The following is a 576,716-nucleotide window of genomic DNA, read 5'->3' on the forward strand; positions in this document are numbered from 1 at the left end:
ACAGGAAGGTAGAATCTATTGAGTTGTAAGTGATCTGAATGTTTCATGATGATAGCACTTTCCTAAGGGGGTCAAACCATGTCCCAAAGGTCACCGGATCTGGTGTCAATTTAAAGAAGTAGTCCAGTTACACCTTTGTGGGCTTATAACTTGGCTTCTGAATGTCCTAGAGAGATCAGGTTTGTTTTAATGTACTCCAATCAACAGCCCCCACAACCACAAAAAGGAATGGAGTCATTAGCACTTATGGTTTTTAAATGGCACCCAGAATTATGTTGCACGAAGCACAATTTCACATCATTCTGGGTTCATTTGTGTGAAAACAAGGTCCAATCAGGCTGAAACGTTACAGGAAGGCAGAATCTATTGAGTTGTAAGTGATCTGAACGTTTCATGATGATAGCTCTTTCCTAAGGGGGTCAAACCATGTCCCAAAGGTCACCGGGCCTGGTGTCAATTTAAAGAAGTAGTCCAGTTACACCTTTGTGGGCTTATAACTTGGCTTCTGAATGTCCTAGAGAGATCAGGTTTGTTTTAATGTACTCCAATCAACAGCCCCCACAACCACAAAAAGGAATGGAGTCATTAGCACTTATGGTTTGTAAATGGCACCCAGAATTATGTTGCACGAAGTACAATTTCACATCATTCTGGGTCCATTTGTGTGAAAACAAGGTCCAATCAGGCTGAAACGTTACAGGAAGGTAGAATCTATTGAGTTTTAAGTGATCTGAACGTTTCATGATGATATCACTTTCCTAAGGGGGTCACACCATGTCCCAAAGGTCACCGGATCTGGTGTCAATTTAAAGAAGTAGTCCAGTTACACATTTGTGGGCTTATAACTTGGCTTCTGAATGTCCTAGAGAAATCAGGTTTGTTTTAGTGTACTCCAATCAACAGCCCCTACAACCACAAAAAAGGAATGGAGTCATGAGCACTTAAGCTTTGTAAATGGGACCCAGGATTATGTTGCACGAAGCACAAATTCACATCATTCTGGGTTCATTTGTGTGAAAACAAGGTCCAATCAGGCTGAAACGTTACAGCAAGGTAGAATCTATTGAGTTGTAAATGATCTGAACATTTCATGATGATAGCATTTCTTAAGGGGGTCAAACCATGTCCCAAAGGTCACCGGGCCTGGTGTCACTTTAAAGTAGTCCAGTTACACCTTTGAGGGCTTATAACTTGGCTTCTGAATGTCCTAGAGAGATCAGGTTTGTTTTAGTGTACTCCAATCAACAGCCCCTACAATCTCAAAAAGGAATGGAGTCATTAGCACTTATGGTTTTTAAATGGCACCCAGAATTATGTTGCACGAAGCACAATTTCACATCATTCTGGGTTCATTTGTGTGAAAACAAGGTCCAATCAGGCTGAAACGTTACAGGAAGGTTGAATATATTGAGTTGTAAGTGATCTGAATGTTTCAAGATGATCGCACATTCCTATAGGGGGCAAAACCATGTCCCAAAGGTCACCGGGCCTGGTGTCACTTAAAAGAAGTAGTCCAGTTACACCTTTGTGGGCTTATAACTTGGCTTCTGAATGCCCTAGAGAGGTTAGGTTTGTTTTAGTGTACTCCAATCAACAGCCCCTACAACCACAAAAAGGAATGGAGTCATTAGCACTTATGGTTTGTAAATGGCACCCAGAATTATGTTGCACGAAGCACAATTTCACATCATTCTGGGTTCATTTGTGTGAAAACAAGGTCCAATCAGGCTGAAACGTTACAGGAAGGTAGAATCTATTGATTTGTAAGTGATCTGAACGTTTCATGATGATAGCACTTTCCTAAGGGGGTCAAACCATGTCCCAAAGGTCACCGGATCTGGTGTCAATTTAAAGAAGTAGTCCAGTTACACATTTGTGGGCTTATAACTTGGCTTCTGAATGTCCTAGAGAGATCTGGTTTGTTTTAATGAATTCCAACCAACAGCCCCTACAACCACAAAAAGGAATGGAGTCATTAGCACTTATGGTTTGTAAATGGCACCCAGAATTATGTTGCACGAAGCACAATTTCACATCATTCTGGGTCCATTTGTGTGAAAACAAGGTCCAATCAGGCTGAAACGTTACAGGAAGGTAGAATCTATTGAGTTTTAAGTGATCTGAACGTTTCATGATGATATCACTTTCCTAAGGGGGTCACACCATGTCCCAAAGGTCACCGGATCTGGTGTCAATTTAAAGAAGTAGTCCAGTTACACATTTGTGGGCTTATAACTTGGCTTCTGAATGTCCTAGAGAGATCAGGTTTGTTTTAGTGTACTCCAATCAACAGCCCCTACAACCACAAAAAAGGAATGGAGTCATGAGCACTTAAGGTTTGTAAATGGCACCCAGAATTATGTTGCACGAAGCACAATTTCACGTCATTCTGGGTTCATCTGTGTGAAAACAAGGTCCAATCAGGCTGAAACGTTACAGGAAGGTAGAATCTATTGAGTTGTAAGTGATCTGAATGTTTCATGATGATAGCACTTTCCTAAGGGGGTCAAACCATGTCCCAAAGGTCACCGGATCTGGTGTCAATTTAAAGAAGAAGTCCAGTTACACCTTTGTGGGCTTATAACTTGGCTTCTGAATGTCCTAGAGAGATCAGGTTTGTTTTAATGTACTCCAATCAACAGCCCCCACAACCACAAAAAGGAATGGAGTCATTAGCACTTATGGTTTTTAAATGGCACCCAGAATTATGTTGCACGAAGCACAATTTCACATCATTCTGGGTTCATTTGTGTGAAAACAAGGTCCAATCAGGCTGAAACGTTACAGGAAGGCAGAATCTATTGAGTTGTAAGTGATCTGAACGTTTCATGATGATAGCTCTTTCCTAAGGGGGTCAAACCATGTCCCAAAGGTCACCGGGCCTGGTGTCAATTTAAAGAAGTAGTCCAGTTACACCTTTGTGGTCTTATAACTTGGCTTCTGAATGTCCTAGAGAGATCAGGTTTGTTTTAATGTACTCCAATCAACAGCCCCCACAACCACAAAAAGGAATGGAGTCATTAGCACTTATGGTTTGTAAATGGCACCCAGAATTATGTTGCACGAAGTACAATTTCACATCATTCTGGGTCCATTTGTGTGAAAACAAGGTCCAATCAGACTGAAACGTTACAGGAAGGCAGAATCTATTGAGTTTTAAGTGATCTGAACGTTTCATGATGATATCACTTTCCTAAGGGGGTCACACCATGTCCCAAAGGTCACCGGATCTGGTGTCAATTTAAAGAAGTAGTCCAGTTACACATTTGTGGGCTTATAACTTGGCTTCTGAATGTCCTAGAGAGATCAGGTTTGTTTTAGTGTACTCCAATCAACAGCCCCTACAACCACAAAAAAGGAATGGAGTCATGAGCACTTAAGCTTTGTAAATGGGACCCAGGATTATGTTGCACGAAGCACAAATTCACATCATTCTGGGTTCATTTGTGTGAAAACAAGGTCCAATCAGGCTGAAACGTTACAGCAAGGTAGAATCTATTGAGTTGTAAATGATCTGAACATTTCATGATGATAGCATTTCTTAAGGGGGTCAAACCATGTCCCAAAGGTCACCGGGCCTGGTGTCACTTTAAAGTAGTCCAGTTACACCTTTGAGGGCTTATAACTTGGCTTCTGAATGTCCTAGAGAGATCAGGTTTGTTTTAGTGTACTCCAATCAACAGCCCCTACAACCTCAAAAAGGAATGGAGTCATTAGCACTTATGGTTTTTAAATGGCACCCAGAATTATGTTGCACGAAGCACAATTTCACATCATTCTGGGTTCATTTGTGTGAAAACAAGGTCCAATCAGGCTGAAACGTTACAGGAAGGTTGAATATATTGAGTTGTAAGTGATCTGAATGTTTCAAGATGATCGCACATTCCTATAGGGGGCAAAACCATGTCCCAAAGGTCACCGGGCCTGGTGTCACTTAAAAGAAGTAGTCCAGTTACACCTTTGTGGGCTTATAACTTGGCTTCTGAATGCCCTAGAGAGGTTAGGTTTGTTTTAGTGTACTCCAATCAACAGCCCCTACAACCACAAAAAGGAATGGAGTCATTAGCACTTATGGTTTGTAAATGGCACCCAGAATTATGTTGCACGAAGCAAAATTTCACATCATTCTGGGTTCATTTGTGTGAAAACAAGGTCCAATCAGGCTGAAACGTTACAGGAAGGTAGAATCTATTGATTTGTAAGTGATCTGAACGTTTCATGATGATAGCACTTTCCTAAGGGGGTCAAACCATGTCCCAAAGGTCACCGGATCTGGTGTCAATTTAAAGAAGTAGTCCAGTTACACATTTGTGGGCTTATAACTTGGCTTCTGAATGTCCTAGAGAGATCTGGTTTGTTTTAATGAATTCCAACCAACAGCCCCTACAACCACAAAAAGGAATGGAGTCATTAGCACTTATGGTTTGTAAATGGCACCCAGAATTACAGGTGCTGGCCAGTAAATTACAATATCATCAAAAGGTTGAAAATATTTCAGTAATTCCATTCAAAACGTGAAACTTGTACATTATATTCATGCAATGCACACAGACCAATGTATTTCCAATGTTCATTACATTTAAATTAGATATTCATAAGTGACAACTAATGAAAACTCCAAATTTGGTATCTCAAAAAATTAGAATATTCTGAAAAGGCTGAATATAGAAGACACCTGCTGCCACTCTAATCAGCTGATTTACTCAAAACACCTGCAAAGGCCTTTAAAAGGTGCCTCAGTCTTGTTTTGAAGGCACCACAATCATGGGGAAGACTTCTGACTTAACAGCTGTCCAAAAGACAATCATTGACACCTTGCACAAGGAGGGCAAGACACAAAAGGTGATTGCTAAAGAAGCTGGCTGTTCGCAGAGCTCTGTGTCCAAGCACATTAACAGACAGGCGAAGGGACGGAAAAAATGTGGTAGAAAAAAGTGTACAAGCTCTAGGGATAACCGCACCCTGCAGAGAATTGTGACGACAAACCCATTCAAAAATGTGGGGGAGATCCACAAAGAGTGGACTGCAGCTGGAGTCAGCGCTTCAAGAACCACCACGAGGAGACTCATGAAAGACATGGGATTCAGGTGTCGCATTCCGTGTGTCAAGCCACTCTTGAACAAGAAACAGCGCAAGAAGCGTCTCGCCTGGGCCAAGGACAAAAAGGACTGGACTGATGCTGAGTGGTCCAAAGTTATGTTTTCTGATGAAAGCAAGTTCTGCATTTCCTTTGGAAATCAAGGACCCAGAGTCTGGAGGAATTGCGGAGAAGCACAGAATCCACGTTGCATGAGGTCCAGTGTAAAGTTTCCACCGTCAGTGATGGTGTGGGGTGCCATGTCATCTGCCGGTGTTGGCCCACTCTGTTTCCTGAGGTCCAGGGTCAATGCAGCCGTCTACCAGGAAGTTTTAGAGGACTTCATGCTTCCTGCTGCTGACCAACTTTATGGGGATGCAGACTTCACCTTTCAACAGGACTTGGCACCTGCACACAGTGCCAAAACCACCAGCACCTGGTTCAAGGACCATGGTATCCCTGTCCTTGATTGGCCAGCAAACTCGCCTGACCTTAACCCCATAGAAAATCTATGGGGTATTGTGAAGCGGAGGATGCAATACGCTAGACCCAACAATGCAGAGGAGCTGAAGACGACTATCAGAGCAACCTGGGCTCTCATAACACCTGAGCAGTGCCACAGACTGATCGAGTCCATGCCACGCCGCATTACTGCAGTTATTGAGGCAAAAGGAGCCCCGACTAAGTATTGAGTGCTATACATGCACATTCTTTTCATGTTCATTCTTTTCAGTTGGCCAACATTAGAGAAACAAACATTTTTTCATTGGCCTTTAGAATATTCTAATTTTCTGAGATACCAGATTTGATGTTTTCATTGGTTGTCACCTATAAATATCAAAATTAAACGTAATAAACATCGGAAATACATTGGTCTGTGTGCATTGCATGAATATAATGTACAAGTTTCACGTTTTGAATGGAATTACTGAAATATTTTCAACCTTTTGATGATATTCTAATTTACTGGCCAGCACCTGTATGTTGCACGAAGCACAATTTCACATCATTCTGGGTCCATTTGTGTGAAAACAAGGTCCAATCAGGCTGAAACGTTACAAGAAGGTAGAATCTATTGAGTTGTAAGTGATCTGAATGTTTCATGATGATCGCACATTCCTATAGGGGGTCAAACCATGTCCCAAAGGTCACCGGGCCTGGTGTCACTTTAAAGAAGTAGTCCAGTGACACCTTTGAGGGCTTATAACTTGGCTTGTGAATGTCCTAGAGAGATCAGGTTTGTTTTAGTGTACTCCAATCAACAGCCCCTACAACCTCAAAAAGGAATGGAGTCATTAGCACTTATGGTTTTTAAATGGCACCCAGAATTATGTTGCACGAAGCACAATTTCACATCATTCTGGGTTCATTTGTGTGAAAACAAGGTCCAATCAGGCTGAAATGTTACAGGAAGGTAGAATCTATTGAGTTGTAAGTGATCTGAACGTTTCATGATGATAGCACTTTTCTAAGGGGGTCAAACCATGTCCCAAAGGTCACCGGATCTGGTGTCAATTCAAAGAAGTAGTCCAGTTACACCTTTTTGGGCTTATAACTTGGCTTCTGAATATCCTAGAGAGGTCAGGTTTGTTTTAGAGTACTCCAATTAACAGCCCCCATTACCACTAAAAGGAATGGAGTCATTAGCACTTATGGTTTTTAAATGGCACCCAGAATTATGTTGCACGAAGCACAATTTCACATCATTCTGTGTTCATTTGAGTGAAACAAGGTCCAATCAGGCTGAAACGTTACAAGAAGGTAGAATCTATTGAGTTGTAAGTGATCTGAACGTTTCAAGATGATGGCACATTCCTATAGGGGGTAAAACCATGTCCCAAAGGTCACCGGATCTGGTGTCACTTTAAAGAAGTAGTCCAGTTACACATTTGTGGGCTTATAACTTGGCTTCTGAATGTCCTAGAGAGATCAGGTTTGTTTTAGTGTACTCCAATCAACAGGCCCTACAACCACAAAAAGGAATGGAGTCATTAGCACTTATGGTTTGTAAATGGCACCCAGAATTATGTTGCACGAAGCACAATTTCACATCATTCTGGGTCCATTTGTGTGAAAACAAGGTCCAATCAGGCTGAAACGTTACAAGAAGTTAGAATCTATTGAGTTGTAGGTGATCTGAACGTTTCATGATGATCGCACATTCCTATAGGGGGTCAAACCATGTCCCAAAGGTCACCGGGCCTGGTGTCACTTTAAAGAAGTAGTCCAGTTACACCTTTGTGGGCTTAGAACTTGGCTTCTGAATATCCTAGAGAGGTCAGGTTTGTTTTAGAGTACTCCAATTAGCAGCCCCCATTACCACTAAAAGGAATGGAGTCATTAGAACTTATGGTTTTTAAATGGCACACAGAATTATGTTGCACGAAGCACAATTTCACATCATTCTGGGTTCATTTGTGTGAAAACAAGGTCCAATCAGGCTGAAACGTTACAGGAAGGTAGAATCTATTGAGTTGTAAGTGATCTGAACGTTTCATGATGATAGCACTTTCCTAAAGGGGTCAAACTATGTCCCAAAGGTCACCGGATCTGGTGTCAATTTAAAGAAGTAGTCCAGTTACACATTTGTGGGCTTATAACTTGGCTTCTGAATGTCCTAGAGAGATCAGGTTTTTTTAGTGTACTCCAATCAACAGCCCCTACAACCACAAAAAGGAATGGAGTCATTAGCACTTAAGGTTTGTAAATGGCACCCAGAATTATGTTGCACGAAGCACAACTTCACATCATTCTGGGTTCATTTGTGTGAAAACAAGGTCCAATCAGGCTGAAACCTTACAGGAAGGTAGAATCTATTGAGTTGTAAGTGATCTGAATGTTTCATGATGATAGCACTTTCCTAAGGGGGTCAAACCATGTCCCAAAGGTCACCGGGCCTGGTGTCACTTTAAAGAAGTAGTCCAGTGACACCTTTGAGGGCTTATAACTTGGCTTGTGAATGTCCTAGAGAGATCAGGTTTGTTTTAGTGTACTCCAATCAACAGCCCCTACAACCTCAAAAAGGAATGGAGTCATTAGCACTTATGGTTTTTAAATGGCACCCAGAATTATGTTGCACGAAGCACAATTTCACATCATTCTGGGTTCATTTGTGTGAAAACAAGGTCCAATCAGGCTGAAATGTTACAGGAAGGTAGAATCTATTGAGTTGTAAGTGATCTGAACGTTTCATGATGATAGCACTTTTCTAAGGGGGTCAAACCATGTCCCAAAGGTCACCGGATCTGGTGTCAATTCAAAGAAGTAGTCCAGTTACACCTTTTTGGGCTTATAACTTGGCTTCTGAATATCCTAGAGAGGTCAGGTTTGTTTTAGAGTACTCCAATTAACAGCCCCCATTACCACAAAAAGGAATGGAGTCATTAGCACTTATGGTTTTTAAATGGCACCCAGAATTATGTTGCACGAAGCACAATTTCACATCATTCTGTGTTCATTTGAGTGAAACAAGGTCCAATCAGGCTGAAACGTTACAAGAAGGTAGAATCTATTGAGTTGTAAGTGATCTGAACGTTTCATGATGATAGTACTTTCCTAAGGGGATCAAACCATGTCCCAAAGGTCACCGGGCCTGGTGTCACTTTAAAGAAGTAGTCCAATTACACCTTTGAGGGCTTATAACTTGGTTTCTGAATGTCCTAGAGAGATCAGGTTTGTTTTAGTGTACTCCAATCATCAGCCCCTACAACCTCAAAAAGGAATGGAGTCATTAGCACTTATGGTTTTTAAATGGCACCCAGAATTATGTTGCACGAAGCACAATTTCCTATCATTCTGGGTCCATTTGTGTGAAAACAAGGTCCAATCAGGCTGAAACTTTACAAGAAGTTAGAATCTATTGAGTTGTAAGTGATCTGAACGTTTCATGATGATCGCACATTCCTATAGGGGGTCAAACCATGTCCCAAAGGTCACCGGGCCTGGTGTCACTTTAAAGTAGTCCAGTTACACCTTTGTGGGCTCAGAACTTGGCTTCGGAATATCCTAGAGAGGTCAGGTTTGTTTTAGAGTACCCCAATTAGCAGCCCCCATTACCACTAAAAGGAATGGAGTCATTAGAACTTATGGTTTTTAAATGGCACCCAGAATTATGTTGCACGAAGCACAATTTCACATCATTCTGGGTTCATTTGTGTGAAAACAAGGTCCAATCAGGCTGAAACGTTACAGGAAGGTAGAATCTATTGAGTTGTAAGTGATCTGAACGTTTCATGATGATAGCACTTTCCTAAGGGGGTCAAACTATGTCCCAAAGGTCACCGGATCTGGTGTCAATTTAAAGAAGTAGTCCAGTTACACCTTTGTGGGCTTATAACTTGGCTTCTGAATGTCCTAGAGAGATCAGGTTTGTTTTAGTGTACTCCAATCAACAGCCCCTACAACCACAAAAAGGAATGGAGTCATTAGCACTTAAGGTTTGTAAATGGCACCCAGAATTATGTTGCACGAAGCACAATTTCACATCATTCTGGGTTCATTTGTGTGAAAACAAGGTCCAATCAGGCTGAAACGTTACAGGAAGGTAGAATCTATTGAGTTGTAAGTGATCTGAATGTTTCATGATGATAGCACTTTCCTAAGGGGGTCAAACCATGTCCCAAAGGTCACCGGATCTGGTGTCAATTTAAAGAAGTAGTCCAGTTACACATTTGTGGGCTCATAACTTGGCTTCTGAATGTCCTAGAGAGATCAGGTTTGTTTTAGTATACTCCAATCAACAGCCCCTACAACCACAAAAAGGAATGGAGTCATTAGCACTTATGGTTTTTAAATGGCACCCAGAATTATGTTGCACGAAGCACAATTTCACATCATTCTGGGTTCATTTGTGTGAAAACAAGGTCCAATCAGGCTGAAACGTTACAGGAAGGTAGAATCTATTGAGTTGTAAGTGATCTGAACGTTTCATGATGATCGCACATTCCTATAGGGGGTCAAACCATGTCCCAAAGGTCACCGGGCCTGGTGTCACTTTAAAGAAGTAGTCCAGTTACACCTTTGTGGGCTTATAACTTGGCTTCTGAATATCCTAGAGAGGTCATGTTTGTTTTAAAGTACTCCAATTAGCAGCCCCCATAACCACTAAAAGGAATGGAGTCATTAGCACTTATGGTTTTTAAATGGCACCCAGAATTATGTTGCACGAAGCACAATTCCGCATCATTCTGGGTTCATTTGTGTGAAAACAAGGTCCAATCAAGCTGAAACGTTACAGGAAGGTAGAATCTATTGAGTTGTAAGTGATCTGAACGTTTCATGATGATAGCACTTTCCTAAGGGGGTCAAACCATGTCCCAAAGGTCACCGGGCCTGGTGTCAATTTAAAGAAGTAGTCCAGTTACACCTTTGTGGGCTTATAACTTGGCTTCTGAATATCCTAGAGAGGTCAGGTTTGTTTTAGAGTACTCCAATTAACATCCCCCATTACCACTAAAAGGAATGGAGTCATTAGCACTTATGGTTTTTAAATGGCACCCAGAATTATGTTGCACGAAGCACAATTTCACATCATTCTGGGTTCATTTGAGTGAAACAAGGTCCAATCATGCTGAAACGTTACAAGAAGGTAGAATCTATTGAGTTGTAAGTGATCTGAACGTTTCAAGATGAACGCACATTCCTATAGGGGGTAAAACCATGTCCCAAAGGTCACCGAATCTGGTGTCACTTTAAAGAAGTAGTCCAGTTACACATTTGTGGGCTTATAACTTGGCTTCTGAATGTCCTAGAGAGATCAGGTTTGTTTTAGTGTACTCCAATCAACAGGCCCTACAACCACAAAAAGGAATGGAGTCATTAGCACTTATAGTTTGTAAATGGCACCCAGAATTATGTTGCACGAAGCACAATTTCACATCATTCTGGGTCCATTTGTGTGAAAACATGGTCCAATCAGGCTGAAACGTTACAGGAAGGTAGAATCTATTGAGTTGTAAGTGATCTGAACGTTTCATGATGATAGCACTTTCCTAAGGGGGTCAAACCATGTCCCAAAGGTCACCGGATCTGGTTTCAATTTAAAGAATTAGTCCAGTTACACATTTGTGGGCTTATAACTTGGCTTCTGAATGTCCTAGAGAGATCATGTTTGTTTTAGTGTACTCCAATCAACAGCCCCTACAACCTCAAAAAGGAATGGAGTCATTAGCACTTATGGTTTTTAAATGGCACCCAGAATTATGTTGCACGAAGCACAATTTCACATCATTCTGGGTCCATTTGTGTGAAAACAAGGTCCAATCAGGCTGAAACGTTACGAGAAGGTAGAATCTATTGAGTTGTAAGTGATCTGAACGTTTCATGATGATCGCACATTCCTATAGGGGGTCAAACCATGTCCCAAAGGTCACCGGGCCTGGTGTCACTTTAAAGAAGTAGTCCAGTTACACATTTGTGGGCTTATAACTTGGCTTCTGAATGTCCTAGAGAGATCGGGTTTGTTTTAGTATACTCCAATCAACAGCCCCTACAACCACAAAAAGGAATGGAGTCATTAGAACTTATGGTTTTTAAATGGCACCCAGAATTATGTTGCACGAAGCACAATTTCACATCATTCTGGGTTCATTTGTGTGAAAACAAGGTACAATCAGGCTAAAACGTTACAGGAAGGTAGAATCTATTGAGTTGTAAGTGGTCTGAATGTTTCATGATGATAGCACTTTCCTAAGGGGGTCAAACCACGTCCCAAAGGTCACTGGATCTGGTGTCAATTTAAAGAAGTAGTCCAGTTACACATTTGTGGGCTTATAACTTGGCTTCTGAATGTCCTAGAGAAATCAGGTTTGGTTTAATGTACTCCAACCAACAGCCCCTACAACCACAAAAAGGAATGGAGTCATTAGCACTTATGGTTTGTAAATGGCACCCAGAATTAAGTTGCACAAAGCACAATTTCACATCATTCTGGGTCCATTTGTGTGAAAACAAGGTCCAATCAGGCTGAAACGTTACAAGAAGGTAGAATCTATTGAGTTGTAAGTGATCTGAACGTTTCATGATGATCGCACATTCCTATAGGGGGTCAAACCATGTCCCAAAGGTCACCGGGCCTGGTGTCACTTTAAAGAAGTAGCCCAGTTACACCTTTGTGGGCTTATAACTTGGCTTCTGAATGTCCTAGAGAGATCAGGTTTGTTTTAGTGTACTCCAATCAACAGCCCCTACAACCTCAATAAGGAATGGAGTCAATAGCACTTATGGTTTGTAAATGGCACCCAGAATTATGTTGCACGAAGCACAATTTCACATCATTCTGGGTCCATTTGTGTGAAAACAAGGTCCAATCAGGCTGAAACGTTACAAGAAGTTAGAATCTATTGAGTTGTAAGTGATCTGAACGTTTCATGATGATCGCACATTCCTATAGGAGGTCAAACCATGTCCCAAAGGTCACCGGGCCTGGTGTCACTTTAAAGAAGTAGTCCAGTTACACCTTTGTGGGCTTAGAACTTGGCTTCTGAATATCCTAGAGAGGTCAGGTTTGTTTTAGAGTACTCCAATTAGCAGCCCCCATTACCACTAAAAGGAATGGAGTCATTAGAACTTATGGTTTTTAAATGGCACCCAGAATTATGTTGCACGAAGCACAATTTCACATCATTCTGGGTTCATTTGTGTGAAAACAAGGTCCAATCAGGCTGAAACGTTACAGGAAGGTAGAATCGATTGAGTTGTAAGTGATCTGAACGTTTCATGATTATAGCACTTTCCTAAGGGGGTCAAACTATGTCCCAAAGGTCACCGGATCTGGTGTCAATTTAAAGAATTAGTCCAGTTACACATTTGTGGGCTCATAACTTGGCTTCTGAATGTCCTAGAGAGATCAGGTTTGTTTTAGTATACTCCAATCAACAGCCCCTACAACCACAAAAAGGAATGGAGTCATTAGCACTTATGGTTTTTAAATGGCACCCAGAATTATGTTGCACGAAGCACAATTTCACATCATTCTGGGTTCATTTGTGTGAAAACAAGGTCCAATCAGGCTGAAACGTTACAGGAAGGCAGAATCTATTGAGTTGTAAGTGATCTGAACGTTTCATGATGATAGCTCTTTCCTAAGGGGGTCAAACCATGTCCCAAAGGTCACCGGGCCTGGTGTCAATTTAAAGAAGTAGTCCAGTTACACTTTGTGGTCTTATAACTTGGCTTCTGAATGTCCTAGAGAGATCAGGTTTGTTTTAATGTACTCCAATCAACAGCCCCTACAACCACAAAAAGGAATGGAGTCATTAGCAATTATGGTTTGTAAATGGCACCCAGAATTATGTTGCACGAAGTACAATTTCACATCATTCTGGGTCCATTTGTGTGAAAACAAGGTCCAATCAGGCTGAAACGTTACAAGAAGTTAGAATCTATTGAGTTGTAATTGATCTGAACGTTTCATGATGATCGCACATTCCTATAGGGGGTCAAACCATGTCCCAAAGGTCACCGGGCCTGGTGTCACTTTAAAGAAGTAGTCCAGTTACACCTTTGAGGGCTTAGAACTTGGCTTCTGAATATCCTAGAGAGGTCAGGTTCGTTTTAGAGTACTCCAATTAGCAGCCCCCATTGCCACTAAAAGGAATGGAGTCATTAGAACTTATGGTTTTTAAATGGCACCCAGAATTATGTTGCACGAAGCACAATTTCACATCATTCTGGGTTCATTTGTGTGAAAACAAGGTCCAATCAGGCTGAAACGTTACAGGAAGGTAGAATCTATTGAGTTGTAAGTGATCTGAACGTTTCATGATGATAGCACTTTCCTAAGGGGGTCAAACTATGTCCCAAAGGTCACCGGATCTGGTGTCAATTTAAAGAAGTAGTCCAGTTACACATTTGTGGGCTTATAACTTGGCTTCTGAATGTCCTAGAGAGATCAGTTTTTTTTAGTGTACTCCAATCAACAGCCCCTACAACCACAAAAAGGAATGGAGTCATTAGCACTTAAGGTTTGTAAATGGCACCCAGAATTATGTTGCACGAAGCACAATTTCACGTCATTCTGGGTTCATCTGTGTGAAAACAAGGTCCAATCAGGCTGAAACGTTACAGGAAGGTAGAATCTATTGAGTTGTAAGTGATCTGAATGTTTCATGATGATAGCACTTTCCTAAGGGGGTCAAACCATGTCCCAAAGGTCACCGGATCTGGTGTCAATTTAAAGAAGTAGTCCAGTTACACCTTTGTGGGCTTATAACTTGGCTTCTGAATGTCCTAGAGAGATCAGGTTTGTTTTAATGTACTCCAATCAACAGCCCCCACAACCACAAAAAGGAATGGAGTCATTAGCACTTATGGTTTTTAAATGGCACCCAGAATTATGTTGCACGAAGCACAATTTCACATCATTCTGGGTTCATTTGTGTGAAAACAAGGTCCAATCAGGCTGAAACGTTACAGGAAGGCAGAATCTATTGAGTTGTAAGTGATCTGAACGTTTCATGATGATAGCTCTTTCCTAAGGGGGTCAAACCATGTCCCAAAGGTCACCGGGCCTGGTGTCAATTTAAAGAAGTAGTCCAGTTACACCTTTGTGGTCTTATAACTTGGCTTCTGAATGTCCTAGAGAGATCAGGTTTGTTTTAATGTACTCCAATCAACAGCCCCCACAACCACAAAAAGGAATGGAGTCATTAGCACTTATGGTTTGTAAATGGCACCCAGAATTATGTTGCACGAAGTACAATTTCACATCATTCTGGGTCCATTTGTGTGAAAACAAGGTCCAATCAGGCTGAAACGTTACAGGAAGGTAGAATCTATTGAGTTTTAAGTGATCTGAACGTTTCATGATGATATCACTTTCCTAAGGGGGTCACACCATGTCCCAAAGGTCACCGGATCTGGTGTCAATTTAAAGAAGTAGTCCAGTTACACATTTGTGGGCTTATAACTTGGCTTCTGAATGTCCTAGAGAGATCAGGTTTGTTTTAGTGTACTCCAATCAACAGCCCCTACAACCACAAAAAAGGAATGGAGTCATGAGCACTCAAGCTTTGTAAATGGGACCCAGGATTATGTTGCACGAAGCACAAATTCACATCATTCTGGGTTCATTTGTGTGAAAACAAGGTCCAATCAGGCTGAAACGTTACAGCAAGGTAGAATCTATTGAGTTGTAAATGATCTGAACATTTCATGATGATAGCATTTCTTAAGGGGGTCAAACCATGTCCCAAAGGTCACCGGGCCTGGTGTCACTTTAAAGTAGTCCAGTTACACCTTTGAGGGCTTATAACTTGGCTTCTGAATGTCCTAGAGAGATCAGGTTTGTTTTAGTGTACTCCAATCAACAGCCCCTACAATCTCAAAAAGGAATGGAGTCATTAGCACTTATGGTTTTTAAATGGCACCCAGAATTATGTTGCACGAAGCACAATTTCACATCATTCTGGGTTCATTTGTGTGAAAACAAGGTCCAATCAGGCTGAAACGTTACAGGAAGGTTGAATATATTGAGTTGTAAGTGATCTGAATGTTTCAAGATGATCGCACATTCCTATAGGGGGCAAAACCATGTCCCAAAGGTCACCGGGCCTGGTGTCACTTAAAAGAAGTAGTCCAGTTACACCTTTGTGGGCTTATAACTTGGCTTCTGAATGCCCTAGAGAGGTTAGGTTTGTTTTAGTGTACTCCAATCAACAGCCCCTACAACCACAAAAAGGAATGGAGTCATTAGCACTTATGGTTTGTAAATGGCACCCAGAATTATGTTGCCGAAGCACAATTTCACATCATTCTGGGTTCATTTGTGTGAAAACAAGGTCCAATCAGGCTGAAACGTTACAGGAAGGTAGAATCTATTGATTTGTAAGTGATCTGAGCGTTTCATGATGATAGCACTTTCCTAAGGGGGTCAAACCATGTCCCAAAGGTCACCGGATCTGGTGTCAATTTAAAGAAGTAGTCCAGTTACACATTTGTGGGCTTATAACTTGGCTTCTGAATGTCCTAGAGAGATCTGGTTTGTTTTAATGAATTCCAACCAACAGCCCCTACAACCACAAAAAGGAATGGAGTCATTAGCACTTATGGTTTGTAAATGGCACCCAGAATTATGTTGCACGAAGCACAATTTCACATCATTCTGGGTTCATTTGTGTGAAAACAAGGTCCAATCAGGCTGAAACGTTACAGGAAGGCAGAATCTATTGAGTTGTAAGTGATCTGAACGTTTCATGATGATAGCTCTTTCCTAAGGGGGTCAAACCATGTCCCAAAGGTCACCGGGCCTGGTGTCAATTTAAAGAAGTAGTCCAGTTACACTTTGTGGTCTTATAACTTGGCTTCTGAATGTCCTAGAGAGATCAGGTTTGTTTTAATGTACTCCAATCAACAGCCCCTACAACCACAAAAAGGAATGGAGTCATTAGCAATTATGGTTTGTAAATGGCACCCAGAATTATGTTGCACGAAGTACAATTTCACATCATTCTGGGTCCATTTGTGTGAAAACAAGGTCCAATCAGGCTGAAACGTTACAAGAAGTTAGAATCTATTGAGTTGTAATTGATCTGAACGTTTCATGATGATCGCACATTCCTATAGGGGGTCAAACCATGTCCCAAAGGTCACCGGGCCTGGTGTCACTTTAAAGAAGTAGTCCAGTTACACCTTTGAGGGCTTAGAACTTGGCTTCTGAATATCCTAGAGAGGTCAGGTTCGTTTTAGAGTACTCCAATTAGCAGCCCCCATTGCCACTAAAAGGAATGGAGTCATTAGAACTTATGGTTTTTAAATGGCACCCAGAATTATGTTGCACGAAGCACAATTTCACATCATTCTGGGTTCATTTGTGTGAAAACAAGGTCCAATCAGGCTGAAACGTTACAGGAAGGTAGAATCTATTGAGTTGTAAGTGATCTGAACGTTTCATGATGATAGCACTTTCCTAAGGGGGTCAAACTATGTCCCAAAGGTCACCGGATCTGGTGTCAATTTAAAGAAGTAGTCCAGTTACACATTTGTGGGCTTATAACTTGGCTTCTGAATGTCCTAGAGAGATCAGGTTTTTTTTTAGTGTACTCCAATCAACAGCCCCTACAACCACAAAAAGGAATGGAGTCATTAGCACTTAAGGTTTGTAAATGGCACCCAGAATTATGTTGCACGAAGCACAATTTCACGTCATTCTGGGTTCATCTGTGTGAAAACAAGGTCCAATCAGGCTGAAACGTTACAGGAAGGTAGAATCTATTGAGTTGTAAGTGATCTGAATGTTTCATGATGATAGCACTTTCCTAAGGGGGTCAAACCATGTCCCAAAGGTCACCGGATCTGGTGTCAATTTAAAGAAGTAGTCCAGTTACACCTTTGTGGGCTTATAACTTGGCTTCTGAATGTCCTAGAGAGATCAGGTTTGTTTTAATGTACTCCAATCAACAGCCCCCACAACCACAAAAAGGAATGGAGTCATTAGCACTTATGGTTTTTAAATGGCACCCAGAATTATGTTGCACGAAGCACAATTTCACATCATTCTGGGTTCATTTGTGTGAAAACAAGGTCCAATCAGGCTGAAACGTTACAGGAAGGCAGAATCTATTGAGTTGTAAGTGATCTGAACGTTTCATGATGATAGCTCTTTCCTAAGGGGGTCAAACCATGTCCCAAAGGTCACCGGGCCTGGTGTCAATTTAAAGAAGTAGTCCAGTTACACCTTTGTGGGCTTATAACTTGGCTTCTGAATGTCCTAGAGAGATCAGGTTTGTTTTAATGTACTCCAATCAACAGCCCCCACAACCACAAAAAGGAATGGAGTCATTAGCACTTATGGTTTGTAAATGGCACCCAGAATTATGTTGCACGAAGTACAATTTCACATCATTCTGGGTCCATTTGTGTGAAAACAAGGTCCAATCAGGCTGAAACGTTACAGGAAGGTAGAATCTATTGAGTTTTAAGTGATCTGAACGTTTCATGATGATATCACTTTCCTAAGGGGGTCACACCATGTCCCAAAGGTCACCGGATCTGGTGTCAATTTAAAGAAGTAGTCCAGTTACACATTTGTGGGCTTATAACTTGGCTTCTGAATGTCCTAGAGAGATCAGGTTTGTTTTAGTGTACTCCAATCAACAGCCCCTACAACCACAAAAAAGGAATGGAGTCATGAGCACTTAAGCTTTGTAAATGGGACCCAGGATTATGTTGCACGAAGCACAAATTCACATCATTCTGGGTTCATTTGTGTGAAAACAAGGTCCAATCAGGCTGAAACGTTACAGCAAGGTAGAATCTATTGAGTTGTAAATGATCTGAACATTTCATGATGATAGCATTTCTTAAGGGGGTCAAACCATGTCCCAAAGGTCACCGGGCCTGGTGTCACTTTAAAGTAGTCCAGTTACACCTTTGAGGGCTTATAACTTGGCTTCTGAATGTCCTAGAGAGATCAGGTTTGTTTTAGTGTACTCCAATCAACAGCCCCTACAATCTCAAAAAGGAATGGAGTCATTAGCACTTATGGTTTTTAAATGGCACCCAGAATTATGTTGCACGAAGCACAATTTCACATCATTCTGGGTTCATTTGTGTGAAAACAAGGTCCAATCAGGCTGAAACGTTACAGGAAGGTTGAATATATTGAGTTGTAAGTGATCTGAATGTTTCAAGATGATCGCACATTCCTATAGGGGGCAAAACCATGTCCCAAAGGTCACCGGGCCTGGTGTCACTTAAAAGAAGTAGTCCAGTTACACCTTTGTGGGCTTATAACTTGGCTTCTGAATGCCCTAGAGAGGTTAGGTTTGTTTTAGTGTACTCCAATCAACAGCCCCTACAACCACAAAAAGGAATGGAGTCATTAGCACTTATGGTTTGTAAATGGCACCCAGAATTATGTTGCACGAAGCACAATTTCACATCATTCTGGGTTCATTTGTGTGAAAACAAGGTCCAATCAGGCTGAAACGTTACAGGAAGGTAGAATCTATTGATTTGTAAGTGATCTGAACGTTTCATGATGATAGCACTTTCCTAAGGGGGTCAAACCATGTCCCAAAGGTCACCGGATCTGGTGTCAATTTAAAGAAGTAGTCCAGTTACACATTTGTGGGCTTATAACTTGGCTTCTGAATGTCCTAGAGAGATCTGGTTTGTTTTAATGAATTCCAACCAACAGCCCCTACAACCACAAAAAGGAATGGAGTCATTAGCACTTATGGTTTGTAAATGGCACCCAGAATTATGTTGCACGAAGCACAATTTCACATCATTCTGGGTCCATTTGTGTGAAAACAAGGTCCAATCAGGCTGAAACGTTACAGGAAGGTAGAATCTATTGAGTTTTAAGTGATCTGAACGTTTCATGATGATATCACTTTCCTAAGGGGGTCACACCATGTCCCAAAGGTCACCGGATCTGGTGTCAATTTAAAGAAGTAGTCCAGTTACACATTTGTGGGCTTATAACTTGGCTTCTGAATGTCCTAGAGAGATCAGGTTTGTTTTAGTGTACTCCAATCAACAGCCCCTACAACCACAAAAAAGGAATGGAGTCATGAGCACTTAAGGTTTGTAAATGGCACCCAGAATTATGTTGCACGAAGCACAATTTCACGTCATTCTGGGTTCATCTGTGTGAAAACAAGGTCCAATCAGGCTGAAACGTTACAGGAAGGTAGAATCTATTGAGTTGTAAGTGATCTGAATGTTTCATGATGATAGCACTTTCCTAAGGGGGTCAAACCATGTCCCAAAGGTCACCGGATCTGGTGTCAATTTAAAGAAGTAGTCCAGTTACACCTTTGTGGGCTTATAACTTGGCTTCTGAATGTCCTAGAGAGATCAGGTTTGTTTTAATGTACTCCAATCAACAGCCCCCACAACCACAAAAAGGAATGGAGTCATTAGCACTTATGGTTTTTAAATGGCACCCAGAATTATGTTGCACGAAGCACAATTTCACATCATTCTGGGTTCATTTGTGTGAAAACAAGGTCCAATCAGGCTGAAACGTTACAGGAAGGCAGAATCTATTGAGTTGTAAGTGATCTGAACGTTTCATGATGATAGCTCTTTCCTAAGGGGGTCAAACCATGTCCCAAAGGTCACCGGGCCTGGTGTCAATTTAAAGAAGTAGTCCAGTTACACCTTTGTGGTCTTATAACTTGGCTTCTGAATGTCCTAGAGAGATCAGGTTTGTTTTAATGTACTCCAATCAACAGCCCCCACAACCACAAAAAGGAATGGAGTCATTAGCACTTATGGTTTGTAAATGGCACCCAGAATTATGTTGCACGAAGTACAATTTCACATCATTCTGGGTCCATTTGTGTGAAAACAAGGTCCAATCAGGCTGAAACGTTACAGGAAGGCAGAATCTATTGAGTTTTAAGTGATCTGAACGTTTCATGATGATATCACTTTCCTAAGGGGGTCACACCATGTCCCAAAGGTCACCGGATCTGGTGTCAATTTAAAGAAGTAGTCCAGTTACACATTTGTGGGCTTATAACTTGGCTTCTGAATGTCCTAGAGAGATCAGGTTTGTTTTAGTGTACTCCAATCAACAGCCCCTACAACCACAAAAAAGGAATGGAGTCATGAGCACTTAAGCTTTGTAAATGGGACCCAGGATTATGTTGCACGAAGCACAAATTCACATCATTCTGGGTTCATTTGTGTGAAAACAAGGTCCAATCAGGCTGAAACGTTACAGCAAGGTAGAATCTATTGAGTTGTAAATGATCTGAACATTTCATGATGATAGCATTTCTTAAGGGGGTCAAACCATGTCCCAAAGGTCACCGGGCCTGGTGTCACTTTAAAGTAGTCCAGTTACACCTTTGAGGGCTTATAACTTGGCTTCTGAATGTCCTAGAGAGATCAGGTTTGTTTTAGTGTACTCCAATCAACAGCCCCTACAACCTCAAAAAGGAATGGAGTCATTAGCACTTATGGTTTTTAAATGGCACCCAGAATTATGTTGCACGAAGCACAATTTCACATCATTCTGGGTTCATTTGTGTGAAAACAAGGTCCAATCAGGCTGAAACGTTACAGGAAGGTTGAATATATTGAGTTGTAAGTGATCTGAATGTTTCAAGATGATCGCACATTCCTATAGGGGGCAAAACCATGTCCCAAAGGTCACCGGGCTTGGTGTCACTTAAAAGAAGTAGTCCAGTTACACCTTTGTGGGCTTATAACTTGGCTTCTGAATGCCCTAGAGAGGTTAGGTTTGTTTTAGTGTACTCCAATCAACAGCCCCTACAACCACAAAAAGGAATGGAGTCATTAGCACTTATGGTTTGTAAATGGCACCCAGAATTATGTTGCACGAAGCACAATTTCACATCATTCTGGGTTCATTTGTGTGAAAACAAGGTCCAATCAGGCTGAAACGTTACAGGAAGGTAGAATCTATTGATTTGTAAGTGATCTGAACGTTTCATGATGATAGCACTTTCCTAAGGGGGTCAAACCATGTCCCAAAGGTCACCGGATCTGGTGTCAATTTAAAGAAGTAGTCCAGTTACACATTTGTGGGCTTATAACTTGGCTTCTGAATGTCCTAGAGAGATCTGGTTTGTTTTAATGAATTCCAACCAACAGCCCCTACAACCACAAAAAGGAATGGAGTCATTAGCACTTATGGTTTGTAAATGGCACCCAGAATTATGTTGCACGAAGCACAATTTCACATCATTCTGGGTCCATTTGTGTGAAAACAAGGTCCAATCAGGCTGAAACGTTACAAGAAGGTAGAATCTATTGAGTTGTAAGTGATCTGAATGTTTCATGATGATCGCACATTCCTATAGGGGGTCAAACCATGTCCCAAAGGTCACCGGGCCTGGTGTCACTTTAAAGAAGTAGTCCAGTGACACCTTTGAGGGCTTATAACTTGGCTTGTGAATGTCCTAGAGAGATCAGGTTTGTTTTAGTGTACTCCAATCAACAGCCCCTACAACCTCAAAAAGGAATGGAGTCATTAGCACTTATGGTTTTTAAATGGCACCCAGAATTATGTTGCACGAAGCACAATTTCACATCATTCTGGGTTCATTTGTGTGAAAACAAGGTCCAATCAGGCTGAAATGTTACAGGAAGGTAGAATCTATTGAGTTGTAAGTGATCTGAACGTTTCATGATGATAGCACTTTTCTAAGGGGGTCAAACCATGTCCCAAAGGTCACCGGATCTGGTGTCAATTCAAAGAAGTAGTCCAGTTCCACCTTTTTGGGCTTATAACTTGGCTTCTGAATATCCTAGAGAGGTCAGGTTTGTTTTAGAGTACTCCAATTAACAGCCCCCATTACCACTAAAAGGAATGGAGTCATTAGCACTTATGGTTTTTAAATGGCACCCAGAATTATGTTGCACGAAGCACAATTTCACATCATTCTGTGTTCATTTGAGTGAAACAAGGTCCAATCAGGCTGAAACGTTACAAGAAGGTAGAATCTATTGAGTTGTAAGTGATCTGAACGTTTCAAGATGATGGCACATTCCTATAGGGGGTAAAACCATGTCCCAAAGGTCACCGGATCTGGTGTCACTTTAAAGAAGTAGTCCAGTTACACATTTGTGGGCTTATAACTTGGCTTCTGAATGTCCTAGAGAGATCAGGTTTGTTTTAGTGTACTCCAATCAACAGGCCCTACAACCACAAAAAGGAATGGAGTCATTAGCACTTATGGTTTGTAAATGGCACCCAGAATTATGTTGCACGAAGCACAATTTCACATCATTCTGGGTCCATTTGTGTGAAAACAAGGTCCAATCAGGCTGAAACGTTACAGGAAGGTAGAATCTATTGAGTTGTAAGTGATCTGAATGTTTCATGATGATAGCACTTTCCTAAGGGGGTCAAACCACGTCCCAAAGGTCACTGGATCTGGTGTCAATTTAAAGAAGTAGTCCAGTTACACATTTGTGGGCTTATAACTTGGCTTCTGAATGTCCTAGAGAGATCAGGTTTGTTTTAATGTACTCCAACCAACAGCCCCTACAACCACAAAAAGGAATGGAGTCATTAGCACTTATGGTTTGTAAATGGCACCCAGAATTATGTTGCACGAAGCACAATTTCACATCATTCTGGGTCCATTTGTGTGAAAACAAGGTCCAATCAGGCTGAAACGTTACAAGAAGTTAGAATCTATTGAGTTGTAGGTGATCTGAACGTTTCATGATGATCGCACATTCCTATAGGGGGTCAAACCATGTCCCAAAGGTCACCGGGCCTGGTGTCACTTTAAAGAAGTAGTCCAGTTACACCTTTGTGGGCTTAGAACTTGGCTTCTGAATATCCTAGAGAGGTCAGGTTTGTTTTAGAGTACTCCAATTAGCAGCCCCCATTACCACTAAAAGGAATGGAGTCATTAGAACTTATGGTTTTTAAATGGCACACAGAATTATGTTGCACGAAGCACAATTTCACATCATTCTGGGTTCATTTGTGTGAAAACAAGGTCCAATCAGGCTGAAACGTTACAGGAAGGTAGAATCTATTGAGTTGTAAGTGATCTGAACGTTTCATGATGATAGCACTTTCCTAAAGGGGTCAAACTATGTCCCAAAGGTCACCGGATCTGGTGTCAATTTAAAGAAGTAGTCCAGTTACACATTTGTGGGCTTATAACTTGGCTTCTGAATGTCCTAGAGAGATCAGGTTTTTTTAGTGTACTCCAATCAACAGCCCCTACAACCACAAAAAGGAATGGAGTCATTAGCACTTAAGGTTTGTAAATGGCACCCAGAATTATGTTGCACGAAGCACAATTTCACATCATTCTGGGTTCATTTGTGTGAAAACAAGGTCCAATCAGGCTGAAACGTTACAAGAAGGTAGAATCTATTGAGTTGTAAGTGATCTGAACGTTTCAAGATGATGGCACATTCCTATAGGGGGTAAAACCATGTCCCAAAGGTCACCGGATCTGGTGTCACTTTAAAGAAGTAGTCCAGTTACACATTTGTGGGCTTATAACTTGGCTTCTGAATGTCCTAGAGAGATCAGGTTTGTTTTAGTGTACTCCAATCAACAGGCCCTACAACCACAAAAAGGAATGGAGTCATTAGCACTTATGGTTTGTAAATGGCACCCAGAATTATGTTGCACGAAGCACAATTTCACATCATTCTGGGTCCATTTGTGTGAAAACAAGGTCCAATCAGGCTGAAACGTTACAGGAAGGTAGAATCTATTGAGTTGTAAGTGATCTGAATGTTTCATGATGATAGCACTTTCCTATAGGGGGTCAAACCATGTCCCAAAGGTCACCGGGCCTGGTGTCACTTTAAAGAAGTAGTCCAGTTACACCTTTGTGGGCTTAGAACTTGGCTTCTGAATATCCTAGAGAGGTCAGGTTTGTTTTAGAGTACTCCAATTAGCAGCCCCCATTACCACTAAAAGGAATGGAGTCATTAGAACTTATGGTTTTTAAATGGCACACAGAATTATGTTGCACGAAGCACAATTTCACATCATTCTGGGTTCATTTGTGTGAAAACAAGGTCCAATCAGGCTGAAACGTTACAGGAAGGTAGAATCTATTGAGTTGTAAGTGATCTGAACGTTTCATGATGATATCACTTTCCTAAGGGGGTCACACCATGTCCCAAAGGTCACCGGATCTGGTGTCAATTTAAATAAGTAGTCCAGTTACACATTTGTGGGCTTATAACTTGGCTTCTGAATGTCCTAGAGAGATCAGGTTTGTTTTAGTGTACTCCAGTCAACAGCCCCTACAACCACAAAAAAGGAATGGAGTCATGAGCACTTAAGCTTTGTAAATGGGACCCAGGATTATGTTGCACGAAGCACAAATTCACATCATTCTGGGTTCATTTGTGTGAAAACAAGGTCCAATCAGGCTGAAACGTTACAGCAAGGTAGAATCTATTGAGTTGTAAATGATCTGAACATTTCATGATGATAGCATTTCTTAAGGGGGTCAAACCATGTCCCAAAGGTCACCGGGCCTGGTGTCACTTTAAAGTAGTCCAGTTACACCTTTGAGGGCTTATAACTTGGCTTCTGAATGTCCTAGAGAGATCAGGTTTGTTTTAGTGTACTCCAATCAACAGCCCCTACAACCTCAAAAAGGAATGGAGTCATTAGCACTTATGGTTTTTAAATGGCACCCAGAATTATGTTGCACGAAGCACAATTTCACATCATTCTGGGTTCATTTGTGTGAAAACAAGGTCCAATCAGGCTGAAACGTTACAGGAAGGTTGAATATATTGAGTTGTAAGTGATCTGAATGTTTCAAGATGATCGCACATTCCTATAGGGGGCAAAACCATGTCCCAAAGGTCACCGGGCCTGGTGTCACTTAAAAGAAGTAGTCCAGTTACACCTTTGTGGGCTTATAAATTGGCTTCTGAATGCCCTAGAGAGGTTAGGTTTGTTTTAGTGTACTCCAATCAACAGCCCCTACAACCACAAAAAGGAATGGAGTCATTAGCACTTATGGTTTGTAAATGGCACCCAGAATTATGTTGCACGAAGCACAATTTCACATCATTCTGGGTTCATTTGTGTGAAAACAAGGTCCAATCAGGCTGAAACGTTACAGGAAGGTAGAATCTATTGATTTGTAAGTGATCTGAACGTTTCATGATGATAGCACTTTCCTAAGGGGGTCAAACCATGTCCCAAAGGTCACCGGATCTGGTGTCAATTTAAAGAAGTAGTCCAGTTACACATTTGTGGGCTTATAACTTGGCTTCTGAATGTCCTAGAGAGATCTGGTTTGTTTTAATGAATTCCAACCAACAGCCCCTACAACCACAAAAAGGAATGGAGTCATTAGCACTTATGGTTTGTAAATGGCACCCAGAATTATGTTGCACGAAGCACAATTTCACATCATTCTGGGTCCATTTGTGTGAAAACAAGGTCCAATCAGGCTGAAACGTTACAAGAAGGTAGAATCTATTGAGTTGTAAGAGATCTGAACGTTTCATGATGATCGCACATTCCTATAGGGGGTCAAACCATGTCCCAAAGGTCACCGGGCCTGGTGTCACTTTAAAGAAGTAGTCCAGTGACACCTTTGATGGCTTATAACTTGGCTTGTGAATGTCCTAGAGAGATCAGGTTTGTTTTAGTGTACTCCAATCAACAGCCCCTACAACCTCAAAAAGGAATGGAGTCATTAGCACTTATGGTTTTTAAATGGCACCCAGAATTATGTTGCACGAAGCACAATTTCACATCATTCTGGGTTCATTTGTGTGAAAACAAGGTCCAATCAGGCTGAAACGTTACAGTAAGGCAGAATCTATTGAGTTGTAAGTGATCTGAACGTTTCATGATGATAGCTCTTTCCTAAGGGGGTCAAACCATGTCCCAAAGGTCACCGGGCCTGGTGTCAATTTAAAGAAGTAGTCCAGTTACACCTTTGTGGTCTTATAACTTGGCTTCTGAATGTCCTAGAGAGATCAGGTTTGTTTTAATGTACTCCAATCAACAGCCCCTACAACCACAAAAAGGAATGGAGTCATTAGCAATTATGGTTTGTAAATGGCACCCAGAATTATGTTGCACGAAGTACAATTTCACATCATTCTGGGTCCATTTGTGTGAAAACAAGGTCCAATCAGGCTGAAACGTTACAAGAAGTTAGAATCTATTGAGTTGTAATTGATCTGAACGTTTCATGATGATCGCACATTCCTATAGGGGGTCAAACCATGTCCCAAAGGTCACCGGGCCTGGTGTCACTTTAAAGAAGTAGTCCAGTTACACCTTTGTGGGCTTAGAACTTGGCTTCTGAATATCCTAGAGAGGTCAGGTTCGTTTTAGAGTACTCCAATTAGCAGCCCCCATTGCCACTAAAAGGAATGGAGTCATTAGAACTTATGGTTTTTAAATGGCACCCAGAATTATGTTGCACGAAGCACAATTTCACATCATTCTGGGTTCATTTGTGTGAAAACAAGGTCCAATCAGGCTGAAACGTTACAGGAAGGTAGAATCTATTGAGTTGTAAGTGATCTGAACGTTTCAAGATGATCGCACATTCCTATAGGGGGTAAAACCATGTCCCAAAGGTCATGGATCTGGTGTCACTTTAAAGAAGTAGTCCAGTTACACATTTGTGGGCTTATAACTTGGCTTCTGATTGTCCTAGAGAGATCAGGTTTGTTTTAGTGTACTCCAATCAACAGGCCCTACAACCACAAAAAGGAATGGAGTCATTAGCACTTATGGTTTGTAAATGGCACCCAGAATTATGTTGCACGAAGCACAATTTCACATCATTCTGGGTCCATTTGTGTGAAAACATGGTCCAATCAGGCTGAAACGTTACAGGAAGGTAGAATCTATTGAGTTGTAAGTGATCTGAATGTTTCATGATGATAGCACTTTCCTAAGGGGGTCAAACCACGTCCCAAAGGTCACTGGATCTGGTGTCAATTTAAAGAAGTAGTCCAGTTACACATTTGTGGGCTTATAACTTGGCTTCTGAATGTCCTAGAGAGATCAGGTTTGTTTTAATGTACTCCAACCAACAGCCCCTACAACCACAAAAAGGAATGGAGTCATTAGCACTTATGCTTTGTAAATGGCACCCAGAATTATGTTGCACGAAGCACAATTTCACATCATTCTGGGTCCATTTGTGTGAAAACAAGGAACAATCAGGCTGAAACGTTACAAGAAGGAAGAATCTATTGAGTTGTAAGTGATCTGAACGTTTCATGATGATCGCACATTCCTATAGGGGGTCAAACCATGTCCCAATGGTCACCGGGCCTGGTGTCACTTTAAAGAAGTAGCCCAGTTACACCTTTGTGGGCTTATAACTTGGCTTCTGAATGTCCTAGAGAGATCAGGTTTGTTTTAGTGTACTCCAATCAACAGCCCCTACAACCTCAATAAGGAATGGAGTCAATAGCACTTATGGTTTGTAAATGGCACCCAGAATTATGTTGCACGAAGCACAATTTCACATCATTCTGGGTCCATTTGTGTGAAAACAAGGTCCAATCAGGCTGAAACGTTACAAGAAGTTAGAATCTATTGAGTTGTAAGTGATCTGAACGTTTCATGATGATCGCACATTCCTATAGGGGGTCAAACCATGTCCCAAAGGTCACCGGGCCTGGTGTCACTTTAAAGAAGTAGTCCAGTTACACCTTTGTGGGCTTAGAACTTGGCTTCTGAATATCCTAGAGAGGTCAGGTTTGTTTTAGAGTACTCCAATTAGCAGCCCCCATTACCAATAAAAGGAATGGAGTCATTAGAACTTATGGTTTTTAAATGGCACACAGAATTATGTTGCACGAAGCACAATTTCAAATCATTCTGGGTTCATTTGTGTGAAAACAAGGTCCAATCAGGCTGAAACGTTACAGGAAGGTAGAATCTATTGATTTGTAAGTGATCTGAACGTTTCATGATGATAGCACTTTCCTAAGGGGGTCAAACCATGTCCCAAAGGTCACCGGATCTGGTGTCAATTTAAAGAAGTAGTCCAGTTACACATTTGTGGGCTTATAACTTGGCTTCTGAATGTCCTAGAGAGATCTGGTTTGTTTTAATGAATTCCAACCAACAGCCCCTACAACCACAAAAAGGAATGGAGTCATTAGCACTTATGGTTTGTAAATGGCACCCAGAATTATGTTGCACGAAGCACAATTTCACATCATTCTGGGTCCATTTGTGTGAAAACAAGGTCCAATCAGGCTGAAACGTTACAAGAAGGTAGAATCTATTGAGTTGTAAGTGATCTGAACGTTTCATGATGATCGCACATTCCTATAGGGGGTCAAACCATGTCCCAAAGGTCACCGGGCCTGGTGTCACTTTAAAGAAGTAGTCCAGTGACACCTTTGAGGGCTTATAACTTGGCTTCTGAATGTCCTAGAGAGATCAGATTTGTTTTAGTGTACTCCAATCAACAGCCCCTACAACCTCAAAAAGGAATGGAGTCATTAGCACTTATGGTTTTTAAATGGCACCCAGAATTATGTTGCACGAAGCACAATTTCACATCATTCTGGGTTCATTTGTGTGAAAACAAGGTCCAATCAGGCTGAAATGTTACAGGAAGGTAGAATCTATTGAGTTGTAAGTGATCTGAACGTTTCATGATGATAGCACTTTTCTAAGGGGGTCAAACCATGTCCCAAAGGTCACCGGATCTGGTGTCAATTCAAAGAAGTAGTCCAGTTACACCTTTGTGGGCTTATAACTTGGCTTCTGAATATCCTAGAGAGGTCAGGTTTGTTTTAGAGTACTCCAATTAACAGCCCACATTACCACTAAAAGGAATGGAGTCATTAGCACTTATGGTTTTTAAATGGCACCCAGAATTATGTTGCACGAAGCACAATTTCACATCATTCTGTGTTCATTTGAGTGAAACAAGGTACAATCAGGCTGAAACGTTACAAGAAGGTAGAATCTATTGAGTTGTAAGTGATCTGACCGTTTCAAGATGATCGCACATTCCTATATGGGGTAAAACCATGTCCCAAAGGTCACCGGATCTGGTGTCACTTTAAAGAAGTAGTCCAGTTACACATTTGTGGGCTTATAACTTGGCTTCTGAATGTCCTAGAGAGATCAGGTTTGTTTTAGTGTACTCCAATCAACAGGCCCTACAACCACAAAAAGGAATGGAGTCATTAGCACTTATGGTTTGTAAATGGCACCCAGAATTATGTTGCACGAAGCACAATTTCACATCATTCTGGGTCCATTTGTGTGAAAACATGGTCCAATCAGGCTGAAACGTTACAGGAAGGTAGAATCTATTGAGTTGTAAGTGATCTGAATGTTTCATGATGATAGCACTTTCCTAAGGGGGTCAAACCACGTCCCAAAGGTCACTGGATCTGGTGTCAATTTAAAGAAGTAGTCCAGTTACACATTTGTGGGCTTATAACTTGGCTTCTGAATGTCCTAGAGAGATCAGGTTTGTTTTAATGTACTCCAACCAACAGCCCCTACAACCACAAAAAGGAATGGAGTCATTAGCACTTATGGTTTGTAAATGGCACCCAGAATAATGTTGCACGAAGCACAATTTCACATCATTCTGGGTCCATTTGTGTGAAAACAAGGACCAATCAGGCTGAAACGTTACAAGAAGGTAGAATCTATTGAGTTGTAAGTGATCTGAACGTTTCATGATGATCGCACATTCCTATAGGGGGTCAAACCATGTCCCAATGGTCACCGGGCCTGGTGTCACTTTAAAGAAGTAGCCCAGTTACACCTTTGTGGGCTTATAACTTGGCTTCTGAATGTCCTAGAGAGATCAGGTTTGTTTTAGTGTACTCCAATCAACAGCCCCTACAACCACAAAAAGGAATGGAGTCATTAGAACTTATGGTTTTTAAATGGCACACAGAATTATGTTGCACGAAGCACAATTTCACATCATTCTGGGTTCATTTGTGTGAAAACAAGGTCCAATGAGGCTGAAACGTTACAGGAAGGTAGAATCTATTGAGTTGTAAGTGATCTGAACGTTTCATGATGATAGCACTTTCCTAAGGGGGTCACACCATGTCCCAAAGGTCACCGGATCTGGTGTCAATTTAAAGAAGTAGTCCAGTTACACATTTGTGGGCTTATAACTTGGCTTCTGAATGTCCTAGAGAGATCAGGTTTGTTTTAATGTACTCCAACCAACAGCCCCTACAACCACAAAAAGGAATGGAGTCATTAGCACTTATGGTTTGTAAATGGCACCCAGAATAATGTTGCACGAAGCACAATTTCACATCATTCTGGGTCCATTTGTGTGAAAACAAGGACCAATCAGGCTGAAACGTTACAAGAAGGTAGAATCTATTGAGTTGTAAGTGATCTGAACGTTTCATGATGATCGCACATTCCTATAGGGGGTCAAACCATGTCCCAAAGGTCACCGGGCCTGGTGTCACTTTAAAGAAGTAGTCCAGTTACACCTTTGTGGGCTTAGAACTTGGCTTCTGAATATCCTAGAGAGGTCAGGTTTGTTTTAGAGTACTCCAATTAGCAGCCCCCATTACCACTAAAAGGAATGGAGTCATTAGAACTTATGGTTTTTAAATGGCACACAGAATTATGTTGCACGAAGCACAATTTCACATCATTCTGGGTTCATTTGTGTGAAAACAAGGTCCAATGAGGCTGAAACGTTACAGGAAGGTAGAATCTATTGAGTTGTAAGTGATCTGAACGTTTCATGATGATAGCACTTTCCTAAGGGGGTCACACCATGTCCCAAAGGTCACCGGATCTGGTGTCAATTTAAAGAAGTAGTCCAGTTACACATTTGTGGGCTTATAACTTGGCTTCTGAATGTCCTAGAGAGATCAGGTTTGTTTTAGTGTACTCCAATCAACAGCCCCTACAACCACAAAAAAGGAATGGAGTCATGAGCACTGAAGCTTTGTAAATGGGACCCAGGATTATGTTGCACGAAGCACAAATTCACATCATTCTGGGTTCATTTGTGTGAAAACAAGGTCCAATCAGGCTGAAACGTTACAGCAAGGTAGAATCTATTGAGTTGTAAATGATCTGAACGTTTCATGATGATAGCATTTCTTAAGGGGGTCAAACCATGTCCCAAAGGTCACCGGGCCTGGTGTCACTTTAAAGTAGTCCAGTTACACCTTTGAGGGCTTATAACTTGGCTTCTGAATGTCCTAGAGAGATCAGGTTTGTTTTAGTGTACTCCAATCAACAGCCCCTACAACCTCAAAAAGGAATGGAGTCATTAGCACTTATGGTTTTTAAATGGCACCCAGAATTATGTTGCACGAAGCACAATTTCACATCATTCTGGGTTCATTTGTGTGAAAACAAGGTCCAATCAGGCTGAAACGTTACAGGAAGGTAGAATCTATTGAGTTGTAAGTGATCTGAATGTTTCAAGATGATCGCACATTCCTATAGGGGGCAAAACCATGTCCCAAAGGTCACCGGGCCTGGTGTCACTTAAAAGAAGTAGTCCAGTTACACCTTTGTGGGCTTATAACTTGGCTTCTGAATGCCCTAGAGAGGTTAGGTTTGTTTTAGTCTACTCCAATCAACAGCCCCTACAACCACAAAAAGGAATGGAGTCATTAGCACTTATGGTTTGTAAATGGCACCCAGAATTATGTTGCACGAAGCACAATTTCACATCATTCTGGGTCCATTTGTGTGAAAACAAGGTCCAATCAGGCTGAAACGTTACAAGAAGTTAGAATCTATTGAGTTGTAAGTGATCTGAACGTTTCATGATGATCGCACATTCCTATAGGGGGTCAAACCATGTCCCAAAGGTCACCGGGCCTGGTGTCACTTTAAAGAAGTAGTCCAGTTACACCTTTGTGGGCTTAGAACTTGGCTTCTGAATATCCTAGAGAGGTCAGGTTTGTTTTAGAGTACTCCAATTAGCAGCCCCCATTACCACTAAAAGGAATGGAGTCATTAGAACTTATGGTTTTTAAATGGCACACAGAATTATGTTGCACGAAGCACAATTTCACATCATTCTGGGTTCATTTGTGTGAAAACAAGGTCCAATCAGGCTTAAACGTTACAGGAAGGTAGAATCTATTGAGTTGTAAGTGATCTGAACGTATCATGATGATAGCACTTTCCTAAGGGGGTCACACCATGTCCCAAAGGTCACCGGATCTGGTGTCAATTTAAAGAAGTAGTCCAGTTACACATTTGTGGGCTTATAACTTGGCTTCTGAATGTCCTAGAGAGATCAGGTTTGTTTTAGTGTACTCCAATCAACAGCCCCTACAACCATAAAAAAGGAATGGAGTCATGAGCACTTAAGCTTTGTAAATGGGACCCAGGATTATGTTGCACGAAGCACAAATTCACATCATTCTGGGTTCATTTGTGTGAAAACAAGGTCCAATCAGGCTGAAACGTTACAGCAAGGTAGAATCTATTGAGTTGTAAATGATCTGAACGTTTCGTGATGATAGCATTTCTTAAGGGGGTCAAACCATGTCCCAAAGGTCACCGGGCCTGGTGTCACTTTAAAGTAGTCCAGTTACACCTTTGAGGGCTTATAACTTGGCTTCTGAATGTCCTAGAGAGATCAGGTTTGTTTTAGTGTACTCCAATCAACAGCCCCTACAACCTCAAAAAGGAATGGAGTCATTAGCACTTATGGTTTTTAAATGGCACCCAGAATTATGTTGCACGAAGCACAATTTCACATCATTCTGGGTTCATTTGTGTGAAAACAAGGTCCAATCAGGCTGAAACGTTACAGGAAGGTAGAATCTATTGAGTTGTAAGTGATCTGAATGTTTCAAGATGATCGCACATTCCTATAGGGGGCAAAACCATGTCCCAAAGGTCACCGGGCCTGGTGTCACTTAAAAGAAGTAGTCCAGTTACACATTTGTGGGCTTATAACTTGGCTTCTGAATGTCCTAGAGAGATCTGGTTTGTTTTAATGAATTCCAACCAACAGCCCCTACAACCACAAAAAGGAATGGAGTCATTAGCACTTATGGTTTGTAAATGGCACCCAGAATTATGTTGCACGAAGCACAATTTCACATCATTCTGGGTCCATTTGTGTGAAAACAAGGTCCAATCAGGCTGAAACGTTACAAGAAGGTAGAATCTATTGAGTTGTAAGTGATCTGAACGTTTCATGATGATCGCACATTCCTATAGGGGGTCAAACCATGTCCCAAAGGTCACCGGGCCTGGTGTCACTTTAAAGAAGTAGTCCAGTGACACCTTTGAGGGCTTATAACTTGGCTTCTGAATGTCCTAGAGAGATCAGGTTTATTTTAGTGTACTCCAATCAACAGCCCCTACAACCTCAAAAAGGAATGGAGTCATTAGCACTTATGGTTTTTAAATGGCACCCAGAATTATGTTGCACGAAGCACAATTTCACATCATTCTGGGTTCATTTGTGTGAAAACAAGGTCCAATCAGGCTGAAATGTTACAGGAAGGTAGAATCTATTGAGTTGTAAGTGATCTGAACGTTTCATGATGATAGCACTTTTCTAAGGGGGTCAAACCATGTCCCAAAGGTCACCGGATCTGGTGTCAATTCAAAGAAGTAGTCCAGTTACACCTTTGTGGGCTTATAACTTGGCTTCTGAATATCCTAGAGAGGTCAGGTTTGTTTTAGAGTACTCCAATTAACAGCCCCCATTACCACTAAAAGGAATGGAGTCATTAGCACTTATGGTTTTTAAATGGCACCCAGAATTATGTTGCACGAAGCACAATTTCACATCATTCTGTGTTCATTTGAGTGAAACAAGGTCCAATCAGGCTGAAACGTTACAAGAAGGTAGAATCTATTGAGTTGTAAGTGATCTGAACGTTTCAAGATGATCGCACATTCCTATAGGGGGTAAAACCATGTCCCAAAGGTCACCGGATCTGGTGTCACTTTAAAGAAGTAGTCCAGTTACACATTTGTGGGCTTATAACTTGGCTTCTGAATGTCCTAGAGAGATCAGGTTTGTTTTAGTGTACTCCAATCAACAGGCCCTACAACCACAAAAAGGAATGGAGTCATTAGCACTTATGGTTTGTAAATGGCACCCAGAATTATGTTGCACGAAGCACAATTTCACATCATTCTGGGTCCATTTGTGTGAAAACATGGTCCAATCAGGCTGAAACGTTACAGGAAGGTAGAATCTATTGAGTTGTAAGTGATCTGAATGTTTCATGATGATAGCACTTTCCTAAGGGGGTCAAACCACGTCCCAAAGGTCACTGGATCTGGTGTCAATTTAAAGAAGTAGTCCAGTTACACATTTGTGGGCTTATAACTTGGCTTCTGAATGTCCTAGAGAGATCAGGTTTGTTTTAATGTACTCCAACCAACAGCCCCTACAACCACAAAAAGGAATGGAGTCATTAGCACTTATGGTTTGTAAATGGCACCCAGAATTATGTTGCACGAAGCACAATTTCACATCATTCTGGGTTCATTTGTGTGAAAACAAGGTCCAATCAGGCTGAAACGTTACAGGAAGGTAGAATCTATTGAGTTGTAAGTGATCTGAACGTTTCATGATGATATCACTTTCCTAAGGGGGTCACACCATGTCCCAAAGGTCACCGGATCTGGTGTCAATTTAAAGAAGTAGTCCAGTTACACATTTGTGGGCTTATAACTTGGCTTCTGAATGTCCTAGAGAGATCAGGTTTGTTTTAGTGTACTCCAATCAACAGCCCCTACAACCACAAAAAAGGAATGGAGTCATGAGCACTGAAGCTTTGTAAATGGGACCCAGGATTATGTTGCACGAAGCACAAATTCACATCATTCTGGGTTCATTTGTGTGAAAACAAGGTCCAATCAGGCTGAAACGTTACAGCAAGGTAGAATCTATTGAGTTGTAAATGATCTGAACGTTTCATGATGATAGCATTTCTTAAGGGGGTCAAACCATGTCCCAAAGGTCACCGGGCCTGGTGTCACTTTAAAGTAGTCCAGTTACACCTTTGAGGGTTTATAACTTGGCTTCTGAATGTCCTAGAGAGATCAGGTTTGTTTTAGTGTACTCCAATCAACAGCCCCTACAACCTCAAAAAGGAATGGAGTCATTAGCACTTATGGTTTTTAAATGGCACCCAGAATTATGTTGCACGAAGCACAATTTCACATCATTCTGTGTTCATTTGAGTGAAACAAGGTCCAATCAGGCTGAAACGTTACAAGAAGGTAGAATATATTGAGTTGTAAGTGATCTGAACGTTTCAAGATGATCACACATTCCTATAGGGGGTAAAACCATGTCCCAAAGGTCACCGGATCTGGTGTCACTTTAAAGAAGTAGTCCAGGTACACATTTGTGGGCTTATAACTTGGCTTCTGAATGTCCTAGAGAGATCAGGTTTGTTTTAGTGTACTCCAATCAACAGGCTCTACAACCACAAAAAGGAATGGAGTCATTAGCACTTATGGTTTGTAAATGGCACCCGGAATTATGTTGCACGAAGCACAATTTCACATCATTCTGGGTCCATTTGTGTGAAAACATGGTCCAATCAGGCTGAAACGTTACAGGAAGGTAGAATCTATTGAGTTTTAAGTGATCTGAACGTTTCATGATGATCGCACATTCCTATAGGGGTTCAAACCATGTCCCAAAGGTCACCGGATCTGGTGTCAATTTAAAGAAGTAGTCCAGTTACACATTTGAGGGCTTATAACTTGGCTTCTGAATGTCCTAGAGAGATCAGGTTTTTTTAGTGTACTCCAATCAACAGCCCCTACAACAACAAAAAGGAATGGAGTCATTACCACTTAAGGTTTGTAAATGGCACCCAGAATTATGTTGCACGAAGCACAATTTCACATCATTCTGGGTTCATTTGTGTGAAAACAAGGTCCAATCAGGCTGAAACGTTACAGGAAGGTAGAATCTATTGAGTTGTAAGTGATCTGAACGTTTCATGATGATATCACTTTCCTAAGGGGGTCACACCATGTCCCAAAGGTCACCGGATCTGGTGTCAATTTAAAGAAGTAGTCCAGTTACACATTTGTGGGCTTATAACTTGGCTTCTGAATGTCCTAGAGAGATCAGGTTTGTTTTAGTGTACTCCAATCAACAGCCCCTACAACCACAAAAAATGAATGGAGTCATGAGCACTGAAGCTTTGTAAATGGGACCCAGGATTATGTTGCACGAAGCACAAATTCACATCATTCTGGGTTCATTTGTGTGAAAACAAGGTCCAATCAGGCTGAAACGTTACAGCAAGGTAGAATCTATTGAGTTGTAAGTGATCTGAATGTTTCATGATGATAGCACTTTCCTAAGGGGGTCAAACCACGTCCCAAAGGTCACTGGATCTGGTGTCAATTTAAAGAAGTAGTCCAGTTACACATTTGTGGGCTTATAACTTGGCTTCTGAATGTCCTAGAGAGATCAGGTTTGTTTTAATGTACTCCAACCAACAGCCCCTACAACCACAAAAAGGAATGGACTCATTAGCACTTATGGTTTGTAAATGGCACCCAGAATTATGTTGCACGAAGCACAATTTCACATCATTCTGGGTCCATTTGTGTGAAAACAAGGACCAATCAGGCTGAAACGTTACAAGAAGGTAGAATCTATTGAGTTGTAAGTGATCTGAACGTTTCATGATGATCGCACATTCCTATAGGGGGTCAAACCATGTCCCAAAGGTCACCGGGCCTGGTGTCACTTTAAAGAAGTAGTCCAGTTACACCTTTGTGGGCTTAGAACTTGGCTTCTGAATATCCTAGAGAGGTCAGGTTTGTTTTAGAGTACTCCAATTAGCAGCCCCCATTACCACTAAAAGGAATGGAGTCATTAGAACTTATGGTTTTTAAATGGCACACAGAATTATGTTGCACGAAGCACAATTTCACATCATTCTGGGTTCATTTGTGTGAAAACAAGGTCCAATCAGGCTGAAACGTTACAGGAAGGTAGAATCTATTGAGTTGTAAGTGATCTGAACGTTTCATGATGATAGCACTTTCCTAAGGGGGTCACACCATGTCCCAAAGGTCACCGGATCTGGTGTCAATTTAAAGAAGTAATCCAGTTACACATTTGTGGGCTTATAACTTGGCTTCTGAATGTCCTACAGAGATCAGGTTTGTTTTAGTGTACTCCAATCAACAGCCCCTACAACCACAAAAAAGGAATGGAGTCATGAGCACTTAAGCTTTGTAAATGGGACCCAGGATTATGTTGCACGAAGCACAAATTCACATCATTCTGGGTTCATTTGTGTGAAAACAAGGTCCAATCAGGCTGAAACGTTACAGCAAGGTAGAATCTATTGAGTTGTAAATGATCTGAACGTTTCATGATGATAGCATTTCTTAAGGGGGTCAAACCATGTCCCAAAGGTCACCGGGCCTGGTGTCACTCTAAAGTAGTCCAGTTACACCTTTGAGGGCTTATAACTTGGCTTCTGAATGTCCTAGAGAGATCAGGTTTGTTTTAGTGTACTCCAATCAACAGCCCCTACAACCTCAAAAAGGAATGGAGTCATTAGCACTTATGGTTTGTAAATGGCACCCAGAATTATGTTGCACGAAGCACAATTTCACATCATTCTGGGTTCATTTGTGTGAAAACAAGGTCCAATCAGGCTGAAACGTTACAGGAAGGTAGAATCTATTGAGTTGTAAGTGATCTGAATGTTTCAAGATGATCGCCCATTCCTATAGGGGGCAAAACCATGTCCCAAAGGTCACCGGGCCTGGTGTCACTTAAAAGAAGTAGTCCAGTTACACCTTTGTGGGCTTATAACTTGGCTTCTGAATGCCCTAGAGAGGTTAGGTTTGTTTTAGTGTACTCCAATCAACAGCCCCTACAACCACAAAAAGGAATGGAGTCATTAGCACTTATCGTTTGTAAATGGCACCCAGAATTATGTTGCACGAAGCACAATTTCACATCATTCTGGGTTCATTTGTGTGAAAACAAGGTCCAATCAGGCTGAAACGTTACAGGAAGGTAGAATCTATTGATTTGTAAGTGATCTGAACGTTTCATGATGATAGCACTTTCCTAAGGGGGTCAAACCATGTCCCAAAGGTCACCGGATCTGGTGTCAATTTAAAGAAGTAGTCCAGTTACACATTTGTGGGCTTATAACTTGGCTTCTGAATGTCCTAGAGAGATCTGGTTTGTTTTAATGAATTCCAACCAACAGCCCCTACAACCACAAAAAGGAATGGAGTCATTAGCACTTATGGTTTGTAAATGGCACCCAGAATTATGTTGCACGAAGCACAATTTCACATCATTCTGGGTCCATTTGTGTGAAAACAAGGTCCAATCAGGCTGAAACGTTACAAGAAGGTAGAATCTATTGAGTTGTAAGTGATCTGAACGTTTCATGATGATCGCACATTCCTATAGGGGGTCAAACCATGTCCCAAAGGTCACCGGGCCTGGTGTCACTTTAAAGAAGTAGTCCAGTGACACCTTTGAGGGCTTATAACTTGGCTTCTGAATGTCCTAGAGAGATCAGGTTTGTTTTAGTGTACTCCAATCAACAGCCCCTACAACCTCAAAAAGGAATGGAGTCATTAGCACTTATGGTTTTTAAATGGCACCCAGAATTATGTTGCACGAAGCACAATTTCACATCATTCTGGGTTCATTTGTGTGAAAACAAGGTCCAATCAGGCTGAAATGTTACAGGAAGGTAGAATCTATTGAGTTGTAAGTGATCTGAACGTTTCATGATGATAGCACTTTTCTAAGGGGGTCAAACCATGTCCCAAAGGTCACCGGATCTGGTGTCAATTCAAAGAAGTAGTCCAGTTACACCTTTGTGGGCTTATAACTTGGCTTCTGAATATCCTAGAGAGGTCAGGTTTGTTTTAGAGTACTCCAATTAACAGCCCCCATTACCACTAAAAGGAATGGAGTCATTAGCACTTATGGTTTTTAAATGGCACCCAGAATTATGTTGCACGAAGCACAATTTCACATCATTCTGTGTTCATTTGAGTGAAACAAGGTCCAATCAGGCTGAAACGTTACAAGAAGGTAGAATCTATTGAGTTGTAAGTGATCTGAACGTTTCAAGATGATCGCACATTCCTATAGGGGGTAAAACCATGTCCCAAAGGTCACCGGATCTGGTGTCACTTTAAAGAAGTAGTCCAGTTACACATTTGTGGGCTTATAACTTGGCTTCTGAATGTCCTAGAGAGATCAGGTCTGGTTTAGTGTACTCCAATCAACAGGCCCTACAACCACAAAAAGGAATGGAGTCATTAGCACTTATGGTTTGTAAATGGCACCCAGAATTATGTTGCACGAAGCACAATTTCACATCATTCTGGGTCCATTTGTGTGAAAACATGGTCCAATCAGGCTGAAACGTTACAGGAAGGTAGAATCTATTGAGTTGTAAGTGATCTGAATGTTTCATGATGATAGCACTTTCCTAAGGGGGTCAAACCATGTCCCAAAGGTCACTGGATCTGGTGTCAATTTAAAGAAGTAGTCCAGTTACACATTTGTGGGCTTATAACTTGGCTTCTGAATGTCCTAGAGAGATCAGGTTTGTTTTAATGTACTCCAACCAACAGCCCCTACAACCACAAAAAGGAATGGAGTCATTAGCACTTATGGTTTGTAAATGGCACCCAGAATTATGTTGCACGAAGCACAATTTCACATCATTCTGGGTCCATTTGTGTGAAAACAAGGACCAATCAGGCTGAAACGTTACAAGAAGGTAGAATCTATTGAGTTGTAAGTGATCTGAACGTTTCATGATGATCGCACATTCCTATAGGGGGTCAAACCATGTCCCAATGGTCACCGGGCCTGGTGTCACTTTAAAGAAGTAGCCCAGTTACACCTTTGTGGGCTTATAACTTGGCTTCTGAATGTCCTAGAGAGATCAGGTTTGTTTTAGTGTACTCCAATCAACAGCCCCTACAACCTCAATAAGGAATGGAGTCAATAGCACTTATGGTTTTTAAATGGCACCCAGAATTATGTTGCACGAAGCACAATTTCACATCATTCTGGGTCCATTTGTGTGAAAACAAGGTCCAATCAGGCTGAAACGTTACAAGAAGTTAGAATCTATTGAGTTGTAAGTGATCTGAACGTTTCATGATGATCGCACATTCCTATAGGGGGTCAAACCATGTCCCAAAGGTCACAGGGCCTGGTGTCACTTTAAAGAAGTAGTCCAGTTACACCTTTGTGGGCTTAGAACTTGGCTTCTGAATATCCTAGAGAGGTCAGGTTTGTTTTAGAGTACTCCAATTAGCAGCCCCCATTACCACTAAAAGGAATGGAGTCATTAGAACTTATGGTTTTTAAATGGCACACAGAATTATGTTGCACGAAGCACAATTTCACATCATTCTGGGTTCATTTGTGTGAAAACAAGGTCCAATCAGGCTGAAACGTTACAGGAAGGTAGAATCTATTGAGTTGTAAGTGATCTGAACGTTTCATGATGATAGCACTTTCCTAAGGGGGTCAAACTATGTCCCAAAGGTCACCGGATCTGGTGTCAATTTAAAGAAGTAGTCCAGTTACACATTTGTGGGCTTATAACTTGGCTTCTGAATGTCCTAGAGAGATCAGGTTTTTTTAGTGTACTCCAATCAACAGCCCCTACAACCACAAAAAGGAATGGAGTCATTAGCACTTAAGGTTTGTAAATGGCACCCAGAATTATGTTGCACGAAGCACAATTTCACATCATTCTGGGTTCATTTGTGTGAAAACAAGGTCCAATCAGGCTGAAACGTTACAGGAAGGTAGAATCTATTGAGTTGTAAGTGATCTGAATGTTTCATGATGATAGCACTTTCCTAAGGGGGTCAAACCATGTCCCAAAGGTCACCGGATCTGGTGTCAATTTAAAGAAGTAGTCCAGTTACACCTTTGTGGGCTTAGAACTTGGCTTCTGAATATCCTAGAGAGGTCAGGTTTGTTTTAGAGTACTCCAATTAGCAGCCCCCATTACCACTAAAAGGAATGGAGTCATTAGAACTTATGGTTTTTAAATGGCACACAGAATTATGTTGCACGAAGCACAATTTCACATCATTCTGGGTTCATTTGTGTGAAAACAAGGTCCAATCAGGCTGAAACGTTACAGGAAGGTAGAATCTATTAAGTTGTAAGTGATCTGAACGTTTCATGATGATAGCACTTTCCTAAGGGGGTCAAACTATGTCCCAAAGGTCACCGGATCTGGTGTCAATTTAAAGAAGTAGTCCAGTTACACATTTGTGGGCTTATAACTTTGCTTCTGAATGTCCTAGAGAGATCAGGTTTTTTTTAGTGTACTCCAATCAACAGCCCCTACAACCACAAAAAGGAATGGAGTCATTACCACTTAAGGTTTGTAAATGGCACCCAGAATTATGTTGCACGAAGCACAATTTCACATCATTCTGGGTTCATTTGTGTGAAAACAAGGTCCAATCAGGCTGAAACGTTACAGGAAGGTAGAATCTATTGAGTTGTAAGTGATCTGAATGTTTCATGATGATAGCACTTTCCTAAGGGGGTCAAACCATGTCCCAAAGGTCACCGGATCTGGTGTCAATTTAAAGAAGTAGTCCAGTTACACATTTGTGGGCTCATAACTTGGCTTCTGAATGTCCTAGAGAGATCAGGTTTGTTTTAGTATACTCCAATCAACAGCCCCTACAACCACAAAAAGGAATGGAGTCATTAGCACTTATGGTTTTTAAATGGCACCCAGAATTATGTTGCACGAAGCACAATTTCACATCATTCTGGGTTCATTTGTGTGAAAACAAGGTTCAATCAGGCTGAAACGTTACAGGAAGGCAGAATCTATTGAGTTGTAAGTGATCTGAACGTTTCATGATGATAGCTCTTTCCTAAGGGGGTCAAACCATGTCCCAAAGGTCACCGGGCCTGGTGTCAATTTAAAGAAGTAGTCCAGTTACACCTTTGTGGGCTTATAACTTGGCTTCTGAATGTCCTAGAGAGATCAGGTTTGTTTTAATGTACTCCAATCAACAGCCCCTACAACCACAAAAAGGAATGGAGTCATTAGCACTTATGGTTTGTAAATGGCACCCAGAATTATGTTGCACGAAGTACAATTTCACATCATTCTGGGTTCATTTGTGTGAAAACAAGGTCCAATCAGGCTGAAACTTTACAAGAAGTTAGAATCTATTGAGTTGTAAGTGATCTGAACGTTTCATGATGATCGCACATTCCTATAGGGGGTCAAACCATGTCCCAAAGGTCACCGGGCCTGGTGTCACTTTAAAGAAGTAGTCCAGTTACACATTTGTGGGCTTAGAACTTGGCTTCTGAATATCCTAGAGAGGTCAGGTTCGTTTTAGAGTACTCCAATTAGCAGCCCCCATTACCACTAAAAGGAATGGAGTCATTAGAACTTATGGTTTTTAAATGGCACCCAGAATTATGTTGCACGAAGCACAATTTCACATCATTCTGGGTTCATTTGTGTGAAAACAAGGTCCAATCAGGCTGAAACGTTACAGGAAGGTAGAATCTATTGAGTTGTAAGTGATCTGAACGTTTCATGATGATAGCACTTTCCTAAGGGGGTCAAACTATGTCCCAAAGGTCACCGGATCTGGTGTCAATTTAAAGAAGTAGTCCAGTTACACATTTGTGGGCTTATAACTTGGCTTCTGAATGTCCTAGAGAGATCAGGTTTTTTTTAGTGTACTCCAATCAACAGCCCCTACAACCACAAAAAGGAATGGAGTCATTAGCACTTAAGGTTTGTAAATGGCACCCAGAATTATGTTGCACGAAGCACAATTTCACGTCATTCTGGGTTCATTTGTGTGAAAACAAGGTCCAATCAGGCTGAAACGTTACAGGAAGGTAGAATCTATTGAGTTGTAAGTGATCTGAATGTTTCATGATGATAGCACTTTCCTAAGGGGGTCAAACCATGTCCCAAAGGTCACCGGATCTGGTGTCAATTTCAAAGAAGTAGTCCAGTTACACCTTTGTGGGCTTATAACTTGGCTTCTGAATGTCCTAGAGAGATCAGGTTTGTTTTAATGTACTCCAATCAACAGCCCCTACAACCACAAAAAGGAATGGAGTCATTAGCACTTATGGTTTGTAAATGGCACCCAGAATTATGTTGCACGAAGTACAATTTCACATCATTCTGGGTCCATTTGTGTGAAAACAAGGTCCAATCAGGCTGAAATGTTACAGGAAGGTAGAATCTATTGAGTTGTAAGTGATCTGAACGTTTCATGATGATAGCACTTTCCTAAGGGGGTCAAACCATGTCCCAAAGGTCACCGGATCTGGTGTCAATTTAAAGAAGTAGTCCAGTTACACCTTTGTGGGCTTATAACTTGGCTTCTGAATGTCCTAGAGAGATCAGGTTTGTTTTAATGTACTCCATTCAACAGCCCCTACAACCACAAAAAGGAATGGAGTCATTAGCACTTATGGTTTGTAAATGGCACCCAGAATTATGTTGCACGAAGCACAATTTCACGTCATTCTGGGTTCATTTGTGTGAAAACAAGGTCCAATCAGGCTGAAACGTTACAGGAAGGTAGAATCTATTGAGTTGTAAGTGATCTGAATGTTTCATGATGATAGCACTTTCCTAAGGGGGTCAAACCATGTCCCAAAGGTCACCGGATCTGGTGTCAATGTAAAGACGTAGTCCAGTTACACCTTTGTGGGCTTATAACTTGGCTTCTGAATGTCCTAGAGAGATCAGGTTTGTTTTAATGTACTCCAATCAACAGCCCCTACAACCACAAAAAGGAATGGAGTCATTAGCACTTATGGTTTGTAAATGGCACCCAGAATTATGTTGCACGAAGTACAATTTCACATCATTCTGGGTCCATTTGTGTGAAAACAAGGTCCAATCAGGCTGAAACGTTACAGGAAGGTAGAATCTATTGAGATGTAAGTGATCTGAACGTTTCATGATGATCGCACATTCCTATAGGGGGTCAAACCATGTCCCAAAGGTCACCGGGCCTGGTGTCACTTTAAAGAAGTAGTCCAGTTACACATTTGTGGGCTTAGAACTTGGCTTCTGAATATCCTGGAGAGGTCAGGTTCGTTTTAGAGTACTCCAATTAGCAGCCCCCATTACCACTAAAAGGAATGGAGTCATTAGAACTTATGGTTTTTAAATGGCACCCAGAATTATGTTGCACGAAGCACAATTTCACATCATTCTGGGTTCATTTGTGTGAAAACAAGGTCCAATCAGGCTGAAACGTTACAGGAAGGTAGAATCTATTGAGTTGTAAGTGATCTGAACGTTTCATGATGATAGCACTTTCCTAAGGGGTTCAAACTATGTCCCAAAGGTCACCGGATCTGGTGTCAATTTAAAGAAGTAGTCCAGTTACACATTTGTGGGCTTATAACTTGGCTTCTGAATGTCCTAGAGAGACCAGGTTTTTTTTAGTGTACTCCAATCAACAGCCCCTACAACCACAAAAAGGAATGGAGTCATTAGCACTTAAGGTTTGTAAATGGCACCCAGAATTATGTTGCACGAAGCACAATTTCACGTCATTCTGGGTTCATTTGTGTGAAAACAAGGTCCAATCAGGCTGAAACGTTACAGGAAGGTAGAATCTATTGAGTTGTAAGTGATCTGAACGTTTCATGATGATAGCACTTTCCTAAGGGGGTCAAACTATGTCCCAAAGGTCACCGGATCTGGTGTCAATTTAAAGAAGTAGTCCAGTTACACATTTGTGGGCTTATAACTTGGCTTCTGAATGTCCTAGAGAGATCAGGTCTTTTTTAGTGTACTCCAATCAACAGCCCCTACAACCACAAAAAGGAATGGAGTCATTAGCACTTAAGGTTTGTAAATGGCACCCAGAATTATGTTGCACGAAGCACAATTTCACGTCATTCTGGGTTCATTTGTGTGAAAACAAGGTCCAATCAGGCTGAAACGTTACAGGAAGGTAGAATCTATTGAGTTGTAAGTGATCTGAATGTTTCATGATGATAGCACTTTCCTAAGGGGGTCAAACCATGTCCCAAAGGTCACCGGATCTGGTGTCAATTTAAAGAAGTAGTCCAGTTACACCTTTGTGGGCTTATAACTTGGCTTCTGAATGTCCTAGAGAGATCAGGTTTGTTTTAATGTACTCCAATCAACAGCCCCTACAACCACAAAAAGGAATGGAGTCATTAGCACTTATGGTTTGTAAATGGCACCCAGAATTATGTTGCACGAAGTACAATTTCACATCATTCTGGGTCCATTTGTGTGAAAACAAGGTCCAATCAGGCTGAAACGTTACAGGAAGGTAGAATCTATTGAGTTGTAAGTGATCTGAACGTTTCATGATGATAGCACTTTCCTAAGGGGGTCAAACCATGTCCCAAAGGTCACCGGATCTGGTGTCAATTTAAAGAAGTAGTCCAGTTACACCTTTGTGGGCTTATAACTTGGCTTCTGAATGTCCTAGAGAGATCAGGTTTGTTTTAATGTACTCCAATCAACAGCCCCTACAACCACAAAAAGGAATGGAGTCATTAGCACTTATGGTTTGTAAATGGCACCCAGAATTATGTTGCACGAAGCACAATTTCACGTCATTCTGGGTTCATTTGTGTGAAAACAAGGTCCAATCAGGCTGAAACGTTACAGGAAGGTAGAATCTATTGAGTTGTAAGTGATCTGAATGTTTCATGATGATAGCACTTTCCTAAGGGGGTCAAACCATGTCCCAAAGGTCACCGGGCCTGGTGTCACTTTAAAGAAGTAGTCCAATTACACATTTGTGGGCTTAGAACTTGGCTTCTGAATATCCTGGAGAGGTCAGGTTCGTTTTAGAGTACTCCAATTAGCAGCCCCCATTACCACTAAAAGGAATGGAGTCATTAGAACTTATGGTTTTTAAATGGCACCCAGAATTATGTTGCACGAAGCACAATTTCACATCATTCTGGGTTCATTTGTGTGAAAACAAGGTCCAATCAGGCTGAAACGTTACAGGAAGGTAGAATCTATTGAGTTGTAAGTGATCTGAACGTTTCATGATGATAGCACTTTCCTAAGGGGGTCAAACTATGTCCCAAAGGTCACCGGATCTGGTGTCAATTTAAAGAAGTAGTCCAGTTACACATTTGTGGGCTTATAACTTGGCTTCTGAATGTCCTAGAGAGATCAGGTTTGTTTTAATGTACTCCAATCAACAGCCCCTACAACCACAAAAAGGAATGGAGTCATTAGAACTTATGGTTTTTAAATGGCACCCAGAATTATGTTGCACGAAGCACAATTTCACATCATTCTGGGTTCATTTGTGTGAAAACAAGGTCCAATCAGGCTGAAACGTTACAGGAAGGTAGAATCTATTGAGTTGTAAGTGATCTGAACGTTTCATGATGATAGCACTTTCCTAAGGGGGTCAAACTATTTCCCAAAGGTCACCGGATCTGGTGTCAATTTAAAGAAGTAGTCCAGTTACACATTTGTGGGCTTATAACTTGGCTTCTGAATGTCCTAGAGAGATCAGGTTTTTTTTAGTGTACTCCAATCAACAGCCCCTACAACCACAAAAAGGAATGGAGTCATTAGCACTTAAGGTTTGTAAATGGCACCCAGAATTATGTTGCACGAAGCACAATTTCACGTCATTCTGGGTTCATTTGTGTGAAAACAAGGTCCAATCAGGCTGAAACGTTACAGGAAGGTAGAATCTATTGAGTTGTAAGTGATCTGAATGTTTCATGATGATAGCACTTTCCTAAGGGGGTCAAACCATGTCCCAAAGGTCACCGGATCTGGTGTCAATTTAAAGAAGTAGTCCAGTTACACCTTTGTGGGCTTATAACTTGGCTTCTGAATGTCCTAGAGAGATCAGGTTTGTTTTAATGTACTCCAATCAACAGCCCCTACAACCACAAAAATGAATGGAGTCATTAGCACTTAAGGTTTGTAAATGGCACCCAGAATTATGTTGCACGAAGCACAATTTCACATCATTCTGGGTTCATTTGTGTGAAAACAAGGTCCAATCAGGCTGAAACGTTACAGGAAGGTAGAATCTATTGAGTTGTAAGTGATCTGAATGTTTCATGATGATAGCACTTTCCTAAGGGGGTCAAACCATGTCCCAAAGGTCACCGGATCTGGTGTCAATTTAAAGAAGTAGTCCAGTTACACCTTTGTGGGCTTAGAACTTGGCTTCTGAATATCCTAGAGAGGTCAGGTTTGTTTTAGAGTACTCCAATTAGCAGCCCCCATTACCACTAAAAGGAATGGAGTCATTAGAACTTATGGTTTTTAAATGGCACACAGAATTATGTTGCACGAAGCACAATTTCACATCATTCTGGGTTCATTTGTGTGAAAACAAGGTCCAATCAGGCTGAAACGTTACAGGAAGGTAGAATCTATTAAGTTGTAAGTGAGCTGAACGTTTCATGATGATAGCACTTTCCTAAGGGGGTCAAACTATGTCCCAAAGGTCACCGGATCTGGTGTCAATTTAAAGAAGTAGTCCAGTTACACATTTGTGGGCTTATAACTTGGCTTCTGAATGTCCTAGAGAGATCAGGTTTTTTTTAGTGTACTCCAATCAACAGCCCCTACAACCACAAAAAGGAATGGAGTCATTACCACTTAAGGTTTGTAAATGGCACCCAGAATTATGTTGCACGAAGCACAATTTCACATCATTCTGGGTTCATTTGTGTGAAAACAAGGTCCAATCAGGCTGAAACGTTACAGGAAGGTAGAATCTATTGAGTTGTAAGTGATCTGAATGTTTCATGATGATAGCACTTTCCTAAGGGGGTCAAACCATGTCCCAAAGGTCACCGGATCTGGTGTCAATTTAAAGAAGTAGTCCAGTTACACATTTGTGGGCTCATAACTTGGCTTCTGAATGTCCTAGAGAGATCAGGTTTGTTTTAGTATACTCCAATCAACAGCCCCTACAACCACAAAAAGGAATGGAGTCATTAGCACTTATGGTTTTTAAATGGCACCCAGAATTATGTTGCACGAAGCACAATTTCACATCATTCTGGGTTCATTTGTGTGAAAACAAGGTCCAATCAGGCTGAAACGTTACAGGAAGGCAGAATCTATTGAGTTGTAAGTGATCTGAACGTTTCATGATGATCGCACATTCCTATAGGGGGTCAAACCATGTCCCAAAGGTCACCGGGCCTGGTGTCACTTTAAAGAAGTAGTCCAGTTACACATTTGTGGGCTTAGAACTTGGCTTCTGAATATCCTAGAGAGGTCAGGTTCGTTTTAGAGTACTCCAATTAGCAGCCCCCATTACCACTAAAAGGAATGGAGTCATTAGAACTTATGGTTTTTAAATGGCACCCAGAATTATGTTGCACGAAGCACAATTTCACATCATTCTGGGTTCATTTGTGTGAAAACAAGGTCCAATCAGGCTGAAACGTTACAGGAAGGTAGAATCTATTGAGTTGTAAGTGATCTGAATGTTTCATGATGATAGCACTTTCCTAAGGGGGTCAAACCATGTCCCAAAGGTCACCGGATCTGGTGTCAATTTCAAAGAAGTAGTCCAGTTACACCTTTGTGGGCTTATAACTTGGCTTCTGAATGTCCTAGAGAGATCAGGTTTGTTTTAATGTACTCCAATCAACAGCCCCTACAACCACAAAAAGGAATGGAGTCATTAGCACTTATGGTTTGTAAATGGCACCCAGAATTATGTTGCACGAAGTACAATTTCACATCATTCTGGGTCCATTTGTGTGAAAACAAGGTCCAATCAGGCTGAAACGTTACAGGAAGGTAGAATCTATTGAGTTGTAAGTGATCTGAACGTTTCATGATGATAGCACTTTCCTAAGGGGGTCAAACCATGTCCCAAAGGTCACCGGATCTGGTGTCAATTTAAAGAAGTAGTCCAGTTACACCTTTGTGGGCTTATAACTTGGCTTCTGAATGTCCTAGAGAGATCAGGTTTGTTTTAATGTACTCCATTCAACAGCCCCTACAACCACAAAAAGGAATGGAGTCATTAGCACTTATGGTTTGTAAATGGCACCCAGAATTATGTTGCACGAAGCACAATTTCACGTCATTCTGGGTTCATTTGTGTGAAAACAAGGTCCAATCAGGCTGAAACGTTACAGGAAGGTAGAATCTATTGAGTTGTAAGTGATCTGAATGTTTCATGATGATAGCACTTTCCTAAGGGGGTCAAACCATGTCCCAAAGGTCACCGGATCTGGTGTCAATGTAAAGACGTAGTCCAGTTACACCTTTGTGGGCTTATAACTTGGCTTCTGAATGTCCTAGAGAGATCAGGTTTGTTTTAATGTACTCCAATCAACAGCCCCTACAACCACAAAAAGGAATGGAGTCATTAGCACTTATGGTTTGTAAATGGCACCCAGAATTATGTTGCACGAAGTACAATTTCACATCATTCTGGGTCCATTTGTGGGAAAACAAGGTCCAATCAGGCTGAAACGTTACAGGAAGGTAGAATCTATTGAGTTGTAAGTGATCTGAACGTTTCATGATGATCGCACATTCCTATAGGGGGTCAAACCATGTCCCAAAGGTCACCGGGCCTGGTGTCACTTTAAAGAAGTAGTCCAGTTACACATTTGTGGGCTTAGAACTTGGCTTCTGAATATCCTGGAGAGGTCAGGTTCGTTTTAGAGTACTCCAATTAGCAGCCCCAATTACCACTAAAAGGAATGGAGTCATTAGAACTTATGGTTTTTAAATGGCACCCAGAATTATGTTGCACGAAGCACAATTTCACATCATTCTGGGTTCATTTGTGTGAAAACAAGGTCCAATCAGGCTGAAACGTTACAGGAAGGTAGAATCTATTGAGTTGTAAGTGATCTGAACGTTTCATGATGATAGCACTTTCCTAAGGGGGTCAAACTATGTCCCAAAGGTCACCGGATCTGGTGTCAATTTAAAGAAGTAGTCCAGTTACACATTTGTGGGCTTATAACTTGGCTTCTGAATGTCCTAGAGAGACCAGGTTTTTTTTAGTGTACTCCAATCAACAGCCCCTACAACCACAAAAAGGAATGGAGTCATTAGCACTTAAGGTTTGTAAATGGCACCCAGAATTATGTTGCACGAAGCACAATTTCACGTCATTCTGGGTTCATTTGTGTGAAAACAAGGTCCAATCAGGCTGAAACGTTACAGGAAGGTAGAATCTATTGAGTTGTAAGAGATCTGAACGTTTCATGATGATAGCACTTTCCTAAGGGGGTCAAACTATGTCCCAAAGGTCACCGGATCTGGTGTCAATTTAAAGAAGTAGTCCAGTTACACATTTGTGGGCTTATAACTTGGCTTCTGAATGTCCTAGAGAGATCAGGTCTTTTTCAGTGTACTCCAATCAACAGCCCCTACAACCACAAAAAGGAATGGAGTCATTAGCACTTAAGGTTTGTAAATGGCACCCAGAATTATGTTGCACGAAGCACAATTTCACGTCATTCTGGGTTCATTTGTGTGAAAACAAGGTCCAATCAGGCTGAAACGTTACAGGAAGGTAGAATCTATTGAGTTGTAAGTGATCTGAATGTTTCATGATGATAGAACTTTCCTAAGGGGGTCAAACCATGTCCCAAAGGTCACCGGATCTGGTGTCAATTTAAAGAAGTAGTCCAGTTACACCTTTGTGGGCTTATAACTTGGCTTCTGAATGTCCTAGAGAGATCAGGTTTGTTTTAATGTACTCCAATCAACAGCCGCTACAACCACAAAAAGGAATGGAGTCATTAGCACTTATGGTTTGTAAATGGCACCCAGAATTATGTTGCACGAAGTACAATTTCACATCATTCTGGGTCCATTTGTGTGAAAACAAGGTCCAATCAGGCTGAAACGTTACAGGAAGGTAGAATCTATTGAGTTGTAAGTGATCTGAACGTTTCATGATGATAGCACTTTCCTAAGGGGGTCAAACCATGTCCCAAAGGTCACCGGATCTGGTGTCAATTTAAAGAAGTAGTCCAGTTACACCTTTGTGGGCTTATAACTTGGCTTCTGAATGTCCTAGAGAGATCAGGTTTGTTTTAATGTACTCCAATCAACAGCCCCTACAACCACAAAAAGGAATGGAGTCATTAGCACTTATGGTTTGTAAATGGCACCCAGAATTATGTTGCACGAAGCACAATTTCACGTCATTCTGGGTTCATTTGTGTGAAAACAAGGTCCAATCAGGCTGAAACGTTACAGGAAGGTAGAATCTATTGAGTTGTAAGTGATCTGAATGTTTCATGATGATAGCACTTTCCTAAGGGGGTCAAACCATGTCCCAAAGGTCACCGGATCTGGTGTCAATTTAAAGAAGTAGTCCAGTTACACCTTTGTGGGCTTATAACTTGGCTTCTGAATGTCCTAGAGAGATCAGGTTTGTTTTAATGTACTCCAATCAACAGCCCCTACAACCACAAAAAGGAATGGAGTCATTAGCACTTATGGTTTGTAAATGGCACCCAGAATTATGTTGCACGAAGTACAATTTCACATCATTCTGGGTCCATTTGTGTGAAAACAAGGTTCAATCAGGCAGAAACGTTACAGGAAGGTAGAATCTATTGAGTTGTAAGTGATCTGAACGTTTCATGATGATCGCACATTCCTATAGGGGGTCAAACCATGTCCCAAAGGTCACCGGGCCTGGTGTCACTTTAAAGAAGTAGTCCAATTACACATTTGTGGGCTTAGAACTTGGCTTCTGAATATCCTGGAGAGGTCAGGTTCGTTTTAGAGTACTCCAATTAGCAGCCCCCATTACCACTAAAAGGAATGGAGTCATTAGAACTTATGGTTTTTAAATGGCACCCAGAATTATGTTGCACGAAGTACAATTTCACATCATTCTGGGTTCATTTGTGTGAAAACAAGGTCCAATCAGGCTGAAACGTTACAGGAAGGTAGAATCTATTGAGTTGTAAGTGATCTGAACGTTTCATGATGATAGCACTTTCCTAAGGGGGTCAAACTATGTCCCAAAGGTCACCGGATCTGGTGTCAATTTAAAGAAGTAGTCCAGTTACACATTTGTGGGCTTATAACTTGGCTTCTGAATATCCTAGAGAGATCAGGTTTGTTTTAATGTACTCCAATCAACAGCCCCTACAACCACAAAAAGGAATGGAGTCATTAGAACTTATGGTTTTTAAATGGCACCCAGAATTATGTTGCACGAAGCACAATTTCACATCATTCTGGGTTCATTTGTGTGAAAACAAGGTCCAATCAGGCTGAAACGTTACAGGAAGGTAGAATCTATTGAGTTGTAAGTGATCTGAACGTTTCATGATGATAGCACTTTCCTAAGGGGGTCAAACTATTTCCCAAAGGTCACCGGATCTGGTGTCAATTTAAAGAAGTAGTCCAGTTACACATTTGTGGGCTTATAACTTGGCTTCTGAATGTCCTAGAGAGATCAGGTTTTTTTTAGTGTACTCCAATCAACAGCCCCTACAACCACAAAAAGGAATGGAGTCATTAGCACTTAAGGTTTGTAAATGGCACCCAGAATTATGTTGCACGAAGCACAATTTCACGTCATTCTGGGTTCATTTGTGTGAAAACAAGGTCCAATCAGGCTGAAACGTTACAGGAAGGTAGAATCTATTGAGTTGTAAGTGATCTGAATGTTTCATGATGATAGCACTTTCCTAAGGGGGTCAAACCATGTCCCAAAGGTCACCGGATCTGGTGTCAATTTAAAGAAGTAGTCCAGTTACACCTTTGTGGGCTTATAACTTGGCTTCTGAATGTCCTAGAGAGATCAGGTTTGTTTTAATGTACTCCAATCAACAGCCCCTACAACCACAAAAAGGAATGGAGTCATTAGCACTTATGGTTTGTAAATGGCACCCAGAATTATGTTGCACGAAGTACAATTTCACATCATTCTGGGTCCATTTGTGTGAAAACAAGGTCCAATCAGGCTGAAATGTTACAGGAAGGTAGAATCTATTGAGTTTAAGTGATCTGAACGTTTCATGATGATAGCACTTTCCTAAGGGGGTCAAACCATGTCCCAAAGGTCACCGGATCTGGTGTCAATTTAAAGAAGTAGTCCAGTTACACCTTTGTGGGCTTATAACTTGGCTTCTGAATGTCCTAGAGAGATCAGGTTTGTTTTAATGTACTCCAATCAACAGCCCCTACAACCACAAAAAGGAATGGAGTCATTAGCACTTATGGTTTGTAAATGGCACCCAGAATTATGTTGCACGAAGCACAATTTCACGTCATTCTGGGTTCATTTGTGTGAAAACAAGGTCCAATCAGGCTGAAACGTTACAGGAAGGTAGAATCTATTGAGTTGTAAGTGATCTGAATGTTTCGTGATGATCGCTCATACCTATAGGGGGTCACACCATGTCCCAAAGGTCACCGGGCCTGGTGTCACTTTAAAGAAGTAGTCCAGTTACACCTTTGTGGGCTTATAACTTGGCTTCTGAATGTCCTAGAGAGATCAGGTTTGTTTTAATGTACTCCAATCAACAGCCCCTACAACCACAAAAAGGAATGGAGTCATTAGCACTTATGGTTTGTAAATGGCACCCAGAATTATGTTGCACGAAGCACAATTTCACGTCATTCTGGGTTCATTTGTGTGAAAACAAGGTCCAATCAGGCTGAAACGTTACAGGAAGGTAGAATCTATTGAGTTGTAAGTGATCTGAATGTTTCATGATGATAGCACTTTCCTAAGGGGGTCAAACCATGTCCCAAAGGTCACCGGATCTGGTGTCAATTTAAAGAAGTAGTCCAGTTACACCTTTGTGGGCTTATAACTTGGCTTCTGAATGTCCTAGAGAGATCAGGTTTGTTTTAATGTACTCCAATCAACAGCCCCTACAACCACAAAAAGGAATGGAGTCATTAGCACTTATGGTTTGTAAATGGCACCCAGAATTATGTTGCACGAAGTACAATTTCACATCATTCTGGGTCCATTTGTGTGAAAACAAGGTTCAATCAGGCTGAAACGTTACAGGAAGGTAGAATCTATTGAGTTGTAAGTGATCTGAACGTTTCATGATGATCGCACATTCCTATAGGGGGTCAAACCATGTCCCAAAGGTCACCGGGCCTGGTGTCACTTTAAAGAAGTAGTCCAATTACACATTTGTGGGCTTAGAACTTGGCTTCTGAATATCCTGGAGAGGTCAGGTTCGTTTTAGAGTACTCCAATTAGCAGCCCCCATTACCACTAAAAGGAATGGAGTCATTAGAACTTATGGTTTTTAAATGGCACCCAGAATTATGTTGCACGAAGTACAATTTCACATCATTCTGGGTTCATTTGTGTGAAAACAAGGTCCAATCAGGCTGAAACGTTACAGGAAGGTAGAATCTATTGAGTTGTAAGTGATCTGAACGTTTCATGATGATAGCACTTTCCTAAGGGGGTCAAACTATGTCCCAAAGGTCACCGGATCTGGTGTCAATTTAAAGAAGTAGTCCAGTTACACATTTGTGGGCTTATAACTTGGCTTCTGAATATCCTAGAGAGATCAGGTTTGTTTTAATGTACTCCAATCAACAGCCCCTACAACCACAAAAAGGAATGGAGTCATTAGAACTTATGGTTTTTAAATGGCACCCAGAATTATGTTGCACGAAGCACAATTTCACATCATTCTGGGTTCATTTGTGTGAAAACAAGGTCCAATCAGGCTGAAACGTTACAGGAAGGTAGAATCTATTGAGTTGTAAGTGATCTGAACGTTTCATGATGATAGCACTTTCCTAAGGGGGTCAAACTATTTCCCAAAGGTCACCGGATCTGGTGTCAATTTAAAGAAGTAGTCCAGTTACACATTTGTGGGCTTATAACTTGGCTTCTGAATGTCCTAGAGAGATCAGGTTTTTTTTAGTGTACTCCAATCAACAGCCCCTACAACCACAAAAAGGAATGGAGTCATTAGCACTTAAGGTTTGTAAATGGCACCCAGAATTATGTTGCACGAAGCACAATTTCACGTCATTCTGGGTTCATTTGTGTGAAAACAAGGTCCAATCAGGCTGAAACGTTACAGGAAGGTAGAATCTATTGAGTTGTAAGTGATATGAATGTTTCATGATGATAGCACTTTCCTAAGGGGGTCAAACCATGTCCCAAAGGTCACCGGATCTGGTGTCAATTTAAAGAAGTAGTCCAGTTACACCTTTGTGGGCTTATAACTTGGCTTCTGAATGTCCTAGAGAGATCAGGTTTGTTTTAATGTACTCCAATCAACAGCCCCTACAACCACAAAAAGGAATGGAGTCATTAGCACTTATGGTTTGTAAATGGCACCCAGAATTATGTTGCACGAAGTACAATTTCACATCATTCTGGGTCCATTTGTGTGAAAACAAGGTCCAATCAGGCTGAAATGTTACAGGAAGGTAGAATCTATTGAGTTTAAGTGATCTGAACGTTTCATGATGATAGCACTTTCCTAAGGGGGTCAAACCATGTCCCAAAGGTCACCGGATCTGGTGTCAATTTAAAGAAGTAGTCCAGTTACACCTTTGTGGGCTTATAACTTGGCTTCTGAATGTCCTAGAGAGATCAGGTTTGTTTTAATGTACTCCAATCAACAGCCCCTACAACCACAAAAAGGAATGGAGTCATTAGCACTTATGGTTTGTAAATGGCACCCAGAATTATGTTGCACGAAGCACAATTTCACGTCATTCTGGGTTCATTTGTGTGAAAACAAGGTCCAATCAGGCTGAAACGTTACAGGAAGGTAGAATCTATTGAGTTGTAAGTGATCTGAATGTTTCATGATGATAGCACTTTCCTAAGGGGGTCAAACCATGTCCCAAAGGTCACCGGATCTGGTGTCAATTTAAAGAAGTAGTCCAGTTACACCTTTGTGGGCTTATAACTTGGCTTCTGAATGTCCTAGAGAGATCAGGTTTGTTTTAATGTACTCCAATCAACAGCCCCTACAACCACAAAAAGGAATGGAGTCATTAGCACTTATGGTTTGTAAATGGCACCCAGAATTATGTTGCACGAAGTACAATTTCACATCATTCTGGGTCCATTTGTGTGAAAACAAGGTCCAATCAGGCTGAACCGTTACAGGAAGGTAGAATCTATTGAGTTGTAAGTGATCTGAACGTTTCATGATGATCGCACATTCCTATAGGGGGTCAAACCATGTCCCAAAGGTCACCGGGCCTGGTGTCACTTTAAAGAAGTAGTCCAGTTACACATTTGTGGGCTTAGAACTTGGCTTCTGAATATCCTAGAGAGGTCAGGTTCGTTTTAGAGTACTCCAATTAGCAGCCCCCATTACCACTAAAAGGAATGGAGTCATTAGAACTTATGGTTTTTAAATGGCACCCAGAATTATGTTGCACGAAGCACAATTTCACATCATTCTGGGTTCATTTGTGTGAAAACAAGGTCCAATCAGGCTGAAACGTTACAGGAAGGTAGAATCTATTGAGTTGTAAGTGATCTGAACGTTTCATGATGATAGCACTTTCCTAAGGGGGTCAAACTATGTCCCAAAGGTCACCGGATCTGGTGTCAATTTAAAGAAGTAGTCCAGTTACACATTTGTGGGCTTATAACTTGGCTTCTGAATGTCCTAGAGAGATCAGGTTTTTTTTAGTGTACTCCAATCAACAGCCCCTACAACCACAAAAAGGAATGGAGTCATTAGCACTTCAGGTTTGTAAATGGCACCCAGAATTATGTTGCACGAAGCACAATTTCACGTCATTCTGGGTTCATTTGTGTGAAAACAAGGTCCAATCAGGCTGAAACGTTACAGGAAGGTAGAATCTATTGAGTTGTAAGTGATCTGAATGTTTCATGATGATAGCACTTTCCTAAGGGGGTCAAACCATGTCCCAAAGGTCACCGGATCTGGTGTCAATTTAAAGAAGTAGTCCAGTTACACCTTTGTGGGCTTATAACTTGGCTTCTGAATGTCCTAGAGAGATCAGGTTTGTTTTAATGTACTCCAATCAACAGCCCCTACAACCACAAAAAGGAATGGAGTCATTAGCACTTATGGTTTGTAAATGGCACCCAGAATTATGTTGCACGAAGTACAATTTCACATCATTCTGGGTCCATTTGTGTGAAAACAAGGTCCAATCAGGCTGAAACGTTACAGGAAGGTAGAATCTATTGAGTTGTAAGTGATCTGAACGTTTCATGATGATAGCACTTTCCTAAGGGGGTCAAACTATTTCCCAAAGGTCACCGGATCTGGTGTCAATTTAAAGAAGTAGTCCAGTTACACATTTGTGGGCTTATAACTTGGCTTCTGAATGTCCTAGAGAGATCAGGTTTTTTTTAGTGTACTCCAATCAACAGCCCCTACAACCACAAAAAGGAATGGAGTCATTAGCACTTAAGGTTTGTAAATGGCACCCAGAATTATGTTGCACGAAGCACAATTTCACGTCATTCTGGGTTCATTTGTGTGAAAACAAGGTCCAATCAGGCTGAAACGTTACAGGAAGGTAGAATCTATTGAGTTGTAAGTGATCTGAATGTTTCATGATGATAGCACTTTCCTAAGGGGGTCAAACCATGTCCCAAAGGTCACCGGATCTGGTGTCAATTTAAAGAAGTAGTCCAGTTACACCTTTGTGGGCTTATAACTTGGCTTCTGAATGTCCTAGAGAGATCAGGTTTGTTTTAATGTACTCCAATCAACAGCCCCTACAACCACAAAAAGGAATGGAGTCATTAGCACTTATGGTTTGTAAATGGCACCCAGAATTATGTTGCACGAAGTACAATTTCACATCATTCTGGGTCCATTTGTGTGAAAACAAGGTCCAATCAGGCTGAAACGTTACAGGAAGGTAGAATCTATTGAGTTGTAAGTGATCTGAACGTTTCATGATGATAGCACTTTCCTAAGGGGGTCAAACCATGTCCCAAAGGTCACCGGATCTGGTGTCAATTTAAAGAAGTAGTCCAGTTACACCTTTGTGGGCTTATAACTTGGCTTCTGAATGTCCTAGAGAGATCAGGTTTGTTTTAATGTACTCCAATCAACAGCCCCTACAACCACAAAAAGGAATGGAATCATTAGCACTTATGGTTTGTAAATGGCACCCAGAATTATGTTGCACGAAGCACAATTTCACGTCATTCTGGGTTCATTTGTGTGAAAACAAGGTCCAATCAGGCTGAAACGTTACAGGAAGGTAGAATCTATTGAGTTGTAAGTGATCTGAATGTTTCATGATGATAGCACTTTCCTAAGGGGGTCAAACCATGTCCCAAAGGTCACCGGATCTGGTGTCAATTTAAAGAAGTAGTCCAGTTACACCTTTGTGGGCTTATAACTTGGCTTCTGAATGTCCTAGAGAGATCAGGTTTGTTTTAATGTACTCCAATCAACAGCCCCTACAACCACAAAAAGGAATGGAGTCATTAGCACTTATGGTTTGTAAATGGCACCCAGAATTATGTTGCACGAAGTACAATTTCACATCATTCTGGGTCCATTTGTGTGAAAACAAGGTCCAATCAGGCTGAAACGTTACAGGAAGGTAGAATCTATTGAGTTGTAAGTGATCTGAACGTTTCATGATGATCGCACATTCCTATAGGGGGTCAAACCATGTCCCAAAGGTCACCGGGCCTGGTGTCACTTTAAAGAAGTAGTCCAGTTACACATTTGTGGGCTTAGAACTTGGCTTCTGAATATCCTAGAGAGGTTAGGTTCGTTTTAGAGTACTCCAATTAGCAGCCCCCATTACCACTAAAAGGAATGGAGTCATTAGAACTTATGGTTTTTAAATGGCACCCAGAATTATGTTGCACGAAGCACAATTTCACATCATTCTGGGTTCATTTGTGTGAAAACAAGGTCCAATCAGGCTGAAACGTTACAGGAAGGTAGAATCTATTGAGTTGTAAGTGATCTGAACATTTCATGATGATAGCACTTTCCTAAAGGGGTCAAACTATGTCCCAAAGGTCACCGGATCTGGTGTCAATTTAAAGAAGTAGTCCAGTTACACATTTGTGGGCTTATAACTTGGCTTCTGAATGTCCTAGAGAGATCAGGTTTGTTTTAATGTACTCCAATCAACAGCCCCTACAACCACAAAAAGGAATGGAGTCATTAGAACTTATGGTTTTTAAATGGCACCCAGAATTATGTTGCACGAAGCACAATTTCACATCATTCTGGGTTCATTTGTGTGAAAACAAGGTCCAATCAGGCTGAAACGTTACAGGAAGGTAGAATCTATTGAGTTGTAAGTGATCTGAACGTTTCATGATGATAGCATTTTCCTAAGGGGGTCAAACTATTTCCCAAAGGTCACCGGATCTGGTGTCAATTTAAAGAAGTAGTCCAGTTACACATTTGTGGGCTTATAACTTGGCTTCTGAATGTCCTAGAGAGATCAGGTTTTTTTTAGTGTACTCCAATCAACAGCCCCTACAACCACAAAAAGGAATGGAGTCATTAGCACTTAAGGTTTGTAAATGGCACCCAGAATTATGTTGCACGAAGCACAATTTCACGTCATTCTGGGTTCATTTGTGTGAAAACAAGGTCCAATCAGGCTGAAACGTTACAGGAAGGTAGAATCTATTGAGTTGTAAGTGATCTGAATGTTTCATGATGATAGCACTTTCCTAAGGGGGTCAAACCATGTCCCAAAGGTCACCGGATCTGGTGTCAATTTAAAGAAGTAGTCCAGTTACACCTTTGTGGGCTTATAACTTGGCTTCTGAATGTCCTAGAGAGATCAGGTTTGTTTTAATGTACTCCAATCAACAGCCCCTACAACCACAAAAAGGAATGGAGTCATTAGCACTTATGGTTTGTAAATGGCACCCAGAATTATGTTGCACGAAGCACAATTTCACGTCATTCTGGGTTCATTTGTGTGAAAACAAGGTCCAATCAGGCTGAAACGTTACAGGAAGGTAGAATCTATTGAGTTGTAAGTGATCTGAATGTTTCATGATGATAGCACTTTCCTAAGGGGGTCAAACCATGTCCCAAAGGTCACCGGATCTGGTGTCAATTTAAAGAAGTAGTCCAGTTACACCTTTGTGGGCTTATAACTTGGCTTCTGAATGTCCTAGAGAGATCAGGTTTGTTTTAATGTACTCCAATCAACAGCCCCTACAACCACAAAAAGGAATGGAGTCATTAGCACTTATGGTTTGTAAATGGCACCCAGAATTATGTTGCACGAAGTACAATTTCACATCATTCTGGGTCCATTTGTGTGAAAACAAGGTCCAATCAGGCTGAAACGTTACAGGAAGGTAGAATCTATTGAGTTGTAAGTGATCTGAACGTTTCATGATGATCGCACATTCCTATAGGGGGTCAAACCATGTCCCAAAGGTCACCGGGCCTGGTGTCACTTTAAAGAAGTAGTCCAGTTACACATTTGTGGGCTTAGAACTTGGCTTCTGAATATCCTAGAGAGGTCAGGTTCGTTTTAGAGTACTCCAATTAGCAGCCCCCATTACCACTAAAAGGAATGGAGTCATTAGAACTTATGGTTTTTAAATGGCACCCAGAATTATGTTGCACGAAGCACAATTTCACATCATTCTGGGTTCATTTGTGTGAAAACAAGGTCCAATCAGGCTGAAACCTTACAGGAAGGTAGAATCTATTGAGTTGTAAGTGATCTGAACGTTTCATGATGATAGCACTTTCCTAAGGGGGTCAAACTATGTCCCAAAGGTCACCGGATCTGGTGTCAATTTAAAGAAGTAGTCCAGTTACACATTTGTGGGCTTATAACTTGGCTTCTGAATGTCCTAGAGAGATCAGGTTTTTTTTAGTGTACTCCAATCAACAGCCCCTACAACCACAAAAAGGAATGGAGTCATTAGCACTTAAGGTTTGTAAATGGCACCCAGAATTATGTTGCACGAAGCACAATTTCACGTCATTCTGGGTTCATTTGTGTGAAAACAAGGTCCAATCAGGCTGAAACGTTACAGGAAGGTAGAATCTATTGAGTTGTAAGTGATCTGAATGTTTCATGATGATAGCACTTTCCTAAGGGGGTCAAACCATGTCCCAAAGGTCACCGGATCTGGTGTCAATTTAAAGAAGTAGTCCAGTTACACCTTTGTGGGCTTATAACTTGGCTTCTGAATGTCCTAGAGAGATCAGGTTTGTTTTAATGTACTCCAATCAACAGCCCCTACAACCACAAAAAGGAATGGAGTCATTAGCACTTATGGTTTGTAAATGGCACCCAGAATTATGTTGCACGAAGTACAATTTCACATCATTCTGGGTCCATTTGTGTGAAAACAAGGTCCAATCAGGCTGAAACGTTACCGGAAGGTAGAATCTATTGAGTTGTAAGTGATCTGAACGTTTCATGATGATAGCACTTTCCTAAGGGGGTCAAACTATTTCCCAAAGGTCACCGGATCTGGTGTCAATTTAAAGAAGTAGTCCAGTTACACATTTGTGGGCTTATAACTTGGCTTCTGAATGTCCTAGAGAGATCAGGTTTTTTTTAGTGTACTCCAATCAACAGCCCCTACAACCACAAAAAGGAATGGAGTCATTAGCACTTAAGGTTTGTAAATGGCACCCAGAATTATGTTGCACGAAGCACAATTTCACGTCATTCTGGGTTCATTTGTGTGAAAACAAGGTCCAATCAGGCTGAAACGTTACAGGAAGGTAGAATCTATTGAGTTGTAAGTGATCTGAATGTTTCATGATGATAGCACTTTCCTAAGGGGGTCAAACCATGTCCCAAAGGTCACCGGATCTGGTGTCAATTTAAAGAAGTAGTCCAGTTACACCTTTGTGGGCTTATAACTTGGCTTCTGAATGTCCTAGAGAGATCAGGTTTGTTTTAATGTACTCCAATCAACAGCCCCTACAACCACAAAAAGGAATGGAGTCATTAGCACTTATGGTTTGTAAATGGCACCCAGAATTATGTTGCACGAAGTACAATTTCACATCATTCTGGGTCCATTTGTGTGAAAACAAGGTCCAATCAGGCTGAAACGTTACAGGAAGGTAGAATCTATTGAGTTGTAAGTGATCTGAACGTTTCATGATGATAGCACTTTCCTAAGGGGGTCAAACCATGTCCCAAAGGTCACCGGATCTGGTGTCAATTTAAAGAAGTAGTCCAGTTACACCTTTGTGGGCTTATAACTTGGCTTCTGAATGTCCTAGAGAGATCAGGTTTGTTTTAATGTACTCCAATCAACAGCCCCTACAACCACAAAAAGGAATGGAGTCATTAGCACTTATGGTTTGTAAATGGCACCCAGAATTATGTTGCACGAAGCACAATTTCACGTCATTCTGGGTTCATTTGTGTGAAAACAAGGTCCAATCAGGCTGAAACGTTACAGGAAGGTAGAATCTATTGAGTTGTAAGTGATCTGAATGTTTCATGATGATAGCACTTTCCTAAGGGGGTCAAACCATGTCCCAAAGGTCACCGGATCTGGTGTCAATTTAAAGAAGTAGTCCAGTTACACCTTTGTGGGCTTATAACTTGGCTTCTGAATGTCCTAGAGAGATCAGGTTTGTTTTAATGTACTCCAATCAACAGCCCCTACAACCACAAAAAGGAATGGAGTCATTAGCACTTATGGTTTGTAAATGGCACCCAGAATTATGTTGCACGAAGTACAATTTCACATCATTCTGGGTCCATTTGTGTGAAAACAAGGTCCAATCAGGCTGAAACGTTACAGGAAGGTAGAATCTATTGAGTTGTAAGTGATCTGAACGTTTCATGATGATCGCACATTCCTATAGGGGGTCAAACCATGTCCCAAAGGTCACCGGGCCTGGTGTCACTTTAAAGAAGTAGTCCAGTTACACATTTGTGGGCTTAGAACTTGGCTTCTGAATATCCTAGAGAGGTCAGGTTCGTTTTAGAGTACTCCAATTAGCAGCCCCCATTACCACTAAAAGGAATGGAGTCATTAGAACTTATGGTTTTTAAATGGCACCCAGAATTATGTTGCACGAAGCACAATTTCACATCATTCTGGGTTCATTTGTGTGAAAACAAGGTCCAATCAGGCTGAAACGTTACAGGAAGGTAGAATCTATTGAGTTGTAAGTGATCTGAACAATTCATGATGATAGCACTTTCCTAAAGGGGTCAAACTATGTCCCAAAGGTCACCGGATCTGGTGTCAATTTAAAGAAGTAGTCCAGTTACACATTTGTGGGCTTATAACTTGGCTTCTGAATGTCCTAGAGAGATCAGGTTTTTTTAGTGTACTCCAATCAACAGCCCCTACAACCACAAAAAGGAATGGAGTCATTAGCACTTAAGGTTTGTAAATGGCACCCAGAATTATGTTGCACGAAGCACAATTTCACGTCATTCTGGGTTCATTTGTGTGAAAACAAGGTCCAATCAGGCTGAAACGTTACAGGAAGGTAGAATCTATTGAGTTGTAAGTGATCTGAATGTTTCATGATGATAGCACTTTCCTAAGGGGGTCAAACCATGTCCCAAAGGTCACCGGATCTGGTGTCAATTTAAAGAAGTAGTCCAGTTACACATTTGTGGGCTTATAACTTGGCTTCTGAATGTCCTAGAGAGAGCAGGTTTGTTTTAGTGTACTCCAATCAACAGCCCCTACAACCACAAAAAAGGAATGGAGTCATTAGCACTCAAGGTTTGTAAATGGGACCCAGAATTATGTTGCACGAAGCACAATTTCACATCATTCTGGGTTCATTTGTGTGAAAACAAGGTCCAATCAGGCTGAAACGTTACAGGAAGGTAGAATCTATTGAGTTGTAAATGATCTGAACGTTTCATGATGATAGCATTTCTTAAGGGGGTCAAACCATGTCCCAAAGGTCACCGGGCCTGGTGTCACTTTAAAGAAGTAGTCCAGTTACACCTTTGAGGGCTTATAACTTGGCTTCTGAATGTCCTAGAGAGATCAGGTTTGTTTTAGTGTACTCCAATCAACAGCCCCTACAACCTCAAAAAGGAATGGAGTCATTAGCACTTATGGTTTTTAAATGGCACCCAGAATTATGTTGCACGAAGCACAATTTCACATCATTCTGGGTTCATTTGTGTGAAAACAAGGTCCAATCAGGCTGAAACGTTACAGGAAGGTAGAATCTATTGAGTTGTAAGTGATCTGAACGTTTCAAGATGATCGCACATTCCTATAGGGGGCAAAACCATGTCCCAAAGGTCACCGGGCCTGGTGTCACTTAAAAGAAGTAGTCCAGTTACACCTTTGTGGGCTTATAACTTGGCTTCTGAATGTCCTAGAGAGATCAGGTTTGTTTTAGTGTACTCCAATCAACAGCCCCTACAACCACAAAAAAGGAATGGAGTCATTAGCACTCAAGGTTTGTAAATGGGACCCAGAATTATGTTGCACGAAGCACAATTTCACATCATTCTGGGTTCATTTGTGTGAAAACAAGGTCCAATCAGGCTGAAACGTTACAGGAAGGTAGAATCTATTGAGTTGTAAATGATCTGAACGTTTCATGATGATAGCATTTCTTAAGGGGGTCAAACCATGTCCCAAAGGTCACCGGGCCTGGTGTCACTTTAAAGAAGTAGTCCAGTTACACCTTTGTGGGCTTATAACTTGGCTTCTGAATGTCCTAGAGAGATCAGGTTTGTTTTAATGTACTCCAATCAACAGCCCCTACAACCACAAAAAGGAATGGAGTCATTAGAACTTATGGTTTTTAAATGGCACCCAGAATTATGTTGCACGAAGCACAATTTCACATCATTCTGGGTTCATTTGTGTGAAAACAAGGTCCAATCAGGCTGAAACGTTACAGGAAGGTAGAATCTATTGAGTTGTAAGTGATCTGAACGTTTCATGATGATAGCACTTTCCTAAGGGGGTCAAACTATGTCCCAAAGGTCACCGGATCTGGTGTCAATTTAAAGAAGTAGTCCAGTTACACATTTGTGGGCTTATAACTTGGCTTCTGAATGTCCTAGAGAGATCAGGTCTTTTTTAGTGTACTCCAATCAACAGCCCCTACAACCACAAAAAGGAATGGAGTCATTAGCACTTAAGGTTTGTAAATGGCACCCAGAATTATGTTGCACGAAGCACAATTTCACGTCATTCTGGGTTCATTTGTGTGAAAACAAGGTCCAATCAGGCTGAAACGTTACAGGAAGGTAGAATCTATTGAGTTGTAAGTGATCTGAATGTTTCATGATGATAGCACTTTCCTAAGGGGGTCAAACCATGTCCCAAAGGTCACCGGATCTGGTGTCAATTTAAAGAAGTAGTCCAGTTACACCTTTGTGGGCTTATAACTTGGCTTCTGAATGTCCTAGAGAGATCAGGTTTGTTTTAATGTACTCCAATCAACAGCCCCTACAACCACAAAAAGGAATGGAGTCATTAGCACTTATGGTTTGTAAATGGCACCCAGAATTATGTTGCACGAAGTACAATTTCACATCATTCTGGGTCCATTTGTGTGAAAACAAGGTCCAATCAGGCTGAAACGTTACAGGAAGGTAGAATCTATTGAGTTGTAAGTGATCTGAACGTTTCATGATGATAGCACTTTCCTAAGGGGGTCAAACCATGTCCCAAAGGTCACCGGATCTGGTGTCAATTTAAAGAAGTAGTCCAGTTACACCTTTGTGGGCTTATAACTTGGCTTCTGAATGTCCTAGAGAGATCAGGTTTGTTTTAATGTACTCCAATCAACAGCCCCTACAACCACAAAAAGGAATGGAGTCATTAGCACTTATGGTTTGTAAATGGCACCCAGAATTATGTTGCACGAAGCACAATTTCACGTCATTCTGGGTTCATTTGTGTGAAAACAAGGTCCAATCAGGCTGAAACGTTACAGGAAGGTAGAATCTATTGAGTTGTAAGTGATCTGAATGTTTCATGATGATAGCACTTTCCTAAGGGGGTCAAACCATGTCCCAAAGGTCACCGGATCTGGTGTCAATTTAAAGAAGTAGTCCAGTTACACCTTTGTGGGCTTATAACTTGGCTTCTGAATGTCCTAGAGAGATCAGGTTTGTTTTAATGTACTCCAATCAACAGCCCCTACAACCACAAAAAGGAATGGAGTCATTAGCACTTATGGTTTGTAAATGGCACCCAGAATTATGTTGCACGAAGTACAATTTCACATCATTCTGGGTCCATTTGTGTGAAAACAAGGTCCAATCAGGCTGAAACGTTACAGGAAGGTAGAATCTATTGAGTTGTAAGTGATCTGAACGTTTCATGATGATCGCACATTCCTATAGGGGGTCAAACCATGTCCCAAAGGTCACCGGGCCTGGTGTCACTTTAAAGAAGTAGTCCAATTACACATTTGTGGGCTTAGAACTTGGCTTCTGAATATCCTGGAGAGGTCAGGTTCGTTTTAGAGTACTCCAATTAGCAGCCCCCATTACCACTAAAAGGAATGGAGTCATTAGAACTTATGGTTTTTAAATGGCACCCAGAATTATGTTGCACGAAGCACAATTTCACATCATTCTGGGTTCATTTGTGTGAAAACAAGGTCCAATCAGGCTGAAACGTTACAGGAAGGTAGAATCTATTGAGTTGTAAGTGATCTGAACGTTTCATGATGATAGCACTTTCCTAAGGGGGTCAAACTATGTCCCAAAGGTCACCGGATCTGGTGTCAATTTAAAGAAGTAGTCCAGTTACACATTTGTGGGCTTATAACTTGGCTTCTGAATGTCCTAGAGAGATCAGGTTTGTTTTAATGTACTCCAATCAACAGCCCCTACAACCACAAAAAGGAATGGAGTCATTAGAACTTATGGTTTTTAAATGGCACCCAGAATTATGTTGCACGAAGCACAATTTCACATCATTCTGGGTTCATTTGTGTGAAAACAAGGTCCAATCAGGCTGAAACGTTACAGGAAGGTAGAATCTATTGAGTTGTAAGTGATCTGAACATTTCATGATGATAGCACTTTCCTAAGGGGGTCAAACTATTTCCCAAAGGTCACCGGATCTGGTGTCAATTTAAAGAAGTAGTCCAGTTACACATTTGTGGGCTTATAACTTGGCTTCTGAATGTCCTAGAGAGATCAGGTTTTTTTTGTGTACTCCAATCAACAGCCCCTACAACCACAAAAAGGAATGGAGTCATTAGCACTTAAGGTTTGTAAATGGCACCCAGAATTATGTTGCACGAAGCACAATTTCACGTCATTCTGGGTTCATTTGTGTGAAAACAAGGTCCAATCAGGCTGAAACGTTACAGGAAGGTAGAATCTATTGAGTTGTAAGTGATCTGAATGTTTCATGATGATAGCACTTTCCTAAGGGGTTCAAACCATGTCCCAAAGGTCACCGGATCTGGTGTCAATTTAAAGAAGTAGTCCAGTTACACCTTTGTGGGCTTATAACTTGGCTTCTGAATGTCCTAGAGAGATCAGGTTTGTTTTATTATACTCCAATCAACAGCCCCTACAACCACAAAAAGGAATGGAGTCATTAGCACTTATGGTTTTTAAATGGCACCCAGAATTATGCGGCACAAAGCACAATTTCACATCATTCTGGGTTCATTTGTGTGAAAACAAGGTCCAATCAGGCTGAAACGTTACAGGAAGGTAGAATCTATTGAGTTGTAAGTGATCTGAACGTTTCATGATGATAGTACTTTCCTAAGGGGATGAAACCATGTCCCAAAGGTCACCAGGCCTGGTGTCACTTTAAAGAAGTAGTCTAATTACACCTTTGAGGGCTTATAACTTGGTTTCTGAATGTCCTAGAGAGATCAGGTTTGTTTTAGTATACTCCAATCAACAGCCCCTACAACCACAAAAAGGAATGGAGTCATTAGAACTTATGGTTTTTAAATGGCACCCAGAATTATGTTGCACGAAGCACAATTTCACATCATTCTGGGTTCATTTGTGTGAAAACAAGGTACAATCAGGCTAAAACGTTACAGGAAGGTAGAATCTATTGAGTTGTAAGTGATCTGAATGTTTCATGATGATAGCACTTTCCTAAGGGGGTCAAACCACGTCCCAAAGGTCACTGGATCTGGGGTCACTTTAAAGAAGTAGTCCAGTTACACATTTGTGGGCTTATAACTTGGCTTCTGAATGTCCTAGAGAGATCAGGTTTGTTTTAATGTACTCCAACCAACAGCCCCTACAACCACAAAAAGGAATGGAGTCATTAGCACTTATGGTTTGTAAATGGCACCCAGAATTATGTTGCACGAAGCACAGTTTCACATCATTCTGGGTCCATTTGTGTGAAAACAAGGTCCAATCAGGCTGAAACGTTACAAGAATGTAGAATCTATTGAGTTGTAAGTGATCTGAACGTTTCATGATGATTGCACATTCCTATAGGGGGTCAAACCATGTCCCAAAGGTCACCGGGCCTGGTGTCACTTTAAAGAAGTAGCCCAGTTACACCTTTGTGGGCTTATAACTTGGCTTCTGAATGTCCTAGAGAGATCAGGTTTGTTTTAGTGTACTCCAATCAACCACCCCTACAACCTCAATAAGGAATGGAGTCAATAGCACTTATGGTTTGTAAATGGCACCCAGAATTATGTTGCATGAAGCACAATTTCACATCATTCTGGGTCCATTTGTGTGAAAACAAGGTCCAATCAGGCTGAAACGTTACAAGAAGTTAGAATCTATTGAGTTGTAAGTGATCTGAACGTTTCATGATGATCGCACATTCCTATAGGGGGTCAAACCATGTCCCAAAGGTCACCGGGCCTGGTGTTACTTTAAAGAAGTAGTCCAGTTACACCTTTGTGGGCTTAGAACTTGGCTTCTGAATATCCTAGAGAAGTCAGGTTTGTTTTAGAGTACTCCAATTAGCAGCCCCCATTACCACTAAAATGAATGGAGTCATTAGAACTTATGGTTTTTAAATGGCACCCAGAATTATGTTGCACGAAGCACAATTTCACATCATTCTGGGTTCATTTGTGTGAAAACAAGGTCCAATCAGGCTGAAACGTTACAGGAAGGTAGAATCTATTGAGTTGTAAGTGATCTGAATGTTTCATGATGATAGCACTTTCCTAAGGGGGTGAAACAATGTCCCAAAGGTCACCGGATCTGGTGTCAATTTAAAGAAGTAGTCCAGTTACACATTTGTGGGCTCATAACTTGGCTTCTGAATGTCCTAGAGAGATCAGGTTTCTTTTAGTATACTTCAATCAACAGCCCCTACAACCACAAAAAGGAATGGAGTCATTAGCTCTTATGGTTTTTAAATGGCACCCAGAATTATGTTGCACGAAGCACAATTTCACATCATTCTGGGTCCATTTGTGTGAAAACAAGGTCCAATCAGGCTGAAACGTTACGAGAAGGTAGAATCTATTGAGTTGTAAGTGATCTGAACGTTTCATAATGATCGCACATTCCTATAGGGGGTCAAACCATGTCCCAAAGGTCACCGGGCCTGGTGTCACTTTAAAGAAGTAGTCCAGTTACACATTTGTGGGCTTATAACTTGGCTTCTGAATGTCCTAGAGAGATCAGGTTTGTTTTAGTATACTCCAATCAACAGCCCCTACAACCACAAAAAGGAATGGAGTCATTAGAACTTATGGTTTTTAAATGGCACCCAGAATTATGTTGCACGAAGCACAATTTCACATCATTCTGGGTCCATTTGTGTGAAAACAAGGTCCAATCAGGCTGAAACGCTACAAGAAGGTAGAATCTATTGAGTTGTAACTGATCTGAACGTTTCAAGATGATCGCACATTCCTATAGGGGGTAAAACCATGTCCCAAAGGTCACCGGGCCTGGTGTCACTTTAAAGAAGTAGTCCAGTTACACCTTTGTGGGCTTATAACTTGGCTTCTGAATGTCCTAGAGAGGTTAGGTTTGTTTTAGTATACTCCAATCAACAGCCCCTACAACCACAAAAATGAATGGAGTCATTAGCACTTATGGTTTTTAAATGGCACCCAGAATTATGATGCACGAAGCACAATTTCACATCATTCTGGGTTCATTTGTGTGAAAACAAGGTCCAATCAGGCTGAAACGTTACAGGAAGGTGGAATCTATTGAGTTGTAAGTGATCTGAACGTTTCAAGATGATCGCACATTCCTATAGGGGGTCAAACCATGTCCCAAATGTCACCGGATCTGGTGTCAATTTAAAGAAGTAGTCCAGTTACACATTTGTGGGCTTATAACTTGGCTTCTGAATGTCCTAGAGAGATCAGGTTTGTTTTAATGTACTCCAACCAACAGCCCCTACAACCACAAAAAGGAATGGAGTCATTAGCACTTATGGTTTGTAAATGGCACCCAGAATTATGGTGCACGAAGCACAATTTCACATCATTCTGGGTTCATTTGTGTGAAAACAAGGTCCAATCAGGCTGAAATGTCACAGGAAGGTAGAATCTATTGAGTTGTAAGTGATCTGAACGTTTCATGATGATAGCACTTTCCTAAGGGGGTCAAACCATGTCCCAAAGGTCACCGGATCTGGTGTCAATTTAAAGAAGTAGTCCAGTTACACCTTTGTGGGCATATAATTTGGCTTCTGAATGTCCTAGAGAGATCAGGTTTGTTTTAGTATACTCCAATCAACAGCCCCAAAAGGAATGGAGTCATTAGCACTTATGGTTTTTAAATGGCACCCAGAATTATGTTGCACGAAGCACAATTTCACATCATTCTGGGTTCATTTGTGTGAAAACAAGGTCCAATCAGGCTGAAACGTTACAGGACGGTAGAATCTATTGAGTTGTAATTGATCTGAACGTTTCAAGATGATCGCACATTCCTATAGGGGGTAAAACCATGTCCCAAAGGTCACCGGGCCTGGTGTCACTTTAAAGACGTAGTCCAGTTACACCTTTGTGGGCTTATAACTTGGCTTCTGAATGTCCTAGAGAGGTTAGGTTTGTTTTAGTATACTCCAATCAACAGCCCCTACAACCACAAAAATGAATGGAGTCATTAGCACTTATGGTTTTTAAATGGCACCCAGAATTATGTTGCACGAAGCACAATTTCACATCATTCTGGGTTCATTTGTGTGAAAACAAGGTCCAATCAGGCTGAAACGTTACAGGAAGGTGGAATCTATTGAGTTGTAAGTGATCTGAACGTTTCAAGATGATCGCACATTCCTATAGGGGGTCAAACCATGTCCCAAATGTCACCGGATCTGGTGTCAATTTAAAGAAGTAGTCCAGTTACACATTTGTGGGCTTATAACTTGGCTTCTGAATGTCCTAGAGATATCAGGTTTGTTTTAATGTACTCCAACCAACAGCCCCTACAACCACAAAAAGGAATGGAGTCATTAGCACTTATGGTTTGTAAATGGCACCCAGAATTATGGTGCACGAAGCACAATTTCACATCATTCTGGGTTCATTTGTGTGAAAACAAGGTCCAATCAGGCTGAAATGTTACAGGAAGGTAGAATCTATTGAGTTGTAAGTGATCTGAACGTTTCATGATGATAGCACTTTCCTAAGGGGGTCAAACCATGTCCCAAAGGTCACCGGATCTGGTGTCAATTTAAAGAAGTAGTCCAGTTACACCTTTGTGGGCATATAACTTGGCTTCTGAATGTCCTAGAGAGATCAGGTTTGTTTTAGTATACTCCAATCAACAGCCCCAAAAGGAATGGAGTCATTAGCACTTATGGTTTTTAAATGGCACCCAGAATTATGTTGCACGAAGCACAATTTCACATCATTCTGGGTTCATTTGTGTGAAAACAAGGTCCAATCAGGCTGAAACGTTACAAGAAGTTAGAATCTATTGAGTTGTAAGTGATCTGAACGTTTCATGATGATCGCACATTCCTGTAGGGGGTCAAACCATGTCCCAAAGGTCACCGGGCCTGGTGTCACTTTAAAGAAGTAGTCCAGTTACACCTTTGTGGGCTTAGAACTTGGCTTCTGAATATCCTAGAGAAGTCAGGTTTGTTTTAGAGTACTCCAATTAGCAGCCCCCATTACCACTAAAATGAATGGAGTCATTAGAACTTATGGTTTTTAAATGGCACCCAGAATTATGTTGCACGAAGCACAATTTCACATCATTCTGGGTTCATTTGTGTGAAAACAAGGTCCAATCAGGCTGAAACGTTACAGGAAGGTAGAATCTATTGAGTTGTAAGTGATCTGAATGTTTCATGATGATAGCACTTTCCTAAGGGGGTGAAACAATGTCCCAAAGGTCACCGGATCTGGTGTCAATTTAAAGAAGTAGTCCAGTTACACATTTGTGGGCTCATAACTTGGCTTCTGAATGTCCTAGAGAGATCAGGTTTCTTTTAGTATACTTCAATCAACAGCCCCTACAACCACAAAAAGGAATGGAGTCATTAGCTCTTATGGTTTTTAAATGGCACCCAGAATTATGTTGCACGAAGCACAATTTCACATCATTCTGGGTCCATTTGTGTGAAAACAAGGTCCAATCAGGCTGAAACGTTACGAGAAGGTAGAATCTATTGAGTTGTAAGTGATCTGAACGTTTCATAATGATCGCACATTCCTATAGGGGGTCAAACCATGTCCCAAAGGTCACCGGGCCTGGTGTCACTTTAAAGAAGTAGTCCAGTTACACATTTGTGGGCTTATAACTTGGCTTCTGAATGTCCTAGAGAGATCAGGTTTGTTTTAGTATACTCCAATCAACAGCCCCTACAACCACAAAAAGGAATGGAGTCATTAGAACTTATGGTTTTTAAATGGCACCCAGAATTATGTTGCACGAAGCACAATTTCACATCATTCTGGGTCCATTTGTGTGAAAACAAGGTCCAATCAGGCTGAAACGCTACAAGAAGGTAGAATCTATTGAGTTGTAACTGATCTGAACGTTTCAAGATGATCGCACATTCCTATAGGGGGTAAAACCATGTCCCAAAGGTCACCGGGCCTGGTGTCACTTTAAAGAAGTAGTCCAGTTACACCTTTGTGGGCTTATAACTTGGCTTCTGAATGTCCTAGAGAGGTTAGGTTTGTTTTAGTATACTCCAATCAACAGCCCCTACAACCACAAAAATGAATGGAGTCATTAGCACTTATGGTTTTTAAATGGCACCCAGAATTATGATGCACGAAGCACAATTTCACATCATTCTGGGTTCATTTGTGTGAAAACAAGGTCCAATCAGGCTGAAACGTTACAGGAAGGTGGAATCTATTGAGTTGTAAGTGATCTGAACGTTTCAAGATGATCGCACATTCCTATAGGGGGTCAAACCATGTCCCAAATGTCACCGGATCTGGTGTCAATTTAAAGAAGTAGTCCAGTTACACATTTGTGGGCTTATAACTTGGCTTCTGAATGTCCTAGAGAGATCAGGTTTGTTTTAATGTACTCCAACCAACAGCCCCTACAACCACAAAAAGGAATGGAGTCATTAGCACTTATGGTTTGTAAATGGCACCCAGAATTATGGTGCACGAAGCACAATTTCACATCATTCTGGGTTCATTTGTGTGAAAACAAGGTCCAATCAGGCTGAAATGTCACAGGAAGGTAGAATCTATTGAGTTGTAAGTGATCTGAACGTTTCATGATGATAGCACTTTCCTAAGGGGGTCAAACCATGTCCCAAAGGTCACCGGATCTGGTGTCAATTTAAAGAAGTAGTCCAGTTACACCTTTGTGGGCATATAATTTGGCTTCTGAATGTCCTAGAGAGATCAGGTTTGTTTTAGTATACTCCAATCAACAGCCCCAAAAGGAATGGAGTCATTAGCACTTATGGTTTTTAAATGGCACCCAGAATTATGTTGCACGAAGCACAATTTCACATCATTCTGGGTTCATTTGTGTGAAAACAAGGTCCAATCAGGCTGAAACGTTACAGGACGGTAGAATCTATTGAGTTGTAATTGATCTGAACGTTTCAAGATGATCGCACATTCCTATAGGGGGTAAAACCATGTCCCAAAGGTCACCGGGCCTGGTGTCACTTTAAAGACGTAGTCCAGTTACACCTTTGTGGGCTTATAACTTGGCTTCTGAATGTCCTAGAGAGGTTAGGTTTGTTTTAGTATACTCCAATCAACAGCCCCTACAACCACAAAAATGAATGGAGTCATTAGCACTTATGGTTTTTAAATGGCACCCAGAATTATGTTGCACGAAGCACAATTTCACATCATTCTGGGTTCATTTGTGTGAAAACAAGGTCCAATCAGGCTGAAACGTTACAGGAAGGTGGAATCTATTGAGTTGTAAGTGATCTGAACGTTTCAAGATGATCGCACATTCCTATAGGGGGTCAAACCATGTCCCAAATGTCACCGGATCTGGTGTCAATTTAAAGAAGTAGTCCAGTTACACATTTGTGGGCTTATAACTTGGCTTCTGAATGTCCTAGAGATATCAGGTTTGTTTTAATGTACTCCAACCAACAGCCCCTACAACCACAAAAAGGAATGGAGTCATTAGCACTTATGGTTTGTAAATGGCACCCAGAATTATGGTGCACGAAGCACAATTTCACATCATTCTGGGTTCATTTGTGTGAAAACAAGGTCCAATCAGGCTGAAATGTTACAGGAAGGTAGAATCTATTGAGTTGTAAGTGATCTGAACGTTTCATGATGATAGCACTTTCCTAAGGGGGTCAAACCATGTCCCAAAGGTCACCGGATCTGGTGTCAATTTAAAGAAGTAGTCCAGTTACACCTTTGTGGGCATATAACTTGGCTTCTGAATGTCCTAGAGAGATCAGGTTTGTTTTAGTATACTCCAATCAACAGCCCCAAAAGGAATGGAGTCATTAGCACTTATGGTTTTTAAATGGCACCCAGAATTATGTTGCACGAAGCACAATTTCACATCATTCTGGGTTCATTTGTGTGAAAACAAGGTCCAATCAGGCTGAAACGTTACAGGACGGTAGAATCTATTGAGTTGTAAGTGATCTGAACGTTTCAAGATGATCGCACATTCCTATAGGGGGTCAAACCATGTCCCAAAGGTCACCGGGCCTGGTGTCACTTTAAAGAAGTAGTCCAGTTACACCTTTGTGGGCTTATAACTTGGCTTCTGAATGTCCTAGAGAGGTTAGGTTTGTTTTAGTGTTCTCCAATCAACAGCCCCTACAACCACAAAAAGGAATGGAGTCATTAGCACTTATGGTTTGTAAATGGCACCCAGAATTATGTTGCACGAAGCACAATTTCACATCAATCTGGGTTCATTTGTGTGAAAACAAGGTCCAATTAGGCTGAAACGTTACAGGAAGGTAGAATCTATTGAGTTGTAAGTGATCTGAACGTTTCATGATGATCGCACATTCCTATAGGGGGTCAAACCATGTCCCAAAGGTCACCGGGCCTGGTGTCACTTTAAAGAAGTAGTCCAGTTACACCTTTGTGGGCTTAGAACTTGGCTTCTGAATATCCTAGAGAGGTCAGGTTTGTTTTAGAGTACTCCAATTAGCAGCCCCCATTACCACTAAAAGGAATGGAGTCATTAGAACTTATGGTTTTTAAATGGCACCCAGAATTATGTTGCACGAAGCACAATTTCACATCATTCTGGGTTCATTTGTGTGAAAAAAAGGTCCAGTCAGGCTGAAACGTTACAGGAAGGTAGAATCTATTGAGTTGTAAGTGATCTGAACGTTTCATGATGATAGCACTTTCCTAAGGGGGTCAAACTATGTCCCAAAGGTCACCGGATCTGGTGTCATTTTAAAGAAGTAGTCCAGTTACACATTTGTGGGCTTATAACTTGGCTTCTGAATGTCCTAGAGAGATCAGGTTTTTTTAGTGTACTCCAATCAACAGCCCCTACAACCACAAAAAGGAATGGAGTCATTAGCACTTAAGGTTTGTAAATGGCACCCAGAATTATGTTGCACGAAGCACAATTTCACATCATTCTGGGTTCATCTGTGTGAAAACAAGGTCCAATCAGGCTGAAACGTTACAGGAAGGTAGAATCTATTGAGTTGTAAGTGATCTGAATGTTTCATGATGATAGCACTATCCTAAGGGGGTGAAACCATGTCCCAAAGGTCACCGGATCTGGTGTCAATTTAAAGAAGTAGTCCAGTTACACATTTGTGGGCTCATAACTTGGCTTCTACATGTCCTAGAGCGATCAGGTTAGAATCTATTGAGTTGTAAATGATTCCTGTGTTTCATGATGATAGCACATTCCTAAGGGTGTCAAATCAGGTCATAAAGGTCACCGGATCACTTGTTCCTTAAAGGCGGGGTTCCAAACACACCTTTGGGGGCTTACAACTTGGCTTCTGAATGTCTCAGAGAGGTCAGGTTTGTTTTAGGGTATGCCAGTCAACAGCCCCTATTACCCCAAAAAGGAATGGAGTCATTAGCTCTTATGGTTTTTAAATGACACCCAGAATTATGTTGCACGAAGCACAATTTCACATCATTCTGGGTGCATTTGTGTGAAAACAAGGTCCAATCAGGCTGAAACGCTACAGGAAGGTAGAAACTATTAAGTTGTAAGTGATCTGAACGTTTCATGATGATAGCACATTACTAAGGGGGTCAAACCATGTCCCAAAGTCACCGGGCCTGGTGTCACTTTAAAGAAGTAGTCCAGTTACACCTTTGTGGGCTTATAACTTTTCTTCTGAATGTCCTAGAGAGGTCAGGTTTGTTTTAGAGTACTCCAATTAACAGCCCCTATAACCCCAAAAAGGAATGCAGTCATTAGCACTTATGGTTATTAAATGGCACCCAGAATTATGTTGCACGAAGCACAATTTCACATCATTCTGGGTTCATTTATGTGAAAACAAGGTCCAATCAGGCTGAAACGTTACAGGAAGGTAGAATCTATTGAGTTGTAAGTGATCTGAATGTTTCATGATGATAGCACTTTCCTAAGGGGGTCAAACCATGTCCCAAAGGTCACCGTGCCTGGTGTCACTTTAAATAAGTAGTCCAGTTACACATTTGTGGGCTTATAACTTGGCTTCTGAATATCCTAGAGAGGTCAGTTTTGTTTTAGAGTACTCCAATTAACAGCCCCTATTTCCTCAAAAAGGAATGGAGTCATTAGCACTTATGGTTTTTAAATGGCACCCAGAATTATGTTGCACGAAGCACAATTTCACATCATTCTGGGTCCATTTGTGTGAAAACAAGGTCCAATCAGGCTGAAACATTACAAGAAGGTAGAATCTATTGAGTTGTAAGTGATCTGAACGTTTCATGATGATCGCACATTCCTAAGTGGGTCAAACCATGTCCCAAAGGTCACCAGATTTGGTGTCACTTTAAAGAAGTAGTCCAGTTACACATTTGTGGGCTTATAACTTGGCTTCTGAATGTTCTAGAGAGATCAGGTTTGTTTCAGTGTACTCCAATCAACAGTCCCTACAACCACAAAAAGGAATGGAGTCATTAGCACTTATGGTTTGTAAATGGCACCCTGAATTATGTTGCACGAAGCACAATTTCACATCATTCTGGGTCCATTTGTGTGAAAACAAGGTCCAATCAGGCTGAAACGTTACAAGAAGGTAGAATCTATTGAGTTGTAAGTGATCTGAACGTTTCATGATGATAGCCCTTTCCTAAGGGGGTCAAACCATGTCCCAAAGGTCACCGGATATGGTGTCAATTTAAAGAAGTAGTCCAGTTACACATTTGTGGGCTTATAACTTGGCTTCTGAATATCCTAGAGAGGTCAGGTTTGTTTTAGAGTACTCCAGTTAACAGCCCCTATTACCTCAAAAAGGAATGGAGTCATTAGCACTTATGGTTTGTAAATGGCACCCAGAATTATGTTGCACGAAGCACAATTTCAAATCATTCTGGGTTCATTTGTGTGAAAACAAGGTCCAATCAGGCTGAAACGTTGCAGGAAGGTAGAATCTATTGAGTTGTAAGGGATCTGAACGTTTCATGATGATAGCACTTTCCTAAGGGGGTCAAACTATGTCCCAAAGGTCACCGGATCTGGTGTCAATTTAAAGTAGTAGTCCAGTTACACATTTGTGGGCTTATAACTTGGCTTCTGAATGTCCTAGAGAGATCAGGTTTGTTTTAGTGTACTCCAATCAACAGCCCCTACTACCACAAAAAGGAATGGAGTCATTAGCACTTAAGGTTTGTAAATGGCACCCAGAATTATGTTGCACGAAGCACAATTTCACATCATTCTGGGTTCATCTGTGTGAAAACAAGGTCCAATCAGGCTGAAACGTTACAGGAAGGTAGAATCTATTGAGTTGTAAGTGATCTGAATGTTTCATGATGATAGCACTATCCTAAGGGGGTGAAACCATGTCCCAAAGGTCACCGGATCTGGTGTCAATTTAAAGAAGTAGTCCAGTTACACATTTGTGGGGTCATAACTTGGCTTCTACATGTCCTAGAGCGATCAGGTTAGAATCTATTGAGTTGTAAATGATTCCTGTGTTTCATGATGATAGCACATTCCTAAGGGTGTCAAGTCAGGTCATAAAGGTCACCGGATCACTTGTTCCTTAAAGGCGGGGTTCCAAACACACCTTTGGGGGCTTACAACTTGGCTTCTGAATGTCTCAGAGAGGTCAGGTTTGTTTTAGGGTATGCCAGTCAACAGCCCCTATTACCCCAAAAAGGAATGGAGTCATTAGCTCTTATGGTTTTTAAATGACACCCAGAATTATGTTGCACGAAGCACAATTTCACATCATTCTGGGTGCATTTGTGTGAAAACAAGGTCCAATCAGGCTGAAACGCTACAGGAAGGTAGAAACTATTAAGTTGTAAGTGATCTGAACGTTTCATGATGATAGCACATTACTAAGGGGGTCAAACCATGTCCCAAAGTCACCGGGCCTGGTGTCACTTTAAAGAAGTAGTCCAGTTACACATTTGTGGGCTTATAACTTTTCTTCTGAATGTCCTAGAGAGGTCAGGTTTGTTTTAGAGTACTCCAATTAACAGCCCCTATAACCCCAAAAAGGAATGCAGTCATTAGCACTTATGGTTATTAAATGGCACCCAGAATTATGTTGCACGAAGCACAATTTCACATCATTCTGGGTTCATTTATGTGAAAACAAGGTCCAATCAGGCTGAAACGTTACAGGAAGGTAGAATCTATTGAGTTGTAAGTGATCTGAATGTTTCATGATGATAGCACTTTCCTAAGGGGGTCAAACCATGTCCCAAAGGTCACCGTGCCTGGTGTCACTTTAAATAAGTAGTCCAGTTACACATTTGTGGGCTTATAACTTGGCTTCTGAATATCCTAGAGAGGTCAGTTTTGTTTTAGAGTACTCCAATTAACAGCCCCTATTTCCTCAAAAAGGAATGGAGTCATTAGCACTTATGGTTTTTAAATGGCACCCAGAATTATGTTGCACGAAGCACAATTTCACATCATTCTGGGTCCATTTGTGTGAAAACAAGGTCCAATCAGGCTGAAACATTACAAGAAGGTAGAATCTATTGAGTTGTAAGTGATCTGAACGTTTCATGATGATCGCACATTCCTAAGTGGGTCAAACCATGTCCCAAAGGTCACCAGATTTGGTGTCACTTTAAAGAAGTAGTCCAGTTACACATTTGTGGGCTTATAACTTGGCTTCTGAATGTTCTAGAGAGATCAGGTTTGTTTCAGTGTACTCCAATCAACAGTCCCTACAACCACAAAAAGGAATGGAGTCATTAGCACTTATGGTTTGTAAATGGCACCCTGAATTATGTTGCACGAAGCACAATTTCACATCATTCTGGGTCCATTTGTGTGAAAACAAGGTCCAATCAGGCTGAAACGTTACAAGAAGGTAGAATCTATTGAGTTGTAAGTGATCTGAACGTTTCATGATGATAGCCCTTTCCTAAGGGTGTCAAACCATGTCCCAAAGGTCACCGGATATGGTGTCAATTTAAAGAAGTAGTCCAGTTACACATTTGTGGGCTTATAACTTGGCTTCTGAATATCCTAGAGAGGTCAGGTTTGTTTTAGAGTACTCCAGTTAACAGCCCCTATTACCTCAAAAAGGAATGGAGTCATTAGCACTTATGGTTTGTAAATGGCACCCAGAATTATGTTGCACGAAGCACAATTTCAAATCATTCTGGGTTCATTTGTGTGAAAACAAGGTCCAATCAGGCTGAAACGTTGCAGGAAGGTAGAATCTATTGAGTTGTAAGGGATCTGAACGTTTCATGATGATAGCACTTTCCTAAGGGGGTCAAACTATGTCCCAAAGGTCACCGGATCTGGTGTCAATTTAAAGTAGTAGTCCAGTTACACATTTGTGGGCTTATAACTTGGCTTCTGAATGTCCTAGAGAGATCAGGTTTGTTTTAGTGTACTCCAATCAACAGCCCCTACTACCACAAAAAGGAATGGAGTCATTAGCCCTTATGGTTTGTAAATGGCACCCAGAATTATGTTGCACGAAGCACAATTTCACATCATTCTGGGTCCATTTGTGTGAAAACAAGGTCCAATCAGGCTGAAACGTTACAAGAAGGTAGAATCTATTGAGTTGTAAGTGATCTGAACGTTTCATGATTATCACACATTCCTATAGGGGGTCAAACCATGTCCCAAAGGTTACCGGGCCTGGTGTCACTTTAAAGAAGTAGTCCAGTTACACCTTTGTGGGCTTATAACTTGGCTTCTGAATGTCCTAGAGAGATCAGGTTTGTTTTAGTGTACTCCAATCAACAGCCCCTACTACCACAAAAAGGAATGGAGTCATTAGCACTTAGGGTTTGTAAATGGCACCCAGAATTATGTTGCACGAAGCACAATTTCACATCATTCTGTGTTCATTTGTGTGAAAACGAGGTCCAATCAGGCTGAAACATTACAAGAAGGTAGAATCTATTGAGTTGTAAGTGATCTGAACGTTTCATGATGATCGCACATTCCTAAGGGGGTCAAACATGTCCCAAAGGTCACCAGATCTGGTGTCACTTTAAAGAAGTAGTCCAGTTACACCTTTGTGGGCTTATAACTTGGCTTCTGAATATCCTAGAGAGATCAGGTTTAATTTAGAGTACTCCAAATAACAGCCCCCATTACCCCAAAAAGGAATGGAGCCCTTAGCACTTATTGTTTTTAAATGGCACCCAGAATTATGTTGCACGAAGCACAATTTCACATCATTCTGGGTTCATTTGTGTGAAAACAAGGTCCAATCAGGCTGAAACATTGCAGGAAGGTAGAATCTATTGAGTTGTAAGTGATCTGAACGTTTCATGATGATAGCACTTTCCTAAGGGGGTCAAACCATGTCCCAAAGGTCACCGGATCTGGTGTCATTTTACAGAAGTAGTCCAGTTACACATTTGTGGGCTTATAACTTGGCTTCTGAAAGTCCTAGAGGGATCAGGTTTGTTTTAGTGTACTCCAATCAACAGCCCCTACAGCCACAAAAAAGAATGGAGTCATTAGCACTTATGGTTTGTAAATGGCACCCAAAATTATGTTGCACAAAGCACAATTTCACATCATTCTGGGTCCATTTGTGTGAAAACAAGGTCCAATCAGGCTGAAACGTTACAAGAAGTTAGAATCTATTGAGTTGTAAGTGATCTGAACGTTTCATGATGATCGCACATTCCTATAGGGGGTCAAACCATGTCCCAAAGGTCACCGGGCCTGGTGTCAATTTAAAGAAGTAGTCCAGTTACACCTTTGTGGGCTTAAAACTTGGCTTCTGAATATCCTAAAGAGGTCAGGTTTGTTTTAGAGTACTCCAATTAACAGCCCCTACAACCACAAAAAGGAATGGAGTCATTAGCACTTATGGTTTTTAAATGGCACCCAGAATTATGTTGCACAAAGCACGATTTCACATCATTCTGGGTTCATTTGTGTGAAAACAAGGTCCAATAAGGCTGAAACATTACAGGAAGGTAGAATCTATTGAGTGGTAAGTGATCTGAACGTTTCATGATGATAGCACTTTCCTAAGGGGGTCAAACCATGTCCCAAAGGTCACCGGATCTGGTGTCAATTTAAAGTAGTCCAGTTACACATTTGTGGGCTTATAACTTGGCTTCTGAATGTCCTAGAGAGATCAGGTTTGTTTTAGTGTACTCCACTCAACAGCCCCTACAACCACAAAAAGGAATGGAGTCATTAGCACTTATGGTTTTTAAATGGCACCCAGAATTATGTTGCACGAAGCACAATTTCACATCATTCTGGGTTCATTTGTGTGAAAACAAGGTCCAATCAGGCTGAAACGTTACAAGAAGGTAGAATCTATTGAGTTGTAAGTGATCTGAACGTTTCATGATGATCGCACATTCCTATAGGGGGTCAAACCATTTCCCAAAGGTTACCGGGCCTGGTGTCACTTTAAAGAAGTAGTCCAGTTACACATTTGTGGGCTTATAACTTGGCTTCTGAATGTCCTAGAGAGATCAGGTTTGTTTTAGTGTACTCCAATCAACAGCCCCTACAACCACAAAAAGCAATGGAGTCATTAGCACTTATGGTTTTTAAATGGCACCCAGAATTATGTTGCACGAAGCACAATTTCACATCATTCTGGGTTCATTTGTGTGAATACAAGGTCCAATCAGGCTGAAACATTACAGGAAGGTAGAATCTATTGAGTTGTAAGTGATCTGAACGTTTCATGATGATAGCACTTTCCTAAGGGGTCAAACGATGTCCCAAAGGTCACCGGATCCGGTGTCAATTTAAAGAAGTAGTCCAGTTACACATTTGTGGGCTTATAACTTGGCTTCTGAATGTCCTAGAGAGATCAGGTTTGTTTTAATGTACTCCAATCAACAGCCCCTACAACCACAAAAAGGAATGGAGTCATTAGCACTTATGGTTTTTAAATGGCACCCAGAATTATGTTGCACGAAGCACAATTTCACATCATTCTGGGTCCATTTGTGTGAAAACAAGGTCCAATCAGGCTGAAACGTTACAAGAAGGTAGAATCTATTGAGTTGTAAGTGATCTGAACGTTTCATGATGATCGCACATTCCTATAGGGGGTCAAACCATGTCCCAAAGGTCAGCGGGCCTGGTGTCAATTTAAAGAAGTATTCCAGTTACACATTTGTGGGCTTATAACTTGGCTTCTGAATGTCCTAGAGAGATCAGGTTTGTTTTAGTGTACTCCAATCAACAGCCCCTACAACCACAAAAAGGAATGGAGTCATTAGCGCTTATGTTTTGTAAATGGCACCCAGAATTATGTTGCATGAAGCACAATTTCACATCATTCTGGGTCCATTTGTGTGAAAACAAGGTCCAATCAGGCTGAAACGTTACAAGAAGGTAGAATCTATTGAGTTGTAAGTGATCTGAACGTTTCATGATGATCGCACATTCCTATAGGGGGTCAAACCATGTCCCAAAGGTCACCGGGCCTGGTGTCACTTTAAAGAAGTAGTCCAGTTACACCTTTGTGGGCTTATAACTTGGCTTCTGAATATCCTAGAGAGGTCAGGTTTGTTTTAGAGTACTCCAATTAACAGCCCCCATTACCACAAAAAGGAATGGAGTCATTAGCACTTATGGTTTGTAAATGGCACCCAGAATTATGTTGCACGAAGCACAATTTCACATCATTCTGGGTCCATTTGTGTGAAAACAAGGTCCAATCAGGCTGAAACGTTACAAGAATGTAGAATCTATTGAGTTGTAAGTGATCTGAACGTTTCATGATGATAGCACTTCCTAAGGGGGTCAAACCATGTCCCAAAGGTCACCGGATCTGGTGTCAATTTAAAGAAGTAGTCCAGTTACACATTTGTGGGCTTATAACTTGGCTTCTGAATGTCCTAGAGAGATCAGGTTTGTTTTAGTGTACTCCAATCAACAGCCCCTACAACCACAAAAAGGAATGGAGTCATTAGCACTTAAGGTTTGTAAATGGCACCCAGAATTATGTTGCACGAAGCACAATTTCACATCATTCTAGGTCCATTTGTGTGAAAACAAGGACCAATCAGGCTGAAACTTTACAGGAAGGTAGAATCTATTGAGTTGTAAGTGATCTGAACGTTTCATGATGATAGCACTTTCCTAAGGGGGTCAAACCATGTCCCAAAGGTCACCTGATCTGGTGTCAATTTAAAGAAGTAGTCCAGTTACACCTTTGTGGGCTTATAACTTGGCTTCTGGATGTCCTAGAGAGGTCAGGTTTGTTTTATTGTACTCCAATCAACAGCCCCTACAACCACAAAAAAGAATGGAGTCATTAGCACTTATGGGTTGTAAATGGCACCCAGAATTATGTTGCACGAAGCACAATTTCACATCATTCTGGGTCCATTTGTGTGAAATCAAGGTCCAATCAGGCTGAAACGTTACAAGAAGGTAGAATCAATTGAGTTGTAAGTGATCTGAACATTTCACGATGATCGCACATTCCCATAGGGGGTCAAACCATGTCCCAAAGGTCACCGGGCCTGGTGTCACTTTAAAGAAGTAGTCCAGTTACACCTTTGTGGGCTTATAACTTGGCTTCTGAATGTCCTAGAGAGGTCAGGCTTGTTTTAGTGTACTCCAATCAACAGCCCCTACAACCACAAAAAGGAATGGAGTCATTAGCACTTATGGATTGTAAATGGCACCCAGAATTAAGTTGCACGAAGTACAATTTCACATCATTCTGGGTCCATTTGTGTGAAAACAAGGTCCAGTCAGGCTGAAACGTTACAAGAAGGTAGAATCTATTGAGTTGTAAGTGAGCTGAACGTTTCATGATGATCGCACATTCCTATAGGGGGTCAAACCTTGTCCCAAAGGTCACCGGGCCTGGTGTCACTTTAAAGAAGTAGTCCAGTTACACCTTTGTGGGCTTATAACTTGGCTTCTGAATATCCTAGATAGGTCAGGTTTGTTTTAGAGTACTCCAATTAACAGCCCCCATTACCACAAAAAGGAATGGAGTCATTAGCACTTATGGTTTGTAAATGGCACCCAGAATTATGTTGCACGAAGCACAATTTCACATCATTCTGGGTCCATTTGTGTGAAAACAAGTTCCAATCAGGCTGAAACGTTACAAGAATGTAGAATCTATTGAGTTGTAATTGATCTGAACGTTTCATGATGATAGCACTTTCCTAAGGGGGTCAAACCATGTCCCAAAGGTCACCGGATCTGGTGTCAATTTAAAGAAGTAGTCCAGTTACACATTTGTGGGCTTATAACTTGGCTTCTGAATGTCCTAGAGAGATCAGGTTTGTTTTAGTGTACTCCAATCAACAGCCCCTACAACCACAAAAAGGAATGGAGTCATTAGCGCTTATGTTTTGTAAATGGCACCCAGAATTATGTTGCATGAAGCACAATTTCACATCATTCTGGGTCCATTTGTGTGAAAACAAGGTCCAATCAGGCTGAAACGTTACAAGAAGGTAGAATCTATTGAGTTGTAAGTGATCTGAACGTTTCATGATGATCGCACATTCCTATAGGGGGTCAAACCATGTCCCAAAGGTCACCGGGCCTGGTGTCACTTTAAAGAAGTAGTCCAGTTACACCTTTGTGGGCTTATAACTTGGCTTCTGAGTATCCTAGAGAGGTCAGGTTTGTTTTAGAGTACTCCAATTAACAGCCCCCATTAACCCAAAAAGGAATGGAGTCATTAGCACTTATGGTTTGTAAATGGCACCCAGAATTATGTTGCACGAAGCACAATTTCACATCATTCTAGGTCCATTTGTGTGAAAACAAGGTCCAATCAGGCTGAAACGTTACAAGAAGGTAGAATAAATTGAGTTGTAAGTGATCTGAACGTTTCACAATGATCACACATTCCCATAGGGGGTCAAACCATGTCCCAAAGGTCACCGAGCCTGGTGTCACTTTAAAGAAGTAGTCCAGTTACACCTTTGTGGGCTTATAACTTGGCTTCTGAATGTCCTAGAGAGGTCAGGCTTGTTTTAGTGTACTCCAATCAACAGCCCCTACAACCACAAAAAGGAATGGAGTCATTAGCACTTATGGATTGTAAATGGCACCCAGAATTAAGTTGCACGAAGTACAATTTCACATCATTCTGGGTCCATTTGTGTGAAAACAAGGTCCAGTCAGGCTGAAACGTTACAAGAAGGTAGAATCTATTGAGTTGTAAGTGAGCTGAACGTTTCATGATGATCGCACATTCCTATAGGGGGTCAAACCTTGTCCCAAAGGTCACCGGGCCTGGTGTCACTTTAAAGAAGTAGTCCAGTTACACCTTTGTGGGCTTATGACTTGGCTTCTGAATATCCTAGAGAGGTCAGGTTTGTTTTAGAGTACTCCAATTAACATCCCCCATTACCACAAAAAGGAATGGAGTCATTAGCACTTATGGTTTGTAAATGGCACCCAGAATTATGTTGCACGAAGCACAATTTCACATCATTCTGGGTCCATTTGTGTGAAAACAAGGTCCAATCAGGCTGAAACGTTACAAGAAGGTAGAATCTATTGAGTTGTAAGTGATCTGAACGTTTCATGATGATCGCACATTCCTATAGGGGGTAAAACCATGTCCCAAAGGTCACCGGGCCTGGTGTCACTTAAAAGAAGTAGTCCAGTTACACATTTGTGGGCTTATAACTTGGCTTCTGAATGTCCTAGAGAGGTCAGGTTTGTTTTAGAGTACTCCAATTAACAGCCCCTCTTACCTCAAAAAGGAATGGAGTCATTAGCCCTTATGGTTTTTAAATGGCACCCAGAATTATGTTGCACGAAGCACAATTTCACATCATTCTGGGTTCATTTGTGTGAAAACAAGGTCCAAAGGGGCTGAAACGTTACAGGAAGGTAGAATCTGTTGAGTTGTAAGTGATCTGAACGTTTCATGATGATAGCACTTTCCTAAGGGGGACAAACCATGTCCCAAAGGTCACCGGATCTGGTGTCAATTTAAAGAAGTAGTCCAGTTACACCTTTGTGCACTTATAACTTGGCTTCTGAATGTCCTAGAGAGGTCAGGTTTGTTTTAGTGTACTCCAATCATCAACAGCCCCGATAACAACAAAAAGGAATGGAGTCATTAGCACTTATGGTTTGTAAATGGCACCCAGAATTATGTTGCACAAAGCACAATTTCACATCATTCTGGGTCCATTTGTGTGAAAACAAGGTCCACTCAGGCTGAAACGTTACAAGAAGGTAGAATCTATTGAGTTGTAAGTGATCTGAATGTTTCATGATGATCGCACATTCCTATAGGGGGTCAAACCATGTGCCAAAGGTCACCGGGCCTGGTGTCACTTTAAAGAAGTAGTCCAGTTACACATTTGTGGGCTTATAACTTGGCTTCTGAATGTCCTAGAGAGGTCAGGTTTGTTTTAGAGTACTCCAATTAACAGCCCCTCTTACCTCAAAAAGGAATGGAGTCATTAGCCCTTATGGTTTTTAAATGGCACCCAGAATTATGTTGCACGAAGCACAATTTCACATCATTCTGGGTTCATTTGTGTGAAAACAAGGTCCAAAGGGGCTGAAACATTACAGGAAGGTAGAATCTATTGAGTGGTAAGTTATCTGAACGTTTCATGATGATAGCACTTTCCTAAGGGGGTCAAACCATGTCCCAAAGGTCACCGGATCTGGTGTCAATTTAAAGAAGTAGTCCAGTTACACATTTGTGGGCTTATAACTTGGCTTCTGAATGTCCTAGAGAGATCAGGTTTGTTTTAGTGTACTCCAATCAACAGCCCCTACAACCACAAAAAGGAATGGAGTCATTAGCACTCATGGTTTTTAAATGGCACCCAGAATTATGTTGCACGAAGCACAATTTCACATCATTCTGGGTTCATTTGTGTGAAAACAAGGTCCAATCAGGCTGAAACGTTACAAGAAGGTAGAATCTATTGAGTTGTAAGTGATCTGAACATTTCATGATGATCGCACATTCCTATAGGGGGACAAACCATGTCCCAAAGGTCACCGGGCCTGGTGTCACTTTAAAGAAGTAGTCCAGTTACACATTTGTGGGCTTATAACTTGGCTTCTGAATGTCCTAGAGAGATCAGGTTTGTTTTAGTGTACTCCAATCAACAGCCCCTACAACCACAAAAATGAATGGAGTCATTAGCACTTATGGTTTGGAAATGGCACCCAGAATTATGTTGCACGAAGCACAATTTCACATCATTCTGGGTCCATTTGTGTGAAAACAAGGTCCAATCAGGCTGAAACCTTACAAGAAGGTAGAATCAATTGAGTTGTAAGTGATCTGAACGTCTCATGATGATCGCACATTCTTATAGGGGGTAAAACCATGTCCCAAAGGTCACCGGGCCTGGTGTCACATTAAAGACGTAGTCCAGTTACACCTTTGTGGGCTTATAACTTGGCTTCTGAATATCCTAGAGATGTCAGGTTTGTTTTAGAGTACTCCAATTAACAGCCCCCATTACCTCAAAAAGGAATGGAGTCATTAGCACTTATGGGTTTTAAATGGCACCCAGAATTAAGTTGCATGAAGCACAATTTCACATCATTCTGGGTTCATTTGTGGAAAACAAGGTCCAATCAGGCTGAAACGTTACAGGAAGGTAGAATCTATTGAGTTGTAAGTGATCTGAACGTTTCATGATGATAGCACTTTCCTAAGGGGGTCAAACCATGTCCCAAAGGTCACCGGATCTGGTGTCAATTTAAAGAAGTAGTCCAGTTACACATTTGTGGGCTTATAACTTGGCTTCTGAATGTCCTAGAGAGATCAGGTTTGTTTTAGTGTACTCCAATCAACAGCCCCTACAACCACAAAAAGGAATGGAGTCATTAGAACATATGGTTTGTAAATGGCACCCAGAATTATGTTGCACGAAGCACAATTTCACATCATTCTGGGTCCATTTGTGTGAAAACAAGGTCCAATTAGGCTGAAACGTTACAAGAAGGTAGAATCTATTGAGTTGTAAGTGATCTGAATGTTTCATGATCATCGCACATTCCTATATGGGATCAAACCATGTCCCAAAGGTCACCGGATCTGGTGTCAATTTAAAGAAGTAGTCCAGTTACACATTTGTGGGCTTATACCTTGGCTTCTGAATGTCCTAGAGAGATCAGGTTTGTTTTAGTGTACTCCAATAGACAGCCCCTACAATCACAAAAAGGAATTGAGTCATTAGCACTTATGGTTTGTAAATTGCACCCAGAATTATGTTGCACGAAGCACAATTTCACATCATTCTGGGTCCATTTGTGTGAAAACAAGGTCCAATCAGGCTGAAACGTTACAAGAAGGTAGAATCTATTGAGTTTTAAGTGATCTGAACGTTTCATGATGATCGCACATTCCTATAGGGGTTCAAACCATGTCCCAAAGGTCACCGGGCCTGGTGTCACTTTAAAGAAGTAGTCCAGTTACACCTTTGTGGGCTTATAACTTGGCTTCTGAATATCCTAGAGAGGTCAGGTTTGTTTTAGAGTACTCCAATTAACAGCCCCCATTACCACAAAAAGGAATGGAGTCATTAGCACTTATGGTTTTTAAATGGCACCCAGAATTATGTTGCACAAAGCACAATTTCACATCATTCTGGGTTCATTTGTGTGAAAACAAGGTCCAATCAGGCTGAAACGTTACAGGAAGGTAGAATCTATTGAGTTGTAAGTGATCTGAACGTTTCATGATGATAGCACTTTCCTAAGGGGGTCAAACCATATCCCAAAGGTCACCAGATCTGGTGTCAATTTAAAGAAGTAGTCAAGTTACACATTTGTGGGCTTATAACTTGGCTTCTGAATGTCCTAGAGAGATCAGGTTTGTTTTAGTGTACTCCAATCAACAGCCCCTACAATCACAAAAAGGAATGGAGTCATTAGCACTTATGGTTTTCAAATGGCACCCAGAATTATGTTGCACAAAGCACAATTTCACATCATTCTGGGTTCATTTGTGTGAAAACAAGGTCCAATCAGGCTGAAATGTTACAAGAAGGTAGAATCTATTGAGTTGTAATTGATCTGAACATTTCATGATGATCGCACATTCCTATAGGGCGTGAAACCATGTCCCAAAGGTCACCGGGCCTGGTGTCACATTAAAGAAGTAGTCCAGTTACACATTTGTGGGCTTATAACTTGGCTTCTGAATGTCCTAGAGAGGTCAGGTTTGTTTTAGAGTACTCCAATTAACAGCCCCTCTTACCTCAAAAAGGAATGGAGTCATTAGCCCTTATGGTTTTTAAATGGCACCCAGAATTATGTTGCACGAAGCACAATTTCACATCATTCTGGGTTCATTTGTGTGAAAACAAGGTCCAAAGGGGCTGAAACATTACAGGAAGGTAGAATCTATTGAGTGGTAAGTGATCTGAACGTTTCATGATGATAGCACTTTCCTAAGGGGGTCAAACCATGTCCCAAAGGTCACCGGATCTGGTGTCAATTTAAAGAAGTAGTCCAGTTACACATTTGTGGGCTTATAACTTGGCTTCTGAATGTCCTAGAGAGATCAGGTTTGTTTTAGTGTACTCCAATCAACAGCCCCTACAACCACAAAAAGGAATGGAGTCATTAGCACTCATGGTTTTTAAATGGCACCCAGAATTATGTTGCACGAAGCACAATTTCACATCATTCTGGGTTCATTTGTGTGAAAACAAGGTCCAATCAGGCTGAAACGTTACAAGAAGGTAGAATCTATTGAGTTGTAAGTGATCTGAACGTTTCATGATGATCGCACATTCCTATAGGGGGACAAACCATGTCCCAAAGGTTACCGGGCCTGGTGTCACTTTAAAGAAGTAGTCCAGTTACACATTTGTGGGCTTTTAACTTGGCTTCTGAATGTCCTAGAGAGATCAGGTTTGTTTTAGTGTACTCCAATCAACCGCCCCTACAACCACAAAAATGAATGGAGTCATTAGCACTTATGGTTTGGAAATGGCACCCAGAATTATGTTGCACGAAGCACAATTTCACATCATTCTGGGTCCATTTGTGTGAAAACAAGGTCCAATCAGGCTGAAACCTTACAAGAAGGTAGAATCAATTGAGTTGTAAGTGATCTGAACGTTTCATGATGATCGCACATTCTTATAGGGGGTAACACCGTGTCCCAAAGGTCACCGGGCCTGGTGTCACATTAAAGAAGTAGTCCAGTTACACCTTTGTGGGCTTATAACTTGGCTTCTGAATATCCTAGAGATGTCAGGTTTGTTTTAGAGTACTCCAATTAACAGCCCCCATTACCTCAAAAAGGAATGGAGTCATTAGCAATTATGGTTTTTAAATGGCACCCAGAATTAAGTTGCATTAAGCACAATTTCACATCATTCTGGGTTCATTTGTGGAAAACAAGGTCCAATCAGGCTGAAACGTTACAGGAAGGTAGAATCTATTGAGTTGTAAGTGATCTGAACGTTTCATGATGATAGCACTTTCCTAAGGGGGTCAAACCATGTCCAAAAGGTCACCGGATCTGGTGTCAATTTAAAGAAGTAGTCCAGTTACACATTTGTGGGCTTATAACTTGGCTTCTGAATGTCCTAGAGAGATCAGGTTTGTTTTAGTGTACTCCAATCAACAGCCCCTACAACCACAAAAATGAATGGAGTCATTAGAACCTATGGTTTGTAAATGGCACCCAGAATTATGTTGCACGAAGCACAATTTCACATCATTCTGGGTCCATTTGTGTGAAAACAAGGTCCAATCAGGCTGAAACGTTACAAGAATGTAGAATCTATTGAGTTGTAATTGATCTGAACGTGTCATGATGATAGCACTTTCCTAAGGGGGTCAAACCATGTCCCAAAGGTCACCGGATCTGGTGTCAATTTAAAGAAGTAGTCCAGTTACACATTTGTGGGCTTATAACTTGGCTTCTGAATGTCCTAGAGAGATCAGGTTTGTTTTAGTGTACTCCAATCAACAGCCCCTACAACCACAAAAAGGAAAGGAGTCATTAGCACTTATGGTTTGTAAATGGCACCCAGAATTATGTTGCACGAAGCACAATTTCACATCATTCTGGGTTCATTTGTGTGAAAACAAGGTCCAATCAGGCTGAAACGTTACAAGAAGGTAGAATCTATTGAGTTGTAAGTGATCTGAACATTTCATGATGATCGCACATTCCTATAGGGGGACAAACCATGTCCCAAAGGTCACCGGGCCTGGTGTCACTTTAAAGAAGTAGTCCAGTTACACATTTGTGGGCTTATAACTTGGCTTCTGAATGTCCTAGAGAGATCAGGTTTGTTTTAGTGTACTCCAATCAACAGCCCCTACAACCACAAAAATGAATGGAGTCATTAGCACTTATGGTTTGGAAATGGCACCCAGAATTATGTTGCACGAAGCACAATTTCACATCATTCTGGGTCCATTTGTGTGAAAACAAGGTCCAATCAGGCTGAAACCTTACAAGAAGGTAGAATCAATTGAGTTGTAAGTGATCTGAACGTCTCATGATGATCGCACATTCTTATAGGGGGTAAAACCATGTCCCAAAGGTCACCGGGCCTGGTGTCACATTAAAGACGTAGTCCAGTTACACCTTTGTGGGCTTATAACTTGGCTTCTGAATATCCTAGAGATGTCAGGTTTGTTTTAGAGTACTCCAATTAACAGCCCCCATTACCTCAAAAAGGAATGGAGTCATTAGCACTTATGGGTTTTAAATGGCACCCAGAATTAAGTTGCATGAAGCACAATTTCACATCATTCTGGGTTCATTTGTGGAAAACAAGGTCCAATCAGGCTGAAACGTTACAGGAAGGTAGAATCTATTGAGTTGTAAGTGATCTGAACGTTTCATGATGATAGCACTTTCCTAAGGGGGTCAAACCATGTCCCAAAGGTCACCGGATCTGGTGTCAATTTAAAGAAGTAGTCCAGTTACACATTTGTGGGCTTATAACTTGGCTTCTGAATGTCCTAGAGAGATCAGGTTTGTTTTAGTGTACTCCAATCAACAGCCCCTACAACCACAAAAAGGAATGGAGTCATTAGAACATATGGTTTGTAAATGGCACCCAGAATTATGTTGCACGAAGCACAATTTCACATCATTCTGGGTCCATTTGTGTGAAAACAAGGTCCAATTAGGCTGAAACGTTACAAGAAGGTAGAATCTATTGAGTTGTAAGTGATCTGAATGTTTCATGATCATCGCACATTCCTATATGGGATCAAACCATGTCCCAAAGGTCACCGGATCTGGTGTCAATTTAAAGAAGTAGTCCAGTTACACATTTGTGGGCTTATACCTTGGCTTCTGAATGTCCTAGAGAGATCAGGTTTGTTTTAGTGTACTCCAATAGACAGCCCCTACAATCACAAAAAGGAATTGAGTCATTAGCACTTATGGTTTGTAAATTGCACCCAGAATTATGTTGCACGAAGCACAATTTCACATCATTCTGGGTCCATTTGTGTGAAAACAAGGTCCAATCAGGCTGAAACATTACAAGAAGGTAGAATCTATTGAGTTTTAAGTGATCTGAACGTTTCATGATGATCGCACATTCCTATAGGGGTTCAAACCATGTCCCAAAGGTCACCGGGCCTGGTGTCACTTTAAAGAAGTAGTCCAGTTACACCTTTGTGGGCTTATAACTTGGCTTCTGAATATCCTAGAGAGGTCAGGTTTGTTTTAGAGTACTCCAATTAACAGCCCCCATTACCACAAAAAGGAATGGAGTCATTAGCACTTATGGTTTTTAAATGGCACCCAGAATTATGTTGCACAAAGCACAATTTCACATCATTCTGGGTTCATTTGTGTGAAAACAAGGTCCAATCAGGCTGAAACGTTACAGGAAGGTAGAATCTATTGAGTTGTAAGTGATCTGAACGTTTCATGATGATAGCACTTTCCTAAGGGGGTCAAACCATATCCCAAAGGTCACCAGATCTGGTGTCAATTTAAAGAAGTAGTCAAGTTACACATTTGTGGGCTTATAACTTGGCTTCTGAATGTCCTAGAGAGATCAGGTTTGTTTTAGTGTACTCCAATCAACAGCCCCTACAATCACAAAAAGGAATGGAGTCATTAGCACTTATGGTTTTCAAATGGCACCCAGAATTATGTTGCACAAAGCACAATTTCACATCATTCTGGGTTCATTTGTGTGAAAACAAGGTCCAATCAGGCTGAAATGTTACAAGAAGGTAGAATCTATTGAGTTGTAATTGATCTGAACATTTCATGATGATCGCACATTCCTATAGGGCGTGAAACCATGTCCCAAAGGTCACCGGGCCTGGTGTCACATTAAAGAAGTAGTCCAGTTACACATTTGTGGGCTTATAACTTGGCTTCTGAATGTCCTAGAGAGGTCAGGTTTGTTTTAGAGTACTCCAATTAACAGCCCCTCTTACCTCAAAAAGGAATGGAGTCATTAGCCCTTATGGTTTTTAAATGGCACCCAGAATTATGTTGCACGAAGCACAATTTCACATCATTCTGGGTTCATTTGTGTGAAAACAAGGTCCAAAGGGGCTGAAACATTACAGGAAGGTAGAATCTATTGAGTGGTAAGTGATCTGAACGTTTCATGATGATAGCACTTTCCTAAGGGGGTCAAACCATGTCCCAAAGGTCACCGGATCTGGTGTCAATTTAAAGAAGTAGTCCAGTTACACATTTGTGGGCTTATAACTTGGCTTCTGAATGTCCTAGAGAGATCAGGTTTGTTTTAGTGTACTCCAATCAACAGCCCCTACAACCACAAAAAGGAATGGAGTCATTAGCACTCATGGTTTTTAAATGGCACCCAGAATTATGTTGCACGAAGCACAATTTCACATCATTCTGGGTTCATTTGTGTGAAAACAAGGTCCAATCAGGCTGAAACGTTACAAGAAGGTAGAATCTATTGAGTTGTAAGTGATCTGAACGTTTCATGATGATCGCACATTCCTATAGGGGGACAAACCATGTCCCAAAGGTTACCGGGCCTGGTGTCACTTTAAAGAAGTAGTCCAGTTACACATGTGTGGGCTTTTAACTTGGCTTCTGAATGTCCTAGAGAGATCAGGTTTGTTTTAGTGTACTCCAATCAACCGCCCCTACAACCACAAAAATGAATGGAGTCATTAGCACTTATGGTTTGGAAATGGCACCCAGAATTATGTTGCACGAAGCACAATTTCACATCATTCTGGGTCCATTTGTGTGAAAACAAGGTCCAATCAGGCTGAAACCTTACAAGAAGGTAGAATCAATTGAGTTGTAAGTGATCTGAACGTTTCATGATGATCGCACATTCTTATAGGGGGTAACACCGTGTCCCAAAGGTCACCGGGCCTGGTGTCACATTAAAGAAGTAGTCCAGTTACACCTTTGTGGGCTTATAACTTGGCTTCTGAATATCCTAGAGATGTCAGGTTTGTTTTAGAGTACTCCAATTAACAGCCCCCATTACCTCAAAAAGGAATGGAGTCATTAGCAATTATGGTTTTTAAATGGCACCCAGAATTAAGTTGCATGAAGCACAATTTCACATCATTCTGGGTTCATTTGTGGAAAACAAGGTCCAATCAGGCTGAAACGTTACAGGAAGGTAGAATCTATTGAGTTGTAAGTGATCTGAACGTTTCATGATGATAGCACTTTCCTAAGGGGGTCAAACCATGTCCAAAAGGTCACCGGATCTGGTGTCAATTTAAAGAAGTAGTCCAGTTACACATTTGTGGGCTTATAACTTGGCTTCTGAATGTCCTAGAGAGATCAGGTTTGTTTTAGTGTACTCCAATCAACAGCCCCTACAACCACAAAAATGAATGGAGTCATTAGAACCTATGGTTTGTAAATGGCACCCAGAATTATGTTGCACGAAGCACAATTTCACATCATTCTGGGTCCATTTGTGTGAAAACAAGGTCCAATCAGGCTGAAACGTTACAAGAATGTAGAATCTATTGAGTTGTAATTGATCTGAACGTGTCATGATGATAGCACTTTCCTAAGGGGGTCAAACCATGTCCCAAAGGTCACCGGATCTGGTGTCAATTTAAAGAAGTAGTCCAGTTACACATTTGTGGGCTTATAACTTGGCTTCTGAATGTCCTAGAGAGATCAGGTTTGTTTTAGTGTACTCCAATCAACAGCCCCTACAACCACAAAAAGGAAAGGAGTCATTAGCACTTATGGTTTGTAAATGGCACCCAGAATTATGTTGCATGAAGCACAATTTCACATCATTCTGGGTCCATTTGTGTGAAAACAAGGTCCAATCAGGCTGAAATGTTACAAGAAGATAGAATCTATTGAGTTGTAAGTGATCTGAACGTTTCATGATGATCGCACATTCCTATAGGGGGTCAAACCATGTCCCAAAGGTCACCGGGCCTGGTGTCACTTTAAAGAAGTATTCCAGTTACACTTTTGTGGGCTTATAACTTGGCTTCTGAATATCCTAGAGAGGTCAGGTTTGTTTTAGAGTTATCCAATTAACAGCCCCCATTAACCCAAAAAGGAATGGAGTCATTAGCACTTATGGTTTTTAAAGGCACCCAGAATTATGTTGCACGAAGCACAATTTCACATGATTCTGGGTTCATTTGTGTGAAAACAAGGTCCAAAGGGGCTGAAACGTTACAGGAAGGTAGAATCTATTGAGTTGTAAGTGATCTGAACGTTTAATGATGATAGAACTTTCCTAAGGGGGACAAACCATGTCCCAAAGGTCACCGGATCTGGTGTTGTTTTAAAGAAGTAGTCCAGTTACACATTTGTGGGCTTATAACTTGGCTTCTGAATGTCCTAGAGGGATCAGGTTTGTTTTAGTGTACTCCAATCAACAGCCCCTACAACCACAAAAATGAATGGAGTCATTAGCACCTATGGTTTGTAAATGGCACCCAGAATTATGTTGCACGAAGCACAATTTCACATCATTCCTGGTCCATTTGTGTGAAAACAAGGTCCAATCAGGCTGAAACATTACAAGAAGGTAGAATTAATTGAGTTGTAAGTGATCTGAACGTTTCATGATGATAGCACTTTCCTAAGGGGGTCAAACCATGTCCCAAAGGTCACCGGGCCTGGTGTCACTTTAAAGAAGTAGTCCAGTTACACATTTGTGGGCTTATCACTTGGCTTCTGAATATCCTAGAGAGGTCAGGTTTGTTTTAGAGTACTCCAATTAACAGCCCCCATTACCCCAAAAAGGAATGGAGTCATTAGCACTTATGGTTTTTAAATGGCACCCAGAATTATGTTGCACGAAGCACAATTTCACATCATTCTGGGTCCATTTGTGTGAAAACAAGGTCCAATCAGGCTGAAACTTTACAAGAAGGTAGAATCTATTGAGTTGTAAGTGATCTGAAGTCATTAGCACTTATGGTTTGTAAATGGCACCCAGAATTATGTTGCACGAAGCACGATTTCACATCATTCTGGGTCCATTTGTGTGAAAACAAGGTCCAATCTGGCTGAAACGTTACAAGAAGGTAGAATCTATTGAGTTGTAAGTGATCTGAATGTTTCATGATCATCGCACATTCCTATATGGGGTCAAACCATGTCCCAAAGGTCACCGGATCTGGTGTCATTTTAAAGAAGTAGCCCAGTTACACATTTGTGGGCTTATAACTTGGCTTCTGAATGTCCTAGAGAGATCAGGTTTGTTTTAGTGTACTCCAATCAACAGCCCCTACAACCACAAAAAGGAATGGAGTCATTAGCACTCATGGTTTTTAAATGGCACCCAGAATTATGTTGCACGAAGCACAATTTCACATCATTCTGGGTTCATTTGTGTGAAAACAAGGTCCAATCAGGCTGAAACGTTACAAGAAGGTAGAATCTATTGAGTTGTAAGTGATCTGAACGTTTCATGATGATCGCACATTCCTATAGGGGGACAAACCATGTCCCAAAGGTTACCGGGCCTGGTGTCACTTTAAAGAAGTAGTCCAGTTACACATGTGTGGGCTTTTAACTTGGCTTCTGAATGTCCTAGAGAGATCAGGTTTGTTTTAGTGTACTCCAATCAACCGCCCCTACAACCACAAAAATGAATGGAGTCATTAGCACTTATGGTTTGGAAATGGCACCCAGAATTATGTTGCACGAAGCACAATTTCACATCATTCTGGGTCCATTTGTGTGAAAACAAGGTCCAATCAGGCTGAAACCTTACAAGAAGGTAGAATCAATTGAGTTGTAAGTGATCTGAACGTTTCATGATGATCGCACATTCTTATAGGGGGTAACACCGTGTCCCAAAGGTCACCGGGCCTGGTGTCACATTAAAGAAGTAGTCCAGTTACACCTTTGTGGGCTTATAACTTGGCTTCTGAATATCCTAGAGATGTCAGGTTTGTTTTAGAGTACTCCAATTAACAGCCCCCATTACCTCAAAAAGGAATGGAGTCATTAGCAATTATGGTTTTTAAATGGCACCCAGAATTAAGTTGCATGAAGCACAATTTCACATCATTCTGGGTTCATTTGTGGAAAACAAGGTCCAATCAGGCTGAAACGTTACAGGAAGGTAGAATCTATTGAGTTGTAAGTGATCTGAACGTTTCATGATGATAGCACTTTCCTAAGGGGGTCAAACCATGTCCAAAAGGTCACCGGATCTGGTGTCAATTTAAAGAAGTAGTCCAGTTACACATTTGTGGGCTTATAACTTGGCTTCTGAATGTCCTAGAGAGATCAGGTTTGTTTTAGTGTACTCCAATCAACAGCCCCTACAACCACAAAAATGAATGGAGTCATTAGAACCTATGGTTTGTAAATGGCACCCAGAATTATGTTGCACGAAGCACAATTTCACATCATTCTGGGTCCATTTGTGTGAAAACAAGGTCCAATCAGGCTGAAACGTTACAAGAATGTAGAATCTATTGAGTTGTAATTGATCTGAACGTGTCATGATGATAGCACTTTCCTAAGGGGGTCAAACCATGTCCCAAAGGTCACCGGATCTGGTGTCAATTTAAAGAAGTAGTCCAGTTACACATTTGTGGGCTTATAACTTGGCTTCTGAATGTCCTAGAGAGATCAGGTTTGTTTTAGTGTACTCCAATCAACAGCCCCTACAACCACAAAAAGGAAAGGAGTCATTAGCACTTATGGTTTGTAAATGGCACCCAGAATTATGTTGCATGAAGCACAATTTCACATCATTCTGGGTCCATTTGTGTGAAAACAAGGTCCAATCAGGCTGAAATGTTACAAGAAGATAGAATCTATTGAGTTGTAAGTGATCTGAACGTTTCATGATGATCGCACATTCCTATAGGGGGTCAAACCATGTCCCAAAGGTCACCGGGCCTGGTGTCACTTTAAAGAAGTATTCCAGTTACACTTTTGTGGGCTTATAACTTGGCTTCTGAATATCCTAGAGAGGTCAGGTTTGTTTTAGAGTTATCCAATTAACAGCCCCCATTAACCCAAAAAGGAATGGAGTCATTAGCACTTATGGTTTTTAAAGGCACCCAGAATTATGTTGCACGAAGCACAATTTCACATGATTCTGGGTTCATTTGTGTGAAAACAAGGTCCAAAGGGGCTGAAACGTTACAGGAAGGTAGAATCTATTGAGTTGTAAGTGATCTGAACGTTTCATGATGATAGAACTTTCCTAAGGGGGACAAACCATGTCCCAAAGGTCACCGGATCTGGTGTTGTTTTAAAGAAGTAGTCCAGTTACACATTTGTGGGCTTATAACTTGGCTTCTGAATGTCCTAGAGGGATCAGGTTTGTTTTAGTGTACTCCAATCAACAGCCCCTACAACCACAAAAATGAATGGAGTCATTAGCACCTATGGTTTGTAAATGGCACCCAGAATTATGTTGCACGAAGCACAATTTCACATCATTCCTGGTCCATTTGTGTGAAAACAAGGTCCAATCAGGCTGAAACATTACAAGAAGGTAGAATTAATTGAGTTGTAAGTGATCTGAACGTTTCATGATGATAGCACTTTCCTAAGGGGGTCAAACCATGTCCCAAAGGTCACCGGGCCTGGTGTCACTTTAAAGAAGTAGTCCAGTTACACATTTGTGGGCTTATCACTTGGCTTCTGAATATCCTAGAGAGGTCAGGTTTGTTTTAGAGTACTCCAATTAACAGCCCCCATTACCCCAAAAAGGAATGGAGTCATTAGCACTTATGGTTTTTAAATGGCACCCAGAATTATGTTGCACGAAGCACAATTTCACATCATTCTGGGTCCATTTGTGTGAAAACAAGGTCCAATCAGGCTGAAACTTTACAAGAAGGTAGAATCTATTGAGTTGTAAGTGATCTGAAGTCATTAGCACTTATGGTTTGTAAATGGCACCCAGAATTATGTTGCACGAAGCACAATTTCACATCATTCTGGGTCCATTTGTGTGAAAACAAGGTCCAATCTGGCTGAAACGTTACAAGAAGGTAGAATCTATTGAGTTGTAAGTGATCTGAATGTTTCATGATCATCGCACATTCCTATATGGGGTCAAACCATGTCCCAAAGGTCACCGGATCTGGTGTCATTTTAAAGAAGTAGCCCAGTTACACATTTGTGGGCTTATAACTTGGCTTCTGAATGTCCTAGAGAGATCAGGTTTGTTTTAGTGTACTCCAATCAACAGCCCCTACAACCACAAAAATGAATGGAGTCATTAGCACTTATGGTTTGGAAATGGCACCCAGAATTATGTTGCACGAAGCACAATTTCACATCATTCTGGGTCCATTTGTGTGAAAACAAGGTCCAATCAGGCTGAAACCTTACAAGAAGGTAGAATCAATTGAGTTGTAAGTGATCTGAACGTTTCATGATGATCGTACATTCTTATAGGGGGTAAAACCATGTCCCAAAGGTCACCGGGCCTGGTGTCACATTAAAGAAGTAGTCCAGTTACACCTTTGTGGGCTTATAACTTGGCTTCTGAATATCCTAGAGATGTCAGGTTTGTTTTAGAGTACTCCAATTAACAGCCCCCATTACCTCAAAAAGGAATGGAGTCATTAGCAATTATGGTTTTTAAATGGCACCCAGAATTAAGTTGCATGAAGCACAATTTCACATCATTCTGGGTTCATTTGTGGAAAACAAGGTCCAATCAGGCTGAAACGTTACAGGAAGGTAGAATCTATTGAGTTGTAAGTGATCTGAACGTTTCATGATGATAGCACTTTCCTAAGGGGGTCAAACCATGTCCCAAAGGTCACCGGATCTGGTGTCAATTTAAAGAAGTAGTCCAGTTACACATTTGTGGGCTTATAACTTGGCTTCTGAATGTCCTAGAGAGATCAGGTTTGTTTTAGTGTACTCCAATCAACAGCCCCTACAACCACAAAAAGGAATGGAGTCATTAGAACCTATGGTTTGTAAATGGCACCCAGAATTATGTTGCACGAAGCACAATTTCACATCATTCTGGGTCCATTTGTGTGAAAACAAGGTCCAATCAGGCTGAAACGTTACAAGAATGTAGAATCTATTGAGTTGTAATTGATCTGAACGTGTCATGATGATAGCACTTTCCTAAGGGGGTCAAACCATGTCCCAAAGGTCACCGGATCTGGTGTCAATTTAAAGAAGTAGTCCAGTTACACATTTGTGGGCTTATAACTTGGCTTCTGAATGTCCTAGAGAGATCAGGTTTGTTTTAGTGTACTCCAATCAACAGCCCCTAGAACCACAAAAAGGAAAGGAGTCATTAGCACTTATGGTTTGTAAATGGCACCCAGAATTATGTTGCATGAAGCACAATTTCACATCATTCTGGGTCCATTTGTGTGAAAACAAGGTCCAATCAGGCTGAAATGTTACAAGAAGATAGAATCTATTGAGTTGTAAGTGATCTGAACGTTTCATGATGATCGCACATTCCTATAGGGGGTCAAACCATGTCCCAAAGGTCACCGGGCCTGGTGTCACTTTAAAGAAGTATTCCAGTTACACTTTTGTGGGCTTATAACTTGGCTTCTGAATATCCTAGAGAGGTCAGGTTTGTTTTAGAGTAATCCAATTAACAGCCCCCATTAACCCAAAAAGGAATGGAGTCATTAGCACTTATGGTTTTTAAAGGCACCCAGAATTATGTTGCACGAAGCACAATTTCACATGATTCTGGGTTCATTTGTGTGAAAACAAGGTCCAAAGGGGCTGAAACGTTACAGGAAGGTAGAATCTATTGAGTTGTAAGTGATCTGAACGTTTCATGATGATAGAACTTTCCTAAGGGGGACAAACCATGTCCCAAAGGTCACCGGATCTGGTGTTGTTTTAAAGAAGTAGTCCAGTTACACATTTGTGGGCTTATAACTTGGCTTCTGAATGTCCTAGAGGGATCAGGTTTGTTTTAGTGTACTCCAATCAACAGCCCCTACAACCACAAAAATGAATGGAGTCATTAGCACCTATGGTTTGTAAATGGCACCCAGAATTATGTTGCACGAAGCACAATTTCACATCATTCCTGGTCCATTTGTGTGAAAACAAGGTCCAATCAGGCTGAAACATTACAAGAAGGTAGAATCAATTGAGTTGTAAGTGATCTGAACGTTTCATGATGATAGCACTTTCCTAAGGGGGTCAAACCATGTCCCAAAGGTCACTGGGCCTGGTGTCACTTTAAAGAAGTAGTCCAGTTACACATTTGTGGGCTTATCACTTGGCTTCTGAATAACCTAGAGAGGTCAGGTTTGTTTTAGAGTACTCCAATTAACAGCCCCCATTACCCCAAAAAGGAATGGAGTCATTAGCACTTATGGTTTTTAAATGGCACCCAGAATTATGTTGCACGAAGCACAATTTCACATCATTCTGGGTCCATTTGTGTGAAAACAAGGTCCAATCAGGCTGAAACTTTACAAGAAGGTAGAATCTATTGAGTTGTAAGTGATCTGAAGTCATTAGCACTTATGGTTTGTAAATGGCACCCAGAATTATGTTGCACGAAGCACAATTTCACATCATTCTGGGTCCATTTGTGTGAAAACAAGGTCCAATCTGGCTGAAACGTTACAAGAAGGTAGAATCTATTGAGTTGTAAGTGATCTGAATGTTTCATGATCATCGCATATTCCTATATGGGGTCAAACCATGTCCCAAAGGTCACCGGATCTGGTGTCAATTTAAAGAAGTAGTCCAGTTACACATTTGTGGGCTTATACCTTGGCTTCTGAATGTCCTAGAGAGATCAGGTTTGTTTTAGTGTACTCCAATAGACAGCCCCTACAACCACAAAAAGGAATGGAGTCATTAGCACTTATGGTTTGTAAATGGCACCCAGAATTATGTTGCACGAAGCACAATTTCACATCATTCTGGGTCCATTTGTGTGAAAACAAGGTCCAATCAGGCTGAATCGTTACAAGAAGGTAGAATCTATTGAGTTTTAAGTGATCTGAACGTTTCATGATGATCGCACATTCCTATAGGGGTTCAAACCATGTCCCAAAGGTCACCGGGCCTGGTGTCACTTTAAATAAGTAGTCCAGTTACACCTTTGTGGGCTTATAACTTGGCTTCTGAATATCCTAAAGAGGTCAGGTTTGTTTTAGAGTACTCCAATTAACAGCCCCCATTACCACAAAAAGGAATGGAGTCATTAGCACTTATGGTTTTTAAATGGCACCCAGAATTATGTTGCACAAAGCACAATTTCACATCATTCTGGGTTCATTTGTGTGAAAACAAGGTCCAATCAGGCTGAAACGTTACAGGAAGGTAGAATCTATTGACTTGTAATTGATCTGAACGTGTCATGATGATAGCACTTTCCTAAGGGGGTCAAACCATGTCCCAAAGGTCACCGGATCTGGTGTCAATTTAAAGAAGTAGTCCAGTTACACATTTGTGGGCTTATAACTTGGCTTCTGAATGTCCTAAAGAGGTCAGGTTTGTTTTAGAGTACTCCAATTAACAGCCCCCATTACCACAAAAAGGAATGGAGTCATTAGCACTTATGGTTTTTAAATGGCACCCAGAATTATGTTGCACAAAGCACAATTTCACATCATTCTGGGTCCATTTGTGTGAAAACAAGGTCCAATTAGGCTGAAACGTTACAAGAAGGTAGAATCTATTGAGTTGTAAGTGATCTGAATGTTTCATGATCATCGCACATTCCTATATGGGGTCAAACCATGTCCCAAAGGTCACCGGATCTGGTGTCAATTTAAAGAAGTAGTCCAGTTACACATTTGTGGGCTTATAACTTGGCTTCTGAATGTCCTAGAGAGATCAGGTTTGTTTTAGTGTACTCCAATAGACAGCCCCTACAATCACAAAAAGGAATGGAGTCATTAGCACTTATGGTTTTTAAATGGCACCCAGAATTATGTTGCACGAAGCACAATTTCACATCATTCTGGGTTCATTTGTGTGAAAACAAGGTCCAATCAGGCTGAAATGTTACAAGAAGGTAGAATCTATTGAGTTGTAATTGAACTGAACATTTCATGATGATCGCACATTCCTATAGGGCGTGAAACCATGTCCCAAAGGTCACCGGGCCTGGTGTCACATTAAAGAAGTAGTCCAGTTACACCTTTGTGGGCTTATAACTTGGCTTCTGAATATCATAGAGAGGTCAGGTTTGTTTTAGAGTACTCCAATTAACAGCCCCTACAACCACAAAAAGGAATGGAGTCATTAGCACTTATGGTTTGTAAATGGCACCCAGAATTATGTTGCACGAAGCACAATTTCACATCATTCTGGGTCCATTTGTGTGAAAACAAGGTCCAATCAGGCTGAAACGTTACAAGAAGGTAGAATCAATTGAGTTGTAAGTGATCTGAACGTTTCATGATGATCGCACATTCTTATAGGGGGTAAAACCATGTCCCAAAGGTCACCGGGCCTGGTGTCACATTAAAGAAGTAGTCCAGTTACACCTTTGTGGGCTTATAACTTGGCTTCTGAATATCCTAGAGAGGTCAGGATTGTTTTAGAGTACTCCAATTAACAGCCCCTATTACCTCAAAAAGGAATGGAGTCATTAGCACTTATGGTTTTTAAATGGCACCCAGAATTATGTTGCACGAAGCACAATTTCACATCATTCTGGGTTCATTTGTGTGAAAACAAGGTCCAATCAGGCTGAAACGTTACAGGAAGGTAGAATCTATTGAGTTGTAATTGATCTAAACGTTTCATGATGATAGCACTTTCCTAAGGGGGTCAAACCATGTCCCAAAGGTCACCGGATCTATTGTCAATTTAAAGAAGTAGTCCAGTTACACATTTGTGGGCTTATAACTTGGCTTCTGAATGTCCTAGAGAGATCAGGTTTGTTTTAGTGTACTCCAATCAACAGCCCCTACAACCACAAAAATGAATGGAGTCGTTAGCACTTATGGTTTGTAAATGGCACCAAGAATTATGTTGCATGAAGCACAATTTCACATCATTCTGGGTCCATTTGTGTGAAAACAAGGTCCAATCAGGTTGAAACGTTACAAGAAGGTAGAATCTATTGAGTTGTAAGTGATCTGAACGTTTCATGATGATCGCACATACCTATAGGGGGTCAAACCATGTCCCAAAGGTCACCGGTTCTGGTGTCACTTTAAAGAAGTAGTCCAGTTACACCTTTGTGGGCTTATAACTTGGCTTCTGAATATCCTAGAGAGGTCAGGTTTGTTTTAGAGTACTCCAATTAACAGCCCCCATTACCCCAAAAAGGAATGGAGTCATTAGCACTTATGGTTTGTAAATGGCACCCAGAATTATGTTGCACGAAGCACAATTTCACATCATTCTGGGTCCATTTGTGTGAAAACAAGGTCCAATCAGGCTGAAACATTACAAGAAGGTAGAATCTATTGAGTTGTAAGTGATCTGAACGTTTCATGATGATCGTACATTCCTATAGGGGGTCAAACCTTGTCCCAAAGGTCACCGGGCCTGGTGTCACTTTAAAGAAGTAGTCCATTTACACATTTGTGGGCTTATAACTTGGCTTCTGAATATCCTAGAGAGGTCAGGTTTGTTTTAGAGTACTCAAATTAACAGCCCCTATTACCTCAAAAAGGAATGGAGTCATTAGCACTTATGGTTTTTAAATGGCACCAAGAATTATGTTGCACAAAGCACAATTTCACATCATTCTGGGTTCATTTGTGTGAAAACAAGGTCCAATCAGGCTGAAACGTTACAGGAAGGTAGAATCTATTGAGTTGTAAGTGATCTGAACGTTTCAGGATGATAGCACTTTCCTAAGGGGGTCAAACCATGTCCCAAAGGTCACCGGATCTGGTGTCAATTTAAAGAAGTAGCCCAGTTACACATTTGTGGGCTTATAACTTGGCTTCTGAATGTCCTAGAGAGATCAGGTTTGTTTTAGTGTACTCCAATAGGCAGCCCCTACAACCACAAAAAGGAATGGAGTCATTAGCACTTATGGTTTGTAAATGGACCACAGAATTATGTTGCACGAAGTACAATTTCACATCATTCTGGGTCCATTTGTGTGAAAACAAGGTCCAATCAGGCTGAAACGTTACAAGAAGGTAGAATCTATTGAGTTGTAAGTGATCTGAACGTTTCATGATGATCGCACATTCCTATAGGGTGTCAAACCATGTCCCAAAGGTCACCGAGCCTGGTGTCACTTTAAAGAAGTAGTCCAGTTACACCTTTGTGGGCTTATAACTTGGCTTCTGAATTTCCTAAAGAGGTCAGGTTTGTTTTAGAGTACTCCAATTAACAGCCCCCATTTCCCCAAAAAAGGAATGGAGTCATTAGCACTTATGGTTTTTAAATGGCACCTAGAATTATGTTGCACGAAGCACAATTTCACATCATTCTGGGTTCATTTGTGTGAATACAAGGTCCAATCAGGCTGAAATGGTACAGGACGGTAGAATCTATTGAGTTGTAAGTGATCTGAACGTTTCATAATGATAGCACTTTCCTAAGGGGGTCAAACCATGTCCCAAAGGTCACCGGATCGGGTGTCAATTTAAAGAAGTAGTCCAGTTACACATTTGTGGGCTTATAACTTGGCTTCTGAATGTCCTAGAGGGATCAGGTTTGTTTTAGTGTACTCCAATCAACAGCCCCTACAACCACAAAAAGGGAATGGAGTCATTAGCACCTATGATTTGTAAATGGCACCCAGGATTATGTTGCACGAAGCACAATTTCACATCATTCCTGGTCCATTTGTGTGAAAACAAGGTCCAATCAGGCTGAAACGTTACAAGAAGGTAGAATCAATTGAGTTGTAAGTGATCTGAACGTTTCATGATGATCGCACATTCCTATAGGGGGTCAAACCATGTCCCAAAGGTCACCGGGCCTGGTGTCACTTAAAAGAAGTAGTCCAGTTACACCTTTGTGGGCTTATAACTTGGCTTCTGAATGTCCTAGAGAGGTCAGGTTTGTTTTAGTGTACTCCAATCAACAGCCCCTACAACCACAAAAAGGAATGGAGTCATTAGCCCTTATGGTTTTTAAATGGCACCCAGAATTATGTTGCACGAAGCACAATTTCACATCATTCTGGGTTCATTTGTGTGAAAACAAGGTCCAATCAGGCTGAAACGTTACAGGAAGGTAGAATCTATTGAGTTGTAGGTGAACTGAACGTTTCATAATGATAGCACTTTCCTAAGGGGGTCAAACCATGTCCCAAAGGTCACCGGATCGGGTGTCAATTTAAAGAAGTAGTCCAGTTACACATTTGTGGGCTTATAACTTGGCTTCTGAATGTCCTAGAGAGATCAGGTTTGTTTTAGTGTACTCCAATCAACAGCCCCTACAACCACACAACAGGAATGGAGTCATTAGCACTTATGGTTTTTAAATGGCACCCAGAATTATGTTGCACAAAGCACAATTTCACATCATTCTGGGTTCATTTGTGTGAAAACAAGGTCGATTCAGGCTGAAACGTTACAGGAAGGTAGAATCTATTGAGTTGTAAGTGATCTGAACGTTTCATGATGATAGCACTTTCCTAAGGGGGTCAAACCATGTCCCAAAGGTCACCGGATCTGGTGTCAATTTAAAATAGTAGTCCTGTTACACATTTGTGGGCTTACAACTTGGCTTCTGAATGTCCTAGAGAGATCAGGTTTGTTTTAGTGTACTCCAATCAACAGCCCCTACAACCACAAAAAGGAATGAAGTCCTTAGCACTTATGGTTTGTAAATGGCACCCAGAATTATGATGCACGAAGCACAATTTCACATCATTCTGGGTCCATTTGTGTGAAAACAAGGTCCAATCAGGCTGAAACGTTACAAGAAGGTAGAATCTATTGAGTTGTAAGTGATCTGAACGTTTCATGATGATCGCACATTCCTATAGGGGGTCAAACCATCTCCCAAAGGTCACCGGGCCTGGTGTCACTTTAAAGAAGTAGTCCAGTTACACCTTTGTGGGCTTATAACTTGGCTTCTGAATATCCTAAAAAGGTCAGGTTTGTTTTAGAGTACTCCAATTAACAGCCCCCATTTCCCCAAAAAGGAATGGAGTCATAAGCACTTATGGATTTTAAATGGCACCCAGAATTATGTTGCACAAAGCACAATTTCACATCATTCTGGGTTCATTTGTGTGAAAACAAGGTCCAATCAGGCTGAAACGGTACAGGACGGTAGAATCTATTGAGTTGTAAGTGATGAACGTTTCATGATGATAGCACTTTCCTAAGGGGGTCAAATCATGTCCCAAAGGTCACCGGATCTGGTGTCAATTTAAAGATATAGTCCAGTTACACATTTGTGGGCTTATAACTTGGCTTCTGAATGTCCTAGAGAGGTCAGATTTGTTTTAGTGTACTCCAATCAACAGCCCCTACAACCACAAAAAGGAATGGAGTCATTAGCACTTATGGTTTGTAAATGGCACGCAGAATTATGTTGCACGAAGCACAATTTCACATCATTCTGGGTCCATTTGTGTGAAAACAAGGTCCAATCAGGCTGAAACGTTACAAGAAGGTAGAATCTATTGAGTTGTAAGTGATCTGAATGTTTCATGATGATCGCACATTCCTATAGGGGGTCAAACCATGTGCCAAAGGTCACCGGGCCTGGTGTCACTTTAAAGAAGTAGTCCAGTTACACCTTTGTGGGCTTATAACTTGGCTTCTGAATATCCTAGAGAGGTCAGGTTTGTTTTAGAGTACTCCAATTAACAGCCCCCATTACCCCAAAAAGGAATGGAGTCATTAGAACTTATGGTTGTTAAATGGCACCCAGAATTATGTTGCACGAAGCACAATTTCACATCATTCTGGGTTCATTTGTGTGAAAACAGGGTCCAATCAGGCTGAAACGTTACAGGAAGGTAGAATCTGTTGAGTTGTAAGTGATCTGAACGTTTCATGATGATAGCACTTTTCTAAGGGGGTCAAACCATGTCCCAAAGGTCACCGGATCTGGTGTCAATTTAAAGAAGTTGTAGCGTTATGGATTTATGCTCTTTTATGAAAGAGAAACCATGCTACGTATTAATTCGGAATATTAATTTTAATAAATCAATAACCAAATTTTATATTGTTCAGAAGACTCAAAGGTTGTTTTCATCCATGAACTGCCGATAATATCTGAGTGTCTGTGTTTCAGTTCAATGAGGAAACAAGTTTGAAGGATTAAAAGTTTTAATTCTTCAAATTAAACTAATGATTTTGAAAATTGACAAACAGGAAATAACAATCACATTGGCAACTTTGTGGGACAATCTTTTAACAGTTTATATGCTGTTCTTGCTCAAATAGACCTTCTGGTGAATTTATGAAGATTGAGAATGTTGTGACATGAATGCGTGTGTGAGTCTGATTTTGCTTCAAGAAGAAACAGGTGTCTGAGTGAAGTGATGTTTTGGATAAACTTAGGTCTTATCAGAGAACTGCATCAAACGCTAAAACCGTGCTCTGTCTCACCGAACTCTTGTGGACCCTCTTTCGGATCCGGGCCGTGGAGGATGTTGTGGTTCATCCAGATGACACCGGCGGCTGACAGGAGACATAGGTGTCGAACGGAACCGGTCCAGAGTTGCCCTCGGTACACGTGGGTGGTAGAGCGTTTTATTGATGCGCTTTCTTAAGTTAATTCACTCAGAAATCAAAAGACTCGGTAATGAGTCTTCGTTAGAAGTCGCGATTCAGCTATTCTGCCTGGCTTGGCAGAAACAGCGTGAAAGGGGGGAAGAACGAGCCAACAGGCTCTGCCCCCCCTTTGGTTTTCAGGTCTGTCCTCTCTCGTTGTCCAACACCAACTGAATCAAAAGACTGAAAACTTACCAAAAACCTTTCTCTTCTCAAAGCAAAACATGTGCGTCATCAAATGTGTCTGGAGTTTACTGTGAGCAGGTGTGTGTGGGTGTGTGTGAATGTTTGTGCTTGTGTGTGTGAAGGTCAGTAACAAACATTCTTAACATTATTTAAGAATGGATTCATTAAACCATTATAATTACCCCAAAGCATAAGAACCATTCATTTGATTAAACACATTTATAATGAACAAAATGATAATGGTTATTTTAACATTAAAATCAAGAAAAAGAAGTTTAAACTTTATGTTTTGACTTGGTCTGGGTGCAACTCATGTAAACACATCTTCTGGTAGACTGCAGGTGGCAGATGTTATGGTTTCCTCCCAGACTCGCTGGCGTTCAGGTCTTAATCTGTGGGTGAAAGTTCTCAGCGACCCAGCTATGACCCAGCTGAGTCCAACACCACCATTGTGACAGAAAACTCATATTTCCTCACGTTACATTCCCCCCTTTTGTGACGACATGGAGGTCAAGCAGAGGCCACCTGACGTCACAACCACAATAACGTGATGTACTCGTGAAGGTAGACATCCCAGATGAAGGCAGGAACGATGAAGCGTCACCACAGGTCTCGTGTAGAAGGGAGTCTATCCTGATCAGATGATTAAGGCCAAAACTGTTGCAATCATTGTAAAGTAATCCACTTAGAGAATCTTGAAAGCAGAGCTATTTCAATAGCAGTTAATTTTCATCAGCAATAATGCAAAGGTATTCAAAGGATAAGCAGCTCGTGTGTCACACGGAGCTGGGCAGGTGATGTATTCCCCAGGCGTAGTCCAGGCGAAGTCCGGCGCAGACCTCGACCCATCTCGAACCACGACCGAAGCCCCATGCGACAGGAAACCAGTTGAAGGATGGTGAAGACGACCCCTCTGATGGAATGTAGTCCATACGAGCTCGGAGAAGGAGACAAAGTGAGACAGCCCACACGATAGATAGCATTTGATGCAAAACAAAGAAATCAATCAAAACCTATCTATGGGTGCCTCTGGGAAAATGTGGGTGCCTTTTGTGAAATATCTAAAGAAGAAATGTACTGCACCCTGTTCTACGTGTCATGTAAAAACGTGATGCAGGGAAAACACAAATAAAAGAAAGTAAATCCTAACTGATATGTGAAACTCAGCAGGCTGCATCAATTAAAGGCATATATATAAAGGAAATAATCATGAAAATGAAGGGCAAATTGGCTTGTGGCCCTTTAAGGGAAATAGTAACAAAATAAAATCAAATTTGTAATCAAATATAATCATGCTACACAAAGCACTAATAAAAAGATAGAGATGTAAATCAGCTCTAAAAATATAAATCAGTAGGTTAGTAATCCCTAAAAAGGTGAGTTAGTAACAGGACCCTGGCTGGAGGCAGGTAACCTGAAAAAAAACTCAAAGGATATCACATTTGTTAAAAATTCATCCCACAAACGAGAGAATTTGTAACGGTCCACCAGTCAGTGGAAAAGAATCCGGTCAGAATAGAGTCGTTCAGTAAGCGTTTTGAATCTGGTATTGCGGACCCACAGAGACACGAGATTGGACGTATCTGTGGGAGCAGGCTCATAAGCGATTTGGTTATCAAACTGTTTGTATCTTGTGTTACGAACCCACAGGGAAACTTGTTTGAATTTACCTGAGGGTCCCGTTTGGAACTGGAGCGAAGCTGATGGTGTAGCTGTTAGATCAGAACCTGATTTTACCTGCTCAAAGTTGGGTTGCAGCTTCACGGAGGCGACTTTGTTGTGATCAGAAATAGCAGTGAACTGGAAATGCGAAACCGATGCTCGCAAAGCGGGAGGAGGCTCCCCACCCCCCTTTTTTTTCTCAAACTTATGCCGTGTCTGTGAGACAGGAGAAGCATAACAAAGAACAGTTCTTAAGCTCTTAAAAGCCCTATTACCAAAAAGATGCACATCGTCACCTGAATCGTGCTGAAAGAGTAGGTGTTCAGATGTCCGAAGACCTGGAGGTGTTGGACTTGGAGGTTCCGAAAAGGAGTGATCCAAGGATGGTTGTGTCACGGGTGTCAAAGCAAACCTAGCCATGTTTAGAATCAGATACAGACATGATGCTAGCTTTAGGAACATGGTCTGTCCTGAAAACTGAAACCAAGAATACTTTATTCCCAAGAATGATGGAGGTTCCCACACAGAATCAGAAAAACCCGGTTTAACCAGAGTATTTACAGACTGACTAGAACTCCGCCCCGTAGAAGGTGCAGCACCTAACTCCGGGTCGGAGGTCAATGTTGTCAGCCGAATTGGTGGAAGGTCAGTGTCGATTTCTGCAATGACCCGCCCGCTCGGAGGAGGCGTTCCCCCGAACCGGTTGAAGTCCGCAACGGAAAACTCAGAGCCACTCAGCACCCCCCCCTTTGTCAGGAGGGGCCCCGAGCAGAGCATCACTGCACGCACCTACACCTCCCGGGCCGGGTTGCCTTCCCGAGCCCGTGAGAGAGGTGTGCGCAGCAACCACCGAGCCACCTTTAATATCGCCACTGACCACAGGACTGCTGGAAACCGCAGGGTTTTCTGTGTCGTCGTGGTCACCTGTAAGAGAAATCACAGGAAAGAGAGCACAGAGGCCCGAGACTAAGTCACACCCCTGTGAAAGGAGAAAAGAATTGGCCACCGTATTAGCAGAGGTCACAAACTGAAAAGTGACAAGGTCATTCACATAAAGGTCAAGATGTCCGGGCACAAACCCCTTAAATGGCATGGTAGCTCCGTCCGGAGACCACAAGTGTTTCACGGCGGCTGACTTTTCCATCATGCCCCGATAAAGAAGCTGGTTTGTGCATGAGGCGGACTGACGAGTAAAACAGACCTCTGACTGAAGCGGTGGGTCACAGCCTGAAGATTTCACACCCATGCTGGAGAGATGGTCAGCCTTTAACATGGATGACAGAGGAGAAGCATTAGGAAACAAAGGGTTAAGCACAACCTGTTTGTCAGAGAGGTTAACCATAGGCTCAAGAGATTTATTCAGCTTAAAAGCAGCAGAGAAAGTGTTGTTTATTTCAAACCTTGATGTTGATGGTGGGTTTTTGACCCCCTGGAAGAAATAAAAGTAAAGAAAAAGCGTTATGACTGTAAACAGCATGTTGCATGAATTCACGTCATGAATTGCAGACCAGAACCACCTCCGACCCAGTGCAGCTGGCACCGAACCGCAGCCACTAGTCCCCACTGCTCCCGACCGGCGGCACCCGCCTAAAACGGGCCCGTTCGGGCGGGCGGAGGGACCAGCGATGCTCGGCCGGTGAACAGTCTCCTGCGTCATGGCATGTTCTGGAAGCAGAACGTCAGAGAACCTTACACCAGGTGTAACAGTGCAAGAAAGATTTTGTCGTGTCTCGTCCATCTCCCATTAAGTTCAGAGCAACTCGCGTTTTTACCTTCTGAGCCGACGTAAAACTCCGGGCAGAATCCTTAATATGTCTCACACAAACAAGGACTGTCCGTAGCCTACTTAACTTTATGACACAGGGTAAAACAAGGAATTGTTGATAGAGAAATGAATACACACAACTTCACAAGATGGAAGAAAAAGGCATGGAACCGAGCAACGGAGGCTGTGAAAGCCGACCCGATCACCGGTCCAAAATAAAAATAATAAAAAAAATAATAAACCCTACGCTGCCGAGATGCTATCAGACGGACAAACGTAGCAAAATGTAGATTCTACACACCGTAGCGATTTACAAGAACCACCGCCAATGCGGGTTTTGTGAGGACACAGACTAACTGTGTCAGAAATGGTATGACAATCTAACGGGACGCGTTCCCTTTTTGTCTAACTGTGGTGCTAGCTTAGCTCTCCGGCCAGGTCTAGCGTTCTTTGTCTGTAGCGACCAGACTTAAATTTTCCCGATTAACAAGTAGGCATCTCGCCCCGCTTGTAATAAGGACTTCAAAAAACGTACGCAATCTGAATGCAGTAACGCGTGACGGCCATAACCCGGCTTACGACGTTTACCGTGCAATCAAGCAACAGTAGGTGCCTACGGGCATTCCGTTCAGATTGTTTCTATAAGTCGCTCATGCAATGGAGATATTTTCCACAATAGCTCGCCCACAGTGTCAACACACTGAGACGAAAGGTGTCCGAGAATTTAGTCTCGGTTCTGAGGTTCGGAGAATTTAGTGAGCGGAACAATTTCCGGTTAAGTTCAAAATAAGACATCAAAGTGAAACACAGAGAAAAGCGTTGTTTGTAGCTTTTAGATGTAAGAAATCAGACATATCGCAGATATAGAAGACTGGATACGCTCGCCATTAAATGTAGCGTTATGGATTTATGCTCTTTTATGAAAGAGAAACCATGCTACGTATTAATTCGGAATATTAATTTTAATAAATCAATAACCAAATTTTATATTGTTCAGAAGACTCAAAGGTTGTTTTCATCCATGAACTGCCGATAATATCTGAGTGTCTGTGTTTCAGTTCAATGAGGAAACAAGTTTGAAGGATTAAAAGTTTTAATTCTTCAAATTAAACTAATGATTTTGAAAATTGACAAACAGGAAATAACAATCACATTGGCAACTTTGTGCGACAATCTTTTAACAGTTTATATGCTGTTCTTGCTCAAATAGACCTTCTGGTGAATTTATGAAGATTGAGAATGTTGTGACATGAATGCGTGTGTGAGTCTGATTTTGCTTCAAGAAGAAACAGGTGTCTGAGTGAAGTGATGGTTTGGATAAACTTAGGTCTTATCAGAGAACTGCATCAAACGCTAAAACCGTGCTCTGTCTCACCGAACTCTTGTGGACCCTCTTTTGGATCCGGGCCGTGGAGGATGTTGTGGTTCATCCAGATGACACCGGCGGCTGACAGGAGACATAGGTGTCGAACGGAACCGGTCCAGAGTTGCCCTCGGTACACGTGGGTGGTAGAGCGTTTTATCGATGCGCTTTCTTAAGTTAATTCACTCAGAAATCAAAAGACTCGGTAATGAGTCTTCGTTAGAAGTCGCGATTCAGCTATTCTGCCTGGCTTGGCAGAAACAGCGTGAAAGGGGGGAAGAACGAGCCAACAGGCTCTGCCCCCCCTTTGGTTTTCAGGTCTGTCCTCTCTCGTTGTCCAACACCAACTGAATCAAAAGACTGAAAACTTACCAAAAACCTTTCTCTTCTCAAAGCAAAACATGTGCGTCATCAAATGTGTCTGGAGTTTACTGTGAGCAGGTGTGTGTGGGTGTGTGTGAATGTTTGTGCTTGTGTGTGTGAAGGTCAGTAACAAACATTCTTAACATTATTTAAGAATGGATTCATTAAACCATTATAATTACCCCAAAGCATAAGAACCATTCATTTGATTAAACACATTTATAATGAACAAAATGATAATGGTTATTTTAACATTAAAATCAAGAAAAAGAAGTTTAAACTTTATGTTTTGACTTGGTCTGGGTACAACTCATGTAAACACATCTTCTGGTAGACTGCAGGTGGCAGATGTTATGGTTTCCTCCCAGACTCGCTGGCGTTCAGGTCTTAATCTGTGGGTGAAAGTTCTCAGCGACCCAGCTATGACCCAGCTGAGTCCAACACCACCATTGTGACAGAAAACTCATATTTCCTCACGTTACAAAGTAGTCCAGATACACCTTTGTGGGCTTATAACTTGGCTTCTGAATGTCATAGAGAGGTCAGGTTTGTTTTCGTGTACTCCAATCAACAGCCCCTACAACCACAAAAAGGAATGGAGTCATTAGCACTTATGGTTTGTAAATGGCACCCAGAATTATGTTGCACGAAGCACAATTTCACATCATTCTGGGTCCATTTGTGTGAAAACAAGGTCCAATCAGGCTGAAACGTTACAAGAAGGTAGAATCTATTGAGTTATATGTGATCTGAATGTTTCATGATGATCGCACATTCCTATAGGGGGTCAAACCATGTGCCAAAGGTCACCGGGCCTGGTGTCACTTTAAAGAAGTAGTCCAGTTACACCTTTGTGGGCTTATAACTTGGCTTCTGAATGTCCTAGAGAGGTCAGGTTTGTTTTAGTGTACTCCAATCAACAGCCCCTACAACCACAAAAAGGAATGGAGTCATTAGCACTTAGGGTTTGTAAATGGCACCCAGAATTATGTTGCACAAAGCACAATTTCACATCATTCTGGATCCATTTGTGTGAAAACAAGGTCCAATCAGGCTGAAACGTTACAAGAAGGTAGAATCTATTGAGTTGTAAGTGATCTGAATGTTTCATGATGATCGCACATACCTATAGGGGGTCAAACCATGTCCCAAAGGTCACCGGGCCTGGTGTCACTTTAAAGAAGTAGTCCAGTTACACATTTGTGGGCTTATAACTTGGCTTCTGAATGTCCTAGAGAGGTCAGGTTTGTTTTAATGTACGCCAATCAACAGCCCCTACAACCACAAAAAGGAATGGAGTCATTAGCACTTATGGTTTGTAAATGGCACCCAGAATTATGTTGCACGAAGCACAATTTCACATCATTCTGGGTCCATTTGTGTGAAAACAAGGTCCAATCAGGCTGAAACGTTACAAGAAGGTAGAATCTATTGAGTTGTAAGTGATCTGAACGTTTCATGATGATCGCACATTCCTATAGGGGGTCAAACCATGTCCCAAAGGTCACCGGGCCTGGTGTCACTTTAAAGAAGTAGTCCAGTTACACCTTTGTGGGCTTATAACTTGGCTTCTGAATGTCCTAGAGAGGTCAGGTTTGTTTTAGAGTACTCCAATTAACAGCCCCCATTACCCCAAAAAGGAATGGAGTCATTAGCACTTATGGTTTTTAAATGGCACCCAGAAATATGTTGCACGAAGCACAATTTCACATCATTCTGGGTTCATTTGTGTGAAAACAAGGTCCAATCAGGCTGAAACGTTTCAGGTAGGTAGAATCTATTGAGTTGTAAGTGATCTGAACGTTTCATGATGATAGCACTTTCCTAAGGGGGTCAAACCATGTCCCAAAGGTCACCGGATCTGGTGTCAATTTAAAGAAGTAGTCCAGTTACACATTTGTGGGCTTATAAATTGGCTTCTGAATGTCCTAGAGAGATCAGGTTTGTTTTAGTGTACTCCATTCGACAGCCCCTACAACCAGAAAAAGGAATGGAGTCATTAGCACCTATGGTTTGTAAATGGCACCCAGAATTATGTTGCACGAAGCACAATTTCACATCATTCTGGGTCCATTTGTGTGAAAACAAGGTCCAATCAGGCTGAAACGTTACAAGAAGGTTGAATCTATTGAGTTGTAAGTGATATGAACGTTTCATGATGATAGAACTTTCCTAAGGGGGTCAAACCATGTCCCAAAGGTCACCGGATCTGGTGTCAATTTAAAGAAGTAGTCCAGTTACACATTTGTGGGCTTATAACTTGGCTTCTGAATATCCTAGAGAGGTCAGGTTTGTTTTAGAGTACTCCAATTAACAGCCCCCATTACCACAAAAAGGAATGGAGTCATTAGCACTTATGGTTTTTAAATGGCACCCAGAATTATGTTGCACAAAGCACAATTTCACATCATTCTGGGTTCATTTGTGTGAAAACAAGGTCCAATCAGGCTGAAATGTTACAGGAAGGTGGAATCTATTGAGTTGTAAGTGATCTGAACGTTTCATGATGATAGCACTTTCCTAAGGGGGTCAAACCATGTCCCAAAGGTCACCGGATCGGGTGTCAATTTAAAATAGTTGTCCGGTTACACATTTGTGGGCTTACAACTTGGCTTCTGAATGTCCTAGAGAGATCAGGTTTGTTTTATTGTACTCCAGTCAACAGCCCCTACAACCACAAAAAGGAATGGAGTCCTTAGCACTTATGGTTTGTAAATGGCACCCAGAATTATGTTGCACGAAGCACAATTTCACATCATTCTGGGTCCATTTGTGTGAAAACAAGGTCCAATCAGGCTGAAACGTTACAAGAAGGTAGAATCTATTGAGTTGAAAGTGATCTGAACGTTTCATGATGATCGCACATTCCTATAGGGGGTCAAACCATCTCCCAAAGGTCACCGGGCCTGGTGTCACTTTAAAGAAGTAGTCCAGTTACACCTTTGTGGGCTTATAACTTGGCTTCTGAATATCCTAAAAAGGTCAGGTTTGTTTTAGAGTACTCCAATTAACAGCCCCCATTTCCCCAAAAAGGAATGGAGTCATAAGCACTTATGGATTTTAAATGGCACCCAGAATTATGTTGCACAAAGCACAATTTCACATCATTCTGGGTTCATTTGTGTGCAAACAAGGTCCAATCAGGCTGAAACGGTGCAGGACGGTAGAATCTATTGAGTTGTAAGTGATCTGAACGTTTCATGATGATAGCACATTGCTATAGGGGGTAAAACCATGTCCCAAAGGTCACCGGGCCTGGTGTCACTTTAAAAAAGTAGTCCAGTTACACCTTTGTGGGCTTATAACTTGGCTTCTGAATATCCTAGAGAGGTCAGGTTTGTTTTAGAGTACTTCAATTAACAGCCCCTATTACCTCAAAAAGGAATGGAGTCATAAGCCCTTATGGTTTTTAAATGGCACCCAGAATTATGTTGCACGAAGCACAATTTCACATCATTCTGGGTTCATTTGTGTGAAAACAGGGTCCAATCAGGCTGAAACGTTACAGAAAGGTAGAATCTGTTGAGTTGTAAGTGATCTGAACGTTTCATGATGATAGCACTTTTCTAAGGGGGTCAAACCATGTCCCAAAGGTCACCGGATCTGGTGTCAATTTAAAGAAGTAGTCCAGATACACCTTTGTGGGCTTATAACTTGGCTTCTGAATGTCATAGAGAGGTCAGGTTTGTTTTAGTGTACTCCAATCAACAGCCCCTACAACCACAAAAAGGAATGGAGTCATTAGCACTTATGGTTTGTAAATGGCACCCAGAATTATGTTGCACGAAGCACAATTTCACATCATTCTGGGTCCATTTGTGTGAAAACAAGGTCCAATCAGGCTGAAACGTTACAAGAAGGTAGAATCTATTGAGTTATATGTGATCTGAATGTTTCATGATGATCGCACATTCCTATAGGGGGTCAAACCATGTGCCAAAGGTCACCGGGCCTGGTGTCACTTTAAAGAAGTAGTCCAGTTACACCTTTGTGGGCTTATAACTTGGCTTCTGAATGTCCTAGAGAGGTCAGGTTTGTTTTAGTGTACTCCAATCAACAGCCCCTACAACCAGAAAAAGGAATGGAGTCATTAGCACTTATGGTTTGTAAATGGCACCCAGAATTATGTTGCACGAAGCACAATTTCACATCATTCTGGATCCATTTGTGTGAAAACAAGGTCCAATCAGGCTGAAACGTTACAAGAAGGTAGAATCTATTGAGTTGTAAGTGATCTGAATGTTTCATGATGATCGCACATACCTATAGGGGGTCAAACCATGTCCCAATGGTCACCTGGCCTGGTGTCACTTTAAAGAAGTAGTCCAGTTACACATTTGTGGGCTTATAACTTGGCTTCTGAATGTCCTAGAGAGGTCAGGTTTGTTTTAATGTACGCCAATCAACAGCCCCTACAACCACAAAAAGGAATGGAGTCATTAGCACTTATGGTTTGTAAATGGCACCCAGAATTATGTTGCACGAAGCACAATTTCACATCATTCTGGGTCCATTTGTGTGAAAACAAGGTCCAATCAGGCTGAAACGTTACAAGAAGGTAGAATCTATTGAGTTGTAAGTGATCTGAACGTTTCATGATGATCGCACATTCCTATATGGGGTCAAACCATGTCCCAAAGGTCACCGGGCCTGGTGTCACTTTAAAGAAGTAGTCCAGTTACACCTTTGTGGGCTTATAACTTGGCTTCTGAATGTCCTAGAGAGGTCAGGTTTGTTTTAGAGTACTCCAATTAACAGCCCCCATTACCCCAAAAAGGAATGGAGTCATTAGCACTTATGGTTTTTAAATGGCACCCAGAATTATGTTGCACGAAGCACAATTTCACATCATTCTGGGTTCATTTGTGTGAAAACAAGGTCCAATCAGGCTGAAACGTTTCAGGAAGGTAGAATCTATTGAGTTGTAAGTGATCTGAACGTTTCATGATGATAGCACTTTCCTAAGGGGGTCAAACCATGTCCCAAAGGTCACCGGATCTGGTGTCAATTTAAAGAAGTAGTCCAGTTACACATTTGTGGGCTTATAAATTGGCTTCTGAATGTCCTAGAGAGATCAGGTTTGTTTTAGTGTACTCCAATCGACAGCCCCTACAACCAGAAAAAGGAATGGAGTCATTAGCACCTATGGTTTGTAAATGGCACCCAGAATTACGTTGCACGAAGCACAATTTCACATCATTCTGGGTCCATTTGTGTGAAAACAAGGTCCAATCAGGCTGAAACGTTACAAGAAGGTAGAATCAATTGAGTTGTAAGTGATATGAACGTTTCATGATGATAGAACTTTCCTAAGGGGGTCAAAACATGTCCCAAAGGTCACCGGATCTGGTGTCAATTTAAAGAAGTAGTCCAGTTACACATTTGTGGGCTTATAACTTGGCTTCTGAATATCCTAGAGAGGTCAGGTTTGTTTTAGAGTACTCCAATTAACAGCCCCCATTACCACAAAAAGGAATGGAGTCATTAGCACTTATGGTTTTTAAATGGCACCCAGAATTATGTTGCACAAAGCACAATTTCACATCATTCTGGGTTCATTTGTGTGAAAACAAGGTCCAATCAGGCTGAAATGTTACAGGAAGGTGGAATCTATTGAGTTGTAAGTGATCTGAACGTTTCATGATGATAGCACTTTCCTAAGGGGGTCAAACCATGTCCCAAAGGTCACCGGATCGGGTGTCAATTTAAAATAGTAGTCCGGTTACACATTTGTGGGCTTACAACTTGGCTTCTGAATGTCCTAGAGAGATCAGGTTTGTTTTAGTGTACTCCAGTCAACAGCCCCTACAACCACAAAAAGGAATGGAGTCCTTAGCACTTATGGTTTGTAAATGGCACCCAGAATTATGTTGCACGAAGCACAATTTCACATCATTCTGGGTCCATTTGTGTGAAAACAAGGTCCAATCAGGCTGAAACGTTACAAGAAGGTAGAATCTATTGAGTTGTAAGTGATCTGAACGTTTCATGATGATCGCACATTCCTATAGGGGGTCAAACCATCTCCCAAAGGTCACCGGGCCTGGTGTCACTTTAAAGAAGTAGTCCAGTTACACCTTTGTGGGCTTATAACTTGGCTTCTGAATATCCTAAAAAGGTCAGGTTTGTTTTAGAGTACTCCAATTAACAGCCCCCATTTCCCCAAAAAGGAATGGAGTCATAAGCACTTATGGATTTTAAATGGCACCCAGAATTATGTTGCACAAAGCACAATTTCACATCATTCTGGGTTCATTTGTGTGCAAACAAGGTCCAATCAGGCTGAAACGGTACAGGACGGTAGAATCTATTGAGTTGTAAGTGATCTGAACGTTTCATGATGATAGCACATTGCTATAGGGGGTAAAACCATGTCCCAAAGGTCACCGGGCCTGGTGTCACTTTAAAAAAGTAGTCCAGTTACACCTTTGTGGGCTTATAACTTGGCTTCTGAATATCCTAGAGAGGTCAGGTTTGTTTTAGAGTACTTCAATTAACAGCCCCTATTACCTCAAAAAGGAATGGAGTCATAAGCCCTTATGGTTTTTAAATGGCACCCAGAATTATGTTGCACGAAGCACAATTTCACATCATTCTGGGTTCATTTGTGTGAAAACAAGGTCCAATCAGGCTGAAACGTTACAGGAAGGTAGAATCTATTGAGTTGTAAGTGATCTGAACGTTTCATGATGATAGCACTTTCCTAAGGGGGTCAAACCATGTCCCAAAGGTCACCGGATCGGGTGTCAATTTAAAATAGTAGTCCGGTTACACATTTGTGGGCTTACAACTTGGCTTCTGAATGTCCTAGAGAGATCAGGTTTGTTTTAGTGTACTCCAGTCAACAGCCCCTACAACCACAAAAAGGAATGGAGTCCTTAGCACTTATGGTTTGTAAATGGCACCCAGAATTATGTTGCACGAAGCACAATTTCACATCATTCTGGGTCCATTTGTGTGAAAACAAGGTCCAATCAGGCTGAAACGTTACAAGAAGGTAGAATCAATTGAGTTGTAAGTGATCTGAACGTTTCATGATGATCGCACATTCCTATAGGGGGTCAAACCATCTCCCAAAGGTCACCGGGCCTGGTGTCACTTTAAAGAAGTAGTCCAGTTACACCTTTGTGGGCTTATAACTTGGCTTCTGAATATCCTAAAAAGGTCAGGTTTGTTTTAGAGTACTCCAATTAACAGCCCCCATTTCCCCAAAAAGGAATGGAGTCATAAGCACTTATGGATTTTAAATGGCACCCAGAATTATGTTGCACAAAGCACAATTTCACATCATTCTGGGTTCATTTGTGTGCAAACAAGGTCCAATCAGGCTGAAACGGTACAGGACGGTAGAATCTATTGAGTTGTAAGTGATCTGAACGTTTCATGATGATAGCACATTGCTATAGGGGGTAAAACCATGTCCCAAAGGTCACCGGGCCTGGTGTCACTTTAAAAAAGTAGTCCAGTTACACCTTTGTGGGCTTATAACTTGGCTTCTGAATATCCTAGAGAGGTCAGGTTTGTTTTAGAGTACTTCAATTAACAGCCCCTATTACCTCAAAAAGGAATGGAGTCATAAGCCCTTATGGTTTTTAAATGGCACCCAGAATTATGTTGCACGAAGCACAATTTCACATCATTCTGGGTTCATTTGTGTGAAAACAAGGTCCAATCAGGCTGAAACGTTACAGGAAGGTAGAATCTATTGAGTTGTAAGTGATCTGAACGTTTCATGATGATAGCACTTTCCTAAGGGGGTCAAACCATGTCCCAAAGGTCACCGGATCTGGTGTCATTTTAAAGGAGACATAACATGAAAAACCCACTTTTTTATCCATTAACACAGTGTGTTTCACATTTTAAGTGTCTAAGTGAGCAAAAAGGCTTATATTATTCACTGGAGTTGCTATTTAGATATTTAATAATTAAGTTTTGGGCATATTTGTCCACCCGTTCAATTTTTACATAATCTATTACATCAGTAATTAATTTAGTGAGGATAACTACCAAATATGGTAATGGCCCTCGGCTAAACACAGAGCCAATCCGCCATTTTTTCTTCTCGCTAAGATGTTTTGTAGTCCTATTGGAAAAATGCAGAATGTCTGGTTATTTTAGCCACACACAGCTCAAAACTGTTCCTCGTTTTAAGGAAGGGTGGTGTGGCAGTATTTAAACCCAGGAGCTGATGACACTACTGCTAAAAAAACACAGAAGAAAAAGTAGTGTGTTTGTGTTTGTGCTTGTGTGTGTGTGTGTGTGTGTGTGCGCGCGCGCGGTTCGTTCTTTCGTGTCTTCAGGCTAGTAAGTACTGAGGGCTTCATCTATCTAAAAGGAGTCATTTTTATCTGAATGTGGCAGCACCGGGACACAGCAGCAGAGCGGTAAGCTTCATATCACTCTAAAATGTCGACAAACTTTACTTTAGATTTACGGGCATTAGCAGCACTAAAGCGTTAGCATCCGGCTTGCTATCGCTAGCACAGTATGCTAGTAAAGTTAGCACCCAGATTAATGCGGATTTGGCTGATTTTCGTGGAATAAAACGTGATTTCTGATCAACGCCTTCTTTTACACCAGATGATAACTTCCCACTGATTGTAACAGCAGAGAGCCTGTGTGTTATTCTACGTGAGTGTGATGTAATCTTAGCATCCAGTAAATAAAGTCCCATATCAGCTAAAATGCAGCGTGACAAAGTCATTAAAGTGCGTCAACACAGTGGATTTAATAGAGTAGTAAGTCTGTCTGCACTGCTCTCTAATGAGCTTCCTTTCATAAGGAATCATTTGTATAATTTTAGTGTCACTATTTTATTACATTTGTAAGAATATGAAGTCACTGCAGCAAAGTGAACTTGTGAACAAACACAAACGTGACTATAAACATGAAAGCTAAAGAAACGACTTTCCTAAAGCTGCTTGTAAACAAAATATGTCATTAAAGTTATTGTCTATCATTGCAGAATATGACGATGACATCATGGAACTGGTCTTTGGAAAAGTTTTCCCTGAACCAACTCCGTTTCTAGATGAGGTAGAGAAGATCTGCATCTCACCAACTCTCTGGTCTCAGTATTCAGACAACGGAGGTCTCCCACTGTTATCCAGGACCAGTTTGAAGCCCACATACTGCCCCTCCCTCATCATCAGGAAACATCAATCCATATCCTGAGGACAACAGAAGACGGCAGGAGGACAGGAACTCTGAGACCTAGACACCACCAGCACCGAGACACAAATTACCTGTGTGCACAACGCCTGTTTAACTACTAAAGCCTGTTTAACTACTAAAGCCTGTTTATTATATTGTTCTACTTATTTGCTGTGAGGTTAATACTTAGAAAATTTGTATATTAATGTAAACAATTTTTAAAAAATCACTGATTGTATGTTTTCTTTTAGATGTAATGGTCCAAACTCAGCCTTGTAGACATTTATTGCATCCTGTAGGTAAATACACAGAACAGGCTCAGGTCCAGGATGACCCAGCATGCTCTTCTTCCATTCTGGCTGTTAGGGATTTTATCAATAACTCAATGCCTACTGATGTTTTCACTTAACGGTATTTATTTAGAATGCAGGTAAGATTTAACTATATTTGTTAGCAAAGCAGACTGATCTTGGGAATTTCACTGCAGCACTGATGTCCACCTCTCTGTACACATTAGAGAGAATTACCACTTTACAGCTAAACACATTTAATAAAGATATAGGCTACGCATTGCAGACAATAAAAACAAAGTTGTAAGCATTAGAATTATAATGATCACATTAAAGAACATTTGGAGGAATGTTCTTTATTTTTGACTCGAATCTCAAATCTTTAAATTAAAATGTAACTGCTTTTTATCCATTTTCAGCCATTAAGACACCCAATATTAAATAAGACTACTTATAAAATTATTTATAATTATATGTATGTATATATATATATAGATAGAGATCTTAAAAAAATGTATTCTTTTAATGGTGTTTTAATGAGCTGTATCATTTTTTAAAACATTTTTTATAGAAATAAATAAGCAAGCAGCATTCCTTGTGTGTGTGTGTGTGTGTGTGCGCGCGCGCGCACGTGCCTGCTAGCTTGTCCCTCCGTCGGCCGTGACGGGTGTGTGTGAGTGACTACAGACAAATGCATGAGAGAGTTAGCAGCCTTGAAACAGCTTGATGAACTACCCTCCCCACATGTTTTAAAAATGCTAATATGCTATGCTAAATCTGCTATGCTCAATAATGATTTCTCTATAGAACTACAAAGTCCGACTGGGGGAGGAGAGTACAGGTCTGCACTATGGAGGGGGGCGGAGTTTACAGCTCCTCCTCCAGTTTAAAGAGACAGTACCCAAAAACGGCTCGTTCTCAAGACTCTCCTCAGAACAGGGGTAGATGAGGGTCTGTAGAGCAACAATAATGAGGAAATCAGACCAAAGAACTGCAGTTCCACTGTATTTAGACCCCAACTGAAGGATTTAGATGTAAAAAGGAATAACTTAAAAGCATGTTATGTCTCCTTTAAAGAAGTAGTCCAGTTACACCTTTGTGGGCTTATAACTTGGTTTCTGAATGTCCTAGAGAGATCAGGTTTGTTTTAGTGTACTCCAATCAACAGCCCCTACAACCACAAAAAGGAATGGAGTCATTAGCACTTATGGTTTGTAAATGGCACCCAGAATTGTGTTGCACGAAGCACAATTTCACATAATCTGGGTCCATTTGTGTGAAAACAACGTCCAATCAGGCTGAAACGTTACAAGACGGTAGAATCTATTGAGTTGTAAGTGATCTGAACGTTTCATGATGATCGCACATTCCTATAGGGGGTCAAACCATGTCCCAAAGGTCACCGGGCCTGGTGTCACTTTAAAGAAGTAGTCCAGTTACACCTTTGTGGGCTTATAACTTGGCTTCTGAATATCCTAGAGAGGTCAGGTTTGTTTTAGAGTACTCCAATTAACAGCCCCCATTACCCCAAAAAGGAATGGAGTCCTTAGCACTTATGGTTTTTAAATGGCACCCAGAATTATGTTGCACGAAGCACAATTTCACATCATTCTGGGTCCATTTGTGTGAAAACAAGGTCCAATCAGGCTGAAACGTTACAAGAAGGTAGAATCAATTGAGTTGTAAGTGATCTGAACGTTTCATGATGATAGCAATTTCCTAAGGGGGTCAAACCATGTCCCAAAGGTCACCGGATCTGGTGTCAATTTAAAGAAGTAGTCCAGTTACACCTTTGTGGGCTTATAACTTGGCTTCTGAATGTCCTAGAGAGGTCAGGTTTGTTTTAGTGTACTCCAATCAACAGCCCCTACAACCACAAAAAGGAATGGAGTCATTAGCACTTATGGTTTGTAAATGGCACCCAGAATTATGTTGCACGAAGCACAATTTCACATCATTCTGGGTCCATTTGTGTGAAAACAAGATCCAATCAGGCTGAAACGTTACAGGAAGGTGGAATCTGTTGAGTTGTAAGTGATCTGAACGTTTCATGATGATAGCACTTTCCTAAGGGGGTCAAACCATGTCCCAAAGGTCACCGGATCTGGTGTCAATTTAAAGAAGTAGTCCAGTTACACCTTTGTGGGCTTATAACTTGGCTTCTGAATGTCCTAGAGAGGTCAGGTTTGTTTTAGTGTACTCCAATCAACAGCCCCTACAACCACAAAAAGGAATGGAGTCATTAGCACTTATGGTTTGTAAATGGCACCCAGAATTATGTTGCACGAAGCACAATTTCACATCATTCTGGGTCCATTTGTGTGAAAACAAGGTCCAATCAGGCTGAAACGTTACAAGAAGGTAGAATCTATTGAGTTGTAAGTGATCTGAATGTTTCATGATGATCGCACATTCCTATAGGGGGTCAAACCATGTGCCAAAGGTCACCGGGCCTGGTGTCACTTTAAAGAAGTAGTCCAGTTACACCTTTGTGGGCTTATAACTTGGCTTCTGAACGTCCTAGAGAGGTCAGGTTTGTTTTAGTGTACTCCAATCAACAGCCCCTACAACCACAAAAAGGAATGGAGTCATTAGCACTTATGGTTTGTAAATGGCACCCAGAATTATGTTGCACGAAGCACAATTTCACATCATTCTGGATCCATTTGTGTGAAAACAAGGTCCAATCAGGCTGAAACGTTACAGGAAGGTAGAATCTATTGAGTTGTAAGTGATCTGAATGTTTCGTGATGATCGCTCATACCTATAGGGGGTCACACCATGTCCCAAAGGTCACCGGGCCTGGTGTCACTTTAAAGAAGTAGTCCAGTTACACATTTGTGGGCTTATAACTTGGCTTCTGAATGTACTAGAGAGGTCAGGTTTGTTTTAATGTACTCCAATCAACAGCCCCTACAATCACAAAAAGGAATGGAGTCATTAGCACTTATTGTTTGTAAATGGCACCCAGAATTATGTTGCACGAAGCACAATTTCACATCATTCTGGGTCCATTTGTGTGAAAACAAGGTCCAATCAGGCTGAAACGTTACAAGAAGGTAGAATCTATTGAGTTGTAAGTGATCTGAACGTTTCATGATGATTGCACATTCCTATAGGGGGTCAAACCATGTCCCAAAGGTCACCGGGCCTGGTGTCACTTTAAAGAAGTAGTCCAGTTACACCTTTGTGGGCTTACAACTTGGCTTCTGAATATCCTAGAGAGGTCAGGTTTGTTTTAGAGTACTCCAATTAACAGCCCCCATTACCCCAAAAAGGAATGGAGTCCTTAGCACTTATGGTTTTTAAATGGCACCCAGAATTATGTTGCACGAAGCACAATTTCACATCATTCTGGGTTCATTTGTGTGAAAACAAGGCCCAATCAGGCTGAAACGTTACAGGAAAGTAGAATCTGTTAAGTTGTAAGTGATCTGAACCTTTCATGATGATAGCACTTTCCTAAGGGGGTCAAACCATGTCCCAAAGGTCACCGGATCTGGTGTCAATTTAAAGAAGTAGTCCAGTTACACATTTGTGGGCTTATAACTTGGCTTCTGAATGTCCTAGAGAGATCAGGTTTGTTTTAGTGTACTCCAATCAACAGCCCCTACAACCACAAAAAGGAATGGAGTCATTAGCACTCATGGTTTGTAAATGGCACCCAGAATTATGTTGCACGAAGCACAATTTCACATCATTCTGGGTCCATTTGTGTGAAAACAAGGTCCAATCAGGCTGAAACGTTACAAGAAGGTAGAATCAATTGAGTTGTTAATGATCTGAACGTTTCATGATGATAGCACTTTCCTAAGGGGGTCAAACCATGTCCCAAAGGTCACCGGATCTGGTGTCAATTTAAAGAAGTAGTCCAGTTACACATTTGTGGGCTTATAACTTGGCTTCTGAATGTCCTAGAGAGGTCAGGTTTGTTTTAGTGTACTCCAATCAACAGCCCCTACAACCACAAAAAGGAATGGAGTCATTAGCACTTATGGTTTGTAAATGGCACCCAGAATTATGTTGCACGAAGCACAATTTCACATCATTCTGGGTCCATTTTTGTGAAAACAAGGTCCAATCAGGCTGAAACGTTACAAGAAGGTAGAATCTATTGAGTCGTAAGTGATCTGAATGTTTCATGATGATCGCACATTCCTATAGGGGGTCAAACCATGTCCCAAAGGTCACCGGGCCTGGTGTCACTTTAAAGAAGTAGTCCAGTTACACCTTTGTGGGCGTATAACTTGGCTTCTGAATGTCCTAGAGAGGTCAGGTTTGTTTTAGTGTACTCCAATCAACAGCCCCTACAACCACAAAAAGGAATGGAGTCATTAGCACTTATGGTTTGTAAATGGCACCCAGAATTATGTTGCACGAAGCACAATTTCACATCATTCTGGATCCATTTGTGTGAAAACAAGGTCCAATCAGGCTGAAACGTTACAAGAAGGTAGAATCTATTGAGTTGTAAGTGATCTGAATGTTTCATGATGATCGCACATACCTATAGGAGGTCAAACCATGTCCCAAAGGTCACCGGGCCTGGTGTCACTTTAAAGAAGTAGTCCAGTTACACATTTGTGGGCTTATAACTTGGCTTCTGAATGTCCTAGAGAGATCAGGTTTGTTTTAGTGTACTCCAATCAACAGCCCCTACAACCACAAAAAGGAATGGAGTCATTAGCACTGATGGTTTTTAAATGGCACCCAGAATTATGTTGCACTAAGCACAATTTCACATCATTCTGGGTTCATTTGTGTGAAAACAAGGTCCAATTAGGCTGAAACGTTACAAGAAGGTAGAATCTATTGAGTTGTAAGTGATCTGAACGTTTCATGATGATAGCACTTTCCTAAGGGGGTCAAACCATGTCCCAAAGTTCACCGGATCTGGTGTCAATTTAAAGAAGTAGTCCAGTTACACATTTGTGGGCTTATAACTTGGCTTCTGAATATCCTAGAGAGGTCAGGTTTGTTTTAGAGTACTCCAATTAACAGCCCCCATTACCCCAAAAAGGAATGGAGTCATTAGCACTTATGGTTTTTAAATGGCACCCAGAATTTTGTTGCACGAAGCACAATTTCACATCATTCTGGGTCCATTTGTGTGAAAACAAGGTCCAATCAGGCTGAAACGTTACAAGAAGGTAGAATCTATTGAGTTGTAAGTGATCTGAACATTTCATGATGATTGCACATTCCTATAGGGGGTCAAACCATGTCCCAAAGGTCACCGGGCCTGGTGTCACTTTAAAGAAGTAGTCCAGTTACACCTTTGTGGGCTTATAACTTGGCTTCTGAATATCCTAGAGAGGTCAGGTTTGTTTTAGAGTACTCCAATCAACAGCCCCCATTACCCCAAAAATGAATGGAGTCATTAGCACTTATGGTTTGTCAATGGCACCCAGAATTATGTTGCACGAAGCACAATTTCACATCATTCTGGGTTGATTTGTGTGAAAACAAGGTCCAATCAGGCTGAAACGTTACAGGAAGGTAGAATCTATTGAGTTGTAAGTGATCTGAAAGTTTCATGATGATAGCACTTTCCTAAGGTGGTCAAACCATGTCCCAGAGGTCACCGGATCTGGTGTCAATTTAAAGAAGTAGTCCAGTTACACATTTGTGGGCTTATAACTTGGCTTCTGAATGTCCTAGAGAGATCAGGTTTGTTTTAGTGTACTCCAATCAACAGCCCCTACAACCACAAAAAGGAATGGAGTCATTAGCACTTATGGTTTGTAAATGGCACCCAGACTTATGTTGCACGAAGCACAATTTCACATCATTCTGGGTCCATTTTTGTGAAAACAAGGTCCAATCAGGCTGAAACGTTACAAGAAGGTAGAATCTATTGAGTTGTAAGTGATCTGAACGTTTCAAGATGATCACACATTCTCATAGGGGGTCAAACCATGTCCCAAAGATCACCGGGCCTGGTGTTACTTTAAAGAAGTAGTCCAGTTACACATTTGTGGGCTTATAACTTGGCTTCTGAATATCCTAGAGAGGTCAGGTTTGTTTTAGAGTACTCCAATTAACAGCCCCCATTACCCCAAAAAGGAATGGAGTCATTAGCACTTATGGTTTTTAAATGGCACCCAGAATTATGTTGCACGAAGCACAATTTCACATCATTCTGGGTCCATTTGTGTGAAAACAAGGTCCAATCAGGCTGAAACGTTACAAGAAGGTAGAATCTATTGAGTTGTAAGTGATCTGAACATTTCATGATGATTGCACATTCCTATAGGGGGTCAAACCATGTCCCAAAGGTCACCGGGCCTGGTGTCACTTTAAAGAAGTAGTCCAGTTACACCTTTGTGGGCTTATAACTTGGCTTCTGAATATCCTAGAGAGGTCAGGTTTGTTTTAGTGTACTCCAATCAACAGCCCCCATTACCCCAAAAATGAATGGAGTCATTAGCACTTATGGTTTGTAAATGGCAGCCAGAATTATGTTGCACGAAGCACAATTTCACATCATTCTGGGTTGATTTGTGTGAAAACAAGGTCCAATCAGGCTGAAACGTTACAGGAAGGTAGAATCTATTGAGTTGTAAGTGATCTGAAAGTTTCATGATGATAGCACTTTCCTAAGGTGGTCAAACCATGTCCCAGAGGTCACCGGATCTGGTGTCAATTTAAAGAAGTAGTCCAGTTACACATTTGTGGGTTTATAACTTGGCTTCTGAATGTCCTAGAGAGATCAGGTTTGTTTTAGTGTACTCCAATCAACAGCCCCTACAACCACAAAAAGGAATGGAGTCATTAGCACCTATGGTTTGTAAATGGCACCCAGAATTATGTTGCACGAAGCACAATTTCACATCATTCTGGGTCCATTTGTGTGAAAACAAGGTCCAATCAGGCTGAAACGTTACAAGAAGGTAGAATCTATTGAGTTGTAAGTGATCTGAATGTTTCGTGATGATAGCACTTTCCTAAGGGGGTCAAACCATGTCCCAAAGGTCACCGGATCTGGTGTCAATTTAAAATAGTAGTCCGGTTACACATTTGTGGGCTTACAACTTGGCTTCTGAATGTCCCAGAGAGATCGGGTTTGTTTTATTGTACTCCAATCAACAGACCCTACAACCACAAAAAGGAATGGAGTCATTAGCACTTATGGTTTGTAAATGGCACCCAGAATTATGTTGCACGAAGCACAATTTCACATCATTCTGGGTCCATTTGTGTGAAAACAAGGTCCAATCAGGCTGAAACGTTACAAGAAGGTAGAATCTATTGAGTTGTAAGTGATCTGAACATTTCATGATGATCAGACATTCCTATAGGGGGTCAAACCATGTCCCAAAGGTCACCGGGCCTGGTGTCACTTTAAAGAAGTAGTCCAGTTACACCTTTGTTGGCTTATAACTTGGCTTCTGAATATCCTAAAAAGGTCAGGTTTGTTTTAGAGTACTCCATTTAACAGCCCCCATTTCCCCAAAAAGGAATGGAGTCATTAGCACTTATGGTTTTTAAATGACACCCAGAATTATGTTGCACGAAGCACAATTTCACATCATTCTGGGTCCATTTGTGTGAAAACAAGGTCCAATCAGGCTGAAACGTTACAAGAAGGTAGAATCTATTGAGTTGTAAGTGATCTGAACATTTCATGATGATTGCACATTCCTATAGGGGGTCAAACCATGTCCCAAAGGTCACCGGGCCTGGTGTCACTTTAAAGAAGTAGTCCAGTTACACCTTTGTGGGCTTATAACTTGGCTTCTGAATATCCTAGAGAGGTCAGGTTTGTTTTAGTGTACTCCAATCAACAGCCCCCATTACCCCAAAAATGAATGGAGTCATTAGCACTTATGGTTTGTAAATGGCAGCCAGAATTATGTTGCACGAAGCACAATTTCACATCATTCTGGGTTGATTTGTGTGAAAACAAGGTCCAATCAGGCTGAAACGTTACAGGAAGGTAGAATCTATTGAGTTGTAAGTGATCTGAAAGTTTCATGATGATAGCACTTTCCTAAGGTGGTCAAACCATGTCCCAGAGGTCACCGGATCTGGTGTCAATTTAAAGAAGTAGTCCAGTTACACATTTGTGGGTTTATAACTTGGCTTCTGAATGTCCTAGAGAGATCAGGTTTGTTTTAGTGTACTCCAATCAACAGCCCCTACAACCACAAAAAGGAATGGAGTCATTAGCACCTATGGTTTGTAAATGGCACCCAGAATTATGTTGCACGAAGCACAATTTCACATCATTCTGGGTCCATTTGTGTGAAAACAAGGTCCAATCAGGCTGAAACGTTACAAGAAGGTAGAATCTATTGAGTTGTAAGTGATCTGAATGTTTCGTGATGATAGCACTTTCCTAAGGGGGTCAAACCATGTCCCAAAGGTCACCGGATCTGGTGTCAATTTAAAATAGTAGTCCGGTTACACATTTGTGGGCTTACAACTTGGCTTCTGAATGTCCCAGAGAGATCGGGTTTGTTTTATTGTACTCCAATCAACAGACCCTACAACCACAAAAAGGAATGGAGTCATTAGCACTTATGGTTTGTAAATGGCACCCAGAATTATGTTGCACGAAGCACAATTTCACATCATTCTGGGTCCATTTGTGTGAAAACAAGGTCCAATCAGGCTGAAACGTTACAAGAAGGTAGAATCTATTGAGTTGTAAGTGATCTGAACATTTCATGATGATCAGACATTCCTATAGGGGGTCAAACCATGTCCCAAAGGTCACCGGGCCTGGTGTCACTTTAAAGAAGTAGTCCAGTTACACCTTTGTTGGCTTATAACTTGGCTTCTGAATATCCTAAAAAGGTCAGGTTTGTTTTAGAGTACTCCATTTAACAGCCCCCATTTCCCCAAAAAGGAATGGAGTCATTAGCACTTATGGTTTTTAAATGGCACGCAAAATTATGTTGCACTAAGCACAATTTCACATCATTCTGGGTTCATTTGTGTGAAAACAAGGTCCAATCAGGCTGAAACGGTACAGGACGGTAGAATCTATTGAGTTGTAAGTGATCTGAACGTTTCATGATGATAGCACTTTCCTAAGGGGGTCAAACCATGTCCCAAAGGTCACCGGATCTGGTGTCAATTTAAAGAAGTAGTCCAGTTACACATTTGTGGGCTTATAACTTGGCTTCTGAATGTCCTAGAGAGATCAGGTTTGTTTCAGAGTACTCCAATCAACAGCCCCTAGAACCACAAAAAGGAATGGAGTCATTAGCACTTTTGGTTTGTAAATGGCACCCAGAATTATGTTGCACGAAGCACCATTTCACATCATTATGGGTCCATTTGTGTGAAAACAATGTCCAATCAGGCTGAAACGTTACAATAAGGTAGAATCTATTGAGTTGTAAGTGATCTGAACATTTCATGATGATCGCACATTCCTATAGGGGGAAAAACCATGTCCCAAAGGTCACCGGGCCTGGTGTCACTTTAAAGAAGTGGTCCAGTTACACCTTTGTGGGCTTATAACTTGGCTTCTGAATGTCCTAGAGAGGTCAGGTTTGTTTTAGAGTACTCAAATTAACAGCCCCTATTATCTCAAAAAGTAATGGAGTCATTAGCCCTTATGGTTTTTAAATGGCACCCAGAATTATGTTGCACGAGGCACAATTTCACATCATTCTGGGTTCATTTGTGTGAAAACAAGGACCAATCAGGCTGAAACGTTACAGGAAGGTAGAATCTATTGAGTTGTAAGTGATCTGAACGTTTCATGATGATAGCACTTTCCTAAGGGGGTCAAACCATGTCCCAAAGGTCACCTGATCTGGTGTCATTTTAAAGAAGTAGTCCAGTTACACCTTTGTGGGCATATAACTTGGCTTCTGAATGTCCTAGAGAGATCAGGTTTGTTTTAGTGTACTCCAATCAACAGCCCCTACAACCACAAAACAGAATGGAGTCATTAGCACTTATGGTTTGGAAATGGCACCCAGAATTATGTTGCACGAAGCACAATTTCACATCATTCTGGGTCCATTTGTGTGAAAACAAGGTCCAATCAGGCTGAAACGTTACAAGAAGGTAGAATCTATTGAGTTGTAAGTGATCTGAACGTTTCATGATGATCGCACATTCCTATAGGGGGTCAAACCATGTCCCAAAGGTCACCGGGCCTGGTGTTACTTTAAAGAAGTAGTCCAGTTACACCTATTTTGGGCTTATAACTTGGCTTCTGAATAGCCTAGAGAGGTCAGGTTTGTTTTAGAGTACTCCAATTAACAGCCCCTATTACCTCAAAAAGGAATGGAGTCATTAGCACTTATGGTTTTTAAATGGCACCCAGAATTATGTTGCACGAAGCACAATTTCACATCATTATGGGTTCATTTGTGTGAAAACAAGGTCCAATCAGGCTGAAACGTTACAGGAAGGAAGAATCTATTGAGTTGTAAGTGATCTGAACGTTTCATGATGATTGCTCTTTCCTAAGGGGGTCAAACCATGTCCCAAAGGTCACCGGATCTGGTGTCTATTTAAAGAAGTAGTCCAGTTACACATTTGTGGGCTTATAACTTGGCTTCTGAATGTCCTAGAGAGATCAGGTTTGTTTTAGTGTACTCCAATCGACAGCCCCTACAACCACAAAAAGGAATGGAGTCATTAGCACTTATGGTTTGTAAATGGCACCCAAAATTATGTTGCACGAAGCACAATTTCACATCATTCTGGGTCCATTTGTGTGAAATCAAGGTCCAATCAGGCTGAAACGTTACAAGAAGGTAGAATCAATTGAGTTGTAAGTGATCTGAACGTTTCATGATGATCGCACATTCCTATAGTGGGTCAAACCATGTCCCAAAGGTCACCGGGCCTGGTGTCACTTTAAAGAAGTAGTCCAGTTACACCTTTGTGGGCTTATAACTTGGCTTCTGAATATCCTAGAGAGGTCAGGTTTGATTTAGAGTACTCCAATTAACAGCCCCCATTACCCCAAAAAGGAATAGAGTCATTAGCACTTATGGTTTTTAAATGGCACCCAGAATTATGTTGCACGAAGCACAATTTCACATCATTCTGGTTTCATTTGTGTGAAAACAAGGTCCAATCAGGCTGAAACGTTACAGGAAGGTAGAATCTATTGAGTTGTAAGTGATCTGAACGTTTCATGATGATAGCACTTTCCTAAGGGGGTCAAACCATGTCCCAAAGGTCACCAGATCTGGTGTCAATTTAAAGAAGTAGTCCAGTTACACCTTTGTTGGCTTATAACTTGGCTTCTGAATGTCCTAGAGAGATCAGGTTTGTTTTAGTGTACTCCAATCAACAGCCCCTACAACCACAAAAAGGAATGGAGTCATTAGCACTTATGGTTTGGACATGGCACCCAGAATTATGTTGCACGAAGCACAATTTCACATCATTCTGGGTCCATTTGTGTGAAAACAAGGTCCAATCAGGCTGAAACGTTACAAGAAGGTAGAATCTATTGAGTTGTAAGTGATCTGAACGTTTCATGATGATCGCACATTCCTATAGGGGGTCAAACCATGTCCCAAAGGTCACCGGGCCTGGTGTCACTTTAAAGAAGTAGTCCAGTTACACATTTGTGGGATTATAACTTGGCTTCTGAATGTCCTAGAGAGATCAGGTTTGTTTTAATGTCCTCCAATCAACAGCCCCTACAACCACAAAAAGGAATGGAGTCATTAGCACTTATGGTTTGTAAATGGCACCCAGAATTATGTTGCACGAAGCACAATTTCACATCATTCTGGGTCCATTTGTGTGAAAACAAGGTCCAATCAGGCTGAAACGTTACAAGAAGGTAGAATCTATTGAGTTGTAAGTGATCTGAACATTTCATGATGATTGCACATTCCTATAGGGGGTCAAACCATGTCCCAAAGGTCACCGGATCTGGTGTCACTTTAAAGAAGTAGTCCAGTTACACCTTTGTGGGCTTATAACTTGGCTTCTGAATATCCTAGAGAGGTCAGGTTTGTTTTAGAGTACTCCAATCAACAGCCCCCATTACCCCAAAAATGAATGGAGTCATTAGCACTTATGGTTTGTAAATGGCACCCATAATTATGTTGCACGAAGCACAATTTCACATCATTCTGGGTTGATTTGTGTGAAAACAAGGTCCAATCAGGCTGAAACGTTACAGGAAGGTAGAATCTATTGAGTTGTAAGTGATCTGAAAGTTTCATGATGATAGCCCTTTCCTAAGGTGGTCAAACCATGTCCCAGAGGTCACCGGATCTGGTGTCAATTTAAAGAAGTAGTCCAGTTACACATTTGTGGGTTTATAACTTGGCTTCTGAATGTCCTAGAGAGATCAGGTTTGTTTTAATGTACTCCAATAAACAACCCCTACAACCACAAAAAGGAATGGAGTCATTAGCACTTATGGTTTGTAAATGGCACCCAGACTTATGTTGCACGAAGCACAATTTCACATCATTCTGGGTCCATTTTTGTGAAAACAAGGTCCAATCAGGCTGAAACGTTACAAGAAGGTAGAATCTATTGAGTTGTAAGTGATCTGAACGTTTCAAGATGATCACACATTCTCATAGGGGGTCAAACCATGTCCCAAAGATCACCGGGCCTGGTGTCACTTTAAAGAAGTAGTCCAGTTACACATTTGTGGGCTTATAACTTGGCTTCTGAATATCCTAGAGAGGTCAGGTTTGTTTTAGAGTACTCCAATTAACAGCCCCCATTACCCCAAAAAGGAATGGAGTCATTAGCACTTATGGTTTTTAAATGGCAGCCAGAATTATGTTGCACGAAGCACAATTTCACATCATTCTGGGTTGATTTGTGTGAAAACAAGGTCCAATCAGGCTGAAACGTTACAGGAAGGTAGAATCTATTGAGTTGTAAGTGATCTGAAAGTTTCATGATGATAGCACTTTCCTAAGGTGGTCAAACCATGTCCCAGAGGTCACCGGATCTGGTGTCAATTTAAAGAAGTAGTCCAGTTACACATTTGTGGGTTTATAACTTGGCTTCTGAATGTCCTAGAGAGATCAGGTTTGTTTTAGTGTACTCCAATCAACAGCCCCTACAACCACAAAAAGGAATGGAGTCATTAGCACCTATGGTTTGTAAATGGCACCCAGAATTATGTTGCACGAAGCACAATTTCACATCATTCTGGGTCCATTTGTGGGAAAACAAGGTCCAATCAGGCTGAAACGTTACAAGAAGGTAGAATCTATTGAGTTGTAAGTGATCTGAATGTTTCGTGATGATAGCACTTTCCTAAGGGGGTCAAACCATGTCCCAAAGGTCACCGGATCTGGTGTCAATTTAAAATAGTAGTCCGGTTACACATTTGTGGGCTTACAACTTGGCTTCTGAATGTCCCAGAGAGATCGGGTTTGTTTTATTGTACTCCAATCAACAGACCCTACAACCACAAAAAGGAATGGAGTCATTAGCACTTATGGTTTGTAAATGGCACCCAGAATTATGTTGCACGAAGCACAATTTCACATCATTCTGGGTCCATTTGTGTGAAAACAAGGTCCAATCAGGCTGAAACGTTACAAGAAGGTAGAATCTATTGAGTTGTAAGTGATCTGAACATTTCATGATGATCAGACATTCCTATAGGGGGTCAAACCATGTCCCAAAGGTCACCGGGCCTGGTGTCACTTTAAAGAAGTAGTCCAGTTACACCTTTGTTGGCTTATAACTTGGCTTTTGAATATCCTAAAAAGGTCAGGTTTGTTTTAGAGTACTCCATTTAACAGCCCCCATTTCCCCAAAAAGGAATGGAGTCATTAGCGCTTATGGTTTTTAAATGGCACGCAAAATTATGTTGCACTAAGCACAATTTCACATCATTCTGGGTTCATTTGTGTGAAAACAAGGTCCAATCAGGCTGAAACGGTACAGGACGGTAGAATCTATTGAGTTGTAAGTGATCTGAACGTTTCATGATGATAGCACTTTCCTAAGGGGGTCAAACCATGTCCCAAAGGTCACCGGATCTGGTGTCAATTTAAAGAAGTAGTCCAGTTACACATTTGTGGGCTTATAACTTGGCTTCTGAATGTCCTAGAGAGATCAGGTTTGTTTCAGAGTACTCCAATCAACAGCCCCTAGAACCACAAAAAGGAATGGAGTCATTAGCACTTTTGGTTTGTAAATGGCACCCAGAATTATGTTGCACGAAGCACCATTTCACATCATTATGGGTCCATTTGTGTGAAAACAATGTCCAATCAGGCTGAAACGTTACAATAAGGTAGAATCTATTGAGTTGTAAGTGATCTGAACATTTCATGATGATCGCACATTCCTATAGGGGGAAAAACCATGTCCCAAAGGTCACCGGGCCTGGTGTCACTTTAAAGAAGTGGTCCAGTTACACCTTTGTGGGCTTATAACTTGGCTTCTGAATGTCCTAGAGAGGTCAGGTTTGTTTTAGAGTACTCAAATTAACAGCCCCTATTATCTCAAAAAGTAATGGAGTCATTAGCCCTTATGGTTTTTAAATGGCACCCAGAATTATGTTGCACGAGGCACAATTTCACATCATTCTGGGTTCATTTGTGTGAAAACAAGGACCAATCAGGCTGAAACGTTACAGGAAGGTAGAATCTATTGAGTTGTAAGTGATCTGAACGTTTCATGATGATAGCACTTTCCTAAGGGGGTCAAACCATGTCCCAAAGGTCACCTGATCTGGTGTCATTTTAAAGAAGTAGTCCAGTTACACCTTTGTGGGCATATAACTTGGCTTCTGAATGTCCTAGAGAGATCAGGTTTGTTTTAGTGTACTCCAATCAACAGCCCCTACAACCACAAAACAGAATGGAGTCATTAGCACTTATGGTTTGGAAATGGCACCCAGAATTATGTTGCACGAAGCACAATTTCACATCATTCTGGGTCCATTTGTGTGAAAACAAGGTCCAATCAGGCTGAAACGTTACAAGAAGGTAGAATCTATTGAGTTGTAAGTGATCTGAACGTTTCATGATGATCGCACATTCCTATAGGGGGTCAAACCATGTCCCAAAGGTCACCGGGCCTGGTGTTACTTTAAAGAAGTAGTCCAGTTACACCTATTTTGGGCTTATAACTTGGCTTCTGAATAGCCTAGAGAGGTCAGGTTTGTTTTAGAGTACTCCAATTAACAGCCCCCATTACCCCAAAAAGGAATGCAGTCCTTAGCACTTATGGTTTTTAAATGGCACCCAGAATTATGTTGCACGAAGCACAATTTCACATCATTCTGGGTTCATTTGTGTGAAAACAAGGTCCAATCAGGCTGAAACGTTACAGGAAGGTAGAATCTATTGAGTTGTAAGTGATCTGAACGTTTCATGATGATAGCACTTTCCTAAGGGGGTCAAACCATGTCCCAAATGTCACCGGGCCTGGTGTCACTTTAAAGAAGTAGTCCAGTTACACCTTTGTGGGCTTATAACTTGGCTTCTGAATATCCTAGAGAGGTCAGGTTTGTTTTAGAGTACTCCAATTAACAGCCCCTATTACCTCAAAAAGGAATGGAGTCATTAGCACTTATGGTTTTTAAATGGCACCCAGAATTATGTTGCACGAAGCACAATTTCACATCATTATGGGTTCATTTGTGTGAAAACAAGGTCCAATCAGGCTGAAACGTTACAGGAAGGAAGAATCTATTGAGTTGTAAGTGATCTGAACGTTTCATGATGATTGCTCTTTCCTAAGGGGGTCAAACCATGTCCCAAAGGTCACCGGATCTGGTGTCTATTTAAAGAAGTAGTCCAGTTACACATTTGTGGGCTTATAACTTGGCTTCTGAATGTCCTAGAGAGATCAGGTTTGTTTTAGTGTAATCCAATCGACAGCCCCTACAACCACAAAAAGGAATGGAGTCATTAGCACTTATGGTTTGTAAATGGCACCCAAAATTATGTTGCACGAAGCACAATTTCACATCATTCTGGGTCCATTTGTGTGAAATCAAGGTCCAATCAGGCTGAAACGTTACAAGAAGGTAGAATCAATTGAGTTGTAAGTGATCTGAACGTTTCATGATGATCGCACATTCCTATAGTGGGTCAAACCATGTCCCAAAGGTCACCGGGCCTGGTGTCACTTTAAAGAAGTAGTCCAGTTACACCTTTGTGGGCTTATAACTTGGCTTCTGAATATCCTAGAGAGGTCAGGTTTGATTTAGAGTACTCCAATTAACAGCCCCCATTACCCCAAAAAGGAATAGAGTCATTAGCACTTTTGGTTTTTAAATGGCACCCAGAATTATGTTGCACGAAGCACAATTTCACATCATTCTGGTTTCATTTGTGTGAAAACAAGGTCCAATCAGGCTGAAACGTTACAGGAAGGTAGAATCTATTGAGTTGTAAGTGATCTGAACGTTTCATGATGATAGCACTTTCCTAAGGGGGTCAAACCATGTCCCAAAGGTCACCGGATCTGGTGTCAATTTAAAGAAGTAGTCCAGTTACACCTTTGTTGGCTTATAACTTCGCTTCTGAATGTCCTAGAGAGATCAGGTTTGTTTTAGTGTACTCCAATCAACAGCCCCTACAACCACAAAAAGGAATGGAGTCATTAGCACTTATGGTTTGGACATGGCACCCAGAATTATGTTGCACGAAGCACAATTTCACATCATTCTGGGTCCATTTGTGTGAAAACAAGGTCCAATCAGGCTGAAACGTTACAAGAAGGTAGAATCTATTGAGTTGTAAGTGATCTGAACGTTTCATGATGATCGCACATTCCTATAGGGGGTCAAACCATGTCCCAAAGGTCACCGGGCCTGGTGTCACTTTAAAGAAGTAGTCCAGTTACACATTTGTGGGATTATAACTTGGCTTCTGAATATCCTAGAGAGGTCAGGTTTGTTTTAGACTACTCCAATTAACAGCCCCCATTACCCCAAATAGGAATGGAGTCATTAGCGCTTATGGTTTTTAAATGGCACCCAGAATTATGTTGCACGATGCACAATTTCACATCAATCTGGGTTCATTTGTGTGAAAACAAGGTCCAATAAGGCTGAAACGTTACAGGATGTAGAATCTATTGAGTTGTAAGTGATCTGAACGTTTCATGATGATAGCACTTTCCTAAAGTGGTCAAACCATGTCCCAGAGGTCACCGGGTCTGGTGTCAATTTAAAGAAGTAGTCCAGTTACACCTTTGTGGGCTTATAACTTGGCTTCTGAATGTCCTAGAGAGATCAGGTTTGTTTTAGTGTACTCCAATCAACAGCCCCTACAACCACAAAAAGGAATGGAGTCATTAGCACTTATGGTTTGTAAATGGCACCCAGAACTATGTTGCACGAAGCACAATTTCACATCATTCTGGGTCCATTTGTGTGAAAACAAGGTCCAATAAGGCTGAAACGTTACAGGATGTAGAATCTATTGAGTTGTAAGTGATCTGAACGTTTCATGATGATAGCACTTTCCTAAAGTGGTCAAACCATGTCCCAGAGGTCACCGGATCTGGTGTCAATTTAAAGAAGTAGTCCAGTTACACATTTGTGGGCTTATAACTTGGCTTCTGAATGTCCTAGAGAGATCAGGTTTGTTTTAATGTACTCCAATCAACAGCCCCTACAACCACAAAAAGGAATGGAGTCATTAGCACTTATGGTTTGTAAATGGCACCCAGAATTATGTTGCACGAAGCACAATTTCACATCATTCTGGGTTCATTTGTGTGAAAACAAGGTCCAATCAGGCTGAAACGTTACAGGAAGGTAGAATCTATTGAGTTGTAAGTGATCTGAACGTTTCATGATGATAGCACTTTCCTAAGGGGGTCAAACCATGTCCCAAAGGTCACCAGATCTGGTGTCAATTTAAAGAAGTAGTCCAGTTACACCTTTGTTGGCTTATAACTTGGCTTCTGAATGTCCTAGAGAGATCAGGTTTGTTTTAGTGTACTCCAATCAACAGCCCCTACAACCACAAAAAAGAATGGAGTCATTAGCACTTGTGGTTTGTAAATGGCACCCAGAATTATGTTGCACGAAGCACAATTTCACATCATTCTGGGTCCATTTGTGTGAAAACAAGGTCCAATCAGGCTGAAACGTTACAAGAAGGTAGAATCTATTGAGTTGAAAGTGATCTGAACGTTTCATGATGATCACACATTCCTATAGGGGGTCAAACCATGTCCCAAAGGTCACCGGGCCTGGTGTCACTTTAAAGAAGTAGTCCAGTTACACCTTTGTGGGCTTATAACTTGGCTTCTGAATATCCTAGAGAGGTCAGGTTTGTTTTAGAGTACTCAAATTAACAGCCCCCATTACCCCAAACAGGAATAGAGTCATTAGCACTTATGGTTTTTAAATGGCACCCAGAATTATGTTGCACGAAGCACAATTTCACATCATTCTGGGTTCATTTGTGTGAAAACAAGGTCAAATCAGGCTGAAACATTACAGGAAGGTAGAATCTATTGAGTTGTAAGTGATCTGAACGTTTCATGACGATAGCACTTTCCTAAGGGTGTCAAACCATGTCCCAAAGATCACCGGATCTGGTGTCAATTTAAAGAAGTAGTCCAGTTACACATTTGTGGGCTTATAACTTGGCTTCTGAATGTCCTAGAGAGATCAGGTTTGTTTTAATGTACTCCAATCAACAGCCCCTACAACCACAAAAAGGAATGGAGTCATTAGCACTTATGGTTTTTAAATGACACCCAGAATTATGTTGCACGAAGCACAATTTCACATCATTCTGGGTTCATTTGTGTGAAAACAAGGTCCAGTCAGGCTGAAACGTTACAGGAAGATAGAATCTATTGAGTTGTAAGTGATCTGAATGTTTCATGATGATAGCACTTTCCTAAGGGGGTCAAACCATGTCCCAAAGGTAACCCGATCTGGTGTCAATTTAAAGAATTAGTCCAGTTACACATTTGTGGGCTTATAACTTGGCTTCTGAATGTCCTAGAGAGATCAGGTTTGTTTTAGTGTACTCCAATCAACAGCCCCTACAACCACAAAAAGGAATGGAGTCATTAGCACTTATGGTTTGGAAATGGCACCCAGAATTATTTTGCACGAAGCACAATTTCACATCATTCTGGGTCCATTTGTGTGAAAACAAGGTCCAATCAGGCTGAAACGTTACAAGAAGGTAGAATCTATTGAGTTTTAAGTGATCTGAACGTTTCATGATGATCGCACATTCTTATAGGGGGTAAAACCATGTCCCAAAGGTCACCGGGCCTTGTGTCACTTTAAATAAGTAGTCCAGTTACACCTTTGTGGGTTTATAACTTGGCTTCTGAATGTCCTAGAGAGGTCACGTTTGTTTTAGTGTACTCCAATCAACAGCCCCTACAACCACAAAAAGGAATGGAGTCATTAGCACCTATGGTTTGTAAATGGCACCCAGAATTATGTTGAACGAAGCACAATTTCACATCATTCTGGGTCCATTTGTGTGAAAACAAGGTCCAATCAGGCTGAAACGTTACAAGAACGTAGAATCTATTGAGTTGTAAGTGATCTGAACATTTAATGATAATCACACATTCCTATAGGGGGTCAAACCATGTCCCAAAGGTCACCGGGCCTGGTGTCACTTTAAAGAAGTAGTCCAGTAACACATTTGTGGGCTTATAACTTGGCTTCTGAATATCCTAGAGAGGTCAGGTTTGTTTTAGAGTACTCCAATTAACAGCCCCCATTACCCCAAAAAGGAATGGAGTCATTAGCACTTATGGTTTTTAAATGGCACCCAGAATTATGTTGCACGAAGCACAATTTCACATCATTCTGGGTTCATTTGTGTGAAAACAAGGTCCAATCAGGCAGAAACGTTACAGGAAGGTAGAATCTATTGAGTTGTAAGTGATCTGAAAGTTTCATGATGATAGCACTTTCCTAAGGGGGTCAAACCATGTCCCAAAGGTCACCGGATCTGGTGTCAATTTAAAGAAGTAGTCCAGTTACACATTTGTGGGCTTATAACTTGGCTTCTGAATGTCCTAGAGAGATCAGGTTTGTTTTAGTGTACTCCAATCAACAGCCCCTACAACCACAAAAAGGAATGGAGTCATTAGCACTTATGGTTTGTAAATGGCACCCAGAATTATGTTGCACGAAGCACAATTTCACATCATTCTGGGTCCATTTGTGTGAAAACAAGGTCCAATCAGGCTGAAACGTTACAAGAAGGTAGAATCTATTGAGTTGTAAGTGATATGAACGTTTCATGATGATTACACATTCCTATAGGGGGTCAAACCATGTCCCAAAGGTCACCGGGCCTGGTGTCAATTTAAAGAAGTAGTCCAGTTACACATTTGTGGGCTTATAACTTGGCTTCTGAATATCCTAGAGAGGTCAGGTTTGTTTTAGAGTACTCCAATTAACAGCCCCCATTACCACAAAAAGGAATGGAGTCATTAGCACTTATGGTTTTTAAATGGCACCCAGAATTATGTTGCACGAAGCACAATTTCACATCATTCTGGGTTCATTTGTGTGAAAAAAAGGTCCAATCAGGCTGAAACGTTACAGGAAGGTAGAATCTATTGAGTTGTAAGTGATCTGAACGTTTCATGATGATAGCACTTTCCTATGGGGGTCGAACCATGTCCCAAACGTCACCGGATCTGGTGTCAATTTAAAGAAGTAGTCCATTTACACCTTTGTGGGCTTATAACTTGGCTTCTGAATATCCTAGAGAGGTCAGGTTTGTTTTAGGGTACTCCAATCAACAGCCCCTATTGCCCCAAAAAGGAATGGAGTCATTAGCTCTTATGGTTTTTAAATGACACCCAGAATTATGTTGCACGAACCACAATTTTACATCATTCTGGGTCCATTTGTGTGAAAACAAGGTCCAATCAGGCTGAAACGCTACAGGAAGGTAGAATCTATTGAGTTGTAAGTGATCTGAACGTTTCATGATGATCGCGCATTCCTAAAGGGGTCAAACCATGTCCCAAAGGTCACCGGATCTGGTGTCACTTTAAAGAAGTAGTCCAGTTACACCTTTGTGGGCTTATAACTTGGCTTCTGAATGTCCTAGAGAGATCAGGTTTGTTTTAGTGTACTCCAATCATCAGCCCCTACAACCTCAAAAAGAAATGGAGTCATCAGCACTTATGGTTTTTAAATGGACCCCAGAATTATGTTGCACGAAGCACAATTTCACATCATTCTGGGTCCATTTGTGTGAAAACAAGGTCCAATCAGGCTGAAACGTTACAAGAAGGTAGAATCTATTGAGTTGTAAGTGATCTGAACGTTTCATGATGATCGCACATTCTTATAGGGGGTAAAACCATGTCCCAAAGGTCACCGGGCCTTGTGTCACTTTAAATAAGTAGTCCAGTTACACCTTTGTGGGTTTATAACTTGGCTTCTGAATGTCCTAGAGAGTTCAGGTTTGTTTTAGTGTACTCCAATCAACAGCCCCTACAACCACAAAAAGGAATGGAGTCATTAGCACCTATGGTTTGTAAATGGCAACCAGAATTATGTTGAACGAAGCACAATTTCACATCATTCTGGGTCCATTTGTGTGAAAACAAGGTCCAATCAGGCTGAAACGTTACAAGAACGTAGAATCTATTGAGTTGTAAGTGATCTGAACATTTAATGATAATCACACATTCCTATAGGGGGTCAAACCATGTCCCAAAGGTCACCGGGCCTGGTGTCACTTTAAAGAAGTAGTCCAGTAACACATTTGTGGGCTTATAACTTGGCTTCTGAATATCCTAGAGAGGTCAGGTTTGTTTTAGAGTACTCCAATTAACAGCCCCCATTACCCCAAAAATGAATGGAGTCATTAGCACTTATGGTTTTTAAATGGCAGCCAGAATTATGTTGCACGAAGCACAATTTCACATCATTCTGGGTTCATTTGTGTGAAAACAAGGTCCAATCAGGCTGAAACGTAACAGGAAGTTAGAATCTATTGAGTTGTAAGTGATCTGAACGTTTCATGATGATAGCACTTTCCTATAGCGGGTAAAACCATGTCCCAAAGGTCACAGGGCCTGGTGTCACTTTAAAGAAGTAGTCCAGTTACACATTTGTGGGCTTATAACTTGGCTTCTGAATGTCCTAGAGAGATCAGGTTTGTTTTAGTGTACTCCAATCATCAGCCCCTACAACCTCAAAAAGAAATGGAGTCATCAGCACTTATGGTTTTTAAATGGCACCCAGAATTATGTTGCACGAAGCACAATTTCACATCATTCTGGGTCCATTTGTGTGAAAACAAGGTCCAATTAGGCTGAAATGTTACAGGAAGGTAGAATCTATTGAGTTGTAAGTGATCTGAACGTTTCATGATGATAGCACTATCCTAAGGGGGTCAAACCATGTCCCAAAGGTCACCGGATCTGGTGTCAATTTAAAGAAGTAGTCCTGTTACACATTTGTGGGCTTATAACTTGGCTTCTGAATATCCTAGAGAGGTCAGGTTTGTTTTAGAGTACTCCAATTAACAGCCCCCATTACCCCAAAAAGGAATGGAGTCATTAGCACTTATGGTTTTTAAATGGCACCCAGAATTATGTTGCACGAAGCACAATTTCACATCATTCTGGGTTCATTTGTGTGAAAACAAGGTCCAATCAGGCAGAAACGTTACAGGAAGGTAGAATCTATTGAGTTGTAAGTGATCTGAAAGTTTCATGATGATAGCACTTTCCTAAGGGGGTCAAACCATGTCCCAAAGGTCACCGGATCTGGTGTCAATTTAAAGAAGTAGTCCAGTTACACATTTGTGGGCTTATAACTTGGCTTCTGAATGTCCTAGAGAGATCAGGGTTGTTTTAGTGTACTCCAATCAACAGCCCCTACAACCACAAAAAGGAATGGAGTCATTAGCACTTATGGTTTGTAAATGGCACCCAGAATTATGTTGCACGAAGCACAATTTCACATCATTCTGGGTCCATTTGTGTGAAAACAAGGTCCAATCAGGCTGAAACGTTACAAGAAGGTAGAATCTATTGAGTTGTAAGTGATATGAACGTTTCATGATGATTACACATTCCTATAGGGGGTCAAACCATGTCCCAAAGGTCACCGGGCCTGGTGTCACTTTAAAGAAGTAGTCCAGTTACACCTTTGTGGGCTTATAACTTGGCTTCTGAATATCCTAGAGAGGTCAGGTTTGTTTTAGAGTACTCCAATTAACAGCCCCCATTACCACAAAAAGGAATGGAGTCATTAGCACTTATGGTTTTTAAATGGCACCCAGAATTATGTTGCACGAAGCACAATTTCACATCATTCTGGGTTCATTTGTGTGAAAACAAGGTCCAATCAGGCTGAAACTTTACAGGAAGGTAGAATCTATTGAGTTGTAAATGATCTGAACGTTTCATGATGATAGCACTTTCCTATGGGGGTCGAACCATGTCCCAAACGTCACCGGATCTGGTGTCAATTTAAAGAAGTAGTCCATTTACACCTTTGTGGGCTTATAACTTGGCTTCTGAATATCCTAGAGAGGTCAGGTTTGTTTTAGGGTACTCCAATCAACAGCCCCTATTGCCCCAAAAAGGAATGGAGTCATTAGCTCTTATGGTTTTTAAATGACACCCAGAATTATGTTGCACGAACCACAATTTTACATCATTCTGGGTCCATTTGTGTGAAAACAAGGTCCAATCAGGCTGAAACGCTACAGGAAGGTAGAATCTATTGAGTTGTAAGTGATCTGAACGTTTCATGATGATCGCGCATTCCTAAAGGGGTCAAACCATGTCCCAAAGGTCACCGGATCTGGTGTCACTTTAAAGAAGTAGTCCAGTTACACATTTGTGGGCTTATAACTTGGCTTCTGAATGTCCTAGAGAGGTCAGGTTTGTTTTAGTGTACTCCAATCAACAGCCCCTACAACCACAAAAAGGAATGGAGTCAATAGCACTTATGGTTTGTAAATGGCACCCAGAATTATGTTGCACGAAGCACAATTTCACATCATTTTGGGTCCATTTGTGTGAAAACAAAGTCCAATCAGGCTGAAACGTTACAAGAAGGGAGAATCTATTGAGTTGTAAGTGAACTGATTGTTTCATGATGATCGCACATTCCTATAGGGGGTCAAACCATGTCCCAAAGGTCAACGGGCCTGGTGTCACTTTAAAGAAGTAGTCCAGTTACACCTTTGTGGGCTTATAACTTGGCTTCTGAATGTCCTAGAGAGATCAGGTTTGTTTTAGTGTACTCCAATCATCAGCCCCTACAACCTCAAAAAGAAATGGAGTCATCAGCACTTATGGTTTTTAAATGGCACCCAGAATTATGTTGCACGAAGCACAATTTCACATCATTCTGGGTTCATTTGTGTGAAAACAAAGTCCAATCAGGCTGAAACGTTACAAGAAGGGAGAATCTATTGAGTTGTAAGTGATCTGAACGTTTCATGATGATCGCACATTCCTATAGGGGGTCAAACCATGTCCCAAAGGTCACCGGGCCTTGTGTCACTTTAAAGAAGTAGTCCAGTTACACCTTTGTGGGCTTATAACTTGGCTTCTGAATATCCTAGAGAGGTCAGGTTTGTTTTAGAGTACTCCAATTAACAGCCCCATTACCCCAAAAAGGAATGGAATCATTAGCACTTATGGTTTTTAAATGACACCCAGAATTATGTTGCACGAAGCACAATTTCACATCATTCTGGGTTCATTTGTGTGAAAACAAGGTCCAGTCAGGCTGAAACGTTACAGGAAGGTAGAATCTATTGAGTTGTAAGTGATCTGAATGTTTCATGATGATAGCACTTTCCTAAGGGGGTCAAACCATGTCCCAAAGGTAACCCGATCTGGTGTCAATTTAAAGAATTAGTCCAGTTACACATTTGTGGGCTTATAACTTGGCTTCTGAATGTCCTAGAGAGATCAGGTTTGTTTTAGTGTACTCCAATCAACAGCCCCTACAACCACAAAAAGGAATGGAGTCATTAGCACTTATGGTTTGGAAATGGCACCCAGAATTATGTTGCATGAAGCACAATTTCACATCATTCTGGGTCCATTTGTGTGAAAACAAGGTCCAATCAGGCTGAAACGTTACAAGAAGGTAGAATCTATTGAGTTGTAAGTGATCTGAACGTTTCATGATGATCGCACATTCTTATAGGGGGTAAAACCATCTCCCAAAGGTCACCGGGCCTTGTGTCACTTTAAATAAGTAGTCCAGTTACACCTTTGTGGGTTTATAACTTGGCTTCTGAATGTCCTAGAGAGGTCAGGTTTGTTTTAGTGTACTCCAATGAACAGCCCCTACAACCACAAAAAAGAATGGAGTCATTAGCACCTATGGTTTGTAAATGGCACCCAGAATTATGTTGAACGAAGCACAATTTCACATCATTCTGGGTCCATTTGTGTGAAAACAAGGTCCAATCAGGCTGAAACGTTACAAGAAGGTAGAATCTATTGAGTTGAAAGTGATCTGAACGTTTCATGATGATCACACATTCCTATAGGGGGTCAAACCATGTCCCAAAGGTCACCGGGCCTGGTGTCACTTTAAAGAAGTAGTCCAGTTACACCTTTGTGGGCTTATAACTTGGCTTCTGAATATCCTAGAGAGGTCAGGTTTGTTTTAGAGTACTCAAATTAACAGCCCCCATTACCCCAAACAGGAATAGAGTCATTAGCACTTATGGTTTTTAAATGGCACCCAGAATTATGTTGCACGAAGCACAATTTCACATCATTCTGGGTTCATTTGTGTGAAAACAAGGTCAAATCAGGCTGAAACATTACAGGAAGGTAGAATCTATTGAGTTGTAAGTGATCTGAACGTTTCATGACGATAGCACTTTCCTAAGGGTGTCAAACCATGTCCCAAAGATCACCGGATCTGGTGTCAATTTAAAGAAGTAGTCCAGTTACACATTTGTGGGCTTATAACTTGGCTTCTGAATGTCCTAGAGAGATCAGGTTTGTTTTAATGTACTCCAATCAACAGCCCCTACAACCACAAAAAGGAATGGAGTCATTAGCACTTATGGTTTGTAAATGGCACCCAGAATTATGTTGCACGAAGCACAATTTCACATCATTCTGGGTCCATTTGTGTGAAAACAAGGTCCAATCAGGCTGAAACGTTACAAGAAGGTAGAATCTATTGAGTTGTAGGTGATCTGGACGTTTCATGATGATAGCACTTTCCTAAGGGGGTCAAACCATGTCCCAAAGGTCACCGGATCTGGTGTCAATTTAAAGTAGTAGTCCAGTTACACCTTTGTGGGCTTATAACTTGGCTTCTGGATGTCCTAGAGAGGTCAGGTTTGTTTTATTGTACTCCAATCAACAGCCCCTACAACCACAAAAAAGAATGGAGTCATTAGCACTTATGGGTTGTAAATGGCACCCAGAATTATGTTGCACGAAGCACAATTTCTCATAATTCTGGGTCCATTGTGTGAAAACAAGGTCCAATCAGGCTGAAACGTTACAAGAAGGTAGAATCTATTGAGTTGTAAGTGATCTGAACGTTTCATGATGATCGCACATTCCTATAGGGGGTCAAACCATGTCCCAAAGGTCACCAGGCCTGGTGTCACTTTAAAGAAGTAGTCCAGTTACACCTTTGTGGGCTTATAACTTGGCTTCTGAATATCCTAGAGAGGTCAGGTTTGTTTTAGAGTACTCCAATTAACAGCCCCATTACCCCAAAAAGGAATGGAATCATTAGCACTTATGGTTTTTAAATGACACCCAGAATTATGTTGCACGAAGCACAATTTCACATCATTCTGGGTTCATTTGTGTGAAAACAAGGTCCAGTCAGGCTGAAACGTTACAGGAAGATAGAATCTATTGAGTTGTAAGTGATCTGAATGTTTCATGATGATAGCACTTTCCTAAGGGGGTCAAACCATGTCCCAAAGGTAACCCGATCTGGTGTCAATTTAAAGAATTAGTCCAGTTACACATTTGTGGGCTTATAACTTGGCTTCTGAATGTCCTAGAGAGATCAGGTTTGTTTTAGTGTACTCCAATCAACAGCCCCTACAACCACAAAAAGGAATGGAGTCATTAGCACTTATGGTTTGGAAATGGCACCCAGAATTATTTTGCACGAAGCACAATTTCAAATCATTCTGGGTCCATTTGTGTGAAAACAAGGTCCAATCAGGCTGAAACGTTACAAGAAGGTAGAATCTATTGAGTTTTAAGTGATCTGAACGTTTCATGATGATCGCACATTCTTATAGGGGGTAAAACCATGTCCCAAAGGTCACCGGGCCTTGTGTCACTTTAAATAAGTAGTCCAGTTACACCTTTGTGGGTTTATAACTTGGCTTCTGAATGTCCTAGAGAGGTCACGTTTGTTTTAGTGTACTCCAATCAACAGCCCCTACAACCACAAAAAGGAATGGAGTCATTAGCACCTATGGTTTGTAAATGGCACCCAGAATTATGTTGAACGAAGCACAATTTCACATCATTCTGGGTCCATTTGTGTGAAAACAAGGTCCAATCAGGCTGAAACGTTACAAGAACGTAGAATCTATTGAGTTGTAAGTGATCTGAACATTTAATGATAATCACACATTCCTATAGGGGGTCAAACCATGTCCCAAAGGTCACCGGGCCTGGTGTCACTTTAAAGAAGTAGTCCAGTAACACATTTGTGGGCTTATAACTTGGCTTCTGAATATCCTAGAGAGGTCAGGTTTGTTTTAGAGTACTCCAATTAACAGCCCCCATTACCCCAAAAATGAATGGAGTCATTAGCACTTATGGTTTTTAAATGGCAGCCAGAATTATGTTGCACGAATCACAATTTCACATCATTCTGGGTTCATTTGTGTGAAAACAAGGTCCAATCAGGCTGAAACGTTACAGGAAGTTAGAATCTATTGAGTTGTAAGTGATCTGAACGTTTCATGATGATAGCACTTTCCTATAGCGGGTAAAACCATGTCCCAAAGGTCACAGGGCCTGGTGTCACTTTAAAGAAGTAGTCCAGTTACACATTTGTGGGCTTATAACTTGGCTTCTGAATGTCCTAGAGAGATCAGGTTTGTTTTAGTGTACTCCAATCATCAGCCCCTACAACCTCAAAAAGAAATGGAGTCATCAGCACTTATGGTTTTTAAATGGCACCCAGAATTATGTTGCACGAAGCACAATTTCACATCATTCTGGGTCCATTTGTGTGAAAACAAGGTCCAATTAGGCTGAAATGTTACAGGAAGGTAGAATCTATTGAGTTGTAAGTGATCTGAACGTTTCATGATGATAGCACTATCCTAAGGGGGTCAAACCATGTCCCAAAGGTCACCGGATCTGGTGTCAATTTAAAGAAGTAGTCCTGTTACACATTTGTGGGCTTATAACTTGGCTTCTGAATATCCTAGAGAGGTCAGGTTTGTTTTAGAGTACTCCAATTAACAGCCCCCATTACCCCAAAAAGGAATGGAGTCATTAGCACTTATGGTTTTTAAATGGCACCCAGAATTATGTTGCACGAAGCACAATTTCACATCATTCTGGGTTCATTTGTGTGAAAACAAGGTCCAATCAGGCAGAAACGTTACAGGAAGGTAGAATCTATTGAGTTGTAAGTGATCTGAAAGTTTCATGATGATAGCACTTTCCTAAGGGGGTCAAACCATGTCCCAAAGGTCACCGGATCTGGTGTCAATTTAAAGAAGTAGTCCAGTTACACATTTGTGGGCTTATAACTTGGCTTCTGAATATCCTAGAGAGGTCAGGTTTGTTTTAGAGTACTCCAATTAACAGCCCCCATTACCACAAAAAGGAATGGAGTCATTAGCACTTATGGTTTTTAAATGGCACCCAGAATTATGTTGCACGAAGCACAATTTCACATCATTCTGGGTTCATTTGTGTGAAAAAAAGGTCCAATCAGGCTGAAACGTTACAGGAAGGTAGAATCTATTGAGTTGTAAGTGATCTGAACGTTTCATGATGATAGCACTTTCCTATGGGGGTCGAACCATGTCCCAAACGTCACCGGATCTGGTGTCAATTTAAAGAAGTAGTCCATTTACACCTTTGTGGGCTTATAACTTGGCTTCTGAATATCCTAGAGAGGTCAGGTTTGTTTTAGGGTACTCCAATCAACAGCCCCTATTGCCCCAAAAAGGAATGGAGTCATTAGCTCTTATGGTTTTTAAATGACACCCAGAATTATGTTGCACGAACCACAATTTTACATCATTCTGGGTCCATTTGTGTGAAAACAAGGTCCAATCAGGCTGAAACGCTACAGGAAGGTAGAATCTATTGAGTTGTAAGTGATCTGAACGTTTCATGATGATCGCGCATTCCTAAAGGGGTCAAACCATGTCCCAAAGGTCACCGGATCTGGTGTCACTTTAAAGAAGTAGTCCAGTTACACCTTTGTGGGCTTATAACTTGGCTTCTGAATGTCCTAGAGAGATCAGGTTTGTTTTAGTGTACTCCAATCATCAGCCCCTACAACCTCAAAAAGAAATGGAGTCATCAGCACTTATGGTTTTTAAATGGACCCCAGAATTATGTTGCACGAAGCACAATTTCACATCATTCTGGGTCCATTTGTGTGAAAACAAGGTCCAATCAGGCTGAAACGTTACAAGAACGTATAATCTATTGAGTTGTAAGTGATCTGAACATTTAATGATAATCACACATTCCTATAGGGGGTCAAACCATGTCCCAAAGGTCACCGGGCCTGGTGTCACTTTAAAGAAGTAGTCCAGTAACACATTTGTGGGCTTATAACTTGGCTTCTGAATATCCTAGAGAGGTCAGGTTTGTTTTAGAGTACTCCAATTAACAGCCCCCATTACCCCAAAAATGAATGGAGTCATTAGCACTTATGGTTTTTAAATGGCAGCCAGAATTATGTTGCACGAAGCACAATTTCACATCATTCTGGGTTCATTTGTGTGAAAACAAGGTCCAATCAGGCTGAAACGTAACAGGAAGTTAGAATCTATTGAGTTGTAAGTGATCTGAACGTTTCATGATGATAGCACTTTCCTATAGCGGGTAAAACCATGTCCCAAAGGTCACAGGGCCTGGTGTCACTTTAAAGAAGTAGTCCAGTTACACATTTGTGGGCTTATAACTTGGCTTCTGAATGTCCTAGAGAGATCAGGTTTGTTTTAGTGTACTCCAATCATCAGCCCCTACAACCTCAAAAAGAAATGGAGTCATCAGCACTTATGGTTTTTAAATGGCACCCAGAATTATGTTGCACGAAGCACAATTTCACATCATTCTGGGTCCATTTGTGTGAAAACAAGGTCCAATTAGGCTGAAATGTTACAGGAAGGTAGAATCTATTGAGTTGTAAGTGATCTGAACGTTTCATGATGATAGCACTATCCTAAGGGGGTCAAACCATGTCCCAAAGGTCACCGGATCTGGTGTCAATTTAAAGAAGTAGTCCTGTTACACATTTGTGGGCTTATAACTTGGCTTCTGAATATCCTAGAGAGGTCAGGTTTGTTTTAGAGTACTCCAATTAACAGCCCCCATTACCCCAAAAAGGAATGGAGTCATTAGCACTTATGGTTTTTAAATGGCACCCAGAATTATGTTGCACGAAGCACAATTTCACATCATTCTGGGTTCATTTGTGTGAAAACAAGGTCCAATCAGGCAGAAACGTTACAGGAAGGTAGAATCTATTGAGTTGTAAGTGATCTGAAAGTTTCATGATGATAGCACTTTCCTAAGGGGGTCAAACCATGTCCCAAAGGTCACCGGATCTGGTGTCAATTTAAAGAAGTAGTCCAGTTACACATTTGTGGGCTTATAACTTGGCTTCTGAATGTCCTAGAGAGATCAGGGTTGTTTTAGTGTACTCCAATCAACAGCCCCTACAACCACAAAAAGGAATGGAGTCATTAGCACTTATGGTTTGTAAATGGCACCCAGAATTATGTTGCACGAAGCACAATTTCACATCATTCTGGGTCCATTTGTGTGAAAACAAGGTCCAATCAGGCTGAAACGTTACAAGAAGGTAGAATCTATTGAGTTGTAAGTGATATGAACGTTTCATGATGATTACACATTCCTATAGGGGGTCAAACCATGTCCCAAAGGTCACCGGGCCTGGTGTCACTTTAAAGAAGTAGTCCAGTTACACCTTTGTGGGCTTATAACTTGGCTTCTGAATATCCTAGAGAGGTCAGGTTTGTTTTAGAGTACTCCAATTAACAGCCCCCATTACCACAAAAAGGAATGGAGTCATTAGCACTTATGGTTTTTAAATGGCACCCAGAATTATGTTGCACGAAGCACAATTTCACATCATTCTGGGTTCATTTGTGTGAAAACAAGGTCCAATCAGGCTGAAACTTTACAGGAAGGTAGAATCTATTGAGTTGTAAATGATCTGAACGTTTCATGATGATAGCACTTTCCTATGGGGGTCGAACCATGTCCCAAACGTCACCGGATCTGGTGTCAATTTAAAGAAGTAGTCCATTTACACCTTTGTGGGCTTATAACTTGGCTTCTGAATATCCTAGAGAGGTCAGGTTTGTTTTAGGGTACTCCAATCAACAGCCCCTATTGCCCCAAAAAGGAATGGAGTCATTAGCTCTTATGGTTTTTAAATGACACCCAGAATTATGTTGCACGAACCACAATTTTACATCATTCTGGGTCCATTTGTGTGAAAACAAGGTCCAATCAGGCTGAAACGCTACAGGAAGGTAGAATCTATTGAGTTGTAAGTGATCTGAACGTTTCATGATGATCGCGCATTCCTAAAGGGGTCAAACCATGTCCCAAAGGTCACCGGATCTGGTGTCACTTTAAAGAAGTAGTCCAGTTACACATTTGTGGGCTTATAACTTGGCTTCTGAATGTCCTAGAGAGGTCAGGTTTGTTTTAGTGTACTCCAATCAACAGCCCCTACAACCACAAAAAGGAATGGAGTCAATAGCACTTATGGTTTGTAAATGGCACCCAGAATTATGTTGCACGAAGCACAATTTCACATCATTTTGGGTCCATTTGTGTGAAAACAAAGTCCAATCAGGCTGAAACGTTACAAGAAGGGAGAATCTATTGAGTTGTAAGTGAACTGATTGTTTCATGATGATCGCACATTCCTATAGGGGGTCAAACCATGTCCCAAAGGTCAACGGGCCTGGTGTCACTTTAAAGAAGTAGTCCAGTTACACCTTTGTGGGCTTATAACTTGGCTTCTGAATGTCCTACAGAGATCAGGTTTGTTTTAGTGTACTCCAATCATCAGCCCCTACAACCTCAAAAAGAAATGGAGTCATCAGCACTTATGGTTTTTAAATGGCACCCAGAATTATGTTGCACGAAGCACAATTTCACATCATTCTGGGTTCATTTGTGTGAAAACAAAGTCCAATCAGGCTGAAACGTTACAAGAAGGGAGAATCTATTGAGTTGTAAGTGATCTGAACGTTTCATGATGATCGCACATTCCTATAGGGGGTCAAACCATGTCCCAAAGGTCACCGGGCCTTGTGTCACTTTAAAGAAGTAGTCCAGTTACACCTTTGTGGGCTTATAACTTGGCTTCTGAATATCCTAGAGAGGTCAGGTTTGTTTTAGAGTACTCCAATTAACAGCCCCATTACCCCAAAAAGGAATGGAATCATTAGCACTTATGGTTTTTAAATGACACCCAGAATTATGTTGCACGAAGCACAATTTCACATCATTCTGGGTTCATTTGTGTGAAAACAAGGTCCAGTCAGGCTGAAACGTTACAGGAAGGTAGAATCTATTGAGTTGTAAGTGATCTGAATGTTTCATGATGATAGCACTTTCCTAAGGGGGTCAAACCATGTCCCAAAGGTAACCCGATCTGGTGTCAATTTAAAGAATTAGTCCAGTTACACATTTGTGGGCTTATAACTTGGCTTCTGAATGTCCTAGAGAGATCAGGTTTGTTTTAGTGTACTCCAATCAACAGCCCCTACAACCACAAAAAGGAATGGAGTCATTAGCACTTATGGTTTGGAAATGGCACCCAGAATTATGTTGCATGAAGCACAATTTCACATCATTCTGGGTCCATTTGTGTGAAAACAAGGTCCAATCAGGCTGAAACGTTACAAGAAGGTAGAATCTATTGAGTTGTAAGTGATCTGAACGTTTCATGATGATCGCACATTCTTATAGGGGGTAAAACCATCTCCCAAAGGTCACCGGGCCTTGTGTCACTTTAAATAAGTAGTCCAGTTACACCTTTGTGGGTTTATAACTTGGCTTCTGAATGTCCTAGAGAGGTCAGGTTTGTTTTAGTGTACTCCAATGAACAGCCCCTACAACCACAAAAAAGAATGGAGTCATTAGCACCTATGGTTTGTAAATGGCACCCAGAATTATGTTGAACGAAGCACAATTTCACATCATTCTGGGTCCATTTGTGTGAAAACAAGGTCCAATCAGGCTGAAACGTTACAAGAACGTAGAATCTATTGAGTTGTAAGTGATCTGAACATTTAATGATAATCACACATTCCTATAGGGGGTCAAACCATGTCCCAAAGGTCACCGGGCCTGGTGTCACTTTAAAGAAGTAGACCAGTAACACATTTAAGGGGTTATAACTTGGCTTCTGAATATCCTAGAGAGGTCAGGTTTGTTTTAGAGTACTCCAATTAACAGCCCCCATTACCCCAAAAATGAATGGAGTCATTAGCACTTATGGTTTTTAAATGGCAGCCAGAATTATGTTGCACGAAGCACAATTTCACATCATTCTGGGTTCATTTGTGTGAAAACAAGGTCCAATCAGGCTGAAACGTTACAGGAAGTTAGAATCTATTGAGTTGTAAGTGATCTGAACGTTTCATGATGATAGCACTTTCCTATAGCGGGTAAAACCATGTCCCAAAGGTCACAGGGCCTGGTGTCACTTTAAAGAAGTAGTCCAGTTACACATTTGTGGGCTTATAACTTGGCTTCTGAATGTCCTAGAGAGATCAGGTGTGTTTTAGTGTACTCCAATCATCAGCCCCTACAACCTCAAAAAGAAATGGAGTCATCAGCACTTATGGTTTTTAAATGGAACCCAGAATTATGTTGCACGAAGCACAATTTCACATCATTCTGGGTCCATTTGTGTGAAAACAAGGTCCAATTAGGCTGAAATGTTACAGGAAGGTAGAATCTATTGAGTTGTAAGTGATCTGAACGTTTCATGATGATAGCACTATCCTAAGGGGGTCAAACCATGTCCCAAAGGTCACCGGATCTGGTGTCAATTTAAAGAAGTAGTCCTGTTACACATTTGTGGGCTTATAACTTGGCTTCTGAATATCCTAGAGAGGTCAGGTTTGTTTTAGAGTACTCCAATTAACAGCCCCCATTACCCCAAAAAGGAATGGAGTCATTAGCACTTATGGTTTTTAAATGGCACCCAGAATTATGTTGCACGAAGCACAATTTCACATCATTCTGGGTTCATTTGTGTGAAAACAAGGTCCAATCAGGCAGAAACGTTACAGGAAGGTAGAATCTATTGAGTTGTAAGTGATCTGAAAGTTTCATGATGATAGCACTTTCCTAAGGGGGTCAAACCATGTCCCAAAGGTCACCGGATCTGGTGTCAATTTAAAGAAGTAGTCCAGTTACACATTTGTGGGCTTATAACTTGGCTTCTGAATGTCCTAGAGAGATCAGGGTTGTTTTAGTGTACTCCAATCAACAGCCCCTACAACCACAAAAAGGAATGGAGTCATTAGCACTTATGGTTTGTAAATGGCACCCAGAATTATGTTGCACGAAGCACAATTTCACATCATTCTGGGTCCATTTGTGTGAAAACAAGGTCCAATCAGGCTGAAACGTTACAAGAAGGTAGAATCTATTGAGTTGTAAGTGATATGAACGTTTCATGATGATTACACATTCCTATAGGGGGTCAAACCATGTCCCAAAGGTCACCGGGCCTGGTGTCACTTTAAAGAAGTAGTCCAGTTACACCTTTGTGGGCTTATAACTTGGCTTCTGAATATCCTAGAGAGGTCAGGTTTGTTTTAGAGTACTCCAATTAACAGCCCCCATTACCACAAAAAGGAATGGAGTCATTAGCACTTATGGTTTTTAAATGGCACCCAGAATTATGTTGCACGAAGCACAATTTCACATCATTCTGGGTTCATTTGTGTGAAAACAAGGTCCAATCAGGCTGAAACTTTACAGGAAGGTAGAATCTATTGAGTTGTAAATGATCTGAACGTTTCATGATGATAGCACTTTCCTATGGGGGTCGAACCATGTCCCAAACGTCACCGGATCTGGTGTCAATTTAAAGAAGTAGTCCATTTACACCTTTGTGGGCTTATAACTTGGCTTCTGAATATCCTAGAGAGGTCAGGTTTGTTTTAGGGTACTCCAATCAACAGCCCCTATTGCCCCAAAAAGGAATGGAGTCATTAGCTCTTATGGTTTTTAAATGACACCCAGAATTATGTTGCACGAACCACAATTTTACATCATTCTGGGTCCATTTGTGTGAAAACAAGGTCCAATCAGGCTGAAACGCTACAGGAAGGTAGAATCTATTGAGTTGTAAGTGATCTGAACGTTTCATGATGATCGCGCATTCCTAAAGGGGTCAAACCATGTCCCAAAGGTCACCGGATCTGGTGTCACTTTAAAGAAGTAGTCCAGTTACACATTTGTGGGCTTATAACTTGGCTTCTGAATGTCCTAGAGAGATCAGGTTTATTTTAGTGTACTCCAATCAACAGCCCCTACAACCACAAAAAAGAATGGAGTCAATAGCACTTATGGTTTGAAAATGGCACCCAGAATTATGTTGCACGAAGCACAATTTCACATCATTCTGGGTTCATTTGTGTGAAAACAAAGTCCAATCAGGCTGAAACGTTACAAGAAGGGCGAATCTATTGAGTTGTAAGTGATCTGAACGTTTCATGATGATCGCACATTCCTATAGGGGGTCAAACCATGTCCCAAAGGTCAACGGGCCTGGTGTCACTTTAAAGAAGTAGTCCAGTTACACCTTTGTGGGCTTATAACTTGGCTTCTGAATGTCCTAGAGAGATCAGGTTTGTTTTAGTGTACTCCAATCAACAGGCCCTACAACCACAAAAGGGAATTGAGTCATTAGCACTTATGGTTTGTAAATGGCACCCAGAATTATGTTGCACTAAGCACAATTTCACATCATTCTGGGTTCATTTGTGTGAAAACAAGGTCCAATCAGGCTGAAACTTCACAGGAAGGTAGAATCTATTGAGTTGTAGGTGATCTGAACGTTTCATGATGATAGCACTTTCCTAAGGGGGTCAAACCATGTCCAAAACGTCACCGGATCTGGCGTCAATTTAAAGAAGTAGTCCAGTTACACATTTGTGGGCTTATAACTTGGCTTCTGAATGTCCTAGAGAGATCATGTTTGTTTTAGTGTACTCCAATCAACAGCCCCTACAACCTCAAAAAGGAATGGAGTCATTAGCACTTATGGTTTGTAAATGGCACCCAGAATTATGTTGCACGAAGCACAATTTCACATCATTCTGGGTCCATTTGTGTGAAAACAAGGTCCAATCAGGCTGAAACGTTACAAGAAGGTAGAATCTATTGAGTTGTAAGTGATCTGAACGTTTCATGATGATCGCACATTCCTATAGGGGGTCAAACCATGTCCCAAAGGTCACCGGGCCTGGTGTCACTTTAAAGAAGTAGTCCAGTTACACATTTGTGGGCTTATAACTTGGCTTTTGAATGTCCTAGAGAGGTCAGGTTTGTTTTAATGTACTCCAATCAACAGCCCCTACAACCACAAAAAGGAATGGAGTCATTAGCACTTATGGTTTGTAAATGGCACCCAGAATTATGTTGCACGAAGCACAATTTCACATCATTCTGGGTCCATTTGTGTGAAAACAAGGTCCAATCAGGCTGAAACGTTACAAGAAGGTAGAATCTATTGAGTTGTAAGTGATCTGAACGTTTCATGATAATAACACATTCCTATAGGGGGTCAAACCATGTCCCAAAGGTCACCGGGCCTGGTGTCACTTTAAAGAAGTAGTCCAGTTACACATTTGTGGGCTTATAACTTGGCTTCTGAATATCCTAGAGAGATCAGGTTTGTTTTAGTGTACTCCAATTAACAGCCCCCATTACCCCAAAAAGGAATGGAGTCATTAGCACTTATGGTTTTTAAATGGCACCCAGAATTATGTTGCACGAAGCACAATTTCACATCATTCTGGGTCCATTTGTGTGAAAACAAGGTCCAATCAGGCTGAAACGTTACAGGAAGGTAGAATCTATTGAGTTGTAAGTGATCTGAACGTTTCATGATGATAGCACTTTCCTATGGGGGTCAAACCATGTCCCAAACGTCACCGGATCTGGTGTCAATTTAAAGAAGTAGTCCATTTACACCTTTGTGGGATTATAACTTGGCTTCTGAATATCCTAGAGAGGTCAGGTTTGTTTTAGGGTACTCCAATCAACAGCCCCTATTGCCCCAAAAAGGAATGGAGTCATTAGCTCTTATGGTTTTTAAATGACACCCAGAATTATGTTGCACAAACCACAATTTTACATCATTCTGGGTCCATTTGTGTGAAAACAAGGTCCAATCAGGCTGAAACGCTACAGGAAGGTAGAATCTATTGAGTTGTAAGTGATCTGAACGTTTCATGATGATCGCGCATTCCTAAAGGGGTCAAACCATGTCCCAAAGGTCACCGGATCTGGTGTCACTTTAAAGAAGTAGTCCAGTTACACATTTGTGGGCTTATAACTTGGCTTCTGAATGTCCTAGAGAGATCAGGTTTATTTTAGTGTACTCCAATCAACAGCCCCTACAACCACAAAAAGGAATGGAGTCATTACCACTTATGGTTTGAAAATGGCACCCAGAATTATGTTGCACGAAGCACAATTTCAAATCATTCTAGGTTCATTTGTGTGAAAACAAGAACCAATCAGGCTGAAACGTTACAGGAAGGTAGAATCTATTGAGTTGTAAGTGTTCAGAACGTTTAATGATGATAGCACTTTCCTAAGGGGGTCAAACCATGTCCCAAACGTCACCGGATCTGGTGTCAATTTAAATAAGTAGTCCAGTTACACATTTGTGGGCTTATAACTTGGCTTCTGAATGTCCTAGAGAGGTCAGGTTTGTTTTATTGTACTCCAATCAACAGCCCCTACAACCACAAAAAAGAATGGAGTCAATAGCACTTATGGTTTGTAAATGGCACCCAGAATTATGTTGCACGAAGCACAATTTCACATCATTCTGGGTTCATTTGTGTGAAAACAAAGTCCAATCAGGCTGAAACGTTACAAGAAGGGAGAATCTATTGAGTTGTAAGTGATCTGAACGTTTCATGATGATCGCACATTCCTATAGGGGGTCAAACCATGTCCCAAAGGTCAACGGGCCTGGTGTCACTTTAAAGAAGTAGTCCAGTTACACCTTTGTGGGCTTATAACTTGGCTTCTGAATGTCCTAGAGAGATCAGGTTTGTTTTAGTGTACTCCAATCAACAGGCCCTACAACCACAAAAGGGAATTGAGTCATTAGCACTTATGGTTTGTAAATGGCACCCAGAATTATGTTGCACTAAGCACAATTTCACATCATTCTGGGTTAATTTGTGTGAAAACAAGGTCCAATCAGGCTGAAACTTTACAGGAAGGTAGAATCTATTGAGTTGTAGGTGATCTGAACGTTTCATGATGATAGCACTTTCCTAAGGGGGTCAAACCATGTCCAAAACGTCACCGGATCTGGCGTCAATTTAAAGAAGTAGTCCAGTTACACATTTGTGGGCTTATAACTTGGCTTCTGAATGTCCTAGAGAGATCATGTTTGTTTTAGTGTACTCCAATCAACAGCCCCTACAACCACAAAAAGGAATGGAGTCATTAGCACTTATGGTTTGTAAATGGCACCCAGAATTATGTTGCACGAAGCACAATTTCACATCATTCTGGGTCCATTTGTGTGAAAACAAGGTCCAATCAGGCTGAAACGTTACAAGAAGGTAGAATCTATTGAGTTGTAAGTGATCTGAACGTTTCATGATAATAACACATTCCTATAGGGGGTCAAACCATGTCCCAAAGGTCACCGGGCCTGGTGTCACTTTAAAGAAGTAGTCCAGTTACACATTTCTGGGCTTATAACTTGGCTTCTGAATATCCTAGAGAGGTCAGGTTTGTTTTAGTGTACTCCAATTAACAGCCCCCATTACCCCAAAATGGAATGGAGTCATTAGCACTTATGGTTTTTAAATGGCACCCAGAATTATGTTGCACGAAGCACAATTTCACATCATTCTGGGTGCATTTGTGTGAAAACAAGGTCCAATCAGGCTGAAACGTTACAGGAAGGTAGAATCTATTGAGTTGTAAGTGATCTGAACGTTTCATGATGATAGCACTTTCCTATGGGGGTCAAACCATGTCCCAAACGTCACCGGATCTGGTGTCAATTTAAAGAAGCAGTCCATTTACACCTTTGTGGGCTTATTACTTGGCTTCTGAATATCCTAGAGAGGTCAGGTTTGTTTTAGGGTACTCCAATCAACAGCCCCTATTGCCCCAAAAAGGAATGGAGTCATTAGCTCTTATGGTTTTTAAATGACACCCAGAATTATGTTGCACGAACCACAATTTTACATCATCCTGGGTCCATTTGTGTGAAAACAAGGTCCAGTCAGGCTGAAACGCTACAGGAAGGTAGAATCTATTGAGTTGTAAGTGATCTGAATGTTTCATGATGATCGCGCATTCCTAAAGGGGTCAAACCATGTCCCAAAGGTCACCGGATCTGGTGTCACTTTAAAGAAGTAGTCCAGTTACACATTTGTGGGCTTATAACTTGGCTTCGGAATGTCCTAGAGAGATCAGGTTTATTTTAGTGTACTCCAATCAACTGCCCCTACAACCACAAAAAGGAATGGAGTCATTACCACTTATGGTTTGTAAATGGCACCCAGAATTATGTTGCACGAAGCACAATTTCACATCATTCTGGGTTCATTTGTGTGAAAACAAGAACCAATCAGGCTGAAACGTTACAGGAAGGTAGAATCTATTGAGTTGTAAGTGATCAGAACGTTTCATGATAATAGCACTTTCCTAAGGGGGTCAAACCATGTCCCAAACGTCACCGGATCTGGTGTCAATTTAAATAAGTAGTCCAGTTACACATTTGTGGGCTTATAACTTGGCTTCTGAATGTCCTAGAGAGGTCAGGTTTGTTTTAGTGTACTCCAATCAACAGCCCCTACAACCACAAAAAGGAATGGAGTCAATAGCACTTATGGTTTGTAAATGGCACCCAGAATTATGTTGCACGAAGCACAATTTCACATCATTCTGGGTCCATTTGTGTGAAAACAAAGTCCAATCAGGCTGAAACGTTACAAGAAGGTAGAATCTATTGAGTTGTAAGTGATCTGAACGTTTCATGATGATCGCACATTCCTATAGGGGGTCAAACCATGTCCCAAAGGTCACAGGGCCTGGTGTCACTTTAAAGTTGTCCAGTTACACCTTTGTGGGCTTATAACTTGGCTTCTGAATATCCTAGAGAGGTAAGGTTTGTTTTAGAGTACTCCAATTAACATCCCCCATTACCACAAAAAGGAATTGAGTCATTAGCACTTATGGTTTTTAAATGGCACCCAGAATTATGTTGCACGAAGCACAATTTCACATCATTCTGGGTCCATTTCTCATAAAAAAGCTTCAATCAGGCTGAAACGTCACAGAAAAGTAGAATCTATTGAGTTGTAAATTATTCCTGTGTTTCATGATGATAGCACATTCCTAAGGGTGTCAAATCAGGTCATAAAGGTCACCGGATCACTTGTTCCTTAAAGGCGGGGTTCCAAACACACCTTTGGGGGCTTACAACTTGGCTTCTGAATGTTTCAGAGAGGTCAGGTTTGTTTTAGGGTACTCCAATCAACAGCCCCTATTGCCCCAAAAAGGAATGGAGTCATTAGCTCTTATGGTTTTTAAATGACACCCAGAATTATGTTGCACGAAGCACAATTTCACATCATTCTGGGTCCATTTGTGTGAAAACAAGGTCCAATCAGGCTGAAACGCTACAGGAAGGTAGAATCTATTGAGTTGTAAGTGATCTGAACGTTTCATGATGATCGCACATTCCTAAGGGGGTCAAACCATGTCCCAAAGGTCACCGGATCTGGTGTCACTTTAAAGAAGTAGTCCAGTTACACATTTGTGGGCTTATAACCTGGCTTCTGAATGTCCTAGAGAGATCAGGTTTATTTTAGTGTACTCCAATCAACAGCCCCTACAACCACAAAAAGGAATGGAGGCATTAGCACTCATGGTTTGTAAATGGCACCCAGAATTATGTTGCACGAAGCACAATTTCACATCATTCTGGGTTCATTTGAGTGAAAACAAGAACCAATCAGGCTGAAACGTTACAGGAAGGTAGAATCTATTGAGTTGTAAGTGATATGAACGTTTCATGATGATTACACATTCCTATAGGGGGTCAAACCATGTCCCAAAGGTCACCGGGCCTGGTGTCACTTTAAAGAAGTAGTCCAGTTACACATTTGTGGGCTTATAACTTGGCTTCTGAATGTCCTAAAGAGATCAGGTTTGTTTTATTGTACTCCAATCAACAGCCCCTACAACCACAAAAAGGAATGGAGTCATTAGCACTTATGGTTTGTAAATGGCACCCAGAATTATGTTGCACGAAGCACAATTTCACATCATTCTGGGTCCATTTGTGTGAAAACAAGGTCCAATCAGGCTGAAACGTTACAAGAAGGTAGAATCTATTGAGTTGTAAGTGATCTGAACGTTTCAAGATGATCGCACATTCCTATAGGGGGTCAAACCATGTCCCAAAGGTCACCGGGCCTGGTGTCACTTTAAAGAAGTAGTCCAGTTACACATTTGTGGGCTTATAACTTGGCTTTTGAATGTCCTAGAGATGTCAGGTTTGTTTTAGTGTACTCCAATCAACAGCCCCTACAACCACAAAAAGGAATGGAGTCATTAGCACTTATGGTTTGTAAATGGCACCCAGAATTATGTTGCACGAAGAACAATTTCACATCATTCTGGGTCCATTTGTGTGAAAACAAGGTCCAATCAGGCTGAAACGTTACAAGAAGGTAGAATCTATTGAGTTGTAAGTGATCTGAACGTTTCATGATAATCACACATTCCTATAGGGGGTCAAACCATGTCCCAAAGGTCACCGGGCCTGGTGTCACTTTAAAGAAGTAGTCCAGTTACACATTTGTGGGCTTATAACTTGGCTTCTGAATATCCTAGAGAGGTCAGGTTTGTTTTAGGGTACTCCAATCAACAGCCCCTATTGCCCCAAAAAGGAATGGAGTCATTAGCTCTTATGGTTTTTAAATGACACCCAGAATTATGTTGCACGAAGCACAATTTTACATCATTCTGGGTCCATTTGTGTGAAAACAAGGTCCAATCAGGCTGAAACGCTACAGGAAGGTAGAATCTATTGAGTTGTAAGTGATCTGAACGTTTCATGATGATCGCACATTCCTAAGGGGGTCAATCCATGTCCCAAAGGTCACCGGATCTGGTGTCACTTTAAAGAAGTAGTCCAGTTACACATTTGTGGGCTTATAACTTGGCTTCTGAATGTCCTAGAGAGATCAGGTTTATTTTAGTGTACTCCAATCAACAGCCCCTACAACCACAAAAAGGAATGGAGTCATTAGCACTTATGGTTTGTAAATGGCACCCAGAATTATGTTGCACGAAGCACAATTTCACATCATTCTGGGTTCATTTGTGTGAAAACAAGAACCAATCAGGCTGAAATGTTACAGGAAGGTAGAATCTATTGAGTTGTAAGTGATCAGAACGTTTCATGATGATAGCACTTTCCTAAGGGGGTCAAACCATGTCCCAAACGTCACCGGATCTGGTGTCAATTTAAATAAGTAGTCCAGTTACACATTTGTGGGCTTATAAGTTGGCTTCTGAATGTCCTAGAGAGATCAGGGTTGTTTTAGTGTACTCCAATCAACAGCCCCTACAACCATAAAAAGGAATGGAGTCATTAGCACTTATGGTTTGTAAATGGCACCCAGAATTATGTTGCACGAAGCACAATTTCACATCATTCTGGGTCCATTTGTGTCAAAACAAGGTCCAATCAGGCTGAAACGTTACAAGAAGGTAGAATCTATTGAGTTGTAAGTGATCTGAACGTTTCATGATAATCACACATTCCTATAGGGGGTCAAACCATGTCCCAAAGGTCACCGGGCCTGGTGTCACTTTAAAGAAGTAGTCCAGTTACACATTTGTGGGCTTATAACTTGGCTTCTGAATATCCTAGAGAGGTCAGGTTTGTTTTAGAGTACTCCAATCATCAGCCCCTACAACCTAGAAAAGAAATGGAGTCATTAGCACTTATGGTTTTTAAATGGCACCCAGAATTATGTTGCACGAAGCACAATTTCACATCATTCTGGGTCCGTTTGTGTGAAAACAAGGTCCAATCAGGCTGAAATGTTACAGGAAGGTAGAATCTATTGAGTTGTAAGTGATCTGAACGTTTCATGATGATAGCACTTTCCTAAGGGGGTCAAACCATGTCCCAAAGGTCACCGGATCTGGTGTCAATTTAAAGAAGTAGTCCAGTTACACATTTGTGGGCTTATAACTTGGCTTCTGAATATCCTAGAGAGGTCAGGTTTGTTTTAGAGTACTCCAATTAACAGCCCCCATTACCCCAAAAAGGAATGGAGTCATTAGCACTTATGGTTTTTAAATGGCACCCAGAATTATGTTGCACGAAGCACAATTTCACATCATTCTGGGTTCATTTGTGTGAAAACAAGGTCCAATCAGGCAGAAACGTTACAGGAAGGTAGAATCTATTGAGTTGTAAGTGATCTGAATGTTTCATGATGATAGCACTTTCCTAAGGGGGTCAAATCATGTCCCAAAGGTCACTGGATCTGGTGTCAATTTAAAGAAGTAGTCCAGTTACACATTTGTGGGCTTATAACTTGGCTTCTGAATGTCCTAGAGAGATCAGGGTTGTTTTAGTGTACTCCAATCAACAGCCCCTACAACCACAAAAATGAATGGAGTCATTAGCACTTATGGTTTGTAAATGGCACCCAGAATTATGTTGCACGAAGCACAATTTCACATCATTCTGGGTCCATTTGTGTGAAAACAAGGTCCAATCAGGCTGAAACGTTACAAGAAGGTAGAATCTATTGAGTTGTAAGTGATATGAACGTTTCATGATGACTGCACATTCCTATAGGGGGTCGAACCATGTCCCAAAGGTCACCGGGCCTGGTGTCACTTTAAAGAAGTAGTCCAGTTACACCTTTGTGGGCTTATAACTTGGCTTCTGAATATCCTAGAGAGGTCAGGTTTGTTTTAGAGTACTCCAATTAACAGCCCCCATTACCACAAAAAGGAATGGAGTCATTAGCACTTATGGTTTTTAAATGGCACCCAGAATTATGTTGCATGAAGCACAATTTCACATCATTCTGGGTTCTTTTGTGTGAAAACAAGGTCCACTCAGGCTGAAACGTTACAGGAAGGTAGAATCTATTGAGTTGTAAGTGATCTGAACGTTTCATGATGATCGCACATTCCTATAGCGGGTAAAACCATGTCCCAAAGGTCACAGGGCCTGGTGTCACTTTAAAGAAGTAGTCCAGTTACATATTTGTGGGCTTATAACTTGGCTTCTGAATGTCCTAGAGAGATCAGGTTTGTTTTAGTGTACTCCAATCATCAGCCCCTACAACCTCAAAAAGAAATGGAGTCATTAGCACTTATGGTTTTTAAATGGCACCCAGAATTATGTTGCACGAAGCACAATTTCACATCATTCTGGGTCCATTTGTGTGAAAACAAGGTCCAATTAGGCTGAAATGTTACAGGAACGTAGAATCTATTGAGTTGTAAGTGATCTGAACGTTTCATGATGATAGCACTTTCCTAAGGGGGTCAAACCATGTCCCAAAGGTCACCGGATCTGGTGTCAATTTAAAGAAGTAGTCCAGTTACACCTTTGTGGTCTTATAACTTGGCTTCTGAATATCCTAGAGAGGTCAGGTTTGATTTAGAGTACTCCAATTAACAGCCCCCATTACCCCAAAAAGGAATGGAGTCATTAGCACTTATGGTTTTTAAATGGCACCCAGAATTATGTTGCACGAAGCACAATTTCACATCATTCTGGGTTCATTTGTGTGAAAACAAGGTCCAATCAGGCAGAAACGTTACAGGATGGTAGAATCTATTGAGTTGTAAGTGATCTGAACGTTTCATGATGATAGCACTTTCCTAAGGGGCTCAAACCATGTCCCAAAGGTCACCGGATCTGGTGTCAATTTAAAGAAGTAGTCCAGTTACACATTTGTGGGCTTATAACTTGGCTTCTGAATTTCCTAGAGAGATCAGGTTTGTTTTAGTGTACTCCAATAAACAGCCCTTATGGTTTGTAAATGGCACCCGGAATTATGTTGCACGAAGCACAATTTCACATCATTCTGGGTCCATTTGTGTGAAAACAAGGTCCAATCAGGCTGAATTGTTACAAGAAGGTAGAAACTATTGAGTTGTAAGTGATCTGAACGTTTCATGATGATCGCACATTCCTATACGGGGTCAAACCATGTCCCAAAGGTCACCGGGCCTGGTGTCACTTCAAAGAAGTAGTCCAGTTACACCTTTGTGGGCTTATAACTTGGCTTCTGAATATCCTAGAGAGGTCAGGTTTGTTTTAATGTACTCCAATCAACAGCCCCTACAACCACAAAAAGGAATGGAGTCATTAGCACTTATGGTTTTTAAATGGCACCCAGAATTATGTTGCACGAAGCAAAATTTCACATCATTCTGGGTCCATTTGTGTGAAAACAAGGTCCAATCAGGCTGAAACGTTACAGGAAGGTAGAATCTACTGAGCTGTAAGTGATCTGAACGTTTCATGATGATCGCACATTCCTATAGGGGGTAAAACCATGTCCCAAAGGTCACCGGGCCTGGTGTCACTTTAAAGAAGTAGTCCAGTTACACATTTGTGGGCTTATAACTTGGCTTCTGAATGTCCTAGAGAGATCAGGTTTGTTTTAGTGTACTCCAATTAACAGCCCCTACAACCACAAAAAGGAATGGAGTCATTAGCACTTATGGTTTGTAAATGGCACCCAGAATTATGTTGCACGAAGCACAATTTCACATCATTCTGGGTCCATTTGTGTGAAAACAAGGTCCAATCAGGCTGAAACGTTACAAGAAGGTAGAATCTATTGAGTTGTAAGTGATATGAACGTTTCATGATGATTGCACATTCCTATAGGGGGTCGAACCATGTCCCAAAGGTCACCGGGCCTGGTGTCACTTTAAAGAAGTAGTCCAGTTACACCTTTGTGGGCTTATAACTTGGCTTCTGAATATCCTAGAGAGGTCAGGTTTGTTTTAGAGTACTCCAATTAACAGCCCCCATTACCACAAAAAGGAATGGAGTCATTAGCACTTATGGTTTTTAAATGGCACCCAGAATTATGTTGCACGAAGCACAATTTCACATCATTCTGGGTTCTTTTGTGTGAAAACAAGGTCCACTCAGGCTGAAACGTTACAGGAAGGTAGAATCTATTGAGTTGTAAGTGATCTGAACGTTTCATGATGATCGCACATTCCTATAGCGGGTAAAACCATGTCCCAAAGGTCACAGGGCCTGGTGTCACTTTAAAGAAGTAGTCCAGTTACATATTTGTGGGCTTATAACTTGGCTTCTGAATGTCCTAGAGAGATCAGGTTTGTTTTAGTGTACTCCAATCATCAGCCCCTACAACCTCAAAAAGAAATGGAGTCATTAGCACTTATGGTTTTTAAATGGCACCCAGAATTATGTTGCACGAAGCACAATTTCACATCATTCTGGGTCCATTTGTGTGAAAACAAGGTCCAATCAGGCTGAAATGTTACAGGAACGTAGAATCTATTGAGTTGTAAGTGATCTGAACGTTTCATGATGATAGCACTTTCCTAAGGGGGTCAAACCATGTCCCAAAGGTCACCGGATCTGGTGTCAATTTAAAGAAGTAGTCCAGTTACACCTTTGTGGTCTTATAACTTGGCTTCTGAATATCCTAGAGAGGTCAGGTTTGTTTTAGAGTACTCCAATTAACAGCCCCCATTACCACAAAAAGGAATGGAGTCATTAGCACTTATGGTTTTTAAATGGCACCCAGAATTATGTTGCACGAAGCACAATTTCACATCATTCTGGGTTCTTTTGTGTGAAAACAAGGTCCACTCAGGCTGAAACGTTACAGGAAGGTAGAATCTATTGAGTTGTAAGTGATCTGAACGTTTCATGATGATCGCACATTCCTATAGCGGGTAAAACCATGTCCCAAAGGTCACAGGGCCTGGTGTCACTTTAAAGAAGTAGTCCAGTTACATATTTGTGGGCTTATAACTTGGCTTCTGAATGTCCTAGAGAGATCAGGTTTGTTTTAGTGTACTCCAATCATCAGCCCCTACAACCTCAAAAAGAAATGGAGTCATTAGCACTTATGGTTTTTAAATGGCACCCAGAATTATGTTGCACGAAGCACAATTTCACATCATTCTGGGTCCATTTGTGTGAAAACAAGGTCCAATTAGGCTGAAATGTTACAGGAACGTAGAATCTATTGAGTTGTAAGTGATCTGAACGTTTCATGATGATAGCACTTTCCTAAGGGGGTCAAACCATGTCCCAAAGGTCACCGGATCTGGTGTCAATTTAAAGAAGTAGTCCAGTTACACCTTTGTGGTCTTATAACTTGGCTTCTGAATATCCTAGAGAGGTCAGGTTTGATTTAGAGTACTCCAATTAACAGCCCCCATTACCCCAAAAAGGAATGGAGTCATTAGCACTTATGGTTTTTAAATGGCACCCAGAATTATGTTGCACGAAGCACAATTTCACATCATTCTGGGTTCATTTGTGTGAAAACAAGGTCCAATCAGGCAGAAACGTTACAGGATGGTAGAATCTATTGAGTTGTAAGTGATCTGAACGTTTCATGATGATAGCACTTTCCTAAGGGGCTCAAACCATGTCCCAAAGGTCACCGGATCTGGTGTCAATTTAAAGAAGTAGTCCAGTTACACATTTGTGGGCTTATAACTTGGCTTCTGAATTTCCTAGAGAGATCAGGTTTGTTTTAGTGTACTCCAATAAACAGCCCTTATGGTTTGTAAATGGCACCCGGAATTATGTTGCACGAAGCACAATTTCACATCATTCTGGGTCCATTTGTGTGAAAACAAGGTCCAATCAGGCTGAATTGTTACAAGAAGGTAGAAACTATTGAGTTGTAAGTGATCTGAACGTTTCATGATGATCGCACATTCCTATAGGGGGTCAAACCATGTCCCAAAGGTCACCGGGCCTGGTGTCACTTCAAAGAAGTAGTCCAGTTACACCTTTGTGGGCTTATAACTTGGCTTCTGAATATCCTAGAGAGGTCAGGTTTGTTTTAATGTACTCCAATCAACAGCCCCTACAACCACAAAAAGGAATGGAGTCATTAGCACTTATGGTTTTTAAATGGCACCCAGAATTATGTTGCACGAAGCAAAATTTCACATCATTCTGGGTCCATTTGTGTGAAAACAAGGTCCAATCAGGCTGAAACGTTACAGGAAGGTAGAATCTACTGAGCTGTAAGTGATCTGAACGTTTCATGATGATCGCACATTCCTATAGGGGGTAAAACCATGTCCCAAAGGTCACCGGGCCTGGTGTCACTTTAAAGAAGTAGTCCAGTTACACATTTGTGGGCTTATAACTTGGCTTCTGAATGTCCTAGAGAGATCAGGTTTGTTTTAGTGTACTCCAATTAACAGCCCCTACAACCACAAAAAGGAATGGAGTCATTAGCACTTATGGTTTGTAAATGGCACCCAGAATTATGTTGCACGAAGCACAATATCACATCATTCTGGGTCCATTTGTGTGAAAACAAGGTCCAATCAGGCTGAAACGTTACAAGAAGGTAGAATCTATTGAGTTGTAAGTGATATGAACGTTTCATGATGATTGCACATTCCTATAGGGGGTCGAACCATGTCCCAAAGGTCACCGGGCCTGGTGTCACTTTAAAGAAGTAGTCCAGTTACACCTTTGTGGGCTTATAACTTGGCTTCTGAATATCCTAGAGAGGTCAGGTTTGTTTTAGAGTACTCCAATTAACAGCCCCCATTACCACCAAAAGGAATGGAGTCATTAGCACTTATGGTTTTTAAATGGCACCCAGAATTATGTTGCACGAAGCACAATTTCACATCATTCTGGGTTCTTTTGTGTGAAAACAAGGTCCACTCAGGCTGAAACGTTACAGGAAGGTAGAATCTATTGAGTTGTAAGTGATCTGAACGTTTCATGATGATCGCACATTCCTATAGCGGGTAAAACCATGTCCCAAAGGTCACAGGGCCTGGTGTCACTTTAAAGAAGTAGTCCAGTTACATATTTGTGGGCTTATAACTTGGCTTCTGAATGTCCTAGAGAGATCAGGTTTGTTTTAGTGTACTCCAATCATCAGCCCCTACAACCTCAAAAAGAAATGGAGTCATTAGCACTTATGGTTTTTAAATGGCACCCAGAATTATGTTGCACGAAGCACAATTTCACATCATTCTGGGTCCATTTGTGTGAAAACAAGGTCCAATCAGGCTGAAATGTTACAGGAACGTAGAATCTATTGAGTTGTAAGTGATCTGAACGTTTCATGATGATAGCACTTTCCTAAGGGGGTCAAACCATGTCCCAAAGGTCACCGGATCTGGTGTCAATTTAAAGAAGTAGTCCAGTTACACCTTTGTGGTCTTTTAACTTGGCTTCTGAATATCCTAGAGAGGTCAGGTTTGTTTTAGAGTACTCCAATTAACAGCCCCCATTACCCCAAAAAGGAATGGAGTCATTAGCACTTATGGTTTTTAAATGGCACCCAGAATTATGTTGCACGAAGCACAATTTCACATCATTCTGGGTTCATTTGTGTGAAAACAAGGTCCAATCAGGCAGAAACGTTACAGGAAGGTAGAATCTATTGAGTTGTAAGTGATCTGAACGTTTCATGATGATAGCACTTTCCTAAGGGGCTCTAACCATGTCCCAAAGGTCACCGGATCTGGTGTCAATTTAAAGAAGTAGTCCAGTTACACATTTGTGGGCTTATAACTTGGCTTCTGAATTTCCTAGAGAGATCAGGTTTGTTTTAGTGTACTCCAATAAACAGCCCTTATGGTTTGTAAATGGCACCCGGAATTATGTTGCACGAAGCACAATTTCACATCATTCTGGGTCCATTTGTGTGAAAACAAGGTCCAATCAGGCTGAATTGTTACAAGAAGGTAGAAACTATTTAGTTGTAAGTGATCTGAACGTTTCATGATGATCGCACATTCCTATAGGGGGTCAAACCATGTCCCAAAGGTGACCGGGCCTGGTGTCACTTCAAAGACGTAGTCCAGTTACACCTTTGTGGGCTTATAACTTGGCTTCTGAATTTCCTAGAGAGATCAGGTTTGTTTTAGTGTACTCCAATCAAAAGCCCCTACAACCACAAAAAGGAATGGAGTCATTAGCACTTATGGTTTTTAAATGGCACCCAGAATTATGTTGCACGAAGCACAATTTCACATCATTCTGGGTTCATTTGTGTGAAAAAAAGGTCCAATCAGGCAGAAACGTTACAGGATGGTAGAATCTATTGAGTTGTAAGTGATCTGAACGTTTCATGATGATAGCATTTTCCTAAGGGGGTCAAACCATGTCCCAAAGGTCAACGGATCTGGTGTCAATTTAAAGAAGTAGTCCAGTTACACATTTGTGGGTTTATAACTTGGCTTCTGAATATCCTAGAGAGGTCAGGTTTGTTTTAATGTACTCCAATCAACAGTCCCTACAACCACAAAAAGGAATGGAGTCATTAGCACTTATGGTTTGTAAATGGCACCCAGAATTATGTTGCACGAAGCACAATTTCACATCCTTCTGGGTCCATTTGTGTGAAAACAAGGTCCATTCAGGCTGAAACGTTACAATAAGGTAGAAACTATTGAGTTGTAAGTGATCTGAACGTTTCATGACGATCGCACATTCCTCTAGGGGGTCAAACCATGTCCCAAAGGTCACAGGGCCTGGTGTCACTTTAAAGAAGTAGTCCAGTGACACCTTTGTGGGCTTATAACTTGGCTTCAGAATTTCCTAGAGAGGTCAGGTTTGTTTTATTGTACTCCAATCAACAGCCCCTATACCCACAAAAAGGAATAGAGTCATTAGCACTTATGGTTTTGAAATGGCACCCAGAATTATGTTGCACGAAGCACAATTTCACATCATTCTGTCACGCGAGGGTACACAGGAATAAACCCAAATGCAGGAGACAGGATGACCAGATCCTATACTGATTACTTTTAATAACAAAAAATCACCACATAAGTGGGAAAAGGACTTCACGGGTAATACAAAACAAAACTACCACAGACTCGAAACAAAGCTATGCTCTAAACACCAGAAACTCTTCACAACAACGCCACACCATGCACAGGAAGCAGCTGCTTAAATACATGGTGTGGCAATCAGGAAATTGCAGTCAGCTGCGGCATTCCCCGATGCTCCAAAGAGGGGCAGGAACAGCAGGAAGAGCCACAGCCAACCTACACAGAGAAAGAAAAAACATGCATTAAAACAATCAGGAGGAGTAACCCATAACATAACCCCCCTCACAAGGTCCGGCTTCCAGACGGACGACGAGGCTGATCAGGGTTGTCCCGGTGAAAACGGGCGATCAGGTCACGGCACAGGACGTGGCGTTCGGGGACCCACTGGCGGTCCGCCGGGCCGTAACCCTCCCAATCCACCAGGTACTGGATGCCCCGACCCACCCTCCGAGAGGCCAGGAGCTTGTTCACCTTGAAGACCGGACCACCGTCCACAAGGCGAGGAGCAGGCGGAGCCGCAGGGGGCGGATGCAAGGGGCTAGTCACAAAGGGCTTAAGCTTGCTCATGTGGAAAACAGGGTGGATCCGCAGGGAGCGAGGAAGGTCCAACCTGACCGCCACCGGGTTGATGACCCTGGACACTGAATAGGGGCCGATGTACCGAGGAAGGAGCTTTCTCAAACCCCCTTTCAATGGCACATCTGTCGAGGCAAGCCAAACCTTGTCTCCCACCTTGTAGTCGGGTGCGGCTGATCTCCGACGGTTCGCCACTGCGGTGAACCGTTCCTGATTCTGGACCAGACGAGAGCGGTAGTCCACCCAAGTGCGCCGACAGCGTCGTACAAACGCGGCAGTGCCGGAGGCCGATGCAGACCTCTCCTGATGGGGGAAAAGTGGGGGCTGATAACCATAGGCAGCCTGAAAAGGGGAGAAACCGGTAGAGTTCACAAGAGAATTATGGGAATATTCTGCCCAAGGGAGCTGTGAGGACCAGGTCGAGTGGTTCTTAGAGCACATAGCTCGTAGGGTGGTCTCCAAGTCCTGATTAAACCGCTCCACTTGCCCGTTGGTCTGAGGATGGAAACCAGAACTTAAACTGACCGTTATCCCGAGGAGCTTGCAGAATTCTCTCCAGAATGCTGCCACGAACTGTGGACCCCGATCCGAGGTAATGTTCTCAGGAAGCCCGTGCAGTCGAAACACATGTCGTGCCACTATCTCGGCCAGTTGTTTTGCCGAAGGCAGTTTCTGTAGGGGCACAGCATGAACCAACTTCGAAAATCTGTCCACGATAGTCAGAATGACAGTGTTACCTCTTGAACGGGGCAGACCCGTGATGAAGTCCATGGCTATGTGGGACCATGGTCTTGAGGGGATAGGTAAAGGCTGTAGGAGACCTGCAGCAGGGGTTCTGGGCACTTTAGCACTGGCACACACAGGGCACGAGGAGACGAAAGCTCGTATGTCAGAGGACATGGTGGGCCACCAGAAACGCTGAGCCACCAGGAAGGCGGTCCTTGTCATCCCGGGATGGCAAGCCAGGCGTGACGAGTGCCCCCACTTCAGCACCGCGGGGCGTAGACTCGAAGGCACAAACAAGCAGTTAGGGGGGCATCCATCAGGGATTGGGATCGTGCCTGAAACTGCAGACTTGACCCTACGTTCCAAGGCCCAGCGGTTAGCCCCAAGTACCAGGACAGGAGGAACGATGGTGGTGGTACCCGGGACCTCTGTCGACCTGCAGTCCTGCTGATATTGTCGGGACAAGGCGTCAGGTTTGATGTTTTTGCTGCCAGGGCGATAAGAGAGGGTGAAGTTGAAACGGTCAAAAAACAGAGCCCACCGGGCTTGGCGTGGATTAAGTCGCTTAGCCGTGCGAATGTACTCTAGGTTCTTGTGGTCTGTCCACACCAGAAAAGGCTGTCTTGCACCCTCCAGCCAGTGGCGCCATTCATCAAGGGCTAGCTTAACAGCTAGCAACTCTCTGTTCCCTATGTCGTAGTTTCTCTCTGCAGGATTGAGCTTGCAGGAGAAATACGCGCAGGGATGAACTTTGTTATCAGACGCTCTCTGTGACAACACGGCCCCCACCCCAGACTCAGACGCATCGACCTCCAAAATAAACTGTTTGGAGGGGTCAGGCTGTGTCAGGATAGGAGCCGTAGAGAAACGTCTTTTAAGCTCAGTAAAAGCCCTATTGGCTCCAACGTCCCAGACAAAACGTACCTGAGCTGAGGTGAGTTTATGGAGAGGTGCAGCCACGCCACTGAACCCTTTGATGAAACGTCTGTAGAAGTTAGCAAACCCCAAGAAGCGCTGGAGTTGCTTACGATCCGCGGGGACAGGCCAATCGAGAACAGCTTGTACCTTAGCCTCGTCCATCTGCACTGAACCAGGAGAAACCACATGCCCAAGGAACTTGGTTTGTGTTGTGTGGAACTCACATTTCTCCGCCTTGCAGAACAGCTGGTTCTCGAGAAGACGCTGCAATACGGCTCTGACGTGCTGCACATGAGTGTCTCGGTCTGGGGAAAATATCAAGATATCATCCAAATAAACAAACACAAATTTGTTGATCATGTCCTTGAGAACGTCATTTATGAGGCATTGGAAAACTGCGGGCGCATTGGTGAGACCAAACGGCATGACCAAATACTCAAAATGGCCATTGGGAGTATTGAAAGCAGTCTTCCACTCATCTCCCTCACGAATACGAACCAAATGGTAAGCGCTCCGCAGGTCCAGCTTTGTGAAGATCTGTGCCCCCCTGAGAAGATCAAAAGCAGACTGTAACAGAGGCAAAGGGTAAGTGTTCCGGACTGTAATAGCATTCAGCACTCTGTAGTCAATGCAGGGCCGTAAGCCCCCATGCCGCTTGCCCACAAAGAAGAATCCCGCCCCAGCTGGCGATGAGGATGGGCGAATGATCCCAGCCTGCAGGCTCTCCTGTAGGTACTCCTCCATGGCCGCACGCTCAGGGATGGCGAGGGGGTAGATGTGGCCCTTAGGAGGCTGCGTTCCAGGTAGGAGGTCAATGGCGCAGTCATAAGGACGATGAGGGGGCAGGGCCTTGGCTCGCACCTTGCAAAACACAGCGGCCAAGTCTGCATACTCGGGGGGCACCGAACTTAAGTCTGGAGGTTCAACAGGAGGGTTAGAGACAGAGGAGCGTGTAGCAGCAGCCGTTAAACAGTTCAGCAAACAGAAAGAGCTCCAGGAGAGCACACGGCCTGAACACCAGTCAATGTGAGGAGAATGTTTACACAACCAAGGAAAACCTAAAATAACCGGAGGCCTCATGGAATCCACTACATAAAAATCCATAAGTTCAGAATGGTTTCCATAAACAGTTACCTTAATAGGAACCGTGCGTGCTGTTACTCTGTGGATGATGGAACCGTTTATGGCACGGATGAGCAAGGCAGGGGATAAGGGTATTACTGGAATACAAAGTGCGCTTACCACTTCCTGGGATATCAGATCACCATCTGAACCAGAGTCAATCAAAGTCTCATAAGCATTCTGCATCTGGCCATAGGTCACCAGCACATTGACGGGGGGTCGAGAGGGTGGGGAGGAAGATGAAAATCGACTCACTAGGTGCCCCCCCGCTAGTGAGCCCCCCCGTTTCCCGGACATTGACGCACCTGGTGACCGGGACGAGCACAGTACAGACACAGCCCCTCCCTCATCCGTCTCCGTCGTTCAGATGCGGGGAGCCGTCCCACTCCCAGCTGCATGGGTTCCACAGGAGACTGAGCCTCACCAGCGACGGGAGGCTGTGACAAGGCCCTGAGGGGTGCGTGGTTAAAATCCGGTAGACGGCTTTCCTCTCTGCTTCGCTCCATCCTCCGACGATCGATGCGGGTAGCCAGCTCGATTAGCTCCTCCAGATCCTCCGGAACCTCCCGTGCAGCCAGCTCGTCCTTCAGAGAGCTGGAGAGACCTCGAAGGAAGACGTCGATCTGCGCCTATTCCGGCCAGCGAGTGTTAGCTGCCAAGGTACGGAACTCCACTGCATAGGCAGAGACGCTACGTCCGCCCTGCCTAAGGCAGAGTAAGTCAGCAGCAGCAGTTCGGTGAGGAGTGGATGGATCGAACACCATGAGCAGCTGGCGAGAGAATTCCCGAAAAGAGCGGCGGAGGTCCGAGCCTCGGTCCCACTCCGCCAGGCCCCACCTCTTAGCTTGTCCAGTTAAAAAGCTCATGGCGAAGGCTACTTTGCTTTCTTCAGAGGGGAACTCACCGGGGTTAAAGTCAAAATGCAGCCTGCAGGAGGCGAGGAACGGCCGGCAGTCCACAGCCGTGCCATTGAAGAGCTCGGGGGAACCCAGGCGGACCTGACGAGGCGGAGTGGGAGCCTGCGGAGTGGGAGCCTGCTCCAGCCTAGAGAGGCGTCCATGGAGTTGTTGCATTCCGGACAGGCAGCCGCGTAACTCCCGAGCCAATACAGCAAGTTCACCTCCACTTGCCGCGTCCTCATCTGACCCAGGTAAGGGAACGTTGGCAGCTGGTATTCCTCCTGCTGGGTTGGTCATGGTGGCGTTGTAATGTCACGCGAGGGTACACAGGAATAAACCCAAATGCAGGAGACAGGATGACCAGATCCTATACTGATTACTTTTAATAACAAAAAATCACCACATAAGTGGGAAAAGGACTTCACGGGTAATACAAAACAAAACTACCACAGACTCGAAACAAAGCTATGCTCTAAACACCAGAAACTCTTCACAACAACGCCACACCATGCACAGGAAGCAGCTGCTTAAATACATGGTGTGGCAATCAGGAAATTGCAGTCAGCTGCGGCATTCCCCGATGCTCCAAAGAGGGGCAGGAACAGCAGGAAGAGCCACAGCCAACCTACACAGAGAAAGAAAAAACATGCATTAAAACAATCAGGAGGAGTAACCCATAACACATTCTGGGTCAATTTCTCATAAAAAAGCTTCAATCAGGCTGAAACGTCACAGAAAAGTAGAATCTATTGAGTTGTAAATGAATCCTGTGTTTCATGATGATAGCACATTCCTAAGGGTGTCAAATCAGGTCATAAAGGTCACCGAATCACTTGTTCCTTAAAGGCGGGGTTCCAAACACACCTTTGGGGGCTTACAACTTGGCTTCTGAATGTCTCAGAGAGGTCAGGTTTGTTTTAGGGTACTCCAATCAACAGCCCCTATTGCCCCAAAAGGAATGGAGTCATTAGCTCTTATGGTTTTTAAATGACACCCAGAATTATGTTGCACGAAGCACAATTTCACATCATTCTGGGTCCATTTGTGTGAAAACAAGGTCTAATCCGGGTGAAACGCTACAGGAAGGTAGAATCTATTGAGTTGTAAGTGATCTGAACGTTTCATGATGATCGCACATTCCTAAGGGGGTCAAACCATGTCCCAAAGGTCACCGGATCTGGTGTCACATTAAATAAGTAGTCCAGTTACACATTTGTGGGCTTATAACCTGGCTTCTGAATTTCCTAGAGGATCAGGTTTGTTTTAGTGTACTCCAATCAACAGCCCCTACAACCACAAAAAGGAATGGAGTCATTAGCACTTATGGTTTGTAAATGGCACCCAGAATTATGTTGCACGAAGCACAATTTCACATCATTCTGGGTCCATTTGTGTGAAAACAAGGTCAAATCAGGCTAAAACGTTACAGGAAGGTAGAATCTATTGAGTTGTAAGTGATCTGAACGTTTCATGATGATAGCACTTTCCTAAGGGGGTCAAACCATGTCCCAAAGGTCACCGGATCTGGTGTCAATTTAAAGAAGTAGTCCAGTTACACATTTGTGGGCTTATAACTTCTTTTCTGAATGTCCTAGAGAGATCAGGTTTGTTTTACTGTACTCCAATCAACAGCCCCTACAACCACAAAAAGGAATGGAGTCATTAGCAATTAAGGTTTGTAAATGGCACCCAGAATTATGCTGCACTAAGCACAATTTCACATCATTCTGGGTTCTTTTGTGTGGAAACAAGGTCCAATAAGGCTGAAACGTTACAGGAAGGTAGAATCTATTGAGTTGTAAGTGATCTGAACATTTCATGATGATAGCACTTTCCTAAGGGGGTCAAACCATGTCCCAAAGGTCACCGGATCTGGTGTCAATTTAAAGTAGTCCAGTTACACCTTTGTGGGCTTATAAATTGGCTTCTGAATGTCCTAGAGAGATCAGTTTTGTTTTAATGTACTCCAACCAACAGCCCCTACAACCACAAAAAGGAATGGAGTCATTAGCACTTATGGTTTGTAAATGGCACCCAGAATTATGTTGCACTAAGCACAATTTCACATCATTCTGGGTCCATTTGTGTGAAAACAAGGTCCAATCAGGCTGAAACGTTACAAGAAGGTAGAATCTTTTGAGTTGTAAGTGATCTGAACGTTTCAAGATGATCACACTTTCCTAAGGGGGTCAAACAATGTCCCAAAGGTCACCGGATCTGGTGTCAATTTAAAGAAGTAGTCCAGTTACACCTTTGTGGGCTTATAACTTGGTTTCTGAATGTCCTAGAGAGATCAGGTTTGTTTTAGTGTACTCCAATCAACAGCCCCTACAACCACAAAAAGCAATGGAGTCATTAACACTTATGGTTGTAAATGGCACCCAGAATTATGTTGCACGAAGCACAATTTCACATCATTCTGGGTCCATTTGTGTGAAAACAAGGTCCAATCAGGCTGAAACGTTACAAGAAGGTAGAATCTATTGAGTTGTAATTGATCTGAACGTTTCATGATGATCGCACATTCCTATAGGGGGTCAAACCATGTCCCAAAGGTCACCGGGCCTGGCGTCACTTTAAAGAAGTAGTCCAGTTACACCTTTGTGGGCTTATAACTTGGCTTCTGAATATCCTAGAGAGGTCAGGTTTGTTTTAGAGTACTCCAATTAACAGCCCCCATTACCACTAAAAGGAATGGAGTCATTAGCACTTATGGTTTTTAAATGGCACCCAGAATTATGTTGCACTAAGCACAATTTCACATCATTCTGGGTCCATTTGTGTGAAAACAAGGTCCAATCAGGCTGAAACGTTACAAGAAGGTAGAATCTATTGAGTTGTAAGTGATCTGAACGTTTCAAGATGATCGCACTTTCCTAAGGGGGTCAAACAATGTCCCAAATGTCACCAGATCTGGTGTCAATTTAAAGAAGTAGTCCAGTTACACCTTTGTGGGCTTATAACTTGGCTTCTGAATGTCCTAGAGAGATCAGGTTTGTTTTAGTGTACTCCAATCAACAGCCCCTACAACCACAAAAAGGAATTGAGTCATTAGCACTTATGGTTTGTAAACGGCACCCAGACTTATGTTGCACGAAGCACAATTTCACATCATTCGGGGTCCATTTGTGTGAAAACAAGGTCCAATCAGGCTGAAACGTTACAAGAAGGTAGAATCTATTGAGTTGTAAGTGATCTGAACGTTTCATGATGATCGCACATTCCTATAGGGGGTCAAACCATGTCCCAAAGGTCACCGGGCCTGGTGTCACTTTAAAGAAGTAGTCCAGTTACACCTTTGTGGGCTTATAACTTGGCTTCTGAATGTCCTAGAGAGATCAGGTTTGTTTTAATGTACTCCAACCAACAGCCACTACAACCACAAAAAGGAATGGAGTCATTAGCACTTATGGTTTGTAAATGGCACCCAGAATTATGTTGCACGAAGCACAATTTCACATCATTCTGGGTTCATTTGTGTGAAAACAAGGTCCAATCAGGCTGAAACGTTACAAGAAGGTAGAATCTATTGAGTTGTAAGTGATCTGAACGTTTCATGATGATCGCACATTCCTATAGGGGGTCAAACCATGTCCAAAAGGTCACCGGATCTGGTGTCAATTTAAAGAAGTAGTCCAGTTACACATTTGAGGGCTTATAACTTGGCTTCTGAATGTCCTAGAGAGGTCAGGTTTGTTTTAGTATACTCCAATCAACAGCCCCTACAACCACAAAAAGGAATGGAGTCATTAGCACTTATGGTTTTTAAATGGCACCCAGAATTATGTGGCACGAAGCACAATTTCACATCATTCTGGGTTCATTTGTGTGAAAACAAGGTCCAATCAGGCTGAAACGTTACAGGAAGGTAGAATCTATTGAGTTGTAAGTGATCTGAACGTTTCATGATGATAGAACTTTCCTAAGGGGATCAAACCATGTCCCAAAGGTCACCGGATCTGGTGTCAATTTTAAAGAAGTAGTCCAGTTACACATTTGTGGGCTTATAACTTGGCTTCTGAATGTCCTAGAGAGGTCAGGTTTGTTTTAGTATACTCCAATAAACAGCCCCTACAACCACAAAAAGGAATGGAGTCATTAGCACTTATGGTTTTTAAATGGCACCCAGAATTATGTGGCACGAAGCACAATTTCACATCATTCTGGGTTCATTTGTGTGAAAACAAGGTCCAATCAGGCTGAAACGTTACAGGAAGGTAGAATCTATTGAGTTGTAAGTGATCTGAACGTTTCATGATGATAGAACTTTCCTAAGGGGATCAAACCATGTCCCAAAGGTCACCGGATCTGGTGTCAATTTAAAGGAGTAGTCCAGTTACACATTTGTGGGCTTATAACTTGGCTTCTGAATGTCCTAGAGAGATCAGGTTTGTTTTAGTGTACTCCAATCAACAGCCCCTACATCCTCAAAAAGGAATGGAGTCATTAGCACTTATGGTTTTTAAATGGCACCCAGAATAATGTTGCACGAAGCACAATTTCACATCATTCTGGGTTCATTTGTGTGAAAACAAGGTCCAATCAGGCTGAAACGTTACAGGAAGGTAGAATCTATTGAGTTGTAAGTGATCTGAACGTTTCATGATGATAGCCCTTTCCTAAGGGGGTCAAACCATGTCCCAAAGGTCACCGGATCTGGTGTCAATTTAAAGAAGTAGTCTAGTTACACATTTGTGGGCTTATAACTTGGCTTCTGAATGTCCTAGAGAGATCAGGTTTGTTTTAGTGTACTCCAATCAACAGCCCCTACAACCACAAAAAGGAATGGAGTCATTAGCCCTTAAGGTTTGTAAATGGCACCCAGAAATATGCTGCACTAAGCACAATTTCACATCATTCCGGGTTCATTTGTGTGGAAACAAGGTCCAATCAGGCTGAAACGTTACAGGAAGGTAGAATCTATTGAGTTGTAAGTGATCTGAACATTTCATGATGATAGCACTTTCCTAAGGGGGTCAAACCATGTCCCAAAGGTCTTCGGATCTGGTGTCAATTTAAAGAAGTAGTCCAGTTACACATTTGTGGGCTTATAACTTGGCTTCTGAATGTCCTAGAGAGATCAGGTTTTTTTAGTGTACTCCAATCAACAGCCCCTACAACCATAAAAAGGAATGGAGTCATTAGCACTTATGGTTTGTAAATGGCACACAGAATTATGTTGCACGAAGCACAATTTCACATCATTCTGGGTCCATTTGTGTGTAAACAAGGTCCAATCAGGCTGAAACGTTACAAGAAGGTAGAATCTATTGAGTTGTAAGTGATCTGAACGTTTCAAGATGATCGCACTTTCCTAAGGGGGTCAAACCATGTCCCAAAGGTCACCGGATCTGGTGTCAATTTAAAGAAGTAGTCCAGTTACACATTTGTGGGCTTATAACTTGGCTTCTGAATGTCCTAGAGAGATCAGGTTTGTTTTAGTGTACTCCATTAAACAGCCCCTACAACCACAAAAAGTAATAGAGTCATTAGCATTTATGGTTTGTAAATGGCACGCAGAATTATGTTGCACGAAGCACAATTTCACATCATTCTGGGTTCATTTGTGTGAAAACAAGGTCCAATCAGGCTGAAACGTTACAGGAAGGTAGAATATATTGAGTTGTAAGTGATCTGAACATTTCATGATGATAGCACTTTCCTAAGGGGGTCAAACCATGTCCCAAAGGTCACCGGATCTGGTGTCAATTTAAAGAAGTAGACCAGTTACACATTTGTGGGCTTATAACTTGGCTTCTGAATGTCCTAGAGAGATCAGGTTTGTTTTAGTGTACTCCAATCAACATCCCCTACAACCTCCAAAAGGAATGGAGTCATTAGCACTTATGGTTTTTAAATGGCTCCCAGAATTATGTTGCACGGAGCACAATTTCACATCATTCTGGGTTCATTTGTGTGAAAACAAGGTCCAATCAGGCTAAAACGTTACAGGAAGGTAGAATCTATTGAGTTGTAAGTGATCTGAACGTTTCATGATGATAGCACTTTCCTAAGGGGGTCAAACCATGTCCCAAAGGTCACCGGATCTGGTGTCAATTTAAAGAAGTAGTCCAGTTACACATTTGTGGGCTTATAACTTCTTTTCTGAATGTCCTAGAGAGATCAGGTTTGTTTTACTGTACTCCAATCAACAGCCCCTACAACCACAAAAAGGAATGGAGTCATTAGCAATTAAGGTTTGTAAATGGCACCCAGAATTATGCTGCACTAAGCACAATTTCACATCATTCTGGGTTCTTTTGTGTGGAAACAAGGTCCAATAAGGCTGAAACGTTACAGGAAGGTAGAATCTATTGAGTTGTAAGTGATCTGAACATTTCATGATGATAGCACTTTCCTAAGGGGGTCAAACCATGTCCCAAAGGTCTTCGGATCTGGTGTCAATTTAAAGAAGTAGTCCAGTTACACATTTGTGGGCTTATAACTTGGCTTCTGAATGTCCTAGAGAGATCAGGTTTTTTAGTGTACTCCAATCAACAGCCCCTACAACCATAAAAAGGAATGGAGTCATTAGCACTTATGGTTTGTAAATGGCACACAGAATTATGTTGCACGAAGCACAATTTCACATCATTCTGGGTCCATTTGTGTGTAAACAAGGTCCAATCAGGCTGAAACGTTACAAGAAGGTAGAATCTATTGAGTTGTAAGTGATCTGAACGTTTCAAGATGATCGCACTTTCCTAAGGGGGTCAAACCATGTCCCAAAGGTCACCGGATCTGGTGTCAATTTAAAGAAGTAGTCCAGTTACACATTTGTGGGCTTATAACTTGGCTTCTGAATGTCCTAGAGAGATCAGGTTTGTTTTAGTGTACTCCATTAAACAGCCCCTACAACCACAAAAAGTAATAGAGTCATTAGCATTTATGGTTTGTAAATGGCACGCAGAATTATGTTGCACGAAGCACAATTTCACATCATTCTGGGTTCATTTGTGTGAAAACAAGGTCCAATCAGGCTGAAACGTTACAGGAAGGTAGAATATATTGAGTTGTAAGTGATCTGAACATTTCATGATGATAGCACTTTCCTAAGGGGGTCAAACCATGTCCCAAAGGTCACCGGATCTGGTGTCAATTTAAAGAAGTAGACCAGTTACACATTTGTGGGCTTATAACTTGGCTTCTGAATGTCCTAGAGAGATCAGGTTTGTTTTAGTGTACTCCAATCAACATCCCCTACAACCTCCAAAAGGAATGGAGTCATTAGCACTTATGGTTTTTAAATGGCTCCCAGAATTATGTTGCACGGAGCACAATTTCACATCATTCTGGGTTCATTTGTGTGAAAACAAGGTCCAATCAGGCTAAAACGTTACAGGAAGGTAGAATCTATTGAGTTGTAAGTGATCTGAACGTTTCATGATGATAGCACTTTCCTAAGGGGGTCAAACCATGTCCCAAAGGTCACCGGATCTGGTGTCAATTTAAAGAAGTAGTCCAGTTACACATTTGTGGGCTTATAACTTCTTTTCTGAATGTCCTAGAGAGATCAGGTTTGTTTTACTGTACTCCAATCAACAGCCCCTACAACCACAAAAAGGAATGGAGTCATTAGCAATTAAGGTTTGTAAATGGCACCCAGAATTATGCTGCACTAAGCACAATTTCACATCATTCTGGGTTCTTTTGTGTGGAAACAAGGTCCAATAAGGCTGAAACGTTACAGGAAGGTAGAATCTATTGAGTTGTAAGTGATCTGAACATTTCATGATGATAGCACTTTCCTAAGGGGGTCAAACCATGTCCCAAAGGTCACCGGATCTGGTGTCAATTTAAAGTAGTCCAGTTACACCTTTGTGGGCTTATAAATTGGCTTCTGAATGTCCTAGAGAGATCAGTTTTGTTTTAATGTACTCCAACCAACAGCCCCTACAACCACAAAAAGGAATGGAGTCATTAGCACTTATGGTTTGTAAATGGCACCCAGAATTATGTTGCACTAAGCACAATTTCACATCATTCTGGGTCCATTTGTGTGAAAACAAGGTCCAATCAGGCTGAAACGTTACAAGAAGGTAGAATCTTTTGAGTTGTAAGTGATCTGAACGTTTCAAGATGATCACACTTTCCTAAGGGGGTCAAACTATGTCCCAAAGGTCACCGGATCTGGTGTCAATTTAAAGAAGTAGTCCAGTTACACCTTTGTGGGCTTATAACTTGGTTTCTGAATGTCCTAGAGAGATCAGGTTTGTTTTAGTGTACTCCAATCAACAGCCCCTACAACCACAAAAAGCAAAGGAGTCATTAACACTTATGGTTGTAAATGGCACCCAGAATTATGTTGCACGAAGCACAATTTCACATCATTCTGGGTCCATTTGTGTGAAAACAAGGTCCAATCAGGCTGAAACGTTACAAGAAGGTAGAATCTATTGAGTTGTAATTGATCTGAACGTTTCATGATGATCGCACATTCCTATAGGGGGTCAAACCATGTCCCAAAGGTCACCGGGCCTGGCGTCACTTTAAAGAAGTAGTCCAGTTACACCTTTGTGGGCTTATAACTTGGCTTCTGAATATCCTAGAGAGGTCAGGTTTGTTTTAGAGTACTCCAATTAACAGCCCCCATTACCACTAAAAGGAATGGAGTCATTAGCACTTATGGTTTTTAAATGGCACCCAGAATTATGTTGCACTAAGCACAATTTCACATCATTCTGGGTCCATTTGTGTGAAAACAAGGTCCAATCAGGCTGAAACGTTACAAGAAGGTAGAATCTATTGAGTTGTAAGTGATCTGAACGTTTCAAGATGATCGCACTTTCCTAAGGGGGTCAAACAATGTCCCAAATGTCACCAGATCTGGTGTCAATTTAAAGAAGTAGTCCAGTTACACCTTTGTGGGCTTATAACTTGGCTTCTGAATGTCCTAGAGAGATCAGGTTTGTTTTAGTGTACTCCAATCAACAGCCCCTACAACCACAAAAAGGAATTGAGTCATTAGCACTTATGGTTTGTAAATGGCACCCAGACTTATGTTGCACGAAGCACAATTTCACATCATTCGGGGTCCATTTGTGTGAAAACAAGGTCCAATCAGGCTGAAACGTTACAAGAAGGTAGAATCTATTGAGTTGTAAGTGATCTGAACATTTCATGATGATCGCACATTCCTATAGGGGGTCAAACCATGTCCCAAAGGTCACCGGGCCTGGTGTCACTTTAAAGAAGTAGTCCAGTTACACCTTTGTGGGCTTATAACTTGGCTTCTGAATGTCCTAGAGAGATCAGGTTTGTTTTAATGTACTCCAACCAACAGCCACTACAACCACAAAAAGGAATGGAGTCATTAGCACTTATGGTTTGTAAATGGCACCCAGAATTATGTTGCACGAAGCACAATTTCACATCATTCTGGGTTCATTTGTGTGAAAACAAGGTCCAATCAGGCTGAAACGTTACAAGAAGGTAGAATCTATTGAGTTGTAAGTGATCTGAACGTTTCATGATGATCGCACATTCCTATAGGGGGTCAAACCATGTCCCAAAGGTCACCGGGCCTGGTGTCACTTTAAAGAAGTAGTCCAGTTACACATTTGTGGGCTTATAACTTGGCTTCTGAATGTCCTGGAGAGATCAGGTTTGTTTTAGTGTACTCCAATCAACAGCCCCTACAACCACAAAAAGGAATGGAGTCATTAGCACTTATGGTTTTTAAATGTCACCCAGAATTATGTTGCACGAAGCACAATTTCACATCATTCTGGGTTCATTTGTGTGAAAACAAGGTACAATCAGGCTGAAACGTTACAGGAAGGTAGAATCTATTGAGTTGTAAGTGATCTGAATGTTTCATGATGATAGCACTTTCCTAAGGGGGTCAAACCATGTCCCAAAGGTCACCGGATCTGGTGTCAATTTAAAGAAGTAGTCCAGTTACACATTTGTGGGCTTATAACTTGGCTTCTGAATGTCCCAGAGAGATCAGGTTTGTTTTAATGTACTCCAACCAACAGCCCCAAAAACCACAAAAAGGAATGGAGTCATTAGCACTTATGGTTTGTAAATGGCACCCAGAATTATGTTCCACGAAGCACAATTTCACATCATTCTGGGTCAATTTGTGTGAAAACAAGGTCCAATCAGGCTGAAATGTTACAAGAAGGTAGAATCTATTGGGTTGTAAGTGATCTGAACGTTTCATGATGATCGCACATTCCTATAGGGGGTCAAACCATGTCCCAAAGGTCACCGGGCCTGGTGTCACTTTAAAGAAGTAGTCAAGTTATACCTTTGTGGGCTTATAACTTGGCTTCTGAATATCCTAGAGAGGTCAGGTTTGTTTTAGAGTACTCCAATTAACAGCCCCCATTACCACTAAAAGGAATGGAGTCATTAGCACTTATGGTTTTTAAATGGTACCCAGAATTATGTTGCACGAAGCACAATTTCACATCATTCTGGGTTCATTTGTGTGAAAACAAGGTCCAATCAGGCTGAAACGTTACAGGAAGGTAGAATCTATTGAGTTGTAAGTGATCTGAATGTTTCATGATGATAGCACTTTCCTAAAGGGGTCAAACCATGTCCCAAAGGTCACTGGATCTGGTGTCAATTTAAAGAAGTAGTCCAGTTACACATTTGTGGGCTCATAACTTGGCTTTAGAATGTCCTAGAGAGATCAGGTTTGTTTTAGTATACTCCAATCAACAGCTCCTACAACCACAGAAAGGAATGGAGTCATTAGCACTTATGGTTTTTAAATGGCACCCAGAATTATGTTGCACGAAGCACAATTTCGCATCATTCTGGGTTCATTTGTGTGAAAACAAGGTCCAATCAGGCTGAAACGTTACAGGAAGGTAGAATCTATTGAGTTGTAAGTGATCTGAACGTTTCATGATGATAGCTCTTTCCTAAGGGGGTCAAACCATGTCCCACAGGTCACCGGGCCTGGTGTCAATTTAAAGAAGTAGTCCAGTTACACCTTTGTGGGCTTATAACTTGGCTTCTGAATATCCTAGAGAGGTCAGGTTTGTTTTAGAGTACTCCAATTAACAGCCCCCATTACCACTAAAAGGAATGGAGTCATTAGCACTTATGGTTTTTAAATGGTACCCAGAATTATGTTGCACGGAGCACAATTTCACATCATTCTGGGTTCATTTGTGTGAAAACAAGGTCCAATCAGGCTGAAACGTTACAGGAAGTTAGAATCTATTGAGTTGTAAGTGATCTGAACGTTTCATGATGATAGCACTTTCCTAAGGGGGTCAAACCATGTCCCAAAGGTCACCGGATCTGGTGTCAATTTAAAGAAGTAGTCCAGTTACACATTTGAGGGCTTTTAACTTGGCTTCTGAATGTCCTAGAGAGGTCAGGTTTGTTTTAGTATACTCCAATCAACAGCCCCTACAACCACAAAAAGGAATGGAGTCATTAGCACTTATGGTTTTTAAATGGCACCCAGAATTATGTGGCACAAAGCACAATTTCACATCATTCTGGGTTCATTTGTGTGAAAACAAGGTCCAATCAGGCTGAAACGTTACAGGAAGGTAGAATCTATTGAGTTGTAAGTGATCTGAACGTTTCATGATGATAGAACTTTCCTAAGGGGATCAAACCATGTCCCAAAGGTCACCGGATCTGGTGTCAATTTTAAAGAAGTAGTCCAGATTACACATTTGTGGGCTTATAACTTGGCTTCTGAATGTCCTAGAGAGATCAGATTTGTTTTAGTATACTCCAATCAACAGCCCCTACAACCACAAAAAGGAATGGAGTCATTAGCACTTATGGTTTTTAAATGGCACCCAGATTTATGTTGCTCGAAGCACAATTTCACATCATTCTGGGTTCATTTGTGTGAAAACAGGGTCGAATCAGGCTGAAACGTTACAAGAAGGTATAATATATTGAGTTGTAAGTGATCTGAACGTTTCATGATGATCGCACATTCCTATTGGGGGTCAAACCATGTCCCAAAGGTCACCGGGCCTGGTGTCAATTTAAAGAAGTAGTCCAGTTACACCTTTGTGGGCTTATAACTTGGCTTCTGAATATCCTAGAGAGGTCAGGTTTGTTTTAGAGTACTCAATTTAGCAGCCCCCATAACCACTAAAAGGAATGGAGTCATTAGCACTTATGGTTTTTAAATGTCACCCAGAATTATGTTGCACGAAGCACAATTTCACATCATTCTGGGTTCATTTGTGTGAAAACAAGGTACAATCAGGCTGAAACGTTACAGGAAGGTAGAATCTATTGAGTTGTAAGTGATCTGAATGTTTCATGATGATAGCACTTTCCTAAGGGGGTCAAACCATGTCCCAAAGGTCACCGGATCTGGTGTCAATTTAAAGAAGTAGTCCAGTTACACATTTGTGGGCTTATAACTTGGCTTCTGAATGTCCTAGAGAGATCAGGTTTGTTTTAATGTACTCCAACCAACAGCCCCAAAAACCACAAAAAGGAATGGAGTCATTAGCACTTATGGTTTGTAAATGGCACCCAGAATTATGTTCCACGAAGCACAATTTCACATCATTCTGGGTCAATTTGTGTGAAAACAAGGTCCAATCAGGCTGAAACGTTACAAGAAGGTAGAATCTATTGGGTTGTAAGTGATCTGAACGTTTCATGATGATCGCACATTCCTATAGGGGGTCAAACCATGTCCCAAAGGTCACCGGGCCTGGTGTCACTTTAAAGAAGTAGTCCAGTTATACCTTTGTGGGCTTATAACTTGGCTTCTGAATATCCTAGAGAGGTCAGGTTTGTTTTAGAGTACTCCAATTAGCAGCCCCCATTACCACTAAAAGGAATGGATTCATTAGAACTTATGGTTTTTAAATGGCACCCAGAATTATGTTGCACGAAGCACAATTTCACATCATTCTGGGTTCATTTGTGTGAAAACAAGGTCCAATCAGGCTGAAACGTTACAGGAAGGTAGAATCTATTGAGTTGTAAGTGATCTGAATGTTTCATGATGATAGCACTTTCCTAAAGGGGTCAAACCATGTCCCAAAGGTCACCGGATCTGGTGTCAATTTAAAGAAGTAGTCCAGTTACACATTTGTGGGCTCATAACTTGGCTTTAGAATGTCCTAGAGAGATCAGGTTTGTTTTAGTATACTCCAATCAACAGCTCCTACAACCACAGAAAGGAATGGAGTCATTAGCACTTATGGTTTTTAAATGGCACCCAGAATTATGTTGCACGAAGCACAATTTCACATCATTCTGGGTTCATTTGTGTGAAAACAAGGTCCAATCAGGCTGAAACGTTACAGGAAGGTAGAATCTATTGAGTTGTAAGTGATCTGAACGTTTCATGATGATAGCTCTTTCCTAAGTGGGTCAAACCATGTCCCACAGGTCACCGGGCCTGGTGTCAATTTAAAGAAGTAGTCCAGTTACACCTTTGTGGGCTTATAACTTGGCTTCTGAATATCCTAGAGAGGTCAGGTTTGTTTTAGAGTACTCCAATTAACAGCCCCCATTACCACTAAAAGGAATGGAGTCATTAGCACTTATGGTTTTTAAATGGTACCCAGAATTATGTTGCACGGAGCACAATTTCACATCATTCTGGGTTCATTTGTGTGAAAACAAGGTCCAATCAGGCTGAAACGTTACAGGAAGTTAGAATCTATTGAGTTATAAGTGATCTGAACGTTTCATGATGATAGCACTTTCCTAAGGGGGTCAAACCATGTCCCAAAGGTCACCGGATCTGGTGTCAATTTAAAGAAGTAGTCCAGTTACACATTTGAGGGCTTTTAACTTGGCTTCTGAATGTCCTAGAGAGGTCAGGTTTGTTTTAGTATACTCCAATCAACAGCCCCTACAACCACAAAAAGGAATGGAGTCATTAGCACTTATGGTTTTTAAATGGCACCCAGAATTATGTGGCACGAAGCACAATTTCACATCATTCTGGGTTCATTTGTGTGAAAACAAGGTCCAATCAGGCTGAAACGTTACAGGAAGGTAGAATCTATTGAGTTGTAAGTGATCTGAACGTTTCATGATGATAGAACTTTCCTAAGGGGATCAAACCATGTCCCAAAGGTCACCGGATCTGGTGTCAATTTTAAAGAAGTAGTCCAGATTACACATTTGTGGGCTTATAACTTGGCTTCTGAATGTCCTAGAGAGATCAGGTTTGTTTTAGTATACTCCAATCAACAGCCCCTACAACCACAAAAAGGAATGGAGTCATTAGCACTTATGGTTTTTAAATGGCACCCAGATTTATGTTGCTCGAAGCACAATTTCACATCATTCTGGGTTCATTTGTGTGAAAACAGGGTCGAATCAGGCTGAAACGTTACAAGAAGGTATAATATATTTAGTTGTAAGTGATCTGAACGTTTCATGATGATCGCACATTCCTATTGGGGGTCAAACCATGTCCCAAAGGTCACCGGGCCTGGTGTCAATTTAAAGAAGTAGTCCAGTTACACCTTTGTGGGCTTATAACTTGGCTTCTGAATATCCTAGAGAGGTCAGGTTTGTTTTAGAGTACTCAATTTAGCAGCCCCCATAACCACTAAAAGGAATGGAGTCATTAGCACTTATGGTTTTTAAATGGTACCCAGAATTATGTTGCACGGAGCACAATTTCACATCATTCTGGGTTCATTTGTGTGAAAACAAGGTCCAATCAGGCTGAAAAGTTACAGGAAGTTAGAATCTTTTGAGTTGTAAGTGATCTGAACGTTTCATGATGATAGCACTTTCCTAAGGGGGTCAAACCATGTCCCAAAGGTCACCGGATCTGGTGTCAATTTAAAGAAGTAGTCCAGTTACACATTTGTGGGCTTATAACTTGGCTTCTGAATGTCCTAGAGAGGTCAGGTTTGTTTTAGTATACTCCAATCAACAGCCCCTACAACCACAAAAAGGAATGGAGTCATTAGCACTTATGGTTTTTAAATGGCACCCAGAATTATATGGCACGAAGCACAATTTCACATCATTCTGGGTTCATTTGTGTGAAAACAAGGTCCAATCAGGCTGAAACGTTACAGGAAGGTAGAATCTATTGAGTTGTAAGTGATCTGAACGTTTCATGATGATAGAACTTTCCTAAGGGGATCAAACCATGTCCCAAAGGTCACCGGATCTGGTGTCAATTTTAAAGAAGTAGTCCAGTTACACATTTGTGGGCTTATAACTTGGCTTCTGAATGTCCTAGAGAGATCAGGTTTGTTTTAGTATACTCCAATCAACAGCCCCTACAACCACAAAAAGGAATGGAGTCATTAGCACTTATGGTTTTTAAATGGCACCCAGATTTATGTTGCTCGAAGCACAATTTCACATCATTCTGGGTTCATTTGTGTGAAAACAGGGTCCAATCAGGCTGAAACGTTACAAGAAGGTAGAATATATTGAGTTGTAAGTGATCTGAACGTTTCATGATGATCGCACATTCCTATTGGGGGTCAAACCATGTCCCAAAGGTCACCGTGCCTGGTGTCAATTTAAAGAAGTAGTCCAGTTACACCTTTGTGGGCTTATAACTTGGCTTCTGAATATCCTAGAGAGGTCAGGTTTGTTTTAGAGTACTCCAATTAGCAGCCCCCATAACCACTAAAAGGAATGGAGTCATTAGCACTTATGGTTTTTAAATGGCACCCAGAATTATGTTGCACGAAGCACAATTTCACATCATTCTGGGTCCATACCTGTGAAAACAAGGTCCAATCAGGCTGAAACGTTACAAGAAGGTAGAATCTATTGAGTTGTAAGTGATCTGAATGTTTCATGATGATCGCACATACCTATAGGAGGTCAAACCATGTCCCAAAGGTCACCGGGCCTGGTGTCACTTTAAAGAAGTAGTCCAGTTACACATTTGTGGGCTTATAACTTGGCTTCTGAATGTCCTACAGATATCAGGTTTGTTTTACAGTACTCCAATTAACAGCCCCCTTTACCACTAAAAGGAATGGAGTCATTAGCACTTATGGTTTTTAAATGGCACCCAGAATTATGTTGCACGAAGCATAATTTCACATCATTCTGGGTTCATTTGTGTGAAAACAAGGTCCAATCAGGCTGAAACGTTACAAGAAGGTAGAATCTATTGAGTTGTAAGTGATCTGAACGTTTCATGATGATCGCACATTCCTATTGGGGTCAAACCATGTTCCAAAGGTCACCGGGCCTGTTGTCACTTTAAAGAAAAAGTCCAGTTACACCTTTTTGGGCTTATAACTTGGCTTCTGAATATCCTAGAGAGGTCAGGTTTGTTTTAGAGTACTCTAATTAACAGCCCCCATTACCACTAAAAGGAATGGAGTCATTAGCACATATGGTTTGTAAGTGGCACCCAGAATTATGTTGCACGAAGCCCAATTTTACATAATTCTGGGTCCATTTGTGTGAAAACAAGGTCCAATCAGGCTGAAACGTAACAAGAAGGTAGAATCTATTGAGTTGTAAGTGATCTGAACGTTTCATGATGATCGCACATTCCTATAGGGGGTCAAACCATGTCCCAAAGGTCACCGGGCCTGGTGTCACTTTAAAGAAGTAGTCCAGTTATACCTTTGTGGGCTTATAACTTGGCTTCTGAATATCCTAGAGAGGTCAGGTTTGTTTTAGAGTACTCCAATTAGCAGCCCCCATTACCACTAAAAGGAATGGATTCATTAGAACTTATGGTTTTTAAATGGCACCCAGAATTATGTTGCACGAAGCACAATTTCACATCATTCTGGGTTCATTTGTGTGAAAACAAGGTCCAATCAGGCTGAAACGTTACAGGAAGGTAGAATCTATTGAGTTGTAAGTGATCTGAATGTTTCATGATGATAGCACTTTCCTAAAGGGGTCAAACCATGTCCCAAAGGTCACTGGATCTGGTGTCAATTTAAAGAAGTAGTCCAGTTACACATTTGTGGGCTCATAACTTGGCTTTAGAATGTCCTAGAGAGATCAGGTTTGTTTTAGTATACTCCAATCAACAGCTCCTACAACCACAGAAAGGAATGGAGTCATTAGCACTTATGGTTTTTAAATGGCACCCAGAATTATGTTGCACGAAGCACAATTTCACATCATTCTGGGTTCATTTGTGTGAAAACAAGGTCCAATCAGGCTGAAACGTTACAGGAAGGTAGAATCTATTGAGTTGTAAGTGATCTGAACGTTTCATGATGATAGCTCTTTCCTAAGGGGGTCAAACCATGTCCCACAGGTCACCGGGCCTGGTGTCAATTTAAAGAAGTAGTCCAGTTACACCTTTGTGGGCTTATAACTTGGCTTCTGAATATCCTAGAGAGGTCAGGTTTGTTTTAGAGTACTCCAATTAACAGCCCCCATTACCACTAAAAGGAATGGAGTCATTAGCACTTATGGTTTTTAAATGGTACCCAGAATTATGTTGCACGGAGCACAATTTCACATCATTCTGGGTTCATTTGTGTGAAAACAAGGTCCAATCAGGCTGAAACGTTACAGGAAGTTAGAATCTATTGAGTTGTAAGTGATCTGAACGTTTCATGATGATAGCACTTTCCTAAGGGGGTCAAACCATGTCCGAAAGGTCACCGGATCTGGTGTCAATTTAAAGAAGTAGTCCAGTTACACATTTGAGGGCTTTTAACTTGGCTTCTGAATGTCCTAGAGAGGTCAGGTTTGTTTTAGTATACTCCAATCAACAGCCCCTACAACCACAAAAAGGAATGGAGTCATTAGCACTTATGGTTTTTAAATGGCACCCAGAATTATGTGGCACAAAGCACAATTTCACATCATTCTGGGTTCATTTGTGTGAAAACAAGGTCCAATCAGGCTGAAACGTTACAGGAAGGTAGAATCTATTGAGTTGTAAGTGATCTGAACGTTTCATGATGATAGAACTTTCCTAAGGGGATCAAACCATGTCCCAAAGGTCACCGGATCTGGTGTCAATTTTAAAGAAGTAGTCCAGATTACACATTTGTGGGCTTATAACTTGGCTTCTGAATGTCCTAGAGAGATCAGGTTTGTTTTAGTATACTCCAATCAACAGCCCCTACAACCACAAAAAGGAATGGAGTCATTAGCACTTATGGTTTTTAAATGGCACCCAGATTTATGTTGCTCGAAGCACAATTTCACATCATTCTGGGTTCATTTGTGTGAAAACAGGGTCGAATCAGGCTGAAACGTTACAAGAAGGTATAATATATTGAGTTGTAAGTGATCTGAACGTTTCATGATGATCGCACATTCCTATTGGGGGTCAAACCATGTCCCAAAGGTCACCGGGCCTGGTGTCAATTTAAAGAAGTAGTCCAGTTACACCTTTGTGGGCTTATAACTTGGCTTCTGAATATCCTAGAGAGGTCAGGTTTGTTTTAGAGTACTCAATTTAGCAGCCCCCATAACCACTAAAAGGAATGGAGTCTTTAGCACTTATGGTTTTTAAATGTCACCCAGAATTATGTTGCACGAAGCACAATTTCACATCATTCTGGGTTCATTTGTGTGAAAACAAGGTACAATCAGGCTGAAACGTTACAGGAAGGTAGAATCTATTGAGTTGTAAGTGATCTGAATGTTTCATGATGATAGCACTTTCCTAAGGGGGTCAAACCATGTCCCAAAGGTCACCGGATCTGGTGTCAATTTAAAGAAGTAGTCCAGTTACACATTTGTGGGCTTATAACTTGGCTTCTGAATGTCCTAGAGAGATCAGGTTTGTTTTAATGTACTCCAACCAACAGCCCCAAAAACCACAAAAAGGAATGGAGTCATTAGCACTTATGGTTTTTAAATGGCACCCAGAATTATGTTGCACGAAGCACAATTTCGCATCATTCTGGGTTCATTTGTGTGAAAACAAGGCCCAATCAGGCTGAAACGTTACAGGAAGGTAGAATCTATTGAGTTGTAAGTGATCTGAACGTTTCATGATGATAGCTCTTTCCTAAGGGGGTCAAACCATGTCCCACAGGTCACCGGGCCTGGTGTCAATTTAAAGAAGTAGTCCAGTTACACCTTTGTGGGCTTATAACTTGGCTTCTGAATATCCTAGAGAGGTCAGGTTTGTTTTAGAGTACTCCAATTAACAGCCCCCATTACCACTAAAAGGAATGGAGTCATTAGCACTTATGGTTTTTAAATGGTACCCAGAATTATGTTGCACGGAGCACAATTTCACATCATTCTGGGTTCATTTGTGTGAAAACAAGGTCCAATCAGGCTGAAACGTTACAGGAAGTTAGAATCTATTGAGTTGTAAGTTATCTGAACGTTTCATGATGATAGCACTTTCCTAAGGGGGTCAAACCATGTCCCAAAGGTCACCGGATCTGGTGTCAATTTAAAGAAGTAGTCCAGTTACACATTTGAGGGCTTTTAACTTGGCTTCTGAATGTCCTAGAGAGGTCAGGTTTGTTTTAGTATACTCCAATCAACAGCCCCTACAACCACAAAAAGGAATGGAGTCATTAGCACTTATGGTTTTTAAATGGCACCCAGAATTATGTGGCACAAAGCACAATTTCACATCATTCTGGGTTCATTTGTGTGAAAACAAGGTCCAATCAGGCTGAAACGTTACAGGAAGGTAGAATCTATTGAGTTGTAAGTGATCTGAACGTTTCATGATGATAGAACTTTCCTAAGGGGATCAAACCATGTCCCAAAGGTCACCGGATCTGGTGTCAATTTTAAAGAAGTAGTCCAGATTACACATTTGTGGGCTTATAACTTGGCTTCTGAATGTCCTAGAGAGATCAGGTTTGTTTTAGTATACTCCAATCAACAGCCCCTACAACCACAAAAAGGAATGGAGTCATTAGCACTTATGGTTTTTAAATGGCACCCAGATTTATGTTGCTCGAAGCACAATTTCACATCATTCTGGGTTCATTTGTGTGAAAACAGGGTCGAATCAGGCTGAAACGTTACAAGAAGGTATAATATATTGAGTTGTAAGTGATCTGAACGTTTCATGATGATCGCACATTCCTATTGGGGGTCAAACCATGTCCCAAAGGTCACCGGGCCTGGTGTCAATTTAAAGAAGTAGTCCAGTTACACCTTTGTGGGCTTATAACTTGGCTTCTGAATATCCTAGAGAGGTCAGGTTTGTTTTAGAGTACTCAATTTAGCAGCCCCCATAACCACTAAAAGGAATGGAGTCATTAGCACTTATGGTTTTTAAATGTCACCCAGAATTATGTTGCACGAAGCACAATTTCACATCATTCTGGGTTCATTTGTGTGAAAACAAGGTACAATCAGGCTGAAACGTTACAGGAAGGTAGAATCTATTGAGTTGTAAGTGATCTGAATGTTTCATGATGATAGCACTTTCCTAAGGGGGTCAAACCATGTCCCAAAGGTCACCGGATCTGGTGTCAATTTAAAGAAGTAGTCCAGTTACACATTTGTGGGCTTATAACTTGGCTTCTGAATGTCCTAGAGAGATCAGGTTTGTTTTAATGTACTTCAACCAACAGCCCCAAAAACCACAAAAAGGAATGGAGTCATTAGCACTTATGGTTTGTAAATGGCACCCAGAATTATGTTCCACGAAGCACAATTTCACATCATTCTGGGTCAATTTGTGTGAAAACAAGGTCCAATCAGGCTGAAACGTTACAAGAAGGTAGAATCTATTGGGTTGTAAGTGATCTGAACGTTTCATGATGATCGCACATTCCTATAGGGGGTCAAACCATGTCCCAAAGGTCACCGGGCCTGGTGTCACTTTAAAGAAGTAGTCCAGTTATATCTTTGTGGGCTTATAACTTGGCTTCTGAATATCCTAGAGAGGTCAGGTTTGTTTTAGAGTACTCCAATTAGCAGCCCCCATTACCACTAAAAGGAATGGATTCATTAGAACTTATGGTTTTTAAATGGCACCCAGAATTATGTTGCACGAAGCACAATTTCACATCATTCTGGGTTCATTTGTGTGAAAACAAGGTCCAATCAGGCTGAAACGTTACAGGAAGGTAGAATCTATTGAGTTGTAAGTGATCTGAATGTTTCATGATGATAGCACTTTCCTAAAGGGGTCAAACCATGTCCCAAAGGTCACCGGATCTGGTGTCAATTTAAAGAAGTAGTCCAGTTACACATTTGTGGGCTCATAACTTGGCTTTAGAATGTCCTAGAGAGATCAGGTTTGTTTTAGTATACTCCAATCAACAGCTCCTACAACCACAGAAAGGAATGGAGTCATTAGCACTTATGGTTTTTAAATGGCACCCAGAATTATGTTGCACGAAGCACAATTTCACATCATTCTGGGTTCATTTGTGTGAAAACAAGGTCCAATCAGGCTGAAACGTTACAGGAAGGTAGAATCTATTGAGTTGTAAGTGATCTGAACGTTTCATGATGATAGCTCTTTCCTAAGGGGGTCAAACCATGTCCCACAGGTCACCGGGCCTGGTGTCAATTTAAAGAAGTAGTCCAGTTACACCTTTGTGGGCTTATAACTTGGCTTCTGAATATCCTAGAGAGGTCAGGTTTGTTTTAGAGTACTCCAATTAACAGCCCCCATTACCACTAAAAGGAATGGAGTCATTAGCACTTATGGTTTTTAAATGGTACCCAGAATTATGTTGCACGGAGCACAATTTCACATCATTCTGGGTTCATTTGTGTGAAAACAAGGTCCAATCAGGCTGAAACGTTACAGGAAGTTAGAATCTATTGAGTTATAAGTGATCTGAACGTTTCATGATGATAGCACTTTCCTAAGGGGGTCAAACCATGTCCCAAAGGTCACCGGATCTGGTGTCAATTTAAAGAAGTAGTCCAGTTACACATTTGAGGGCTTTTAACTTGGCTTCTGAATGTCCTAGAGAGGTCAGGTTTGTTTTAGTATACTCCAATCAACAGCCCCTACAACCACAAAAAGGAATGGAGTCATTAGCACTTATGGTTTTTAAATGGCACCCAGAATTATGTGGCACGAAGCACAATTTCACATCATTCTGGGTTCATTTGTGTGAAAACAAGGTCCAATCAGGCTGAAACGTTACAGGAAGGTAGAATCTATTGAGTTGTAAGTGATCTGAACGTTTCATGATGATAGAACTTTCCTAAGGGGATCAAACCATGTCCCAAAGGTCACCGGATCTGGTGTCAATTTTAAAGTAGTCCAGATTACACATTTGTGGGCTTATAACTTGGCTTCTGAATGTCCTAGAGAGATCAGGTTTGTTTTAGTATACTCCAATCAACAGCCCCTACAACCACAAAAAGGAATGGAGTCATTAGCACTTATGGTTTTTAAATGGCACCCAGATTTATGTTGCTCGAAGCACAATTTCACATCATTCTGGGTTCATTTGTGTGAAAACAGGGTCGAATCAGGCTGAAACGTTACAAGAAGGTATAATATATTTAGTTGTAAGTGATCTGAACGTTTCATGATGATCGCACATTCCTATTGGGGGTCAAACCATGTCCCAAAGGTCACCGGGCCTGGTGTCAATTTAAAGAAGTAGTCCAGTTACACCTTTGTGGGCTTATAACTTGGCTTCTGAATATCCTAGAGAGGTCAGGTTTGTTTTAGAGTACTCAATTTAGCAGCCCCCATAACCACTAAAAGGAATGGAGTCATTAGCACTTATGGTTTTTAAATGGTACCCAGAATTATGTTGCACGGAGCACAATTTCACATCATTCTGGGTTCATTTGTGTGAAAACAAGGTCCAATCAGGCTGAAAAGTTACAGGAAGTTAGAATCTTTTGAGTTGTAAGTGATCTGAACGTTTCATGATGATAGCACTTTCCTAAGGGGGTCAAACCATGTCCCAAAGGTCACCGGATCTGGTGTCAATTTAAAGAAGTAGTCCAGTTACACATTTGTGGGCTTATAACTTGGCTTCTGAATGTCCTAGAGAGGTCAGGTTTGTTTTAGTATACTCCAATCAACAGCCCCTACAACCACAAAAAGGAATGGAGTCATTAGCACTTATGGTTTTTAAATGGCACCCAGAATTATATGGCACGAAGCACAATTTCACATCATTCTGGGTTCATTTGTGTGAAAACAAGGTCCAATCAGGCTGAAACGTTACAGGAAGGTAGAATCTATTGAGTTGTAAGTGATCTGAACGTTTCATGATGATAGAACTTTCCTAAGGGGATCAAACCATGTCCCAAAGGTCACCGGATCTGGTGTCAATTTTAAAGAAGTAGTCCAGTTACACATTTGTGGGCTTATAACTTGGCTTCTGAATGTCCTAGAGAGATCAGGTTTGTTTTAGTATACTCCAATCAACAGCCCCTACAACCACAAAAAGGAATGGAGTCATTAGCACTTATGGTTTTTAAATGGCACCCAGATTTATGTTGCTCGAAGCACAATTTCACATCATTCTGGGTTCATTTGTGTGAAAACAGGGTCCAATCAGGCTGAAACGTTACAAGAAGGTAGAATATATTGAGTTGTAAGTGATCTGAACGTTTCATGATGATCGCACATTCCTATTGGGGGTCAAACCATGTCCCAAAGGTCACCGTGCCTGGTGTCAATTTAAAGAAGTAGTCCAGTTACACCTTTGTGGGCTTATAACTTGGCTTCTGAATATCCTAGAGAGGTCAGGTTTGTTTTAGAGTACTCCAATTAGCAGCCCCCATAACCACTAAAAGGAATGGAGTCATTAGCACTTATGGTTTTTAAATGGCACCCAGAATTATGTTGCACGAAGCACAATTTCACATCATTCTGGGTCCATACCTGTGAAAACAAGGTCCAATCAGGCTGAAACGTTACAAGAAGGTAGAATCTATTGAGTTGTAAGTGATCTGAATGTTTCATGATGATCGCACATACCTATAGGAGGTCAAACCATGTCCCAAAGGTCACCGGGCCTGGTGTCACTTTAAAGAAGTAGTCCAGTTACACATTTGTGGGCTTATAACTTGGCTTCTGAATGTCCTACAGATATCAGGTTTGTTTTACAGTACTCCAATTAACAGCCCCCTTTACCACTAAAAGGAATGGAGTCATTAGCACTTATGGTTTTTAAATGGCACCCAGAATTATGTTGCACGAAGCATAATTTCACATCATTCTGGGTTCATTTGTGTGAAAACAAGGTCCAATCAGGCTGAAACGTTACAAGAAGGTAGAATCTATTGAGTTGTAAGTGATCTGAACGTTTCATGATGATCGCACATTCCTATTGGGGTCAAACCATGTTCCAAAGGTCACCGGGCCTGTTGTCACTTTAAAGAAAAAGTCCAGTTACACCTTTTTGGGCTTATAACTTGGCTTCTGAATATCCTAGAGAGGTCAGGTTTGTTTTAGAGTTCTCTAATTAACAGCCCCCATTACCACTAAAAGGAATGGAGTCATTAGCACATATGGTTTGTAAGTGGCACCCAGAATTATGTTGCACGAAGCCCAATTTTACATAATTCTGGGTCCATTTGTGTGAAAACAAGGTCCAATCAGGCTGAAACGTAACAAGAAGGTAGAATCTATTGAGTTGTAAGTGATCTGAACGTTTCATGATGATCGCACATTCCTATAGGGGGTCAAACCATGTCCCAAAGGTCACCGGATCTGGTGTCAAAATAAAGAAGTAGTCCAGTTACACATTTGTGGGCTTATAACTTGGCTTCTGAATGTCCTAGAGAGATCAGGTTTGTTTTAATGTACTCCAATCAACAGCCCCTACAACCACAAAAAGGAAAGGAGTCATTAGCACTTATGGTTTGTAAATGGCACCCAGAATTATGTTGCATGAAGCACAATTTCACATCATTCTGGGTCCATTCGTTTGAAAACAAGGTCCAATCAGGCTGAAACGTTACAGGAAGGTAGAATCTATTGAATTGTAAGTGATCTGAACGTTTCATGATGATAGCCCTTTCCTAAGGTGGTCAAACCATGTCCCAAAGGTCACCGGATCTGGTGTCAATTGAAAGAAGTAGTCCAGTTACACATTTGTGGGCTTATAACTTGGCTTCTGAGTGTCCAAGAGAGATCAGTTTTTTTAATGTACTCCAATTAACAGCCCATACAACCACAAAAGGGAATTGAGTCATTAGCACTTATGGTTTGTATATGGCACCCAGAATTATGTTGCACGAAGCACAATTTCACATCATTCTGGGTCCATTTGTGTGAAAACAAGGTCCAATCAGGCTGAAACGTTACAAGAAGGTAGAATCTATTGAGTTGTAAGTGATCTGAACGTTTCATGATGATCGCACATTCCTATAGGGGGTCAAACCATGTCCCAAAGGTCACCGGATCTGGTGTCAATTTAAAGAAAAAGTCCAGTTACATCTTTGTGGGCTTATAACTTGGCTTCTGAATGTCCTAGAGAGGTCAGGTTTGTTTTAGTATACTCCAATCAACAGCCCCTACAACCACAAAAAGGAAAGGAGTCATTAGCACTTATGGTTTGTAAATGGCACCCAGAATTATGTTGCACGAAGCACAATTTCACATCATTCTGGGTTCATTTGTGTGAAAACAAGGTCCAATCAGGCTGAAACGTTACAAGAAGGTAGAATCTATTGAGTTGTAAGTGATCTGAACGTTTCATGATGATCGCACATTCCTATTGGGGGTCAAACAATGTTCCAAAAATGTCACCGGGCCTGGTGTCACTTTAAAGAAGTAGTCCAGTTACACCTTTGTGGGCTTATAACTTGGCTTCTGAATATCCTAGAGAGGTCAGGTTTGTTTTAGAGTACTCCAATTAACAGCCCCCATTACCACTAAAAGGAATGGAGTCATTAGCACGTATGGTTTGTAAATGGCACCCAGAATTATGTTGCACGAAGCACAATTTCACATCATTCTGGGTTCATTTGTGTGAAAACAAGGTCCAATCAGGCTGAAACGTTACAGGAAGGTAGAATCTATTGAGTTGTAAGTGATCTGAACGTGTCATGATGATAGCATTTTCCTAAGGGGGTCAAACCATGTCCAAAACGTCACCGGATCTGGCGTCAATTTAAAGAAGTAGTCCAGTTACACATTTGTGGGCTTATAACTTGGCTTCTGAATGTCCTAGAGAGATCAGGTTTGTTTTAGTGTACTCCAATCAATATTCCCTACAACCACAAAAAGGAATGGAGTCATTAGCACTTATGGTTTGTAAATGGCACCCAGAATTATGTTGCACGAAGCACAATTTCACATCATTCTGGGTCCATTTGTGTGAAAACAAAGTCCAATCAGGCTTAAACGTTACAAGAAGGTAGAATCTATTGAGTTGTAAGTGATCTGAACGTTTCATGATGATCGCACATTCCTATAGGGGGTCAAACCATGTCCCAAAGGTCACCGGGCCTGGTGTCACTTTAAAGTGGTCCAGTTACACCTTTGTGGGCTTATAACTTGGCTTCTGAATATCCTAGAGAGGTAAGGTTTGTTTTAGAGTACTCCAATTAACAGCCCCCATTACCACAAAAAGGAATTGAGTCATTAGCACTTATGGTTTTTAAATGGCACCCAGAATTATGTTGCACGAAGCACAATTTCACATCATTCTGGGTTCATTTGTGTGAAAACAAGGTCCAATCAGGCTGAAACGTTACAGGAAGGTAGAATCTATTGAGTTGTAAGTGATCTGAACGTTTCGAGATGATCACACTTTCCTAAGGGGGTCAAACCATGTCGCAAAGGTCACCGGATCTGGTGTCAATTTAAAGAAGTAGTCCAGTTACACATTTGTGGGCTTATAACTGGCTTCTGAATGTCCTAGAGAGATCAGGTTTGTTTCAGTATACTCCGATCAACAGCCCCTACAACCACAGAAAGGAATGGAGTCATTAGCACTTATGGTTTTTAAATGGCACCCAGAATTATGTTGCACGAAGCACAATTTCACATCATTCTGGGTTCATTTGTGTGAAAACAAGGTCCAATCAGGCTGAAACGTTACAAGAAGGTAGAATCTATTGAGTTGTAAGTGATCTGAACGTTTCATGATGATCGCACATTCCTACAGGGGGTCAAACCATGTCCCAAAGGTCACCGGGCCTGGTGTCACTTTAAAGAAGTAGTCCAATTACACCTTTGAGGGCGTATAACTTGGTTTCTGAATGTCCTAGAGAGATCAGGTTTGTTTTAATGTACTCCAACCAACAGCCCCTACAACCACAAAAAGGAATGGAGTCATTAGCACTTATGGTTTTTAAATGGCACCCAGAATTATGTTGCACGAAGCACAATTTCACATCATTCTGGGTCCATTTGTGTGAAAACAAGGTCCAATCAGGCTGAAACGTTACAAGAAGGTAGAATCTATTGAGTTGTAAGTGATCTGAACGTTTCATGATGATCGCACATTCCTATTGGGGGTCAAACCATGTCCCAAAGGTCACCGGGCCTGGTGTCACTTTAAAGAAGTAGTCCAGTTACACCTTTGTGGGCTTATAATTTGGCTTCTGAATTTCCTAGAGAGATCAGGTTTGTTTTAATGTACTCCAACCAACAGCCCCTACAACCACAAAAAGGAATGGAGTCATTAGCACTTATGGTATGTAAATGGCACCCAGAATTATGTTGCACGAAGCACAATTTCACATCATTCTGGGTCCATTTGTGTGAAAACAAGGTCCAATCAGGCTGAAACGTTACAAGAAGGTAGAATCTATTGAGTTGTAAGTGATTTGAACGTTTCAGGATGATCGCACATTCCTATTGGGGTCAAACCATGTTCCAAAGGTCACCGGGCCTGGTGTCACTTTAAAGAAGTAGTCCAGTTACACATTTGTGGGCTTATAACTTGGCTTCTGAATGTCCTAGAGAGATCAGGTTTTTTTAATGTACTCCAATCAACAGGCCCTACAACCACAAAAGGGAATTGAGTCATTAGCACTTATGGTTTGTAAATGGCACCCAGAATTCTGTTGCACGAAGCACAATTTCACATCATTCTGGGTCCATTTGTGTGTAAACAAGGTCCAATCAGGCTGAAACGTTACAGGAAGGTAGAATCTATTGAGTTGTAAGTGATCTGAACGTTTCATGATGATAGCACTTTCCTAAGGGGGTCAAACCCTGTCCCAAAGGTGACCAGATCTGATGTCAATTTAAAGAAGTAGTCCAGTTACACATTTGTGGGCTTATAACTTGGCTTCTGAATGTCCTAGAGAGATCAGGTTTGTTTTAATGTACTCCAATCAACAGCCCCTACAACCACAAAAATGAATGGAGTCATTAGCACTTATGGTTTTTAAATGGCACCCAGAATTATGTTGCACGAAGCAAAATTTCACATCATTCTGGGTCCATTTGTGTGAAAACAAGGTCCAATCAGGCTGAAACATTACAAGAAGGTAGAATCTATTGAGTTGTAAGTGATCTGAACGTTTCAAGATGATCGCACTTTCCTAAGGGGGTCAAACTATGTCCAAAAGGTCACCAGATCTGGTGTCAATTTAAAGAAGTAGTCCAGTTACATATTTGTGGGCTTATAACTTGGCTTCTGAATGTCCTAGAGAGATCAGGTTTGTTTTAGTATACTCCAATCAAAAGCCCCTACAACCACAAAAAGGAATGGAGTCGTTAGCACTTATGGTTTGTAAATGGCACCCAGAATTATGTTGCACGAAGCACAATTTCACATCATTCTGGGTTCATTTGTGTGAAAACAAGGTCCAATCAGGCTGAAACGTTACAAGAAGGTAAAATCTATTGAGTTGTAAGTGATCTGAACGTTTCATGATGATCGCAGATTCCTACAGGGGGTCAAACCATGTCCCAAAGGTCACCGGGCCTGGTGTCACTTTAAAGAAGTAGTCCAGTTACACCTTTGTGGGTTTATAACTTGGTTTCTGAATATCCTAGAGAGGTCAGGTTTGTTTTAGAGTACTCCAATTAGCAGCCCCCATTACCACTAAAAGGAATGGAGTCATTAGCACTTATGGTTTTTAAATGGCACCCAGAATTATGTTGCATGAAGCACAATTTCACATCATTCTGGGTCCATTTCTGTGAAAACAAGGTCCAATCAGGCTGAAACGTTACAAGAAGGTTGAATCTATTGAGTTGTAAGTTATCTGAACGTTTCAAGATTATCGCACTTTCCTAAGGGGGTCAAACCATGTCCCAAAGGTCACCGGATCTGGTGTCAATTTAAAGAAGTAGTCCAGTTACACATTTGTGGGCTTATAACTTGGCTTCTGAATGTCCTAGAGAGATCAGGGTTGTTTTAGCATACTCCAATCAACAGCCCCTACAACCACAAAAAGGAATGGAGTCATTAGCACTTATGGTTTGTAAATGGCACCCAGAATTATGTTGCACGAAGCACAATTTCACATCATTCTGGGTCCATTTGTGTGAAAACAAGGTCCAATCAGGCTGAAACGTTACAAGAAGGTAGAATCTATTGAGTTGTAAGTGATCTGAACGTTTCAGGATGATCGCACATTCATATTGGGGTCAAACCATGTTCCAAAGGTCACTGGATCTGGTGTCAATTTAAAGAAGTAGTCCAGTTACACCTTTTTGGGCTTATAACTTGGCTTCTGAATATCCTAGAGAGGTCAGGTTTGTTTTAGAGTACTCCAATTAACAGCCCCCATTACCACTAAAAGGAATGGAGTCATTAGCACATATGGTTTGTAAATGGCACCCAGAATTATGTTGCACGAAGCACAATTTCACATCATTCTGGGTTCATTTGTGTGAAAACAAGGTCCAATCAGGCAGAAATGTTACAGGAAGGTAGAATCTATTGAGTTGTAAGTGATCTGAACGTTTCATGATGATAGCACTTTCCTAAAGGGGTCAAACCATGTCCCAAAGGTCACCGGATCTGGTGTCAATTTAAAGAAGTAGTCCAGTTACACCTTTGTGGGCTTATAACTTGGCTTCTGAATATCCTAGAGAGGTCAGGTTTGTTTTAGAGTACTCCAATTAACAGCCCCCATTACCACTAAAAGGAATGGAGTCATTAGCACATATGGTTTGTAAATGGCACCCAGAATTATGTTGCACGAAGCACAATTTCACATCATTCTGGGTCCATTTGTGTGAAAACAAGGTCCAATCAGGCTGAAACGTTACAAGAAGGTAGAATCTATTGAGTTGTAAGTGATCTGAACGTTTCATGATAATCGCACATTCCTATAGGGGGTCAAACCATGTCCCAAAGGTCACCGGATCTGGTGTCAATTTAAAGAAAAAGTCCAGTTACATCTTTGTGGGCTTATAACTTGGCTTCTGAATGTCCTAGAGAGATCAGGTTTGTTTTAGTAGACTCCAATCAACATCCCCTACAACCACAAAAAGGAATGGAGTCATTAGCACTTATGGTTTTTAAATGGCACCCAGAATTATGTTGCATGAAGCACAATTTCACATCATTCTGGGTTCATTTGTGTGAAAACAAGGTCCAATCAAGCTGAAACGTTACAGGAAGGTAGAATCTATTGAGTTGTAAGTGATCTGAACGTTCCATGATGATAGTACTTTCCTAAGGGGATCAAACCATGTCCCAAAGGTCACCGGATCTGGTGTCAATTTAAAGAAGTAGTCCATTTACACATTTGTGGGCTTATAACTTGGCTTCTGAATGTCCTAGAGAGATCAGGTTTGTTTTAATGTACTCCAATCAACAGCCCCTACAACCACAAAAAGGAATGGAGTCATTAGCACTTATGGTTTGTAAATGGCACCCAGAATTATGTTGCATGAAGCACAATTTCACATCATTCTGGGTCCATTTGTGTGAAAACAAGGTCCAATCAGGCTGAAACGTTACAGGAAGGTAGAATCTATTGACTTGTAAGTTATCTGAACATTTCATGATGATAGCACTTTCCTAAGGGGGTCAAACCATGTCCCAAATGTCACCGGATCTGGTGTAAATTTAAAGAAGTAGTCCAGTTACACATTTGTGGGCTTATAACTTGGCTTCTGAATGTCCTAGAGAGATCAGGTTTTTTTAATGTACTCCAATCAACAGCCCCTACAACCACAAAAGGGAATTGAGTCATTAGCACTTATGGTTTGTAAATGGCACCCAGAATTATGTTGCACGAAGCACAATTTCACATCATTCTGGGTCCATTTGTGTGAAAACTAGGTCCAATCAGGCTTAAACGTTACAAGAAGGTAGAATCTATTGAGTTGTAAGTGATCTGAACGTTTCATGATGATCGCACATTCCTATTGGGGGTCAAACAATGTTCCAAAGGTCACCGGGCCTGGTGTCACTTTAAAGAAGTAGTCCAGTTACACCTTTGTGGGCTTATAACTTGGCTTCTGAATATCCTAGAGAGGTCAGGTTTGTTTTAGAGTACCCCAATTAACAGCCCCCATTACCACTAAAAGGAATGGAGTCATTAGCACGTATGGTTTGTAAATGGCACCCAGAATTATGTTGCACGAAGCACAATTTCACATCATTCTGGGTTCATTTGTGTGAAAACAAGGTCCAATCAGACTGAAACGTTACAGGAAGGTAGAATCTATTGAGTTGTAAGTTATCTGAACGTTTCATGATGATAGCACTTTCCTAAGGGGGTCAAACCCTGTCCCAAAGGTCACCGGATCTGGTGTCAATTTAAAGAAGTAGTCCAGTTACACATTTGTGGGCTTATAACTTGGCTTCTGAATGTCCTAGAGAGATCAGGTTTGTTTTAATGTACTCCAATCAACAGCCCCTATAACCACAAAAAGGAATGGAGTCATTAGCACTTATGGTTTTTAAATGGCACCCAGAATTTTGTTGCACGAAGCACAATTTCACATCATTCTGGGTCCATTTGTGTGAAAACAAGGTCCAATCAGGCTGAAACATTACAAGAAGGTAGAATCTATTGAGTTGTAAGTGATCTGAACGTTTCAAGATGATCGCAGATTCCTACAGGGGGTCAAACCATGTCCCAAAGGTCACCGGGCCTGGTGTCACTTTAAAGAAGTAGTCCAGTTACACCTTTGTGGGTTTATAACTTGGTTTCTGAATATCCTAGAGAGGTCAGGTTTGTTTTAGAGTACTCCAATTAGCAGCCCCCATTACCACTAAAAGGAATGGAGTCATTAGCACTTATGGTTTTTAAATGGCACCCAGAATTATGTTGCATGAAGCACAATTTCACATCATTCTGCGTCCATTTCTGTGAAAACAAGGTCCAATCAGGCTGAAACGTTACAAGAAGGTTGAATCTATTGAGTTGTAAGTTATCTGAACGTTTCAAGATTATCGCACTTTCCTAAGGGGGTCAAACCATGTCCCAAAGGTCACCGGATCTGGTGTCAATTTAAAGTAGTCCAGTTACACATTTGTGGGCTTATAACTTGGCTTCTGAATGTCCTAGAGAGATCAGGTTTGTTTTAGCATACTCCAATCAACAGCCCCTACAACCACAAAAAGGAATGGAGTCATTAGCACTTATGGTTTGTAAATGGCACCCAGAATTATGTTGCACGAAGCACAATTTCACATCATTCTGGGTCCATTTGTGTGAAAACAAGGTCCAATCAGGCTGAAACGTTACAAGAAGGTAGAATCTATTGAGTTGTAAGTGATCTGAACGTTTCAGGATGATCGCACATTCATATTGGGGTCAAACCATGTTCCAAAGGTCACTGGATCTGGTGTCAATTTAAAGAAGTAGTCCAGTTACACCTTTGTGGGCTTATAACTTGGCTTCTGAATATCCTAGAGAGGTCAGGTTTGTTTTAGAGTACTCCAATTAACAGCCCCCATTACCACTAAAAGGAATGGAGTCATTAGCACATATGGTTTGTAAATGGCACCCAGAATTATGTTGCACGAAGCACAATTTCACATCATTCTGGGTTCATTTGTGTGAAAACAAGGTCCAATCAGGCAGAAATGTTACAGGAAGGTAGAATCTATTGAGTTGTAAGTGATCTGAACGTTTCATGATGATAGCACTTTCCTAAAGGGGTCAAACCATGTCCCAAAGGTCACCGGATCTGGTGTCAATTTAAAGAAGTAGTCCAGTTACACCTTTGTGGGCTTATAACTTGGCTTCTGAATATCCTAGAGAGGTCAGGTTTGTTTTAGAGTACTCCAATTAACAGCCCCCATTACCACTAAAAGGAATGGAGTCATTAGCACATATGGTTTGTAAATGGCACCCAGAATTATGTTGCACGAAGCACAATTTCACATCATTCTGGGTCCATTTGTGTGAAAACAAGGTCCAATCAGGCTGAAACGTTACAAGAAGGTAGAATCTATTGAGTTGTAAGTGATCTGAACGTTTCATGATAATCGCACATTCCTATAGGGGGTCAAACCATGTCCCAAAGGTCACCGGATCTGGTGTCAATTTAAAGAAAAAGTCCAGTTACATCTTTGTGGGCTTGTAACTTGGCTTCTGAATGTCCTAGAGAGATCAGGTTTGCTTTAGTAGACTCCAATCAACAGCCCCTACAACCACAAAAAGGAATGGAGTCATTAGCACTTATGGTTTTTAAATGGCACCCAGAATTATGTTGCACGAAGCACAATTTCACATCATTCTGGGTTCATTTGTGTGAAAACAAGGTCCAATCAAGCTAAAACGTTACAGGAAGGTAGAATCTATTGAGTTGTAAGTGATCTGAACGTTCCATGATGATAGTACTTTCCTAAGGGGATCAAACCATGTCCCAAAGGTCACCGGATCTGGTGTCAATTTAAAGAAGTAGTCCATTTACACATTTGTGGGCTTATAACTTGGCTTCTGAATGTCCTAGAGAGATCAGGTTTGTTTTAATGTACTCCAATCAACAGCCCCTACAACCACAAAAAGGAATGGAGTCATTAGCACTTATGGTTTGTAAATGGCACCCAGAATTATGTTGCATGAAGCACAATTTCACATCATTCTGGGTCCATTTGTGTGAAAACAAGGTCCAATCAGGCTGAAACGTTACAGGAAGGTAGAATCTATTGACTTGTAAGTTATCTGAACATTTCATGATGATAGCACTTTCCTAAGGGGGTCAAACCATGTCCCAAATGTCACCGGATCTGGTGTAAATTTAAAGAAGTAGTCCAGTTACACATTTGTGGGCTTATAACTTGGCTTCTGAATGTCCTAGAGAGATCAGGTTTTTTTAATGTACTCCAATCAACAGCCCCTACAACCACAAAAGGGAATTGAGTCATTAGCACTTATGGTTTGTAAATGGCACCCAGAATTATGTTGCACGAAGCACAATTTCACATCATTCTGGGTCCATTTGTGTGAAAACAAGGTCCAATCAGGCTTAAACGTTACAAGAAGGTAGAATCTATTGAGTTGTAAGTGATCTGAACGTTTCATGATGATCGCACATTCCTACTGGGGGTCAAACAATGTTCCAAAGGTCACCGGGCCTGGTGTCACTTTAAAGAAGTAGTCCAGTTACACCTTTGTGGGCTTATAACTTGGCTTCTGAATATCCTAGAGAGGTCAGGTTTGTTTTAGAGTACTCCAATTAACAGCCCCCATTACCACTAAAAGGAATGGAGTCATTAGCACGTATGGTTTGTAAATGGCACCCAGAATTATGTTGCACGAAGCACAATTTCACATCATTCTGGGTTCATTTGTGTGAAAACAAGGTCCAATCAGACTGAAACGTTACAGGAAGGTAGAATCTATTGAGTTGTAAGTTATCTGAACGTTTCATGATGATAGCACTTTCCTAAGGGGGTCAAACCCTGTCCCAAAGGTCACCGGATCTGGTGTCAATTTAAAGAAGTAGTCCAGTTACACATTTGTGGGCTTATAACTTGGCTTCTGAATGTCCTAGAGAGATCAGGTTTGTTTTAATGTACTCCAATCAACAGCCCCTACAACCACAAAAAAGGAATGGAGTCATTAGCACTTATGGTTTTTAAATGGCACCCAGAATTTTGTTGCACGAAGCACAATTTCACATCATTCTGGGTCCATTTGTGTGAAAACAAGGTCCAATCAGGCTGAAACATTACAAGAAGGTAGAATCTATTGAGTTGTAAGTGATCTGAACGTTTCAAGATGATCGCACTTTCCTAAGGGGGTCAAACTATGTCCAAAAGGTCACCGGATCTGGTGTCAATTTAAAGAAGTAGTCCAGTTACATATTTGTGGGCTTATAACTTGGCTTCTGAATGTCCTAGAGAGATCAGGTTTGTTTTAATGTACTCCAACCAACAGCCCCTACAACCACAAAAAGGAATGGAGTCATTAGCACTTATGGTTTTTAAATGGCACCCAGAATTATGTTGCACGAAGCACAATTTCACATCATTCTGTGTTCATTTGTGTGAAAACAAGGTCCAATCAGGCTGAAACGTTACAAGAAGGTAGAATCTATTGAGTTGTAAGTGATCTGAACGTTTCATGATGATCGCACATTCCTATAGGGGGTCAAACCATGTCCCAAAGGTCACCGGGCCTGGTGTCACTTTAAAGAAGTAGTCCAATTACACCTTTGAGGGCTTATAACTTGGTTTCTGAATGTCCTAGAGAGATCAGGTTTGTTTTAGTGTACTCCAATCAACAGCCCCTACAACCTCAAAAAGGAATGGAGTCATTAGCACTTATGGTTTTTAAATGGCACCCAGAATTAAGTTGCACGAAGCACAATATCACATCATTCTGGGTCGATTTGTGTGAAAACAAGGTCCAATCAGGCTGAAACGTTACAAGAAGGTAGAATCTATTGAGTTGTAAGTGATCTGAACGTTTCATGATGATCGCACATTCCTATTGGGGGTCAAACCATGTCCCAAAGGTCACCGGGCCTGGTGTCACTTTAAAGAATTAGTCCAGTTACACCTTTGTGGGCTTATAACTTGGCTTCTGAATATCCTAGAGAGGTCAGGTTTGTTTTAGAGTACTCCAATTAGCAGCCCCCATTACCACTAAAAGGAATGGAGTCATTAGCACTTATGGTTTTTAAATGGCACCCAGAATTATGTTGCATGAAGCACAATTTCACATCATTCTGGGTCCATTTGTGTGAAAACAAGGTCCAATCAGGCTGAAACGTTACAAGAAGTTAGAATCTATTGAGTTGTAAGTGATCTGAACGTTTCAAGATGATCGCACTTTCCTAAGGGGGTCAAACCATGTCCCAAAGGTCACCGGATCTGGTGTCAATTTAAATAAGTAGTCCAGTTACACATTTGTGGGCTTATAACTTGGCTTCTGAATGCCCTAGAGAGATCAGGTTTGTTTTAATGTACTCCAACCAACAACCACTACAACGACAAAAAAGAATGGAGTCATTAGCACTTATGGTTTGTAAATGGCACCCAGAATTATGTTGCACGAAGCACAATTTCACATCATTCTGGGTCCATTTGTGTGAAAACAAGGTCCAGTCAGGCTGAAACGTTACAAGAAGGTAGAATCTATTGAGTTGTAAGTTATCTGAACGTTTCAAGATGATCGCACTTTCCTAAGGGGGTCAAACCATGTCCCAAAGGTCACCGGATCTGGTGTCAATTTAAAGAAGTAGTCCAGTTACACCTTTGTGGGCTTATAACTTGGCTTCTGAATGTCCTAGAGAGATCAGGTTTGTTTTAGTATACTTCAATCAACAGCCCCTACAGCCACAAAAAGGAATGGAGTCATTAGCACTTATGGTTTTTAAATGGCACCCAGAATTATGTTGCACGAAGCACAATTTCACATCATTCTGGGTTCATTTGTGTGAAAACAAGGTCCAATCAGGCTGAAACGTTACAAGAAGGTAGAATATATTGAGTTGTAAGTGATCTGAACGTTTCATGATGATCACACATTCCTATTGGGGGTCAAACCATGTCCCAAAGGTCACCGGGCCTGGTGTCACTTTAAAGAAGTAGTCCAATTACACCTTTGAGGGCTTATAACTTGGTTTCTGAATGTCCTAGAGAGATCAGGTTTGTTTTAAAGTACTCCAACCAACAGCCCCTACAACCACAAAAAGGAATGGAGTCATTAGTACTTATGGTTTGTAAATGGCACCCAGAATTATGTTGCACGAAGCACAATTTCACATCATTCTGGGTCCATTTGTGTGAAAACAAGGTCCAATCAGGCTGAAACGTTACAAGAAGGTAGAATCTATTGAGTTGTAAGTGATCTGAACGTTTCATGATGATCGCACATTCCTATTGGGGGTCAAACCATGTCCCAAAGGTCACCGGGCCTGGTGTCACATTAAAAAAGTAGTCCAATTACACCTTTGAGGGCTTATAACTTGGTTTCTGAATGTCCTAGAGAGATCAGGTTTGTTTTAGTGTACTCCAATCAACAACCCCTACAACCTCAAAAAGGAATGGAGTCATTAGCACTTATGGTTTTTAAATGGCACCCAGAATTATGTTGCATGAAGCACAATTTCACATCATTCTGGGTCCATTTGTGTGAAAACAAGGTCCAATCAGGCTGAAACGTTACAAGAAGGTAGAATCTATTGAGTTGTAAGTGATCTGAACGTTTCAAGATGATCGCACTTTCCTAAGGGGGTCAAATCATGTCCCAAAGGTCACCGGATCTGGTGTCAATTTAAAGAAGTAGTCCAGTTACACATTTGTGGGCTTATAACTTGGCTTCTGAATGTCCTAGAGAGATCAGGGTTGTTTTAGTATACTCCAATCAACAGCCCCTACAACCACAAAAAGGAATGGAGTCATTAGCACTTATGGTTTTTAAATGGAACCCAGAATTATGTTGCACGAAGCACAATTTTACATCATTCTGTGTTCATTTGTGAGAAAACAAGGTCCAATCAGGCTGAAAAGTTACAAGAAGGTAGAATCTATTGAGTTGTAAGTGATCTGAACGTTTCATGATGATTGTACATTCCTATAGGGGGTCAAACCATGTTCCAAAGGTCCCGGGCCTGGTTTCACTTTAAAGAAGTAGTCCAATTACACATTTGAGGGCTTATAACTTGGTTTCTGAATGTCCTAGAGAGATCAGGTTTGTTTTAGTGTACTCCAATCAACAGCCCCTACAACCTCAAAAAGGAATGGAGTCATTAGCACTTATGGTTTTTAAATAGCACCCAGAATTATGTTGCACGAAGCACAATTTCACATCATTCTGGGTCAATTTGTGTGAAAACAAGGTCCAATCAGGCTGAAACGTTACAAGAAGGTAGAATCTATTGAGTTGTAAGTGATCTGAACGTTTCATGATGATCGCACATTCCTATTGGGGGTCAAACCATGTCCCAAAGGTCACCGGGCCTGGTGTCACTTTAAAGAAGTAGTCCAGTTACACCTTTGTGGGCTTATAACTTGGCTTCTGAATATCCTAGAGAGGTCAGGTTTGATTTAGAGTACTCCAATTAGCAGCCCCCATTACCACTAAAAGGAATGGAGTCATTAGCACTTATGGTTTTTAAATGGCACCCAGAATTATGTTGCATGAAGCACAATTTCACATCATTCTGGGTCCATTTGTGTGAAAACAAGGTCCAATCAGGCTGAAACGTTACAAGAAGGTAGAATCTATTGAGTTGTAAGTGATCTGAACGTTTCAAGATGATCGCACTTTCCTAAGGGGGTCAAACCATGTCCCAAAGGTCACCGGATCTGGTGTCAATTTAAAGAAGTAGTCCAGTTACACATTTGTGGGCTTATAACTTGGCTTCTGAATGTCCTAGAGAGATCAGGTTTGTTTTAGTATACTCCAATCAACAGCCCCTACAACCACAAAAAGCAATGGAGTCATTAGCACTTATGGTTTTTAAATGGAACCCAGAATTATGTTGCACGAAGCACAATTTCACATCATTCTGTGTTCATTTGTGAGAAAACAAGGTCCAATCAGGCTGAAAAGTTACAAGAAGGTAGAATCTATTGAGTTGTAAGTGATCTGAACGTTTCATGATGATCGCACATTCCTATAGGGGGTCAATCCATGTCCCAAAGGTCACCGGGCCTGGTCTCATTTTAAAGAAGTAGTCCAATTACACCTTTGAGGGCTTATAACTTGGTTTCTGAATGTCCTAGAGAGATCAGGTTTGTTTTAGTGTACTCCAATCAACAGCCCATACAACCTCAAAAAGGAATGGAGTCATTAGCACTCATGGTTTTTAAATGGCACCCAGAATTGTGTTGCACGAAGCACAATTTCACATCATTCTGGGTTCATTTGTGTGAAAACAAGGTCCAATCAGGCTGAAACATTACAGGAAGGTAGAATATATTGAGTTGTAAGTGATCTGAACGTTTCATGATGATAGCACTTTCCTAAGGGGGTCAAACCATGTCCCAAAGGTCACTGGGCCTGGTGTCACTTTAAAGAAGTAGTCCAGTTACACATTTGTGGGATTATAACTTGGCTTCTGAATGCCCTAGAGAGATCAGGTTTGTTTTAATGTACTCCAACCAACAACCCCTACAACCACAAAAAAGAATGGAGTCATTAGCACTTATGGTTTGTAAATGGCACCCAGAATTATGTTGCACGAAGCACAATTTCACGTCATTCTGGGTCCATTTGTGTGAAAACAAGGTCCAATCAGGCTGAAACGTTACAAGAAGGTAGAATCTATTAAGTTGTAAGTGATCTGAACGTTTCATGATGATCGCACATTCCTATAGGGGGTCAAACCATGTCCCAAAGGTCACCGGGCCTGGTGTCTCTTTAAAGAAGTAGTCTAGTTACACCTTTTAGGGCTTATAACTTGGTTTCTGAATGTTCTAGAGAGATCAGGTTTGTTTTAGTGTACTCCAATCAACAGCCCCTACAACCACAAAAAGGAATGGAGTCATTAGCACTTATGGTTTTTAAATGGCACCCAGAATTAAATTGCACGAAGCACAATTTCACATCATTCTGGGTCCATTTGTGTGAAAACAAGGTCCAATCAGGCTGAAACGTTACAAGAACGTAGAATCTATTGAGTTGTAAGTGATCTGAACGTTTCATGATGATCGCACATTCCTATTGGGGGTCAAACCATGTCCCAAAGGTCACCGGGCCTGGTGTCACTTTAAAGAAGTAGTCCAGTTTTACCTTTGTGGGCTTATAACTCTGCATCTGAATATCCTAGAGAGGTCAGGTTTGTTTTAGAGTACTCCAATTAGCAGCCCCCATTACCACTAAAATGAATGGAGTCATTAGCACTTATGGTTTTTAAATGGCACCCAGAAATATGTTGCATGAAGCAAAATTTCACATCATTCTGGGTCCATTTGTGTGAAAACAAGGTCCAATCAGGCTGAAACGTTACAAGAAGGTAGAATCTATTGAGTTGTAAGTGATCTGAACGTTTCAAGATGATCGCACTTTCCTAAGGGGGTCAAACTATGTCCAAAAGGTCACCAGATCTGGTGTCAATTTAAAGAAGTAGTCCAGTTACATATTTGTGGGCTTATAACTTGGCTTCTGAATGTCCTAGAGAGATCAGGTTTGTTTTAGTATACTCCAATCAAAAGCCCCTACAACCACAAAAAGGAATGGAGTCGTTAGCACTTATGGTTTGTAAATGGCACCCAGAATTATGTTGCACGAAGCACAATTTCACATCATTCTGGGTTCATTTGTGTGAAAACAAGGTCCAATCAGGCTGAAACGTTACAAGAAGGTAAAATCTATTGAGTTGTAAGTGATCTGAACGTTTCATGATGATCGCAGATTCCTACAGGGGGTCAAACCATGTCCGAAAGGTCACCGGGCCTGGTGTCACTTTAAAGAAGTAGTCCAGTTACACCTTTGTGGGTTTATAACTTGGTTTCTGAATATCCTAGAGAGGTCAGGTTTGTTTTAGAGTACTCCAATTAGCAGCCCCCATTACCACTAAAAGGAATGGAGTCATTAGCACTTATGGTTTTTAAATGGCACCCAGAATTATGTTGCAAGAAGCACAATTTCACATCATTCTGGGTCCATTTCTGTGAAAACAAGGTCCAATCAGGCTGAAACGTTACAAGAAGGTTGAATCTATTGAGTTGTAAGTTATCTGAACGTTTCAAGATTATCGCACTTTCCTAAGGGGGTCAAACCATGTCCCAAAGGTCACCGGATCTGGTGTCAATTTAAAGAAGTAGTCCAGTTACACATTTGTGGGCTTATAACTTGGCTTCTGAATGTCCTAGAGAGATCAGGGTTGTTTTAGCATACTCCAATCAACAGCCCCTACAACCACAAAAAGGAATGGAGTCATTAGCACTTATGGTTTGTAAATGGCACCCAGAATTATGTTGCACGAAGCACAATTTCACATCATTCTGGGTCCATTTGTGTGAAAACAAGGTCCAATCAGGCTGAAACGTTACAAGAAGGTAGAATCTATTGAGTTGTAAGTGATCTGAACGTTTCAGGATGATCGCACATTCATATTGGGGTCAAACCATGTTCCAAAGGTCACTGGATCTGGTGTCAATTTAAAGAAGTAGTCCAGTTACACCTTTGTGGGCTTATAACTTGGCTTCTGAATATCCTAGAGAGGTCAGGTTTGTTTTAGAGTACTCCAATTAACAGCCCCCATTACCACTAAAAGGAATGGAGTCATTAGCACATATGGTTTGTAAATGGCACCCAGAATTATGTTGCACGAAGCACAATTTCACATCATTCTGGGTTCATTTGTGTGAAAACAAGGTCCAATCAGGCAGAAATGTTACAGGAAGGTAGAATCTATTGAGTTGTAAGTGATCTGAACGTTTCATGATGATAGCACTTTCCTAAAGGGGTCAAACCATGTCCCAAAGGTCACCGGATCTGGTGTCAATTTAAAGAAGTAGTCCAGTTACACCTTTGTGGGCTTATAACTTGGCTTCTGAATATCCTAGAGAGGTCAGGTTTGTTTTAGAGTACTCCAATTAACAGCCCCCATTACCACTAAAAGGAATGGAGTCATTAGCACATATGGTTTGTAAATGGCACCCAGAATTATGTTGCACGAAGCACAATTTCACATCATTCTGGGTCCATTTGTGTGAAAACAAGGTCCAATCAGGCTGAAACGTTACAAGAAGGTAGAATCTATTGAGTTGTAAGTGATCTGAACGTTTCATGATAATCGCACATTCCTATAGGGGGTCAAACCATGTCCCAAAGGTCACCGGATCTGGTGTCAATTTAAAGAAAAAGTCCAGTTACATCTTTGTGGGCTTATAACTTGGCTTCTGAATGTCCTAGAGAGATCAGGTTTGTTTTAGTAGACTCCAATCAACAGCCCCTACAACCACAAAAAGGAATGGAGTCATTAGCACTTATGGTTTTTAAATGGCACCCAGAATTATGTTGCATGAAGCACAATTTCACATCATTCTGGGTTCATTTGTGTGAAAACAAGGTCCAATCAAGCTGAAACGTTACAGGAAGGTAGAATCTATTGAGTTGTAAGTGATCTGAACGTTCCATGATGATAGTACTTTCCTAAGGGGATCAAACCATGTCCCAAAGGTCACCGGATCTGGTGTCAATTTAAAGAAGTAGTCCATTTACACATTTGTGGGCTTATAACTTGGCTTCTGAATGTCCTAGAGAGATCAGGTTTGTTTTAATGTACTCCAATCAACAGCCCCTACAACCACAAAAAGGAATGGAGTCATTAGCACTTATGGTTTGTAAATGGCACCCAGAATTATGTTGCATGAAGCACAATTTCACATCATTCTGGGTCCATTTGTGTGAAAACAAGGTCCAATCAGGCTGAAACGTTACAGGAAGGTAGAATCTATTGACTTGTAAGTTATCTGAACATTTCATGATGATAGCACTTTCCTAAGGGGGTCAAACCATGTCCCAAATGTCACCGGATCTGGTGTAAATTTAAAGAAGTAGTCCAGTTACACATTTGTGGGCTTATAACTTGGCTTCTGAATGTCCTAGAGAGATCAGGTTTTTTTAATGTACTCCAATCAACAGCCCCTACAACCACAAAAGGGAATTGAGTCATTAGCACTTATGGTTTGTAAATGGCACCCAGAATTATGTTGCACGAAGCACAATTTCACATCATTCTGGGTCCATTTGTGTGAAAACTAGGTCCAATCAGGCTTAAACGTTACAAGAAGGTAGAATCTATTGAGTTGTAAGTGATCTGAACGTTTCATGATGATCGCACATTCCTATTGGGGGTCAAACAATGTTCCAAAGGTCACCGGGCCTGGTGTCACTTTAAAGAAGTAGTCCAGTTACACCTTTGTGGGCTTATAACTTGGCTTCTGAATATCCTAGAGAGGTCAGGTTTGTTTTAGAGTACCCCAATTAACAGCCCCCATTACCACTAAAAGGAATGGAGTCATTAGCACTTATGGTTTGTAAATGGCACCCAGAATTATGTTGCACGAAGCACAATTTCACATCATTCTGGGTTCATTTGTGTGAAAACAAGGTCCAATCAGACTGAAACGTTACAGGAAGGTAGAATCTATTGAGTTGTAAGTTATCTGAACGTTTCATGATGATAGCACTTTCCTAAGGGGGTCAAACCCTTTCCCAAAGGTCACCGGATCTGGTGTCAATTTAAAGAAGTAGTCCAGTTACACATTTGTGGGCTTATAACTTGGCTTCTGAATGTCCTAGAGAGATCAGGTTTGTTTTAATGTACTCCAATCAACAGCCCCTATAACCACAAAAAGGAATGGAGTCATTAGCACTTATGGTTTTTAAATGGCACCCAGAATTTTGTTGCACGAAGCACAATTTCACATCATTCTGGGTCCATTTGTGTGAAAACAAGGTCCAATCAGGCTGAAACATTACAAGAAGGTAGAATCTATTGAGTTGTAAGTGATCTGAACGTTTCAAGATGATCGCAGATTCCTACAGGGGGTCAAACCATGTCCCAAAGGTCACCGGGCCTGGTGTCACTTTAAAGAAGTAGTCCAGTTACACCTTTGTGGGTTTATAACTTGGTTTCTGAATATCCTAGAGAGGTCAGGTTTGTTTTAGAGTACTCCAATTAGCAGCCCCCATTACCACTAAAAGGAATGGAGTCATTAGCACTTATGGTTTTTAAATGGCACCCAGAATTATGTTGCATGAAGCACAATTTCACATCATTCTGGGTCCATTTCTGTGAAAACAAGGTCCAATCAGGCTGAAACGTTACAAGAAGGTTGAATCTATTGAGTTGTAAGTTATCTGAACGTTTCAAGATTATCGCACTTTCCTAAGGGGGTCAAACCATGTCCCAAAGGTCACCGGATCTGGTGTCAATTTAAAGTAGTCCAGTTACACATTTGTGGGCTTATAACTTGGCTTCTGAATGTCCTAGAGAGATCAGGTTTGTTTTAGCATACTCCAATCAACAGCCCCTACAACCACAAAAAGGAATGGAGTCATTAGCACTTATGGTTTGTAAATGGCACCCAGAATTATGTTGCACGAAGCACAATTTCACATCATTCTGGGTCCATTTGTGTGAAAACAAGGTCCAATCAGGCTGAAACGTTACAAGAAGGTAGAATCTATTGAGTTGTAAGTGATCTGAACGTTTCAGGATGATCGCACATTCATATTGGGGTCAAACCATGTTCCAAAGGTCACTGGATCTGGTGTCAATTTAAAGAAGTAGTCCAGTTACACCTTTGTGGGCTTATAACTTGGCTTCTGAATATCCTAGAGAGGTCAGGTTTGTTTTAGAGTACTCCAATTAACAGCCCCCATTACCACTAAAAGGAATGGAGTCATTAGCACATATGGTTTGTAAATGGCACCCAGAATTATGTTGCACGAAGCACAATTTCACATCATTCTGGGTTCATTTGTGTGAAAACAAGGTCCAATCAGGCAGAAATGTTACAGGAAGGTAGAATCTATTGAGTTGTAAGTGATCTGAACGTTTCATGATGATAGCACTTTCCTAAAGGGGTCAAACCATGTCCCAAAGGTCACCGGATCTGGTGTCAATTTAAAGAAGTAGTCCAGTTACACCTTTGTGGGCTTATAACTTGGCTTCTGAATATCCTAGAGAGGTCAGGTTTGTTTTAGAGTACTCCAATTAAAAGCCCCCATTACCACTAAAAGGAATGGAGTCATTAGCACATATGGTTTGTAAATGGCACCCAGAATTATGTTGCACGAAGCACAATTTCACATCATTCTGGGTCCATTTGTGTGAAAACAAGGTCCAATCAGGCTGAAACGTTACAAGAAGGTAGAATCTATTGAGTTGTAAGTGATCTGAACGTTTCATGATAATCGCACATTCCTATAGGGGGTCAAACCATGTCCCAAAGGTCACCGGATCTGGTGTCAATTTAAAGAAAAAGTCCAGTTACATCTTTGTGGGCTTGTAACTTGGCTTCTGAATGTCCTAGAGAGATCAGGTTTGCTTTAGTAGACTCCAATCAACAGCCCCTACAACCACAAAAAGGAATGGAGTCATTAGCACTTATGGTTTTTAAATGGCACCCAGAATTATGTTGCACGAAGCACAATTTCACATCATTCTGGGTTCATTTGTGTGAAAACAAGGTCCAATCAAGCTAAAACGTTACAGGAAGGTAGAATCTATTGAGTTGTAAGTGATCTGAACGTTCCATGATGATAGTACTTTCCTAAGGGGATCAAACCATGTCCCAAAGGTCACCGGATCTGGTGTCAATTTAAAGAAGTAGTCCATTTACACATTTGTGGGCTTATAACTTGGCTTCTGAATGTCCTAGAGAGATCAGGTTTGTTTTAATGTACTCCAATCAACAGCCCCTACAACCACAAAAAGGAATGGAGTCATTAGCACTTATGGTTTGTAAATGGCACCCAGAATTATGTTGCATGAAGCACAATTTCACATCATTCTGGGTCCATTTGTGTGAAAACAAGGTCCAATCAGGCTGAAACGTTACAGGAAGGTAGAATCTATTGACTTGTAAGTTATCTGAACATTTCATGATGATAGCACTTTCCTAAGGGGGTCAAACCATGTCCCAAATGTCACCGGATCTGGTGTAAATTTAAAGAAGTAGTCCAGTTACACATTTGTGGGCTTATAACTTGGCTTCTGAATGTCCTAGAGAGATCAGGTTTTTTTAATGTACTCCAATCAACAGCCCCTACAACCACAAAAGGGAATTGAGTCATTAGCACTTATGGTTTGTAAATGGCACCCAGAATTATGTTGCACGAAGCACAATTTCACATCATTCTGGGTCCATTTGTGTGAAAACAAGGTCCAATCAGGCTTAAACGTTACAAGAAGGTAGAATCTATTGAGTTGTAAGTGATCTGAACGTTTCATGATGATCGCACATTCCTACTGGGGTCAAACAATGTTCCAAAGGTCACCGGGCCTGGTGTCACTTTAAAGAAGTAGTCCAGTTACACCTTTGTGGGCTTATAACTTGGCTTCTGAATATCCTAGAGAGGTCAGGTTTGTTTTAGAGTACTCCAATTAACAGCCCCCATTACCACTAAAAGGAATGGAGTCATTAGCACGTATGGTTTGTAAATGGCACCCAGAATTATGTTGCACGAAGCACAATTTCACATCATTCTGGGTTCATTTGTGTGAAAACAAGGTCCAATCAGACTGAAACGTTACAGGAAGGTAGAATCTATTGAGTTGTAAGTTATCTGAACGTTTCATGATGATAGCACTTTCCTAAGGGGGTCAAACCCTGTCCCAAAGGTCACCGGATCTGGTGTCAATTTAAAGAAGTAGTCCAGTTACACATTTGTGGGCTTATAACTTGGCTTCTGAATGTCCTAGAGAGATCAGGTTTGTTTTAATGTACTCCAATCAACAGCCCCTACAACCACAAAAAAGGAATGGAGTCATTAGCACTTATGGTTTTTAAATGGCACCCAGAATTTTGTTGCACGAAGCACAATTTCACATCATTCTGGGTCCATTTGTGTGAAAACAAGGTCCAATCAGGCTGAAACATTACAAGAAGGTAGAATCTATTGAGTTGTAAGTGATCTGAACGTTTCAAGATGATCGCACTTTCCTAAGGGGGTCAAACTATGTCCAAAAGGTCACCGGATCTGGTGTCAATTTAAAGAAGTAGTCCAGTTACATATTTGTGGGCTTATAACTTGGCTTCTGAATGTCCTAGAGAGATCAGGTTTGTTTTAATGTACTCCAACCAACAGCCCCTACAACCACAAAAAGGAATGGAGTCATTAGCACTTATGGTTTTTAAATGGCACCCAGAATTATGTTGCACGAAGCACAATTTCACATCATTCTGTGTTCATTTGTGTGAAAACAAGGTCCAATCAGGCTGAAACGTTACAAGAAGGTAGAATCTATTGAGTTGTAAGTGATCTGAACGTTTCATGATGATCGCACATTCCTATAGGGGGTCAAACCATGTCCCAAAGGTCACCGGGCCTGGTGTCACTTTAAAGAAGTAGTCCAATTACACCTTTGAGGGCTTATAACTTGGTTTCTGAATGTCCTAGAGAGATCAGGTTTGTTTTAGTGTACTCCAATCAACAGCCCCTACAACCTCAAAAAGGAATGGAGTCATTAGCACTTATGGTTTTTAAATGGCACCCAGAATTAAGTTGCACGAAGCACAATTTCACATCATTCTGGGTCGATTTGTGTGAAAACAAGGTCCAATCAGGCTGAAACGTTACAAGAAGGTAGAATCTATTGAGTTGTAAGTGATCTGAACGTTTCATGATGATCGCACATTCCTATTGGGGGTCAAACCATGTCCCAAAGGTCACCGGGCCTGGTGTCACTTTAAAGAATTAGTCCAGTTACACCTTTGTGGGCTTATAACTTGGCTTCTGAATATCCTAGAGAGGTCAGGTTTGTTTTAGAGTACTCCAATTAGCAGCCCCCATTACCACTAAAAGGAATGGAGTCATTAGCACTTATGGTTTTTAAATGGCACCCAGAATTATGTTGCATGAAGCACAATTTCACATCATTCTGGGTCCATTTGTGTGAAAACAAGGTCCAATCAGGCTGAAACGTTACAAGAAGTTAGAATCTATTGAGTTGTAAGTGATCTGAACGTTTCAAGATGATCGCACTTTCCTAAGGGGGTCAAACCATGTCCCAAAGGTCACCGGATCTGGTGTCAATTTAAATAAGTAGTCCAGTTACACATTTGTGGGCTTATAACTTGGCTTCTGAATGCCCTAGAGAGATCAGGTTTGTTTTAATGTACTCCAACCAACAACCACTACAACGACAAAAAAGAATGGAGTCATTAGCACTTATGGTTTGTAAATGGCACCCAGAATTATGTTGCACGAAGCACAATTTCACATCATTCTGGGTCCATTTGTGTGAAAACAAGGTCCAGTCAGGCTGAAACGTTACAAGAAGGTAGAATCTATTGAGTTGTAAGTTATCTGAACGTTTCAAGATGATCGCACTTTCCTAAGGGGGTCAAACCATGTCCCAAAGGTCACCGGATCTGGTGTCAATTTAAAGAAGTAGTCCAGTTACACCTTTGTGGGCTTATAACTTGGCTTCTGAATGTCCTAGAGAGATCAGGTTTGTTTTAGTATACTTCAATCAACAGCCCCTACAGCCACAAAAAGGAATGGAGTCATTAGCACTTATGGTTTTTAAATGGCACCCAGAATTATGTTGCACGAAGCACAATTTCACATCATTCTGGGTTCATTTGTGTGAAAACAAGGTCCAATCAGGCTGAAACGTTACAAGAAGGTAGAATATATTGAGTTGTAAGTGATCTGAACGTTTCATGATGATCACACATTCCTATTGGGGGTCAAACCATGTCCCAAAGGTCACCGGGCCTGGTGTCACTTTAAAGAAGTAGTCCAATTACACCTTTGAGGGCTTATAACTTGGTTTCTGAATGTCCTAGAGAGATCAGGTTTGTTTTAAAGTACTCCAACCAACAGCCCCTACAACCACAAAAAGGAATGGAGTCATTAGCACTTATGGTTTGTAAATGGCACCCAGAATTATGTTGCACGAAGCACAATTTCACATCATTCTGGGTCCATTTGTGTGAAAACAAGGTCCAATCAGGCTGAAACGTTACAAGAAGGTAGAATCTATTGAGTTGTAAGTGATCTGAACGTTTCATGATGATCGCACATTCCTATTGGGGGTCAAACCATGTCCCAAAGGTCACCGGGCCTGGTGTCACATTAAAAAAGTAGTCCAATTACACCTTTGAGGGCTTATAACTTGGTTTCTGAATGTCCTAGAGAGATCAGGTTTGTTTTAGTGTACTCCAATCAACAACCCCTACAACCTCAAAAAGGAATGGAGTCATTAGCACTTATGGTTTTTAAATGGCACCCAGAATTATGTTGCATGAAGCACAATTTCACATCATTCTGGGTCCATTTGTGTGAAAACAAGGTCCAATCAGGCTGAAACGTTACAAGAAGGTAGAATCTATTGAGTTGTAAGTGATCTGAACGTTTCAAGATGATCGCACTTTCCTAAGGGGGTCAAATCATGTCCCAAAGGTCACCGGATCTGGTGTCAATTTAAAGAAGTAGTCCAGTTACACATTTGTGGGCTTATAACTTGGCTTCTGAATGTCCTAGAGAGATCAGGGTTGTTTTAGTATACTCCAATCAACAGCCCCTACAACCACAAAAAGGAATGGAGTCATTAGCACTTATGGTTTTTAAATGGAACCCAGAATTATGTTGCACGAAGCACAATTTTACATCATTCTGTGTTCATTTGTGAGAAAACAAGGTCCAATCAGGCTGAAAAGTTACAAGAAGGTAGAATCTATTGAGTTGTAAGTGATCTGAACGTTTCATGATGATCGTACATTCCTATAGGGGGTCAAACCATGTTCCAAAGGTCCCGGGCCTGGTTTCACTTTAAAGAAGTAGTCCAATTACACATTTGAGGGCTTATAACTTGGTTTCTGAATGTCCTAGAGAGATCAGGTTTGTTTTAGTGTACTCCAATCAACAGCCCCTACAACCTCAAAAAGGAATGGAGTCATTAGCACTTATGGTTTTTAAATAGCACCCAGAATTATGTTGCACGAAGCACAATTTCACATCATTCTGGGTCAATTTGTGTGAAAACAAGGTCCAATCAGGCTGAAACGTTACAAGAAGGTAGAATCTATTGAGTTGTAAGTGATCTGAACGTTTCATGATGATCGCACATTCCTATTGGGGGTCAAACCATGTCCCAAAGGTCACCGGGCCTGGTGTCACTTTAAAGAAGTAGTCCAGTTACACCTTTGTGGGCTTATAACTTGGCTTCTGAATATCCTAGAGAGGTCAGGTTTGATTTAGAGTACTCCAATTAGCAGCCCCCATTACCACTAAAAGGAATGGAGTCATTAGCACTTATGGTTTTTAAATGGCACCCAGAATTATGTTGCATGAAGCACAATTTCACATCATTCTGGGTCCATTTGTGTGAAAACAAGGTCCAATCAGGCTGAAACGTTACAAGAAGGTAGAATCTATTGAGTTGTAAGTGATCTGAACGTTTCAAGATGATCGCACTTTCCTAAGGGGGTCAAACCATGTCCCAAAGGTCACCGGATCTGGTGTCAATTTAAAGAAGTAGTCCAGTTACACATTTGTGGGCTTATAACTTGGCTTCTGAATGTCCTAGAGAGATCAGGTTTGTTTTAGTATACTCCAATCAACAGCCCCTACAACCACAAAAAGCAATGGAGTCATTAGCACTTATGGTTTTTAAATGGAACCCAGAATTATGTTGCACGAAGCACAATTTCACATCATTCTGTGTTCATTTGTGAGAAAACAAGGTCCAATCAGGCTGAAAAGTTACAAGAAGGTAGAATCTATTGAGTTGTAAGTGATCTGAACGTTTCATGATGATCGCACATTCCTATAGGGGGTCAATCCATGTCCCAAAGGTCACCGGGCCTGGTCTCATTTTAAAGAAGTAGTCCAATTACACCTTTGAGGGCTTATAACTTGGTTTCTGAATGTCCTAGAGAGATCAGGTTTGTTTTAGTGTACTCCAATCAACAGCCCATACAACCTCAAAAAGGAATGGAGTCATTAGCACTCATGGTTTTTAAATGGCACCCAGAATTGTGTTGCACGAAGCACAATTTCACATCATTCTGGGTTCATTTGTGTGAAAACAAGGTCCAATCAGGCTGAAACATTACAGGAAGGTAGAATATATTGAGTTGTAAGTGATCTGAACGTTTCATGATGATAGCACTTTCCTAAGGGGGTCAAACCATGTCCCAAAGGTCACTGGGCCTGGTGTCACTTTAAAGAAGTAGTCCAGTTACACATTTGTGGGCTTATAACTTGGCTTCTGAATGCCCTAGAGAGATCAGGTTTGTTTTAATGTACTCCAACCAACAACCCCTACAACCACAAAAAAGAATGGAGTCATTAGCACTTATGGTTTGTAAATGGCACCCAGAATTATGTTGCACGAAGCACAATTTCACGTCATTCTGGGTCCATTTGTGTGAAAACAAGGTCCAATCAGGCTGAAACGTTACAAGAAGGTAGAATCTATTAAGTTGTAAGTGATCTGAACGTTTCATGATGATCGCACATTCCTATAGGGGGTCAAACCATGTCCCAAAGGTCACCGGGCCTGGTGTCTCTTTAAAGAAGTAGTCTAGTTACACCTTTTAGGGCTTATAACTTGGTTTCTGAATGTTCTAGAGAGATCAGGTTTGTTTTAGTGTACTCCAATCAACAGCCCCTACAACCACAAAAAGGAATGGAGTCATTAGCACTTATGGTTTTTAAATGGCACCCAGAATTAAATTGCACGAAGCACAATTTCACATCATTCTGGGTCCATTTGTGTGAAAACAAGGTCCAATCAGGCTGAAACGTTACAAGAAGGTAGAATCTATTGAGTTGTAAGTGATCTGAACGTTTCATGATGATCGCACATTCCTATTGGGGGTCAAACCATGTCCCAAAGGTCACCGGGCCTGGTGTCACTTTAAAGAAGTAGTCCAGTTTTACCTTTGTGGGCTTATAACTCTGCATCTGAATATCCTAGAGAGGTCAGGTTTGTTTTAGAGTACTCCAATTAGCAGCCCCCATTACCACTAAAAGGAATGGAGTCATTAGCACTTATGGTTTTTAAATGACACCCAGAAATATGTTGCATGAAGCACAATTTCACATCATTCTGGGTCCATTTGTGTGAAAACAAGGTCCAATCGGGCTGAAACGTTACAAGACGGTAGAATCTATTGAGTTGGAAGTTATCTGAACGTTTCAAGATGATTGCACTTTCCTAAGGGGGTCAAACAATGTCCCAAAGGTCACCGGATCTGGTGTCAATTTAAAGAAGTAGTCCAATTACACCTTTGAGGGCTTATAACTTGGTTTCTGAATGTCCTAGAGAGATCAGGTTTTTTTAGTGTACTCCAATCAACAACCCCTACAACCTCAAAAAGGAATGGAGTCATTAGCACTTATGGTTTTTAAATGGCACCCAGAATTAAGTTGCACGAAGCACAATTTCACATCATTCTGGGTCAATTTGTGTGAAAACAAGGTCCAATCAGGCTGAAACGTTACAAGAAGGTAGAATCTATTGAGTTGTAAGTCATCTGAACGTTTCATGACGATCGCACATTCCTATAGGGGGTCAAACCATGTCCCAAAGGTCACCGGGCCTGGTGTCACTTTAAAGAAGTAGTCCAGTTACACCTTTGTGGGTTTATAACTTGGTTTCTGAATATCCTAGAGAGGTCAGGTTTGTTTTAGAGTACTCCAATTAGCAGCCCCCATTACCACTAAAAGGAATGGAGTCATTAGCACTTATGGTTTTTAAATGGCACCCAGAATTATGTTGCATGAAGCACAATTTCACATCATTCTGGGTCCATTTCTGTGAAAACAAGGTCCAATCAGGCTGAAACGTTACAAGAAGGTTGAATCTATTGAGTTGTAAGTTATCTGAACGTTTCAAGATTATCGCACTTTCCTAAGGGGGTCAAACCATGTCCCAAAGGTCACCGGATCTGGTGTCAATTTAAAGAAGTAGTCCAGTTACACATTTGTGGGCTTATAACTTGGCTTCTGAATGTCCTAGAGAGATCAGGTTTGTTTTAGCATACTCCAATCAACAGCCCCTACAACCACAAAAAGGAATGGAGTCATTAGCACTTATGGTTTGTAAATGGCACCCAGAATTATGTTGCACGAAGCACAATTTCACATCATTCTGGGTCCATTTGTGTGAAAACAAGGTCCAATCAGGCTGAAACGTTACAAGAAGGTAGAATCTATTGAGTTGTAAGTGATCTGAACGTTTCAGGATGATCGCACATTCATATTGGGGTCAAACCATGTTCCAAAGGTCACTGGATCTGGTGTCAATTTAAAGAAGTAGTCCAGTTACACCTTTGTGGGCTTATAACTTGGCTTCTGAATATCCTAGAGAGGTCAGGTTTGTTTTAGAGTACTCCAATTAACAGCCCCCATTACCACTAAAAGGAATGGAGTCCTTAGCACATATGGTTTGTAAATGGCACCCAGAATTATGTTGCACGAAGCACAATTTCACATCATTCTGGGTTCATTTGTGTGAAAACAAGGTCCAATCAGGCAGAAATGTTACAGGAAGGTAGAATCTATTGAGTTGTAAGTGATCTGAACGTTTCATGATGATAGCACTTTCCTAAAGGGGTCAAACCATGTCCCAAAGGTCACCGGATCTGGTGTCAATTTAAAGAAGTAGTCCAGTTACACCTTTGTGGGCTTATAACTTGGCTTCTGAATATCCTAGAGAGGTCAGGTTTGTTTTAGAGTACTCCAATTAACAGCCCCCATTACCACTAAAAGGAATGGAGTCATTAGCACATATGGTTTGTAAATGGCACCCAGAATTATGTTGCACGAAGCACAATTTCACATCATTCTGGGTCCATTTGTGTGAAAACAAGGTCCAATCAGGCTGAAACGTTACAAGAAGGTAGAATCTATTGAGTTGTAAGTGATCTGAACGTTTCATGATAATCGCACATTCCTATAGGGGGTCAAACCATGTCCCAAAGGTCACCGGATCTGGTGTCAATTTAAAGAAAAAGTCCAGTTACATCTTTGTGGGCTTGTAACTTGGCTTCTGAATGTCCTAGAGAGATCAGGTTTGCTTTAGTAGACTCCAATCAACAGCCCCTACAACCACAAAAAGGAATGGAGTCATTAGCACTTATGGTTTTTAAATGGCACCCAGAATTATGTTGCACGAAGCACAATTTCACATCATTCTGGGTTCATTTGTGTGAAAACAAGGTCCAATCAGGCTGAAACGTTACAAGAAGGTAGAATCTATTGAGTTGTAAGTGATCTGAACGTTTCATGATAATCGCACATTCCTATAGGGGGTCAAACCATGTCCCAAAGGTCACCGGATCTGGTGTCAATTTAAAGAAAAAGTCCAGTTACATCTTTGTGGGCTTGTAACTTGGCTTCTGAATGTCCTAGAGAGATCAGGTTTGCTTTAGTAGACTCCAATCAACAGCCCCTACAACCACAAAAAGGAATGGAGTCATTAGCACTTATGGTTTTTAAATGGCACCCAGAATTATGTTGCACGAAGCACAATTTCACATCATTCTGGGTTCATTTGTGTGAAAACAAGGTCCAATCAAGCTAAAACGTTACAGGAAGGTAGAATCTATTGAGTTGTAAGTGATCTGAACGTTCCATGATGATAGTACTTTCCTAAGGGGATCAAACCATGTCCCAAAGGTCACCGGATCTGGTGTCAATTTAAAGAAGTAGTCCATTTACACATTTGTGGGCTTATAACTTGGCTTCTGAATGTCCTAGAGAGATCAGGTTTGTTTTAATGTACTCCAATCAACAGCCCCTACAACCACAAAAAGGAATGGAGTCATTAGCACTTATGGTTTGTAAATGGCACCCAGAATTATGTTGCATGAAGCACAATTTCACATCATTCTGGGTCCATTTGTGTGAAAACAAGGTCCAATCAGGCTGAAACGTTACAGGAAGGTAGAATCTATTGACTTGTAAGTTATCTGAACATTTCATGATGATAGCACTTTCCTAAGGGGGTCAAACCATGTCCCAAATGTCACCGGATCTGGTGTAAATTTAAAGAAGTAGTCCAGTTACACATTTGTGGGCTTATAACTTGGCTTCTGAATGTCCTAGAGAGATCAGGTTTTTTTAATGTACTCCAATCAACAGCCCCTACAACCACAAAAGGGAATTGAGTCATTAGCACTTATGGTTTGTAAATGGCACCCAGAATTATGTTGCACGAAGCACAATTTCACATCATTCTGGGTCCATTTGTGTGAAAACAAGGTCCAATCAGGCTTAAACGTTACAAGAAGGTAGAATCTATTGAGTTGTAAGTGATCTGAACGTTTCATGATGATCGCACATTCCTACTGGGGGTCAAACAATGTTCCAAAGGTCACCGGGCCTGGTGTCACTTTAAAGAAGTAGTCCAGTTACACCTTTGTGGGCTTATAACTTGGCTTCTGAATATCCTAGAGAGGTCAGGTTTGTTTTAGAGTACTCCAATTAACAGCCCCCATTACCACTAAAAGGAATGGAGTCATTAGCACGTATGGTTTGTAAATGGCACCCAGAATTATGTTGCACGAAGCACAATTTCACATCATTCTGGGTTCATTTGTGTGAAAACAAGGTCCAATCAGACTGAAACGTTACAGGAAGGTAGAATCTATTGAGTTGTAAGTTATCTGAACGTTTCATGATGATAGCACTTTCCTAAGGGGGTCAAACCCTGTCCCAAAGGTCACCGGATCTGGTGTCAATTTAAAGAAGTAGTCCAGTTACACATTTGTGGGCTTATAACTTGGCTTCTGAATGTCCTAGAGAGATCAGGTTTGTTTTAATGTACTCCAATCAACAGCCCCAACAACCACAAAAAAGGAATGGAGTCATTAGCACTTATGGTTTTTAAATGGCACCCAGAATTTTGTTGCACGAAGCACAATTTCACATCATTCTGGGTCCATTTGTGTTAAAACAAGGTCCAATCAGGCTGAAACATTACAAGAAGGTAGAATCTATTGAGTTGTAAGTGATCTGAACGTTTCAAGATGATCGCACTTTCCTAAGGGGGTCAAACTATGTCCAAAAGGTCACCGGATCTGGTGTCAATTTAAAGAAGTAGTCCAGTTACATATTTGTGGGCTTATAACTTGGCTTCTGAATGTCCTAGAGAGATCAGGTTTGTTTTAATGTACTCCAACCAACAGCCCCTACAACCACAAAAAGGAATGGAGTCATTAGCACTTATGGTTTTTAAATGGCACCCAGAATTATGTTGCACGAAGCACAATTTCACATCATTCTGTGTTCATTTGTGTGAAAACAAGGTCCAATCAGGCTGAAACGTTACAAGAAGGTAGAATCTATTGAGTTGTAAGTGATCTGAACGTTTCATGATGATCGCACATTCCTATAGGGGGTCAAACCATGTCCCAAAGGTCACCGGGCCTGGTGTCACTTTAAAGAAGTAGTCCAATTACACCTTTGAGGGCTTATAACTTGGTTTCTGAATGTCCTAGAGAGATCAGGTTTGTTTTAGTGTACTCCAATCAACAGCCCCTACAACCTCAAAAAGGAATGGAGTCATTAGCACTTATGGTTTTTAAATGGCACCCAGAATTAAGTTGCACGAAGCACAATTTCACATCATTCTGGGTCGATTTGTGTGAAAACAAGGTCCAATCAGGCTGAAACGTTACAAGAAGGTAGAATCTATTGAGTTGTAAGTGATCTGAACGTTTCATGATGATCGCACATTCCTATTGGGGGTCAAACCATGTCCCAAAGGTCACCGGGCCTGGTGTCACTTTAAAGAATTAGTCCAGTTACACCTTTGTGGGCTTATAACTTGGCTTCTGAATATCCTAGAGAGGTCAGGTTTGTTTTAGAGTACTCCAATTAGCAGCCCCCATTACCACTAAAAGGAATGGAGTCATTAGCACTTATGGTTTTTAAATGGCACCCAGAATTATGTTGCATGAAGCACAATTTCACATCATTCTGGGTCCATTTGTGTGAAAACAAGGTCCAATCAGGCTGAAACGTTACAAGAAGTTAGAATCTATTGAGTTGTAAGTGATCTGAACGTTTCAAGATGATCGCACTTTCCTAAGGGGGTCAAACCATGTCCCAAAGGTCACCGGATCTGGTGTCAATTTAAATAAGTAGTCCAGTTACACATTTGTGGGCTTATAACTTGGCTTCTGAATGCCCTAGAGAGATCAGGTTTGTTTTAATGTACTCCAACCAACAACCACTACAACGACAAAAAAGAATGGAGTCATTAGCACTTATGGTTTGTAAATGGCACCCAGAATTATGTTGCACGAAGCACAATTTCACATCATTCTGGGTCCATTTGTGTGAAAACAAGGTCCAGTCAGGCTGAAACGTTACAAGAAGGTAGAATCTATTGAGTTGTAAGTTATCTGAACGTTTCAAGATGATCGCACTTTCCTAAGGGGGTCAAACCATGTCCCAAAGGTCACCGGATCTGGTGTCAATTTAAAGAAGTAGTCCAGTTACACCTTTGTGGGCTTATAACTTGGCTTCTGAATGTCCTAGAGAGATCAGGTTTGTTTTAGTATACTTCAATCAACAGCCCCTACAGCCACAAAAAGGAATGGAGTCATTAGCACTTATGGTTTTTAAATGGCACCCAGAATTATGTTGCACGAAGCACAATTTCACATCATTCTGGGTTCATTTGTGTGAAAACAAGGTCCAATCAGGCTGAAACGTTACAAGAAGGTAGAATATATTGAGTTGTAAGTGATCTGAACGTTTCATGATGATCACACATTCCTATTGGGGGTCAAACCATGTCCCAAAGGTCACCGGGCCTGGTGTCACTTTAACGAAGTAGTCCAATTACACCTTTGAGGGCTTATAACTTGGTTTCTGAATGTCCTAGAGAGATCAGGTTTGTTTTAAAGTACTCCAACCAACAGCCCCTACAACCACAAAAAGGAATGGAGTCATTAGCACTTATGGTTTGTAAATGGCACCCAGAATTATGTTGCACGAAGCACAATTTCACATCATTCTGGGTCCATTTGTGTGAAAACAAGGTCCAATCAGGCTGAAACGTTACAAGAAGGTAGAATCTATTGAGTTGTAAGTGATCTGAACGTTTCATGATGATCGCACATTCCTATTGGGGGTCAAACCATGTCCCAAAGGTCACCGGGCCTGGTGTCACATTAAAAAAGTAGTCCAATTACACCTTTGAGGGCTTATAACTTGGTTTCTGAATGTCCTAGAGAGATCAGGTTTGTTTTAGTGTACTCCAATCAACAACCCCTACAACCTCAAAAAGGAATGGAGTCATTAGCACTTATGGTTTTTAAATGGCACCCAGAATTATGTTGCATGAAGCACAATTTCACATCATTCTGGGTCCATTTGTGTGAAAACAAGGTCCAATCAGGCTGAAACGTTACAAGAAGGTAGAATCTATTGAGTTGTAAGTGATCTGAACGTTTCAAGATGATCGCACTTTCCTAAGGGGGTCAAATCATGTCCCAAAGGTCACCGGATCTGGTGTCAATTTAAAGAAGTAGTCCAGTTACACATTTGTGGGCTTATAACTTGGCTTCTGAATGTCCTAGAGAGATCAGTGTTGTTTTAGTATACTCCAATCAACAGCCCCTACAACCACAAAAAGGAATGGAGTCATTAGCACTTATGGTTTTTAAATGGAACCCAGAATTATGTTGCACGAAGCACAATTTTACATCATTCTGTGTTCATTTGTGAGAAAACAAGGTCCAATCAGGCTGAAAAGTTACAAGAAGGTAGAATCTATTGAGTTGTAAGTGATCTGAACGTTTCATGATGATCGTACATTCCTATAGGGGGTCAAACCATGTTCCAAAGGTCCCGGGCCTGGTTTCACTTTAAAGAAGTAGTCCAATTACACATTTGAGGGCTTATAACTTGGTTTCTGAATGTCCTAGAGAGATCAGGTTTGTTTTAGTGTACTCCAATCAACAGCCCCTACAACCTCAAAAAGGAATGGAGTCATTAGCACTTATGGTTTTTAAATAGCACCCAGAATTATGTTGCACGAAGCACAATTTCACATCATTCTGGGTCAATTTGTGTGAAAACAAGGTCCAATCAGGCTGAAACGTTACAAGAAGGTAGAATCTATTGAGTTGTAAGTGATCTGAACGTTTCATGATGATCGCACATTCCTATTGGGGGTCAAACCATGTCCCAAAGGTCACCGGGCCTGGTGTCACTTTAAAGAAGTAGTCCAGTTACACCTTTGTGGGCTTATAACTTGGCTTCTGAATATCCTAGAGAGGTCAGGTTTGATTTAGAGTACTCCAATTAGCAGCCCCCATTACCACTAAAAGGAATGGAGTCATTAGCACTTATGGTTTTTAAATGGCACCCAGAATTATGTTGCATGAAGCACAATTTCACATCATTCTGGGTCCATTTGTGTGAAAACAAGGTCCAATCAGGCTGAAACGTTACAAGAAGGTAGAATCTATTGAGTTGTAAGTGATCTGAACGTTTCAAGATGATCGCACTTTCCTAAGGGGGTCAAACCATGTCCCAAAGGTCACCGGATCTGGTGTCAATTTAAAGAAGTAGTCCAGTTACACATTTGTGGGCTTATAACTTGGCTTCTGAATGTCCTAGAGAGATCAGGTTTGTTTTAGTATACTCCAATCAACAGCCCCTACAACCACAAAAAGCAATGGAGTCATTAGCACTTATGGTTTTTAAATGGAACCCAGAATTATGTTGCACGAAGCACAATTTCACATCATTCTGTGTTCATTTGTGAGAAAACAAGGTCCAATCAGGCTGAAAAGTTACAAGAAGGTAGAATCTATTGAGTTGTAAGTGATCTGAACGTTTCATGATGATCGCACATTCCTATAGGGGGTCAATCCATGTCCCAAAGGTCACCGGGCCTGGTCTCATTTTAAAGAAGTAGTCCAATTACACCTTTGAGGGCTTATAACTTGGTTTCTGAATGTCCTAGAGAGATCAGGTTTGTTTTAGTGTACTCCAATCAACAGCCCATACAACCTCAAAAAGGAATGGAGTCATTAGCACTCATGGTTTTTAAATGGCACCCAGAATTGTGTTGCACGAAGCACAATTTCACATCATTCTGGGTTCATTTGTGTGAAAACAAGGTCCAATCAGGCTGAAACATTACAGGAAGGTAGAATATATTGAGTTGTAAGTGATCTGAACGTTTCATGATGATAGCACTTTCCTAAGGGGGTCAAACCATGTCCCAAAGGTCACTGGGCCTGGTGTCACTTTAAAGAAGTAGTCCAGTTACACATTTGTGGGCTTATAACTTGGCTTCTGAATGCCCTAGAGAGATCAGGTTTGTTTTAATGTACTCCAACCAACAACCCCTACAACCACAAAAAAGAATGGAGTCATTAGCACTTATGGTTTGTAAATGGCACCCAGAATTATGTTGCACGAAGCACAATTTCACGTCATTCTGGGTCCATTTGTGTGAAAACAAGGTCCAATCAGGCTGAAACGTTACAAGAAGGTAGAATCTATTAAGTTGTAAGTGATCTGAACGTTTCATGATGATCGCACATTCCTATAGGGGGTCAAACCATGTCCCAAAGGTCACCGGGCCTGGTGTCTCTTTAAAGAAGTAGTCTAGTTACACCTTTTAGGGCTTATAACTTGGTTTCTGAATGTTCTAGAGAGATCAGGTTTGTTTTAGTGTACTCCAATCAACAGCCCCTACAACCACAAAAAGGAATGGAGTCATTAGCACTTATGGTTTTTAAATGGCACCCAGAATTAAATTGCACGAAGCACAATTTCACATCATTCTGGGTCCATTTGTGTGAAAACAAGGTCCAATCAGGCTGAAACGTTACAAGAAGGTAGAATCTATTGAGTTGTAAGTGATCTGAACGTTTCATGATGATCGCACATTCCTATTGGGGGTCAAACCATGTCCCAAAGGTCACCGGGCCTGGTTTCACTTTAAAGAAGTAGTCCAGTTTTACCTTTGTGGGCTTATAACTCTGCATCTGAATATCCTAGAGAGGTCAGGTTTGTTTTAGAGTACTCCAATTAGCAGCCCCCATTACCACTAAAAGGAATGGAGTCATTAGCACTTATGGTTTTTAAATGACACCCAGAAATATGTTGCATGAAGCACAATTTCACATCATTCTGGGTCCATTTGTGTGAAAACAAGGTCCAATCAGGCTGAAACGTTACAAGAAGGTAGAATCTATTGAGTTGTAAGTCATCTGAACGTTTCATGACGATCGCACATTCCTATAGGGGGTCAAACCATGTCCCAAAGGTCACCGGGCCTGGTGTCACTTTAAAGAAGTAGTCCAGTTACACCTTTGTGGGTTATAACTTGGCTTCTGAATGTCCTAGAGAGGTCAGGTTTGTTTTAGAGTACTCCAATTAGCAGCCCCCATTACCACTAAAAGGAATGGAGTCATTAGCACTTATGGTTTTTAAATGGTACCCAGAATTATGTTGCACGAAGCACAATTCACATCATTCTGGGTTCATTTGAGTGAAAACAAGGTCCAATCAGGCTGAAACGTTACAAGTAGGTAGAATCTATTGAGTTGTAAGTGATCTGAACGTTTCATGATGATCGCACATTCCTATAGGGGGTCAAACCATGTCCCAAAGGTCACCGGGCCTGGTGTCACTTTAAAGAAGTAGTCCAGTTACACATTTGTGGGCTTATAACTTGGCTTCTGAATGTCCTAGAGAGATCAGGTTTGTTTTAGTGTACTCCAATCAACAGGACCTACAACCACAAAAAGGAATGGAGTCATTAGCACTTATGGTTTTTAAATGGCACCCAGAATTATGTGGCACGAAGCACAATTTCACATCATTCTGGGTACATTCTTGTGAAAACAAGGTCCAATCAGGCTGAAACGTTACAGGTAGGTAGAATCTATTGAGTTGTAAGTGATCTGAACGTTTCATGATGATAAAACTTTCCTAAGGGGATCAAACCATGTCCCAAAGGTCACCGGATCTGGTGTCAATTTAAAGAAGTAGTCCAGTTACACATTTGTGGGCTTATAACTTGGCTTCTGAATGTCCTAGAGAGATCAGGTTTGTTTTAGTATACTCCAATCAACAGCCCCTACAACCACAAAAAGGAATGGAGTCATTAGCACTTATGGTTTTTAAATGGCACCCAGATTTATGTTGCACGAAGCACAATTTCACATCATTCTGGGTTCATTTGTGTGAAAACAAGGTCCAATCAGGCTGAAACGTTACAGGAAGGTAGAATCTATTGAGTTGTAAGTGATCTGAACGTTTCGAGATGATCACACTTTCCTAAGGGGGTCAAACCATGTCGCAAAGGTCACCGGATCTGGTGTCAATTTAAAGAAGTAGTCCAGTTACACATTTGTGGGCTTATAACTGGCTTCTGAATGTCCTAGAGAGATCAGGTTTGTTTCAGTATACTCCGATCAACAGCCCCTACAACCACAGAAAGGAATGGAGTCATTAGCACTTATGGTTTTTAAATGGCACCCAGAATTATGTTGCACGAAGCACAATTTCACATCATTCTGGGTTCATTTGTGTGAAAACAAGGTCCAATCAGGCTGAAACGTTACAAGAAGGTAGAATCTATTGAGTTGTAAGTGATCTGAACGTTTCATGATGATCGCACATTCCTACAGGGGGTCAAACCATGTCCCAAAGGTCACCGGGACTGGTGTCACTTATAAAGAAGTAGTCAAATTACACCTTTGAGGGCGTATAACTTGGTTTCTGAATGTCCTAGAGAGATCAGGTTTGTTTTAATGTACTCCAACCAACAGCCCCTACAACCACAAAAAGAAATGGAGTCATTAGCACTTATGGTTTTTAAATGGCACCCAGAATTATGTTGCACGAAGCACAATTTCACATCATTCTGGGTCCATTTGTGTGAAAACAAGGTCCAATCAGGCTGAAACGTTACAAGAAGGTAGAATCTATTGAGTTGTAAGTGATCTGAACGTTTCATGATGATCGCACATTCCTATTGGGGGTCAAACCATGTCCCAAAGGTCACCGGGCCTGGTGTCACTTTAAAGAAGTAGTCCAGTTACACCTTTGTGGGCTTATAATTTGGCTTCTGAATTTCCTAGAGAGATCAGGTTTGTTTTAATGTACTCCAACCAACAGCCCCTACAACCACAAAAAGGAATGGAGTCATTAGCACTTATGGTTTGTAAATGGCACCCAGAATTATGTTGCACGAAGCACAATTTCACATCATTCTGGGTCCATTTGTGTGAAAACAAGGTCCAATCAGGCTGAAACGTTACAAGAAGGTAGAATCTATTGAGTTGTAAGTGATTTGAACGTTTCAGGATGATCGCACATTCCTATTGGGGTCAAACCATGTTCCAAAGGTCACCGGGCCTGGTGTCACTTTAAAGAAGTAGTCCAGTTACACATTTGTGGGCTTATAACTTGGCTTCTGAATGTCCTAGAGAGATCAGGTTTGTTTTAATGTACTCCAATCAACAGCCCCTACAACCACAAAAATGAATGGAGTCATTAGCACTTATGGTTTTTAAATGGCACCCAGAATTATGTTGCACGAAGCACAATTTCACATCATTCTGGGTCCATTTGTGTGAAAACAAGGTCCAATCAGGCTGAAACATTACAAGAAGGTAGAATCTATTGAGTTGTAAGTGATCTGAACGTTTCAAGATGATCGCACTTTCCTAAGGGGGTCAAATTATGTCCAAAAGGTCACCAGATCTGGTGTCAATTTAAAGAAGTAGTCCAGTTACATATTTGTGGGCTTATAACTTGGCTTCTGAATGTCCTAGAGAGATCAGGTTTGTTTTAGTATACTCCAATCAAAAGCCCCTACAACCACAAAAAGGAATGGAGTCGTTAGCACTTATGGTTTGTAAATGGCACCCAGAATTATGTTGCACGAAGCACAATTTCACATCATTCTGGGTCCATTTGTGTGAAAACAAGGTCCAATCAGGCTGAAACGTTACTGGAAGCTAGAATCTATTGAGTTGTAAGTGATCTGAACGTTTCATGATGATCGCACATTCCTACAGGGGGTCAAACCATGTCCCAAAGGTCACCGGGACTGGTGTCACTTATAAAGAAGTAGTCAAATTACACCTTTGAGGGCGTATAACTTGGTTTCTGAATGTCCTAGAGAGATCAGGTTTGTTTTAATGTACTCCAACCAACAGCCCCTACAACCACAAAAAGAAATGGAGTCATTAGCACTTATGGTTTTTAAATGGCACCCAGAATTATGTTGCACGAAGCACAATTTCACATCATTCTGGGTCCATTTGTGTGAAAACAAGGTCCAATCAGGCTGAAACGTTACAAGAAGGTAGAATCTATTGAGTTGTAAGTGATTTGAACGTTTCAGGATGATCGCACATTCCTATTGGGTCAAACCATGTTCCAAAGGTCACCGGGCCTGGTGTCACTTTAAAGAAGTAGTCCAGTTACACATTTGTGGGCTTATAACTTGGCTTCTGAATGTCCTAGAGAGATCAGGTTTGTTTTAATGTACTCCAATCAACAGCCCCTACAACCACAAAAATGAATGGAGTCATTAGCACTTATGGTTTTTAAATGGCACCCAGAATTATGTTGCACGAAGCACAATTTCACATCATTCTGGGTCCATTTGTGTGAAAACAAGGTCCAATCAGGCTGAAACATTACAAGAAGGTAGAATCTATTGAGTTGTAAGTGATCTGAACGTTTCAAGATGATCGCACTTTCCTAAGGGGGTCAAACTATGTCCAAAAGGTCACCAGATCTGGTGTCAATTTAAAGAAGTAGTCCAGTTACATATTTGTGGGCTTATAACTTGGCTTCTGAATGTCCTAGAGAGATCAGGTTTGTTTTAGTATACTCCAATCAAAAGCCCCTACAACCACAAAAAGGAATGGAGTCGTTAGCACTTATGGTTTGTAAATGGCACCCAGAATTATGTTGCACGAAGCACAATTTCACATCATTCTGGGTTCATTTGTGTGAAAACAAGGTCCAATCAGGCTGAAACGTTACAAGAAGGTAAAATCTATTGAGTTGTAAGTGATCTGAACGTTTCATGATGATCGCAGATTCCTACAGGGGGTCAAACCATGTCCCAAAGGTCACCGGGCCTGGTGTCACTTTAAAGAAGTAGTCCAGTTACACCTTTGTGGGTTTATAACTTGGTTTCTGAATATCCTAGAGAGGTCAGGTTTGTTTTAGAGTACTCCAATTAGCAGCCCCCATTACCACTAAAAGGAATGGAGTCATTAGCACTTATGGTTTTTAAATGGCACCCAGAATTATGTTGCATGAAGCACAATTTCACATCATTCTGGGTCCATTTCTGTGAAAACAAGGTCCAATCAGGCTGAAACGTTACAAGAAGGTTGAATCTATTGAGTTGTAAGTTATCTGAACGTTTCAAGATTATCGCACTTTCCTAAGGGGGTCAAACCATGTCCCAAAGGTCACCGGATCTGGTGTCAATTTAAAGAAGTAGTCCAGTTACACATTTGTGGGCTTATAACTTGGCTTCTGAATGTCCTAGAGAGATCAGGTTTGTTTTAGCATACTCCAATCAACAGCCCCTACAACCACAAAAAGGAATGGAGTCATTAGCACTTATGGTTTGTAAATGGCACCCAGAATTATGTTGCACGAAGCACAATTTCACATCATTCTGGGTCCATTTGTGTGAAAACAAGGTCCAATCAGGCTGAAATGTTACAAGAAGGTAGAATCTATTGAGTTGTAAGTGATCTGAACGTTTCAGGATGATCGCACATTCATATTGGGGTCAAACCATGTTCCAAAGGTCACTGGATCTGGTGTCAATTTAAAGAAGTAGTCCAGTTACACCTTTGTGGGCTTATAACTTGGCTTCTGAATATCCTAGAGAGGTCAGGTTTGTTTTAGAGTACTCCAATTAACAGCCCCCATTACCACTAAAAGGAATGGAGTCATTAGCACATATGGTTTGTAAATGGCACCCAGAATTATGTTGCACGAAGCACAATTTCACATCATTCTGGGTTCATTTGTGTGAAAACAAGGTCCAATCAGGCAGAAACGTTACAGGAAGGTAGAATCTATTGAGTTGTAAGTGATCTGAACGTTTCATGATGATAGCACTTTCCTAAAGGGGTCAAACCATGTCCCAAAGGTCACCGGATCTGGTGTCAATTTAAAGAAGTAGTCCAGTTACACCTTTGTGGGCTTATAACTTGGCTTCTGAATATCCTAGAGAGGTCAGGTTTGTTTTAGAGTACTCCAATTAACAGCCCCCATTACCACTAAAAGGAATGGAGTCATTAGCACATATGGTTTGTAAATGGCACCCAGATATATGTTGCACGAAGCACAATTTCACATCATTCTGGGTCCATTTGTGTGAAAACAAGGTCCAATCAGGCTGAAACGTTACAAGAAGGTAGAATCTATTGAGTTGTAAGTGATCTGAACGTTTCATGATAATCGCACATTCCTATAGGGGGTCAAACCATGTCCCAAAGGTCACCGGATCTGGTGTCAATTTAAAGAAAAAGTCCAGTTACATCTTTGTGGGCTTATAACTTGGCTTCTGAATGTCCTAGAGAGATCAGGTTTGTTTTAGTAGACTCCAATCAACAGCCCCTACAACCACAAAAAGGAATGGAGTCATTAGCACGTATGGTTTGTAAATGGCACCCAGAATTATGTTGCACGAAGCACAATTTCACATCATTCTGGGTTCATTTGTGTGAAAACAAGGTCCAATCAGACTGAAACGTTACAGGAAGGTAGAATCTATTGAGTTGTAAGTTATCTGAACGTTTCATGATGATAGCACTTTCCTAAGGGGGTCAAACCCTGTCCCAAAGGTCACCGGATCTGGTGTCAATTTAAAGAAGTAGTCCAGTTACACATTTGTGGGCTTATAACTTGGCTTCTGAATGTCCTAGAGAGATCAGGTTTGTTTTAATGTACTCCAATCAACAGCCCCTATAACCACAAAAAGGAATGGAGTCATTAGCACTTATGGTTTTTAAATGGCACCCAGAATTTTGTTGCACGAAGCACAATTTCACATCATTCTGGGTCCATTTGTGTGAAATTAAGGTCCAATCAGGCTGAAACATTACAAGAAGGTAGAATCTATTGAGTTGTAAGTGATCTGAACGTTTCAAGATGATCGCAGATTCCTACAGGGGGTCAAACCATGTCCCAAAGGTCACCGGGCCTGGTGTCACTTTAAAGAAGTAGTCCAGTTACACCTTTGTGGGTTTATAACTTGGTTTCTGAATATCCTAGAGAGGTCAGGTTTGTTTTAGAGTACTCCAATTAGCAGCCCCCATTACCACTAAAAGGAATGGAGTCATTAGCACTTATGGTTTTTAAATGGCACCCAGAATTATGTTGCATGAAGCACAATTTCACATCATTCTGGGTCCATTTCTGTGAAAACAAGGTCCAATCAGGCTGAAACGTTACAAGAAGGTTGAATCTATTGAGTTGTAAGTTATCTGAACGTTTCAAGATTATCGCACTTTCCTAAGGGGGTCAAACCATGTCCCAAAGGTCACCGGATCTGGTGTCAATTTAAAGAAGTAGTCCAGTTACACATTTGTGGGCTTATAACTTGGCTTCTGAATGTCCTAGAGAGATCAGGTTTGTTTTAGCATACTCCAATCAACAGCCCCTACAACCACAAAAAGGAATGGAGTCATTAGCACTTATGGTTTGTAAATGGCACCCAGAATTATGTTGCACGAAGCATAATTTCACATCATTCTGGGTCCATTTGTGTGAAAACAAGGTCCAATCAGGCTGAAACGTTACAAGAAGGTAGAATCTATTGAGTTGTAAGTGATCTGAACGTTTCAGGATGATCGCACATTCATATTGGGGTCAAACCATGTTCCAAAGGTCACTGGATCTGGTGTCAATTTAAAGAAGTAGTCCAGTTACACCTTTGTGGGCTTATAACTTGGCTTCTGAATATCCTAGAGAGGTCAGGTTTGTTTTAGAGTACTCCAATTAACAGCCCCCATTACCACTAAAAGGAATGGAGTCATTAGCACATATGGTTTGTAAATGGCACCCAGAATTATGTTGCACGAAGCACAATTTCACATCATTCTGGGTTCATTTGTGTGAAAACAAGGTCAAATCAGGCAGAAATGTTACAGGAAGGTAGAATCTATTGAGTTGTAAGTGATCTGAACGTTTCATGATGATAGCACTTTCCTAAAGGGGTCAAACCATGTCCCAAAGGTCACCGGATCTGGTGTCAATTTAAAGAAGTAGTCCAGTTACACCTTTGTGGGCTTATAACTTGGCTTCTGAATATCCTAGAGAGGTCAGGTTTGTTTTAGAGTACTCCAATTAACAGCCCCCATTACCACTAAAAGGAATGGAGTCATTAGCACATATGGTTTGTAAATGGCACCCAGATATATGTTGCACGAAGCACAATTTCACATCATTCTGGGTCCATTTGTGTGAAAACAAGGTCCAATCAGGCTGAAACGTTACAAGAAGGTAGAATCTATTGAGTTGTAAGTGATCTGAACGTTTCATGATAATCGCACATTCCTATAGGGGGTCAAACCATGTCCCAAAGGTCACCGGATCTGGTGTCAATTTAAAGAAAAAGTCCAGTTACATCTTTGTGGGCTTATAACTTGGCTTCTGAATGTCCTAGAGAGATCAGGTTTGTTTTAGTAGACTCCAATCAACAGCCCCTACAACCACAAAAAGGAATGGAGTCATTAGCACTTATGGTTTTTAAATGGCACCCAGAATTATGTTGCATGAAGCACAATTTCACATCATTCTGGGTTCATTTGTGTGAAAACAAGGTCCAATCAAGCTGAAACGTTACAGGAAGGTAGAATCTATTGAGTTGTAAGTGATCTGAACGTTCCATGATGATAGTACTTTCCTAAGGGGATCAAACCATTTCCCAAAGGTCACCGGATCTGGTGTCAATTTAAAGAAGTTGTCCATTTACACATTTGTGGGCTTATAACTTGGCTTCTGAATGTCCTAGAGAGATCAGGTTTGTTTTAATGTACTCCAATCAACAGCCCCTACAACCACAAAAAGGAATGGAGTCATTAGCACTTATGGTTTGTAAATGGCACCCAGAATTATGTTGCATGAAGCACAATTTCACATCATTCTGGGTCCATTTGTGTGAAAACAAGGTCCAATCAGGCTTAAACGTTACAAGAAGGTAGAATCTATTGAGTTGTAAGTGATCTGAACGTTTCATGATGATCGCACATTCCTATTGGGGGTCAAACAATGTTCCAAAGGTCACCGGGCCTGGTGTCACTTTAAAGAAGTAGTCCAGTTACACCTTTGTGGGCTTATAACTTGGCTTCTGAATATCCTAGAGAGGTCAGGTTTGTTTTAGAGTACTCCAATTAACAGCCCCCATTACCACTAAAAGGAATGGAGTCATTAGCACGTATGGTTTGTAAATGGCACCCAGAATTATGTTGCACGAAGCACAATTTCACATCATTCTGGGTTCATTTGTGTGAAAACAAGGTCCAATCAGACTGAAACGTTACAGGAAGGTAGAATCTATTGAGTTGTAAGTTATCTGAACGTTTCATGATGATAGCACTTTCCTAAGGGGGTCAAACCCTGTCCCAAAGGTCACCGGATCTGGTGTCAATTTAAAGAAGTAGTCCAGTTACACATTTGTGGGCTTATAACTTGGCTTCTGAATGTCCTAGAGAGATCAGGTTTGTTTTAATGTACTCCAATCAACAGCCCCTACAACCACAAAAAGGAATGGAGTCATTAGCACTTATGGTTTGTAAATGGCACCCAGAATTATGTTGCACGAAGCATAATTTCACATCATTCTGGGTCCATTTGTGTGAAAACAAGGTCCAATCAGGCTGTAACGTTACAAGAAGGTAGAATCTATTGAGTTGTAAGTGATCTGAACGTTTCAGGATGATCGCACATTCATATTGGGGTCAAACCATGTTCCAAAGGTCACTGGATCTGGTGTCAATTTAAAGAAGTAGTCCAGTTACACCTTTGTGGGCTTATAACTTGGCTTCTGAATATCCTAGAGAGGTCAGGTTTGTTTTAGAGTACTCCAATTAACAGCCCCCATTACCACTAAAAGGAATGGAGTCATTAGCACATATGGTTTGTAAATGGCACCCAGAATTATGTTGCACGAAGCACAATTTCACATCATTCTGGGTTCATTTGTGTGAAAACAAGGTCCAATCAGGCAGAAATGTTACAGGAAGGTAGAATCTATTGAGTTGTAAGTGATCTGAACGTTTCATGATGATAGCACTTTCCTAAAGGGGTCAAACCATGTCCCAAAGGTCACCGGATCTGGTGTCAATTTAAAGAAGTAGTCCAGTTACACCTTTGTGGGCTTATAACTTGGCTTCTGAATATCCTAGAGAGGTCAGGTTTGTTTTAGAGTACTCCAATTAACAGCCCCCATTACCACTAAAAGGAATGGAGTCATTAGCACATATGGTTTGTAAATGGCACCCAGAATTATGTTGCACGAAGCACAATTTCACATCATTCTGGGTCCATTTGTGTGAAAACAAGGTCCAATCAGGCTGAAACGTTACAAGAAGGTAGAATCTATTGAGTTGTAAGTGATCTGAACGTTTCATGATAATCGCACATTCCTATAGGGTGTCAAACCATGTCCCAAAGGTCACCAGATCTGGTGTCAATTTAAAGAAAAAGTCCAGTTACATCTTTGTGGGCTTATAACTTGGCTTCTGAATGTCCTAGAGAGATCAGGTTTGTTTTAGTAGACTCCAATCAACAGCCCCTACAACCACAAAAAGGAATGGAGTCATTAGCACTTATGGTTTTTAAATGGCACCCAGAATTATGTTGCACGAAGCACAATTTCACATCATTCTGGGTTCATTTGTGTGAAAACAAGGTCCAATCAAGCTGAAACGTTACAGGAAGGTAGAATCTATTGAGTTGTAAGTGATCTGAACGTTCCATGATGATAGTACTTTCCTAAGGGGATCAAACCATTTCCCAAAGGTCACCGGATCTGGTGTCAATTTAAAGAAGTTGTCCATTTACACATTTGTGGGCTTATAACTTGGCTTCTGAATGTCCTAGAGAGATCAGGTTTGTTTTAATGTACTCCAATCAACAGCCCCTACAACCACAAAAAGGAATGGAGTCATTAGCACTTATGGTTTGTAAATGGCACCCAGAATTATGTTGCATGAAGCACAATTTCACATCATTCTGGGTCCATTTGTGTGAAAACAAGGTCCAATCAGGCTGAAACGTTACAGGAAGGTAGAATCTATTGACTTGTAAGTTATCTGAACATTTCATGATGATAGCACTTTCCTAAGGGGGTCAAACCATGTCCCAAATGTCACTGGATCTGGTGTAAATTTAAAGAAGTAGTCCAGTTACACATTTGTGGGCTTATAACTTGGCTTCTGAATGTCCTAGAGAGATCAGGTTTTTTTAATGTACTCCAATCAACAGCCCCTACAACCACAAAAGGGAATTGAGTCATTAGCACTTATGGTTTGTAAATGGCACCCAGAATTATGTTGCACGAAGCACAATTTCACATCATTCTGGGTCCATTTGTGTGAAAACAAGGTCCAATCAGGCTTAAACGTTACAAGAAGGTAGAATCTATTGAGTTGTAAGTGATCTGAACGTTTCATGATGATCGCACATTCCTATTGGGGGTCAAACAATGTTCCAAAGGTCACCGGGCCTGGTGTCACTTTAAAGAAGTAGTCCAGTTACACCTTTGTGGGCTTATAACTTGGCTTATGAATATCCTAGAGAGGTCAGGTTTGTTTTAGAGTACTCCAATTAACAGCCCCCATTACCACTAAAAGGAATGGAGTCATTAGCACGTATGGTTTGTAAATGGCACCCAGAATTATGTTGCACGAAGCACAATTTCACATCATTCTGGGTTCATTTGTGTGAAAACAAGGTCCAATCAGACTGAAACGTTACAGGAAGGTAGAATCTATTGAGTTGTAAGTTATCTGAACGTTTCATGATGATAGCACTTTCCTAAGGGGGTCAAACCCTGTCCCAAAGGTCACCGGATCTGGTGTAAATTTAAAGAATTAGTCCAGTTACACCTTTGTGGGCTTATAACTTGGCTTCTGAATATCCTAGAGAGGTCAGGTTTGTTTTAGAGTACTCCAATTAGCAGCCCCCATTACCACTAAAAGGAATGGAGTCATTAGCACTTATGGTTTTTAAATGGCACCCAGAATTATGTTGCATGAAGCACAATTTCACATCATTCTGGGTCCATTTGTGTGAAAACAAGGTCGAATCAGGCTGAAACGTTACAAGAAGTTAGAATCTATTGAGTTGTAAGTGATCTGAACGTTTCAAGATGATCGCACTTTCCTAAGGGGGTCAAACCATGTCCCAAAGGTCACCGGATCTGGTGTCAATTTAAATAAGTAGTCCAGTTACACATTTGTGGGCTTATAACTTGGCTTCTGAATGTCCTAGAGAGATCAGGTTTGTTTTAGTATACTCCAATCAACAGCCCCTACAACCACAAAAAGGAATGGAGTCATTAGCACTTGTGGTTTTTAAATGGCACCCAGAATTATGTTGCACGAAGCACAATTTCACATCATTCTGGGTTCATTTGTGTGAAAACAAGGTCCAATCAGGCTGAAACATTACAGGAAGGTAGAATCTATTGAGTTGTAAGTGATCTGAACGTTTCATGATGATAGCACTTTCCTAAGGGGGTCAAACCATGTCCCAAAGGTCACTGGGCCTGGAGTCACTTTAAAGAAGTAGTCCAGTTACACATTTGTGGGCTTATAACTTGGCTTCTGAATGCCCTAGAGAGATCAGGTTTGTTTTAATGTACTCCAACCAACAACCACTACAACGACAAAAAAGAATGGAGTCATTAGCACTTATGGTTTGTAAATGGCACCCAGAATTATGTTGCACGAAGCACAATTTCACATCATTCTGGGTCCATTTGTGTGAAAACAAGGTCCAATCAGGCTGAAACGTTACAAGAAGGTAGAATCTATTGAGTTGTAAGTTATCTGAACGTTTCAAAATGATCGCACTTTCCTAAGGGGGTCAAACCATGTCCCAAAGGTCACCGGATCTGGTGTCAATTTAAAGAAGTAGTCCAGTTACACCTTTGTGGGCTTATAACTTGGCTTCTGAATGTCCTAGAGAGATCAGGTTTGTTTTAGTATACTTCAATCAACAGCCCCTACAGCCACAAAAAGGAATGGAGTCATTAGCACTTATGGTTTTTAAATGGCACCCAGAATTATGTTGCACGAAGCACAATTTCACATCATTCTGGGTTCATTTGTGTGAAAACAAGGTCCAATCAGGCTGAAACGTTACAAGAAGGTAGAATATATTGAGTTGTAAGTGATCTGAACGTTTCATGATGATCACACATTCCTATTGGGGGTCAAACCATGTTCCAAAGGTCACCGGGCCTGGTGTCACTTTAAAGAAGTAGTCCAATTACACCTTTGAGGGCTTATAACTTGGCTTCTGAATGTCCTAGAGAGATCAGGTTTGTTTTAAAGTACTCCAACCAACAGCCCCTACAACCACAAAAAGGAATGGAGTCATTAGCACTTATGGTTTGTAAATGGCACCCAGAATTATGTTGCACGAAGCACAATTTCACATCATTCTGGGTCCATTTGTGTGAAAACAAGGTCCAATCAGGCTGAAACGTTACAAGAAGGTAGAATCTATTGAGTTGTAAGTGATCTGAACGTTTCATGATGATCGCACATTCCTATTGGGGGTCAAACCATGTCCCAAAGGTCACCGGGCCTGGTGTCACTTTAAAGAAGTAGTCCAATTACACCTTTGAGGGCTTATAACTTGGTTTCTGAATGTCCTAGAGAGATCAGGTTTGTTTTAGTGTACTCCAATCAACAACCCCTACAACCTCAAAAAGGAATGGAGTCATTAGCACTTATGGTTTTTAAATGGCACCCAGAATTATGTTGCATGAAGCACAATTTCACATCATTCTGGGTCCATTTGTGTGAAAACAAGGTCCAATCAGGCTGAAACGTTACAAGAAGGTAGAATCTATTGAGTTGTAAGTGATCTGAACGTTTCAAGATGATCGCACTTTCCTAAGGGGGTCAAACCATGTCCCAAAGGTCACCGGATCTGGTGTCAATTTAAAGAAGTAGTCCAGTTACACATTTGTGGGCTTATAACTTGGCTTCTGAATGTCCTAGAGAGATCAGGGTTGTTTTAGTATACTCCAATCAACAGCCCCTACAACCACAAAAAGGAATGGAGTCATTAGCACTTATGGTTTTTAAATGGAACCCAGAATTATGTTGCACGAAGCACAATTTTACATCATTCTGTGTTCATTTGTGAGAAAACAAGGTCCAATCAGGCTGAAAAGTTACAAGAAGGTAGAATCTATTGAGTTGTAAGTGATCTGAACGTTTCATGATGATCGTACATTCCTATAGGGGGTCAAACCATGTTCCAAAGGTCCCGGGCCTGGTTTCACTTTAAAGAAGTAGTCCAATTACACCTTTGAGGGCTTATAACTTGGTTTCTGAATGTCCTAGAGAGATCAGGTTTGTTTTAATGTACTCCAACCAACAGCCCCTACAACCACAAAAAGGAATGGAGTCATTAGCACTTATGGTTTGTAAATGGAACCCAGAATTATGTTGCACGAAGCACAATTTCACATCATTCTGGGTCCATTTGTGTGAAAACAAGGTCCAATCAGGCTGAAACGTTACAAGAAGGTAGAATCTATTGAGTTGTAAGTGATCTGAACGTTTCATGATGATCGCACATTCCTATAGGGGGTCAAACCATGTCCCAAAGGTCACCGGGCCTGGTGTCACTTTAAAGAAGTAGTCCAATTACACCTTTGAGGGCTTATAACTTGGTTTCTGAATGTCCTAGAGAGATCAGGTTTGTTTTAGTGTACTCCAATCAACAACCCCTACAACCTCAAAAAGGAATGGAGTCAATAGCACTTATGGTTTTTAAATGGCAGCCAGAATTAAGTTGCACGAAGCACAATTTCACATCATTCTGGGTCAATTTGTGTGAAAACAAGGTCCAATCAGGCTGAAACGTTACAAGAAGGTAGAATCTATTGAGTTGTAAGTCATCTGAACGTTTCATGATGATCGCACATTCCTATAGGGGGTCAAACCATGTCCCAAAGGTCACCGGGCCTGGTGTCACTTTAAAGAAGTAGTCCAGTTACACCTTTGTGGGCTTATAACTTGGCTTCTGAATGTCCTAGAGAGGTCAGGTTTGTTTTAGAGTACTCCAATTAGCAGCCCCCATTACCACTAAAAGGAATGGAGTCATTAGCACTTATGGTTTTTAAATGGCACCCAGAATTATGTTGCATGAAGCACAATGTCACATCATTCTGGGTCCATTTGTGTGAAAACAAGGTCCAATCAGGCTGAAACGTTACAAGAAGGTAGAATCTATTGAGTTGTAAGTTATCTGAACGTTTCAAGATGATTGCACTTTCCTAAGGGGGTCAAACCATGTCCCAAAGGTCACCGGATCTGGTGTCAATTTAAAGAAGTAGTCCAGTTACACATTTGTGGGCTTATAACTTGGCTTCTGAATGTCCTAGAGAGATCAGATTTGTTTTAGAGTACTCCAATCAACAGCCCCTACAACCACAAAAAGGAATGGAGTCATTAGCACTTATGGTTTTTAAATGGCACCCAGAATTATGTTGCACGAAGCACAATTTCACATCATTCTGTGTTCATTTGTGTGAAAACAAGGTCCAATCAGGCTGAAACGTTACAAGAAGGTAGAATCTATTGAGTTGTAAGATATCTGAACATTTCATGATGATCGCACATTCCTATAGGGGGTCAAACCATGTCCCAAAGGTCACCGGGCCTGGTGTCACTTTAAAGAAGTAGTCCAATTACACATTTGAGGGCTTATAACTTGGTTTCTGAATGTCCTAGAGAGATCAGGTTTGTTTTAGTGTACTCCAATCAACAGCCCATACAACCTCAAAAAGGAATGGAGTCATTAGCACTTATGGTTTTTAAATAGCACCCAGAATTATGTTGCACGAAGCACAATTTCACATCATTCTGGGTCAATTTGTGTGAAAACAAGGTCCAATCAGGCTGAAACGTTACAATAAGGTAGAATCTATTGAGTTGTAAGTGATCTGAACGTTTCATGATGATCGCACATTCCTATTGGGGGTCAAACCATGTCCCAAAGGTCACCGGGCCTGGTGTCACTTTAAAGAAGTAGTCCAGTTACACCTTTGTGGGCTTATAACTTGGCTTCTGAATATCCTAGAGAGGTCAGGTTTGATTTAGAGTACTCCAATTAGCAGCCCCCATTACCACTAAAAGGAATGGAGTCATTAGCACTTATGGTTTTTAAATGGCACCCAGAATTATGTTGCATGAAGCACAATTTCACATCATTCTGGGTCCATTTGTGTGAAAACAAGGTCCAATCAGCATGAAACGTTACAAGAAGGTAGAATCTATTGAGTTGTAAGTGATCTGAACGTTTCAAGATGATCGCACTTTCCTAAGGGGGTCAAACCATGTCCCAAAGGTCACCGGATCTGGTGTCAATTTAAAGAAGTAGTCCAGTTACACATTTGTGGGCTTATAACTTGGCTTCTGAATGTCCTAGAGAGATCAGGTTTGTTTTAGTATACTCCAATCAACAGCCCCTACAACCACAAAAAGCAATGGAGTCATTAGCACTTATGGTTTTTAAATGGAACCCAGAATTATGTTGCACGAAGCACAATTTCACATCATTCTGTGTTCATTTGTGAGAAAACAAGGTCCAATCAGGCTGAAAAGTTACAAGAAGGTAGAATCTATTGAGTTGTAAGTGATCTGAACGTTTCATGATGATCGCACATTCCTATAGGGGGTCAATCCATGTCCCAAAGGTCACCGGGCCTGGTCTCATTTTAAAGAAGTAGTCCAATTACACCTTTGAGGGCTTATAACTTGGTTTCTGAATGTCCTAGAGAGATCAGGTTTGTTTTAGTGTACTCCAATCAACAGCCCATACAACCTCAAAAAGGAATGGAGTCATTAGCACTCATGGTTTTTAAATGGCACCCAGAATTGTGTTGCACGAAGCACAATTTCACATCATTCTGGGTTCATTTGTGTGAAAACAAGGTCCAATCAGGCTGAAACATTGCAGGAAGGTAGAATATATTGAGTTGTAAGTGATCTGAACGTTTCATGATGATAGCACTTTCCTAAGGGGGTCAAACCATGTCCCAAAGGTCACTGGGCCTGGTGTCACTTTAAAGAAGTAGTCCAGTTACACATTTGTGGGCTTATAACTTGGCTTCTGAATGCCCTAGAGAGATCAGGTTTGTTTTAATGTACTCCAACCAACAACCCCTACAACCACAAAAAAGAATGGAGTCATTAGCACTTATGGTTTGTAAATGGCACCCAGAATTATGTTGCACGAAGCACAATTTCACGTCATTCTGGGTCCATTTGTGTGAAAACAAGGTCCAATCAGGCTGAAACGTTACAAGAAGGTAGAGTCTATTAAGTTGTAAGTGATCTGAACGTTTCATGATGATCGCACATTCCTATAGGGGGTCAAACCATGTCCCAAAGGTCACCGGGCCTGGTGTCTCTTTAAAGAAGTAGTCTAGTTACACCTTTTAGGGCTTATAACTTGGTTTCTGAATGTTCTAGAGAGATCAGGTTTGTTTTAGTGTACTCCAATCAACAGCCCCTACAACCACAAAAAGGAATGGAGTCATTAGCACTTATGGTTTTTAAATGGCACCCAGAATTAAATTGCACGAAGCACAATTTCACATCATTCTGGGTCCATTTGTGTGAAAACAAGGTCCAATCAGGCTGAAACGTTACAAGAAGGTAGAATCTATTGAGTTGTAAGTGATCTGAACGTTTCATGATGATCGCACATTCCTATTGGGGGTCAAACCATGTCCCAAAGGTCACCGGGCCTGGTGTCACTTTAAAGAAGTAGTCCAGTTACACCTTTGTGGGCTTATAACTTGGCATCTGAATATCCTAGAGAGGTCAGGTTTGTTTTAGAGTACTCCAATTAGCAGCCCCCATTACCACTAAAAGGAATGGAGTCATTAGCACTTATGGTTTTTAAATGACACCCAGAATTATGTTGCATGAAGCACAATTTCACATCATTCTGGGTCCATTTGTGTGAAAACAAGGTCCAATCAGGCTGAAACGTTACAAGACGGTAGAATCTATTGAGTTGTAAGTTATCTGAACGTTTCAAGATGATCGCACTTTCCTAAGGGGGTCAAACAATGTCCCAAAGGTCACCGGATCTGGTGTCAATTTAAAGAAGTAGTCCAATTACACCTTTGAGGGCTTATAACTTGGTTTCTGAATGTCCTAGAGAGATCAGGTTTTTTTTTAGTGTACTCCAATCAACAACCCCTACAACCTCAAAAAGGAATGGAGTCATTAGCACTTATGGTTTTTAAATGGCACCCAGAATTAAGTTGCACGAAGCACAATTTCACATCATTCTGGGTCAATTTGTGTGAAAACAAGGTCCAATCAGGCTGAAACGTTACAAGAAGGTAGAATCTATTGAGTTGTAAGTCATCTGAACGTTTCATGACGATCGCACATTCCTATAGGGGGTCAAACCATGTCCCAAAGGTCACCGGGCCTGGTGTCACTTTAAAGAAGTAGTCCAGTTACACCTTTGTGGGCTTATAACTTGGCTTCTGAATGTCCTAGAGAGGTCAGGTTTGTTTTAGAGTACTCCAATTAGCAGCCCCCATTACCACTAAAAGGAATGGAGTCATTAGCACTTATGGTTTTTAAATGGCACCCAGAATTATGTTGCATGAAGCACAATTTCACATCATTCTGGGTCCATTTGTGTGAAAACAAGGTCCAATCAGGCTGAAACGTTACAAGAAGGTAGAATCTATTGAGTTGTAAGTTATCTGAACGTTTCAAGATGATTGCACTTTCCTAAGGGGGTCAAACCATGTCCCAAAGGTCACCGGATCTGGTGTCAATTTAAAGAAGTAGTCCAGTTACACATTTGTGGGCTTATAACTTGGCTTCTGAATGTCCTAGAGAGATCAGGTTTGTTTTAGTGTACTCCAATCAACAGCCCCTACAACCACAAAAAGGAATGGAGTCATTAGCACTTATGGTTTTTAAATGGCACCCAGAATTAAGTTGCACGAAGCACAATTTCACATCATTCAGGGTCAATTTGTGTGAAAACAAGGTCCAATCAGGCTGAAACGTTACAAGAAGGTAGAATCTATTGAGTTGTAAGTGATCTGAACGTTTCATGATGATCGCACATTCCTATTGGGGGTCAAACCATGTCCCAAAGGTCACCGGGCCTGGTGTCACTTTAAAGAATTAGTCCAGTTACACCTTTGTGGGCTTATAACTTGGCTTCTGAATATCCTAGAGAGATCAGGTTTGATTTAGAGTACTCCAATTAGCAGCCCCCATTACCACTAAAAGGAATGGAGTCATTAGCACTTATGGTTTTTAAATGGCACCCAGAATTATGTTGCATGAAGCACAATTTCACATCATTCTGGGTCCATTTGTGTGAAAACAAGGTCCAATCAGGCTGAAACGTTACAAGAAGGTAGAATCTATTGAGTTGTAAGTGATCTGAACGTTTCAAGATGATCGCACTTTCCTAAGGGTGTCAAACCATGTCCCAAAGGTCACCGGATCTGGTGTCAATTTAAAGAAGTAGTCCAGTTACACATTTGTGGGCTTATAACTTGGCTTCTGAATGTCCTAGAGAGATCAGGTTTGTTTTAGTATACTCCAATCAACAGCCCCTACAACCACAAAAAGGAATGGAGTCATTAGCACTTATGGTTTTTAAATGGAACCCAGAATTATGTTGCACGAAGCACAATTTCACATCATTCTGTGTTCATTTGTGAGAAAACAAGGTCCAATCAGGCTGAAAAGTTACAAGAAGGTAGAATCTATTGAGTTGTAAGTGATCTGAACGTTTCATGATGATCGCACATTCCTATAGGGGGTCAAACCATGTCCCAAAGGTCACCGGGCCTGGTCTCATTTTAAAGAAGTAGTCCAATTACACCTTTGAGGGCTTATAACTTGGTTTCTGAATGTCCTAGAGAGATCAGGTTTGTTTTAGTGTACTCCAATCAACAGCCCATACAACCTCAAAAAGGAATGGAGTCATTAGCACTCATGGTTTTTAAATGGCACCCAGAATTATGTTGCACGAAGCACAATTTCACATCATTCTGGGTTCATTTGTGTGAAAACAAGGTCCAATCAGGCTGAAACGTTACAAGAAGGTAGAATCTATTGAGTTGTAAGTGATCTGAACGTTTCATGATGATCGCACATTCCTATAGGGGGTCAAACCATGTCCCAAAGGTCACCGGGCCTGGTGTCTCTTTAAAGAAGTAGTCCAGTTACATCTTTTAGGGCTTATAACTTGGTTTCTGAATGTTCTAGAGAGATCAGATTTGTTTTAGTGTACTCCAATCAACAGCCCCTACAACCACAAAAAGGAATGGAGTCATTAGCACTTATGGTTTTTAAATGGCACCCAGAATTAAATTGCACGAAGCACAATTTCACATCATTCTGGGTCCATTTGTATGAAAACAAGGTCCAATCAGGCTGAAACGTTACAATAAGGTAGAATCTATTGAGTTGTAAGTGATCTGAACGTTTCATGATGATCGCACATTCCTATTGGGTGTCAAACCATGTCCCAAAGGTCACCGGGCCTGGTGTCACTTTAAAGAATTAGTCCAGTTACACCTTTGTGGGCTTATAACTTGGCTTCTGAATATCCTAGAGAGGTCAGGTTTGATTTAGAGTACTCCAATTAGCAGCCCCCATTACCACTAAAAGGAATGGAGTCATTAGCACTTATGGTTTTTAAATGGCACCCAGAATTATGTTGCATGAAGCACAATTTCACATCATTCTGGGTCCATTTGTGTGAAAACAAGGTCCAATCAGGCTGAAACGTTACAAGAAGGTAGAATCTATTGAGTTGTAAGTGATCTGAACGTTTCAAGATGATCGCACTTTCCTAAGGGGGTCAAACCATGTCCCAAAGGTCACTGGATCTGGTGTCAATTTAAAGAAGTAGTCCAGTTACACATTTGTGGGCTTATAACTTGGCTTCTGAATGTCCTAGAGAGATCAGGTTTGTTTTAGTGTACTCCAATCAACAGCCCATACAACCTCAAAAAGGAATGGAGTCATTAGCACTTATGGTTTTTAAATGGAACCCAGAATTATGTTGCACGAAGCACAATTTCAAATCATTCTGTGTTCATTTGTGAGAAAACAAGGTCCAATCAGGCTGAAAAGTTACAAGAAGGTAGAATCTATTGAGTTGTAAGTGATCTAAACGTTTCATGATGATCGCACATTCCTATAGGGGGTCAAACCATGTCCCAAAGGTCACCGGGCCTGGTGTCATTTTAAAGAAGTAGTCCAATTACACCTTTGAGGGCTTATAACTTGGTTTCTGAATGTCCTAGAGAGATCAGGTTTGTTTTAGTGTACTCCAATCAACAGCCCATACAACCTCAAAAAGGAATGGAGTCATTAGCACTCATGTTTTTTAAATGGCACCCAGAATTATGTTGCACGAAGCACAATTTCACATCATTCTGGGTTCATTTGTGTGAAAACAAGGTCCAATCAGGCTGAAACATTACAAGAAGGTAGAATATACCGAGTTGTAAGTGATCTGAACGTTTCATGATGATAGCACTTTCCTAAGGGGGTCAAACCATGTCCCAAAGGTCACTGGGCCTGGTGTCACTTTAAAGAAGTAGTCCAGTTACACATTTGTGGGCTTATAACTTGGCTTCTGAATGCCCTAGAGAGATCAGGTTTGTTTTAATGTACTCCAACCAACAACCCCTACAACCACAAAACAGAATGGAGTCATTAGCACTTATGGTTTGTAAATGGCACCCAGAATTATGTTGCACGAAGCACAATTTCACGTCATTCTGGGTGCATTTGTGTGAAAACAAGGTCCAATCAGGCTGAAACGTTACAAGAAGGTAGAATCTATTGAGTTGTAAGTGATCTGAACGTTTCATGATGATCGCACATTCCTATAGGGGGTCAAACCATGTCCCAAAGGTCACCGGGCCTGGTGTCTCTTTAAAGAAGTAGTCCAGTTACACCTTTTAGGGCTTATAACTTGGTTTCTGAATGTTCTAGAGAGATCAGGTTTGTTTTAGTGTACTCCAATCAACAGCCCCTACAACCACAAAAAGGAATGGAGTCATTAGCACTTATGGTTTTTAAATGGCACCCAGAATTATGTTGCACGAAGCACAATTTCACATCATTCTGTGTTCATTTTTGTGAAAACAAGGTCCAATCTGGCTGAAACGTTACAAGAAGGTAGAATCTATTGAGTTGTAAGATATCTGAACATTTCATGATGATCGCACATTCCTATAGGGGGTCAAACCATGTCCCAAAGGTCACCGGGCCTGGTGTCACTTTAAAGAAGTAGTCCAATTACACATTTGAGGGCTTATAACTTGGTTTCTGAATGTCCTAGAGAGATCAGGTTTGTTTTAGTGTACTCCAATCAACAGCCCCTACAACCTCAAAAAGGAATGGAGTCATTAGCACTTATGGTTTTTAAATAGCACCCAGAATTATGTTGCACGAAGCACAATTTCACATCATTCTGGGTCAATTTGTGTGAAAACAAGGTCCAATCAGGCTGAAACGTTACAAGAAGGTAGAATCTATTGAGTTGTAAGTGATCTGAACGTTTCATGATGATCGCACATTCCTATTGGGGGTCAAACCATGTCCCAAAGGTCACCGGGCCTGGTGTCACTTTAAAGAAGTAGTCCAGTTACACCTTTGTGGGCTTATAACTTGGCTTCTGAATATCCTAGAGAGGTCAGGTTTGATTTAGAGTACTCCAATTAGCAGCCCCCATTACCACTAAAAGGAATGGAGTCATTAGCACTTATGGTTTTTAAATGGCACCCAGAATTATGTTGCATGAAGCACAATTTCACATCATTCTGGGTCCATTTGTGTGAAAACAAGGTCCAATCAGCATGAAACGTTACAAGAAGGTAGAATCTATTGAGTTGTAAGTGATCTGAACGTTTCAAGATGATCGCACTTTCCTAAGGGGGTCAAACCATGTCCCAAAGGTCACCGGATCTGGTGTCAATTTAAAGAAGTAGTCCAGTTACACATTTGTGGGCTTATAACTTGGCTTCTGAATGTCCTAGAGAGATCAGGTTTGTTTTAGTATACTCCAATCAACAGCCCCTACAACCACAAAAAGCAATGGAGTCATTAGCACTTATGGTTTTTAAATGGAACCCAGAATTATGTTGCACGAAGCACAATTTCACATCATTCTGTGTTCATTTGTGAGAAAACAAGGTCCAATCAGGCTGAAAAGTTACAAGAAGGTAGAATCTATTGAGTTGTAAGTGATCTGAACGTTTCATGATGATCGCACATTCCTATAGGGGGTCAATCCATGTCCCAAAGGTCACCGGGCCTGGTCTCATTTTAAAGAAGTAGTCCAATTACACCTTTGAGGGCTTATAACTTGGTTTCTGAATGTCCTAGAGAGATCAGGTTTGTTTTAGTGTACTCCAATCAACAGCCCATACAACCTCAAAAAGGAATGGAGTCATTAGCACTCATGGTTTTTAAATGGCACCCAGAATTGTGTTGCACGAAGCACAATTTCACATCATTCTGGGTTCATTTGTGTGAAAACAAGGTCCAATCAGGCTGAAACATTACAGGAAGGTAGAATATATTGAGTTGTAAGTGATCTGAACGTTTCATGATGATAGCACTTTCCTAAGGGGGTCAAACCATGTCCCAAAGGTCACTGGGCCTGGTGTCACTTTAAAGAAGTAGTCCAGTTACACATTTGTGGGCTTATAACTTGGCTTCTGAATGCCCTAGAGAGATCAGGTTTGTTTTAATGTACTCCAACCAACAACCCCTACAACCTCAAAAAAGAATGGAGTCATTAGCACTTATGGTTTGTAAATGGCACCCAGAATTATGTTGCACGAAGCACAATTTCACGTCATTCTGGGTCCATTTGTGTGAAAACAAGGTCCAATCAGGCTGAAACGTTACAAGAAGGTAGAGTCTATTAAGTTGTAAGTGATCTGAACGTTTCATGATGATCGCACATTCCTATAGGGGGTCAAACCATGTCCCAAAGGTCACCGGGCCTGGTGTCTCTTTAAAGAAGTAGTCTAGTTACACCTTTTAGGGCTTATAACTTGGTTTCTGAATGTTCTAGAGAGATCAGGTTTGTTTTAGTGTACTCCAATCAACAGCCCCTACAACCACAAAAAGGAATGGAGTCATTAGCACTTATGGTTTTTAAATGGCACCCAGAATTAAATTGCACGAAGCACAATTTCACATCATTCTGGGTCCATTTGTGTGAAAACAAGGTCCAATCAGGCTGAAACGTTACAAGAAGGTAGAATCTATTGAGTTGTAAGTGATCTGAACGTTTCATGATGATCGCATATTCCTATTGGGGGTCAAACCATGTCCCAAAGGTCACCGGGCCTGGTGTCACTTTAAAGAAGTAGTCCAGTTACACCTTTGTGGGCTTATAACTTGGCATCTGAATATCCTAGAGAGGTCAGGTTTGTTTTAGAGTACTCCAATTAGCAGCCCCCATTACCACTAAAAGGAATGGAGTCATTAGCACTTATGGTTTTTAAATGACACCCAGAATTATGTTGCATGAAGCACAATTTCACATCATTCTGGGTCCATTTGTGTGAAAACAAGGTCCAATCAGGCTGAAACGTTACAAGACGGTAGAATCTATTGAGTTGTAAGTTATCTGAACGTTTCAAGATGATCGCACTTTCCTAAGGGGGTCAAACAATGTCCCAAAGGTCACCGGATCTGGTGTCAATTTAAAGAAGTAGTCCAATTACACCTTTGAGGGCTTATAACTTGGTTTCTGAATGTCCTAGAGAGATCAGGTTTTTTTTTAGTGTACTCCAATCAACAACCCCTACAACCTCAAAAAGGAATGGAGTCATTAGCACTTATGGTTTTTAAATGGCACCCAGAATTAAGTTGCACGAAGCACAATTTCACATCATTCTGGGTCAATTTGTGTGAAAACAAGGTCCAATCAGGCTGAAACGTTACAAGAAGGTAGAATCTATTGAGTTGTAAGTCATCTGAACGTTTCATGACGATCGCACATTCCTATAGGGGGTCAAACCATGTCCCAAAGGTCACCGGGCCTGGTGTCACTTTAAAGAAGTAGTCCAGTTACACCTTTGTGGGCTTATAACTTGGCTTCTGAATGTCCTAGAGAGGTCAGGTTTGTTTTAGAGTACTCCAATTAGCAGCCCCCATTACCACTAAAAGGAATGGAGTCATTAGCACTTATGGTTTTTAAATGGCACCCAGAATTATGTTGCATGAAGCACAATTTCACATCATTCTGGGTCCATTTGTGTGAAAACAAGGTCCAATCAGGCTGAAACGTTACAAGAAGGTAGAATCTATTGAGTTGTAAGTTATCTGAACGTTTCAAGATGATTGCACTTTCCTAAGGGGGTCAAACCATGTCCCAAAGGTCACCGGATCTGGTGTCAATTTAAAGAAGTAGTCCAGTTACACATTTGTGGGCTTATAACTTGGCTTCTGAATGTCCTAGAGAGATCAGGTTTGTTTTAGTGTACTCCAATCAACAGCCCCTACAACCACAAAAAGGAATGGAGTCATTAGCACTTATGGTTTTTAAATGGCACCCAGAATTAAGTTGCACGAAGCACAATTTCACATCATTCAGGGTCAATTTGTGTGAAAACAAGGTCCAATCAGGCTGAAACGTTACAAGAAGGTAGAATCTATTGAGTTGTAAGTGATCTGAACGTTTCATGATGACCGCACATTCCTATTGGGGGTCAAACCATGTCCCAAATGTCACCGGGCCTGGTGTCACTTTAAAGAATTAGTCCAGTTACACCTTTGTGGGCTTATAACTTGGCTTCTGAATATCCTAGAGAGATCAGGTTTGATTTAGAGTACTCCAATTAGCAGCCCCCATTACCACTAAAAGGAATGGAGTCATTAGCACTTATGGTTTTTAAATGGCACCCAGAATTATGTTGCATTAAGCACAATTTCACATCATTCTGGGTCCATTTGTGTGAAAACAAGGTCCAATCAGGCTGAAACGTTACAAGAAGGTAGAATCTATTGAGTTGTAAGTGATCTGAACGTTTCAAGATGATCGCACTTTCCTAAGGGTGTCAAACCATGTCCCAAAGGTCACCGGATCTGGTGTCAATTTAAAGAAGTAATCCAGTTACACATTTGTGGGCTTATAACTTGGCTTCTGAATGTCCTAGAGAGATCAGGTTTGTTTTAGTATACTCCAATCAACAGCCCCTACAACCACAAAAAGGAATGGAGTCATTAGCACTTATGGTTTTTAAATGGAACCCAGAATTATGTTGCACGAAGCACAATTTCACATCATTCTGTGTTCATTTGTGAGAAAACAAGGTCCAATCAGGCTGAAAAGTTACAAGAAGGTAGAATCTATTGAGTTGTAAGTGATCTGAACGTTTCATGATGATCGCACATTCCTATAGGGGGTCAAACCATGTCCCAAAGGTCACCGGGCCTGGTCTCATTTTAAAGAAGTAGTCCAATTACACCTTTGAGGGCTTATAACTTGGTTTCTGAATGTCCTAGAGAGATCAGGTTTGTTTTAGTGTACTCCAATCAACAGCCCATACAACCTCAAAAAGGAATGGAGTCATTAGCACTCATGGTTTTTAAATGGCACCCAGAATTATGTTGCACGAAGCACAATTTCACATCATTCTGGGTTCATTTGTGTGAAAACAAGGTCCAATCAGGCTGAAACGTTACAAGAAGGTAGAATCTATTGAGTTGTAAGTGATCTGAACGTTTCATGATGATCGCACATTCCTATAGGGGGTCAAACCATGTCCCAAAGGTCACCGGGCCTGGTGTCTCTTTAAAGAAGTAGTCCAGTTACACCTTTTAGGGCTTATAACTTGGTTTCTGAATGTTCTAGAGAGATCAGATTTGTTTTAGTGTACTCCAATCAACAGCCCCTACAACCACAAAAAGGAATGGAGTCATTAGCACTTATGGTTTTTAAATGGCACCCAGAATTAAATTGCACGAAGCACAATTTCACATCATTCTGGGTCCATTTGTGTGAAAACAAGGTCCAATCAGGCTGAAATGTTACAATAAGGTAGAATCTATTGAGTTGTAAGTGATCTGAACGTTTCATGATGATCGCACATTCCTATTGGGTGTCAAACCATGTCCCAAAGGTCACCGGGCCTGGTGTCACTTTAAAGAATTAGTCCAGTTACACCTTTGTGGGCTTATAACTTGGCTTCTGAATATCCTAGAGAGGTCAGGTTTGATTTAGAGTACTCCAATTAGCAGCCCCCATTACCACTAAAAGGAATGGAGTCATTAGCACTTATGGTTTTTAAATGGCACCCAGAATTATGTTGCATGAAGCACAATTTCACATCATTCTGGGTCCATTTGTGTGAAAACAAGGTCCAATCAGGCTGAAACGTTACAAGAAGGTAGAATCTATTGAGTTGTAAGTGATCTGAACGTTTCAAGATGATCGCACTTTCCTAAGGGGGTCAAACCATGTCCCAAAGGTCACCGGATCTGGTGTCAATTTAAAGAAGTAGTCCAGTTACACATTTGTGGGCTTATAACTTGGCTTCTGAATGTCCTAGAGAGATCAGGTTTGTTTTAGTATACTCCAATCAACAGCCCCTACAACCACAAAAAGGAATGGAGTCATTAGCACTTATGGTTTTTAAATGGAACCCAGAATTATGTTGCACGAAGCACAATTTCAAATCATTCTGTGTTCATTTGTGAGAAAACAAGGTCCAATCAGGCTGAAAAGTTACAAGAAGGTAGAATCTATTGAGTTGTAAGTGATCTGAACGTTTCATGATGATCGCACATTCCTATAGGGGGTCAAACCATGTCCCAAAGGTCACCGGGCCTGGTGTCATTTTAAAGAAGTAGTCCAATTACACCTTTGAGGGCTTATAACTTGGTTTCTGAATGTCCTAGAGAGATCAGGTTTGTTTTAATGTACTCCAACCAACAACCCCTACAACCACAAAACAGAATGGAGTCATTAGCACTTATGGTTTGTAAATGGCACCCAGAATTATGTTGCACGAAGCACAATTTCACGTCATTCTGGGTGCATTTGTGTGAAAACAAGGTCCAATCAGGCTGAAACGTTACAAGAAGGTAGAATCTATTGAGTTGTAAGTGATCTGAACGTTTCATGATGATCGCACATTCCTATAGGGGGTCAAACCATGTCCCAAAGGTCACCGGGCCTGGTGTCTCTTTAAAGAAGTAGTCCAGTTACACCTTTTAGGGCTTATAACTTGGTTTCTGAATGTTCTAGAGAGATCAGGTTTGTTTTAGTGTACTCCAATCAACAGCCCCTACAACCACAAAAAGGAATGGAGTCATTAGCACTTATGGTTTTTAAATGGCACCCAGAATTAAATTGCACGAAGCACAATTTCACATCATTCTGGGTCCATTTGTGTGAAAACAAGGTCCAATCAGGCTGAAACGTTACAAGAAGGTAGAATCTATTGAGTTGTAAGTGATCTGAACGTTTCATGATGATCGCACATTCCTATTGGGGGTCAAACCATGTCCCAAAGGTCACCGGGCCTGGTGTCACTTTAAAGAAGTAGTCCAGTTACACCTTTGTGGGCTTATAACTTGGCATCTGAATATCCTAGAGAGGTCAGGTTTGTTTTAGAGTACTCCAATTAGCAGCCCCCATTACCACTAAAAGGAATGGAGTCATTAGCACTTATGGTTTTTAAATGGAACCCAGAATTATGTTGCACGAAGCACAATTTCACATCATTCTGTGTTCATTTGTGAGAAAACAAGGTCCAATCAGGCTGAAAAGTTACAAGAAGGTAGAATCTATTGAGTTGTAAGTGATCTGAACGTTTCATGATGATCGCACATTCCTATAGGGGGTCAAACCATGTCCCAAAGGTCACCGGGCCTGGTCTCATTTTAAAGAAGTAGTCCAATTACACCTTTGAGGGCTTATAACTTGGTTTCTGAATGTCCTAGAGAGATCAGGTTTGTTTTAGTGTACTCCAATCAACAGCCCATACAACCTCAAAAAGGAATGGAGTCATTAGCACTCATGGTTTTTAAATGGCACCCAGAATTATGTTGCACGAAGCACAATTTCACATCATTCTGGGTTCATTTGTGTGAAAACAAGGTCCAATCAGGCTGAAACATTACAGGAAGGTAGAATATATTGAGTTGTAAGTGATCTGAACGTTTCATGTTGATAGCACTTTCCTAAGGGGGTCAAACCATGTCCCAAAGGTCACTGGGCCTGGTGTCACTTTAAAGAAGTAGTCCAGTTACACATTTGTGGGCTTATAACTTGGCTTCTGAATGCCCTAGAGAGATCAGGTTTGTTTTAATGTACTCCAACCAACAACCCCTACAACCACAAAAAAGAATGGAGTCATTAGCACTTATGGTTTGTAAATGGCACCCAGAATTATGTTGCACGAAGCACAATTTCACGTCATTCTGGGTCCATTTGTGTGAAAACAAGGTCCAATCAGGCTGAAACGTTACAAGAAGGTAGAATCTATTGAGTTGAAAGTGATCTGAACGTTTCATGATGATCGCACATTCCTATAGGGGGTCAAACCATGTCCCAAAGGTCACCGGGCCTGGTGTCTCTTTAAAGAAGTAGTCCAGTTACACCTTTTAGGGCTTATAACTTGGTTTGTGAATGTTCTAGAGAGATCAGGTTTGTTTTAGTGTACTCCAATCAACAACCCCTACAACCACAAAAAGGAATGGAGTCATTAGCACTTATGGTTTTTAAATGGCACCCAGAATTAAATTGCACGAAGCACAATTTCACATCATTCTGGGTCCATTTGTGTGAAAACAAGGTCCAATCAGGCTGAAACGTTACAAGAAGGTAGAATCTATTGAGTTGTAAGTGATCTGAACGTTTCATGATGATCGCACATTCCTATTGGGTGTCAAACCATGTCCCAAAGGTCACCGGGCCTGGTGTCACTTTAAAGAATTAGTCCAGTTACACCTTTGTGGGCTTATAACTTGGCTTCTGAATATCCTAGAGAGGTCAGGTTTGATTTAGAGTACTCCAATTAGCAGCCCCCATTACCACTAAAAGGAATGGAGTCATTAGCACTTATGGTTTTTAAATGGCACCCAGAATTATGTTGCATGAAGCACAATTTCACATCATTCTGGGTCCATTTGTGTGAAAACAAGGTCCAATCAGGCTGAAACGTTACAAGAAGGTAGAATCTATTGAGTTGTAAGTGATCTGAACGTTTCAAGATCATCGCACTTTCCTAAGGGGGTCAAACCATGTCCCAAAGGTCACCGGATCTGGTGTCAATTTAAAGAAGTAGTCCAGTTACACATTTGTGGGCTTATAACTTGGCTTCTGAATGTCCTAGAGAGATCAGGTTTGTTTTAGTGTACTCCAATCAACAGCCCCTACAACCACAAAAAGGAATGGAGTCATTAGCACTTATGGTTTTTAAATGGAACCCAGAATTATGTTGCACGAAGCACAATTTCACATCATTCTGTGTTCATTTGTGAGAAAACAAGGTACAATCAGGCTGAAAAGTTACAAGAAGGTAGAATCTATTGAGTTGTAAGTCATCTGAACGTTTCATGATGATCGCACATTCCTATAGGGGGTCAAACCATGTCCCAAAGGTCACCGGGCCTGGTGTCATTTTAAAGAAGTAGTCCAATTACACCTTTGAGGGCTTATAACTTGGTTTCTGAATGTCCTAGAGAGATCAGGTTTGTTTTAGTGTACTCCAATCAACAGCCCATACAACCTCAAAAAGGAATGGAGTCATTAGCACTCATGTTTTTTAAATGGCACCCAGAATTATGTTGCACGAAGCACAATTTCACATCATTCTGGGTTCATTTGTGTGAAAACAAGGTCCAATCAGGCTGAAACATTACAGGAAGGTAGAATATATCGAGTTGTAAGTGATCTGAACGTTTCATGATGATAGCACTTTCCTAAGGGGGTCAAACCATGTCCCAAAGGTCACTGGGCCTGGTGTCACTTTAAAGAAGTAGTCCAGTTACACATTTGTGGGCTTATAACTTGGCTTCTGAATGCCCTAGAGAGATCAGGTTTGTTTTAATGTACTCCAACCAACAACCCCTACAACCACAAAACAGAATGGAGTCATTAGCACTTAAGGTTTGTAAATGGCACCCAGAATTATGTTGCACGAAGCACAATTTCACGTCATTCTGGGTGCATTTGTGTGAAAACAAGGTCCAATCAGGCTGAAACGTTACAAGAAGGTAGAATCTATTGAGTTGTAAGTGATCTGAACGTTTCATGATGATCGCACATTCCTATAGGGGGTCAAACCATGTCCCAAAGGTCACCGGGCCTGGTGTCTCTTTAAAGAAGTAGTCCAGTTACATCTTTTAGGGCTTATAACTTGGTTTCTGAATGTTCTAGAGAGATCAGGTTTGTTTTAGTGTACTCCAATCAACAGCCCCTACAACCACAAAAAGGAATGGAGTCATTAGCACTTATGGTTTTTAAATGGCACCCAGAATTAAATTGCACAAAGCACAATTTCACATCATTCTGGGTCCATTTGTGTGAAAACAAGGTCCAATCAGGCTGAAACGTTACAAGAAGGTAGAATCTATTGAGTTGTAAGTGATCTGAACGTTTCATGATGATCGCACATTCCTATTGGGGGTCAAACCATGTCCCAAAGGTCACCGGGCCTGGTGTCACTTTAAAGAAGTAGTCCAGTTACACCTTTGTGGGCTTATAAATTGGCATCTGAATATCCTAGAGAGGTCAGGTTTGTTTTAGAGTACTCCAATTAGCAGCCCCCATTACCACTAAAAGGAATGGAGTCATTAGCACTTATGGTTTTTTAAATGGCACCCAGAATTATGTTGCATGAAGCACAATTTCACATAATTCTGGGTCCATTTGTGTGAAAACAAGGTCCAATCAGGCTGAAACGTTACACGAAGGTAGAATCTATTGAGTTGTAAGTTATCTGAACGTTTCAAGATGATCGCACTTTCCTAAGGGGGTCAAACCATGTCCCAAAGGTCACCGGATCTGGTGTCAATTTGAAGAAGTAGTCCAGTTACACATTTGTGGGCTTATAACTTGGCTTCTGAATGTCCTAGAGAGATCAGGTTGGTTTTAGTATACTCCAATCAACAGCCCCTACAACCACAAAAAGGAATGGAGTCATTAGGACTTATGGTTTTTAAATGGCACCCAGAATTAAATTGCACAAAGCACAATTTCACATCATTCTGGGTCCATTTGTGTGAAAACAAGGTCCAATCAGGCTGAAACGTTACAAGAAGGTAGAATCTATTGAGTTGTAAGTTATCTGAACGTTTCATGATGATCGCACATTCCTATTGGGGGTCAAACCATGTCCCAAAGGTCACCGGGCCTGGTGTCACTTTAAAGAAGTAGTCCAGTTACACCTTTGTGGGCTTATAACTTGGCATCTGAATATCCTAGAGAGGTCAGGTTTGTTTTAGAGTACTCCAATTAGCAGCCCCCATTACCACTAAAAGGAATGGAGTCATTAGCACTTATGGTTTTTAAATGGCACCCAGAATTATGTTGCATGAAGCACAATTTCACATCATTCTGGGTCCATTTGTGTGAAAACAAGGTCCAATCAGGCTGAAACGTTACAAGAAGGTAGAATCTATTGAGTTGTAAGTTATCTGAACGTTTCAAGATGATCACACTTTCCTAAGGGGGTCAAACCATGTCCCAAAGGTCACCGGATCTGGTGTCAATTTAAAGAAGTAGTCCAGTTACACATTTGTGGGCTTACAACTTGGTTTCTGAATGTCCTAGAGAGATCAGGTTTGTTTTAGTGTACTCCAATCAACAGCCCCTACAACCTCAAAAAGGAATGGAGTCATTAGCACTTATGGTTTTTAAATGGCACCCAGAATTAAGTTGCACGAAGCACAATTTCACATCATTCTGGGTCCATTTGTGTGAAAACAAGGTCCAATCAGGCTGAAACGTTACAAGAAGGTAGAATCTATTGAGTTGTAAGTGATCTGAACGTTTCATGATGATCGCACATTCCTATTGGGGGTCAAACCATGTCCCAAAGGTCACCGGGCCTGGTGTCACTTTAAAGAATTAGTCCAGTTACACCTTTGTGGGCTTACAACTTGGCTTCTGAATATCCTAGAGAGGTCAGGTTTTATTTAGAGTACTCCAATTAGCAGCCCCCATTACCACTAAAAGGAATAGAGTCATTAGCACTTATGGTTTTTAAATGGCACCCAGAATTATGTTGCATGAAGCACAATTTCACATCATTCTGGGTCCATTTGTGTGAAAACAAGGTCCAATCAGGCTGAAACGTTACAAGAAGGTAGAATCTATTGAGTTGTAAGTGATCTGAACGTTTCAAGATGATCGCACTTTCCTAAGGGGGTCAAACCATGTCCCAAACGTCACCGGATCTAGTGTCAATTTAAAGAAGTAGTCCAGTTACACATTTGTGGGCTTATAACTTGGCTTCTGAATGTCCTAGAGAGATCAGGTTTGTTTTAGTATACTCCAATCAACAGCCCCTACAACCACACAAAGGAATGGAGTCATTAGCACTTATGGTTTTTAAATGGAACCCAGAATTATGTTGCACGAAGCACAATTTCACATCATTCTGTGTTCATTTGTGAGAAAACAAGGTCCAATCAGGCTGAAAAGTTACAAGAAGGTAGAATCTATTGAGTTGTAAGTGATCTGAACGTTTCATGATGATCGCACATTCCTATAGGGGGTCAAACCATGTCCCAAAGGTCACCGGGCCTGGTGTCATTTTAAAGAAGTAGTCCAATTACACCTTTGAGGGCTTATAACTTGGTTTCTGAATGTCCTAGAGAGATCAGGTTTGTTTTAGTGTACTCCAATCAACAGCCCATACAACCTCAAAAAGGAATGGAGTCATTATCACTTATGGTTTTTAAATGGCACTCAGAATTATGTTGCACGAAGCACAATTTCACATCATTCTGGGTTCATTTGTGTGAAAACAAGGTCCAATCAGGCTGAAACATTACAGGAAGGTAGAATATATTGAGTTGTAAGTGATCTGAACGTTTCATGATGATAGCACTTTCCTAAGGGGGTCAAACCATGTCCCAAAGGTCACTGGGCCTGGTGTCACTAAAGAAGTAGTCCAGTTACACATTTGTGGGCTTATAACTTGGCTTCTGAATGCCCTAGAGAGATCAGGTTTGTTTTAATGTACTCCAACCAACAACCCCTACAACCACAAAAAAGAATGGAGTCATTAGCACTTACGTTTTGTAAATGGCACCCAGAATTATGTTGCACGAAGCACAATTTCACGTCATTCTGGGTCCATTTGTGTGAAAACAAGGTCCAATCAGGCTGAAACGTTACAAGAAGGTAGAATCTATTGAGTTGTAAGTGATCTGAACGTTTCATGATGATCGCACATTCCTATAGGGGGTCAAACCATGTCCCAAAGGTCACCGGGCCTGGTGTCTCTTTAAAGAAGTAGTCCAGTTACACCATTTTAGGGCTTATAACTTGGTTTCTGAATGTTCAAGAGAGATCATGTTTGTTTTAGTGTACTCCAATCAACAGCCCCTACAACCACAAAAAGGAATGGAGTCATTAGCACTTATGGTTTTTAAATGGCACCCAGAATTATGTTGCACGAATCATAATTTCACATCATTCTGGGTTCTTTTGTGTGAAAACAAGGTCCAATCAGGCTGAAACGTTACAGGAAGTTAGAATCTATTGAGTTGTAAGTGATCTGAACGTTTCATGATGATAGCACTTTCCTAAGGGGGTCAAACCATGTCCCAAAGGTCACCGGATCTGGTGTCAATTTAAAGAAGTAGTCCAGTTACACATTTGTGGGCTTATAACTTGGCTTCTCAATGTCCTAGAGAGATCAGGTTTGTTTTAATGTTCTCCAACCAACAGCCCCTACAACCACAAAAAGGAATGGAGTCATTAGCACTTATGGTTTGTAAATGGCACCTAGAATTATGTTGCACGAAGCACAATTTCACATCATTCTGGGTCCATTTGTGTGAAAACAAGGTCTAATCAGGCTGAAACGTTACAAGAAGGTAGAATCTATTGAGTTGTAATTGATCTGAACGTTTCATGATGATCGCACATTCCTAGAGGGGGTCAAACCATGTCCCAAAGGTCACCGGGCCTGGTGTCACTTTAAAGAAGTAGAGTAGTCCAATTACACCTTTGAGGGCTTATAACTTGGTTTCTGAATGTCCTAGAGAGATCAGGTTTGTTTTAGTGAACTCCAATCAACAGCCCCTACAACCTCAAAAAGGAATTGAGTCATTAGCACTTATGGTTTTTAAATGGCACCCAGAATTATGTTGCACGAAGCACAATTTCACATCATTCTGGGTCCATTTGTGTGAAAACAAGGTCCAATCAGGCTGAAACGTTACAAGAAGGTAGAATCTATTGAGTTGTAAGTGATCTGAACGTTTCATGATGATCGCACATTCCTATAGGGGGTCAAACCATGTCCCAAAGTTCACCGGGCCTGGTGTCTCTTTAAATTAGTCCAATTACACCTTTAAGGGCTTATAACTTGGTTTCTGAATGTCCTAGAGAGGTCAGGTTTGTTTTAGAGTACTCCAATTAGCAGCCCCCATTACCACTAAAAGGAATGGAGTCATTAGCACTTATGGTTTTTAAATGGCACCCAGAATTATGTTGCACGAAGCACAATTTCACATCATTCTGGGTTCATTTGTGTGAAAACAAGGTACAATCAGGCTGAAACGTTACAGGAAGGTAGAATCTATTGAGTTGTAAGGGATCTGAACGTTTCATGATGATAGCACTTTCCTAAGGGGGTCAAACCATGTCCGAAAGGTCACCGGATCTGGTGTCAATTTAAAGAAGTAGTCCAGTTACACATTTGTGGGCTTATAACTTGGCTTCTCAATGTCCTAGAGAGATCAGGTTTGTTTTAGTATACTCCAATCAACAGCCCCTACAACCACAAAAAGAAATGGAGTCATTAGCACTTATGGTTTTTAAATGGCACCCAGAATTATGTTGCACGATGCACAATTTCTCATCATACTGGGTTCATTTGTGTGAAAACAAGGTCCAATCAGGCTCAAACATTACAGGAAGGTAGAATCTATTGAGTTGTAAGTGATCTGAACGTTTCATGATGATCACACATTCCTATAGGGGGTCAAACCATGTCCCAAAGGTCACCGGGCCTGGTGTCACTTTAAAGAAGTAGTCCAATTACACCTTTGTGGGCTTATAACTTGGTTTCTGAATGTCCTAGAGAGATCAGGTTTGTTTTAGTGTACTCCAATCAACAGCCCCTACAACCTCAAATAGGAATGGAGTCATTAGCACTTATGGTTTTTAAATGGCACCCAGAATTATGTTGCACGAATCATAATTTCACATCATTCTGGGTTCATTTGTGTGAAAACAAGGTCCAATCAGGCTGAAACGTTACAGAAAGTTAGAATCTATCGAGTTGTAAGTGATCTGAACGTTTCATGATGATAGCACTTTCCTAAGGGGGTCAAACCATGTCCCAAAGGTCACCGGATCTGGTGTCAATTTAAAAAAGTAGTCCAGTTACACATTTGTGGGCTTATAACTTGGCTTTTGAATGTCCTAGAGAGATCAGGTTTGTTTTAATGTTCTCCAACCAACAGCCCCTACAACCACAAAAAGGAATGGAGTCATTAGCACTTATGGTTTGTAAATGGCACCTAGAATTATGTTGCATGAAGCACAATTTCACATCATTCTGGGTCCATTTGTGTGAAAACAAGGTCCAATCAGGCTGAAACGTTACAAGAAGGTATAATCTATTGAGTTGTAAGTGATCTGAACGTTTCATGATGATCGCACATTCCTATTGGGGGTCAAACCATGTCCCAAAGGTCACGGGGCCTGGTGTCACTTTAAAGAAGTAGTCCAGTTACACCTTTGTGGGCTTATAACCTGGCTTCTGAATATCCTAGAGAGGTCAGGTTTGCTTTAGAGTACTCCAATTAGCAGCCCCCATTACCACAAAAAGGAATGGAGTGATTAGCACTTATGGTTTTTAAATGGCACCCAGAATTATGTTGCACGAAGCACAATTTCACATCATTCTGGGTTCATTTGTGTGAAAAAAAGGTCCAATCAGGCTGAAACGTTACAGGAAGGTAGAATCTATTGAGTTGTAAGTGATCTGAACGTTTCATGATGATAGCACATTACTAAGGGGGTCAAACCATGTCCCAAAGGTCACCGGATCTGGTGTCAATTTAAAGAAGTAGTCCAGTTACACATTTGTGGGCTTATAACTTGGCTTCTGAATGTCCTAGAGAGATCAGGTTTATTTTAGCATACTCCAATCAACAGCCCCTACAACCACAAAAAGGAATGGTCATTCGCACTTATGGTTTTTAAATGGCACCCAGAATTATGTTGCACGAAGCACAATTTCACATCATTCTGGGTTCATTTGTGTGAAAACAAGGTCCAATCAGGCTGAAACTTTACAGGAAGGTAGAATCTATTGAGTTGTAAGTGATCTGAACGTTTCATGATGATAGCGCTTTCCTAAGGGGGTCAAACCCTGTCCCAAAGGTCACCGGATCTGGTGTCAATTTAAAGAAGTAGTCCAGTTACACATTTGTGGGCTTATAACTTGGCTTCTGAATGTCCTAGAGAGATCAGGTTTGTTTTAATGTACTCCAATCAACAGCCCCTACAACCACAAAAAGGAATGGAGTCATTAGCACTTATGGTTTTTAAATGGCACCCAGGATTATGTTGCACGAAGCACAATTTCACATCATTCTGGGTTCATTTGTGTGAAAACAAGGTACAATCAGGCTGAAACGTTACAGAAAGGTAGAATCTATTGAATTGTAAGTGATCTGAACGTTTCATGATGATCGCACATTCCTATAGGGGGTCAAACCATGTCCCTAAGGTCACCGGGCCTGGTGTCACTTTAAAGAAGTAGTCCAATTACACCTTTGTGGGCTTATAACTTGGTTTCTGAATGTCCTAGAGAGATCAGGTTTGTTTTAGTGTACTCCAATCAACAGCCCCTACAACCACAAAAAGGAATGGAGTCATTAGCACTTATGGTTTTTAAATGGCACCCAGAATTATGTTGCACGAATCATAATTTCACATCATTCTGGGTTCTTTTGTGTGAAAACAAGGTCCAATCAGGCTGAAACGTTACAGGAAGTTAGAATCTATTGAGTTGTAAGTGATCTGAACGTTTCATGATGATAGCACTTTCCTAAGGGGGTCAAACCATGTCCCAAAGGTCACCGGATCTGGTGTCAATTTAAAGAAGTAGTCCAGTTACACATTTGTGGGCTTATAACTTGGCTTCTCAATGTCCTAGAGAGATCAGGTTTGTTTTAATGTTCTCCAACCAACAGCCCCTACAACCACAAAAAGGAATGGAGTCATTAGCACTTATGGTTTGTAAATGGCACCTAGAATTATGTTGCACGAAGCACAATTTCACATCATTCTGGGTCCATTTGTGTGAAAACAAGGTCTAATCAGGCTGAAACGTTACAAGAAGGTAGAATCTATTGAGTTGTAAGTGATCTGAACGTTTCATGATGATCGCACATTCCTAGAGGGGGTCAAACCATGTCCCAAAGGTCACCGGGCCTGGTGTCACTTTAAATAAGTAGTCCAATTACACCTTTGAGGGCTTATAACTTGGTTTCTGAATGTCCTAGAGAGATCAGGTTTGTTTTAGTGAACTCCAATCAACAGCCCCTACAACCTCAAAAAGGAATTGAGTCATTAGCACTTATGGTTTTTAAATGGCACCCAGAATTATGTTGCACGAAGCACAATTTCACATCATTCTGGGTCCATTTGTGTGAAAACAAGGTCCAATCAGGCTGAAACGTTACAAGAAGGTAGAATCTATTGAGTTGTAAGTGATCTGAACGTTTCATGATGATCGCACATTCCTATAGGGGGTCAAACCATGTCCCAAAGGTCACCGGGCCTGGTGTCTCTTTAAAGTAGTCCAATTACACCTTTAAGGGCTTATAACTTGGTTTCTGAATGTCCTAGAGAGGTCAGGTGTGTTTTAGAGTACTCCAATTAGCAGCCCCCATTACCACTAAAAGGAATGGAGTCATTAGCACTTATGGTTTTTAAGTGGCACCCAGGATTATGTTGCACGAAGCACAATTTCACATCATTCTGGGTTCATTTGTGTGAAAACAAGGTACAATCAGGCTGAAACGTTACAGGAAGGTAGAATCTATTGAATTGTAAGTGATCTGAACGTTTCATGATGATCGCACATTCCTATAGGGGGTCAAACCATGTCCCAAAGGTCACCGGGCCTGGTGTCACTTTAAAGAAGTAGTCCAATTACACCTTTGTGGGCTTATAACTTGGTTTCTGAATGTCCTAGAGAGATCAGGTTTGTTTTAGTGTACTCCAATCAACAGCCCCTACAACCACAAAAAGGAATGGAGTCATTAGCACTTATGGTTTTTAAATGGCACCCAGAATTATGTTGCACGAATCATAATTTCACATCATTCTGGGTTCTTTTGTGTGAAAACAAGGTCCAATCAGGCTGAAACGTTACAGGAAGTTAGAATCTATTGAGTTGTAAGTGATCTGAACATTTCATGATGATAGCACTTTCCTAAGGGGGTCAAACCATGTCCCAAAGGTCACCGGATCTGGTGTCAATTTAAAGAAGTAGTCCAGTTACACATTTGTGGGCTTATAACTTGGCTTCTCAATGTCCTAGAGAGATCAGGTTTGTTTTAATGTTCTCCAACCAACAGCCCCTACAACCACAAAAAGGAATGGAGTCATTAGCACTTATGGTTTGTAAATGGCACCTAGAATTATGTTGCACGAAGCACAATTTCACATCATTCTGGGTCCATTTGTGTGAAAACAAGGTCTAATCAGGCTGAAACGTTACAAGAAGGTAGAATCTATTGAGTTGTAAGTGATCTGAACGTTTCATGATGATCGCACATTCCTAGAGGGGGTCAAACCATGTCCCAAAGGTCACCGGGCCTGGTGTCACTTTAAAGAAGTAGTCCAATTACACCTTTGAGGGCTTATAACTTGGTTTCTGAATGTCCTAGAGAGATCAGGTTTGTTTTAGTGAACTCCAATCAACAGCCCCTACAACCTCAAAAAGGAATTGAGTCATTAGCACTAATGGTTTTTAAATGGCACCCAGAATTATGTTGCACGAAGCACAATTTCACATCATTCTGGGTCCATTTGTGTGAAAACAAGGTCCAATCAGGCTGAAACGTTACAAGAAGGTAGAATCTATTGAGTTGTAAGTGATCTGAACGTTTCATGATGATCGCACATTCCTATAGGGGGTCAAACCATGTCCCAAAGGTCACCGGGCCTGGTGTCTCTTTAAAGTAGTCCAGTTACACCTTTGTGGGCTTATAACCTGGCTTCTGAATATCCTAGAGAGGTCAGGTTTGCTTTAGAGTACTCCAATTAGCAGCCCCCATTACCACAAAAAGGAATGGAGTGATTAGCACTTATGGTTTTTAAATGGCACCCAGAATTATGTTGCACGAAGCACAATTTCACATCATTCTGGGTTCATTTGTGTGAAAAAAAGGTCCAATCAGGCTGAAACGTTACAGGAAGGTAGAATCTATTGAGTTGTAAGTGATCTGAACGTTTCATGATGATAGCACATTACTAAGGGGGTCAAACCATGTCCCAAAGGTCACCGGATCTGGTGTCAATTTAAAGAAGTAGTCCAGTTACACATTTGTGGGCTTATAACTTGGCTTCTGAATGTCCTAGAGAGATCAGGTTTATTTTAGCATACTCCAATCAACAGCCCCTACAACCACAAAAAGGAATGGAGTCATTCGCACTTATGGTTTTTAAATGGCACCCAGAATTATGTTGCACGAAGCACAATTTCACATCATTCTGGGTTCATTTGTGTGAAAACAAGGTCCAATCAGGCTGAAACTTTACAGGAAGGTAGAATCTATTGAGTTGTAAGTGATCTGAACGTTTCATGATGATAGCGCTTTCCTAAGGGGGTCAAACCCTGTCCCAAAGGTCACCGGATCTGGTGTCAATTTAAAGAAGTAATCCAGTTACACATTTGTGGGCTTATAACTTGGCTTCTGAATGTCCTAGAGAGATCAGGTTTGTTTTAATGTACTCCAATCAACAGCCCCTACAACCACAAAAAGGAATGGAGTCATTAGCACTTATGGTTTTTAAATGGCACCCAGGATTATGTTGCACGAAGCACAATTTCACATCATTCTGGGTTCATTTGTGTGAAAACAAGGTACAATCAGGCTGAAACGTTACAGAAAGGTAGAATCTATTGAATTGTAAGTGATCTGAACGTTTCATGATGATCGCACATTCCTATAGGGGGTCAAACCATGTCCCTAAGGTCACCGGGCCTGGTGTCACTTTAAAGAAGTAGTCCAATTACACCTTTGTGGGCTTATAACTTGGTTTCTGAATGTCCTAGAGAGATCAGGTTTGTTTTAGTGTACTCCAATCAACAGCCCCTACAACCACAAAAAGGAATGGAGTCATTAGCACTTATGGTTTTTAAATGGCACCCAGAATTATGTTGCACGAATCATAATTTCACATCATTCTGGGTTCTTTTGTGTGAAAACAAGGTCCAATCAGGCTGAAACGTTACAGGAAGTTAGAATCTATTGAGTTGTAAGTGATCTGAACGTTTCATGATGATAGCACTTTCCTAAGGGGGTCAAACCATGTCCCAAAGGTCACCGGATCTGGTGTCAATTTAAAGAAGTAGTCCAGTTACACATTTGTGGGCTTATAACTTGGCTTCTCAATGTCCTAGAGAGATCAGGTTTGTTTTAATGTTCTCCAACCAACAGCCCCTACAACCACAAAAAGGAATGGAGTCATTAGCACTTATGGTTTGTAAATGGCACCTAGAATTATGTTGCACGAAGCACAATTTCACATCATTCTGGGTCCATTTGTGTGAAAACAAGGTCTAATCAGGCTGAAACGTTACAAGAAGGTAGAATCTATTGAGTTGTAAGTGATCTGAACGTTTCATGATGATCGCACATTCCTAGAGGGGGTCAAACCATGTCCCAAAGGTCACCGGGCCTGGTGTCACTTTAAATAAGTAGTCCAATTACACCTTTGAGGGCTTATAACTTGGTTTCTGAATGTCCTAGAGAGATCAGGTTTGTTTTAGTGAACTCCAATCAACAGCCCCTACAACCTCAAAAAGGAATTGAGTCATTAGCACTTATGGTTTTTAAATGGCACCCAGAATTATGTTGCACGAAGCACAATTTCACATCATTCTGGGTCCATTTGTGTGAAAACAAGGTCCAATCAGGCTGAAACGTTACAAGAAGGTAGAATCTATTGAGTTGTAAGTGATCTGAACGTTTCATGATGATCGCACATTCCTATAGGGGGTCAAACCATGTCCCAAAGGTCACCGGGCCTGGTGTCTCTTTAAAGTAGTCCAATTACACCTTTAAGGGCTTATAACTTGGTTTCTGAATGTCCTAGAGAGGTCAGGTGTGTTTTAGAGTACTCCAATTAGCAGCCCCCATTACCACTAAAAGGAATGGAGTCATTAGCACTTATGGTTTTTAAGTGGCACCCAGGATTATGTTGCACGAAGCACAATTTCACATCATTCTGGGTTCATTTGTGTGAAAACAAGGTACAATCAGGCTGAAACGTTACAGGAAGGTAGAATCTATTGAATTGTAAGTGATCTGAACGTTTCATGATGATCGCACATTCCTATAGGGGGTCAAACCATGTCCCAAAGGTCACCGGGCCTGGTGTCACTTTAAAGAAGTAGTCCAATTACACCTTTGTGGGCTTATAACTTGGTTTCTGAATGTCCTAGAGAGATCAGGTTTGTTTTAGTGTACTCCAATCAACAGCCCCTACAACCACAAAAAGGAATGGAGTCATTAGCACTTATGGTTTTTAAATGGCACCCAGAATTATGTTGCACGAATCATAATTTCAAATCATTCTGGGTTCTTTTGTGTGAAAACAAGGTCCAATCAGGCTGAAACGTTACAGGAAGTTAGAATCTATTGAGTTGTAAGTGATCTGAACATTTCATGATGATAGCACTTTCCTAAGGGGGTCAAACCATGTCCCAAAGGTCACCGGATCTGGTGTCAATTTAAAGAAGTAGTCCAGTTACACATTTGTGGGCTTATAACTTGGCTTCTCAATGTCCTAGAGAGATCAGGTTTGTTTTAATGTTCTCCAACCAACAGCCCCTACAACCACAAAAAGGAATGGAGTCATTAGCACTTATGGTTTGTAAATGGCACCTAGAATTATGTTGCACGAAGCACAATTTCACATCATTCTGGGTCCATTTGTGTGAAAACAAGGTCTAATCAGGCTGAAACGTTACAAGAAGGTAGAATCTATTGAGTTGTAAGTGATCTGAACGTTTCATGATGATCGCACATTCCTAGAGGGGGTCAAACCATGTCCCAAAGGTCACCGGGCCTGGTGTCACTTTAAAGAAGTAGTCCAATTACACCTTTGAGGGCTTATAACTTGGTTTCTGAATGTCCTAGAGAGATCAGGTTTGTTTTAGTGAACTCCAATCAACAGCCCCTACAACCTCAAAAAGGAATTGAGTCATTAGCACTAATGGTTTTTAAATGGCACCCAGAATTATGTTGCACGAAGCACAATTTCACATCATTCTGGGTCCATTTGTGTGAAAACAAGGTCCAATCAGGCTGAAACGTTACAAGAAGGTAGAATCTATTGAGTTGTAAGTGATCTGAACGTTTCATGATGATCGCACATTCCTATAGGGGGTCAAACCATGTCCCAAAGGTCACCGGGCCTGGTGTCTCTTTAAAGTAGTCCAATTACACCTTTAAGGGCTTATAACTTGGTTTCTGAATGTCCTAGAGAGGTCAGGTTTGTTTTAGAGTACTCCAATTAGCAGCCCCCATTACCACTAAAAGGAATGGAGTCATTAGCACTTATGGTTTTTAAATGGCACCCAGAATTATGTTGCACGAAGCACAATTTCACATCATTCTGGGTTCATTTGTGTGAAAACAAGGTACAATCAGGCTGAAACGTTACAGGAAGGTAGAATCTATTGAGTTGTAAGGGATCTGAACGTTTCATGATGATAGCACTTTCCTAAGGGGGTCAAACCATGTCCGAAAGGTCACCGGATCTGGTGTCAATTTAAAGAAGTAGTCCAGTTACACATTTGTGGGCTTATAACTTGGCTTCTCAATGTCCTAGAGAGATCAGGTTTGTTTTAGTATACTCCAATCAACAGCCCCTACAACCACAAAAAGAAATGGAGTCATTAGCACTTATGGTTTTTAAATGGCACCCAGAATTATGTTGCACGATGCACAATTTCTCATCATACTGGGTTCATTTGTGTGAAAACAAGGTCCAATCAGGCTCAAACGTTACAGGAAGGTAGAATCTATTGAGTTGTAAGTGATCTGAACGTTTCATGATGATCACACATTCCTATAGGGGGTCAAACCATGTCCCAAAGGTCACCGGGCCTGGTGTCACTTTAAAGACGTAGTCCAATTACACCTTTGTGGGCTTATAACTTGGTTTCTGAATGTCCTAGAGAGATCAGGTTTGTTTTAGTGTACTCCAATCAACAGCCCCTACAACCTCAAAAAGGAATGGAGTCATTAGCACTTATGGTTTTTAAATGGCACCCAGAATTATGTTGCACGAATCATAATTTCACATCATTCTGGGTTCATTTGTGTGAAAACAAGGTCCAATCAGGCTGAAACGTTACAGAAAGTTAGAATCTATCGAGTTGTAAGTGATCTGAACGTTTCATGATGATAGCACTTTCCTAAGGGGGTCAAACCATGTCCCAAAGGTCACCGGATCTGGTGTCAATTTAAAGAAGTAGTCCAGTTACACATTTGTGGGCTTATAACTTGGCTTTTGAATGTCCTAGAGAGATCAGGTTTGTTTTAATGTTCTCCAACCAACAGCCCCTACAACCACAAAAAGGAATGGAGTCATTAGCACTTATGGTTTGTAAATGGCACCTAGAATTATGTTGCATGAAGCACAATTTCACATCATTCTGTGTCCATTTGTGTGAAAACAAGGTCCAATCAGGCTGAAACGTTACAAGAAGGTATAATCTATTGAGTTGTAAGTGATCTGAACGTTTCATGATGATCGCACATTCCTATTGGGGGTCAAACCATGTCCCAAAGGTCACGGGGCCTGGTGTCACTTTAAAGAAGTAGTCCAGTTACACCTTTGTGGGCTTATAACTTGGCTTCTGAATATCCTAGAGAGGTCAGGTTTGTTTTAGAGTACTCCAATTAGCAGCCCCCATTACCACAAAAAGGAATGGAGTGATTAGCACTTATGGTTTTTAAATGGCACCCAGAATTATGTTGCACGAAGCACAATTTCACATCATTCTGGGTTCATTTGTGTGAAAAAAAGGTCCAATCAGGCTGAAACGTTACAGGAAGGTAGAATCTATTGAGTTGTAAGTGATCTGAACGTTTCATGATGATAGCACATTACTAAGGGGGTCAAACCATGTCCCAAAGGTCACCGGATCTGGTGTCAATTTAAAGAAGTAGTCCAGTTACACATTTGTGGGCTTATAACTTGGCTTCTGAATGTCCTAGAGAGATCAGGTTTATTTAGCATACTCCAATCAACAGCCCCTACAACCACAAAAAGGAATGGAGTCATTCGCACTTATGGTTTTTAAATGGCACCCAGAATTATGTTGCACGAAGCACAATTTCACATCATTCTGGGTTCATTTGTGTGAAAACAAGGTCCAATCAGGCTGAAACTTTACAGGAAGGTAGAATCTATTGAGTTGTAAGTGATCTGAACGTTTCATGATGATAGCACTTTCCTAAGGGGGTCAAACCATGTCCCAAACGTCACCGGATCTGGTGTCAATTTAAAGAAGTAGTCCAGTTACACATTTGTGGGCTTATAACTTGGCTTCTGAATGTCCTAGAGAGATCAGGTTTGTTTTAATGTACTCCAACCAACAGCCCCTACAACCACAAAAAGGAATGGAGTCTTTAGCACTGATGGTTTGTAAATGGCACCCAGAATTATGTTGCACGAAGCACAATTTCACATCATTCTGGGTCCATTTGTGTGAAAACAAGGTCCAATCAGGCTGAAACGTTACAAGAAGGTAGAATCTATTGAGTTGTAAGTGATCTGAACGTTTCATGATGATCGCACATTCCTATAGGGGGTCAAACCATGTCCCAAAGGTCACCGGGCCTGGTGTCTCTTTAAAGTAGTCCAATTACACCTTTAAGGGCTTATAACTTGGTTTCTGAATGTCCTAGAGAGGTCAGGTTTGTTTTAGAGTACTCCAATTAGCAGCCCCCATTACCACTAAAAGGAATGGAGTCATTAGCACTTATTGTTTTTAAATGGCACCCAGAATTATGTTGCACGAAGCACAATTTCACATCATTCTGGGTTCATTTGTGTGAAAACAAGGTACAATCAGGCTGAAACGTTACAGGAAGGTAGAATCTATTGAGTTGTAAGGGATCTGAACGTTTCATGATGATAGCACTTTCCTAAGGGGGTCAAACCATGTCCCAAAGGTCACCGGATCTGGTGTCAATTTAAAGAAGTAGTCCAGTTACACATTTGTGGGCTTATAACTTGGCTTCTCAATGTCCTAGAGAGATCAGGTTTGTTTTAGTATACTCCAATCAACAGCCCCTACAACCACAAAAAGAAATGGAGTCATTAGCACTTATGGTTTTTAAATGGCACCCAGAATTATGTTGCACGATGCACAATTTCACATCATACTGGGTTAATTTGTGTGAAAACAAGGTCCAATCAGGCTCAAACGTTACAGGAAGGTAGAATCTATTGAGTTGTAAGTGATCTGAACGTTTAATGATGATCACACATTCCTATAGGGGGTCAAACCATGTCCCAAAGGTCACCGGGCCTGGTGTCACTTTAAAGAAGTAGTCCAATTACACCTTTGTGGGCTTATAACTTGGTTTCTGAATGTCCTAGAGAGATCAGGTTTGTTTTAGTGTACTCCAATCAACAGCCCCTACAACCTCAAAAAGGAATGGAGTCATTAGCACTTATGGTTTTTAAATGGCACCCAGAATTATGTTGCACGAATCATAATTTCACATCATTCTGGGTTCATTTGTGTGAAAACAAGGTCCAATCAGGCTGAAACGTTACAGAAAGTTAGAATCTATCGAGTTGTAAGTGATCTGAACGTTTCATGATGATAGCACTTTCCTAAGGGGGTCAAACCATGTCCCAAAGGTCACCGGATCTGGTGTCAATTTAAAGAAGTAGTCCAGTTACACATTTGTGGGCTTATAACTTGGCTTTTGAATGTCCTAGAGAGATCAGGTTTGTTTTAATGTTCTCCAACCAACAGCCCCTACAACCATAAAAAGGAATGGAGTCATTAGCACTTATGGTTTGTAAATGGCACCTAGAATTATGTTGCACGAAGCACACTTTCACATCATTCTGGGTCCATTTGTGTGAAAACAAGGTCCAATCAGGCTGAAACGTTACAAGAAGGTAGAATCTATTGAGTTGTAAGTGATCTGAACGTTTCATGATGATCGCACATTCTTATTGGGGGTCAAACCATGTCCCAAAGGTCACGGGGCCTGGTGTCACTTTAAAGAAGTAGTCCAGTTACACCTTTGTGGGCTTATAACTTGGCTTCTGAATATCCTAGAGAGGTCAGGTTTGTTTTAGAGTACTCCAATTAGCAGCCCCCATTACCACAAAAAGGAATGGAGTGATTAGCACTTATGGTTTTTAAATGGCACCCAGAATTATGTTGCGAAGCACAATTTCACATCATTCTGGGTTCATTTGTGTGAAAACAAGGTCCAATCAGGCTGAAACTTTACAGGAAGGTAGAATCTATTGAGTTGTAAGTGATCTGAACGTTTCATGATGATAGCACTTTCCTAAGGGGGTCAAACCATGTCCCAAACGTCACCGGATCTGGTGTCAATTTAAAGAAGTAGTCCAGTTACACATTTGTGGGCTTATAACTTGGCTTCTGAATGTCCTAGAGAGATCAGGTTTGTTTTAATGTACTCCAACCAACAGCCCCTACAACCACAAAAAGGAATGGAGTCTTTAGCACTGATGGTTTGTAAATGGCACCCAGAATTATGTTGCACGAAGCACAATTTCACATCATTCTGGGTCCATTTGTGTGAAAACAAGGTCCAATCAGGCTGAAACGTTACAAGAAGGTAGAATCTATTGAGTTGTAAGTGATCTGAACGTTTCATGATGATCGCACATTCCTATAGGGGGTCAAACCATGTCCCAAAGGTCACCGGGCCTGGTGTCACTTTAAAGAAGTAGTCCAGTTACACCTTTGTGGGCTTATAACTTGGCTTCTGAATATCCTAGAGAGGTCAGGTTTGTTTTAGAGTACTCCAATCAGCAGCCCCCATTACCACTAAAAGGAATGGAGTTATTAGCACTTATGGTTTTTAAATGGCACCCAGAATTATGTTGCACGAAGCACAATTTCACATCATTCTGGGTTCATTTGTGTGAAAACAAGGTCCAATCAGGCTGAAACGTTACAAGAAGGTAGAATCTATTGAGTTGTAAGTGATCTGAACGTTTCATGATGATCGCACATTCCTATAGGGGGTAAAACCATGTCCCAAAGGTCACCGGGCCTGGTGTCACTTTAAAGAAGTAGTCCAGTTACACATTTGTGGGCTTATAACTTGGCTTCTGAATGTCCTAGAGAGATCAGGTTTGTTTTACAGTGCTCCAATTAACAGCCCCCTTTACCACTAAAAGGAATGGAGTCATTAGCACTTATGGTTTTTAAATGGCACCCAGAATTATGTTGCACGAAGCACAATTTCACATCATTCTGGGTTCATTTGTGTGAAAACAAGGTCCAATCAGGCTGAAACGTTACAGGAAGTTAGAATCTATTGAGTTGTAAGTGATCTGAACGTTTCATGATGATATCACTTTCCTAAAGGGGTCAAACCATGTCCCAAAGGTCACCGGATCTGGTGTCAATTTAAAGAAGAAGTCCAGTTACACATTTGTGGGCTTATAACTTGGCTTCTGAATGTCCTAGAGAGATCAGGTTTGTTTTAATGTTCTCCAACCAACAGCCCCTACAACCACAAAAAGGAATGGAGTCATTAGCACTTATGGTTTGTAAATGGCACGTAGAATTATGTTGCACGAAGCACAATTTCACATCATTCTGGGTCCATTTGTGTGAAAACAAGGTCCAATCAGGCTGAAACGTTACAAGAAGGTAGAATCTATTGAGTTGTAAGTGATCTGAACGTTTCATGATGATCGCACATTCCTAGAGGGGGTCAAACCATGTCCCAATGGTCACCGGGCCTGGTGTCACTTTAAAGAAGTAGTCCAATTACACCTTTGAGGGCTTATAACTTTGTTTCTGAATGTCCTAGAGAGATCAGGTTTGTTTTAGTGTACTCCAATCAACAGCCCCTACAACCTCAAAAATGAATTGAGTCATTAGCACTTATGGTTTTTAAATGGCACCCAGAATTATGTTGCACGAAGCACAATTTCACATCATTCTGGGTCCATTTGTGTGAAAACAAGGTCCAATCAGGCTGAAACGTTACAAGAAGGTAGAATCTATTGAGTTGTAAGGGATCTGAACGTTTCATGATGATCGCACATTCCTATAGGGGGTCAAACCATGTCCCAAAGGTCACTGGGCCTGGTGTCACTTTAAAGAAGTAGTCCAGTTACACATTTGTGGGCTTATAACTTGGCTTCTGAATGCCCTAGAGAGATCAGGTTTGTTTTAATGTACTCCAACCAACAGCCCCTACAACCACAAAAAGGAATGGAGTCATTAGTACTTATGGTTTGTAAATGGCACCCAGAATTATGTTGCACGAAGCACAATTTCACATCATTCTGGGTCCATTTGTGTGAAAACAAGGTCCAATCAGGCTGAAACGTTACAAGAAGGTAGAATCTATTGAGTTGTAAGTGATCTGAAAGTTTCATGATGATCGCACATTCCTATAGGGGGTCAAACCATGTCCCAAAGGTCACCGGGCCTGGTGTCTCTTTAAGTAGTCCAATTACACCTTTGAGGGCTTATAACTTGGTTTCTGAATGTCCTAGAGAGGTCAGCTTTGTTTTAGAGTACTCCAATTAGCAGCCCCCATTACCACTAAAAGGAATGGAGTCATTAGCACTTATGGTTTTTAAATGGCACCCAGAATTATGTTTGCACGAAGCACAATTTCACATCATTCTGGGTTCATTTGTGTGAAAACAAGGTACAATCAGGCTGAAACGTTAAAGGAAGGTAGAATCTATTGAGTTGTAAGCGATCTGAATGTTTCATGATGATAGCACTTTCCTAAGGGGGTCAAACCATGTCCCAAAGGTCACCGGATCTGGTGTCAATTTAAAGAAGTAGTCCAGTTACACATTTGTGGGCTTATAACTTGGCTTCTGAATGTCCAAGAGAGATCAGGTTTGTTTTAGTATACTCCAATCAACAGCCCCTACAACCACAAAAAGAAATGGAGTCATTAGCACTTATGGTTTTTAAATGGCACCCAGAATTATGTTGCACGAAGCACAATTTCACATCATACTGGGTTCATTTGTGTGAAAACAAGGTCCAATCAGGCTGAAACTTTACAGGAAGGTAGAATCTATTGAGTTGTAAGTGATCTGAACGTTTCATGATGATAGCACTTTCCTAAGGGGGTCAAACCATGTCCCAAACGTCACCGGATCTGGTGTCAATTTAAAGAAGTAGTCCAGTTACACATTTGTGGGCTTATAACTTGGCTTATGAATGTCCTAGAGAGATCAGGTTTGTTTTAATGTACTCCAATCAACAGCCCCTACAACCACACAAACGAATGGAGTCATTAGCACTTATGGTTTGTAAATGGCACCCAGAATTATGTTGCACGAAGCACAGTTTCACATCATTCTGGGTCCATTTGTGTGAAAACAAGGTCCAATCAGGCTGAAACGTTACAAGAAGGTAGAATCTATTGAGTTGTAAGTGATCTGAACGTTTCATGATGATTGCACATTCCTATAGGGGGTCAAACCATGTCCCAAAGGTCACCGGGCCTGGTGTCTCTTTAAAGAAGTAGTCCAGTTACACCTTTGAGTGCCTATAACTTGGTTTCTGAATGTCCAAGAGAGATCAGGTTTGTTTTAGTGTACTCCAATCAACAGCCCCTACAACCTCAAAAAGGAATGGAGTCATTAGCACTTATGGTTTGTAAATGGCACCCAGAATTATGTTGCACAAAGCACAATTTCACATCATTCTGGGTCCATTTGTGTGAAAATCAAGGTCCAATCAGGCTGAAACGTTACAAGAAGGTAGAATCTATTGAGTTGTAAGTGATCTGAACGTTTCATGATGATCACACATTCCTATTGGGGGTCAAACCATGTCCCAAAGGTCACCGGGCCTGGTGTCACTTTAAAGAAGTAGTCCAGTTACACCTTTGTGGGCTTATAACTTGGCTTCTGAATATCCTAGAGAGGTCAGGTTTGTTTTAGAGTACTCCAATTAGCAGCCCCCATTACCACAAAAAGGAATGGAGTCATTAGCACTTATGGTTTGTAAATGGCACCCAGAATTATGTTGCACAAAGCACAATTTCACATCATTCTGGGTCCATTTGTGTGAAAACAAGGTCCAATCAGGCTGAAACGTTACAAGAAGGTAGAATCTATTGAGTTGTAAGTGATCTGAACGTTTCATGATGATCGCACATTCCTATTGGGGGTCAAACCATGTCCCAAAGGTCACCGGGCCTGGTGTCACTTTAAAGAAGTAGTCCAGTTACACCTTTGTGGGCTTATAACTTGGCTTCTGAATATCCTAGAGAGGTCAGGTTTGTTTTAGAGTACTCCAATTAGCAGCCCCCATTACCACAAAAAGGAAGGGAGTCATTCGCACTTATGGTTTTTAAATGGCACCCAGAATTATGTTGCACGAAGCACAATTTCACATCATTCTGGGTTCATTTGTGTGAAAACAAGGTCCAATCAGGCTGAAACTTTACAGGAAGGTAGAATCTATTGAGTTGTAAGTGATCTGAACGTTTTATGATGATAGCACTTTCCTAAGGGGGTCAAAACATGTCCCAAACGTCACCGGATCTGGTGTCAATTTAAAGAAGGAGTCCAGTTACACATTTGTGGGCTTATAACTTGGCTTATGAATGTCCTAGAGAGATCAGGTTTGTTTTAATGTACTCCAACCAACAGCCCCTACAACCACAAAAAGGAATGGAGTCTTTAGCACTTATGGTTTGTAAATGGCACCCAGAATTATGTTGCACGAAGCACAATTTCACATCATTCTGGGTCCATTTGTGTGAAAACAAGGTCCTATCAGGCTAAAACGTTACAAGAAGGTAGAATCTATTGAGTTGTAAGTGATCTGAACGTTTCATGATGATCGCACATTCCTATAGGGGGTCAAACCATGTCCCAAAGGTCACCGAGCCTGGTGTCACTTTAAAGAAGTAGTCCAGTTACACCTTTGTGGGCTTATAACTTGGCTTCTGAATATCCTAGAGAGGTCAGGTTTGTTTTAGAGTACTCCAATCAGCAGCCCCCATTACCACTAAAAGGAATGGAGTTATTAGGACTTATGGTTTTTAAATGGCACCCAGAATTATGTTGCACGAAGCACAATTTCACATCATTCTGGGTTCATTTGTGTGAAAACAAGGTCCAATCAGGCTGAAACGTTACAAGAAGGTAGAATCTATTGAGTTGTAAGTGATCTGAACGTTTCATGATGATCGCACATTCCTATAGGGGGTAAAACCATGTCCCAAAGGTCACCGGGCCTGGTGTCACTTTAATGAAGTAGTCCAGTTACACATTTGTGGGCTTATAACTTGGCTTCTGAATGTCCTACAGATATCAGGTTTGTTTTACAGTACTCCAATTAACAGCCCCCTTTACCACTAAAAGGAATGGAGTCATTAGCACTTATGGTTTTTAAATGGCACCCAGAATTATGTTGCACGAAGCACAATTTCACATCATTCTGGGTTCATTTGTGTGAAAACAAGGTCCAATCAGGCTGAAACGTTACAGGAAGGTAGAATCTATTGAGTTGTAAGTGATCTCAACGTTTCATGATGATAGTACTTTCCTAAGGGGATCAAACCATGTCCCAAAGGTCACCGGATCTGGTGTCAATTTAAAGAAGTAGTCCAGTTACACATTTGTGGGCTTATAACTTGGCTTCTGAATGTCCTAGAGAGATCAGGTTTGTTTTAATGTACTCCAATCAACAGCCCCTACAACCACACAAACGAATGGAGTCATTAGCACTTATGGTTTGTAAATGGCACCCAGAATTATGTTGCACGAAGCACAGTTTCACATCATTCTGGGTCCATTTGTGTGAAAACAAGGTCCAATCAGGCTGAAACGTTACAAGAAGGTAGAATCTATTGAGTTGTAAGTGATCTGAACGTTTCATGATGATTGCACATTCCTATAGGGGGTCAAACCATGTCCCAAAGGTCACCGGGCCTGGTGTCTCTTTAAAGAAGTAGTCCAGTTACACCTTTGAGTGCCTATAACTTGGTTTCTGAATGTCCTAGAGAGATCAGGTTTGTTTTAGTGTACTCCAATCAACAGCCCCTACAACCTCAAAAAGGAATGGAGTCATTAGCACATATGGTTTGTAAATGGAACCCAGAATTATGTTGCACAAAGCACAATTTCACATCATTCTGGGTCCATTTGTGTGAAAATCAAGGTCCAATCAGGCTGAAACGTTACAAGAAGGTAGAATCTATTGAGTTGTAAGTGATCTGAACGTTTCATGATGATCGCACATTCCTATTGGGGGTCAAACCATGTCCCAAAGGTCACCGGGCCTGGTGTCACTTTAAAGAAGTAGTCCAGTTACACCTTTGTGGGCTTATAACTTGGCTTCTGAATATCCTAGAGAGGTCAGGTTTGTTTTAGAGTACTCCAATTAGCAGCCCCCATTACCACAAAAAGGAATGGAGTCATTGGCACTTATGGTTTGTAAATGGCACCCAGAATTATGTTGCACAAAGCACAATTTCACATCATTCTGGGTCCATTTGTGTGAAAACAAGGTCCAATCAGGCTGAAACGTTACAAGAAGGTAGAATCTATTGAGTTGTAAGTGATCTGAACGTTTCATGATGATCGCACATTCCTATTGGGGGTCAAACCATGTCCCAAAGGTCACCGGGCCTGGTGTCACTTTAAAGAAGTAGTCCAGTTACACCTTTGTGGGCTTATAACTTGGCTTCTGAATATCCTAGAGAGGTCAGGGTTGTTTTAGAGTACTCCAATTAGCAGCCCCCATTACCACAAAAAGGAATGGAGTGATTAGCACTTATGGTTTTTAAATGGCACCCAGAATTATGTTGCACGAAGCACAATTTCACATCATTCTGGGTTCATTTGTGTGAAAAAAAGGTCCAATCAGGCTGAAACGTTACAGGAAGGTAGAATCTATTGAGTTGTAAGTGATCTGAACGTTTCATGATGATAGCACATTCCTAAGGGGGTCAAACCATGTCCCAAAGGTCACCGGATCTGGTGTCAATTTAAAGAAGTAGTCCAGTTACACATTTGTGGGCTTATAACTTGGCTTCTGAATGTCCTAGAGAGATCAGGTTTATTTTAGCATACTCCAATCAACAGCCCCTACAACCACAAAAAGGAATGGAGTCTTTAGCACTGATGGTTTGTAAATTGCACCCAGAATTATGTTGCACGAAGCACAATTTCACATCATTCTGGGTCCATTTGTGTGAATACAAGGTCCAATCAGGCTGAAACGTTACAAGAAGGTAGAATCTATTGAGTTGTAAGTGATCTGAACGTTTCATGATGATCGCACATTCCTATAGGGGGTCAAACCATGTCCCAAAGGTCACCGGGCCTGGTGTCACTTTAAAGAAGTAGTCCAGTTACACCTTTGTGGGCTTATAACTTGGCTTCTGAATATCCTAGAGAGGTCAGGTTTGTTTTAGAGTACTCCAATCAGCAGCCCCCATTACCACTAAAAGGAATGGAGTTATTAGCACTTATGGTTTTTAAATGGCACCCAGAATTATGTTGCACGAAGCACAATTTCACATCATTCTGGGTTCATTTGTGTGAAAACAAGGTCCAATCAGGCTGAAACGTTACAAGAAGGTAGAATCTATTGAGTTGTAAGTGATCTGAACGTTTCATGATGATCGCACATTCCTATAGGGGGTAAAACCATGTCCCAAAGGTCACCGGGCCTGGTGTCACTTTAAAGAAGTAGTCCAGTTACTCATTTGTGGGTTTATAACTTGGCTTCTGAATGTCCTAGAGAGATCAGGTTTGTTTTACAGTACTCCAATTAACAGCCCCCTTTACCACTAAAAGGAATGGAGTCATTAGCACTTATGGTTTTTAAATGGCACCCAGAATTATGTTGCACGAAGCACAATTTCACATCATTCTGGGTTCATTTGTGTGAAAACAAGGTCCAATAAGGCTGAAACGTTACAGGAAGTTAGAATCTATTGAGTTGTAAGTGATCTGAACGTTTCATGATGATATCACTTTCCTAAAGGGGTCAAACCATGTCCCAAAGGTCACCGGATCTGGTGTCAATTTAAAGAAGAAGTCCAGTTACACATTTGTGGGCTTATAACTTGGCTTCAGAATGTCCTAGAGAGATCAGGTTTGTTTTAATGTTCTCCAACCAACAGCCCCTACAACCACAAAAAGGAATGGAGTCATTAGCACTTATGGTTTGTAAATGGCACCTAGAATTATGTTGCACGAAGCACAATTTCACATCATTCTGGGTCCATTTGTGTGAAAACAAGGTCCAATCAGGCTGAAACGTTACAAGAAGGTAGAATCTATTGAGTTGTAAGTGATCTGAACGTTTCATGATGATCGCACATTCCTAGAGGGGGTCAAACCATGTCCCAAAGGTCACCGGGCCTGGTGTCACTTTAAAGAAGTAGTCCAATTACACCTTTGAGGGCTTATAACTTGGTTTCTGAATGTCCTAGAGAGATCAGGTTTGTTTTAGTGTACTCCAATCAACAACCCCTACAACCTCAAAAATGAATTGAGTCATTAGCACTTATGGTTTTTAAATGGCACCCAGAATTATGTTGCACGAAGCACAATTTCACATCATTCTGGGACAATTTGTGTGAAAACAAGGTCCAATCAGGCTGAAACGTTACAAGAAGGTAGAATCTATTGAGTTGTAAGTGATCTGAACGTTTCATGATGATCGCACATTCCTATAGGGGGTCAAACCATGTCCCAAAGGTCACCGGGCCTGGTGTCTCTTTAAAGTAGTCCAATTACACCTTTAAGGGCTTATAACTTGGTTTCTGAATGTCCTAGAGAGGTCAGGTTTGTTTTAGAGTACTCCAATTAGCAGCCCCCATTACCACTAAAAGGAATGGAGTCATTAGCACTTATGGTTTTTAAATGGCACCCAGAATTATGTTGCACGAAGCACAATTTCACATCATTCTGGGTTCATTTGTGTGAAAACAAGGTACAATCAGGCTGAAACGTTACAGGAAGGTAGAATCTATTGAGTTGTAAGGGATCTGAATGTTTCATGATGATAGCACTTTCCTAAGGGGGTCAAACCATGTCCCAAAGGTCACCGGATCTGGTGTCAATTTAAAGAACTAGTCCAGTTACACATTTGTGGGCTTATAACTTGGCTTCTCAATGTCCTAGAGAGATCAGGTTTGTTTTAGTATACTCCAATCAACAGCCCCTACAACCACAAAAAGAAATGGAGTCATTAGCACTTATGGTTTTTAAATGGCACCCAGAATTATGTTGCACGATGCACAATTTCACATCATACTGGGTTCATTTGTGTGAAAACAAGGTCCAATCAGGCTGAAACGTTACATGAAGGTAGAATCTATTGAGCTGTAAGTGATCTGAACGTTTCATGATGATCACACATTCCTATAGGGGGTCAAACCATGTCCCAAAGGTCACCGGGCCTGGTGTCACTTTAAAGAAGTAGTCCAATTACACCTTTGTGGGCTTATAACTTGGTTTCTGAATGTCCTAGAGAGATCAGGTTTGTTTTAATATTCTCCAACCAACAGTCCCTACAACCACAAAAGGGAATGGAGTCATTAGCACTTATGGTTTGTAAATGGCACCTAGAATTATGTTGCACGAAGCACAATTTCACATCATTCTGGGTCCATTTGTGTGAAAACAAGGTCCCATCAGGCTGAAACGTTACAAGAAGGTAGAATCTATTGAGTTGTAAGTGATCTGAACGTTTCATGATGATCGCACATTCCTAGAGGGGGTCAAACCATGTCCCAAAGGTCACCGGGCCTGGTGTCACTTTAAAGAAGTAGTCCAATTACACCTTTGAGGGCTTATAATTTGGTTTCTGAATGTCCTAGAGAGATCAGGTTTGTTTTAGTGGACTCCAATCAACAGCCCCTACAACCTCAAAAAGGAATTGAGTCATTATCACTTATGGTTTTTAAATGGCACCCAGAATTATGTTGCACGAAGCACAATTTCACATCATTCTGGGTCCATTTGTGTGAAAACAAGGTCCAATCAGGCTGAAACGTTACAAGAAGGTAGAATCTATTGAGTTGTAAGTGATATGAACGTTTCATGATGATCGCACATTCCTATAGGGGGTCAAACCATGTCCCAAAGGTCACCGGGCCTGGTGTCACTTTAAAGAAGTAGTCCAGTTACACATTTATGGGCTTATAACTTGGCTTCTGAATGCCCTAGAGAGATCAGGTTTGTTTTAATGTACTCCAACCAACAGCCCCTACAACCACAAAAAGGAATGGAGTCATTAGTACTTATGGTTTGTAAATGGCACCCAGAATTATGTTGCACGAAGCACAATTTCACATCATTCTGGGTCCATTTGTGTAAAAACAAGGTCCAATCAGGCTGAAACGTTACAAGAAGGTAGAATCTATTGAGTTGTAAGTGATCTGAAAGTTTCATGATGATCGCACATTCCTATAGGGGGTCAAACCATGTCCCAAAGGTCACCGGGCCTGGTGTCTCTTTAAGTAGTCCAATTACACCTTTGAGGGCTTATAACTTGGTTTCTGAATGTCCTAGAGAGGTCAGGTTTGTTTTAGAGTACTCCAATTAGCAGCCCCCATTACCACTAAAAGGAATGGAGTCATTAGCACTAATGGTTTTTAAATGGCACCCAGAATTATGTTGCACGAAGCACAATTTCACATCATTCTGGGTTCATTTGTGTGAAAACAAGGTACAATCAGGCTGAAACGTTAAAGGAAGGTAGAATCTATTGAGTTGTAAGTAATCTGAATGTTTCATGATGATAGCACTTTCCTAAGGGGGTCAAACCATGTCCCAAAGGTCACCGGATCTGGTGTCAATTTAAAGAAGTAGTCCAGTTACACATTTGTGGGCTTATAACTTGGCTTCTGAATGTCCTAGAGAGATCAGGTTTGTTTTAGTATACTCCAATCAACAGCCCCTACAACCACAAAAAGAAATGGAGTCATTAGCACTTATGGTTTTTAAATGGCACCCAGAATTATGTTGCACGAAGCACAATTTCACATCATACTGGGTTCATTTGTGTGAAAACAAGGTCCAATCAGGCTGAAACTTTACAGGAAGGTAGAATCTATTGAGTTGTAAGTGATCTGAACGTTTCATGATGATAGCACTTTCCTAAGGGGGTCAAACCATGTCCCAAACGTCACCGGATCTGGTGTCAATTTAAAGAAGTAGTCCAGTTACACATTTGTGGGCTTATAACTTGGCTTCTGAATGTCCTAGAGAGATCAAGTTTGTTTTAATGTACTCCAACCAACAGCCCCTACAACCACAAAAAGGAATGAAGTCTTTAGCACTTATGGTTTGTAAATGGCACCCAGAATTATGTTGCACGAAGCACAATTTCACATCATTCTGGGTCCATTTGTGTGAAAACAAGGTCCTATCAGGCTGAAACGTTACAAGAAGGTAGAATCTATTGAGTTGTAAGTGATCTGAACATTTCATGATGATCGCACATTCCTATAGGGGGTCAAACCATGTCCCAAAGGTCACCGGGCCTGGTGTCACTTTAAAGAAGTAGTCCAGTTACACCTTTGTGGGCTTATAACTTGGCTTCTGAATATCCTAGAGAGGTCAGGTTTGTTTTAGAGTACTCCAATCAGCAGCCCCCATTACCACTAAAAGGAATGGAGTTATTAGGACTTATGGTTTTTAAATGGCACCCAGAATTATGTTGCACGAAGCACAATTTCACATCATTCTGGGTTCATTTGTGTGAAAACAAGGTCCAATCAGGCTGAAACGTTACAAGAAGGTAGAATCTATTGAGTTGTAAGTGATCTGAACGTTTCATGATGATCGCACATTCCTATAGGGGGTAAAACCATGTCCCAAAGGTCACCGGGCCTGGTGTCACTTTAATGAAGTAGTCCAGTTACACATTTGTGGGCTTATAACTTGGCTTCTGAATGTCCTACAGATATCAGGTTTGTTTTACAGTACTCCAATTAACAGCCCCCTTTACCACTAAAAGGAATGGAGTCATTAGCACTTATGGTTTTTAAATGGCACCCAGAATTATGTTGCACGAAGCATAATTTCACATCATTCTGGGTTCATTTGTGTGAAAACAAGGTCCAATCAGGCTGAAACGTTACAGGAAGGTAGAATCTATTGAGTTGTAAGTGATCTCAACGTTTCATGATGATAGTACTTTCCTAAGGGGATCAAACCATGTCCCAAAGGTCACCGGATCTGGTGTCAATTTAAAGAAGTAGTCCAGTTACACATTTGTGGGCTTATAACTTGGCTTCTGAATGTCCTGGAGAGATCAGGTTTGTTTTAATGTACTCCAATCAACAGCCCCTACAACCACAAAAACGAATGTGCTAATGACTCCATTCCTTTTTGTGGTTGTAGGGGCTGTTGGTTGGAGTACATTAAAACAAACCTGACCTCTCTAGGATATTCAGAAACCAAGTTATAAGCCCACAAAGGTGTAACTGGACTACTTCTTTAAAGTGACACCAGGCCCGGTGACCTTTGGGACATGGTTTGACCCCCAATAGGAATGTGCGATCATCATGAAACGTTCAGATCACTTACAACTCAATAGATTCTAACTTCTTGTAATGTTTCAGCCTGATTGGACCTTGTTTTCACACAAATGGACCCAGAATGATGTGAAATTGTGCTTCGTGCAACATAATTCTGGGTGCCATTTAAAAACCATAAGTGCTAATGACTCCATTCCTTTTTGAGGTTGTAGGGGCTGTTGATTGGAGTACACTAAAACAAACCTGATCTCTCTAGGACATTCAGAAACCAAGTTATAGGCACTCAAAGGTGTAACTGGACTACTTCTTTAAAGAGACACCAGGCCCGGTGACCTTTGGGACATGGTTTGACCGCCTATAGGAATGTGCAATCATCATGAAACGTTCAGATCACTTACAACTCAATAGATTCTACCTTCTTGTAACGTTTCAGCCTGATTGGACCTTGTTTTCACACAAATGGACCCAGAATGATGTGAAATTGTGCTTCGTGCAACATAATTCTGGGTGCCATTTACAAACCATAAGTGCTAATGACTCCATTCGTTTTTGTGGTTGTAGGGGCTGTTGATTGGAGTACATTAAAACAAACCTGATCTCTCCAGGACATTCAGAAGCCAAGTTATAAGCCCACAAATGTGTAACTGGACTACTTCTTTAAATTGACACCAGATCCGGTGACCTTTGGGACATGGTTTGACCCCCTTAGGAAAGTGCTATCATCATGAAACGTTCAGATTACTTACAACTCAATAGATTCTACCTTCCTGTAACGTTTCAGCCTGATTGGACCTTGTTTTCACACAAATGAACCCAGAATGATGTGAAATTGTGCTTCGTGCAACATAATTCTGGGTGCCATTTAAAAACCATAAGTGCTAATCACTCCATTCCTTTTTGTGGTAATGGGGGCTGCTAATTGGAGTACTCTAAAACAAACCTGACCTCTCTAGGATATTCAGAAGCCAAGTTATAAGCCCACAAAGGTGTAACTGGACTACTTCTTTAAAGAGACACCAGGCCCGGTGACCTTTGGGACATGGTTTGACCCCCTATAGGAATGTGCAATCACCATGAAACGTTCAGATCACTTACAACTCAATAGATTCTACCTTCTTGTAACGTTTCAGCCTGATTGGACCTTGTTTTCACACAAATGGACCCAGAATGATGTGAAATTGTGCTTCGTGCAACATAATTCTGGGTGCCATTTACAAACCATAAGTGCTAATTGAAAACAAGGTCCAATCAGGCTGAAACGTTACAGGAAGGTAGAATCTATTGAGTCGTAAGTGATCTGAATGTTTCATGATGATAGCACTTTCCTAAGGGGGTCAAACCATGTCCCAAAGGTCACTGGATCTGGTGTCAATTTAAAGAAGTAGTCCAGTTACACATTTGTGGGCTTATAACTTGGCTTCTGAATGTCCTAGAGAGATCAGGTTTATTTTAGTATACTCCAATCAACAGCCCCTACAACCACAAAAAGGAATGGAGTCATTAGCACTTATGGTTTGTAAATGGCACCCAGAATTATGTTGCACGAAGCACAATTTCACATCATTCTGGGTCCATTTGTGTGAAAACAAGGTCCAATCAGGCTGAAACGTTACAAGAAGGTAGAATCTATTGAGTTGTAAGTGATCTGAACGTTTCATGATGATTGCACATTCCTATAGGCGGTCAAACCATGTCCCAAAGGTCACCGGGCCTGGTGTCTCTTTAAAGAAGTAGTCCAGTTACACCTTTGAGTGCCTATAACTTGGTTTCTGAATGTCCTAGAGAGATCAGGTTTGTTTTAGTGTACTCCAATCAACAGCCCCTACAACCTCAAAAAGGAATGGAGTCATTAGCACTTATGGTTTTTAAATGGCACCCAGAATTATGTTGCACGAAGCAAAATTTCACATCATTCTGGGTCCATTTGTGTGAAAACAAGGTCCAATCAGGCTGAAACGTTACAAGAAGGTAGAATCTATTGAGTTGTAAGTGATCTGAACGTTTCATGATGATCGCACATTCCTATTGGGGGTCAAACCATGTCCCAAAGGTCACCGGGCCTGGTGTCACTTTAAAGAAGTAGTCCAGTTACACCTTTGTGGGCTTATAACTTGGTTTCTGAATATCCTAGAGAGGTCAGGTTTGTTTTAATGTACTCCAACCAACAGCCCCTACAACCACAAAAAGGAATGGAGTCATTAGCACTTATGGTTTGTAAAAGGCACCCAGAATTATGTTGCACAAAGCACAATTTCACATCATTCTGGGTCCATTTGTGTGAAAACAAGGTCCAATCAGGCTGAAACGTTACAAGAAGGTAGAATCTATTGAGTTGTAAGTTATCTGAACGTTTCAAGATGATCGCACTTTCCTAAGGGGGTCAAACCATGTCCCAAAGGTCACCGGATCTGGTGTCAATTTAAAGAAGTAGTCCAGTTACACATTTGTGGGCTTATAACTTGGCTTCTGAATGTCCTAGAGAGATCAGGTTTGTTTTAGTATACTCCAATCAACAGCCCCTACAACCACAAAAAGGAATGGAGTCATTAGCACTTATGGTTTTTAAATGGCACCCAGAATTATGTTGCACGAAGCACAATTTCACATCATTCTGGGTTCATTTGTGTGAAAACAAGGTCCAATCAGGCTGAAACGTTACAAGAAGGTAGAATCTATTGAGTTGTATGTGATCTGAACGTTTCATGATGATCGCACATTCCTATAGGGGGTCAAACCATGTCCCAAAGGTCACCGGGCCTGGTGTCTCTTTAAAGTAGTCCAATTACACCTTTGAGGGCTTATAACTTGGTTTCTGAATGTCCTAGAGAGGTCAGGTTTTTTTAGAGTACTCCAATTAGCAGCCCCCATTACCACTAAAAGGAATGGAGTCATTAGAACTTATGGTTTTTAAATGGCACCCAGAATTATGTTGCACGAAGCACAATTTCACATCATTCTGGGTTCATTTGTGTGAAAACAAGGTACAATCAGGCTGAAACGTTACAGGAAGGTAGAATCTATTGAGTTGTAAGTGATCTGAACGTTTCATGATGATAGCACTTTCCTAAGGGGGTCAAACCATGTCCCAAAGGTGACCGGATCTGGTGTCAATTTAAAGAAGTAGTCCAGTTACACATTTGTGGGCTTATAACTTGGCTTCTCAATGTCCTAGAGAGATCAGGTTTGTTTTAGTATACTCCAATCAACAGCCCCAACAACCACAAAAAGAAATGGAGTCATTAGCACTTATGGTTTTTAAATCGCACCCAGAATTATGTTGCACGAAGCACAATTTCACATCATACTGGGTTCATTTGTGTGAAATCAAGGTCCAATCAGGCTGAAACGTTACAGGAAGGTAGAATCTATTGAGTTGTAAGTTATATGAACGTTTCATGATGATCGCACATTCCTATAGGGGGTCAAACCATGTCCCAAAGGTCACCGGGCCTGGTGTCACTTTAAAGAAGTAGTCCAATTACACCTTTGAGGGCTTATAACTTGGTTTCTGAATGTCCTAGAGAGATCAGGTTTGTTTTAGAGTACTCCAATTAGCAGCCCCCATTGCCACTAAAAGGAATGGAGTCATTAGCACTTATGGTTTTTAAATGGCACCCAGAATTATGTTGCACAAAGCACAATTTCACATCATTCTGGGTTCATTTGTGTGAAAACAAGGTCCAATCAGGCTGAAACGTTACAGGAAGGTAGAATCTATTGAGTTGTAAGTGATCTGAACGTTTCATGATGATAGCACTTTCCTAAGGGGGTCAAACCATGTCCCAAAGGTCACCGGATCTGGTGTCAATTTAAAGAAGTAGTCCAGTTACACATTTGTGGGCTTATAACTTGGCTTCTGAATGTCCTAGAGAGATCAGGTTTATTTTAGTATACTCCAATCAACAGCCCCTACAACCACAAAAAGGAATGGAGTCATTAGCACTTATGGTTTTTAAATGGCACCCAGAATTATGTTGCACGAAGCACAATTTCACATCATTCTGGGTTCATTTGTGTGAAATCAAGGTCCAATCAGGCTGAAACTTTACAGGAAGGTAGAATATATTGAGTTGTAAGTGATCTGAACGTTTCATGATGATAGCACTTTCCTAAGGGGGTCAAACCAAGTCCCAAAGGTCACCGGATCTGGTGTCAATTTAAAGAAGTAGTCCAGTTACACATTTGTGGGCTTATAACTTGGCTTCTGAATGTCCTAGAGAGATCAGGTTTATTTTAGTATACTCCAATCAACAGCCCCTACAACCACAAAAAGGAATGGAGTCATTAGCACTTATGGTTTTTAAATGGCACCCAGAATTATGTTGCACGAAGCACAATTTCACATCATTCTGGGTTCATTTGTGTGAAAACAAGGTCCAATCAGGCTGAAACGTTACAAGAAGGTAGAATCTATTGAGTTGTAAGTGATCTGAACGTTTCCTGATGATCGCACATTCCTATAGGGGGTAAAACCATGTCCCAAAGGTCACCGGGCCTGGTGTCACTTTAAAGAAGTAGTCCAGTTACACCTTTGTGGGCTTATAACTTGGCTTCTGAATGTTCTAGAGAGATCAGGTTTGTTTTAGAGTACTCCAATTAACAGCCCCCTTTACCACTAAAAGGAATAGAGTCATTAGCACTTCTGGTTTTGAAATGGCACCCAGAATTATGTTGCACGAAGCACAATTTCACATCATTCTGGGTTCATTTGTGTGAAAACAAGGTCCAATCAGGCTGAAACGTTACAAGAAGGTAGAATCTATTGAGTTGTAAGTGATCTGAACGTTTCATGATGATCGCACATTCCTATAGGGGGTCAAACCATGTCCCAAAGGTCACCGGATCTGGTGTCAATTTAAAGAAGTAGTCCAGTTACATCTTTGTGGGCTTATAACTTGGCTTCTGAATGTCCTAGAGAGATCAGGTTTGTTTTAGTATACTCCAATCAACAGCCCCTACAACCACAAAAAGGAATGGAGTCATTAGCACTTATGGTTTTTAAATGGCACCCAGAATTATGTTGCACGAAGCACAATTTCACATCATTCTGGGTTCATTTGTGTGAAAACAAGGTCCAATCAGGCTGAAACATTACAGGAAGGTAGAACCTATTGAGTTGTAAGTGATCTCAACGTTTCATGATGATAGAACTTTCCTAAGGGGATCAAACCATGTCCCAAAGGTCACCGGATCTGGTGTCAATTTAAAGAAGTAGTCCAGTTACACATTTGTGGGCTTATAACTTGGCTTCTGAATGTCCTAGAGAGATCAAGTTTGTTTTAATGTACTCCAATCAACAGCCCCTACAACCACCAAAAGGAATGGAGTCATTAGCACTTATGGTTTGTAAATTGCACCCAGAATTATGTTGCATGAAGCACAATTTCACATCATTCTGGGTCCATTTGTGTGAAACCAAGGTCCAATCAGGCTGAAACATTACATGAAGTTAGAATCTATTGAATTGTAAGTGATCTGAACGTTTCATGATGATAGCACTTTCCTAAGGGGGACAAACCATGTCCCAAAGGTCACCGGATCTGGTGTCAATTTAAAGAAGTAGTCCAGTTACACATTTGTGGGCTTATAACTTGGCTTCTGAATGTCCTAGAGAGATCAGGTTTGTTTCAATGTACTCCAACCAACAGCCCCTACAACCACAAAAAGGAATGGAGACTTTAGCACTTATGGTTTGTAAATGGCACCCAGAATTATGTTGCATGAAGCACAATTTCACATCATTCTGGGTCCATTTGTGTGAAAACAAGGTCCAATCAGGCTGAAACGTTACAGGAAGGTAGAATCTATTGAGTTGTAAGTGATCTGAACGTTTCATGATGATCGCACATTCCTATAGGGGGTCAAACCATGTCCCAAAGGTCACCGGGCCTGGTGTCACTTTAAAGAAGTAGTCCAGTTACACCTTTGTGGGCTTATAACTTGGCTTCTGAATATCCTAGAGAGGTCAGGTTTGTTTTAGAGTACTCCAATTAGCAGCCCCCTTTACCACTAAAAGGAATGGAGTTATTAGCACTTATGGTTTTTAAATGGCACCCAGAATTATGTTGCACGAAGCACAATTTCACATCATTCTGGGTTCATTTGTGTGAAAACAAGGTCCAATCAGGCTGAAACGTTACAAGAAGGTAGAATCTATTGAGTTGTAAGTGATCTGAACGTTTCATGATGATCGCACATTCCTATAGGGGGTAAAACCATGTCCCAAAGGTCACCGGGCCTGGTGTCACTTTAAAGAAGTAGTCCAGTTACACATTTGTGGGCTTATAACTTGGCTTCTGAATGTCCTAGAGAGATCAGGTTTGTTTTAGAGTACTCCAATTAACAGCCCCCTTTACCACTAAAAGGAATGGAGTCATTAGCACTTCTGGTTTTGAAATGGCACCCAGAATTATGTTGCACGAAGCACAATTTCACATCATTCTGGGTTCATTTGTGTGAAAACAAGGTCCAATCAGGCTGAAACGTTACAAGAAGGTAGAATCTATTGAGTTGTAAGTGATCTGAACGTTTCATGATGATCGCACATTCCTATAGGGGGTCAAACCATGTCCCAAAGGTCACCGGATCTGGTGTCAATTTAAAGAAGTAGTCCAGTTACATCTTTGTGGGCTTATAACTTGGCTTCTGAATGTCCTAGAGAGATCAGGTTTGTTTTAGTATACTCCAATCAACAGCCCCTACAACCACAAAAAGGAATGGAGTCATTAGCACTTATGGTTTTTAAATGGCACCCAGAATTATGTTGCACGAAGCACAATTTCACATCATTCTGGGTTCATTTGTGTGAAAACAAGGTCCAATCAGGCTGAAACATTACAGGAAGGTAGAACCTATTGAGTTGTAAGTGATCTCAACGTTTCATGATGATAGAACTTTCCTAAGGGGATCAAACCATGTCCCGAAGGTCACCGGATCTGGTGTCAATTTAAAGAAGTAGTCCAGTTACACATTTGTGGGCTTATAACTTGGCTTCTGAATGTCCTAGAGAGATCAAGTTTGTTTTAATGTACTCCAATCAACAGCCCCTACAACCACCAAAAGGAATGGAGTCATTAGCACTTATGGTTTGTAAATTGCACCCAGAATTATGTTGCATGAAGCACAATTTCACATCATTCTGGGTCCATTTGTGTGAAACCAAGGTCCAAGCAGGCTGAAACGTTACATGAAGTTAGAATCTATTGAATTGTAAGTGATCTGAACGTTTCATGATGATAGCACTTTCCTAAGGGGGACAAACCATGTCCCAAAGGTCACCGGATCTGGTGTCAATTCAAAGAAGTAGTCCAGTTACACATTTGTGGGCTTATAACTTGGCTTCTGAATATCCTAGAGAGGTCAGGTTTGTTTTAGAGTACTCCAATTAACAGCCCCCATTACCACTAAAAGGAATGGAGTCATTAGCACTTATGGTTTTTAAATGGCACCCAGAATTATGTTGCACGAAGCACAATTTCACATCATTCTGGGTTCATTTGTGTGAAAACAAGGCCCAATCAGGCTGAAACATTACAGGAAGGTAGAATCTATTGAGTTGTAAGTGATCTCAACGTTTCATGATGATAGAACTTTCCTAAAGGGATCAAACCATGTCCCAAAGGTCACCGGATCTGGTGTCAATTTAAAGAAGTAGTCCAGTTACACATTTGTGGGCTTATAACTTGGCTTCTGAATGTCCTAGAGAGATCAGTTTTTTTAATGTACTCCAATCAACAGCCCCTACAACCACAAAAAGGAATGGAGTCATTAGCACTTATGGTTTGTAAATGGCACCCAGAATTATGTTGCACGAAGCACAATTTCACATCATTCTGGGTCCATTTGTGTGAAAACAAGGTCCAATCAAGCTGAAACGTTACAAGAAGGTAGATTCTATTGAGATGTAAGTCATCTGAACGTTTCATGATGATCGCACATTCCTATTGGGGGTCAAACCATGTCCCAAAGGTCACCGGGCCTGGTGTCACTTTAAAGAAGTAGTCCAGTTACACCTTTGTGGGCTTATAACTTGGCTTCTGAATATCCTAGAGAGGTCAGGTTTGTTTTAGAGTACTCCAATTAACAGCCCCCATTACCACTAAAAGGAATGGAGTCATTAGCACTTATGGTTTGTAAATGGCACCCAGAATTATGTTGCACGAAGCACAATTTCACATCATTCTGGGTTCATTTGTGTGAAAACAAGGTCCAATCAGGCAGAAATGTTACATGAAGGTAGAATCTATTGAGTTGTAAGTGATCTGAACGTTTCATGATGATAGCACTTTCCTAAGGGGGTCAAACCATGTCCCAAAGGTCAACGGACCTGGTGTCAATTTAAAGAAGTAGTCCAGTTACACATTTGTGGGCTTATAACTTGGCTTCTGAATGTCCTAGAGAGATCAGGTTTGTTTTAATGTACTCCAATCAACAGCCCCTACAACCACAAAAATGAATGGAGTCATTAGCACTTATGGTTTGTAAATGGCACCCAGAATTATGTTGCACGAAGCACAATTTCACGTCATTCTGGGTTCATTTGTTTGAAAACAAGGTCCACTCAGGCTGAAACGTTACAAGAAGGTAGAATCTATTGAGTTGTAAGTGATCTGAACGTTTCAAGATGATCGCACTTTCCTAAGGGGGTCAAACCATGTCCCAAAGGTCACCGGATCTGGTGTCAATTTAAATAAGTAGTCCTGTTACACATTTGTGGGCTTATAACTTGGCTTCTGAATGTCCTAGAGAGATCAGGTTTGTTTTAGTATACTCCAATCAACAGCCCCTACAACCACAAAAAGGAATGGAGTCATTAGCACTTATGGTTTTTAAATGGCACCCAGAATTATGTTGCACGAAGCACAATTTCACATCATTCTGGGTTCATTTGTGTGAAAACAAGGTCCAATCAGGCTGAAACGTTACAAGAAGGTAGAATATATTGAGTTGTAATTGATCTGAACGTTTCATGATGATCGCACATTCCTATAGGGGGTCAAACCATGTCCCAAAGGTCACCGGGCCTGGTGTCACTTTAAAGAAGTTGTCCAACTACACCTTTGAGGGCTTATAACTTGGTTTCTGAATGTCCTAGAGAGATCAGGTTTGTTTTAATGTACTCCAACCAACAGCCCCTACAACCACAAAAAGGAATGGAGTCATTAGCACTTATGGTTTTTAAATGGCACCCAGAATTATGTTGCACGAAGCACAATTTCACATCATTCTGGGTCCATTTGTGTGAAAACAAGGTCCAATCAGGCTGAAACGTTACAAGAAGGTAGAATCTATTGAGTTGTAAGTGATCTGAACGTTTCATGATGATCGCACATTCCTATAGGGGGTCAAACCATGTCCCAAAGGTCACCGGGCCTGGTGTCACTTTAAAGAAGTAGTCCAATTACACCTTTGAGGGCTTATAACTTGGTTTCTGAATGTCCTAGAGAGATCAGGTTTGTTTTAGTGTACTCCAATCAACAGCCCCTACAACCCCAAAAAGGAATGGAGTCATTAGCACTTATGGTTTGTAAATGGCACCCAGAATTATGTTGCACGAAGCACAATTTCACATCATTCTGGGTTCATTTGTGTGAAATCAAGGTCCAATCAGGCAGAAACTTTACAGGAAGGTAGAATCTATTGAGTTGTAAGTGATCTGAACGTTTCATGATGATCGCACATTCCTATTGGGGGTCAAACCATGTCCCAAAGGTCACTGGGCCTGGTGTCACTTTAAAGAAGTAGTCCAGTTACACCTTTGTGGGCTTATAACTTGGCTTCTGAATATCCTAGAGAGGTCAGGTTTGTTTTAGAGTACTCAAATTAGCAGCCCCCATAACCACTAAAAGGAATGGAGTCATTAGCACTTATGGTTTTTATATGGCAGCCAGAATTATGTTGCACAAAGCACAATTTCACATCATTCTGGGTTCATTTGTGTGAAAACAAGGTCCAATCAGGCTGAAACGTTACAGGAAGGTAGAATCTATTGAGTTGTAAGTGATCTGAACGTTTCATGATGATAGCACTTTCCTAAGGGGGTCGAACCATGTCCCAAAGGTCACCGGATCTGGTGTCAATTTAAAGAAGTAGTCCAGTTACACATTTGTGGGCTTATAACTTGGCTTCTGAATGTCCTAGAGAGATCAGGTTTGTTTTAGTATACTCCAATCAACAGCCCCTACAACCACAAAAAGGAATGGAGTCATTAGCACTTATGGTTTTTAAATAGCACCCAGAATTGTGTTGCACGAAGCACAATTTCACATCATTCTGGGTCCGTTTGTGTGAAAACAAGGTCCAATCAGGCTGAAACGTTACAGGAAGGTAGAATCTATTGAGTTGTAAATGATCTGAACGTTTCATGATGATAGCACTTTCCTAAGGGGGTCAAACCATGTCCCAAAGGTCACCGGATCTGGTGTCAATTTAAAGAAGTAGTCCAGTTACACATTTGTGGGCTTAGAACTTGGCTTCTGAATGTCCTAGAGAGATCAGGTTTGTTTTAGTATACTCCAATCAACAGCCCCTACAACCCCAAAAAGGAATGGAATCATTAGCACTTATGGTTTGTAAATGGCACCCAGAATTATGTTGCACGAAGCACAATTTCACATCATTCTGGGTTCATTTGTGTGAAATCAAGGTCCAATCAGGCAGAAACTTTACAGGAAGGTAGAATCTATTGAGGTGTAAGTGATCTGAACGTTTCATGATGATCGCACATTCCTATTGGGGGTCAAACCATGTCCCAAAGGTCACTGGACCTGGTGTCACTTTAAAGAAGTAGTCCAGTTACACCTTTGTGGGCTTATAACTTGGCTTCTGAATATCCTAGAGAGGTCAGGTTTGTTTTAGAGTACTCCAATTAGCAGCCCCCATTACCACTAAAAGGAATGGAGTCATTAGCACTTATGGTTTTTATTGGCAGCCAGAATTATGTTGCACAAAGCACAATTTCACATCATTCTGGGTTCATTTGTGTGAAAACAAGGTCCAATCAGGCTGAAACGTTACAGGAAGGTAGAATCTATTGAGTTGTAAGTGATCTGAACGTTTCATGATGATAGCACTTTCCTAAGGGGGTCGAACCATGTCCCAAAGGTCACCGGATCTGGTGTCAATTTAAAGAAGTAGTCCAGTTACACATTTGTGGGCTTATAACTTGGCTTCTGAATGTCCTAGAGAGATCAGGTTTGTTTTAGTATACTCCAATCAACAGCCCCTACAACCACAAAAAGGAATGGAGTCATTAGCACTTATGGTTTTTAAATAGCACCCAGAATTATGTTGCACGAAGCACAATTTCACATCATTCTGGGTCCGTTTGTGTGAAAACAAGGTCCAATCAGGCTGAAACGTTACAGGAAGGTAGAATCTATTGAGTTGTAAATGATATGAACGTTTCATGATGATAGCACTTTCCTAAGGGGGTCAAACCATGTCCCAAAGGTCACCGGATCTGGTGTCAATTTAAAGAAGTAGTCCAGTTACACATTTGTGGGCTTAGAACTTGGCTTCTGAATGTCCTAGAGAGATCAGGTTTGTTTTAGTATACTCCAATCAACAGCCCCTACAACCACAAAAAGGAATGGAGTCATTAGCACTTATGGTTTTTAAATAGCACCCAGAATTATGTTGCACGAAGCACAATTTCACATCATTCTGGGTCCGTTTGTGTGAAAACAAGGTCCAATCAGGCTGAAACGTTACAGGAAGGTAGAATCTATTGAGTTGTAAATGATCTGAACGTTTCATGATGATAGCACTTTCCTAAGGGGGTCAAACCATGTCCCAAAGGTCACCGGATCTGGTGTCAATTTAAAGAAGTAGTCCAGTTACACATTTGTGGGCTTATAACTTGGCTTCTGAATGTCCTAGAGAGATCAGGTTTGTTTTAATGTACTCCAACCAACAGCCCCTGTCGCGTGCCCGTCCCATTTGTCGGTTCCGTTAAAACCCAGTTCCGTTAGAACTTATGAGACGGTGCATCTATCAGGGTTCGGGGGGATGTCGGCGAGTTTAATCGTACTAGACCCGGGTTTGGACTATCTAATTAGAATCTTGTCTTTTATTTTAAAGGTGAAATGACTTGTACGAATAGCCAGCCTCAGAGTACTCCACTTCTTTTAAACTCGTTACCTTTTGGTTAAGATACTAGAGAGAAGTCTGGAGGCAAGCCAAGCCTCTCAGCAATTGTTTGGATTACTCGGAATTAATTGCGCCTCTAACAGCTTATTTGGGAGGTTGGTAACTATAAAATGATTTATGCTAGTTGATCAGGCTATCATAATTTTATCAATTTATTTATTAATCCAACCTTCCAGCTGATTAGAGACTTTTTCAACCTGCAATCAGAGCCAAAATAACCTCTAATATCCTGTTTTTATCGCCCTTAAGACAACTCGTTACTCGCAAGGAGGGGGAAGTTAAAACTTCCCTTATCTTAAGGTTTCTTTATATTATTATATTACAAACTGTAAAGTAAGTCCTGATAATTCAGAGACCTGTGTTCGACATGCTTACCTCTGTGCAATTATGGCCATGGCTCCAAACTTGAAGCTTTAGAGAAAACCTGAAAGAATCAGGATTATGTTTCTTTTTCAAAAAAGGTTTATTACAAAATCAAAATACAAAAATGGGTAAAGTAAAAAACAACTGCTATCCCCCAAGGAGGAATTAGTTCAAAATGATTAAATAAGAGTTAGTTTACACTAGCTCCTGTCTTCTCAGAATCTCCCCAAAACTCTCCCAAGTCTCTTCTTCCAAGAGTCCTCCCCCTCTAAGCTCTGCTTCTCTCCAAAAAACTGCCTGTCATCCCCCATCCAGGGGGACAGGGGATGACCCCTCCAAGCCTGCTCTGTCTCTTCTTGTCGCCTGCCCCAGCTGCTGTTGAATCTTTCCTCTGCTGTTCAGAGCTGTTCTTATATACCCTTCCTGGGCCAGCTTAAGGTCATGGGGTCATTTACCAGATACACACTTTGTAGCTCAACACAAAACATTTGGTGTCATTTTCACTACATGCAGCATTCTTCTTAACACAGGTCATTACATCATCTTTTGCAGCATTCTTCAGTTTCTCTCCAATGTTCCCGAGAGGGCTTCTGGATCTGATGGGCTTGTCTTCACTCTGTTCTCCTCCAATCCCATCTTTCCAAGCCAGGGGTGGGGCAAAGAGGTTGGGTCAGTCAACCTGACCTTTTGCCCAGTTCTGTCCTCTCGTCCCTGTGACCCTTGTGTGACCCTTGTTTCTGACCACAGTTTTTTTGACCTGCAGCCCAGCTCCTGTCGGCTGGCTGATTTTGCTCGCACAAGCCAGTCCAGTGTGGCTCACCTTTTGACCCCGTACTTGCCACTGTCTTTGGCATGTGGGACTCGCAACATCCCCCATGCGAGAAAAATCTAGCCAGGGGACTGCAGCAGCCTTCTTTGGGGTGGGGCTGCCTCCTCCTCTGGATCATCTTCATCTCCAGTCTCAGACCCAGAGTCTGACAGCTCAGAGTTCAGATACACACCATCATCATCATCATCACTCACTTCAGTCTCTGAAGAACCAGATGTTTGTTCATGAGGGTTCAGAACTGGGTTCCTGCTTCTCCACCAGTTTCAGCTGCCATCTGGTCAGCTGAGCTGCTGGTTGGACCATCTCAATCTCCTCCTTCAAGCAGAGACTCTCTCCCTCCAGACTGAAGACATTTTTTACTGCAGAGCTTCAAATATTCTCCTCACACACCTGAACATCAACAAGCTAACTCTGCTTGCAGCTGCTGGTGGGAAGCTTACGCTAAAAATTATAAAGTGTGGCAAGGTGGATAAATAAGGACCGGGCGGGAATCGATCCCGAGACCTCCGGGGTGGGAGTCATACGCTCTAACCACTCAGCCAAAGGGACATCCCTTTAGCCATCTGGCCAGGGTGCATGATCAATCAAGACATTGTGACAGAACGCTCACACTGTCACACCTTCCCCCCTCTTTCCACAAGCGCGTCCTCGTACTCCCGCGCAGGGTGCCACAAACTTCACATCCACGGACCTACTTGACAGTACTACATGGATCCTGCCAACAACACCATATATGGCAAGGTTAAAAATGCTTACGCCTTATTAGTGTAGCTGTCTGTCAGGTCAGAATCATATGGAGCTGTTAGTTCAGGACTCTCCCTTCTCAAAAGAACTAGTAGGGGGAGGGGTGATGTCACCACATCCTGCTTGTCTGTTGTTGCTCAGCTGACTGAGTGCTTTTTCTCTGTTCAGCTGTGGCTTCTCATATCTGCAGGCTGCCGAGAGCGGAAGCTAGGTGCTTGTTTCAAGCAGATCCTCTAAAAACAAAGTTTAATTGGAGCAGAGTTCCAATGCTCCCAGTTATAAGTCCGTCCTTTACAGGCGGCACGGTTTCTCCCCTCACGGAGCCCTTAAGCACAGAGGTTCACACATTATACATGTTCCCGGCTTCTAGCCTCCCCATTGCGCGTAACGATACACATTTGCAGATTCTATGAAGCCCGGAAACATAGCCACTTTAAAATCTTTAATACAATCCCCCTTCGTTAACAGGATGAGGCCCAGAGCACCTGAGATCTTACAAGTCATTTCTTCACTAGATTTTGATCCAGCCATGACGTTTAATCGCATCTCACTTGTGCCTCAGCACCTGGACAGCGCCCCGCCGCAGCTCCATACTAGCTTTTCCAGCCTCATTCTGAAAGCTCCGGTTACAGGATACTGAAAGATCTATCTGCCATGGCTGGTTAAAAGTTTCTCTTTTTTCATTTATTTTATTTTTATTCGTTTTCACGTCTTATTCTTTATTCTTACTCTTTATTCCTTTTTATTTTTTGCCTAGCTTTTATCCTTGGCTATTCTTACGTCGGAAAGCCGTGATTTCTTTATACCTCTCTGAGTTAATCTTCCGTTCTCCCAAATTTCTTTCCTTTTCGAGAAATTGGTGCGGTTTTCACTCCAAGGTTATAAGCTTATCCGGTCCTTGGTGCGTAAGCTTTTATCAGCCTAAAAGACATAGTTCTACGTCGAATAGTCCGGTATCTAATATTTGAACCTTCGCTCTGTAGCCCCACATTGGTGCGCCATGTCGCGTGCCCGTCCCATTTGTCGGTTCCGTTAAAACCCAGTTCCGTTAGAACTTATGAGACGGTGCATCTATCAGGGTTCGGGGGGATGTCGGCGAGTTTAATCGTACTAGACCCGGGTTTGGACTATCTAATTAGAATCTTGTCTTTTATTTTAAAGGTGAAATGACTTGTACGAATAGCCTTCCTCAGAGTACTCCACTTCTTTTAAACTCGTTACCTATTGGTTAAGATACTAGAGAGAAGTCTGGAGGCAAGCCAAGCCTCTCAGCAATTGTTTGGATTACCCGGAATTAATTGCGCATCTAACAGCTTATGTGGGAGGTTGGTAACTATAAAATGATTTATGCTAGTTGATCAGGCTATCATAATTTTATCAATTTATTTATTAATCCAACCTTCCAGCTGATTAGAGACTTTTTCAACCTGCAATCAGAGCCAAAATAACCTCTAATATCGCCCTTAAGACAACTCGTTACTCGCAAGGAGGGGGAAGTTAAAACTTCCCTTATCTTAAGGTTTCTTTATATTATTATATTACAAACTGTAAAGTAAGTCCTGATAATTCAGAGACCTGTGTTCGACATGCTTAACTCTGTGCAATTATGGCCAGGGCTCCAAACGTGAAGCTTTAGAGAAAACCTGAAAGAATCAGGATTATGTTTCTTTTTCGAAAAAGGTTTATTACAAAATCAAAATACAAAAATGGGTAAAGTAAAAAACAACTGCTATCCCCCAAGGAGGAATCAGTTCAAAATGATTAAATAAGAGTTAGTTTACACTAGCTCCTGTCTTCTCAGAATCTCCCCAAAACTCTCCCAAGTCTCTTCTTCCAAGAGTCCTCCCCCTCTAAGCTCTGCTTCTCTCCAAAAAACTGCCTGTCATCCCCCATCCAGGGGGACAGGGGATGACCCCTCCAAGCCTGCTCTGTCTCTTCTTGTCGCCTGCCCCAGCTGCTGTCGAATCTTTCCTCTGCTGTTCAGAGCTGTTCTTATATACCCTTCCTGGGCCAGCTTAAGGTCATGGGGTCATTTACCAGATACACACTTTGTAGCTCAACACAAAACATTTGGTGTCATTTTCACTACATGCAGCATTCTTCTTAACACAGGTCATTACATCATCTTTTGCAGCATTCTTCAGTTTCTCTCCAATGTTCCCAAGAGGGCTTCTGGATCTGATGGGCTTGTCTTCACTCTGTTCTCCTCCAATCCCATCTATCCAAGCCAGGGGTGGGGCAAAGAGGTTGGGTCAGTCAACCTGACCTTTTGCCCAGTTCTGTCCTCTTGTCCCTGTGACCCTTGTGTGACCCTTGCTTCTGACCACAGTTTTTTTGACCTGCAGCCCAGCTCCTGTTGGCTGGCTGATTTTGCTCGCACAAGCCAGTCCAGTGTGGCTCACCTTTTGACCCCGTACTTGCCACTGTCTTTGGCATGTGGGACTCGCAACACCCCTACAACCACAAAAAGGAATGGAGTCATTAGCACTTATGGTTTGTAAATGGCACCCAGAATTATGTTGCACGAAGCACAATTTCACATCATTCTGGGTTCATTTGTGTGAAAACAAGGTCCAATCAGGCTGAAACGTTACAAGAAGGTAGAATCTATTGAGTTGTATGTGATCTGAACGTTTCATGAAGATCGCACATTCCTATAGGGGGTCAAACCATGTCCCAAAGGTCACCGGGCCTGGTGTCACTTTAAAGAAGTTGTCCAGTTACATATTTGTGGGCTTATAACTTGGCTTCTGAATGCCCTAGAGAGATCAGGTTTGTTTTAATGTACTCCAATTAGCAGCCCCCATTACCACAAAAAGGAATGGAGTCATTAGCACTTATGGTTTGTAAATGGCACCCAGAATTATGTTGCACGAAGCACAATTTCACATCATTCTGGGTCCATTTGTGTGAAAACAAGGTCCAATCAGGCTGAAACGTTACAAGAAGGTAGAATCTATTGAGTTGTAAGTGATCTGAACGTTTCATGATGATCGCACATTCCTATAGGGGGTCAAACCATGTCCCAAAGGTCACCGGGCCTGGTGTCTCTTTAAAGTAGTCCAATTACACCTTTGAGGGCTTATAACTTGGTTTCTGAATGTCCTAGAGAGGTCAGGTTTGTTTTAGAGTACTCCAATTAGCAGCCCCCATTACCACTAAAAGGAATGGAGTCATTAGAACTTATGGTTTTTAAATGGCACCCACAATTATGTTGCACGAAGCACAATTTCACATCATTCTGGGTTCATTTGTGTGAAAACAAGGTACAATCAGGCTGAAACGTTACAGGAAGGTAGAATCTATTGAGTTGTAAGTGATCTGAACGTTTCATGATGATAGCACTTTCCTAAGGGGGTCAAACCATGTCCCAAAGGTCACCGGATCTGGTTTCAATTTAAAGAAGTAGTCCAGTTACACATTTGTGGGCTTATAACTTGGCTTCTCAATGTCCTAGAGAGATCTGGTTTGTTTTAGTATACTCCAATCAACAGCCCCAACAACCACAAAAAGAAATGGAGTCATTAGCACTTATGGTTTTTAAATCGCACCCAGAATTATGTTGCACGAAGCACAATTTCACATCATACTGGGTTCATTTGTGTGAAATCAAGGTCCAATCAGGCTGAAACGTTACAGGAAGGTAGAATCTATTGAGTTGTAAGTGATCTGAACGTTTCATGATGATCGCACATTCCTATAGGGGGTCAAACCATGTCCCAAAGGTCACCGGGCCTGGTGTCACTTTAAAGAAGTAGTCCAATTACACCTTTGAGGGCTTATAACTTGGTTTCTGAATGTCCTAGAGAGATCAGGTTTGTTTTAGAGTACTCCAATTAGCAGCCCCCATTGCCATTAAAAGGAATGGAGTCATTAGCACTTATGGTTTTTAAATGGCACCCAGAATTATGTTGCACAAAGCACAATTTCACATCATTCTGGGTTCATTTGTGTGAAAACAAGGTCCAATCAGGCTGAAACGTTACAGGAAGGTAGAATCTATTGTGTTGTAAGTGATCTGAACGTTTCATGATGATAGCACTTTCCTAAGGGGGTCAAACCATGTCCCAAAGGTCACCGGATCTGGTGTCAATTTAAAGAAGTAGTCCAGTTACACATTTGTGGGCTTATAACTTGGCTTCTGAATGTCCTAGAGAGATCAGGTTTATTTTAGTATACTCCAATCAACAGCCCCTACAACCACAAAAAGGAATGGAGTCATTAGCACTTATGGTTTTTAAATGGCACCCAGAATTATGTTGCACGAAGCACAATTTCACATCATTCTGGGTTCATTTGTGTGAAAACAAGGTACAATCAGGCTGAAACTTTACAGGAAGGTAGAATATATTGAGTTGTAAGTGATCTGAACGTTTCATGATGATCGCACATTCCTATTGGGGGTCAAACCATGTCCCAAAGTTCACCGGGCCTGGTGTCACTTTAAAGAAGTAGTCCAGTTACACATTTGTGGGCTTATAACTTGGCTTCTGAATGTCCTAGAGAGATCAGGTTTGTTTTAGTGTACTCCAACCAACAGCCTTTACAACCACAAAAAGGAATGGAGTCATTAGCACTTATGGTTTGTAAATGGCACCCAGAATTATGTTGCACGAAGCACAATTTCACATCATTCTGGGTCCATTTGTGTGAAACCAAGGTCCAATCAGGCTGAAACGTTACATGAAGTTAGAATCTATTTAATTGTAAGTGATCTGAACGTTTCATGATGATAGCACTTTCCTAAGGGGGACAAACCATGTCCCAAAGGTCACCGGATCTGGTGTCAATTTAAAGAAGTAGTCCAGTTACACATTTGTGGGCTTATAACTTGGCTTCTGAATGTCCTAGAGAGATCAGGTTTGTTTTAGAGTACTCCAATTAACAGCCCCCTTTACCACTAAAAGGAATGGAGTCATTAGCACTTCTGGTTTTGAAATGGCACCCAGAATTATGTTGCACGAAGCACAATTTCACATCATTCTGGGTTCATTTGTGTGAAAACAAGGTCCAATCAGGCTGAAACGTTACAAGAAGGTAGAATCTATTGAGTCGTAAGTGATCTGAACGTTTCATGATGATCGCACATTCCTATAGGGGGTCAAACCATGTCCCAAAGGTCACCGGATCTGGTGTCAATTTAAAGAAGTAGTCCAGTTACATCTTTGTGGGCTTATAACTTGGCTTCTGAATGTCCTAGAGAGATCAGGTTTGTTTTAGTATACTCCAATCAACAGCCCCTACAACCACAAAAAGGAATAGAGTCATTAGCACTTATGGTTTTTAAATGGCACCCAGAATTATGTTGCATGAAGCACAATTTCACATCATTCTGGGTTCATTTGTGTGAAAACAAGGTCCAATCAGGCTGAAACATTACAGGAAGGTAGAATCTATTGAGTTGTAAGTGATCTCAACGTTTCATGATGATAGAACTTTCCTAAGGGGATCAAACCATGTCCCAAAGGTCACCGGATCTGGTGTCAATTTAAAGAAGTAGTCCAGTTACACATTTGTGGGCTTATAACTTGGCTTCTGAATGTCCTAGAGAGATCAAGTTTGTTTTAATGTACTCCAATCAACAGCCCCTACAACCACCAAAAGGAATGGAGTCATTAGCACTTATGGTTTGTAAATTGCACCCAGAATTATGTTGCATGAAGCACAATTTCACATCATTCTGGGTTCATTTGTGTGAAACCAAGGTCCAATCAGGCTGAAACATTACATGAAGTTAGAATCTATTGAATTGTAAGTGATCTGAACGTTTCATGATGATAGCACTTTCCTAAGGGGGACAAACCATGTCCCAAAGGTCACCGGATCTGGTGTCAATTTAAAGAAGTAGTCCAGTTACACATTTGTGGGCTTATAACTTGGCTTCTGAATGTCCTAGAGAGATCAGTTTTTTTTAATGTACTCCAATCAACAGCCATTACAACCACAAAAAGGAATGGAGTCATTAGCACTTATGGTTTGTAAATGGCACCCAGAATTATGTTGCACGAAGCACAATTTCACATCATTCTGGGTCCATTTGTGTGAAAACAAGGTCCAATCAGGCTGAAACGTTACAAGAAGGTAGATTCTATTGAGTTGTAAGTCATCTGAACGTTTCATGATGATCGCACATTCCTATTGGGGGTCAAACCATGTCCCAAAGGTCACCGGGCCTGGTGTCACTTTAAAGAAGTAGTCCAGTTACACCTTTGTGGGCTTATAACTTGGCTTCTGAATATCCTAGAGAGGCCAGGTTTGTTTTAGAGTACTCCAATTAACAGCCCCCATTACCACTAAAAGGAATGGAGTCATTAGCACTTATGGTTTGTAAATGGCACCCAGAATTATGTTGCACGAAGCACAATTTCACATCATTCTGGGTTCATTTGTGTGAAAACAAGGTCCAATCAGGCAGAAATGTTACAGGAAGGTAGAATCTATTGAGTTGTAAGTGATCTGAACGTTTCATGATGATAGCACTTTCCTAAGGGGGTCAAACCATGTCCCAAAGGTCACCGGACCTGGTGTCAATTTAAAGAAGTAGTCCAGTTACACATTTGTGGGCTTATAACTTGGCTTCTGAATGTCCTAGAGAGATCAGGTTTGTTTTAATGTACTCCAATCAACAGCCCCTACAACCACAAAAATGAATGGAGTCATTAGCACTTATGGTTTGTAAATGGCACCCAGAATTATGTTGCACGAAGCACAATTTCACATCATTCTGGGTCCATTTGTGTGAAAACAAGGTCCAATCAGGCTGAAACGTTACAAGAAGGTAGAATCTATTTAGTTGTAAGTGATCTGAACGTTTCAAGATGATCGCACTTTCCTAAGGGGGTCAAACCATGTCGCAAAGGTCACCGGATCTGGTGTCAATTTAAATAAGTAGTCCTGTTACACATTTGTGGGCTTATAACTTGGCTTCTGAATGTCCTAGAGAGATCAGGTTTGTTTTAGTATACTCCAATCAACAGCCCCTACAACCACAAAAAGGAATGGAGTCATTAGCACTCATGGTTTTTAAATGGCACCCAGAATTATGTTGCACGAAGCACAATTTCACATCATTCTGGGTTCATTTGTGTGAAAACAAGGTCCAATCAGGCTGAAATGTTACAAGAAGGTAGAATATATTGAGTTGTAAGTGATCTGAACGTTTCATGATGATCGCACATTCCTATACTGGGTCAAACCATGTCCCAAAGGTCACCGGGCCTGGTGTCACTTTAAAGAAGTAGTCCAATTACACCAATGAGGGCTTATAACTTGGCTTCTGAATGTCCTAGAGAGATCAGGTTTGTTTTAATGTACTCCAACCAACAGCCCCTACAACCACAAAAAGAAATGGAGTCATTAGCACTTATGGTTTGTAAATGGCACCCAGAATTATGTTGCACGAAGCAATATTTCACATCATTCTGGGTCCATTTGAGTGAAAACAAGGTCCAATCAGGCTGAAACGTTACAAGAAGGTAGAATCCATTGAATTGTAAGTGATCTGAACGTTTCATGATGATCGCACATTCCTATAGGGGGTCAAACCATGTCCCAAAGGTCACCGGGCCTGGTGTCAATTTAAAGAAGTAGTCCAGTTACACATTTGTGGGCTTATAACTTGGCTTCTGAATGTCCTAGAGAGATCAAGATTGTTTTAATGTACTCCAATCAACAGCCCCTACAACCACCAAAAGTAATGGAGTCATTAGCACTTATGGTTTGTAAATTGCACCCAGAATTATGTTGCATGAAGCACAATTTCACATCATTCTGGGTCCATTTGTGTGAAACCAAGGTCCAATCAGGCTGAAACGTTACATGAAGTTAGAATCTATTGAATTGTAAGTGATCTGAACGTTTCATGATGATAGCACTTTCCTAAGGGGGACAAACCATGTCCCAAAGGTCACCGGATCTGGTGTCAATTTAAAGAAGTAGTCCAGTTACACATTTGTGGGCTTATAACTTGGCTTCTGAATGTCCTAGAGAGATCAGTTTTTTTAATGTACTCCAATCAACAGCCCCTACAACCACAAAAAGGAATGGAGTCATTAGCACTAATGGTTTGTAAATGGCACCCAGAATTATGTTGCACGAAGCACAATTTCACATCATTCTGGGTCCATTTGTGTGAAAACAAGGTCCAATCAGGCTGAAACGTTACAAGAAGGTAGATTCTATTGAGTTGTAAGTCATCTGAACGTTTCATGATGATCGCACATTCCTATTGGGGGTCAAACCATGTCCCAAAGGTCACCGGGCCTGGTGTCACTTTAAAGAAGTAGTCCAGTTACACATTTGTGGGCTTATAACTTGGCTTCTGAATGTCCTAGAGAGATAGGGTTTGTTTTAATGTACTCCAATCAACAGCCCCTATAACCACAAAAATGAATGGAGTCATTAGCACTTATGGTTTGTAAATGGCACCCAGAATTATGTTGCACGAAGCACAATTTCACATCATTCTGGGTCCATTTGTGTGTAAACAAGGTCCAATCAGGCTGAAACGTTACAAGAAGGTAGAATCTATTGAGTTGTAAGTGATCTGAACGTTTCATGATGATCGCACATTCCTATAGGGGGTCAAACCATGTCCCAAAGGTCACCGGGCCTGGTGTCACTTTAAAGAAGTAGTCCAATTACACCTTTGAGGGCTTATAACTTGGCTTCTGAATGTCCTAGAGAGATCAGGTTTGTTTTAGTATACTCCAATCAACAGCCCCTACATCCACAAAAAGGAATGGAGTCATTAGCACTTATGGTTTTTAAATGGCACCCAGAATTATGTTGCACGAAGCACAATTTCACATCATTCTGGGTTCATTTGTGTGAAAACAAGGTCCAATCAGGCTGAAACGTTACAGGAAGGTAGAATCCATTGAGTTGTAAGTTATCTGAACGTTTCATGATGATAGCACTTTCCTAAGGGGGTCGAACCATGTCCCAAAGGTCACCGGATCTGGTGTCAATTTAAAGAAGTAGTCCAGTTACACATTTGTGGGCTTATAACTTGGCTTCTGAAGGTCCTAGAGAGATCAGGTTTGTTTTAGTATACTCCAATCAACAGCCCCTACAACCACAAAAAGGAATGGAGTCATTAGCACTTATGGTTTTTAAATAGCACCCAGAATTATGTTGCACAAAGCACAATTTCACATCATTCTGGGTTCATTTGTGTGAAAACAAGGTCCAATCAGGCTGAAACGTTACAAGAAGGTAGAATCTATTCAGTTGTAAGTGATCTGAACGTTTCATGATGATCGCACATTCCTATTGGGGGTCAAACCATGTCCCAAAGTTCACCGGGCCTGGTGTCACTTTAAAGAAGTAGTCCAGTTACACATTTGTGGGCTTATAACTTGGCTTCTGAATGTCCTAGAGAGATCAGGTTTGTTTTAGTGTACTCCAACCAACAGCCCTTACAACCACAAAAAGGAATGGAGTCATTAGCACTTATGGTTTGTAAATGGCACCCAGAATTATGTTGCACGAAGCACAATTTCACATCATTCTGGGTCCATTTGTGTGAAAACAAGGTCCAATCAGGCTGAAACGTTACAAGACGGTAGAATCTATTGAGTTGTAAGTGATCTGAACGTTTCATGTTGATCGCACATTCCTATAGGGGGTCAAACCATGTCCCAAAGGTCACCGGGCCTGGTGTCACTTAAAAGAAGTAGTCCAGTTACACCTTTGTGGGCTTATAACTTGGCTTCTGAATATCCTAGAGAGGTCAGGTTTGTTTTAGAGTACTCCAATTAACAGCCCCTACAACCACAAAAAGGAATGGAGTCATTAGCACTTATGGGTTTTTAAATGGCACCCAGAATTATGTTGCACGAAGCACAATTTCACATCATTCTGGGTTCATTTGTGTGAAAACAAGGTCCAATCAGGCTGAAACGTTACAGGAAGGTAGAATCTATTGAGTTGTAAGTGATCTGAACGTTTCATGATGGTAGCACTTTCCTAAGGGGGTCAAACCATGTCCCAAAGGTCACCGGATCTGGTGTCAATTTAAAGAAGTCGTCCAGTTACGCCTTTGTGGGCTTATAACTTGGCTTCTGAATATCCTAGAGAGGTCAGGTTTGTTTTAGAGTACTCCAATTAACAGCCCCCATTACCACTAAAACGAATGGAGTCATTAGCACTTATGGTTTTTAAATGGCACCCAGAATTATGTTGCACGAAGCACAATTTCACATCATTCTGGGTTCATTTGTGTGAAAACAAGGTCCAATCAGGCTGAAACGTTACAGGAAGGTAGAATCTATTGAGTTGTAAGTGATCTGAACGTTTCATGATGATAGCACTTTCCTAAGGGGGTCAAACCATGTCCCAAAGGTCACCGGGCCTGGTGTCACTTTAAAGAAGTAGTCCAGATACACCTTTGTGGGCTTATAACTTGGCTTATGAATATCCTAGAGAGGTCAGGTATGTTTTAGAGTACTCCAATTAACAGCCCCCATTACCACTAAAAGGAATGGAGTCAATAGCACTTATGTTTTTTAAATGGCACCCAGAATTATGTTGCACGAAGCACAATTTCACATCATTCTGGGTTCATTTGTGTGAAAACAAGGTCCAATCAGGCTGAAACGTTACAGGAAGGTAGAATCTATTGAGTTGTAAGTGATCTGAACGTTTCATGATGATAGCCCTTTCCTAAGGGGGTCAAACCATTTCCCAAAGGTCACCGGATCTGGTGTCAATTTAAAGAAGTAGTCCAGTTACACATTTGTGGGCTTATAACTTGGCTTTTGAATGTCCTAGAGAGATCAGGTTTGTTTTAGTGTACTCCAATCAACAGCCCCTACAACCACAAAAAGGAATGGAGTCATTAGCACTTATGGTTTGGAAATGGCACCCAGAATTATGTTGCACGAAGCACAATTTCACATCATTCTGGCTTCATTTGTGTGAAAACAAGGTCAAATCAGGCTGAAACGTTACAGGAAGTTAGAATCTATTGAGTTGTAAGTGATCTGAACATTTCATGATGATAGCACTTTCCTAAGGTGGTTAAACCATGTCCCAAAGGTCACCGGATATGGTGTCAATTTAAAGAAGTAGTCCAGTTACACATTTGTGGGCTTATAACTTGGCTTCTGAATGTCCTAGAGAGATCAGGTTTGTTTTAGTATACTCCAATCAACAGCCCCTACAAACACTAAAAGGAATGGAGTAATTAGCACTTATGTTTTTTAAATGGCACCCAGAATTATGTTGCACGAAGCACAATTTCACATCATTCTGGGTTCATTTGTGTGAAAACAAGGTCCAATCAGGCTGAAACGTTACAGGAAGGTAGAATCTATTGAGTTGTAAGTGATCTGAACGTTTCATGATGATAGCACTTTCCTAAGGGGGTCAAACCATGTCCCAAAGGTCACCGCATCTGGTGTCAATTTAAAGAAGTAGTCCAGTTACACATTTGAGGGCTTATAACTTGGCTTCTCAATGTCCTAGAGAGATCAGGTTTGTTTTAGTATACTCCAATCAACAGCCCCTACAACCACAAAAAGGAATGGAGTCATTATGGCAGAGCAGAAAACAGCAGCAGGATCATCCCAGTCGCTGACGCCGATGAGCAGAGCAGAAAATAGCAGCAGGATCAGCGCAGTAGCCGACGCGGACAAGCAGAGCAGAAAACAGCAGCAGGGTCAGTGCAGTTGCCGACGCCGACGAGCAGAGCAGAAAACAGCAGCAGGACCAGCGCAGTCGCCGATGCCGACAAATCAGAGCAGAAAACAACAGCAGGACCAGCGCAGTCATCAACGGCGACGAGCAGAGCAGGAAACAGCAGCAGGACCAGCGCAGTCGCCGACGAGCATAGCAAAAAACAGCAGCAGGAGATGTGCAGTCGCAGATGCCAAAGAGCAGAGCAGAAAACCGCAGCAGGATCAGCGCAGTCGCCGACGCCGATGAGCATTGCAGAAAACAGCAGCAGGACCAGCGCAGTCGCCGACGCCTACGAGCAGAGCAGAAAACATTTGCAGGATTAGTGCAGTCGCCGAGGCCGATGAGCAGTGCAGAAAACAGCAGCAGGACCAGCGCAGTCGCCGACGAGCAGAGCAAAAAACAGCAGCAGGATCAGCGTAGTCACTGACACCGACGAGCAGAGCAGAAAACAGCAGCAGGATCAGCGCAGTCGCTGACGCCGACGAGCAAATCAGAAAACAGCAGCAGGAGATGAGCAGTCACCGACACCGACGAGCAGATCAGAAAACAGCAGCAGGACCAGCGCAGTCGCAGACGCCGACGAGCAGAGCAGTTGCCGACGAGCAGAGGCGAAAACAACAGCAGGACCAGCGCAGTCGCCGACGCCGATGAGCAGTGCAGAAAACAGCTGCAGGACCAGCACAGTCGCCGACGCGCAGAGCAAAAAACAGCAGCAGGAGATGCGCAGTCGCAGACGATCAGAGCAGAAAACAGCAGCAGGGTCAGCGCAGTCGCTGACGCCGACGAGCAGAGCAGAAAAAAGCAGCAGGAGATGCGTAGTCACCGACGCCTACGAGCAGAGCAGAAAAAATCGGCAGGAGATGTGCAGTCGCAGACGCCAACGAGCAGAGCAGAAAACAGCAGCAGGATCAACGCAGTCGCCAACGCCGATGAGCAGTGCAGAAAACAGCAGCAGGTCCAGCGCAGTCGCCGACGAGCAGAGCAGAAAACAGCAGCAGGATCAGCGCAGTCGCCGTCGCCTACGAGCAGAGCAGAAAACAGCAGCAGGACCAGCGCAGTCGCAGAGGCCGACTGGTAGATGCGAAAACAACAGCAGGACCAGCGCAGTCGCCGACGCCGATGAGCAGTGCAGAAAACAGCAGCAGGACCAGCGCAGTCGCAGACGAGCAGAGCAGAAAACAGCAGCAGGACCAGCGCAGTTGCCGACGAGCAGAGCAGAAAACAGCAGCAGGATCAGCGCAGTCGCCGACGCCGACGAGCAGAGCAAAAAACAGCAGCATGATCAGCGCAGTCGCAGACGCCAACGAGCAGAGCAGCAAACAGCAGCAGGATCAGTGTAGTCGCTGACACCTACGAGCAGAGCAGAAAACAGCAGCAGGATCAGCGCAGTCGCTGACGCCGACGAGCAGAGCAGAAAAAAGCACCAGGAGATGCGCAGACGCGAACGAGCAGAGCAGAAAACAGCAGCAGGATCAACGCAGTCGCCGACGCCGATGAGCAGTGCAGAAAACAGCAGCAGGACCAGAGCAGTCGCCGACGAGCAGAGCAGAAAACAGCAGCAGGACCAGCACAGTCGGCGACGCCTACGAGCAAAGCAGAAAACAGCAGCAGAATCAGCGCAGTCGCCGACGCCGATGAGCAGTGCAGAAAACAGCAGCAGGACCAGCGCAGTCACCGACGCCTATGAGCAGAGCAGAAAACAGCAGCAGGATCAGCGCAGTCGCCGACGAGCAGAGCAGAAAACAGCAGCAGGACCAGCGCAGTCGCAGACGCCGATGAGCAGAGCAGAAAACAGCAGCAGGACCAGCGCAGTCGCCGACGAGCAGAGCAAAAAACAGCAGCAGGAGATGTGCAGTCGCAGACGCCGATGAGCAGAGCAGAAAACAGCAGCAGGATCAGCACAGTCGCTGACGCCGACGAGCAGAGCAAAAAACAGCAGCAGGAGATGCGCAGTCGCAGACGATCAGAGCAGAAAACAGCAGCAGGGTCAGCGCAGTCGCTGACGCCGACGAGCAGAGCAGAAAAAAGCAGCAGGACCAGCGCAGTTGCCGACGCCTACGAGCAGAGCAGAAAACAGCAGCAGGACAAGCGCAGTCGCCGACGAGCAGAGCAGAAAACAGCAGCAGGACCAGCGCAGTTGCCGACGAGCAGAGCAGAAAACAGCAGCAGGACCAGCGCAGTCGCCGACGAGCAGAGCAGAAAACAGCAGCAGGACCTGCGCAGTCGCCGACGAGCAGTGCAGAAAACAGCCGCAGGATCAGCGCAGTCACCGATGCCGATGAGCAGTGCAGAAAACAGCAGCAGGACCAGCGCAGTCACCAACGAGCAGAGCAGAAAACAGCAGCAGGACCAGCGCAGTCGCAGACGCCGACGAGCAGAGCAGACGCTGACGAGCAGAGAAGAAAACAACATCAGGACCAGTGCAGGTGCCGACGGTGATGGGCAGAGCAGAAAACAGCAGCAGGATCATCCCAGTCGCTGACGCCGATGAGCAGAGCAGAAAATAGCAGCAGGATCAGCGCAGTAGCCGACGCGGACAAGCAGAGCAGAAAACAGCAGCAGGGTCAGTGCAGTTGCCGACGCCGACGAGCAGAGCAGAAAACAGCAGCAGGACCAGCGCAGTCGCCGACGCCGACAAATCAGAGCAGAAAACAACAGCAGGACCAGCGCAGTCATCAACGGCGACGAGCAGAGCAGGAAACAGCAGCAGGACCAGCGCAGTCGCCGACGAGCATAGCAAAAAACAGCAGCAGGAGATGTGCAGTCGCAGACGCCGAAGAGCAGAGCAGAAAACAGCAGCAGGATCAGCGCAGTCGCCGACGCCGATGAGCATTGCAGAAAACAGCAGCAGGACCAGCGCAGTCGCCGACGCCTACGAGCAGAGCAGAAAACATTTGCAGGATTAGTGCAGGCGCCGACGCCGATGAGCAGTGCAGAAAACAGCAGCAGGACCAGCGCAGTCGCCGACGAGCAGAGCAAAAAACAGCAGCAGGATCAGCGTAGTCACTGACACCGACGAGCAGAGCAGAAAACAGCAGCAGGATCAGCGCAGTCGCTGACGCCGACGAGCAAATCAGAAAACAGCAGCAGGAGATGAGCAGTCACCGACGCCGACGAGCAGATCAGAAAACAGCAGCAGGACCAGCGCAGTCGCAGATGCCGACGAGCAGAGCAGTTGCCGACGAGCAGAGGCGAAAACAACAGCAGGACCAGCGCAGTCGCCGACGCCGATGAGCAGTGCAGAAAACAGCTGCAGGACCAGCGCAGTCACCGACGAGCAGAGCAGAAAACAGCAGCAGGAGATGTGCAGTCGCAGACGCCGAAGAGCAGAGCAGAAAACAGCAGCAGGATCAGCGCAGTCGCCGACGCCGACGAGCATTGCAGAAAACAGCAGCAGGACCAGCGCAGTCGCCGACGCCTACGAGCAGAGCAGAAAACAATTGCAGGATTAGTGCAGTCGCCGACTCCGATGAGCAGTGCAGAAAACAGCAGCAGGACCAGCGCAGTCGCCGACGAGCAGAGCAAAAAACAGCAGCAGGATCAGCGTAGTCACTGACACCGACGAGCAGAGCAGAAAACAGCAGCAGGATCAGCGCAGTCGCTGACGCCGACGAGCAAATCAGAAAACAGCAGCAGGAGATGAGCAGTCGCAGACGCCAACGAGCAGAGCAGAAAACAGCAGCAGGATCAACGCAGTCACCGACGCCGACGAGCAGATCAGAAAACAGCAGCAGGACCAGCGCAGTCGCAGACGCCGACGAGCAGAGCAGTTGCCGACGAGCAGAGGCGAAAACAACAGCAGGACCAGCGCAGTCGCCGACGCCGATGAGCAGTGCAGAAAACAGCAGCAGGACCAGCGCAGTCGCCGACGAGCAGAGCAGAAAACAGCAGCAGGACCAGCGCAGTCGCCGACGAGCAGAGCAGAAAACAGCAGCAGGACCAGCGCAGTCGCCGACGAGCAGAGCAGAAAACAGCAGCAGGACCTGCGCAGTCGCTGACGAGCAGTGCAGAAAACAGCCGCAGGATCAGCGCAGTCACCGATGCCGATGAGCAGTGCAGAAAACACTAGCAAGACCAGTGCAGTCACCGACGAGCAGAGCAAAAAACAGCAGCAGGACCAGCGCAGTCGCAGACGCCGACGAGCTGAGCAGACGCTGACGAGCAGAGAAGAAAACAACAGCAGGACCAGTGCAGGCGCCGACGGCGATGAGCAGAGCAGAAAACAGCAGCAGGATCAGCGCATTCACTGACGCAGATGAGCAGAGCAGAAAATAGCAGCAGGATCAGCGCAGTAGCCGACGCCGACAAGCAGAGCAGAAAACAGCAGCAGGGTCAGTGCAGTTGCCGACGCCGACGAGCAGAGCAGAAAACAGCAGCAGGACCAGCGCAGTCGCCGACGCCGACAATCAGAGCAGAAAACACCATCAGGACCAGCGCAGTCACCAACGGCGACGAGCAGAGCATTAAACAGCAGCAGGACCAGCGCAGTCGCCGACGAGCAAAGCAAAAAACAGCAGCAGGAGATGCGCAGTCGCAGACACCGACGAGCAGAGCAGAAAACAGCAGCAGGATCAGCGCAGTCGCTGACGCCGACGAGCAGAGCAAAAAACAGCAGCAGGATCAGCGCACTTGCTGACCTTGACGAGCAGAGCAGAAAACAGCATCAGCGCAGTCGCTGATGCCGACGGGCAGAGCAGCAAACAGCAGCAGGACCAGCGCAGTTGCCGACGCAGACGAGCAGAGAAGAAAACAGCAGCAGGACCAGCGCAGTCGCCGACGCCGACGAGCAGAGCAGAAAACAGCAGCAGGATCAGCGCAGTCGCAGACGCCGACGAGCAGAGCAGAAAACAGCAGCAGGATCAGCGCAGTCGCCGACGCCGACGAGCAGAGCAAAACACAGCAGTATGATCAGCGCAGTCGCAGACGCCGACGAGCAGAGCAGCAAACAGCAGCAGGATCAGTGTAGTCGCTGACACCGACGAGCAGAGCAGAAAACAGCAGCAGGATCAGCGCAGTCGCTGACGCCGACGAGCGGAGCAGAAAAAAAACACCGGGAGATGCGCAGACGCCAACGAGCAGAGCAGAAAACAGCAGCAGGATCAACGCAGTCGCCGACGCCGATGAGCAGTGCAGAAAACAGCAGCAGGACCAGAGCAGTCGCCGACGAGCAGAGCAGAAAACAGCAGCAGTACCAGCGCAGTCGGCGACGCCTACGAGCAAAGCAGAAAACAGCAGCAGAATCAGCGCAGTCGCCGATGCCGATGAGCAGTGCAGAAAACAGCAGCAGGACCAGCGCAGTCACCGACGCCTACGAGCAGAGCAGAAAACAGCAGCAGGATCAGCACAGTCGCCGACGAGCAGAGCAGAAAACAGCAGCAGGACCAGCGCAGTCGCAGACGCCGATGAGCAGAGCAGAAAACAGCAGCAGGACCAGCGCAGTCGCCGACGAGCAGAGCAAAAAACATTAGCAGGAGATGTGCAGTCGCAGACGCCGATGAGCAGAGCAGAAAACAGCAGCAGGATCAGCACAGTCGCTGACGCCGACGAGCAGAGCAAAAAACAGCAGCAGGAGACGCGCAGTCGCAGACGATCAGAGCAGAAAACAGCAGCAGGGTCAGCGCAGTCGCTGACGCCGACGAGCAGAGCAGAAAAAAGCAGCAGGAGATGCGTAGTCACCGACGCCTACGAGCAGAGCAGAAAAAATCGGCAGGAGATGTTCAGTCGCAGACGCCAACGAGCAGAGCAGAAAACAGCAGCAGGATCAACGCAGTCGCCAACGCCGATGAGCAGTGCAGAAAACAGCAGCAGGACCAGCGCAGTCGCTGACAAGCAGAGCAGAAAACAGCAGCAGGATCAGCGCAGTCGCCGTCGCCGATGAGCAGTGCAGAAAACAGCAGCAGGACCAGCGCAGACGCCGACGCCTACGAGCAGAGCAGAAAACAGCAGCAGGACCAGCGCAGTTGCCGACGAGCAGAGCAGAAAACAGCAGCAGGACCAGCGCAGTCGCCGACGAGCAGTGCAGAAAACAGCAGCAGGACCTGCGCAGTCGCCGACGAGCAGTGCAGAAAACAGCCGCAGGATCAGCGCAGTCACCGATGCCGATGAGCAGTGCAGAAAACAGCAGCAGGACCAGCGCAGTCACCAACGAGCAGAGCAGAAAACAGCAGCAGGACCAGCGCAGTCGCATACGCCGACGAGCAGAGCAGACGCTGACGAGCAGAGAAGAAAACAACAGCAGGACCAGTGCAGGCGCCGACGGTGATGGGCAGAGCAGAAAACAGCAGCAGGATCATCCCAGTCGCTGACGCCGATGAGCAGAGCAGAAAATAGCAGCAGGATCAGCGCAGTAGCCGACGCGGACAAGCAGAGCAGAAAACAGCAGCAGGGTCAGTGCAGTTGCCGTCGCCGACGAGCAGAGCAGAAAACAGCAGCAGGACCAGCGCAGTCGCCGACGCCGACAAATCAGAGCAGAAAACAACAGCAGGACAAGCGCAGTCATCAATGGCGACGAGCAGAGCAGGAAACAGCAGCAGGACCAGCGCAGTCGCCGACGAGCATAGCAAAAAACAGCAGCAGGAGATGTGCAGTCGCAGACGCCGAAGAGCAGAGCAGAAAACAGCAGCAGGATCAGCGCAGTCGCCGACGCCGATGAGCATTGCAGAAAACAGCAGCAGGACCAGCGCAGTCGCCGACGCCTACGAGCAGAGCAGAAAACATTTGCAGGATTAGTGCAGTCGCCGACGCCAATGAGCAGTGCAGAAAACAGCAGCAGGACCAGCGCAGTCGCCGACGAGCAGAGCAAAAAACAGCAGCAGGATCAGCGTAGTCACTGACACCGACGAGCAGAGCAGAAAACAGAAGCAGGATCAGCGCAGTCGCTGACGCCGACGAGCAAATCAGAAAACAGCAGCAGGAGATGAGCAGTCACCGACGCCGACGAGCAGATCAGAAAACAGCAGCAGGACCAGCGCAGTCGCAGACGCCGACGAGCAGAGCAGTTGCCGACGAGCAGAGGCGAAAACAACAGCAGGACCAGCGCAGTCGCCGACGCCGATGAGCAGTGCAGAAAACAGCAGCAGGACCAGCGCAGTCACCGACGAGCAGAGCAGAAAACAGCAGCAGGAGATGTGCAGTCGCAGACGCCGAAGAGCAGAGCAGAAAACAGCAGCAGGATCAGCGCAGTCGCCGACGCCGATGAGCATTGCAGAAAACAGCAGCAGGACCAGCGCAGTCGCCGACGCCTACGAGCAGAGCAGAAAACAATTGCAGGATTAGTGCAGTCGCCGACGCCGATGAGCTGTGCAGAAAACAGCAGCAGGACCAGCGCAGTCGCCGACGAGCAGAGCAAAAAACAGCAGCAGGATCAGCGTAGTCACTGACACCGACGAGCAGAGCAGAAAACAGCAGCAGGATCAGCGCAGTCGCTGACGCCGACGAGCAAATCAGAAAACAGCAGCAGGAGATGAGCAGTCGCAGACGCCAACGAGCAGAGCAGAAAACAGCAGCAGGATCAACGCAGTCACCGACGCCAACGAGCAGATCAGAAAACAGCAGCAGGACAAGTGCAGTCGCAGACGCCGAAGAGCAGAGCAATTGCCGACGAGCAGAGGCGAAAACAACAGCAGGACCAGCGCAGTCGCCGACGCCGATGAGCAGTGGAGAAAACAGCAGCAGGACCAGCGCAGTCGCCGACGAGCAGAGCAGAAAACAGCAGCAGGACCAGCGCAGTCGCCGACGAGCAGAGCAGAAAACAGCAGCAGGACCAGCGCAGTCGCCGACGAGCAGAGCAGAAAACAGCAGCAGGACCTGCGCAGTCGCTGACGAGCAGTGCAGAAAACAGCCGCAGGATCAGCGCAGTCACCGATGCCGATGAGCAGTGCAGAAAACACTAGCAAGACCAGCGCAGTCACCGACGAGCAGAGCAGAAAACAGCAGCAGGACCAGCGCAGTCGCAGACGCCGACGAGCAGAGCAGACGCTGACGAGCAGAGAAGAAAACAACAGCAGGACCAGTGCAGGCGCCGACGGCGATGAGCAGAGCAGAAAACAGCAGCAGGATCAGCGCATTCACTGACGCAGATGAGCAGAGCAGAAAATAGCAGCAGGATCAGCGCAGTAGCTGACGCCGACAAGCAGAGCAGAAAACAGCAGCAGGGTCAGTGCAGTTGCCGACGCCGACGAGCAGAGCAGAAAACAGCAGCAGGACCAGCGCAGTCGCCGACGCCAACAATCAGAGCAGAAAACACCATCAGGACCAGCGCAGTCACCAACGGCGACGAGCAGAGCATTAAACAGCAGCAGGACCAGCGCAGTCGCCGACGAGCAGAGCAAAAAACAGCAGCAGGAGATGCGCAGTCGCAGACGCCGACGAGCAGAGCAGAAAACAGCAGCAGGATCAGCGCAGTCGCTGACGCCGACGAGCAGAGCAAAAAACAGCAGCAGGAGATGCGCAGTCGCAGACGATCAGAGCAGAAAACTCTGACGACTGCGCTGGTCCTGCTGCTGTTTTCTGCACAGCTCATCGGCGTCGGCGACTGCACTAATCCTGCAATTGTTTTCTGCTCTGCTCGTAGGCGTCGGCGACTGCGCTGGTCCTGCTGCTGTTTTCTGCAATGCTCATCGGCGTCGGCGACTGCGCTGATCCTGCTGCTGTTTTCTGCTCTGCTCTTCGGCGTCTGTGACTGCACATCTCCTGCTGCTGTTTTCTGCTCTGCTCGTCGGTGACTGCGCTGGTCCTGCTGCTGTTTTCTGCACTGCTCATCGGCGTCGGCGACTGCGCTGGTCCTGCTGTTGTTTTCGCCTCTGCTCGTCGGCAACTGCTCTGCTCGTCGGCGTCTGCGACTGCGCTGGTCCTGCTGCTGTTTTCTGATCTGCTCGTCGGCGTCGGTGACTGCTCATCTCCTGCTGCTGTTTTCTGATTTGCTCGTCGGCGTCAGCGACTGCGCTGATCCTGCTTCTGTTTTCTGCTCTGCTCGTCGGTGTCAGTGACTACGCTGATCCTGCTGCTGTTTTTTGCTCTGCTCGTCGGCGACTGCGCTGGTCCTGCTGCTGTTTTCTGCACTGCTCATTGGCGTCGGCGACTGCACTAATCCTGCAAATGTTTTCTGCTCTGCTCGTAGGCGTCGGCGACTGCGCTGGTCCTGCTGCTGTTTTCTGCAATGCTCATCGGCGTCGGCGACTGCGCTGATCCTGCTGCTGTTTTCTGCTCTGCTCTTCGGCGTCTGCGACTGCACATCTCCTGCTGCTGTTTTTTGCTATGCTCGTCGGCGACTGCGCTGGTCCTGCTGCTGTTTCCTGCTCTGCTCGTCGCCATTGATGACTGCGCTGGTCCTGCTGTTGTTTTCTGCTCTGATTTGTCGGCGTCGGCGACTGTGCTGGTCCTGCTGCTGTTTTCTGCTCTGCTCGTCGGCGACGGCAACTGCACTGACCCTGCTGCTGTTTTCTGCTCTGCTTGTCCGCGTCGGCTACTGCGCTGATCCTGCTGCTATTTTCTGCTCTGCTCATCGGCGTCAGCGACTGGGATGATCATGCTGCTGTTTTCTGCTCTGCCCATCACCGTCGGCGCCTGCACTGGTCCTGCTGTTGTTTTCTTCTCTGCTCGTCAGCGTCTGCTCTGCTCGTCGGCGTATGCGACTGCGCTGGTCCTGCTGCTGTTTTCTGCTCTGCTCGTTGGTGACTGCGCTGGTCCTGCTGCTGTTTTCTGCACTCCTCATCGGCATCGGTGACTGCGCTGATCCTGCGGCTGTTTTCTGCACTGCTCGTCGGCGACTGCGCAGGTCCTGCTGCTGTTTTCTGCACTGCTCGTCGGCGACTGCGCTGGTCCTGCTGCTGTTTTCTGCTCTGCTCGTCGGCAACTGCGCTGGTCCTGCTGCTGTTTTCTGCTCTGCTCGTAGGCGTCGGCGTCTGCGCTGGTCCTGCTGCTGTTTTCTGCACTGCTCATCGGCGACGGCGACTGCGCTGATCCTGCTGCTGTTTTCTGCTCTGCTTGTCAGCGACTGCGCTGGTCCTGCTGCTGTTTTCTGCACTGCTCATCGGCGTTGGCGACTGCGTTGATCCTGCTGCTGTTTTCTGCTCTGCTCGTTGGCGTCTGCGACTGCACATGTCCTGCCGATTTTTTCTGCTCTGCTCGTAGGCGTCGGTGACTACGCATCTCCTGCTGCTTTTTTCTGCTCTGCTCGTCGGCGTCAGCGACTGCGCTGACCCTGCTGCTGTTTTCTGCTCTGATCGTCTGCGACTGCGCTGGTCCTGCTGCTGTTTAATGCTCTGCTCGTCGCCGTTGGTGACTGCGCTGGTCCTGATGGTGTTTTCTGCTCTGATTGTCGGCGTCGGCGACTGCGCTGGTCCTGCTGCTGTTTTCTGCTCTGCTCGTCGGCGTCGGCAGCTGCACTGACCCTGCTGCTGTTTTCTGCTCTGCTTGTCGGCGTCGGCTACTGCGCTGATCCTGCTGCTATTTTCTGCTCTGCTCATCTGCGTCAGTGAATGCGCTGATCCTGCTGCTGTTTTCTGCTCTGCTCATCGCCGTCGGCGCCTGCACTGGTCCTGCTGTTGTTTTCTTCTCTGCTCGTCAGCGTCTGCTCAGCTCGTCGGCGTCTGCGACTGCGCTGGTCCTGCTGCTGTTTTCTGCTCTGCTCGTCGGTGACTGCACTGGTCTTGCTAGTGTTTTCTGCACTGCTCATCGGCATCGGTGACTGCGCTGATCCTGCGGCTGTTTTCTGCACTGCTCGTCAGCGACTGCGCAGGTCCTGCTGCTGTTTTCTGCTCTGCTCGTCGGCGACTGCGCTGGTCCTGCTGCTGTTTTCTGCTCTGCTCGTCGGCGACTGCGCTGGTCCTGCTGCTGTTTTCTGCTCTGCTCGTCGGCGACTGCGCTGGTCCTGCTTCTGTTTTCTGCACTGCTCATCGGCGTCGGCGACTGCGCTGGTCCTGCTGTTGTTTTCGCCTCTGCTCGTCGGCAACTGCTCTGCTCGTCGGCGTCTGCGACTGCGCTGGTCCTGCTGCTGTTTTCTGATCTGCTCGTCGGCGTCGGTGACTGCGTTGATCCTGCTGCTGTTTTCTGCTCTGCTCGTTGGCGTCTGCGACTGCTCATCTCCTGCTGCTGTTTTCTGATTTGCTCGTCGGCGTCAGCGACTGCGCTGATCCTGCTGCTGTTTTCTGCTCTGCTCGTCGGTGTCAGTGACTACGCTGATCCTGCTGCTGTTTTTTGCTCTGCTCGTCGGCGACTGCGCTGGTCCTGCTGCTGTTTTCTGCACTGCTCATCGGAGTCGGCGACTGCACTAATCCTGCAATTGTTTTCTGCTCTGCTCGTAGGCGTCGGCGACTGCGCTGGTCCTGCTGCTGTTTTCTGCAATGCTCGTCGGCGTCGGCGACTGCGCTGATCCTGCTGCTGTTTTCTGCTCTGCTCTTCGGCGTCTGCGACTGCACATCTCCTGCTGCTGTTTTCTGCTCTGCTCGTCGGTGACTGCGCTGGTCCTGCAGCTGTTTTCTGCACTGCTCATCGGCGTCGGCGACTGCGCTGGTCCTGCTGTTGTTTTCGCCTCTGCTCGTCGGCAACTGCTCTGCTCGTCGGCATCTGCGACTGCGCTGGTCCTGCTGCTGTTTTCTGATCTGCTCGTCGGCGTCGGTGACTGCTCATCTCCTGCTGCTGTTTTCTGATTTGCTCGTCGGCGTCAGCGACTGCGCTGATCCTGCTGCTGTTTTCTGCTCTGCTCGTCGGTGTCAGTGACTACGCTGATCCTGCTGCTGTTTTTTGCTCTGCTCGTCGGCGACTGCGCTGGTCCTGCTGCTGTTTTCTGCACTGCTCATCGGCCTCGGCGACTGCACTAATCCTGCAAATGTTTTCTGCTCTGCTCGTAGGCGTCGGCGACTGCGCTGGTCCTGCTGCTGTTTTCTGCAATGCTCATCGGCGTCGGCGACTGCGCTGATCCTGCTGCTGTTTTCTGCTCTGCTCTTTGGCATCTGCGACTGCACATCTCCTGCTGCTGTTTTTTGCTATGCTCGTCGGCGACTGCGCTGGTCCTGCTGCTGTTTCCTGCTCTGCTCGTCGCCGTTGATGACTGCGCTGGTCCTGCTGTTGTTTTCTGCTCTGATTTGTCGGCATCGGCGACTGCGCTGGTCCTGCTGCTGTTTTCTGCTCTGCTCGTCGGCGTCGGCAACTGCACTGACCCTGCTGCTGTTTTCTGCTCTGCTTGTCCGCGTCGGCTACTGCGCTGATCCTGCTGCTATTTTCTGCTCTGCTCATCGGCGTCAGCGACTGGGATGATCCTGCTGCTGTTTTCTGCTCTGCCCATCACCGTCGGCGCCTGCACTGGTCCTGCTGTTGTTTTCTTATCTGCTCGTCAGCGTCTGCTCTGCTCGTCGGCGTCTGCGACTGCGCTGGTCCTGCTGCTGTTTTCTGCTCTGCTCGTTGGTGACTGCGCTGGTCCTGCTGCTGTTTTCTGCACTGCTCATCGGCATCGGTGACTGCGCTGATCCTGCGGCTGTTTTCTGCACTGCTCGTCGGCGACTGCGCAGGTCCTGCTGCTGTTTTCTGCTCTGCTCGTCGGCGACTGCGCTGGTCCTGCTGCTGTTTTCTGCTCTGCTCGTCGGCAACTGCGCTGGTCCTGCTGCTGTTTTCTGCTCTGCTCGTCGGCGACTGCGCTGGTCCTGCTGCTGTTTTCTGCACTGCTCATCGGCGTCGGTGACTGCGCTGGTCCTGCTGTTGTTTTCACATCTGCTCGTCGGCGTCTGCGACTGCGCTGGTCCTGCTGCTGTTTTCTGCTCTGCTCGTAGGCGTCGGCGACTGCGCTGGTCCTGCTGCTGTTTTCTGCACTGCTCATCGGCGACGGCGACTGCGCTGATCCTGCTGCTGTTTTCTGCTCTGCTCGTCGGCGACTGCGCTGGACCTGCTGCTGTTTTCTGCACTGCTCATCGGCGTTGGCGACTGCGTTGATCCTGCTGCTGTTTTCTGCTCTGCTCGTTGGCGTCTGCGACTGCACATCTCCTGCCGATTTTTTCTGCTCTGCTCGTTGGCGTCGGTGACTACGCATCTCCTGCTGTTTTTTTCTGCTCTGCTCGTCGGCGTCAGCGACTGCGCTGACCCTGCTGCTGTTTTCTGCTCTGATCGTCTGCGACTGCGCTGGTCCTGCTGCTGTTTTCTGCTCTGCTCGTCGGCGACTGCGCTGGTCCTGCTGCTGTTTTCTGCACTGCTCATCGGCGTCGGCGACTGCGCTGGTCCTGCTGTTGTTTTCGCATCTGCTCGTCGGCGTCTGCGACTGCGCTGGTCCTGCTGCTGTTTTCTGCTCTGCTCGTAGGTGTCGGTGACTACGCATCTCCTGCTGCTGTTTTTTGCTCTGCTCGTCGGCGTCAGCGACTGTGCTGATCCTGCTGCTGTTTTCTGCTCTGCTCATCGGCGTCTGCCACTGCACATCTCCTGCTGCTGTTTTTTGCTCTGCTCGTCGGCGACTGCGCTGGTCCTGCTGCTGTTTTCTGCTCTGCTCATCGGCGTCTGCGACTGCGCTGGTCCTGCTGCTGTTTTCTGCTCTGCTCGTCGGCGACTGCGCTGATCCTGCTGCTGTTTTCTGCTCTGCTCGTAGGCGTCGGTGACTGCGCTGGTCCTGCTGCTGTTTTCTGCACTGCTCATCGGCGTCGGCGACTGCGCTGATTCTGCTGCTGTTTTCTGCTTTGCTCGTAGGCGTCGCCGACTGCGCTGGTCCTGCTGCTGTTTTCTGCTCTGCTCGTCGGCGACTGCTCTGGTCCTGCTGCTGTTTTCTGCACTGCTCATCGGCGTCGGCGACTGCGTTGATCCTGCTGCTGTTTTCTGCTCTGCTCGTTGGCGTCTGCGCATCTCCTGGTGCTTTTTTCTGCTCTGCTCGTCGGCGTCAGCGACTGCGCTGATCCTGCTGCTGTTTTCTGCTCTGCTCGTCGGTGTCAGCAACTACACTGATCCTGCTGCTGTTTGCTGCTCTGCTCGTTGGCGTCTGCGACTGCGCTGATCATGCTGCTGTTTTTTGCTCTGCTCGTCGGCGTCGGCGACTGCCCTGATCCTGCTGCTGTTTTCTGCTCTGCTCGTCGGCAACTGCGCTGGTCCTGCTGCTGTTTTCTGCTCTGCTCGTCGGCGACTGCGCTGGTCCTGCTGCTGTTTTCTGCACTGCTCATCGGCGTCGGCGACTGCGCTGGTCCTGCTGTTGTTTTCGCATCTGCTCGTTGGCGTCTGCGACTGCGCTGGTCCTGCTGCTGTTTTCTGCTCTGCTCATCGGCGACGGCGACTGCGCTGATCCTGCTGCTGTTTTCTGCTCTGCTCGTCGGCGACTGCGCTGGACCTGCTGCTGTTTTCTGCACTGCTCATCGGCGTTGGCGACTGCGTTGATCCTGCTGCTGTTTTCTGCTCTGCTCGTTGGCGTCTGCGACTGCACTCTCCTGCCGATTTTTTCTGCTCTGCTCGTAGGCGTCGGTGACTACGCATCTCCTGCTGCTTTTTTCTGCTCTGCTCATCGGCGTCAGCGACTGCGCTGACCCTGCTGCTGTTTTCTGCTCTGATCGTCTGCGACTGCGCATCTCCTGCTGCTGTTTTTTGCTCTGCTCGTCGGCGTCAGCGACTGTGCTGATCCTGCTGCTGTTTTCTGCTCTGCTCATCGGCGTCTGCGACTGCACATCTCCTGCTGCTGTTTTTTGCTCTGCTCGTCGGCGACTGCGCTGGTCCTGCTGCTGTTTTCTGCTCTGCTCATCGGCGTCTGCGACTGCGCTGGTCCTGCTGCTGTTTTCTGCTCTGCTCGTCGGCGACTGCGCTGATCCTGCTGCTGTTTTCTGCTCTGCTCGTAGGCGTCGGTGACTGCGCTGGTCCTGCTGCTGTTTTCTGCACTGCTCATCGGCGTCGGCGACTGCGCTGATTCTGCTGCTGTTTTCTGCTTTGCTCATAGGCGTCGCCGACTGTGCTGGTCCTGCTGCTGTTTTCTGCTCTGCTCGTCGGCGACTGCTCTGGTCCTGCTGCTGTTTTCTGCACTGCTCATCGGCGTTGATCCTGCTGCTGTTTTCTGCTCTGCTCATTGGCGTCTGCGACGTCGCATCTCCTGCTGCTTTTTTCTGCTCTGCTCGTCGGCGTCAGCGACTGCGCTGACCCTGCTGCTGTTTTCTGCTCTGATCGTCTGCGACTGCGCATCTCCTGCTGCTGTTTTTTGCTCTGCTTGTCGGCATCAGCGACTGCGCTTATCCTGCTGCTGTTTTCTGCTCTGCTCGTCGGCGTCTGCGACTGCTCATTTCCTGCTGCTGTTTTTTGCTCTGCTCGTCGGCGACTGCGCTGGTCCTGCTGCTGTTTTCTGCTCTGCTCATCGGCGTCGGCTACTGCACTGATCCTTCTGCTGTTTTCTGCTCTGCTTGTTTGCGTCAGTGAATGCGCTGATCCTGCTGCTGTTTCCTGCTCTGCTCATCGCCGTCGGCGACTGCGCTGGTCCTGCTGTTGTTTTCTGCTCTGATCGTCAGCGTCGGCGACTGCGCTGGTCCTGCTGCTGTTTTCTTCTCTGCTCGTCGGTGTCTGCTCTGCTTGTCGGCGTCTGCGACAGCGCTGGTCCTGCTGCTGTTTTCTGCTCTGCTCATCGGCGACTGTGCTGTTCCTGCTGGTGTTTTCTGCACTGCTCATCCGTGTCGGCGACTGCGCTTTTCCTGCTGTTGTTTTCGCCTCTGCTCGTCGACGTCTGCGACTGTGCTGGTCCTGCTGCTGTTTTCTGCTCTGCTCGTCAGCGACTGCGCTGGTCTTGCTGCTGTTTTCTGCACTGCTCATCGGCGTCGGCAAATGTGCTGATCCTGCTGCTGTTTTCATCTCTGTTCGTAGGCGTCGGCGACTGCGCTGGTCCTGCTGCTGTTTTCTGCACTGCTCATCGGCGTCTGCGACTGCGCTGGTCCTGCTGCTGTTTTCTGCTCTGCTCGTCGGCGACTGCGCTGGTCCTGCTGCTGTTTTCTGCACTGCTCATAGGCGTCGGTGACTGCGTTGATCCTGCTGCTGTTTTCTGCTCTGCTCATTGGCGTCTGCGACTGCGCATCTCCTGCTGCTTTTTTCTGCTCTGCTCGTCGGCGTCAGCGACTGCGCTGACCCTGCTGCTGTTTTCTGCTCTGATCGTCTGCGACTGCGCATCTACTGCTGCTGTTTTTTTGCTCTGCTCGTCGGCGTCAGCGACTGTGCTGATCCTGCTGCTGTTTTCTGCTCTGCTCGTCGGCGTCTGCGACTGCGCATCTCCTGCTGCTGTTTTTTGCTCTGCTCGTCGGCGACTGCGCTGGTCCTGCTGCTGTTTTCTGCTCTGCTCATCGGCGTCGGCTACTGCGCTGATCCTGCTGCTGTTTTCTGCTCTGGTTGTCTGCGTCAGCGAATGCGCTGATCCTGCTGCTGTATCCTGCTCTGCTCGTCGACGTTGGCGACTGCGCTAGTCCTGCTGTTGTTTTCTGCTCTGTTCGTCGGCGTCGGCGACTGCGCTGGTCCTGCTGCAGTTTTCTTCTCTGCTCGTCGGCGTCTGCGACTGCGCTGGTCCTGCTGCTGTTTTCTGCTCTGCTCATCGGCGACTGCGCTGGTCCTGCTGGTGTTTTTTGCACTGCTCATCGGCGTCGGCGACTGCGCTGGTCCTGCTGTTGTTTTCGCCTCTGCTCGTCGGCGTCTGCGACTGCGCTGGTCCTGCTGCTGTTTTCTGCTCTGCTCGTAGGCGTCGGTTACTGCGCTGGTCCTGCTGCTTTTTTCTGCACTGCTCATCAGCGACGGCGACTGCGCTGATCCTGCTGCTGTTTTCTGCTCTGCTCGTCGGCGACTGCGCTGGACCTGCTGCTGTTTTCTGCACTGCTCATCGGCGTCGGCGACTGCGTTGATCCTGCTGCTGTTTTGTGCTCTGCTCGTTGGCTTCTGCGACTGCACATCTCCTGCCGATTTTTTCTGCTCTGCTCGTAGGCGTCGGCGACTCCGCATCTCCTGCTGCTTTTTTCTGCTCTGCTCGTCGGCGTCAGCGACTGCTCTGACCCTGCTGCTGTTTTCTGCTCTGATCGTCTGCGACTGCGCATCTCCTGCTGCTGTTTTTTGCTCTGCTCGTCGGCGTCAGCGACTGTGCTGATCCTGCTGCTGTTTTTGCTCTGCTCGTCGGCGTCTGCGACTGCGCATCTCCTGCTGCTGTTTTTTGCTCTGCTCGTCGGCGACTGCGCTGGTCCTGCTGCTGTTTTCTGCTCTGCTCATCGGCGTCTGCGACTGCGCTGGTCATGCTGCTGTTTTCTGCTCTGCTCATTGGCGTCTGCGACTGCGCATCTCCTGCTGCTTTTTTCTGCTCTGCTCGTCGGCGTCAGCGACTGCGCTGACCCTGCTGCTGTTTTCTGCTCTGATCGTCTGCGACTGCACATCTCCTGCTGCTGTTTTTTGCTCTGCTCGTCGGCGTCAGCGACTGTGCTGATCCTGCTGCTGTTTTCTGCTCTGCTCGTCGGCGTCTGCGCATCTCCTGCTGCTGTTTTTTGCTCTGCTCGTCGGCGACTGCGCTGGTCCTGCTGCTGTTTTCTGCTCTGCTCATCGGCGTCGGCTACTGCGCTGATCCTGCTGCTGTTTTCTGCTCTGGTTGTCTGCGTCAGCGAATGCGCTGATCCTGCTGCTGTATCCTGCTCTGCTCGTCGACGTTGGCGACTGCGCTAGTCCTGCTGTTGTTTTCTGCTCTGATCGTCGGCGTCGGCGACTGCGCTGGTCCTGCTGCAGTTTTCTTCTCTGCTCGTCGGCGTCTGCGACTGCGCTGGTCCTGCTGCTGTTTTCTGCTCTGCTCATCGGCGACTGCGCTGGTCCTGCTGGTGTTTTTTGCACTGCTCATCGGCGTCGGCGACTGCGCTGGTCCTGCTGTTGTTTTCGCCTCTGCTCGTCGGCGTCTGCGACTGCGCTGGTCCTGCTGCTGTTTTCTGCTCTGCTCGTAGGCGTCGGTTACTGCGCTGGTCCTGCTGCTTTTTTCTGCACTGCTCATCAGCGACGGCGACTGCGCTGATCCTGCTGCTGTTTTCTGCTCTGCTCGTCGGCGACTGCGCTGGACCTGCTGCTGTTTTCTGCACTGCTCATCGGCGTCGGCGACTGCGTTGATCCTGCTGCTGTTTTGTGCTCTGCTCGTTGGCTTCTGCGACTGCACAACTCCTGCCGATTTTTTCTGCTCTGCTCGTAGGCGTCGGCGACTCCGCATCTCCTGCTGCTTTTTTCTGCTCTGCTCGTCGGCGTCAGCGACTGCTCTGACCCTGCTGCTGTTTTCTGCTCTGATCGTCTGCGACTGCGCATCTCCTGCTGCCGTTTTTTGCTCTGCTCGTCGGCGTCAGCGACTGTGCTGATCCTGCTGCTGTTTTTGCTCTGCTCGTCGGCGTCTGCGACTGCGCATCTCCTGCTGCTGTTTTTTGCTCTGCTCGTCGGCGACTGCGCTGGTCCTGCTGCTGTTTTCTGCTCTGCTCATCGGCGTCTGCGACTGCGCTGGTCCTGCTGCTGTTTTCTGCTCTGCTCGTCAGCGACTGCGCTGATCCTGCTGCTGTTTTCTGCTCTGCTCGTAGGCGTCGGCGACTGCGCTGGTCCTGCTGCTGTTTTCTGCACTGCTCATCGGCGTCGGCGACTGCGCTGATCCTGCTGCTGTTTTCTGCTTTGCTAGTAGGCGTCGCCGACTGCGCTGGTCCTGCTGCTGTTTTCTGCTCTGCTCGTCGGTGACTGCTCTGGTCCTGCTGCTGTTTTCTGCACTGCTCATCGGCGTCTGCGACTGCGCTGGTCCTGCTGCTGTTTTCTGCTCTGCTCGTTGGCTTCTGCGACTGCACATCTCCTGCCGATTTTTTCTGCTCTGCTCGTAGGCGTCGGCGACTGCGCTGGTCCTGCTGCTGTTTTCTGCACTGCTCATCGGCGTCTGCGACTGCGCTGGTCCTGCTGCTGTTTTCTGCTCTGCTCGTCGGCGACTGCGCTGGTCCTGCTGCTGTTTTCTGCACTGCTCATAGGCGTCGGTGACTGCGTTGATCCTGCTGCTGTTTTCTGCTCTGCTCATTGGCGTCTGCGACTGCGCATCTCCTGCTGCTTTTTTCTGCTCTGCTCGTCGGCGTCAGCGACTGCGCTGACCCTGCTGCTGTTTTCTGCTCTGATCGTCTGCGACTGCGCATCTCCTGCTGCTGTTTTTTGCTCTGCTCGTCGGCGTCAGCGACTGTGCTGATCCTGCTGCTGTTTTCTGCTCTGCTCGTCGGCGTCTGCGACTGCGCATCTCCTGCTGCTGTTTTTTGCTCTGCTCGTCGGCGACTGCGCTGGTCCTGCTGCTGTTTTCTGCTCTGCTCATCGGCGTTGGCTACTGCGCTGATTCTGCTGCTGTTTTCTGCTCTGGTTGTCTGCGTCAGCGAATGCGCTGATCCTGCTGCTGTATCCTGCTCTGCTCGTCGACGTTGGCGACTGCGATGGTCCTGCTGTTGTTTTCTGCTCTGATCGTCGGCGTCGGTGACTGCGCTGGTCCTGCTGCAGTTTTCTTCTCTGCTCGTCGGCGTCTGGTCTGCTCGTCGGCGTCTGCGACTGCGCTGGTCCTGCTGCTGTTTTCTGCTCTGCTCATCGGCGACTGCGCTGGTCCTGCTGGTGTTTTTTGCACTGCTCATCGGCGTCGGCGACTGCGCTGGTCCTGCTGTTGTTTTCACCTCTGCTCGTCGGCGTCTGCGACTGCGCTGATCCTGCTGCTGTTTTCTGCTCTGCTCGTAGGCGTCGGTTACTGCGCTGGTCCTGCTGCTTTTTTCTGCACTGCTCATCAGCGACGGCGACTGCGCTGATCCTGCTGCTGTTTTCTGCTCTGCTCGTCGGCGACTGCGCTGGACCTGCTGCTGTTTTCTGCACTGCTCATCGGCGTCGGCGACTGCGTTGATCCTGCTGCTGTTTTCTGCTCTGCTCGTTGGCTTCTGCGACTGCACATCTCCTGCCGATTTTTTCTGCTCTGCTCGTAGGTGTCGGCGACTCCGCATCTCCTGCTGCTTTTTTCTGCTCTGCTCGTCGGCGTCAGCGACTGCTCTGACCCTGCTGCTGTTTTCTGCTCTCATCGTCTGCGACTGCGCATCTCCTGCTGCTGTTTTTTGCTCTGCTCGTCGGCGTCAGCGACTGTGCTGATCCTGCTGCTGTTTTTGCTCTGCTCGTCGGCGTCTGCGACTGCGCATCTCCTGCTGCTGTTTTTTGCTCTGCTCGTCGGCGACTGCGCTGGTCCTGCTGCTGTTTTCTGCTCTGCTCATCGGCGTCTGCGACTGCGCTGGTCCTGCTGCTGTTTTCTGCTCTGCTCGTCAGCGACTGCGCTGATCCTGCTGCTGTTTTCTGCTCTGCTCGTAGGCGTCGGCGACTGCGCTGGTCCTGCTGCTGTTTTCTGCACTGCTCATCGGCGTTGGCGACTGCACTGATCCTGCTGCTGTTTTCTGCTTTGCTAGTAGGCGTCGCCGACTGCGCTGGTCCTGCTGCTGTTTTCTGCTCTGCTCGTCGGTGACTGCTCTGGTCCTGCTGCTGTTTTCTGCACTGCTCATCGGCGTCGGCGACTGCGTTGATCCTGCTGCTGTTTTCTGCTCTGCTCGTTGGCGTCTGCGCATCTCCTGGTGCTTTTTTCTGCTCTGCTCGTCGGCGTCAGCGACTGCGCTGATCCTGCTGCTGTTTTCTGCTCTGCTCGTCGGTGTCAGCGACTACGCTGATCCTGCTGCTGTTTTCTGCTCTGCTCGTCGACGTCTGCGACTGCGCTGATGATGCTGCTGTTTTTTGCTCTGCTCGTCGGCGTCGGCGACTGCGCTGATCCTGCTGCTGTTTTCTGCTCTGCTCATCGGCGTCTGCTACTGCGCTGATCCTGCTGCTGTTTTCTGCTCTGCTCTTCGGCGTCGGCGACTGCGCTGGTCCTTTTGCTGTTTTCTTCTTTGCTCGTCGGCGTCGGCGACTGCGCTGGTCCTGCTGCTGTTTTCTGCTCTGCCCGTCGGCATCAGCGACTGCGCTGATGCTGTTTTCTGCTCTGCTCGTCGAGGTCAGCAACTGCGCTGATCCTGCTGCTGTCTTCTTCTCTGCCTGTCGCCGTCGGCGACTGCGCTCGTCCTGCTATTGTTTTCTGCTCTGATCGTCGGCGTCGGCAACTGCGATGATCCTGCTGCTGTTTTCTGCACTGCTCGTCGGCGACTGCGCTGGTCCTTGAGTTGTTTTCTGCTCTGCTCATTGGCGTCTGCGGCTGCGCATCTCCTGCTGCTTTTTTCTGCTCTGCTCGTCGGCGTCAGCGACTGCGCTGACCCTGCTGCTGTTTTCTGCTCTGATCGTCTGCGACTGCGCATCTCCTGCTGCTGTTTTTTGCTCTGCTCGTCGGCGTCAGCGCTGGTCCTGCTGCTGTTTTCTGCTCTGCTCATCGGCGTCCGCGACTGCGCATCTCCTGCTGCTTTTTTTTGCTCTGCTCGTCGGCGACTGCGCTGGTCCTGCTGCTGTTTTCTGATCTGCTCATCGGAGTCGGCTACTGCGCTTGTCCTGCTGCTGTTTTCTGCTCTGCTTGTCTGCGTCAGCGAATGCGCTGATCCTGCTGCCTTTTCCTGCTCTGCTCGTCGCCGTCGGCGACTGCGCTGGTCCCACAGTTGTTTTCTGCTCTGATCGTCGGCGTCGGCGACTGCGCTGGTCCTGCTGCTGTTTTCTTCTCTGCTCGTCGGCGTCTGCTCTGCTCGTCGGCGTCTGCGACTGCGCTGGTCCTGCAGCTGTTTTCTGCTCTGCTCATCGGTGACTGCGCAGGTCCTGCTGGTTTTTTTTGCACTGCTCATCGGCGTCGGCGACTGCGCTGGTCCTGCTGTTGTTTTCGCCTCTGCTCGTCGGCGTCTGCGTCTGCGCTTGTCCTGCTGCGGTTTTCTGCTCTGCTCGTCGGCGACTGCGCTGGTCCTGCTGCTGTTTTCTGCACTGCTCATCGGCGTCGGCGACTGTGCTGATCCTGCTGCTGTTTTCTGCTCTGCTCGTAGGCGTCGGCGACTGCGCTGGTCCTGCTGCTGTTTTCTGCACTGCTCATCGGCATCTGCGACTCCGCTGGTCCTGCTGCTGTTTTCTGCTCTGCTCGGCGGCGACTGCGCTGGTCCTGCTGCTGTTTTCTGCACTGCTCATCGGCGTCGGCGACTATGTTGATCCTGCTGCTGTTTTCTGCTCTGCTCATTGGCGTCTGCGACTGCGCATCTCCTGCTGATTTTTTCTGCTCTGCTCGTCGGCGTCAGCGACTGCGCTGACCCTGCTGCTGTTTTCTGCTCTGATCGTCTGCGACTGCGCATCTCCTGCTGCTGTTTTTTGCTCTGCTCGTCAGCGTCAGCGACTGTGCTTATCCTTCTGCTGTTTTTTGCTCTGCTCATCGGTGTCGGCTACTGCGCTGATCCTGCTGCTTTTTCCTGCTCTGATCGTCGCCGTCGGCAACTGCGCTGGTCCTGCTGTTGTTTTCTGCTCTGATCGTCGGCATTGGCGACTGCGCTGGTCCTGCTGCTGTTTTCTTCTCTGCTCGTCGGCGTTTGCTCTGCTCGTCGGCGTCTGCGACTGCGCTGGTCCTGCTGCTGTTTTCTGCTCTGCTCATCGGCGACTGCGCTGGTCCTGCTGGTGTTTTCTACACTGCTCATCGGCGTCGGCGACTGCGCTGGTCCTGCTGTTGTTTTCGCCTCTGCTCTTCGGCGCCTGCGACTGCGCTGGTCCTGCTGCTGTTTTCTGCTCTGCTCGTCGGCGACTGCGCTGGTCCTGCTGCTGTTTTCTGCACTGCTCATCGGCGTCGGCGACTGTGCTGACCCTGCTGCTGTTTTCTGCTCTGCTCAAAGGCGTCGGCGACTGCGCTCGAACTGCTGCTGTTTTCTGCACTGCTCATCGGCTTCGGCGACTGCGTTGATCCTGCTGCTGTTTTCTGCTCTGCTTGTTTGCGTATGCGACCGCGCATCTCCTGCCGATTTTTTCTGCTCTGCTCGTTGACGTCAGGGACTGCGCTGATCCTGCTGCTGTTTTCTGCTCTCTTCGTCGGCGTCTGCGACTGCGCATCTCCTGCTGCTGTTATTTGCTCTGCTCGTCGGTGTCGGCGACTGCGCTGATCCTGCTGCTGTTTTCTGCTCTGCTCATTGGCGTCAGCGACTGGGCTGATCCTGCTGCTGTTTTCTGCTCTGCTCGTCTGCGTCAGCGAATGCGCTGATCCTGCTGCTGTTTCCTGCTCTGCTCATCGCCGTCGGCGACTTCGCTGGTCCTGCTGTTCTTTTCTGCTCTGATCGCCGGCGTCGGCAACTGCGCTGGTCCTGCTGCTGTTTTCTTCTCTGCTCGTCGGCGTCTGCTCTGCTCGTCGGCGTCTGCGACTGCGCTGGTCCTGCTGCTGTTTTCTGCTCTGCTCATCGGCGACTGCGCTGGTCCTGCTGGTGTTTTCGCCTCTGCTCGTCGGCGCCTACGACTGCGCTGGTCCTGCTGCTGTTTTCTGCTCTGCTCGTCGGCGACTGCGCTGGTCCTGCTGCTGTTTTCTGCACTGCTAATTGGCGTCGGCGACTGTTCTGATCCTGCTGCTGTTTTCTGCTCTGCTCAAAGGCGTCGGCGACTGCGCTGGACCTGCTGCTGTTTTCTGCACTGCTCATCGGCTTCGGCGACTGCGTTGATCCTGCTGCTGTTTTCTGCTCTGCTCGTTTGCGTCTGCGACTGCCCATCTCCTGCCGATTTATTCTGCTCTGCTCGTTGGCGTCAGGGACTGCGCTGATCCTGCCGCTGTTTTCTGCTCTCTTCGTCGGCGTCTGCGACTGCGCATCTCCTGCTGCTGTTATTTGCTCTGCTCGTCGGCGTCGGCGACTGCGCTGATCCTGCTGCTGTTTTCTGCTCTGCTCATTGGCGTCAGCGACTGGGCTGATCCTGCTGCTGTTTTCTGCTCTGCTCGTCTGCGTCAGCGAATGCGCTGATCCTGCTGCTGTTTCCTGCTCTACTCATCGCCGTCGGCGGCTTCGCTGGTCCTGCTGTTGTTTTCTGCTCTGATGGCCGGCGTCGGCGACTGCGCTGGTCCTGCTGCTGTTTTCTTCTCTGCTAGTCGGCGTCTGCTCTGCTCGTCGGCGTCTGCGCTGGTCCTGCTGCTGTTTTCTGCTCTGCTCGTCAGCGACTGCGCTGGTCCTGCAGTTGTTTTCGCCTCTGCTCGTCGACATCTGCTCTGCTCATCGGCGTCTGCGACTGCGCTGGTCATGCTGCTGTTTTCTGCTCTGCTCATTGGCGTCTGCGACTGCGCATCTCCTGCTGCTTTTTTCTGCTCTGCTCATCGGCGTCAGTGACTGCGCTGACCCTGCTGCTGTTTTCTGCTCTGATCGTCTGCGACTGCTCATCTCCTGCTGCTGTTTTTTGCTCTGCTCGTCGGCGTCAGCGACTGCGCTGATCCTGCTGCTGTTTTCTGCTCTGCTCGTCGGCTTCTGCACCTGCGCATCTCCTGCTGCTGTTTTTTGCTCTGCTCGTCGGCGACTGCGCTGGACCTGCTGCTGTTTTCTGCTCTGCTCATCGGCGTCGGCTACTGCGCTGATCCTGCTGCTGTTTTCTGCTCTGCTTGTCTGCGTCAGCGAATGCGCTGATCCTGCTGCTGTTTCCTGCTCTGCTCGTCACCGTCGGCAACTGTGCTGGTCCTGCTGTTGTTTTCTGCTCTGATCATCGGCGTTGGCGACTGCGCTGGTCCTGCTGCTGTTTTCTTCTCTGCTCGTCGGCGTCTGCTCTGCTCGTCGGCGTCTGCGAGTGCGCTGGTCCTGCTGCTATTTTGTGCTCTGCTTATCGGCGACTGCGCTGGTCCTGCTGGGGTTTTCTGCACTGCTCATCGGCGTCGGCGACTGGGCTGGTCCTGCTGTTGTTTTCGCCTCTGCTCGTCGGCGTCTGCGACTGCGATTGTCCTGCTGCTGTTTTCTGCTCTGCTCGTCGGCGACTGCGCTGGTCCTGCTGGTGTTTTCTGCACTGCTCATCGGCGTCGGCGACTGGGCTGGTCCTGCTGTTGTTTTCGCCTCTGCTCGTCGGCGTCTGCGACTGCGCTTGTCCTGCTGCTGTTTTCTGCTCTGCTCGTCGGCGACTTCGCTGGTCCTGCTGTTGTTTTCTGCTCTGATCGCCGGCGTTGGCGACTGCGCTGGTCCTGCTGCTGTTTTCTTCTCTGCTCGTCGCGTCTGCTCTGCTCGTCGGCGTCTGCGCTGGTCCTGCTGCTGTTTTCTGCTCTGCTCGTCGGCGACTGCGCTGGTCCTGCAGTTGTTTTCGCCTCTGCTCGTCGACGTCTGCTCTGCTCATCGGCGTCAGCGACTGCGCTGGTCATGCTGCTGTTTTCTGCTCTGCTAATTGGCATCTGCGACTGCGCATCTCCTGCTGCTTTTTTCTGCTCTGCTTGTTGGCATCAGTGACTGCACTGACCCTGCTGCTGTTTTCTGCTCTGATCGTCTGCGACTGCGCATCTCCTGCTGCTGTTTTTCGCTCTGCTCGTCGGCGTCAGCGACTGCGCTGATCCTGCTGCTGTTTTCTGCTCTGCTCGTCGGCGTCTGCCACTGCGCATCTCCTGCTGCTGTTTTTTGCTCTGCTCGTCGGCGACTGCGCTGGTCCTGCTGCTGTTTTCTGCTCTGCTCATCGGCGTCGGCTACTGCGCTGATCCTGCTGCTGTTTTCTGCTCTGCTTGTCTGCGTCAGCGAATGCGCTGATCCTGCTGCTGTTTCCTGCTCTGCTCGTCGCGGTCGGCGACTGCGCTGGTCCTGCTGCTGTTTTCTTCTCTGCTCGTCGGCGTCTGCTCTGCTCGTCGGCGTCTTCGACTGCACTGGTCCTGCTGCTGTTTTGTGCTCTGCTCATCGGCGACTGCGCTGGTCCTGCTGTTGTTTTCGCCTCTGCTCGTCGGCGTCTGCGACTGCGCTTGTCCTGCTGCTGTTTTCTGCTCTGCTCGTCGGCGACTGCGCTGGTCCTGCTGCTGTTTTCTGCACTGTTCATCGGCGTCTGCAACTGCGCTGGTCCTGCTGCTGTTTTCTGCTCTGCTCGTCGGCGACTAGGCTGGTCCTGCTGCTGTTTTCTGCACTGCTCATCGGCGTCGGCGACTGTGTTGATCCTGCTACTGTTTTCTGCTCTACTCATTGGCGTCTGCAACTGCGCATCTCCTGCTGCTTTTTTCTGCTCTGCTCGTCGGCGTCAGCGACTGCGCTGACCCTGCTGCTGTTTTCTGCTCTGATCATCTGCGACTGCGCATCTCCTGCTGCTGTTTTTTGCTCTGCTCGTCGGCGTCATCGACTGCGCTTATCCTGCTGCTGTTTTCTGCTCTGCTCGTCGGCGTCTGCGAATGCGCATCTCCTGCTGCTGTTTTTTGCTCTGCTCGTCGGCGACTGCGCTGGTCCTGCTGGTGTTTTCTGCACTGCTCATCAGCGTCGGCGACTGCGCTGGTCCTGCTGTTGTTTTCGCCTCTGCTCGTCGGCGTCTGCTCTGCTCGACGGCGTCTGCGACTGCGCTGGTCCTGCTGCTTTTTTCTGCTCTGCTCGTCGGCGACTGCGTTGATCCTGCTGCTGTTTTCTGCTCTGCTCGTCGGCGTCGGCGACTGCGCTGGTCCTGCTGTTGTTTTCTGCTCTGATCATCGGCGTCGGCGACTGCGCTGGTCCTGCTGCTGTTTTCTTCTCTGCTCGTCGGCGTCTGCTCTGCTCGTCAGCGTCTGCGACTGCGCTGGTCCTGCTGCTGTTTTCTGCTCTGCTCTTTGGCGACTGCGCTGGTCCTGCTGGTGTTTTCTGCACTGCTCATCAGCGTCGGCGACTGCGCTGGTCCTGCTGTTGTTTTCGCCTCTGCTCGTCGGCGTCGGCGACTGCGTTGATCCTGCTGCTGTTTTCTGCTCTGCTCGTCGGCGTCGGCGACTGCGCTGGTCCTGCTGTTGTTTTCTGCTCTGATCGTCGGCGTCGGCTACTGCGCTGATCCTGCGGCTGTTTTCTGCTCTTCTCGTCGGTGTCTGAGACTGCGCATCTCCTGCGGCTGTTTTTTGCTCTGTGCGTCGGCGACTGCGCTTATCTTGATGCTGTTTTCTGCTCTGCTCGTCAGCGTCGGCGACTGCGCTGGTCCTGCTGCTGTTTTTTGCTCTGCTCGTCGGCGTCGGCGCTGATCCTGTTGCTGTTTCCTACTCTGCTCGTCGCCGTCGGCGACTGCGCTGGTCCTGCTGTTGTTTTCTGCTCTGATTGACGGCGTCGGCGACTGCGCTGGTCCTGCTGCTGTTTTCTGCTCTGCTCGTCGGCGTCGGCGACTGCACTGACCCTGCTGCTGTTTTCTGCTCTGTTTGTCGGCGTCGGCTACTGTGCTGTTCCTGCTTCTATTTTCTGCTCTGCTCATCGCCGTCAGCGACTGGGATGATCCTGCTGCTGTTTTCTGCTCTGTTTGTCTGCGTCAGCGCTTGCGCTGATCCTGCTGCTGATTTCTGCTCTGCTCGTCGCCGTCGGCGCCTGCGCTGGTCCTGCTGTTGTTTTCTTCTCTGCTCGTCAGCGTCTGCTCTGCTCGTTGGCGTTTGCGACTGCGCAGGTCCTGCTGCTGTTTTCTGCTCTGCTCATCGGCGACTGCGCTGGTCCTGCTGCTGTTTTCTGCTCTGCTCGTCGGCGACTGCGGTGGTCCTGCTGCTGTTTTCTGCTCTGCTTGTCGGCGACTGTGCTTGTCCTGCTGCTGTTTTCTGCACTGCTCATCAGCGTCGGCGACTGCGCTGGTCCTACTGTTGTTTTCGCCTCTGCTCGTCGGCGTCTGCTCTGCTCGTCGGCGTCTGCGACTGCGCTGGTCCTGCTGCTTTTTTCTGCTCTGCTCGTCGGCGTCGGCGACTGCGTTGATCCTGCTGCTGTTTTCTGCTCTGCTCGTCGGCGTCGGCGACTGCGCTGGTCCTGCTGTTGTTTTCTGCTCTGATCGTCGGCGTCGGCAACTGCGCTGGTCCTGCTGCTGTTTTCTTCTCTGCTCGTCGGCGTCTGCTCTGCTCGTCAGCGTCTGTGACTGCGCTGGTCCTGCTGCTGTTTTCTGCTCTGCTCATCGGCGACTGCGCTCGTCCTGCTGGTGTTTTCTGCACTGCTCATCAGCGTCGGCGACTGCGCTGGTCCTGCTGTTGTTTTCGCCTCTGCTCGTTGGCGTCTGCGACTGCGCTGGTCCTGCTGCTGTTTTCTGCTCTGCCCGTAGGCGTCGGTGACTGTGCTGGTCCTGCTGCTGTTTTCTGCACTGCTCATCGGCGTCGGCGACTGCGCTGATCCTGCTGCTGTTTTCTGCTCTGCTCGTTGGCGTCTGCGAGTGCGCATGTGCTGCTGCTTTTTTCTGCTCTGCTCTTCGGCGTCAGCGACTGTGCTGATCCTGCTGCTGTTTTCTGCTCTGCTCGTTGGCGTCTGCGACTGCGCATCTCCCGCCGATTTTTTCTGCTCTGCTCGTCGGCGTCTGCGACTGCGCTGATGCTGCTGCTGTTTTCTGCTCTGCTCGTCGGCGTCTGCGACTGAGCATCTCCTGCTGCTGTTTTTTGATCTGCTCGTCGGCGTCGGCGACTGCGCTGATCCTGCTGCTGTTTTCTGCTCTGCTCATTGGCGTCAGCGACTGGGCTGATCCTGCTGCTGTTTTCTGCTCTGCTCGTCTGCATCAGCGAATGCGCTGATCCTGCTGCTGTTTCCTGCTCTGCTAGTCGCCGTCGGCGACTTCGCTGGTCCTGCTGTTGTTTTCTGCTCTGATCGCCGGCGTCGGCGAATGCGCTGGTCCTGCTACTGTTTTCTTCTCTGCTCGTCAGCGTCTGCTCTGGTCCTGCAGTTGTTTTCGCCTCTGCTCGTCGGCGTCTTCTCTGCACATCGGCGTCTGCGACTGCGCTAGTCATGCTAGTGTTTTCTGCTCTGCTCATTGGCGTCTGGGACTGCGCATCTCCTGCTGCTTTTTTCCGCTCTGCTCGTCGTCGTCAGCGACTGCGCTGACCCTGCTGCTGTTTTCTGCTCTGATTGTCTGTGATTGCGCATCTCCTGCTTTTGTTTTTTGCTCTGCTCGTCGGCGTCAGCTACTGCGCTGATCCTGCTGCTGTTTTCTTCTCTGCTTGTCGGCGTCTGCGACTGCGCTGGTCCTGCTGCATTTTTCTGCTCTGCTCGTCGGCGACTGCGCTGATCCTGCTGCTGTTTTCTGCTCTGCTCGTAGGCGTCGGCGAGTGCGCTGGTCCTGCTGCTGTTTTCTGCACTGCTCATCGGCGTCAGCGACTGCGCTGACCCTGCTGCTGTTTTCTGCTCTGATTGTCTGTGACTGCGCATCTCCTGCTGCTGTTTTTTGCTCTGCTTGTCTGCGTCAGCGAATGCGCTGATACTGCTGCTGTTTCCTGCTCTGCTCTTCTCCGTCGGCGACTGCGCTGGTCCTGCTGTTGTTTTCTGCTCTGATCGTCGGCATCTGCGCTGGTCATGCTGATGTTTTTTTCTCTGCTTGTCGGCGTCTGCTCTGCTCGTCGGCGTCTGCGACTGCGCTGGTCCTGCTGGTGTTTTCTGCACTGCTCATCGGAGTCGGCGACTGCGCTGGTCCTGCTGTTGTTTTCGCCTCTGCTCGTCTGCGTCTGCTCTGCTCGTCGGCGTCTGCGACTGCGCTGGTCCTGCTGTTGTTTTCACCTCTGCTCGTTTGCGTCTGCTCTGCTCGTCGGCGTCTGCGACTGCGATGGTCCTGCTGCTGTTTTCTGCTCTGCTCGTCGGCGAATGCACTGGTCCTGCTGCTTTTTTCTGCACTGCTCATCGGCGTCAGTGACTGTGCTGATCCTGCTGCTGTTTTCTGCTCTGCTCGTTGGCGTCGGCGACTGCGCTGGTCCTGCTGCAGTTTTCTGCACTGCTCATCGGCGTCTGCGACTGCGCTGGTCCTGCTGCTGTTTTCTGCTCTGCTCGTCGGCGACTGCGCTGGTCCTGCTGCTGTTTTCTGCACTGCTCATCGGCGTCGACGACTGTGTTGATTCTGCTGCTGTTTTCTGCTCTGCTCATCGGCGTCTGCGACTGCGCATCTCCTGCTGCTTTTTTTCTGCTCTGCTTGTCGGCGTCAGCGACTGCGCTGACCCTTCTGCTGTTTTCTACTCTGATCGTCTGCGACTGCGCATCTCCTGCTGCTGTTTTTTGCTCTGCTCGTCGGCATCAGTGACTGCGCTGATCCTACTGCTGTTTTCTGCTCTGCTCGTCGGCGTCTGCGACTGCGCATCTCCTGCTGCTGTTTTTTGCTCTGCTCGTCGGCGTCTGCGCTGGTCCTGCTGCTGTTTTCTGCTCTGCTCATCGGCGTCGGCTACTGCGCTAATCCTGCTGCTGTTTTCTGCTCTTCTTCTCTGCGTCAGCAAATGCGCTGATCCTGCTGCTGTTTCCTGCTCTGCTCGTCGCCGTCGGTGACTGCGCTGGTCCTGCTGTTGTTTTCTGCTCTGCTCGTCGGCGACTGCCCTGGTCATGCTGCTGTTTTCTTCTCTGCTTGTTGGCGTCTGCTCTGCTCGTCGGAGTCTGCGACTGTGCTGGCCCTGCTGCTGTTTTATGCTCTGCTCATCGGCGAATGCGCTGGTCCTGCTGGTGTTTTCTGCACTGCTCATCGGTGTTGGCGACTGCGCTGGTCCTGCTGTTGTTTTCGCCTCTGCTCATCGGCGTCTGCGACTGCGCTGGTCCTGCTACTGTTTTCTGCTCTGCTCGTCGGCGACTGCGCTGGTCCTGCTGCTTTTTTCTGCACTGCTCATCGGCGTCGGCGACTGTGCTGATCCTGCTACTGTTTTCTGCTCTGCTCGTCGGCGACTGCGCTGGTCCTGCCGCTTTTTTCTGCACTGCTCATCGGCGTCGGCGACTGTGCTGATCCTGCTGCTGTTTTCTGCTCTGCTCGTAGGTGTCGGCAACAGCGCTGGTCCTGCTGCTGTTTTCTGCACTGCTCATCGGCGTCGGCGACTGCGCTGATCCTGCTGCTGTTTTCTGCTCTGCTTCTCGGCGACTGCGCTGGACCTGCTGCTGTTTTCTGCACTGCTCATCGGCGTCGGCGACTGCGTTGATCCTGCTTCTGTTTTCTGCTCTGCTCGTCGGCGTCAGCGACTGCGCTGATCCTGCTGCTGTTTCCTGCTCTGCTCGTCGCTGTCGGCGACTGCGCTCGTCCTGCTGCTGTTTTCTGCTCTGCTTGTCTGCGTCAGCGAATGCGCTGATCCTGCTGCTGTTTCCTGCTCTGCTCGTCGCCGCCGGCGACTGCGCTGGTCCTGCTGTTGTTTTCTGCTCTGATCGTCGGCGACTGCGCTGGTCATGCTGCTGTTTTCTTCTCTGCTTGTCGGCGTCTGCTCTGCTCATCGGCGTCTGCGACTGCGCTGGTCCTGCTGCTGTTTTCTGCTCTGCTCGTCGGCGACTGCACTGATCCTGCTGCTTTTTTCTGCACTGCTCATCGGCGTCGGCGACTGCGCTGATCCTGCTGCTGTTTTCCGCACTGCTCATCGCGTCGGCGACTGCGCTGATCCTGCTGCTGTTTTCTTCTCTGCTCGTCGGTGTCTGCGCATCTCCTGCTGCTGTTTTTTGCTCTGCTCGTCGGCGTCAGCGACTGGGCTGATCCTGCTGCTGTTTTCTGCTCTGCTCGTCTGCGTCAGTGAATGCGCTGATCCTGCTGCTGTTTCCTGCTCTGCTCGTCGCCGTCGGCAACTTCGCTTGTCCTGCTGTTGTTTTCTGCTCTGATCGCCGGCGTCAGTGACTGCGCTGGTCCTGCTGCTGTTTTCTTCTCTGCTCGTCGGCGTCTGCTCTGCTCGTCGGCGTCTGCGCTGGTCCTGCTCCTGTTTTCTGCTCTGCTCGTCGGCGACTGCGCATGTCCTGCTCTTGTTTTCGCCTCTGCTCGTCGGCGTCTGCTCTGCTCATTGGCGTCTGCTACTGCGCTGGTCCTGCTTCTGTTTTCTGCTCTGCTCATTGGCGTCTGCGACTGCGCATCTCCTGCTGCTTTTTTCTGCTCTGCTCGTCGGCGTCAGCGACTGCGCTGACCCTGCTGCTGTTTTCTGCTCTGATCGTGTGCGACTGTGCATCTCCTGCTGCTGTTTTTTGCTCTGCTCGTCGGCGTCAGCGACTGCGCTGATCCTGCTGCTGTTTTCTGCTCTGCTCGTCGGCCTCTGTGACTGCGCATCTCCTGCTGCTGTTTTTTGCTCTGCTCGTCGGCAACTGCACTGGTCCTGCTGCTGTTTCCTGCTCTGCTCGTCGCCGTCGGCGACTGCGCTGGTCCTGCTGTTGTTTTCTGCTCTGATCGTCGGCGACTGCGCTGGTCAGGCTGCTGTTTTCTTCTCTGCTTGTCGGCGTCTGCTCTGCTCGTCGGCGTCTGCGACTGCGCTAATCCTGCTGCTGTTTTCTGCTCTGCTCGTCGGCGACTGTGCTGGACCTGCTGCTGTTTTCTACACTGCTCATCGGCGTCGGCGACTGCGTTGATCCTGCTGCTGTTTTCTGCTCTGCTCGTAGGCGTCTGCGACTGCGCATCTTCTGCTGCTTTTTTCTGCTCTGCTCGTCGGCGTCAGCGACTGCGCTGATCCTGCAGCTGTTTTCTGCTTTGCTTGTCGCCGTCTGCGACTGTGCTGGTCCTGTTGCTGTTTTCTGCTCTGCTCGTCTGCGTCTGTGACTGTGCATCTCCTGCTGCTGTTTTTTGCTCTGCTCGTCGGCGACTGCGCTTGTCCTGCTGCTGTTTTCTGCTCTGCTCATCGGCGTCGGCTACTGCGCTGATCCTGCTGCTGTTTTCTGCTCTGCTCGTTGGCGTCTGCGACTGCGCATCTCCTGCTGCTTTTTTCTGCTCTGCTCATCGGCGTCGGCTACTGCACTGATCCTGCAGCTGTTTTCTGCTCTGCTCGTCGCCGTCTGCGACTGTGCTGGTCCTGGTACTGTTTTCTGCTCTGCTCGTCGGCGACTGCGCTGGTCCTGCTGCTGTTTTCTGCACTGCTCATCGGCGTCGGCGACTGCGTTGATCCTGCTGCTTTTTTCTGCTCTGCTCGTCGGCGTCAGCGACTGCGCTGATCCTGCTGCTGTTTTCTGCTCTGCTTGTCTGCGTCAGCGAATGCGCTGATCCTGCTGCTGTTTTCTGCACTGATCGCCTGCGACTGCTTATCTCCTGCTGCTGTTTTTTGCTCTGCACGTCGGCGTCAGCGACTGTGCAGATCCTGCTGCTGTTTTCTGCTCTGCTCGTCGGAGTCTGCGACTGCGCATCTCCTGCTGCTGTTTTTTGCTCTGCTCGTCGGCGACTGCGCTGGTCCTGCTGCTGTTTTCTGCTCTGCTCATCGGCGTCTGCTACTGCGCTGATCCTGCTGCTGTTTTCTGCTCTGCTTGTCTGCGTCAGCGAATGCGCTGATCCTGCTGCTGTTTCCTGCTCTGCTCGTTGGCGTCTGCGAATGCACATCTTCTGCTGCTTTTTTCTGCTCTGCTCGTCGGCGTCAGCGACTGCACTGATCCTGCAGCTGTTTTCTGCTCTGCTCGTCGCCGTCTGCGACTGTGCTGGTCCTGTTGCTGTTTTCTGCTCTGCTCGTCGGTGACTGCGCTGGTCCTGCTGCTGTTTTCTGCACTGCTCATCGGCGTCGGCGACTGCGTTGATCCTGCTGCTTTTTTCTGCTCTGCTCGTCGGCGTCAGCGACTGCGCTGACCCTGCTGCTGTTTTCTGCTCTGATCGCCTGCGACTGCTCATCTCCTGCTGCTGTTTTTTGCTCTGCTCGTCGGCGTCTGCTACTGCGCTGATCCTGCTGCTGTTTTCTGCTCTGCTTGTCTGCGTCAGCGAATGCGCTGATCCTGCTGCTGTTTCCTGCTCTGCTCGTCGCCGTCGGCGACTGCGCTGGTCCTGCTGTTGTTTTCTGCTCTGATCGTCGGCGTCGGCGACTGCGCTGGTCCTGCTGCTGTTTTCTTCTCTGCTCGTCGGCGTCTGCTCTGCTCGTCGGCGTCTGCGACTGCGCTCGTCCTGCTGCTGTTTTCTGCTCTGCTCATCGGTGACTGCGCTGGTCCTGCTGGTGTTTTCTGCACTGCTCATCGGCGTCGGCGACTGCGCTGGTCCTGCTGTTGTTTTCGCCTCTGCTCGTCGGCGTCTGCAACTGCGCTGGTTTTGCTGCTGTTTTCTGCTCTGCTCGTCGGCGACTGCGCTGGTCCTGCTGCTGTTTTCTGCACTGCTCATTGGCGTCGGCGACTGTGCTGATCATGCTGCTGTTTTCTGCTCTGCTCGTAGGCGTCGGTGACTGCGCTGGTCCTGCTGCTGTTTTCTGCACTGCTCATCGGCGTTTGCGACTGCGCTGGTCCTGCTACTATTTTCTGCTCTGCTCGTCTGCGACTGTGCTGGTCCTGCTGCTTTTTTCTGCACTGCTCATCGGCGTCGGCGACTGTGCTGATCCTGCTGCTGTTTTCTGCTCTGCTCCTCGGCGACTGCGCTGGACCTGCTGCTGTTTTCTGCACTGCTCATCGGCGTCGGCGACTGCGTTGATCCTGCTTCTGTTTTCTGCTTTGCTCGTTGGCGTCTGCGACTGCGCATCACCTGCCGCTTTTTTCTGCTCTGCTCGTCGGCGTTAGCGACTGCGCTGATCCTGCTGCTGTTTCCTGCTCTGCTCGTCGCTGTCGGCGACTGCGCTGGTCCTGCTGCTGTTTTCTGCTCTGCTTGTCTGTGTCAGCGAATGCGCTGATCCTGCTGCTGTTTCCTGCTCTGCTCGTCGCCGTCGGCGACTGCGCTGGTCCTGCTGTTGTTTTCTGCTCTGATCGTCGGCGACTGCGCTGGTCATGCTGCTGTTTTCTTCTCTGCTTGTCGGCGTCTGCTCTGCTCGTCGGCGTCTGCGACTGCGCTAATCCTGCTGCTGTTTTCTGCTCTGCTCGTCGGCGACTGTGCTGGACCTGCTGCTGTTTTCTGCTCTGCTCGTCTGCGTCAGCGAATGCGCTGATCCTGCTGCTGATTCCTGCTCTGCTCGTCGCCGTCGGCGACTTCGCTTGTCCTGCTGTTGTTTTCTGCTCTGATCGCCGGTGTCGGCGACTGCGCTGGTCCTGCTGCTGTTTTCTGCTCTGCTCATTGGCGTCTGCGACTGCGCATCTCCTGCTGCTTATTTCTGCTCTGCTCGTCGACGTCAGCGACTGCGCTGACCCTGCTGCTGTTTTCTGCTCTGATCGTCTGCGACTGTGCATCTCCTGCTGCTGTTTTCTGCTCTGCTCGTCGGCGTCAGCGACTGCGCTGATCCTGCCGCTGTTTTCTGCTCTGCTCGTCGGCGTCTGCGACTGCGCATCTCCTGCTGCTGTTTTTTGCTCTGCTCGTCGGCGTCGGCAACTGCGCTGATCCTGCTGCTGTTTCTTGCTCTGCTCATCGGCGTCAGCGACTGGGCTGATCCTGCTGCTGTTTTCTGCTCTGCTCGTCTGCGTCAGCGAATGCGCTGATCCTGCTGCTGTTTCCTGCTCTGCTCGTCGCCGTCGGCGACTTCGCTGGTCCTGCTTTTGTTTTCTTCTCTGATCGCTGGCGTTGGCGACTGCGCTGGTACTGCTGCTGTTTTCTTCTCTGCTCGTCGGCGTCTGCTCTGCTCGTCGGCGTCTGCGCTGGTCCTGCTGCTGTTTTCTGCTCTGCTCGTCGGCGACTGCGCTGGTCCTGCTCTTGTTTTCGCCTCTGCTCGTCGGCGTCTGCTCTGCTCATTGGCGTTTGCGACTGCGCTGGTCCTGCGCTGTTTTCTGCTCTGCTCATTGGCATCTGCGACTGCGCATCGCCTGCTGCTTTTTTCTGCTCTGCTCGTCGGCGTCAGCGACTGCGCTGACCCTGCTGCTGTTTTCTGCTCTGATCGTCTGCGACTGTGCATCTCCTGCTGCTGTTTTTTGCTCTGCTCGTCGGCGTCAGCGACTGTTCTGATCCTGCTGCTGTTTTCTGCTCTGCTCGTCGGCGTCTGTGACTGCGCATCTCCTGCTGCTGTTTTTTGCTCTGCTCGTCGGCTACTGCGCTGATCCTGCTGCTGTTTTCTGCTCTGCTCGTTGGCGTCTGCGACTGCGCATCTTCTGCTGCTTTTTTCTGCTCTGCTCGTCGGCGTCAGCGACTGCGCTGATCCTGCAGCTGTTTTCTGCTTTGCTTGTCGCCATCTGCGACTGTGCTGGTCCTGTTGCAGTTTTCTGCTCTGCTCGTCTGCGTCTGTGACTGTGCATCTCCTGCTGCTGTTTTTTGCTCTGCTCGTCGGCGACTGCGCTTGTCCTGCTGCTGTTTTCTGCTCTGCTCATCGGCGTCGGCTACTGCGCTGATCCTGCTGCTGTTTTCTGCTCTGCTCGTTGGCGTCTGCGACTGCGCATCTCCTGCAGCTTTTTTCTGCTCTGCTCATCGGCGTCGGCTACTGCACTGATCCTGCAGCTGTTTTCTGCTCTGCTCGTCGCCGTCTGCGACTGTGCTGGTCCTGGTACTGTTTTCTGCTCTGCTCGTCGGCGACTGCGCTGGTCCTGCTGCTTTTTTCTGCACTGCTCATCGGCGTCGGCGACTGCGTTGATCCTGCTGCTTTTTTCTGCTCTGCTCGTCGGCGTCAGCGACTGCGCTGATCCTGCTGCTGTTTTCTGCTCTGCTTGTCTGCGTCAGCGAATGCGCTGATCCTGCTGCTGTTTTCTGCTCTGATCGCCTGCGACTGCTTATCTCCTGCTGCTGTTTTTTGCTCTGCTCGTCGGCGTCAGCGACTGTGCTGATCCTGCTGCTGTTTTCTGCTCTGCTCGTCGGAGTCTGCGACTGCGCATCTCCTGCTGCTGTTTTTTGCTCTGCTCGTCGGCGACTGCGCTGGTCCTGCTGCTGTTTTCTGCTCTGCTCATCGGCGTCTGCTACTGCGCTGATCCTGCTGCTGTTTTCTGCTCTGCTTGTCTGCGTCAGCGAATGCGCTGATCCTGCTAATGTTTTCTGCTCTGATCGCCTGCGACTGCTTATCTCCTGCTGCTGTTTTTTGCTCTGCTCGTCGGCGTCAGCGACTGTGCTGATCCTGCTGCTGTTTTCTGCTCTGCTCGTCGGAGTCTGCGACTGCGCATCTCCTGCTGCTGTTTTTTGCTCTGCTCGTCGGCGACTGCGCTGGTCCTGCTGCTGTTTTCTGCTCTGCTCATCGGCGTCTGCTACTGCGCTGATCCTGCTGCTGTTTTCTGCTCTGCTTGTCTGCGTCAGCGAATGCGCTGATCCTGCTGCTGTTTCCTGCTCTGCTCGTTGGCGTCTGCGAATGCACATCTTCTGCTGCTTTTTTCTGCTCTGCTCGTCGGCGTCAGCGACTGCACTGATCCTGCAGCTGTTTTCTGCTCTGCTCGTCGCCGTCTGCGACTGTGCTGGTCCTGTTGCTGTTTTCTGCTCTGCTCGTCGGTGACTGCGCTGGTCCTGCTGCTGTTTTCTGCACTGCTCATCGGCGTCGGCGACTTCGTTGATCCTGCTGCTTTTTTCTGCTCTGCTCGTCGGCGTCAGCGACTGCGCTGACCCTGCTGCTGTTTTCTGCTCTGATCGCCTGCGACTGCTCATCTCCTGCTGCTGTTTTTTGCTCTGCTCGTCGGCGTCAGCGACTGCGCTGATCCTGCTGCTGTTTTCTGCTCTGCTCGTCGGAGTCTGCGACTGCGCATCTCCTGCTGCTGTTTTTTGCTCTGCTCGTCGGCGTCTGCTACTGCGCTGATCCTGCTGCTGTTTTCTGCTCTGCTTGTCTGCGTCAGCGAATGCGCTGATCCTGCTGCTGTTTCCTGCTCTGCTCGTCGCCGTCGGCGACTGCGCTGGTCCTGCTGTTGTTTTCTGCTCTGATCGTCGGCGTCGGCGACTGCGCTGGTCCTGCTGCTGTTTTCTTCTCTGCTCGTCGGCGTCTGCTCTGCTCGTCGGCGTCTGCGACTGCGCTCGTCCTGCTGCTGTTTTCTGCTCTGCTCATCGGTGACTGCGCTGGTCCTGCTGGTGTTTTCTGCACTGCTCATCGGCGTCGGCGACTGCGCTGGTCCTGCTGTTGTTTTCGCCTCTGCTCGTCGGCGTCTGCAACTGCGCTGGTTTTGCTGCTGTTTTCTGCTCTGCTCGTCGGCGACTGTGCTGATCCTGCTGCTGTTTTCTGCTCTGCTCGTAGGCGTCGGTGACTGCGCTGGTCCTGCTGCTGTTTTCTGCACTGCTCATCGGCGTCTGCGACTGCGCTGGTCCTGCTACTATTTTCTGCTCTGCTCGTCTGCGACTGTGCTGGTCCTGCTGCTTTTTTCTGCACTGCTCATCGGCGTCGGCGACTGTGCTGATCCTGCTGCTGTTTTCTGCTCTGCTCCTCGGCGACTGCGCTGGACCTGCTGCTGTTTTCTGCACTGCTCATCGGCGTCGGCGACTGCGTTGATCCTGCTTCTGTTTTCTGCTCTGCTCGTTGGCGTCTGCGACTGCGCATCACCTGCCGCTTTTTTCTGCTCTGCTCGTCGGCGTTAGCGACTGCGCTGATCCTGCTGCTGTTTCCTGCTCTGCTCGTCGCTGTCGGCGACTGCGCTGGTCCTGCTGCTGTTTTCTGCTCTGCTTGTCTGTGTCAGCGAATGCGCTGATCCTGCTGCTGTTTCCTGCTCTGCTCGTCGCCGTCGGCGACTGCGCTAGTCCTGCTGTTGTTTTCTGCTCTGATCGTCGGCGACTGCGCTGGTCATGCTGCTGTTTTCTTCTCTGCTTGTCGGCGTCTGCTCTGCTCGTCGGCGTCTGCGACTGCGCTAATCCTGCTGCTGTTTTCTGCTCTGCTCGTCGGCGACTGTGCTGGACCTGCTGCTGTTTTCTACACTGCTCATCGGCGTCGGCGACTGCGTTGATCCTGCTGCTGTTTTCTGCTCTGCTCGTTGGCAACTGCGACTGCGCATCTCCTGCCGCTTTTTTCTGCTCTGCTCATCGGCGTCAGCGACTGGGCTGATCCTGCTGCTGTTTTCTGCTCTGCTCGTCTGCGTCAGCGAATGCGCTGATCCTGCTGCTGATTCCTGCTCTGCTCGTCGCCGTCGGCGACTTCGCTTGTCCTGCTGTTGTTTTCTGCTCTGATCGCCGGTGTCGGCGACTGCGCTGGTCCTGCTGCTGTTTTCTGCTCTGCTCATTGGCGTCTGCGACTGCGCTGACCCTGCTGCTGTTTTCTGCTCTGATCGTCTGCGACTGTGCATCTCCTGCTGCTGTTTTCTGCTCTGCTCCTCGGCGACTGCGCTGGACCTGCTGCTGTTTTCTGCACTGCTCATCGGCGTCGGCGACTGCGTTGATCCTGCTTCTGTTTTCTGCTCTGCTCGTTGGCGTCTGCGACTGCGCATCACCTGCCGCTTTTTTCTGCTCTGCTCGTCGGCGTTAGCGACTGCGCTGATCCTGCTGCTGTTTCCTGCTCTGCTCGTCGCTGTCGGCGACTGCACTGGTCCTGCTGCTGTTTTCTGCTCTGCTTGTCTGTGTCAGCGACTGCGCTAATCCTGCTGCTGTTTTCTGCTCTGCTCGTCGGCGACTGTGCTGGACCTGCTGCTGTTCTCTACACTGCTCATCGGCGTCGGCGACTGCGTTGATCCTGCTGCTGTTTTCTGCTCTGCTCGTTGGCAACTGCGACTGCGCATCTCCTGCCGCTTTTTTCTGCTCTGCTCATCGGCGTCAGCGACTGGGCTGATCCTGCTGCTGTTTTCTGCTCTGCTCGTCTGCGTCAGCGAATGCGCTGATCCTGCTGCTGATTCCTGCTCTGCTCGTCGCCGTCGGCGACTTCGCTTGTCCTGCTGTTGTTTTCTGCTCTGATCGCCGGTGTCGGCGACTGAGCTGGTCCTGCTGCTGTTTTCTGCTCTGCTCATTGACGTCTGCGACTGCGCTGACCCTGCTGCTGTTTTCTGCTCTGATCGTCTGCGACTGTGCATCTCCTGCTGCTGTTTTTTGCTCTGCTCGTCGGCGTCAGCGACTGCGCTGATCCTGCTGCTGTTTTCTGCTCTGCTCGTCGGCGTCTGTGACTGCGCATCTCCTGCTGCTGTTTTTTGCTCTTCTCGTCGGCGACTGCGCTGGTCCTGCTGCTGTTTTCTCCACTGCTCATTGGCGTCGGCGACTGCGCTGATCCTGCTGCTGTTTTCTGCTCTGCTCGTCGGCGAATGCGCTGGACCTGCTGCTGTTTACTGCACTGCTCATCGGCGTCGGCGACTGCATTGATCCTATTGCTGTTTTCTGCTCTGCTCGTTGGCGTCTGCGACTGCGCATCTCCTGCCGCTTTTTTCTGCTCTGCTCGTCGGCGTCAGCGACTGCGCTGATCCTGCCGCTGTTTTCTGCTCTGCTCGTCGGCGTCTGCGCATCTCCTGCTGCTGTTTTTTGCTCTGCTCGTCGGCGTCGGCAACTGCGCTGATCCTGCTGCTGTTTCTTGCTCTGCTCATCGGCGTCAGCGACTGGGCTGATCCTGCTGCTGTTTTCTGCTCTGCTCGTCTGCGTCAGCGAATGCGCTGATCCTGCTGCTGTTTCCTGCTCTGCTCGTCGCCGTCGGCGACTTCGCTGGTCCTGCTGTTGTTTTCTTCTCTGATCGCTGGCGTTGGCGACTGCGCTGGTCCTGCTGCTGTTTTCTTCTCTGCTCGTCGGCGTCTGCTCTGCTCGTCGGCGTCTGCGCTGGTCCTGCTGCTGTTTTCTGCTCTGCTCGTCGGCGACTGCGCTGGTCCTGCTCTTGTTTTCGCCTCTGCTCGTCGGCGTCTGCTCTGCTCATTGGCGTTTGCGACTGCGCTGGTCCTGCGCTGTTTTCTGCTCTGCTCATTGGCATCTGCGACTGCGCATCGCCTGCTGCTTTTTTCTGCTCTGCTCGTCGGCGTCAGCGACTGCGCTGACCCTGCTGCTGTTTTCTGCTCTGATCGTCTGCGACTGTGCATCTCCTGCTGCTGTTTTTTGCTCTGCTCGTCGGCGTCAGCGACTGTTCTGATCCTGCTGCTGTTTTCTGCTCTGCTCGTCGGCGTCTGTGACTGCGCATCTCCTGCTGCTGTTTTTTGCTCTGCTCGTCGGCGACTGCGCTTGTCCTGCTGCTGTTTTCTGCTCTGCTCATCGGCGTCGGCTACTGCGCTGATCCTGCTGCTGTTTTCTGCTCTGCTCGTTGGCGTCTGCGACTGCGCATCTTCTGCTGCTTTTTTCTGCTCTGCTCGTCGGCGTCAGCGACTGCGCTGATCCTGCAGCTGTTTTCTGCTTTGCTTGTCGCCGTCTGCGACTGTGCTGGTCCTGTTGCAGTTTTCTGCTCTGCTCGTCTGCGTCTGTGACTGTGCATCTCCTGCTGCTGTTTTTTGCTCTGCTCGTCGGCGACTGCGCTTGTCCTGCTGCTGTTTTCTGCTCTGCTCATCGGCGTCGGCTACTGCGCTGATCCTGCTGCTGTTTTCTGCTCTGCTCGTTGGCGTCTGCGACTGCGCATCTCCTGCTGCTTTTTTCTGCTCTGCTCATCGGCGTCGGCTACTGCACTGATCCTGCAGCTGTTTTCTGCTCTGCTCGTCGCCGTCTGCGACTGTGCTGGTCCTGGTACTGTTTTCTGCTCTGCTCGTCGGCGACTGCGCTGGTCCTGCTGCTGTTTTCTGCACTGCTCATCGGCGTCGGCGACTGCGTTGATCCTGCTGCTTTTTTCTGCTCTGCTCGTCGGCATCAGCGACTGCGCTGATCCTGCTGCTGTTTTCTGCTCTGCTTGTCTGCGTCAGCGAATGCGCTGATCCTGCTGCTGTTTTCTGCTCTGATCGCCTGCGACTGCTTATCTCCTGCTGCTGTTTTTTGCTCTGCTCGTCGGCGTCAGCGACTGTGCTGATCCTGCTGCTGTTTTCTGCTCTGCTCGTCGGAGTCTGCGACTGCGCATCTCCTGCTGCTGTTTTTTGCTCTGCTCGTCGGCGACTGCGCTGGTGCTGCTGCTGTTTTCTGCTCTGCTCATCGGCGTCTGCTACTGCACTGATCCTGCTGCTGTTTTCTGCTCTGCTTGTCTGCGTCAGCGAATGCGCTGATCCTGCTGCTGTTTCCTGCTCTGCTCGTCGCCGTCGGCGACTGCGCTGGTCCTGCTGTTGTTTTCAGCTCTGATCGTCGGCGTCGGCGACTGCGCTGGTCCTGCTGCTGTTTTCTTCTCTGCTCGTCGGCGTCTGCCTCTGCGCTTGTCCTGCTGCTGTTTTCTGCTCTGCTCATCGGTGACTGCGCTGGTCCTGCTGGTTTTTTCTGCACTGCTCATCGGCGTCGGCGACCGCGCTGATCCTGCTGTTGTTTTCTCCACTGCTCATTGGCGTCGGCGACTGCGCTGATCCTGCTGCTGTTTTCTGCTCTGCTCGTCGGCGACTGCGCTGATCCTGCTGCTGTTTTTTGCTCTTCTCGTCGGCGACTGCGCTGGTCCTGCTGCTGTTTTCTCCACTGCTCATTGGCGTCGGCGACTGCGCTGATCCTGCTGCTGTTTTCTGCTCTGCTCGTCGGCGAATGCGCTGGAACTGCTGCTGTTTACTGCACTGCTCATCGGCGTCGGCGACTGCGTTGATCCTATTGCTGTTTTCTGCTCTGCTCGTTGGCGTCTGCGACTGCGCATCTCCTGCCGCTTTTTTCTGCTCTGCTCGTCGGCGTCAGCGACTGCGCTGATCCTGCCGCTGTTTTCTGCTCTGCTCGTCGGCGTCTGCGACTGCGCATCTCCTGCTGCTGTTTTTTTCTCTGCTCGTCGGCGTCGGCAACTGCGCTGATCCTGCTGCTGTTTCTTGCTCTGCTCATCGGCGTCAGCGACTGGGCTGATCCTGCTGCTGTTTTCTGCTCTGCTCGTCTGCGTCAGCGAATGCGCTGATCCTGCTGCTGTTTCCTGCTCTGCTCGTCGCCGTCGGCGACTTCGCTGGTCCTGCTGTTGTTTTCTTCTCTGATCGCTGGCGTTGGCGACTGCGCTGGTCCTGCTGCTGTTTTCTTCTCTGCTCGTCGGCGTCTGCTCTGCTCGTCGGCGTCTGCGCTGGTCCTGCTGCTGTTTTCTGCTCTGCTCGTCGGCGACTGCGCTGGTCCTGCTCTTGTTTTCGCCTCTGCTCGTCGGCGTCTGCTCTGCTCATTGGCGTTTGCGACTGCGCTGGTCCTGCGCTGTTTTCTGCTCTGCTCATTGGCATCTGCGACTGCGCATCGCCTGCTGCTTTTTTCTGCTCTGCTCGTCGGCGTCAGCGACTGCGCTGACCCTGCTGCTGTTTTCTGCTCTGATCGTCTGCGACTGTGCATCTCCTGCTGCTGTTTTTTGCTCTGCTCGTCGGCGTCAGCGACTGTTCTGATCCTGCTGCTGTTTTCTGCTCTGCTCGTCGGCGTCTGTGACTGCGCATCTCCTGCTGCTGTTTTTTGCTCTGCTCGTCGGCGACTGCGCTGGTCCTGCTGCTGTTTTCTGCTCTGCTCATCGGCGTCTGCTACTGCGCTGATCCTGCTGCTGTTTTCTGCTCTGCTTGTCTGCGTCAGCGAATGCGCTGATCCTGCTGCTGTTTCCTGCTCTAAGTGATCTGAACGTTTCATGATGATCGCACTTTCCTATAGGGGGTCAAACCATGTCCCAAAGGTCACCGGGCCTGGTGTCACTTTAAAGAAGTAGTCCAGTTACACCTTTGTGGGCTTATAACTTGGCTTCTGAATATCCTAGAGAGGTCAGGTTTGTTTTAGTGTACTCCAATCAACAGCCCCTACAACCTCAATAAGGAATGGAGTCAATAGCACTTATGGTTTGTAAATGGCACCCAGAATTATTTTGCACGAAGCACAATTTCACATCATTCTGGGTCCATTTGTGTGAAAACAAGGTCCAATCAGGCTGAAACGTTACAAGAAGTTAGAATCTATTGAGTTGTAAGTGATCTGAACGTTTCATGATGATCGCACTTTCCTATAGGGGGTCAAACCATGTCCCAAAGGTCACCGGGCCTGGTGTCACTTTAAAGAAGTAGTCCAGTTACACCTTTGTGGGCTTAGAACTTGGCTTCTGAATATCCTAGAGAGGTCAGGTTTGTTTTAGAGTACTCCAATTAGCAGCCCCCATTACCACTAAAATGAATGGAGTCATTAGAACTTATGGTTTTTAAATGGCACCCAGAATTATGTTGCACGAAGCACAATTTCACATCATTCTGGGTTCATTTGTGTGAAATCAAGGTCCAATCAGGCAGAAATGTTACAGGAAGGTAGAATCTATTGAGTTGTAAGTGATCTGAACGTTTCATGATGATAGCACTTTCCTAAGGGGGTCTAACCATGTCCCAAAGGTCACCGGACCTGGTGTCAATTTAAAGAAGTAGTCCAGTTACACATTTGTGGGCTCATAACTTGGCTTCTGAATGTCCTAGAGAGATCAGGTTTCTTTTAGTATACTCCAATCAACAGCCCCTACAACCACAAAAAGGAATGGAGTCATTAGCACTTAAGGTTTGTAAATGGCACCCAGAATTATGTTGCACGAAGCACAATTTCACATCATTCTGGGTTCATTTGTGTGAAAACAAGGTCCAATCAGGCTGAAACGTTACAGGAAGGTAGAATCTATTGAGTTGTAAGTGATCTGAATGTTTCATGATGATAGCACTTTCCTAAGGGGGTGAAACAATGTCCCAAAGGTCACCGGATCTGGTGTCAATTTAAAGTAGTCCAGTTACACATTTGTGGGCTCATAACTTGGCTTCTGAATGTCCTAGAGAGATCAGGTTTCTTTTAGTATACTCCAATCAACAGCCCCTACAACCACGAAAAGGAATGGAGTCATTAGCTCTTATGGTTTTTAAATGGCACCCAGAATTATGTTGCACGAAGCACAATTTCACATCATTCTGGGTCCATTTGTGTGAAAACAAGGTCCAATCAGGCTGAAACGTTACGAGAAGGTAGAATCTATTGAGTTGTAAGTGATCTGAACGTTTCATAATGATCGCACATTCCTATAGGGGGTCAAACCATGTCCCAAAGGTCACCGGGCCTGGTGTCACTTTAAAGAAGTAGTCCAGTTACACATTTGTGGGCTTATAACTTGGCTTCTGAATGTCCTAGTGAGATCAGGTTTGTTTTAGTATACTCCAATCAACAGCCCCTACAACCACAAAAAGGAATGGAGTCATTAGAACTTATGGTTTTTAAATGGCACCCAGAATTATGTTGCACGGAGCACAATTTCACATCATTCTGGGTTCATTTGTGTGAAAACAAGGTACAATCAGGCTAAAACGTTACAGGAAGGTAGAATCTATTGAGTTGTAAGTGATATGAATGTTTCATGATGATAGCACTTTCCTAAGGGGGTCAAACCACGTCCCAAAGGTCACCGGATCTGGTGTCAATTTAAAGAAGTAGTCCAGTTACCCATTTGTGGGCTTATAACTTGGCTTCTGAATGTCCTAGAGAGATCAGGTTTGTTTTAATGTACTCCAACCAACAGCCCCTACAACCACAAAAAGGAATGGAGTCATTAGCACTTATGGTTTGTAAATGGCACCCAGAATCATGTTGCACGAAGCACAATTTCACATCATTCTGGGTCCATTTGTGTGAAAACAAGGTCCAATCAGGCTGAAACGTTACAAGAAGTTAGAATCTATTGAGTTGTAAGTGATCTGAACGTTTCATGATGATCGCACTTTCCTATAGGGGGTCATACCAGGTCCCAAAGGTCACCGGGCCTGGTGTCACTTTAAAGAAGTAGTCCAGTTACACCTTTGTGGGCTTATAACTTGGCTTCTGAATATCCTAGAGAGGTCAGGTTTGTTTTAGTGTACTCCAATCAACAGCCCCTACAACCTCAATAAGGAATGGAGTCAATAGCACTTATGGTTTGTAAATGGCACCCAGAATTATTTTGCACGAAGCACAATTTCACATCATTCTGGGTCCATTTGTGTGAAAACAAGGTCCAATCAGGCTGAAACATTACAAGAAGTTAGAATCTATTGAGTTGTAAGTGATCTGAACGTTTCATGATGATCGCACTTTCCTATAGGGGGTCATACCAGGTCCCAAAGGTCACCGGGCCTGGTGTCACTTTAAATAAGTAGTCCAGTTACACCTTTGTGGGCTTATAACTTGGCTTCTGAATATCCTAGAGAGGTCAGGTTTGTTTTAGAGTACTCCAATTAGCAGCCCCCATTACCGCTAAAAGGAATGGAGTCATTAGCACTTATGGTTTTTAAATGGCACACAGAATTATGTTGCACGAAGCACAATTCCACATCATTCTGGGTTCATTTGTGTGAAAACAAGGTCCAATCAGGCTGAAACGTTACAGGAAGGTAGAATCTATTGAGTTGTAAGTGATCTGAACGTTTCATGATGATAGCACTTACCTAAGGGGGTCAAACCATGTCCCAAAGGTCACCGGGCCTGGTGTCAATTTAAAGAAGTAGTCCAGTTACACCTTTGTGGGCTTATAACTTGGCTTCTGAATATCCTAGAGAGGTCAGGTTTGTTTTAGAGTACTCCAATTAACAGCCCCCATTACCACTAAAAGGAATGGAGTCATTAGCACTTATGGTTTTTAAATGGCACCCAGAATTATGTTGCACGAAGCACAATTTCACATCATTCTGGGTTCATTTGAGTGAAAACAAGGTCCAATCAGGCTGAAACGTTACAGGAAGGCAGAATCTATTGAGTTGTAAGTGATCTGAACGTTTCATGATGATAGCTCTTTCCTAAGGGGGTCAAACCATGTCCCAAAGGTCACCGGGCCTGGTGTCAATTTAAAGAAGTAGTCCAGTTACACCTTTGTGGGCTTATAACTTGGCTTCTGAATGTCCTAGAGAGATCAGGTTTGTTTTAATGTACTCCAATCAACAGCCCCTACAACCACAAAAAGGAATGGAGTCATTAGCACTTATGGTTTGTAAATGGCACCCAGAATTATGTTGCACGAAGTACAATTTCACATCATTCTGGGTCCATTTGTGTGAAAACAAGGTCCAATCAGGCTGAAACTTTACAAGAAGTTAGAATCTATTGAGTTGTAAGTGATCTGAACGTTTCATGATGATCGCACAATCCTATAGGGGGTCAAACCATGTCCCAAAGGTCACCGGGCCTGGTGTCACTTTAAAGAAGTAGTCCAGTTACACATTTGTGGGCTTAGAACTTGGCTTCTGAATATCCTAGAGAGGTCAGGTTCGTTTTAGAGTACTCCAATTAGCAGCCCCCATTACCACTAAAAGGAATGGAGTCATTAGAACTTATGGTTTTTAAATGGCACCCAGAATTATGTTGCACGAAGCACAATTTCACATCATTCTGGGTTCATTTGTGTGAAAACAAGGTCCAATCAGGCTGAAACGTTACAGGAAGGTAGAATCTATTGAGTTGTAAGTGATCTGAACGTTTCATGATGATAGCACTTTCCTAAGGGGGTCAAACTATGTCCCAAAGGTCACCGGATCTGGTGTCAATTTAAAGAAGTAGTCCAGTTACACATTTGTGGGCTTATAACTTGGCTTCTGAATGTCCTAGAGAGATCAGGTTTTTTTTAGTGTACTCCAATCAACAGCCCCTACAACCTCAAAAAGGAATGGAGTCATTAGCACTTAAGGTTTGTAAATGGCACCCAGAATTATGTTGCACGAAGCACAATTTCACGTCATTCTGGGTTCATTTGTGTGAAAACAAGGTCCAATCAGGCTGAAACGTTACAGGAAGGTAGAATCTATTGAGTTGTAAATGATCTGAACGTTTCATGATGATAGCATTTCTTAAGGGGGTCAAACCATGTCCCAAAGGTCACCGGGCCTGGTGTCACTTTAAAGAAGTAGTCCAGTTACACCTTTGAGGGCTTATAACTTGGCTTCTGAATGTCCTAGAGAGATCAGGTTTGTTTTAGTGTACTCCAATCAACAGCCCCTACAACCTCAAAAAGGAATGGAGTCATTAGCACTTATGGTTTTTGAATGGCACCCAGAATTATGTTGCACGAAGCACAATTTCACATCATTCTGGGTTCATTTGTGTGAAAACAAGGTCCAATCAGGCTGAAACGTTACAGGAAGGTAGAATCTATTGAGTTGTAAGTGATCTGAACGTTTCAAGATGATAGCACTTTCCTAAGGGGGTCAAACCATGTCCCAAAGGTCACCGGGCCTGGTGTCACTTTAAAGAAGTAGTCCAGTTACACCTTTGTGGGCTTATAACTTGGCTTCTGAATATCCTAGAGAGGTCAGGTTTGTTTTAGTGTACTCCAATCAACAGCCCCTACAACCTCAATAAGGAATGGAGTCAATAGCACTTATGGTTTGTAAATGGCACCCAGAATTATTTTGCACGAAGCACAATTTCACATCATTCTGGGTCCATTTGTGTGAAAACAAGGTCCAATCAGGCTGAAACATTACAAGAAGTTAGAATCTATTGAGTTGTAAGTGATCTGAACGTTTCATGATGATCGCACTTTCCTATAGGGGGTCATACCAGGTCCCAAAGGTCACCGGGCCTGGTGTCACTTTAAATAAGTAGTCCAGTTACACCTTTGTGGGCTTATAACTTGGCTTCTGAATATCCTAGAGAGGTCAGGTTTGTTTTAGAGTACTCCAATTAGCAGCCCCCATTACCGCTAAAAGGAATGGAGTCATTAGCACTTATGGTTTTTAAATGGCACACAGAATTATGTTGCACGAAGCACAATTCCACATCATTCTGGGTTCATTTGTGTGAAAACAAGGTCCAATCAGGCTGAAACGTTACAGGAAGGTAGAATCTATTGAGTTGTAAGTGATCTGAACGTTTCATGATGATAGCACTTACCTAAGGGGGTCAAACCATGTCCCAAAGGTCACCGGGCCTGGTGTCAATTTAAAGAAGTAGTCCAGTTACACCTTTGTGGGCTTATAACTTGGCTTCTGAATATCCTAGAGAGGTCAGGTTTGTTTTAGAGTACTCCAATTAACAGCCCCCATTACCACTAAAAGGAATGGAGTCATTAGCACTTATGGTTTTTAAATGGCACCCAGAATTATGTTGCACGAAGCACAATTTCACATCATTCTGGGTTCATTTGAGTGAAAACAAGGTCCAATCAGGCTGAAACGTTACAGGAAGGCAGAATCTATTGAGTTGTAAGTGATCTGAACGTTTCATGATGATAGCTCTTTCCTAAGGGGGTCAAACCATGTCCCAAAGGTCACCGGGCCTGGTGTCAATTTAAAGAAGTAGTCCAGTTACACCTTTGTGGGCTTATAACTTGGCTTCTGAATGTCCTAGAGAGATCAGGTTTGTTTTAATGTACTCCAATCAACAGCCCCTACAACCACAAAAAGGAATGGAGTCATTAGCACTTATGGTTTGTAAATGGCACCCAGAATTATGTTGCACGAAGTACAATTTCACATCATTCTGGGTCCATTTGTGTGAAAACAAGGTCCAATCAGGCTGAAACTTTACAAGAAGTTAGAATCTATTGAGTTGTAAGTGATCTGAACGTTTCATGATGATCGCACAATCCTATAGGGGGTCAAACCATGTCCCAAAGGTCACCGGGCCTGGTGTCACTTTAAAGAAGTAGTCCAGTTACACATTTGTGGGCTTAGAACTTGGCTTCTGAATATCCTAGAGAGGTCAGGTTCGTTTTAGAGTACTCCAATTAGCAGCCCCCATTACCACTAAAAGGAATGGAGTCATTAGAACTTATGGTTTTTAAATGGCACCCAGAATTATGTTGCACGAAGCACAATTTCACATCATTCTGGGTTCATTTGTGTGAAAACAAGGTCCAATCAGGCTGAAACGTTACAGGAAGGTAGAATCTATTGAGTTGTAAGTGATCTGAACGTTTCATGATGATAGCACTTTCCTAAGGGGGTCAAACTATGTCCCAAAGGTCACCGGATCTGGTGTCAATTTAAAGAAGTAGTCCAGTTACACATTTGTGGGCTTATAACTTGGCTTCTGAATGTCCTAGAGAGATCAGGTTTTTTTTAGTGTACTCCAATCAACAGCCCCTACAACCTCAAAAAGGAATGGAGTCATTAGCACTTAAGGTTTGTAAATGGCACCCAGAATTATGTTGCACGAAGCACAATTTCACGTCATTCTGGGTTCATTTGTGTGAAAACAAGGTCCAATCAGGCTGAAACGTTACAGGAAGGTAGAATCTATTGAGTTGTAAATGATCTGAACGTTTCATGATGATAGCATTTCTTAAGGGGGTCAAACCATGTCCCAAAGGTCACCGGGCCTGGTGTCACTTTAAAGAAGTAGTCCAGTTACACCTTTGAGGGCTTATAACTTGGCTTCTGAATGTCCTAGAGAGATCAGGTTTGTTTTAGTGTACTCCAATCAACAGCCCCTACAACCTCAAAAAGGAATGGAGTCATTAGCACTTATGGTTTTTGAATGGCACCCAGAATTATGTTGCACGAAGCACAATTTCACATCATTCTGGGTTCATTTGTGTGAAAACAAGGTCCAATCAGGCTGAAACGTTACAGGAAGGTAGAATCTATTGAGTTGTAAGTGATCTGAACGTTTCAAGATGATAGCACTTTCCTAAGGGGGTCAAACCATGTCCCAAAGGTCACCGGATCTGGTGTCAATTTAAAGAAGTAGTCCAGTTACACATTTGTGGGCTTATAACTTGGCTTCTGAATGTCCTAGAGAGATCTGGTTTGTTTTAATGAATTCCAACCAACAGCCCCTACAACCACAAAAAGGAATGGAGTCATTAGCACTTATGGTTTGTAAATGGCACCCAGAATTATGTTGCACGAAGCACAATTTCACATCATTCTGGGTCCATTTGTGTGAAAACAAGGTCCAATCAGGCTGAAACGTTACAAGAAGGTAGAATCTATTGAGTTGTAAGTGATCTGAACGTTTCATGATGATCGCACATTCCTATAGGGGGTCAAACCATGTCCCAAAGGTCACCGGGCCTGGTGTCACTTTAAAGAAGTAGTCCACTGACACCTTTGAGGGCTTATAACTTGGCTTCTGAATGTCCTAGAGAGATCAGGTTTGTTTTAGTGTACTCCAATCAACAGCCCCTACAACCTCAAAAAGGAATGGAGTCATTAGCACTTATGGTTTTTAAATGGCACCCAGAATTATGTTGCACGAAGCACAATTTCACATCATTCTGGGTTCATTTGTGTGAAAACAAGGTCCAATCAGGCTGAAATGTTACAGGAAGGTAGAATCTATTGAGTTGTAAGTGATCTGAACATTTCATGATGATAGCACTTTTCTAAGGGGGTCAAACCATGTCCCAAAGGTCACCGGATCTGGTGTCAATTCAAAGAAGTAGTCCAGTTACACCTTTGTGGGCTTATAACTTGGCTTCTGAATGTCCTAGAGAGATCAGGTTTGTTTTCATATTCTCCAATCAACAGCCCCTACAACCACGAAAAGGAATGGAGTCATTAGCACTTATGGTTTTTAAATGGCACCCAGAATTATGTTGCACGAAGCACAATTTCACATCATTCTGGGTTCATTTGTGTGAAAACAAGGTCCAATCAGGCTGAAACGTTACAGGAAGGTATAATCTATTGAGTTGTAAGTGATCTGAACGTTTCAAGATGATCGCACATTCCTATAGGGGGTCAAACCATGTCCCAAAGGTCACCGGGCCTGGTGTCACTTTAAAGAAGTAGTCCAGTTACACCTTTGTGGGCTTATAACTTGGCTTCTGAATGTCCTAGAGAGGTTAGGTTTGTTTTAGTGTTCTCCAATCAACAGCCCCTACAACCACAAAAAGGAATGGAGTCATTAGCACTTATGGTTTGTAAATGGCACCCAGAATTATGTTGCACGAAGCACACTTTCACATCAATCTGGGTTCATTTGTGTGAAAACAAGGTCCAATTAGGCTGAAACGTTACAGGAAGGTAGAATCTATTGAGTTGTAAGTGATCTGAACGTTTCATGATGATAGCACTTTCCTAAGGGGGTCAAACCATGTCCCAAAGGTCACCGGATCTGGTGTCAATTTAAAGAAGTAGTCCAGTTACACATTTGTGGGCTTATAACTTGGCTTCTGAATGTCCTAGAGAGATCAGGTTTGTTTTAATGTACTCCAATCAACAGCCCCTACAACCACAAAAAGGAATGGAGTCATTAGCACTTATGGTTTGTAAATGGCCCCCAGAATTATGTTGCACGAAGCACAATTTCACATCATTCTGGGTCCATTTGTGTGAAAACAAGGTCCAATCAGGCTGAAACGCTACAAGAAGGTAGAATCTATTGAGTTGTAAGTGATCTGAACGTTTCAAGATGATCGCACATTCCTATAGGGGGTAAAACCATGTCCCAAAGGTCACCGGGCCTGGTGTCCCTCTAAAGAAGTAGTCCAGTTACACCTTTGTGGGCTTATAACTTGGCTTCTGAATGTCCTAGAGAGGTTAGGTTTGTTTTAGTGTTCTCCAATCAACAGCCCCTACAACGACAAAAAGGAATGGAGTCATTAGCACTTATGGTTTGTAAATGGCACCCAGAATTATGTTGCACGAAGCACAATTTCACATCATTCTGGGTTCATTTGTGTGAAAACAAGGTCCAATCAGGCTGAAACGTTACAGGAAGGTGGAATCTATTGAGTTGTAAGTGATCTGAACGTTTCAAGATGATCGCACATTCCTATAGGGGGTCAAACCATGTCCCAAATGTCACCGGATCTGGTGTCAATTTAAAGAAGTAGTCCAGTTACACATTTGTGGGCTTATAACTTGGCTTCTGAATGTCCTAGAGAGATCAGGTTTGTTTTAATGTACTCCAATCAACAGCCCCTACAACCACAAAAAGGAATGGAGTCATTAGCACTTATGGTTTTTAAATGGCACCCAGAATTATGTGGCACAAAGCACAATTTCACATCATTCTGGGTTCATTTGTGTGAAAACAAGGTCCAATCAGGCTGAAACGTTACAGGAAGGTAGAATCTATTGAGTTGTAAGTGATCTGAACGTTTCATGATGATAGTACTTTCATAAGGGGATCAAACCATGTCCCAAAGGTCACCGGATCTGGTGTCAATTTAAAGAAGTAGTCCAGTTACACATTTGTGGGCTTATAACTTGGCTTCTGAATGTCCTAGAGAGATCATGTTTTTTTAGTGTACTCCAATCAACAGCCCCTACAACCACAAAAAGGAATGGAGTCATTAGCACTTAAGGTTTGTAAATGGCACCCAGAATTATGTTGCACGAAGCACAATTTCACATCATTCTGGGTTCATTTGTGTGAAAACAAGGTCCAATCAGGCTGAAACGTTACAGGAAGGTAGAATCTATTGAGTTGTAAGTGATCTGAATGTTTCATGATGATAGCACTTTCCTAAGGGGGTCAAACCATGTCCCAAAGGTCACCGGATCTGGTGTCAATTTAAAGAAGTAGTCCAGTTACACATTTGTGGGCTCATAACTTGGCTTCTGAATGTCCTAGAGAGATCAGGTTTGTTTTAGTATACTCCAATCAACAGCCCCTACAACCACAAAAAGGAATGGAGTCATTAGCACTTATGGTTTTTAAATGGCACCCAGAATTATGTTGCACGAAGCACAATTTCACATCATTCTGGGTTCATTTGTGTGAAAACAAGGTCCAATCAGGCTGAAACGTTACAGGAAGGCAGAATCTATTGAGTTGTAAGTGATCTGAACGTTTCATGATGATAGCTCTTTCCTAAGGGGGTCAAACCATGTCACAAAGGTCACCGGGCCTGGTGTCAATTTAAAGAAGTAGTCCAGTTACACCTTTGTGGGCTTAGAACTTGGCTTCTGAATATCCTAGAGAGGTCAGATTTGTTTTAGAGTACTCCAATTAGCAGCCCCCATTACCACTAAAAGGAATGGAGTCATTAGCACTTATGGTTTTTAAATGGCACACGGAATTATGTTGCACGAAGCACAATTCCACATCATTCCTGGTTCATTTGTGTGAAAACAAGGTCCAATCAGGCTGAAACGTTACAGGAAGGTAGAATCTATTGAGTTGTAAGTGATCTGAACGTTTCATGATGATAGCACTTACCTAAGGGGGTCAAACCATGTCCCAAAGGTCACCGGGCCTGGTGTCAATTTAAAGAAGTAGTCCAGTTACACCTTTGTGGGCTTATAACTTGGCTTCTGAATATCCTAGAGAGGTCAGGTTTGTTTTAGAGTACTCCAATTAACAGCCCCCATTACCACTAAAAGGAATGGAGTCATTAGCACTTATGGTTTTTAAATGGCACCCAGAATTATGTTGCACGAAGCACAATTTCACATCATTCTGGGTTCATTTGAGTGAAACAAGGTCCAATCAGGCTGAAACGTTACAAGAAGGTAGAATCTATTGAGTTGTAAGTTATCTGAACGTTTCAAAATGATCGCACATTTCTATGGGGGTAAAACCATGTCCCAAAGGTCACCGGGCCTGGTGTCACTTTAAAGAAGTAGTCCAGTTACACCTTTGAGGGCTTATAACTTGGCTTCTGAATGTCCTAGAGAGGTCAGGTTTGTTTTAGAGTACTCCAATTAACAGCCCCCATTACCACTAAAAGGAATGGAGTCATTAGCACTTATGGTTTTTAAATGGCACCCAGAATTATGTTGCACGAAGCACAATTTCACATCATTCTGGGTTCATTTGAGTGAAACAAGGTCCAGTCAGGCTGAAACGTTACAAGAAGGTAGAATCTATTGAGTTGTAAGTTATCTGAACGTTTCAAAATGATCGCACATTTCTATGGGGGTAAAACCATGTCCCAAAGGTCACCGGGCCTGGTGTCACTTTAAAGAAGTAGTCCAGTTACACCTTTGAGGGCTTATAACTTGGCTTCTGAATGTCCTAGAGAGATCAGGTTTGTTTTAGTGTACTCCAATCAACAGCCCCTACAACCTCAAAAAGGAATGGAGTCATTAGCACTTATGGTTTTTGAATGGCACCCAGAATTATTTTGCACGAAGCACAATTTCACATCATTCTGGGTTCATTTGTGTGAAAACAAGTTCCAATCAGGCTGAAACGTTACAGGAAGGTAGAATCTATTGAGTTGTAAGTGATCTGAACGTTTCAAGATGATAGCACTTTCCTAAGGGGGTCAAACCATGTCCCAAAGGTCACCGGATCTGGTGTCAATTTAAAGAAGTAGTCCAGTTACACATTTGTGGGCTTATAACTTGGCTTCTGAATGTCCTAGAGAGATCTGGTTTGTTTTAATGAATTCCAACCAACAGCCCCTACAACCACAAAAAGGAATGGAGTCATTAGCACTTATGGTTTGTAAATGGCACCCAGAATTATGTTGCACGAAGCACAATTTCACATCATTCTGGGTCCATTTGTGTGAAAACAAGGTCCAATCAGGCTGAAACGTTACAAGAAGGTAGAATCTATTGAGTTGTAAGTGATCTGAACGTTTCATGATGATCGCACATTCCTATAGGGGGTCAAACCATGTCCCAAAGGTCACCGGGCCTGGTGTCACTATAAAGAAGTAGTCCACTGACACCTTTGAGGGCTTATAACTTGGCTTCTGAATGTCCTAGAGAGATCAGGTTTGTTTTAGTGTACTCCAATCAACAGCCCCTACAACCTCAAAAAGGAATGGAGTCATTAGCACTTATGGTTTTTAAATGGCACCCAGAATTATGTTGCACGAAGCACAATTTCACATCATTCTGGGTTCATTTGTGTGAAAACAAGGTCCAATCAGGCTGAAATGTTACAGGAAGGTAGAATCTATTGAGTTGTAAGTGATCTGAACATTTCATGATGATAGCACTTTTCTAAGGGGGTCAAACCATGTCCCAAAGGTCACCGGATCTGGTGTCAATTCAAAGAAGTAGTCCAGTTACACCTTTGTGGGCTTATAACTTGGCTTCTGAATGTCCTAGAGAGTTTAGGTTTGTTTTCATATTCTCCAATCAACAGCCCCTACAACCACGAAAAGGAATGGAGTCATTAGCACTTATGGTTTTTAAATGGCACCCAGAATTATGTTGCACGAAGCACAATTTCACATCATTCTGGGTTCATTTGTGTGAAAACAAGGTCCAATCAGGCTGAAACGTTACAGGAAGGTGGAATCTATTGAGTTGTAAGTGATCTGAACGTTTCAAGATGATCGCACATTCCTATAGGGGGTCAAACCATGTCCCAAATGTCACCGGATCTGGTGTCAATTTAAAGAAGTAGTCCAGTTACACATTTGTGGGCTTATAACTTGGCTTCTGAATGTCCTAGAGAGATCAGGTTTGTTTTAATGTACTCCAATCAACAGCCCCTACAACCACAAAAAGGAATGGAGTCATTAGCACTTATGGTTTTTAAATGGCACCCAGAATTATGGTGCACGAAGCACAATTTCACATCATTCTGGGTTCATTTGTGTGAAAACAAGGTCCAATCAGGCTGAAATGTTACAGGAAGGTAGAATCTATTGAGTTGTAAGTGATCTGAACGTTTCATGATGATAGCACTTTCCTAAGGGGGTCAAACCATGTCCCAAAGGTCACCGGATCTGGTGTCATTTTAAAGAAGTAGTCCAGTTACACCTTTGTGGGCTTATAACTTGGCTTCTGAATGTCCTAGAGAGATCAGGTTTGTTTTAGTATACTCCAATCAACAGCCCCTACAACCACAAAAAGGAATGGAGTCATTAGCACTTATGGTTTTTAAATGGCACCCAGAATTATGTTGCACGAAGCACAATTTCACATCATTCTGGGTTCATTTGTGTGAAAACAAGGTCCAATCAGGCTGAAACGTTACAGGAAGGTATAATCTATTGAGTTGTAAGTGATCTGAACGTTTCAAGATGATCGCACATTCCTATAGGGGGTCAAACCATGTCCCAAAGGTCACCGGGCCTGGTGTCACTTTAAAGAAGTAGTCCAGTTACACCTTTGTGGGCTTATAACTTGGCTTCTGAATGTCCTAGAGAGGTTAGGTTTGTTTTAGTGTTCTCCAATCAACAGCTCCTACAACCACAAAAAGGAATGGAGTCATTAGCACTTATGGTTTGTAAATGGCACCCAGAATTATGTTGCACGAAGCACACTTTCACATCAATCTGGGTTCATTTGTGTGAAAACAAGGTCCAATTAGGCTGAAACATTACAGGAAGGTAGAATCTATTGAGTTGTAAGTGCTCTGAACGTTTCATGATGATAGCAATTTCCTAAGGGGGTCAAACCATGTCCCAAAGGTCACCGGATCTGGTGTCAATTTAAAGAAGTAGTCCAGTTACACATTTGTGGGCTTATAACTTGGCTTCTGAATGTCCTAGAGAGATCAGGTTTGTTTTAATGTACTCCAATCAACAGCCCCTACAACCACAAAAAGGAATGGAGTCATTAGCACTTATGGTTTGTAAATGGCCCCCAGAATTATGTTGAACGAAGCACAATTTCACATCATTCTGGGTCCATTTGTGTGAAAACAAGGTCCAATCAGGCTGAAACGCTACAAGAAGGTAGAATCTATTGAGTTGTAAGTGATCTGAACGTTTCAAGATGATCGCACATTCCTATAGGGGGTAAAACCATGTCCCAAAGGTCACCGGGCCTGGTGTCCCTCTAAAGAAGTAGTCCAGTTACACCTTTGTGGGCTTATAACTTGGCTTCTGAATGTCCTAGAGAGGTTAGGTTTGTTTTAGTGTTCTCCAATCAACAGCCCCTACAACGACAAAAAGGAATGGAGTCATTAGCACTTATGGTTTGTAAATGGCACCCAGAATTATGTTGCACGAAGCACAATTTCACATCATTCTGGGTTCATTTGTGTGAAAACAAGGTCCAATCAGGCTGAAACGTTACAGGAAGGTAGAATCTATTGAGTTGTAAGTGATCTGAACGTTTCATGATGATAGTACTTTCATAAGGGGATCAAACCATGTCCCAAAGGTCACCGGATCTGGTGTCAATTTAAAGAAGTAGTCCAGTTACACATTTGTGGGCTTATAACTTGGCTTCTGAATGTCCTAGAGAGATCAGGTTTTTTTGTGTACTCCAATCAACAGCCCCTACAACCACAAAAAGGAATGGAGTCATTAGCACTTAAGGTTTGTAAATGGCACCCAGAATTATGTTGCACGAAGCACAATTTCACATCATTCTGGGTTCATTTGTGTGAAACCAAGGTCCAATCAGGCTGAAACGTTACAGGAAGGTAGAATCTATTGAGTTGTAAGTGATCTGAATGTTTCATGATGATAGCACTTTCCTAAGGGGGTCAAACCATGTCCCAAAGGTCACCGGATCTGGTGTCAATTTAAAGAAGTAGTCCAGTTACACATTTGTGGGCTCATAACTTGGCTTCTGAATGTCCTAGAGAGATCAGGTTTGTTTTAGTATACTCCAATCAACAGCCCCTACAACCACAAAAAGGAATGGAGTCATTAGCACTTATGGTTTTTAAATGGCACCCAGAATTATGTTGCACGAAGCACAATTTCACATCATTCTGGGTTCATTTGTGTGAAAACAAGGTCCAATCAGGCTGAAACGTTACAGGAAGGCAGAATCTATTGAGTTGTAAGTGATCTGAACGTTTCATGATTATAGCTCTTTCCTAAGGGGGTCAAACCATGTCCCAAAGGTCACCGGGCCTGGTGTCAATTTAAAGAAGTAGTCCAGTTACACCTTTGTGGGCTTATAACTTGGCTTCTGAATGTCCTAGAGAGATCAGGTTTGTTTTAATGTACTCCAATCAACAGCCCCTACAACCACAAAAAGGAATGGAGTCATTAGCACTTATGGTTTGTAAATGGCACCCAGAATTATGTTGCACGAAGTACAATTTCACATCATTCTGGGTCCATTTGTGTGAAAACAAGGTCCAATCAGGCTGAAACTTTACAAGAAGTTAGAATCTATTGAGTTGTAAGTGATCTGAACGTTTCATGATGATCGCACATTCCTATAGGGGGTCAAACCATGTCCCAAAGGTCACCGGGCCTGGTGTCACTTTAAAGAAGTAGTCCAGTTACACATTTGTGGGCTTAGAACTTGGCTTCTGAATATCCTAGAGAGGTCAGGTTCGTTTTAGAGTACTCCAATTAGCAGCCCCCATTACCACTAAAAGGAATGGAGTCATTAGAACTTATGGTTTTTAAATGGCACCCAGAATTATGTTGCACGAAGCACAATTTCACATCATTCTGGGTTCATTTGTGTGAAAAGAAGGTCCAATCAGGCTGAAACGTTACAGGAAGGTAGAATCTATTGAGTTGTAAGTGATCTGAACGTTTCATGATGATAGCACTTTCCTAAGGGGGTCAAACTATGTCCCAAAGGTCACCGGGCCTGGTGTAACTTTAAAGAAGTAGTCCAGTTACACCTTTGTGGGCTCAGAACTTGGCTTCTGAATATCCTAGAGAGGTCAGGTTTGTTTTAGAGTACTCCAATTAGCAGCCCCCATTACCACTAAAAGGAATGGAGTCATTAGCACTTATGGTTTTTAAATGGCACACAGAATTATGTTGCACGAAGCACAATTCCACATCATTCTGGGTTCATTTGTGTGAAAACAAGGTCCAATCAGGCTGAAACGTTACAGGAAGGTAGAATCTATTGAGTTGTAAGTGATCTGAACGTTTCATGATGATAGCACTTACCTAAGGGGGTCAAACCATGTCCCAAAGGTCACCGGGCCTGGTGTCAATTTAAAGAAGTAGTCCAGTTACACCTTTGTGGGCTTATAACTTGGCTTCTGAATATCCTAGAGAGGTCAGGGTTGTTTTAGAGTACTCCAATTAACAGCCCCCATTACCACTAAAAGGAATGGAGTCATTAGCACTTATGGTTTTTAAATGGCACCCAGAATTATGTTGCACGAAGCACAATTTCACATCATTCTGGGTTCATTTGAGTGAAACAAGGTCCAATCAGGCTGAAACGTTACAAGAAGGTAGAATCTATTGAGTTGTAAGTTATCTGAACGTTTCAAAATGATCGCACATTTCTATGGGGGTAAAACCATGTCCCAAAGGTCACCGGATCTGGTGTCACTTTAAAGAAGTAGTCCAGTTACACATTTGTGGGCTTATAACTTGGCTTCTGAATGTCCTAGAGAGATCAGGTTTGTTTTAGTGTACTCCAATCAACAGGCCCTACAACCACAAAAAGGAATGGAGTCATTAGCACTTATGGTTTGTAAATGGCACCCAGAGTTATGTTGCACGAAGCACAATTTCACATCATTCTGGGTCCATTTGTGTGAAAACAAGGTCCAATCAGGCTGTATTGTTACAGGAAGGTGGAATCTATTGAGTTGTAAGTGATCTGAACGTTTCAAGATGATCGCACATTCCTATAGGGCAGGGGTGGGCAATTATTTTTTCCATGGGGCCACATGAGAAATAGAAAATATTGTGGAGGGCCGCAGGCCAAAAGGCTGAAGTCAATTATGCATAATATTAATGGTATTTCTTTATAAAAAGCAGTAAATACCATTGTTTCTTCAAGCTGGTAAGAGTAGACTATATGTTATAAATGAGCAAAAAGGAAAAAGTGAGGTTGTCTTACAAAAATGTGATTTATTCAAATTTCCCAAGGCAATGGTAAACAAAGTGTGCACATTTGGTTTTTGTTAAACATTTGTGACTTATATTAGTTAACAGTTTCAGTCACATTCACTCCAAAACACATTCTGAGTTTCAAATATTGTTGGAAAGAGGTTCTTAGCATTCTACAGACACGCAGTATTGTCTGTAAAATAAAATCACTGAACTGTGATCTTGAGAAAGAGGTTTAAAAAAAGTGTCCCAGTTCACTGCTAGTTGCCTACATTTGTGGTCCAAACACCTTATTTTGTGTTTTTAAGTGATTTTTTTCTTATTCAGTGAGAGAAATCTAGTCTCTGCTGGGCTTTAGCGAGTGCATCAAAGTCAGGTTGAATGTCTGAGGTGGAGAAGCGAAGCACAGCTGACAAATGATCATCAGTGAGAGAGGATCTATACCTGGATTTTGTAAACTTCATCATTGAAAATGTTTGTTCACAAATGTAGGTAGAGCCGAAGAGAACCAACATCTTCTGAGCATGTCTCCTCAGGTTTGGAAAGTCCTCCTTAAGAGAAGAGTAGAAATCCAGCAGAGATCCTGAATCTCTGCTTTCAAGTCCCAAACCCTCTTCAGCACTTTCCCCAGGCTGAGCCAGCTGACAGCTGTGTGGAGTCCTCCAAAAGAGCCACAAACTGTCTGTGATCCATCGCCCGCGCCCTGATGAAGTTTATTATTTTAGTAACAACATCAGTAACATGGTTGATTTTTAGCACTGACTTGCACAACACATGTTGGTGTATAATTCAATGCAAAAACACCTATTTTTGATCTGCATCGATTTCTGTCACTTTATCTTGCATGCGTTTCAAAAGTCCGACATTTTTCCATGTAAAGCCGGACGTACACTGTGCGACTTTTTCACTTTTTTGAGCCGATTTTCCAGTCGTGCGAGAAGCCACGACATCGGGGCGAGTTTTGCGCCGAGCGGTCGTGTAGTGTACAGGGGGTTACGAGAGGCGATTAACACCACGTGACCAGCTGCCGATCAGCAGTCGTGAGGTCGCAGGGACTTCTGGTGTGTTTAATATTTCGCTCGTCCCTCGTGAGGGTATCGCAGTGTTGAAGCGGCGCTGCGAGCAGCTGCGAGCAGCTACGATCCAAAAAGCATCAGAACCGCTCACGGTGCATGCGCGCGCAATCCTGCATCAACGCCGGCCGGTCGCTCGCTATTTCCCTAATAACACACGCTGTTCGTTTTTGTTTCTACACGTTTTTTTTACTCAAAGATTGTCAAGAAAGCGTGTTTGTCGTGTTCATGTCAAATTAAACTGATCACAAAACACAGATTCACTTTCTTTATTTCGTTTTCCTCATTCAACCCCCATAAATCCCTGTGTGTCCTCCTGCAGCACTCCCGAAGGACAACAGGCAAGACAAGACAAAAAACTCTGACGTGTTGAGTAAAAACTGCTATTTTTAGCACATTTTTAGGGCCGACGTGTTGCTACCAGACGTACAGTGTGAGCAGTCAGGTCGCATGCGAGAACTGGGTCGTGCAGTATGAGCACATGACTCGTGAGATTTGCTCTGCGAGGAAGTCGTACAGTTTGAGCTGAAGCTGAACGCTGCGAGTGAAAAAGTCGCACAGTGTACGCCCGGCTTAAGCCCGGCTTAAGATTTGGACAACCGTCTGTTGTGACACCTGACAGTCTCTCCCATTTCAATCCCAGAGTGTCCGTGCACGCATTTACCTCTGTAAAAAGATCACTCCCTGTCGTTGTCCCTTTCATCCACCGCATTGCTGCCCGCTCCTCTGTGAGCTTGAAGTCCGTTATCCCCGGACAAATACGAGCAGCTGGGCTGTGTCGCGGACATCACAGCTCCCGTCTAATGAGAAAAAGTCACAACTTGCCACTTCACGTTGCAGCTGAAGCTCCAGGTTCCCCGCAATGTCCTCGATCCTCCTGGTCACGGTTCGCCTGGACAGCGGGATTTGCTCAAATGCGCCTTTTTTTTCAGGGAATATTAGTGCGGCAGAGTCCACCATGCACTCTTTGACAAACTCTCCCTCCGAAAACGGCTTGCTGTTTTTAGCTATTTTGTGGGATATCACAAAGCTGGTCCTGGTTGCTGCATCGCTGGATGTGTGAAGCTTAGTAAAACAGCCTTGCTGCTTTTGCAACTTTGCAAGCAAAGCTTCGGATGTCCGTGCCCTCTCAGCTCTCAGCATCAGACAAGTTCTTGTATTTTTCCGAGTGTTTCTTGTCGTAATGCCGACTAAAATTGTAGTCCTTAAACACGGCAATCTCCTCCCCGCAAACCAAACACACGGCTTTACCTCCGACTTCAGTAAAAAAAATACTTAGCAGTCCAATTTTTGTTGAAAATCCTGCATTCGGCATCTTTCTTTTTTTTTTTTTTTTTTTTTTTTTTTTTTTTTTGCATGAGCGGACATTTCTCAGGCTACAATCACCATGTCAACCGCGGGCACTTGTTGCTATACGTATTGCGTCATTGTGCACGTAAAAAACAACTTCAAAATAAAAGCAATGCAGCCTTAGCCCATGCATGAGGTAAAATGAGAAAATACATTTATTTTGTAATTTCCAATTAACCTTACGCGGGCCGGTCAAAGTCAACCAAAGGGCCGGATGTGGCCCGCGGGCCGTAAAATGCCCAGGTCTGCTTAGGGGGGCAAACCATGTCCCAAATGTCACCGGATCTGGTGTCAATTTAAAGAAGTAGTCCAGTTACACATTTGTGGGCTTATAACTTGGCTTCTGAATGTCCTAGAGAGATCAGGTTTGTTTTAATGTACTCCAATCAACAGCCCCTACAACAACAAAAAGGAATGGAGTCATTAGCACTTATGGTTTTTAAATGGCACCCAGAATTATGTGGCACAAAGCACAATTTCACATCATTCTGGGTTCATTTGTGTGAAAACAAGGTCCAATCAGGCTGAAACGTTACAGGAAGGTAGAATCTATTGAGTTGTAAGTGATCTGAACGTTTCATGATGATAGTACTTTCATAAGGGGATCAAACCATGTCCCAAAGGTCACCGGATCTGGTGTCAATTTAAAGAAGTAGTCCAGTTACACATTTGTGGGCTTATAACTTGGCTTCTGAATGTCCTAGAGAGATCAGGTTTTTTTAGTGTACTCCAATCAACAGCCCCTACAACCACAAAAAGGAATGGAGTCATTAGCACTTAAGGTTTGTAAATGGCACCCAGAATTATGTTGCACGAAGCACAATTTCACATCATTCTGGGTTCATTTGTGTGAAAACAAGGTCCAATCAGGCTGAAACGTTACAGGAAGGTAGAATCTATTGAGTTGTAAGTGATCTGAATGTTTCATGATGATAGCACTTTCCTAAGGGGGTCAAACCATGTCCCAAAGGTCACCGGGCCTGGTGTCAATTTAAAGAAGTAGTCCAGTTACACCTTTGTGGGCTTATAACTTGGCTTCTGAATGTCCTAGAGAGATCAGGTTTGTTTTAATGTACTCCAATCAACAGCCCCTACAACCACAAAAAGGAATGGAGTCATTAGCACTTATGGTTTGTAAATGGCACCCAGAATTATGTTGCACGAAGTACAATTTCACATCATTCTGGGTCCATTTGTGTGAAAACAAGGTCCAATCAGGCTGAAACTTTAAGAGAAGTTAGAATCTATTGAGTTGTAAGTGATCTGAACTTTTCATGATGATCGCACATTCCTATAGGGGGTCAAACCATGTCCCAAAGGTCACCGGGCCTGGTGTCACTTTAAAGAAGTAGTCCAGTTACACATTTGTGGGCTTAGAACTTGGCTTCTGAATATCCTAGAGAGGTCAGGTTTGTTTTAGAGTACTCCAATTAGCAGCCCCCATTACCACTAAAAGGAATGGAGTCATTAGAACTTATGGTTTTTAAATGGCACCCAGAATTATGTTGCACGAAGCACAATTTCACATCATTCTGGGTTCATTTGTGTGAAAAGAAGGTCCAATCAGACTGAAACGTTACAGGAAGGTAGAATCTATTGAGTTGTAAGTGATCTGAACGTTTCATGATGATAGCACTTTCCTAAGGGGGTCAAACTATGTCCCAAAGGTCACCGGGCCTGGTGTCACTTTAAAGAAGTAGTCCAGTTACACCTTTGTGGGCTTAGAACTTGGCTTCTGAATATCCTAGAGAGGTCAGGTTTGTTTTAGAGTACTCCAATTAGCAGCCCCCATTACCACTAAAAGGAATGGAGTCATTAGCACTTATGGTTTTTAAATGGCACACAGAATTATGTTGCACGAAGCACAATTCCACATCATTCTGGGTTCATTTGTGTGAAAACAAGGTCCAATCAGGCTGAAACGTTACAGGAAGGTAGAATCTATTGAGTTGTAAGTGATCTGAACGTTTCATGATGATAGCACTTACCTAAGGGGGTCAAACCATGTCCCAAAGGTCACCGGGCCTGGTGTCAATTTAAAGAAGTAGTCCAGTTACACCTTTGTGGGCTTATAACTTGGCTTCTGAATATCCTAGAGAGGTCAGGTTTGTTTTAGAGTACTCCAATTAACAGTCCCCATTACCACTAAAAGGAATGGAGTCATTAGCACTTATGGTTTTTAAATGGCACCCAGAATTATGTTGCACGAAGCACAATTTCACATCATTCTGGGTTCATTTGAGTGAAACAAGGTCCAATCAGGCTGAAACGTTACAAGAAGGTAGAATCTATTGAGTTGTAAGTTATCTGAACGTTTCAAAATGATCGCACATTTCTATGGGGGTAAAACCATGTCCCAAAGGTCACCGGGCCTGGTGTCACTTTAAAGAAGTAGTCCAGTTAAACCTTTGAGGGCTTATAACTTGGCTTCTGAATGTCCTAGAGAGGTCAGGTTTGTTTTAGAGTACTCCAATTAACAGCCCCCATTACCACTAAAAGGAATGGAGTCATTAGCACTTATGGTTTTTAAATGGCACCCAGAATTATGTTGCACGAAGCACAATTTCACATCATTCTGGGTTCATTTGAGTGAAACAAGGTCCAATCAGGCTGAAACGATACAAGAAGGTAGAATCTATTGAGTTGTAAGTTATCTGAACGTTTCAAAATGATCGCACATTTCTATGGGGGTAAAACCATGTCCCAAAGGTCACCGGGCCTGGTGTCACTTTAAAGAAGTAGTCCAGTTACACCTTTGAGGGCTTATAACTTGGCTTCTGAATGTCCTAGAGAGATCAGGTTTGTTTTAGTGTACTCCAATCAACAGCCCCTACAACCTCAAAAAGGAATGGAGTCATTAGCACTTATGGTTTTTGAATGGCACCCAGAATTATGTTGCACGAAGCACAATTTCACATCATTCTGGGTTCATTTGTGTGAAAACAAGGTCCAATCAGGCTGAAACGTTACAGGAAGGTAGAATCTATTGAGTTGTAAGTGATCTGAACGTTTCAAGATGATAGCACTTTCCTAAGGGGGTCAAACCATGTCCCAAAGGTCACCGGATCTGGTGTCAATTTAAAGAAGTAGTCCAGTTACACATTTGTGGGCTTATAACTTGGCTTCTGAATGTCCTAGAGAGATCTGGTTTGTTTTAATGAATTCCAACCAACAGCCCCTACAACCACAAAAAGGAATGGAGTCATTAGCACTTATGGTTTGTAAATGGCACCCAGAATTATGTTGCACGAAGCACAATTTCACATCATTCTGGGTCCATTTGTGTGAAAACAAGGTCCAATCAGGCTGAAACGTTACAAGAAGGTAGAATCTATTGAGTTGTAAGTGATCTGAACGTTTCATGATGATCGCACATTCCTATAGAGGGTCAAACCATGTCCCAAAGGTCACCGGGCCTGGTGTCACTTTAAAGAAGTAGTCCACTGACACCTTTGAGGGCTTATAACTTGGCTTCTGAATGTCCTAGAGAGATCAGGTTTGTTTTAGTGTACTCCAATCAACAGCCCCTACAACCTCAAAAAGGAATGGAGTCATTAGCACTTATGGTTTTTAAATGGCACCCAGAATTATGTTGCACGAAGCACAATTTCACATCATTCTGGGTTCATTTGTGTGAAAACAAGGTCCAATCAGGCTGAAATGTTACAGGAAGGTAGAATCTATTGAGTTGTAAGTGATCTGAACATTTCATGATGATAGCACTTTTCTAAGGGGGTCAAACCATGTCCCAAAGGTCACCGGATCTGGTGTCAATTCAAAGAAGTAGTCCAGTTACACCTTTGTGGGCTTATAACTTGGCTTCTGAATGTCCTAGAGAGATCAGGTTTGTTTTCATATTCTCCAATCAACAGCCCCTACAACCACGAAAAGGAATGGAGTCATTAGCACTTATGGTTTTTAAATGGCACCCAGAATTATGTTGCACGAAGCACAATTTCACATCATTCTGGGTTCATTTGTGTGAAAACAAGGTCCAATCAGGCTGAAACGTTACAGGAAGGTGGAATCTATTGAGTTGTAAGTGATCTGAACGTTTCAAGATGATCGCACATTCCTATAGGGGGTCAAACCATGTCCCAAATGTCACCGGATCTGGTGTCAATTTAAAGAAGTAGTCCAGTTACACATTTGTGGGCTTATAACTTGGCTTCTGAATGTCCTAGAGAGATCAGGTTTGTTTTAATGTACTCCAATCAACAGCCCCTACAACCACAAAAAGTAATGGAGTCATTAGCACTTATGGTTTTTAAATGGCACCCAGAATTATGGTGCACGAAGCACAATTTCACATCATTCTGGGTTCATTTGTGTGAAAACAAGGTCCAATCAGGCTGAAATGTTACAGGAAGGTAGAATCTATTGAGTTGTAAGTGATCTGAACGTTTCATGATGATAGCACTTTCCTAAGGGGGTCAAACCATGTCCCAAAGGTCACCGGATCTGGTGTCATTTTAAAGAAGTAGTCCAGTTACACCTTTGTGGGCTTATAACTTGGCTTCTGAATGTCCTAGAGAGATCAGGTTTGTTTTAGTATACTCCAATCAACAGCCCCTACAACCACAAAAAGGAATGGAGTCATTAGCACTTATGGTTTTTAAATGGCACCCAGAATTATGTTGCACGAAGCACAATTTCACATCATTCTGGGTTCATTTGTGTGAAAACAAGGTCCAATCAGGCTGAAATGTTACAGGAAGGTATAATCTATTGAGTTGTAAGTGATCTGAACGTTTCAAGATGATCGCACATTCCTATAGGGGGTCAAACCATGTCCCAAAGGTCACCGGGCCTGGTGTCACTTTAAAGAAGTAGTCCAGTTACACCTTTGTGGGCTTATAACTTGGCTTCTGAATGTCCTAGAGAGGTTAGGTTTGTTTTAGTGTTCTCCAATCAACAGCCCCTACAACCACAAAAAGGAATGGAGTCATTAGCACTTATGGTTTGTAAATGGCACCCAGAATTATGTTGCACGAAGCACACTTTCACATCAATCTGGGTTCATTTGTGTGAAAACAAGGTCCAATTAGGCTGAAACGTTACAGGAAGGTAGAATCTATTGAGATGTAAGTGATCTGAACGTTTCATGATGATAGCACTTTCCTAAGGGTGTCAAACCATGTCCCAAAGGTCACCGGATCTGGTGTCAATTTAAAGAAGTAGTCCAGTTACACATTTGTGGGCTTATAACTTGGCTTCTGAATGTCCTAGAGAGATCAGGTTTGTTTTAATGTACTCCAATCAACAGCCCCTACAACCACAAAAAGGAATGGAGTCATTAGCACTTATGGTTTGTAAATGGCCCCCAGAATTATGTTGCACGAAGCACAATTTCACATCATTCTGGGTCCATTTGTGTGAAAACAAGGTCCAATCAGGCTGAAACGCTACAAGAAGGTAGAATCTATTGAGTTGTAAGTGATCTGAACGTTTCAAGATGATCGCACATTCCTATAGGGGGTCAAACCATGTTCCAAATGTCACCGGATCTGGTGTCAATTTAAAGAAGTAGTCCAGTTACACATTTGTGGGCTTATAACTTGGCTTCTGAATGTCCTAGAGAGATCAGGTTTGTTTTAATGTACTCCAATCAACAGCCCCTACAACCACAAAAAGGAATGGAGTCATTAGCACTTATGGTTTTTAAATGGCACCCAGAATTATGTGGCACAAAGCACAATTTCACATCATTCTGGGTTCATTTGTGTGAAAACAAGGTCCAATCAGGCTGAAACGTTACAGGAAGGTAGAATCTATTGAGTTGTAAGTGATCTGAACGTTTCATGATGATAGTACTTTCATAAGGGGATCAAACCATGTCCCAAAGGTCACCGGATCTGGTGTCAATTTAAAGAAGTAGTCCAGTTACACATTTGTGGGCTTATAACTTGGCTTCTGAATGTCCTAGAGAGATCAGGTTTTTTTAGTGTACTCCAATCAACAGCCCCTACAACCACAAAAAGGAATGGAGTCATTAGCACTTAAGGTTTGTAAATGGCACCCAGAATTATGTTGCACGAAGCACAATTTCACATCATTCTGGGTTCATTTGTGTGAAAACAAGGTCCAATCAGGCTGAAACGTTACAGGAAGGCAGAATCTATTGAGTTGTAAGTGATCTGAACGTTTCATGATGATAGCTCTTTCCTAAGGGGGTCAAACCATGTCCCAAAGGTCACCGGGCCTGGTGTCAATTTAAAGAAGTAGTCCAGTTACACCTTTGTGGGCTTATAACTTGGCTTCTGAATGTCCTAGAGAGATCAGGTTTGTTTTAATGTACTCCAATCAACAGCCCCTACAACCACAAAAAGGAATGGAGTCATTAGCACTTATGGTTTGTAAATGGCACCCAGAATTATGTTGCACGAAGTACAATTTCACATCATTCTGGGTCCATTTGTGTGAAAACAAGGTCCAATCAGGCTGAAACTTTACAAGAAGTTAGAATCTATTGAGTTGTAAGTGATCTGAACGTTTCATGATGATCGCACATTCCTATAGGGGGTCAAACCATGTCCCAAAGGTCACCGGGCCTGGTGTCACTTTAAAGAAGTAGTCCAGTTACACATTTGTGGGCTTAGAACTTGGCTTCTGAATATCCTAGAGAGGTCAGGTTCGTTTTAGAGTACTCCAATTAGCAGCCCCCATTACCACTAAAAGGAATGGAGTCATTAGAACTTATGGTTTTTAAATGGCACCCAGAATTATGTTGCACGAAGCACAATTTCACATCATTCTGGGTTCATTTGTGTGAAAACAAGGTCCAATCAGGCTGAAACGTTACAGGAAGGTAGAATCTATTGAGTTGTAAGTGATCTGAACGTTTCATGATGATAGCACTTTCCTAAGGGGGTCAAACTATGTCCCAAAGGTCACCGGGCCTGGTGTCACTTTAAAGAAGTAGTCCAGTTACACCTTTGTGGGCTTAGAACTTGGCTTCTGAATATCCTAGAGAGGTCAGGTTTGTTTTAGAGTACTCCAATTAGCAGCCCCCATTACCACTAAAAGGAATGGAGTCATTAGCACTTATGGTTTTTAAATGGCACACAGAATTATGTTGCACGAAGCACAATTCCACATCATTCTGGGTTCATTTGTGTGAAAACAAGGTCCAATCAGGCTGAAACGTTACAGGAAGGTAGAATCTATTGAGTTGTAAGTGATCTGAACGTTTCATGATGATAGCACTTACCTAAGGGGGTCAAACCATGTCCCAAAGGTCACCGGGCCTGGTGTCAATTTAAAGAAGTAGTCCAGTTACACCTTTGTGGGCTTATAACTTGGCTTCTGAATATCCTAGAGAGGTCAGGGTTGTTTTAGAGTACTCCAATTAACAGCCCCCATTACCACTAAAAGGAATGGAGTCATTAGCACTTATGGTTTTTAAATGGCACCCAGAATTATGTTGCACGAAGCACAATTTCACATCATTCTGGGTTCATTTGAGTGAAACAAGGTCCAATCAGGCTGAAACGTTACAAGAAGGTAGAATCTATTGAGTTGTAAGTTATCTGAACGTTTCAAAATGATCGCACATTTCTATGGAGGTAAAACCATGTCCCAAAGGTCACCGGATCTGGTGTCACTTTAAAGAAGTAGTCCAGTTACACATTTGTGGGCTTATAACTTGGCTTCTGAATGTCCTAGAGAGATCAGGTTTGTTTTAATGTACTCCAATCAACAGCCCCTACAACCACAAAAAGGAATGGAGTCATTAGCACTTAAGGTTTGTAAATGGCACCCAGAATTATGTTGCACGAAGCACAATTTCACATCATTCTGGGTTCATTTGTGTGAAAACAAGGTCCAATCAGGCTGAAACGTTACAGGAAGGTAGAATCTATTGAGTTGTAAGTGATCTGAATGTTTCATGATGATAGCACTTTCCTAAGGGGGTCAAACCATGTCCCAAAGGTCACCGGATCTGGTGTCAATTTAAAGAAGTAGTCCAGTTACACATTTGTGGGCTCATAACTTGGCTTCTGAATGTCCTAGAGAGATCAGGTTTGTTTTAATGTACTCCAATCAACAGCCCCTACAACCACAAAAAGGAATGGAGTCATTAGCACTTATGGTTTGTAAATGGCACCCAGAATTATGTTGCACGAAGTACAATTTCACATCATTCTGGGTCCATTTGTGTGAAAACAAGGTCCAATCAGGCTGAAACTTTACAAGAAGTTAGAATCTATTGAGTTGTAAGTGATCTGAACGTTTCATGATGATCACACATTCCTATAGGGGGTCAAACCATGTCCCAAAGGTCACCGGGCCTGGTGTCACTTTAAAGAAGTAGTCCAGTTACACCTTTGTGGGCTTATAACTTGGCTTCTGAATGCCCTAGAGAGGTTAGGTTTGTTTTAGTGTACTCCAATCAACAGCCCCTACAACCACAAAAAGGAATGGAGTCATTAGCACTTATGTTTTGTAAATGGCACCCAGAATTATGTTGCACGAAGCACAATTTCACATCATTCTGGGTTCATTTGTGTGAAAACAAGGTCCAATCAGGCTGAAACGTTACAGGAAGGTAGAATCTATTGATTTGTAAGTGATCTGAACGTTTCATGATGATAGCACTTTCCTATAGGGGGTCAAACCATGTCCCAAAGGTCACCGGATCTGGTGTCAATTTAAAGAAGTAGTCCAGTTACACATTTGTGGGCTTATAACTTGGCTTCTGAATGTCCTAGAGAGATCTGGTTTGTTTTAATGAATTCCAACCAACAGCCCCTACAACCACAAAAAGGAATGGAGTCATTAGCACTTATGGTTTGTAAATGGCACCCAGAATTACGTTGCAGGAAGCACAATTTCACATCATTCTGGGTCCATTTGTGTGAAAACAAGGTCCAATCAGGCTGAAACGTTACAAGAAGGTAGAATCTATTGAGTTGTAAGTGATCTGAACGTTTCATGATGATCGCACATTCCTATAGGGGGTCAAACCATGTCCCAAAGGTCACCGGGCCTGGTGTCACTTTAAAGAAGTAGTCCACTGACACCTTTGAGGGCTTATAACTTGGCTTCTGAATGTCCTAGAGAGATCAGGTTTGTTTTAGTGTACTCCAATCAACAGCCCCTACAACCTCAAAAAGGAATGGAGTCATTAGCACTTATGGTTTTTAAATGGCACCCAGAATTATGTTGCACGAAGCACAATTTCACATCATTCTGGGTTCATTTGTGTGAAAACAAGGTCCAATCAGGCTGAAATGTTACAGGAAGGTAGAATCTATTGAGTTGTAAGTGATCTGAACATTTCATGATGATAGGACTTTTCTAAGGGGGTCAAACCATGTCCCAAAGGTCACCGGATCTGGTGTCAATTCAAAGAAGTAGTCCAGTTACACCTTTGTGGGCTTATAACTTGGCTTCTGAATGTCCTAGAGAGATCAGGTTTGTTTTCATATTCTCCAATCAACAGCCCCTACAACCACGAAAAGGAATGGAGTCATTAGCACTTATGGTTTTTAAATGGCAACCAGAATTATGTTGCACGAAGCACAATTTCACATCATTCTGGGTTCATTTGTGTGAAAACAAGGTCCAATCAGGCTGAAACGTTACAGGAAGGTGGAATCTATTGAGTTGTAAGTGATCTGAACGTTTCAAGATGACCGCACATTCCTATAGGGGGTCAAACCATGTCCCAAATGTCACCGGATCTGGTGTCAATTTAAAGAAGTAGTCCAGTTACACATTTGTGGGCTTATAACTTGGCTTCTGAATGTCCTAGAGAGATCAGGTTTGTTTTAATGTACTCCAATCAACAGCCCCTACAACCACAAAAAGGAATGGAGTCATTAGCACTTATGGTTTTTAAATGGCACCCAGAATTATGGTGCACGAAGCACAATTTCACATCATTCTGGGTTCATTTGTGTGAAAACAAGGTCCAATCAGGCTGAAATGTTACAGGAAGGTAGAATCTATTGAGTTGTAAGTGATCTGAACGTTTCATGATGATAGCACTTTCCTAAGGGGGTCAAACCATGTCCCAAAGGTCACCGGATCTGGTGTCATTTTAAAGAAGTAGTCCAGTTACACATTTGTGGGCTTATAACTTGGCTTCTGAATGTCCTAGAGAGATCAGGTTTGTTTTAGTATACTCCAATCAACAGCCCCTACAACCACAAAAAGGAATGGAGTCATTAGCACTTATGGTTTTTAAATGGCACCCAGAATTATGTTGCACGAAGCACAATTTCACATCATTCTGGGTTCATTTGTGTGAAAACAAGGTCCAATCAGGCTGAAACGTTACAGGAAGTTATAATCTATTGAGTTGTAAGTGATCTGAACGTTTCAAGATGATCGCACATTCCTATAGGGGGTCAAACCATGTCCCAAAGGTCACCGGGCCTGGTGTCACTTTAAAGAAGTAGTCCAGTTACACCTTTGTGGGCTTATAACTTGGCTTCTGAATGTCCTAGAGAGGTTAGGTTTGTTTTAGTGTTTTCCAATCAACAGCCCCTACAACCACAAAAAGGAATGGAGTCATTAGCACTTATGGTTTGTAAATGGCACCCAGAATTATGTTGCACGAAGCACACTTTCACATCAATCTGGGTTCATTTGTGTGAAAACAAGGTCCAATTAAGCTGAAACGTTACAGGAAGGTAGAATCTATTGAGTTGTAAGTGATCTGAACGTTTCATGATGATAGCACTTTCCTAAGGGGGTCAAACCATGTCCCAAAGGTCACCGGATCTGGTGTCAATTTAAAGAAGTAGTCCAGTTACACATTTGTGGGCTTATAACTTGGCTTCTGAATGTCCTAGAGAGATCAGGTTTGTTTTAATGTACTCCAATCAACAGCCCCTACAACCACAAAAAGGAATGGAGTCATTAGCACTTATGGTTTGTAAATGGCCCCCAGAATTATGTTGCACGAAGCACAATTTCACATCATTCTGGGTCCATTTGTGTGAAAACAAGGTCCAATCAGGCTGAAACGCTACAAGAAGGTAGAATCTATTGAGTTGTAAGTGATCTGAACGTTTCAAGATGATCGCACATTCCTATAGGGGGTAAAACCATGTCCCAAAGGTCACCGGGCCTGGTGTCCCTCTAAAGAAGTAGTCCAGTTACACCTTTGTGGGCTTATAACTTGGCTTCTGAATGTCCTAGAGAGGTTAGGTTTGTTTTAGTGTTCTCCAATCAACAGCCCCTACAACCACAAAAAGGAATGGAGTCATTAGCACTTATGGTTTTTAAATGGCACCCAGAATTATGGTGCACGAAGCACAATTTCACATCATTCTGGGTTGATTTGTGTGAAAACAAGGTCCAATCAGGCTGAAATGTTACAGGGAGGTAGAATCTATTGAGTTGTAAGTGATCTGAACGTTTCATGATGATAGCACTTTCCTAAGGGGGTGAAACCATGTCCCAAAGGTCACCGGATCTGGTGTCAATTTAAGGAAGTAGTCCAGTTACACCTTTGTGGGCTTATAACTTGGCTTCTGAATGTCCTAGAGAGATCAGGTTTGTTTTAGTATAGTCCAATCAACAGCCCCTACAACCACAAAAAGGAATGGAGTCATTAGCACTTATGGTTTTTAAATGGCACCCAGAATTATGTTGCACGAAGCACAGTTTCACATCATTCTGGGTCCATTTGTGTGAAAACAAGGTCCAATCAGGCTGAAACGTTACAGGAAGGTAGAATCTATTGAGTTGTAAGTGATCTGAACGTTTCAAGATGATCGCACATTCCTATAGGGGGTCAAACCATGTCCCAAAGGTCACCGGGCCTGGTGTCACTTGAAAGTATTAGTCCACTTACACCTTTGTGGGCTTATAACTTGGCTTCTGAATGTCCTAGAGAGGTTAGGTTTGTTTTAGTGTTCTCCAATCAACAGCCCCTACAACCACAAAAAGGAATGGAGTCATTAGCACTTATGATTTGTAAATGGCACCCAGAATTATGTTGCACGAAGCACAATTTCACATCAATCTGGGTTCATTTGTGTGAAAACAAGGTCCAATTAGGCTGAAACGTTACAGGAAGGTAGAATCTATTGAGTTGTAAGTGATCTGAACGTTTCATGATGATCGCACATTCCTATAGGGGGTCAAACCATGTCCCAAAGGTCACCGGGCCTGGTGTCAATTTAAAGAAGTAGTCCAGTGACACCTTTGAGGGCTTATAACTTGGCTTCTGAATGTCCTAGAGAGATCAGGTTTGTTTTAGTATACTCCAATCAACAGCCCCTACAACCAAAAAAAGGAATGGAGTCATTAGCACTTATGGTTTTTAAATGGCACCTAGAATTATTTTGCACGAAGCAAAATTTCACATCATTCTGGGTTCATTTGTGTGAAAACAAGGTCCAATCAGGCTGAAACGTTACAGGAAGGTGGAATCTATTGAGTTGTAAGTGATCTGAACGTTTCAAGATGATCGCACATTCCTATAGGGGGTCAAACCATGTCCCAAATGTCACCGGATCTGGTGTCAATTTAAAGAAGTAGTCCAGTTACACATTTGTGGGCTTATAACTTGGCTTCTGAATGTCCTAGAGAGATCAGGTTTGTTTTAATGTACTCCAATCAACAGCCCCTACAACCACGAAAAGGAATGGAGTCATTAGCACTTATGGTTTTTAAATGGCACCCAGAATTATGGTGCACGAAGCACAATTTCACATCATTCTGGGTTCATTTGTGTGAAAACAAGGTCCAATCAGGCTGAAATGTTACAGGAAGGTAGAATCTATTGAATTGTAAGGATCTGAACGTTTCATGATGATAGCACTTTCCTATAGGGGGTCAAACCATGTCCCAAAGGTCACCGGGCCTGGTGTCACTTTAAAGAAGTAGTCCAGTTACACCTTTGTGGGCTTATAACTTGGCTTCTGAATGTCCTAGAGAGGTTAGGTTTGTTTTAGTGTTCTCCAATCAACAGCCCCTACAACCACAAAAAGGAATGGAGTCATTAGCACTTATGATTTGTAAATGGCACCCAGAATTATGTTGCACGAAGCACAATTTCACATCAATCTGGGTTCATTTGTGTGAAAACAAGGTCCAATTAGGCTGAAACGTTACAGGAAGGTAGAATCTATTGAGTTGTAAGTGATCTGAACGTTTCATGATGATCGCACATTCCTATAGGGGGTCAAACCATGTCCCAAAGGTCACCGGGCCTGGTGTCAATTTAAAGAAGTAGTCCAGTGACACCTTTGAGGGCTTATAACTTGGCTTCTGAATGTCCTAGAGAGATCAGGTTTGTTTTAGTATACTCCAATCAACAGCCCCTACAACCACAAAAAGGAATGGAGTCATTAGCACTTATGGTTTTTAAATGGCACCCAGAATTATTTTGCACGAAGCACAATTTCACATCATTCTGGGTTCATTTGTGTGAAAACAAGGTCCAATCAGGCTGAAACGTTACAGGAAGTTGGAATCTATTGAGTTGTAAGTGATCTGAACGTTTCAAGATGATCGCACATTCCTATAGGGGTTCAAACCATGTCCCAAATGTCACCGGATCTGGTGTCAATTTAAAGAAGTGGTCCAGTTACACATTTGTGGGTTTATAACTTGGCTTCTGAATGTCCTAGAGGGATCAGGTTTGTTTTAATGTACTCCAATCAACAGCCCCTACAACCACAAAAAGGAATGGAGTCATTAGCACTTATGGTTTTTAAATGGCACCCAGAATTATGGTGCACGAAGCACAATTTCACATCATTCTGGGTTCATTTGTGTGAAAACAAGGTCCAATCAGGCTGAAATGTTACAGGAAGGTAGAATCTATTGAGTTGTAAGGATCTGAACGTTTCATGATGATAGCACTTTCCTATAGGGGGTCAAACCATGTCCCAAAGGTCACCGGGCCTGGTGTCACTTTAAAGAAGTAGTCCAGTTACACCTTTGTGGGCTTATAACTTGGCTTCTGAATGTCCTAGAGAGGTTAGGTTTGTTTTAGTGTTCTCCAATCAACAGCCCCTACAACCACAAAAAGGAATGGAGTCATTAGCACTTATGGTTTGTAAATGGCACCCAGAATTATGTTGCACGAAGCACAATTTCACATCAATCTGGGTTCATTTGTGTGAAAACAAGGTCCAATTAGGCTGAAACATTACAGGAAGGTAGAATCTATTGAGTTGTAAGTGATCTGAACATTTCATGATGATAGCACTTTCCTAAGGGGGTCAAACCATGTCCCAAAGGTCACCGGATCTGGTGTCAATTTAAAGAAGTAGTCCAGTTACACATTTGTGGGCTTATAACTTGGCTTCTGAATGTCCTAGAGAGATCAGGTTTGTTTTAATGTACTCCAATCAACAGCCCCTACAACCACAAAAAGGAATGGAGTCATTAGCACTTATGGTTTGTAAATGGCACCCAGAATTATGTTGCACGAAGCACAATTTCACATCATTCTGGGTCCATTTGTGTGAAAACAAGGTCCAATCAGGCTGAAACGCTACAAGAAGGTAGAATCTATTGAGTTGTAAGTGATCTGAACGTTTCAAGTCGATCGCACATTCCTATAGGGGGTAAAACCATGTCCCAAAGGTCACCGGGCCTGGTGTCACTTTAAAGAAGTAGTCCAGTTACACCTTTGTGGGCTTATAACTTGGCTTCTGAATGTCCTAGAGAGGTTAGGTTTGTTTTAGTATACTCCAATCAACAGCCCCTACAACCACAAAAATGAATGGAGTCATTAGCACTTATGGTTTTTAAATGGCACCCAGAATTATGTTGCACGAAGCACAATTTCACATCATTCTGGGTTCATTTGTGTGAAAACAAGGTCCAATCAGGCTGAAACGTTACAGGAAGGTGGAATCTATTGAGTTGTAAGTGATCTGAACGTTTCAAGATGATCGCACATTCCTATAGGGGGTCAAACCATGTCCCAAATGTCACCGGATCTGGTGTCAATTTAAAGAAGTAGTCCAGTTACACATTTGTGGGCGTATAACTTGGCTTCTGAATGTCCTAGAGAGATCAGGTTTGTTTTAATGTACTCCAACCAACAGCCCCTACAACCACAAAAAGGAATGGAGTCATTAGCACTTATGGTTTGTAAATGGCACCCAGAATTATGGTGCACGAAGCACAATTTCACATCATTCTGGGTTCATTTGTGTGAAAACAAGGTCCAATCAGGCTGAAATGTCACAGGAAGGTAGAATCTATTGAGTTGTAAGTGATCTGAACGTTTCATGATGATAGCACTTTCCTAAGGGGGTCAAACCATGTCCCAAAGGTCACCGGATCTGGTGTCAATTTAAAGAAGTAGTCCAGTTACACCTTTGTGGGCATATAACTTGGCTTCTGAATGTCCTAGAGAGATCAGGTTTGTTTTAGTATACTCCAATCAACAGCCCCTACAACCACAAAAAGGAATGGAGTCATTAGCACTTATGGTTTTTAAATGGCACCCAGAATTATGTTGCACGAAGCACAATTTCACATCATTCTGGGTTCATTTGTGTGAAAACAAGGTCCAATCAGGCTGAAACGTTACAGGAAGTTATAATCTATTGAGTTGTAAGTGATCTGAACGTTTCAAGATGATCGCACATTCCTATAGGGGGTCAAACCATGTCCCAAAGGTCACCGGGCCTGGTGTCACTTTAAAGAAGTAGTCCAGTTACACCTTTGTGGGCTTATAACTTGGCTTCTGAATGTCCTAGAGAGGTTAGGTTTGTTTTAGTGTTCTCCAATCAACAGCCCCTACAACCACAAAAAGGAATGGAGTCATTAGCACTTATGGTTTGTAAATGGCACCCAGAATTATGTTGCACGAAGCACACTTTCACATCAATCTGGGTTCATTTGTGTGAAAACAAGGTCCAATTAAGCTGAAACGTTATAGGAAGGTAGAATCTATTGAGTTGTAAGTGATCTGAACGTTTCATGATGATAGCACTTTCCTAAGGGGGTCAAACCATGTCCCAAAGGTCACCGGATCTGGTGTCAATTTAAAGAAGTAGTCCAGTTACACATTTGTGGGCTTATAACTTGGCTTCTGAATGTCCTAGAGAGATCAGGTTTGTTTTAATGTACTCCAATCAACAGCCCCTACAACCACAAAAAGGAATGGAGTCATTAGCACTTATGGTTTGTAAATGGCCCCCAGAATTATGTTGCACGAAGCACAATTTCACATCATTCTGGGTCCATTTGTGTGAAAACAAGGTCCAATCAGGCTGAAACGCTACAAGAAGGTAGAATCTATTGAGTTGTAAGTGATCTGAACGTTTCAAGATGATCGCACATTCCTATAGGGGGTAAAACCATGTCCCAAAGGTCACCGGGCCTGGTGTCCCTCTAAAGAAGTAGTCCAGTTACACCTTTGTGGGCTTATAACTTGGCTTCTGAATGTCCTAGAGAGGTTAGGTTTGTTTTAGTGTTCTCCAATCAACAGCCCCTACAACCACAAAAAGGAATGGAGTCATTAGCACTTATGGTTTTTAAATGGCACCCAGAATTATGGTGCACGAAGCACAATTTCACATCATTCTGGGTTGATTTGTGTGAAAACAAGGTCCAATCAGGCTGAAATGTTACAGGGAGGTAGAATCTATTGAGTTGTAAGTGATCTGAACGTTTCATGATGATAGCACTTTCCTAAGGGGGTGAAACCATGTCCCAAAGGTCACCGGATCTGGTGTCAATTTAAGGAAGTAGTCCAGTTACACCTTTGTGGGCTTATAACTTGGCTTCTGAATGTCCTAGAGAGATCAGGTTTGTTTTAGTATAGTCCAATCAACAGCCCCTACAACCACAAAAAGGAATGGAGTCATTAGCACTTATGGTTTTTAAATGGCACCCAGAATTATGTTGCACGAAGCACAGTTTCACATCATTCTGGGTCCATTTGTGTGAAAACAAGGTCCAATCAGGCTGAAACGTTACAGGAAGGTAGAATCTATTGAGTTGTAAGTGATCTGAACGTTTCAAGATGATCGCACATTCCTATAGGGGGTCAAACCATGTCCCAAAGGTCACCGGGCCTGGTGTCAATTTAAAGAAGTAGTCCAGTGACACCTTTGAGGGCTTATAACTTGGCTTCTGAATGTCCTAGATAGATCAGGTTTGTTTTAGTATACTCCAATCAACAGCCCCTACAACCACAAAAAGGAATGGAGTCATTAGCACTTATGGTTTTTAAATGGCACCTAGAATTATTTTGCACGAAGCACAATTTCACATCATTCTGGGTTCATTTGTGTGAAAACAAGGTCCAATCAGGCTGAAACGTTACAGGAAGGTGGAATCTATTGAGTTGTAAGTGATCTGAACGTTTCAAGATGATCGCACATTCCTATAGGGGGTCAAACCATGTCCCAAATGTCACCGGATCTGGTGTCAATTTAAAGAAGTAGTCCAGTTACACATTTGTGGGCTTATAACTTGGCTTCTGAATGTCCTAGAGAGATCAGGTTTGTTTTAATGTACTCCAATCAACAGCCCCTACAACCACGAAAAGGAATGGAGTCATTAGCACTTATGGTTTTTAAATGGCACCCAGAATTATGGTGCACGAAGCACAATTTCACATCATTCTGGGTTCATTTGTGTGAAAACAAGGTCCAATCAGGCTGAAATGTTACAGGAAGGTAGAATCTATTGAATTGTAAGGATCTGAACGTTTCATGATGATAGCACTTTCCTATAGGGGGTCAAACCATGTCCCAAAGGTCACCGGGCCTGGTGTCACTTTAAAGAAGTAGTCCAGTTACACCTTTGTGGGCTTATAACTTGGCTTCTGAATGTCCTAGAGAGGTTAGGTTTGTTTTAGTGTTCTCCAATCAACAGCCCCTACAACCACAAAAAGGAATGGAGTCATTAGCACTTATGGTTTGTAAATGGCACCCAGAATTATGTTGCACGAAGCACAATTTCACATCAATCTGGGTTCATTTGTGTGAAAACAAGGTCCAATTAGGCTGAAACGTTACAGGAAGGTAGAATCTATTGAGTTGTAAGTGATCTGAACGTTTCATGATGATAGCACTTTCCTAAGGGGGTCAAACCATGTCCCAAAGGTCACCGGATCTGGTGTCAATTTAAAGAAGTAGTCCAGTTACACATTTGTGGGCTTATAACTTGGCTTCTGAATGTCCTAGAGAGGTTAGGTTTGTTTTAGTGTTCTCCAATCAACAGCCCCTACAACCACAAAAAGGAATGGAGTCATTAGCACTTATGATTTGTAAATGGCACCCAGAATTATGTTGCACGAAGCACAATTTCACATCAATCTGGGTTCATTTGTGTGAAAACAAGGTCCAATTAGGCTGAAACGTTACAGGAAGGTAGAATCTATTGAGTTGTAAGTGATCTGAACGTTTCATGATGATCGCACATTCCTATAGGGGGTCAAACCATGTCCCAAAGGTCACCGGGCCTGGTGTCAATTTAAAGAAGTAGTCCAGTGACACCTTTGAGGGCTTATAACTTGGCTTCTGAATGTCCTAGAGAGATCAGGTTTGTTTTAGTATACTCCAATCAACAGCCCCTACAACCACAAAAAGGAATGGAGTCATTAGCACTTATGGTTTTTAAATGGCACCCAGAATTATTTTGCACGAAGCACAATTTCACATCATTCTGGGTTCATTTGTGTGAAAACAAGGTCCAATCAGGCTGAAACGTTACAGGAAGGTGGAATCTATTGAGTTGTAAGTGATCTGAACGTTTCAAGATGATCGCACATTCCTATAGGGGTTCAAACCATGTCCCAAATGTCACCGGATCTGGTGTCAATTTAAAGAAGTAGTCCAGTTACACATTTGTGGGTTTATAACTTGGCTTCTGAATGTCCTAGAGGGATCAGGTTTGTTTTAATGTACTCCAATCAACAGCCCCTACAACCACAAAAAGGAATGGAGTCATTAGCACTTATGGTTTTTAAATGGCACCCAGAATTATGGTGCACGAAGCACAATTTCACATCATTCTGGGTTCATTTGTGTGAAAACAAGGTCCAATCAGGCTGAAATGTTACAGGAAGGTAGAATCTATTGAGTTGTAAGGATCTGAACGTTTCATGATGATAGCACTTTCCTATAGGGGGTCAAACCATGTCCCAAAGGTCACCGGGCCTGGTGTCACTTTAAAGAAGTAGTCCAGTTACACCTTTGTGGGCTTATAACTTGGCTTCTGAATGTCCTAGAGAGGTTAGGTTTGTTTTAGTGTTCTCCAATCAACAGCCCCTACAACCACAAAAAGGAATGGAGTCATTAGCACTTATGGTTTGTAAATGGCACCCAGAATTATGTTGCACGAAGCACAATTTCACATCAATCTGGGTTCATTTGTGTGAAAACAAGGTCCAATTAGGCTGAAACATTACAGGAAGGTAGAATCTATTGAGTTGTAAGTGATCTGAACATTTCATGATGATAGCACTTTCCTAAGGGGGTCAAACCATGTCCCAAAGGTCACCGGATCTGGTGTCAATTTAAAGAAGTAGTCCAGTTACACATTTGTGGGCTTATAACTTGGCTTCTGAATGTCCTAGAGAGATCAGGTTTGTTTTAATGTACTCCAATCAACAGCCCCTACAACCACAAAAAGGAATGGAGTCATTAGCACTTATGGTTTGTAAATGGCACCCAGAATTATGTTGCACGAAGCACAATTTCACATCATTCTGGGTCCATTTGTGTTAAAACAAGGTCCAATCAGGCTGAAACGCTACAAGAAGGTAGAATCTATTGAGTTGTAAGTGATCTGAACGTTTCAAGTCGATCGCACATTCCTATAGGGGGTAAAACCATGTCCCAAAGGTCACCGGGCCTGGTGTCACTTTAAAGAAGTAGTCCAGTTACACATTTGTGGGCGTATAACTTGGCTTCTGAATGTCCTAGAGAGATCAGGTTTGTTTTAATGTACTCCAACCAACAGCCCCTACAACCACAAAAAGGAATGGAGTCATTAGCACTTATGGTTTGTAAATGGCACCCAGAATTATGGTGCACGAAGCACAATTTCACATCATTCTGGGTTCATTTGTGTGAAAACAAGGTCCAATCAGGCTGAAATGTCACAGGAAGGTAGAATCTATTGAGTTGTAAGTGATCTGAACGTTTCATGATGATATCACTTTCCTAAGGGGGTCAAACCATGTCCCAAAGGTCACCGGATCTGGTGTCAATTTAAAGAAGTAGTCCAGTTACACCTTTGTGGGCATATAACTTGGCTTCTGAATGTCCTAGAGAGATCAGGTTTGTTTTAGTATACTCCAATCAACAGCCCCTACAACCACAAAAAGGAATGGAGTCATTAGCACTTATGGTTTTTAAATGGCACCCAGAATTATGTTGCACGAAGCACAATTTCACATCATTCTGGGTTCATTTGTGTGAAAACAAGGTCCAATCAGGCTGAAACGTTACAGGAAGTTATAATCTATTGAGTTGTAAGTGATCTGAACGTTTCAAGATGATCGCACATTCCTATAGGGGGTGAAACCATGTCCCAAAGGTCACCGGGCCTGGTGTCACTTTAAAGAAGTAGTCCAGTTACAACTTTGTGGGCTTATAACTTGGCTTCTGAATGTCCTAGAGAGGTTAGGTTTGTTTTAGTGTTCTCCAATCAACAGCCCCTACAACCACAAAAAGGAATGGAGTCATTAGCACTTATGGTTTGTAAATGGCACCCAGAATTATGTTGCACGAAGCACACTTTCACATCAATCTGGGTTCATTTGTGTGAAAACAAGGTCCAATTAAGCTGAAACGTTACAGGAAGGTAGAATCTATTGAGTTGTAAGTGATCTGAACGTTTCATGATGATAGCACTTTCCTAAGGGGGTCAAACCATGTCCCAAAGGTCACCGGATCTGGTGTCAATTTAAAGAAGTAGTCCAGTTACACATTTGTGGGCTTATAACTTGGCTTCTGAATGTCCTAGAGAGATCAGGTTTGTTTTAATGTACTCCAATCAACAGCCCCTACAACCACAAAAAGGAATGGAGTCATTAGCACTTATGGTTTGTAAATGGCCCCCAGAATTATGTTGCACGAAGCACAATTTCACATCATTCTGGGTCCATTTGTGTGAAAACAAGGTCCAATCAGGCTGAAACGCTACAAGAAGGTAGAATCTATTGAGTTGTAAGTGATCTGAACGTTTCAAGATGATCGCACATTCCTATAGGGGGTAAAACCATGTCCCAAAGGTCACCGGGCCTGGTGTCCCTCTAAAGAAGTAGTCCAGTTACACCTTTGTGGGCTTATAACTTGGCTTCTGAATGTCCTAGAGAGGTTAGGTTTGTTTTAGTGTTCTCCAATCAACAGCCCCTACAACCACAAAAAGGAATGGAGTCATTAGCACTTATGGTTTTTAAATGGCACCCAGAATTATGGTGCACGAAGCACAATTTCACTAGCCTAGTGAACTAGACCAAATTCTTGCTTTACAAAGAATGGTCTAGGCATGCTCCATTGGAACCTCAGCAGGTCCTACCAGGACTCTGGCTGGCCAATCACAGCTCTCTAGAGGGGTTTCAAACACATAAAGAGCTGTGATTGGTCCATAACGGTGGGCCAATCATAGTGCTCTATCTGCTTAGTGAACAAATCACAGAGCTTTATCCGCTTTGTGGGCCAATCAGGGCACTCTATATGCCTGGTGGGTGGGATGATGCAACAGAGTGAAACAAGAGTATGTCACATTCATTGTCCAGTGGAATGCAGAGAACATTTGAAAGACAACAGTAGAACCCGCCCCACAACGGAGAGCCGTCAATGGAGCGTGGCCAGACTAAATAATACATTTATTTAGTCTGGCTTGCCAGGCTACAATTTCACATCATTCTGGGTTGATTTGTGTGAAAACAAGGTCCAATCAGGCTGAAATGTTACAGGGAGGTAGAATCTATTGAGTTGTAAGTGATCTGAACGTTTCATGATGATAGCACTTTCCTAAGGGGGTGAAACCATGTCCCAAAGGTCACCGGATCTGGTGTCAATTTAAGGAAGTAGTCCAGTTACACCTTTGTGGGCTTATAACTTGGCTTCTGAATGTCCTAGAGAGATCAGGTTTGTTTTAGTATAGTCCAATCAACAGCCCCTACAACCACAAAAAGGAATGGAGTCATTAGCACTTATGGTTTTTAAATGGCACCCAGAATTATGTTGCACGAAGCACAGTTTCACATCATTCTGGGTCCATTTGTGTGAAAACAAGGTCCAATCAGGCTGAAACGTTACAGGAAGGTAGAATCTATTGAGTTGTAAGTGATCTGAACGTTTCAAGATGATCGCACATTCCTATAGGGGGTCAAACCATGTCCCAAAGGTCACCGGGCCTGGTGTCACTTTAAAGTATTAGTCCAGTTACACCTTTGTGGGCTTATAACTTGGCTTCTGAATGTCCTAGAGAGGTTAGGTTTGTTTTAGTGTTCTCCAATCAACAGCCCCTACAACCACAAAAAGGAATGGAGTCATTAGCACTTATGATTTGTAAATGGCACCCAGAATTATGTTGCACGAAGCACAATTTCACATCAATCTGGGTTCATTTGTGTGAAAACAAGGTCCAATTAGGCTGAAACGTTACAGGAAGGTAGAATCTATTGAGTTGTAAGTGATCTGAACGTTTCATGATGATCGCACATTCCTATAGGGGGTCAAACCATGTCCCAAAGGTCACCGGGCCTGGTGTCAATTTAAAGAAGTAGTCCAGTGACACCTTTGAGGGCTTATAACTTGGCTTCTGAATGTCCTAGAGAGATCAGGTTTGTTTTAGTATACTCCAATCAACAGCCCCTACAACCACAAAAAGGAATGGAGTCATTAGCACTTATGGTTTTTAAATGGCACCTAGAATTATTTTGCACGAAGCACAATTTCACATCATTCTGGGTTCATTTGTGTGAAAACAAGGTCCAATCAGGCTGAAACGTTACAGGAAGGTGGAATCTATTGAGTTGTAAGTGATCTGAACGTTTCAAGATGATCGCACATTCCTATAGGGGGTCAAACCATGTCCCAAATGTCACCGGATCTGGTGTCAATTTAAAGAAGTAGTCCAGTTACACATTTGTGGGCTTATAACTTGGCTTCTGAATGTCCTAGAGAAATCAGGTTTGTTTTAATGTACTCCAATCAACAGCCCCTACAACCACGAAAAGGAATGGAGTCATTAGCACTTATGGTTTTTAAATGGCACCCAGAATTATGGTGCACGAAGCACAATTTCACATCATTCTGGGTTCATTTGTGTGAAAACAAGGTCCAATCAGGCTGAAATGTTACAGGAAGGTAGAATCTATTGAATTGTAAGGATCTGAACGTTTCATGATGATAGCACTTTCCTATAGGGGGTCAAACCATGTCCCAAAGGTCACCGGGCCTGGTGTCACTTTAAAGAAGTAGTCCAGTTACACCTTTGTGGGCTTATAACTTGGCTTCTGAATGTCCTAGAGAGGTTAGGTTTGTTTTAGTGTTCTCCAATCAACAGCCCCTACAACCACAAAAAGGAATGGAGTCATTAGCACTTATGGTTTGTAAATGGCACCCAGAATTATGTTGCACGAAGCACACTTTCACATCAATCTGGGTTCATTTGTGTGAAAACAAGGTCCAATTAAGCTGAAACGTTACAGGAAGGTAGAATCTATTGAGTTGTAAGTGATCTGAACGTTTCATGATGATAGCACTTTCCTAAGGGGGTCAAACCATGTCCCAAAGGTCACCGGATCTGGTGTCAATTTAAAGAAGTAGTCCAGTTACACATTTGTGGGCTTATAACTTGGCTTCTGAATGTCCTAGAGAGATCAGGTTTGTTTTAATGTACTCCAATCAACAGCCCCTACAACCACAAAAAGGAATGGAGTCATTAGCACTTATGGTTTGTAAATGGCCCCCAGAATTATGTTGCACGAAGCACAATTTCACATCATTCTGGGTCCATTTGTGTGAAAACAAGGTCCAATCAGGCTGAAACGCTACAAGAAGGTAGAATCTATTGAGTTGTAAGTGATCTGAACGTTTCAAGATGATCGCACATTCCTATAGGGGGTAAAACCATGTCCCAAAGGTCACCGGGCCTGGTGTCCCTCTAAAGAAGTAGTCCAGTTACACCTTTGTGGGCTTATAACTTGGCTTCTGAATGTCCTAGAGAGGTTAGGTTTGTTTTAGTGTTCTCCAATCAACAGCCCCTATAACCACAAAAAGGAATGGAGTCATTAGCACTTATGGTTTTTAAATGGCACCCAGAATTATGGTGCACGAAGCACAATTTCACATCATTCTGGGTTGATTTGTGTGAAAACAATGTCCAATCAGGCTGAAATGTTACAGGGAGGTAGAATCTATTGAGTTGTAAGTGATCTGAACGTTTCATGATGATAGCACTTTCCTAAGGGGGTGAAACCATGTTCCAAAGGTCACCGGATCTGGTGTCAATTTAAGGAAGTAGTCCAGTTACACCTTTGTGGGCTTATAACTTGGCTTCTGAATGTCCTAGAGAGATCAGGTTTGTTTTAGTATAGTCCAATCAACAGCCCCTACAACCACAAAAAGGAATGGAGTCATTAGCACTTATGGTTTTTAAATGGCACCCAGAATTATGTTGCACGAAGCACAGTTTCACATCATTCTGGGTCCATTTGTGTGAAAACAAGGTCCAATCAGGCTGAAACGTTACAGGAAGGTAGAATCTATGGAGTTGTAAGTGATCTGAACGTTTCAAGATGATCGCACATTCCTATAGGGGGTCAAACCATGTCCCAAAGGTCACCGGGCCTGGTGTCACTTTAAAGTATTAGTCCAGTTACACCTTTGTGGGCTTATAACTTGGCTTCTGAATGTCCTAGAGAGGTTAGGTTTGTTTTAGTGTTCTCCAATCAACAGCCCCTACAACCACAAAAAGGAATGGAGTCATTAGCACTTATGATTTGTAAATGGCACCCAGAATTATGTTGCACGAAGCACAATTTCACATCAATCTGGGTTCATTTGTGTGAAAACAAGGTCCAATTAGGCTGAAACGTTACAGGAAGGTAGAATCTATTGAGTTGTAAGTGATCTGAACGTTTCAAGATGATCGCACATTCCTATAGGGGGTCAAACCATGTCCCAAAGGTCACCGGGCCTGGTGTCACTTTAAAGAAGTAGTCCAGTTACACCTTTGTGGGCTTATAACTTGGCTTCTGAATGTCCTAGAGAGGTTAGGTTTGTTTTAGTGTTCTCCAATCAACAGCCCCTACAACCACAAAAAGGAATGGAGTCATTAGCACTTATGGTTTGTAAATGGCACCCAGAATTATGTTGCACGAAGCACACTTTCACATCAATCTGGGTTCATTTGTGTGAAAACAAGGTCCAATTAAGCTGAAACGTTACAGGAAGGTAGAATCTATTGAGTTGTAAGTGATCTGAACGTTTCATGATGATAGCACTTTCCTAAGGGGGTCAAACCATGTCCCAAAGGTCACCGGATCTGGTGTCAATTTAAAGAAGTAGTCCAGTTACACATTTGTGGGCTTATAACTTGGCTTCTGAATGTCCTAGAGAGATCAGGTTTGTTTTAATGTACTCCAATCAACAGCCCCTACAACCACAAAAAGGAATGGAGTCATTAGCACTTATGGTTTGTAAATGGCCCCCAGAATTATGTTGCACGAAGCACAATTTCACATCATTCTGGGTCCATTTGTGTGAAAACAAGGTCCAATCAGGCTGAAACGCTACAAGAAGGTAGAATCTATTGAGTTGTAAGTGATCTGAACGTTTCAAGATGATCGCACATTCCTATAGGGGGTAAAACCATGTCCCAAAGGTCACCGGGCCTGGTGTCCCTCTAAAGAAGTAGTCCAGTTACACCTTTGTGGGCTTATAACTTGGCTTCTGAATGTCCTAGAGAGGTTAGGTTTGTTTTAGTGTTCTCCAATCAACAGCCCCTATAACCACAAAAAGGAATGGAGTCATTAGCACTTATGGTTTTTAAATGGCACCCAGAATTATGGTGCACGAAGCACAATTTCACATCATTCTGGGTTGATTTGTGTGAAAACAAGGTCCAATCAGGCTGAAATGTTACAGGGAGGTAGAATCTATTGAGTTGTAAGTGATCTGAACGTTTCATGATGATAGCACTTTCCTAAGGGGGTGAAACCATGTCCCAAAGGTCACCGGATCTGGTGTCAATTTAAGGAAGTAGTCCAGTTACACCTTTGTGGGCTTATAACTTGGCTTCTGAATGTCCTAGAGAGATCAGGTTTGTTTTAGTATAGTCCAATCAACAGCCCCTACAACCACAAAAAGGAATGGAGTCATTAGCACTTATGGTTTTTAAATGGCACCCAGAATTATGTTGCACGAAGCACAGTTTCACATCATTCTGGGTCCATTTGTGTGAAAACAAGGTCCAATCAGGCTGAAACGTTACAGGAAGGTAGAATCTATTGAGTTGTAAGTGATCTGAACGTTTCAAGATGATCGCACATTCCTATAGGGGGTCAAACCATGTCCCAAAGGTCACCGGGCCTGGTGTCACTTTAAAGTATTAGTCCAGTTACACCTTTGTGGGCTTATAACTTGGCTTCTGAATGTCCTAGAGAGGTTAGGTTTGTTTTAGTGTTCTCCAATCAACAGCCCCTACAACCACAAAAAGGAATGGAGTCATTAGCACTTATGATTTGTAAATGGCACCCAGAATTATGTTGCACGAAGCACAATTTCACATCAATCTGGGTTCATTTGTGTGAAAACAAGGTCCAATTAGGCTGAAACGTTACAGGAAGGTAGAATCTATTGAGTTGTAAGTGATCTGAACGTTTCATGATGATCGCACATTCCTATAGGGGGTCAAACCATGTCCCAAAGGTCACCGGGCCTGGTGTCAATTTAAAGAAGTAGTCCAGTGACACCTTTGAGGGCTTATAACTTGGCTTCTGAATGTCCTAGAGAGATCAGGTTTGTTTTAGTATACTCCAATCAACAGCCCCTACAACCACAAAAAGGAATGGAGTCATTAGCACTTATGGTTTTTAAATGGCACCTAGAATTATTTTGCACGAAGCACAATTTCACATCATTCTGGGTTCATTTGTGTGACAACAAGGTCCAATCAGGCTGAAACGTTACAGGAAGGTGGAATCTATTGAGTTGTAAGTGATCTGAACGTTTCAAGATGATCGCACATTCCTATAGGGGGTCAAACCATGTCCCAAATGTCACCGGATCTGGTGTCAATTTAAAGAAGTAGTCCAGTTACACATTTGTGGGCTTATAACTTGGCTTCTGAATGTCCTAGAGAGATCAGGTTTGTTTTAATGTACTCCAATCAACAGCCCCTACAACCACGAAAAGGAATGGAGTCATTAGCACTTATGGTTTTTAAATGGCACCCAGAATTATGGTGCACGAAGCACAATTTCACATCATTCTGGGTTCATTTGTGTGAAAACAAGGTCCAATCAGGCTGAAATGTTACAGGAAGGTAGAATCTATTGAATTGTAAGGATCTGAACGTTTCATGATGATAGCACTTTCCTATAGGGGGTCAAACCATGTCCCAAAGGTCACCGGGCCTGGTGTCACTTTAAAGAAGTAGTCCAGTTACACCTTTGTGGGCTTATAACTTGGCTTCTGAATGTCCTAGAGAGGTTAGGTTTGTTTTAGTGTTCTCCAATCAACAGCCCCTACAACCACAAAAAGGAATGGAGTCATTAGCACTTATGGTTTGTAAATGGCACCCAGAATTATGTTGCACGAAGCACAATTTCACATCAATCTGGGTTCATTTGTGTGAAAACAAGGTCCAATTAGGCTGAAACGTTACAGGAAGGTAGAATCTATTGAGTTGTAAGTGATCTGAATGTTTCATGATGATAGCACTTTCCTAAGGGGGTCAAACCATGTCCCAAAGGTCACCGGATCTGGTGTCAATTTAAAGAAGTAGTCCAGTTACACATTTGTGGGCTTATAACTTGGCTTCTGAATGTCCTAGAGAGGTTAGGTTTGTTTTAGTGTTCTCCAATCAACAGCCCCTACAACCACAAAAAGGAATGGAGTCATTAGCACTTATGATTTGTAAATGGCACCCAGAATTATGTTGCACGAAGCACAATTTCACATCAATCTGGGTTCATTTGTGTGAAAACAAGGTCCAATTAGGCTGAAACGTTACAGGAAGGTAGAATCTATTGAGTTGTAAGTGATCTGAACGTTTCATGATGATCGCACATTCCTATAGGGGGTCAAACCATGTCCCAAAGGTCACCGGGCCTGGTGTCAATTTAAAGAAGTAGTCCAGTGACACCTTTGTGGGCTTATAACTTGGCTTCTGAATGTCCTAGAGAGATCAGGTTTGTTTTAGTATACTCCAATCAACAGCCCCTACAACCACAAAAAGGAATGGAGTCATTAGCACTTATGGTTTTTAAATGGCACCCAGAATTATTTTGCACGAAGCACAATTTCACATCATTCTGGGTTCATTTGTGTGAAAACAAGGTCCAATCAGGCTGAAACGTTACAGGAAGGTGGAATCTATTGAGTTGTAAGTGATCTGAACGTTTCAAGATGATCGCACATTCCTATAGGGGTTCAAACCATGTCCCAAATGTCACCGGATCTGGTGTCAATTTAAAGAAGTAGTCCAGTTACACCTTTGTGGGCTTATAACTTGGCTTCTGAATGTCCTAGAGAGGTTAGGTTTGTTTTAGTGTTCTCCAATCAACAGCCCCTACAACCACAAAAAGGAATGGAGTCATTAGCACTTATGGTTTGTAAATGGCACCCAGAATTATGTTGCACGAAGCACAATTTCACATCAATCTGGGTTCATTTGTGTGAAAACAAGGTCCAATTAGGCTGAAACATTACAGGAAGGTAGAATCTATTGAGTTGTAAGTGATCTGAACGTTTCATGATGATAGCACTTTCCTAAGGGGGTCAAACCATGTCCCAAAGGTCACCGGATCTGGTGTCAATTTAAAGAAGTAGTCCAGTTACACATTTGTGGGCTTATAACTTGGCTTCTGAATGTCCTAGAGAGATCAGGTTTGTTTTAATGTACTCCAATCAACAGCCCCTACAACCACAAAAAGGAATGGAGTCATTAGCACTTATGGTTTGTAAATGGCACCCAGAATTATGTTGCACGAAGCACAATTTCACATCATTCTGGGTCCATTTGTGTGAAAACAAGGTCCAATCAGGCTGAAACGCTACAAGAAGGTAGAATCTATTGAGTTGTAAGTGATCTGAACGTTTCAAGTCGATCGCACATTCCTATAGGGGGTAAAACCATGTCCCAAAGGTCACCGGGCCTGGTGTCACTTTAAAGAAGTAGTCCAGTTACACCTTTGTGGGCTTATAACTTGGCTTCTGAATGTCCTAGAGAGGTTAGGTTTGTTTTAGTATACTCCAATCAACAGCCCCTACAACCACAAAAATGAATGGAGTCATTAGCACTTATGGTTTTTAAATGGCACCCAGAATTATGTTGCACGAAGCACAATTTCACATCATTCTGGGTTCATTTGTGTGAAAACAAGGTCCAATCAGGCTGAAACGTTACAGGAAGGTGGAATCTATTGAGTTGTAAGTGATCTGAACGTTTCAAGATGATCGCACATTCCAATAGGGGGTCAAATCATGTCCCAAATGTCACCGGATCTGGTGTCACTTTAAAGAAGTAGTCCAGTTACACCTTTGTGGGCTTATAACTTGGCTTCTGAATGTCCTAGAGAGGTTAGGTTTGTTTTAGTGTTCTCCAATCAACAGCCCCTACAACCACAAAAAGGAATGGAGTCATTAGCACTTATGGTTTGTAAATGGCACCCAGAATTATGTTGCACGAAGCACAATTTCACATCAATCTGGGTTCATTTGTGTGAAAACAAGGTCCAATTAGGCTGAAACGTTACAGGAAGGTAGAATCTATTGAGTTGTAAGTGATCTGAATGTTTCATGATGATAGCACTTTCCTAAGGGGGTCAAACCATGTCCCAAAGGTCACCGGATCTGGTGTCAATTTAAAGAAGTAGTCCAGTTACACATTTGTGGGCTTATAACTTGGCTTCTGAATGTCCTAGAGAGGTTAGGTTTGTTTTAGTGTTCTCCAATCAACAGCCCCTACAACCACAAAAAGGAATGGAGTCATTAGCACTTATGATTTGTAAATGGCACCCAGAATTATGTTGCACGAAGCACAATTTCACATCAATCTGGGTTCATTTGTGTGAAAACAAGGTCCAATTAGGCTGAAACGTTACAGGAAGGTAGAATCTATTGAGTTGTAAGTGATCTGAACGTTTCATGATGATCGCACATTCCTATAGGGGGTCAAACCATGTCCCAAAGGTCACCGGGCCTGGTGTCAATTTAAAGAAGTAGTCCAGTGACACCTTTGTGGGCTTATAACTTGGCTTCTGAATGTCCTAGAGAGATCAGGTTTGTTTTAGTATACTCCAATCAACAGCCCCTACAACCACAAAAAGGAATGGAGTCATTAGCACTTATGGTTTTTAAATGGCACCCAGAATTATTTTGCACGAAGCACAATTTCACATCATTCTGGGTTCATTTGTGTGAAAACAAGGTCCAATCAGGCTGAAACGTTACAGGAAGGTGGAATCTATTGAGTTGTAAGTGATCTGAACGTTTCAAGATGATCGCACATTCCTATAGGGGTTCAAACCATGTCCCAAATGTCACCGGATCTGGTGTCAATTTAAAGAAGTAGTCCAGTTACACATTTGTGGGTTTATAACTTGGCTTCTGAATGTCCTAGAGAGATCAGGTTTGTTTTAATGTACTCCAATCAACAGCCCCTACAACCACAAAAAGGAATGGAGTCATTAGCACTTATGGTTTTTAAATGGCACCCAGAATTATGGTGCACGAAGCACAATTTCACATCATTCTGGGTTCATTTGTGTGAAAACAAGGTCCAATCAGGCTGAAATGTTACAGGAAGGTAGAATCTATTGAGTTGTAAGGATCTGAACGTTTCATGATGATAGCACTTTCCTATAGGGGGTCAAACCATGTCCCAAAGGTCACCGGGCCTGGTGTCACTTTAAAGAAGTAGTCCAGTTACACCTTTGTGGGCTTATAACTTGGCTTCTGAATGTCCTAGAGAGGTTAGGTTTGTTTTAGTGTTCTCCAATCAACAGCCCCTACAACCACAAAAAGGAATGGAGTCATTAGCACTTATGGTTTGTAAATGGCACCCAGAATTATGTTGCACGAAGCACAATTTCACATCAATCTGGGTTCATTTGTGTGAAAACAAGGTCCAATTAGGCTGAAACATTACAGGAAGGTAGAATCTATTGAGTTGTAAGTGATCTGAACGTTTCATGATGATAGCACTTTCCTAAGGGGGTCAAACCATGTCCCAAAGGTCACCGGATCTGGTGTCAATTTAAAGAAGTAGTCCAGTTACACATTTGTGGGCTTATAACTTGGCTTCTGAATGTCCTAGAGAGATCAGGTTTGTTTTAATGTACTCCAATCAACAGCCCCTACAACCACAAAAAGGAATGGAGTCATTAGCACTTATGGTTTGTAAATGGCTCCCAGAATTATGTTGCACGAAGCACAATTTCACATCATTCTGGGTCCATTTGTGTGAAAACAAGGTCCAATCAGGCTGAAACGCTACAAGAAGGTAGAATCTATTGAGTTGTAAGTGATCTGAACGTTTCAAGTCGATCGCACATTCCTATAGGGGGTAAAACCATGTCCCAAAGGTCACCGGGCCTGGTGTCACTTTAAAGAAGTAGTCCAGTTACACCTTTGTGGGCTTATAACTTGGCTTCTGAATGTCCTAGAGAGGTTAGGTTTGTTTTAGTATACTCCAATCAACAGCCCCTACAACCACAAAAATGAATGGAGTCATTAGCACTTATGGTTTTTAAATGGCACCCAGAATTATGTTGCAAGAAGCACAATTTCACATCATTCTGGGTTCATTTGTGTGAAAACAAGGTCCAATCAGGCTGAAACGTTACAGGAAGGTGGAATCTATTGAGTTGTAAGTGATCTGAACGTTTCAAGATGATCGCACATTCCTATAGGGGGTCAAATCATGTCCCAAATGTCACCGGATCTGGTGTCAATTTAAAGAAGTAGTCCAGTTACACATTTGTGGGCTTATAACTTGGCTTCTGAATGTCCTAGAGAGATCAGGTTTGTTTTAATGTACTCCAACCAACAGCCCCTACAACCACAAAAAGGAATGGAGTCATTAGCACTTATGGTTTGTAAATGGCACCCAGAATTATGGTGCACGAAGCACAATTTCACATCATTCTGGGTTCATTTGTGTGAAAACAAGGTCCAATCAGGCTGAAATGTCACAGGAAGGTAGAATCTATTGAGTTGTAAGTGATCTGAACGTTTCATGATGATAGCACGTTCCTAAGGGGGTCAAACCATGTCCCAAAGGTCACCGGATCTGGTGTCAATTTAAAGAAGTAGTCCAGTTACACCTTTGTGGGCATATAACTTGGCTTCTGAATGTCCTAGAGAGATCAGGTTTGTTTTAGTATACTCCAATCAACAGCCCCAAAAGGAATGGAGTCATTAGCACTTATGGTTTTTAAATGGCACCCAGAATTATGTTGCACGAAGCACAATTTCACATCATTCTGGGTTCATTTGTGTGAAAACAAGGTCCAATCAGGCTGAAACGTTACAGGACGGTAGAATCTATTGAGTTGTAATTGATCTGAACGTTTCAAGATGATCGCACATTCCTATAGGGGGTAAAACCATGTCCCAAAGGTCACCGGGCCTGGTGTCACTTTAAAGACGTAGTCCAGTTACACCTTTGTGGGCTTATAACTTGGCTTCTGAATGTCCTAGAGAGGTTAGGTTTGTTTTAGTATACTCCAATCAACAGCCCCTACAACCACAAAAATGAATGGAGTCATTAGCACTTATGGTTTTTAAATGGCACCCAGAATTATGTTGCACGAAGCACAATTTCACATCATTCTGGGTTCATTTGTGTGAAAACAAGGTCCAATCAGGCTGAAACGTTACAGGAAGGTGGAATCTATTGAGTTGTAAGTGATCTGAACGTTTCAAGATGATCGCACATTCCTATAGGGGGTCAAACCATGTCCCAAATGTCACCGGATCTGGTGTCAATTTAAAGAAGTAGTCCAGTTACACATTTGTGGGCTTATAACTTGGCTTCTGAATGTCCTAGAGATATCAGGTTTGTTTTAATGTACTCCAATCAACAGCCCCTACAACCACAAAAAGGAATGGAGTCATTAGCACTTATGGTTTGTAAATGGCACCCAGAATTATGGTGCACGAAGCACAATTTCACATCATTCTGGGTTCATTTGTGTGAAAACAAGGTCCAATCAGGCTGAAATGTTACAGGAAGGTAGAATCTATTGAGTTGTAAGTGATCTGAACGTTTCATGATGATAGCACTTTCCTAAGGGGGTCAAACCATGTCCCAAAGGTCACCGGATCTGGTGTCAATTTAAAGAAGTAGTCCAGTTACACCTTTGTGGGCATATAACTTGGCTTCTGAATGTCCTAGAGAGATCAGGTTTGTTTTAGTATACTCCAATCAACAGCCCCAAAAGGAATGGAGTCATTAGCACTTATGGTTTTTAAATGGCACCCAGAATTATGTTGCACGAAGCACAATTTCACATCATTCTGGGTTCATTTGTGTGAAAACAAGGTCCAATCAGGCTGAAACGTTACAGGACGGTAGAATCTATTGAGTTGTAAGTGATCTGAACGTTTCAAGATGATCGCACATTCCTATAGGGGGTCAAACCATGTCCCAAAGGTCACCGGGCCTGGTGTCACTTTAAAGAAGTAGTCCAGTTACACCTTTGTGGGCTTATAACTTGGCTTCTGAATGTCCTAGAGAGGTTAGGTTTGTTTTAGTGTTCTCCAATCAACAGCCCCTACAACCACAAAAAGGAATGGAGTCATTAGCACTTATGGTTTGTAAATGGCACCCAGAATTATGTTGCACGAAGCACAATTTCACATCAATCTGGGTTCATTTGTGTGAAAACAAGGTCCAATTAGGCTGAAACGTTACAGGAAGGTAGAATCTATTGAGTTGTAAGTGATCTGAACGTTTCATGATGATCACACATTCCTATAGGGGGTCAAACCATGTCCCAAAGGTCACCGGGCCTGGTGTCACTTTAAAGAAGTAGTCCAGTTACACCTTTGTGGGCTTAGAACTTGGCTTCTGAATATCCTAGAGAGGTCAGGTTTGTTTTAGAGTACTCCAATTAGTAGCCCCCATTACCACTAAAAGGAATGGAGTCATTAGAACTTATGGTTTTTAAATGGCACCCAGAATTATGTTGCACGAAGCACAATTTCACATCATTCTGGGTTCATTTGTGTGAAAACAAGGTCCAGTCAGGCTGAAACGTTACAGGAAGGTAGAATCTATTGAGTTGTAAGTGATCTGAACGTTTCATGATGATAGCACTTTCCTAAGGGGGTCAAACTATGTCCCAAAGGTCACCGGATCTGGTGTCATTTTAAAGAAGTAGTCCAGTTACACATTTGTGGGCTTATAACTTGGCTTCTGAATGTCCTAGAGAGATCAGGTTTTTTTAGTGTACTCCAATCAACAGCCCCTACAACCACAAAAAGGAATGGAGTCATTAGCACTTAAGGTTTGTAAATGGCACCCAGAATTATGTTGCACGAAGCACAATTTCACATCATTCTGGGTTCATCTGTGTGAAAACAAGGTCCAATCAGGCTGAAACGTTACAGGAAGGTAGAATCTATTGAGTTGTAAGTGATCTGAATGTTTCATGATGATAGCACTATCCTAAGGGGGTGAAACCATGTCCCAAAGGTCACCGGATCTGGTGTCAATTTAAAGAAGTAGTCCAGTTACACATTTGTGGGCTCATAAGTTGGCTTCTACATGTCCTAGAGAGATCAGGTTTGTTTTAGTGTACTCCAATCAACAGCCCCTACAACCATAAAAAGGAATGGAGTCATTAGCACTTATGGTTTGTAAATGGCACCCAGAATTATGTTGCACTAAGCACAATTTCACATCATTCTGGGACCATTTGTGTGAAAACAAGGTCCAATCAGGCTGAAACGTTACAAGAAGGTAGAATCTATTGAGTTTTAAGTGATCTGAACGTTTCAAGATGATCGCACTTTCCTAAGGGGGTCAAACAATGTCCCAAAGGTCACCGGATCTGGTGTCAATTTAAAGAAGTAGTCCAGTTACACCTTTGTGGGCTTATAACTTGGCTTCTGAATATCCTAGAGAGGTCAGGTTTGTTTTAGAGTACTCCAATTAGCAGCCCCCATTACCACTAAAAGGAATGGAGTCATTAGCACTTATGGTTTTTAAATGGCACCCAGAATTATGTTGCACGAAGCACAATTTCACATCATTCTGGGTTCATTTGAGTGAAACGAGGTCCAATCAGGCTGAAACGTTACAAGAAGGTAGAATCTATTGAGTTGTAAGTTATCTGAACGTTTCAAGATGATCGCACATTCCAATAGGGGGTAAAACCATGTCCCAAAGGTCACCGGATCTGGTGTCACTTTAAAGAAGTAGTCCAGTTACACATTTGTGGGCTTATAACTTGGCTTCTGAATGTCCTAGAGAGATCAGGTTTGTTTTATTGTACTCCAATCAACAGGCCCTACAACCACAAAAAGGAATGGAGTCATTAGCACTTATGGTTTGTAAATGGCACCCAGAATTATGTTGCACGAAGCACAATTTCACATCATTCTGGGTCCATTTGTGTGAAAACATGGTCCAATCAGGCTGAAACGTTACAGGAAGGTAGAATCTATTGAGTTGTAAGTGATCTGAACGTTTCATGATGATAGCACTTTCCTAAGGGGGTCAAACCATGTCCCAAAGGTCACCGGATCTGGTGTCAATTTAAAGAAGTAGTCCAGTTACACATTTGTGGGCTTATAACTTGGCTTCTGAATGTCCTAGAGAGATCAGGTTTGTTTTATTATACTCCAATCAACAGCCCCTACAACCACAAAAAGGAATGGAGTCATTAGCACTTATGGTTTTAAATGGCACCCAGAATTATGTGGCACAAAGCACAATTTCACATCATTCTGGGTTCATTTGTGTGAAAACAAGGTCCAATCAGGCTGAAACGTTACAGGAAGGTAGAATCTATTGAGTTGTAAGTGATCTGAACGTTTCATGATGATAGTACTTTCCTAAGGGGATGAAACCATGTCCCAAAGGTCACCAGGCCTGGTGTCACTTCAAAGAAGTAGTCCAATTACACCTTTGAGGGCTTATAACTTGGTTTCTGAATGTCCAAGAGAGATCAGGTTTGTTTTAGTATACTCCAATCAACAGCCCCTACAACCACAAAAAGGAATGGAGTCATTAGAACTTATGGTTTTTAAATGGCACCCAGAATTATGTTGCACGAAGCACAATTTCACATCATTCTGGGTTCATTTGTGTGAAAACAAGGTACAATCAGGCTAAAACGTTACAGGAAGGTAGAATCTATTGAGTTGTAAGTGATCTGAATGTTTCATGATGATAGCACTTTCCTAAGGGGGTCAAACCACGTCCCAAAGGTCACTGGATCTGGGGTCAATTTAAAGAAGTAGTCCAGTTACACATTTGTGGGCTTATAACTTGGCTTCTGAATGTCCTAGAGAGATCAGGTTTGTTTTAATGTACTCCAACCAACAGCCCCTACAACCACAAAAAGGAATGGAGTCATTAGCACTTATGGTTTGTAAATGGCACCCAGAATTATGTTGCACGAAGCACAGTTTCACATCATTCTGGGTCCATTTGTGTGAAAACAAGGTCCAATCAGGCTGAAACGTTACAAGAAGGTAGAATCTATTGAGTTGTAAGTGATCTGAACGTTTCATGATGATTGCACATTCCTATAGGGGGTCAAACCATGTCCCAAAGGTCACCGGGCCTGGTGTCACTTTAAAGAAGTAGCCCAGTTACACCTTTGTGGGCTTGTAACTTGGCTTCTGAATGTCCTAGAGAGATCAGGTTTGTTTTAGTGTACTCCAATCAACCACCCCTACAACCTCAATAAGGAATGGAGTCAATAGCACTTATGGTTTGTAAATGGCACCCAGAATTATGTTGCACGAAGCACAATTTCACATCAATCTGGGTTCATTTGTGTGAAAACAAGGTCCAATTAGGCTGAAACGTTACAGGAAGGTAGAATCTATTGAGTTGTAAGTGATCTGAACGTTTCATGATGATCGCACATTCCTATAGGGGGTCAAACCATGTCCCAAAGGTCACCGGGCCTGGTGTCACTTTAAAGAAGTAGTCCAGTTACACCTTTGTGGGCTTAGAACTTGGCTTCTGAATATCCTAGAGAGGTCAGGTTTGTTTTACAGTACTCCAATTAGTAGCCCCCATTACCACTAAAAGGAATGGAGTCATTAGAACTTATGGTTTTTAAATGGCACCCAGAATTATGTTGCACGAAGCACAATTTCACATCATTCTGGGTTCATTTGTGTGAAAACAAGGTCCAGTCAGGCTGAAACGTTACAGGAAGGTAGAATCTATTGAGTTGTAAGTGATCTGAACGTTTCATGATGATAGCACTTTCCTAAGGGGGTCAAACTATGTCCCAAAGGTCACCGGATCTGGTGTCATTTTAAAGAAGTAGTCCAGTTACACATTTGTGGGCTTATAACTTGGCTTCTGAATGTCCTAGAGAGATCAGGTTTTTGTAGTGTACTCCAATCAACAGCCCCTACAACCACAAAAAGGAATGGAGTCATTAGCACTTAAGGTTTGTAAATGGCACCCAGAATTATGTTGCACGAAGCACAATTTCACATCATTCTGGGTTCATCTGTGTGAAAACAAGGTCCAATCAGGCTGAAACGTTACAGGAAGGTAGAATCTATTGAGTTGTAAGTGATCTGAATGTTTCATGATGATAGCACTATCCTAAGGGGGTGAAACCATGTCCCAAAGGTCACCGGATCTGGTGTCAATTTAAAGAAGTAGTCCAGTTACACATTTGTGGGCTCATAAGTTGGCTTCTACATGTCCTAGAGAGATCAGGTTTGTTTTAGTGTACTCCAATCAACAGCCCCTACAACCATAAAAAGGAATGGAGTCATTAGCACTTATGGTTTGTAAATGGCACCCAGAATTATGTTGCACTAAGCACAATTTCACATCATTCTGGGACCATTTGTGTGAAAACAAGGTCCAATCAGGCTGAAACGTTACAAGAAGGTAGAATCTATTGAGTTTTAAGTGATCTGAACGTTTCAAGATGATCGCACTTTCCTAAGGGGGTCAAACAATGTCCCAAAGGTCACCGGATCTGGTGTCAATTTAAAGAAGTAGTCCAGTTACACCTTTGTGGGCTTATAACTTGGCTTCTGAATATCCTAGAGAGGTCAGGTTTGTTTTAGAGTACTCCAATTAGCAACCCCCATTACCACTAAAAGGAATGGAGTCATTAGCACTTATGGTTTTTAAATGGCACCCAGAATTATGTTGCACGAAGCACAATTTCACATCATTCTGGGTTCATTTGAGTGAAACGAGGTCCAATCAGGCTGAAACGTTACAAGAAGGTAGAATCTATTGAGTTGTAAGTTATCTGAACGTTTCAAGATGATCGCACATTCCAATAGGGGGTAAAACCATGTCCCAAAGGTCACCGGATCTGGTGTCACTTTAAAGAAGTAGTCCAGTTACACATTTGTGGGCTTATAACTTGGCTTCTGAATGTCCTAGAGAGATCAGGTTTTTTTAGTGTACTCCAATCAACAGCCCCTACAACCACAAAAAGGAATGGAGTCATTAGCACTTAAGGTTTGTAAATGGCACCCAGAATTATGTTGCACGAAGCACAATTTCACATCATTCTGGGTTCATCTGTGTGAAAACAAGGTCCAATCAGGCTGAAACGTTACAGGAAGGTAGAATCTATTGAGTTGTAAGTGATCTGAATGTTTCATGATGATAGCACTATCCTAAGGGGGTGAAACCATGTCCCAAAGGTCACCGGATCTGGTGTCAATTTAAAGAAGTAGTCCAGTTACACATTTGTGGGCTCATAAGTTGGCTTCTACATGTCCTAGAGAGATCAGGTTTGTTTTAGTGTACTCCAATCAACAGCCCCTACAACCATAAAAAGGAATGGAGTCATTAGCACTTATGGTTTGTAAATGGCACCCAGAATTATGTTGCACTAAGCACAATTTCACATCATTCTGGGACCATTTGTGTGAAAACAAGGTCCAATCAGGCTGAAACGTTACAAGAAGGTAGAATCTATTGAGTTTTAAGTGATCTGAACGTTTCAAGATGATCGCACTTTCCTAAGGGGGTCAAACAATGTCCCAAAGGTCACCGGATCTGGTGTCAATTTAAAGAAGTAGTCCAGTTACACCTTTGTGGGCTTATAACTTGGCTTCTGAATATCCTAGAGAGGTCAGGTTTGTTTTAGAGTACTCCAATTAGCAGCCCCCATTACCACTAAAAGGAATGGAGTCATTAGCACTTATGGTTTTTAAATGGCACCCAGAATTATGTTGCACGAAGCACAATTTCACATCATTCTGGGTTCATTTGAGTGAAACGAGGTCCAATCAGGCTGAAACGTTACAAGAAGGTAGAATCTATTGAGTTGTAAGTTATCTGAACGTTTCAAGATGATCGCACATTCCAATAGGGGGTAAAACCATGTCCCAAAGGTCACCGGATCTGGTGTCACTTTAAAGAAGTAGTCCAGTTACACATTTGTGGGCTTATAACTTGGCTTCTGAATGTCCTAGAGAGATCAGGTTTGTTTTATTGTACTCCAATCAACAGGCCCTACAACCACAAAAAGGAATGGAGTCATTAGCACTTATGGTTTGTAAATGGCACCCAGAATTATGTTGCACGAAGCACAATTTCACATCATTCTGGGTCCATTTGTGTGAAAACATGGTCCAATCAGGCTGAAACGTTACAGGAAGGTAGAATCTATTGAGTTGTAAGTGATCTGAACGTTTCATGATGATAGCACTTTCCTAAGGGGGTCAAACCATGTCCCAAAGGTCACCGGATCTGGTGTCAATTTAAAGAAGTAGTCCAGTTACACATTTGTGGGCTTATAACTTGGCTTCTGAATGTCCTAGAGAGATCAGGTTTGTTTTATTATACTCCAATCAACAGCCCCTACAACCACAAAAAGGAATGGAGTCATTAGCACTTATGGTTTTAAATGGCACCCAGAATTATGTGGCACAAAGCACAATTTCACATCATTCTGGGTTCATTTGTGTGAAAACAAGGTCCAATCAGGCTGAAACGTTACAGGAAGGTAGAATCTATTGAGTTGTAAGTGATCTGAACGTTTCATGATGATAGTACTTTCCTAAGGGGATGAAACCATGTCCCAAAGGTCACCAGGCCTGGTGTCACTTCAAAGAAGTAGTCCAATTACACCTTTGAGGGCTTATAACTTGGTTTCTGAATGTCCAAGAGAGATCAGGTTTGTTTTAGTATACTCCAATCAACAGCCCCTACAACCACAAAAAGGAATGGAGTCATTAGAACTTATGGTTTTTAAATGGCACCCAGAATTATGTTGCACGAAGCACAATTTCACATCATTCTGGGTTCATTTGTGTGAAAACAAGGTACAATCAGGCTAAAACGTTACAGGAAGGTAGAATCTATTGAGTTGTAAGTGATCTGAATGTTTCATGATGATAGCACTTTCCTAAGGGGGTCAAACCACGTCCCAAAGGTCACTGGATCTGGGGTCAATTTAAAGAAGTAGTCCAGTTACACATTTGTGGGCTTATAACTTGGCTTCTGAATGTCCTAGAGAGATCAGGTTTGTTTTAATGTACTCCAACCAACAGCCCCTACAACCACAAAAAGGAATGGAGTCATTAGCACTTATGGTTTGTAAATGGCACCCAGAATTATGTTGCACGAAGCACAGTTTCACATCATTCTGGGTCCATTTGTGTGAAAACAAGGTCCAATCAGGCTGAAACGTTACAAGAAGGTAGAATCTATTGAGTTGTAAGTGATCTGAACGTTTCATGATGATTGCACATTCCTATAGGGGGTCAAACCATGTCCCAAAGGTCACCGGGCCTGGTGTCACTTTAAAGAAGTAGCCCAGTTACACCTTTGTGGGCTTGTAACTTGGCTTCTGAATGTCCTAGAGAGATCAGGTTTGTTTTAGTGTACTCCAATCAACCACCCCTACAACCTCAATAAGGAATGGAGTCAATAGCACTTATGGTTTGTAAATGGCACCCAGAATTATGTTGCACGAAGCACAATTTCACATCAATCTGGGTTCATTTGTGTGAAAACAAGGTCCAATTAGGCTGAAACGTTACAGGAAGGTAGAATCTATTGAGTTGTAAGTGATCTGAACGTTTCATGATGATCGCACATTCCTATAGGGGGTCAAACCATGTCCCAAAGGTCACCGGGCCTGGTGTCACTTTAAAGAAGTAGTCCAGTTACACCTTTGTGGGCTTAGAACTTGGCTTCTGAATATCCTAGAGAGGTCAGGTTTGTTTTACAGTACTCCAATTAGTAGCCCCCATTACCACTAAAAGGAATGGAGTCATTAGAACTTATGGTTTTTAAATGGCACCCAGAATTATGTTGCACGAAGCACAATTTCACATCATTCTGGGTTCATTTGTGTGAAAACAAGGTCCAGTCAGGCTGAAACGTTACAGGAAGGTAGAATCTATTGAGTTGTAAGTGATCTGAACGTTTCATGATGATAGCACTTTCCTAAGGGGGTCAAACTATGTCCCAAAGGTCACCGGATCTGGTGTCATTTTAAAGAAGTAGTCCAGTTACACATTTGTGGGCTTATAACTTGGCTTCTGAATGTCCTAGAGAGATCAGGTTTTTGTAGTGTACTCCAATCAACAGCCCCTACAACCACAAAAAGGAATGGAGTCATTAGCACTTAAGGTTTGTAAATGGCACCCAGAATTATGTTGCACGAAGCACAATTTCACATCATTCTGGGTTCATCTGTGTGAAAACAAGGTCCAATCAGGCTGAAACGTTACAGGAAGGTAGAATCTATTGAGTTGTAAGTGATCTGAATGTTTCATGATGATAGCACTATCCTAAGGGGGTGAAACCATGTCCCAAAGGTCACCGGATCTGGTGTCAATTTAAAGAAGTAGTCCAGTTACACATTTGTGGGCTCATAAGTTGGCTTCTACATGTCCTAGAGAGATCAGGTTTGTTTTAGTGTACTCCAATCAACAGCCCCTACAACCATAAAAAGGAATGGAGTCATTAGCACTTATGGTTTGTAAATGGCACCCAGAATTATGTTGCACTAAGCACAATTTCACATCATTCTGGGACCATTTGTGTGAAAACAAGGTCCAATCAGGCTGAAACGTTACAAGAAGGTAGAATCTATTGAGTTTTAAGTGATCTGAACGTTTCAAGATGATCGCACTTTCCTAAGGGGGTCAAACAATGTCCCAAAGGTCACCGGATCTGGTGTCAATTTAAAGAAGTAGTCCAGTTACACCTTTGTGGGCTTATAACTTGGCTTCTGAATATCCTAGAGAGGTCAGGTTTGTTTTAGAGTACTCCAATTAGCAGCCCCCATTACCACTAAAAGGAATGGAGTCATTAGCACTTATGGTTTTTAAATGGCACCCAGAATTATGTTGCACGAAGCACAATTTCACATCATTCTGGGTTCATTTGAGTGAAACGAGGTCCAATCAGGCTGAAACGTTACAAGAAGGTAGAATCTATTGAGTTGTAAGTTATCTGAACGTTTCAAGATGATCGCACATTCCAATAGGGGGTAAAACCATGTCCCAAAGGTCACCGGATCTGGTGTCACTTTAAAGAAGTAGTCCAGTTACACATTTGTGGGCTTATAACTTGGCTTCTGAATGTCCTAGAGAGATCAGGTTTTTTTAGTGTACTCCAATCAACAGCCCCTACAACCACAAAAAGGAATGGAGTCATTAGCACTTAAGGTTTGTAAATGGCACCCAGAATTATGTTGCACGAAGCACAATTTCACATCATTCTGGGTTCATCTGTGTGAAAACAAGGTCCAATCAGGCTGAAACGTTACAGGAAGGTAGAATCTATTGAGTTGTAAGTGATCTGAATGTTTCATGATGATAGCACTATCCTAAGGGGGTGAAACCATGTCCCAAAGGTCACCGGATCTGGTGTCAATTTAAAGAAGTAGTCCAGTTACACATTTGTGGGCTCATAAGTTGGCTTCTACATGTCCTAGAGAGATCAGGTTTGTTTTAGTGTACTCCAATCAACAGCCCCTACAACCATAAAAAGGAATGGAGTCATTAGCACTTATGGTTTGTAAATGGCACCCAGAATTATGTTGCACTAAGCACAATTTCACATCATTCTGGGACCATTTGTGTGAAAACAAGGTCCAATCAGGCTGAAACGTTACAAGAAGGTAGAATCTATTGAGTTTTAAGTGATCTGAACGTTTCAAGATGATCGCACTTTCCTAAGGGGGTCAAACAATGTCCCAAAGGTCACCGGATCTGGTGTCAATTTAAAGTAGTCCAGTTACACCTTTGTGGGCTTATAACTTGGCTTCTGAATATCCTAGAGAGGTCAGGTTTGTTTTAGAGTACTCCAATTAGCAGCCCCCATTACCACTAAAAGGAATGGAGTCATTAGCACTTATGGTTTTTAAATGGCACCCAGAATTATGTTGCACGAAGCACAATTTCACATCATTCTGGGTTCATTTGAGTGAAACGAGGTCCAATCAGGCTGAAACGTTACAAGAAGGTAGAATCTATTGAGTTGTAAGTTATCTGAACGTTTCAAGATGATCGCACATTCCAATAGGGGGTAAAACCATGTCCCAAAGGTCACCGGATCTGGTGTCACTTTAAAGAAGTAGTCCAGTTACACATTTGTGGGCTTATAACTTGGCTTCTGAATGTCCTAGAGAGATCAGGTTTGTTTTATTGTACTCCAATCAACAGGCCCTACAACCACAAAAAGGAATGGAGTCATTAGCACTTATGGTTTGTAAATGGTACCCAGAATTATGTTGCACGAAGCACAATTTCACATCATTCTGGGTCCATTTGTGTGAAAACATGGTCCAATCAGGCTGAAACGTTACAGGAAGGTAGAATCTATTGAGTTGTAAGTGATCTGAACGTTTCATGATGATAGCACTTTCCTAAGGGGGTCAAACCATGTCCCAAAGGTCACCGGATCTGGTGTCAATTTAAAGAAGTAGTCCAGTTACACATTTGTGGGCTTATAACTTGGCTTCTGAATGTCCTAGAGAGATCAGGTTTGTTTTATTATACTCCAATCAACAGCCCCTACAACCACAAAAAGGAATGGAGTCATTAGCACTTATGGTTTTAAATGGCACCCAGAATTATGTGGCACAAAGCACAATTTCACATCATTCTGGGTTCATTTGTGTGAAAACAAGGTCCAATCAGGCTGAAACGTTACAGGAAGGTAGAATCTATTGAGTTGTAAGTGATCTGAACGTTTCATGATGATAGTACTTTCCTAAGGGGATGAAACCATGTCCCAAAGGTCACCAGGCCTGGTGTCACTTCAAAGAAGTAGTCCAATTACACCTTTGAGGGCTTATAACTTGGTTTCTGAATGTCCAAGAGAGATCAGGTTTGTTTTAGTATACTCCAATCAACAGCCCCTACAACCACAAAAAGGAATGGAGTCATTAGAACTTATGGTTTTTAAATGGCACCCAGAATTATGTTGCACGAAGCACAATTTCACATCATTCTGGGTTCATTTGTGTGAAAACAAGGTACAATCAGGCTAAAACGTTACAGGAAGGTAGAATCTATTGAGTTGTAAGTGATCTGAATGTTTCATGATGATAGCACTTTCCTAAGGGGGTCAAACCACGTCCCAAAGGTCACTGGATCTGGGGTCAATTTAAAGAAGTAGTCCAGTTACACATTTGTGGGCTTATAACTTGGCTTCTGAATGTCCTAGAGAGATCAGGTTTGTTTTAATGTACTCCAACCAACAGCCCCTACAACCACAAAAAGGAATGGAGTCATTAGCACTTATGGTTTGTAAATGGCACCCAGAATTATGTTGCACGAAGCACAGTTTCACATCATTCTGGGTCCATTTGTGTGAAAACAAGGTCCAATCAGGCTGAAACGTTACAAGAAGGTAGAATCTATTGAGTTGTAAGTGATCTGAACGTTTCATGATGATTGCACATTCCTATAGGGGGTCAAACCATGTCCCAAAGGTCACCGGGCCTGGTGTCACTTTAAAGAAGTAGCCCAGTTACACCTTTGTGGGCTTGTAACTTGGCTTCTGAATGTCCTAGAGAGATCAGGTTTGTTTTAGTGTACTCCAATCAACCACCCCTACAACCTCAATAAGGAATGGAGTCAATAGCACTTATGGTTTGTAAATGGCACCCAGAATTATGTTGCACGAAGCACAATTTCACATCAATCTGGGTTCATTTGTGTGAAAACAAGGTCCAATTAGGCTGAAACGTTACAGGAAGGTAGAATCTATTGAGTTGTAAGTGATCTGAACGTTTCATGATGATCGCACATTCCTATAGGGGGTCAAACCATGTCCCAAAGGTCACCGGGCCTGGTGTCACTTTAAAGAAGTAGCCCAGTTACACCTTTGTGGGCTTGTAACTTGGCTTCTGAATGTCCTAGAGAGATCAGGTTTGTTTTAGTGTACTCCAATCAACCACCCCTACAACCTCAATAAGGAATGGAGTCAATAGCACTTATGGTTTGTAAATGGCACCCAGAAGTATGTTGCACGAAGCACAATTTCACATCAATCTGGGTTCATTTGTGTGAAAACAAGGTCCAATTAGGCTGAAACGTTACAGGAAGGTAGAATCTATTGAGTTGTAAGTGATCTGAACGTTTCATGATGATCGCACATTCCTATAGGGGGTCAAACCATGTCCCAAAGGTCACCGGGCCTGGTGTCACTTTAAAGAAGTAGTCCAGTTACACCTTTGTGGGCTTAGAACTTGGCTTCTGAATATCCTAGAGAGGTCAGGTTTGTTTTACAGTACTCCAATTAGTAGCCCCCATTACCACTAAAAGGAATGGAGTCATTAGAACTTATGGTTTTTAAATGGCACCCAGAATTATGTTGCACGAAGCACAATTTCACATCATTCTGGGTTCATTTGTGTGAAAACAAGGTCAAGTCAGGCTGAAACGTTACAGGAAGGTAGAATCTATTGAGTTGTAAGTGATCTGAACGTTTCATGATGATAGCACTTTCCTAAGGGGGTCAAACTATGTCCCAAAGGTCACCGGATCTGGTGTCATTTTAAAGAAGTAGTCCAGTTACACATTTGTGGGCTTATAACTTGGCTTCTGAATGTCCTAGAGAGATCAGGTTTTTGTAGTGTACTCCAATCAACAGCCCCTACAACCACAAAAAGGAATGGAGTCATTAGCACTTAAGGTTTGTAAATGGCACCCAGAATTATGTTGCACGAAGCACAATTTCACATCATTCTGGGTTCATCTGTGTGAAAACAAGGTCCAATCAGACTGAAACGTTACAGGAAGGTAGAATCTATTGAGTTGTAAGTGATCTGAATGTTTCATGATGATAGCACTATCCTAAGGGGGTGAAACCATGTCCCAAAGGTCACCGGATCTGGTGTCAATTTAAAGAAGTAGTCCAGTTACACATTTGTGGGCTCATAAGTTGGCTTCTACATGTCCTAGAGAGATCAGGTTTGTTTTAGTGTACTCCAATCAACAGCCCCTACAACCATAAAAAGGAATGGAGTCATTAGCACTTATGGTTTGTAAATGGCACCCAGAATTATGTTGCACTAAGCACAATTTCACATCATTCTGGGACCATTTGTGTGAAAACAAGGTCCAATCAGGCTGAAACGTTACAAGAAGGTAGAATCTATTGAGTTTTAAGTGATCTGAACGTTTCAAGATGATCGCACTTTCCTAAGGGGGTCAAACAATGTCCCAAAGGTCACCGGATCTGGTGTCAATTTAAAGAAGTAGTCCAGTTACACCTTTGTGGGCTTATAACTTGGCTTCTGAATATCCTAGAGAGGTCAGGTTTGTTTTAGAGTACTCCAATTAGCAGCCCCCATTACCACTAAAAGGAATGGAGTCATTAGCACTTATGGTTTTTAAATGGCACCCAGAATTATGTTGCACGAAGCACAATTTCACATCATTCTGGGTTCATTTGAGTGAAACGAGGTCCAATCAGGCTGAAACGTTACAAGAAGGTAGAATCTATTGAGTTGTAAGTTATCTGAACGTTTCAAGATGATCGCACATTCCAATAGGGGGTAAAACCATGTCCCAAAGGTCACCGGATCTGGTGTCACTTTAAAGAAGTAGTCCAGTTACACATTTGTGGGCTTATAACTTGGCTTCTGAATGTCCTAGAGAGATCAGGTTTGTTTTATTGTACTCCAATCAACAGGCCCTACAACCACAAAAAGGAATGGAGTCATTAGCACTTATGGTTTGTAAATGGCACCCAGAATTATGTTGCACGAAGCACAATTTCACATCATTCTGGGTCCATTTGTGTGAAAACATGGTCCAATCAGGCTGAAACGTTACAGGAAGGTAGAATCTATTGAGTTGTAAGTGATCTGAACGTTTCATGATGATAGCACTTTCCTAAGGGGGTCAAACCATGTCCCAAAGGTCACCGGATCTGGTGTCAATTTAAAGAAGTAGTCCAGTTACACATTTGTGGGCTTATAACTTGGCTTCTGAATGTCCTAGAGAGATCAGGTTTGTTTTATTATACTCCAATCAACAGCCCCTACAACCACAAAAAGGAATGGAGTCATTAGCACTTATGGTTTTAAATGGCACCCAGAATTATGTGGCACAAAGCACAATTTCACATCATTCTGGGTTCATTTGTGTGAAAACAAGGTCCAATCAGGCTGAAACGTTACAGGAAGGTAGAATCTATTGAGTTGTAAGTGATATGAACGTTTCATGATGATAGTACTTTCCTAAGGGGATGAAACCATGTCCCAAAGGTCACCAGGCCTGGTGTCACTTTAAAGAAGTAGTCCAATTACACCTTTGAGGGCTTATAACTTGGTTTCTGAATGTCCAAGAGAGATCAGGTTTGTTTTAGTGTACTCCAATCAACCACCCCTACAACCTCAATAAGGAATGGAGTCAATAGCACTTATGGTTTGTAAATGGCACCCAGAATTATGTTGCACGAAGCACAATTTCACATCATTCTGGGTCCATTTGTGTGAAAACAAGGTCCAATCAGGCTGAAACGTTACAAGAAGTTAGAATCTATTGAGTTGTAAGTGATCTGAACGTTTCATGATGATCGCACATTCCTATAGGGGGTCAAACCATGTCCCAAAGGTCACCGGGCCTGGTGTCACTTTAAAGAAGTAGTCCAGTTACACCTTTGTGGGCTTAGAACTTGGCTTCTGAATATCCTAGAGAGGTCAGGTTTGTTTTAGAGTACTCCAATTAGCAGCCCCCATTACCACTAAAATGAATGGAGTCATTAGAACTTATGTTTTTTAAATGGCACCCAGAATTATGTTGCACGAAGCACAATTTCACATCATTCTGGGTTCATTTGTGTGAAAACAAGGTCCAATCAGGCTGAAACGTTACAGGAAGGTAGAATCTATTGAGTTGTAAGTGATCTGAATGTTTCATGATGATAGCACTTTCCTAAGGGGGTGAAACAATGTCCCAAAGGTCACCGGATCTGGTGTCAATTTAAAGAAGTAGTCCAGTTACACATTTGTGGGCTCATAACTTGGCTTCTGAATGTCCTAGAGAGATCAGGTTTCTTTTAGTATACTCCAATCAACAGCCCCTACAATCACAAAAAGGAATGGAGTCATTAGCTCTTATGGTTTTTAAATGGCACCCAGAATTATGTTGCACGAAGCACAATTTCACATCATTCTGGGTCCATTTGTGTGAAAACAAGGTCCAATCAGGCTGAAACGTTACGAGAAGGTAGAATCTATTGAGTTGTAAGTGATCTGAACGTTTCATAATGATCGCACATTCCTATAGGGGGTCAAACCATGTCCCAAAGGTCACCGGGAGTGGTGTCACTTTAAAGAAGTAGTCCAGTTACACATTTGTGGGCTTATAACTTGGCTTCTGAATGTCCTAGAGAGATCAGGTTTGTTTTAGTATACTCCAATCAACAGCCCCTACAACCACAAAAAGGAATGGAGTCATTAGAACTTATGGTTTTTAAATGGCACCCAGAATTATGTTGCACGAAGCACAATTTCACATCATTCTGGGTCCATTTGTGTGAAAACAAGGTCCAATCAGGCTGAAACGCTACAAGAAGGTAGAATCTATTGAGTTGTAAGTGATCTGAACGTTTCAAGATGATCGCACATTCCTATAGGGGGTAAAACCATGTCCCAAAGGTCACCGGGCCTGGTGTCACTTTAAAGAAGTAGTCCAGTTACACCTTTGTGGGCTTATAACTTGGCTTCTGAATGTCCTAGAGAGGTTAAGTTTGTTTTAGTATACTCCAATCAACAGCCCCTACAACCACAAAAATGAATGGAGTCATTAGCACTTATGGTTTTTAAATGGCACCCAGAATTATGTTGCACGAAGCACAATTTCACATCATTCTGGGTTCATTTGTGTGAAAACAAGGTCCAATCAGGCTGAAACGTTACAGGAAGGTGGAATCTATTGAGTTGTAAGTGATCTGAACGTTTCAAGATGATCGCACATTCCTATAGGGGGTCAAACCATGTCCCAAATGTCACCGGATCTGGTGTCAATTTAAAGAAGTAGTCCAGTTACACATTTGTGGGCTTATAACTTGGCTTCTGAATGTCCTAGAGAGATCAGGTTTGTTTTAATGTACTCCAACCAACAGCCCCTACAACCACAAAAAGGAATGGAGTCATTAGCACTTATGGTTTGTAAATGGCACCCAGAATTATGGTGCACGAAGCACAATTTCACATCATTCTGGGTTCATTTGTGTGAAAACAAGGTCCAATCAGGCTGAAATGTCACAGGAAGGTAGAATCTATTGAGTTGTAAGTGATCTGAACGTTTCATGATGATAGCACTTTCCTAAGGGGGTCAAACCATGTCCCAAAGGTCACCGGATCTGGTGTCAATTTAAAGAAGTAGTCCAGTTACACCTTTGTGGGCATATAACTTGGCTTCTGAATGTCCTAGAGAGATCAGGTTTGTTTTAGTATACTCCAATCAACAGCCCCAAAAGGAATGGAGTCATTAGCACTTATGGTTTTTAAATGGCACCCAGAATTATGTTGCACGAAGCACAATTTCACATCATTCTGGGTTCATTTGTGTGAAAACAAGGTCCAATCAGGCTGAAACGTTACAGGACGGTAGAATCTATTGAGTTGTAATTGATCTGAACGTTTCAAGATGATCGCACATGCCTATAGGGGGTAAAACCATGTCCCAAAGGTCACCGGGCCTGGTGTCACTTTAAAGACGTAGTCCAGTTACACCTTTGTGGGCTTATAACTTGGCTTCTGAATGTCCTAGAGAGGTTAGGTTTGTTTTAGTATACTCCAATCAACAGCCCCTACAACCACAAAAATGAATGGAGTCATTAGCACTTATGGTTTTTAAATGGCACCCAGAATTATGTTGCACGAAGCACAATTTCACATCATTCTGGGTTCATTTGTGTGAAAACAAGGTCCAATCAGGCTGAAACGTTACAGGAAGGTAGAATCTATTGAGTTGTAAGTGATCTGAACGTTTCAAGATGATCGCACATTCCTATAGGGGGTCAAACCATGTCCCAAATGTCACCGGATCTGGTGTCAATTTAAAGAAGTAGTCCAGTTACACATTTGTGGGCTTATAACTTGGCTTCTGAATGTCCTAGAGATATCAGGTTTGTTTTAATGTACTCCAACCAACAGCCCCTACAACCACAAAAAGGAATGGAGTCATTAGCACTTATGGTTTGTAAATGGCACCCAGAATTATGGTGCACGAAGCACAATTTCACATCATTCTGGGTTCATTTGTGTGAAAACAAGGTCCAATCAGGCTGAAATGTTACAGGAAGGTAGAATCTATTGAGTTGTAAGTGATCTGAACGTTTCATGACGATAGCACTTTCCTAAGGGGGTCAAACCATGTCCCAAAGGTCACCGGATCTGGTGTCAATTTAAAGAAGTAGTCCAGTTACACCTTTGTGGGCATATAACTTGGCTTCTGAATGTCCTAGAGAGATCAGGTTTGTTTTAGTATACTCCAATCAACAGCCCCAAAAGGAATGGAGTCATTAGCACTTATGGTTTTTAAATGGCACCCAGAATTATGTTGCACGAAGCACAATTTCACATCATTCTGGGTTCATTTGTGTGAAAACAAGGTCCAATCAGGCTGAAACGTTACAGGACGGTAGAATCTATTGAGTTGTAAGTGATCTGAACGTTTCAAGATGATCGCACATTCCTATAGGGGGTCAATCCATGTCCCAAAGGTCACCGGGCCTGGTGTCACTTTAAAGAAGTAGTCCAGTTACACCTTTGTGGGCTTATAACTTGGCTTCTGAATGTCCTAGAGAGGTTAGGTTTGTTTTAGTGTTCTCCAATCAACAGCCCCTACAACCACAAAAAGGAATGGAGTCATTAGCACTTATGGTTTGTAAATGGCACCCAGAATTATGTTGCACGAAGCACAATTTCACATCAATCTGGGTTCATTTGTGTGAAAACAAGGTCCAATTAGGCTGAAACGTTACAGGAAGGTAGAATCTATTGAGTTGTAAGTGATCTGAACGTTTCATGATGATCGCACATTCCTATAGGGGGTCAAACCATTTCCCAAAGGTCACCGGGCCTGGTGTCACTTTAAAGAAGTAGTCCAGTTACACCTTTGTGGGCTTAGAACTTGGCTTCTGAATATCCTAGAGAGGTCAGGTTTGTTTTAGAGTACTCCAATTAGCAGCCCCCATTACCACTAAAAGGAATGGAGTCATTAGAACTTATGGTTTTTAAATGGCACCCAGAATTATGTTGCACGAAGCACAATTTCACATCATTCTGGGTTCATTTGTGTGAAAACAAGGTCCAGTCAGGCTGAAACGTTACAGGAAGGTAGAATCCATTGAGTTGTAAGTGATCTAAACGTTTCAAGATGATCGCACATTCCTATAGGGGGTCAATCCATGTCCCAAAGGTCACCGGGCCTGGTGTCACTTTAAAGAAGTAGTCCAGTTACACCTTTGTGGGCTTATAACTTGGCTTCTGAATGTCCTAGAGAGGTTAGGTTTGTTTTAGTGTTCTCCAATCAACAGCCCCTACAACCACAAAAAGGAATGGAGTCATTAGCACTTATGGTTTGTAAATGGCACCCAGAATTATGTTGCACGAAGCACAATTTCACATCAATCTGGGTTCATTTGTGTGAAAACAAGGTCCAATTAGGCTGAAACGTTACAGGAAGGTAGAATCTATTGAGTTGTAAGTGATCTGAACGTTTCATGATGATCGCACATTCCTATAGGGGGTCAAACCATGTCCCAAAGGTCACCGGGCCTGGTGTCACTTTAAAGAAGTAGTCCAGTTACACCTTTGTGGGCTTAGAACTTGGCTTCTGAATATCCTAGAGAGGTCAGGTTTGTTTTAGAGTACTCCAATTAGCAGCCCCATTACCACTAAAAGGAATGGAGTCATTAGAACTTATGGTTTTTAAATGGCACCCAGAATTATGTTGCACGAAGCACAATTTCACATCATTCTGGGTTCATTTGTGTGAAAACAAGGTCCAGTCAGGCTGAAACGTTACAGGAAGGTAGAATCTATTGAGTTGTAAGTGATCTGAACGTTTCATGATGATAGCACTTTCCTAAGGGGGTCAAACTATGTCCCAAAGGTCACCGGATCTGGTGTCATTTTAAAGAAGTAGTCCAGTTACACATTTGTGGGCTTATAACTTGGCTTCTGAATGTCCTAGAGAGATCAGATTTTTTTAGTGTACTCCAATCAACAGCCCCTACAACCACAAAAAGGAATGGAGTCATTAGCACTTAAGGTTTGTAAATGGCACCCAGAATTATGTTGCACGAAGCACAATTTCACATCATTCTGGGTTCATCTGTGTGAAAACAAGGTCCAATCAGGCTGAAACTTTACAGGAAGGTAGAATCTATTGAGTTGTAAGTGATATGAACGTTTCATGATGATCGCACATTCCTATAGGGGGTCAAACCATGTCCCAAAGGTCACCGGGCCTGGTGTCACTTTAAAGAAGTAGTCCAGTTACACATTTATGGGCTTATAACTTGGCTTCTGAATGCCCTAGAGAAACCTGATCTCTCTAGGACATTCAGAAGCCAAGTTATAAGCCCACAAAGGTGTAACTGGACTACTTCCTTAAATTGACACCAGATCCGGTGACCTTTGGGACATGGTTTCACCCCCTTAGGAAAGTGCTATCATCATGAAACGTTCAGATCACTTACAACTCAATAGATTCTACCTCCCTGTAACATTTCAGCCTGATTGGACCTTGTTTTCACACAAATCAACCCAGAATGATGTGAAATTGTGCTTCGTGCACCATAATTCTGGGTGCCATTTAAAAACCATAAGTGCTAATGACTCCATTCCTTTTTGTGGTTGTAGGGGCTGTTGATTGGAGAACACTAAAACAAACCTAACCTCTCTAGGACATTCAGAAGCCAAGTTATAAGCCCACAAAGGTGTAACTGGACTACTTCTTTAGAGGGACACCAGGCCCGGTGACCTTTGGGACATGGTTTTACCCCCTATAGGAATGTGCGATCATCTTGAAACGTTCAGATCACTTACAACTCAATAGATTCTACCTTCTTGTAGCGTTTCAGCCTGATTGGACCTTGTTTTCACACAAATGGACCCAGAATGATGTGAAATTGTGCTTCGTGCAACATAATTCTGGGGGCCATTTACAAACCATAAGTGCTAATGACTCCATTCCTTTTTGTGGTTGTAGGGGCTGTTGATTGGAGTACATTAAAACAAACCTGATCTCTCTAGGACATTCAGAAGCCAAGTTATAAGCCCACAAATGTGTAACTGGACTACTTCTTTAAATTGACACCAGATCCGGTGACCTTTGGGACATGGTTTGACCCCCTTAGGAAAGTGCTATCATCATGAAACGTTCAGATCACTTACAACTCAATAGATTCTACCTTCCTATAACGTTTCAGCTTAATTGGACCTTGTTTTCACACAAATGAACCCAGATTGATGTGAAAGTGTGCTTCGTGCAACATAATTCTGGGTGCCATTTACAAACCATAAGTGCTAATGACTCCATTCCTTTTTGTGGTTGTAGGGGCTGTTGATTGGAGAACACTAAAACAAACCTAACCTCTCTAGGACATTCAGAAGCCAAGTTATAAGCCCACAAAGGTGTAACTGGACTACTTCTTTAAAGTGACACCAGGCCCGGTGACCTTTGGGACATGGTTTGACCCCCTATAGGAATGTGCGATCATCTTGAAACGTTCAGATCACTTACAACTCAATAGATTATAACTTCCTGTAACGTTTCAGCCTGATTGGACCTTGTTTTCACACAAATGAACCCAGAATGATGTGAAATTGTGCTTCGTGCAACATAATTCTGGGTGCCATTTAAAAACCATAAGTGCTAATGACTCCATTCCTTTTTGTGGTTGTAGGGGCTGTTGATTGGAGTATACTAAAACAAACCTGATCTCTCTAGGACATTCAGAAGCCAAGTTATATGCCCACAAAGGTGTAACTGGACTACTTCTTTAAATTGACACCAGATCCGGTGACCTTTGGGACATGGTTTGACCCCCTTAGGAAAGTGCTATCATCATGAAACGTTCAGATCACTTACAACTCAATAGATTCTACCTTCCTGTGACATTTCAGCCTGATTGGACCTTGTTTTCACACAAATGAACCCAGAATGATGTGAAATTGTGCTTCGTGCACCATAATTCTGGGTGCCATTTACAAACCATAAGTGCTAATGACTCCATTCCTTTTTGTGGTTGTAGGGGCTGTTGGTTGGAGTACATTAAAACAAACCTGATCTCTCTAGGACATTCAGAAGCCAAGTTATACGCCCACAAATGTGTAACTGGACTACTTCTTTAAATTGACACCAGATCCGGTGACATTTGGGACATGGTTTGACCCCCTATAGGAATGTGCGATCATCTTGAAACGTTCAGATCACTTACAACTCAATAGATTCCACCTTCCTGTAACGTTTCAGCCTGATTGGACCTTGTTTTCACACAAATGAACCCAGAATGATGTGAAATTGTGCTTCGTGCAACATAATTCTGGGTGCCATTTAAAAACCATAAGTGCTAATGACTCCATTCATTTTTGTGGTTGTAGGGGCTGTTGATTGGAGTATACTAAAACAAACCTAACCTCTCTAGGACATTCAGAAGCCAAGTTATAAGCCCACAAAGGTGTAACTGGACTACTTCTTTAAAGTGACACCAGGCCCGGTGACCTTTGGGACATGGTTTTACCCCCTATAGGAATGTGCGATCGACTTGAAACGTTCAGATCACTTACAACTCAATAGATTCTACCTTCTTGTAGCGTTTCAGCCTGATTGGACCTTGTTTTCACACAAATGGACCCAGAATGATGTGAAATTGTGCTTCGTGCAACATAATTCTGGGTGCCATTTACAAACCATAAGTGCTAATGACTCCATTCCTTTTTGTGGTTGTAGGGGCTGTTGATTGGAGTACATTAAAACAAACCTGATCTCTCTAGGACATTCAGAAGCCAAGTTATAAGCCCACAAATGTGTAACTGGACTACTTCTTTAAATTGACACCAGATCCGGTGACCTTTGGGACATGGTTTGACCCCCTTAGGAAAGTGCTATCATCATGAAATGTTCAGATCACTTACAACTCAATAGATTCTACCTTCCTGTAATGTTTCAGCCTAATTGGACCTTGTTTTCACACAAATGAACCCAGATTGATGTGAAATTGTGCTTCGTGCAACATAATTCTGGGTGCCATTTACAAACCATAAGTGCTAATGACTCCATTCCTTTTTGTGGTTGTAGGGGCTGTTGATTGGAGAACACTAAAACAAACCTAACCTCTCTAGGACATTCAGAAGCCAAGTTATAAGCCCACAAAGGTGTAACTGGACTACTTCTTTAAAGTGACACCAGGCCCGGTGACCTTTGGGACATGGTTTGACCCCCTATAGGAAAGTGCTATCATCATGAAACGTTCAGATCCTTACAACTCAATAGATTCTACCTTCCTGTAACATTTCAGCCTGATTGGACCTTGTTTTCACACAAATGAACCCAGAATGATGTGAAATTGTGCTTCGTGCACCATAATTCTGGGTGCCATTTAAAAACCATAAGTGCTAATGACTCCATTCCTTTTTGTGGTTGTAGGGGCTGTTGATTGGAGTACATTAAAACAAACCTGATCCCTCTAGGACATTCAGAAGCCAAGTTATAAACCCACAAATGTGTAACTGGACTACTTCTTTAAATTGACACCAGATCCGGTGACATTTGGGACATGGTTTGAACCCCTATAGGAATGTGCGATCATCTTGAAACGTTCAGATCACTTACAACTCAATAGATTCCAACTTCCTGTAACGTTTCAGCCTGATTGGACCTTGTTTTCACACAAATGAACCCAGAATGATGTGAAATTGTGCTTCGTGCAAAATAATTCTGGGTGCCATTTAAAAACCATAAGTGCTAATGACTCCATTCCTTTTTGTGGTTGTAGGGGCTGTTGATTGGAGTATACTAAAACAAACCTGATCTCTCTAGGACATTCAGAAGCCAAGTTATAAGCCCTCAAAGGTGTCACTGGACTACTTCTTTAAATTGACACCAGGCCCGGTGACCTTTGGGACATGGTTTGACCCCCTATAGGAATGTGCGATCATCATGAAACGTTCAGATCACTTACAACTCAATAGATTCTACCTTCCTGTAACGTTTCAGCCTAATTGGACCTTGTTTTCACACAAATGAACCCAGATTGATGTGAAATTGTGCTTCGTGCAACATAATTCTGGGTGCCATTTACAAATCATAAGTGCTAATGACTCCATTCCTTTTTGTGGTTGTAGGGGCTGTTGATTGGAGAACACTAAAACAAACCTAACCTCTCTAGGACATTCAGAAGCCAAGTTATAAGCCCACAAAGGTGTAACTGGACTACTTCTTTAAAGTGACACCAGGCCCGGTGACCTTTGGGACATGGTTTGACCCCCTATAGGAAAGTGCTATCATCATGAAACGTTCAGATCCTTACAATTCAATAGATTCTACCTTCCTGTAACATTTCAGCCTGATTGGACCTTGTTTTCACACAAATGAACCCAGAATGATGTGAAATTGTGCTTCGTGCACCATAATTCTGGGTGCCATTTAAAAACCATAAGTGCTAATGACTCCATTCCTTTTCGTGGTTGTAGGGGCTGTTGATTGGAGTACATTAAAACAAACCTGATCTCTCTAGGACATTCAGAAGCCAAGTTATAAGCCCACAAATGTGTAACTGGACTACTTCTTTAAATTGACACCAGATCCGGTGACATTTGGGACATGGTTTGACCCCCTATAGGAATGTGCGATCATCTTGAAACGTTCAGATCACTTACAACTCAATAGATTCCACCTTCCTGTAACGTTTCAGCCTGATTGGACCTTGTTTTCACACAAATGAACCCAGAATGATGTGAAATTTTGCTTCGTGCAAAATAATTCTAGGTGCCATTTAAAAACCATAAGTGCTAATGACTCCATTCCTTTTTGTGGTTGTAGGGGCTGTTGATTGGAGTATACTAAAACAAACCTGATCTCTCTAGGACATTCAGAAGCCAAGTTATAAGCCCTCAAAGGTGTCACTGGACTACTTCTTTAAATTGACACCAGGCCCGGTGACCTTTGGGACATGGTTTGACCCCCTATAGGAATGTGCGATCATCATGAAACGTTCAGATCACTTACAACTCAATAGATTCTACCTTCCTGTAACGTTTCAGCCTAATTGGACCTTGTTTTCACACAAATGAACCCAGATTGATGTGAAATTGTGCTTCGTGCAACATAATTCTGGGTGCCATTTACAAATCATAATTGCTAATGACTCCATTCCTTTTTGTGGTTGTAGGGGCTGTTGATTGGAGAACACTAAAACAAACCTAACCTCTCTAGGACATTCAGAAGCCAAGTTATAAGCCCACAAAGGTGTAAGTGGACTAATACTTTAAAGTGACACCAGGCCCGGTGACCTTTGGGACATGGTTTGACCCCCTATAGGAATGTGCGATCATCTTGAAACGTTCAGATCACTTACAACTCAATAGATTCTACCTTCCTGTAACGTTTCAGCCTGATTGGACCTTGTTTTCACACAAATGGACCCAGAATGATGTGAAACTGTGCTTCGTGCAACATAATTCTGGGTGCCATTTAAAAACCATAAGTGCTAATGACTCCATTCCTTTTTGTGGTTGTAGGGGCTGTTGATTGGACTATACTAAAACAAACCTGATCTCTCTAGGACATTCAGAAGCCAAGTTATAAGCCCACAAAGGTGTAACTGGACTACTTCCTTAAATTGACACCAGATCCGGTGACCTTTGGGACATGGTTTCACCCCCTTAGGAAAGTGCTATCATCATGAAACGTTCAGATCACTTACAACTCAATAGATTCTACCTCCCTGTAACATTTCAGCCTGATTGGACCTTGTTTTCACACAAATCAACCCAGAATGATGTGAAATTGTGCTTCGTGCACCATAATTCTGGGTGCCATTTAAAAACCATAAGTGCTAATGACTCCATTCCTTTTTGTGGTTGTAGGGGCTGTTGATTGGAGAACACTAAAACAAACCTAACCTCTCTAGGACATTCAGAAGCCAAGTTATAAGCCCACAAAGGTGTAACTGGACTACTTCTTTAGAGGGACACCAGGCCCGGTGACCTTTGGGACATGGTTTTACCCCCTATAGGAATGTGCGATCATCTTGAAACGTTCAGATCACTTACAACTCAATAGATTCTACCTTCTTGTAGCGTTTCAGCCTGATTGGACCTTGTTTTCACACAAATGGACCCAGAATGATGTGAAATTGTGCTTCGTGCAACATAATTCTGGGGGCCATTTACAAACCATAAGTGCTAATGACTCCATTCCTTTTTGTGGTTGTAGGGGCTGTTGATTGGAGTACATTAAAACAAACCTGATCTCTCTAGGACATTCAGAAGCCAAGTTATAAGCCCACAAATGTGTAACTGGACTACTTCTTTAAATTGACACCAGATCCGGTGACCTTTGGGACATGGTTTGACCCCCTTAGGAAAGTGCTATCATCATGAAACGTTCAGATCACTTACAACTCAATAGATTCTACCTTCCTGTAACGTTTCAGCTTAATTGGACCTTGTTTTCACACAAATGAACCCAGATTGATGTGAAAGTGTGCTTCGTGCAACATAATTCTGGGTGCCATTTACAAACCATAAGTGCTAATGACTCCATTCCTTTTTGTGGTTGTAGGGGCTGTTGATTGGAAAACACTAAAACAAACCTAACCTCTCTAGGACATTCAGAAGCCAAGTTATAAGCCCACAAAGGTGTAACTGGACTACTTCTTTAAAGTGACACCAGGCCCGGTGACCTTTGGGACATGGTTTGACCCCCTATAGGAATGTGCGATCATCTTGAAACGTTCAGATCACTTACAACTCAATAGATTATAACTTCCTGTAACGTTTCAGCCTGATTGGACCTTGTTTTCACACAAATGAACCCAGAATGATGTGAAATTGTGCTTCGTGCAACATAATTCTGGGTGCCATTTAAAAACCATAAGTGCTAATGACTCCATTCCTTTTTGTGGTTGTAGGGGCTGTTGATTGGAGTATACTAAAACAAACCTGATCTCTCTAGGACATTCAGAAGCCAAGTTATAAGCCCACAAATGTGTAACTGGACTACTTCTTTAAAATGACACCAGATCCGGTGACCTTTGGGACATGGTTTGACCCCCTTAGGAAAGTGCTATCATCATGAAACGTTCAGATCACTTACAACTCAATAGATTCTACCTTCCTGTAACATTTCAGCCTGATTGGACCTTGTTTTCACACAAATGAACCCAGAATGATGTGAAATTGTGCTTCGTGCACCATAATTCTGGGTGCCATTTAAAAACCATAAGTGCTAATGACTCCATTCCTTTTTGTGGTTGTAGGGGCTGTTGATTGGAGTACATTAAAACAAACCTGATCTCTCTAGGACATTCAGAAGCCAAGTTATAAGCCCACAAATGTGTAACTGGACTACTTCTTTAAATTGACACCAGATCCGGTGACATTTGGGACATGGTTTGACCCCCTATAGGAATGTGCGATCATCTTGAAACGTTCAGATCACTTACAACTCAATAGATTCCACCTTCCTGTAACGTTTCAGCCTGATTGGACCTTGTTTTCACACAAATGAACCCAGAATGATGTGAAATTGTGCTTCGTGCAACATAATTCTGGTTGCCATTTAAAAACCATAAGTGCTAATGACTCCATTCCTTTTCGTGGTTGTAGGGGCTGTTGATTGGAGAATATGAAAACAAACCTGATCTCTCTAGGACATTCAGAAGCCAAGTTATAAGCCCACAAAGGTGTAACTGGACTACTTCTTTGAATTGACACCAGATCCGGTGACCTTTGGGACATGGTTTGACCCCCTTAGAAAAGTCCTATCATCATGAAATGTTCAGATCACTTACAACTCAATAGATTCTACCTTCCTGTAACATTTCAGCCTGATTGGACCTTGTTTTCACACAAATGAACCCAGAATGATGTGAAATTGTGCTTCGTGCAACATAATTCTGGGTGCCATTTAAAAACCATAAGTGCTAATGACTCCATTCCTTTTTGAGGTTGTAGGGGCTGTTGATTGGAGTACACTAAAACAAACCTGATCTCTCTAGGACATTCAGAAGCCAAGTTATAAGCCCTCAAAGGTGTCAGTGGACTACTTCTTTAAAGTGACACCAGGCCCGGTGACCTTTGGGACATGGTTTGACCCCCTATAGGAATGTGCGATCATCATGAAACGTTCAGATCACTTACAACTCAATAGATTCTACCTTCTTGTAACGTTTCAGCCTGATTGGACCTTGTTTTCACACAAATGGACCCAGAATGATGTGAAATTGTGCTTCCTGCAACGTAATTCTGGGTGCCATTTACAAACCATAAGTGCTAATGACTCCATTCCTTTTTGTGGTTGTAGGGGCTGTTGGTTGGAATTCATTAAAACAAACCAGATCTCTCTAGGACATTCAGAAGCCAAGTTATAAGCCCACAAATGTGTAACTGGACTACTTCTTTAAATTGACACCAGATCCGGTGACCTTTGGGACATGGTTTGACCCCCTATAGGAAAGTGCTATCATCATGAAACGTTCAGATCACTTACAAATCAATAGATTCTACCTTCCTGTAACGTTTCAGCCTGATTGGACCTTGTTTTCACACAAATGAACCCAGAATGATGTGAAATTGTGCTTCGTGCAACATAATTCTGGGTGCCATTTACAAAACATAAGTGCTAATGACTCCATTCCTTTTTGTGGTTGTAGGGGCTGTTGATTGGAGTACACTAAAACAAACCTAACCTCTCTAGGGCATTCAGAAGCCAAGTTATAAGCCCACAAAGGTGTAACTGGACTACTTCTTTAAAGTGACACCAGGCCCGGTGACCTTTGGGACATGGTTTGACCCCCTATAGGAATGTGTGATCATCATGAAACGTTCAGATCACTTACAACTCAATAGATTCTAACTTCTTGTAAAGTTTCAGCCTGATTGGACCTTGTTTTCACACAAATGGACCCAGAATGATGTGAAATTGTACTTCGTGCAACATAATTCTGGGTGCCATTTACAAACCATAAGTGCTAATGACTCCATTCCTTTTTGTGGTTGTAGGGGCTGTTGATTGGAGTACATTAAAACAAACCTGATCTCTCTAGGACATTCAGAAGCCAAGTTATGAGCCCACAAATGTGTAACTGGACTACTTCTTTAAATTGACACCAGATCCGGTGACCTTTGGGACATGGTTTGACCCCCTTAGGAAAGTGCTATCATCATGAAACATTCAGATCACTTACAACTCAATAGATTCTACCTTCCTGTAACGTTTCAGCCTGATTGGACCTTGTTTTCACACAAATGAACCCAGAATGATGTGAAATTGTGCTTCGTGCAACATAATTCTGGGTGCCATTTACAAACCTTAAGTGCTAATGACTCCATTCCTTTTTGTGGTTGTAGGGGCTGTTGATTGGAGTACACTAAAAAAACCTGATCTCTCTAGGACATTCAGAAGCCAAGTTATAAGCCCACAAATGTGTAACTGGACTACTTCTTTAAATTGACACCAGATCCGGTGACCTTTGGGACATGGTTTGATCCCCTTATGAAAATACTATCATCATGAAACGTTCAGATCACTTACAACTCAATAGATTCTACCTTCCTGTAACGTTTCAGCCTGATTGGACCTTGTATTCACACAAATGAACCCAGAATGATGTGAAATTGTGCTTTGTGCCACATAATTCTGGGTGCCATTTAAAAACCATAAGTGCTAATGACTCCATTCCTTTTTGTGGTTGTAGGGGCTGTTGATTGGAGTATACTAAAACAAACCTGATCTCTCTAGGACATTCAGAAGCCAAGTTATAAGCCCACAAATGTGTAACTTGACTACTTCTTTAAATTGAAACCAGATCCGGTGACCTTTGGGACATGGTTTGACCCCCTTAGGAAAGTGCTATCATCATGAAACGTTCAGATCACTTACAACTCAATAGATTCTACCTTCCTGTAACGTTTCAGCCTGATTGGACCATGTTTTCACACAAATGGACCCAGAATGATGTGAAATTGTGCTTCGTGCAACATAATTCTGGGTGCCATTTACAAACCATAAGTGCTAATGACTCCATTCCTTTTTGTGGTTGTAGGGCCTGTTGATTGGAGTACACTAAAACAAACCTGATCTCTCTAGGACATTCAGAAGCCAAGTTATAAGCCCACAAATGTGTAACTGGACTACTTCTTTAAATTGACACCAGATCCGGTGACCTTTGGGACATGGTTTTACCTCCATAGAAATGTGCGATCATTTTGAAACGTTCAGATAACTTACAACTCAATAGATTCTACCTTCTTGTAACGTTTCAGCCTGATTGGACCTTGTTTCACTCAAATGAACCCAGAATGATGTGAAATTGTGCTTCGTGCAACATAATTCTGGGTGCCATTTAAAAACCATAAGTGCTAATGACTCCATTCCTTTTAGTGGTAATGGGGGCTGTTAATTGGAGTACTCTAAAACAACCCTGACCTCTCTAGGATATTCAGAAGCCAAGTTATAAGCCCACAAAGGTGTAACTGGACTACTTCTTTAAATTGACACCAGGCCCGGTGACCTTTGGGACATGGTTTGACCCCCTTAGGTAAGTGCTATCATCATGAAACGTTCAGATCACTTACAACTCAATAGATTCTACCTTCCTGTAACGTTTCAGCCTGATTGGACCTTGTTTTCACACAAATGAACCCAGAATGATGTGGAATTGTGCTTCGTGCAACATAATTCTGTGTGCCATTTAAAAACCATAAGTGCTAATGACTCCATTCCTTTTAGTGGTAATGGGGGCTGCTAATTGGAGTACTCTAAAACAAACCTGACCTCTCTAGGATATTCAGAAGCCAAGTTCTAAGCCCACAAAGGTGTAACTGGACTACTTCTTTAAAGTGACACCAGGCCCGGTGACCTTTGGGACATAGTTTGACCCCCTTAGGAAAGTGCTATCATCATGAAACGTTCAGATCACTTACAACTCAATAGATTCTACCTTCCTGTAACGTTTCAGCCTGATTGGACCTTGTTTTCACACAAATGAACCCAGAATGATGTGAAATTGTGCTTCGTGCAACATAATTCTGGGTGCCATTTAAAAACCATAAGTTCTAATGACTCCATTCCTTTTAGTGGTAATGGGGGCTGCTAATTGGAGTACTCTAAAACGAACCTGACCTCTCTAGGATATTCAGAAGCCAAGTTCTAAGCCCACAAATGTGTAACTGGACTACTTCTTTAAATTGACACCAGATCCGGTGACATTTGGGACATGGTTTGACCCCCTATAGGAATGTGCGATCATCATGAAACGTTCAGATCACTTACAACTCAATAGATTCTAACTTCTTGTAAAGTTTCAGCCTGATTGGACCTTGTTTTCACACAAATGGACCCAGAATGATGTGAAATTGTACTTCGTGCAACATAATTCTGGGTGCCATTTACAAACCATAAGTGCTAATGACTCCATTCCTTTTTGTGGTTGTAGGGGCTGTTGATTGGAGTACATTAAAACAAACCTGATCTCTCTAGGACATTCAGAAGCCAAGTTATAAGCCCACAAAGGTGTAACTGGACTACTTCTTTAAATTGACACCAGGCCCGGTGACCTTTGGGACATGGTTTGACCCCCTTAGGAAAGAGCTATCATCATGAAACGTTCAGATCACTTACAACTCAATAGATTCTGCCTTCCTGTAACGTTTCAGCCTGATTGGACCTTGTTTTCACACAAATGAACCCAGAATGATGTGAAATTGTGCTTCGTGCAACATAATTCTGGGTGCCATTTACAAACCTTAAGTGCTAATGACTCCATTCCTTTTTGTGGTTGTAGGGGCTGTTGATTGGAGTACACTAAAAAAACCTGATCTCTCTAGGACATTCAGAAGCCAAGTTATAAGCCCACAAATGTGTAACTGGACTACTTCTTTAAATTGACACCAGATCCGGTGACCTTTGGGACATGGTTTGATCCCCTTATGAAAGTACTATCATCATGAAACGTTCAGATCACTTACAACTCAATAGATTCTACCTTCCTGTAACGTTTCAGCCTGATTGGACCTTGTTTTCACACAAATGAACCCAGAATGATGTGAAATTGTGCTTTGTGCCACATAATTCTGGGTGCCATTTAAAAACCATCAGTGCTAATGACTCCATTCCTTTTTGTGGTTGTAGGGGCTGTTGATTGGAGTACATTAAAACAAACCTGATCTCTCTAGGACATTCAGAAGCCAAGTTATAAGCCCACAAATGTGTAACTGGACTACTTCTTTAAATTGACACCAGATCCGGTGACATTTGGAACATGGTTTGACCCCCTATAGGAATGTGCGATCATCTTGAAACGTTCAGATCACTTACAACTCAATAGATTCTACCTTCTTGTAGCGTTTCAGCCTGATTGGACCTTGTTTTCACACAAATGGACCCAGAATGATGTGAAATTGTGCTTCGTGCAACATAATTCTGGGGGCCATTTACAAACCATAAGTGCTAATGACTCCATTCCTTTTTGTGGTTGTAGGGGCTGTTGATTGGAGTACATTAAAACAAACCTGATCTCTCTAGGACATTCAGAAGCCAAGTTATAAGCCCACAAATGTGTAACTGGACTACTTCTTTAAATTGACACCAGATCCGGTGACCTTTGGGACATGGTTTGACACCCTTAGGAAAGTGCTATCATCATGAAACGTTCAGATCACTTACATCTCAATAGATTCTACCTTCCTGTAACGTTTCAGCCTAATTGGACCTTGTTTTCACACAAATGAACCCAGATTGATGTGAAAGTGTGCTTCGTGCAACATAATTCTGGGTGCCATTTACAAACCATAAGTGCTAATGACTCCATTCCTTTTTGTGGTTGTAGGGGCTGTTGATTGGAGAACACTAAAACAAACCTAACCTCTCTAGGACATTCAGAAGCCAAGTTATAAGCCCACAAAGGTGTAACTGGACTACTTCTTTAAAGTGACACCAGGCCCGGTGACCTTTGGGACATGGTTTGACCCCCTATAGGAATGTGCGATCATCTTGAAACGTTCAGATCACTTACAACTCAATAGATTATACCTTCCTGTAACGTTTCAGCCTGATTGGACCTTGTTTTCACACAAATGAACCCAGAATGATGTGAAATTGTGCTTCGTGCAACATAATTCTGGGTGCCATTTAAAAACCATAAGTGCTAATGACTCCATTCCTTTTTGTGGTTGTAGGGGCTGTTGATTGGAGTATACTAAAACAAACCTGATCTCTCTAGGACATTCAGAAGCCAAGTTATAAGCCCACAAAGGTGTAACTGGACTACTTCTTTAAAATGACACCAGATCCGGTGACCTTTGGGACATGGTTTGACCCCCTTAGGAAAGTGCTATCATCATGAAACGTTCAGATCACTTACAACTCAATAGATTCTACCTTCCTGTAACATTTCAGCCTGATTGGACCTTGTTTTCACACAAATGAACCCAGAATGATGTGAAATTGTGCTTCGTGCACCATAATTCTGGGTGCCATTTAAAAACCATAAGTGCTAATGACTCCATTCCTTTTTGTGGTTGTAGGGGCTGTTGATTGGAGTACATTAAAACAAACCTGATCTCTCTAGGACATTCAGAAGCCAAGTTATAAGCCCACAAATGTGTAACTGGACTACTTCTTTAAATTGACACCAGATCCGGTGACATTTGGGACATGGTTTGACCCCCTATAGGAATGTGCGATCATCTTGAAACGTTCAGATCACTTACAACTCAATAGATTCCACCTTCCTGTAACGTTTCAGCCTGATTGGACCTTGTTTTCACACAAATGAACCCAGAATGATGTGAAATTGTGCTTCGTGCAACATAATTCTGGGTGCCATTTAAAAACCATAAGTGCTAATGACTCCATTCCTTTTCGTGGTTGTAGGGGCTGTTGATTGGAGAATATGAAAACAAACCTGATCTCTCTAGGACATTCAGAAGCCAAGTTATAAGCCCACAAAGGTGTAACTGGACTACTTCTTTGAATTGACACCAGATCCGGTGACCTTTGGGACATGGTTTGACCCCCTTAGAAAAGTGCTATCATCATGAAATGTTCAGATCACTTACAACTCAATAGATTCTACCTTCCTGTAACATTTCAGCCTGATTGGACCTTGTTTTCACACAAATGAACCCAGAATGATGTGAAATTGTGCTTCGTGCAACATAATTCTGGGTGCCATTTAAAAACCATAAGTGCTAATGACTCCATTCCTTTTTGAGGTTGTAGGGGCTGTTGATTGGAGTACACTAAAACAAACCTGATCTCTCTAGGAAATTCAGAAGCCAAGTTATAAGCCCTCAAAGGTGTAACTGGACTACTTCTTTAAAGTGACACCAGGCCCGGTGACCTTTGGGACATGGTTTGACCCCCTATAGGAATGTGCGATCATCTTGAAACGTTCAGATCACTTACAACTCAATAGATTATACCTTCCTGTAACGTTTCAGCCTGATTGGACCTTGTTTTCACACAAATGAACCCAGAATGATGTGAAATTGTGCTTCGTGCAACATAATTCTGGGTGCCATTTAAAAACCATAAGTGCTAATGACTCCATTCCTTTTTGTGGTTGTAGGGGCTGTTGATTGGAGTATACTAAAACAAACCTGATCTCTCTAGGACATTCAGAAGCCAAGTTATAAGCCCACAAAGGTGTAACTGGACTACTTCTTTAAAATGACACCAGATCCGGTGACCTTTGGGACATGGTTTGACCCCCTTAGGAAAGTGCTATCATCATGAAACGTTCAGATCATTTACAACTCAATAGATTCTACCTTCCTGTAACATTTCAGCCTGATTGGACCTTGTTTTCACACAAATGAACCCAGAATGATGTGAAATTGTGCTTCGTGCACCATAATTCTGGGTGCCATTTAAAAACCATAAGTGCTAATGACTCCATTCCTTTTTGTGGTTGTAGGGGCTGTTGATTGGAGAACACTAAAACAAACCTAACCTCTCTAGGACATTCAGAAGCCAAGTTATAAGCCCACAAAGGTGTAACTGGACTACTTCTTTAAAGTGACACCAGGCCCGGTGACCTTTGGGACATGGTTTGACCCCCTATAGGAATGTGCGATCATCTTGAAACGTTCAGATCACTTACAACTCAATAGATTATACCTTCCTGTAACGTTTCAGCCTGATTGGACCTTGTTTTCACACAAATGAACCCAGAATGATGTGAAATTGTGCTTCGTGCAACATAATTCTGGGTGCCATTTAAAAACCATAAGTGCTAATGACTCCATTCCTTTTTGTGGTTGTAGGGGCTGTTGATTGGAGTATACTAAAACAAACCTGATCTCTCTAGGACATTCAGAAGCCAAGTTATAAGCCCACAAAGGTGTAACTGGACTACTTCTTTAAAATGACACCAGATCCGGTGACCTTTGGGACATGGTTTGACCCCCTTAGGAAAGTGCTATCATCATGAAACGTTCAGATCACTTACAACTCAATAGATTCTACCTTCCTGTAACATTTCAGCCTGATTGGACCTTGTTTTCACACAAATGAACCCAGAATGATGTGAAATTGTGCTTCGTGCACCATAATTCTGGGTGCCATTTAAAAACCATAAGTGCTAATGACTCCATTACTTTTTGTGGTTGTAGGGGCTGTTGATTGGAGTACATTAAAACAAACCTGATCTCTCTAGGACATTCAGAAGACAAGTTATAAGCCCACAAATGTGTAACTGGACTACTTCTTTAAATTGACACCAGATCCGGTGACATTTGGGACATGGTTTGACCCCCTATAGGAATGTGCGATCATCTTGAAACGTTCAGATCACTTACAACTCAATAGATTCCACCTTCCTGTAACGTTTCAGCCTGATTGGACCTTGTTTTCACACAAATGAACCCAGAATGATGTGAAATTGTGCTTCGTGCAACATAATTCTGGGTGCCATTTAAAAACCATAAGTGCTAATGACTCCATTCCTTTTCGTGGTTGTAGGGGCTGTTGATTGGAGAATATGAAAACAAACCTGATCTCTCTAGGACATTCAGAAGCCAAGTTATAAGCCCACAAAGGTGTAACTGGACTACTTCTTTGAATTGACACCAGATCCGGTGACCTTTGGGACATGGTTTGACCCCCTTAGAAAAGTGCTATCATCATGAAATGTTCAGATCACTTACAACTCAATAGATTCTACCTTCCTGTAACATTTCAGCCTGATTGGACCTTGTTTTCACACAAATGAACCCAGAATGATGTGAAATTGTGCTTCGTGCAACATAATTCTGGGTGCCATTTAAAAACCATAAGTGCTAATGACTCCATTCCTTTTTGAGGTTGTAGGGGCTGTTGATTGGAGTACACTAAAACAAACCTGATCTCTCTAGGACATTCAGAAGCCAAGTTATAAGCCCTCAAAGGTGTCAGTGGACTACTTCTTTAAAGTGACACCAGGCCCGGTGACCTTTGGGACATGGTTTGACCCTCTATAGGAATGTGCGATCATCATGAAACGTTCAGATCACTTACAACTCAATAGATTCTACCTTCTTGTAACGTTTCAGCCTGATTGGACCTTGTTTTCACACAAATGGACCCAGAATGATGTGAAATTGTGCTTCGTGCAACATAATTCTGGGTGCCATTTACAAACCATAAGTGCTAATGACTCCATTCCTTTTTGTGGTTGTAGGGGCTGTTGGTTGGAATTCATTAAAACAAACCAGATCTCTCTAGGACATTCAGAAGCCAAGTTATAAGCCCACAAATGTGTAACTGGACTACTTCTTTAAATTGACACCAGATCCGGTGACCTTTGGGACATGGTTTGACCCCCTTAGGAAAGTGCTATCATCTTGAAACGTTCAGATCACTTACAACTCAATAGATTCTACCTTCCTGTAACGTTTCAGCCTGATTGGACCTTGTTTTCACACAAATGAACCCAGAATGATGTGAAATTGTGCTTCGTGCAACATAATTCTGGGTGCCATTCAAAAACCATAAGTGCTAATGACTCCATTCCTTTTTGAGGTTGTAGGGGCTGTTGATTGGAGTACACTAAAACAAACCTGATCTCTCTAGGACATTCAGAAGCCAAGTTATAAGCCCTCAAAGGTGTAACTGGACTACTTCTTTAAAGTGACACCAGGCCCGGTGACCTTTGGGACATGGTTTTACCCCCATAGAAATGTGCGATCATTTTGAAACGTTCAGATAACTTACAACTCAATAGATTCTACCTTCTTGTATCGTTTCAGCCTGATTGGACCTTGTTTCACTCAAATGAACCCAGAATGATGTGAAATTGTGCTTCGTGCAACATAATTCTGGGTGCCATTTAAAAACCATAAGTGCTAATGACTCCATTCCTTTTAGTGGTAATGGGGGCTGTTAATTGGAGTACTCTAAAACAAACCTGACCTCTCTAGGACATTCAGAAGCCAAGTTATAAGCCCTCAAAGGTTTAACTGGACTACTTCTTTAAAGTGACACCAGGCCCGGTGACCTTTGGGACATGGTTTTACCCCCATAGAAATGTGCGATCATTTTGAAACGTTCAGATAACTTACAACTCAATAGATTCTACCTTCTTGTAACGTTTCAGCCTGATTGGACCTTGTTTCACTCAAATGAACCCAGAATGATGTGAAATTGTGCTTCGTGCAACATAATTCTGGGTGCCATTTAAAAACCATAAGTGCTAATGACTCCATTCCTTTTAGTGGTAATGGGGACTGTTAATTGGAGTACTCTAAAACAAACCTGACCTCTCTAGGATATTCAGAAGCCAAGTTATAAGCCCACAAAGGTGTAACTGGACTACTTCTTTAAATTGACACCAGGCCCGGTGACCTTTGGGACATGGTTTGACCCCCTTAGGTAAGTGCTATCATCATGAAACGTTCAGATCACTTACAACTCAATAGATTCTACCTTCCTGTAACGTTTCAGCCTGATTGGACCTTGTTTTCACACAAATGAACCCAGAATGATGTGGAATTGTGCTTCGTGCAACATAATTCTGTGTGCCATTTAAAAACCATAAGTGCTAATGACTCCATTCCTTTTAGTGGTAATGGGGGCTGCTAATTGGAGTACTCTAAAACAAACCTGACCTCTCTAGGATATTCAGAAGCCAAGTTCTAAGCCCACAAAGGTGTAACTGGACTACTTCTTTAAAGTGACACCAGGCCCGGTGACCTTTGGGACATAGTTTGACCCCCTTAGGAAAGTGCTATCATCATGAAACGTTCAGATCACTTACAACTCAATAGATTCTACCTTCCTGTAACGTTTCAGTCTGATTGGACCTTCTTTTCACACAAATGAACCCAGAATGATGTGAAATTGTGCTTCGTGCAACATAATTCTGGGTGCCATTTAAAAACCATAAATTCTAATGACTCCATTCCTTTTAGTGGTAATGGGGGCTGCTAATTGGAGTACTCTAAAACAAACCTGACCTCTCTAGGATATTCAGAAGCCAAGTTCTAAGCCCACAAATGTGTAACTGGACTACTTCTTTAAAGTGACACCAGGCCCGGTGACCTTTGGGACATGGTTTGACCCCCTATAGGAATGTGCGATCATCATGAAAAGTTCAGATCACTTACAACTCAATAGATTCTAACTTCTCTTAAAGTTTCAGCCTGATTGGACCTTGTTTTCACACAAATGGACCCAGAATGATGTGAAATTGTACTTCGTGCAACATAATTCTGGGTGCCATTTACAAACCATAAGTGCTAATGACTCCATTCCTTTTTGTGGTTGTAGGGGCTGTTGATTGGAGTACATTAAAACAAACCTGATCTCTCTAGGACATTCAGAAGCCAAGTTATAAGCCCACAAAGGTGTAACTGGACTACTTCTTTAAATTGACACCAGGCCCGGTGACCTTTGGGACATGGTTTGACCCCCTTAGGAAAGTGCTATCATCATGAAACATTCAGATCACTTACAACTCAATAGATTCTACCTTCCTGTAACGTTTCAGCCTGATTGGACCTTGTTTTCACACAAATGAACCCAGAATGATGTGAAATTGTGCTTCGTGCAACATAATTCTGGGTGCCATTTACAAACCTTAAGTGCTAATGACTCCATTCCTTTTTGTGGTTGTAGGGGCTGTTGATTGGAGTACACTAAAAAAACCTGATCTCTCTAGGACATTCAGAAGCCAAGTTATAAGCCCACAAATGTGTAACTGGACTACTTCTTTAAATTGACACCAGATCCGGTGACCTTTGGGACATGGTTTGATCCCCTTATGAAAGTACTATCATCATGAAACGTTCAGATCACTTACAACTCAATAGATTCTACCTTCCTGTAACGTTTCAGCCTGATTGGACCTTGTTTTCACACAAATGAACCCAGAATGATGTGAAATTGTGCTTTGTGCCACATAATTCTGGGTGCCATTTAAAAACCATAAGTGCTAATGACTCCATTCCTTTTTGTTGTTGTAGGGGCTGTTGATTGGAGTACATTAAAACAAACCTGATCTCTCTAGGACATTCAGAAGCCAAGTTATAAGCCCACAAATGTGTAACTGGACTACTTCTTTAAATTGACACCAGATCCGGTGACATTTGGGACATGGTTTGCCCCCCTAAGCAGACCTGGGCATTTTACGGCCCGCGGGCCACATCCGGCCCTTTGGTTGACTTTGACCGGCCCGCGTAAGGTTAATTGGAAATTACAAAATAAATGTATTTTCTCATTTTACCTCATGCATGGGCTAAGGCTGCATTGCTTTTATTTTGAAGTTGTTTTTTACGTGCACAATGACGCAATACGTATAGCAACAAGTGCCCGCGGTTGACATGGTGATTGTAGCCTGAGAAATGTCCGCTCATGCAAAAAAAAAAAAAAAAAAAAAAAAAAAAAAAAAAGAAAGATGCCGAATGCAGGATTTTCAACAAAAATTGGACTGCTAAGTATTTTTTTTACTGAAGTCGGAGGTAAAGCCGTGTGTTTGGTTTGCGGGGAGGAGATTGCCGTGTTTAAGGACTACAATTTTAGTCGGCATTACGACAAGAAACACTCGGAAAAATACAAGAACTTGTCTGATGCTGAGAGCTGAGAGGGCACGGACATCCGAAGCTTTGCTTGCAAAGTTGCAAAAGCAGCAAGGCTGTTTTACTAAGCTTCACACATCCAGCGATGCAGCAACCAGGACCAGCTTTGTGATATCCCACAAAATAGCTAAAAACAGCAAGCCGTTTTCGGAGGGAGAGTTTGTCAAAGAGTGCATGGTGGACTCTGCCGCACTAATATTCCCTGAAAAAAAAGGCGCATTTGAGCAAATCCCGCTGTCCAGGCGAACCGTGACCAGGAGGATCGAGGACATTGCGGGGAACCTGGAGCTTCAGCTGCAACGTGAAGTGGCAAGTTGTGACTTTTTCTCATTAGACGGGAGCTGTGATGTCCGCGACACAGCCCAGCTGCTCGTATTTGTCCGGGGATAACGGACTTCAAGCTCACAGAGGAGCGGGCAGCAATGCGGTGGATGAAAGGGACAACGACAGGGAGTGATCTTTTTACAGAGGTAAATGCGTGCACGGACACTCTGGGATTGAAATGGGAGAGACTGTCAGGTGTCACAACAGACGGTTGTCCAAATCTTAAGCCGGGCTTAAGCCGGGCGTACACTGTGCGACTTTTTCACTCGCAGCGTTCAGCTTCAGCTCAAACTGTACGACTTCCTCGCAGAGCAAATCTCACGAGTCATGTGCTCACACTGCACGACCCAGTTCTCGCATGCGACCTGACTGCTCACACTGTACGTCTGGTAGCAACACGTCGGCCCTAAAAATGTGCTAAAAATAGCAGTTTTTACTCAACACGTCAGAGTTTTTTGTCTTGTCTTGCCTGTTGTCCTTTGGGAGTGCTGCAGGAGGACACACAGGGATTTATGGGGGTTGAATGAGGAAAACGAAATAAAGAAAGTGAATCTGTGTTTTGTGATCAGTTTAATTTGACATGAACACGACAAACACGCTTTCTTGACAATCTTTGAGTAAAAAAAACGTGTAGAAACAAAAACGAACAGCGTGTGTTATTAGGGAAATAGCGAGCGACCGGCCGGCGTTGATGCAGGATTGCGCGCGCATGCGCCGTGAGCGGTTCTGATGCTTTTTGGATCGTAGCTGCTCGCAGCTGCTCGCAGCGCCGCTTCAACACTGCGATACCCTCACGAGGGACGAGCGAAATATTAAACACACCAGAAGTCCCTGCGACCTCACGACTGCTGATCGGCAGCTGGTCACGTGGTGTTAATCGCCTCTCGTAACCCCCTGTACACTACACGACCGCTCGGCGCAAAACTCGCCCCGATGTCGTGGCTTCTCGCACGACTGGAAAATCGGCTCAAAAAAGTGAAAAAGTCGCACAGTGTACGTCCGGCTTTACATGGAAAAATGTCGGACTTTTGAAACGCATGCAAGATAAAGTGACAGAAATCGATGCAGATCAAAAATAGGTGTTTTTGCATTGAATTATACACCAACATGTGTTGTGCAAGTCAGTGCTAAAAATCAACCATGTTACTGATGTTGTTACTAAAATAATAAACTTCATCAGGGCGCGGGCGATGGATCACAGACAGTTTGTGGCTCTTTTGGAGGACTCCACACAGCTGTCAGCTGGCTCAGCCTGGGGAAAGTGCTGAAGAGGGTTTGGGACTTGAAAGCAGAGATTCAGGATCTCTGCTGGATTTCTACTCTTCTCTTAAGGAGGACTTTCCAAACCTGAGGAGACATGCTCAGAAGATGTTGGTTCTCTTCGGCTCTACCTACATTTGTGAACAAACATTTTCAATGATGAAGTTTACAAAATCCAGGTATAGATCCTCTCTCACTGATGATCATTTGTCAGCTGTGCTTCGCTTCTCCACCTCAGACATTCAACCTGACTTTGATGCACTCGCTAAAGCCCAGCAGAGACTAGATTTCTCTCACTGAATAAGAAAAAAATCACTTAAAAACACAAAATAAGGTGTTTGGACCACAAATGTAGGCAACTAGCAGTGAACTGGGACACTTTTTTTAAACCTCTTTCTCAAGATCACAGTTCAGTGATTTTATTTTACAGACAATACTGCGTGTCTGTAGAATGCTAAGAACCTCTTTCCAACAATATTTGAAACTCAGAATGTGTTTTGGAGTGAATGTGACTGAAACTGTTAACTAATATAAGTCACAAATGTTTAACAAAAACCAAATGTGCACACTTTGTTTACCATTGCCTTGGGAAATTTGAATAAATCACATTTTTGTAAGACAACCTCACTTTTTCCTTTTTGCTCATTTATAACATATAGTCTACTCTTACCAGCTTGAAGAAACAATGGTATTTACTGCTTTTTATAAAGAAATACCATTAATATTATGCATAATTGACTTCAGCCTTTTGGCCTGCGGCCCTCCACAATATTTTCTATTTCTCATGTGGCCCCATGGAAAAAATAATTGCCCACCCCTGCCCTATAGGAATGTGCGATCATCTTGAAACGTTCAGATCACTTACAACTCAATAGATTCCACCTTCCTGTAACAATACAGCCTGATTGGACCTTGTTTTCACACAAATGGACCCAGAATGATGTGAAATTGTGCTTCGTGCAACATAACTCTGGGTGCCATTTACAAACCATAAGTGCTAATGACTCCATTCCTTTTTGTGGTTGTAGGGCCTGTTGATTGGAGTACACTAAAACAAACCTGATCTCTCTAGGACATTCAGAAGCCAAGTTATAAGCCCACAAATGTGTAACTGGACTACTTCTTTAAAGTGACACCAGATCCGGTGACCTTTGGGACATGGTTTTACCCCCATAGAAATGTGCGATCATTTTGAAACGTTCAGATAACTTACAACTCAATAGATTCTACCTTCTTGTAACGTTTCAGCCTGATTGGACCTTGTTTCACTCAAATGAACCCAGAATGATGTGAAATTGTGCTTCGTGCAACATAATTCTGGGTGCCATTTAAAAACCATAAGTGCTAATGACTCCATTCCTTTTAGTGGTAATGGGGGCTGTTAATTGGAGTACTCTAAAACAACCCTGACCTCTCTAGGATATTCAGAAGCCAAGTTATAAGCCCACAAAGGTGTAACTGGACTACTTCTTTAAATTGACACCAGGCCCGGTGACCTTTGGGACATGGTTTGACCCCCTTAGGTAAGTGCTATCATCATGAAACGTTCAGATCACTTACAACTCAATAGATTCTACCTTCCTGTAACGTTTCAGCCTGATTGGACCTTGTTTTCACACAAATGAACCCAGAATGATGTGGAATTGTGCTTCGTGCAACATAATTCTGTGTGCCATTTAAAAACCATAAGTGCTAATGACTCCATTCCTTTTAGTGGTAATGGGGGCTGCTAATTGGAGTACTCTAAAACAAACCTGACCTCTCTAGGATATTCAGAAGCCAAGTTCTGAGCCCACAAAGGTGTAACTGGACTACTTCTTTAAAGTGACACCAGGCCCGGTGACCTTTGGGACATAGTTTGACCCCCTTAGGAAAGTGCTATCATCATGAAACGTTCAGATCATTACAACTCAATAGATTCTACCTTCCTGTAACGTTTCAGCCTGATTGGACCTTCTTTTCACACAAATGAACCCAGAATGATGTGAAATTGTGCTTCGTGCAACATAATTCTGGGTGCCATTTAAAAACCATAAGTTCTAATGACTCCATTCCTTTTAGTGGTAATGGGGGCTGCTAATTGGAGTACTCTAAAACGAACCTGACCTCTCTAGGATATTCAGAAGCCAAGTTCTAAGCCCACAAATGTGTAACTGGACTACTTCTTTAAAGTGACACCAGGCCCGGTGACCTTTGGGACATGGTTTGACCCCCTATAGGAATGTGCGATCATCATGAAACGTTCAGATCACTTACAACTCAATAGATTCTAACTTCTTGTAAAGTTTCAGCCTGATTGGACCTTGTTTTCACACAAATGGACCCAGAATGATGTGAAATTGTACTTCGTGCAACATAATTCTGGGTGCCATTTACAAACCATAAGTGCTAATGACTCCATTCCTTTTTGTGGTTGTAGGGGCTGTTGATTGGAGTACATTAAAACAAACCTGATCTCTCTAGGACATTCAGAAGCCAAGTTATAAGCCCACAAAGGTGTAACTGGACTACTTCTTTAAATTGACACCAGGCCCGGTGACCTTTGGGACATGGTTTGACCCCCTTAGGAAAGAGCTATAATCATGAAACGTTCAGATCACTTACAACTCAATAGATTCTGCCTTCCTGTAACGTTTCAGCCTGATTGGACCTTGTTTTCACACAAATGAACCCAGAATGATGTGAAATTGTGCTTCGTGCAACATAATTCTGGGTGCCATTTAAAAACCATAAGTGCTAATGACTCCATTCCTTTTTGTGGTTGTAGGGGCTGTTGATTGGAGTATACTAAAACAAACCTGATCTCTCTAGGACATTCAGAAGCCAAGTTATGAGCCCACAAATGTGTAACTGGACTACTTCTTTAAATTGACACCAGATCCGGTGACCTTTGGGACATGGTTTGACCCCCTTAGGAAAGTGCTATCATCATGAAACATTCAGATCACTTACAACTCAATAGATTCTACCTTCCTGTAACGTTTCAGCCTGATTGGACCTTGGTTTCACACAAATGAACCCAGAATGATGTGAAATTGTGCTTCGTGCAACATAATTCTGGGTGCCATTTACAAACCTTAAGTGCTAATGACTCCATTCCTTTTTGTGGTTGTAGGGGCTGTTGATTGGAGTACACTAAAAAAACCTGATCTCTCTAGGACATTCAGAAGCCAAGTTATAAGCCCACAAATGTGTAACTGGACTACTTCTTTAAATTGACACCAGATCCGGTGACCTTTGGGACATGGTTTGATCCCCTTATGAAAGTACTATCATCATGAAACGTTCAGATCACTTACAACTCAATAGATTCTACCTTCCTGTAACGTTTCAGCCTGATTGGACCTTGTTTTCACACAAATGAACCCAGAATGATGTGAAATTGTGCTTCGTGCAACATAATTCTGGGTGCCATTTACAAACCATAAGTGCTAATGACTCCATTCCTTTTTGTCGTTGTAGGGGCTGTTGATTGGAGAACACTAAAACAAACCTAACCTCTCTAGGACATTCAGAAGCCAAGTTATAAGCCCACAAAGGTGTAACTGGACTACTTCTTTAGAGGGACACCAGGCCCGGTGACCTTTGGGACATGGTTTTACCCCCTATAGGAATGTGCGATCATCTTGAAACGTTCAGATCACTTACAACTCAATAGATTCTACCTTCTTGTAGCGTTTCAGCCTGATTGGACCTTGTTTTCACACAAATGGACCCAGAATGATGTGAAATTGTGCTTCGTGCAACATAATTCTGGGGGCCATTTACAAACCATAAGTGCTAATGACTCCATTCCTTTTTGTGGTTGTAGGGGCTGTTGATTGGAGTACATTAAAACAAACCTGATCTCTCTAGGACATTCAGAAGCCAAGTTATAAGCCCACAAATGTGTAACTGGACTACTTCTTTAAATTGACACCAGATCCGGTGACCTTTGGGACATGGTTTGACCCCCTTAGGAAATTGCTATCATCATGAAACGTTCAGAGCACTTACAACTCAATAGATTCTACCTTCCTGTAACGTTTCAGCCTAATTGGACCTTGTTTTCACACAAATGAACCCAGATTGATGTGAAAGTGTGCTTCGTGCAACATAATTCTGGGTGCCATTTACAAACCATAAGTGCTAATGACTCCATTCCTTTTTGTGGTTGTAGGAGCTGTTGATTGGAGAACACTAAAACAAACCTAACCTCTCTAGGACATTCAGAAGCCAAGTTATAAGCCCACAAAGGTGTAACTGGACTACTTCTTTAAAGTGACACCAGGCCCGGTGACCTTTGGGACATGGTTTGACCCCCTATAGGAATGTGCGATCATCTTGAAACGTTCAGATCACTTACAACTCAATAGATTATACCTTCCTGTAACGTTTCAGCCTGATTGGACCTTGTTTTCACACAAATGAACCCAGAATGATGTGAAATTGTGCTTCGTGCAACATAATTCTGGGTGCCATTTAAAAACCATAAGTGCTAATGACTCCATTCCTTTTTGTGGTTGTAGGGGCTGTTGATTGGAGTATACTAAAACAAACCTGATCTCTCTAGGACATTCAGAAGCCAAGTTATAAGCCCACAAAGGTGTAACTGGACTACTTCTTTAAAATGACACCAGATCCGGTGACCTTTGGGACATGGTTTGACCCCCTTAGGAAAGTGCTATCATCATGAAACGTTCAGATCACTTACAACTCAATAGATTCTACCTTCCTGTAACATTTCAGCCTGATTGGACCTTGTTTTCACACAAATGAACCCAGAATGATGTGAAATTGTGCTTCGTGCACCATAATTCTGGGTGCCATTTAAAAACCATAAGTGCTAATGACTCCATTCCTTTTTGTGGTTGTAGGGGCTGTTGATTGGAGTACATTAAAACAAACCTGATCTCTCTAGGACATTCAGAAGCCAAGTTATAAGCCCACAAATGTGTAACTGGACTACTTCTTTAAATTGACACCAGATCCGGTGACATTTGGGACATGGTTTGACCCCCTATAGGAATGTGCGATCATCTTGAAACGTTCAGATCACTTACAACTCAATAGATTCCACCTTCCTGTAACGTTTCAGCCTGATTGGACCTTGTTTTCACACAAATGAACCCAGAATGATGTGAAATTGTGCTTCGTGCAACATAATTCTGGGTGCCATTTAAAAACCATAAGTGCTAATGACTCCATTCCTTTTCGTGGTTGTAGGGGCTGTTGATTGGAGAATATGAAAACAAACCTAAACTCTCTAGGACATTCAGAAGCCAAGTTATAAGCCCACAAAGGTGTAACTGGACTACTTCTTTGAATTGACACCAGATCCGGTGACCTTTGGGACATGGTTTGACCCCCTTAGAAAAGTGCTATCATCATGAAATGTTCAGATCACTTACAACTCAATAGATTCTACCTTCCTGTAACATTTCAGCCTGATTGGACCTTGTTTTCACACAAATGAACCCAGAATGATGTGAAATTGTGCTTCGTGCAACATAATTCTGGGTGCCATTTAAAAACCATAAGTGCTAATGACTCCATTCCTTTTTGAGGTTGTAGGGGCTGTTGATTGGAGTACACTAAAACAAACCTGATCTCTCTAGGACATTCAGAAGCCAAGTTATAAGCCCTCAAAGGTGTCAGTGGACTACTTCTTTATAGTGACACCAGGCCCGGTGACCTTTGGGACATGGTTTGACCCCCTATAGGAATGTGCGATCATCATGAAACGTTCAGATCACTTACAACTCAATAGATTCTACCTTCTTGTAACGTTTCAGCCTGATTGGACCTTGTTTTCACACAAATGGACCCAGAATGATGTGAAATTGTGCTTCGTGCAACATAATTCTGGGTGCCATTTACAAACCATAAGTGCTAATGACTCCATTCCTTTTTGTGGTTGTAGGGGCTGTTGGTTGGAATTCATTAAAACAAACCAGATCTCTCTAGGACATTCAGAAGCCAAGTTATAAGCCCACAAATGTGTAACTGGACTACTTCTTTAAATTGACACCAGATCCGGTGACCTTTGGGACATGGTTTGACCCCCTTAGGAAAGTGCTATCATCTTGAAACGTTCAGATCACTTACAACTCAATAGATTCTACCTTCCTGTAACGTTTCAGCCTGATTGGAACTTGTTTTCACACAAATGAACCCAGAATGATGTGAAATTGTGCTTCGTGCAAAATAATTCTGGGTGCCATTCAAAAACCATAAGTGCTAATGACTCCATTCCTTTTTGAGGTTGTAGGGGCTGTTGATTGGAGTACACTAAAACAAACCTGATCTCTCTAGGACATTCAGAAGCCAAGTTATAAGCCCTCAAAGGTGTAACTGGACTACTTCTTTAAAGTGACACCAGGCCCGGTGACCTTTGGGACATGGTTTTACCCCCATAGAAATGTGCGATCATTTTGAAACGTTCAGATAACTTACAACTCAATAGATTCTACCTTCTTGTAACGTTTCAGCCTGACTGGACCTTGTTTCACTCAAATGAACCCAGAATGATGTGAAATTGTGCTTCGTGCAACATAATTCTGGGTGCCATTTAAAAACCATAAGTGCTAATGACTCCATTCCTTTTAGTGGTAATGGGGGCTGTTAATTGGAGTACTCTAAAACAAACCTGACCTCTCTAGGACATTCAGAAGCCAAGTTATAAGCCCTCAAAGGTGTAACTGGACTACTTCTTTAAAGTGACACCAGGCCCGGTGACCTTTGGGACATGGTTTTACCCCCATAGAAATGTGCGATCATTTTGAAACGTTCAGATAACTTACAACTCAATAGATTCTACCTTCTTGTAACGTTTCAGCCTGATTGGACCTTGTTTCACTCAAATGAACCCAGAATGATGTGAAATTGTGCTTCGTGCAACATAATTCTGGGTGCCATTTAAAAACCATAAGTGCTAATGACTCCATTCCTTTTAGTGGTAATGGGGGCTGTTAATTGGAGTACTCTAAAACAAACCTGACCTCTCTAGGATATTCAGAAGCCAAGTTATAAGCCCACAAAGGTGTAACTGGACTACTTCTTTAAATTGACACCAGGCCCGGTGACCTTTGGGACATGGTTTGACCCCCTTAGGTAAGTGCTATCATCATGAAACGTTCAGATCACTTACAACTCAATAGATTCTACCTTCCTGTAACGTTTCAGCCTGATTGGACCTTGTTTTCACACAAATGAACCAGGAATGATGTGGAATTGTGCTTCGTGCAACATAATTCCGTGTGCCATTTAAAAACCATAAGTGCTAATGACTCCATTCCTTTTAGTGGTAATGGGGGCTGCTAATTGGAGTACTCTAAAACAAACCTGACCTCTCTAGGATATTCAGAAGCCAAGTTCTAAGCCCACAAAGGTGTAACTGGACTACTTCTTTAAATTGACACCAGGCCCGGTGACCTTTGTGACATGGTTTGACCCCCTTAGGAAAGAGCTATCATCATGAAACGTTCAGATCACTTACAACTCAATAGATTCTGCCTTCCTGTAACGTTTCAGCCTGATTGGACCTTGTTTTCACACAAATGAACCCAGAATGATGTGAAATTGTGCTTCGTGCAACATAATTCTGGGTGCCATTTAAAAACCATAAGTGCTAATGACTCCATTCCTTTTTGTGGTTGTAGGGGCTGTTGATTGGAGTATACTAAAACAAACCTGATCTCTCTAGGACATTCAGAAGCCAAGTTATGAGCCCACAAATGTGTAACTGGACTACTTCTTTAAATTGACACCAGATCCGGTGACCTTTGGGACATGGTTTGACCCCCTTAGGAAAGTGCTATCATCATGAAACATTCAGATCACTTACAACTCAATAGATTCTACCTTCCTGTAACGTTTCAGCCTGATTGGACCTTGTTTTCACACAAATGAACCCAGAATGATGTGAAATTGTGCTTCGTGCAACATAATTCTGGGTGCCATTTACAAACCTTAAGTGCTAATGACTCCATTCCTTTTTGTGGTTGTAGGGGCTGTTGATTGGAGTACACTAAAAAAAACATGATCTCTCTAGGACATTCAGAAGCCAAGTTATAAGCCCACAAATGTGTAACTGGACTACTTCTTTAAATTGACACCAGATCCGGTGACCTTTGGGACATGGTTTGATCCCCTTATGAAAGTACTATCATCATGAAACGTTCAGATCACTTACAACTAAATAGATTCTACCTTCCTGTAACGTTTCAGCCTGATTGGACCTTGTTTTCACACAAATGAACCCAGAATGATGTGAAATTGTGCTTTGTGCCACATAATTCTGGGTGCCATTTAAAAACCATAAGTGCTAATGACTCCATTCCTTTTTGTGGTTGTAGGGGCTGTTGATTGGAGTACATTAAAACAAACCTGATCTCTCTAGGACATTCAGAAGCCAAGTTATAAGCCCACAAATGTGTAACTGGACTACTTCTTTAAATTGACACCAGATCCGGTGACATTTGGGACATGGTTTGACCCCCTATAGGAATGTGCGATCATCTTGAAACGTTCAGATCACTTACAACTCAATAGATTCCACCTTCCTGTAACGTTTCAGCCTGATTGGACCTTGTTTTCACACAAATGAACCCAGAATGATGTGAAATTGTGCTTCGTGCAACATAATTCTGGGTACCATTTACAAACCATAAGTGCTAATGACTCCATTCCTTTTTGTCGTTGTAGGGGCTGTTGATTGGAGAACACTAAAACAAACCTAACCTCTCTAGGACATTCAGAAGCCAAGTTATAAGCCCACAAAGGTGTAACTGGACTACTTCTTTAGAGGGACACCAGGCCCGGTGACCTTTGGGACATGGTTTTGCCCCCTATAGGAATGTGCGATCATCTTGAAACGTTCAGATCACTTACAACTCAATAGATTCTACCTTCTTGTAGCGTTTCAGCCTGATTGGACCTTGTTTTCACACAAATGGACCCAGAATGATGTGAAATTGTGCTTCGTGCAACATAATTCTGGGGGCCATTTACAAACCATAAGTGCTAATGACTCCATTCCTTTTTGTGGTTGTAGGGGCTGTTGATTGGAGTACATTAAAACAAACCTGATCTCTCTAGGACATTCAGAAGCCAAGTTATAAGCCCACAAATGTGTAACTGGACTACTTCTTTAAATTGACACCAGATCCGGTGACCTTTGGGACATGGTTTGACCCCCTTAGGAAAGTGCTATCATCATGAAACGTTCAGATCACTTACAACTCAATAGATTCTACCTTCCTGTAACGTTTCAGCCTAATTGGACCTTGTTTTCACACAAATGAACCCAGAATGATGTGAAATTGTGCTTCGTGCAACATAATTCTGGGTGCCATTTAAAAACCATAAGTGCTAATGACTCCATTCCTTTTTGTGGTTGTAGGGGCTGTTGATTGGAGTATACTAAAACAAACCTGATCTCTCTAGGACATTCAGAAGCCAAGTTATGAGCCCACAAATGTGTAAATGGACTACTTCTTTAAATTGACACCAGATCCGGTGACCTTTGGGACATGGTTTGACCCCCTTAGGAAAGTGCTATCATCATGAAACATTCAGATCACTTACAACTCAATAGATTCTACCTTCCTGTAACGTTTCAGCCTGATTGGACCTTGTTTTCACACAAATGAACCCAGAATGATGTGAAATTGTGCTTCGTGCAACATAATTCTGGGTGCCATTTACAAACCTTAAGTGCTAATGACTCCATTCCTTTTTGTGGTTGTAGGGGCTGTTGATTGGAGTACACTAAAAAAACATGATCTCTCTAGGACATTCAGAAGCCAAGTTATAAGCCCACAAATGTGTAACTGGACTACTTCTTTAAATTGACACCAGATCCGGTGACCTTTGGGACATGGTTTGATCCCCTTATGAAAGTACTATCATCATGAAACGTTCAGATCACTTACAACTCAATAGATTCTACCTTCCTGTAACGTTTCAGCCTGATTGGACCTTGTTTTCACACAAATGAACCCAGAATGATGTGAAATTGTGCTTTGTGCCACATAATTCTGGGTGCCATTTAAAAACCATAAGTGCTAATGACTCCATTCCTTTTTGTGGTTGTAGGGGCTGTTGATTGGAGTACATTAAAACAAACCTGATCTCTCTAGGACATTCAGAAGCCAAGTTATAAGCCCACAAATGTGTAACTGGACTACTTCTTTAAATTGACACCAGATCCGGTGACATTTGGGACATGGTTTGACCCCCTATAGGAATGTGCGATCATCTTGAAACGTTCAGATCACTTACAACTCAATAGATTCCACCTTCCTGTAACGTTTCAGCCTGATTGGACCTTGTTTTCACACAAATGAACCCAGAATGATGTGAAATTGTGCTTCGTGCAACATAATTCTGGGTGCCATTTAAAAACCATAAGTGCTAATGACCCTGGCTTCTGAATGTCCTAGAGAGATCAGGTTTGTTTTAATGTACTCCAATCAACAGCCCCTACAACCACAAAAAGGAATGGAGTCATTAGCACTTATGGTTTTTAAATGGCACCCAGAATTATGTTGCACGAAGCACAATTTCACATCATTCTGTGTTCATTTGTGTGAAAACAAGGTCCAATCAGGCTGAAACGTTACAAGAAGGTAGAATCTATTGAGTTGTAAGTGATCTGAACGTTTCATGATGATCGCACATTCCTACAGGGGGTCAAACCATGTCCCAAAGGTCACCGGGCCTGGTGTCACTTATAAAGAAGTAGTCCAATTACACCTTTGAGGGCGTATAACTTGGTTTCTGAATGTCCTAGAGAGATCAGGTTTGTTTTAATGTACTCCAACCAACAGCCCCTACAACCACAAAAAGGAATGGAGTCATTAGCACTTATGGTTTTTAAATGGCACCCAGAATTATGTTGCACGAAGCACAATTTCACATCATTCTGGGTCCATTTGTGTGAAAACAAGGTCCCATCAGGCTGAAACGTTACAAGAAGGTAGAATCTATTGAGTTGTAAGTGATCTGAACGTTTCATGATGATCGCACATTCCTATTGGGGGTCAAACCATGTCCCAAAGGTCACCGGGCCTGGTGTCACTTTAAAGAAGTAGTCCAGTTACATCTTTGTGGGCTTATAATTTGGCTTCTGAATTTCCTAGAGAGATCAGGTTTGTTTTAATGTACTCCAACCAACAGACCCTACAACCACAAAAAGGAATGGAGTCATTAGCACTTATGGTTTGTAAATGGCACCCAGAATTATGTTGCACGAAGCACAATTTCACATCATTCTGGGTCCATTTGTGTGAAAACAAGGTCCAATCAGGCTGAAACGTTACAAGAAGGTAGAATCTATTGAGTTGTAAGTGATTTGAACGTTTCAGGATGATCGCACATTCCTATTGGGGTCAAACCATGTTCCAAAGGTCACCGGGCCTGGTGTCACTTTAAAGAAGTAGTCCAGTTACACATTTGTGGGCTTATAACTTGGCTTCTGAATGTCCTAGAGAGATCAGGTTTTTTTAATGTACTCCAATCAACAGGCCCTACAACCACAAAAGGGAATTGAGTCATTAGCACTTATGGTTTGTAAATGGCACCCAGAATTCTGTTGCACGAAGCACAATTTCACATCATTCTGGGTCCATTTGTGTGAAAACAAGGTCCAATCAGGCTGAAACGTTACAGGAAGGTAGAATCTATTGACTTGTAAGTGATCTGAACGTTTCATGATGATAGCACTTTCCTAAGGGGGTCAAACCCTGTCCCAAAGGTCACCGGATCTGGTGTCAATTTAAAGAAGTAGTCCAGTTACACATTTGTGGGCTTATAACTTGGCTTCTGAATGTCCTAGAGAGATCAGGTTTGTTTTAATGTACTCCAATCAACAGCCCCTACAACCACAAAAATGAATGGAGTCATTAGCACTTATGGTTTTTAAATGGCACCCAGAATTATGTTGCACGAAGCACAATTTCACATCATTCTGGGTCCATTTGTGTGAAAACAAGGTCCAATCAGGCTGAAACATTACAAGAAGGTAGAATCTATTGAGTTGTAAGTGATCTGAACGTTTCAAGATGATCGCACTTTCCTAAGGGGGTCAAACTATGTCCAAAAGGTCACCAGATCTGGTGTCACTTTAAAGAAGTAGTCCAGTTACATATTTGTGGGCTTATAACTTGGCTTCTGAATGTCCTAGAGAGATCAGGTTTGTTTTAGTATACTCCAATCAAAAGCCCCTACAACCACAAAAAGGAATGGAGTCGTTAGCACTTATGGTTTGTAAATGGCACCCAGAATTATGTTGCACGAAGCACAATTTCACATCATTCTGGGTTCATTTGTGTGAAAACAAGGTCCAATCAGGCTGAAACGTTACAAGAAGGTAAAATCTATTGAGTTGTAAGTGAGCTGAACGTTTCATGATGATCGCAGATTCCTACAGGGGGTCAAACCATGTCCCAAAGGTCACCGGGCCTGGTGTCACTTTAAAGAAGTAGTCCAGTTACACCTTTGTGGGTTTATAACTTGGTTTCTGAATATCCTAGAGAGGTCAGGTTTGTTTTAGAGTACTCCAATTAGCAGCCCCCATTACCACTAAAAGGAATGGAGTCATTAGCACTTATGGTTTTTAAATGGCACCCAGAATTATGTTGCATGAAGCACAATTTCACATCATTCTGGGTCCATTTCTGTGAAAACAAGGTCCAATCAGGCTGAAACGTTACAAGAAGGTTGAATCTATTGAGTTGTAAGTTATCTGAACGTTTCAAGATTATCGCACTTTCCTAAGGGGGTCAAACCATGTCCCAAAGGTCACCGGATCTGGTGTCAATTTGAAGAAGTAGTCCAGTTACACATTTGTTTTGCTTATAACTTGGCTTCTGAATGTCCTAGAGAGATCAGGTTTGTTTTAGCATACTCCAATCAACAGCCCCTACAACCACAAAAAGGAATGGAGTCATTAGCACTTATGGTTTGTAAATGGCACCCAGAATTATGTTGCACGAAGCACAATTTCACATCATTCTGGGTCCATTTGTGTGAAAACAAGGTCCAATCAGGCTGAAACGTTACAAGAAGGTAGAATCTATTGAGTTGTAAGTGATCTGAACGTTTCAGGATGATCGCACATTCATATTGGGGTCAAACCATGTTCCAAAGGTCACTGGATCTGGTGTCAATTTAAAGAAGTAGTCCAGTTACACCTTTGTGGGCTTATAACTTGGCTTCTGAATATCCTAGAGAGGTCAGGTTTGTTTTAGAGTACTCCAATTAACAGCCCCCATTACCACTAAGAGGAATGGAGTCATTAGCACATATGGTTTGTAAATGGCACCCAGAATTATGTTGCACGAAGCACAATTTCACATCATTCTGGGTTCATTTGTGTGAAAACAAGGTCCAATCAGGCAGAAATGTTACAGGAAGGTAGAATCTATTGAGTTGTAAGTGATCTGAACGTTTCATGATGATAGCACTTTCCTAAAGGGGTCAAACCATGTCCCAAAGGTCACCGGATCTGGTGTCAATTTAAAGAAGTAGTCCAGTTACACCTTTGTGGGCTTATAACTTGGCTTCTGAATATCCTAGAGAGGTCAGGTTTGTTTTAGAGTACTCCAATTAACAGCCCCCATTACCACTAAAAGGAATGGAGTCATTAGCACATATGGTTTGTAAATGGCACCCAGATATATGTTGCACGAAGCACAATTTCACATCATTCTGGGTCCATTTGTGTGAAAACAAGGTCCAATCAGGCTGAAACGTTACAAGAAGGTAGAATCTATTGAGTTGTAAGTGATCTGAACGTTTCATGATAATCGCACATTCCTATAGGGGGTCAAACCATGTCCCAAAGGTCACCGGATCTGGTGTCAATTTAAAGAAAAAGTCCAGTTACATCTTTGTGGGCTTATAACTTGGCTTCTGAATGTCCTAGAGAGATCAGGTTTGTTTTAGTAGACTCCAATCAACAGCCCCTACAACCACAAAAAGGAATGGAGTCATTAGCACTTATGGTTTTTAAATGGCACCCAGAATTATGTTGCATGAAGCACAATTTCACATCATTCTGGGTTCATTTGTGTGAAAACAAGGTCCAATCAAGCTGAAACGTTACAGGAAGGTAGAATCTATTGAGTTGTAAGTGATCTGAACGTTCCATGATGATAGTACTTTCCTAAGGGGATCAAACCATGTCCCAAAGGTCACCGGATCTGGTGTCAATTTAAAGAAGTAGTCCATTTACACATTTGTGGGCTTATAACTTGGCTTCTGAATGTCCTAGAGAGATCAGGTTTGTTTTAATGTACTCCAATCAACAGCCCCTACAACCACAAAAAGGAATGGAGTCATTAGCACGTATGGTTTGTAAATGGCACCCAGAATTATGTTGCACGAAGCACAATTTCACATCATTCTGGGTTCATTTGTGTGAAAACAAGGTCCAATCAGACTGAAACGTTACAGGAAGGTAGAATCTATTGAGTTGTAAGTTATCTGAACGTTTCATGATGATAGCACTTTCCTAAGGGGGTCAAACCCTGTCCCAAAGGTCACCGGATCTGGTGTCAATTTAAAGAAGTAGTCCAGTTACACATTTGTGGGCTTATAACTTGGCTTCTGAATGTCCTAGAGAGATCAGGTTTGTTTTAATGTACTCCAATCAACAGCCCCTATAACCACAAAAAGGAATGGAGTCATTAGCACTTATGGTTTTTAAATGGCACCCAGAATTTTGTTGCACGAAGCACAATTTCACATCATTCTGGGTCCATTTGTGTGAAATTAAGGTCCAATCAGGCTGAAACATTACAAGAAGGTAGAATCTATTGAGTTGTAAGTGATCCGAACGTTTCAAGATGATCGCAGATTCCTACAGGGGGTCAAACCATGTCCCAAAGGTCACCGGGCCTGGTGTCACTTTAAAGAAGTAGTCCAGTTACACCTTTGTGGGTTTATAACTTGGTTTCTGAATATCCTAGAGAGGTCAGGTTTGTTTTAGAGTACTCCAATTAGCAGCCCCCATTACCACTAAAAGGAATGGAGTCATTAGCACTTATGGTTTTTAAATGGCACCCAGAATTATGTTGCATGAAGCACAATTTCACATCATTCTGGGTCCATTTCTGTGAAAACAAGGTCCAATCAGGCTGAAACGTTACAAGAAGGTTGAATCTATTGAGTTGTAAGTTATCTGAACGTTTCAAGATTATCGCACTTTCCTAAGGGGGTCAAACCATGTCCCAAAGGTCACCGGATCTGGTGTCAATTTAAAGAAGTAGTCCAGTTACACATTTGTGGGCTTATAACTTGGCTTCTGAATGTCCTAGAGAGATCAGGTTTGTTTTAGCATACTCCAATCAACAGCCCCTACAACCACAAAAAGGAATGGAGTCATTAGCACTTATGGTTTGTAAATGGCACCCAGAATTATGTTGCACGAAGCATAATTTCACATCATTCTGGGTCCATTTGTGTGAAAACAAGGTCCAATCAGGCTGAAACGTTACAAGAAGGTAGAATCTATTGAGTTGTAAGTGATCTGAACGTTTCAGGATGATCGCACATTCATATTGGGGTCAAACCATGTTCCAAAGGTCACTGGATCTGGTGTCAATTTAAAGAAGTAGTCCAGTTACACCTTTGTGGGCTTATAACTTGGCTTCTGAATATCCTAGAGAGGTCAGGTTTGTTTTAGAGTACTCCAATTAACAGCCCCCATTACCACTAAAAGGAATGGAGTCATTAGCACATATGGTTTGTAAATGGCACCCAGAATTATGTTGCACGAAGCACAATTTCACATCATTCTGGGTTCATTTGTGTGAAAACAAGGTCCAATCAGGCAGAAATGTTACAGGAAGGTAGAATCTATTGAGTTGTAAGTGATCTGAACGTTTCATGATGATAGCACTTTCCTAAAGGGGTCAAACCATGTCCCAAAGGTCACCGGATCTGGTGTCAATTTAAAGAAGTAGTCCAGTTACACCTTTGTGGGCTTATAACTTGGCTTCTGAATATCCTAGAGAGGTCAGGTTTGTTTTAGAGTACTCCAATTAACAGCCCCCATTACCACTAAAAGGAATGGAGTCATTAGCACATATGGTTTGTAAATGGCACCCAGAATTATGTTGCACGAAGCACAATTTCACATCATTCTGGGTCCATTTGTGTGAAAACAAGGTCCAATCAGGCTGAAACGTTACAAGAAGGTAGAATCTATTGAGTTGTAAGTGATCTGAACGTTTCATGATAATCGCACATTCCTATAGGGGGTCAAACCATGTCCCAAAGGTCACCAGATCTGGTGTCAATTTAAAGAAAAAGTCCAGTTACATCTTTGTGGGCTTATAACTTGGCTTCTGAATGTCCTAGAGAGATCAGGTTTGTTTTAGTAGACTCCAATCAACAGCCCCTACAACCACAAAAAGGAATGGAGTCATTAGCACTTATGGTTTTTAAATGGCACCCAGAATTATGTTGCACGAAGCACAATTTCACATCATTCTGGGTTCATTTGTGTGAAAACAAGGTCCAATCAAGCTGAAACGTTACAGGAAGGTAGAATCTATTGAGTTGTAAGTGATCTGAACTTTCCATGATGATAGTACTTTCCTAAGGGGATCAAACCATTTCCCAAAGGTCACCGGATCTGGTGTCAATTTAAAGAAGTTGTCCATTTACACATTTGTGGGCTTATAACTTGGCTTCTGAATGTCCTAGAGAGATAAGGTTTGTTTTAATGTACTCCAATCAACAGCCCCTACAACCACAAAAAGGAATGGAGTCATTAGCACTTATGGTTTGTAAATGGCACCCAGAATTATGTTGCATGAAGCACAATTTCACATCATTCTGGGTCCATTTGTGTGAAAACAAGGTCCAATCAGGCTGAAACGTTACAGGAAGGTAGAATCTATTGACTTGTAAGTTATCTGAACGTTTCAAGATGATCGCACTTTCCTAAGGGGGTCAAACTATGTCCAAAAGGTCACCGGATCTGGTGTCAATTTAAAGAAGTAGTCCAGTTACATATTTGTGGGCTTATAACTTGGCTTCTGAATGTCCTAGAGAGATCAGGTTTGTTTTAATGTACTCCAACCAACAGCCCCTACAACCACAAAAAGGAATGGAGTCATTAGCACTTATGGTTTTTAAATGGCACCCAGAATTATGTTGCACGAAGCACAATTTCACATCATTCTGTGTTCATTTGTGTGAAAACAAGGTCCAATCAGGCTGAAACGTTACAAGAAGGTAGAATATATTGAGTTGTAAGTGATCTGAACGTTTCATGATGATCGCACATTCCTATAGGGGGTCAAACCATGTCCCAAAGGTCACCGGGCCTGGTGTCACTTTAAAGAAGTAGTCCAATTACACCTTTGAGGGCTTATAACTTGGTTTTTGAATGTCCTAGAGAGATCAGGTTTGTTTTAGTGTACTCCAATCAACAGCCCCTACAACCTCAAAAAGGAATGGAGTCATTAGCACTTATGGTTTTTAAATGGCACCCAGAATTAAGTTGCACGAAGCACAATTTCACATCATTCTGGGTCGATTTGTGTGAAAACAAGGTCCAATCAGGCTGAAACGTTACAAGAAGGTAGAATCTATTGAGTTGTAAGTGATCTGAACGTTTCATGATGATCGCACATTCCTATTGGGGGTCAAACCATGTCCCAAAGGTCACCGGGCCTGGTGTCACTTTAAAGAATTAGTCCAGTTACACCTTTGTGGGCTTATAACTTGGCTTCTGAATATCCTAGAGAGGTCAGGTTTGTTTTAGAGTACTCCAATTAGCAGCACCCATTACCACTAAAAGGAATGGAGTCATTAGCACTTATGGTTTTTAAATGGCACCCAGAATTATGTTGCATGAAGCACAATTTCACATCATTCTGGGTCCATTTGTGTGAAAACAAGGTCCAATCAGGCTGAAACGTTACAAGAAGTTAGAATCTATTGAGTTGTAAGTGATCTGAACGTTTCAAGATGATCGCACTTTCCTAAGGGGGTCAAACCATGTCCCAAAGGTCACCGGATCTGGTGTCAATTTAAATAAGTAGTCCAGTTACATATTTGTGGGCTTATAACTTGGCTTCTGAATGTCCTAGAGAGATCAGGTTTGTTTTAGTATACTCCAATCAACAGCCCCTACAACCACAAAAAGGAATGGAGTCATTAGCACTTGTGGTTTTTAAATGGCACCCAGAATTATGTTGCACGAAGCACAATTTCACATCATTCTGGGTTCATTTGTGTGAAAACAAGGTCCAATCAGGCTGAAACGTTACAGGAAGGTAGAATCTATTGAGTTGTAAGTGATCTGAACGTTTCATGATGATAGCACTTTCCTAAGGGGGTCAAACCATGTCCCAAAGGTCACTGGGCCTGGTGTCACTTTAAAGAAGTAGTCCAGTTACACATTTGTGGGCTTATAACTTGGCTTCTGAATGCCCTAGAGAGATCAGGTTTGTTTTAATGTACTCCAACCAACAACCACTACAACGACAAAAAGAATGGAGTCATTAGCACTTATGGTTTGTAAATGGCACCCAGAATTATGTTGCACGAAGCACAATTTCACATCATTCTGGGTCCATTTGTGTGAAAACAAGGTCCAATCAGGCTGAAACGTTACAAGAAGGTAGAATCTATTGAGTTGTAAGTTATCTGAACGTTTCAAGATGATCGCACTTTCCTAAGGGGGTCAAACCATGTCCCAAAGGTCACCGGATCTGGTGTCAATTTAAAGAAGTAGTCCAGTTACACCTTTGTGGGCTTATAACTTGGCTTCTGAATGTCCTAGAGAGATCAGGTTTGTTTTAGTATACTTCAATCAACAGCCCCTACAGCCACAAAAAGGAATGGAGTCATTAGCACTTATGGTTTTTAAATGGCACCCAGAATTATGTTGCACGAAGCACAATTTCACATCATTCTGGGTTCATTTGTGTGAAAACAAGGTCCAATCAGGCTGAAACGTTACAAGAAGGTAGAATATATTGAGTTGTAAGTGATCTGAACGTTTCATGATGATCACACATTCCTATTGGAGGTCAAACCATGTCCCAAAGGTCACCGGGCCTGGTGTCACTTTAAAGAAGTAGTCCAATTACACCTTTGAGGGCTTATAACTTGGTTTCTGAATGTCCTAGAGAGATCAGGTTTGTTTTAAAGTACTCCAACCAACAGCCCCTACAACCACAAAAAGGAATGGAGTCATTAGCACTTATGGTTTGTAAATGGCACCCAGAATTATGTTGCACGAAGCACAATTTCACATCATTCTGGGTCCATTTGTGTGAAAACAAGGTCCAATCAGGCTGAAACGTTACAAGAAGGTAGAATCTATTGAGTTGTAAGTGATCTGAACGTTTCATGATGATCGCACATTCCTATTGGGGGTCAAACCATGTCCCAAAGGTCACCGGGCCTGGTGTCACTTTAAAGAAGTAGTCCAATTACACCTTTGAGGGCTTATAACTTGGTTTCTGAATGTCCTAGAGAGATCAGGTTTGTTTTAGTGTACTCCAATCAACAACCCCTACAACCTCAAAAAGGAATGGAGTCATTAGCACTTATGGTTTTTAAATGGCACCCAGAATTATGTTGCATGAAGCACAATTTCACATCATTCTGGGTCCATTTGTGTGAAAACAAGGTCCAATCAGGCTGAAACGTTACAAGAAGGTAGAATCTATTGAGTTGTAAGTGATCTGAACGTTTCAAGATGATCGCACTTTCCTAAGGGGGTCAAACCATGTCCCAAAGGTCACCGGATCTGGTGTCAATTTAAAGAAGTAGTCCAGTTACACATTTGTGGGCTTATAACTTGGCTTCTGAATGTCCTAGAGAGATCAGGGTTGTTTTAGTATACTCCAATCAACAGCCCCTACAACCACAAAAAGGAATGGAGTCATTAGCACTTATGGTTTTTAAATGGAACCCAGAATTATGTTGCACGAAGCACAATTTTACATCATTCTGTGTTCATTTGTGAGAAAACAAGGTCCAATCAGGCTGAAAAGTTACAAGAAGGTAGAATCTATTGAGTTGTAAGTGATCTGAACGTTTCATGATGATCGTACATTCCTATAGGGGGTCAAACCATGTTCCAAAGGTCCCGGGCCTGGTTTCACTTTAAAGAAGTAGTCCAATTACACCTTTGAGGGCTTATAACTTGGTTTCTGAATGTCCTAGAGAGATCAGGTTTGTTTTAATGTACTCCAACCAACAGCCCCTACAACCACAAAAAGGAATGGAGTCATTAGCACTTATGGTTTGTAAATGGCACCCAGAATTATGTTGCACGAAGCACAATTTCACATCATTCTGGGTCCATTTGTGTGAAAACAAGGTCCAATCAGGCTGAAACGTTACAAGAAGGTAGAATCTATTGAGTTGTAAGTGATCTGAACGTTTCATGATGATCGCACATTCCTATAGGGGGTCAAACCATGTCCCAAAGGTCACCGGGCCTGGTGTCACTTTAAAGAAGTAGTCCAATTACACCTTTGAGGGCTTATAACTTGGTTTCTGAATGTCCTAGAGAGATCAGGTTTGTTTTAGTGTACTCCAATCAACAACCCCTACAACCTCAAAAAGGAATGGAGTCAATAGCACTTATGGTTTTTAAATGGCACCCAGAATTAAGTTGCACGAAGCACAATTTCACATCATTCTGGGTCAATTTGTGTGAAAACAAGGTCCAATCAGGCTGAAACGTTACAAGAAGGTAGAATCTATTGAGTTGTAAGTCATCTGAACGTTTCATGATGATCGCACATTCCTATAGGGGGTCAAACCATGTCCCAAAGGTCACCGGGCCTGGTGTCACTTTAAAGAAGTAGTCCAGTTACACCTTTGTGGGCTTATAACTTGGCTTCTGAATGTCCTAGAGAGGTCAGGTTTGTTTTAGAGTACTCCAATTAGCAGCCCCCATTACCACTAAAAGGAATGGAGTCATTAGCACTTATGGTTTTTAAATGGCACCCAGAATTATGTTGCATGAAGCACAATGTCACATCATTCTGGGTCCATTTGTGTGAAAACAAGGTCCAATCAGGCTGAAACGTTACAAGAAGGTAGAATCTATTGAGTTGTAAGTTATCTGAACGTTTCAAGATGATTGCACTTTCCTAAGGGGGTCAAACCATGTCCCAAAGGTCACCGGATCTGGTGTCAATTTAAAGAAGTAGTCCAGTTACACATTTGTGGGCTTATAACTTGGCTTCTGAATGTCCTAGAGAGATCAGATTTGTTTTAGTATACTCCAATCAACAGCCCCTACAACCACAAAAAGGAATGGAGTCATTAGCACTTATGGTTTTTAAATGGCACCCAGAATTATGTTGCACGAAGCACAATTTCACATCATTCTGTGTTCATTTGTGTGAAAACAAGGTCCAATCAGGCTGAAACGTTACAAGAAGGTAGAATCTATTGAGTTGTAAGATATCTGAACATTTCATGATGATCGCACATTCCTATAGGGGGTCAAACCATGTCCCAAAGGTCACCGGGCCTGGTGTCACTTTAAAGAAGTAGTCCAATTACACATTTGAGGGCTTATAACTTGGTTTCTGAATGTCCTAGAGAGATCAGGTTTGTTTTAGTGTACTCCAATCAACAGCCCCTACAACCTCAAAAAGGAATGGAGTCATTAGCACTTATGGTTTTTAAATAGCACCTAGAATTATGTTGCACGAAGCACAATTTCACATCATTCTGGGTCAATTTGTGTGAAAACAAGGTCCAATCAGGCTGAAACGTTACAAGAAGGTAGAATCTATTGAGTTGTAAGTGATCTGAACGTTTCATGATGATCGCACATTCCTATTGGGGGTCAAACCATGTCCCAAAGGTCACCGGGCCTGGTGTCACTTTAAAGAAGTAGTCCAGTTACACCTTTGTGGGCTTATAACTTGGCTTCTGAATATCCTAGAGAGGTCAGGTTTGATTTAGAGTACTCCAATTAGCAGCCCCCATTACCACTAAAAGGAATGGAGTCATTAGCACTTATGGTTTTTAAATGGCACCCAGAATTATGTTGCATGAAGCACAATTTCACATCATTCTGGGTCCATTTGTGTGAAAACAAGGTCCAATCAGCATGAAACGTTACAAGAAGGTAGAATCTATTGAGTTGTAAGTGATCTGAACGTTTCAAGATGATCGCACTTTCCTAAGGGGGTCAAACCATGTCCCAAAGGTCACCGGATCTGGTGTCAATTTAAAGAAGTAGTCCAGTTACACATTTGTGGGCTTATAACTTGGCTTCTGAATGTCCTAGAGAGATCAGGTTTGTTTTAGTATACTCCAATCAACAGCCCCTACAACCACAAAAAGCAATGGAGTCATTAGCACTTATGGTTTTTAAATGGAACCCAGAATTATGTTGCACGAAGCACAATTTCACATCATTCTGTGTTCATTTGTGAGAAAACAAGGTCCAATCAGGCTGAAAAGTTACAAGAAGGTAGAATCTATTGAGTTGTAAGTGATATGAACGTTTCATGATGATCGCACATTCCTATAGGGGGTCAATCCATGTCCCAAAGGTCACCGGGCCTGGTCTCATTTTAAAGAAGTAGTCCAATTACACCTTTGAGGGCTTATAACTTGGTTTCTGAATGTCCTAGAGAGATCAGGTTTGTTTTAGTGTACTCCAATCAACAGCCCATACAACCTCAAAAAGGAATGGAGTCATTAGCACTCATGGTTTTTAAATGGCACCCAGAATTGTGTTGCACGAAGCACAATTTCACATCATTCTGGGTTCATTTGTGTGAAAACAAGGTCCAATCAGGCTGAAACATTACAGGAAGGTAGAATATATTGAGTTGTAAGTGATCTGAACGTTTCATGATGATAGCACTTTCCTAAGGGGGTCAAACCATGTCCCAAAGGTCACTGGGCCTGGTGTCACTTTAAAGAAGTAGTCCAGTTACACATTTGTGGGCTTATAACTTGGCTTCTGAATGCCCTAGAGAGATCAGGTTTGTTTTAATGTACTCCAACCAACAACCCCTACAACCACAAAAAAGAATGGAGTCATTAGCACTTATGGTTTGTAAATGGCACCCAGAATTATGTTGCACGAAGCACAATTTCACGTCATTCTGGGTCCATTTGTGTGAAAACAAGGTCCAATCAGGCTGAAACGTTACAAGAAGGTAGAGTCTATTAAGTTGTAAGTGATCTGAACGTTTCATGATGATCGCACATTCCTATAGGGGGTCAAACCATGTCCCAAAGGTCACCGGGCCTGGTGTCTCTTTAAAGAAGTAGTCTAGTTACACCTTTTAGGGCTTATAACTTGGTTTCTGAATGTTCTAGAGAGATCAGGTTTGTTTTAGTGTACTCCAATCAACAGCCCCTACAACCACAAAAAGGAATGGAGTCATTAGCACTTATGGTTTTTAAATGGCACCCAGAATTAAATTGCACGAAGCACAATTTCACATCATTCTGGGTCCATTTGTGTGAAAACAAGGTCCAATCAGGCTGAAACGTTACAAGAAGGTAGAATCTATTGAGTTGTAAGTGATCTGAACGTTTCATGATGATCGCACATTCCTATTGGGGGTCAAACCATGTCCCAAAGGTCACCGGGCCTGGTGTCACTTTAAAGAAGTAGTCCAGTTACACCTTTGTGGGCTTATAACTTGGCATCTGAATATCCTAGAGAGGTCAGGTTTGTTTTAGAGTACTCCAATTAGCAGCCCCCATTACCACTAAAAGGAATGGAGTCATTAGCACTTATGGTTTTTAAATGACACCCAGAATTATGTTGCATGAAGCACAATTTCACATCATTCTGGGTCCATTTGTGTGAAAACAAGGTCCAATCAGGCTGAAACGTTACAAGACGGTAGAATCTATTGAGTTGTAAGTTATCTGAACGTTTCAAGATGATCGCACTTTCCTAAGCGGGTCAAACAATGTCCCAAAGGTCACCGGATCTGGTGTCAATTTAAAGAAGTAGTCCAATTACACCTTTGAGGGCTTATAACTTGGTTTCTGAATGTCCTAGAGAGATCAGGTTTTTTTTAGTGTACTCCAATCAACAACCCCTACAACCTCAAAAAGGAATGGAGTCATTAGCACTTATGGTTTTTAAATGGCACCCAGAATTAAGTTGCACGAAGCACAATTTCACATCATTCTGGGTCAATTTGTGTGAAAACAAGGTCCAATCAGGCTGAAACGTTACAAGAAGGTAGAATCTATTGAGTTGTAAGTCATCTGAACGTTTCATGACGATCGCACATTCCTATAGGGGGTCAAACCATGTCCCAAAGGTCACCGGGCCTGGTGTCACTTTAAAGAAGTAGTCCAGTTACACCTTTGTGGGCTTATAACTTGGCTTCTGAATGTCCTAGAGAGGTCAGGTTTGTTTTAGAGTACTCCAATTAGCAGCCCCCATTACCACTAAAAGGAATGGAGTCATTAGCACTTATGGTTTTTAAATGGCACCCAGAATTATGTTGCATGAAGCACAATTTCACATCATTCTGGGTCCATTTGTGTGAAAACAAGGTCCAATCAGGCTGAAACGTTACAAGAAGGTAGAATCTATTGAGTTGTAAGTTATCTGAATGTTTCAAGATGATTGCACTTTCCTAAGGGGGTCAAACCATGTCCCAAAGGTCACCGGATCTGGTGTCAATTTAAAGAAGTAGTCCAGTTACACATTTGTGGGCTTATAACTTGGCTTCTGAATGTCCTAGAGAGATCAGGTTTGTTTTAGTGTACTCCAATCAACAGCCCCTACAACCACTAAAAGGAATGGAGTCATTAGCACTTATGGTTTTTAAATGGCACCCAGAATTAAGTTGCACGAAGCACAATTTCACATCATTCAGGGTCAATTTGTGTGAAAACAAGGTCCAATCAGGCTGAAACGTTACAAGAAGGTAGAATCTATTGAGTTGTAAGTGATCTGAACGTTTCATGATGATCGCACATTCCTATTGGGGGTCAAACCATGTCCCAAAGGTCACCGGGCCTTGTGTCACTTTAAAGAATTAGTCCAGTTACACCTTTGTGGGCTTATAACTTGGCTTCTGAATATCCTAGAGAGATCAGGTTTGATTTAGAGTACTCCAATTAGCAGCCCCCATTACCACTAAAAGGAATGGAGTCATTAGCACTTATGGTTTTTAAATGGCACCCAGAATTATGTTGCATGAAGCACAATTTCACATACTTCTGGGTCCATTTGTGTGAAAACAAGGTCCAATCAGGCTGAAACGTTACAAGAAGGTAGAATCTATTGAGTTGTAAGTGATCTGAACGTTTCAAGATGATCGCACTTTCCTAAGGGTGTCAAACCATGTCCCAAAGGTCACCGGATCTGGTGTCAATTTAAAGAAGTAGTCCAGTTACACATTTGTGGGCTTATAACTTGGCTTCTGAATGTCCTAGAGAGATCAGGTTTGTTTTAGTATACTCCAATCAACAGCCCCTACAACCACAAAAAGGAATGGAGTCATTAGCACTTATTGTTTTTAAATGGAACCCAGAATTATGTTGCACGAAGCACAACTTCACATCATTCTGTGTTCATTTGTGAGAAAAAAAGGTCCAATCAGGCTGAAAAGTTACAAGAAGGTAGAATCTATTGAGTTGTAAGTGATCTGAACGTTTCATGATGATCGCACATTCCTATAGGGGGTCAAACCATGTCCCAAAGGTCACCGGGCCTGGTCTCATTTTAAAGAAGTAGTCCAATTACACCTTTGAGGGCTTATAACTTGGTTTCTGAATGTCCTAGAGAGATCAGGTTTGTTTTAGTGTACTCCAATCAACAGCCCATACAACCTCAAAAAGGAATGGAGTCATTAGCACTCATGGTTTTTAAATGGCACCCAGAATTATGTTGCACGAAGCACAATTTCACATCATTCTGGGTTCATTTGTGTGAAAACAAGGTCCAATCAGGCTGAAACATTACAGGAAGGTAGAATATATTGAGTTGTAAGTGATCTGAACGTTTCATGTTGATAGCACTTTCCTAAGGGGGTCAAACCATGTCCCAAAGGTCACTGGGCCTGGTGTCACTTTAAAGAAGTAGTCCAGTTACACATTTGTGGGCTTATAACTTGGCTTCTGAATGCCCTAGAGAGATCAGGTTTGTTTTAATGTACTCCAACGAACAACCCCTACAACCACAAAAAAGAATGGAGTCATTAGCACTTATGGTTTGTAAATGGCACCCAGAATTATGTTGCACGAAGCACAATTTCACGTCATTCTGGGTCCATTTGTGTGAAAACAAGGTCCAATCAGGCTGAAACGTTACAAGAAGGTAGAATCTATTGAGTTGTAAGTGATCTGAACGTTTCATGATGATCGCACATTCCTATAGGGGGTCAAACCATGTCCCAAAGGTCACCGGGCCTGGTGTCTCTTTAAAGAAGTAGTCCAGTTACACCTTTTAGGGCTTATAACTTGGTTTCTGAATGTTCTAGAGAGATCAGATTTGTTTTAGTGTACTCCAATCAACAGCCCCTACAACCACAAAAAGGAATGGAGTCATTAGCACTTATGGTTTTTAAATGGCACCCAGAATTAAATTGCACGAAGCACAATTTCACATCATTCTGGGTCCATTTGTGTGAAAACAAGGTCCAATCAGGCTGAAACGTTACAATAAGGTAGAATCTATTGAGTTGTAAGTGATCTGAACGTTTCATGATGATCGCACATTCCTATTGGGTGTCAAACCATGTCCCAAAGGTCACCGGGCCTGGTGTCACTTTAAAGAATTAGTCCAGTTACACCTTTGTGGGCTTATAACTTGGCTTCTGAATATCCTAGAGAGGTCAGGTTTGATTTAGAGTACTCCAATTAGCAGCCCCCATTACCACAAAAAGGAATGGAGTCATTAGCACTTATGGTTTTTAAATGGCACCCAGAATTATGTTGCATGAAGCACAATTTCACATCATTCTGGGTCCATTTGTGTGAAAACAAGGTCCAATCAGGCTGAAACGTTACAAGAAGGTAGAATCTATTGAGTTGTAAGTGATCTGAACGTTTCAAGATGATCGCACTTTCCTAAGGGGGTCAAACCATGTCCCAAAGGTCACCGGATCTGGTGTCAATTTAAAGAAGTAGTCCAGTTACACATTTGTGGGCTTATAACTTGGCTTCTGAATGTCCTAGAGAGATCAGGTTTGTTTTAGTATACTCCAATCAACAGCCCCTACAACCACAAAAAGGAATGGAGTCATTAGCACTTATGGTTTTTAAATGGAACCCAGAATTATGTTGCACGAAGCACAATTTCAAATCATTCTGTGTTCATTTGTGAGAAAACAAGGTCCAATCAGGCTGAAAAGTTACAAGAAGGTAGAATCTATTGAGTTGTAAGTGATCTGAACGTTTCATGATGATCGCACATTCCTATAGGGGGTCAAACCATGTCCCAAAGGTCACCGGGCCTGGTGTCATTTTAAAGAAGTAGTCCAATTACACCTTTGAGGGCTTATAACTTGGTTTCTGAATGTCCTAGAGAGATCAGGTTTGTTTTAGTGTACTCCAATCAACAGCCCATACAACCTCAAAAAGGAATGGAGTCATTAGCACTCATGTTTTTTAAATGGCACCCAGAATTATGTTGCACGAAGCACAATTTCACATCATTCTGGGTTCATTTGTGTGAAAACAAGGTCCAATCAGGCTGAAACATTACAAGAAGGTAGAATATATCGAGTTGTAAATGATCTGAACGTTTCATGATGATAGCACTTTCCTAAGGGGGTCAAACCATGTCCCAAAGGTCACTGGGCCTGGTGTCACTTTAAAGAAGTAGTCCAGTTACACATTTGTGGGCTTATAACTTGGCTTCTGAATGCCCTAGAGAGATCAGGTTTGTTTTAATGTACTCCAACCAACAACCCCTACAACCACAAAACAGAATGGAGTCATTAGCACTTATGGTTTGTAAATGGCACCCAGAATTATGTTGCACGAAGCACAATTTCACGTCATTCTGGGTGCATTTGTGTGAAAACAAGGTCCAATCAGGCTGAAACGTTACAAGAAGGTAGAATCTATTGAGTTGTAAGTGATCTGAACGTTTCATGATGATCGCACATTCCTATAGGGGGTCAAACCATGTCCCAAAGGTCACCGGGCCTGGTGTCTCTTTAAAGAAGTAGTCCAGTTACACCTTTTAGGGCTTATAACTTGGTTTCTGAATGTTCTAGAGAGATCAGGTTTGTTTTAGTGTACTCCAATCAACAGCCCCTACAACCACAAAAAGGAATGGAGTCATTAGCACTTATGGTTTTTAAATGGCACCCAGAATTAAATTGCACGAAGCACAATTTCACATCATTCTGGGTCCATTTGTGTGAAAACAAGGTCCAATCAGGCTGAAACGTTACAAGAAGGTAGAATCTATTGAGTTGTAAGTGATCTGAACGTTTCATGATGATCGCACATTCCTATTGGGGTTCAAACCATGTCCCAAAGGTCACCGGGCCTGGTGTCACTTTAAAGAAGTAGTCCAGTTACACCTTTGTGGGCTTATAACTTGGCATCTGAATATCCTAGAGAGGTCAGGTTTGTTTTAGAGTACTCCAATTAGCAGCCCCCATTACCACTAAAAGGAATGGAGTCATTAGCACTTATGGTTTTTAAATGGAACCCAGAATTATGTTGCACGAAGCACAATTTCACATCATTCTGTGTTCATTTGTGAGAAAACAAGGTCCAATCAGGCTGAAAAGTTACAAGAAGGTAGAATCTATTGAGTTGTAAGTGATCTGAACGTTTCATGATGATCGCACATTCCTATAGGGGGTCAAACCATGTCCCAAAGGTCACCGGGCCTGGTCTCATTTTAAAGAAGTAGTCCAATTACACCTTTGAGGGCTTATAACTTGGTTTCTGAATGTCCTAGAGAGATCAGGTTTGTTTTAGTGTACTCCAATCAACAGCCCATACAACCTCAAAAAGGAATGGAGTCATTAGCACTCATGGTTTTTAAATGGCACCCAGAATTATGTTGCACGAAGCACAATTTCACATCATTCTGGGTTCATTTGTGTGAAAACAAGGTCCAATCAGGCTGAAACATTACAGGAAGGTAGAATATATTGAGTTGTAAGTGATCTGAACGTTTCATGTTGATAGCACTTTCCTAAGGGGGTCAAACCATGTCCCAAAGGTCACTGGGCCTGGTGTCACTTTAAAGAAGTAGTCCAGTTACACATTTGTGGGCTTATAACTTGGCTTCTGAATGCCCTAGAGAGATCAGGTTTGTTTTAATGTACTCCAACCAACAACCCCTACAACCACAAAAAAGAATGGAGTCATTAGCACTTATGGTTTGTAAATGGCACCCAGAATTATGTTGCACGAAGCACAATTTCACGTCATTCTGGGTCCATTTGTGTGAAAACAAGGTCCAATCAGGCTGAAACGTTACAAGAAGGTAGAATCTATTGAGTTGTAAGTGATCTGAACGTTTCATGATGATCGCACATTCCTATAGGGGGTCAAACCATGTCCCAAAGGTCACCGGGCCTGGTGTCTCTTTAAAGAAGTAGTCCAGTTACACCTTTTAGGGCTTATAACTTGGTTTCTGAATGTTCTAGAGAGATCAGGTTTGTTTTAGTGTACTCCAATCAACAGCCCCTACAACCACAAAAAGGAATGGAGTCATTAGCACTTATGGTTTTTAAATGGCACCCAGAATTAAATTGCACGAAGCACAATTTCACATCATTCTGGGTCCATTTGTGTGAAAACAAGGTCCAATCAGGCTGAAACGTTACAAGAAGGTAGAATCTATTGAGTTGTAAGTGATCTGAACGTTTCATGATGATCGCACATTCCTATTGGGTGTCAAACCATGTCCTAAAGGTCACCGGGCCTGGTGTCACTTTAAAGAATTAGTCCAGTTACACCTTTGTGGGCTTATAACTTGGCTTCTGAATATCCTAGAGAGGTCAGGTTTGATTTAGAGTACTCCAATTAGCAGCCCCCATTACCACTAAAAGGAATGGAGTCATTAGCACTTATGGTTTTTAAATGGCACCCAGAATTATGTTGCATGAAGCACAATTTCACATCATTCTGGGTCCATTTGTGTGAAAACAAGGTCCAATCAGGCTGAAACGTTACAAGAAGGTAGAATCTATTGAGTTGTAAGTGATCTGAACGTTTCAAGATCATCGCACTTTCCTAAAGGGGTCAAACCATGTCCCAAAGGTCACCGGATCTGGTGTCAATTTAAAGAAGTAGTCCAGTTACACATTTGTGGGCTTATAACTTGGCTTCTGAATGTCCTAGAGAGATCAGGTTTGTTTTAGTATACTCCAATCAACAGCCCCTACAACCACAAAAAGGAATGGAGTCATTAGCACTTATGGTTTTTAAATGGAACCCAGAATTATGTTGCACGAAGCACAATTTCACATCATTCTGTGTTCATTTGTGAGAAAACAAGGTACAATCAGGCTGAAAAGTTACAAGAAGGTAGAATCTATTGAGTTGTAAGTCATCTGAACGTTTCATGATGATCGCACATTCCTATAGGGGGTCAAACCATGTCCCAAAGGTCACCGGGCCTGGTGTCATTTTAAAGAAGTAGTCCAATTACACCTTTGAGGGCTTATAACTTGGTTTCTGAATGTCCTAGAGAGATCAGGTTTGTTTTAGTGTACTCCAATCAACAGCCCATACAACCTCAAAAAGGAATGGAGTCATTAGCACTCATGTTTTTTAAATGGCACCCAGAATTATGTTGCACGAAGCACAATTTCACATCATTCTGGGTTCATTTGTGTGAAAACAAGGTCCAATCAGGCTGAAACATTACAGGAAGGTAGAATATATCGAGTTGTAAGTGATCTGAACGTTTCATGATGATAGCACTTTCCTAAGGGGGTCAAACCATGTCCCAAAGGTCACTGGGCCTGGTGTCACTTTAAAGAAGTAGTCCAGTTACACATTTGTGGGCTTATAACTTGGCTTCTGAATGCCCTAGAGAGATCAGGTTTGTTTTAATGTACTCCAACCAACAACCCCTACAACCACAAAACAGAATGGAGTCATTAGCACTTAAGGTTTGTAAATGGCACCCAGAATTATGTTGCACGAAGCACAATTTCACGTCATTCTGGGTGCATTTGTGTGAAAACAAGGTCCAATCAGGCTGAAACGTTACAAGAAGGTAGAATCTATTGAGTTGTAAGTGATCTGAACGTTTCATGATGATCGCACATTCCTATAGGGGGTCAAACCATGTCCCAAAGGTCACCGGGCCTGGTGTCTCTTTAAAGAAGTAGTCCAGTTACATCTTTTAGGGCTTATAACTTGGTTTCTGAATGTTCTAGAGAGATCAGGTTTGTTTTAGTGTACTCCAATCAACAGCCCCTACAACCACAAAAAGGAATGGAGTCATTAGCACTTATGGTTTTTAAATGGCACCCAGAATTAAATTGCACGAAGCACAATTTCACATCATTCTGGGTCCATTTGTGTGAAAACAAGGTCCAATCAGGCTGAAACGTTACAAGAAGGTAGAATCTATTGAGTTGTAAGTGATCTGAACGTTTCATGATGATCGCACATTCCTATTGGGGGTCAAACCATGTCCCAAAGGTCACCGGGCCTGGTGTCACTTTAAAGAAGTAGTCCAGTTACACCTTTGTGGGCTTATAACTTGGCATCTGAATATCCTAGAGAGGTCAGGTCTGTTTTAGAGTACTCCAATTAGCAGCCCCCATTACCACTAAAAGGAATGGAGTCATTAGCACTTATGGTTTTTAAATGGCACCCAGAATTATGTTGCATGAAGCACAATTTCACATAATTCTGGGTCCATTTGTGTGAAAACAAGGTCCAATCAGGCTGAAACGTTACACGAAGGTAGAATCTATTGAGTTGTAAGTTATCTGAACGTTTCAAGATGATCGCACTTTCCTAAGGGGGTCAAACCATGTCCCAAAGGTCACCGGATCTGGTGTCAATTTGAAGAAGTAGTCCAGTTACACATTTGTGGGCTTATAACTTGGCTTCTGAATGTCCTAGAGAGATCAGGTTGGTTTTAGTATACTCCAATCAACAGCCCCTACAACCACAAAAAGGAATGGAGTCATTAGCACTTATGGTTTTTAAATGGCACCCAGAATTAAATTGCACAAAGCACAATTTCACATCATTCTGGGTCCATTTGTGTGAAAACAAGGTCCAATCAGGCTGAAACATTACAAGAAGGTAGAATCTATTGAGTTGTAAGTGATCTGAACGTTTCATGATGATCGCACATTCCTATTGGGTGTCAAACCATGTCCTAAAGGTCACCGGGCCTGGTGTCACTTTAAAGAATTAGTCCAGTTACACCTTTGTGGGCTTATAACTTGGCTTCTGAATATCCTAGAGAGGTCAGGTTTGATTTAGAGTACTCCAATTAGCAGCCCCCATTACCACTAAAAGGAATGGAGTCATTAGCACTTATGGTTTTTAAATGGCACCCAGAATTATGTTGCATGAAGCACAATTTCACATCATTCTGGGTCCATTTGTGTGAAAACAAGGTCCAATCAGGCTGAAACGTTACAAGAAGGTAGAATCTATTGAGTTGTAAGTGATCTGAACGTTTCAAGATCATCGCACTTTCCTAAAGGGGTCAAACCATGTCCCAAAGGTCACCGGATCTGGTGTCAATTTAAAGAAGTAGTCCAGTTACACATTTGTGGGCTTATAACTTGGCTTCTGAATGTCCTAGAGAGATCAGGTTTGTTTTAGTATACTCCAATCAACAGCCCCTACAACCACAAAAAGGAATGGAGTCATTAGCACTTATGGTTTTTAAATGGAACCCAGAATTATGTTGCACGAAGCACAATTTCACATCATTCTGTGTTCATTTGTGAGAAAACAAGGTACAATCAGGCTGAAAAGTTACAAGAAGGTAGAATCTATTGAGTTGTAAGTCATCTGAACGTTTCATGATGATCGCACATTCCTATAGGGGGTCAAACCATGTCCCAAAGGTCACCGGGCCTGGTGTCATTTTAAAGAAGTAGTCCAATTACACCTTTGAGGGCTTATAACTTGGTTTCTGAATGTCCTAGAGAGATCAGGTTTGTTTTAGTGTACTCCAATCAACAGCCCATACAACCTCAAAAAGGAATGGAGTCATTAGCACTCATGTTTTTTAAATGGCACCCAGAATTATGTTGCACGAAGCACAATTTCACATCATTCTGGGTTCATTTGTGTGAAAACAAGGTCCAATCAGGCTGAAACATTACAGGAAGGTAGAATATATCGAGTTGTAAGTGATCTGAACGTTTCATGATGATAGCACTTTCCTAAGGGGGTCAAACCATGTCCCAAAGGTCACTGGGCCTGGTGTCACTTTAAAGAAGTAGTCCAGTTACACATTTGTGGGCTTATAACTTGGCTTCTGAATGCCCTAGAGAGATCAGGTTTGTTTTAATGTACTCCAACCAACAACCCCTACAACCACAAAACAGAATGGAGTCATTAGCACTTAAGGTTTGTAAATGGCACCCAGAATTATGTTGCACGAAGCACAATTTCACGTCATTCTGGGTGCATTTGTGTGAAAACAAGGTCCAATCAGGCTGAAACGTTACAAGAAGGTAGAATCTATTGAGTTGTAAGTGATCTGAACGTTTCATGATGATCGCACATTCCTATAGGGGGTCAAACCATGTCCCAAAGGTCACCGGGCCTGGTGTCTCTTTAAAGAAGTAGTCCAGTTACATCTTTTAGGGCTTATAACTTGGTTTCTGAATGTTCTAGAGAGATCAGGTTTGTTTTAGTGTACTCCAATCAACAGCCCCTACAACCACAAAAAGGAATGGAGTCATTAGCACTTATGGTTTTTAAATGGCACCCAGAATTAAATTGCACGAAGCACAATTTCACATCATTCTGGGTCCATTTGTGTGAAAACAAGGTCCAATCAGGCTGAAACGTTACAAGAAGGTAGAATCTATTGAGTTGTAAGTGATCTGAACGTTTCATGATGATCGCACATTCCTATTGGGGGTCAAACCATGTCCCAAAGGTCACCGGGCCTGGTGTCACTTTAAAGAAGTAGTCCAGTTACACCTTTGTGGGCTTATAACTTGGCATCTGAATATCCTAGAGAGGTCAGGTCTGTTTTAGAGTACTCCAATTAGCAGCCCCCATTACCACTAAAAGGAATGGAGTCATTAGCACTTATGGTTTTTAAATGGCACCCAGAATTATGTTGCATGAAGCACAATTTCACATAATTCTGGGTCCATTTGTGTGAAAACAAGGTCCAATCAGGCTGAAACGTTACACGAAGGTAGAATCTATTGAGTTGTAAGTTATCTGAACGTTTCAAGATGATCGCACTTTCCTAAGGGGGTCAAACCATGTCCCAAAGGTCACCGGATCTGGTGTCAATTTGAAGAAGTAGTCCAGTTACACATTTGTGGGCTTATAACTTGGCTTCTGAATGTCCTAGAGAGATCAGGTTGGTTTTAGTATACTCCAATCAACAGCCCCTACAACCACAAAAAGGAATGGAGTCATTAGCACTTATGGTTTTTAAATGGCACCCAGAATTAAATTGCACAAAGCACAATTTCACATCATTCTGGGTCCATTTGTGTGAAAACAAGGTCCAATCAGGCTGAAACGTTACAAGAAGGTAGAATCTATTGAGTTGTAAGTTATCTGAACGTTTCATGATGATCGCACATTCCTATTGGGGGTCAAACCATGTCCCAAAGGTCACCGGGCCTGGTGTCACTTTAAAGAAGTAGTCCAGTTACACCTTTGTGGGCTTATAACTTGGCATCTGAATATCCTAGAGAGGTCAGGTTTGTTTTAGAGTACTCCAATTAGCAGCCCCCATTACCACTAAAAGGAATGGAGTCATTAGCACTTATGGTTTTTAAATGGCACCCAGAATTATGTTGCATGAAGCACAATTTCACATCATTCTGGGTCCATTTGTGTGAAAACAAGGTCCAATCAGGCTGAAATGTTACAAGAAGGTAGAATCTATTGAGTTGTAAGTTATCTGAACGTTTCAAGATGATCACACTTTCCTAAGGGGGTCAAACCATGTCCCAAAGGTCACCGGATCTGGTGTCAATTTAAAGAAGTAGTCCAGTTACACATTTGTGGGCTTACAACTTGGTTTCTGAATGTTCTAGAGAGATCAGGTTTGTTTTAGTGTACTCCAATCAACAGCCCCTACAACCTCAAAAAGGAATGGAGTCATTAGCACTTATGGTTTTTAAATGGCACCCAGAATTAAGTTGCACGAAGCACAATTTCACATCATTCTGGGTCCATTTGTGTGAAAACAAGGTCCAATCAGGCTGAAACGTTACAAGAAGGTAGAATCTATTGAGTTGTAAGTGATCTGAACGTTTCATGATGATCGCACATTCCTATTGGGGGTCAAACCATGTCCCAAAGGTCACCGGGCCTGGTGTCACTTTAAAGAATTAGTCCAGTTACACCTTTGTGGGCTTACAACTTGGCTTCTGAATATCCTAGAGAGGTCAGGTTTTATTTAGAGTACTCCAATTAGCAGCCCCCATTACCACTAAAAGGAATAGAGTCATTAGCACTTATGGTTTTTAAATGGCACCCAGAATTATGTTGCATGAAGCACAATTTCACATCATTCTGGGTCCATTTGTGTGAAAACAAGGTCCAATCAGGCTGAAACGTTACAAGAAGGTAGAATCTATTGAGTTGTAAGTGATCTGAACGTTTCAAGATGATCGCACTTTCCTAAGGGGGTCAAACCATGTCCCAAACGTCACCGGATCTAGTGTCAATTTAAAGAAGTAGTCCAGTTACACATTTGTGGGCTTATAACTTGGCTTCTGAATGTCCTAGAGAGATCAGGTTTGTTTTAGTATACTCCAATCAACAGCCCCTACAACCACAAAAAGGAATGGAGTCATTAGCACTTATGGTTTTTAAATGGAACCCAGAATTATGTTGCACGAAGCACAATTTCACATCATTCTGTGTTCATTTGTGAGAAAACAAGGTCCAATCAGGCTGAAAAGTTACAAGAAGGTAGAATCTATTGAGTTGTAAGTGATCTGAACGTTTCATGATGATCGCACATTCCTATAGGGGGTCAAACCATGTCCCAAAGGTCACCGGGCCTGGTGTCATTTTAAAGAAGTAGTCCAATTACACCTTTGAGGGCTTATAACTTGGTTTCTGAATGTCCTAGAGAGATCAGGTTTGTTTTAGTGTACTCCAATCAACAGCCCATACAACCTCAAAAAGGAATGGAGTCATTATCACTTATGGTTTTTAAATGGCACTCAGAATTATGTTGCACGAAGCACAATTTCACATCATTCTGGGTTCATTTGTGTGAAAACAAGGTCCAATCAGGCTGAAACATTACAGGAAGGTAGAATATATTGAGTTGTAAGTGATCTGAACGTTTCATGATGATAGCACTTTCCTAAGGGGGTCAAACCATGTCCCAAAGGTCACTGGACCTGGTGTCACTAAAGAAGTAGTCCAGTTACACATTTGTGGGCTTATAACTTGGCTTCTGAATGCCCTAGAGAGATCAGGTTTGTTTTAATGTACTCCAACCAATAACCCCTACAACCACAAAAAAGAATGGAGTCATTAGCACTTACGTTTTGTAAATGGCACCCAGAATTATGTTGCACGAAGCACAATTTCACGTCATTCTGGGTCCATTTGTGTGAAAACAAGGTCCAATCAGGCTGAAACGTTACAAGAAGGTAGAATCTATTGAGTTGTAAGTGATCTGAACGTTTCATGATGATCGCACATTCCTATAGGGGGTCAAACCATGTCCCAAAGGTCACCGGGCCTGGTGTCTCTTTAAAGAAGTAGTCCAGTTACACCATTTTAGGGCTTATAACTTGGTTTCTGAATGTTCAAGAGAGATCATGTTTGTTTTAGTGTACTCCAATCAACAGCCCCTACAACCACAAAAAGGAATGGAGTCATTAGCACTTATGGTTTTTAAATGGCACCCAGAATTATGTTGCACGAATCATAATTTCACATCATTCTGGGTTCTTTTGTGTGAAAACAAGGTCCAATCAGGCTGAAACGTTACAGGAAGTTAGAATCTATTGAGTTGTAAGTGATCTGAACGTTTCATGATGATAGCACTTTCCTAAGGGGGTCAAACCATGTCCCAAAGGTCACCGGATCTGGTGTCAATTTAAAGAAGTAGTCCAGTTACACATTTGTGGGCTTATAACTTGGCTTCTCAATGTCCTAGAGAGATCAGGTTTGTTTTAATGTTCTCCAACCAACAGCCCCTACAACCACAAAAAGGAATGGAGTCATTAGCACTTATGGTTTGTAAATGGCACCTAGAATTATGTTGCACGAAGCACAATATCACATCATTCTGGGTCCATTTGTGTGAAAACAAGGTCTAATCAGGCTGAAACGTTACAAGAAGGTAGAATCTATTGAGTTGTAAGTGATCTGAACGTTTCATGATGATCGCACATTCCTAGAGGGGGTCAAACCATGTCCCAAAGGTCACCGGGCCTGGTGTCACTTTAAAGAAGTAGAGTAGTCCAATTACACCTTTGAGGGCTTATAACTTGGTTTCTGAATGTCCTAGAGAGATCAGGTTTGTTTTAGTGAACTCCAATCAACAGCCCCTACAACCTCAAAAAGGAATTGAGTCATTAGCACTTATGGTTTTTAAATGGCACCCAGAATTATGTTGCACGAAGCACAATTTCACATCATTCTGGGTCCATTTGTGTGAAAACAAGGTCCAATCAGGCTGAAACGTTACAAGAAGGTAGAATCTATTGAGTTGTAAGTGATCTGAACGTTTCATGATGATCGCACATTCCTATAGGGGGTCAAACCATGTCCCAAAGGTCACCGGGCCTGGTGTCTCTTTAAAGTAGTCCAATTACACCTTTAAGGGCTTATAACTTGGTTTCTGAATGTCCTAGAGAGGTCAGGTTTGTTTTAGAGTACTCCAATTAGCAGCCCCCATTACCACTAAAAGGAATGGAGTCATTAGCACTTATGGTTTTTAAATGGCACCCAGAATTATGTTGCACGAAGCACAATTTCACATCATTCTGGGTTCATTTGTGTGAAAACAAGGTACAATCAGGCTGAAACGTTACAGGAAGGTAGAATCTATTGAGTTGTAAGGGATCTGAACGTTTCATGATGATAGCACTTTCCTAAGGGGGTCAAACCATGTCCGAAAGGTCACCGGATCTGGTGTCAATTTAAAGAAGTAGTCCAGTTACACATTTGTGGGCTTATAACTTGGCTTCTCAATGTCCTAGAGAGATCAGGTTTGTTTTAGTATACTCCAATCAACAGCCCCTACAACCACAAAAAGAAATGGAGTCATTAGCACTTATGGTTTTTAAATGGCACCCAGAATTATGTTGCACGATGCACAATTTCTCATCATACTGGGTTCATTTGTGTGAAAACAAGGTCCAATCAGGCTCAAACATTACAGGAAGGTAGAATCTATTGAGTTGTAAGTGATCTGAACGTTTCATGATGATCACACATTCCTATAGGGGGTCAAACCATGTCCCAAAGGTCACCGGGCCTGGTGTCACTTTAAAGAAGTAGTCCAATTACACCTTTGTGGGCTTATAACTTGGTTTCTGAATGTCCTAGAGAGATCAGGTTTGTTTTAGTGTACTCCAATCAACAGCCCCTACAACCTCAAAAAGGAATGGAGTCATTAGCACTTATGGTTTTTAAATGGCACCCAGAATTATGTTGCACGAATCATAATTTCACATCATTCTGGGTTCATTTGTGTGAAAACAAGGTCCAATCAGGCTGAAACGTTACAGAAAGTTAGAATCTATCGAGTTGTAAGTGATCTGAACGTTTCATGATGATAGCACTTTCCTAAGGGGGTCAAACCATGTCCCAAAGGTCACCGGATCTGGTGTCAATTTAAAGAAGTAGTCCAGTTACACATTTGTGGGCTTATAACTTGGCTTTTGAATGTCCTAGAGAGATCAGGTTTGTTTTAATGTTCTCCAACCAACAGCCCCTACAACCACAAAAAGGAATGGAGTCATTAGCACTTATGGTTTGTAAATGGCACCTAGAATTATGTTGCATGAAGCACAATTTCACATCATTCTGGGTCCATTTGTGTGAAAACAAGGTCCAATCAGGCTGAAACGTTACAAGAAGGTATAATCTATTGAGTTGTAAGTGATCTGAACGTTTCATGATGATCGCACATTCCTATTGGGGGTCAAACCATGTCCCAAAGGTCACGGGGCCTGGTGTCACTTTAAAGAAGTAGTCCAGTTACACCTTTGTGGGCTTATAACTTGGCTTCTGAATATCCTAGAGAGGTCAGGTTTGCTTTAGAGTACTCCAATTAGCAGCCCCCATTACCACAAAAAGGAATGGAGTGATTAGCACTTATGGTTTTTAAATGGCACCCAGAATTATGTTGCACGAAGCACAATTTCACATCATTCTGGGTTCATTTGTGTGAAAAAAAGGTCCAATCAGGCTGAAACGTTACAGGAAGGTAGAATCTATTGAGTTGTAAGTGATCTGAACGTTTCATGATGATAGCACATTACTAAGGGGGTCAAACCATGTCCCAAAGGTCACCGGATCTGGTGTCAATTTAAAGAAGTAGTCCAGTTACACATTTGTGGGCTTATAACTTGGCTTCTGAATGTCCTAGAGAGATCAGGTTTGTTTTAGTGTACTCCAATCAACAGCCCCTACAACCACAAAAAGGAATGGAGTCATTAGCACTTATGGTTTTTAAATGGCACCCAGAATTATGTTGCACGAATCATAATTTCACATCATTCTGGGTTCTTTTGTGTGAAAACAAGGTCCAATCAGGCTGAAACGTTACAGGAAGTTAGAATCTATTGAGTTGTAAGTGATCTGAACGTTTCATGATGATAGCACTTTCCTAAGGGGGTCAAACCATGTCCCAAAGGTCACCGGATCTGGTGTCAATTTAAAGAAGTAGTCCAGTTACACATTTGTGGGCTTATAACTTGGCTTCTCAATGTCCTAGAGAGATCAGGTTTGTTTTAATGTTCTCCAACCAACAGCCCCTACAACCACAAAAAGGAATGGAGTCATTAGCACTTATGGTTTGTAAATGGCACCTAGAATTATGTTGCACGAAGCACAATTTCACATCATTCTGGGTCCATTTGTGTGAAAACAAGGTCTAATCAGGCTGAAACGTTACAAGAAGGTAGAATCTATTGAGTTGTAAGTGATCTGAACGTTTCATGATGATCGCACATTCCTAGAGGGGGTCAAACCATGTCCCAAAGGCCACCGGGCCTGGTGTCACTTTAAAGAAGTAGTCCAATTACACCTTTGAGGGCTTATAACTTGGTTTCTGAATGTCCTAGAGAGATCAGGTTTGTTTTAGTGAACTCCAATCAACAGCCCCTACAACCTCAAAAAGGAATTGAGTCATTAGCACTTATGGTTTTTAAATGGCACCCAGAATTATGTTGCACGAAGCACAATTTCACATCATTCTGGGTCCATTTGTGTGAAAACAAGGTCCAATCAGGCTGAAACGTTACAAGAAGGTAGAATCTATTGAGTTGTAAGTGAATTGAACGTTTCATGATGATCGCACATTCCTATAGGGGGTCAAACCATGTCCCAAAGGTCACCGGGCCTGGTGTCTCTTTAAAGTAGTCCAATTACACCTTTAAGGGCTTATAACTTGGTTTCTGAATGTCCTAGAGAGGTCAGGTGTGTTTTAGAGTACTCCAATTAGCAGCCCCCATTACCACTAAAAGGAATGGAGTCATTAGCACTTATGGTTTTTAAGTGGCACCCAGGTTTATGTTGCACGAAGCACAATTTCACATCATTCTGGGTTCATTTGTGTGAAAACAAGGTACAATCAGGCTGAAACGTTACAGGAAGGTAGAATCTATTGAATTGTAAGTGATCTGAACGTTTCATGATGATCGCACATTCCTATAGGGGGTCAAACCATGTCCCAAAGGTCACCGGGCCTGGTGTCACTTTAAAGAAGTAGTCCAATTACACCTTTGTGGGCTTATAACTTGGTTTCTGAATGTCCTAGAGAGATCAGGTTTGTTTTAGTGTACTCCAATCAACAGCCCCTACAACCACAAAAAGGAATGGAGTCATTAGCACTTATGGTTTTTAAATGGCACCCAGAATTATGTTGCACGAATCATAATTTCACATCATTCTGAGTTCTTTTGTGTGAAAACAAGGTCCAATCAGGCTGAAACGTTACAGGAAGTTAGAATCTATTGAGTTGTAAGTGATCTGAACATTTCATGATGATAGCACTTTCCTAAGGGGGTCAAACCATGTCCCAAAGGTCACCGGATCTGGTGTCAATTTAAAGAAGTAGTCCAGTTACACATTTGTGGGCTTATAACTTGGCTTCTCAATGTCCTAGAGAGATCAGGTTTGTTTTAATGTTCTCCAACCAACAGCCCCTACAACCACAAAAAGGAATGGAGTCATTAGCACTTATGGTTTGTAAATGGCACCTAGAATTATGTTGCACGAAGCACAATTTCACATCATTCTGGGTCCATTTGTGTGAAAACAAGGTCTAATCAGGCTGAAACGTTACAAGAAGGTAGAATCTATTGAGTTGTAAGTGATCTGAACGTTTCATGATGATCGCACATTCCTAGAGGGGGTCAAACCATGTCCCAAAGGTCACCGGGCCTGGTGTCAATTTAAAGAAGTAGTCCAATTACACCTTTGTGGGCTTATAACTTGGCTTCTGAATGTCCTAGAGAGATCAGGTTTGTTTTAGTGAACTCCAATCAACAGCCCCTACAACCTCAAAAAGGAATTGAGTCATTAGCACTTATGGTTTTTAAATGGCAGCCAGAATTATGTTGCACGAAGCACAATTTCACATCATTCTGGGTCCATTTGTGTGAAAACAAGGTCCAATCAGGCTGAAACGTTACAAGAAGGTAGAATCTATTGAGTTGTAAGTGATCTGAACGTTTCATGATGATCGCACATTCCTATAGGGGGTCAAACCATGTCCCAAAGGTCACCGGGCCTGGTGTCTCTTTAAAGTAGTCCAATTACACCTTTAAGGGCTTATAACTTGGTTTCTGAATGTCCTAGAGAGGTCAGGTTTGTTTTAGAGTACTCCAATTAGCAGCCCCCATTACCACTAAAAGGAATGGAGTCATTAGCACTTATGGTTTTTAAATGGCACCCAGAATTATGTTGCACGAAGCACAATTTCACATCATTCTGGGTTCATTTGTGTGAAAACAAGGTACAATCAGGCTGAAACGTTACAGGAAGGTAGAATCTATTGAGTTGTAAGGGATCTGAACGTTTCATGATGATAGCACTTTCCTAAGGGGGTTAAACCATGTCCGAAAGGTCACCGGATCTGGTGTCAATTTAAAGAAGTAGTCCAGTTACACATTTGTGGGCTTATAACTTGGCTTCTCAATGTCCTAGAGAGATCAGGTTTGTTTTAGTATACTCCAATCAACAGCCCCTACAACCACAAAAAGAAATGGAGTCATTAGCACTTATGGTTTTTAAATGGCACCCAGAATTATGTTGCACGATGCACAATTTCTCATCATACTGGGTTCATTTGTGTGAAAACAAGGTCCAATCAGGCTCAAACGTTACAGGAAGGTAGAATCTATTGAGTTGTAAGTGATCTGAACGTTTCATGATGATCACACATTCCTATAGGGGGTCAAACCATGTCCCAAAGGTCACCGGGCCTGGTGTCACTTTAAAGAAGTAGTCCAATTACACCTTTGTGGGCTTATAACTTGGTTTCTGAATGTCCTAGAGAGATCAGGTTTGTTTTAGTGTACTCCAATCAACAGCCCCTACAACCTCAAAAAGGAATGGAGTCATTAGCACTTATGGTTTTTAAATGGCACCCAGAATTATGTTGCACGAATCATAATTTCACATCATTCTGGGTTCATTTGTGTGAAAACAAGGTCCAATCAGGCTGAAACGTTACAGAAAGTTAGAATCTATCGAGTTGTAAGTGATCTGAACGTTTCATGATGATAGCACTTTCCTAAGGGGGTCAAACCATGTCCCAAAGGTCACCGGATCTGGTGTCAATTTAAAGAAGTAGTCCAGTTACACATTTGTGGGCTTATAACTTGGCTTTTGAATGTCCTAGAGAGATCAGGTTTGTTTTAATGTTCTCCAACCAACAGCCCCTACAACCACAAAAAGGAATGGAGTCATTAGCACTTATGGTTTGTAAATGGCACCTAGAATTATGTTGCATGAAGCACAATTTCACATCATTCTGGGTCCATTTGTGTGAAAACAAGGTCCAATCAGGCTGAAACGTTACAAGAAGGTATAATCTATTGAGTTGTAAGTGATCTGAACGTTTCATGATGATCGCACATTCCTATTGGGGGTCAAACCATGTCCCAAACGTCACCGGATCTGGTGTCAATTTAAAGAAGTAGTCCAGTTACACATTTGTGGGCTTATAACTTGGCTTCTGAATGTCCTAGAGAGATCAGGTTTGTTTTAATGTACTCCAAACAACAGCCCCTACAACCACAAAAAGGAATGGAGTCTTTAGCACTGATGGTTTGTAAATGGCACCCAGAATTATGTTGCACGAAGCACAATTTCACATCATTCTGGGTCCATTTGTGTGAAAACAAGGTCCAATCAGGCTGAAACGTTACAAGAAGGTAGAATCTATTGAGTTGTAAGTGATCTGAACGTTTCATGATGATCGCACATTCCTATAGGGGGTCAAAACATGTCCCAAAGGTCACCGGGCCTGGTGTCTCTTTAAAGTAGTCCAATTACACCTTTAAGGGCTTATAACTTGGTTTCTGAATGTCCTAGAGAGGTCAGGTTTGTTTTAGAGTACTCCAATTAGCAGCCCCCATTACCACTAAAAGGAATGGAGTCATTAGCACTTATGGTTTTTAAATGGCACCCAGAATTATGTTGCACGAAGCACAATTTCACATCATTCTGGGTTCATTTGTGTGAAAACAAGGTACAATCAGGCTGATACGTTACAGGAAGGTAGAATCTATTGAGTTGTAAGTGATCTGAACGTTTCATGATGATAGCACTTTCCTAAGGGGGTCAAACCATGTCCCAAAGGTCACCGGATCTGGTGTCAATTTAAAGAAGTAGTCCAGTTACACATTTGTGGGCTTATAACTTGGCTTCTCAATGTCCTAGAGAGATCAGGTTTGTTTTAGTATACTCCAATCAACAGCCCCTACAACCACAAAAAGAAATGGAGTCATTAGCACTTATGGTTTTTAAATGGCACCCAGAATTATGTTGCACGATGCACAATTTCACATCATACTGGGTTCATTTGTGTGAAAACAAGGTCCAATCAGGCTCAAACGTTACAGGAAGGTAGAATCTATTGAGTTGTAAGTGATCTGAACGTTTAATGATGATCACACATTCCTATAGGGGGTCAAACCATGTCCCAAAGGTCACCGGGCCTGGTGTCACTTTAAAGAAGTAGTCCAATTACACCTTTGTGGGCTTATAACTTGGTTTCTGAATGTCCTAGAGAGATCAGGTTTGTTTTAGTGTACTCCAATCAACAGCCCCTACAACCTCAAAAAGGAATGGAGTCATTAGCACTTATGGTTTTTAAATGGCACCCAGAATTATGTTGCACGAATCATAATTTCACATCATTCTGGGTTCATTTGTGTGAAAACAAGGTCCAATCAGGCTGAAACGTTACAGAAAGTTAGAATCTATCGAGTTGTAAGTGATCTGAACGTTTCATGATGATAGCACTTTCCTAAGGGGGTCAAACCATGTCCCAAAGGTCACCGGATCTGGTGTCAATTTAAAGAAGTAGTCCAGTTACACATTTGTGGGCTTATAACTTGGCTTTTGAATGTCCTAGAGAGATCAGGTTTGTTTTAATGTTCTCCAACCAACAGCCCCTACAACCACAAAAAGGAATGGAGTCATTAGCACTTATGGTTTGTAAATGGCACCTAGAATTATGTTGCACGAAGCACAATTTCACATCATTCTGGGTCCATTTGTGTGAAAACAAGGTCCAATCAGGCTGAAACGTTACAAGAAGGTAGAATCTATTGAGTTGTAAGTGATCTGAACGTTTCATGATGATCGCACATTCTTATTGGGGGTCAAACCATGTCCCAAAGGTCACGGGGCCTGGTGTCACTTTAAAGAAGTAGTCCAGTTACACCTTTGTGGGCTTATAACTTGGCTTCTGAATATCCTAGAGAGGTCAGGTTTGTTTTAGAGTACTCCAATTAGCAGCCCCCATTACCACAAAAAGGAATGGAGTGATTAGCACTTATGGTTTTTAAATGGCACCCAGAATTATGTTGCACGAAGCACAATTTCACATCATTCTGGGTTCATTTGTGTGAAAACAAGGTCCAATCAGGCTGAAACTTTACAGGAAGGTAGAATCTATTGAGTTGTAAGTGATCTGAACGTTTCATGATGATAGCACTTTCCTAAGGGGGTCAAACCATGTCCCAAACGTCACCGGATCTGGTGTCAATTTAAAGAAGTAGTCCAGTTACACATTTGTGGGCTTATAACTTGGCTTCTGAATGTCCTAGAGAGATCAGGTTTGTTTTAATGTACTCCAACCAACAGCCCCTACAACCACAAAAAGGAATGGAGTCTTTAGCACTGATGGTTTGTAAATGGCACCCAGAATTATGTTGCACGAAGCACAATTTCACATCATTCTGGGTCCATTTGTGTGAAAACAAGGTCCAATCAGGCTGAAACGTTACAAGAAGGTAGAATCTATTGAGTTGTAAGTGATCTGAACGTTTCATGATGATCGCACATTCCTATAGGGGGTCAAACCATGTCCCAAAGGTCACCGGGCCTGGTGTCACTTTAAAGAAGTAATCCAGTTACACCTTTGTGGGCTTATAACTTGGCTTCTGAATATCCTAGAGAGGTCAGGTTTGTTTTAGAGTACTCCAATCAGCAGCCCCCATTACCACTAAAAGGAATGGAGTTATTAGCACTTATGGTTTTTAAATGGCACCCAGAGTTATGTTGCACGAAGCACAATTTCACATCATTCTGGGTTCATTTGTGTGAAAACAAGGTCCAATCAGGCTGAAACGTTACAAGAAGGTAGAATCTATTAAGTTGTAAGTGATCTGAACGTTTCATGATGATCGCACATTCCTATAGGGGGTAAAACCATGTCCCAAAGGTCACCGGGCCTGGTGTCACTTTAAAGAAGTAGTCCAGTTACACATTTGTGGGCTTATAACTTGGCTTCTGAATGTCCTAGAGAGATCAGGTTTGTTTTACAGTGCTCCAATTAACAGCCCCCTTTACCACTAAAAGGAATGGAGTCATTAGCACTTATGGTTTTTAAATGGCACCCAGAATTATGTTGCACGAAGCACAATTTCACATCATTCTGGGTTCATTTGTGTGAAAACAAGGTCCAATCAGGCTGAAACGTTACAGGAAGTTAGAATCTATTGAGTTGTAAGTGATCTGAACGTTTCATGATGATATCACTTTCCTAAAGGGGTCAAACCATGTCCCAAAGGTCACCGGATCTGGTGTCAATTTAAAGAAGAAGTCCAGTTACACATTTGTGGGCTTATAACTTGGCTTCTGAATGTCCTAGAGAGATCAGGTTTGTTTTAATGTTCTCCAACCAACAGCCCCTACAACCACAAAAAGGAATGGAGTCATTAGCACTTATGGTTTGTAAATGGCACGTAGAATTATGTTGCACGAAGCACGATTTCACATCATTCTGGGTCCATTTGTGTGAAAACAAGGTCCAATCAGGCTGAAACGTTACAAGAAGGTAGAATCTATTGAGTTGTAAGTAATCTGAACGTTTCATGATGATCGCACATTCCTAGAGGGGGTCAAACCATGTCCCAATGGTCACCGGGCCTGGTGTCACTTTAAAGAAGTAGTCCAATTACACCTTTGAGGGCTTATAACTTTGTTTCTGAATGTCCTAGAGAGATCAGGTTTGTTTTAGTGTACTCCAATCAACAGCCCCTACAACCTCAAAAATGAATTGAGTCATTAGCACTTATGGTTTTTAAATGTTACCCAGAATTATGTTGCACGAAGCACAATTTCACATCATTCTGGGACAATTTGTGTGAAAACAAGGTCCAATCAGGCTGAAACGTTACAAGAAGGTAGAATCTATTGAGTTGTAAGTGATCTGAACGTTTCATGATGATCGCACATTCCTAGAAGGGGTCAAACCATGTCCCAAAGGTCACCGGGCCTGGTGTCACTTTAAAGAAGTAGTCCAATTACACCTTTGAGGGCTTATAATTTGGTTTCTGAATGTCCTAGAGAGATCAGGTTTGTTTTAGTGTACTCCAATCAACAGCCCCTACAACCTCAAAAAGGAATTGAGTCATTATCACTTATGGTTTTTAAATGGCACCCAGAATTATGTTGCACGAAGCACAATTTCACATCATTCTGGGTCCATTTGTGTGAAAACAAGGTCCAATCAGGCTGAAACGTTACAAGAAGGTAGAATCTATTGAGTTGTAAGTGATCTGAACGTTTCATGATGATCGCACATTCCTATAGGGGGTCAAACCATGTCCCAAAGGTCACTGGGCCTGGTGTCACTTTAAAGAAGTAGTCCAGTTACACATTTGTGGGCTTATAACTTGGCTTCTGAATGCCCTAGAGAGATCAGGTTTGTTTTAATGTACTCCAACCAACAGCCCCTACAACCACAAAAAGGAATGGAGTCATTAGTACTTATGGTTTGTAAATGGCACCCAGAATTATGTTGCACGAAGCACAATTTCACATCATTCTGGGTCCATTTGTGTGAAAACAAGGTCCAATCAGGCTGAAACGTTACAAGAAGGTAGAATCTATTGAGTTGTAAGTGATCTGAAAGTTTCATGATGATCGCACATTCCTATAGGGGGTCAAACCATGTCCCAAAGGTCACCGGGCCTGGTGTCTCTTTAAGTAGTCCAATTACACCTTTGAGGGCTTATAACTTGGTTTCTGAATGTCCTAGAGAGGTCAGGTTTGTTTTAGAGTACTCCAATTAGCAGCCCCCATTACCACTAAAAGGAATGGAGTCATTAGCACTTATGGTTTTTAAATGGCACCCAGAATTATGTTTGCACGAAGCACAATTTCACATCATTCTGGGTCCATTTGTGTGAAAACAAGGTCCAATCAGGCTGAAACGTTACAAGAAGGTAGAATCTATTGAGTTGTAAGTGATCTGAACGTTTCATGATGATCGCACATTCCTAGAGGGGGTCAAACCATGTCCCAATGGTCACCGGGCCTGGTGTCACTTTAAAGAAGTAGTCCAATTACACCTTTGAGGGCTTATAACTTTGTTTCTGAATGTCCTAGAGAGATCAGGTTTGTTTTAGTGTACTCCAATCAACAGCCCCTACAACCTCAAAAATGAATTGAGTCATTAGCACTTATGGTTTTTAAATGTTACCCAGAATTATGTTGCACGAAGCACAATTTCACATCATTCTGGGACAATTTGTGTGAAAACAAGGTCCAATCAGGCTGAAACGTTACAAGAAGGTAGAATCTATTGAGTTGTAAGTGATCTGAACGTTTCATGATGATCGCACATTCCTAGAAGGGGTCAAACCATGTCCCAAAGGTCACCGGGCCTGGTGTCACTTTAAAGAAGTAGTCCAATTACACCTTTGAGGGCTTATAATTTGGTTTCTGAATGTCCTAGAGAGATCAGGTTTGTTTTAGTGTACTCCAATCAACAGCCCCTACAACCTCAAAAAGGAATTGAGTCATTATCACTTATGGTTTTTAAATGGCACCCAGAATTATGTTGCACGAAGCACAATTTCACATCATTCTGGGTCCATTTGTGTGAAAACAAGGTCCAATCAGGCTGAAACGTTACAAGAAGGTAGAATCTATTGAGTTGTAAGTGATCTGAACGTTTCATGATGATCGCACATTCCTATAGGGGGTCAAACCATGTCCCAAAGGTCACTGGGCCTGGTGTCACTTTAAAGAAGTAGTCCAGTTACACATTTGTGGGCTTATAACTTGGCTTCTGAATGCCCTAGAGAGATCAGGTTTGTTTTAATGTACTCCAACCAACAGCCCCTACAACCACAAAAAGGAATGGAGTCATTAGTACTTATGGTTTGTAAATGGCACCCGGAATTATGTTGCACGAAGCACAATTTCACATCATTCTGGGTCCATTTGTGTGAAAACAAGGTCCAATCAGGCTGAAACGTTACAAGAAGGTAGAATCTATTGAGTTGTAAGTGATCTGAAAGTTTCATGATGATCGCACATTCCTATAGGGGGTCAAACCATGTCCCAAAGGTCACCGGGCCTGGTGTCTCTTTAAGTAGTCCAATTACACCTTTGAGGGCTTATAACTTGGTTTCTGAATGTCCTAGAGAGGTCAGGTTTGTTTTAGAGTACTCCAATTAGCAGCCCCCATTACCACTAAAAGGAATGGAGTCATTAGCACTTATGGTTTTTAAATGGCACCCAGAATTATGTTTGCACGAAGCACAATTTCACATCATTCTGGGTTCATTTGTGTGAAAACAAGGTACAATCAGGCTGAAACGTTAAAGGAAGGTAGAATCTATTGAGTTGTAAGTGATCTGAATGTTTCATGATGATAGCACTTTCCTAAGGGGGTCAAACCATGTCCCAAAGGTCACCGGATCTGGTGTCAATTTAAAGAAGTAGTCCAGTTACACATTTGTGGGCTTATAACTTGGCTTCTGAATGTCCTAGAGAGATCAGGTTTGTTTTAGTATACTCCAATCAACAGCCCCTACAACCACAAAAAGAAATGGAGTCATTAGCACTTATGGTTTTTAAATGGCACCCAGAATTATGTTGCACGAAGCACAATTTCACATCATACTGGGTTCATTTGTGTGAAAACAAGGTCCAATCAGGCTGAAACTTTACAGGAAGGTAGAATCTATTGAGTTGTAAGTGATCTGAACGTTTCATGATGATAGCACTTTCCTAAGGGGGTCAAACCATGTCCCAAACGTCACCGGATCTGGTGTCAATTTAAAGAAGTAGTCCAGTTACACATTTGTGGGCTTATAACTTGGCTTATGAATGTCCTAGAGAGATCAGGTTTGTTTTAATGTACTCCAACCAACAGCCCCTACAACCACAAAAAGGAATGGAGTCTTTAGCACTTATGGTTTGTAAATGGCACCCAGAATTATGTTGCACGAAGCACAATTTCACATCATTCTGGGTCCATTTGTGTGAAAACAAGGTCCTATCAGGCTAAAACGTTACAAGAAGGTAGAATCTATTGAGTTGTAAGTGATCTGAACGTTTCATGATGATCGCACATTCCTATAGGGGGTCAAACCATGTCCCAAAGGTCACCGGGCCTGGTGTCACTTTAAAGAAGTAGTCCAGTTACACCTTTGTGGGCTTATAACTTGGCTTCTGAATATCCTAGAGAGGTCAGGTTTGTTTTAGAGTACTCCAATCAGCAGCCCCCATTACCACTAAAAGGAATGGAGTTATTAGGACTTATGGTTTTTAAATGGCACCCAGAATTATGTTGCACGAAGCACAATTTCACATCATTCTGGGTTCATTTGTGTGAAAACAAGGTCCAATCAGGCTGAAACGTTACAAGAAGGTAGAATCTATTGAGTTGTAAGTGATCTGAACGTTTCATGATGATCGCACATTCCTATAGGGGGTAAAACCATGTCCCAAAGGTCACCGGGCCTGGTGTCACTTTAATGAAGTAGTCCAGTTACACATTTGTGGGCTTATAACTTGGCTTCTGAATGTCCTACAGATATCAGGTTTGTTTTACAGTACTCCAATTAACAGCCCCCTTTACCACTAAAAGGAATGGAGTCATTAGCACTTATGGTTTTTAAATGGCACCCAGAATTATGTTGCACGAAGCACAATTTCACATCATTCTGGGTTCATTTGTGTGAAAACAAGGTCCAATCAGGCTGAAACGTTACAGGAAGGTAGAATCTATTGAGTTGTAAGTGATCTCAACGTTTCATGATGATAGTACTTTCCTAAGGGGATCAAACCATGTCCCAAAGGTCACCGGATCTGGTGTCAATTTAAAGAAGTAGTCCAGTTACACATTTGTGGGCTTATAACTTGGCTTCTGAATGTCCTAGAGAGATCAGGTTTGTTTTAATGTACTCCAATCAACAGCCCCTACAAGCACACAAACGAATGGAGTCATTAGAACTTATGGTTTGTAAATGGCACCCAGAATTATGTTGCACGAAGCACAGTTTCACATCATTCTGGGTCCATTTGTGTGAAAACAAGGTCCAATCAGGCTGAAACGTTACAAGAAGGTAGAATCTATTGAGTTGTAAGTGATCTGAACGTTTCATGATGATTGCACATTCCTATAGGGGGTCAAACCATGTCCCAAAGGTCACCGGGCCTGGTGTCTCTTTAAAGAAGTAGTCCAGTTACACCTTTGAGTGCCTATAACTTGGTTTCTGAATGTCCAAGAGAGATCAGGTTTGTTTTAGTGTACTCCAATCAACAGCCCCTACAACCTCAAAAAGGAATGGAGTCATTAGCACTTATGGTTTGTAAATGGCACCCAGAATTATGTTGCACAAAGCACAATTTCACATCATTCTGGGTCCATTTGTGTGAAAATCAAGGTCCAATCAGGCTGAAACGTTACAAGAAGGTAGAATCTATTGAGTTGTAAGTGATCTGAACGTTTCATGATGATCACACATTCCTATTGGGGGTCAAACCATGTCCCAAAGGTCACCGGGCCTGGTGTCACTTTAAAGAAGTAGTCCAGTTACACCTTTGTGGGCTTATAACTTGGCTTCTGAATATCCTAGAGAGGTCAGGTTTGTTTTAGAGTACTCCAATTAGCAGCCCCCATTACCACAAAAAGGAATGGAGTCATTAGCACTTATGGTTTGTAAATGGCACCCAGAATTATGTTGCACAAAGCACAATTTCACATCATTCTGGGTCCATTTGTGTGAAAACAAGGTCCAATCAGGCTGAAACGTTACAAGAAGGTAGAATCTATTGAGTTGTAAGTGATCTGAACGTTTCATGATGATCGCACATTCCTATTGGGGGTCAAACCATGTCCCAAAGGTCACCGGGCCTGGTGTCACTTTAAAGAAGTAGTCCAGTTACACCTTTGTGGGCTTATAACTTGGCTTCTGAATATCCTAGAGAGGTCAGGTTTGTTTTAGAGTACTCCAATTAGCAGCCCCCATTACCACAAAAAGGAATGGAGTCATTCGCACTTATGGTTTTTAAATGGCACCCAGAATTATGTTGCACGAAGCACAATTTCACATCATTCTGGGTTCATTTGTGTGAAAACAAGGTCCAATCAGGCTGAAACTTTACAGGAAGGTAGAATCTATTGAGTTGTAAGTGATCTGAACGTTTTATGATGATAGCACTTTCCTAAGGGGGTCAAAACATGTCCCAAACGTCACCGGATCTGGTGTCAATTTAAAGAAGGAGTCCAGTTACACATTTGTGGGCTTATAACTTGGCTTATGAATGTCCTAGAGAGATCAGGTTTGTTTTAATGTACTCCAACCAACAGCCCCTACAACCACAAAAAGGAATGGAGTCTTTAGCACTTATGGTTTGTAAATGGCACCCAGAATTATGTTGCACGAAGCACAATTTCACATCATTCTGGGTCCATTTGTGTGAAAACAAGGTCCTATCAGGCTAAAACGTTACAAGAAGGTAGAATCTATTGAGTTGTAAGTGATCTGAACGTTTCATGATGATCGCACATTCCTATAGGGGGTCAAACCATGTCCCAAAGGTCACCGAGCCTGGTGTCACTTTAAAGAAGTAGTCCAGTTACACCTTTGTGGGCTTATAACTTGGCTTCTGAATATCCTAGAGAGGTCAGGTTTGTTTTAGAGTACTCCAATCAGCAGCCCCCATTACCACTAAAAGGAATGGAGTTATTAGGACTTATGGTTTTTAAATGGCACCCAGAATTATGTTGCACGAAGCACAATTTCACATCATTCTGGGTTCATTTGTGTGAAAACAAGGTCCCATCAGGCTGAAACGTTACAAGAAGGTAGAATCTATTGAGTTGTAAGTGATCTGAACGTTTCATGATGATCGCACATTCCTATAGGGGGTAAAACCATGTCCCAAAGGTCACCGGGCCTGGTGTCACTTTAATGAAGTAGTCCAGTTACACATTTGTGGGCTTATAACTTGGCTTCTGAATGTCCTCCAGATATCAGGTTTGTTTTACAGTACTCCAATTAACAGCCCCCTTTACCACTAAAAGGAATGGAGTCATTAGCACTTATGGTTTTTAAATGGCACCCAGAATTATGTTGCACGAAGCACAATTTCACATCATTCTGGGTTCATTTGTGTGAAAACAAGGTCCAATCAGGCTGAAACTTTACAGGAAGGTAGAATCTATTGAGTTGTAAGTGATCTCAACGTTTCATGATGATAGTACTTTCCTAAGGGGATCAAACCATGTCCCAAAGGTCACCGGATCTGGTGTCAATTTAAAGAAGTAGTCCAGTTACACATTTGTGGGCTTATAACTTGGCTTCTGAATGTCCTAGAGAGATCAGGTTTGTTTTAATGTACTCCAATCAACAGCCCCTACAACCACACAAACGAATGGAGTCATTAGCACTTATGGTTTGTAAATGGCACCCAGAATTATGTTGCACGAAGCACAGTTTCACATCATTCTGGGTCCATTTGTGTGAAAACAAGGTCCAATCAGGCTGAAACGCTACAAGAAGGTAGAATCTATTGAGTTGTAAGTGATCTGAACGTTTCATGATGATTGCACATTCCTATAGGGGGTCAAACCATGTCCCAAAGGTCACCGGGCCTGGTGTCTCTTTAAAGAAGTAGTCCAGTTACACCTTTGAGTGCCTATAACTTGGTTTCTGAATGTCCTAGAGAGATCAGGTTTGTTTTAGTGTACTCCAATCAACAGCCCCTACAACCTCCAAAAGGAATGGAGTCATTAGCACATATGGTTTGTAAATGGAACCCAGAATTATGTTGCACAAAGCACAATTTCACATCATTCTGGGTCCATTTGTGTGAAAATCAAGGTCCAATCAGGCTGAAACGTTACAAGAAGGTAGAATCTATTGAGTTGTAAGTGATATGAACGTTTCATGATGATCGCACATTCCTATTGGGGGTCAAACCATGTCCCAAAGGTCACCGGGCCTGGTGTCACTTTAAAGAAGTAGTCCAGTTACACCTTTGTGGGCTTATAACTTGGCTTCTGAATATCCTAGAGAGGTCAGGTTTGTTTTAGAGTACTCCAATTAGCAGCCCCCATTACCACAAAAAGGAATGGAGTCATTAGCACTTATGGTTTGTAAATGGCACCCAGAATTATGTTGCACAAAGCACAATTTCACATCATTCTGGGTCCATTTGTGTGAAAACAAGGTCCAATCAGGCTGAAACGTTACAAGAAGGTAGAATCTATTGAGTTGTAAGTGATCTGAACGTTTCATGATGATCGCACATTCCTATTGGGGGTCAAACCATGTCCCAAAGGTCACCGGGCCTGGTGTCACTTTAAAGAAGTAGTCCAGTTACACCTTTGTGGGCTTATAACTTGGCTTCTGAATATCCTAGAGAGGTCAGGTTTGTTTTAGAGTACTCCAATTAGCAGCCCCCATTACCACAAAAAGGAATGGAGTGATTAGCACTTATGGTTTTTAAATGGCACCCAGAATTATGTTGCACGAAGCACAATTTCACATCATTCTGGGTTCATTTGTGTGAAAAAAAGGTCCAATCAGGCTGAAACGTTACAGGAAGGTAGAATCTATTGAGTTGTAAGTGATCTGAACGTTTCATGATGATAGCACATTCCTAAGGGGGTCAAACCATGTCCCAAAGGTCACCCGATCTGGTGTCAATTTAAAGAAGTAGTCCAGTTACACATTTGTGGGCTTATAACTTGGCTTCTGAATGTCCTAGAGAGATCAGGTTTATTTTAGCATACTCCAATCAACAGCCCCTACAACCACAAAAAGGAATGGAGTCTTTAGCACTGATGGTTTGTAAATTGCACCCAGAATTATGTTGCACGAAGCACAATTTCACATCATTCTGGGTCCATTTGTGTGAATACAAGGTCCAATCAGGCTGAAACGTTACAAGAAGGTAGAATCTATTGAGTTGTAAGTGATCTGAACGTTTCATGATGATCGCACATTCCTATAGGGGGTCAAACCATGTCCCAAAGGTCACCGGGCCTGGTGTCACTTTAAAGAAGTAGTCCAGTTACACCTTTGTGGGCTTATAACTTGGCTTCTGAATATCCTAGAGAGGTCAGGTTTGTTTTAGAGTACTCCAATCAGCAGCCCCCATTACCACTAAAAGGAATGGAGTTATTAGCACTTATGGTTTTTAAATGGCACCCAGAATTATGTTGCACGAAGCACAATTTCACATCATTCTGGGTTCATTTGTGTGAAAACAAGGTCCAATCAGGCTGAAACGTTACAAGAAGGTAGAATCTATTGAGTTGTAAGTGATCTGAACGTTTCATGATGATCGCACATTCCTATAGGGGGTAAAACCATGTCCCAAAGGTCACCGGGCCTGGTGTCACTTTAAAGAAGTAGTCCAGTTACTCATTTGTGGGCTTATAACTTGGCTTCTGAATGTCCTAGAGAGATCAGGTTTGTTTTACAGTACTCCAATTAACAGCCCCCTTTACCACTAAAAGGAATGGAGTCATTAGCACTTATGGTTTTTAAATGGCACCCAGAATTATGTTGCACGAAGCACAATTTCACATCATTCTGGGTTCATTTGTGTGAAAACAAGGTCCAATAAGGCTGAAACGTTACAGGAAGTTAGAATCTATTGAGTTGTAAGTGATCTGAACGTTTCATGATGATATCACTTTCCTAAAGGGGTCAAACCATGTCCCAAAGGTCACCGGATCTGGTGTCAATTTAAAGAAGAAGTCCAGTTACACATTTGTGGGCTTATAACTTGGCTTCAGAATGTCCTAGAGAGATCAGGTTTGTTTTAATGTTCTCCAACCAACAGCCCCTACAACCACAAAAAGGAATGGAGTCATTAGCACTTATGGTTTGTAAATGGCACCTAGAATTATGTTGCACGAAGCACAATTTCACATCATTCTGGGTCCATTTGTGTGAAAACAAGGTCCAATCAGGCTGAAACGTTACAAGAAGGTAGAATCTATTGAGTTGTAAGTGATCTGAACGTTTCATGATGATCGCACATTCCTAGAGGGGGTCAAACCATGTCCCAAAGGTCACCGGGCCTGGTGTCACTTTAAAGAAGTAGTCCAATTACACCTTTGAGGGCTTATAACTTGGTTTCTGAATGTCCTAGAGAGATCAGGTTTGTTTTAGTGTACTCCAATCAACAACCCCTACAACCTCAAAAATGAATTGAGTCATTAGCACTTATGGTTTTTAAATGGCACCCAGAATTATGTTGCACGAAGCACAATTTCACATCATTCTGGGACAATTTGTGTGAAAACAAGGTCCAATCAGGCTGAAACGTTACAAGAAGGTAGAATCTATTGAGTTGTAAGTGATCTGAACGTTTCATGATGATCGCACATTCCTATAGGGGGTCAAACCATGTCCCAAAGGTCACCGGGCCTGGTGTCTCTTTAAAGTAGTCCAATTACACCTTTAAGGGCTTATAACTTGGTTTCTGAATGTCCTAGAGAGGTCAGGTTTGTTTTAGAGTACTCCAATTAGCAGCCCCCATTACCACTAAAAGGAATGGAGTCATTAGCACTTATGGTTTTTAAATGGCACCCAGAATTATGTTGCACGAAGCACAATTTCACATCATTCTGGGTTCATTTGTGTGAAAACAAGGTACAATCAGGCTGAAACGTTACAGGAAGGTAGAATCTATTGAGTTGTAAGGGATCTGAATGTTTCATGATGATAGCACTTTCCTAAGGGGGTCAAACCATGTCCCAAAGGTCACCGGATCTGGTGTCAATTTAAAGAACTAGTCCAGTTACACATTTGTGGGCTTATAACTTGGCTTCTCAATGTCCTAGAGAGATCAGGTTTGTTTTAGTATACTCCAATCAACAGCCCCTACAACCACAAAAAGAAATGGAGTCATTAGCACTTATGGTTTTTAAATGGCACCCAGAATTATGTTGCACGATGCACAATTTCACATCATACTGGGTTCATTTGTGTGAAAACAAGGTCCAATCAGGCTGAAACGTTACATGAAGGTAGAATCTATTGAGCTGTAAGTGATCTGAACGTTTCATGATGATCACACATTCCTATAGGGGGTCAAACCATGTCCCAAAGGTCACCGGGCCTGGTGTCACTTTAAAGAAGTAGTCCAATTACACCTTTGTGGGCTTATAACTTGGTTTCTGAATGTCCTAGAGAGATCAGGTTTGTTTTAATATTCTCCAACCAACAGTCCCTACAACCACAAAAAGGAATGGAGTCATTAGCACTTATGGTTTGTAAATGGCACCTAGAATTATGTTGCACGAAGCACAATTTCACATCATTCTGGGTCCATTTGTGTGAAAACAAGGTCCCATCAGGCTGAAACGTTACAAGAAGGTAGAATCTATTGAGTTGTAAGTGATCTGAACGTTTCATGATGATCGCACATTCCTAGAGGGGGTCAAACCATGTCCCAAAGGTCACCGGGCCTGGTGTCACTTTAAAGAAGTAGTCCAATTACACCTTTGAGGGCTTATAATTTGGTTTCTGAATGTCCTAGAGAGATCAGGTTTGTTTTAGTGGACTCCAATCAACAGCCCCTACAACCTCAAAAAGGAATTGAGTCATTATCACTTATGGTTTTTAAATGGCACCCAGAATTATGTTGCACGAAGCACAATTTCACATCATTCTGGGTCCATTTGTGTGAAAACAAGGTCCAATCAGGCTGAAACGTTACAAGAAGGTAGAATCTATTGAGTTGTAAGTGATATGAACGTTTCATGATGATCGCACATTCCTATAGGGGGTCAAACCATGTCCCAAAGGTCACCGGGCCTGGTGTCACTTTAAAGAAGTAGTCCAGTTACACATTTATGGGCTTATAACTTGGCTTCTGAATGCCCTAGAGAGATCAGGTTTGTTTTAATGTACTCCAACCAACAGCCCCTACAACCACAAAAAGGAATGGAGTCATTAGTACTTATGGTTTGTAAATGGCACCCAGAATTATGTTGCACGAAGCACAATTTCACATCATTCTGGGTCCATTTGTGTGAAAACAAGGTCCAATCAGGCTGAAACGTTACAAGAAGGTAGAATCTATTGAGTTGTAAGTGATCTGAAAGTTTCATGATGATCGCACATTCCTATAGGGGGTCAAACCATGTCCCAAAGGTCACCGGGCCTGGTGTCTCTTTAAGTAGTCCAATTACACCTTTGAGGGCTTATAACTTGGTTTCTGAATGTCCTAGAGAGGTCAGGTTTGTTTTAGAGTACTCCAATTAGCAGCCCCCATTACCACTAAAAGGAATGGAGTCATTAGCACTAATGGTTTTTAAATGGCACCCAGAATTATGTTGCACGAAGCACAATTTCACATCATTCTGGGTTCATTTGTGTGAAAACAAGGTACAATCAGGCTGAAACGTTAAAGGAAGGTAGAATCTATTGAGTTGTAAGTAATCTGAATGTTTCATGATGATAGCACTTTCCTAAGGGGGTCAAACCATGTCCCAAAGGTCACCGGATCTGGTGTCAATTTAAAGAAGTAGTCCAGTTACACATTTGTGGGCTTATAACTTGGCTTCTGAATGTCCTAGAGAGATCAGGTTTGTTTTAGTATACTCCAATCAACAGCCCCTACAACCACACAAAGAAATGGAGTCATTAGCACTTATGGTTTTTAAATGGCACCCAGAATTATGTTGCACGAAGCACAATTTCACATCATACTGGGTTCATTTGTGTGAAAACAAGGTCCAATCAGGCTGAAACTTTACAGGAAGGTAGAATCTATTGAGTTGTAAGTGATCTGAACGTTTCATGATGATAGCACTTTCCTAAGGGGGTCAAACCATGTCCCAAACGTCACCGGATCTGGTGTCAATTTAAAGAAGTAGTCCAGTTACACATTTGTGGGCTTATAACTTGGCTTCTGAATGTCCTAGAGAGATCAAGTTTGTTTTAATGTACTCCAACCAACAGCCCCTACAACCACAAAAAGGAATGAAGTCTTTAGCACTTATGGTTTGTAAATGGCACCCAGAATTATGTTGCACGAAGCACAATTTCACATCATTCTGGGTTCATTTGTGTGAAAACAAGGTCCAATCAGGCTGAAACGTTACAAGAAGGTAGAATCTATTGAGTTGTAAGTGATCTGAACGTTTCATGATGATCGCACATTCCTATAGGGGGTAAAACCATGTCCCAAAGGTCACCGGGCCTGGTGTCACTTTAATGAAGTAGTCCAGTTACACATTTGTGGGCTTATAACTTGGCTTCTGAATGTCCTACAGATATCAGGTTTGTTTTACAGTACTCCAATTAACAGCCCCCTTTACCACTAAAAGGAATGGAGTCATTAGCACTTATGGTTTTTAAATGGCACCCAGAATTATGTTGCACGAAGCATAATTTCACATCATTCTGGGTTCATTTGTGTGAAAACAAGGTCCAATCAGGCTGAAACGTTACAGGAAGGTAGAATCTATTGAGTTGTAAGTGATCTCAACGTTTCATGATGATAGTACTTTCCTAAGGGGATCAAACCATGTCCCAAAGGTCACCGGATCTGGTGTCAATTTAAAGAAGTAGTCCAGTTACACATTTGTGGGCTTATAACTTGGCTTCTGAATGTCCTGGAGAGATCAGGTTTGTTTTAATGTACTCCAATCAACAGCCCCTACAACCACAAAAACGAATGTGCTAATGACTCCATTCCTTTTTGTGGTTGTAGGGGCTGTTGGTTGGAGTACATTAAAACAAACCTGACCTCTCTAGGATATTCAGAAACCAAGTTATAAGCCCACAAAGGTGTAACTGGACTACTTCTTTAAAGTGACACCAGGCCCGGTGACCTTTGGGACATGGTTTGACCCCCAATAGGAATGTGCGATCATCATGAAACGTTCAGATCACTTACAACTCAATAGATTCTAACTTCTTGTAATGTTTCAGCCTGATTGGACCTTGTTTTCACACAAATGGACCCAGAATGATGTGAAATTGTGCTTCGTGCAACATAATTCTGGGTGCCATTTAAAAACCATAAGTGCTAATGACTCCATTCCTTTTTGAGGTTGTAGGGGCTGTTGATTGGAGTACACTAAAACAAACCTGATCTCTCTAGGACATTCAGAAACCAAGTTATAGGCACTCAAAGGTGTAACTGGACTACTTCTTTAAAGAGACACCAGGCCCGGTGACCTTTGGGACATGGTTTGACCGCCTATAGGAATGTGCAATCATCATGAAACATTCAGATCACTTACAACTCAATAGATTCTACCTTCTTGTAAGGTTTCAGCCTGATTGGACCTTGTTTTCACACAAATGGACCCAGAATGATGTGAAATTGTGCTTCGTGCAACATAATTCTGGGTGCCATTTACAAACCATAAGTGCTAATGACTCCATTCGTTTTTGTGGTTGTAGGGGCTGTTGATTGGAGTACATTAAAACAAACCTGATCTCTCCAGGACATTCAGAAGCCAAGTTATAAGCCCACAAATGTGTAACTGGACTACTTCTTTAAATTGACACCAGATCCGGTGACCTTTGGGACATGGTTTGACCCCCTTAGGAAAGTGCTATCATCATGAAACGTTCAGATTACTTACAACTCAATAGATTCTACCTTCCTGTAACGTTTCAGCCTGATTGGACCTTGTTTTCACACAAATGAACCCAGAATGATGTGAAATTGTGCTTCGTGCAACATAATTCTGGGTGCCATTTAAAAACCATAAGTGCTAATCACTCCATTCCTTTTTGTGGTAATGGGGGCTGCTAATTGGAGTACTCTAAAACAAACCTGACCTCTCTAGGATATTCAGAAGCCAAGTTATAAGCCCACAAAGGTGTAACTGGACTACTTCTTTAAAGTGACACCAGGCCCGGTGACCTTTGGGACATGGTTTGACCCCCAATAGGAATGTGCGATCATCATGAAACGTTCAGATCACTTACAACTCAATAGATTCTACCTTCTTGTAACGTTTCAGCCTGATTGGACCTTGTTTTCACACAAATGGACCCAGAATGATGTGAAATTGTGCTTTGTGCAACATAATTCTGGGTGCCATTTACAAACCATAAGTGCTAATGACTCCATTCCTTTTTGAGGTTGTAGGGGCTGTTGATTGGAGTACACTAAAACAAACCTGATCTCTCTAGGACATTCAGAAACCAAGTTATAGGCACTCAAAGGTGTAACTGGACTACTTCTTTAAAGAGACACCAGGCCCGGTGACCTTTGGGACATGGTTTGACCCCCTATAGGAATGTGCAATCACCATGAAACGTTCAGATCACTTACAACTCAATAGATTCTACCTTCTTGTAACGTTTCAGCCTGATTGGACCTTGTTTTCACACAAATGGACCCAGAATGATGTGAAATTGTGCTTCGTGCAACATAATTCTGGGTGCCATTTACAAACCATAAGTGCTAATTGAAAACAAGGTCCAATCAGGCTGAAACGTTACAGGAAGGTAGAATCTATTGAGTCGTAAGTGATCTGAACGTTTCATGATGATAGCACTTTCCTAAGGGGGTCAAACCATGTCCCAAAGGTCACTGGATCTGGTGTCAATTTAAAGAAGTAGTCCAGTTACACATTTGTGGGCTTATAACTTGGCTTCTGAATGTCCTAGAGAGATCAGGTTTATTTTAGTATACTCCAATCAACAGCCCCTACAACCACAAAAAGGAATGGAGTCATTAGCACTTATGGTTTGTAAATGGCACCCAGAATTATGTTGCACGAAGCACAATTTCACATCATTCTGGGTCCATTTGTGTGAAAACAAGGTCCAATCAGGCTGAAACGTTACAAGAAGGTAGAATCTATTGAGTTGTAAGTGATCTGAACGTTTCATGATGATTGCACATTCCTATAGGCGGTCAAACCATGTCCCAAAGGTCACCGGGCCTGGTGTCTCTTTAAAGAAGTAGTCCAGTTACACCTTTGAGTGCCTATAACTTGGTTTCTGAATGTCCTAGAGAGATCAGGTTTGTTTTAGTGTACTCCAATCAACAGCCCCTACAACCTCAAAAAGGAATGGAGTCATTAGCACTTATGGTTTTTAAATGGCACCCAGAATTATGTTGCACGAAGCAAAATTTCACATCATTCTGGGTCCATTTGTGTGAAAACAAGGTCCAATCAGGCTGAAACGTTACAAGAAGGTAGAATCTATTGAGTTGTAAGTGATCTCAACGTTTCATGATGATAGTACTTTCCTAAGGGGATCAAACCATGTCCCAAAGGTCACCGGATCTGGTGTCAATTTAAAGAAGTAGTCCAGTTACACATTTGTGGGCTTATAACTTGGCTTCTGAATGTCCTGGAGAGATCAGGTTTGTTTTAATGTACTCCAATCAACAGCCCCTACAACCACAAAAACGAATGTGCTAATGACTCCATTCCTTTTTGTGGTTGTAGGGGCTGTTGGTTGGAGTACATTAAAACAAACCTGACCTCTCTAGGATATTCAGAAACCAAGTTATAAGCCCACAAAGGTGTAACTGGACTACTTCTTTAAAGTGACACCAGGCCCGGTGACCTTTGGGACATGGTTTGACCCCCAATAGGAATGTGCGATCATCATGAAACGTTCAGATCACTTACAACTCAATAGATTCTAACTTCTTGTAATGTTTCAGCCTGATTGGACCTTGTTTTCACACAAATGGACCCAGAATGATGTGAAATTGTGCTTCGTGCAACATAATTCTGGGTGCCATTTAAAAACCATAAGTGCTAATGACTCCATTCCTTTTTGAGGTTGTAGGGGCTGTTGATTGGAGTACACTAAAACAAACCTGATCTCTCTAGGACATTCAGAAACCAAGTTATAGGCACTCAAAGGTGTAACTGGACTACTTCTTTAAAGAGACACCAGGCCCGGTGACCTTTGGGACATGGTTTGACCGCCTATAGGAATGTGCAATCATCATGAAACATTCAGATCACTTACAACTCAATAGATTCTACCTTCTTGTAAGGTTTCAGCCTGATTGGACCTTGTTTTCACACAAATGGACCCAGAATGATGTGAAATTGTGCTTCGTGCAACATAATTCTGGGTGCCATTTACAAACCATAAGTGCTAATGACTCCATTCGTTTTTGTGGTTGTAGGGGCTGTTGATTGGAGTACATTAAAACAAACCTGATCTCTCCAGGACATTCAGAAGCCAAGTTATAAGCCCACAAATGTGTAACTGGACTACTTCTTTAAATTGACACCAGATCCGGTGACCTTTGGGACATGGTTTGACCCCCTTAGGAAAGTGCTATCATCATGAAACGTTCAGATTACTTACAACTCAATAGATTCTACCTTCCTGTAACGTTTCAGCCTGATTGGACCTTGTTTTCACACAAATGAACCCAGAATGATGTGAAATTGTGCTTCGTGCAACATAATTCTGGGTGCCATTTAAAAACCATAAGTGCTAATCACTCCATTCCTTTTTGTGGTAATGGGGGCTGCTAATTGGAGTACTCTAAAACAAACCTGACCTCTCTAGGATATTCAGAAGCCAAGTTATAAGCCCACAAAGGTGTAACTGGACTACTTCTTTAAAGTGACACCAGGCCCGGTGACCTTTGGGACATGGTTTGACCCCCAATAGGAATGTGCGATCATCATGAAACGTTCAGATCACTTACAACTCAATAGATTCTACCTTCTTGTAACGTTTCAGCCTGATTGGACCTTGTTTTCACACAAATGGACCCAGAATGATGTGAAATTGTGCTTTGTGCAACATAATTCTGGGTGCCATTTACAAACCATAAGTGCTAATGACTCCATTCCTTTTTGAGGTTGTAGGGGCTGTTGATTGGAGTACACTAAAACAAACCTGATCTCTCTAGGACATTCAGAAACCAAGTTATAGGCACTCAAAGGTGTAACTGGACTACTTCTTTAAAGAGACACCAGGCCCGGTGACCTTTGGGACATGGTTTGACCCCCTATAGGAATGTGCAATCACCATGAAACGTTCAGATCACTTACAACTCAATAGATTCTACCTTCTTGTAACGTTTCAGCCTGATTGGACCTTGTTTTCACACAAATGGACCCAGAATGATATGAAATTGTGCTTCGTGCAACATAATTCTGGGTGCCATTTACAAACCATAAGTGCTAATTGAAAACAAGGTCCAATCAGGCTGAAACGTTACAGGAAGGTGGAATCTATTGAGTCGTAAGTGATCTGAACGTTTCATGATGATAGCACTTTCCTAAGGGGGTCAAACCATGTCCCAAAGGTCACTGGATCTGGTGTCAATTTAAAGAAGTAGTCCAGTTACACATTTGTGGGCTTATAACTTGGCTTCTGAATGTCCTAGAGAGATCAGGTTTATTTTAGTATACTCCAATCAACAGCCCCTACAACCACAAAAAGGAATGGAGTCATTAGCACTTATGGTTTGTAAATGGCACCCAGAATTATGTTGCACGAAGCACAATTTCACATCATTCTGGGTCCATTTGTGTGAAAACAAGGTCCAATCAGGCTGAAACGTTACAAGAAGGTAGAATCTATTGAGTTGTAAGTGATCTGAACGTTTCATGATGATTGCACATTCCTATAGGCGGTCAAACCATGTCCCAAAGGTCACCGGGCCTGGTGTCTCTTTAAAGAAGTAGTCCAGTTACACCTTTGAGTGCCTATAACTTGGTTTCTGAATGTCCTAGAGAGATCAGGTTTGTTTTAGTGTACTCCAATCAACAGCCCCTACATCCTCAAAAAGGAATGGAGTCATTAGCACTTATGGTTTTTAAATGGCACCCAGAATTATGTTGCACGAAGCAAAATTTCACATCATTCTGGGTCCATTTGTGTGAAAACAAGGTCCAATCAGGCTGAAACGTTACAAGAAGGTAGAATCTATTGAGTTGTAAGTGATCTGAACGTTTCATGATGATCGCACATTCCTATTGGGGGTCAAACCATGTCCCAAAGGTCACCGGGCCTGGTGTCACTTTAAAGAAGTAGTCCAGTTACACCTTTGTGGGCTTATAACTTGGTTTCTGAATATCCTAGAGAGGTCAGGTTTGTTTTAATGTACTCCAACCAACAGCCCCTACAACCACAAAAAGGAATGGAGTCATTAGCACTTATGGTTTGTAAAAGGCACCCAGAATTATGTTGCACAAAGCACAATTTCACATCATTCTGGGTCCATTTGTGTGAAAACAAGGTCCAATCAGGCTGAAACGTTACAAGAAGGTAGAATCTATTGAGTTGTAAGTTATCTGAACGTTTCAAGATGATCGCACTTTCCTAAGGGGGTCAAACCATGTCCCAAAGGTCACCGGATCTGGTGTCAATTTAAAGAAGTAGTCCAGTTACACATTTGTGGGCTTATAACTTGGCTTCTGAATGTCCTAGAGAGATCAGGTTTGTTTTAGTATACTCCAATCAACAGCCCCTACAACCACAAAAAGGAATGGAGTCATTAGCACTTATGGTTTTTAAATGGCACCCAGAATTATGTTGCACGAAGCACAATTTCACATCATTCTGGGTTCATTTGTGTGAAAACAAGGTCCAATCAGGCTGAAACGTTACAAGAAGGTAGAATCTATTGAGTTGTATGTGATCTGAACGTTTCATGATGATCACACATTCCTATAGGGGGTCAAACCATGTCCCAAAGGTCACCGGGCCTGGTGTCACTTTAAAGAAGTTGTCCAGTTACATATTTGTGGGCTTATAACTTGGCTTCTGAATGCCCTAGAGAGATCAGGTTTGTTTTAATGTACTCCAACCAACAGCCCCTACAACCACAAAAAGGAATGGAGTCATTAGCACTTATGGTTTGTAAATGGCACCCAGAATTATGTTGCACGAAGCACAATTTCACATCATTCTGGGTCCATTTGTGTGAAAACAAGGTCCAATCAGGCTGAAACGTTAGAAGAAGGTAGAATCTATTGAGTTGTAAGTGATCTGAACGTTTCATGATGATCGCACATTCCTATAGGGGGTCAAACCATGTCCCAAAGGTCACCGGGCCTGGTGTCTCTTTAAAGTAGTCCAATTACACCTTTGAGGGCTTATAACTTGGTTTCTGAATGTCCTAGAGAGGTCAGGTTTTTTTTAGAGTACTCCAATTAGCAGCCCCCATTACCACTAAAAGGAATGGAGTCATTAGAACTCATGGTTTTTAAATGGCACCCAGAATTATGTTGCACGAAGCACAATTTCACATCATTCTGGGTTCATTTGTGTGAAAACAAGGTACAATCAGGCTGAAACGTTACAGGAAGGTAGAATCTATTGAGTTGTAAGTGATCTGAACGTTTCATGATGATAGCACTTTCCTAAGGGGGTCAAACCATGTCCCAAAGGTCACCGGATCTGGTGTCAATTTAAAGAAGTAGTCCAGTTACACATTTGTGGGCTTATAACTTGGCTTCTCAATGTCCTAGAGAGATCAGGTTTGTTTTAGTATACTCCAATCAACAGCCCCAACAACCACAAAAAGAAATGGAGTCATTAGCACTTATGGTTTTTAAATCGCACCCAGAATTATGTTGCACGAAGCACAATTTCACATCATACTGGGTTCATTTGTGTGAAATCAAGGTCCAATCAGGCTGAAACGTTACAGGAAGGTAGAATCTATTGAGTTGTAAGTGATCTGAACGTTTCATGATGATCGCACATTCCTATAGGGGGTCAAACCATGTCCCAAAGGTCACCGGGCCTGGTGTCACTTTAAAGAAGTTGTCCAGTTACATATTTGTGGGCTTATAACTTGGCTTCTGAATGCCCTAGAGAGATCAGGTTTGTTTTAATGTACTCCAACCAACAGCCCCTACAACCACAAAAAGGAATGGAGTCATTAGCACTTATGGTTTGTAAATGGCACCCAGAATTATGTTGCACGAAGCACAATTTCACATCATTCTGGGTCCATTTGTGTGAAAACAAGGTCCAATCAGGCTGAAACGTTAGAAGAAGGTAGAATCTATTGAGTTGTAAGTGATCTGAACGTTTCATGATGATCGCACATTCCTATAGGGGGTCAAACCATGTCCCAAAGGTCACCGGGCCTGGTGTCTCTTTAAAGTAGTCCAATTACACCTTTGAGGGCTTATAACTTGGTTTCTGAATGTCCTAGAGAGGTCAGGTTTTTTTTAGAGTACTCCAATTAGCAGCCCCCATTACCACTAAAAGGAATGGAGTCATTAGAACTCATGGTTTTTAAATGGCACCCAGAATTATGTTGCACGAAGCACAATTTCACATCATTCTGGGTTCATTTGTGTGAAAACAAGGTACAATCAGGCTGAAACGTTACAGGAAGGTAGAATCTATTGAGTTGTAAGTGATCTGAACGTTTCATGATGATAGCACTTTCCTAAGGGGGTCAAACCATGTCCCAAAGGTCACCGGATCTGGTGTCAATTTAAAGAAGTAGTCCAGTTACACATTTGTGGGCTTATAACTTGGCTTCTCAATGTCCTAGAGAGATCAGGTTTGTTTTAGTATACTCCAATCAACAGCCCCAACAACCACAAAAAGAAATGGAGTCATTAGCACTTATGGTTTTTAAATCGCACCCAGAATTATGTTGCACGAAGCACAATTTCACATCATACTGGGTTCATTTGTGTGAAATCAAGGTCCAATCAGGCTGAAACGTTACAGGAAGGTAGAATCTATTGAGTTGTAAGTGATCTGAACGTTTCATGATGATCGCACATTCCTATAGGGGGTCAAACCATGTCCCAAAGGTCACCGGGCCTGGTGTCACTTTAAAGAAGTAGTCCAATTACACCTTTGAGGGCTTATAACTTGGTTTCTGAATGTCCTAGAGAGATCAGGTTTGTTTTAGAGTACTCCAATTAGCAGCCCCCATTGCCACTAAAAGGAATGGAGTCATTAGCACTTATGGTTTTTAAATGGCACCCAGAATTATGTTGCACAAAGCACAATTTCACATCATTCTGGGTTCATTTGTGTGAAAACAAGGTCCAATCAGGCTGAAACGTTACAGGAAGGTAGAATCTATTGAGTTGTAAGTGATCTGAACGTTTCATGATGATAGCACTTTCCTAAGGGGGTCAAACCATGTCCCAAAGGTCACCGGATCTGGTGTCAATTTAAAGAAGTAGTCCAGTTACACATTTGTGGGCTTATAACTTGGCTTCTGAATGTCCTAGAGAGATCAGGTTTATTTTAGTATACTCCAATCAACAGCCCCTACAACCACAAAAAGGAATGGAGTCATTAGCACTTATGGTTTTTAAATGGCACCCAGAATTATGTTGCACGAAGCACAATTTCACATCATTCTGGGTTCATTTGTGTGAAAACAAGGTCCAATCAGGCTGAAACTTTACAGGAAGGTAGAATATATTGAGTTGTAAGTGATCTGAACGTTTCATGATGATAGCACTTTCCTAAGGGGGTCAAACCATGTCCCAAAGGTCACCGGATCTGGTGTCAATTTAAAGAAGTAGTCCAGTTACACATTTGTGGGCTTATAACTTGGCTTCTGAATGTCCTAGAGAGATCAGGTTTATTTTAGTATACTCCAATCAACAGCCCCTACAACCACAAAAAGGAATGGAGTCATTAGCACTTATGGTTTTTAAATGGCACCCAAAATTATGTTGCACGAAGCACAATTTCACATCATTCTGGGTTCATTTGTGTGAAAACAAGGTCCAATCAGGCTGAAACGTTACAAGAAGGTAGAATCTATTGAGTTGTAAGTGATCTGAACGTTTCATGATGATCGCACATTCCTATAGGGGGTAAAACCATGTCCCAAAGGTCACCGGGCCTGGTGTCACTTTAAAGAAGTAGTCCAGTTACACATTTGTGGGCTTATAACTTGGCTTCTGAATGTTCTAGAGAGATCAGGTTTGTTTTAGAGTACTCCAATTAACAGCCCCCTTTACCACTAAAAGGAATGGAGTCATTAGCACTTCTGGTTTTGAAATGGCACCCAGAATTATGTTGCACGAAGCACAATTTCACATCATTCTGGGTTCATTTGTGTGAAAACAAGGTCCAATCAGGCTGAAACGTTACAAGAAGGTAGAATCTATTGAGTTGTAAGTGATCTGAACGTTTCATGATGATCGCACATTCCTATAGGGGGTCAAACCATGTCCCAAAGGTCACCGGATCTGGTGTCAATTTAAAGAAGTAGTCCAGTTACATCTTTGTGGGCTTATAACTTGGCTTCTGAATGTCCTAGAGAGATCAGGTTTGTTTTAGTATACTCCAATCAACAGCCCCTACAACCACAAAAAGGAATGGAGTCATTAGCACTTATGGTTTTTAAATGGCACCCAGAATTATGTTGCACGAAGCACAATTTCACATCATTCTGGGTTCATTTGTGTGAAAACAAGGTCCAATCAGGCTGAAACATTACAGGAAGGTAGAACCTATTGAGTTGTAAGTGATCTCAACGTTTCATGATGATAGAACTTTCCTAAGGGGATCAAACCATGTCCCAAAGGTCACCGGATCTGGTGTCAATTTAAAGAAGTAGTCCAGTTACACATTTGTGGGCTTATAACTTGGCTTCTGAATGTCCTAGAGAGATCAAGTTTGTTTTAATGTACTCCAATCAACAGCCCCTACAACCACCAAAAGGAATGGAGTCATTAGCACTTATGGTTTGTAAATGGCACCCAGAATTATGTTGCATGAAGCACAATTTCACATCATTCTGGGTCCATTTGTGTGAAAACAAGGTCCAATCAGGCTGAAACGTTACAGGAAGGTAGAATCTATTGAGTTGTAAGTGATCTGAACGTTTCATGATGATCGCACATTCCTATAGGGGGTCAAACCATGTCCCAAAGGTCACCGGGCCTGGTGTCACTTTAAAGAAGTAGTCCAGTTACACCTTTGTGGGCTTATAACTTGGCTTCTGAATATCCTAGAGAGGTCAGGTTTGTTTTAGAGTACTCCAATTAGCAGCCCCCTTTACCACTAAAAGGAATGGAGTTATTAGCACTTATGGTTTTTAAATGGCACCCAGAATTATGTTGCACGAAGCACAATTTCACATCATTCTGGGTTCATTTGTGTGAAAACAAGGTCCAATCAGGCTGAAACGTTACAAGAAGGTAGAATCTATTGAGTTGTAAGTGATCTGAACGTTTCATGATGATCGCACATTCCTATAGGGGGTAAAACCATGTCCCAAAGGTCACCGGGCCTGGTGTCACTTTAAAGAAGTAGTCCAGTTACACATTTTTGGGCTTATAACTTGGCTTCTGAATGTCCTAGAGAGATCAGGTTTGTTTTAGAGTACTCCAATTAACAGCCCCCTTTACCACTAAAAGGAATGGAGTCATTAGCACTTCTGGTTTTGAAATGGCACCCAGAATTATGTTGCACGAAGCACAATTTCACATCATTCTGGGTTCATTTGTGTGAAAACAAGGTCCAATCAGGCTGAAACGTTACAAGAAGGTAGAATCTATTGAGTTGTAAGTGATCTGAACGTTTCATGATGATCGCACATTCCTATAGGGGGTCAAACCATGTCCCAAAGGTCACCGGATCTGGTGTCAATTTAAAGAAGTAGTCCAGTTACATCTTTGTGGGCTTATAACTTGGCTTCTGAATGTCCTAGAGAGATCAGGTTTGTTTTAGTATACTCCAATCAACAGCCCCTACAACCACAAAAAGGAATGGAGTCATTAGCACTTATGGTTTTTAAATGGCACCCAGAATTATGTTGCACGAAGCACAATTTCACATCATTCTGGGTTCATTTGTGTGAAAACAAGGTCCAATCAGGCTGAAACATTACAGGAAGGTAGAACCTATTGAGTTGTAAGTGATCTCAACGTTTCATGATGATAGAACTTTCCTAAGGGGATCAAACCATGTCCCGAAGGTCACCGGATCTGGTGTCAATTTAAAGAAGTAGTCCAGTTACACATTTGTGGGCTTATAACTTGGCTTCTGAATGTCCTAGAGAGATCAAGTTTGTTTTAATGTACTCCAATCAACAGCCCCTACAACCACCAAAAGGAATGGAGTCATTAGCACTTATGGTTTGTAAATTGCACCCAGAATTATGTTGCATGAAGCACAATTTCACATCATTCTGGGTCCATTTGTGTGAAACCAAGGTCCAAGCAGGCTGAAACGTTACATGAAGTTAGAATCTATTGAATTGTAAGTGATCTGAACGTTTCATGATGATAGCACTTTCCTAAGGGGGACAAACCATGTCCCAAAGGTCACCGGATCTGGTGTCAATTTAAAGAAGTAGTCCAGTTACACATTTGTGGGCTTATAACTTGGCTTCTGAATATCCTAGAGAGGTCAGGTTTGTTTTAGAGTACTCCAATTAACAGCCCCCATTACCACTAAAAGGAATGGAGTCATTAGCACTTATGGTTTTTAAATGGCACCCAGAATTATGTTGCACGAAGCACAATTTCACATCATTCTGGGTTCATTTGTGTGAAAACAAGGTCCAATCAGGCTGAAACATTACAGGAAGGTAGAATCTATTGAGTTGTAAGTGATCTCAACGTTTCATGATGATAGAACTTTCCTAAAGGGATCAAACCATGTCCCAAAGGTCACCGGATCTGGTGTCAATTTAAAGAAGTAGTCCAGTTACACATTTGTGGGCTTATAACTTGGCTTCTGAATGTCCTAGAGAGATCAGTTTTTTTAATGTACTCCAATCAACAGCCCCTACAACCACAAAAAGGAATGGAGTCATTAGCACTTATGGTTTGTAAATGGCACCCAGAATTATGTTGCACGAAGCACAATTTCACATCATTCTGGGTCCATTTGTGTGAAAACAAGGTCCAATCAAGCTGAAACGTTACAAGAAGGTAGATTCTATTGAGTTGTAAGTCATCTGAACGTTTCATGATGATCGCACATTCCTATTGGGGGTCAAACCATGTCCCAAAGGTCACCGGGCCTGGTGTCACTTTAAAGAAGTAGTCCAGTTACACCTTTGTGGGCTTATAACTTGGCTTCTGAATATCCTAGAGAGGTCAGGTTTGTTTTAGAGTACTCCAATTAACAGCCCCCATTACCATTAAAAGGAATGGAGTCATTAGCACTTATGGTTTGTAAATGGCACCCAGAATTATGTTGCACGAAGCACAATTTCACATCATTCTGGGTTCATTTGTGTGAAAACAAGGTCCAATCAGGCAGAAATGTTACAAGAAGGTAGAATCTATTGAGTTGTAAGTGATCTGAACGTTTCATGATGATCGCACATTCCTATTGGGGGTCAAACCATGTCCCAAAGGTCACCGGGCCTGGTGTCACTTTAAAGAAGTAGTCCAGTTACACCTTTGTGGGCTTATAACTTGACTTCTGAATATCCTAGAGAGGTCAGGTTTGTTTTAGAGTACTCCAATTAGCAGCCCCCATTACCACAAAAAGGAATGGAGTGATTAGCACTTATGGTTTTTAAATGGCACCCAGAATTATGTTGCACGAAGCACAATTTCACATCATTCTGGGTTCATTTGTGTGAAAAAAAGGTCCAATCAGGCTGAAACGTTACAGGAAGGTAGAATCTATTGAGTTGTAAGTGATCTGAACGTTTCATGATGATAGCACATTCCTAAGGGGGTCAAACCATGTCCCAAAGGTCACCGGATCTGGTGTCAATTTAAAGAAGTAGTCCAGTTACACATTTGTGGGCTTATAACTTGGCTTCTGAATGTCCTAGAGAGATCAGGTTTATTTTAGCATACTCCAATCAACAGCCCCTACAACCACAAAAAGGAATGGAGTCTTTAGCACTGATGGTTTGTAAATTGCACCCAGAATTATGTTGCACGAAGCACAATTTCACATCATTCTGGGTCCATTTGTGTGAATACAAGGTCCAATCAGGCTGAAACGTTACAAGAAGGTAGAATCTATTGAGTTGTAAGTGATCTGAACGTTTCATGATGATCGCACATTCCTATAGGGGGTCAAACCATGTCCCAAAGGTCACCGGGCCTGGTGTCACTTTAAAGAAGTAGTCCAGTTACACCTTTGTGGGCTTATAACTTGGCTTCTGAATATCCTAGAGAGGTCAGGTTTGTTTTAGAGTACTCCAATCAGCAGCCCCCATTACCACTAAAAGGAATGGAGTTATTAGCACTTATGGTTTTTAAATGGCACCCAGAATTATGTTGCACGAAGCACAATTTCACATCATTCTGGGTTCATTTGTGTGAAAACAAGGTCCAATCAGGCTGAAACGTTACAAGAAGGTAGAATCTATTGAGTTGTAAGTGATCTGAACGTTTCATGATGATCGCACATTCCTATAGGGGGTAAAACCATGTCCCAAAGGTCACCGGGCCTGGTGTCACTTTAAAGAAGTAGTCCAGTTACTCATTTGTGGGCTTATAACTTGGCTTCTGAATGTCCTAGAGAGATCAGGTTTGTTTTACAGTACTCCAATTAACAGCCCCCTTTACCACTAAAAGGAATGGAGTCATTAGCACTTATGGTTTTTAAATGGCACCCAGAATTATGTTGCACGAAGCACAATTTCACATCATTCTGGGTTCATTTGTGTGAAAACAAGGTCCAATAAGGCTGAAACGTTACAGGAAGTTAGAATCTATTGAGTTGTAAGTGATCTGAACGTTTCATGATGATATCACTTTCCTAAAGGGGTCAAACCATGTCCCAAAGGTCACCGGATCTGGTGTCAATTTAAAGAAGAAGTCCAGTTACACATTTGTGGGCTTATAACTTGGCTTCAGAATGTCCTAGAGAGATCAGGTTTGTTTTAATGTTCTCCAACCAACAGCCCCTACAACCACAAAAAGGAATGGAGTCATTAGCACTTATGGTTTGTAAATGGCACCTAGAATTATGTTGCACGAAGCACAATTTCACATCATTCTGGGTCCATTTGTGTGAAAACAAGGTCCAATCAGGCTGAAACGTTACAAGAAGGTAGAATCTATTGAGTTGTAAGTGATCTGAACGTTTCATGATGATCGCACATTCCTAGAGGGGGTCAAACCATGTCCCAAAGGTCACCGGGCCTGGTGTCACTTTAAAGAAGTAGTCCAATTACACCTTTGAGGGCTTATAACTTGGTTTCTGAATGTCCTAGAGAGATCAGGTTTGTTTTAGTGTACTCCAATCAACAACCCCTACAACCTCAAAAATGAATTGAGTCATTAGCACTTATGGTTTTTAAATGGCACCCAGAATTATGTTGCACGAAGCACAATTTCACATCATTCTGGGACAATTTGTGTGAAAACAAGGTCCAATCAGGCTGAAACGTTACAAGAAGGTAGAATCTATTGAGTTGTAAGTGATCTGAACGTTTCATGATGATCGCACATTCCTATAGGGGGTAAAACCATGTCCCAAAGGTCACCGGGCCTGGTGTCACTTTAAAGAAGTAGTCCAGTTACACATTTTTGGGCTTATAACTTGGCTTCTGAATGTCCTAGAGAGATCAGGTTTGTTTTAGAGTACTCCAATTAACAGCCCCTACAACCACAAAAAGGAATGGAGTCATTAGCACTTCTGGTTTTGAAATGGCACCCAGAATTATGTTGCACGAAGCACAATTTCACATCATTCTGGGTTCATTTGTGTGAAAACAAGGTCCAATCAGGCTGAAACGTTACAAGAAGGTAGAATCTATTGAGTTGTAAGTGATCTGAACGTTTCATGATGATCGCACATTCCTATAGGGGGTCAAACCATGTCCCAAAGGTCACCGGATCTGGTGTCAATTTAAAGAAGTAGTCCAGTTACATCTTTGTGGGCTTATAACTTGGCTTCTGAATGTCCTAGAGAGATCAGGTTTGTTTTAGTATACTCCAATCAACAGCCCCTACAACCACAAAAAGGAATGGAGTCATTAGCACTTATGGTTTTTAAATGGCACCCAGAATTATGTTGCACGAAGCACAATTTCACATCATTCTGGGTTCATTTGTGTGAAAACAAGGTCCAATCAGGCTGAAACATTACAGGAAGGTAGAACCTATTGAGTTGTAAGTGATCTCAACGTTTCATGATGATAGAACTTTCCTAAGGGGATCAAACCATGTCCCAAAGGTCACCGGATCTGGTGTCAATTTAAAGAAGTAGTCCAGTTACACATTTGTGGGCTTATAACTTGGCTTCTGAATGTCCTAGAGAGATCAAGTTTGTTTTAATGTACTCCAATCAACAGCCCCTACAACCACCAAAAGGAATGGAGTCATTAGCACTTATGGTTTGTAAATTGCACCCAGAATTATGTTGCATGAAGCACAATTTCACATCATTCTGGGTCCATTTGTGTGAAACCAAGGTCCAATCAGGCTGAAACATTACATGAAGTTAGAATCTATTGAATTGTAAGTGATCTGAACGTTTCATGATGATAGCACTTTCCTAAGGGGGACAAACCATGTCCCAAAGGTCACCGGATCTGGTGTCAATTTAAAGAAGTAGTCCAGTTACACATTTGTGGGCTTATAACTTGGCTTCTGAATGTCCTAGAGAGATCAGGTTTGTTTCAATGTACTCCAACCAACAGCCCCTACAACCACAAAAAGGAATGGAGACTTTAGCACTTATGGTTTGTAAATGGCACCCAGATTTATGTTGCATGAAGCACAATTTCACATCATTCTGGGTCCATTTGTGTGAAAACAAGGTCCAATCAGGATGAAACGTTACAGGAAGGTAGAATCTATTGAGTTGTAAGTGATCTGAACGTTTCATGATGATCGCACATTCCTATAGGGGGTCAAACCATCTCCCAAAGGTCACCGGGCCTGGTGTCACTTTAAAGAAGTAGTCCAGTTACACCTTTGTGGGCTTATAACTTGGCTTCTGAATATCCTAGAGAGGTCAGGTTTGTTTTAGAGTACTCCAATTAGCAGCCCCCTTTACCACTAAAAGGAATGGAGTTATTAGCACTTATGGTTTTTAAATGGCACCCAGAATTATGTTGCACGAAGCACAATTTCACATCATTCTGGGTTCATTTGTGTGAAAACAAGGTCCAATCAGGCTGAAACGTTACAAGAAGGTAGAATCTATTGAGTTGTAAGTGATCTGAACGTTTCATGATGATCGCACATTCCTATAGGGGGTAAAACCATGTCCCAAAGGTCACCGGGCCTGGTGTCACTTTAAAGAAGTAGTCCAGTTACACATTTTTGGGCTTATAACTTGGCTTCTGAATGTCCTAGAGAGATCAGGTTTGTTTTAGAGTACTCCAATTAACAGCCCCCTTTACCACTAAAAGGAATGGAGTCATTAGCACTTCTGGTTTTGAAATGGCACCCAGAATTATGTTGCACGAAGCACAATTTCACATCATTCTGGGTTCATTTGTGTGAAAACAAGGTCCAATCAGGCTGAAACGTTACAAGAAGGTAGAATCTATTGAGTTGTAAGTGATCTGAACGTTTCATGATGATCGCACATTCCTATAGGGGGTCAAACCATGTCCCAAAGGTCACCGGGCCTGGTGTCACTTTAAAGAAGTAGTCCAGTTACTCATTTGTGGGCTTATAACTTGGCTTCTGAATGTCCTAGAGAGATCAGGTTTGTTTTACAGTACTCCAATTAACAGCCCCCTTTACCACTAAAAGGAATGGAGTCATTAGCACTTATGGTTTTTAAATGGCACCCAGAATTATGTTGCACGAAGCACAATTTCACATCATTCTGGGTTCATTTGTGTGAAAACAAGGTCCAATAAGGCTGAAACGTTACAGGAAGTTAGAATCTATTGAGTTGTAAGTGATCTGAACGTTTCATGATGATATCACTTTCCTAAAGGGGTCAAACCATGTCCCAAAGGTCACCGGATCTGGTGTCAATTTAAAGAAGAAGTCCAGTTACACATTTGTGGGCTTATAACTTGGCTTCAGAATGTCCTAGAGAGATCAGGTTTGTTTTAATGTTCTCCAACCAACAGCCCCTACAACCACAAAAAGGAATGGAGTCATTAGCACTTATGGTTTGTAAATGGCACCTAGAATTATGTTGCACGAAGCACAATTTCACATCATTCTGGGTCCATTTGTGTGAAAACAAGGTCCAATCAGGCTGAAACGTTACAAGAAGGTAGAATCTATTGAGTTGTAAGTGATCTGAACGTTTCATGATGATCGCACATTCCTAGAGGGGGTCAAACCATGTCCCAAAGGTCACCGGGCCTGGTGTCACTTTAAAGAAGTAGTCCAATTACACCTTTGAGGGCTTATAACTTGGTTTCTGAATGTCCTAGAGAGATCAGGTTTGTTTTAGTGTACTCCAATCAACAACCCCTACAACCTCAAAAATGAATTGAGTCATTAGCACTTATGGTTTTTAAATGGCACCCAGAATTATGTTGCACGAAGCACAATTTCACATCATTCTGGGACAATTTGTGTGAAAACAAGGTCCAATCAGGCTGAAACGTTACAAGAAGGTAGAATCTATTGAGTTGTAAGTGATCTGAACGTTTCATGATGATCGCACATTCCTATAGGGGGTAAAACCATGTCCCAAAGGTCACCGGGCCTGGTGTCACTTTAAAGAAGTAGTCCAGTTACACATTTTTGGGCTTATAACTTGGCTTCTGAATGTCCTAGAGAGATCAGGTTTGTTTTAGAGTACTCCAATTAACAGCCCCTACAACCACAAAAAGGAATGGAGTCATTAGCACTTCTGGTTTTGAAATGGCACCCAGAATTATGTTGCACGAAGCACAATTTCACATCATTCTGGGTTCATTTGTGTGAAAACAAGGTCCAATCAGGCTGAAACGTTACAAGAAGGTAGAATCTATTGAGTTGTAAGTGATCTGAACGTTTCATGATGATCGCACATTCCTATAGGGGGTCAAACCATGTCCCAAAGGTCACCGGATCTGGTGTCAATTTAAAGAAGTAGTCCAGTTACATCTTTGTGGGCTTATAACTTGGCTTCTGAATGTCCTAGAGAGATCAGGTTTGTTTTAGTATACTCCAATCAACAGCCCCTACAACCACAAAAAGGAATGGAGTCATTAGCACTTATGGTTTTTAAATGGCACCCAGAATTATGTTGCACGAAGCACAATTTCACATCATTCTGGGTTCATTTGTGTGAAAACAAGGTCCAATCAGGCTGAAACATTACAGGAAGGTAGAACCTATTGAGTTGTAAGTGATCTCAACGTTTCATGATGATAGAACTTTCCTAAGGGGATCAAACCATGTCCCAAAGGTCACCGGATCTGGTGTCAATTTAAAGAAGTAGTCCAGTTACACATTTGTGGGCTTATAACTTGGCTTCTGAATGTCCTAGAGAGATCAAGTTTGTTTTAATGTACTCCAATCAACAGCCCCTACAACCACCAAAAGGAATGGAGTCATTAGCACTTATGGTTTGTAAATTGCACCCAGAATTATGTTGCATGAAGCACAATTTCACATCATTCTGGGTCCATTTGTGTGAAACCAAGGTCCAATCAGGCTGAAACATTACATGAAGTTAGAATCTATTGAATTGTAAGTGATCTGAACGTTTCATGATGATAGCACTTTCCTAAGGGGGACAAACCATGTCCCAAAGGTCACCGGATCTGGTGTCAATTTAAAGAAGTAGTCCAGTTACACATTTGTGGGCTTATAACTTGGCTTCTGAATGTCCTAGAGAGATCAGGTTTGTTTCAATGTACTCCAACCAACAGCCCCTACAACCACAAAAAGGAATGGAGACTTTAGCACTTATGGTTTGTAAATGGCACCCAGATTTATGTTGCATGAAGCACAATTTCACATCATTCTGGGTCCATTTGTGTGAAAACAAGGTCCAATCAGGATGAAACGTTACAGGAAGGTAGAATCTATTGAGTTGTAAGTGATCTGAACGTTTCATGATGATCGCACATTCCTATAGGGGGTCAAACCATCTCCCAAAGGTCACCGGGCCTGGTGTCACTTTAAAGAAGTAGTCCAGTTACACCTTTGTGGGCTTATAACTTGGCTTCTGAATATCCTAGAGAGGTCAGGTTTGTTTTAGAGTACTCCAATTAGCAGCCCCCTTTACCACTAAAAGGAATGGAGTTATTAGCACTTATGGTTTTTAAATGGCACCCAGAATTATGTTGCACGAAGCACAATTTCACATCATTCTGGGTTCATTTGTGTGAAAACAAGGTCCAATCAGGCTGAAACGTTACAAGAAGGTAGAATCTATTGAGTTGTAAGTGATCTGAACGTTTCATGATGATCGCACATTCCTATAGGGGGTAAAACCATGTCCCAAAGGTCACCGGGCCTGGTGTCACTTTAAAGAAGTAGTCCAGTTACACATTTTTGGGCTTATAACTTGGCTTCTGAATGTCCTAGAGAGATCAGGTTTGTTTTAGAGTACTCCAATTAACAGCCCCCTTTACCACTAAAAGGAATGGAGTCATTAGCACTTCTGGTTTTGAAATGGCACCCAGAATTATGTTGCACGAAGCACAATTTCACATCATTCTGGGTTCATTTGTGTGAAAACAAGGTCCAATCAGGCTGAAACGTTACAAGAAGGTAGAATCTATTGAGTTGTAAGTGATCTGAACGTTTCATGATGATCGCACATTCCTATAGGGGGTCAAACCATGTCCCAAAGGTCACCGGATCTGGTGTCAATTTAAAGAAGTAGTCCAGTTACATCTTTGTGGGCTTATAACTTGGCTTCTGAATGTCCTAGAGAGATCAGGTTTGTTTTAGTATACTCCAATCAACAGCCCCTACAACCACAAAAAGGAATGGAGTCATTAGCACTTATGGTTTTTAAATGGCACCCAGAATTATGTTGCACGAAGCACAATTTCACATCATTCTGGGTTCATTTGTGTGAAAACAAGGTCCAATCAGGCTGAAACATTACAGGAAGGTAGAACCTATTGAGTTGTAAGTGATCTCAACGTTTCATGATGATAGAACTTTCCTAAGGGGATCAAACCATGTCCCGAAGGTCACCGGATCTGGTGTCAATTTAAAGAAGTAGTCCAGTTACACATTTGTGGGCTTATAACTTGGCTTCTGAATGTCCTAGAGAGATCAAGTTTGTTTTAATGTACTCCAATCAACAGCCCCTACAACCACCAAAAGGAATGGAGTCATTAGCACTTATGGTTTGTAAATTGCACCCAGAATTATGTTGCATGAAGCACAATTTCACATCATTCTGGGTCCATTTGTGTGAAACCAAGGTCCAAGCAGGCTGAAACGTTACATGAAGTTAGAATCTATTGAATTGTAAGTGATCTGAACGTTTCATGATGATAGCACTTTCCTAAGGGGGACAAATCATGTCCCAAAGGTCACCGGATCTGGTGTCAATTTAAAGAAGTAGTCCAGTTACACATTTGTGGGCTTATAACTTGGCTTCTGAATATCCTAGAGAGGTCAGGTTTGTTTTAGAGTACTCCAATTAACAGCCCCCATTACCACTAAAAGGAATGGAGTCATTAGCACTTATGGTTTTTAAATGGCACCCAGAATTATGTTGCACGAAGCACAATTTCACATCATTCTGGGTTCATTTGTGTGAAAACAAGGTCCAATCAGGCTGAAACATTACAGGAAGGTAGAATCTATTGAGTTGTAAGTGATCTCAACGTTTCATGATGATAGAACTTTCCTAAAGGGATCAAACCATGTCCCAAAGGTCACCGGATCTGGTGTCAATTTAAAGAAGTAGTCCAGTTACACATTTGTGGGCTTATAACTTGGCTTCTGAATGTCCTAGAGAGATCAGTTTTTTTAATGTACTCCAATCAACAGCCCCTACAACCACAAAAAGGAATGGAGTCATTAGCACTTATGGTTTGTAAATGGCACCCAGAATTATGTTGCACGAAGCACAATTTCACATCATTCTGGGTCCATTTGTGTGAAAACAAGGTCCAATCAAGCTGAAACGTTACAAGAAGGTAGATTCTATTGAGTTGTAAGTCATCTGAACGTTTCATGATGATCGCACATTCCTATTGGGGGTCAAACCATGTCCCAAAGGTCACCGGGCCTGGTGTCACTTTAAAGAAGTAGTCCAGTTACACCTTTGTGGGCTTATAACTTGGCTTCTGAATATCCTAGAGAGGTCAGGTTTGTTTTAGAGTACTCCAATTAACAGCCCCCATTACCACTAAAAGGAATGGAGTCATTAGCACTTATGGTTTGTAAATGGCACCCAGAATTATGTTGCACGAAGCACAATTTCACATCATTCTGGGTTCATTTGTGTGAAAACAAGGTCCAATCAGGCAGAAATGTTACAAGAAGGTAGAATCTATTGAGTTGTAAGTGATCTGAACGTTTCATGATGATCGCACATTCCTATTGGGGGTCAAACCATGTCCCAAAGGTCACCGGGCCTGGTGTCACTTTAAAGAAGTAGTCCAGTTACACCTTTGTGGGCTTATAACTTGGCTTCTGAATATCCTAGAGAGGTCAGGTTTGTTTTAGAGTACTCCAATTAGCAGCCCCCATTACCACAAAAAGGAATGGAGTGATTAGCACTTATGGTTTTTAAATGGCACCCAGAATTATGTTGCACGAAGCACAATTTCACATCATTCTGGGTTCATTTGTGTGAAAAAAAGGTCCAATCAGGCTGAAACGTTACAGGAAGGTAGAATCTATTGAGTTGTAAGTGATCTGAACGTTTCATGATGATAGCACATTCCTAAGGGGGTCAAACCATGTCCCAAAGGTCACCGGATCTGGTGTCAATTTAAAGAAGTAGTCCAGTTACACATTTGTGGGCTTATAACTTGGCTTCTGAATGTCCTAGAGAGATCAGGTTTATTTTAGCATACTCCAATCAACAGCCCCTACAACCACAAAAAGGAATGGAGTCTTTAGCACTGATGGTTTGTAAATTGCACCCAGAATTATGTTGCACGAAGCACAATTTCACATCATTCTGGGTCCATTTGTGTGAATACAAGGTCCAATCAGGCTGAAACGTCACAAGAAGGTAGAATCTATTGAGTTGTAAGTGATCTGAACGTTTCATGATGATCGCACATTCCTATAGGGGGTCAAACCATGTCCCAAAGGTCACCGGGCCTGGTGTCACTTTAAAGAAGTAGTCCAGTTACACCTTTGTGGGCTTATAACTTGGCTTCTGAATATCCTAGAGAGGTCAGGTTTGTTTTAGAGTACTCCAATCAGCAGCCCCCATTACCACTAAAAGGAATGGAGTTATTAGCACTTATGGTTTTTAAATGGCACCCAGAATTATGTTGCACGAAGCACAATTTCACATCATTCTGGGTTCATTTGTGTGAAAACAAGGTCCAATCAGGCTGAAACGTTACAAGAAGGTAGAATCTATTGAGTTGTAAGTGATCTGAACGTTTCATGATGATCGCACATTCCTATAGGGGGTAAAACCATGTCCCAAAGGTCACCGGGCCTGGTGTCACTTTAAAGAAGTAGTCCAGTTACTCATTTGTGGGCTTATAACTTGGCTTCTGAATGTCCTAGAGAGATCAGGTTTGTTTTACAGTACTCCAATTAACAGCCCCCTTTACCACTAAAAGGAATGGAGTCATTAGCACTTATGGTTTTTAAATGGCACCCAGAATTATGTTGCACGAAGCACAATTTCACATCATTCTGGGTTCATTTGTGTGAAAACAAGGTCCAATAAGGCTGAAACGTTACAGGAAGTTAGAATCTATTGAGTTGTAAGTGATCTGAACGTTTCATGATGATATCACTTTCCTAAAGGGGTCAAACCATGTCCCAAAGGTCACCGGATCTGGTGTCAATTTAAAGAAGAAGTCCAGTTACACATTTGTGGGCTTATAACTTGGCTTCAGAATGTCCTAGAGAGATCAGGTTTGTTTTAATGTTCTCCAACCAACAGCCCCTACAACCACAAAAAGGAATGGAGTCATTAGCACTTATGGTTTGTAAATGGCACCTAGAATTATGTTGCACGAAGCACAATTTCACATCATTCTGGGTCCATTTGTGTGAAAACAAGGTCCAATCAGGCTGAAACGTTACAAGAAGGTAGAATCTATTGAGTTGTAAGTGATCTGAACGTTTCATGATGATCGCACATTCCTAGAGGGGGTCAAACCATGTCCCAAAGGTCACCGGGCCTGGTGTCACTTTAAAGAAGTAGTCCAATTACACCTTTGAGGGCTTATAACTTGGTTTCTGAATGTCCTAGAGAGATCAGGTTTGTTTTAGTGTACTCCAATCAACAACCCCTACAACCTCAAAAATGAATTGAGTCATTAGCACTTATGGTTTTTAAATGGCACCCAGAATTATGTTGCACGAAGCACAATTTCACATCATTCTGGGACAATTTGTGTGAAAACAAGGTCCAATCAGGCTGAAACGTTACAAGAAGGTAGAATCTATTGAGTTGTAAGTGATCTGAACGTTTCATGATGATCGCACATTCCTATAGGGGGTCAAACCATGTCCCAAAGGTCACCGGGCCTGGTGTCTCTTTAAAGTAGTCCAATTACACCTTTAAGGGCTTATAACTTGGTTTCTGAATGTCCTAGAGAGGTCAGGTTTGTTTTAGAGTACTCCAATTAGCAGCCCCCATTACCACTAAAAGGAATGGAGTCATTAGCACTTATGGTTTTTAAATGGCACCCAGAATTATGTTGCACGAAGCACAATTTCACATCATTCTGGGTTCATTTGTGTGAAAACAAGGTACAATCAGGCTGAAACGTTACAGGAAGGTAGAATCTATTGAGTTGTAAGGGATCTGAATGTTTCATGATGATAGCACTTTCCTAAGGGGGTCAAACCATGTCCCAAAGGTCACCGGATCTGGTGTCAATTTAAAGAACTAGTCCAGTTACACATTTGTGGGCTTATAACTTGGCTTCTCAATGTCCTAGAGAGATCAGGTTTGTTTTAGTATACTCCAATCAACAGCCCCTACAACCACAAAAAGAAATGGAGTCATTAGCACTTATGGTTTTTAAATGGCACCCAGAATTATGTTGCACGATGCACAATTTCACATCATACTGGGTTCATTTGTGTGAAAACAAGGTCCAATCAGGCTGAAACGTTACATGAAGGTAGAATCTATTGAGCTGTAAGTGATCTGAACGTTTCATGATGATCACACATTCCTATAGGGGGTCAAACCATGTCCCAAAGGTCACCGGGCCTGGTGTCACTTTAAAGAAGTAGTCCAATTACACCTTTGTGGGCTTATAACTTGGTTTCTGAATGTCCTAGAGAGATCAGGTTTGTTTTAATATTCTCCAACCAACAGTCCCTACAACCACAAAAAGGAATGGAGTCATTAGCACTCATGGTTTGTAAATGGCACCTAGAATTATGTTGCACGAAGCACAATTTCACATCATTCTGGGTCCATTTGTGTGAAAACAAGGTCCCATCAGGCTGAAACGTTACAAGAAGGTAGAATCTATTGCGTTGTAAGTGATCTGAACGTTTCATGATGATCGCACATTCCTAGAGGGGGTCAAACCATGTCCCAAAGGTCACCGGGCCTGGTGTCACTTTAAAGAAGTAGTCCAATTACACCTTTGAGGGCTTATAATTTGGTTTCTGAATGTCCTAGAGAGATCAGGTTTGTTTTAGTGGACTCCAATCAACAGCCCCTACAACCTCAAAAAGGAATTGAGTCATTATCACTTATGGTTTTTAAATGGCACCCAGAATTATGTTGCACGAAGCACAATTTCACATCATTCTGGGTCCATTTGTGTGAAAACAAGGTCCAATCAGGCTGAAACGTTACAAGAAGGTAGAATCTATTGAGTTGTAAGTGATATGAACGTTTCATGATGATCGCACATTCCTATAGGGGGTCAAACCATGTCCCAAAGGTCACCGGGCCTGGTGTCACTTTAAAGAAGTAGTCCAGTTACACATTTATGGGCTTATAACTTGGCTTCTGAATGCCCTAGAGAGATCAGGTTTGTTTTAATGTACTCCAACCAACAGCCCCTACATCCACAAAAAGGAATGGAGTCATTAGTACTTATGGTTTGTAAATGGCACCCAGAATTATGTTGCACGAAGCACAATTTCACATCATTCTGGGTCCATTTGTGTGAAAACAAGGTCCAATCAGGCTGAAACGTTACAAGAAGGTAGAATCTATTGAGTTGTAAGTGATCTGAAAGTTTCATGATGATCGCACATTCCTATAGGGGGTCAAACCATGTCCCAAAGGTCACCGGGCCTGGTGTCTCTTTAAGTAGTCCAATTACACCTTTGAGGGCTTATAACTTGGTTTCTGAATGTCCTAGAGAGGTCAGGTTTGTTTTAGAGTACTCCAATTAGCAGCCCCCATTACCACTAAAAGGAATGGAGTCATTAGCACTAATGGTTTTTAAATGGCACCCAGAATTATGTTGCACGAAGCACAATTTCACATCATTCTGGGTTCATTTGTGTGAAAACAAGGTACAATCAGGCTGAAACGTTAAAGGAAGGTAGAATCTATTGAGTTGTAAGTAATCTGAATGTTTCATGATGATAGCACTTTCCTAAGGGGGTCAAACCATGTCCCAAAGGTCACCGGATCTGGTGTCAATTTAAAGAAGTAGTCCAGTTACACATTTGTGGGCTTATAACTTGGCTTCTGAATGTCCTAGAGAGATCAGGTTTGTTTTAGTATACTCCAATCAACAGCCCCTACAACCACAAAAAGAAATGGAGTCATTAGCACTTATGGTTTTTAAATGGCACCCAGAATTATGTTGCACGAAGCACAATTTCACATCATACTGGGTTCATTTGTGTGAAAACAAGGTCCAATCAGGCTGAAACTTTACAGGAAGGTAGAATCTATTGAGTTGTAAGTGATCTGAACGTTTCATGATGATAGCACTTTCCTAAGGGGGTCAAACCATGTCCCAAACGTCACCGGATCTGGTGTCAATTTAAAGAAGTAGTCCAGTTACACATTTGTGGGCTTATAACTTGGCTTCTGAATGTCCTAGAGAGATCAAGTTTGTTTTAATGTACTCCAACCAACAGCCCCTACAACCACAAAAAGGAATGAAGTCTTTAGCACTTATGGTTTGTAAATGGCACCCAGAATTATGTTGCACGAAGCACAATTTCACATCATTCTGGGTCCATTTGTGTGAAAACAAGGTCCTATCAGGCTGAAACGTTACAAGAAGGTAGAATCTATTGAGTTGTAAGTGATCTGAACATTTCATGATGATCGCACATTCCTATAGGGGGTCAAACCATGTCCCAAAGGTCACCGGGCCTGGTGTCACTTTAAAGAAGTAGTCCAGTTACACCTTTGTGGGCTTATAACTTGGCTTCTGAATATCCTAGAGAGGTCAGGTTTGTTTTAGAGTACTCCAATCAGCAGCCCCCATTACCACTAAAAGGAATGGAGTTATTAGGACTTATGGTTTTTAAATGGCACCCAGAATTATGTTGCACGAAGCACAATTTCACATCATTCTGGGTTCATTTGTGTGAAAACAAGGTCCAATCAGGCTGAAACGTTACAAGAAGGTACAATCTATTGAGTTGTAAGTGATCTGAACGTTTCATGATGATCGCACATTCCTATAGGGGGTAAAACCATGTCCCAAAGGTCACCGGGCCTGGTGTCACTTTAATGAAGTAGTCCAATTACACATTTGTGGGCTTATAACTTGGCTTCTGAATGTCCTACAGATATCAGGTTTGTTTTACAGTACTCCAATTAACAGCCCCCTTTACCACTAAAAGGAATGGAGTCATTAGCACTTATGGTTTTTAAATGGCACCCAGAATTATGTTGCACGAAGCATAATTTCACATCATTCTGGGTTCATTTGTGTGAAAACAAGGTCCAATCAGGCTGAAACGTTACAGGAAGGTAGAATCTATTGAGTTGTAAGTGATCTCAACGTTTCATGATGATAGTACTTTCCTAAGGGGATCAAACCATGTCCCAAAGGTCACCGGATCTGGTGTCAATTTAAAGAAGTAGTCCAGTTACACATTTGTGGGCTTATAACTTGGCTTCTGAATGTCCTGGAGAGATCAGGTTTGTTTTAATGTACTCCAATCAACAGCCCCTACAACCACAAAAACGAATGTGCTAATGACTCCATTCCTTTTTGTGGTTGTAGGGGCTGTTGGTTGGAGTACATTAAAACAAACCTGACCTCTCTAGGATATTCAGAAACCAAGTTATAAGCCCACAAAGGTGTAACTGGACTACTTCTTTAAAGTGACACCAGGCCCGGTGACCTTTGGGACATGGTTTGACCCCCAATAGGAATGTGCGATCATCATGAAACGTTCAGATCACTTACAACTCAATAGATTCTAACTTCTTGTAATGTTTCAGCCTGATTGGACCTTGTTTTCACACAAATGGACCCAGAATGATGTGAAATTGTGCTTCGTGCAACATAATTCTGGGTGCCATTTAAAAACCATAAGTGCTAATGACTCCATTCCTTTTTGAGGTTGTAGGGGCTGTTGATTGGAGTACACTAAAACAAACCTGATCTCTCTAGGACATTCAGAAACCAAGTTATAGGCACTCAAAGGTGTAACTGGACTACTTCTTTAAAGAGACACCAGGCCCGGTGACCTTTGGGACATGGTTTGACCGCCTATAGGAATGTGCAATCATCATGAAACGTTCAGATCACTTACAACTCAATAGATTCTACCTTCTTGTAAGGTTTCAGCCTGATTGGACCTTGTTTTCACACAAATGGACCCAGAATGATGTGAAATTGTGCTTCGTGCAACATAATTCTGGGTGCCATTTACAAACCATAAGTGCTAATGACTCCATTCGTTTTTGTGGTTGTAGGGGCTGTTGATTGGAGTACATTAAAACAAACCTGATCTCTCCAGGACATTCAGAAGCCAAGTTATAAGCCCACAAATGTGTAACTGGACTACTTCTTTAAATTGACACCAGATCCGGTGACCTTTGGGACATGGTTTGACCCCCTTAGGAAAGTGCTATCATCATGAAACGTTCAGATTACTTACAACTCAATAGATTCTACCTTCCTGTAACGTTTCAGCCTGATTGGACCTTGTTTTCACACAAATGAACCCAGAATGATGTGAAATTGTGCTTCGTGCAACATAATTCTGGGTGCCATTTAAAAACCATAAGTGCTAATCACTCCATTCCTTTTTGTGGTAATGGGGGCTGCTAATTGGAGTACTCTAAAACAAACCTGACCTCTCTAGGATATTCAGAAGCCAAGTTATAAGCCCACAAAGGTGTAACTGGACTACTTCTTTAAAGTGACACCAGGCCCGGTGACCTTTGGGACATGGTTTGACCCCCAATAGGAATGTGCGATCATCATGAAACGTTCAGATCACTTACAACTCAATAGATTCTACCTTCTTGTAACGTTTCAGCCTGATTGGACCTTGTTTTCACACAAATGGACCCAGAATGATGTGAAATTGTGCTTTGTGCAACATAATTCTGGGTGCCATTTACAAACCATAAGTGCTAATGACTCCATTCCTTTTTGAGGTTGTAGGGGCTGTTGATTGGAGTACACTAAAACAAACCTGATCTCTCTAGGACATTCAGAAACCAAGTTATAGGCACTCAAAGGTGTAACTGGACTACTTCTTTAAAGAGACACCAGGCCCGGTGACCTTTGGGACATGGTTTGACCCCCTATAGGAATGTACAATCACCATGAAACGTTCAGATCACTTACAACTCAATAGATTCTACCTTCTTGTAACGTTTCAGCCTGATTGGACCTTGTTTTCACACAAATGGACCCAGAATGATGTGAAATTGTGCTTCGTGCAACATAATTCTGGGTGCCATTTACAAACCATAAGTGCTAATTGAAAACAAGGTCCAATCAGGCTGAAAAGTTACAGGAAGGTAGAATCTATTGAGTCGTAAGTGATCTGAACGTTTCATGATGATAGCACTTTCCTAAGGGGGTCAAACCATGTCCCAAAGGTCACTGGATCTGGTGTCAATTTAAAGAAGTAGTCCAGATACACATTTGTGGGCTTATAACTTGGCTTCTGAATGTCCTAGAGAGATCAGGTTTATTTTAGTATACTCCAATCAACAGCCCCTACAACCACAAAAAGGAATGGAGTCATTAGCACTTATGGTTTGTAAATGGCACCCAGAATTATGTTGCACGAAGCACAATTTCACATCTTTCTGGGTCCATTTGTGTGAAAACAAGGTCCAATCAGGCTGAAACGTTACAAGAAGGTAGAATCTATTGAGTTGTAAGTGATCTGAACGTTTCATGATGATTGCACATTCCTATAGGCGGTCAAACCATGTCCCAAAGGTCACCGGGCCTGGTGTCTCTTTAAAGAAGTAGTCCAGTTACACCTTTGAGTGCCTATAACTTGGTTTCTGAATGTCCTAGAGAGATCAGGTTTGTTTTAGTGTACTCCAATCAACAGCCCCTACAACCTCAAAAAGGAATGGAGTCATTAGCACTTATGGTTTTTAAATGGCACCCAGAATTATGTTGCACGAAGCAAAATTTCACATCATTCTGGGTCCATTTGTGTGAAAACAAGGTCCAATCAGGCTGAAACGTTACAAGAAGGTAGAATCTATTGAGTTGTAAGTGATCTGAACGTTTCATGATGATCGCACATTCCTATTGGGGGTCAAACCATGTCCCAAAGGTCACCGGGCCTGGTGTCACTTTAAAGAAGTAGTCCAGTTACACCTTTGTGGGCTTATAACTTGGTTTCTGAATATCCTAGAGAGGTCAGGTTTGTTTTAATGTACTCCAACCAACAGCCCCTACAACCACAAAAAGGAATGGAGTCATTAGCACTTATGGTTTGTAAAAGGCACCCAGAATTATGTTGCACAAAGCACAATTTCACATCATTCTGGGTCCATTTGTGTGAAAACAAGGTCCAATCAGGCTGAAACGTTACAAGAAGGTAGAATCTATTGAGTTGTAAGTTATCTGAACGTTTCAAGATGATCGCACTTTCCTAAGGGGGTCAAACCATGTCCCAAAGGTCACCGGATCTGGTGTCAATTTAAAGAAGTAGTCCAGTTACACATTTGTGGGCTTATAACTTGGCTTCTGAATGTCCTAGAGAGATCAGGTTTGTTTTAGTATACTCCAATCAACAGCCCCTACAACCACAAAAAGGAATGGAGTCATTAGCACTTATGGTTTTTAAATGGCACCCAGAATTATGTTGCACGAAGCACAATTTCACATCATTCTGGGTTCATTTGTGTGAAAACAAGGTCCAATCAGGCTGAAACGTTACAAGAAGGTAGAATCTATTGAGTTGTATGTGATCTGAACGTTTCATGATGATCGCACATTCCTATAGGGGGTCAAAACATGTCCCAAAGGTCACCGGGCCTGGTGTCACTTTAAAGAAGTTGTCCAGTTACATATTTGTGGGCTTATAACTTGGCTTCTGAATGCCCTAGAGAGATCAGGTTTGTTTTAATGTACTCCAACCAACAGCCCCTACAACCACAAAAAGGAATGGAGTCATTAGCACTTATGGTTTGTAAATGGCACCCAGAATTATGTTGCACGAAGCACAATTTCACATCATTCTGGGTCCATTTGTGTGAAAACAAGGTCCAATCAGGCTGAAACGTTAGAAGAAGGTAGAATCTATTGAGTTGTAAGTGATCTGAACGTTTCATGATGATCGCACATTCCTATAGGGGGTCAAACCATGTCCCAAAGGTCACCGGGCCTGGTGTCTCTTTAAAGTAGTCCAATTACACCTTTGAGGGCTTATAACTTGGTTTCTGAATGTCCTAGAGAGGTCAGGTTTTTTTTAGAGTACTCCAATTAGCAGCCCCCATTACCACTAAAAGGAATGGAGTCATTAGAACTTATGGTTTTTAAATGGCACCCAGAATTATGTTGCACGAAGCACAATTTCACATCATTCTGGGTTCATTTGTGTGAAAACAAGGTACAATCAGGCTGAAACGTTACAGGAAGGTAGAATCTATTGAGTTGTAAGTGATCTGAACGTTTCATGATGATAGCACTTTCCTAAGGGGGTCAAACCATGTCCCAAAGGTCACCGGATCTGGTGTCAATTTAAAGAAGTAGTCCAGTTACACATTTGTGGGCTTATAACTTGGCTTCTCAATGTCCTAGAGAGATCAGGTTTGTTTTAGTATACTCCAATCAACAGCCCCAACAACCACAAAAAGAAATGGAGTCATTAGCACTTATGGTTTTTAAATCGCACCCAGAATTATGTTGCACGAAGCACAATTTCACATCATACTGGGTTCATTTGTGTGAAATCAAGGTCCAATCAGGCTGAAACGTTACAGGAAGGTAGAATCTATTGAGTTGTAAGTGATCTGAACGTTTCATGATGATCGCACATTCCTATAGGGGGTCAAACCATGTCCCAAAGGTCACCGGGCCTGGTGTCACTTTAAAGAAGTAGTCCAATTACACCTTTGAGGGCTTATAACTTGGTTTCTGAATGTCCTAGAGAGATCAGGTTTGTTTTAGAGTACTCCAATTAGCAGCCCCCATTGCCACTAAAAGGAATGGAGTCATTAGCACTTATGGTTTTTAAATGGCACCCAGAATTATGTTGCACAAAGCACAATTTCACATCATTCTGGGTTCATTTGTGTGAAAACAAGGTCCAATCAGGCTGAAACGTTACAGGAAGGTAGAATCTATTGAGTTGTAAGTGATCTGAACGTTTCATGATGATAGCACTTTCCTAAGGGGGTCAAACCATGTCCCAAAGGTCACCGGATCTGGTGTCAATTTAAAGAAGTAGTCCAGTTACACATTTGTGGGCTTATAACTTGGCTTCTGAATGTCCTAGAGAGATCAGGTTTATTTTAGTATACTCCAATCAACAGCCCCTACAACCACAAAAAGGAATGGAGTCATTAGCACTTATGGTTTTTAAATGGCACCCAGAATTATGTTGCACGAAGCACAATTTCACATCATTCTGGGTTCATTTGTGTGAAAACAAGGTCCAATCAGGCTGAAACTTTACAGGAAGGTAGAATATATTGAGTTGTAAGTGATCTGAACGTTTCATGATGATAGCACTTTCCTAAGGGGGTCAAACCATGTCCCAAAGGTCACCGGATCTGGTGTCAATTTAAAGAAGTAGTCCAGTTACACATTTGTGGGCTTATAACTTGGCTTCTGAATGTCCTAGAGAGATCAGGTTTATTTTAGTATACTCCAATCAACAGCCCCTACAACCACAAAAAGGAATGGAGTCATTAGCACTTATGGTTTTTAAATGGCACCCAGAATTATGTTGCACGAAGCACAATTTCACATCATTCTGGGTTCATTTGTGTGAAAACAAGGTCCAATCAGGCTGAAACGTTACAAGAAGGTAGAATCTATTGAGTTGTAAGTGATCTGAACGTTTCATGATGATCGCACATTCCTATAGGGGGTAAAACCATGTCCCAAAGGTCACCGGGCCTGGTGTCACTTTAAAGAAGTAGTCCAGTTACACATTTGTGGGCTTATAACTTGGCTTCTGAATGTTCTAGAGAGATCAGGTTTGTTTTAGAGTACTCCAATTAACAGCCCCCTTTACCACTAAAAGGAATGGAGTCATTAGCACTTCTGGTTTTGAAATGGCACCCAGAATTATGTTGCACGAAGCACAATTTCACATCATTCTGGGTTCATTTGTGTGAAAACAAGGTCCAATCAGGCTGAAACGTTACAAGAAGGTAGAATCTATTGAGTTGTAAGTGATCTGAACGTTTCATGATGATCGCACATTCCTATAGGGGGTCAAACCATGTCCCAAAGGTCACCGGATCTGGTGTCAATTTAAAGAAGTAGTCCAGTTACATCTTTGTGGGCTTATAACTTGGCTTCTGAATGTCCTAGAGAGATCAGGTTTGTTTTAGTATACTCCAATCAACAGCCCCTACAACCACAAAAAGGAATGGAGTCATTAGCACTTATGGTTTTTAAATGGCACCCAGAATTATGTTGCACGAAGCACAATTTCACATCATTCTGGGTTCATTTGTGTGAAAACAAGGTCCAATCAGGCTGAAACATTACAGGAAGGTAGAACCTATTGAGTTGTAAGTGATCTCAACGTTTCATGATGATAGAACTTTCCTAAGGGGATCAAACCATGTCCCAAAGGTCACCGGATCTGGTGTCAATTTAAAGAAGTAGTCCAGTTACACATTTGTGGGCTTATAACTTGGCTTCTGAATGTCCTAGAGAGATCAAGTTTGTTTTAATGTACTCCAATCAACAGCCCCTACAACCACCAAAAGGAATGGAGTCATTAGCACTTATGGTTTGTAAATTGCACCCAGAATTATGTTGCATGAAGCACAATTTCACATCATTCTGGGTCCATTTGTGTGAAACCAAGGTCCAATCAGGCTGAAACATTACATGAAGTTAGAATCTATTGAATTGTAAGTGATCTGAACGTTTCATGATGATAGCACTTTCCTAAGGGGGACAAACCATGTCCCAAAGGTCACCGGATCTGGTGTCAATTTAAAGAAGTAGTCCAGTTACACATTTGTGGGCTTATAACTTGGCTTCTGAATGTCCTAGAGAGGTCAGGTTTGTTTCAATGTACTCCAACCAACAGCCCCTACAACCACAAAAAGGAATGGAGACTTTAGCACTTATGGTTTGTAAATGGCACCCAGAATTATGTTGCATGAAGCACAATTTCACATCATTCTGGGTCCATTTGTGTGAAAACAAGGTCCAATCAGGCTGAAACGTTACAGGAAGGTAGAATCTATTGAGTTGTAAGTGATCTGAACGTTTCATGATGATCGCACATTCCTATAGGGGGTCAAACCATGTCCCAAAGGTCACCGGGCCTGGTGTCACTTTAAAGAAGTAGTCCAGTTACACCTTTGTGGGCTTATAACTTGGCTTCTGAATATCCTAGAGAGGTCAGGTTTGTTTTAGAGTACTCCAATTAGCAGCCCCCTTTACCACTAAAAGGAATGGAGTTATTAGCACTTATGGTTTTTAAATGGCACCCAGAATTATGTTGCACGAAGCACAATTTCACATCATTCTGGGTTCATTTGTGTGAAAACAAGGTCCAATCAGGCTGAAACGTTACAAGAAGGTAGAATCTATTGAGTTGTAAGTGATCTGAACGTTTCATGATGATCGCACATTCCTATAGGGGGTAAAACCATGTCCCAAAGGTCACCGGGCCTGGTGTCACTTTAAAGAAGTAGTCCAGTTACACATTTGTGGGCTTATAACTTGGCTTCTGAATGTCCTAGAGAGATCAGGTTTGTTTTAGAGTACTCCAATTAACAGCCCCCTTTACCACTAAAAGGAATGGAGTCATTAGCACTTCTGGTTTTGAAATGGCACCCAGAATTATGTTGCACGAAGCACAATTTCACATCATTCTGGGTTCATTTGTGTGAAAACAAGGTCCAATCAGGCTGAAACGTTACAAGAAGGTAGAATCTATTGAGTTGTAAGTGATCTGAACGTTTCATGATGATCGCACATTCCTATAGGGGGTCAAACCATGTCCCAAAGGTCACCGGATCTGGTGTCAATTTAAAGAAGTAGTCCAGTTACATCTTTGTGGGCTTATAACTTGGCTTCTGAATGTCCTAGAGAGATCAGGTTTGTTTTAGTATACTCCAATCAACAGCCCCTACAACCACAAAAAGGAATGGAGTCATTAGCACTTATGGTTTTTAAATGGCACCCAGAATTATGTTGCACGAAGCACAATTTCACATCATTCTGGGTTCATTTGTGTGAAAACAAGGTCCAATCAGGCTGAAACATTACAGGAAGGTAGAACCTATTGAGTTGTAAGTGATCTCAACGTTTCATGATGATAGAACTTTCCTAAGGGGATCAAACCATGTCCCGAAGGTCACCGGATCTGGTGTCAATTTAAAGAAGTAGTCCAGTTACACATTTGTGGGCTTATAACTTGGCTTCTGAATGTCCTAGAGAGATCAAGTTTGTTTTAATGTACTCCAATCAACAGCCCCTACAACCACCAAAAGGAATGGAGTCATTAGCACTTATGGTTTGTAAATTGCACCCAGAATTATGTTGCATGAAGCACAATTTCACATCATTCTGGGTCCATTTGTGTGAAACCAAGGTCCAAGCAGGCTGAAACGTTACATGAAGTTAGAATCTATTGAATTGTAAGTGATCTGAACGTTTCATGATGATAGCACTTTCCTAAGGGGGACAAACCATGTCCCAAAGGTCACCGGATCTGGTGTCAATTTAAAGAAGTAGTCCAGTTACACATTTGTGGGCTTATAACTTGGCTTCTGAATATCCTAGAGAGGTCAGGTTTGTTTTAGAGTACTCCAATTAACAGCCCCCATTACCACTAAAAGGAATGGAGTCATTAGCACTTATGGTTTTTAAATGGCACCCAGAATTATGTTGCACGAAGCACAATTTCACATCATTCTGGGTTCATTTGTGTGAAAACAAGGTCCAATCAGGCTGAAACATTACAGGAAGGTAGAATCTATTGAGTTGTAAGTGATCTCAACGTTTCATGATGATAGAACTTTCCTAAAGGGATCAAACCATGTCCCAAAGGTCACCGGATCTGGTGTCAATTTAAAGAAGTAGTCCAGTTACACATTTGTGGGCTTATAACTTGGCTTCTGAATGTCCTAGAGAGATCAGTTTTTTTAATGTACTCCAATCAACAGCCCCTACAACCACAAAAAGGAATGGAGTCATTAGCACTTATGGTTTGTAAATGGCACCCAGAATTATGTTGCACGAAGCACAATTTCACATCATTCTGGGTCCATTTGTGTGAAAACAAGGTCCAATCAAGCTGAAACGTTACAAGAAGGTAGATTCTATTGAGTTGTAAGTCATCTGAACGTTTCATGATGATCGCACATTCCTATTGGGGGTCAAACCATGTCCCAAAGGTCACCGGGCCTGGTGTCACTTTAAAGAAGTAGTCCAGTTACACCTTTGTGGGCTTATAACTTGGCTTCTGAATATCCTAGAGAGGTCAGGTTTGTTTTAGAGTACTCCAATTAACAGCCCCCATTACCACTAAAAGGAATGGAGTCATTAGCACTTATTGTTTGTAAATGGCACCCAGAATTATGTTGCACGAAGCACAATTTCACATCATTCTGGGTTCATTTGTGTGAAAACAAGGTCCAATCAGGCAGAAATGTTACAGGAAGGTAGAATCTATTGAGTTGTAAGTGATCTGAACGTTTCATGATGATAGCACTTTCCTAAGGGGGTCAAACCATGTCCCAAAGGTCACCGGACCTGGTGTCAATTTAAAGAAGTAGTCCAGTTACACATTTGTGGGCTTATAACTTGGCTTCTGAATGTCCTAGAGAGATCAGGTTTGTTTTAATGTACTCCAATCAACAGCCCCTACAACCACAAAAATGAATGGAGTCATTAGCACTTATGGTTTGTAAATGGCACCCAGAATTATGTTGCACGAAGCACAATTTCACGTCATTCTGGGTTCATTTGTTTGAAAACAAGGTCCACTCAGGCTGAAACGTTACAAGAAGGTAGAATCTATTGAGTTGTAAGTGATCTGAACGTTTCAAGATGATCGCACTTTCCTAAGGGGGTCAAACCATGTCCCAAAGGTCACCGGATCTGGTGTCAATTTAAATAAGTAGTCCTGTTACACATTTGTGGGCTTATAACTTGGCTTCTGAATGTCCTAGAGAGATCAGGTTTGTTTTAGTATACTCCAATCAACAGCCCCTACAACCACAAAAAGGAATGGAGTCATTAGCACTTATGGTTTTTAAATGGCACCCAGAATTATGTTGCACGAAGCACAATTTCACATCATTCTGGGTTCATTTGTGTGAAAACAAGGTCCAATCAGGCTGAAACGTTACAAGAAGGTAGAATATATTGAGTTGTAATTGATCTGAACGTTTCATGATGATCGCACATTCCTATAGGGGGTCAAACCATGTCCCAAAGGTCACCGGGCCTGGTGTCACTTTAAAGAAGTTGTCCAACTACACCTTTGAGGGCTTATAACTTGGTTTCTGAATGTCCTAGAGAGATCAGGTTTGTTTTAATGTACTCCAACCAACAGCCCCTACAACCACAAAAAGGAATGGAGTCATTAGCACTTATGGTTTTTAAATGGCACCCAGAATTATGTTGCACGAAGCACAATTTCACATCATTCTGGGTTCATTTGTGTGAAAACAAGGTCCAATCAGGCTGAAACGTTACAAGAAGGTAGAATCTATTGAGTTGTAAGTGATCTGAACGTTTCATGATGATCGCACATTCCTATAGGGGGTCAAACCATGTCCCAAAGGTCACCGGATCTGGTGTCAATTTAAAGAAGTAGTCCAGTTACATCTTTGTGGGCTTATAACTTGGCTTCTGAATGTCCTAGAGAGATCAGGTTTGTTTTAGTATACTCCAATCAACAGCCCCTACAACCACAAAAAGGAATGGAGTCATTAGCACTTATGGTTTTTAAATGGCACCCAGAATTATGTTGCACGAAGCACAATTTCACATCATTCTGGGTTCATTTGTGTGAAAACAAGGTCCAATCAGGCTGAAACATTACAGGAAGGTAGAACCTATTGAGTTGTAGGTGATCTCAACGTTTCATGATGATAGAACTTTCCTAAGGGGATCAAACCATGTCCCGAAGGTCACCGGATCTGGTGTCAATTTAAAGAAGTAGTCCAGTTACACATTTGTGGGCTTATAACTTGGCTTCTGAATGTCCTAGAGAGATCAAGTTTGTTTTAATGTACTCCAATCAACAGCCCCTACAACCACCAAAAGGAATGGAGTCATTAGCACTTATGGTTTGTAAATTGCACCCAGAATTATGTTGCATGAAGCACAATTTCACATCATTCTGGGTCCATTTGTGTGAAACCAAGGTCCAAGCAGGCTGAAACGTTACATGAAGTTAGAATCTATTGAATTGTAAGTGATCTGAACGTTTCATGATGATAGCACTTTCCTAAGGGGGACAAACCATGTCCCAAAGGTCACCGGATCTGGTGTCAATTTAAAGAAGTAGTCCAGTTACACATTTGTGGGCTTATAACTTGGCTTCTGAATATCCTAGAGAGGTCAGGTTTGTTTTAGAGTACTCCAATTAACAGCCCCCATTACCACTAAAAGGAATGGAGTCATTAGCACTTATGGTTTTTAAATGGCACCCAGAATTATGTTGCACGAAGCACAATTTCACATCATTCTGGGTTCATTTGTGTGAAAACAAGGTCCAATCAGGCTGAAACATTACAGGAAGGTAGAATCTATTGAGTTGTAAGTGATCTCAACGTTTCATGATGATAGAACTTTCCTAAAGGGATCAAACCATGTCCCAAAGGTCACCGGATCTGGTGTCAATTTAAAGAAGTAGTCCAGTTACACATTTGTGGGCTTATAACTTGGCTTCTGAATGTCCTAGAGAGATCAGTTTTTTTAATGTACTCCAATCAACAGCCCCTACAACCACAAAAAGGAATGGAGTCATTAGCACTTATGGTTTGTAAATGGCACCCAGAATTATGTTGCACGAAGCACAATTTCACATCATTCTGGGTCCATTTGTGTGAAAACAAGGTCCAATCAAGCTGAAACGTTACAAGAAGGTAGATTCTATTGAGTTGTAAGTCATCTGAACGTTTCATGATGATCGCACATTCCTATTGGGGGTCAAACCATGTCCCAAAGGTCACCGGGCCTGGTGTCACTTTAAAGAAGTAGTCCAGTTACACCTTTGTGGGCTTATAACTTGGCTTCTGAATATCCTAGAGAGGTCAGGTTTGTTTTAGAGTACTCCAATTAACAGCCCCCATTACCACTAAAAGGAATGGAGTCATTAGCACTTATGGTTTGTAAATGGCACCCAGAATTATGTTGCACGAAGCACAATTTCACATCATTCTGGGTTCATTTGTGTGAAAACAAGGTCCAATCAGGCAGAAATGTTACAGGAAGGTAGAATCTATTGAGTTGTAAGTGATCTGAACGTTTCATGATGATAGCACTTTCCTAAGGGGGTCAAACCATGTCCCAAAGGTCACCGGACCTGGTGTCAATTTAAAGAAGTAGTCCAGTTACACATTTGTGGGCTTATAACTTGGCTTCTGAATGTCCTAGAGAGATCAGGTTTGTTTTAATGTACTCCAATCAACAGCCCCTACAACCACAAAAATGAATGGAGTCATTAGCACTTATGGTTTGTAAATGGCACCCAGAATTATGTTGCACGAAGCACAATTTCACGTCATTCTGGGTTCATTTGTTTGAAAACAAGGTCCACTCAGGCTGAAACGTTACAAGAAGGTAGAATCTATTGAGTTGTAAGTGATCTGAACGTTTCAAGATGATCGCACTTTCCTAAGGGGGTCAAACCATGTCCCAAAGGTCACCGGATCTGGTGTCAATTTAAATAAGTAGTCCTGTTACACATTTGTGGGCTTATAACTTGGCTTCTGAATGTCCTAGAGAGATCAGGTTTGTTTTAGTATACTCCAATCAACAGCCCCTACAACCACAAAAAGGAATGGAGTCATTAGCACTTATGGTTTTTAAATGGCACCCAGAATTATGTTGCACGAAGCACAATTTCACATCATTCTGGGTTCATTTGTGTGAAAACAAGGTCCAATCAGGCTGAAACGTTACAAGAAGGTAGAATATATTGAGTTGTAATTGATCTGAACGTTTCATGATGATCGCACATTCCTATAGGGGGTCAAACCATGTCCCAAAGGTCACCGGGCCTGGTGTCACTTTAAAGAAGTTGTCCAACTACACCTTTGAGGGCTTATAACTTGGTTTCTGAATGTCCTAGAGAGATCAGGTTTGTTTTAATGTACTCCAACCAACAGCCCCTACAACCACAAAAAGGAATGGAGTCATTAGCACTTATGGTTTTTAAATGGCACCCAGAATTATGTTGCACGAAGCACAATTTCACATCATTCTGGGTCCATTTGTGTGAAAACAAGGTCCAATCAGGCTGAAACGTTACAAGAAGGTAGAATCTATTGAGTTGTAAGTGATCTGAACGTTTCATGATGATCGCACATTCCTATAGGGGGTCAAACCATGTCCCAAAGGTCACCGGGCCTGGTGTCACTTTAAAGAAGTAGTCCAATTACACCTTTGAGGGCTTATAACTTGGTTTCTGAATGTCCTAGAGAGATCAGGTTTGTTTTAGTGTACTCCAATCAACAGCCCCTACAACCCCAAAAAGGAATGGAGTCATTAGCACTTATGGTTTGTAAATGGCACCCAGAATTATGTTGCACGAAGCACAATTTCACATCATTCTGGGTTCATTTGTGTGAAATCAAGGTCCAATCAGGCAGAAACTTTACAGGAAGGTAGAATCTATTGAGTTGTAAGTGATCTGAACGTTTCATGATGATCGCACATTCCTATTGGGGGTCAAACCATGTCCCAAAGGTCACTGGGCCTGGTGTCACTTTAAAGAAGTAGTCCCGTTACACCTTTGTGGGCTTATAACTTGGCTTCTGAATATCCTAGAGAGGTCAGGTTTGTTTTAGAGTACTCAAATTAGCAGCCCCCATAACCACTAAAAGGAATGGAGTCATTAGCACTTATGGTTTTTATATGGCAGCCAGAATTATGTTGCACAAAGCACAATTTCACATCATTCTGGGTTCATTTGTGTGAAAACAAGGTCCAATCAGGCTGAAACGTTACAGGAAGGTAGAATCTATTGAGTTGTAAGTGATCTGAACGTTTCATGATGATAGCACTTTCCTAAGGGGGTCGAACCATGTCCCAAAGGTCACCGGATCTGGTGTCAATTTAAAGAAGTAGTCCAGTTACACATTTGTGGGCTGATAACTTGGCTTCTGAATGTCCTAGAGAGATCAGGTTTGTTTTAGTATACTCCAATCAACAGCCCCTACAACCACAAAAAGGAATGGAGTCATTAGCACTTATGGTTTTTAAATAGCACCCAGAATTGTGTTGCACGAAGCACAATTTCACATCATTCTGGGTCCGTTTGTGTGAAAACAAGGTCCAATCAGGCTGAAACGTTACAGGAAGGTAGAATCTATTGAGTTGTAAATGATCTGAACGTTTCATGATGATAGCACTTTCCTAAGGGGGTCAAACCATGTCCCAAAGGTCACCGGATCTGGTGTCAATTTAAAGAAGTAGTCCAGTTACACATTTGTGGGCTTAGAACTTGGCTTCTGAATGTCCTAGAGAGATCAGGTTTGTTTTAGTATACTCCAATCAACAGCCCCTACAACCCCAAAAAGGAATGGAGTCATTAGCACTTATGGTTTGTAAATGGCACCCAGAATTATGTTGCACGAAGCACAATTTCACATCATTCTGGGTTCATTTGTGTGAAATCAAGGTCCAATCAGGCAGAAACTTTACAGGAAGGTAGAATCTATTGAGGTGTAAGTGATCTGAACGTTTCATGATGATCGCACATTCCTATTGGGGGTCAAACCATGTCCCAAAGGTCACTGGACCTGGTGTCACTTTAAAGAAGTAGTCCAGTTACACCTTTGTGGGCTTATAACTTGGCTTCTGAATATCCTAGAGAGGTCAGGTTTGTTTTAGAGTACTCCAATTAGCAGCCCCCATTACCACTAAAAGGAATGGAGTCATTAGCACTTATGGTTTTTATTGGCAGCCAGAATTATGTTGCACAAAGCACAATTTCACATCATTCTGGGTTCATTTGTGTGAAAACAAGGTCCAATCAGGCTGAAACGTTACAGGAAGGTAGAATCTATTGAGTTGTAAGTGATCTGAACGTTTCATGATGATAGCACTTTCCTAAGGGGGTCGAACCATGTCCCAAAGGTCACCGGATCTGGTGTCAATTTAAAGAAGTAGTCCAGTTACACATTTGTGGGCTTATAACTTGGCTTCTGAATGTCCTAGAGAGATCAGGTTTGTTTTAGTATACTCCAATCAACAGCCCCTACAACCACAAAAAGGAATGGAGTCATTAGCACTTATGGTTTTTAAATAGCACCCAGAATTATGTTGCACGAAGCACAATTTCACATCATTCTGGGTCCGTTTGTGTGAAAACAAGGTCCAATCAGGCTGAAACGTTACAGGAAGGTAGAATCTATTGAGTTGTAAATGATATGAACGTTTCATGATGATAGCACTTTCCTAAGGGGGTCAAACCATGTCCCAAAGGTCACCGGATCTGGTGTCAATTTAAAGAAGTAGTCCAGTTACACATTTGTGGGCTTAGAACTTGGCTTCTGAATGTCCTAGAGAGATCAGGTTTGTTTTAGTATACTCCAATCAACAGCCCCTACAACCACAAAAAGGAATGGAGTCATTAGCACTTATGGTTTTTAAATAGCACCCAGAATTATGTTGCACGAAGCACAATTTCACATCATTCTGGGTCCGTTTGTGTGAAAACAAGGTCCAATCAGGCTGAAACGTTACAGGAAGGTAGAATCTATTGAGTTGTAAATGATCTGAACGTTTCATGATGATAGCACTTTCCTAAGGGGGTCAAACCATGTCCCAAAGGTCACCGGATCTGGTGTCAATTTAAAGAAGTAGTCCAGTTACACATTTGTGGGCTTATAACTTGGCTTCTGAATGTCCTAGAGAGATCAGGTTTGTTTTAATGTACTCCAACCAACAGCCCCTGTCGCGTGCCCGTCCCATTTGTCGGTTCCGTTAAAACCCAGTTCCGTTAGAACTTATGAGACGGTGCATCTATCAGGGTTCGGGGGGATGTCGGCGAGTTTAATCGTACTAGACCCCGGTTTGGACTATCTAATTAGAATCTTGTCTTTTATTTTAAAGGTGAAATGACTTGTACGAATAGCCAGCCTCAGAGTACTCCACTTCTTTTAAACTCGTTACCTTTTGGTTAAGATACTAGAGAGAAGTCTGGAGGCAAGCCAAGCCTCTCAGCAATTGTTTGGATTACTCGGAATTAATTGCGCCTCTAACAGCTTATTTGGGAGGTTGGTAACTATAAAATGATTTATGCTAGTTGATCAGGCTATCATAATTTTATCAATTTATTTATTAATCCAACCTTCCAGCTGATTAGAGACTTTTTCAACCTGCAATCAGAGCCAAAATAACCTCTAATATCCTGTTTTTATCGCCCTTAAGACAACTCGTTACTCGCAAGGAGGGGGAAGTTAAAACTTCCCTTATCTTAAGGTTTCTTTATATTATTATATTACAAACTGTAAAGTAAGTCCTGATAATTCAGAGACCTGTGTTCGACATGCTTACCTCTGTGCAATTATGGCCAGGGCTCCAAACTTGAAGCTTTAGAGAAAACCTGAAAGAATCAGGATTATGTTTCTTTTTCAAAAAAGGTTTATTACAAAATCAAAATACAAAAATGGGTAAAGTAAAAAACAACTGCTATCCCCCAAGGAGGAATTAGTTCAAAATGATTAAATAAGAGTTAGTTTACACTAGCTCCTGTCTTCTCAGAATCTCCCCAAAACTCTCCCAAGTCTCTTCTTCCAAGAGTCCTCCCCCACTAAGCTCTGCTTCTCTCCAAAAAACTGCCTGTCATCCCCCATCCAGGGGGACAGGGGATGACCCCTCCAAGCCTGCTCTGTCTCTTCTTGTCGCCTGCCCCAGCTGCTGTTGAATCTTTCCTCTGCTGTTCAGAGCTGTTCTTATATACCCTTCCTGGGCCAGCTTAAGGTCATGGGGTCATTTACCAGATACACACTTTGTAGCTCAACACAAAACATTTGGTGTCATTTTCACTACATGCAGCATTCTTCTTAACACAGGTCATTACATCATCTTTTGCAGCATTCTTCAGTTTCTCTCCAATGTTCCCGAGAGGGCTTCTGGATCTGATGGGCTTGTCTTCACTCTGTTCTCCTCCAATCCCATCTTTCCAAGCCAGGGGTGGGGCAAAGAGGTTGGGTCAGTCAACCTGACCTTTTGCCCAGTTCTGTCCTCTCGTCCCTGTGACCCTTGTGTGACCCTTGTTTCTGACCACAGTTTTTTTGACCTGCAGCCCAGCTCCTGTCGGCTGGCTGATTTTGCTCGCACAAGCCAGTCCAGTGTGGCTCACCTTTTGACCCCGTACTTGCCACTGTCTTTGGCATGTGGGACTCGCAACATCCCCCATGCGAGAAAAATCTAGCCAGGGGACTGCAGCAGCCTTCTTTGGGGTGGGGCTGCCTCCTCCTCTGGATCATCTTCATCTCCAGTCTCAGACCCAGAGTCTGACAGCTCAGAGTTCAGATACACACCATCATCATCATCATCATCACTCACTTCAGTCTCTGAAGAACCAGATGTTTGTTCATGAGGGTTCAGAACTGGGTTCCTGCTTCTCCACCAGTTTCAGCTGCCATCTGGTCAGCTGAGCTGCTGGTTGGACCATCTCAATCTCCTCCTTCAAGCAGAGACTCTCTCCCTCCAGACTGAAGACATTTTTTACTGCAGAGCTTCAAATATTCTCCTCACACACCTGAACATCAACAAGCTAACTCTGCTTGCAGCTGCTGGTGGGAAGCTTACGCTAAAAATTATAAAGTGTGGCAAGGTGGATAAATAAGGACCGGGCGGGAATCGATCCCGAGACCTCCGGGGTGGGAGTCATACGCTCTAACCACTCAGCCAAAGGGACATCCCTTTAGCCATCTGGCCAGGGTGCATGATCAATCAAGACACTGTGACAGAACGCTCACACTGTCACACCTTCCCCCCTCTTTCCACAAGCGCGTCCTCGTACTCCCGCGCAGGGTGCCACAAACTTCACATCCACGGACCTACTTGACAGTACTACATGGATCCTGCCAACAACACCATATATGGCAAGGTTAAAAATGCTTACGCCTTATTAGTGTAGCTGTCTGTCAGGTCAGAATCATATGGAGCTGTTAGTTCAGGACTCTCCCTTCTCAAAAGAACTAGTAGGGGGAGGGGTGATGTCACCACATCCTGCTTGTCTGTTGTTGCTCAGCTGACTGAGTGCTTTTTCTCTGTTCAGCTGTGGCTTCTCATATCTGCAGGCTGCCGAGAGCGGAAGCTAGGTGCTTGTTTCAAGCAGATCCTCTAAAAACAAAGTTTAATTGGAGCAGAGTTCCAATGCTCCCAGTTATAAGTCCGTCCTTTACAGGCGGCACGGTTTCTCCCCTCACGGAGCCCTTAAGCACAGAGGTTCACACATTATACATGTTCCCGGCTTCTAGCCTCCCCATTGCGCGTAACGATACACATTTGCAGATTCTATGAAGCCCGGAAACATAGCCACTTTAAAATCTTTAATACAATCCCCCTTCGTTAACAGGATGAGGCCCAGAGCACCTGAGATCTTACAAGTCATTTCTTCACTAGATTTTGATCCAGCCATGACGTTTAATCGCATCTCACTTGTGCCTCAGCACCTGGACAGCGCCCCGCCGCAGCTCCATACTAGCTTTTCCAGCCTCATTCTGAAAGCTCCGGTTACAGGATACTGAAAGATCTATCTGCCATGGCTGGTTAAAAGTTTCTCTTTTTTCATTTATTTTATTTTTATTCGTTTTCACGTCTTATTCTTTATTCTTACTCTTTATTCCTTTTTATTTTTTGCCTAGCTTTTATCCTTGGCTATTCTTACGTCGGAAAGCCGTGATTTCTTTATACCTCTCTGAGTTAATCTTCCGTTCTCCCAAATTTCTTTCCTTTTCGAGAAATTGGTGCGGTTTTCACTCCAAGGTTATAAGCTTATCCGGTCCTTGGTGCGTAAGCTTTTATCAGCCTAAAAGACATAGTTCTACGTCGAATAGTCCGGTATCTAATATTTGAACCTTCGCTCTGTAGCCCCACATTGGTGCGCCATGTCGCGTGCCCGTCCCATTTGTCGGTTCCGTTAAAACCCAGTTCCGTTAGAACTTATGAGACGGTGCATCTATCAGGGTTCGGGGGGATGTCGGCGAGTTTAATCGTACTAGACCCGGGTTTGGACTATGTAATTAGAATCTTGTCTTTTATTTTAAAGGTGAAATGACTTGTACGAATAGCCTTCCTCAGAGTACTCCACTTCTTTTAAACTCGTTACCTATTGGTTAAGATACTAGAGAGAAGTCTGGAGGCAAGCCAAGCCTCTCAGCAATTGTTTGGATTACCCGGAATTAATTGCGCATCTAACAGCTTATGTGGGAGGTTGGTAACTATAAAATGATTTATGCTAGTTGATCAGGCTATCATAATTTTATCAATTTATTTATTAATCCAACCTTCCAGCTGATTAGAGACTTTTTCAACCTGCAATCAGAGCCAAAATAACCTCTAATATCGCCCTTAAGACAACTCGTTACTCGCAAGGAGGGGGAAGTTAAAACTTCCCTTATCTTAAGGTTTCTTTATATTATTATATTACAAACTGTAAAGTAAGTCCTGATAATTCAGAGACCTGTGTTCGACATGCTTAACTCTGTGCAATTATGGCCAGGGCTCCAAACGTGAAGCTTTAGAGAAAACCTGAAAGAATCAGGATTATGTTTCTTTTTCGAAAAAGGTTTATTACAAAATCAAAATACAAAAATGGGTAAAGTAAAAAACAACTGCTATCCCCCAAGGAGGAATCAGTTCAAAATGATTAAATAAGAGTTAGTTTACACTAGCTCCTGTCTTCTCAGAATCTCCCCAAAACTCTCCCAAGTCTCTTCTTCCAAGAGTCCTCCCCCTCTAAGCTCTGCTTCTCTCCAAAAAACTGCCTGTCATCCCCCATCCAGGGGGACAGGGGATGACCCCTCCAAGCCTGCTCTGTCTCTTCTTGTCGCCTGCCCCAGCTGCTGTCGAATCTTTCCTCTGCTGTTCAGAGCTGTTCTTATATACCCTTCCTGGGCCAGCTTAAGGTCATGGGGTCATTTACCAGATACACACTTTGTAGCTCAACACAAAACATTTGGTGTCATTTTCACTACATGCAGCATTCTTCTTAACACAGGTCATTACATCATCTTTTGCAGCATTCTTCAGTTTCTCTCCAATGTTCCCAAGAGGGCTTCTGGATCTGATGGGCTTGTCTTCACTCTGTTCTCCTCCAATCCCATCTATCCAAGCCAGGGGTGGGGCAAAGAGGTTGGGTCAGTCAACCTGACCTTTTGCCCAGTTCTGTCCTCTTGTCCCTGTGACCCTTGTGTGACCCTTGCTTCTGACCACAGTTTTTTTGACCTGCAGCCCAGCTCCTGTCGGCTGGCTGATTTTGCTCGCACAAGCCAGTCCAGTGTGGCTCACCTTTTGACCCCGTACTTGCCACTGTCTTTGGCATGTGGGACTCGCAACACCCCTACAACCACAAAAAGGAATGGAGTCATTAGCACTTATGGTTTGTAAATGGCACCCAGAATTATGTTGCACGAAGCACAATTTCACATCATTCTGGGTTCATTTGTGTGAAAACAAGGTCCAATCAGGCTGAAACGTTACAAGAAGGTAGAATCTATTGAGTTGTATGTGATCTGAACGTTTCATGAAGATCGCACATTCCTATAGGGGGTCAAACCATGTCCCAAAGGTCACCGGGCCTGGTGTCACTTTAAAGAAGTTGTCCAGTTACATATTTGTGGGCTTATAACTTGGCTTCTGAATGCCCTAGAGAGATCAGGTTTGTTTTAATGTACTCCAACCAACAGCCCCTACAACCACAAAAAGGAATGGAGTCATTAGCACTTATGGTTTGTAAATGGCACCCAGAATTATGTTGCACGAAGCACAATTTCACATCATTCTGGGTCCATTTGTGTGAAAACAAGGTCCAATCAGGCTGAAACGTTACAAGAAGGTAGAATCTATTGAGTTGTAAGTGATCTGAACGTTTCATGATGATCGCACATTCCTATAGGGGGTCAAACCAGGTCCCAAAGGTCACCGGGCCTGGTGTCTCTTTAAAGTAGTCCAATTACACCTTTGAGGGCTTATAACTTGGTTTCTGAATGTCCTAGAGAGGTCAGGTTTGTTTTAGAGTACTCCAATTAGCAGCCCCCATTACCACTAAAAGGAATGGAGTCATTAGAACTTATGGTTTTTAAATGGCACCCAGAATTATGTTGCACGAAGCACAATTTCACATCATTCTGGGTTCATTTGTGTGAAAACAAGGTACAATCAGGCTGAAACGTTACAGGAAGGTAGAATCTATTGAGTTGTAAGTGATCTGAACGTTTCATGATGATAGCACTTTCCTAAGGGGGTCAAACCATGTCCCAAAGGTCACCGGATCTGGTTTCAATTTAAAGAAGTAGTCCAGTTACACATTTGTGGGCTTATAACTTGGCTTCTCAATGTCCTAGAGAGATCAGGTTTGTTTTAGTATACTCCAATCAACAGCCCCAACAACCAAAAAAAGAAATGGAGTCATTAGCACTTATGGTTTTTAAATCGCACCCAGAATTATGTTGCACGAAGCACAATTTCACATCATACTGGGTTCATTTGTGTGAAATCAAGGTCCAATCAGGCTGAAACGTTACAGGAAGGTAGAATCTATTGAGTTGTAAGTGATCTGAACGTTTCATGATGATCGCACATTCCTATAGGGGGTCAAACCATGTCCCAAAGGTCACCGGGCCTGGTGTCACTTTAAAGAAGTAGTCCAATTACACCTTTGAGGGCTTATAACTTGGTTTCTGAATGTCCTAGAGAGATCAGGTTTGTTTTAGAGTACTCCAATTAGCAGCCCCCATTGCCACTAAAAGGAATGGAGTCATTAGCACTTATGGTTTTTAAATGGCACCCAGAATTATGTTGCACAAAGCACAATTTCACATCATTCTGGGTTCATTTGTGTGAAAACAAGGTCCAATCAGGCTGAAACGTTACAGGAAGGTAGAATCTATTGTGTTGTAAGTGATCTGAACGTTTCATGATGATAGCACTTTCCTAAGGGGGTCAAACCATGTCCCAAAGGTCACCGGATCTGGTGTCAATTTAAAGAAGTAGTCCAGTTACACATTTGTGGGCTTATAACTTGGCTTCTGAATGTCCTAGAGAGATCAGGTTTATTTTAGTATACTCCAATCAACAGCCCCTACAACCACAAAAAGGAATGGAGTCATTAGCACTTATGGTTTTTAAATGGCACCCAGAATTATGTTGCACGAAGCACAATTTCACATCATTCTGGGTTCATTTGTGTGAAAACAAGGTACAATCAGGCTGAAACTTTACAGGAAGGTAGAATATATTGAGTTGTAAGTGATCTGAACGTTTCATGATGATCGCACATTCCTATTGGGGGTCAAACCATGTCCCAAAGTTCACCGGGCCTGGTGTCACTTTAAAGAAGTAGTCCAGTTACACATTTGTGGGCTTATAACTTGGCTTCTGAATGTCCTAGAGAGATCAGGTTTGTTTTAGTGTACTCCAACCAACAGCCTTTACAACCACAAAAAGGAATGGAGTCATTAGCACTTATGGTTTGTAAATGGCACCCAGAATTATGTTGCACGAAGCACAATTTCACATCATTCTGGGTCCATTTGTGTGAAACCAAGGTCCAATCAGGCTGAAACGTTACATGAAGTTAGAATCTATTTAATTGTAAGTGATCTGAACGTTTCATGATGATAGCACTTTCCTAAGGGGGACAAACCATGTCCCAAAGGTCACCGGATCTGGTGTCAATTTAAAGAAGTAGTCCAGTTACACATTTGTGGGCTTATAACTTGGCTTCTGAATGTCCTAGAGAGATCAGGTTTGTTTTAGAGTACTCCAATTAACAGCCCCCTTTACCACTAAAAGGAATGGAGTCATTAGCACTTCTGGTTTTTAAATGGCACCCAGAATTATGTTGCACGAAGCACAATTTCACATCATTCTGGGTTCATTTGTGTGAAAACAAGGTCCAATCAGGCTGAAACGTTACAAGAAGGTAGAATCTATTGAGTCGTAAGTGATCTGAACGTTTCATGATGATCGCACATTCCTATAGGGGGTCAAACCATGTCCCAAAGGTCACCGGATCTGGTGTCAATTTAAAGAAGTAGTCCAGTTACATCTTTGTGGGCTTATAACTTGGCTTCTGAATGTCCTAGAGAGATCAGGTTTGTTTTAGTATACTCCAATCAACAGCCCCTACAACCACAAAAAGGAATAGAGTCATTAGCACTTATGGTTTTTAAATGGCACCCAGAATTATGTTGCATGAAGCACAATTTCACATCATTCTGGGTTCATTTGTGTGAAAACAAGGTCCAATCAGGCTGAAACATTACAGGAAGGTAGAATCTATTGAGTTGTAAGTGATCTCAACGTTTCATGATGATAGAACTTTCCTAAGGGGATCAAACCATGTCCCAAAGGTCACCGGATCTGGTGTCAATTTAAAGAAGTAGTCCAGTTACACATTTGTGGGCTTATAACTTGACTTCTGAATGTCCTAGAGAGATCAAGTTTGTTTTAATGTACTCCAATCAACAGCCCCTACAACCACCAAAAGGAATGGAGTCATTAGCACTTATGGTTTGTAAATTGCACCCAGAATTATGTTGCATGAAGCACAATTTCACATCATTCTGGGTTCATTTGTGTGAAACCAAGGTCCAATCAGGCTGAAACATTACATGAAGTTAGAATCTATTGAATTGTAAGTGATCTGAACGTTTCATGATGATAGCACTTTCCTAAGGGGGACAAACCATGTCCCAAAGGTCACCGGATCTGGTGTCAATTTAAAGAAGTAGTCCAGTTACACATTTGTGGGCTTATAACTTGGCTTCTGAATGTCCTAGAGAGATCAGTTTTTTTTAATGTACTCCAATCAACAGCCATTACAACCACAAAAAGGAATGGAGTCATTAGCACTTATGGTTTGTAAATGGCACCCAGAATTATGTTGCACGAAGCACAATTTCACATCATTCTGGGTCCATTTGTGTGAAAACAAGGTCCAATCAGGCTGAAACGTTACAAGAAGGTAGATTCTATTGAGTTGTAAGTCATCTGAACGTTTCATGATGATCGCACATTCCTATTGGGGGTCAAACCATGTCCCAAAGGTCACCGGGCCTGGTGTCACTTTAAAGAAGTAGTCCAGTTACACCTTTGTGGGCTTATAACTTGGCTTCTGAATATCCTAGAGAGGCCAGGTTTGTTTTAGAGTACTCCAATTAACAGCCCCCATTACCACTAAAAGGAATGGAGTCATTAGCACTTATGGTTTGTAAATGGCACCCAGAATTATGTTGCACGAAGCACAATTTCACATCATTCTGGGTTCATTTGTGTGAAAACAAGGTCCAATCAGGCAGAAATGTTACAGGAAGGTAGAATCTATTGAGTTGTAAGTGATCTGAACGTTTCATGATGATAGCACTTTCCTAAGGGGGTCAAACCATGTCCCAAAGGTCACCGGACCTGGTGTCAATTTAAAGAAGTAGTCCAGTTACACATTTGTGGGCTTATAACTTGGCTTCTGAATGTCCTAGAGAGATCAGGTTTGTTTTAATGTACTCCAATCAACAGCCCCTACAACCACAAAAATGAATGGAGTCATTAGCACTTATGGTTTGTAAATGGCACCCAGAATTATGTTGCACGAAGCACAATTTCACATCATTCTGGGTCCATTTGTGTGAAAACAAGGTCCAATCAGGCTGAAACGTTACAAGAAGGTAGAATCTATTTAGTTGTAAGTGATCTGAACGTTTCAAGATGATCGCACTTTCCTAAGGGGGTCAAACCATGTCGCAAAGGTCACCGGATCTGGTGTCAATTTAAATAAGTAGTCCTGTTACACATTTGTGGGCTTATAACTTGGCTTCTGAATGTCCTAGAGAGATCAGGTTTGTTTTAGTATACTCCAATCAACAGCCCCTACAACCACAAAAAGGAATGGAGTCATTAGCACTCATGGTTTTTAAATGGCACCCAGAATTATGTTGCACGAAGCACAATTTCACATCATTCTGGGTTCATTTGTGTGAAAACAAGGTCCAATCAGGCTGAAACGTTACAAGAAGGTAGAATATATTGAGTTGTAAGTGATCTGAACGTTTCATGATGATCGCACATTCCTATACTGGGTCAAACCATGTCCCAAAGGTCACCGGGCCTGGTGTCACTTTAAAGAAGTAGTCCAATTACACCAATGAGGGCTTATAACTTGGCTTCTGAATGTCCTAGAGAGATCAGGTTTGTTTTAATGTACTCCAACCAACAGCCCCTACAACCACAAAAAGAAATGGAGTCATTAGCACTTATGGTTTGTAAATGGCACCCAGAATTATGTTGCACGAAGCAATATTTCACATCATTCTGGGTCCATTTGAGTGAAAACAAGGTCCAATCAGGCTGAAACGTTACAAGAAGGTAGAATCCATTGAATTGTAAGTGATCTGAACGTTTCATGATGATCGCACATTCCTATAGGGGGTCAAACCATGTCCC

The sequence above is a fragment of the Nothobranchius furzeri genome, chromosome 8, assembly GCF_043380555.1.
Source record: "Nothobranchius furzeri strain GRZ-AD chromosome 8, NfurGRZ-RIMD1, whole genome shotgun sequence".
Lineage (NCBI taxonomy): Eukaryota > Metazoa > Chordata > Actinopteri > Cyprinodontiformes > Nothobranchiidae > Nothobranchius > Nothobranchius furzeri.